Here is a 575189-nt window from a genome sequence, read left to right on the forward strand (position 1 = left end):
AACATTTTATCATTTACCAGTATCCTCACCTATGCATTTGCCCTCTGCTTGTCTTGAAGGAGATTTGTTTGACTGCTTGCTTGCCAGTGTGTGCCCATGCTATATTCACCACAATCCAGTTTCAGTGCTGGCATGCACAAGAGTTCCTGGGGTTCTGACCAGACCTCCAGGGTGCACATGCGGAAAGGCCTCCAGTTGATTTCATTGGGAATATTTTTCTGCCAGTCTCTGGTTGCTTGAAGCAAACTAGTATGAAACTCAGGCAATGGATGGAGGCAGTGCACTGCAGGTCTGAAGTCTCTCTTTTTTCTCATTCCGAAAACAGTTGCATGAAAAAGTGTATGAATGCTTTGATATCATGGTTTGGGGCTGTTTTGCTGTCTTAAAGCCTACAAAGACAATCTGCTATCATTGATGGGAAAATGAATTCCAAGTTTATCAAGACTTTTTGTAGAATAATGTAAGGCCATCTGTGCACCAGTTAAAACTCAACAAAAGTTGGCGATGCAACAGGACAATGACCCAAACCACAGGAGTAAATGAACAAAATAATGTTTTTTACAGAACAAAATACGCCTTCTAGAGTGGCTCAGAGTGCTGATGTCAAGCTACTTGAGATATTGTGGCATGACCTCAATAGTGCAATTCACACTAGATATCTCAAGAATATTGCTGAACGGAAAAAAAAATTGTAAAGAGGGATGGTCCAAAATTCCTGTAATTCCAGTTATTTAATACAATGGTTCACATACTTTATTCATTCTACACTGTGAATGCTTACACCATGTGTTCAATTAAGACATGAATTGAAAACGTTAACTGTATGCGTGTTATTAGTTGAACAGACTATTGTTGCAACTTGGTTGACGATCAAAACAAATTTAATATATCCAGAAATGCAGGTAATAAAAAAGGGTTCACATACTTTACCGGCAACCGTACTTGCATTCCCCGTTGGTATGCATGGGGCACTGGAGTGTCCCTTTAAGTGTTGATCTTCATTTACTGTAGGAACAGTGACACAGTAAATTCACCGCAATGTCCAAACTTTCAAATGGCTGAATCTAGTTGTATTTAATGTTAAATATATCCTCTGCTTTCCAAATATTGTAGTGCAATATATCTTTACAATGACAATGAACAGAAAATCTGTAGGCCAAAAAGGCAATTAAGAAAATAAACAACACATACCTTCTTAAAACCAACTAATCCCCTACCTGTGTGGCTGCATTAAATTGTAGTAGATATATTTTATTTCTTTGACCGCATTCTGATTATATTTCCGCCTCCTACTGTACATTATTGTATATATTATTTAACAATCTTTGCATTGCATCTTTCTGTATGTCCAAATTGTTGATTGACATTCTACATGTTATGCCATGTTTGCCAAGTGTGCTGCCTGGTGAAATACAATGGTGCTTTATGAAACAATAAATCATAAAAACTATAATCTTCATTACATCAAAATCTGTTCTCTAATCTCTCCACTTACACTCTGCAAATATACTCTGTGTCCCCCCCTTAAAAGGGTATTTTGTATATAAAACACTATAGCTCTGACATGTAAGTTTTAGCAACAGTATAGCATTACTTTATCCAGGGCCGGCCCAAGACTTAATGCTGCCTGGGGCGAAGTTTAAAATGCCGCCCCCCCCGGTACTTACTGGGAGGGGGGCGGCATTTTAAACTTTGCCGACGCCATTGACTACCCCCCCCGGTACTTACCTTTAAACAGTCCTGCAGCGAGTCTTCCTGCTCTGCCACGGTGCCGGCTTGTAATGCTGAGCGCCGGAAATTTGAAGTCACTTCCGGCGCTCAGCATTACAAGCCGGCACCGAGACCGAACAGGGAGACTCGCCGCAGAGGAGAGAGAGAGGGGCGCCGAGCGGGTAAGCGAAAACCACTCGGCGCCCCTCTCTCTCTCCTCCGCTTCAAAAAAAACAAAACACTTGGGACGGCAAAGTGCCGCCCCTTCTAAAGTGCCGCCTGGGGCAATTGCCCCAGTTGGCTCCATTGTAGGGCCGGCCCTGACTTTATCCTATATTCATTATCGCTTTCACTACAGTTGTGTTGCTCTGGAATTGATGAAATATGAGCAATGCTGATTGTCTGATTAGATTTTGTGGCCAGTTTGTAATGCCAATGGCTTTCGATAAGTTCAGTATAATGTATTTTACACCAATAAAAAATAATAAAGTAAAATACCATTTATTACAATTTATCACTAATTTGGGTTTCTGACAGTTGCTTACTTTTGTTGAGTCATATATCATAGTTGTTTTTCTACATGTGTAAAGTGTCTGTTATTTCTGTACTGAATGGCATATTTGCATTTCAATATTCTGCGACAATATTAGATGACATACATAGAATCAATTATTCCATAATGTGACAACAATTCACAGATTCCGTTGATTCCCACTGATGACACTTATTTGGCTTAATGTTATGTTATTTTATTTTTCCATTATCCCAATGAGTAAATGTGAAAAAGTACCTCAGTACAATCGCTGTGTTGCCCCCTGGTGCTCAATGAAGACTTTTCTATTTCTCTCTTCTTCTCGCTCTTGCTAATTATACATTAATCCATTCTGTTGGAAAAAGTCCTCCCGTAGAAAAAAAGAAACATTATTAATAAGGAAGACAGAAAAATGAGGCAGGGCTAAGGGGCAGAGCTCTATTGAGGTCATGGATGGGCTGGCTCTAGAATAGCCCCACTAATAGGATGATAAGTGCCCCATCCCTAATATATCATGCCAACAAAAAAGGTAAAGAAATGGATTTAATATATTGTATAAAAGACTGCCCCATAGACAACTAGGGGCAAGGACAGCATGACTAGACTAGTCAGCGACCAGAGAGGGTTAATTTAATTAGGGTTAAGGGTATGAGTGAGGAAGTATGGAGGAGGTAATACGATGTGGAGTGGGGTTATAAGAGCAGACTGGAGGTAGCCCCAGTTTAATTTACACTGGACACTCACACCTGCCCTGGTATAACTGGTAGGTGGTGCCACCGCTGCGGGGTGAGTGGAGGTTGTAGAGGAATGTGGAGGAATGTGGAGGAATGAGGCCTTTTATGGAGATTATCCAGGAGCCAAAGAGGGAGCTGGCCAGAAGCAAGTGTGTGTACAGTGTAGTTTTGCATAGCCGGGTGTGGCTAAATTGGGTTAATATTTGTTTAATGTTTTATATGAGGTTCATTATTCTGATAATCTTAACGATTGGTAATAACAAAGCTGGGTCCATCTGAATCCAAACTTGGGTATCTTGTACCATTATTTTGGGTTGTCAGCAAGGAAGGGAGCGATTTGACTATGCTCTTGGAATGTAATAATGTGCTTTTTTGTATCATGACTGGAATGGTGACAAGGGTGATGAGCGTTATATCCCTCAAAAGCAAGTCTACCAGAAGTGCAAAAAGGTTGGTATGAATTTGCTACCTAATTTTTTCTGAAGATAAACCCCTTCTGATGTGTCCCTATTGCAAATTGGTTTGCACATTGATTAAAACAGCCCATTGTTTAAGCTCATAGCTTCCTAAGCCAAAATGTATTGAAGGTGAATTTCATCATGCACTGATATTTTTGCAGAGAAGCCTATATGAAAATACTCTATTCCATAAAGTTGCTGACAAACTGATCTATTTAACTTAAAACCTTTGCACAGGTTGTTCGTAAATGTTAGGGTGAACTGGAGTTTAGAAAAACAAATATGTCAAAGGAAACGAAATCATTTCTGCGTTTATTTTATTTTATAAAATGCCTTTCATAACATGGTAATGGTAGTGTGGCACCAGTAAGCAGTTACAAAATTGTAAGAAAGATCAATCAGTTTGAGACTTAAGGGAAACCCTTCAATGCCAGTGCTGTTATCATGCGGATGGGATTATTGGGCAATCAGTGGGTATGACTTCAGGTTATGACATGAGTTTACAGTTTAGTTCCTTTTACTCTAAGAGCCCTCACCTCTTTATGGGGATATTTACTGTCCAGTCTTCAGGCACCAAAGGGTGCATTAAATGTACCCCCTCCATTCCTTCAGGCAGGTAAGGGGGTAGGTAGGATTGGATTATTTTTTTCTAGTTTTATTTATTTCATTTATTTTGTTTACCTGATGTAATCTTCTCTATTCCCCCAAACAAGGGATAGAGGGAATGCAAGAGGCATATGAGAACACTTTGCCTCTACAAAAAGATAGTTTGGTTTTAAATACCGCTATCCCATGGCATGGACTGGGGGAAAAGAGGGGAGTTTAAGATGGGTTCTGTGCCTCCCAATGAATATTTTATGACATGTTAACTGCTGCCTTGTGCCAGTGGAAATAGGAGGATTGATATAGGCTGGGTGTAACCCAGGGGGTTGTAATTATGTAATTTTTTATTTATCTATTTCAATATGTTAAGAGGTAGTTACTTGTGTTTCACTTTGCAAACTCCGGAAAAGTTCGTACTATACTTTACAAGTCACAAGTAATCTTCAGGACAGGTGAACAACTATTAATTCACTTTCATGGTTCATGGTAAAATATACTTAATACAACCAAGTTAAGGAACACCTGTCTATCAGAATTTGTTTTTCATGGGTAATTGTTTTACTTCTGGGCCTCCTTTTCAGTTTGATCAGCATTAAGGAAATTATTCTTGGCCTATCTGCTAAATATTTGCTTTAAATTTATCTTTTATTCTATGTGGTTTATGGCTCACATTTTATACTAATTCAATCCCATTTAAACTATATAATTAACCACCTTTACCTTCATGTGTGTGAGCATGGATGTGGAATTGTATATGTGTGAGCATGGATGTGTCATTGTGTATGTGTGTGTGAGCATGGATGTGTAAGTGGGGTGAGATGGAGTGTGTGTTACAATGTGTGTAAGTATGAGTAAGTGTGTGTAATTTGTGTAAGTGCATATACATATGTGTGCCAGAGTGTATGTTTGGGGGGCAGGGGACAAAAAGGCACAAGCAAGTTGTTTGGGAGTAATTATGGTGCAGACAAGCTGTTTGGGGAAAAGATATCACAGATAAGTTGTTTTGGGGCACTGACAAGCTGGGGCAAAGATGGAACAAATAGGCCGTTTGGGGTTAGAATGGCACTGATAAGCTGCTTGGGGGAAATGTACTTCCAAGCTGTTTCAGACCAAGCTCAAGTGGGGCCCTGTGGCAAAACTATTACAAGGGGCCCCCTCCAGAATATTTTTTTCTTGCAAGCAGTTTAGGTTTAGAGTTGCCACATTTTCCTTTTAACAAAGGGAGAGAAATGTCAGCATTTGTATGAGAACATCCAGGATGCCCAAAACCAACTCAAGAGATTCTGGAAATCAAATTTTTTATCAATCTGACAACATTTATCAATAGGGTACTCATGTGCTATATGTATTTGTGCTGACAATGTGCAGTAGTCAATATATGCCAACGTGGGACAGGGTACTGTTGGGTCCTATAAATTATACAAACAATGATATAATCCAGAAAATGCGTGTGCTATATGCAGGGGTCATTATTTCAGCATTATTTTCATCCCTGTGGGGTATAGGTGCGTGGGGTATAAGTTTCTGCCTTAAGGACATTTTCCATCTCCTTGTTCAACTATAATTTCCCTTTCTTATTTTTTTGCAGGACAAATGTGGCTTTTAAAACCCTTTTCACCCAAATAATTCTTCACGTGCTATGAAAAAAAATAAAAAAGTGGACACTTTAAAAAAAAAAAAAAAAAAACTTTAATAAGTTTACCTGCTAGAAATTGTACACAGCTAGTGCAAATGAGAAACAAATGCCCAACATATTTTAATAAACTGTCCTAGTGCTTATTTTTATAGTGTTAATTTTGGTATGGGCTAGTAAGTTAGATTGTTTTATGTTTGTATTTTTTAACCCATTTTTCTTTTCTTTTCTTTTTTTTTTTTTTAAACTTTCTGCTTTCATTTTTTAAACAGGGAAAAGAAAAAATTTGGCGCGCTAAGCTAGTCTCAGGCTCAAATAATACAAATGTGTAATACGAGGCCTACCAAACAGGTGTAAGCATGCTGCAAGAAACAGTGTATTGGCTGTACAATCTATACAAAAAAACTAAAACTGTCTGTGCTTCTCACCCTAATAAAGTTGGCAACCTAATATAAATGAGAGGTTTTGGTTATATGAATTGGCCAAAGCATAAAGCATTTTGCTTTCATTTTTAACAGATCTATGTTACAATGTAGTACCAGTTACAAATGCACAGTATAGTACAAACATTACTTCCATATAATAGAATAGAAGATCCATTAGCATTGTTACATTTAGGACATTAGCTCTACATCAAGAATCCAGATATGCCTTACAGAGAGAGGAGTTGCAACAGCTAAGCCACAATGGCAAAATATCCTCCCCTCCTTTCCCCTCCCACCCCAATACCCCCGTACCTCGTCCCCATTGTCTACCTTTGTTGGGTCAAGAGAGGGGTTTCCTGGGGGATAGAGAAATGTTAGTTACTCATTAATAGGAAATTAACCACAGTAGTAGTAGTGGTATCTAACACACCATCATGAACACGCGCAACATCAGAAATTCAATAGCTGTTTAGGGTGCTAAGGATTAGCCACAACTACCCAGTCTAGATTGTAGACTTACAAGAGCATAGCCCTCTCCCCCTTTTGTACCAATTTTTTTTATTGTGTGTGATTTTCAATACATTTACTTTGTTGTAAAAGTGCTACAGAATCTGCTGGTGCTATATAAATATAATGTAATGGTGTTCAACCACTAATGGCTGAATGTATATCATGGGAGCTGCAGTTAGTGTGTAGGCAACCACAACCCCAGTCTATAACAACGATTCCCATGAAGTTCTGTCAGCAATATGGCTGCTGGTTATTATTGCAGATGTAACAAAACTTAGTGATTGCACTGTTTTCTTATTGTAGACCCCCCCCCCCCCAAAGCCTAATCTGCATTCCTAATCTACTATTAGGAGTCAAGAAAAATTTATTCTGTATTGTGTGGCATTCTGAGGTACTATAAAAATGAGGGTAGTTAGAGGGGAGTAAAAAAGGGACATAAAGGCTTGGAACCAAATAGGACACTTGGTAGTTTTCCTGCAGTCGTCGTATCATTTGACACTGAAAGTGCATGTCATTACACTTGTCATGATGTTCAGCCAACTAAATGTATGGCATAACATCGTGAGATCTGCATTCCACAGCAGCTGCTGTGCCAATCCATAATGACTTGAAAACTAATCTTTGACACTCCGTTTGTACTCACTTTCCCATGATGCTTAAAATAACAGTCTGAGAGTCATGTGCATACCTGGGAATCCTCCAGGTCGCGGGAACAGGGTCTTAACACATTCCACTCCCCACCTATTTTCCTTTTAAAAGGGGGTGTTTCCCGCTGCCGTCAGTGAGACCGCCCCCGACGTCAGTGGGACAGCTGGCATCAGCGGAAACTCCCCTGGTGTCAGCGGGAACTCCCATTGACATCAGTGGGAACGCCCACCGACGTCACGGGACCGCCTGCTGATGTCAGTGGGCGGTGCTGGCCGCGTCCCGCAAGGGAAGTCTCCGGGTAGCTGGAGACCAGAAGTTTCCAGGTATGGTCATGTGAGCTGGAGTATTATCTAACCATCACAGCAATACATGTTTAAAATAAAACTACATTCTGTCTGGAGTCTAAAAACTGTATTTTTGCACAGGTGGGGACTCTGTCTCTATGAAAAAGCAGCTATCAGAGTGAAAGGGAAGAGACCAGCTAGAAGAACAGCATAGAGTTACTTTTTTTGTCAACTAGCAGGTGTTTTTTGCCTCTGTTAACCTACTCTAAACAGCCTACTTTATATCCCTCGCCTGATGCAGTAGATGGGGGACAAAGGTGTATAAAAGGTGGTATACCCTACCACCCTTACGAAAAAATTACTGCAGTTTTTCTGAAGTAATACTGCAGTTTTTTGGACATTAAAAAACTGCAATACTGCACTTTTACTGCAGTATTACTGCACATTTACTGCAGTTTTACAGCATTTGTACTTCACTGTACTGCAGTTTTACTGCAGTTATTTTTGTACGGAAGAACAAATGCAATAAAGCTGCAGTACATTGAAGTACAACTGTAGGTTTGCAATATAAAAAAAAAAGTGCAGTAAATGTGCAGTAAAACTGCAGTACAGTGAAGTACAAATGCAGTAAAACTGCAGTAAATGTGCAGTAATACTGCAGTAAAAGTGTTTATGTGTAGCATGTATGTGTTTTTTAATTAATCATTTTTTCATTATTATTATCCTTTTTTCAAAACAAAGCAAGGTTGCCACTTACAGTGGGGGACATGCAAGTTCTCATTTTACTTGTATTTCCTCGCCTGTCCTTTACAAATTTAAAGTCGCAAGCACTTGCAAGCTCTGGCAAACAACTTGTATTAGCTTGTGAAGGCATGCTATGCTACTGGAATCGACTCTGGTAAGTCAAGTTAAATCTTAACTTATTTAATAGACCCAAATATTGCTTTAATAAAAGCCCTGATTGCCTCTTACAACTAAAATAGATTTGTTCCCCTTTCACTATTTTAATATTGCCTGTATTTCATTTTTTCCCCTCAATAATGAATATCTTTCAAGTACAACATATTTATCTTTTTTTATTTAAGTTAGACATTTTAAATATCCTTCCACATTTTTTTTATTATTTCACATTCAGGAAATAACATTTTCTGAAATGTTGCATTTCTGAGAACATTCAACTAGATAATGCTATCAAAATTATTGAAGCTGATGTTGTTATGGTAACACATGGTACCTTGAAAATTATTAACAGGTGCAGCTAATTCAAGACACTGAAAATCTAAAGCCTATGACAAACGAACATGATGTAATACGGATATTATTTATTCATTATTTGTATAGCTCTGAATGGTATACCTTCTGCTAGTTCTTACTATAATTTCATATAAAGTACACTCCATATCAAAGCAGGTAATTTTTTCAATCTTGATCTTTAGCTTATCACTTAAATCTGTGCTAATATTCGCATCAAATATGGAACTCGTGGTTGAATACACATAGATGACTCCGTTAATGACAGACCTGTTTAACTACATAGGGCAGTGATGATAGCTCTTTCAACTTGTGTTCACAACAAACAATTCCATAAACATTTGTTGGAGATTGTAGGAGCTGTTGAATTTTGGGATGTTGATCTTTTTTAAGATTGGTGTTATTTCGCCATTTTCTTTTTCATTTTTTGATCTTTAGTGGTGTTTGAGACTAGTATAACTAAATACAGGTAAACTTTATAATAGACTTTTGCATTCGGATACATACAAACTTGTTTTTTTTTAACAGAAAACTGTGTTCATACAAATCTCTGATAACGAGGAGGAACCCAATGAAATGAATGGCCAAACCGCTGAAATTGATCATTTGTTTACCTGACTCATCTCTCCCTTTCACACAATTTCTGGGAGGTTGGCAGTGATTAAAATATGTTATTTTTTATGTTGTCAGACATTTTTGGCAGCATTTCGAGAAAATACGGTCAAGCTTCAAAGTAGAAGCATGCAGGGTCCAATAAATCTAATGGGTGCTGCTTATTAAGTATTATGAAATGAAAACTGCCCAGGGAACAATCAAGGGCAGGGTGCAAAAGGTTATAGTTAACTATTGCAATGCCAGACATATTTATAATATGCTGAGAGAAACTGCAAAAAACCCAAGAGTTACACTCTACGCGTTGAATGTTACACCCTGACATGTTAAATGTTAAAGTTCATGACAGTACAATTAGAACTTCCTGGCCGCATCCCGCATTGAGTGTGCCAGCCCTTTGCGTTTCCACTTTTGTGGAATGCAACTCCCATCACCCTCAGCCGAGCTGAAGATAAGGATGATTGGAGTTGTGGCCCACAAAAGCGGGTGCGGGAGAAAAGCAAATGGCTGGTCCAACTGCCGAGTGAAATGAGTTCCTAGTGAAATACTCTGGGCTGTCTTTTACCCCTCAAAATATACTTTGTGGGGGTATTTTGAGCTGGAATGAGGTTTCTAAACAGTCCCAAATAAGACATAGGTGTCTTTCACATTGGCAAAAGGGAACAGGCATGCTGTGCCCCATAACTTTAAAAAAAAAAAAAAAAAAAAATCTATGCATGACAGGTTTTTTTTCAAATGCAAGATACTTACAAAATAATATATTTTGTGGTATTTTTGTCAACTGAACTGGTCTGGGGACTGTTTTCACAGTAAAATATTATTTAAAAAAATGTGTTTTCAAAATGTTTTATTATTTTAATGTATTATTAATACTAAATTAAGTACAGAAGCCAAAATATCAACTATTTAACTGTAAATTACCTGCATACCTGAAAACATTAAAATTAATATCTGATATGAAATCAGAATAAACAGAAAAACTCAATTTGTTGACGTAATAATAATCAATACATTTTCTTAGTTAAAAATTATACATACCATCGGTGTTCTTTCCATCTACGTCCTCTCTCACACACTACCTTAAAGTATAGCCTCTAATTTGTAATTATAACTAACTTATATAACATACTTTTGACTACCGTATATTTTATATTTCTTCCATACATCATCTAGTGTACGGACTACGCAGCAGCTTTGGCGCCAGGAGTTTAAATGTCCGTACAAGCAACTCTATTGGTCGCCTGCAGGGGCCTCTTCTGCCATCAACCAATAAAGTACCCCTGTACTTCATTGGTTGATGACAGACAAGCCCCTGCTGGCGACCAATAGGGTCGCTCGTAAAGACTTTTAAAATCCTTTCCTAGCAACTTGACCCGCAGAGACCACTGGTCTCCCTGCTGCAACAGTTAAAAGTCGCTTGTACAGACCTTTAACTGTTATAGCAGGGAGACCAGTGGTCTCTGCCGGCCAAGTTAACCCTTGACTGTGAACCTACGGATTTCCGCTCCCGTTATCTCCGCAGCATCGCAGGGGGTTAACGGGAGCAGAAATCCGTAGGTTCCCCGTCAGGAGTTAAAAAGGCTGTGCGAGTGAGCCTATTGGCTGCCTGCATGCTCTTCCTCTGGAATCAACCAATTGGTTGACTCCAGGGGAGGACCCTGCAGGTGATCAATAGAGTCGTTTGCACGGCCCCTTAACCCCCGACGTCGAACCTACGGATTTCCGCTTCCGTCATCCCCTGCGATGCTGCGGATTTAAGGTAGGCTAGATGGGGAAGGGACCAGGGAGATTAGTAGACGAAGACTAACACGAAGATTCTTCGTGTCGTGTGTCTTCTTCTTCGTGTACATTTTACCACCACTATATTCTATTTTACGTTTCTTCGGAACGAACACGAAAACACACTCTTCGTGTTCGTTTTCATGTCCCGAAAACGCCCGAAGACGAATGCACAAGTCTAGTACATAGTAAATAATAATCAAAATTAGCATCATGTAGCAGCACCAAGGTTAACACCAATAAAGAAAACCTCAAACATGTATAGCTACATGTTGTAAGGCTGAGAGCTTTCTGAGGCTCAAGTCCTAGAGAGGTTTTTCTTTACTTAGGTCACTTTCACAACCATCTAATGGCCACCGCAATTTGTTATCACTGTTACATTATTCCACCTTTGTAGATATTTACAACTGCTGGATCAATAATTGGATCTTACCCTCTTTGTCTTGCCACACAAAGCTTAGAATTAAAAAAAAATAAAAAATAAAAAACACCCAACACAAAGCAGTACAAACACAACACAAAGCAGACTTTTTACTTACAGTATAGGCAAAGCACACAGGGGTGCCACCTGATAATGGTTGCTCATATAGGCAAAGAACACTGACTGTGAACTAAGTCCCAATAATGCAATACACTGGCCACATTAAGGATTCTGTATTTGGGGCTATCTTACCCTTCATTTGATGTCTTTATTGCACCTCCTCGGGTAAGGCTAATGGCCTGGCTTGGTTTTGTCTACAGATGTCTAGAATCCTGCCAACTACAGCAATTGTAATTCTACATGATTTATTGACAAAGAAGAAAAGTGCACACAAGGAAAATGTTCAAAAGAGAACAGTCCTTCAAAATCAAAAGCCACTACGACTTTTATACAAAAAGCATGATTACCAAAGGTCATATAATGATAAATCTTTAACCAATCAACCGTTCATGCAATCAAAATGACTTTTGTATATGATTATCCTATATTGTTTTTATATCAGATGTCAGATGATCACCTGTGTATTAATCATTGTCATGCTAAGCTTACTTTTCTGATCTAAGCATACCCTGACTCGCCATAAGCTTCTACCTTTTACATGCTGCTGCATGCCACCAAATCCAGAGGCATCTTAGATGTTTTACTGTTCATTTGTGCTAGATTTGTGGTTTTTTATTTTATTTCTTACCATGTTCCCTTCAATAACATGGTCATCTTGACACACATTGCCCTGAATATAAGAATATATATGGCATAGGTCATGGATTGTTTCACATGCACTGGTTGTGGTTCTATGCAATAAATTCCTCAGTAACAATTGGTTGGGTTCACCATCTGGTCCATTAAATTAAAAAAAAACAAGCCAGGTTATATGCACCTATGATGACAAAGGAATCGTTTTTAACTTACATACTAGGACAGTCCAGTATAACTCAATAGTTGTTAGCTTAAATTGGACATTACTTAAATGAATGTCTAGTGACCCATTACAAACTCTCTAAGATTCCTATGGGTTTAACATTAAAGCCAATTAGCCAATGATGCTGATTTAAGCTTTGAGCAACTCAGTTAGCCTCTGATGTATAGAGTGCTCACAAGCGATATTAACATAAGTTTCTATGTCTTTCATCTGGAAGTCACACCCGTACTCAAATCTCAAGTGTATATGTTGGTTCCATGGAAAATGTCAAGAAAGGCAGCAAAGAAAATGCTTGGTTCTAACAATATTGTATTGACTATTTAGAAGTTTTTCTGTTAATGGGCAGTATACCAGCATTTTAATTAAAAGACAATGATTAACTGCCGGTGATGAAATAAGGTTGAAGTGTCCTTAAGTTAAAATGACCTATTGAATGTGTAATTACCCTGACATTTAGCTGTGAGCAATAAATTTAAAGAAAATGAAAAAAACTACAATCTTCATGAGACAATGTCTTAATATTATTAGTATTAAAAGCTAAATCGCTACATACAGGGATCAAGCAATGCACGTCTATAAAGGTCATAGCAAGGTTAAAACATTGTCTTATGATTACAACACACATTTCTATAATTTAATGAATTAAATGCAAAGAAGATACAAAACATATTAGAAAGTATACTGAATATGAAAAGCCTATTAATCTCTTTGTGACTGAAGATGTACCAGGCACATTACAAAAAAATGTCCCCAAAAGGAACAATGCTGTAGCTGGTTCATTATGGTTGCAATTGGCACTGCATCAAGCATGGAGGCTGTTGTTATCTACTTCTGGATTTGTACATCCAATTCCTGACATTTCCATGCAGGTGATCAGTTTTAAAGCAAGTTCACTAAACAGCAAGTACTATACTCAATGAGACTTGTGAGTAAACCCCCTCCCCACCACAAATGCCATTACATTGGAAAGAAATAATAAAATAAACATGAAGCAAGGTTGCCAATGACAAACCCCCTTTCACCACCCCATGTGCGGAGGAGTAGAAGGTAATCACAGAGAGAGGTATAGTGGTCATTTATATACCTCCTCAGCTTTATCGCCATGGATAACATGGGAGAGTTAAAATTTTTAAAAAAATGCCCAATGGAAGGCACGAACTCCAAGCCCTATCTCCCCCTTGCTTCCTATTCCATTTGTAATAAAATGGGGGAGGTAAAATCATGTAAATGCCCTTTGGGGAATCTTTGCCCCCCCTCCCCCTGCCTCCACCACCTGCTCACTGGGATATGTGTTTATACAGTTTTGGAAAGCCACAGACCCCATTATGTACCTCTGCCCCTCCATCTCTGCCCTGTGTGATGGAAGTGTTGTATTTTGATTTAGAAAAAATAAACTGAGAAAGGCCTTACCTACTCCATACCTCTAAGTACCCACAGCAAGGATGAATTAGTTCTATCAAAGTATGATTTTTTTTTGCTATGGGACTTCTCCTTTAACGTTACATAATCTGAGGCCTAATTGGTGCTTAATGATGTCATAAATAAGTAATGAATTACATAAAGGTGGGGAGTTGTGCTTATCTCATAATGTGAGGTTTAGTTATTATACATTAAAATTGTTCTTCACAGGGTACTCTCTCTATACTATCAGGTCTGCATATCTAAACACTGCTTATTAAATATTATTTATGTTCATTAAATTGTACACAGTATGCTATAATACATTCACTTTAACACTATTATACCATTAAAATGTTTAATTTGTGCTACCTGATGTTTTTGAGTTGTATGTTCTCTGCATCAATATGGAGGTGATGTAGAATGTGCTTACAGAGAGATACACTCACTGGCCACTTTATTAGGTACACCTTGCTAGTACCGGGTTGGACCCCCTTTTGCCTTTAGAACTGCCTTCATTTTTCATGGGATACTTTCTACAAGGTACTGGAAACGTTCCTTAGAGATTTTGGTCCATATGGACAACAACAATGCTCAATTGGTACTGAGGGGCCCAAAGTGTGTCAAGAAAATGTCCCCCACACCATTACACCGCCACCAGCCTGAACCTTTGATACAAGGCAAGACGGATCCATGCTTTTATGTTATTTATGCCAAAGTCAGACCCTGCCATCTGAATGTCGCAGCTCTAATCGAGACTCATCAGACCAGACAACGTTCTTCCAGTCTTCCATTGCCCAATTTTGGTGAGCCTGTGCGAATTGTAGCCTCAGTTTCCTGTTCTTAGCTGACAGGAGTGGCACCTGGTGTGGTTGTCTGCTGCTGGCCCATGTTGTGCGTTCAGTATTCTGCTATACCTTGGCCTTGGTTATTTGAGTTACTTTTGCCTTTCTGTCATCTCGAACCAGCCTGCCCATTCTCCTCTGACCCCCGACATCTTTTTAGACTATTCTCTATAACTGGATTCCCAGGAAATTAGCACATAATGGAATCAGTCATGGTGGCAGCCATTTGTTAGTTACACATGACAAGCATCTGGTTGTAGCCCCAATCTGTTCTCACCTGTGCCCTAGGTAGATTCAATTGCAAATTAAAGGTTTTGGATTTTTTTGGTGGGAGAACTGGATGATTTGCATAAACTGAGCCCTAGTGGAGACCCTCCATTTGCTCCATTCCCCTGGATAATTCCCAGTGCATACATTGCACTAGCTAAGCATTTTGCTACATAAGCAAAACCACCATAGCGGAGAAGGAGTTTGAGCTGGGTGTCATCCACTCTTCATAAACTGATGGCTCTCCTAGCTGTATGATTTTAGGCTGCTAAAAAATGTTACTTCTAATTAAACTAAATTACTATTAGTGAACATCAGATTTTCAACATTTCCGATGACTTTCCTATAACACTTTTTTTTTCAACATTTTTTGGCTGACTAAAACAACATTTGAATTTTCAGTTCAGTTAAAAAAAAAAAACTTAAATTGACCGCCACATTACACAAACTGAATACAAAACAAAGCTTAACGGTATCTTCTGTTCTTAGTATAATAAATGCAAATGTATACAAGACCCCAAATAAAGCCTGACAATTATGAACAGTGCTTCATGTCACGCTAATTGATTACATAATTGGGGCATGTTCTATACCATTGACATAATAATTATTATTTTAACATAATGAAGATATGCACCATATGACCCAGTTGATAAAACAAATGTAAATATATGATGTGATCAAATAGCTGCACAATATGAATTCATTTACATTGCTTTATTTACACTTTGTACTCTATTTTTTTTTTTTAGCATACCAGAAAGCACAATAACATTCTAATATACTCTGCAGATTTTATCCTGGGGTCACGTGATAAACTACACATTTTATCTTTGCAATCATTGTACTTGTTGATCTCAGTTCGCACTTTATTCTGTGTTTAAACTCGTATAAACACAGGTAAATGTATCTATATTGTTATTTATTTATTTGTTTTTTGGTTATACATGTACTATTAATGATGGCCTTTTTGTACTTTTGGAAAGAGTACAAGGCAAAATTGGATGATAGGGATTTAAAGCTGCCCGTCAGTGTGCAGATCTGGCTGCGTCCCGCAAGGGAAGGCTCCGGGTAGCCGGAGCCGGGAAGTTCCCAGGTATGGACATAATGTTAGCTTCAACATCACTTACAATTGTGGGGGGCGGTAAAAAAGGGTTCTTGGTGTACAAGTGGACCCTTATTTTCATATGCTGCCAATGATGTCATTATTACCAGGTATGCATAAGTGAAAAACTGGCATGAAAAACTGGAATAAATAGGTGGGCTCTTTACCCAGAGACATTTTAATGCAGGGCAGCCCAGCAGTTTATATTTACTATAGGAATTATTTGATTAATGGGGGCATCTGATTTATTCTATAATATAACTTTGCATAAGCACAATCTATTTCATGCCCTACATACTGACATGTTCTGAGACAAAGCCGTTTACATGTGCAACACATCTTGCAGGGTTATGCTTCACATTCATTAGACTTGTGCATTCTGACTCATAAAAACTTTTTTAACAAGTTTTGCCATCTTCATGCTTTCAGATGGACCTCCAATAATGAGGAGGGCCCCAAAGAAACAAATGAAAACGAATAGCAAAATCTCCAGAATTTCATTAAGATTTGTTTATTCATTTGCCTGGTATAGCTGAGTCATCTCTCCATCTCACAGATTTTCTAGGATGGTTGCCAGTTAATTAGAAGATGTTACTTTTGCTGGAGTCAGACACTTAAACAACTATGATTACCATTTTTGGCAATATTCATGGAAAATGTGGTCAAAGTTCAAATGTGGTCAAGTGGGTACATATGTTAATGTCATTCATGAATCCAATTAATCTAGCAGGTGCTGCTCATAAAGCACTAGATAAAAAAACACAGTGTGTCTTTGTAAACAACATTTGGAATATTATCTGTTGTACTTGAGGGTACCAAGCAACAGGGCCGGCCTGCAATTGCCCCAGGCGGCACTTTAGAAGGGGCGGCACTTTGCCGCCCCAAGCGTTTTTTTTTTTGTTTGTTTTTTGAAGCGGAGGAGAGAGAGGGGCGCCGAGTGGTTTTCACTTACCCGCTCGGCGCCCCTCTCTTTCTCCTCTGCGGCGAGTCTCCCTGTTCGGTCTCGGTGCTGGCTTGTAATGCAGAGCGCCGGAAGTGACGTCAATTTCCGGCGCTCAGCATTACAAGCCGGCACCGTGGCAGAGCAGGGAGACTCGCCGCAGGACTGTTTAAAGGTAGGTACCCGGGGGGGGGGTAGATAATGGGGTCGGCGAAGTTTAAAATGCATTTTAAACTTCGCCCAGGCGGCGTTAAGTCTTCGGCCGGCCCTGCCAAGCAATATACATGTGCAAATAGGCCAAAAACGATTGATACAAATTTTTCGTTCCTTTTTTCGCCCATTCATTTTTGGGCAACAAATTAAACTGCCTGTCGTTTTGGTTCGGACAAAAATGCGAGGCCATTTTTAACCAAATTTGTTGCATGGTGCAAATATTCATTCTCACACTCACTCACACTCTTATTCTTGTTCATGCTTTCTCAAACTCTCAAATGTTTCCCTATCCTGCTAGAAGTAGCCATCAGAAGATAGGAGCACTGTGGCCATAAAGGGATGACATGGTCAGCAACAATACTCAGGTAGGCTGAGGCAGCGTTTAAACAATGCTCAATTGGTACTAAGGGGCCCAAAGTGTGCCAATAATGGTCCCATAGATGGTCCCTGGACAGGTGAGCCTGTATTACCGTATTTGCTCGATTACAAGACGAGGTTTTTTTCAGAGCAAATGCTCTGAAAAATACCCCTCGTCTTCTAATCGGGGTCGTCTTCTAATCAGACCTCAAATAGAGGTCTGATTAGGAGACTAAGATCCAGATCCCCCGCACCGCTGCAGGGGACCTGGATCATCCTGTCTCACCCCCATCATACACACTTACCGGTGCTTCCTGCTGTGTTGCCGGGGCAGCGGGTTGACGTCTACGCGATCCCCGTAGACAACGTCCGCTGCAGCCGGAAGGAGGTGTGGCTAGCAGCGGGGGTTGTCTGCGTCCGTCGCGTAGACCTTCCCCGACTGTCAGAGATCAGAGCTCCCCGCATCGGTGCGGGGAACTCTGATCTCCGACAGCCGGGGAAAGTATACGCGACGGACGCATACAAACCCCCGCTGCCAACTCCACCTCCTTTCGGCTGCAGCGGAAGGCGATGTCAACCCGCTGCCCCGGCTGGAAGCACCGGTAAGAGAGGGCTGAGAGGGGTGAGAGAGAGAGAGAGAGTGTGTGTTAGTTAAATGGGGGTATAGGGTGTATGTGTGTGTTAAATGGGGGCATAGGGCATTTCTGGAGTGGCGTTAAGGGGGCATTTAATAGAGCACTCTGCCTCCTGAAATGCCTTATACCTCCCTATATGGCACTCTGCCCCATAATATGCCTTTTAACCCCCTAAATGCCAGAGTGGCATATAGGGGTAGAAGGCATTTCTGGAGGCAGAGTGCTCTATACAATGCCTTTTAACTCCCTTAATGCCACTCTGCCTCCTGAAATGCCTTATACCTCCCTATATGCCACTCTGCCCCATAATATGCATTTTAACCCCCTAAATGCCAGAATGGGATATAGGGGTATAAGGCATTTCTGGAGGCAGAGTGGCACATAGGGGGTCAAAAGGCATACCATGGGGCACAGTGGCATACAGAGGGTTAAAAGGCATATCATGGGCCACAGTGCCATATTGGAGTGGCAAGCCTGGGGGCAGATGTGCGTAACTGGGGGACAGGTTGGAAAATACAAGAAATAAAAACAAAAAAAATATTTTTCTCAATCATAGCTTTTATTAAAAAAAATAGTTTACATGAATTAACATTTACTGGTAAAACTTTTTTCCTTTGGGGTCGTCTTATATTCAGGCTTTTTCTTTTTTTCCTAAGTTAATATTCAGATTTTGGGGGGTCGTCTTATAATCAGGGTCGTCTTATAATCGAGCAAATACGGTACTTATTTCTGTGTATGCCTCCCATATGGAGAGGCATACACGGAAATAAGTAATACAGGCTCACCTGCCCAGGGACCATCTATGATCAGAAGTTGACCGCAGGCTAGCTCCCGGACAGAATCAACTGTGAAATTGCTCCCCCAGATAAGAATGGCAACTCCTGCAGTTTTACAGCTGTTACCTCCAGACCAAAAGGATGGGCAATGGGACCACTCCCTGCTTAGACATGTATAGAGCAAAATATAGATATTGTATAACTAAGATAATGCATTGTAACAAACACTTTTGTGTGATATGGTTGAAAACGTAGGATGGAGGAGACACACAGAAAAAGTTAATCCATCTTTCACAGATTATGTTAAATATAATTTTCAGAGAAATACTTTTTTCCCGCCTGGTGCCGAATTCTAATAATCAAGTGGCAGGTGGGCTTTTATGTGACACCTTTTAAAGGAAAATATGAATATGACAACGTGACCTTTTGAACTATGTTCTTTTACAGCTATGTTTTCTACTTTTTAGTTTTTTTTGCCATATTCATTAATATTATATAAAAATGTGCTCTCCATTCCTTTTCAGTGTGTTCTGTCAAGTAGAAGTAAATCAGAAATGACTATAATATCACAAAAGATTTTTTTTGAAAAGGTGAATTCAAAACACAACTGAGGCCCTCACTCTGTAATATTTAATTGGATGTTTTTCTTTGTCTATTCAATGAAAAACTTGTAAGAAAGTAAGATAACAGCTTGACGTATGGGCTTTTATGCACAATCTTTAATTTCCCAAGTGCAACAAAAAAAGCTTTGCATAAACTACAACTTATATTTTAACATATTGTTCCTGCTCACATTGGCACATAGAGATTAGAAAACATATTATTTGGAGCAGAGCTTTGTTTATCCTTACACTTTTGGATATTTTGTTATACTTGCCCTACATGGAATATTCATTGCTTTTACCCGATTAGTCATCTAATTGTTTTTAAAACATGTATAGCAACTCTTATCATTTATTTCTCAAACAACAGACAATTGCTCTTCATGAAAGGGAACATCGTGACATAGGTGAGAACCGGAGACATTTGGGACGATTCTTTTTGAGATGCTTGTAAAGCTGCATAGAAGTAGCACTGTCATGAAAAATATATTGCCATAAAAAATGAACCACTGAAATAATTTAGCAAAACAAAATGTATACTAATAGTTTGATGTGACTTTTATATTCTTCATTAAAAAAACAAGTAACAAGTTGCTATTATTAATATATGAAAATGTGCAGCAATTGTTTATATAAAATTATACTTACCATTAAACACTAGTGTTAATCTTTATTTATTGTTGTCAAATATTTAGGTTTGTATATTGTTATTTTATAGCATATTTTATGCACTTGATGTCACTCCTATTTTTAAAATCTAAATTAAAACAATTAATTATAAAAAAAAATTTTTTATTTTTGGTTGCAAATTAGGAGAATAGAGACTTGTACTTAGTGGGTTTGCATCTTATTCAAAGATTGAAGTGTTTTTAGCACTTTGCTATCTTGTTTTCAAGCATAATTTCACCTCTCTAAACCACACAAATTATATTTTTTTTCAGGACATGTATTTTCTGAAAAAAATCATCATTCATAAGAAACAACTTAGAAAATGTGAAAGATATATTTAAATACTTATACCTAATTTGGAAATACCCATATCCCATGGTATGTTTTTTGGACGTGGCAGGGGAAAAATTTGATGCAAATTCACTTGTAATTTTTAAGGGTTTTTTTACCATGAATATGTTGCTCTAACTGCCCCCAATGCTGTGTTTTTTTTTAAAAACCTTTAGAGCAGCGATCACGTGCAATTGGAATGTTGATTGGCATTGTCACTGGCAGCATCCATGTGATTGGCTCCTCGAGCAAACATTTGCACAAGATGCCTTCTATTGGCTGCTGCTGGTCTGCCTGGGTCTCCGGACAGGCCAGAAGCAGTGGCCCTACCACCAATCACTGCTGCAAGTAGCCGCAATCAGTGACAGTAGCGAAGAACCTAATATTATGTCCTCAGCTTTTAAGTCCAGTTTTGCAGGGACATGATATTACAGCCTGGGTCCCTAAGGGGTTAAAACATGCTGCAGACCTGGGTTGCAGAGAAACAGTAAGCTTATCATGAGTTACATATTGTTTTCTCATAAACTCTATTGGAACTGTGACCACTGTAAAATAAAGTGTCTGATGTCGATGATTACTTTTGGGCATTTTACAAAATAATATATGCAGAATGCTGTTATGTGAAAAGTTGGTGGAAGAACAAAATCAGCCTTATACAAATAGAAGCAGAATTTGATGGCAGATAAAAAAACACTTTAAAGTCTTTAAAGTGGGGGTGCGGCCTATATTCGGGGTCTAGCGCCCGATGCTGCCGGGCAGGCAGCGGGGTTAGGATACAGATCCCCCGCAGCGGTGCAGGGGACCTGCATCCTACTCTCCGATACGCTCAGACAGCCTCTCCTGCCAGCACTTCCCACGGGGGGGGCGCCGGCACGGGAGGTTGTCTAAGCGCACCGTGCGGACCTCCGCACGATGCGTTTTACCTCTGCCCCTGCCCCCCCCAGACTTACCGGAGCAGACTCCCTGGTGTCTTGAGGGGCCGGCGGGGGACATCTACGCAATACGCGTATACAAGTTGTATTGCACCGGAAGTTGTATTGCGTAGATGTCCCCCGCCGGCCTCGCAAGACACCCGGGAGTCTGCTCCGGTAAGTCCGGGGGGGGGCAGAGGAGGACAGTGGTAGCGTATCTCGGGGAGGGAGGACAGTAGTAGCATATCTCGGAGGGGGGGGGACAGTGGTAGCATATCTCGGAGGGGGAGGACAGTGGCAGCATATCTCGGGGGGGCAGAGTGGCAGCATGTTTTTTTGGTGCTTTTTTAAAGAAAAATACTTTTTCTTTAAAAAAGCACCAAACTTTTAGGGTGCGGCCTATATACGGGAGCGGCCTATATCCGAGCCAATACGGTATATATATATATATATATATACTGTATATATAAATACGTGGCCCAGGGACATCAAATACACCCCACTTAAATTTCTAAGTGGACCCCCACAACCACAGATCTACCTTTTCACATGTAAGGGACCAATTTGGGATGGTAACCAGCAACAAGAGAAGGACCACAAAATGAATCTCCCATTTCTCCTAAGTACATATATACTACATATGTGTGGTATGTCAGCTGACATGAGACCCCCAAATCAAGAGAGTATAAAACGGTTTCACCATACATTTCAGGTTTTGGGGGAAAACCATCCCTAAACATAAAAAATATCTACTAGGGATACTTGATGAAAACTCTTGAAGTGTTTAATATCCCTGAGGCCTTCATCCAAGCTATCTGAATCCTATATACTTACCCCTGAACTTCCACAAACCCTTTTCAAGACAAATTACTTTTGGAATCAAATCCAGGAGGATCTGACCAGATGGACAAAGTTTTAAATCTCCTGGTTATGCCACATCACCTCCTTTAAAATGTACACTTTGTAGAAATTGCTATACATATTTTGGACACTTTCTATTCCTATACCCACATCTTTTTTCAGGCTGTCCAAGAATGCCTACTTAAATTCAATTGGCAAAACATGAGATCCTGGCTCCCGCTGAAACTCCTTCAGAGATCAAATCTGGCAGGGTGTCTCCAGCATTAAGCATTATTATATCGCTGCAAACTGGCCAAAACCATCCTCCTTTTCTCCAATACAAAGCAAGTGGCATGGGTGGATCAAGAATCTTTGTATGCCCAACCTCATGTGATACGTGACATCCTGTGGATAACTGCAGATAAAAGACTGGTCTTACCATCGTTACTACCAACAACTAGACTCACTTTGCACCTGTGGGATGCATACAGAATTCACCAACGTTTTCCGAAGTCATTTGTCAAAGACTCCCTACTGTCAATTCTCAAGTTCTACATTCTGCACACATCACTAACCAACTGCATCGCTAACAGCCCCACTACCACTGGGCAGCTTTACAACCGGGGCTTTCTGCACACCTTATAAGACCTGCAGCAACTTGTTTCTCTACTACAATACAACTTTGTAAAATATTTCCCAGTGCGACATGTTTTGAGTCTCCACCCACATTTTGGGCCAACGTACCTTGAAGGGCATATGGTTATCCCTTCGGATTCCCCACCTTTCCAAAGCGATATCTATCTGTTATTCAGTTCTGATCAATACTAACAACAACATTAAACTGTCAGAAAGGGAACTATTTATGGCTGAATCGTGTTGTTGAGTCTTTTTTAGATGCAAGAACACCACTCACTACAAGACTAACAGGAAAGTTCTTTACAAATGGTATCTAGTACCTCACAAATTGGCCAAAATGTTTCCGTGCACCTCAAAACAGTGTGGCCACATAGGAAGCATTTCACACATATGGTGGTGATCCACCAAGCTAAAGGGATTCTGGAGAGATGTGTTGAAGCTCATAGACTCACTCTTCTCTTTCTTTGTCCCACGCACAGTGGAGTTGGAACTGCTTGCCATGTACCTGGAAGAAATGTTAGTACCCCATCAAAGCTACCAGCCCACATCCTGATTGCAGCCAAAACTTACATAGCAAAAATTTGGAAGAATTTAGTAATTTAAAGTATTTGATGTTTGTGATTTATTATCACAGCTCATAAGCTTTGAATCATTATGTTAAAACCTGAAATTCACATAGGTTAAAAATGAAGTATTGTAAATAAACTTTAAACACAAATTATAAAACTAAAAATATGATCTTGACTATTTATTAGTATTCACAGGGCATGAACATTAGAAAGGAAAATTATCATTTTAATGGTAATTACCTTTTAATTTATTCATAGATTAATACCTTTTCTTGTGTCATATGGAAATATTCTGTAACAAAGGAAAGCACAATCTGGGAATTGAGCCTCCAAGCAGAAAAGGGAATGCGCTACTATGAGTGGGTTGTCCCTAGCCATGTTCATTTTACCAGTAAGCCAAGTATGTGTTTTAGCTATTATCCTAGTGGAATGTGTGTAGTCTGCCAATATAATGTTTAAACTTTAAAAGTAGATAAATGAAGTAGACAGTAGACAAACTGTGTGCATCCACATCATATGTACAGTAATTTAATGTCTCCAAATCCTTAAGTACACTGTAAGAGTTAAAACAAAAATGGATTTCAAAAGGATTTGTATAATATAGGACTCATTAGAAATCTATGCAGCAACATAGTGTTGATCAATGGTTCCCAGCCCAGCTAACAACGATAGAGGTAAGTCCGGGTGGTGGGACCTACCTTTATATTGACACTTTGCCCCCCCCGATCCGCCAATGCCTCTATGCCCTTGCTCCTTGTACCATCACTTGCTCCATTACTAGGTTTGTTGATTTTCTCCTTATATTTTTTTTAACTTATTTGGTTTTGGGGTTTTTTTTGTTGAAAAGAGATATTTCTTTTTTTCAAACAAGAAAAAGAAAGCCAATAACCTTATTGCAGGTATATATGAAAAGGCCTGAGACATGTGTACAGGCATACATATGGTAAGTATTCTCTTCATCAATGATAGATATATTAGCTTATTACAAATTAAGAAGCCCGTTGAGCTATGAAAGAGTGCCTTGGGCTGTCAGCTTTGTGTGCCTTAAGGCTAAAATTAAAAGGCTGCTTTCAAGGCTTAATTAGACCACTGGTAGTTAGCCTCTTTTTGGTGAAGGAGTATATCTATAATCTTGTTCTTCTCTAGAGTTGCACGGTTCCTGACTTTGTACTCACAAAAGAAAAACAGTAACAAAAAAAACCCCAAATGTATAATATGCATTATTTCTTGTAAATGTTCAGGCAATCGAAAAATAGAAAGGTTCAGATTATAGATTGACTCTTTTATGGCCATAGTTTATCATACCGTAGTGACCAGATTTTTTGTCACCCACATTGTTTTGTGTTTTTGAAGGATCTAGAGAGCTTTCTTTTGATACCATTTAATATGCATAGTTAGTCATTTTGTATTAATAATATATTACACTTATATTAAAATATTAACATTGAAAAATAAACTCAACATATTTGGAATTTTAATTCCTTCCACGCGTTAGTTGCCACTGCTTTAACAAAACAAATGTTTAACAACACACTGAGAGAATAACACCCAGAGTCATAGGTGTTTTTATGTTTTGGATGGCCAAAATGCTCCTTTATCAACTATGTCAATTTTTATTCTTTAGAAAACTTTTGGGTTGGGATAGTAATTTTAGGTACTCTTTTTTACAATTTTTATTATTATTGTTACTTTGATGACTGGATACCATTCCGATATGTCTCTCATAACAGACAATACCACTTATGATGACCAGTTGACATCATTGGGGTCTGTGTATTTAATCTTTAATCTTATTGCATTTATTATTAAAACATAATGCTATCTGCCAAGTCTAGATAAGACCAGGGATATACAACTCCAATCTTAAAGAGTCACAGATAGGCGACAATCTTTGGATATCCCAGCTTCGGCACAGACATCTCAATTAAAAAGTAATTAAACTGGTTATTTTAAGGGAAGGATACACATAATTCCTGGCCAGCCCTGTAATAGACTGTCAAGGATTTCTTCATCTTCTTACTGTCTACAGCTGGCTACTGCCTTTTAGATTTAATACTACTTCTCAAGGGCGTTAAGGTATTTTTGAATACCTCCGTAATTTCCCCGTCACTCACGAGGCTTTATTTTCACTGCATAGTGAAATTTTGATTTAGTGGTGTAATATGCCTTATAGCAATATGGCTGTAAACCGACTTCTATGAAAGTGTTTTAATTTATACCATACATAATTTTGTTCTCCTTTCTCTTGTTTTTGTCTTTTTTATATCATTATTCCCAAATTGATTTCATGCATTTCTCTCACTTTTGTTGTCCACTCTCTGTAGATATTCATTGTAAATCAGGTAAACAATTCAGATGCATGCAAGCAAAATGGGTAATACGTTCAGAAGCTGTGTGGATAATGGCCTGTGTAAGAGGCATTTGAAATGATAAATAACTATACCCCCCCCCCCCCGATCCATTCCAATGACTAAATCCTGCACTCAGAAAACAACCTACTACTGCATGACTCTTCTGCTTAAAATTGGCATTACAAAACATATACCAATACATTGCTAATAGTTATTATTTCATTCTTTAATATCAATGTAACATTTTTATAATGAAATGCAATATTTGATACATTTTTAGACACACTCTTGATACTGTGGAATGCCTAAACGTTTCCCATAAATTATTTAATGTATGTGGCATTATGTAGAATTTTGCCTCATTAATAATAATTCAGGGGACATGATACAAAGTTAAGCATGGGTAGGTTAAATGCTTCTGCATTGATTTTATGTTACTAGACCTTTGGGGGATAAATACGATTATAGGTCTACAGAATTAAAGGACGTTCAACATCTGTTAAATGATGCTTGTGTATTGTATGACTTGAATTCTTGGCTGTTTTGAAAATTTGGTGTAGTGCCCATGGAGACAAACCAAGCTGCTCCATCCATCAATTCATACCTTCCCTGTGTATCACACAAAGGAAACCTTTTTTTAAGCCAAATTCATGCTGCTGCTGCTGCTATTGCTGCCCACTTTCTTCTAGAAGTATAGGATATTCGAGCTGTTTAGTAGTTTTAAGCAAAGTGTTCACATGCTGGACAGACACATTCTACAGTCATTAACAATCTAACCTGCTGTAATCAGTTATCTCCCTGACTAGACAGATGCAGGAAGGTAGTTAAAGATTATAGTGGTAGTATGCATCAGAGTTATTTACCCTGATTGTGCACAAATGGTTGTCCTGCACGTAAGCAACTTCAATGTTAGTTGCTTTTGGACCACCTCTTGCATGATAGATATATCTTCATGAGTGTCTTATGTAGTAATGATGTGGGGGCAAGTCCCATACGCTAGTTTTTTTTGTCATCACGACCAACAAATCCCTATTTATAGCTCTGCTAGGAAGCAACCCCTGGTAGGGTACTCAGAGTTCTCCCTCATGCAGGGGAGTAGCTTCATGTAGGGGTGGGTCTAGACATGGGGCAGAGCTAGCCCAGTCAGCCATTAGTGGGTGGAGATTGGAAGTGGGAAAGGATTAAATGTGAAGTGGGTGTGGTAAAATACTAGTCCCCTGCCTACAGCAAGGACACCCAAGGAAAAAAGGGCTTTACCTGGAGACATAAAGTCAAAGCTAAAGAGTTTCCAGATATGCTAGGCACCATCTTCACTGCTGTTTACAATCCCTTAAATAATGACATGATGCAGCACCACCACTTTCTGCACCTTTGGCCAAACCTGGTAGGGGACCCAACAGGAGAGTGTAGGTAAGACAGTCTATGTGACACCTTCTTCATCATTCTTCGAGGCACTAATTTTCTACCCGCTCTCTTTTTTTAGTAAACATACAGCATATGGTTATATTACTAAGCAGTATATCAACAGAAAATACTTCCATTGCTACTTTTGAGTCTGGCCATGCAACAGCAGTGATAGCAGCACTTGGACTGCAACATTTCTTGTTGTTGTTGTTGAAGAAGCAGACAATTAGGGTAATGGTGGCAATGGTAGTAAAAGTGATGATAAAGACATGATGTTGGCTGCTTCTGCTTGGATGTAATCAAATCTCTGGAGCAGTGGTAAATGTTTTATTTCTTTGTAAGACTCCAGGTAACATTTCAGACATGTTAGTGCCCAATAATTCTACTTAATTCAAATGTTTTGTGTCAGTATAAGCACCAGGATAATGTGGTACAGGGGACCACAATTTTTTTTATTTGTGAGACATATGTTATTCACTCCATCGTCATTATATAACTGTATATGCTTTGTTAAATCCATTCACACCTGTCATGGAGCTGAATAGTCCGACCGACTACCTTTGCTGACTTGTGCTCCCTTAGCCTGGGACAACACACTCTTTCCCCGGTTTTCCAGTCATTAGCCAAGATCCAGTGCAGGGTAGAAACAAAATGAAGACTGCTTTATTTTTCACACACATGGCTAGATATAGCCAGCAAAACACACATTAACACAAATCAAGATATTGGCATACAATGGGTACACAACAGCCCCCCTAACCTGCCTCCCAGAGACAACAGGGTCAGTAAAGGGATTAACAATACAATGGGGTCCCAACGTCCACTTTCTATTACTGGCTAAAATCAGTTCCAGGGATGATTTGGCTGGGGTAAATGCCTGTAGTGGTGGAACTGGGGGAGAGATTGACTTATACAACATATTAGTGCACCATGGGGGGGTCCTAACATTAAACTAAAACAATGGCCGTCTCTCCTGGGTTGCAGATCCTGGCTGTCTGCCAGAGATAATCCCCTCAGCAATTGATGAGAATATAATTCTGGGGGTAGAAGCCAGGGCCCATGGTCTGTAGGGAGGAGGCTGGCTCTCAGGCCGCTCCAGTGGCCCCAGTGGATTTTCATGTTAAAGTTCTTCTCTGCCGGCGTTGACAAACTACAGGTACAGCAACCTCCATTAAACATGTTAATCTCTCTGTTGCATCAAGTTCAAGGACACAATTACCTAAGGTTACTTTGGTTTAGAAATTATGAAAATGATAATGATGACATATTGCAGAATCCCAGAATGTGTTGTGCTGCTGTGTTTAATAATGCTAGTCATGGGGAGATGAAGGTGATAGACTAGGGCAAAGCACTCCTAGTACCTTACCTTATGCAACAATATCAGTTTCAGAAGCAATACACATTTCATATATGTTTCAGTTTTTTTCCTTTGCTCAAGGACAAGGTGATGGAAGAGGCACAGTAACAATTATATTCCTTTTCCTGAAATGTACATTTTTAACAGGTTAGCTATGGTAGCAGCTTTAATAACTTGTTTGAACATTGGGTTTGTAACATGTCCCCGTGTTTCCTGTACATTGTGTCTTTACTGGATTGCTAAATCAACTGGTATATGTTTCTAAGCTGATAATTATACTAGTAAGTAACCAAACAAACCAGGATATGTTTGAAAATTGGTTCAAAGTACCCAATGGTTGGTGAAACAAAGAAAATAGATATTCTAGTTAGGCAGATGTGCGTATTCATTATTGTTACTTGTACTAATACTCTATGTACACAACACATGGATGTGTTAATGTTAAATGATAGGTGTGAGCGACCTGCATTTTTGCTCTTTTGAGTGTTTGTGTTTGCTTGTTGGGTTTGTATGCAGCACAACCTTTTATAATCAATGGTATATTTTGGCCTTGACCAACTAAGCCTAGGATTGCATGATTACCCAGTTGGGCGATTTACCTTTTTTGTGGAAAGTGATATTGCCTACATTTGTTTAACCCCTTAAGGACAATAGGGGTTATTACTCGTAGTATATTGTGGGACAATGGCTATTTTAACATTTTTCGGTGTTCCTGTTTAGCTGTGATTTTCTTCTTTCTCATTTCGTGCTCCCACACATATTATATATTGTTTTTTTCAGGACAAACAGGGCTTTCTTTAGATACCATTAATTTTATCATATCATCTAATTTACTATAAAAAAAATGATAAAATATGGGGATTTTTTGTTAAAAAATTACTTTTTCTCACTTTTTAAACAAAAAACTTTTACTCATCTGCAAAAACGAATGAAAAAACCTGCTAAATAGATTCTACTATTTGTCCTGAAATACCCAATGTTTTTATGTTTTTTTGCTTTTTTCTGCACGTTATGGGGCAATAAGTACAGGTAGCGTTTTGCTATTTCAAAACCTTTTTTTCCAAATCTGGTAATTCTTCCCCCCATGTGCCATTTCGGGTATCTTTGAAGCCGGCCAATGCAATTTACCCCATCAAGTCATATATTTTTAAAAACTAGACACCCCAAGGTATTTCACATGCTGGTAATTTAACCCTTTCCATGCACTAATTTTACCACCAGCCTTTGTGAAACTTTATGGTAGTAAATTTTTTTGATTTTTTTCACACACGTTGTACTTCAGGTATAAATTTATCGCTCCTGGTATATGTCCCTGTCACACAACACCCCAATATGTGTTCAGTAACATCTCCTGAGCGCAGTGATACCCCACATGCATGGGTTTGTTGGGTTATTTGGGAGGTAAAAGGCCGCCTTTGTGAGGTGTGTATTTTTTGGCCATTTAGACATCTGATCCTACTGCCCCCATGTCCCATATTTGGGACACCTTTGAACCCGGCCAATTCAATTTATCCCATCCACTCATGCATTTTTTAATACGAGACACCCTATGGGCATTTGTAATGCCAATATTTTAACTCTTTCCATGCTGGAATTTTTGTAAAGAAGAATTTTAGGACTTGCTTATTAATTTTTTTATTAATTTTTTTTTTTTATTAATTTTTTTTTTTTTTTTTGGTGACAGTGGGGATTTTTATATGTTACCATATTATTTTTATTTTTTTTAAACATTTTTTTAAATTTTTTTTTTAATTTTTTTTTACTAATCACTCATTAGTGAGCTGGGCTCCATTGGCCTTGCATGGTTGGATGCAGTACCTGCATTCAACCTGCAGGAAGAGCTCGAGAGTTCACAAGAGGGTCTGGATAGACCCTCTATGAACTCATTTCTATTGTTGATGCCATCCTGTGAATGACGGCAACGTCATTTACAGGATGGCACTTGTGGTTGCTCTTCGGAGCAATCACAAGGTGATCGGGGTAGGGGGGTAGTGTTACTGACATGCCTCGATATCGAGGCATGTCAGTAACGCCATTTATGCTTAGGAAGCGATTCAGGTCGCTTCCTAAGCTGTTTTAGCCGGGCGGCCATTTTTCTTCCGGGGAGGGCTGCCAAGGGCTGCCCTCCCCGGATCCACGGTCAGCCTCACTTGGGAGGCTTCCGTGGATGCTGCAAAGCCGCCGATCGCGCCGATGCAGCTGTTTAACGGCAGCCCGTACATGTACGGGCATTGTCGTTAACCCGTTGCACGGCAACCCCGTACATGTACGTGGATTGTCGTTAAGGGGTTAAAGAAAAAAAGTAAACAATCCTTTAATGTGGAATTACACACATTGCTATAAAGTAACATTGATAAGTGCTACACTCTATGCATCACCATGAAAATGCATATGATATCCGAGGGAGGAATATGACTTGAGATAATATAAAATGACATACCTGTGTCAATCACATCAACTGTGAAATGTAAACGAGACACTAGCTCGTCCTGATAATTCTTATAATAATATTTTATCCATACTTTTGGGCAAGAGGGTTCTTCAAGTGCTCCAAGCTGTGTGTGATCTAAACATAATACCTTGGGTACTTGCTTGGGTAGATTTAGTGCAGATTTTGAACTTAAATCTGGGAACACTGCTTTAATAATAATCATTTTCATCATCATAATAATATAAAGTGTAATCATAAAATCATGGAAAGCTATCAGATTCATTTATGTAAAATTAAAGGGTAGTACTTTACATCAACAAAAATGTAAGGCAAAGGAACAAGTTGCTTTATTCTTATTTTGGGCGACCCAAAAAATAAACTTTCAAGTGCATCAGGCACAAACAACTATGGAGAATTGTGGATATTCAACTGGTTCCAAGAAATCCATAGAACTTTTAGATCTACTCTTATCACAAGGGGTGGGAGTCTCACAGTTTGGTCTGGGATTGTGGAAATCGTTCATACCTACTTCCCACCTGAATCCAAGATATCAAACCATCTTTCGAAGGACATTGGCAATCTGCATGTTAATACTCGCAATAAGTGTGGCTTTTATTTGGCCCTTCTGATGTACATTGTTTCCATACCTTATGACTAACGTCACCATTACGAGTTGAAATAATTAAACATATAACATGCTTATCGAACCACTGTGCATTCAAATTAAAATATTGGTTACTCTCCATGCTTAGTTTGACCGGACATAGGTCCCCTTTCTCAGTAAGACAACACATACCATTGTGTGTGGACAGAAAATAGTTTTCCTTTCAAACACCCATGAACTCTCAGTAAGAATCACAACCATGTGCATATTTTAAGGTTTACAAATTTAAATGTTTAATGTCATAATTTATCAGTTGCATTGTACAGCAGTATTTGTCAGATTACAGAAATAACCAGAAGGAAAATATTGTAAAAATAATTCAAAAAATCCGATTTAGACAGCACAGCGTCTTGCTTATCTTAAATGTAACATGATTAACATAAAATATATCAAAACAATGTGCTGTCTTCTGGTCCAAGTGCATGGTCCTCAGTATTTTAAATTATTATATAAAAAATTCTCTCCCAGAGGGATAAACACTTAGTTTTATATTAAAGTCCTTGCAATGAAAATATATCTGTACACAAATGTCAGAAAAAAAGAAAATGTTCCTTCTTGATAATATAAAACTGCAATTTAGCAGCATTGTTCTTGAACACATTAACTATTTGAAAAAAGGAGCTTATTACATTTTAATGATACTTAATCGAATACATTAGTGTAAAGCGTCTTGCGTCCAGATGTTGGTTTTAAACTGATAGTGCTGGAAACAATGAACAGGTCTGATAGCTTTATAAATTGAGCCTTCTGTACTTGGCGGGTTTCTCTGGACCTTGAAAATAAAAGAAATACACAAAATCATTATGTTAAAAGAATTAGGTGTCCAGAGGTGATACCAAGATATAAACAGCCAATGCATAATAAGCATTAAAGAAATCAATAAAGCGTTTTATTTCATCCGCCTATTTTCACAGCTGTTCTTCAAACAGAATGAGCTTATCCAACAAACAATGAACAATGGTGATAGGAAAAAATCTGTCAAATCACATTAACTATGCATTATGACTTGGCCCTATATAACACGTAGTGTTACAAATAAAAGTGCACCCACATTACAAAGGAAGTAATGTCAGTATAGGTCAGAGGAAGCATTTTTCAGTGGCACTTCCTGTTCTACTGCAACAATTTAATGATCAACCATTTTTTAGAACAAATAGCATTGGATACTTCACCTCTACTTTCTAAACTGAATTAATATCCCTGATTTATTGTATTAATCTGCAACCTCTTTAATACACAGGAAGTAAGGATGCATTGTTTAAGCCATATTCGTACGTTATATATCGGAATAAAGGATATATTTCTTACAGGTAAATTATGAAATTAGAATTTTTTTACAATGTCTGTTTGATTCCTGCAAAGTGTGGAATCTAAACATTTTTTCATGCTAAACATTTTAAGTTTGCTTTGCAAGAAATAATTATTTCATCTTAAAAAAAAATAAATATCCCAATACAAATATTGTTTTTAAAAAGAAACGTTGTATTCATATAAAGATGTTTATTTACACATGTATAATTCTAGCAGAGATAAAAATAGTTGAAGCCATTCGCCAATACATCCCTTTTTGTAAGTACAAATGTTTGGTTTCAGATGCCACGTGAAAAGCTGGAGGACTTCATTAAAATTCATTAGATTTATCATTACATCTCATATAATAAGCTTTTCTACTGTAAGACTCGGCAATCATTTTTATAGCTTTCGTCGATTTAACTTTCCCGCAGCAGAGAAGAAGCAAGACAAAATGATCATGGCAGTCCTTAGCGGTAGAGAAAAGTCAAACAGCAGCCTATAACGGCAGCTGTCATCTTTCTTAGAGGACCAGAAAATGCATTTGTTTTGCCACGGCCCTGGGGGATGTGTGTGTGGCTACATCTGTATGATATTAGAAAATATTCTGCAACCTGATTTTTCACACCTAAAGTACCCACGGTGAATTTTGCAGGTCAACTCAATGATGAGAGTAAATAAAAGTTGGAATAACTGTAATATAAATTCTGTGGTAGCTCTACAAAGTTTTATACTCTTCACACGGGCTATAATTCTTCACACGTTCTATTTTAAGACAAGTTCTCATTTGAGTTACAGAGGTAATCTCCCTGATCAAACTCGATTGCTGTTGATTAACCAAAAGTAAACAGCAACTCATCTACAATTCAAGTAGCTGGAAAGATGATATAGCATGTGGGTCAAGTGTATTAGACTCCTCGCAATATACATATGTCAATAACAAAACAAAATATGTTAGAACTAGACAACCCAGGGTATGTCAAATGCTACTATTTTAACTATTTACATGCACTAATTCTACCACCAGCCTTTGTTAAAGTTTGTGGTAGTATTCTTTTGTGTGTTTTTTTACACACACATTGTACTTTAGGTATGAATTTACCGCTCCTGGTATATGTCACCGGATATTTCAAATGCTAGTATTTTAACTCTTTTCATGCAAGGATTTTTGGGAAGATACAGCTCTAATTTTCTTTATAAAATAGAATTTTCCTTTTTTTTTTTACATATTTTTGGACTTGTTTTACATTTTTTGGTGTAAAAAAATGATGGTTCCCCTTATCGTAATATCACTGAATAATTATTTACATGTTACCACATTTTTATTTTGTATTTTTAACTATTTTTCATTTTGTATTTTATATATTTTAGTAATTACATTGTGATTAGTAAGCTGGGCTCCGTTGACTTGCATGGTTGAATACAGTTAGGACTGAAAAACCAAACCTTTTGCAGAAGGACTGTTTTATTGATATCTAAAAACACTAATAATAAAAAAGATCAGATTACTGCTTTACATTTTCACCTACCAGAGATTCCCACCAAACAGTGTTGCTCGTATTCCCACGAAAAACATCTCATTTCGTTTATGAAATGGAAACATATGTCCTGTTGTAATTTTACTTGCTGTTTGTTCATCCAGTTTCTTTCTAACCCACATTGCGGTAATTGGATTCACACTTACAAGCCATTCCTTGCACAAATTGTACAATGTATCCCCTTTAATGTTAGTATTTGGCCTTTTGCTTGTTATATTTTTTTATGAATAATTATCAGGTTCACGCCAACTAATGCTGAAAACTAACGCTTTAATGTTAGTAACCATTATTATCTTTGTCAACATGGAGTCTTATTGGTTGTTATCATTCATAAGTAGTGTAACTATAGAACATAAATAACCAGTTCCAATCATTGAAAGCAATATGTGAAAGAGAAAGTATAAGAAGTAATTAAGCCAGACTGGAAACAATAATTTCTTTTCTTTCTTTTCTTGTAGTGTTACATGTAATTTGATTTATCTCAAGATCTGACTTAATAAATACTACACTTAATTGTTTTATAATATCCATAGCTTAGAACCCAGTAGCATAGAAATTGCCGCAAGCCATTTTAGCAATGTACACTATACCAGACTTCATAACACATAGACCTTAATATAAACATATTTCTAATCACTATTTAGGTAATTGGTTTTCGCTTAAAATACTAATGGTTTTTGTCAAAAACTAAACTAATCAATGATTCTTGCTGTGGGGAAAGTGTTATATCAGCCAACATTTTAATTAAACAGATTCTCCTAGAATATAAGCAAAGGAAATATCACAATGTTTCATCAACAAACACAAAATATTTAACCCCTTCAGTCCCAGGGATTTTTGGCACCTCAAGTCCAGGAGCAATTTTGCCATTTTTGGGCTATGTCGGTTTCAGCGTTTATTCTCTTTTCCTGTGAATAGTGTACCCATGTAAACTATATATTGTTTTTTCAAGGAGAGATAGAGCTTTCTTTTAATACCATAGTTGGATGATTAGCTGAAAATTTAGAATGAGAAATTTAATAAAAACTAGTGAAAATTAGAAAAAAAACCACCTAATTTTTTTTATACATTTTCCCTCTTAATCATTGTGAACCCGGGCAGGAGGGTTACAGGGCCATTACCAAACAATTTTAAGTCCGTCATTCTACAGTGAGAAATATTATTCAAAACAGTTGTCGATCTACCAAGGAGCGGACGCCCTAATATGTAAAACCATAGAATTCAAAAACGGTATACTTTCTTTTCCAGACTGTATGATGAACTCTAGAGGGTTTAGATAATTGGCACTCAATGGGTTAAGTGTCTGGTCCCCATCAACATTTATGTTCTTACATGAGCCACTATTGGCTCTATCTGCTGGAAGCAGAACTATTACTTACTTCTGTCTCCTGTAACATTCAAGTCTTAATATTTCTCACATGAAAGTTAGCAGAACATGATTGCATTTCATTATATAGTGTTTCTGTTGAAACCCTACCGTTTTAGTAATTTTTATGTCACTTCATTTAATTGGGTATACACTTCTGTCCGCGGTAAGTAGTTGAGTTTTCGCTAACATATACGTCTCAAGTGGTGTTTGCACTAATCAATGCTTCAGCAGGAGTTAATACACAGCTTATAGACAATGATCTCATGTCTAATAACTTCTCCATCTTTGAGACATATTTCTCTCTTATACGTTAATGAATCCCTTCATATATTTAAATGTTTATATCACGAGTGCCTTTATTCTTTCGGGATAATTCATATCCTGCAAACCAGTGGCGTCGCTACAGGGGGGCAAGGGGGGGCAATTGCCCCCCCTAGGTTATTCCTTGCCCCCCCTGTTGCCCCCCCGCCGAATTTGTAACCCCTTGACTGCTAACGACGGCATGGTGCCGTCGCTAGCAGTCCCAGTCAGGTGCTAACGACGGCACCATGCCGTCACTAGCACTACCTTACCCCGGCGATCTGCCCCTCAAACTGAAGGGCATCACCGGAGCCACCCGATCTGCCCGGTGACGTCTCGCGCAATGACGCGATGACGTCACCGCGCAACTTTATCAACAACTGACAATTGTCAGTTAAAGAGGTACGGGGGCATGCTGCTTAGATGCCTGTATCTCAGGCATCTAAGCAGCTACATACCCCCAACATATACCGTTGGAAAGGTAATCGCCTCGCCTTTCCAACGGTATATAGATTGTAAAATAATAATAAACAATATTAAGTTAAAAAAATAAAAATGTAAAAAAATGATTTGGGGGTCTCTAAAGGCAGATAAAAAAGATCAAAATTGCCTAGAGACCCCCAAATTAAATTATTTAAACAAAGTAGTTTAACTTTAAAAAAAAAAAAAAAAGTTTAAGTATTCTAGCTAAATGATCACTGTGGTAGCCAATGTTACCACAGCGATCATATAGCTATAAAAAGTCACATTCCCTTTTTAAAAATGGCAGATACTAATTTTTAATCCTATGATCCCTTTGATCATGGGGTTAAATTTAGCCAACGGTAGAGGGAGGCAATTTTTGAAATCCTGATGAACTGCAAATATTATTAAAATCAGCCATTTAGCCTGTGCGGTACGTGAGTAACCATATCATCCCTGGAGCGCCTTGCATTTTTACTGCAAAACTTATTTTTGCTGTAAAAGTGATTTTTTTTCTCCATTTACCATCATTTCTTTGGGATTTTAAGGGGAAAGAATGGTGTGTGCGTCTGTGAGTGAATGTATTTAAAGTATGGTGTGTGCTTCTGCGAGTGAATGGAGATATGAAAGGCGTGTGAATGGTCAGTAATTAGGGTTGAAGCCTTGACGTGGCATTACTGCTCACGTAGGAAGTTAAATTATGGCACAAAAAGTACACATTTGCAAAAACGACATCCCTTGGCGCATCAAATGAGGGGCTGCATGTGTTTCTAGTACAAACCTAGAGTGCGCAAGAGTTTCTATATTTTCTAGCCATAGCGACATATTCCATCATTATTTGTGCACTCAACTTTTGTCCTAGAAATACATGTAGCCCCTCATTTGAAGCTCCAAGAGGTGTAGTTTCTTAAAATGGATGAATTGTCTGAATGAGGGAGAGCATGAGTTAATATGTGGATGAATTGTCTGAATGAGGGAGAGCATGAGTTAATATGTGGATGAATTGTCTGAATGAGGGAGAGCATGAGTTAATATGTGGATGAATTGTCTGAATGAGGGAGAGCATGAGTTAATATGTGGATGAATTGTCTGAATGAGGGAGAGCATGAGTTAATATGTGGATGAATTGTCTGAATGAGGGAGAGCATGAGTTAATATGTGGATGAATTGTCTGAATGAGGGAGAGCATGAGTTAATATGTGGATGAATTGTCTGAATGAGGAAGAGCATGCGTTAATATGTGGATGATTTGTCTGAATGAGGGAGAGCATGAGTTAATGTGATTGTGCGTATCATAGATGTATAATTGTGGAAGGGCAAAGATGGCACTAGCAGGATGTTTGAGCCTTGGGACCAAGATGGCACAGGCAGGGTGTATATGGGACAAAGATGGCAAATCGTATGTGTGTTATCTGGGTGTGCAACCTGTGATCTATCCCTGTAATTTAGGGGGTTTTAAATATACCATTAATGCCGTGTTTTTATGTGAATTCCAATTGATCTGTACCTGCAAAGCTGGGTTTCTGTGTTATTCTGTAGATCCAAATCTGCAATGCTATGTTTCCATACATTATTTATGTATACCTGCAAATACAGGGTTTGTATGTCTTGTTCAGTTGATTAATACCTGCAATGCTGTTTCCATGTATTTAATTGATCTATACCTGTGATGCTATGTTTCATATATTATTATTGTATACCTGCAAATACAGGATTTGTATGTCTGATTCTGTTTATTTGATATATACCTTCAGTGCTGAGATCACAAGTGAATTTCAATTGATCTATACATGCAAAGCTGGGTTTGTGTGTTAATGTGTTGATCTATACCTGCTATCAGCAGCAGGGTCTAATATTTATATATATATCGGCAGCAGGGACTAATATTAATATATATATCGGCAACTGGGGCTAATATTAATTTATTTGGGCAGCAGGGGCTAATATATATATATATATATCAGCAGGATCTAATATTATGCCCTTAAATCATTTAGTGCAAAAGTTAAGGTATTGTATTGTTTAAAGGATTTCAAGGATTAGTCTTACTAAATTGTGGCACATTACTTTTGGCAATATATATATATATATATATATATATATATATATATATATATATGTGTGTTTTTTCAGTGGTATGATTTAATGGTGGAAATTATTAATGCCCCCCCAGTTTGACTGTGGTATCTTGTGTGCCCCCCCTATATATTGTTTCTAGAGTCGCCACTGCTGCAAACCATTCACAGTTTTTTCAGCCCTCCTCTGAATGCTGTCAAAAATATCTGTACCGTTCTGGAGATGGGGTACTTCACAAAATACCCTTGTGAGGTCTGACCCAACATCTGTAATGTGGAAATAAGCACCTCATTTTCACTGCTCCATATGCCTGTAGTTTTATAACTCAACACCTTGCTTGTTTTCTGCCATTTTTTTACATTGCTTGCTTACCATTAGGTCTTCCGAAATTCATTCCTCTAATTCACTTAAATCAGTAGCCAGTTGACCTATTCCACCAGGAATGTCTACACTGCTGCAGATCTTTGCACTGTAGTTGAAAATAAATACCTTACCTTTAAGACCTTTTGTAATTTTGCTAAGAAATATTTAAAAGAATTCTCTATTTAAATTATGGAACATCATACCAGAATTATATGACTATTCTACATTTTGAAATGTCATATAATATAATATTTATGTAGAAAATTTGCTAAGGCAGCATTAAAATATTATAGCAAGAAGAAATCAACAGACAACTACTACTAAGACAGAGCATTTGATACTGTACAAGATACAATCTCATCTTTCCGGAAGGTTTACAGGAGTCTATTTGCCAGGAGCAACATCCTTATCCTTGAATCTATCAGATGTGTATGGGGTCCATATATCTGCACTTTGGTTACATTAATATTTGGATACTTAAAACCATTATACACAGTGGTACGTTATCCATGTAAGCATTAGTAAAATCATATGTGTAAGTGTGGGGGCTGCCTCAAGCCTAACCCATGGTAGCATCCCAGCCATTACTTCGACAGCCACCATTCTCTTTGCCAGGCACTAGCATATGATATCACACACTTATGTACCCCCTGATATGCCACTCCGCTCCCCATAAATGCTCTGCACTCCCTGAAATTCATTATACTCCCTGATTCACCACTCTGCCTCCCCCAGATATGCCACTCTGAAATTCATTATACCCCACATACACCACTCTACCTCCCTCTATACACCACTCTAACTCCCCCAGATATGCCATTTTGGTTCCCTGAAAATTACACCCCCATACACCACTCTGCTACCCTGAAATTCATTATACCGCCCATACACCACTATAACTCACCCATACACCAATCTGCCTCCTCCCCCCTCCCATACACCACTCTGTCTCCTCCCCCTCCCCATTCACCACTCTGCCTCCTCCCCCCTCCCATACACCACTCTGCCTCCTCCACCTCCCATACATCACTCTGCCTCTCTCCCCCTCCCATACATCACTCTGCCTCTCTCCTCCTCCCATACACCACTCTGCCTCCTCCCCCTCCCATACACCACTCTGCCTCCTCCCCCTTCGCATACACCACTCTGCCTCCTCCCCCCTCCCCATTCACCACTCTGCCTCTCTACCCGACACCCTGGCAGAGTGATGATTCTCTGTCAGCTGGTGGGGGTCTGCACGATGTCCACAGACAGCCTCCATTACTCCCCTTCACTTCCGCTGGGGCTTCTACATCATGTGATGCTGCCGCTGCATCGTAGAAGCCCCAGCGGACACCCACCTGCTGACAGTGAGGGGAATCCAGGTCCCCTGCAGCAATCTGGACTCTAGTGTTATAATCCGATCTCTGTTTGAGGCCGGATTATATAAGGAGAGGAGTTTTTCAGAGCATTTTTATAATCGATAAAAATCGATTCGACTAATAGATAATGAAAATCGTTCTCAATGATTTTCATTATTGATTATTATCGATTTTATCGATTAGTTGTTGCAAGTCTACCTCAATCCATTGTAATTATGGTTGCTTTTACTCACTGCAGTTCACCTATAAACTCAATATAGCAAACAAGCTAATTATATATTAAAAAACTCTACTGAAAGAAATCATTTTTTTAAATAATAATGTAACATAATAATAACGACTGATCATAAAATGGAGCGTAATCTAGTAAAACAACGCCAGTTGACCTCCAAGTTGCCGCTGCAGGTAGTCATATGACATATAGATGTCACTCAAAACACAAATCAAAATGTGGTGCTTGCTTTATGGCAAAATTTTACAAATCATGTTAAGTGATTTCTTCACAGACCTCTACCAGTCACATGGTCACAATGAGAGATAAAAAGTGGCATAGTGCATTTCTCTTCACAATTCAATATAAGGACATGATATTTCTTCATATAATGGATTTGGCAGATGTGCCAAAACATACAAGGGCTGATTTATAAATGTACAGAAGACGTATAATCGCTTCAAAGTCTTACAGCATTTGTAGAATACTAATTTATATGAGAGTGTTCTCTCACCTCCCTTTTGGGACACTCAGACTCAAGTGCTTTCAACCCTGTGAATTAGAACAGCAAGCATATGCAAATGAAAGAGCACACGTAACCATGAACAGATAATCAAGTGACATACCTTGCATCTGCGTGGTATAAAGATCGTTTATATGTTGCCACAATCACAGTTTTTTGTGTTTTATACCCATTTTTTGCTCCAGTGACCCTACTATAAATCACCCTCTGTCATAGCATACTGTGAAAACATAGCAATGTCTAAACATTGTAATTAATTCAACTGCTTTGAGACACAAACTACAGAATCAGTGAAAGGCTTTACACCAAAATATTTTTCTCCCGTGCAGTTTTACCATTTTATCCCATTTTTAAAGCAAAGACTGTGCTTGGAATACAGTGCTATTAAGGGAATTATTTGGAAATGTTCATTTTCAATTAAAGCAATTACTTCAAGTATTACCCATGATGAACATTAGTTAAATATTAATGTAAAGTCCCTTTCCAACGTGCAGTTTTATCAATTTGGGACGCTAGGTATGAAATGCTTAGTTTTTGTTGCATGCAGCCATAATACTTTCATTAAATTGTTAATCAGGGAGAAAATTATATTTGAAATTGAAATGGTTTACATTTCAATAATACACATTTTCCATTTTTTCAAACCCTTGCTGATCCAAGATTACAAGTGGAGCATTTGTAAAACAAATAATTAATTTAATTTTGATTAAAAAAAAAAAATCAGCAGCTTTCCTTTATATTGACTTCGGATGCTAGTACTATATATACCGTGGGGTCCTTCCCTTTTAATGTCGACGACGCACGTGAAACATAGCAGGTAGAATATAGACATGTGCTACTTAAATAAGCAGGTGAAATATGCAATTTTTTTAAAGCAAAAGAGAAAATAGGATTTTCTTGAAGACTTCCGTATGAGTATATAATTATGACCTGGCACAGATGAGAATACCTGTCCCAAGTTCTAACTCAACATATAATATAAGCCTGCCTTTAATTAGTGTAGATGTTTCTTATGAATCACAACTTTATATCATGAGACAAATGCTTCTTATGCATCACCCACAATGGTGAAAAAAGAGAATTCTTAAAAAAAATGAATACAGATATCTATACAGGGACACTACAGTGTCCAATGAAGTCCAAACAAAGAAGAATGGATATTGGAGTTTTTTGCAAGTACTGTAATTTGTATTCATGTAGGTGGAACTCTTCCTTGAATCAGTGCTAGAACATGAGCTGGTTTTAACCACATTTTCTTTAAGCTTCATAACTAGTATATGATTGCTTGAGTGTCACTTTTTTATGTTTTTAAGGATGTTTTATAAATTGATATATACAGAGGCATAAATACCTGTCTATATACACATGCAAAAAAAAAAAAAAAAAAAAAAAAAAATATACTATAACTATAGAATTACTTACATCATGGCTTAAAAAATCAGTCTGCGTGGACTTATCTTGCCTGGAAATATCAGATGATTGTAAACTTCGTGTTTTATCCTGCAAAAAAATAAAATAAAAACAAGGTTATTACGGTCACTGTTCATAGCCCCATCTAAATAATGCTGTTTTGTGCACAGCACATGCAGCACAGTCTGTGTTTTGAACTTCACATTTTAAATAATAAAAGACAGATCAGATAACTCTGTAAGATTTTACACTTCTATTCCCATCTGATTATGCATTGCCAGCTGCTAATCTTTGGAGTGCCTGTGATGGAATTATGAAAGCTAAAAGGTGAATATTACAATTGCATATTCACATGCCCAGTATTCTGTACACCTGCACCAATTCACAGCTTGTAACAGTCAGTGGTCTCGAATGAGGCAGACGTGTCAAGACTGCTCTGTATTTTTATGCAACAACACACCTTTGAAAATTGTTTGACAACGTAAAAACTGAGAAAAAAAAAACAAATGCTGTAGACAGTACTGCTTCAGAAGCCCCTGTCTCTTGTCGAGGAAATTATGTCTGACAGCAGCACGTTGAAAAAGTGCAATATCAGGGATCAGTGCCCCTATAAATAAGTATTTATAGGCAGATATACACACACATACACTTTACTTCCAGCATGCTATCTTGAATCAGGTAGTCATATAAAATGCACACTAGCAAACATGGGTTTGAGGTTAAATACATTGGATTCTGCTTAGCGCAAGTGCATACTCAAACATACTCTGCACTGTTAATAGGTGCTAGTCATAAAATAATAGTCAAATTCCTTACTGGTCTTGTTATGATGTGTTACATCTTTACCTGATTTTCTAGTTTAAAAGGTCAACAAGGAACACTAATGCCCATAACTGTTTTGAGTGGAAGCATCTATCAAATCAAAGTAACTAAAAGTTCTATGATTAATGTGAGAAGAAATAATAATAACCTCAGTGATCCCAGCAAAATCCCCATTAAAAATAGTCATAGCAATCCATACCTACTTCCGTGCTGGGATTAATCCTGGGGTTCTTGTATTTAATTTTAACAAACTCAACTACAGGGTTTTACTGTTAGCGTGTTCAGCTGGATTCATATGCTTCTAGTGTCAATATCCATACCTGTGCTTGTTTAATTAGAACCATATTTCATTTGAGCCCCTCATCTCCTGCTGTTACCCCTGTTTTCCACCTGGTATGAATATCCCATATTTCATTTGAAATAATGCTCTAATGCTCTGGTACGTCTGTAGCCTGCCTGTCTCCATACCCTGTTGTTATCAAAGGGTTAAATTTGGTGCCCTCTAGTCTGGCTTAATTGCATTTGTAAGCCAAGGTGTGAAACATGTCCCTCCTGTATGCAATCACCTTATCTGACCACTTGTGAGGAAGCCCTATATATTCCTAGGCCTCACTTGGAAATGTAGTTGCTGTGGCCTCTCCCCCCAGTGGCCTTCTTATAAGTGTAAGAGTTACACTGGAGTTAAAAGGGAGGGAACGACATACCAGGTACCACTGCAGAAAGCGGCTACACCACCATCGGAACCACCAACTAGATTGTAATCTCTTCTCCTTTTGTGCCATTGTTCTACTGACTGTAACAGCGCTGCAGAATCTGTCGGCGCTTTATAAATAAATGTAATGTAATACGTAATGTTAGAAACAAAAAAAAAGTTCAAGGTTGAATTTTGTAGATGAGAAGCACAGGCTAAAGTGTAAATTTTTATATAACTGAATGGTTCAGTTTAGTTATAGTTTTAAATGTAAAAATATGGACCTACACAGCAATGACATCTACAAAGTTCAACAATCACTGTTTGTTCCAAGTTTCTAAAATCAATCCCAATTTGAAAACCAAGGATAACACTTTTGCTGTTACATCAATGTTGTTACATTTATGTTATCATTATAACAGCATAAATACACTGCTATATTGCAGAACAAATACTTTTTGATTTGTTGCAGAGTATGCCTGATGACCCCCGTCAGTTTTAGTGGATTAGACTTCAAATAAGGACTTAATACACTCATTTGCTTCATTTTATGTTTTTTATAATTCTTCGAAATTTTAGGTACAGACATATTAACTACAGTACGCTGGACTATTAGTGACTTATACATGCAGTTAAATAGCAGGTTAAGAAAGTATATTTTGGAATGCAACGGTCAAAGACTTTTTCCCTGAACGTTTTTTGGAAAGTAATTTGGCTACTCTTACATCAATGCAGGGTACACACAGGGGCGGGCTGGGCCGGGGGGCAGGGGGGCAATTGCCCCCCAGGCTGCCCGAAATCTAATCTAAACGGCCACTGGGTGCTGATGCCGCCGGCCGGCGCTACTTTAATACTTTTTTTTAAAATTTAATATGGCAAGCCGGATCGGCTATTAAATGGAAAAAAAATAGTATTAAAGCAGCGCCGGCCGGCGGCATCAGCACCCAGCAGCCGTATGCGATGGCCGCTAAGTGATGGGAGCAGCGTGAGGGGTGAAAGCTCCGCCCCCTCGCACTCACCTTTACCCCTCACGCTGCTCCCATCACTATGCGGCCATCAGATTGTTGGAAATCGAATCTACACGGCTGCTGCGTGCTGATGCTGCTGGCCGGCGCTACTTTAATACTTTATTTATTTATTTTTAATATGGCAAGCCGATCCGGCATATTAAATAAATAAAAAAAAGGATTAAAGTAGCTCCGGCCGGTGGCATCAGTACCCAGCGGCCGTTTAGGTAAGTTTTCCAGCAGTCTGATGGCCGCATAGTAATGGGAGCAGCGTGAGGGGTGAAAGGTGAGTGCGAGGGGGCGGAGACACTTCACGTGACTTGCCCCCCCAGGCCTTAGGCTGCCAGCCCTCCCCTGGGTACACACCACAGAAGATGAGAGCACCCATAGGCATCAGCTTGGTTAATCTTTTGTGCCAGATTTTTGTTTGCTACTTCATCCCCTTGTATATTCATTGTGAGGTCTTACATTATTTGTTTCTAGTGTTGTTGTTTGTGTTATATTGTTAGGCATGTTCAGGGTCAGAGTGGCGATCATAAGGCAGCCTTGGCACTTTAAGGCCGGCGGATACATCATGACCTACTGTAAATGCGGCCAATGCCTGGATATGCATGGCCACATGCTTTTTTTAATGCTCACATAGCGTGCAGATTGGGTACATTCAGCTGGTAGTGACATACTTTGTCTCCTGAGATAGCTAGTTTCAACCTGGGCATGTTACTAGTGATTAGTAAGAATTTTCCCTGCTAGTATTCTGTATGTTTCACTGTTTGTATTGTGTGACCAAGCACTTTTCTGGTTTTGTAAATATTTTTTATTCGTACCGTGGTGGTTTTTTCAGCCTTGTGAAAGGCAGCTTATAGTTTGCAAGCTGTGGTTGATTGTCAGACAGTATTAGGCTGTTTGGCTATAACATGGCTTTTTTGAGTGTTTTCTACTACTGGAACCTGGCATCACTCAGACTACAAATATGACTGATCGCAGATGCCCTGTGTCCACTTAATTCTTACTAGATTACAGTGTGTGTGCGGTTGCCATTATGTGGTGGTCGCAAAATCGCAACTTCAGGAACTTCCCAACCAATACAGAGTAACCTGAATGGATTAAACAAAGCTGATATGGGACCCAAACCAGGCCCCAGACATCAAATTCATGAATAAAAGATAAACAATAGAAACATCCATCAGTAGAATGGGTTTGTAATAAATATGAAATTTAGTTTTTACATATTAACACAAGTCACATTTAAAAATAATGCTGCTTGGATTAGCTGTCACAGACTGCGCTTTAAAGAATGGATAAATTAGCTTAAACCTTTGGGCATTAACCATAAATTCACAAAAACAAGATTAGTTGTAAAAACAATTAAATGTGAAAGGAATGGAATGCAGGCTTAAACATCATTAGTAATTCCATATGCATTAAAAATATATTTCTGCCAGATTGTATTTGCTACCACAAGTCAGCTTTTCAGTTGTCAGGGGTGATTTATGTTTAAATACACGCCATCACAATGTCTTTTATAAGGGCTAATACAATTTGGAGTCTATAAAAAGCAGATGCAAGCTTCATTTCCCACACAATATATGGGGACATGTTTTTGCCACATAATCAGTCTATTTATTTGTAATTACAAGACAGGAACACTTGAGTTAATTAAGTTCCAAATTAACTACAATTCTGTGTTTGTACATCACTGTACAATATGGAGGTGCAGTATAACCAAAACACCAATTCCAGTTAAATGTAATATAGGGCTGCTGCTTTGAAAGACTTCATAATCTTCTATTGGAAGGGGTTAAGGGGAAAGAACTTATTCTGCAAGGTGAATAGTGGGTGGCTTATATCCATTATTATAGAAGTTTCACTATTTATGCAACAACATGACAATACTTAATTGTGATGCTGGAATAATAGTGACCAACAGCACATGTTGGAAATACTATTCAAAACACATCTAAGGCATAAATATCGGGGATTCTGCCACACTATATGGCCATATATATTGCTTAACCTGCCACTATGTCAAAGCAGGGCTGGTGCAAGGATTTTTGCCACCCTAGGCAAAACACAATTTTGTCTGCCCCTGGCTCCACCCCACAAGCCCCTCCCCTTTCCTCCCATAGCTGCTCACGGCTGCAGCCTGCACTGCCTGCGCAGCTGCCTGCCTCCCATCAAGTGACCGCGGCCGCGCTTCTAATGAATTACCACGGCTGGCGGTTCAGGAAGGGGAAGAGGGGGGAAAATTGATTCTAAATTAGGACTGGACCTGCCCAACAGGGAAATCGTGTACAGGAAGCAGTTACTGGGCTCAAAAGGCCAGTATACAAGCATATAAGTTGGACACATTGTCACAACCACTGATATTTAATATAATGTGAACATACATATCTATATGTAATCAGAACAAATTCAAAAACCAGCTTATGAGCTTGCAAACTGTGAACTAGTTTGTTAGGGCAAGGTGGGGAAGGCCAAGACTACAGCTGCACGCAATCCTGCCACCAGACCCACCCTTTGTCACACATCCCCACACATGTGTCCCAGTTTGAAGTGTTGAGGTATGGCAGTTAGGCCCTGGGAAGTAGGTGAGTTATACTTAAATTAATAATTTCATATCTACTTTAATACTTGGAAAATGTAGTATTACAATTCAGCAACAGCTGAAGACCTACTTTTTGAGCAGCACTGAGTTACATCATGAATGAAAGCCCAACACCTTAAGCATTTATACTTTCAAATTACTAGATATGCTGACATGCAAGACACCCAGATCATTTCAATTACTGGTTTCTATCAGTCATACAGTTTGAAAATGACACCATGACATTTTGACTGCTTGTATGGTTTTGGAGTCAACATTTTTAAATGCATCTAAAGATTTTACAATTATTCTGAGCCATAAAGAAAGTTGAAGTAGGGACATGAATGGGTTCTAAACAAACAAAACTCTACAGCATGTAAATATCATATATGCTTCATCTAACCCATCTGTACTTCTCAATTTCCAGTGCACTAAGTTCACATATAGCTGGCTAATGCAACCAAGATAATGATCAGAGAAGGCCTTTTTCAATGCATACTTGAAATGCTAGGCCCCAAAGCTCCACTGGTATTTTTATATTCTAAAACCTAAAGCTAAGAAATCCATCAAACACACAATGCACACAGAATACTAAACGCTGACAGTCAGCGGGATCTCCAATGAATTACTCAGAGGAACAAACATCATAAGCTTAGAAGTAAAGAACGAGTTAAACATAATTTTTTTTAAAAAAAAGTTCACAGTATGGCCTTTTTCCACAGAAAAAGCCGAAATTAAAACAGCTCATATTTTTAAACCCTATAAAGCACTTGCAAGTAAGCAAATATGTCACATATATTAACTGCGTAGTTTACATTGGATAATAAACTGCAAGCTCACTCCAGAATGCAAATTAAACATTTCAACTCCCTATTGCATTATTCAGGGCTTAGCTCTTGCAGGAGAAGCAGACCAGGTTTGCCCCATTATAATGCATAATTAGGTCCGAGAGGTGATTCGTTCAACTCTTGTGCAATCCCCCAGTTTATTGAACAAACATGCGTTAAACATCTTTACATACACATAGCTAATTTTTTCTATGTTTTCACGGTCTCCAGGATAGGTTTTTTTTAACTCACTGGCAGGCAAAGATATGTAAAAAAAAATTTAAATAATTGTGAATTAAGAACATTTTTATATTTTCACGTTATTTGGTAAAATACATCTAATTTAAAATATCGTTTACAGATGTACTCATAGCTCAGGACTTTTCAGTACTTGCCCCCCTCTCATTAGGCAGAGGTAGGGAAGAGGTTAGTAGGGGAGACTGGGACAGGGACAGTAATATTTGGGTGGGGCTAGTCCACATTAGCTGTGAAAAGGGGGGGGGCAGCGACATATCATTCGTCTCCACCCAGACATTGAATTGTGCTCCAAAGATTTTAGCAAAATTTGCTTGGCAATCAAAATAACAATGGCAATTTATATTCAATTACATTTAGTTAACAAAGAACATTGCCCATTAAGTTATCATCCCTGAGGACATGTGCATAGCATAGCACTCGTGTAAAGGAGAACCCTGCAGCACCCACACTAGGGGAGGCAATGCCTAAAACCAATGCAGCCTCCCCAAACTCCTCCACACCCCGAGCTGTGCATACCTCAGGGCTGGAGAGCACGCTGAGTCTGAGCACTGAGATATGATATCATTTCCTGGTGCTCAGACGTAGGCAGCGTGTGAGGACCACGAAGAAGCAGACAAGCTCTCACAGTGAAAAAAAAAGGTAGGAGGTTGGGGTGTGTTTGTTAGTATGTGTGTGTTTAAGTATGTTAGTAAGTATGCATGTGTGTAAGTATGTTAGAATTTGTGTGTTTAGGTAAGTATGTTAACATGGGTTTAAGTATGTAACAATGTGTGTGTGTTCGTATATTTGAATGTGACAGTATGTGTGTAGATATATTACTGTGTGTGTTTGTGCGCTAGTGTGTACGTAAGTATGTTACCGTGTGTTAGTGTGTAAGTATTACTGTGTGTGTGTGTAGAAGGTGCTTGGGGGCAGCCCACTATAAGTTTTGTATGGGGCCTTGATATTTTTTGTTACGCCACTTGTGCACAGACACTGAAACTGTGCTTTAACATGCTTGCAGTGTACTTCCCACTTGACAGGTTCAGTAACCTTTTTGTTTGGCAGAGTGTTTTCACTCTATGCACAATAAAGAGAGGCTACAATGACTTAATTTAATAAAAATGAATTGAATGAATATATATATATATATATATATATATTAAATTAGATTTGACAGTTCTCCAAAGAACAGATTTTATCAATGGAGTAGGCACACAAATTACTCATAAAAAAACAAAAACGAAACACATGAGCTGTACTCATAAATCCCAAGGGGAATTCCAAGATGAGCATATAAGCAAGGATTGAGACATATAAATAAGACTGACAACCCATATGTGACTAATACACTGCCAGCTACAAGATGATGTATGTTGTGAGTTTGCTGGCAATGTATTTTTGATGTCTGTAGACAATTATTATGTACCCTTCCTCCACCTACCATGCATTTTGAAGATGTAGTTCAAAATCATTCATATTCCACATATGTACATGTTTAAGTGGAAATGTATTCTTAACTGTAGGTTAAGATAATGACATGTCATAGCCACCAGTGTGTTTTACCATAAGGATAATTGTGTGTACATGATATATTTAATAGCTGCTAATTTTCTACACTGTCAGGTAGTGTTCTTATTTATAAGAAGTGCAGAGGGAATTCAGAAGCACACATTGGCCAATCAGCTGCCACTTCAGTTGAGTGATAGAAGCACACATAATAGCAGAAAAATCTAACTAGCAGTACTTGAACTAGTTCTCAAAGAACCCTTAAGAATGAGATTGAAAGGAAAACTATACCTTTCTGACAAATCTTCACTCCTATTTCCCTCTTCCATGTCCCCTGTACACTATACTTACCTTAGTTTATCGCTGTAATGAAAATGCTGCATGATGTATCGTATTGCCCTAGTGACATTTCTGTCTTAAACATTTATATCCGACACGATTATCCATTTCTGGGATGGGTTGATAAGATATTGCTCCCATATTCCCCATCTCACAATCTTACGTGGAACAGATCATTCATATGCAAATGTACCTACACACTGGGGTCTAAAAGGTTGAATGGCCAGCTAAGGATTAGGTTCACTGGCGTAACTACAGGGGTCCTCTGCGAGCCCTTCTTCCTGTCTACACGTACCGGTTCAAAATTCTTTAGAAAGGGCCCTCCGACCTGGACCGCACTGCTCCACGTTGGAAGGACTCTTTCTAAACTATTTTGAACGGCAAATAGACAGGAGCGTGTTGGTGAAACCGAGGCTGCTCGCATACTGTGTGTGAACAGCCAAAGACAAAGCTTCAGGAGCGGTGAGAGGTAAGCAGGGGTTGGAGGTGGGATATATGTATATGTGTTTGCATGTATGTAAGCATGGATGTGTACTTGTGTGTGTGTGTGAGCATGGATGTATACTTGTGTGTGTGTGTGCATGGATGTGTAAGTGGGGTGAGGTGGAGTGTGTGTTAGTGAGTATGAGTGTGTGTGTGGCTTGTGTGTTTACATATGTTTTATGTTGGAAGACTGGTTGTGTGGGGGCAATGATGGCGCAGACTAGCTATTGAAGTTTTCACACCAGGGCCTTGTAGTTTCTAGTTACGCCTCTGGTTAGGTTGACTAACCAGCATGCTGTTTTCACGCTTACATTTGCAAAACAACCCACAGATTCACTAAAATGCAGGGTGTGCAGGGACCTGTGTGCTATTATATGATGGTTGTGCTAGCAATTGCTCACAGGGTGACATGAGAAGGACTAGGCTGTTTTTTTATTTTTTGTACCCAAGGCTGTTTTTTGCAGTGCTTGTGTTTAGTGGTAATTTTCTCCTCTCCCATTTAGTGTACCCACACAAGTTATACATTGTTTTTTGATCATATTATCTAATACCCTATAAAAAAAAAAATATATGATGAAACATTTTAAACAAAAAACACCTATTTAGAGGCAAGAGTAAATGCCTCTAATACCAAATATCTACAATATCTAAACCAAAAAATGTACCAAACAAGATGGATTCTGGAGATTTATGGATATTTTAATTAACATTGGTTGCTTGGGATTGGCAAATGTATTTGGCCATTGATTAAATCTCCTGAATTTTATCAGATTTTGTGTCAGATAATTAAAAATATAACACACACTAGCAGAACAATTTCTTATATCTAATAAATTACTCTGAGTGAAATTAAAAACTGCTAATTGAAAAAGATATTATAAATCTGTTTATTTAAAATACTGAAGGCTGTGGTTAGTCTTATGCACAATAGATAGGAAATCTAAAGAGCAGCTCCCTGGAAAGATTCTGATTAAGGTCATATATTTGAAATCTCTCATTGTGAGAATAGAATTTAATCCAAACTAATATTGGCAAGCATTTTATAAGTGACCTTGGAGAGCAAAAACTATTTCTTAATCCAATATAGCCATTTTAAATTGGTAATTTGTTATATCACGATTTCATAAAGCACATATTCCTAGTCTAGACAGCTATGTTAGGAATGAAATTTCAGTTTTAAGAGTTAGTTAGTTGCAGGTTTGTGTCATTGTGAATCCCTACTTTTCACTGTAATATTTCAACATAATATACTGTATATATTTTGTGCCAAAATCAACATCATGCAGGCACAGGGTGAGTTACCATAAGCATCATATAAAAAAAATAACCCATGGCCATCTTTAAATAATTCTGGCCAGGGGCATACCTAGAGTATTTGGCACCTGGGGTGGATCCTGTATATGGCCCCCCACACACACACACACACTTTAAAACTGCATAGCTTCTATTATTAGGCAAACATTGAAGGGGATACAGAATAGGTGTTATCATTATATACTAAGGGAGACATTGACGGGGGTACAGCAAAACACCTATCACTAAATACTGAGGCAGACATTGACGGCGGTACAGCAAAACACCTATCACTATATACTGAGGCAGACATTGAGGTGATGCAGCATAACTACTATCATTATATACTGAGGCAAACATTAACGGTGGTACAGCATAACTGTTATCATATACTGAGGCAAACTTTGATGGCAGTACTGCATAATTGCTATCGTTATATACCGAGGCAAACTTTGACGGTGGTACTGCATAACTGCTATCATTATATACTGAGGCAAACATTGACGGTGGTACAGCATAACTGTTATAATTATATGCTGAGGCAGACATTGACAGTGGTACAGGATCATTGATATCATTATATACTGAGGCGGACCTAGACAGTGGTACAGGATCATTGATATCATTATATACTGAGGCAGACCTTGACAGTGGTACAGGATAACACCTATCACTATATACTGAGGCAAACATTGATGGGGGTACAGCAAAACACCTATCACTATATACTGAGGCACGCACTGATGGTGGTACAGCATAGCACCTATGATTATATACTGAGGCAAACATTGACGGGGTACAGCATAACACCTATCACTATATACTGAGGCATGCACTGATGGTGGTACAGCATAGTACCTATGACTATATACTGAGGCAAACATTGACGGGGTACAGCATAACACCTATCACTATTTTGATGGTGGTACAGCTTAATCCCTATCACTATACATTGGGCCAGACATTGACAATAATGCAGCATAACCCCTGTCACTATATACTAAGGCAAACATTGATGTGGTGTAGGCCTACCACTTCAGTGTCTGGCTTAGTATATAGCAGGGATGCACCGAAATGAAAATTCTGGACCGAAACTAAAAATTCAGCATTCACTTGGCCAAAACCGAAAATCCACCCCACACACACACACACCTTTAAAAACAAAACAAAAAACTCTTATTAAAAGTAAGTAACACACCAAAATGAAACAAAAAAAATCAACAACAATTATATATATTAACAGCAATCATAATCCTATCATGCCCAGGCATACCCAGATCCCAGCATGTACTGACCAACTTAGCATGATAGGAGTGTGATTGCTAACAGCAATCACACTCCTATCATGCCCAGGTTCTAGCATGTACTGGCTGCCTGGGCATGATAGGAGTGTGATTGCTGTTAGCAATCATATATATATGTATATATTAATATTGTTACTGAATTTTTCTGTCCAATTTTGGTGTGTTACTTACTTTTAAATAAAATTGTAGTTGGACCAAAATTGGACAAAAAAATCAACAATCACACTCCTGTCATGTCCAGGCAGCTAGTACATGCTGGAACCTGGGCATGATAGTAATGTGATTACAGCCTCCCTGTGTTATGCTACACCCCCACACACACACATCCATGCTATCACATACACACTCATTCACAAACATTCATTCACAAACATTCAGCATAAACTACAGCATAACATCCATCACTCTCACACACTTACTAATCCACTCTCACCGAATGTCTTCCTACCTTTTCTCTGTCACTTTCCCTCCTCCTCTTCGTTCTTCCTCTTGACTCTTCTTCTCCTGTCCTCCCGGTGCAGTGAACGCGGAAGATGTGGCTTCAGTGTTGTGTGCTGGGATATGACATCAAGGTCCTGACGCACAGCATCGCGCATCGCAAGAAAGCAGGATCGGAGGTCTGCATTAACAGACCTCCCGCTCCCTTGATTGAATTTAAACCAAATGGAGGGAGATCTTTGATCTCCCCAACCGAGCCTGCTCCTCTAGAGACAGACAGTAATGGAGGGGTGGTGGTACCCCCCTGATGAGCAGCACCCCCCTCTAGTTACGCTACTGATTCTGGCTTCTCTGTTCAAACATTAAGTGTTCGGGGTTGATTTTTAATTTCCTTCTAGAATTTTCAGAAAACACATAGTAGCACTTTTAAGCAGATCCCAGATGTTGAGAAACAAAGTATTTCAGATTGTGATGGCAGATAAGATCATTTGGGCCATTCAGTGTTCCTGCTGATTGATCACGGGTGATATCTCGCACACGCTTTGCTAACCATAATTATTATTATTTATTGATTTAAACAGCACCAGCATATTCTGCAGCTCCATACAATGTAAAGTCCTAAACAGTCTTCAGAAGATAGTGCCCTTCTTTGTAGCCAATGCAGGAACATAAGTTATTAATGATTTCAAAGTTATTTATTGGCTAGGAAATGTGCAAAAAATAAGATTGAGTAAAATTAATTAAAGAGCTGTAAACACATTGTTTATAAGTTATAATAAATAATGGATGGCTCTCGCTAGCATGAAGTAAAAAAAACGGCATTGTATATTACAAATTATGAGCTACACATTAGCTTAATTATGTAACTACAATGTTGTCCCTTGCATGCATGCATGTATGTATGTATGTATGTATATATATATATATATATATATATATATATATATATATATATAGCTGCAACTAATGATTATTTTCATAATCGATTAGTTGGCCGATTATTTTGTCGATTAATCGATTAATCGGATAAAAAAATTAATGTAAATTTTTCATTTATTTAAAATAATTTAATAAACAAATGATGTTAAATACAAACAGCAGAATAAAAAAAACTTTGATAAAATGCATTTCTTGTCTTTATTTCCCAACCAGCCCCCACAATTTATGCACATTTGAGCCCAGGCTTGCCACGCTGCCTCCCAGACATGCCACGCTGCCTCCCAGACATGCCACGCTGCCTCCCACACATGCCACGCTGCCTCCCACACATGCCACGCTGCCTCCCACACATGCCACTCCACGCTGCCTCCCACACATGCCACTCCACGCTGCCTCCCACATATGCCACTCCACGCTGCCTCCCACATATACCACTCCACCCCCACATATGCCACTGTGCCTGATACGCCTTATACCCCCTAATACACCACTCCATCCTCCCCAGACATGCCACGCTGCCCTCCCCACATATGCCACTCCACTCTACCCCCAGATATGCCACTGTGGCCCCAGATATGCCTTATACACCCTGATACACCACTCCGTCCTCCCCAGACATGCCACACTGCCCTCCCCACATATGCCTTATATAATGTTTATGCCTTATACCCCCAGATATGTCACTCCGTCCTCCCCAGATATTCCTTATACCCCCCAGATATCTCATAGTCTCCTCATAGTCACAGACCCGTTCAGAGCACACTGGCACCATACTTTTATAAATAAGTACTTGGCTAATCTTCACTGCCCCCAGGATTTAGATTCCCTTTAGTCTGCCCCCCTTTATCTCTATTTATTCACCTTAAGTTAACTTTATTAAATTAACCCTCAGTCCTCATCATTAAATTAACCCTAAACACCCCATTAACCATAACTACCCCTAAATTAACTCTAAATACCCCATCAAAACAACTACCCTAAATTAACCCTAAACACCCCATTAACCATAACTGCCCCTAAATTAACCCTAAACACCCCATTAACCACAGCATCCCCTAAATTAACCCTAAAGACCCTGTCAACCACAACAGCCCCTAAATTAACCCTAAACACACCATTAACCACAACTGCCTCAAATTAACCCCAAACACCCCATTAACCACAGCTGCTCCTAAATTAACCCTAAACACCCAATTAACCATAGCTGCCCCTAAATTAACCCTAAACACCCTATTAACCATAACTGTCCCTAAACACCCCATTAACCATAGCTGCCCCTAAACACCCCATTAACCATAACTGCCCCTAAATTAACCCTAAACACCCCATTAACCATAACTGCCCCTAAATTAACCCCCACCTCCCCTAACTTTCAGTAGCCCAAATATAAATTTTATACTTACAGTTAGATGAGTGTCACAGACATGTGGTTCTGGCCTTCTGGGAGAAGGAAGGGGGCGGGGCCAGTTGTCACAGTGATTACAGGGAGGGACTGGTAAGTAGGAGCTGCTGCTGTGAGTCAGACTAAACGTATTATATAATGAGGGGGATATTTCAGAGCGTTTGCTCTGAAAAAAACCTCATTTTATAATCGATAATAATCGATTCAACTAATCGATAATGAAATTCGTTTGCAACGAATTTCATTATCGATTATTATCGATTTTATCGATTAGTTGTTGCAGCCCTATATATATATATACACTCACACATACACACCGATCAGCCATAACATTATAAGCACCTGCCTAATATTGTGTAGGTAAGCAATGCCATTCACAATATGTAAAAGAAGACATGATTCATCAGACCAGGCCACCTTCTTCCATTACCCTGAGGTCCAGTTCTTATTTTCACGTGCCCATTGTAGGCGCTTTCATACACAAGAAACTGCGATGCACTGTGTGTTCTGAGACCTTTCTATAAGAACCAGCATTAACATTTTCAGCAATTTGAATAGCTCTTCTGTTGGATTTAACCAACACGTGGCCAGCCTTTGTCCCCTACATGCATCAATGAGCCTTGGCTGTCCATGACCCTGTCGCTGGTTCACCGCTTTTCCTCTCTTGGACTACTTTTCATAGATATTGACCACTGCAGACTGGGAACTCCCCACAAAAGCTGCAGTTTTGGAGATGCTCTAACCCAGTCGTCTAGCCATCACAATTTGTCCCTTGTCAAAGTTGCTCAGATTCTTACACATTTTTCCTGCTTCTAACACATCAGAATTGAGGACAAAATGTTCACTTGCTGCCTAACATATCCCACCCACTGACAGGTGCCATATTAACAAGATTATCAGTGTTATTCACTTTACCTGTTAGTGGCTGGAATATTATGGCTGATCGATGTATATATATATTCTTTCTACTGCACCAATTTCTATTGACTGTAAGTTGTCTCTGATAGTTTTCAATGTTCACACAAGTATGTCTAAAAGACAACCCAAACTAACATGGCGTTTAAAGAGTTCAGTCATTTTGAATGTCTCATTGGAGTGTGGCTGGCCACATCCATAAGTTGCAGTATATTACTAGTTCCTTTAGTGTATTCTGGAAATCATAATCACCATTTTATATACTTACATAGCTATTATTATTATTATATAGCTCTGTCATATTCCACAGCACTGTATAGTAGATAAGCAAGTAATAATGAGTAGTACATCACATAACAATTTGGATTTTACAGAAACAAAAGGTTAGGAAGGCCCTGTACAATCTTTAGACTCGCCAGTATAACCCTCAGCCTTGTCAGTTATCCTTTTTGTTTTTTAAACAAATTATGAATACACTTATCTGTTTGTTAATGTAATGCAAAGTTTTCACTTTTCCTTAAATCTTCATTTATTCCAACATAGTAAAACTATGTAATAAAACAGCGTATCACAAATTTTAAAGCCAACGGTCTCATAGTGCGTGATTTGTCTAAAACAGGGTGAATTGTCCGCCTGCCCCCTGATCATCGATATCATAAAGTGGCTAATTGATTTAAAGAAAGGTTCTCATTGATGTAAGGAAAGAAGAGGGCAGGAACTTGATTAGATAATGCTGGCTCGCTGGCTCTGCCACAGCCTACCCACAATCTCACCTTCCAGATGGTGAGCTGCAAAGTAAATATCTCCAAAACAATTAACTGATTGACAAACACAAAGAGTGTATGTCATTTAATAAAATGATCTACTTATGCTAAAAGTTGTGAAGGTCATATAACCCCTATGTAAAAACAATGGGCCACTGATTTAAATAGTATATGAATAAAACTAGGGGGGAAATGTCCATCTATCACTAATCAAAAGCTCAGAAGAACCTGTTGGTCATATATGTTCTGGATGATCATATTTTTGTGGTGGAATCTTTCAAACATTACTATAATAAGTAAAACTAATATAATAACTATCATACCATGGCTATACATATACTGTACTATCCAAGAGGAAAACACCAATAAGGAAAAATATAATTTCAAGGAAGGTTGCTGTAATAACAGGACAACTCCTGAACACTATGTTCGTAAGTGGTGGGAAATTGAGCATTCTGAATAAAAAATGATAGGTGTATTAAATGTTTAAATATTAATTTAAGGCCAGTTAAATATCTAAAAGAAAAATTAGCCATCATTATATTTTTAAAAAATGTAGTGTCATCTGCCACCGCTATACCTCAATAACCTGGCAGAGGACTTCCTTAAATTAAATTGCTTCATCCATTATTCTGTGAAGCAGTGAATGGTATTTCAAATATTGTAAATTGTGTTAAGGCACTGGACTTTACCTCTTGAGTACATTATTTATGTCTGTTTCAGGGAGAAATTATGCCAGCACTCATTCAAATTGCTAATGGGCATCTGCAAGCCTGGACTGGCCATCTGTCAATCTAGGCTAATGCCTGGTGTGTTAGTGCCACATGGCGCATGCTACTTAATTACTTCTATCACTGCTTGCGCGGCAGTTCTGGTCCTTAAATGGTGGTGGGCTGGATATATGTTGACTTCAAAGTTCCAGGGTCACTTTTCTCCCCCCAGTCTGCCCCTCCCATATGCATATCCATATTTATATAAAAAACGATAAAAAAGGAGAAACATTTACAGCACAAATAATAGAACAAATAGGCACAATGGACATTTTTTGGTTTAAATAATTTTTCATTAAATGTAGGCACAACTAAGAAAATAAAACACTTTTTTTTAAACATACAAACACATGAAATTTACTTTTCAGTGTGCCCAGAAGAGACTAAATGCTTGCCCCACTACAACGAAATTAATGAACACTAACCCATTCCAGTATATAGAATATAAAGTGTAATGCATAGCAAACCCAACAAAAACAGAAACACATTATCCATCAGATGTAAACATCAAGGATTCAATGTTCCAGGACCTTTCATCTTAGAAAGCCCTGCAGTAGTGCAACTTGGAGAAGACGATGCTAATAAATGACACATACATTTTTAATATAACAGCGGCTGCATCATATCTAAGGTACCGCAGGATTTCAAAAGAAGATATTTATTTTCAATTCAGTTTGACAATTTAAAGTATGTTTGATATTTTGTCTCCTGGTATATATCTGTTTAAGCAACATATTAAAAAGGAATTCTGGGAGAAGCAAGGGAATACCCGTTTACATATATATATATATATATATATATATATATATACACACATAAAGTATCTTACAAAAGTGAGTACACCCCTCACATTTTTGTAAATATTTTATTATATCTTTTCATGTGACAGCACTAAAGAAATAACACTCTGCTACAATGTAAAGTAGTGAGTGTACAGCCTGTATAACAGTGTACATTTGGTGTCCCTTCAAATTAACTCAACACACCGCCATTAATGTCTAAACCTTGGCAAGAAAAGTGAGTACAAGTGGAAATGTCCAAATTGGGCCCAATTAGCCCCTTTCCCTCCCTGGTGTCATGTGACTTGTTAGTGTTACAAGGTCTCAGGTGTGAAAGGGGAGCGGGTGTGTAAAATTTGGTGTTATCACTCTCACGCTCACTGTGTCACTGGAAGTTCAAGATGGCACCTCATGGCAAAGAACTCTCTGAGGATCTGAAAAAAAGAATTGTTGCTCTACAAAAAATGGCCTAGGATATAATAAGATTGCCAAGACCCTGAAACTGAGTTGCAGCACGGTGGGTAAGACCATACAGAGGTTTCACAGAAAAGGTTCCACTCAGAACAGGCCTCGCCATGGTCGACCAAAGAAGTTGAGTACACATGCTCAGCGTCATATCCAGAGGTTGTCTTTGAGAAAAAGGCGTATGAGTGCTGCCAGCATTGCTGCAGAGGTTGAAGGGGTGGGGGGTCAGCCTGTCAGTGCTCAGACTATAGGCCGCACACTGCCTCATCCCAGAAGGAAGCCCCTTCTAAAGATGATGCATAAGAAAGCCCGCAAACAGTTTGCTGAAGACACGCAAACTAACAACATAGATTACTGGAACCATGTCCTGTCCGATGAGACCAAGATAAACGTATTTGGTTCAGATGGTTTCAAGGGTGTAGCGGCAACCAGGTGAGGAGTACAAAGACAAGTGTGTCTTGCATACAGTCAAGCATGGTGGTGGGAGTGTCATGGCCGTGGGTGCTGCCAGCACTGGAGAGCTACAGTTCATTGAGGGAACCATGAATGTCAACATGTACTGTGACATATTGAAGCAGAGCATAATCCCCTCCCTTCGGAGACTGGGCCACAGGGCAGTATTCCAACATGATAACGACCCCAAACACACCTCCAAGACAACCACTGCCTTGCTAAAGAAGCTGAGGGTAAAGGTGATGGACTGTCCGAGCATGTCTAAATATCTAAACTCTATTAAGCATTTGTGAGGCATCCTCAAACGGAAGGTGGGGGAGCTCAAGGTCTCTAACATCCACCAGCTCCGTGATGTTGTCATGGAGGAGTGGAAGAGGACTCCAGTGGCAGCCGGTGAAGCTCTGGTGCACTCCATGCTTTAAGGCAGTGCTGGAAAATAATGGTGGCCACACAAAATATTGACACTTTGGGCATTTCCAGTTAGGGGTGTAAACATTTTTGTTGCCAAGGTTTAGACATTAATGGCTGTGTGTTGAGTTATTTTGAGGGGACAGCAAATTTACACTGTTATACAGGCTGTACACTCACTGCTTTACATTGTAGCAGAGTGTCATTTCTTCAGTGTTGTCACATGAAAAGATATAATAAAATATTTACAAAAATGTGAGGGGTGTACTCACTTTTGTGAGATACTATATATTTATATATATATATATATATATATATATATATATATATATATATATATATATATATATAGTGTTTGTGTATTTCTAGGTTGAAAATTATGTTTAACATAGATTGGACAAAGGGTGCAAAGGGCACAATGTGCAATGGGATGATCTCTGTTTATTAAACATTTTCAGAAGTTAACGTTGCAATTACATTTTCCACTTCCCATTACTTCTATGTTTAATGAAAAACACTCTTATCTGACCTCTGGTAACCATGCTGACAACAAAGGTTCCTTGTACGATACAGAATAACTTATTGGTGCACATTGTATTATATATTGCACAAACATCCACTCCAAACATATTTCCCTGCTGAGTTTGTATTGACCATTGTAAACACCCATCATGCCATGGGCACCTACTTTTGGGCATCCAGTGCTATTATGTAGGCAGTCTTAAGAGCTTGGCAAATAATGAAAAATCAAGCCAAACCTTCATACCTGATCATGTTCTTCTCAACCCCACCTCCCCTGGCCACTTAAACTTTTTATATATCCCCTTTCAAAGCTTTTTAAATTCACAGTTTGTAAGTAATGAACTTTGAGGCCTCTTAGGAGCCATGAAAAACTACAAGAAACATGCCTAAAATGCTTTAGGCAAGTAGCAACTTTTAGGAAAAGAACACATTGCCAACCTATGTTATTTAGCAAGGCTTTGGATTCACACTGAGTAAGCTTTTACACACATTGATTAATAGGGATTGTAAAAACAGAGAGGCATGAAAGAGTTCTCAAAAATAAAGTTCTATTACCAATTGCTGAGATTCCTCTAGCATGCTGCAGAAAATGTTTAAAAATGATGCACAATGGGTAAAAGTAGCATTTACTGATGGTTAAAGCAAGGACATGTCATTTTTTCACCCCTATGTAAGGACTTAGAACAATAGCCATTCCTTGATTATACACTGAATTCTTGTATATTAGCGAGGGAATGGACATTCAATTACTTTTAATATATCCCAGTAAAAGAGTAGAGACAGAAACTCAATTGTACCTGTTTGCAAATTGTAGTTATTAAACTAAGAAATGTAAACTGACAAAAAAACCCAGAATAGAAATATGCTTTTTTTTCTTTCGATACCACTGTTTGAAATGATATACTTTTTCCATATCTACAATTTGGATGTCACAATGTTCTAAATAGCAGTTATTTGAAAGAGAAGCTTCATACTGTTATAACACATCCCACTGTTCTAAATACCAATGACTGCAACCAGTAAACCCTGTTTTCCATTTTACACAAAACATTTTACTGTTCGATATGATTAGAAAGTTGCCTTGTATTCTGTTGTAATATTTATGCATTACGGAGCTGTGACTTTGAAAAATGCTTTGGTGATATTAACTATATTTGTACTAGAGGAATAGCTAGGACAAAACTTAGCAACATCCAGGAAACATCAAGAGGATGGCAGTTTCCTGTATCGGGAGAGTTACGTAAAATTGATTTCAAAATTACAAGTGGAAGTTTTAAATTAAAACTCAAAAGAAAAATTAAACGCATAAAAGTAGCACTGACTTATAGATAGGGACAGTTTGATTATCTTATACATTAGCTATTAAGTCTCAGATATGAGCAAGAAGTGAGAGTCTGTGACATATAAGCAACAGCATTTCCTTTAACCCCTTCGCGACCTTTGCCGGTTCAGGACCGTCATGACATGAAGGTCGCTAAATGACCTTTGACGGTCCTGAACCGTCATAAAATTAAATAAGCTTAGAAAGTGATCAACGATCACTTTCTTCGCTTAAACGGCGTTACTGTAATGCCTCGATGTCGAGGCATTCAGTAACGCCGAGATCGGCATCGGGGGCCATGTCTGGCCCCTCCCCGGGGCGTCAACAGCCGCCATACATTGTATGGCGGCGGACGCCCGTTTTAAAAGCGTTTAGGAGGCGATCGTCGATGGTGATCTTAAATGGTGTCGCTGGAATGCCTCGATCAGGAGGCATCCAGCGACACCAAACACTTACCTCTAGGTGGGCTGTGACCGCTCCGGAGAGCGGTCACAGCCGGCGCTGCCGGTGATCTTCGCCATCAATCAAGATGGCGGCGGCCCGGGAAAATAAACAATAAAGATGAAAGAGTTAGCTAGACGGTCTCCAGACCCTCTAGAGAACTCTGGCTCCACTTGCAGGTTGAATACAGGTACTGCATTCAACCATGCAAGTCAATGGAACCCAGCTTTCTAATCACTATGTGATTAGTAAAATATTCAAAAAAAAAATAAAAAATGGAAAAAAAAATAAAAAAAAAATGTGCTAACATTTAAAAATAATTATGCAGTGATGTCACTAGATGAACCATCCAGTACATTGCAAAATGTGTAAAAAAAATATAAAAAAAGTATTAAAAAAATAAAATAAAATAAAAAAATAAAGTTTATTATTTTGAGCAAGTGCTAAAATTTCTCAAAAATCTCAACAAAGAGTTAAAATAAAAGCACTTCAAATACCCAAGGGGTGTCTAATATATAAAAAAAAATGGCTGATGGGGTAAATTGGAGTGGCCAAGCTCAAAGATAGGGCATAGGTACAGACTGACCAAAATGGAGAAAAAAAGCGCACTTCCCAAATGTGGCATTTTAAATCTCAAACAACCCGACAAACCCATGCATGTCGGGTATCACTGCACTCAGGAGATGTTCCTGAACACATATTGGGGGGTTGTTTGACAGTGACATATACCAGAACCTGTATATCTATAACTAAAGTACAATTTGTGTGGAAAAAAAATAAAAATAAAAATACTATTACAAAGTTTGACAAAGTGTAGTTCTATAATTGGTGCATGGAAAGGGTTAAAATAACAGCATTTGGAATACCCTGGGGTGTCTAGTTTTCAAAAATATATGGTTTGAATGGGTTAAATTGAGTGAACCCGCTTCAAAGATATTCCAAAGAGGAGATGGAGGCAGAATGACCAAATGACCACCTGGATTACACATGCCCCAAAAGTAGCCTTTTACCAGCCAAACAATCTGACAAACCCATGCATGTGGGGTATCGCTGTACTCAGGAGATGTTCCTGAACACATATTGGGGGGTTGTTTGACAGTGGCATATACCAGGACCTGTATATCTATAACTAAAATACAATTTGTGTGAAAAAAAAATAAAAAAAAAATACTATTACAAAGTTTGACAAAGTGTAGTTCTATAATTGGTGCATGGAAAGGGTTAAAATAACAGCATTTGGAATACCCTGGGGTGTCTAGTTTTCAAAAATATATGGTTTGAGGGGGTTAAATTGAGTTAACCGGCTTCAAAGATCTTCCAAAGAGGAGATGGAGGCAGACTGACCAGATTTGTTAAAAAAGATTTGGAAATCATAAAATGCTGCTTGTACTTATTGCCCTATAACTTACAAAAAACAGCAAAAAAACATAAAAACATTGGGTATTTCTAAACTCAGGACAAGTAGTAGAATCTATTTAGCTAGTTTTTTACTTGCTTTTTTAGGTGAGTAAAAGATTTTTCAAATAAAAGTCATAAAATGTGTTTTTTTTCAATTTTTCACCATGTTTTTTTTATTTTTTTTATAGTAAATAAGATGATACGATCAAAATAATGGTATCCGAAGAAAGCCCATCTTGTCCTGAAAAAAACAATATATAACTTATGTGGGTACACTAAATGGGTGAGGAGAAAATTACAGCTGAACACAAGCACCACAAAACAGCTGCGGTCCCACTGGGTACAAAACGAAAAATGAGCCCGGTCCTTAAGGGGTTAAGGTATTTCAGAGAAATTGGCTTGTTAGCTCTTGCATGCATACTTTCAACAAAGTAGCATTGTGAATGTCTATGAATAAGGGCCTATGTTCATGAATGTGTGTTTATGTGTTAGCATAGATGTGTATGTCTAAGTATGTGTGAGCATAGATGTGTGTAGCATGTAAGTGGTGTGAGATGGAGTGTGTGTGTTTGTAAGGATGAGTTTGTAAGTGTGCTTGTGTGCATGAATGTGTATATTAGTGGTGTGCCAGGGAGCTTGTGTGTTGGAATGAGTGTAACTGTGTGTAACTAAGTATGAGTAAGTGCATATGTAAGAAAGTGGATGTGTGTCAGCATGTGTGCGAGAGCACAAGCATCCACTGCCCTTATGCCCAAATCCTCCACCAGGAAAGGTAAGATATTCTGTACATAATATAACAAACAGATGGAGGAGGGAAATACATACAAAAAGAACAGAGATGGCAGGGGTGGAGATCAATATTAGGCATAAAGGGCTAATAGAGATGGCAGCATGGAGTAATATAAGACTGTCTTATAGGCCTCCCTGCCTGCCATCTCTTTTCTCTAGTCTTATAGTCCTCCATTCAAGCAGCAACAGGTAGTTTTATAGCGCTTTTCTCCCAGTGGGACTCAAAATGCTTTATAGGGGTAAAAATATGTATTAATGTAGTTACATAATTGGACATAAATGTGGAACAATGAAAGTGAATTAGCTGAATGTTTGGGAGAAAAGATGAGTTTTGAGTCTTTTTTAAAAGATGGAGCCGCTCTGACTGAACGTTTTTTCTCTGTTTAAATGTATGTTTAATACTACAAATATTTAAAAATTAGATATGTGGCGCTGTAGCCACAAGCGAGGGGCTTCACCTCGAAAAGGTGTGGTCATGATAGGGTGTGGCTAAGGGACGGGCATTGCCCAGGCACCTGGATGATTTCAGTCCCCTCCTAAACAGTGCCATAGTCTTTTTTTATCTCGATGATATGCACAGTTGAATAATAACCATATGAAACATATTCCATATAGAAAAGGTTGTGAGTTATGTTTCTAATAATATATTGTGTAGGGGAACATAAAACAAATATATAGTGTTTGCTTTTTAATAAGAGTGCTGAGAATTCTTGGTCTTCACAGGTTATTTTCATGTCTCATAAATGATTCCACCCCCACACACTGCGTCTTAACATTAAAGGAAGTGGCAGGAAGATGAAATATTTAAATAACCTGTAACACATGGAGTAAAAAAAATTGCATGAATTGTATTAAGGTAACTTTTCTTTAATTTTTTTGTAATAGAAAAAAATAAACGTTTCAATATTTCGTTTTTGCTGTAAGCAGATGAACAGTATTTAAATGTATAGCATCAATTTACTGCTTGGGTATGTGCTAACCTAAACAAACTTTTTGGAAACAAAGTACCTTTCAATAATTTTTAAATGTTTTAACAATAATGATGCCTAAATGATTGTGATCTGTTTTCTCTTCGCGTATAAGGGTTTACCAAGAACGTCCTGCACTCTCAATCAAGCAGGACTTATCTTTAGTACACAGAAGCAGTGAGAATACCAGGGACTTTTCTAGGTCTGGGCCACAGCATCTCTCCTGGTCATGAGGTTGTAAGGGACATAAACAGCTAAATAATAAGACCATATTAAAATAAAGACACACACACTGAAATTTGGATGAATCAGGCCGTGGCTTTTATTTAGTTTCACCAGTATAACAAAAACCCATATACCGTAACTCACTCTGTAACCATATAATATAAATAAACACAAGCCCTTGGCATAAGCCCCAGAGCACCATATAAACCTTTTAACCTTGCCAACCGCCCTGAAAGCCAGCCAGCATACCAATAATTACAGTTCACCCAGAGGGCAACTTTACCCCGATAAAAGCCACGACAATAAATAAACATAAGGGTGGGTGGGAGGGAGCAACTTCATCAGCTCTTCCATGCTGACTCTTCGGTTCACCACTTCGCTACCGCTCACCAGACTCTTACGGTCAGTGCAGATAATCGCTCAGTGGATCGCCAGGTAAGTGACCGCTCCCCTCAGAATGCGCCTATTTATAGGTGCAATTCCCGCCCATTTGCGCGGCGCGAGGCACCCGCGCGGACACTAACAGGCAGCACGAGCCGCTCAAAAAGAGCGGCAACACGCTAGCGCAGGCGCAAATGCAGTTAAAGTTATATAACCTATTTTTTTTTTTTTTTTACATAACCCATAACCTGACCTTTCTGTGACCTATCTGACCTGTCCTACACTGTGTATCATATCCCTGTCCCCACAACCTCATGTCAGCCTGCCCTATTTGATCAGGCTTTATCATGAGGTTGTAAGGGACATAAACAGCTAAATAATAAGACCATATTAAAATAAAGACACACACACTGAAATTTGGATGAATCAGGCCGTGGCTTTTATTTAGTTTCACCAGTATAACAAAAACCCATATACCGTAACTCACTCTGTAACCATATAATATAAATAAACACAAGCCCTTGGCATAAGCCCCAGAGCACCATATAAACCTTTTAACCTTGCCAACCGCCCTGAAAGCCAGCCAGCATACCAATAATTACAGTTCACCCCAACCGCCTCAAATGAACTATTTTTCATTTGAGGCCCTACCCCACCAAACCACGGCCTGTTCTACCATTAAAAATGTCATTCCCTATATCTGACAAATGAACCCCATCCTGCCTATAGAGACCCACACTACCACCCTCTAACTCCGTATGTCTAAACGATAAACCACCCTCTACCAACATAAATTTTTCCATCGCTCTATTGCATTTGCGTCTAACCCTCTCCAAAGCTTTCAATTCTGGCCTTTGAAGCCACAGAAGCCGAGGGATTATCTCTGACCATATCAATAAAACATTTTGAAAACATTCCTTAAGATACAAAATTAAACTTTTACAATAACAAATTAACTCTAATGACTTCATTTTACCCAAATCGTTACCACTACAATGTATAATTATGGCATTAGGCCAAGGAAAACATGTAACACAGTCATCTAAGCATTCTTTAAGTTGCTCTACCCGCAAACCCCGTACACCCAACCAACATATAACTAAATCCTTTTCATCAAAACCTAAATTCGTGCCATATCTTCGTACCGCCGCTCTTCTCTGCGCCCAATACACGAAAGAATGCCCCACAATCCAGACTACAAAAGCCTGATGACCTGCAAAAAATTCACAAATAACATAAACCACATATCATTATAACAGGTTAGGACGAACATATAACTTAAAACGATCCGATTGCCATCTCCCTAAACGTTTAATAACTGAGTCATCCAAACCCAATAAAGCTGCCTCCGTCGCAGCCCCAATTCGAAAAGAATGGGACGTATACCTCTCATCAGCTAAACCCAACTCCTTTAAACCTAAACCTAAAACCCTACGAAACTGGAACCTAGTTAATGGTAAACCAGACTGATGTACAAGCCAATTCCCCGTAACCGCAGGCCTAACTGCATTAAAAAGCTCAGCAGCCGCCACTGGGCAGATATCCACATCCTGCAACCTATTCAACGACACCCAAAAACCTTTACGTTTCCTATCTGTTTTAGATGTTTCTATAAACAATCGTAACTGCTCAGAACAAACCACATTTCCAAACTGTAACCCAGAACCTCCTTCCTTGTTATGCGCCACCAGCTCGCTAACTCTAAATGCACCAAAGAAAGCTACAACAAAGGCTGCTCTAAACAATCTACATTCGAAACTATTCCAACAAATTTTATGCAACACACCAACTAAATCCCTTAAAACTACTGACGACAACGGCTTCCTATTATCCAAAATTCTACTCTTAAAACTATAACCTTTTAACACTTGCCTAACCAAAAATTCCTTAAATGCACACTTCTTACCTGCCAATTTAAAAAAGAAAGTAACACCCGCCAGATGCATGTCAATACTAGACCTAGCCATCCCCTTATTGATCAAACTAAACACAAAAGCTAACGCTCCCTCAATACTACCCTCAAAGATATCCCAACTCCCCTGCTGCACAAAACCAGACCAAGCCTTCCAAGCCTTGGAATAGCAGCTCCACGTGTTTTGTGATAAAGATTTCGCCAAAAGCTCTCTTAGCTGGGTGAAGTCAAGTCCCATACATATGCCGGAACTACCATTCCCACTTCGTCCGCTTGCGGAGCCAAAGACCTGAAAACCTTAAAATTGAAACGAGACAGCGCATCAGCCAGAACGTTCCTGCAACCTGGTATATGTCTGGCTTTAAGCCAAATATTACTTTGTAAACATAAATAAACCAACCTTCGTAATAAGTTGATAACTGGAATAGACTTAGCATGCAAAGTGTTAATCACCCACACCACCCCCATATTATCGCAATTTAGCAAAATCCTCTTATTCGCCCAATCCTTCGACCATAGCTCAAAAGCAACTATTACCGGAAAAAGCTCCAATAAAACCATATTTTTAACCCACCCTGCCGATACCCACGAAGTAGGCCACTCCTCCGCAGCCCATTTCCCTCTCCAAAAAATCCCAAAACCCGTTGAACCAGCCGCATCTGTAAAGAATTCCATCGCATCACTATCAATAAATTCTTCCTGCCAAATAGCAGAGCCGTTAAAATCGCTCAAAAACAAATCCCAAATTTTTAAATCCTCTTTAATCTGTCTAGTCACCCTAACCCTATGATGCGGCTGCTTCTTACCCGAAATAGCTCGCGCTATATGTCTAGAGAAAACTCTACCCATCGGCATCACCCGAGCTGCAAAATTAAACATACCCAGCAAAGATTGAAAATCCTTAACTCTTAACTTATCACTACCAATAACCTTTTTAATAAACAATCTTAATTTAACAATCTTATCAACCGGTAACCGAAAACACATCTTATTCGTATCTATCACTATCCCTAAAAATTGGAGTTCCGTAGTTGGGAAAACCGTCTTATCACCAGCCAACGGAACACCAAAACAGCTTGATAAACTCAAAAATGACTCCAACATAGACAAACAATCATTGGCACCAGCCTTACCAATAAATAAAAAATCATCCAAGTAATGCACTATCGAGTTAAAACCAGAAACTTCTTTTATAACCCATTCCAAAAATGAAGAGAACGCTTCAAAATAAAAACATGAAACTGCACAACCCATTGGCAAACATTTATCAAAATAAAATAAATTATCAAATTGAAACCCCAATGAACAAAAACAATCCGGGTGAATTGGTAGCAAGCGAAAAGCCGCTTCAATATCTACCTTAGCTAACAGCGCATCCTTACCCATAGCCCGAACCCATTTAAGAGCATCATCAAAAGATGCATAATGCACTGAATAGTCTGCTTTCACAATCTCGTCATTCAATGAATCACCCTTAGGAAAGGACAAATGATGAATGAGCCTAAAAGCACCCGGTTCCTTTTTAGGCACCAAACCTAGCGGAGATAAACGAAAGCAGGAAAAAGGAGGCTCTACGAAAGGCCCTTCTATTCTTCCCAAACTTAACTCCTTCCTTATTTTAACCCTAACAATATTTTCATTGTCCACAACAGACCGCAAATTATCCACCCAAACCATACCTTTCTTACCATAAATGGGAATTCTAAAACCATCATTAAAACCGTCAAAAATCAACTTAGCCATCCGACGGTTTGGGTACCTGCTTAAAAAGGGGAGCAGATTTAGTAACTTCACAGGCGTCACTGCCTTTTGATACCTCTTTTCCTGCATTGTGCAAGTTCTTCCGAAAACAACGAAATGCTGGATGATTCCCAGCACAAACTGAACATTCATGTTTAAATTTACAATTGTTAGGCCATTTGCACTGACTCTCATTATATGCCCAGCAAAATCCTTTCTGCCTATGTTGCTGTTGCAAATTACCACCCATTCTGAAACCAGCATTCTTCTGGGGCAACATAATGCTCACCCATGAACCCACATCCTTCATTCCCCATTTCAAGCTTTTATGTACTGACATTTTTTGCCTGAATGTTTCATCATAATAGAACCACGCCAGACCACCAAAATTCTTATAGGCTTCTAATACTGCATCTAGATGTTGAAACAGGCCAGCGCAACTATCCTTATGCTTCTCACAATAAACGCTAGAGAAGATGCAAAACGATTGTAACCAATTGTTAAATGATCTTACTACCGGCCTGCGTCTTTCTTCATCTTTATCATTTTTCATAAGAAATTCCTTAGACGCAGGCAACAATGATAAAATGTCCACATACTCATCGTTCCAAATTTTTTCTTTGACTACTTTGCTCAGATGAAAACCCAGAGGTGACACTTCACATGACATCACTTCTTTCATGCAAGCTTCATTCACTACACTTGCTCTAACACCAGCAGAATCCTTAACCCAAGCCTGAGCTGGACCATGATTTTTTCCTTGAATGTCCTTTAAAACATTCACCAAAGCAGCAACAGCATCATTAAGACTTTTCACAGAAACACCATTAGACTCACCCACAGCATCCCCAGCTCTGCCTTCAGCTTCATATTGTTGATCTTGATCAGCAACCGGGACAGCCAGAGACTGACGCCTGTCCTGATAATTCAGCTGCTTACTGCAGCCCTCACCCGGATCTTCTTCACTCCTGGGCCGCTTTGAAGCAACCTTCACCCGAGAAGCGGGCCTTTTCTTCTTCTTGGGCAAGTCCGGGACACTTGCTGAGGGTCTGTCACGTCTATCACCCGTGACAGAGACCCTGTCCCGTAACCTGCCTGCCGTGCAGACCTCTCGCGTGACGGCTCCCTCTCGCGGTACACTTGCCGGTAGAATTATAATATTTCGCTCCTCCTCCGGCACTTCTTCTTCAGCCCCACCAGGGGTCGCTTGACTCAATTCTTCAGGAACTTCAGAAGAATAAAGGCATCTACGAAGCCACTCCTCTCCTCCCCGCTCCGAGACCCGCTCCTGCAGCAACTTCATCAGCTCTTCCATGCTGACTCTTCGGTTCACCACTTCGCTACCGCTCACCAGACTCTTACGGTCAGTGCAGATAATCGCTCAGTGGATCGCCAGGTAAGTGACCGCTCCCCTCAGAATGCGCCTATTTATAGGTGCAATTCCCGCCCATTTGCGCGGCGCAAGGCACCCGCGCGGACACTAACAGGCAGCACGAGCCGCTCAAAAAGAGCGGCAACACGCTAGCGCAGGCGCAAATGCAGTTAAAGTTATATAACCTATTTTTTTTTTTTTTTTACATAACCCATAACCTGACCTTTCTGTGACCTATCTGACCTGTCCTACACTGTGTATCATATCCCTGTCCCCACAACCTCATGTCAGCCTGCCCTATTTGATCAGGCTTTATCATTAATGGAGAGAGGAAGGGGTACTGGTCACGATAAGGGAGAGTGGGTAGACACACATAAGGGTGTGGAACATGTCAGGGAGTAGGAGTCAGAACACATGCTCCAGTGCTAGGAGATTAAACACACTGCCATATTATCCAGCTTTGATCTCTAGAGCCTCCAAGTGCAATTCAAAGATCATAGGTGTCACGACAAAAATAACACCACACAACAGGCTGTCAACGTGACATTAAGGGGGACATGGATGTGAAAAGGGTTAATGGCAAAAATCAGACCGCAGGCTCAATTGTCGCTTTCCCTGCAGGGCCCAGATGTTATGGTCCCTTGTCAAAATATAAAGAAATTCTTTATATTTCTTATAGAACCCTTGTTACTTTTTCTCTAGGATTTGGTGGAGGGGAGTGTGAAGCCCAGGCACTTTACAACCTGGGTCGTGAAACCTGGCAGCAAACTCCTGCATGATATTTTAATATGTAATATTTTGCTGTTATGTGCCAAGTACGTTAATAACGCTTGGGTGGCTGTGCCCACCATGTTATTACAAGTTTACAGGTACCTGATAGGTAGGTGACCTATTGTTATTTCTCAGGTCCTGTTTAATTCCCTCCTGCCATGTTTGATGTCATTCTGAAGGGCACACTTTCAGCACACAGAATGTCTTCATGTCATGATTCTGCTATGGAAACTTAACCATACTTCTCAAATCATTACTCTGAATATGCTAGATACTGTATGGCCTTAGTGCCTCATCCACTGTAAGAGTTTATGGCATCCAGCACAGGGCATCTGGTATCCTTTGGTGCCCTACTTGGATGCTCTTCTTGCCTTGCTGATTTTATGATAGGGTCTGACCTCCAGATACCATTTATGACAGTATGTGGCCTAAGAAAAACTAATGTTTTTCTTCTTCATGCAAGATGGCTTGTTAACCTTTTAACATAGGCATTTTGCATGACACTAGGTATGCCAACAAGGTGGGTAATCCAAATCAGAAACAGTTAAAACATTTTGAATTGATGCGCTAAGCAAACTGTGGAGTATGTCTTTGTTTCTTAGCTCTTTCTGAGCTAAACCACAGAGGTGGCAAACAGGTAGCTCTTTAGCCATGTGAAACAACCATGATGATTGATCAGCCAAAAGCTATTTAAACATAAAGGGCTGTTATCTGTTACAGACCACACTGGCCAGACACACTTGAAAGAGAGAACTGCTAGTATATCTAGATTATAGTTTAAACGTGTTAATATGTATAACAAACATTTTAAAGAAAAGGAGGAATATGTTGAGGTGGAAAAGTAAATAGAAAGGAAAAACCTGATAGGCATTTTGGAGTCTTCAGCATAAGGATTTTTGTGTGTCTTTCCTTTTTCTCCTTTTAGAAGAACGTGGAAAATCATTCCAGTGAAAGCAACAACATGCTTTGTGCCAGGCAGTTCAGTAAATGCCATATATTCATCAATCACTTGTGACAGACACTTTTCCTACCCCTGCTTATATCTGTGCTCAACATCAGTTATTGTGTATCATAGCTGTGGGAGCAGATCTCTTGGGCTAGGAAGGATCCATAAGAATGATAGCTTCTAAGGCTTATTCGCATGATTCTGCTTCTGCTACAAATTCTATTTATATTCAATGATAACATATACCCAATCCCTCTTTTCATAGCATATTGAAACATGAATGTTTCAACCATAAAATCATGCATGTTGATATATGTACAGCTGGTTTCCTGCGTGTTTTCACAGAGTATCACGGATGGAAGGATAGGTTCACAACACACAGGTGACAGCTACACATTTTTATGAGTGTTAGGGCTGTAGAACACTTTGATACACTCATGCCCAACAAACCTAAACTCCTTCAAGGGAGAAAGGACAAAGGAATACAGGGATTTGGGTCTAAAATGTAAGGAGGCATGCTAGCAATTATGCAAATGATTATTAATATATATATATATATATATATATATATATGTAATAGAAGCATTATTAAACGCTCATCTACAGACACCAGAAGGCTTGGTTTTCCCCTCAGCAATCTCATGGTGCTGCCACAACCACAAGGGATTCTGGGTAGGCGCATGCAAATAAGGTTAACAATAATTACCTTTTGCCTCTACATTCACTTTATATATGGATCCCTTGAAAGTATTTATATATATATATATATATATACATATACATATACATATGCAGAATGCACCACTAAACAGTAATGAACACTAATGTCAGTGGCCTATTGAGCTTATAAAAAAAAAATAGTTTACTTCATTCTTAACAAAAAAATATGTATGTGCTCTTTTATACACATGTATTCCAGTAACCCCCAGGGATAACAGAGCATACTGTGCCTACCCTCAAACACAAAAAGCTAAATCTTCTATAAGTATGGTGAGATATGTAATCAACAAGCTTTCAATTACATTTCCTGCTCCATGTGTAGAACTGCTAAATGACTGGACGTGTCATACAGTTAATCTTACATGTAACAGTTAATTAGAAAGTCTTGTCTAGTTCACAAACTGACAGTGCTCCATAAATTGACAGCACCACTTTAAATGTTATTTGAAAATATCTTCCTTGAGTATAAAACTGCAAAATGACATCCACGTTACATATACAGTATATATATATATATATATATATATATATATATATACTAAAGGCAGATAGGTGCACATACAGTATATACTGTCTTAAATGGGCAATAATGCCTGTATGTTTTGTTTTTATGAATCAGTGAAGTTAAATGGCTCCACAGAGCACAGAGACTCTGTTAGATATAAAACAAAATAAAAGTTTTCTGAAATTCAATTTTGTTTCTCTACATGAGGAAACAACCCACCCAGTCAGTGTTTTGTCCTTCATGGATCTCATCAGTAAGGTCCAGTTGGTATCTCTCTAAGTGCTGTGAGCAAGAAATTCCAATTTTGGACTCATCTTGTTCTCTCTTATTGCAAGCCCCATATAGATTTCGAAAGGGGATAAATGTGTACAGCAAAGAACAAGACTAGCTCAGCTGGGAATGGACAACACTTAAACAGCCTGCTCAACGAGTCATGTGCCATTACAAAGGAAAAAATACTGTATCTGTCTAAACTTATTCAAAAGTAAATGCAAGATTTTATTTCTGCGTAATGAACCAAAAACCCATATTTCTATTTTGCTTTTTTGGGGCTTTGTCAGTAAGGTGCAGCTGATCCCCCTGAACATGTCTATGTCTGTAATTGCTCATCATTGCTCACATTTTATTGTACACTTTTTTGTGGCACTTTGTTTTATTTCTTTCATATTCTACCTCCTTCTATGACAATTTAGTTATGAGATACATATGTGTTTCATAATTTTATAGTGTTACAATAGATGCTATTTTTTTTTTAATTAAACTATAGTTCTTAAACCCTACTAAATCACATAACCTCTGAAATATCAGCAAAAGCCATGAGAGACATATTGCAAAACAATCAATTGTGTACTTTTCTTGAGCACAATGGGTTAACACAGCAGAAGCCACTTAACGTCACTTGGTAAAATGCCAATCCTCAAATGACGGAAAGGCAAAGTATCCATTCTGGGATAGTTATTTCCTATTGAAAGCATACCACCGAGTGAACCATTGAATGAAAAGCAATCATTCCACTTAGATACCCTTTTAAATGTGCAAATTTACTCACTGCTGACAGAGACACAAAGATTCATAAGCGACACCTTACACAACACTGCATATACGAAGAGCATAAAACACCTCTGCTAATGCATTACAAATTTATTTTGCACAGAATTCTTCTACAAGGTTGATTCAATATACATCCATGATTAAACACAAATGGGTAGCGGGTGATGGACAACATATTACCCAAAGTGAAAATATAAAATCACGACTTTCACATACCGGTAATTATAATATAAATGCATTTTATATACCTCAAGCTGATTAAAAATTAGTGCACAAAATGCAAAAAATGGGGTTTGTTATCATTTAGATGTTGGCTCACATTTTTTGGAGGTGAGCTACAGTAGCATGCACGTTACTTTAGGGGGTTCATATTTATAGGGACCTGGCCAAGCTAACACAGCAACACACGGTAGGTTAAAAACAGTTATGTTAGAAACTGATTGCGTTCAAAGTTTCATTGGACGTCTAATCGCCATAGAAACCAATCATCAGGAATATTTCACTGCGATACCGCCTTAGCACGCACCTGAGTGAAGAGGGAGACGCAAGCAGGGATGAAGGTCAGATGAAGGAACTGAATACTTAAAGGGACATTTTACTGAGGTCAGACTGGACGTCAGACATGCAGCACTCACGGAAACCAGGGGATAATCAGCCAGTGATGAATTAGCTAAGAACTTTCCCCATTACAAATCATTTAGCTTCCAGAAAAACCCTTGTATTAGGAATTTTTTCCTAATAAGATTTTCTAGTATTTTATTTTAACAAAGAGATGAAGAGAACATTTATATAAGTGTTCATTATCAGGCCATGGCACAATAACCAATTAAGTTCTGGCAAAAGCCCTTCCATTAACCTAGACAGATTTGGAAGACACATTCAATGCCGATCAACTATCATTGCAAAAACATGTTCAATAGCAAATATTGTAAAATTGATATTCTAAACAGAAGCATGAAATAACGGCTTGCATTATGCGTTAAAAACATTTTCATTTATATTCGCATCATCGTTGTAGGTACCAATTTGTAACAAAGAACCCATTGCACAGCGCTACGGAATTTGATGGCACTATATAAAACAATAAATAATAATAAAGATGGCGTTTCAAGCCAAATATATTCATATCATCCCTTTTACTACTGGTACATAATTATGCACATATATGATTTATATATTTCACCCCACTACTAGTGAATTACTCACTTTAATATAGTTCTGCAAATGTAACCTGATTTGATACAGATATTAGCCACTGTAGTGTTTGAACATTGTAATCTACTTGTATCCATTCTATCCACTGCAACAGTGACAGGTCTACCAGTGGGCCTTTTGCGAGCAATGAAGACAGTTTGACATATTAGATCAGATGTGAGAAACATACAAGTGGGAAGCTGTGGGAAAGTTCATTTCATTTACCGATGCATCAGATAGTAGCATAAAATAGCAGTTGTCTATTCAACATGTAATATAACTAGTACAAATCTATTTTAAGGGAAATAGAAAAATAGGCCAAGGAGGTAAATATCTGGTGCGTGTCAAAGGCGCAACCTTTTGTGTAACACGACAAAGTAATGAGTTGCCGTGTGAAATGGAGAACTACTGGTTTATTCATAGGGAGTATAATATAAAAAAACATTAGCGCGGATTTGATAAAAAGCTCCAATGGGCTAGTTCTTTTTCTACGTGACAGCATAAACAGGCGAATAATAAGGCGGTTACTGATGTTCAGGGCATGTTAGGGAGTGATGTGGTATAAACTTATAATTGCTTTATTAAGCAAGGAAAGCTAACTTTTCGCTGGTGGAACAATTAACAATGATTGCTCTCTAGCCTCCTGCTAATGAGGTGAAAGGTGAACGCGTCCGTCAGAAGCTTTAATCCTTTGGAGGTCTCCCTTGTAAGACATAAAGCCATCACCATGGCAACATCCAGTTTATAAGACTAGGTAATCACTTCCATGAGACTCTTCCAAGGTGTAATAAATATCTGCAATAATTCAATGCAAAATAAGCTTTGTGGCGCAAACCTACAGAGTGAAGAACCAAGACTTAATACATAAATACCAATATTTCTTTGTGTATGTCAATTTTGCATGAATTAAAGAGGTTGATCTGTTGATCTGTTGTTAAATGTAAAAGAAAAATCCAATACTGTTAATGATTTACTGTTGAGATCCTTGAGTTAACATTATATATATATTGTATTGTATTAATGATTTGGTGTTGACTGATGGCTGCAAGCGATCATGTATGTGTAGCCCAAGCCAACCATTTGACCTTGGTGTCTATGAATGCACACTTCACCTATCTTTATGCTGAGCACTTTGCAGTTGCTTGACCTGTGACCATATCTAAAAAATCTGGGGGCCGTGGCTCATTGTTTTACGATTTTTTTTATTACTGTTTATTTATTAACTAGTTATGCAGGGCTGTACAATGAAATGGGGCAGTTAACATACACATAACAAATATACTTTAATACATATAGACACATTGGTTGTGTTGAGAACCCCACCCTTAAGCTTGCCATCTAGCCTAGGTAATTTTACACAAAGCAGGAATGGAGAGCTTTTGAGGGCCTCACTAATCTAAGGGAGTAGCATGGATAATTCTAACAAAAGCACAGGTGAAAGGAAGGAGTAGTAGCATTCTTGTAGCAGTAATTAGGGCTAAGTGGCTTTGGGATGCAGAAAAGGATATATAAATCATATGAACAGAGCGGTGGGCAATGTGCTTTGCTTTAGATGGTGGTTCTTGTGATGATCAGAAAGGCTACAAGAGGGGAAGAGAGAGATACATTTTCTAAATGTGTCACTATGCATAAATCCCTATTTATACTGTTACGGAATCTGTTGGCACAAATTTTCAAAAGGATATAGAAGTTAATGAAATAAGTATCGTGACGGATGAAGCTATTAAGTATCAATTAAACAAAATGATGTTATTCCTTGATAACGCATGGTTAAAATGGTCAGGTGACATTCAAGAGCCTTCGCTATCCAGGGCCAGCTCAGCCCTTCTATGAAGTTTCACAGCAAATATTATTTTCCTTAAGAATATTTTCTTTATTTTTTTTTATATATGAAATTAATATTAATTGTAAAATATCCAAATAAAAGGCATATTAAATGTGATGTGAGGATAACAAAATCTACATATCTGCAATAGGACAACACATTTTATTCAAATTATTTTCTTGTATGCTTCTAATCATACAAATAATAGCAAATAGGTGACGCCACTTGTTAGATATTCAAGGAAATCATGTTTTTAACCAACAACTGTGAGACATGTGGCCTTAATTTGTTATTTACTTTGGAAACTCAAGTGAAGGCAAAACCATTTGTGTGTGAGAATATGAAAATAATCCATTAGATCATGCTGAGCTTAATATTAACAAACGTGCAGCAGTGGAAGTAATTGCTTGTCACTGCTTTAAAGTGACATATTATCTCAAGCAGAATTTATTAGTTATTGTAAATATATAACCTTCACTGGAAAGCAATGTGAGGATCAGCAATATCGGCAAAGCCCTCACTTTATTTTTTATGTTTTATAAATCAAATAATTTACAAAATACAGTCAAAATTACTTAAAAAAACACGATAGCTATTTTTTTCCCGTATTTGTTTTGGTCATATTCAATCAATTCCACATTAGTACATAGTATGGTTATATGATGACATTTATGATTGTTAATACTCAAATAGGTTTGTAAAAACAAAAAATTGAAAACATAAATTGTAAATTCTTTTATGTAATGCAGTTTGGGAAATTAAGAATTATTAGCCAACAAATGATGTAATCCAGATCTCTGATCAGGCCTAACCTTTAGTATTGTGTACAATTCTACAGACCCATCTTAAGGACATTTTGGAGAGAATGAAGAGAAGAATCACTAAAAGGGTGAATGGTTTGCAGGATAAAAATACATGGGATAGGCATAAAGCTGTCCTGAGTCTTACATCAACATCAAAAAGGGCAGATTAGAGGGGTCAAATTCTGTGCTTCTATGTTAAAAGTAGCAGACTTTAGTCGATGGTCTATTTAAATAAGAATGATCTTAGGCCATTTGTTTTCATTCTTCCTTTCATTACCTACACTTTTCCCTTTCCGCTGGTACAGATCTCTGTTACTTGCTACATTTGTGCCTTAGAATATTCAAGAAAGCCGGTAATGTGTTTACCCACTAGAGACAACCACATAGACAATTCCACAAGGTAAATAAAAGTAATTTATAGAAATGAAGAAGAGGCACACACAGACACTAATGTAATTTGCTGGAGACCAACAAATTATCAATGTATCAGTCCCCCATGGGGCTTTTATCAAAATCTAGATCTAATCTAGTCCTAGATATTTTATTTGCTATAGAAAGTAACTTATTGCTTGGACTTGGTAATGGCCCAATAACTTTCTAGGGCTCTTTCATTCATATCTAGGGTGGTTGTGTTTTTTACATCATATAAAGAATAATTTTAATTAAAACGGCAAATGTAAACATATATGATACAGAAATCATGCAATATGCATACAAAAAGTGATACACAAACTAAATTGGAAAAACAATACCATTTCCAATTATATTTATCTTATACTTTATCAATGCAACGGGAAGACAAATCACAATTAGAAGTTTAATATAAACCTGACAATTATGATGTACTTGTCATTGTTATTACATTCTATGTAAATGTATTTCTGCAAAAGAACATGCATGTTTCTTACAATATTTATAAAACATAATGTGCTTTCCCAAAGAAACTTTTTTGAACATGTTTGTAGAAACATTTAAACTCAACGGGGTTACCTTGAAACATTAGTGTAACAGTCATTTGTTCTAACAAATGTAGTGCTTTTTAAATTCTCACCAAAAGCTAAGTGCGCTTGACTTCTCTTTTTTGTTGGTAATATAATTTCCCACCAAGAGGAGACGGTGGTGGTCTCTGTCTGTAGCAGCACTAGCAGAATTATTTTACCATTTGAGTCACTTTCAACTCCCCCTGCCTACATAATTTTCTCTACCAAATATTTTATTTGATACATTTGTTTGGTCAAAGAAAAGTTCAGTGTGCAAAATTACAATTTATGAAAATAGCAGTTGAAATGAAAAAAAGTATAAAAGTTTTGTTTTGCAAAAGCATAAGAAATTAGAATATATGATTTTGCATGTGTTCCATAATTTATGTTGATATACAAGCAGGTATAACCTATAACATATATACAGTATCTCCCAAAAGTGAGTACACCCCTCAGATTTTTGTAAATATTTGATTATATCTTTTCATGTGACAACACTGAAGAAATGACACTCTGCTACAATGTAAAGTAGTGAGTGTACAGCCTGTATAACAGTGTAAATTTGCTGTCCCCTCAAAATAACTTAACACACAGCCATTAATGTCTAAACCTTGGCAACAAAAGTGAGTGCACCGCTAAGTGGAAATGTCCTTCTTGGGCCCAAACTGTCAATATTTTGTGTGGCCACCATTATTCTCCAGCACTGCCTTAACCCTCTTGGGCATGGAGTTCACCAGAGCTTCACAGGTAGCCACTGGAGTCCTCTTCCACTCCTCCATGACGACATCACAGAGCTGGTGGACGTTGGAGACCTTGCGCTCCCCCACCTTCCGTTTGAGGATGCCCCACAGATGCTCAATAGGCTTTAGGTCTGGAGACATGCTTGGCCAGTCTATCACCTTTACCCTCAGCTTCTTTAGCAAGGCAGTGGCTGTCTTGGAGGTGTGTTTGGGGTCGTTATGTTGGAATACTGCCCTGCGGCCCAGTTTCCGAAGGGAGGGGATCATGCTCTGCTTCAGTATGTCACAGTACATGTTGGCATTCATGGTTCCCTCAATCAAATGTAGCTCCCCAGTGCCGGCAGCACTCATGCAGGCCCAGACCATGACACTCCCACCACCATGCTTGACTGTAGGCAAGACAATTCTCTTTGTAGTCCTCACCTGGTTGCCGCCACACACGCTTGACACCATCTTAACCAAATAAGTTTATCTTGGTCTCATTGGACCACAGGACCAGTAATCCATGTCCTTAGTTTGCTTGTTTTCAGCAAACTGTTTGCGGGCTTTCTTGTGCATCATCTTTAGAAGAGGCTTCCTTCTGGGACGACCATTTTGATGCAGTGTGCGGTGTATTTTCTGAGCACTGACAGGCTGACCCCCCACCCCTTCATCCTCTGCAGCACTCATACGTCTATTTCCCAAAGACAACCTCTGGATATGACGCTGAGCATGTGCACTCAACTTCTTTGGTCGACCATGGCGAGGCCTGTTCTGAGTGGAAGCTATCCTGTGAAACCACTGTATGATCTTGCCCACTGTGCTGCAGCTCAGTTTCAGGGTCCTGGCGATCTTTTTATAGCCTTGGCCATCTTTATGTAGAGCAACAATTCTTTTTTTTTAGATCATCAGAGAGTTCTCTGCCATGACGTGCCATGTTGAAGTTCCAGTGACCAGTATGAAGTTCCTGCTCCCACACCTGAGTGCCACATGACACCGGGGAGGGGAAATGGCTAATTGGGCCCAATATGGACATTTCAACTTTGGGGTGTACTCACTTTTGTTGCCAAGGTTTAGACATTAATAGCTGTGTGTTGAGTTATTTTACACTGTTATACAGGCTGTACACTCACCACTTTACAATGTAGCAGAGTGTCATTTCTTCAATGTTGTCACATGAAAAGGCATAAAATATTTACAAAAATATGAGGGGTGTACTCACTTTTGTGAGATACTGTATATAGCTCAAAATGAAAAACGTCAAACTAGAGCAAAGTTGGGTCAAATCATCGTTAAGTGAACTGAATCCATAAACTATTATATGATAATACAATCATACTAGGCACCCAGCTGAAATAAAGGGACAACCATGTTTATGCATAGCTGCACAAGCTGTGACTATTCACTAGTGTTATATAAAAACAGCAGGGGTTCCAACACTTTTCATACAGTTTGCCTGCTTATTGCAAAAATCCCAGATAAATTCCATTGTTTCTGCAGATCCCTAAATAAATAATGAGAATGTAGAATATGTATAAATGTGGTTTAAGAACTATATATTTCAGTAGCACAATTTCATGTTCTACAAATATGTTATTCGACCATCTCAAACTCTTTTTTGCTTGACCGCAATCATGCAATTCACTTATGTACCATCTGTATAAAGATAATCATAAAATACATCTCATTGCAGCAGTTCAATCCTCACCAGCCCAAATTTCCATTACTGTCAGCAATATCCATCTCTGATGCAATGGACTGAGACTTTAGCCATAAGGATGCCTTACATTCCACATGATGAGAAATGCTGTGCAATTTAACTGAATTTCACTTACATTGTGATGCATGTTCCATCAGTAATTTATTGGAATAACTCTTAGACCTGAAATTCACATAGCTTATATGTCAGAAATTAAGTTATTTATTATAAATTTTAATTTTTATTATTATTATTATTATTAAGATCCATTAGAGAACACTTCACAAGCCTGCAGAAATAGCACATAAAACACTTACAGATTCTCGGAAAGCGTAAGGGCTGATCTAAGAACCTCTAAAAAAAAATATTACTGTAATCAATAGGAACACCAAATAAGCATGCATTTTAGGGGTCTTATCAGACCATCGTGAAATCCGGCGTGAGCTATTGCTAAAGTCGGCTGGACTCGAGTGCCTTCCACTTAGTGTTCTGAACCTTAGGAAACTCAAAGGGTTAAGTGTTCACCTCATGGAAGTTGAGATCAGTGGCAGAGGGTGGCAGAGCCAGCATCAGTTTCCTGTCCTGAAGTTATCACCCTTCTCCTCACTCCATCCACACAAAGAAAGTCTGATCTGATAAGCAAAATTTAACAACAGATCAGAGAAAAAATCATTCAGATCCTGAGAAAAGGAAGTTAAGATACCTCTAAGGTAGGTGACGGGAACGACCTGTACCCCGATTGGGTACACATGCCAGACGATCCTTTCCTTCCGTGTCATTAGGTTTAAATCGATATAGTGTACATCGTATATATTGCTTAATTTTAAAGTGGTTATTACATAGGTTTATTTTGTGTATAGAATTGTAAAATGTAAGCTGCAAAGTTGCTGTAAAAGTTGATATTTCAAATCATTACTAAACTTTAGTAGGTCTGACGTTTTTTTCTCTGTCATCAACGGTTAAATCACATATGAAAAACTTTGAATCTTTTAGGAAGCATTTCAGTTACTATGGCAACAACCCATCAGCCCCTTATCTTGTGTCACATCACAAGATATGTTTGACTATTTTAAATTTCTAATGTTTCATTCAATGTCAAATTTAGCAGAGTAGTTAGAACAGCACATTTAAGAGCTATTAAGATACTTTGTTTCTCTCTTTACAACATTATTTTTTAAAAGACAAACCAAGGGCCATTTTTCCTTAAGAGTATTTTTGCCTTTTAAAAGCTGCCGCTTAGTAAAGGTGATAACACTTGAAAAGTGATAACGGTACAGAGCAAATGTAGAAGCTGAATACAGCGAATGCAATTTCAGGAAGAGAATGTTATTAAATGACTAACAATAGCAATGTGTGTTTATTTCAAAAAATATGTTTGTCCTCTAGGGTTTGTGTTTTTTTTTTCCTCCCGTAAAATTGCTTTGTAATCTTCAGGTCTTTTTCCCAAGATTAGCAAATTGTACATTTCTTTGAATTTTTTTTTTTTAACAGTAAGAAATATATTGGTGTTGTCTAATTTCCAAGAACATTGCTGGAACAATCATATGATATATATATTATTTGTGGTTTAAAACAGTTGCTTTAACTAGTTCATTGCCAAAATGTCCTTCTTTTCATACACTCTTGGATAAACTCACCTGTGCTTAATCCACAGGATTTCTACTCAGGGTTTAAAGGAACAGTCTAGTCCTCAGAGCTCCACACCAGGATCCATTTTGCATGAGCTCAATTAGTTCCTCTACAGAAACCAGAAAACATTATTATGAAAACTTCTTGTCCTGCTACTCTTCTCGGTTGTCATCAACATGTCCAAAAAATTTGTTGCACGGGCAACAAGGAAAGGGCGTTAAAAACACTCCATACTGAATGGTTTCTCAAACTAGGTTTTAATACAAAGTTATTAGTAAATATTAATTCATATGTTAACTATTTTTCATATTTAATAAAAACTGAGAAAAGAGCCTTGTTTAAATTTTTTTATTAACCAAACTGCCCCCAGTTATGCACATCTGACCCCCAGCTTGCCACTCTGCCCCCATATATGCCTTATACCTCTTATATGCCAGATTCCACTGTGCCCCCTGATATGCCACTGTGCCCCCTGATATGCCTTATACTCCTTATATGCCAGTGATATGCAACTGAGCCCACTGATATACCTTTTACCCCCAGATTTGTTTTATGCCCCCATGATATGCCTAATATCGATATGTCTTATACTCCCTATATGCCACTGAGCCCTCTGATATACCTTTTACCCCAGATATGTTTATGCCCCCCTGATATGCCTAATATCCATATGCCTTATACCCCCTATATGCCCTAAAAATTCATAATACCCCCCATACACCACTATAACTCACCCATACACCACTCTGCCTCCTCCCCCGCCCATACATCACTTTGGCTCCTCCCCTCCCATACATCACTTTGCCTCCTCCCCCTCCCATATACCACTCTGCCTCCTCCCCTCCCATACATCACTTTGGCTCCTCCCCCTCCCATACTCCACTCTGCCTCCTCCCATACACCACTCTGGCTCCTCCCCTCCCATACACCACTCTGGTTCCTCCCCCTCCCATACCCCACTCTGGCTCCTCCCATACTCCACTCTGCCTCCTCCCCCTCCCATACATCACTTTGGCTCCTCCCCCTCCCATACATCACTTTGGCTCCTCCCCCCTCCCATACATCACTTTGCCTCCTCCCCCTCCCATACATCACTCTGCCTCCTCCCCCCTCCCATACTCCACTCTGCCTCCTGTGAACCTCTGTTTCTGACAAGACACCAGGGAGCCGGGTAGAGAGGCAGAGTGGCGTATGAGAGGGGGAGGAGCCAGAGTGGTGTATTGGAGGGTGGCTCCCATACACCCCTCTGACTCCTCCCCCCTCCCATACACCGCTCTGCCTCTCTACCCGGCTCCGTTACTGAAGGCACTTTCACTGCAGCTTCATAGAAGCCACAGTGTAAGTGAAGGGCAGTAACGGAGTCTGTCTGTGCGATGCAGACCCTCACCGGATGACAGAGAGGATGATTCTCTGTCAGCCGGTGGGGGTCTGCATTGCACAGACAGACTCCGTTACTCATCTTCACTTACACTGAGGCTTCTATGAAGCTGCAGGGAAAGTGCCCGTCAGTAACGGTGCCGGGTAGAGAGGCAGAGTGATGTATGGAAGGGAGGAGGAGGCAGATGGGAGGGGGAGAGAGACGGAAGTGAGAGACCGGCCGACAGTGAGGGGAATCCAGGTCCCCTGCAGCGTAGCGGGGGATCTGGATTCCGGTGTTATAATCCGATCTCTGTTTGAGGTCGGATTATATAAGGAGAGGAGTTTTTCAGAGCATTTGCTCTGAAAAAAACCTCTTTTTATAATCGATAAAAATCGATCCGATTAATCGATAATGAAAATCGTTGACAACGATTTTCATTATCGATTATTATCGATTTTATCGATTAGTTGTTTCAGCCCTACATGGTAGCAAATCTAACTATAGGAACTAAAGCGAGGCCATGTAGAATTATAAAGGCTACTATACTTTCTCAATTTACAATATTACAATATTCTCTTTCTGAACTTTGTGTAATTTTCTTCTCTCTCGTTTACCTACACAGGTTATATGCACATATACTCTATATAAATATATATATACAAAGATACACGTGCGCTTAGTGTAGAAAAGTGTTAAAACAAAAATAATTATTATAATATTTATAATAATATATACATAAGGACTTGCCCCAGCACCCATTGTGCATCCACAAGACTTAGCAAGCACCCAAATTGGACTCACAGTGGTCTTGGGCCTTCTCTCCGTCTAGCTCCGCGCACCCTTTATCCATGCTATACCATTTAGACCCAAAATAGTAATAGTAACAGATAGATTGTCAAAACACACACACACACATACACTACCCTTAAAAATGTCATGCCCACACACATAAACATTCTAGCTTTCACTTGCCCTTGCATCAACACACGTTTGCTTTTAGACATACTTGCCCTAACATACAACCACTTTCAAAACACAAAATATTCTGTATCCTCTTTCTCATAATTTCTCCTCTTTGTCATTAGGAATCATTTTACTGTCCATCTCTCCCCTCTCATTTACCCCCTTCATCTCTGCCCTTTCTCTTTATCTCTCCTCTTTGATCCTCCTCTTCCTCTTTATCGCTCTTTTCTCTCTCTACCTATCCCTTTCTCTTTTATCTTTCCCCCTTTACTTTGATCTCCCATTCTCATTAGTGCTACTCTTTTTCTTTATCTCATATCTCCCAATTCTCTTTATCTCTCCTTTTTTACTTTATTTCTACCTAAATCAGTCTCCCCTTTCTCTTTATCTCATTAACTTTTCTCCTTGTGTCTTCTTTCTCTATTTCTCCTCCTCTGTGTCTCTATCGCTCGTCTTTATCTCTATCTCTCCCTATTGTGCCCATCTCTCCTCCTTCTCATTATCTCACCCCTATTTCCTTCCTTACCCCTGCATCTTTTTCTCATCTCTCATGTTTCTCATTTTCTCCCCCCTTTCTTCTCACCGTATCTCCCTTTCACTCAATCCCTTCCTTTTCTCATTATCTCCCCCTGTCAGGCCGGGATGTGGAGTGTAGTGCAGGAAAACAGGACAGAGTCAACAAAATTCAATCACAAAATCCAAAAGAGAAGTAGGAGTCAAGGTCCAGGGGTCGAAGCAGGCAGCAAACAATCAGTATTCGGGTCACAAGGCAGGGGTCGAGGCAGGCAGCAATCAAACACTATCAGGGTCACAAGCCAGGGGTCAAAATAGGGATCAGCACTAGAGTAGACTATATATCTCTCTTCTTGTTCACAGTCTATTTGTCCCTTTTCCCCCATTAATTACCTTGCTGAAATCCTCTGGTGACAGCGCTTGGCTTCTGTCTCAATCACTGATAAGTGCAGGTACATGACATCATATTCCAGCTCTCAACATCAATCGTCGCCAACACGAGATAGACAGAGGCCTCAAGCTCCCACCAACGCAGTCCACCTCTGGGGTAGACTGAGCTGCCTTATAGGTAACACCAGTCCTGAGACTGAGAGGAATCCCAGATTCTCTTGTATCATAGAAAACTTAATTAAAATGCTATGTTAACAGGATTTGACAGGGCAAAAGAGAACTAAAAATGTGTATAGTAAGATGGGAACAGCAAGGAAGCAAAACTGTAGCTAACGTTTAATCACAAACACTTGCCTTTCTTGTCATAAAAAAATCCTCCCCCGTACACAATTATGAAATAGTTGTCAAAACCTAGAATGAGGTTTTCACTTTTTGTTGAGGTTTCTCAGCAGAATTTTGTGTAGTCTACCTGATAACAGCTGGGGAAATTTTCACATATGTGCTGATGAATTTATATAGGAAACTCTTATCTCAAAGCAAGCATCCTAAATGTCAAGGGACACTTCAAAACCTCAGTTATTATTGCAGATTTGCTCATTCCTCTAATCTTATTTCTATGTAAATGTGTTATATGGCAATGAAAGGAGAACAGCCTCCACTGTCTACATCAGTAACATAACTATCATTTATCTATATCCACTCCAAACACTACGGTATGACATTTTTTTGATACAGGCTTAAACTAATATGCAGAATCACCTCCGCAAATACTGGGGGAATATTAAAGATGTTATCTGCCCAGTTCCTTTTCATCGCAGAGCTGAAGCTTGGCGAGAATAGGTAGCTAATCCCCAGGGTGTTGCAATGGATAATGTCGTTTTCAAACTCTACATTTGTTTTACTGAGCTGATTTAAAGACTAATTAATTAAAAGAGACTAAATCTTTGAAATTGTTTACTTTAATGTTTAAGTATATATAATTGTAGTGCCTGGAAAAGAATTGTAATGCAAAGAGGTAAATAGTGTAATGAAGGCATGTTGGTGTAAGGGTTAACTGTTGAGGAAAATGGTTAATATGCTGTTTTTCAGTTACTCTCTGTATAAAAGTATAATAAGAACTTTAAATCACAATTATATTACGTAAAATGTTCTAGTGCAGTTAACATTTATTCCTTAAGCCTAGGACTTTGGGATGCAGGCAGGCTATGGAGAACAGTGGGGATCCTGTTTTTCTAGCTAATTACAAGAGTTGTGAGCGTGTAAACAGACAATTACACAGACTTTAATATATTACTAAAAGATCTAAAAGTGGGACTCTTCTAGCAAATAATGAGAATCTGCTTTGAATCAGTTTATGGTGCCTGGCATTTAGCCCTGTAGCCCTTCTCACATTGTTTATTATGCATGTATTTTGATTTGGCTAATAAACTATATGGTATATGCATGATTCCATCCACTCATCTATGTATCCTTAAACCTGTTGACTATTGCCTATTGGAATAAAATGTGTAGATTTACCTACATACATTATTATCTGATACTATAAAAACCACAAACATTTATGAACTAACTTCATAATATAATGCACAGAACAAAACAAACCTGCCTGCTCACAGGGCCAATGAGCTGAATCACTTTATTCCTCCAAAATATAGGAGCCATTCATACAGCCAATCCAAAGTGCGCGGCCACTGGATTCGCACGGCCACATGCTGCTGATTAATCATGCACCGAACTTCACATGCCAGGGCCAATGTTCATCCTCAGTTGGTTCCTAGTATCAAAGCTCACTTTTTCACTATGGTGCGTATGCTTCACCAACATCTAGCTCTACACTAATATTGTGTACCTGACCAATTATAAAAATTCTGGAACATGTTGAAAAAATTCAAACATTGTGTAATCCAGTGCCTTCAGTTATTCAAATTTATCACAGATTTCAATGTTGTCATAGAAGATGTCAGAACTTTAGGGCTGCTCACATTATTACATAATAAATTTGCATTGTGAATCAATAATAAATATTCTAAATATCATGGATCCATATACAGATTGAGACGTTATGGGCATAACTGGAACACTCCATGTTTGACACAGAATCTCCATTGCTGTTTTGGGCCTCCTGTCTCCTTTCCAACATCTTCGCTATTGATCTTGCATCTTCTTGATCTTCAGTCTTCTGTCTACGTTCTTCTGCCTTAGTTTGTTTTTTCAGAATGTCTTCTTTCTTGGTCTGTGTGCCTGTGAATCAGGCCTCTCGGATGCCCAGTTCCTCCTGTCTGGGAAGAGGATGTTCTCAGAAGCTAATGATTGTCAGGGGGAAGAATGTAACATTCAATTTTTTATAGAAAAGTCAGTGTCAAGAACTTACCGTTAACCCCCGCCGTCCGCGTGTCCTCGTCAGACGGGGACCTCTGGGAACACTGGTGTCTTTGTCCACGTGTGTCTTCACCTGGAGGGAACCTCGCTCGACGCTGGCGTCTCCGTTCGCGTGTGTCTTCGTCCGGCGGGGACCTCGCTGGACTCAGGCTTCTTCGTCCGCGGACCGCATCCACGAGGGATGGGCCGCATCCCCGGCCTCTGTTACGGCGCACGCCGTGTAAGGCGGACGCCAGAAAGAGAGTGACAGCGGGGAGGCGTGTCCTGCGGTCCAGTGGTGCAGGTGGGCAGGCAGGGAGGTGGGACAAAGAGGTGACAGACAGTCACCATTAATATGGCATATAGGGGAAGGAGGGCTTATGGGAGGAGTTAGTCTTTGACGGGCTATTTAAACCTGCAGCCCTGTACATTCATTACTTGATTGTTCTGGTTACCTGCTATATCCCTTTACCTTATTACTGGACACTTGTTTTTTGGATTCTACGGACTTTGACCTTGGCTTGATTATACGGACTTTGCAGATTCTCTCTACCCCTGACCACGGATTGCTTTACGGTACTGCTTTTTGCCTATTCCTTTTGCTTCAGTGAATAAACCAATTGCTGTCGCATTATCTACCGGTTTCGTGTCTGCTGCTTCACCTGGTGTCTTTCTGCGCCGTGCTCCAACCCCACAAACCTTACAGTCAGTAATTCCCATAATCAAAATTTCTACACTCTACTACATATCTCATTGAGCAAAGGGGCCATTTTATACATATACATATGAAATTTGTGAGTGTAGTAAGTGAAACATATCAGTAGAATATGTTTGGCTCATACATACACAGCCAGGCATGGAAACTGAAATTGCATACTTATGAGTTGACTGTTTTTCAGGCCTTACCTTTTAATAGTATTCATGATACTATCTATTAACTGAAAAAAGGTTTTATGCAAACCTTCATTAATTAAAAGGCACCATGCGTGACAGAAAAGCTAAGACACTGGCTTTCTTCCTCAATATAACGCAGACGCCTAATCAGTTTACTGGGGAAAAATAACAAAGTTTGGCAAAGATATCATTTGAACATAGATATGCTCTAGAAGTTTCTTTTCCCATGTTATTATTTAATCCAAAGCTCATGAATAGCAGATTTGCACACACACTTTACATGCCTTAATGCTTTAATATAAACAGTGTTTCAATAAAATGTTCAGAGTACCAAAATTGACCATGGCATTCTTCAGCAGAAGTAATACCCATCTATTATCAAGGATTGTATTTACAACAAGAAAAATAAGCTTGAACCTATTGATGTGATATATATATATATATATATATATATATATATATATATATATGACTCTCGGTGCATGTACCAGGTAACACTGTAAAATGCTAAATATAACCCCCACAATGTAATAATGTTAGGACACTGGCGGGCCCATTCACACTGTCTGTCCAACCAGGCAAACGACAATGACCAGTGGCACAGCACACTTAGCCTTACTGCTGCTCAAATGGCAGATCTGTTTCTGTAGTGATCGGCCGTTGGCTGCAAGAGTGTATGGTTGTAGCATGTGGCCACCACTGGCCTTAAAGTGCCAGGATCAACGTTTCATCCCCAGCCAGGATCCGGCTGAAAATAAGCAATTTGCCGGTTCGTTTACAATGAACTTATCTATCAACTCAACTAAAGTTAAACAAGAGGAGAATATCATGTATGTGTTCAATCCCAAATTACTGGGTCACATTATTGACATGAAAGTTAGTCATACTAATTTACAAAGCAGAACAGATTCAGGGAAGGGCTGGTACCCAACGAAAATATACTAACACCATTATCATTCTCAGAGCATTTCATTTTAGCTTTTCACCGCCCGAGCAGCAATGGTATTACTACAGGGTCACGTAACATTTGCCTTGTGTGACCCCACTGCTCTCCTGCTCTCACAAGTAGCACAGTCCAAGTCAGAACAGACAATTTAAAGAATTCGCCAATTCCCAGGAGGTAATTGCCCCTTTAACCTCCAGGTCAGCCTGTCCCTTCAAATTATCAGTGCTGAAATCCACACTTGTATTTGGCTGCAAGCTCACATGCCAAGTCAAGGCACCCCACGGGAAGTTAGAAAAACCTGTGTTACTTAGCTAATATAAAATGGCTGGAATTCAAGACCAAGCAAATAAGAAAGGTGGTAGGCTTTATATGCCTCATCCAGTTAACCCTTAACATACAGCGCAAAACAAGAGTGGGTGGGGCTTATATTCTCCAATGAATTAGAATGCATTAGAAGTTGATGTGCCTGTTAGGTAAATAGTAATAAAGTTAAAATCTAATATGAAAAATAGATGTAGTTGATTAGCCCAGGAGTAATTTGTACTACAATTAAAGCTGTAGACCACCGAAGCACAGCAACTCATAAAAATATTGACCACGCTGAGTTGGCAGTAAAACAAAGGGTTCAAATCAATAAATCAATCTAACTCCATAGGAAGTGGTGGGTTGACCCAGGCCAAATTAATGTCAGCAGGGTTGCCATACTCAAAAACCAAATCAACCACCTTGATACTCACTAGACTTAATCGCCGTAAAAACTCAATGTTTAACTATAAAGCAGAAAAAATATGTGCCAAAAAATATGTGCCAGGATCTTCATCAATCCTCAAGCGTCATCTTCTTAACTTCTGCAATACGTTATGAAGACTAAATATCATCTGATAGCATTACTCTCCAATTTCCTTTCTATAGAAACCTGCAAGTATCAGCAGTTTAAATGGTTGGAAGGATTTTAATGCTCTATTAAATGTTTAGAGGCATGGGTTCAAGCTGACAAGAACAATAAAACGCTGGTCTTAAATGAATTGCATACCCAAAATGACTGCTAGCACTTGATACATTGCCACAAATTGACAACTCATGTCCACAGTCTTAGACCAAAATAATCTGGTTTATTTAGGAATTGCCGTAGTTTCTCTAGACATGGCAAATACTACTATAAACGGGAATTAAGAGTCCTAAAATACTGAACTATAATTACCGTATTTGCTTGAATATAAGACAATTTTCTCTGAAAAATACCCGTCTTATATTCGAGGTTGTCTTATAATCAGACCTCAAATAGAGGCCTAACTATAAGACTAAGATAAAGATCCCTCACAGCGCTGAAGGGGACTTGGATCCTCCTCTCTGGCAGCCGGTGACGTCTGCGAGATGCGTGCAGACAACCTGCACTGCTGCCGGCACTTCCTCTTGGTAGGTAGGCGAAAAGCTTGTCTGGTAGATGTAGACGAGCGTTTAATATTGCCTTTGCTAATTATATATATGAGATATATGTTTCTTAATATCCAATATTTACTTTCTTTAGAAAAGAACCATTATTTCGCTTTAATGTTATGTTTTGCTTTCTTTTGCCCTCTAAAGGAGGTCTTGCAAAGGCTGACACCGTTTGTCTGTATCAGCGATTTCTTATGGTAAATGCCGCACACTTCTGATTTGTCTTGCCTATTTCTGTTTCATTTGAAATATCTGAATAAAACATGCACGCATGATTTATTTTTATATTAACTCTGCTTTTTATCACTGGTTTACATTTCTTCCAGTCAGCTCTCCCATAACTTGACCTCATTATAATGTGACACTCTTGACAATGCTTACTCTGACCCTATCAGTACAGTGTTTTTTGCCTATTCCTTCTTCTCCCCTTGCTTAATGAAAAGGTATAGAAATTCAGACGCTAGGGACAAACAATAAAATATCTCTATTTGTTCTAAGAGACAAGTAAACATTTGTACTTGCCAATCTATTACAAGGCATCCATTTCATCTACAGGCACCTGTCAGACATTATTCTAGCTTGATGAATTTGTGTGTTCTGACCCCACGATCTTTTCCTTATCTATCTTGGCCTAAATTATCCTATTTAATCTTAAACTCATCTGTTTTACTCCCAAAGAGTATTACTTTGCTTTGAAAACGACTAAGACATAAAGAAGTGACCCAGGAAGCAGAAATAAATTGTCCCCTGCATATAGCCAGGGAGGCGGTTTCCAAAACAAAGACTAAATAGATTAAAGAAAGTGAAAGTCAATTTGAAATAAAACCGATTCCAAGGGAAGGAACAAAGTCGTTGTAAATTTCTATAACTAGCAGAACCAATAGAAGAATAATACAATGCCTAACAATATCTATACAAGAGCTACCATATCCAAGGTCATCTTCTACTGAGAAAGATGGATGGAAGTAGATGGTCCTGTCCTAGTTTGCCTTAGAATGTATTGGTTCTAAACCCGCGTTACTTATACTTCTTTTGTAAGATGTACTGTTTATTTTCAAAATGTCATGGATTATGTTATGGGACATTTACAATAGGGGCTTAATACTAGAGTACCTAACTGAAGAAAAGCTTGGGGTATGTCATCGACGAAACATTGAAGAACCAATGCTATGTAACTATGAGATATCGCGTAACTACACAGGATTAAGAAAACTTGTATGGCAGCGTTCAAAACATAAAATATACTTGGGATTTTCCAGATAATGTGGCTTCATTTAGGGGCAGGGCCAGCTTCAGGAGCATTTGTGGCTAGTTCCTCTTAGAATTAAGTGGATGAGGAGTAGGCAGGAAGTTTGAAGTTTGAAGAACGTGGGTCGGGGTAAACGTGACCAAACACTAAATAAATATTGAACAAAGTGACCCAGATAGGGAAATAGCACTTCAACCAGGGGGCTCAAGGCTTTGTAGTGAATATGTCAGTGCTGTAAACTGTGTTGTTTGCAAGATGTTTGTTAAGGTAGCCCCCTCCTGGATGAAGAGAGTTTGGTCATTCCACTCATTTAATTTCAAATGTTCAATTGATGTTCAACCCAGCATATGTCACTAAACAAAAAACATAATTTATCATCTGTTAAATTGTCTTTAAGTGTGGCAGACTGACACCATAATAAATCACTTACAAATACACTGGAACATGAAAACCTTAATAGAAATTGATTTACATAGAATACGTACATGTTCACATCACCAGAACACAGCTCAATGTAAGAACAGATCTCTCATACTGTACTAAACAATGTACCCTTAGTGTTTTGTAAATTATTATTGTTTATGGGATTTTCAATGCTTTCTAGACCAAAAATCTGCATAGACACGAAAACCTTAAACATATGTTAACTATTTAAGTGCTCAAGGAGTAAGCAACACATTGTTTTGGGATAATTATTGTTGATCTATGCATTTTGTTGGGGGAACCTCTGTATTACTCAATGGCTAATATGGACCATAACTCAAGCACTCCTTTAGTCTGCTTTGTCACTAAAGATCATGTGAAAGAAAATAATATATTTGCAACTCAAAAACTCCGTAGAGCACAACAACAAAGTTGTGCTGTTTACCCAGAGCCTTAAAATGCCAATCTGATTAGAACTAAAAATTCAGTATCATTTTTTTCCAAATTGTTCTTGTACAACTTACCAGTTCTTCTCGCAGTTGAAAAATAAGTTCATCTCGTTCTTTTAGTTGCAGCTTTAGCATGGAACATTCATCTTTCATTATATCCTATGACAACATGAAATCAGATGTTATAATAGGCCCTGCATTTTCTCTTTGTTCTTAACAAGCAAAAGCTGTTCCACACAGTAGGATATAATTGCATCCAAGTAATAAACTTCAATTTTCTTCTGTCATGTGTGATATTTTTGATAACATCTTCTGAAGTGCAATATAAACAAGTTAATGTGCCTGATGAAAAATATAAACCGCGCTTGGTTTGCAAGACGGCTTTGCCAGTGTCTGATTCCTCTAAGCTTTGTAGCAGGATCTCCTGCTGTACTTTATTTCTAGAACAGATGGTCATGCAACTCAACAGCGCAATCTGGCATTTTAAAACACATGCAGAGTATGTATATATATATATATATATATATATATATATATATATATATATACACATACACACAGTATTTCACAGAGCAAAAATATTGTTATTTTAATATTTAGATTTATACTTATAACCTATATATTAATGATAGTTATACGAGTTTGAGGGTTATGTTACTGCTACCATAGAGCTTTAGTTGGGGCTGGAAAAGAAAAGAGTGGACTTTTCTTTATATTTTTTAGCTCAAACATTCCAGAAGGACACACAGTGCTGGGGCAGAGGTCTTCTCCAGCTAAGCACAGACCTACGTGGTATAAATGAGCCAGTTACAAGAGATCATTCCAACTGGCCCAACTGGGCTAAGGCCCACCGTGAATTCCCATGGTAATGCAGCATGTGGCGGTGAGTCCTCTGTATAAAGGAATATTTTTGGAATTGTTCTTGAAAGGATGGTGCAATTGCAAAGGATTCTGCTCTTTAAACTGCCTTCAAATTCAATACCAAGGTATTCATTGAAGACTTAATAGGGCAAACTCAAAGAAACAACTCTATAAGTTATGGGAATTTAGGTCCAGTTAGTGCCTCATCAAGTCCCCACAGGAGGCCTAAAATGTGACAACAAATGAAAATTCAAATGCAAACGTTGAGGGTATCATCTGTCCAACAGTCAGTAGCATATCAATAACACAACAACCTAAGACAGAATATGCCACTGCATTCACTGTGGACAGTAGCCCTTACCTCAATATATTTTAATCCAAAGAGAGGCAACTGTAATCATTCACCTTATTGAATGTAAGCGCCAAAGGAAGAAGCTGACACACAAAACAATATTCCTAATATGTGATGTATAAGTACCTAACTGGACTGCTTTTTCTCTTTAACACTTTATGTAAAATGAAACACTGCTAAAAAGGAAAACCACTATTTTGCACCATAATAGTATTCTGCATCTTGATCCTCCTGGCAAGTTCCAGGAGTCTACAATCCCCCCGGGTATTTTGTAAGTCTGTTGCTATACAAACACTGGCAGATGCATAATATACAATGTTTAAAAGTACTGATGAATTTCAGAAACACTACTCCCAATGCGAAGCAGCATATTGGGAATTTGGAAAGTGCTTCCAGACAGATCTGAATCAGGAACTGTGAAAAGTACAAGGATTTTACATACTGTATAATTGAAAAATGCAGACTGAATTATTATGTATTCTGCCAACTGTACGACTGGAAAGAAAAAGACCTGCACATTAATTACGTCCCTTGACAACCCTTTCAATTTAAAAAGGGCCTACAGCAGCATGTCTAGAGGTCACTAGAATAACACCTGCCTCTGGGCAAGACTCAATATTAAAATAACTTCAATGACTACTAGTTTCTACAGGAAAGACCTTATGTCCAGCAGGTTATCTTGGAGTGGCATAACACACGATAAGGCGACAATAACATTATGATGCTACTTACAGCTTGTTGGGTCTGAAAAATTAAACCGGCTTTTCTATTTAAAACTCCACACAATTCCTCTGTTTCTGACCCGGAATAGAGTATACCAACAGCAAATAATTCCTGATGAGTAAGCAAGTGCCCACTGTTATGGATCCCTAAAGCAGTACAATGCTACATGCAAGAGATTTTCCGCAATACAAACAAGAAGGTTAGTGGCTTTCCCTTACTTTTTGAACAACTGGCACCTGTAAAAGAGGACAAACCAGCTGTACCAAGCGACAAGCAGTGCTGGGTATACACAGGACCAGCTTGTGGATTCTGCACACAAGTGAAGATGACCATTAGCTGTAAATAAGGGTTTTCTCATATGCCCCGAAGTATAAATGTGTGGAAAAACTAGCAGAACAGCGTATGCCAATTCCTTTTGATGTTTTTATTACTATTACCGGTATTATATATTATTATATGTTTAATTACTATTATTATACATTAAAAGTACAATTCCAGGGTTTCACGTGTTGATACGTGTCCTAGAGTATATATACTCTTGAAATTTCTCAAGGAGCGAAAGGTTCAAGGCATAAATTGTTAGTCACAAAACAAGGAAAAGAAAATGCTTTATATATTTTAAATAAAAGTAATGTTATTTCATGTATATAAAAGTAATGTTATTTCATGTTGTACTTGACCGCACTACATTGACATGAATAAAATATGTTTACTTCTAATGGATTCCATTAACAAAAGAGAAAAATAACATGTAAAAAGGATTATCTTAAAGTAACAGACATTAAATTAAGATTTTGTCCACAAAAAATATAAAGTACTTTCTGAGCTGTTTCTAGGAGGTAAAAGGTCCGGAAGAAACAAAAAAGGAAATGGTCAAGGAACCTGCAATAAAAATACAATATAATATATAATATATTTTTAAAAATGGTTTAAATCTGACTGTAGATGTGTCTTGCAGCCAGTTGCCGGGGCACCATATCAGGCTGATCACATGGTTCCTTTTCAGGAGAAAAGGATGGGAGACAACATCGGATGGACCTGAGGGGGCTACAGCCTATTTTAAGATAACCTAGTACCTTTTTGAGAAAACCACTCCAGATCAGTTAAGTTATGTATTTTAAAAAAAATTATAAAGTTATAAAATATATAAGTATGAAATAGACAGAAAAATAGTTGTCAACATAGATTTTAATCTAAAGACCAGGTGGGAAGTATTTAGTGGCAACAGATGTTTGAGCCCGCCACAAAAACCTCCCTATTAAGATCAATATGTACAGTACTTTCTAGGCTGTTAGCCAATAAACCTTGTCATGCTATTACTTCCTTTAATGTCTTATCACAATAAACAACACAGAAATATATAAGAAGCTTTTTCCATTTCTACATCAATTTTTATCAGTGCCTGTTTTTTCATTACATGGGAATGAATTCTGCCCAGCAAAATAAAACAATAATTAATGTTTCTAATGCTACATTTAGTTATAAAAGTGTTATATTCAAGAGATTAAGTGGAACAGCACCTTAAAACCATCTGTCTTTGACCAGTTTAAGACTAATACAATAATAAAAACCCATTCATGTGTTTCACTTGGGTAATCATTATTCAGATGTGTACAGGCTCGTTTTAGATTGTATGAGATCAATAAACACCGTATTAAAAAAAGATAAAGTCCTGAGTTCAAAAAATGCTGATTTGTGTTTGTGCACCCATTTGTGCAGTATTAAAGAGAGTGATTAAAAAACCTACCAATTTCAGCACACATTATGGCATGTAAGATGATAATTTAACTAGTTTCTGACCATATTCCTTTTAAGCTGTTCACATGTGCACACATAGGTATCAAAAAACACACGCACATACAAAATGTATGCACACAGGGCTGGCACCTCTTCTGTGCTCGACTGGATTGCCTATTGCTGGAGGAGCAGACTGAAAGGAGAAGAGACAGAGAAAAAGGAGAGACAGGGAAAAAGGAGGAGAGATAAAGCAAAAGAAAAGACAAATATACAAAGCAGGAGAGATTGAGAAAAGGAGAGATAAAAAGAAAAATATGAGATCAATAGAAAGGAGTGACATAATGAGAGGTAATGGGAAAGAAGAGCTATGGGAGAAGTAATGAAAAATGGAGGAGAAACTGGAGAGATAATGAGAAAGTGGAGGATGGAAGTGAAGGGGAGAGATAAAAGAGAAAATGGAGAGGTAGGGAGAAAAGGGAAAGATAAAGAGAACTGAGAGAGATAAAGTAAAATAGGAAGAGAAATAAAGTGAAATATAAGGAGATATGGAGAAATTCCAGGGATGTGATAAAGAGAAAGCAGAGGGGTAGGAATTGGAGAGAGATAAAAATAAGTGAGATAAGCAATAAGGTATAGGGAAAGAGGAGAAGAGATAAACAGAAGGGATGAAGAGTTAAAGGGAACAAAGAGAAATAAAAAAGGTAAAGGGGGAGATATAAGGGAAAAATAAAAAGAAGGGGAGAGAAAGAGAAAGGGGAGAGACAAGTAAAGGGTGGGATAAAGTGGAGGAGAGAAATAGAGAAATGGTATAGATAAGAAAAAAAGAAATGGAAGCGATAATCAGAAATGGGAGAAATAAAAGGGGGTAACAATATGGGGAAAATTGACAGAAGGGGCAGAGGTAATGAGAAAGAGGAGCGATAATGAGATAGGGGGACACAGAATGTGTTTATATGCTAGTACAAATATGTCCAAGGGCTAGCAAGTGTGTGGATGGAAGAGCAACTGTAAGTCAGGGTGTTTATATGTAAAGGCAAGCATCAATGTGCATGTGTGCATGTATGGGCAGGCATGTTTGCTTATGGGCAAGAAATTGTAAGGGTACAGTATTCTTGTGTATTTTGACAGTCTATCCATTACTGTTACTCTTTTTGGGTCTAAAGGGTATATAATAAATAAAGGGTGCACCCAGACTCAGAGGAGCCCTGAGAAGAGACTTCAGACTCTGAGAGGAGTACACTGCTTGCCCTTTGGTTTGTGATTTATGCCTGCAGTTTAGGGTTTCCATGCTTTATTTATGCAATCTATATTTTCAATGCTGAGCTTGCATGTGATTTTTCAAGGCTGCGTATGTGTGTTATTCAGTTGCTCTCTCTCTCTCTCTCTCTCTCTCTCTCTCTCTCTCTCTCTCTCTCTCTCTCTCTATATATATATATATATATATATGCAAAACTATGTTTCCATGTGTTACTTGTTTACTCTATACCTGCAAATACAGGGTTTGCATATCTTATTTAGTTGATCTATACCTGCAATGTTGTGGTTCCATGTGTTATTTTATCTATACCTGAATTATATGGGGAAGGACAAGATAGTTGTAGCACAGTGAAGGAGGCGACAAAGTGACTCTGGGGGTGAGTTTTATTAGCGATGAGAGAGGTTCAGGTTTACACTTGCACAAGCATTTAGTGTACACATACCTTTGGAACAGGAAAAAAATTGCAGAACAAAAGTTGCACTCATCAACTAACAATTAGTGGAAACATTTAATATAATGAATTATATAATTATAATTATTATTATTATTGTTATTATTATTATGTAAAGTAAGCTAAAATTATAGGATCCGGTATAAAGGTAAATCCTAGTCCTCCAATCTACTAAAAACTAAAAAAACAAACATTAAAACCACAACATTAGATCACATGATTTTCTCAGCTAACCATCTGCAAAGGATTTGCCTAAAGACCATACAAACAATCAAATAATATAATTGTATGCTTTCAATACAAAATTTGCATGTAATTATACTAATATTAATATAGTTCTATACAATATTTTCTTTTGGCTATGATGTTATACCTACAACATTATAATCCAAAAATCCATATAGACTTAAGCGCTCACACATGGTTAAGCTAATAAGAACATATACTTTTATGCAGTATAAGACTATAATTAAGCTAATACTAATAAATGCATTTATAGACTATTTCATTTATTTGGCTATATTACTGTTTCTGGTTTCCATTACACCTTTTTCACTATTGACTATTAACATTCAAAATAATTATATAAAAAGAAAAGAACAAAAAAATCTATAACCATGTGTTATTTTATCTATACCTGAATTATATGGGGAAGGACAAGATAGTTGTAGCACAGTGAAGGAGGCGACAAAGTGACTCTGGGGGTGAGTTTTATTAGCGATGAGAGAGGTTCAGGTTTACACTTGCACAAGCATTTAGTGTACACATACCTTTGGAACAGGAAAAAAATTGCAGAACAAAAGTTGCGCTCATCAACTAACAATTAGTGGAAACATTTAATATAATTAATTATATAATTATAATTATTATTATTATTGTTATTATTATTATGTAAAGTAAGCTAAAATTATAGGATCCGGTATAAAGGTAAATCCTAGTCCTCCAATCTACTAAAAACTAAAAAAACAAACATTAAAACCACAACATGATTTTCTCAGATAACCATCTGCATTACCAAGATCAGTTTCACTTGAACACTAGGGAATCAGACAGGGGTCATGTTTGCATGCATACGTATCCAGAAGCCTTCTGGCAGGTGGTCTGGCCTTACTTTCTGTATAGTAGTGATGGTGAAGTAAAACATATTTTGGGGGCAGAAACACCAAGGCGTTCTCCATTCCTCTATTTAAACTATCACTGAGCTGTGAAAGACAAACATGAAACTAACAGATTCTATTACATTCTACTTGGATTCCCTACCTGCAGCTGTGATGGGAAGCAGCATGAGAATGGCAAAGTCATTTGCATAATAAGTACACAAACACTACAAAAATCATCTTAGAAAAATCCTAATAATCTCTACTTTCATTTGCAAAGTGACATCGGAAGCAGATATTTACTTGCTTTTTTCTTTATCGATATATTGTGCAATGCCAGATTTTGTCATTATATGCAGTGCACCAATATGCGCACCTGGAACCGTCTCAGTGAAGGCTATCTGGAGATGTTCCTCTTGTGGGGGAGAAGCTTTGTAAAGGTGTAGGGTTAGCCACATGTAGGAACATGTGAAAAGCTTTAGATGGTGGGTATTGATGGGGAATCCCACTGATTCAGCTCCTTGGTAAGCAATAAAGCCATGTCAAAAAAGATGGGACTCGTGGAATTTGGGAAACTTTAACGTAGTGGCGGGTTAAGCAACATATGGCCATATAGTGTGACAGAATCTCCAATATTTATGCCTTAGATAGATGCTTTTAAATAGTATTTGATGGGTGTGCACTGATATCTTGCTTTTTGTGGTCACAACTGGTGCTGTGGCACTCGCGAGCTGCGCAAGCAACCTCTTTTTTACCGCCTAGGGGTAGCAGGAAACCAGCGGGGTCACAGTAAGAGCTCAACCACGAGATAAAACATATATGGTGTCCAAATATTTCCAGGGCTGCTTTTCATTCCCTGTCTGGCCCTGCTACCAGAGGCTGCTTTTGTGTCACATTACATTATAAGCATTCTTTTGAATGAAGATAACGTTAACACAACATAAGAATTCTTTTGTGGAAAGGTTTGGTACATCAGCACTTTGTTGTTTCTACAATTCAGTAAAAAAAAATAGTTATACATTCAGAAAAGTAGGTGGAACAGCAGCTTAAAAAATCCAGCATTTCTGTAAAACTCAGAACATTATTAAAAAGGTTTTGCCTAAAGACCATACAAACAATCAGATAATATAATTGTATGCTTTCAATACAAAATTTGCATGTAATTATACTAATATTAATATAGTTCTATACAATATTTTCTTTTGGCTATGATGTTATACCTACAACATTATAATCCAAAAATCCATATAGACTTAAGCGATCACACATGGTTAAGCTAATAAGAACATATACTTTTATGCAGTATAAGACTATAATTAAGCTAATACTAATAAATGCATTTATAGACTATTTCATTTATTTGGCTATATTACTGTTTCTGGTTTCCATTACACCTTTTTCACTATTGACTATTAACATTCAAAATAATTATATAAAAAGAAAAGAACAAAAAAATCTATAAACACTCTTAGTTCAGAATGTCAACCTGATTCTTTTATTGGTAGTATGAAAATCTTTATAGAATACTCATAAAAGATCTTTAGAAACGCTAAGAAGAAGTGATCCAGAAACAGAACACATTCCCGTCTATGAATAAACTGTAATTCATTTTCAGTCATATCAAAGAACCTCAGAGTTCAATCCTTGGTGGTTATGATAAAAATTCATGGTTACTATACATCACAAAACCTCGTCACAAAGGGCCCTAACACACACAAACATACTCACTCTATGGACAAAAGTATTGGGACACCTGATCATTACACCAACAGGGGCTTTTATTACATCACACCCCTTTTACAGCTATAACAGATTCCACTCTAATGGGAAGGATTTCCACAAGATTTTGGAGTGTTTCTGTTGGAATTGTTGCCCATTCATCCACTACAGCATTTGTGAGGTCAGGCACTGATGATGAATGAGAAGGCCTGGCTTGCAATCTCAGTTCCAGTTCATCTCAAACGTGCTCGATGGGGTAGAGGCCAGTCAAGTTCTTCCACACCAAACTCATTCAATCATGTCTTTATGGACCTTGCTTTGTAGTAAGGGGCATGGTCATGCTGGAACAGAAAAGGTCCTTCCCCAAACTGTTCCGACAAAGTTAGAAGCATACAATTGTGTAACATGTATTTGTATGTTGCATTAACATTACAGTTTACTGAAACTAAGGGGCCTAGCCCAAACCCTAAAAACAGTCCCAGACCATTATACTTCCTGCACCAAAGTTTTCAGTGGGAACTATGCATTCCATTGGAATGTTCTCCTGGTGTCAGCCAAACACAGATTCATCAATTAGACTTTCAGTTGGTGATTAATCACTCCAGAGAACAAATTACCACTGCCACAGAGTCCTGTGACAATGTGCTTTTCACCACTTCAGTTGACGCTTGGTATTGCGCATAGTGACCTTCGACTTGTGTGCAGCTGCTCATCCATGGAAACCCATTTCATGAAGCTCCTGACACATAGTGATGATGTTGCTTCCAGAGGCAGATCATTTTTACTCTCTACTCTATTGAGCACTCTGCAGCCCTGCTCTGTGAGTGTGCATGGTCTACCACTTTTGTGGCTGAGCTCTTACTACTATTAGACATTTCAACTTCACAATAATAGCACTTACAGTAGACCGGGCAGATCTAACAAGGCAGTAGTTTCACCAACTGACTTGTGGCAAAGGCATCCTATGACACTGCCATGTTTAAAGAGCTCTTCAGTACATCCCGCTCTACTGCCAATATTTGTCTATGGAGATGGAGGCCTATGTGCTTGATTGTATACATCTGCTAGCAATGGGTGTGGCTGAAACACCCAAATTCTATAATAAGGAGGGTGTCCCAATACTTTTGTCCATATAGTGTATATCTGAATTAATTAGCATAAAGGAGAATGTGTGTTACCAAAACAAGGTCTGTTTTGCCATCAGCTAGGGGGTCCTATCAAGTCATGTACACACTCAACACCCAGTCAAGAAGAACTTTCAATGTGCTTTAAGGCTATCTGGTCATGAAGGAATGGCATACTCATTCTGTTTCTCCAACCATATGTGTCACACTGACAAAGTTACTACAAATTATGTTGTAAAAATTAAAATTGAGTGAAAGTGCTGTATTTGTCAACAAGAAGATCTGGCCTTGGCTAATTCTTGATAAGATGGCAACTATATTGAAAAAAGCTCTGTTTCTTTTGTGTCTGGGGTGGGGTAAAGTACCACACACACAGAGGAATAGCCTTTTAACAGAAAGGCTAGAGTTTTGAAGAAAGAGGAAGCGGCATAGGAAAGGCATACAACTATCTTGAACATAAGACAAGACAAAGGATGAATTAAGGTTAGAGGTTTTTACAGCGGGAAAAAATATATAGTGCATACAAGCACGCATTTACAATGCGAGATGAAATGATCCTTATCTTAGTGATCTGTATGAACATCCCAGTAATACATTCTGCAGTGTATAGTGTTACAGATGTATCTGGAAATTGATAATGATCATTCTGTGACATATAATGATGAGCTCACTATGCTGGATATTAATGCTATTCTGCGCTGCAGGTGTGTCAGTGAATCGGTGGTAGGGAAGTGATTAATCATTGTTCATATTGGTCTGGAGCAGAGATGGGTTAAGCAGGGCTCTGCATGGGGGCACTATTTGTGGAATCTGCTTTGTGGGTCTTGTTATGCCACTGGCAGATCACACTGAGTGCACCCATATTAATTGGCACCTGACTGTAATTTTGACATTGACTTGCTAGTATCCAGTACTTTGAGAAAGATATTCATTTCAGAATTATTATTGGTTAGTGCATTTCAAATCGCATAATCACTTGTAGTGCTGAATTTAATGTACTGTGTAACTAAAAATGATAATAATACGGTAATAATAATTAAATAATTTGTCATTTTCAGTTACAGAAATAGCAACACGCCTTCCAAGATTTTATTTTCATAAATTAGGTCCTTCTTTGGAGACATATGCCAATCCGGCACTAGCTTTCTCAGTAGACATATGTTAACATTGCATTTGCCGCCGGAGAGATCCAATGAGCTGCCCCTGGAGAGATACCCTTAATTCTGCACTCCTGGCTCTGACCAAGTTTCTCTGGACCCAGATCATTATATGAAAGAAACAAAATAAATTAATGTATTCAGTGAAACACACTCAGGTGGTATTTAACCAACTAACCAAGTGGGAGTTATTCCCCAACCCCACTTGTCTGGACTTCCTTAATTATAAGACTGACATAGAAAAAGAAAACATAAGTGTTAGAATAAACACCACATTTTATGCATCATTGCCTTCTTGCCTGGGTTTATTAATTCCCAGGAGTATAATTATTAATGGTATAGATTAAAATGTGACCAGAGATTGAGTTAATTTCTTGCAAAATTTAATGTTTTGATCCTCTAGCCCAGTTCCAGTAAGTTATCTGTGAGCACAACTTTTATTTTTACAGAACAATAAATATCATGGTAGGGAGTGGCTAAAAATATTTTGGATGTAACACAAAAGACTATAGTCTGCAAAACTAAAGAAAAGTAACTATACATAGATAAATGCACTTGAAGGGCCAACTTGTCTCTTCTCAGGAGAGACGCTTAATATACCTAAAATATAGTTGGGTACTTATTGGTATACCACAAATATTGACCCGAATGAAACTAATGGCTATTGTTTTTCTTAATCGTCTCTAAAGGCCAAGAGTCAAAACAGACATCCTAAGTCTTAGTAGACATCCAGCCAGTAGAGTCTCTTTGAGAAAGTGACTAGATTAATGACCACATTATAATTCATTAAAGACTAGTGAGAGAATGGATGCCTGGTTTAATTAGTTTTATTACTGTAGAAAATTGTTTCATAAACCAAGCTCATCACAAGGCTTGGCTTAGAAAACATTACAGTGGTAATAAGACATGATGAGGAAGCTTTCATTAGAAAGTATGGCTAAAGGCACCTATTATGAACAGAAGGATATTGTGAAAATGAACATGACAAAGCATCAGATAAAAAATGTCATCTTAACTAATTAAGAAGAAGTGGAATGATTGTTATAGAGATTACTCTGAGGAAAGAGCTGACACAGCATAAAACATACCATTCACTTTGTGGATAGAAGAAATAGCCAGGCCTTCAAATATACTTCACTGTGACCTGTTAATGACAATAGACCAGAACCTACACAACTAAAGCTTTATAATGATTTTTAGTGACTGTCACCAAAAATAATTTTGACATTAATCAATAGACCATAAACTTTCTGTCTATACAGAATAAATCAGAGCAACTGTTGTGAAACAATTTTCTTAAGACACTCTGAGCACTCATTTGAAACTCCCCATGTCTCCTGCACCAGTAACAATAATTTAAAACGCTATTAAATGAGCAACCAATCAGGAAGAGGCATGACAGTTGCATTTAGTGTACCAACTAAACCACTGATCGTGGTCACAAAATGTACACTCTTCAAAATGTCACTAGCAGAGCCAACCAAATTTGAGTACAGGTTGAGTATCCCTTCTCCCAAATGTTTGGGACCAGGAATATTTCATTTTTTTTACATTTACATTTATTTCCGATAAAGGATCTGTCTTCTCACTTGTGTCCTCTCCATTGTTCATGCTTCTCCTCGCAGACCCAGAGCACTTCCTGTGTGTTGTTTAGGCTTCCCTAGAGCACTTCCAGTCTGGAAAAGTAAACTGGGGAAGCATGAACAACGGACCTCCAACACTCTGGGAGAAGCATGAACAACGAACAGGTCAGCAGGGAGAAACAAAAAAGGAGGCAGGAAAAGAATCTACCGACTACAGTAGCTGTCAGACCCCCCCCAGTCATGAACGCCCTAAAACTGAAAAATATTTTGGATAAGGGATTTTCGCATAAGGCATACTCAGCCTGTAATAAGTGAAGTAGGTTTTTTTTTCTAGTTACTCCATGAGATCATCTTTATCTGGGCTGCTTTTATTTTTAAAGTGGACAAACCCAACCCTAGAATGTATTCCTCTGTATTCAATGGAAAAAGTTCTGAATGGCCATCTAACAAAATGGGCAAATGCGCCACTGGCCAACAGTGCCACACAGTCAGTCAATTCTAGCTGCTTACCTATATAGTTACAAGTGGTAACTTTTTAGGAGGGAAAAAAGCTATACTTTCTGTGATGCTATAACTGACAGATTAAAATGTACCTATTAGGGTTTGAGTTAAAATTGTATAACATTTCTTAATAAATTAGTTGCACCACAGTTACAGGTGCAGAAATCAGCATGCTGAACTCTGAACAATTCAGATTTGTCGCACTATTATGATATAACCCACTTGTGTTCAGCTAGCTAGTATCATTTAGTTAGGCCTATTTGAAGGATTTTCGTCTTATAGGTGATAGCTCCTGATGGCAGCAGATTGGGATATAGTTATGGTTGGGTGGGAACATGTACAGTATATACACTCCCATGTGCCGGTGGCCCCACGTGTTTGGAGGATGTATTGAAGGGAACAAATAAAAAAAAAAATTAGACTTTTTTGAGAGGATTGCCTCTTTTTCCTCAGCCATTTCTGGATAGGCACTAAAAGGGTAATAATAACTGCTTATACGAACCTTACCCCACACCCAACGCTTACATGTAGAGAGAGAGGAAAGGCTATTCACTTAATAGGGGTCCTTTAGATTTGCAAACCACCTGGCTGCCTCCTGTGAATGTGAGGTTAGTGTTAAACTAATATTTGCAACTTGCAAACAACTCACGAGTCAATAATTTTTTTTTCCCCAATAAACATCAAAATAACTCTCCCGCAGTTCTGTGTACACAAGCTAAAATCTAAATGTTACATATATATATATTAATCCATAATAAGCACGCACTCACAGCAGGGCTTGTAGTTGTAGAAAATCAGATAAATTATTCAGTTTGAAAGAACAACATCAACGTCTATTCGGTGCAGATATTGGACCTTTATCAAGATATATATATATATATATATATATATACAGTATCTCACAAAAGTAAGTACACCCCTCACGTTTTTGTAAATATTTTATTATATCTTTTCATGTGACAACACCGAAGAAATGACACTCTGCTACAATGTAAAGTAGTGAGTGTACAGCCTGTATAAATTTGCTGTCCCCTAAAAAATAACTCAACACATAGCCATTAATGTCTAAACCTTGGCAACATAAGTGAGTACACCCCTAAGTAAAAATGTCTAAATTGGGCCCAATTAGCCATTTCCCCTCCCTGGGGTCATGTGACTCGTTAGTGTTACAAGGTCTTAGGTGTGAATGGTGAGCAGGTGTGTTAAATTTGGTGTTATCGCTCTCACACTCTCTCATACTGGTCACTGGAAGTTCAACATGGCACCTCATGGCAAATAACTCTCTGAGGATCTGAAAAAAAAGAATTGTTGCTCTACATAAAGATGGCCTAGGCTATAAGAAGATTGCCAAGACCCTGAAACTGAGCTGCAGCACGGTGGGCAAGACCATATAGCGGTTTCACAGGACAGGTTCCACTCAGAACAGGCCTCGCCAACGTCAACCAAAGAAGTTGAGTTTATGTGCTCAGCATCATATCCAGAGGTGCTGCCAGCATTGCTGCAGAGGTTGAAGGGGTGGGGGGGTCAGCCGGTCAGTGCACTGACCTTATGCCGCACACTGCATCAAATTGGTCTGCATTGCTGTCGTCCCAGAAGTAAGTCTCTTCTAAAGATGATGCACAACAAAGCCCGCAAACAGTTTGCTGAAGCAGACTAAGGACATGGATTATTGGAACCATGTCCTGTGGTTCGATGAGACCAAGATAAACTCATTTGGTTCAGATGGCCTCAAGCGTGTATGGCAGCAAACAGGTAAGGACTACAGTCAAGCGTGGTGGTAGTAGTGTCATGGTCCGGGCCGACATGAGTGCAATGGGGAGCTACAGTTCATTGAGGGAACCATGAATGCCAACATGAACTGTGATATACTGAAGCAGAGCATGATCCCCTCCATTCGGAGACTGGGCCGCATGGCAATATTCCAACATGATAACGACCCCAAACACACCTCCAAGATGACCACTGCCTTCCTAAAGAAGCTGAGGGTGAATGTGATGAACTGGCCAAGCATGTCTCCAGACCTAAACCCTATTAAGCATCTGTGGGGCATCAAACAGAAGGAGGGGGAGCACAAGGTCTCTTACATCCACCAGCTCCGTGATATCGTCACAAAGGAGTGGAAGAGGACTCAAGTGGCAACCTGTGAAGCTCTGTTGAACTCCACGCCCAAGAGGGTTAAGGCAGTGCTGGAAAATAATGGTGGCCACACAAAATATTGACACTTTGAGCCCAATTTGGACATTTCCACTTAGGGGTGTACTCACTTTTGTTGCCAAGGTTTAGACATTAATGGCTGTGTGTTGAGTTATTTTTAAGGGAACATAATATTTACACTGTTATACAGGCTATACACTCACTACTTTACATTGTAGCAGAGTGTCATTTCTTCAGTGTTGTCACATGAAAAGATAGAATAAAATATTTACAAAAATGTGAGGGATGTACTCACTTTTTTGAGATACCGTATATATATATATATATATATATATATATATATATGTGTGTGTGTGTTATGTTTCATTGTGCAAATTGTAAATTATACATTAAGTAATAAAAAAGCTATGGCTTTAAAAACATCACCTCTATCAGGTAAGCCAAAGTATGTTTTTATGACAGTCGTTCTTTAGTTATTCTGATTCCAGATACAATTTACTTCTGATCTTTAATACCTGTAAATATACAAGTAATGATGAAAATTACAGGAAAATAATTAAAGAAATACATAATGTAACACCTGTTTTAGCTTTGGCACAAAATGCCATAGCAGGTTGCAGACATAATGCATCTAAGCAGCTGAACAGAACACTCATTACGGTCATTTTGCTAGATGATAAACAAAAAAAAACTGCTTTTCTTGCCTGCAAGCAAGAAGTTATTACTTGGTGGGAAATAATACAATGTACGCCAAAGAAAGAGAAAAAAGAAACATGAAACCATAATGGTGCTAGCAGTTAATTCCATGTCAGTGATGTTCCTACATTTAGAATGGCACTGTGCTGTTTTTTTAATTTACTAAAATATTGTGCCTCCTACTCTCACCTAGACCAAAACCTAGTGATTTTAAGAGATATATTTTTGCTTTGTGTTTTAACTCTTCCTGTGCACACTGATACCAAAGGCTGTTTTGCAGACTTCCATGCCAATGGAACGGACAGGGCACCTTTTGGTTCATAACATTAATACATTAAGGTTTGCAGACAAGTCTGCTAGCAACTGCATTTACTGTGTTATTGGCCTTATTCCATCCTTTCAGGACATCTTCTGCCTTTTGCCATATCCATCCTTTCTGTGCAGCTGCACTCTTGCCTCTCTTTCTCCAGAAAAGCACTTGCTTATAACACAGGATGTCCTCCTATGTATGCGATGACCATCCTGATCACTCTTTCTCCATGACATGCTGCGGTGACATAGGCTGACACTGCAGGCTGCATTTGGACTTAGGGTTCTGTCTGCTCCACTTGCTGTGTGTAGTCCCTCTCCCCAAGTCCACCTGGCATCTCTTATGACTGCTTTTGTGAGCCTGACACAGCTCAAGCTCTTGACCTCCACTGTGGACCTCCCTCTCAACTCTAAGTACTTGAACAAAGATTCCCTGCTCTCTTAGGTCCGGTCCAGCGTCCACCCCACTCCTCGGCTGCCTCCCTGCCAAAACCAAAACCCTCTACTACAACTTTTGCAAACCACCTAATTTGCTATTTAAGTTTTAAATGATAGAAACTGTAGTTATTGAGCACTGCAATTTAACAAATAATTACACGGTATCACAAATTCAATATTGAAAGCACTAAAAAGTGTTCAGAGGGGTACAATAAAATTCTCCCATTAAAGTGTAATTATATGCCACAAGCTATTTCCATTTCGTTATGATAATTTTGAAATTCAGACTAGCGTTGACATCTTTTCGTCAGCAATCATGATTTTTGTGGGAACTACTTGTGCATTCCTCCTGTAAATACACCTAATTAGTGAGATTATTTGCACTTTATATGCATAGTCTTTAAGTCACTGCAGAAAGATATAAACTTATATGTAGTATAAGTCATTGCATTAAAAGCAATCCTTTATTATTGTCTTTATATTAAGTAAACCATGTTGGCAGCGGTCACTCAATACAACTCAGTTTTGAAATTATTTACACTGCAAGCTCTCTTTAACAATAAACCAGAGTAATATGAAATACAGTGTAATGCAATGTATAAAACCTGATATCATCAGCTTGTGCACTGAGTAATTGCAAATGTACCGAATATGATACTGGCATAATTTCCTTTTTTTTTTTTTTAACAAGATTAGACATTCAGTATTTTTTTACTCTCAGATTTAAGAAAAAATGAATGATTGACATTTAGAGGGGCATTGACAGAGCGCGCTATATGCATTTTGGAAATGCACACTTGATTGTCATGCTCTTTTCTGTACCGCGGAATAGTTTTATAGCTTCAAAAAAAAAAAATCCTTAAAATTGATACATTTGGCATTTTTGAATGCTCAATGGGAGTAATTACAATCAAAAATATTCAATAAAAATGCATTGCTGGGTATATAAGACACTGAAACATGGCTATTTGGATGCAATGATGTTTGCGTAGTAAATATGTATGGCTAGGTTCCAGTATGCATGTTCCTTATATCTTTGCATCTTTTACATATAAATCACTGCTGACAGCCATCAGATGGAGATTTAATAATTCATAATAAACAAAATACTGGGCAATATAATGGGCTGCTCCTCGCTGGTGTTTTTCTAAGTCTCCCTTACATCACAGTTGGGAAAAATATAGTCACCTAGTCACTAGGTTGGTGTGCTTTAATTGCCTCAGCCTATTTATGCTCTGGCCTTACATGACACCAACATGCATCCAACTTTTTCCCTTTTAAAAATATTTTTTTAAAACTCCCACCGACTTAATCCCCCCAGCCTTTTCTATCTCTCCATCATAGAGGATCTGGCATATATCCAGTCTTTTCAATATGTCAGCCTCCTGACCATTATAGGGACCACCAGAGTGTCATATTCCTTTCTCTTGATTATTGTTTTCTTTCACTAATACTCATATTAATTTTTGTCTCTACAAAACAGAATCATTTGAATGTTTGAGCCAGCTAGATAGACATATTTGCCTTTAAAATTCAATTGATACATATAATTGGGAAATTTAGCTCACCTCCACTTGGTAGATGTGACTTAAAAGGGTAATATCAATTATATGATCAAAATATGGAATTTTACATTAAGGCTAAAAAGGCTATATTTAGAAGATAATTGTTTTGGATAACAAAAACAGGTTCCACAGCCTTGACGATTTCATAAAAATATATACTTTATGCATACAGACAAGGCTGAACTAAACAGTCTGGGAAACAGATGAAAGTCAGCAGTGTTGAAAAATAATAAAAGAAATAAAATGGAAATGGGATGAGCATAAAGCCAGAAATATGCACTTTAAGGATGAAAGACAACTGTATATCAATAAACCAAGAGGATGACTTTTCTGTTTACAATGTCATTTTAAAATTTAGCTCCCTTGTTTCTCTATTTCAGAGAGTTCTCCTCGCATACTTTATCAAAAAATGATTTACAGCACAATTTTAACAATGCCTTCATTAGATAATTAGGTAATTAAATAGGTGAATGGTGTTCAAAAATAAACACTTGGCAGAACACACGGAAAACACAGATAAGATAAATACTGTACTTTTTACTAAATTATTGTTTCTAAAATAAAATATACAGTTCGATTTAAAGGAATAAATCCACATTAAAAACAAAAACGGCTTTATATTTTATTACTGCTAAACAGTAAAAAAAAACCTTTTTAAGCATTTTATATTATATATATATATATAGTTATGTTATCATTATCAGGACACCAATGTCTGACAGGATTTGTTGAACTCGTGGTTGCTTACTAGCCATATGTCCTTCACAAAAATGTTGCTGCCTGCGCTTGATATAGACTTTCTAAATTAAAATGTATTGGGCTACCTCAAGTCACGGCTGTCACTGGTTTTGTGTGTGTCTCTGTAATGCCTTCTGCATTTGTGAAGCCATTGATGACCCTTGCGTACTTAAGTTCTTCTCAATACTCAGTAACATAATTTCAATGTTTCTTTATTCACTTAAGCAACCCTATTCCTAAAAAGATATCGGGTGAGGGAACTGACATTTATGACGACATTATGTAACCATATTTATAGACATTGCCAAGACATTTGCTCACTAAACTGGAAGCTTCTCCAACTAAAAAAGCCTGATGTATATAATGCATAGTTACTGTGGGAAGATTTCCTGGATGTCATCTCCCACAACTCAGCCCTTCTTGGAGAAGCTCACTTGGGTTGTCCACTGAAAATCATAGTGAGCTCAGCGGAATGACTGTTCTGCAAACTCTCAGTGTCAGTGACTGCTATTGTTTCAAACATATTTCTAAATTAGAAGAGATGTTTTAGGGTCACATGCCAATTGTTTTACAGCATCCCTGGGCAGTGCTACCTGACAGAGTTAAACAGAACTATGACATTTTCGAAATTCAGAAACGCAATGACTTTCCTAAGCATGCCAGATCCAGCAATACAGTTTTCTGTTAATATATGGACATTTATAATATTCTCTCCGTTCCCTTAGTGCCATACTTTCTTTTCCCTTTGCTTAAATTATTATTACTGTTATATATTATATTTCACTTTAATCTTATTAGAGCCATGAAATAAAAGGCAGACATTTGTCCCAAAATACTTTAGTTAAATAACGTAAGACAAGCTTGCGGCAAAAGAACCTGATTTGATTTTCATTTTCACTTGCTGAAATATATCATCTAAATTTTGCATGACCACATTTAAGTTTAAATACACCCTTAAGAAGATTCATGTCATTTATCTAGAATTCTGACAGCTGTATTCTCACAATAATGTTTTCCACTTGGTGAAGTGTACAAGTAGTAACTAGGCAGTTCATAGGTCTGTAAGAGCTAAGCGTTGTGTTGCAAAAATAGTAAACTCCTTATTCCTATGCTCCACTAATGCCATAAACCTTGGGTAAGTAATCAACTAGTAAGGTAGCGCCTGTGTGATTTCTTATTCCTAGACATAAAAAATACAGCCAGGTCAGGATTAGGCAAAGTTTCAATAAGACTGAGGTTCTTTGACGTAGTGGCACGATATATGTCCATAGATTGTGACATAAACATCTATATTAATGCATCACATTGGGGTATAGCTTTTAAAAAGTGTTTGCTGAGTGTTTGTTGATTCCTTACTTTGTCATTATTCTTAGACATGTCCGTATTGACATTAGTGTACTGTATTTTGCTTGCTGTGTTTTGTATAGTGCTGTCACATTTGTCCCACCATCATCTTAAAGTATCATTGGATACGAGGCATGCTCATCAATCCACAAGAACAAAATAAGAGGGTAGTCTACTAATGGGCAGCTTGAAAAACACCTGTAGGTACAGCAAGTATGACAGCTCCATGAATTTGCCAAGTATTTCTAGTCCTCCCTAGTTTGTCATGAACCAGTCCCCATAAATTTCAAGTGGAACTAAAATTTGGAGCACAACTTGTTGGAAGAATGGGGCAATGAGTTGTCTAGTGTTTCTGCCAAGTCTATGAGGCAGATCCTATACTGCCAAGAAGTCTATCGATATGTAAGGATTTCAAACAACAAACATAATTTTAAATCAGTAAACCACTATCTGGACAAAAGTATTGGGGCACCTGACCATTATACCAACAGGGACTTTTATAACATCACATTCATAAAAAATAGACATTAGTATATAGTTGTTCCCCCCTTTGCAGCTATAACAGGTTCCACTCTTCTGGGAAGGCTTTCCACAAGATACCTTCAGCATACCAAAGACATTTTGGACAATGCTATGCTTCCAACTTTGTGGAAACAGTTTGGGGGAGGCCTTTTTCTATTACAGTGCACAAGGCAAGGTTGACAAAAACATGGTTGGATGAGTTTGGTGTGGGAGAACTTGACTAGATTAGATTAGATTTTCTCCAACAGATTGTGTGTGATCCCAAATCACACATAGCGATTTCGATTGGAGCCAGTCACATTGGCTCCACTCATGTGAGTGTTCTAGCCCATTACTTTTATTGCATTAATTTGTTTTGCACACAGGTTGCACTATTTGTTTCTTTTATCTTTTATGTACATGCCGGATTCTGATCATCTTTAACCCCAAAGGGGTAAGCTATATCTCCTTATTTGCTTATTCGCTCCACTCACTGTGGTGGGTTACACCACCTCTATTCTCTTTTGTATGATTGTTTTTGTGTGGGACAGGAGTGTTGTAGCGATTTGTACACAACCTGCCTTTTTACTCTGTATAAGTTATTTTTTTTAAATTATATATCTATCATATCATCTATTATTTTTCATTGATAAATAAATAATGGTAAGAAAACCAGACATTATTATATATTATAATAAGTACAATATATAATATTCGGGAAATTCAGTGCTGCTCCGAGGGCTGCCAGTGCCTGCCTGCCCAGGCCCAATATGGTGTTTGGTGACAGGAGTTCGCCGTACCTGGGAACTCCGCCATGTCGTATGTAGATCACACTTAGGGTTGACTCTTGAATGTAGCCCTACTGAATCTTACTATATTGTGTACTGTGTTGTGTTTACTATTTACCTAAGTGATAAAACATGATGCCATATCGCCCATATAATGTTACCAAAAGTACTTGACTATGTTTTAGAAAGAGAGAAGTCAATTGTAGGACAAGACTGAGGGAAATTAGCCCAATAAATACAACTGAATCCATTTCCCTGGGAGATGGGGGTAACATAAAACTAGGGTTAGAAAAAAGTAAAAGTCTGCTTGGCTATGGTTGGAATATATTTAGACAAGATGAAAAAATGCAATACCTGTGTTCCAGATCTCATAGACATAACTGGGAACTCTCCGGGTTTGCCTGGAGATTGTCAGGTGAAGCTCCGCTCCCTGCCCATTTTCTCTTTGAATTGGCGAACCTCCCACCAATGTCACGGGACTGCCGGCTGACGTCAGTGGGCAGTCCTGGATGCATCCCGCAAGGGAAGGCTCCGGGTAGCCGGAGCCCAGAAGTTCCCAGGTATGCTCATAGACTTTTCTGAAGTTTGCAATTTGACAATAAAAGTTTGCCCAGAGTTCTAGTATCATTAAAAACAAGCTTCCTATGTACTGAATATCTGTATGCATCTAGCTTAAGTAATAGTCACTGTAAGATTTTGCCCTCTTTGTTTGAAAGAAAAGAAGAAAAGAAGGATGGGTGCATCGCCTGTGGGAAAGGAAGAAAGATGCGTCTAAACATAGAGTGACATCAAAAACACAACTAGAAGAAAGCAAAATCTCTCAATTCCAGTTTCCATGGTTATAAGTTAATATGACTCAAAAATAAATAAAAATGTTTAATATTAATTTGTCTAAGGTGACGTGTCCGTTGCTTATGTTTCAGGAATGCTTAAAATAACACTGGGTCATTATCTTAAAACTTCCTAATAGAATCTATTAATTTTTTTGCTTTTTTTAGGCTGCAGTTTAATGTTTAAATGCCACTAGCTTTAATATTTTTTACAACTGGCACATCCCTTAGTTTTGTGGAGTTTACATTATATTTCTATTTGTTTAATGACTTAAAAGGGACCTCACTGTCTGCATAGTTTGGTTTATAACATAATTCAATAAAGGAACCTTCATCAAATGTCTACCGGGCGTAGGAGATTACAGATATTCAGTGTAAGTAGGGTATTCATAGGGGGTTATTCTGCTGCATAGTTTTAGAAGTGGTTTTATCACACACACAATCCCTTCTGCCTATTTGTCTTCCTTTTTCTATTTAGGGATTAACACATTTTGCCAAAATCAATAGGGAAAAAAAGGCAAGATTTGCTGACTCCTAGAATGATAATGTTTACTCGGCTAATGTTTCCTTATTAAACCAGGGCACTTTTTAAGTCAGACACCTCATAATAACGTAGCATTATTTCTTCCCCTAAATTCCGTAACATTTTGACATGTTTCTCTCAAAATGAGGAACAATTTCAGTGAACTTCACGGGCTTTCGGATTGATTCCAGAGCTGCAAATGATTGAGAAGTGTATTAATAACTTGTAGAAGCTACTCTTTTTAAGATCAGGACGATTACTGCAATGTCATCTAGGTAAATCAAAGCATATCCTCAAGGGTATTTTGTCAAAGTCCTTCAGGGAATTGGTTAACTTATCACAACTTTATACTTCTTAATCACTCTCTCTCTCTCTCTCACACTCTTTAAATGTCCCCCTACCTTCTCCGCTGACTGATTTGTGGGTCCCTGTCACCTTTTCCACAGATACACTTCTTCTCTTGCCTCTTTTGTTCTTTGGTCTTCCTCTGCTGCCACCAGTATCAGCTCTGTTAACTAGGCCTCCCGGGCGGAGCCTCTGCGCACACCCTCTTCACCAATTGGAGGGACTGTTCTTGTGGTGTGCGCCGTGGCTCCGCTCTTTGCAGAAGTACTCCAAGAGGCCAAGACGGTTTTGCGGGAAAAGGGAGGTGTTTTCAGCAAAAGGTATTAATGATGCAAATTTTTACAAGATCAGAAAATTATTGTTTTGGGCTGAAGTTTAGGCATCCAACAGTACTAAGAATGATGGCTGCAATTTTACATTTAGTTACAAAAGTGTGAAATTCAGTATCGTTAGGTAAATACTTAAACCTAAATGCTATTAATAGAATTAGAGTATCTGAAAACTGTTTTGGATTATGAAAAAAATATATATATTTTTACAGCTTATAGTTGCTTTCCACTCAAACAGGGCTGTTAACTAGAAAAAAAGCAGGCACCCTCCCGTGTGTGATATTTGGCATAATTAATCTTAATATGAGATCTGCAAGGTGACACTGTGGAAAGCTAAAACAATTATCCTTGGGAAAGATTTAAAATACATCCTAGCGCTCATGTCACAGACTCCTTATTAAGAGATCGGCATGCTTAAAGCATGAAAGATAATGGAGAAAGTTCCAAGTACATTTGTCTCTGACATTAATAAAATAGATATGTCCCCTACTTTTATTTGTGTTTCTCGTATTCAGTGAAGCATGGCCTAATGAGCTTTAACGCTCTCCGAGGTTACATTTCAACAGCCACTGTGGAATGTTCCGAAGATAGACAATAATTCAAAGGCCGGCTTGTCCTTTACATTATACCCCATTACCAATGAAAGACTCCGTTTTACATTACAAGCTGTTACAAACCGTAATATCATCACAGTTATTATTTTACATTTTACTAAGTAACTGGTTACTTAATTTTAAACGTGCTTTATTAGGGAAAGTACCTTAAGGCAATAAATAATTGTAATTTAGGTCTGCTAAGTATAATGCTATTCTTCAACTGCCAGCACTAATCTTATTATTTTACAGAAGAAAAGAAGATATTGAGAAGCAAAGCTTATATATTGTCTGTATTATTTGCTTTAGCAATTTTCTACACAGAGTCGAAAAAAAACAAAAGGAAATAAAATATACTCCATACAACTAAAAGGGACACTCCAGCCATCGTACTTTAATGCATATGATAGTTGTCACCTTTAACATTTTTTGCCATGCAAATTCATAGAAAGGGTCAACCGGGTAGCTCAGACCATGTATTAGTAGATTGAATGGCGGGTAAAAGAGTCTCTCACGGATGGTCAAGCCCAAGTGGAGCACCCACTCCAACTATAAAGCAAGACAAAAAGTGACAAAACGCTGATTTTGATAAAGCGCCTTTGGTGCGAAAAGTGTTAAGCAGATTCTCTGTTCTAGTGGCTGGTGTGTTTTTGATATTTATTTTTTCTTTGTTTCATATTTTTGATATTTGTCATGTTTAATATAAGACTATGAACCCTAATAAAGAAATAATGACATTTTAGATACACATTTAGACTTTTTCATCTTAATGGAGTGCCAGCGTTTCACTTTTTCTCTTGAAAAAATAATTACTGCTTAAAATGTGTGCTAGTATTTTATATGATGTGCATTTATATCATGGAATCTTTAGGCCAAATCTTAGTGTGTGAAAACAAAGCTGTCGAGAGCATCAGCAGTTGTGTGTCAGATGTGATGTACAGTAAGCATGTACACACAGGGGAATCATTATTATCCCACCTAAATGCAAGAATAAATGTCATTTGCACATTGGTATGTAAGAGAGTATGTGCGTACACAATACACTTCTTCTAATCTTTAATGGATAGGATTTCAGAGGTTCATATATAATAGCAAATTGTGCTTACTGCTAGACATGACATGTAGACAGACAAATGATAATTGTGGATCTAGTAGTACACTTACTTTCATCAAAAGACAATATAGTGTTCTGACAGCATATAGATAGATGGGACAATAGGAGGACTGTTTGCATTATTATTAAAGGTATTTCAGCTAAAACTGTGTTATATAAAAAAAGGTTCTTTATTGCTATGTCTCAGTTTATTTTTCCTGCCTATAGTATGCCCTTGGAGGACACTTGGAATAGAGAGAAGGATCATGTGTATTGGGGGGAATCCCACTGCAGTGACCAGATAAAAGGCAACAGAGAACTCTATCTGCTCTCCTATGTGTCTCTGATTACTGATGAATGAGAGTGCAGACTATGACATCATATAAAAGCACATCATTCATCCCTGCACACATAGGCTGAAGAACCACAAGAGCTTAGTCTCAACAGCACCCTTAGAATGTCACACCTTCCAAGTGTCCCTGTGATTAGGAAGCGCAGTCCCCCTCATCTGGAGCCAAAACCCATAGTCCCACTTTATTTTTTTATTTATGTTTATTTGCACATATGGTCACCTCTTTAGGGACATGGTTATAAAGTACCTTATAACAGATAATGTCTCACTCTAGAAGTTTTTTTATATTTTGTAAAAAGCATTTTAATTAAAACATAGCTGTGCACAACAAAATAAACTCATCATAATTGCAAGAATATATTTGCTGTAAAGAAAGATTGCATTCTATTCTCCTATATACTTATGTATTTCCCAGAAAAATAGATGATGCCTTGGAGGTCAAGGGGTGAAATGTTCACCAAACACAGCAGTTTCGTGAAGATTAAAAACCACATATCTCTTAATAGAAAATTGACTTAGACACCTCTATGGATATAAAAGTATCGCCTTTAACTTACTGTGTGGACTTAGATTAATAAGTCAACAGCAGTTGGTGGAATCTGGCTGATCTACTCTACAATGTAGCTTGGATAAGACAGAAGACATTGGTGGCAGTCTTTAATGTGAAGGACATGCTATCCTTTGTTTTTGGCTTATTCAACGGTTATATGAGCAAGGATACGAAACTAATTCAGTAAAGAAAATAAAACTAAAATGTATACCCAGCAATCTTGACATGAATCTAGATTTATTCTTCATGACATATTTTCTAAAGCAATCAAAAGGGCAGAGTTCTGTCTTGAAAATGACAGCAATATTTATCCTTATCGAACAACCTTGACTTTTGTACGAGTCCATCATTATCCCCCCTGGAGCTAGCAATTTAGCATTCAAAAACACAAATAATAATAATGATAATAATATTAATTGGCAATATATTAATGGTTCAGTACATTATTATAAAGTTAAACATGGGAAAAGAAATGTACAGTTCTAATATCAGACCCTGCATGCTTTTTAGATAGACTGGTGCTCAGAGACCAATTTCTGGTTCACAATGCTTAAGGAACCCAGTTTAGTCTTCATAGAGATGTGAATTTCCCATACTGTTTAGTTTAAGTGATAGTCATTTAACACAATATCGTAAGCAAGAAACATTAGACAGAGAAACAGACAAGAGTAGTACAGTAGGAGGACATATTATGATATTATGACCAGCAGACTAAAGTTCTTGAGAAATATGAGAGGTAGTTCCTCTTGTTCCACAAGCAGACCACTAAGTACAAAACCATCAAATAAGAGCTTCAATAATACAACTGTGGGCGCTTGCAAATCTAACTTGTGTAAGAGTAATTCAAACATGCTTCTTTAAAATAAATCATTTCTTTAAGTTTCATATGGCAGATTTGTTATTTCCATGATACTTAGTGTAGGTAAAAAATAGCCTACTGCTTCCATTTAGAAATACAATATAAAATCTAGGAAATAGCCAACTATGCTCATTTCCTGAAATTTATTATTTCATTTCAAAGTGAGGAATCAATTCTTCTTATGACGGCACACGCCTTAATAGAATTCCTAAAACGTATACAAAAATAGAACAAAAGTACTCTTATTAATTTAATAGTGTACGGCGTCTGTATGCTTCTTGGAAAATGAAGGAAAAATAATAAATAAAACTTGTCAAACTAAATTGCTATATGTGATATAACCGACTGATTTCAGAAAGGGTGCAAACAGAGCATCTTTCAAACGGGAAGCTCTTGAAACATAACATTTACATTTTAACCATTAAAACAACAAATTAATAATAGAATTTACACAAGCATGCATATACAATAAATTAATAATATAATACATTTATTGCAAGCCAGCCAACAGTGTACATATAATAACTTGTTATAAAGTGGTCTTCTCAGTAGACCATTTGGTATTTATAAAATAAGTTATTTTAGCAAATAATTCAAAACAAATAGCTGGTGGGAATATTAAGGCCTAGAACCTCAGTATTTACACATTTTAGGGAAACCATCCCACCATTTTGATTTAAGCAGGATAGTTTGGATTTACAAGGGCTTTTGCACATGGTGGCAATTCATCCCACCAAGCTGTGAAGTTTATTCAGCTGTGCTTTTGTAGCTTCCACATGGCAACCTTGTGTTCCACTAAAGCTGTGTGCTAGGATATGATGTCATGGTAATCTGCTTCAATGCATTGCAATAAGGTAAGTCTATGTCCCTGTCACAGTCCTGCCTCTAACATGCTCTTTTCTACTTCTATGGATCCCCAACCCACTATTAACCATGCTTTCCCAACAAAGGTGTCCTGATGTGGGCACCTGTAATTAGAGAGTATGGATTATTGGGTACAGGAGATAATGCTTCACAAGGGCCCCAATTACATGCATAAAGGGCCAGACTAGCAACCCAGGTGCCCAATGGCACAGAGGCAATTGCCTCCACAAACACCTTAAAAGAGAAGAAAAATGTTTGTAATTAGCGCGGAGATGGGAAGTTTCGTGAAAACAGACAAAATAGTGGGAATATGGATGAGTCTCCAGAAACACTGTATTTTAGCTAAGAGTCTAACCTTCCTCATGGAAAATATGACACTGCCTGATGGATTTGAAACTTACTATGATAACAATGTGCCCCTTCTCATCCTTCTTGTACTGGACCAGAGGGTATCTAATTTATTTATGATGCCTGAACTGTCGCTCGGTTGCCTTGTTTAATAAATAAGTAGTATGCTCCCAAGGCCCTACAGATGGCTAATTTATAAACATTTTGCAGTAATGATGTGTTCATTTGAACGGCAGAGGAACAGATACACCTACCAAGATTTTATTTTTAAACAGAGGGAAGGATGCATCAATCACAATACATTAAGTTTAAGGATTATTGTTTGGTGTCTTGTGCATTTATTTGGCAGCAGTTGGGCAGCATCTGAGTTGCCTAAACGTTTGGATTTATTTCCACCTATTGTTTGAAGCTTAATTTAATTTTTTTTTATTACTAATAAGGGTAAAGGTTTAGAAAAATTCTGTTCTGTAGTTTTTTAATTCAACTGTTTTGGGATTTAGGTTCCCCTAGTTAACCCTTTCTTACTTAGTCTATAAACCCTTTGCTGGTATTTTTTTTGTTTTGTTGTTGGATCTCTCCCAGTCACTCTGGCTGACTGTGACCCGTGCCTGGATATGAGTGTGGAGGGGGAACACCAGCCCGTTAGCTGGACTGATCTCTGTACTGAGACACAGGATCACCAAATTCTGGGACAGAGCCCCCAAATAAGAACTCTTCCATGTGAAAACTTGCAATTATATAGTACATGACAGCGTAAGGTATACCTTACCTTGAAAGGAAGGTTTCTTTCCGTGATAGGACTTATTGGGAGTGAAGTTGTACTACTTGCTGGGCTCATGTCAGCACTCTATAAACAAAACAGATAAAAATTGGTATTCACAGCTTGAATCTAAAACTGTCTAACAACGTGACATCATATAAAATAAGAAAGGAGGTTTCTTTCTTCAATGTCAAGAATGTGCTAAACAAATTTTACTTTGTTTATTTTGCAACCTAACATCAAATTTACATCATCATTTTTGTGTTTTACAGCTTCCATGGTTGCTTTACAAGTTGAACTGATTTCCAGTCAAAACATTTCGAAGACCTGTGACAGGCTGCCTTCCTTTTCTTTGAGACTTCTGATAGCCGTAAAAGATAAAGTTGTCCTTTAAGTATAAACATTTTAATATGACAACAAGGAATAGTTAATGCAACATTCAAAAAGTAAATAAACCAAAGTTGTGTCTGTCAGACTGTAGACGCTAAGGAAAACAACCAGAATGAAGACAAGATGATACAATAACAGAAACAAAGGACCTAACAGCGAATAGGGGCCAGTGGACTGATAAAGGCAATGTGGTCTGCTGGGCATTGAACCTTTTATCTTTTGTCTTAACTTTTGTTATAGCTTTATACCTATACATTGTATGCTTAAATTCCCTCGCTGAATCTGCCACTACGACCTATGTTTAAAAAGTATTTCACCTATTAAGACTGTGAGAATGGTTAAGTAATGGCTAAATCCCTGACCCAACAGATTAATGTAATCTCCATTGACTATAATTGAAGTAATATACTTTAATTATACACTTTAATGAAGGATGCATATCTCATTCACTTAATTTTCACTCACGTTAAACAACTTGTATGTTAACAAATACTTGGCCAGTTATGGTATGCAAGTAGGTACAACTAACCCTTAACTCAACTGATGACTCAACCTTTCAGTAAACAGACCACGTGTGTATATATGGATTTGATTATTCAACAGTGAAGATTTACAAGAAAAACTAAAGTGATTGAGAGATTGCTTTGGTGTTTGGTGAAGACCCTTATATTACATTACCCCCCATGCTTAACTATGTAGTGTGTACATGACTTGAGTTTTATAAATTACCAGTAACATGACTTTTGGAGCATATACAGGTTGTTGCTCCAGCTGTGTAATGTTAAATACTGAGCATGGTGCCAAATGATTCTGTTCATGCTAACCCTTAGCTGAATTGATAACTAGAACTTTAATGTGTTGGCCGTTGAATATGGTTTTATCAAATAGCAGAAAAAAAGTCAGATTTACATTTTGGCAACTGTGGCACACTTTGTTTTCTTTAGGAACCTGTGGGATTTTTTCTGGGGGTGCAGAAAGAGTGGAGAAACACTGGGATAAAGCAGGGAAACCTATTTTTTGCAAAAAAAAAAAAAACATTTTGTGGGTGTTTTTACATTTTAAAGTGTAGGGGTGCCAAAAACTCCCAAGTAGGACCCTGGCACCACCTATGCTGTTTTACGTATAACCAAATGGGATAACCAAATGGGATAACCAAATCATATATTCTAAAAAATCCACAATCCATTATTTTTCACTCAGGCAGATGAATGGTATTACAGAGAAGTTGGGTATAACTGTCTACCCTTAACCTAGAAAAAAGTTCTGGGACTTTATACCAATAAGGGTATAGCTGTTATCAACACCATCTTCATCACAATCATCATCACCACCTCCATCATCCTGTTTGTATTTATAAAGCATGAACAATTGAATTGTTTCGGTAAATAAAAGCAAAGCTCTACAAGACCGTGACACTAGGACACTAGGACAATTGATATGAATCATTCCGTATTTTCAATCAATTTGTCCTTTCACGCATTCAAATACTGCACTGCCAACTGTCTCGATACAATCATATAAATCCACCTGACAAGCTGCTGTTGACAGCTGTCAACCATTTGATCCCTCTCTCTGAAGACTCACACATTACCTACAGATGATATTACTCAAGATGACAGATACATATCACGCTCAGGAAGGAATTAAACTTAAAAAAATCTGAAGATCACTTTTTTTGTAAAAAAAAAATTGACAGAGGAGTCCTTCATGGCCCATAGCCTATTTTTAATAAATATGCAGGAACAGTTTATCTAAACAGTATCCTAATTATGCAGCATTGTAAAGTCGGGCAGACTACCTATTGCATCTCATTTAAAAACTTGTGCTAGTTTTAATGAGCGCCAGGAAAATGATTTTGGTTCATGCTGTGCAATCTTTACACAGCGTTATATCTCGCCCGATGCAGATTCTGTGCACAGTGGATTTCAATAAGGAATTGTTTTGGTGGCTGGCAACATTTTACATTGCAGTACAGAATGAATTCCTTCATTTACCCTTGGGTGTGTTCTGCTTTGTCTCTAACTTATGTTACAACATACAAAGTCCTGAGTCCTGGGATATGGGTAGTCGCATAATGGCGTGGGGAAGTATTAGAATAACATTTGTTGATGGCTTTTTGTATTTTCCACTTTCACTGCCAATGCTGCAATATATTTATAATTCTGCCACAAAAATCTTCCTTTATTTTACTTTTTTAATGTAAATGCAAATCTCTGGTCGAGAGCTCATTTGAGAATGTACTAACTTATTTTATAAAATATATTAGCTATTAAACACAACTGTTTTACTTAGTAAATGCAAGGAAAGGATATATATATATATATATATATATATATATATATATATATATACTTTGCATTACTATACTTAGGGTGTTCCTCTCAGGGAACCAGTGTCCGTAGCAAGGTTTGCGAAGTCCACAGAACATCATTAAATTGTCCACCACAGACCCCAGTAAATGTCCACCTTGAGCAATGTTGGTGACTCCAGTGTCCTTGGTCTTTTTCTACTTGTTTGCTATGCCTGGTCCATGTAGGTTTACATTCCCTCGCTGTATTAGTCCCTACCACTTCTGATAAGAGGCTGTTTAATTTATCTACCACCCTCTCAAATAAATAAAATAAACAATATATGCAGCTATAACAAATACCCAATAAATCCACAGTTTGTCTTGGGTATTTTTTCATAGCTGCATATATTGTTTATATTTGAGATGGTGGTAGATAAATGAAACAGCCTCCTATCAGAAGTGGTAGGGACTAATACAGCGAGGGATTATAAACCTACATGGACCAGGCATGAAGCTATCCTGGATCTAAGACAAGATTTAGGATTGATTAAAGTCTTTAGATCAGGACTAAATGGGCTGCATAGTTCTTATCTGCCATCAGTTTCCACGACCAGGGATGAAAGGTGGCCAAGGAATTTTGAGTACTCTCACAGTGTGCTGACAGGCGTATCCAGTTGGTAGCCACACACACTGCCAAACCCAAACTGCTGTTGGTCTCAGTAAGGATAAGTATGGGGTGCTATGGACCAGTAGCCCACCGGCTTTCGTTCTGCATATGCATGGCACAAACTGAGAGAACAGGGTGCAGGTGGAACCTTATTCAGAGGAGTGTTGTGCCTTGTGGTGTCACTTCTAAGGACAAACTTTATTGATCTGCTATTTGTCACACAAATACAATAAAGTGTTTCTCTTTAAATGATTTTTTAGAGCACATATTTTAAAGCAGCAGCTGATCTGCTTTAGCATGCGTGCTCCTTTATATCTTCATAGCTCTGGGATAAAAACAATGTAATTTAATAATGATATATCACCTTGGGCAATATAAGATTGATTTGTGACGTATTCTGAAATGTAATTCCTTAAAATACAGTATATGAGATATTTCTACTGGATATACAGCTGTTTGATTAAAAAAAAAAATAACCTAATTACGTGTGATTTTGTGCTTAAACTCTCCAGTGAAAAGACAGTAAACTATGAATCATGTCATTGCTGTCTAATCTGCTATTTTTATTTATCCCCCCTCCCTGTAATCTTTGGCATTTTCTCCATATCCGTGTAACTATTCATTGGCTATAGAGCACAGCAAATATCATAGCCGAGTAGGTTTTTATTAATCTTTGTCTTTCTTGGCTTATCTTCATCACTCTCCCTAGAAGCTACTTCAAATACTGTAATAAAGTCAGCCTGTCAAGATTATACTTTTATGAAGGAATACTGTAGAACAAAATGTTCCCCTCAAGATGTTTTTGACATGAATAAAATATATATATATATATCAACAATTGGTCCTATAGTATTTGATATTGATTTCAGAGAATCAGTCAATGTTATAGCCGAAAAAGAGCTGGGGGCTGGGGTTCAGCTGTCACCAACTTGAAGTTTGGCTGGTATTAAGTGAATGTAGTAGCCCTATTGTCACAGATAGACTCATGCTGGTTTTTTTGGCATACCAGGCAAACGGAAATTAGGCTAATCAACTCCAGCCCAGTCCATATAATAATTACCAAACTATAAGTATACATCGGTGTAAAGGCCAAAAGTAGAGAAAATTTCCATATTTTGAACCTTTAGGATGCAGAAAACAGAAATGTATGGGGTATTGACCCAATAGATCCTGAACCTGTGGTGGCCTGCTATATCACGGTTTTGTAAATACTTTATCAGTACTGCAAAAGGTAAACTTTGTTTGATATCATCCCACCTCTGGGTCAGTCAGGCAGCCAGTGAGGACAAAAATCTCACGTAACGCTCTAAAGTCACTATGAAAGGTTTTGCATGAATTTCATATAAATAAAATATGTACCTTAAATAAATATAGGTTTGTTAAGCTGTTTGTAGCTAGAAGGGTCTGCAAAGATATGTGAAGGTCTAGACATAAGTATTTCTTTCTGCAAAGAGAACAGACCTGCAGCACTATCGAAACTCAGAGCAATCCACAGTAACTGAGGCATTACTGGGGGCAAGCAAAAGAAACAGACATAAAGGTGACCATCTAATGCATGGAAAATATGAAATCACGTAAATGAAACACGGAAACATACACTCTGACAGCAGGTAAGAACCATTCAGCCATTCTAGACTGCCCATTGTTTTTCATGCTGTAAAAATGAACCAAAGTCACATCTATTACCTGTCAATTTTGTCAGTGTTTTCTCCACTGCAGGAAGAACAAAGAAGTATAAAGGACAGGACGTCTTTCTATCAGGATTCAGTAGCCCTTTATGACAGGACTACATTGTAGAGGACGTTTGCTGCTTTATAAGGCATAATACATTTGAGAAAAAAGACTGAGTTTTAGGTTTATTTATTTTGTTTACCCTGTTTATAGAGATATTACAAGCAATGTGTGCTATACAGAAATCTACACAGAATTCGTGGATAGACTAGTTCCTCAGTCCCTGTAAAAAATAAGATGTCTTACATTTCTATGTGCTTTTACTTTCATCTAGCTATCAAATCATAAGACTTCCTATTGTTTAACCATTTTCTAAAATGTTGAATAATCTGCATATTTTGGCAGTAAAGATCCTTATTCTTCCATTTTGTTTCAGGAAGTTTATGCATTTTTGTCTCTACTACTTCTGAAGTGCTAAAGATTTTGGAAGCAATCAGTGACAATCTAAATTGCATGTCTATTGCCATAATTGTTTGTCCTACAGGTTTCTATGATCAGTTTCTGCAAGCAGGCGATATGCAGAATATAAATTAACTAGGTAGAGCAGCGTGCGTTCTATTAAAAGTATGGCTCAAAAATCTGTTTAACCTCGTAGGAATACTCATACTTTGAATGAGGAGACTTAACAACTCACAAAAAGGTTACTTTTCTAAAAACAAAAAAAAAAGAGTGACCTTTTTGTCAGTCTCCACTGGATTATCTTTTTACATTTCTTATCTGCAATCTGTCATTCAACTGTCTAGCTATTTCATAAAACCGTGAAATAATAAACACTGTCAATTTGCCACCCATGGACAGCCACAAGCAATAACTGTTTGTCCTTCAATGAGAATATCATAAATCTGGAGTTTCGAGTCCTACTTTGTTTTTTTGAGATACCTTCAGGCAACTATTGTTCGAAGTGCTAAAATAATTTGAACTCCCACAACCTTTAACTTTCTTTAAATGGCCTGAATGACCATTGGAGTCTTTAAAAAGACATATCGCACGGTATCATTTAATAAAGCCTCGCGCATTCCGCCTCACAGGGATTCACAAGTGTGAATTGAACTCTGAAGCAAAAATAGTTCATTTTTTGAATGTGACATGATGTCAGGTGCACACCAGGCACAATCGCTCTCCAACAGAATCAGTAGAGCTGCACAAAGGGGTTTATTCATTAAAGTGCTAGTGCATGCCACTTGGCTAAAAAATAGAGTTTGCATCAGCAAACTTCCATGAGTTGGACAAAAGTCCAACTTGCAAATCCACTAAAGCTAACTGGCATTAGCACACATACAAAAAATGCCACAGAACAGGGATGGAGAGGGAGTACGGGACATGGTCTGTGCCCCTCCATTTTAATGACGCTCCCTTCAATGCTACTGGGAACAGAATGAGGGGTGAGAGGAGACACGTCTGAAAGATATGTATTTATCCAGTAAACATGTGCATTTGGATTTGCATGAATTGCAAATTTTCTGAATTTTGGTAAATTCTGCGATTCGTATGAAGGATCAAGGAGGACGTCAATGCAGTGCCACCATATTAGAGGAAGTTGCCGTTGGGTTATGTCTGCGGGAATTAGGACAAAGATAGCAGTTTAAGAATTGAAGATAGAATGGGCCAAAAATGAACTGAAAAATTAGTCCAAATCATTTTTGGTCCATTTGTACCATCTAGGTTTTGTACAGGGAATTTAACGCAGCACTACATTATACATTTTCCAGCAACTCATTGACTGTAGCTGGCTACAAATATATAAATATGGATAGGTATACCCTGAATCAGGGTACATATAAAGATGTGATAACAGCTAAGGATAAAGTAAAATCAGGGATTAGTAAACATAAACAGAGTCAAGGGTGACACCAAGGCAGCGAACCTGGTCTGTTGGTTGGATAGTGGAGTTGTCAACAGTAATAGAGATGTCAGGAAAAGTGGACAGAGTAGATGGTGGGATTATCATGAGTTCGGTCTTAGAGATGTTGAGCTTTAGGTAACGGGACGCCATCCATGATGAAGTTCCTGATAGACAGTCAGTGAGGCGAGTTAGAAGAGAGGGGGAAAGGTCAGGAGCAGAAATATAGATTAGGGTGTCATCTGCATATAGATGGTACTGGAGGAAGTTGTCCAAGGGAAGAGGTGTAGATGGAGAATAACAGAGGCCCAATAACTGAGCCTAGAGGAACACCAATAGATAACAGTAGGGGAGAGGAGCAAGTTCCAGTGAATGAGACACTAAAAGTACAGTTAGAAAGGTAGGATTTAAGCTATGAAAGAGCTGTGTCCCGGATGCCATGAGCATGGAGGGTTTGCAGGAGGAGGGGGTGGGCTACTGTGTCAAAGGCTGCTGAGAGGTCTCTGTTGAATGCTGTGAACGTAAACCGGATTGTAGAGGGTGAAGTAGAGAGCTTGAAGAGAGAAAGTTTGTTAGGTAATCGTTCCAGCAGTGTGTAAGCTAGCAGGAGAAGTGAAACTGGACGGTAGTTTTATGGGGATGTGGGATCAAGGGAAGGTTTCTTTAATAGGATGGGCGAGATGATCTCATGTTTGAATGAGGATGGGAATACACCAGAGGAAAAGGAGAGATTAAAGATTTGGGTTAGACTTGGGGTAAGCACACTAGAGAGAGGTGGTAGGAGATGTGAAGGTGCAGGGTTGAGGGGACAGGTGGTGAGGTGGGAGGACAACAGGACCTTGGCAACCTCAAGGGGTTTAACTGGGCAGAAGCAGTTGAGGATGGATTGAGGTAAAGAGGGTGGTTGAGGTACCATATGATTGACATTACGGGGGAGGATGTTATCCCTGATGGTGTCAATTTTGTTTTTGAAGTAGGTGGCAAGTTCTTGGGCAGAGAAGTTGGAGGGCAAGGGAGGTGCTGTGGGCCTGTGAATGGTGTTAAATATGGAGAATAGACGTTTAGGGTTATTTACCTTTTATTTCCTATTTTCAGCTTTTTATTTTGCTATGTTAACTCTCATGTAATTGTTTTTGAGAAGTAATGGCTGTTCGATGATTTAGACATATCTCTCAGACTGAAGCACATTTACACAAGGTCTTACTACTGTATATTTACACTTATACTGAAAGTGTCAACTAAATAATGCTAATTATGTGGGTAAGACAGAGTGGGTAGAGCTTTGGGGCAGTGCGTTTGGTAGATTTTCAAACTAATTGATAGCTGTGCTTCAAAATGTCTATGGAATTTTTCTTCAAATGTTGGCAACTATGGAGTAAACCAAACACCTACCATTCCCTAGTCTACACACAACAGGGGTGATCTAACACATTCAGATAGAAGCTTGGCAAAGCACAAGGAAGCAAAAGGACTACTTATTTAACACAAGTATTAAGTGATAGCACAAATGTTTTATGTTTAAAGAACATAGATCCCAAATAGTATAACTTTCCCTTTAAGCTGTTGAGTGAAAAAGCGAAGAGCCTTGTAAGCTGGACAACATGAACAAATGTGAAGAAAGACAGAAGACTAAATTTAGTTGCAAGAGACATAAAAAGGGCAGAAACATATAAATCCGTGATGGGAATTGGTGATTAAAAATTGAAAGTTGTAAGTATAAGAGTATTTATTGAGAGTAATTTGTTCTAACCATCTTACTGTAATAAGTGCCCATAAAGCATTGTTTTGGAATGCTTAGGAAGACACCAGGGTTGTAAAGATGTAAGTGCAATAAAGCATGTTATGGTATGGCATGCTTTTATGGGGTGTAAAATTGTTAGAATTAGAATGAGAAGAATAAAACTAAATCTTGTGTTAGCTTACAATGCTATGTGTGTTCCATTGTCAGCCAAGAACTAAATCATATAAAATTTATTTAAGGTAGTAAAATGTTCAAACTTTCCACACACACATAAAATACTATTTTTAAGAATGCCTTTTTTAACCTAACGCCCAACAATTTCCAACCATCACTGAAGCAGGAACACCCTATGGGTTATTGGTGGCTTTGCCATACTTTTCATTGGCCATTATACACCTACTTTTAGAGTTATTGCATTGGGGTGTCTAGGTCTCAAAGTACAAGTTTGGAAGTGAACCAGAAAATATAACATGGTCTCAAATGGGAAGAAGACACGTTGCTTGGAGCATGTGGCCAAAGAGGTATCTGGCTCTAGTTTCAAAAGAGCCACATAACCAAATATATGTGAAAAACAAACTCATGATTATAGAAAGGGAGCCATATTACAAAATAATTAAGCATTGACTCTCCATTACACATGGACAATAAATATATATATACACACACACACACACAAAGTTAGCAAGAACATTAGGAGTTGCTAAATTCTCTGAAAAGGAACTCACTGGTGAGCTCACCCACATCAAAAGTCCTGGACAGCCATGAAAGGTAGCTGTTGTGTAGAATTATTTCCTTGATGAAGAACTACCCCTTTATAACATCTAGCCATGTCAGAGGGTTCACCACAAAGTCCAAACCACTGTCAAGCCTCAAGAATAGGAAAGCCAGATTTGCTAGAAAACATATAAAAGGTACCAGCCCAGTTCTGGAAAGATAGGAAATATGGATACCACATCATCTGTGAAACATGTTTTCGAGGGTGTTACAGCATGGGCATGTATGCCTGTGAATAACTGCTGACAGAAGCAGCAGAATGAATTCTGAAGTGTATATGGCTATACTGTTCCGATTAAGCCAAATGCAAAACTGATAGGACAGGGCTTCACAGTATAGATAGACAATAACCTAAAACATACAGTTAAAGCAACCAAATTCCTATTCAAGGCAAAGAAGTAGAAAGGGAAATAAGCAGCAACTTAGGACAGCTAGGGAGGTAACCCAGAATTTGGTGATGTCAACAGGTTCCAGACTTCCGGCAGTCATTCACTTATTTATTTTAACTTATTATTTTGTTTATGATTATATTAGTTTGTCCAATTACTTTTGAGCCCCTGAAAATGGGGAGACTATGGATGCAAAATTGCCGCAATTTTTAATGGTTCATACAATATTTTTGTTAAAACCCTTGACTTAAACTAGAAACTAAAAAAATACTTTAGCATTCCTCAGTAAGCAGCAAGCCAAATAAATATTACCTAATTGTTTGTTTATTTCCATTTCGTTAATTCATCCTGAATTGGACTGACCCTAAAACCAGCAAGTTATGTAACACACTTGAAATCTGTACGTGAAATGAAACTGATTTCCTAAACCTCAGAGAACTATCTAAAATGATATATTTTTCCATTGTTACATTAGATCCTAGACTCTTGTCCCAGCAGAACCCAAACTTATGCTATGCTACCTGACATGTTCAGTGACCATGCAGTGGTATGTAAAAGCACATTACGAAAATCAAGCTCTAAAGCCTTACTCACTGCAATGTTTAACCTTCAGAGTTCTCCTAATTACCCTTCCATTCTTTCTGAATATAAATTCACTTTAGTACAGTAAAAAATTACATTTCCACAATTATATGGTCCTTCTAAACGGCCTGTCCTTTAGACCCTTAAAATATTAACTTAATATCCATTTGTATTTTTTGTGTGGCTTGGAAGCCTCAACGTTCATGACCAAATCACTTAAATTAAAGGGACAATTGGGGGGTTTGAAACACAACTGTCATCGGAACAGCTTTTAGGTTTTCCTTTATTAAAACTAAGTGTAGGTTATGTGTTTTACTTGTCAGTCAGTGTAGTTTGGGTGTAAATGTCCACAGTCTAAAAGCTGAGACTGATGGTAGGCTATGGCAGGACCTGCATTATCTCATCAATTTCCAGTCTCTTCTTACAAAGGCTGCCTTAACCAATCAACAACAAACAACTTAACGATGACGACTAATAAGATGCAGATCTTGAGAACACGCCATTCTCTATTGGATGAGCGAGAGAGAGTCTGAATTAAATGTATTTATGGAGTTAAAATTTATGGTTTAATGAGCCACGCAAACAGTTGAAACTATTTTAGTACAGACAAAAACATCCTCTTAGTACTATATTGTGTGCAGGCCAGAAGAACAAGCATATCATACTACAAAACATAGATAATATACAGCACTTCACCATACTAAATGGTTTGCAGGGTAATAAGTAGGAGCCTTACACATTACAAACAAGTCATAATATGTAACCTTTATTATTCCAGCTACCTGACAACAGCCATATTCCTATGTGCCTTATTGCCCATTTAGCATGTTTAAAACCCTCCTTGAGTGCCTTATTGACCCTGTGACATTTTGCAGCATCAAGCATCTTCACTTTTATATTTTTACTGCTTTAAGCATGCCATATTATCTGATAAATGACAATACGGCAATTCCTTTTGCTACAATGCAAAGCTAATAAAGCTTAAAGCTGATGATTTTGCTCTGTCCTGGCGACAAATGTGTGGTGGAGAATGAGATAAGATTGCATGAGGGTTATGATCCATAACCAGCTTTGTAATAAGTATTTATTTAGTTATACCTAATCTTTTAATTCCTTTAATTCCCTAGATGCTCTATAATGATAACCTTCTATTTTCTGGTATATCATCAACACCATTATGCAATGCAAATAAAATGGCATACAGTTAAGCCACTTTTATTGTTACTTCTCCTTTGACAGAACCCCAAAATTGCAGGAGCCCAAAGCGGGACATTTCCTACCACGGAGCAGAGTTGGGCAATTGCCCCAGGCGGCACTTTTGAAGAGGCGGCCCCAAGCACTTTTTTTTTTTAAAGTGGAGGAGAGGGCGCCGAGTGGTTTTCACTTACCAAGTTGTCAGTACCTGCTCCACACCCCTTTCCTCTGCGAGCCCTCTAGCTGACGTCAGTTCCGGCGCTCAGCAGTAAAGCAGCGCGCACCGTGGCAGAGCATGGAGACTCGCCGCAGAACTGCTGAAACGTAAGTACAAAGGGGGGGGTAGGGTAGATAATGACCCCTGGTGTCAGCAGGGGGGGACAGCGTTTTAAACTTCGCCCCAGGCTGCATTATGTCTTGGGCCGGCCCTGGCGGCAAGAGGTAGGGCTCAGGGTATGATTCGTGGCAGGTCTTTAAAAACCTACCTATACCTTGTGATCTGTTCAAACAGAATGTCATGATATGACATCATATATCGGAGCTCTGCTGCAATTGGTCGCCGGGTGAGAGCAGTGATTAAGTGACCTCTTCAACCAGGCAATCATAAAATCTGTCCGCAAAATCAGGTAGAAAATGGGAATACAGAACCTTCACTGTCTGTCCTATGAAAAAGCATTTTATTCCCCTCCCAAGCACCTTAGCATGTGTTTCTGGTATTCACTAAGATGCATTGGGAGGATGTGGATGTGATGATACCTACCTGTGAGCCCTGACCGGTAGTAGATGGCAGCTAATAAGTATGAAAAGTAAGCAGCACTTATGGGAAAAAAATACTGCTTGGATTTCACGTAAGCCGGGGATCTTTGAGGAAAAAATGCAGACCTTTGGATATTTAACTCAGGGGGGCTGTATATTTAACATACATAAATATGCAGTTATGCACAATAGGTGGTCACATTTGCTCAACCCAAACAGTATATCATGGTTACTCATCTGTAGCTCAGGACTGCCAATAAAAAGGGACAGATGTACTGAGAACAAGATGCAATTCTTTAGCATCTGTCCTGTTATTAACCCAAAGGGCCTTATGATACATCACACTATACAATTAATCAATTTTGACCTGAAGCCTAAAAATCTTCATGTGTAATATAAACACATAGAAAAGAAACTAGATGTTTGATATAATGTACCCTCAATTTAATTGCATGGTTTTCCAGGAATAAACTTGTTATATGTGATGTGAACCAAAGATTATATTACAGTTTCCTATTAGTGAACCGGAGGCCATTTCAGTAGCTGTATTCTAGTAGCAAAAAAAAATTAAATATGGTGGCAAAGTAGGCCAGTGATCTCAACATATCAAATTAAAAAATATGATTTCTGGAGGGCTTCTTTCTTCATATAAACATGATAAAAACAGTTAACGGGAACTGGAGTAGAAAAAAATATCTACAGTGATTTTCATTTTCTTGGCTGCAAAACGTTGCAAAAAAACATTGCAGGTTATATATATATATATATATATATATATATATATACAGTATAAATATATATATATATATATATATACAGTATATATATATATATATATATATATATGAGATTAAAAGTTAAATCCTGGTTACCTAGTAAAACTGTGATGTAAATCATACATCAATCTTGTTGTGAAAAAGTTGATTCTGTTCTGGATTAAAAAATGTGGAACGTTAAAATGAAAGAGCCCTATGATGTTTAGAACTTTAGAAGCAATACTGATTTAGAAAGGTCACACCAGGTTGAAAACCAGATTGAATTTACGGACATGAGCCTTGTTGCAAGTGACAGACCTTTAAAGCTGTGTCGTAAAGTACACATGAGTCTAGAAAAACTATTTCTATAAATGAATATTGTCATAGTAACCATTAATTATATATTAGTACTATTTGTAAATTATACCCCCAACTAATACATGCTAACAGCTCGTATAAAGCCTAACGTTGTGGCAATTCATTTACAGGTGTGCCCTATATTGAGTTACAAGGTGGCTGACAAAATCATAACATTTTACATTTTTAGCACCAATCCTCCAGCATGAATCCTTCAGTTATATTTCACAAGATCTACACAAAATGAAATTAAGAGTCTGCATGTTGATAGTTTTCTGTAGTCGCTGACAAATAATGAAAGAGGGAATTTCAGAAAATAGAACTCCCTAAAAACCAATTAGGGGACTGAAAAAGATCACGCATCTGGCATATTGTATTGCATATTGTCAGTGAAGAATGCCGTTTTATATATTTAGCAAAAGCTATTCACAATGCCATATGGAGGAAGTTTTTAAATGTCGTTACGTGATATTTTTTTATATAAAGCCTATACGTGCTTTAAATGTACCACAGACACCCTCTATTTATAACACAATATAAAACATTTATTTATAATGCAGTTTTACAAATAGACATACTTATTATAGTAATTGAAACAGTACATGGCATGGAAAAAAGTTTCCCTAGCTAAATTACTGCTCCTGTTTTCTAATGTCATAGCTATATTCTGTAACATATCATTACACTTGTATAGCACTAGAAGATTAGCACATAATCGCAAGTGCGGCGTGATTCCAGGGCTGAAGGAACATCCCATGCCTATACATACATACATATATACATACACACATACATACATACAAACATACATAGAATAAACTGAAGATGGGAGCCATCTGTGCATTTTTGCTAGTACGGTGTAAAAATGCCAGCGGGAAGTAGTGAATATTTTCTCAAATATTTTTTTTTACATAACTTAGACTGACTTATTTGACTTCAGTGCGACTCGTTATCCACCGCAGGGTTACTACACCTGGAATAAAATTCACTATAACAGCATATTGAGCACCCCAGGGCTTGTGATGTCTGACATACGCATCATAATGATTCAAGAAAATATACACAGATTGACATTTTTTTTTTTTTAGCTTTTTATATGCTTACTTTGCGCTACATGTTTACTTTTATTATTTAGAGCTTGCAGAAGAAAGTGAAATAAAATAGAATGTAGAGGAAAGAGTGGTAATACTATTGGACCAGTGCAACAGTCTTACTTGCTTATACTCCTGAGAGGTCATGGATTGGTAGTATTTTTCTGTTGATAATCAGTGAAATATTATAGCAAATAAGTAACAGATTTTTTTTATACTACAATAATTAGTCAACACTAGCTTTTGTGTGCCACACATACTCCATGAATAATAGAACTGGGTGGGCTGCTGCTCAAGCTGAGCCATACTCAAGCCGGACCACAGACTCCGCTCATTAGCCAGGTCGGACTCGTTCACAAGTGGATGTGTACCTTTTTAATCTTACATCTTATACGTGTAACTGTATTAAAAACCCAAAGGAGCAGTCATCTTAATTTGCTATCAGTACATGGGTGATTATTTCTCCCCATTATATAATATGTAAGTTGCTGATTGCTGTTGATTCGTTTAGGCATCCTTTGTAATGGTGGGTAAGGAAAAAGGGAGATACATTTGGCATAGGAAATCATGAAAATGTTGATTCTACAACAGGCGATCGACCTCAGTTTAAATGTTATTAAAAAAAATAATAAATATACAGATTTACAGTGTAATAAGTGTAATATTTAGGCTAATATTTAAATGAATGGAATTAGTTATGCTGTCATGGCGACAGTTCTTCTTTAAGCCCACATGGAGAGCCATGACAGGCCCTCAATCCAAACTCAACTTGAGCCAAAGCTGCCTTGCTAAGCTATAATGAGTAATACTCACTTCCTTCAAGCAAAGATCATACCAATGACAACAATACCTTATTAACTTTCCTCCGGGGGAAGTAACGTAAGTACGTAATGGGCTTACGGACAAAAATATTTCTAGTGCATGGGGAAAAGGGGTTACTTTAACTCTAACATTTAACTGCATTTGTCCCAGCACCAAAAGCATGTAATTAAACTCTTAAAGACAATTTTACTTTGTGTATGCCTTTTTCTTTTATATTAAAAAGCTTCTTTGATAGCATCTTCAAAGATAATGTATTAAAAATGCAAGTGAATTCTAAATAATCTATGATGGCAACTACAAAGACAACTGCTAACAATTACAACATGTAAAAAATAATCTTAACACTGAATGATAAAAAAACACCAACCACAATATACATTTCATATCATGTGGGCAGAATAAAAGAGAAAGTGTACACTTTAGTACCTAAAAGTTCTAATCAATATATTTTTTCTAATATGTTTATGATCCAGTATAAAAGAGCAGGCTGTGTGGATAAATAAAATAATGATTAATGGTGATTAATGGCGTCTGATTAATCAGACGTGGAACAAGGGAAATTTCTCTTGAGAGTATTTAATCACTTTGAAAAACACTGTGTGTGAGGCCTGGGAAGACATACACTGTTTTTATTTATATATTACTGCGCTAGGGAGTGTAAATTAATCAGAATGAATTAATATTTACACTAAAGCTAATATTACCATACCGTTGAAAACAGCACAGAAATGTATTGCATCAATCAATAACAATTACTTCTTTAGTCTTACTGTGTTCCAGGCTCAGCAAGCTAAATAAGGTTGTTTTAAGTTTACATAAGCTCATGTTTTGATTTACTGTTAATGCATAGAAGGAGAAGATAATTATTTATTTAGTTGAAAAGGAGTTTGTGCAACATTAGTCTAAATTGTTAACATCAAGCGTATCCAGGGGCGGGCAAGGTAAAGGGGTTAGAGGTAAGGCAGGGGCGTACCTAGAGTATTTGGCACCCGGGGCGGATCTTGTAAGTGGCACCCCCCTCCCCAAATGTAAAGACATCTACAAAATTATGTTGGCAAGAATATTTATTGCACCAATTTGTAAACTGTATGTCAACCGTAAACAACAAGAAATCTGAAAAAATAAAATAATAACTTATAAGTAAAATAAATATATTTAAATAACATTTACTGAACATATAATAGTGCTTTCTTTAATAACCCCCCCCCCAAAAAACAACAAACACAACAAGTTTCTAAGAAGCCCTAACAAATGAGTGACAAACATTACAAATTAAGTACTGGCTAAGCAGCTAAAGACACTATAAACTAAAAAAAATTCTGATATTATAATCAGGAGTCACCATAACATTGTTATAGTGGTATAGCATGACACCTATCACTATATACTGAGCCAGGCAGTGACGGTGGTACAGCATAATGCCTATCACTCTATACTGAGACAGACATTGACGGTGGTGCAGCTTAAGTAATTTCATTATATATTGAGGCAAACATTACAGTGAAACAGCATAACTCCTATCACTATACACTGAGCCAGATACTACAGTGGAACAGCATAACACCTATCACTATAACTGAGCCAGATATTGATGGTGGTACAGCATAACCGCTATCTTTATATACTGAGCTAGACACTTATAGTAGTACAACATAACTATCATTATACACTGAGGCAGACATTGACAGTTGTGCAGCACAACTGCTATCATTATATACTGAGACACGCGCTGACAGTAGTACAACATAACTGTTTCCATTATATACTGAGGCACGCGCTGACGGTGGTACAACATAACTGTTAATATATACTGAGGCCCACATTGCCGGCGATACAGGATAACACCTATCACTTTATACTGAGCACACATTGACGGTGGGGCAGCGTAATCCATATCACTATACATTGAGCCTGACATTTACAATAATGCAGCATAACCCATATCACTATATACAAAGCCATTGATGTGGTGTAGGCCTACCACTTCAGTGTCTGGCTTAGTATATAGTGGTAGGGGTTATGCTGCATTATTGTAAATGTCTAGATCGATGTATAGTGATAGGGATTATGTTGTACTGCCCTCAACTGCAGATCAGGGGAAGACTGTGAGAGTCAGTACAGCCTTCCCTTTTTCTGACTGCACCGTGACATTGGGAGGTCCTCTCCCCGTAATCATCCCCAAAGTCCATTTGTCCCCTACGTCACTAAACCACAACTCTCTTTTAATTACTCCCTGTAGTTCAGGTATAGATCAAATAAACAACACATGGAAACAGCACGTGCAACTGAATAAGACATAAATATCCTGTATTTACAGGTATACATAAATAATGTATGGAAACATAGCATTGCAGGTATAAATCAACAGAACACACAAACCCAGCATTGCAGGTATAGATCAACTGGAAATCACTCAGCACTGAAGGTATAGATCAAATAAACAACACATGGAAACAGCACCCCAGGTATTGATCAACTGAATAAGACATACAAATCCTGTATTTGCTGGTAAACATAAATAATGTATAGAAACATAGCATAGCAGATATAGACCAACACATTAACACACAAACCCAGCTTTTCAGGTATTGATCAATTGGAATTCACATAAAAACTCAGCATTAAAGTTATAGATAAAACACCCTAAATTACAGGCATAGATCACAGATTGCACACCCCAAAGCCAGCGTCCACATTGCCCACATAGAACCTGACCAGCACCCTGCGGTGGGGGTGCAAGGCCTCTGTCTCCCAGCTCTGCCACTGTACAGAACAGTATAGAGTGATGGGAGTTATGATGTACTTTAGAGCATAATTATAATGAAAAAGACATTGGAAATGGTACAGCATAACACCCATCACTCTCACACATTTACCAATCAACACTTACCAATCCACAGATTCCACACATACCAATCCACAGATTCCACACATACCAATCCACAGATTCCACACATACCACACATACCAATCCACAGATTCCACACATACCAATCCACTCTCACTGTCACTCAGTCTTAATGAATGATTTCCTACCTTCTTTTCTACTTCTTTTCTTCTTACAGCAGTCTTTTCTTTTTACAGCAGTCTTCCTCTTCGCTCCTCTTCTTCTGTCTTCTTCCGGGTCAGAGGGCACTGTGGGCGCGGCTTCAGTGCCGCCGGGGTTTGTTGTCAGATCCCGGCGGCACTGAAGCCGCGCCCACAGTGCCCTCTGCACAGCAGCAGTTGCCGCGCGGATCGCAAGGGAGCAGAATCGGAGGTCTTTAACAGACCTCCGGCTCCCTTGAGTGATTTTAAGCCGGTTCAAGGGAACCGGCTTAAAATCACTCAAGGGAGCCGGAGGTCTGTTAAAGACCTCCGATACCGCTCTCTTGCGAGCCTGCTCCTCCAGCGGCGGACATTACTGTCCGTCTCTGGAGGGGTGCCGGGAGCCGGCAAGTTGGCACCCCCCTGATGAGCGGCACCCGGTGCGGACCGCCCCCCCCCGCCCCCCGCTAGGTACGCTACTGAGGTAAGGGAGTGAGAAGGAAATGGATGGAGTCAGTATTGGTCGGTGACTATGAGTAAGAGTGTATGTGTTAGAATGAGTGTGTGGGTTAGCATGAGTAAGTGTGCATGTATAAGTGTGCGTTTGTGATAGCATGACTGTGTGTGTAGTGTGTGTAAGAGGGAATGTGTCAGTGTGTGTGTTAGTGTAAGTATGTTAGCATGAGTGTGTAGGTTTGTATAAGTGTGAGAGTGTGTTATAGAAATACACAAGAAAGCTAACCCAGTATGCTGTAACAGCTCAGACACAGCATAGTGCACAATTTCATCTATCACCCACCTTCAGAGTTTTCACAGAAAGTCTATAAAATGAGAACAAAACAGATCAAGCTAGAGCAGCCACTCAGTCTAAAGTCCTACCTGAATGAATCGCAAATGCTCCTTGTGGCTATATGTAGAAGTGCTGCTTAAATTGCTGGCACTATATAAATAAAAGGTAATAATAATAATAATAATAGCAGTACAGGTTGATAAAATACCATCTGCTAACCAGATTCATTATATTTTAGGTACACTATGGACAAGAGTACCAGTTTCTCCAAGACCAATAGTATAATAGTATAATTTATTTTACTGTAGAAAAAATATTTAAATCACTCTTCTTGTAGTGCCAATGCATGTGGCTTTAACTTAAAACATTTTTTGAAACACAATATTGACATATAAACACGTTATTTTATCTCCTTGCCGCCTAAGGAATCTCGCTGCTTTTCTGCTGAAAGGCTGGGCTATTCCGTCCCATACATCTGCCAACTAAGTAAAACAAATGTTTTTTTTATTTTGAAAAGTAAGGAGTTTATCCCTGGTTACATTTCAACTAACAGACAAGTATTGGCATCTCTGAAAGCACCTTATACTCTGTACCAGGAACTTTAATTAACTAGATAATTGTACATGGATTGTTTTACACATCACCTGCTTTTGCAGACGTAAGAAAACTCTCACTCTCTTTGCTTTTCCCTAGTTAGTTCATTAAACTACGAGGTCCAAGTAAGTTAGGGAAGATAAAGCATTTAATCTCAATATCTTAACATGGATCTGTATTTTTTCAAAATATCTACGCTAGAACAGTATATATATATATATATATATATATATATATATATATATATATATATATACTCCCAGTGGTGGGATTCAGCCTGTGGGGGTGCAGCTTATAATCAGGGTTTATATATATATATATATATATATATATATATATATATATATGTTTGCTTGAAATTGTTCAAAGTGCCTTTTTTACAGTAAATTTTACTTATTTACTGCCTGAGTCTGTGTGTATGTGTGTGTGAGAGAGAGACTGTCTGAGTCTCTGTGTGTGAGAGAGACTGTCTGAGTGTGTGAGTGTGTGTGTGTGTGTGTGTGTGTGAGGTTTTTATTTTTTTAGTAAGAAAGCTCGGAAGTGGTTACTAAAAAATTTGAATCCCACTACTGTATATCACCACTTTATGTCTATACCATGGGAGCAGTCAGGATCCGCACAATTATTCCTCCGCATTAAATTGTCTCTCCTCTATTAAGCTACTGATTGTTGTTGAGACTTTGGACGAGTGGTTAAAAAGAGAGGAGAGGATTTACGGATCTCAATTTCCCTTAGCTAAGCAATTAAAGAAAATATCTCCAAAATTATTATACTGATTAACAAAAAAACACAAAAGCATTATTAAATTAACTTAGTTATAGTAAAAGCAACAAAGGCAACATTTAGCTACGCATCAAGTTAGGCTTGGAGAGTTTTTGGGAGAGGAGACAAGTTGTCATTTTGTAATACATAGTCAGAGCCATAGTTAATATTTATTGGACCCTGGGCAAGCATTTGCTTAGGCCCCGCCTAGCCTGCATGTATGGATGAGCTAGGCTTCCTTGCTGTCTGGTGGTGGGTGATTGGTCAGCCAAGTGTGCGTCACTTGCCCAATCACACTTCTGTAGTCAAGTTTTTATATAATATAAAAACTATGTGCTTGGGGCGCTGTATATGTGGCTAGAGGTCACTCATTGCCACACTGACTCTGCAGATTAGGAGTAGACTCAGTGCGGTAATCCTAGCGTGACTCATTATCTACTTCCTTTCTTATTATCTCTCCTCTCTCACCTTTCTCCTTATCATCTCTCTCCTTTCTACTCATCTCTCATTATCTCTCTGCATTCTCTTTATCTCGTCTCTTCCATTTCCCTATATCTCTCTTTCTCTATATCTCCTACTCTTTAGTTCCATCTCTCTTCTTTATGTCTCCCCTTTGTATCCATATCTCTTCCTTCTCATTATCAATCCCCTTTCTCCCTATCTTTCCCCCATCTCTCATCTTTCTCATTATCTCTCCCCTTTCTTTATATCTCTCTTCTTTCTTATCTCCCCTTCTCACTATGTCTCCCCTTTCTCTCTCCTCCTCACTATCTCCCCCCTTTATCTTTCTCTTTATTTCTCCATTGTCTTTGTATCTCTCCTGTTTCTTACCATATATCTCGCCCCTTTCTAGCTATCTATTACCTTTCTTAAGTCCTGTGGTGGAAGCACTCCATCAGTGCTCCATAGTGATACACTCAGCATCAATAGCTGGCACACGTCACAAGGGAGCAGTGAAACAGAGGTCTGTATGGAAAAACTTTGCACTCCCACCACAGGACATAAGAATAGTGGACACTACAAGGTATACGGGAACCTTGCCGACTCCTGATTGCCGCCCCTGTCAAAGTGCTCCCTGGGTCCCATTGAGCAACAGGGACCCATGTAAGCTCCGGCTCTGTTTGGGCTGGAATCGGGGCTGCTGCCTTTTCCTGCATTAGAGATGGCCCTGTGCATAGTTAAATCAGAAAATCACAGACATTCCATCAGTTTAGATTAATTGAGTATTCTGGATCAAGGAAAAGAAAGCTAAATCAGCTAATAAGAGTCCAAAGTGTATTGTGCTGACAAATGTGTAGCTTATAAAGTCACTATTAGAGGCAAAAATCAATACACATAGTTGAAATGAAGGCAGCACTGCTGTTGTTGAGATCACTATTACTTGTAAACCTTGTCTTCGAAAAAGCTGGAATTAAAGGTCACACATGTGACCTTTGGTAATACACTCAACTAACCAGTGTTGTAGAGATTACAGCAAATAAATAAAAAGCAGATTTTGCCCAGATAATCCCTCAATCACATGCCAGTGTAAACCAAACACACTACATGAAGATACAGTTTATAGCTTGAGGGACTCATTTAGAGTTTATACATGGCCAAGTAATTTTGGTGCCCAAATTATGTTTACAAGTCATAGTACACATAACAAAAAGAGAGGCTACCAATTTCCAGGCAAGCCCATCCAAATGGTCCAGGAATGCATAGGCCAGCATACTAGATGTGTGATATTCAGCCCTTGCCTCCTTTTCATGGATATTAATGGATGCTTATATGGAACATTTTAAAATAGCATCTAAATCAAACTTTTAAAGCATTTTAATCAAGCATTAAAAGTGTGATTTTACCATACAAAGGAAGCATGCCAACACCTACCTTTGGATTTTAATTAGGAATCGTGTTAGTGACTTAAACAGATTTCCATAGGAGGTTATGGGTATGGTGAGCTAACTTGGTAGTTATTTTAAAAAGGAGCTGGTGTTGATTAAATCGTACACATATCCTACCTGCTTACCTGCAAGCACCTACTACTTTAGAAGTAACCCAGTCTTCTATCCCAAACAAGATTTAATGTATAAATAACCAACCCAATAAAAAGCAGCTAAAGTCTATGTTACAATTTCCATTAGTTTTTCATAATACAGAATACTTCAGCAGTCTGTTATTATGAGTATCATAAAATGGGAATATATTTGGATAGGGCACTTTGGGGAAATGGCGGTATATTGAAAATAAAAAATCAACAACGTAATAGTGTAGGTTCAAAAAAAAAAAAGATTAAAAAAAAGGTTGAAATGTTGCAGGTCAAAGAGCATGGCAAAAGGCAAGGGGAGTTTGAGATAGTAATATGTATACACATACCAATCAGAGATGACCTAGGAGATTAAAAAGAAAAAAAAAACACAGCAAAGTATTTCTTAATCCTGATGGGAAAATGTAATCTTCTAGATGGACTTGGAGAAGGAAAGGCATTGGGAGATATTTTTTTTCCTGTCTTGCGGTTGTTAATAATGCTTTCTTTCTCAGGTTGCATGGAGACAACTATAGATGGGATCTCATCAGTTTGGTGCTTCAAGAAATGTCAGAAATTGCCAATAAAATGAGAAATAACCCTAGACCCCAAGGAAGCCAAAATATGATAAGCACAATTAATGAGATCAAAATATATTACTTTCTGTTGTAAAGATCTTGTAAGAAGGACATTTACCTACAGGAATAGAAATACAAATATGGAAAAACAAGATTGCCTACTACATATCGTTGTGTCCTTAGAGAAGTCATGGCTGCAGAGGCTGCAGAGGTTGATTAATGATTACAACAAAATCTATACATATATATAGAAATAAAGAAATTGAAGTAATATCAATACAATATCTACTCTGGCCATTGCCATAGCTACATCAGATTTAACATGGTTCTAAATTCCCTCAATGTATTAACTGCTACTGTTTACCCATTCAAATGATAAGACACTCCCTCTCCTAATGAGTGAAATTTATTCTAAGGTGTTAATAGAAAATAATGTTTTACTATATACGCTATATATAAAATCCAGGAACCGTTCTTCAAATGACATATCATTCAAAAAGTTTTTTTTTTTCTAAATTGCATTATTCTATCATGCTGCCATCATTAGATTTTTTTTCATTAGATTTACATTTAAAGCCTTGGTGATTTATTATCAAGCCCTAACATCTCACAGATTTTATCCAATTGCAAAAAAATAATATAATACAATTTACATTTTAACAAGGTGAAGTTAATATCTACTTGTGTAAATCCCTTATTATGTGTGATATCTATACAAGGTGCATATTATGTTCCCCAGTCCCAGGGTACATGTAACATAATAATATTGTGATTATGATAGGATTTATGATATATATATATTTTTTTTTTGCTAGGTGTATTCAAATCAAGGTTGAAGTAAAGAAAGCAATTAAAATGTAAAAAAAATATATATTTTTGTGGGTACAGGTTAGATGATTTTGATCTGTATTAGTAGCTCGCTTAATTGTGGTAAACAAAATGTCTACATGTAACTACATGGATGGCTATGTGACATTAATTTTCTATTAATATATTGATATATTATATTAATCCTTTAATAGTTCATCACAACTATTCTAACAGTAGAAAGCAAATATTTCTAGTAATTGTTCTTTTGAAAACCATATTTTTTCAGGAGGTACAAATATTCTGAAATAAGCCACCAGAATTCAAGCAGGAAATTTTCTTATGATATATCAGTGACAAATATGGACACTTTATTTACTAAAGGGAAAGATTGCACATATGTGGATTCAATTTGTTAATTTCACACCTCATTATGAAGGGTCAACACAAGCACGTTTCTCCAGCAAGTGCTGAGCTGGCCCTGAGTAATGTATAGTTCAATTGTTGAGGAGACATTGATTAAATCTCACCATTTTAACTATACATAATAGACAACGATCAGCCATAACAAGTGAAGTGAATAACACTGATAATGTTGATATAACATAGCACGTTTCGTTCTCAAAGTTGAAGTGTTTGAAGCAGGAAAATGGGCAAGCGCAAGGATCTGACAAGCGACTTCGACAAGGGCCAAATTGGTCAGATCATCTCTAAATCCGCAGCTCTTGTGGGGTGCAGTGGTCAGTAAAAGTGGTCCAAGGAAGGAAATGAGGTTGTTGGTGACAGGGTCATGGGCAGCCAAGGAGCACTGATGCATGTGGGGCGAAGGCTGGCCCGTGTGGTCAAATCCAACAGATTCCTAAAAAGTTAATGTTGGTTCTGATAAAAAAGGTGTCACAACACACAGTGCGTCACAGTTTGTTGCGTATGGGGCCGCGTAGCCGCAGACCAGTTAGTGTGCCCATGCTGACTGCTGTCCATTGCCTAAAGCGCCTACCTATAATGGGCACGTGAGCATAAGAACTGGACCACAGAGCAATGGAAGAAGGTGGCCTGGTCTGATGAATCAGGTTTTCTTTTACATTACACAGCCGGGTGCCTGTGCGTCGCTTACCCGGAGAACACATGGCACCGGGATGCATCCATGGAGGCCCCACCTCAAAACTTACAGGACTCAAAGGATCTGCTGCTAACATCATAATGCTGTGGCTGATCGGTGTATATAGGCTTTCTGCAGGACAAGCTCACCAGGGTTAAACACAACTCTCATTCCAACTCATACTTTTGTGAGTAGTGGTTTTTGCGGGTGTGATTATAGATGTGTTTGGGGGACAGGTATGTGTATATTAGATTGGGAATAATGTTTCCTTCTAAAGAGGGTCACTTCAGAAGTATGCAATTATTATTTACAAATAAAATCTTAGATCCAATTAAGTACCATTACACTTCACAGTTCCACACCACATATTTCCCTTTAAACTGCTGGATTACACTTTTTCTTACCTGGATTTATTGACAGTTATTACATCAATGGATCAATGGAACCGCAGTTTATTATTAAACAACAGATCAGCAAATACATGGAACAGTGGCTATTTTCAACATGCTGAATGTGCAGTTTTGGTAAAAACATATGAAATCAGCTACTGGACCTCCAGTTATCAGTGTCGTATATAACCTATATAACCTATCAGTTATCAAAATCAGATAATATTTGCATAAGTAGGTAAAATATTGCATTTTTCAAATGATCTGTTGACAATCTGCAGCTCGTTATCCCTCCTGTCTAACGACAAAGATAGCATCACTTACGGTACAGGTAAAAATCAATGTTTCATAGATCTTTGGGGAAAAGTGTGACTGCCCCTTTAAGGCAATTCAGTTCTTCGAACTCAAACTATTTAGAGAAAGATTTTATTGACACTATAAAAAACATCTAGAGGTCTAGAAAGTAGAGATACCGCCATGTAAACAATGAAAAAAAGTTTGACATGAAAAATGTTTCATTAGAACAGATTGCATCAGTAAAATCTCTCCATCTGTGTTTGCATAGACGGCTGGCTGAAATGGCTGATTTAATAATACAGCCACCAGTAATCTTAACAGTTTTCTATTCCATTGGAAACAAAACATTAAGTATTTTGGACCATCTGGATTTCAATGCAGATCTACTTGGAGACAGTCTGTACTGTACACCATTATATTAAGTGACTTGTCAAAGTGAAGGCAGTTGACACCTGTGTACAGCAAACTGCATATTCTTCAATATAGCTAACAGTGCAAAGAAATGCCAGGGTACACTAGCTATCTGTCTTCGTGGCATAACACTCCCTTAATGGTATTACAATTTAGCTAAGTGTTTGCAATGAGAGATGGCGATGGTCACTGTTAGCAAAGAAAAGTGACTTTAGCCAGGAATGCAATTATGCTCAATGTCCTGTCTCTCAACTCTCCCAATTTAAGTAAAATAATCCAGATTTTGCCACTGTCCCACTGAAAATGCCCCACTATCCCACTTTGTAGGTAGTGAGCATCATGGGCCGGATTGAGATTATAGCCTCAACACATTTGGGAGATGAAGTGGCTATTGCGAGCCAGGTCTTCTCCTCCAAAGGTCCCCATACAGCCTCCTTTCAATACATTGAAGACGCAGATTCTGCCTTACAAGGAGGTAAGTTAAGGGCATGGTTCGGCCTCAACCCTGCGACATGCTCACATCCATCTATACAACTCAACACCTGAACTGTCAGGGAGGTGTACAATATAATATACATACCAACACATATTTTATGCCCCAGTATAGCCATAGCCAAAAGTTCTGCATATTAAAAATGTACTTTTCTAGATCAAATCTATTCAATGATTAAGTTTTTCAATTTTATTTTCATAAAATATAAAGTTAAATGACTTCAAAGGGAACATTAAATAAGATGTGTGTAAATGTGTTGGATGTTTTTTAGTGTTGGGTTCAGTTATGTTTTTATTTTGAAAGCTGATTTTTCCCCAAACACCTCTTTTGCCAAATCCCATTACTAGATAAAACATGCTATTTCGCTAGGAGGGGTAATATTTAGCACAATAACTATGTAGCAGCAAGATACCTGCTAATATCTTCAAGGGCAAGACAGCAAAAAGAAAAGGCTGCAGATGCCCTCTTCCTCCTCTGCGTCTCTTATTGAGAGAAATGAAAGTCTTTTCTGCACATGCTCAATGGGGTCTGAACAGACCCTCCGTCAATAGTCTATGCAGAGCCAATGCTGGAGCCAACTGGAGATGTCTCCTGCACAGAAAAAAAGCCGTAAGGCATGGGAAGGGGCAAATGGATATGGGGGAATTCTCCAGAATCCTCCCATGCAGGAATGGGAGGATTGAGGAAAATTGAACTGAAACACGCAGCTATTATATGCATTAAAGTGCACATGATGGCTGGAGTGTCTATTTAATGTTCTTTCACATAAGTCAGGCATGTCCAAACTTTTTTCGAAGAGTGCCAGATTTGATGAAGTGAACATGTGCGAGGGCCGACCATTTTGCCTGACATTTTCTGAACCATTAAAATGAAATGCAAATTAACTATTTTATGCAAAGTTTATTGAAAACGGCATACCACATCTATCCCTTTCTCACTCTCCTTTTTCAGCAACCGCTCGGCACCCCTTGGGCCCCACTGACTGGCAGAACTCCAGGGCCCGGTCGCAGTCGCGACCCCGGTAGTTCCGCCACTGCCTACAATTTCTTCATCAGATGCCCTTGTGGCTGTGTGTGCCGGCGCAGGGAGAAGGAAAGCCCAAATCTAGCGACGTCCGAGATCGCAAGATTTGGGCTTTCCTTCTCCCTGCGCCGGCACACACAGCAACAAGGGCATCTGATGAAGAAATTGTGTAGGGGAGGGCAGGGGCGTACCTAGAGTATTTGGCACCCGGGGCGGATCCTGTATGTGGCACCCCCCCACACACACACTTTAAAACTACCTGGCCGAAACTGAATATGACCCCCCACACACACCATAAAAAAAAAATCTAACACTTTTATTTAAAGTAAGTAACACACCAAAATAGGACAAAACAATTAAATAACAATATATATATATATATATATATATATATATAATTGTTAACAGCAATCACATTCCTATCATGCCCAGGCATACCCAGATTCCAGGAGGCAGTCGCAGACTTGGCATGATAGGAGTATGATTGCCTTATCTACCCCTTCTCGCTCCCTTCTGCCCTATCTACCCCTTCTCACTCCCTTCTCCCTATCTACCCCTCCTAACTATCTACCCTCTCCCTCTTTGAAGTTCACTTACCTTTCAGGAGTCCTGCGGTGGGGGTGCAAGGCCTCTGTCTCCCAGCTCTGCCACTGTATGGAACAGTATAGAGTGATGGGAGTTATGATGTACTTTAGAGCATAATTATATAATGAAAAATACATTGGAAATGGTACAGCATAACACCCATCACTCTCACACATTTACCAATCCACACGCATACCAATCCACACACATACCAATCCACACGCATACCAATCCACACGCATACCAATCCACACACATACACCAATCCACACACATACACCAATCCACACACATACACCAATCCACACACATACACCAATCCACACACATACACCAATCCACACACACATACCAATCCACACACATACACCAATCCACACACATACCAATCCACACACATACCAATCCACACACATACACCAATCCACACACATACACCAATCCACACACATACACCAATCCACACACATACACCAATCTACACACATACACCAATCCACACACACACCAATCCACACGCATACCAATCCACACACACACCAATCCACACATATACTAATCCACACACATACACCAATCCACACACATACACCAATCCACACATACCAATCCACACACACATACCAATCCACACACACATACCAATCCACACACACATACCAATCCACACACACATACCAATCCACACACATACTAATCCACACATATATACCAATCCACACATATATACCAATCCACACATATATACCAATCCACATCTACCAATCCACACACATACACCAATCCACACACATACACCAATCCACACACACATACCAATCCACACATATACCAATCCACACACATACCAATCCACACACATACACCAATCCACACACATACACCAATCCACACACATACACCAATCCACACACATACACATACCAATCCACACACATACACATACCAATCCACACACATACCAATCCACACACATACACCAATCCACACACATACCAATCCACACACATACCAATCCACACACATACCAATCCACACACATACCAATCCACACACATACCAATCCACACACATACCAATCCACACACATACCAATCCACACATACACCAATCCACACACATACACCAATCCACACACATACACCAATCCACACATATACTAATCCACACACATACACCAATCCACACACATACACCAATCCACACATACCAATCCACACATACCAATCCACACATACCAATCCACACATACCAATCCACACATACCAATCCACACACATACACCAAATACACACACATACACCAATCCACACACATACCAATCCACACACATACTAATCCACACATATATACCAATCCACATCTACCAATCCACACACATACACCAATCCACACACACATATCCACACATATACCAATCCACACACATACACCAATCCACACACATACACCAATCCACTCTCACTGTATGCTTTCCTACCTTTCCTCTTTTCTCCTTACAGCTCCTTTTCCTGCTCTTCGCTCCTCTTCTTCTTCAGTTCTTCTGTCTTCTTCCGAGGGCACGGGGTTCAGAGGGCACGGACAGCGGTGGGCGCGGCTTCAGTGTTGTGCGCCGGGATCTGACAACAAACCCCGGCGCACAACAGCTGTTGCCGCGCGGATCGCAAGGGAGCAGTATCGGAGGTCTTTACCGGACATCCGGCTCCCTTGAGTGATTTTAAGCCGGATGTCCGGTAAATACCTCCGATACTGCTCCCTTGCGATCCGCGCGGCAACAGCTGAAGCCGCGCCCACCGCTGTGTGGCTGTGTGTGCCGGCGCAGGGAGAAGGAAAGCCCAGATCTCGCGCTTTCCTTCTCCCTGCGCCGGCTGATGACGCCAAGTCCCGTGGCTCACTTGGGGGCCGCATCAGTCCGGAACGCGGGCCGCAATTGGCCCGCGGGCCGGACTTTGGACATGCCTGACATAAGTGATCAATCACGGAGCCTTTCTCTGAATTGCATTTTGTTTTTTAAACACAAGAGAACTTATTTCTTTCTTACATTTTTCTTTACTTAAAAAAAAAAACTTTGCCGCAGGCAAATATTTCTTATGGATTCTGTTGACATCCATAATATGAAGATTAATGTTGCAGCCATATAATGGTCATATTCATTTTTCTTCCATCATCTTTTTTATCTGCAAAAGTGACACCGTATTTATTAAATGCATATGCACATTAAACTGCATTTACATTGGGAATGTTGGCACTTTAGCCCAAAGGATATTGCGGGGGGGGGGAATTCTCATTGAAATACCATTTGAAAAGTAATCAATAATCCAAATGGCAGCGATATCTGACATAACACAAAACATACAATACACGTAGGCACACACACAAAACTATAGATCTGAGCCTTAAATCATAAAAGCTAAGATCCAATGCGAGGGCAGTGGAACAGATAGAATACGGCATGTGGAATGGAGGAGTTTAAATAGCAAACGCTAACAACCAGATTAATAAAATTATGTTGACACTAAGCCTCAAAGTGGGATCCATCAACTGTATAAAGCCAGGAACACAAAAGAAAGAGAAAAAATGATATTTACAAAATCTGTTTTCTTACATTTCTTGGTGGTAAGTATACCATGTGTCAGGAGAACACATCTCCTGCACAGTGATTGGGGAAGATGGAGCAAATGCATATAAATCCCCCCCCATGCATTTGCAATGATAACACTGGATAAGTGGGACCTCAGCTGTCATATGCATTTAAGTACATATGGTGGCTGGAGTGTGCCCTTAAAAAGAAAAAGAAAGTGTGATCGGTATCTGGGAGCACAAAAGATACAATGTGGGCAATGATGTTTTCTTCTTTTTTATAAAAAAAATGTTTTGTTGCATTCACATAAGGAATAATGCAGCCCCTTAACAACTAAATAATAATCTTATATAAGAACTTCTAACAGTTACCTATCTTTCTACCCATCTAGTCACACGCCATGACCACCATACACAGAAACCACTGTGCTGGTAAAAAAAAAAAAATCCCCAAAAAACAACAACAAAATCCTTTAGAATTAGTGTGGCAAGGAAGGAATGATAAATAAAATGATGATAACCACAAAGTAGTAGCTGCCAGAAAATGAAAAATCATTTTTCACATTACTAGAGTGGGGAAAAGAGTCACCTTTTCAAGATAAAACATTTAAAAACTAGCACACAGCAAAGACAGGATTTTAGTATCACATCCTGAAGAGGTTAAAAGCACTGAACTAAACTACATAACAATTTTCCCCTTTTGCTTTACATTTGAAACTTTCGACATTTCTGCTTGGGAAAATACTGCCTTTAATGATAACTGCCTTATTCTATTACTCACGTTCCACTACCAGAATTCAAATCAAAGCTGAAAGCACACAGCAAGATTGGATGAAAAGGATCCATAAACGAAATGCCCTGAATACGACAAAATACCTGGCAATGTTGTACTCTCTGTGACAACCGTTACAAAAGGTGCATGGATCTTCTTTCAATTGGTTGTACAAGTACTAATGCAGAGTAGGTACTAATTTGAATGTGTCATATTCAAATTGACATTTCCTTTATCCTTCATCTAGATCTGACAACAGGGATATCAAAAATGAAGCGCGAAAGGTGGTTCGCTGCGTTCTCTTCATCTGCCACATGTCAGTCGCGTTGTGTAAGATTTCACAAAATTGGAATACATTTATTCTTGGACGTACTATTTACATGATGGACATTACTCTCAAGGTCCTCTCCTGTTGTTATATCAGAAATACCCCAAAAGATAGAGATATTCAATCTGACTAATATGTCCCTCGTTTTAAAGGTGTATTTCCATCTCTTTCATCTATAATGTTCAGCAGTAGTAAGTAGAGGTTAGCATCCCTAGTAGAAGACCTAAGGTGGTTCGTTAAACCATAAGGAAGTTCATTAAGAAAGGCCAACCACGATGAGTTTCTACATATGTAGGTATGAAATACATCAACACCGCCACTGTATAAAAAGAATAATGCGATGACAGAGCTCCAGAGGCTTTGCGGGAAGCAGTGCCACTTATCACTGGAAAGACATTCTTTACAATGTACATCTGTATGGATAGGAGTATGTATTGGAGCGCTCTGTCTCCACAGCAACGACTTCCATTCCCTGTGGAAATTCCCCAAACAAAACATTCACAACATACACGAAATATATTTGTTATCAGCATTTAAACCTTGGAGGAATATCTGTTGAGATGACACTAAAGGGTTTGAGGAGCGTGTGAAAAAAAATAACCGAACAACCACAATTTCTCGGTGCCACCAGTTATTACCTGGAGACGTTGTATCCAGATATTACTTTACAAATACATATTAGTTGGTTTGCTAAGGTAAATATTACTTTCAGTATACATTCCTATACAAGGTGAGGTCTAAATGTTCAGCTGATAACTTGATTTGGAAGTGCCCATCCTGGCATCAATGCTATACAGGGCATAAACTCTTGCTCACATAAATCTTTCTTCACATATGTTTTTTTTTATTGAAGTCTGAGGTGCCTCTCTGTCCAAAGTGAAGTAAAGTTGGGCAGTGTCTAGAAAGTGCTCCAGCAAGAGCACCCAGGGCCGGCCCTACAATGGAGCCGACTGGGCAATTGCCCCAGGCGGCACTTTAGAAGGGGCAGCACTTTGCTGCCCCAAGCGTTTTTTTTGGTTGTTTGTTTTGAAGCGGAGGAGAGAGAGAGGGGCACCGAGTAGCTTTCGCTTACCCGCTCGGCGCCCCTCTCTCTCTCCTCTGCGGCGAGTCTCCCTGTTCAGTCTCGTTGCCGGCTTGTAATGGTGAGCGCCGGAAGTGGCAGAGCAGGGAGACTCGCCGGCAGGACTCTTTAAAGATAAGTACCGGGGGGGTCGGGGGGGTGAGAAATAATGGCGTCAGCGAAGTTTAAAATTTTAAAATGACAGAATTTTAAACTTCGCCCCAGGCGGCGTTAAGTCTTCGGCCGGCCCTGAGAGCACCAGTTGATCCTGGATCACAAAGTCCTCTGCTCCCTGAAGGGCTATGTCATCCATTCCTTTCCATTCCAGGGACCACTGACACCTTCAAAGAAAAGTGGGAGCCAAAAGGCTCCACTGCTTCCACCAAAAACTTTAATCGCCATGAAACCACTGTGATATTTTCTGTAAGGTATAAGCCATGCTTATATATGTATATATCTTGATATACAGTGAAATAAATTCAGCACAAAAAAGGCCACAAATATATACAAAAATAACCCATAGGCACACATGCTGGTGCATAACCGTGACAGCAGTAGAAGGTACATCAGTGCTTCTTGTGCTCTTACCAGCAACTACCACCATGCAGTGCCAAGTATACCCTTCATTAGATAGAAATATTGTGCACCTATGTTATGGCTTTCCTGGGGCTCAAGAAGCACTTACAGCAAGAAGATCAAGTATTTTTCCATTTCCACAGGTACATTTTAGGTAAAAGACTGAGAAGCTACAGTATATACATACACACAAATATAGGTATGTTCCTCTTCAATAAATATTAGCACATTACAATTTTTATAGATTGTCAGCCCAGCTATTATATTTAAGGGAAAGTGAAAATTGTTATTAGCATTCAAATTAACACTATAACAATAATATTAACATACCATGAGAAATACTGGTACATCAGGAGAGGAGGGCCCGGCCATTGCACACTTACAATCAGCTGCTATGGGCAGACAAATCACTTAGTTTACCCAACCCTGGTTTAGTTCTTTACTATCATTAGAAATGAAACTGCAAGAAAACAGCATCATTGCTTCAAATGTTAAACCGACTTAAGTCTAACGTGTCTATACAAAGTGAACATTAATTTGGCCCAAAAACAAATTCAAGAAACCCAGCCTGCGAGTGCAGCTAGCTCTGCAATTCTCTTTCAACTGAAATGCGTCACTCTCTTTTGTCTGTATTAATTTCAATTCATCGATAATATTACTCGCTGGTGCTATATTATTATTTCTCTTAGCAGTTAGGGAAAAAAAACACATCTGTTTTAAAGCAAGGGCTAATCTTTTAGGAACAATAGGCATAAATTCATTTGCTCAACTCTGTGAAAGACAATGTACATAATGACATTTTTGCAATCTAGCAGAAAAGTACAAAGCTCTTTTCATTAATATTCTTTTATTTTCCACTGTTATTGTAGCATTTGTATTCTTTTTGCATCCTGGTATTTTATGAAGTATTCTTACAGCTATAGTCGCAGTTGCTTCACAGTGAGTGAGAAACAGTGGCAAGCTTTGTTTTTGTGTAGCTGGGAATGAAGCCAATAACAAGTTTGTATCATTGTGCTATAAAAGAGGGACACAATGTATGCACAGATGCAGCCGTAGCCATTGTATACAACATGCAAGGCAATCGCAACACTATGCGTTTTGATCCATACGTAAGAATTAATGTACTGTATAAAACTGTACTGGGAGCAACTAAACCAATATGAGTTTCATCTGTTGTGTCTTCATTTGCTCAACACATCCAGTTCAATCAGATTTCACTTCTGACCTTTTTGTCACAAAATCAATATAATCATAAGATCACACACACTGATGAAGTGGGGGGCTTGTAATCCCTCTTGCAGATCCACCGTGTTACGCAGACGCAACTCAGTGTTGAAGTTACCAGGAGCTGTTCACTCTATACACTGAATCTTTACTACTATATTATTTGTGTTTGCCCTCAAGCTCATACTTAATGGCATGGATAATATGACTTTTAATTCAAAGTAAAGCTACTAGTGGCTGAAACTGACTGTCAACAACATTTCTAGATCTTCTTCAAATATATCACCGCCTTTACCTTACAACCTATTAAGCGCAGGTCCTTCTGTATAAAATGGGTGTGCTATAAATCATCTATTTGCTACAATCTTACTGTAATCTTGTTTTTTTAATAAATACAGTGGTTTAGTGGGGGGGGTTTTTCCAACTCTTTGGTGTTTATTAAATAAATATGTTTTTTGTCACATTGCTCCATCTAGCTTGGCATCAGTTAAGCAACTCTTCTATTATTAAAGTAAACTAAACTGTCAAGTCACCCACAACTCAAGTCCACTCAGAATAAGTGGGTTCGACTGCCTACTCACGTCAGATTGCGCTGAATCGCATATATATATATATATATATATATATATATATATATATACTCATTTGTTCACAGAACATTGACCTATTTATACGAATAAAAAAAGGATCTGACTTGACAAAATCAGCTGGACTTCTCAGGAGCAAGTAACTTGAATTTGAATTTCATTGAGCTCGGTAAACCTACTCAACTCATGATCAACTCATCTGTAAACTGAAAGGCTAGTAAACAACCGCATGTGTTTTTATTTAGCACATTTTTGGAACTTTATAAGCAAAACGCATTAAAAGTTTCCTGATTAAACTCATATAGCATTTCTGCAATAGTAGACCTCAGACGTCTTTCATTGATTAATTACTCTGCCCTGCATTTTTATTGCTCAAGGGAGTTTCCCGTTAGATTTGCTTTAGATCTGAATTACATTTTTGGTGTTCTTATTAATTCGTGCATATGGTGCTAAATGCTTATTTTAGACATAACCATTATCTATTAATATGAACAATTTAGTTGTATTAAATTTGCATAATGGTTGTGATTTTCTTCATTGTTCGCAACATTATAAAGGCTGTTTAATAATCATTATGTAGGCAAGTTAGAGGAGGTGTAGTGGTTGTTGAAACATTATGGGGCAGTTGTATTAACAAGAGGACCTAACCATTTCCACAAAAGATTAAAAGAAAATTGGACTGCTATCTCACTGTAATTATACTTTACGTCATTAAAATATGTTACTTACACCTGTTGTACTAGTGCCTCTAAGAATAATCATGTTTATAAATAGCAGTGACAAATCAGTGGTAATTTTCTGCAACTGAAATTATCATATTATATGTAAAAATAATAACTGTGCATGCCTAACTTTGCAACTGGTCAAGATATGTCCCAAGACAAAGTAAACTTCTGGTCCCTTGGGCCTTTTGGTAGCATCATTAACATAATTATTTAACCATGAACTGTAAGGGAATTCCGTGGAAGTTGTACAGCATGGAGTGTAGAGATTTAGGTGCAGAGTTGTTAAAAGCTCTGTAGGCCAGGGTAAGAAAGTTTGAATTTGATTCTGGAGGGTATAGGGAGCCAATGAGGAATGGTAGGAAAGAAAGATTAATCTAGCTGCAGTGTTGAGGATGGATTGGACCTGTGAAAGGCAGGAGAGGGGGAGGCCAGTTAGTAGGGAGTTACAATCATCAAAAAAGAGATCACAGGCAATTAGATTCAATTTTTTTGTTCTTGGACGAATGGCCGATTTGGAAGGTGTTCTTTCAGGTGAATGCGACAGTATGGATGTAAGGGATGAAGGTAAGAGCAGAGTCAAGCGAGACACCGAGGCAGGGGAAATGGATTTGTCAACAGTAAGAGATATGTCAGGAATTGTGGACAGAGCGGATGGTGGGATTACCATAAATTTACTCTTGGAGATGTTGAGTTTTAGGTAATGGGATGTCATCCATGGTACAATTCCTGAAAGACAGTCAGTGAGGTAAATTAGAAGAGACGGTGAAAGGTCAGAAGAGAAAATTTAGATTAAGGTATTATCTGCATATAGGTGGTACTGGAGGCCAAAGGAAGATGCTAGTTGTACAATAGAAGAGGTGTAGATAGAGAATAGTTCAGGCCCAAGAACTGAGCCCTGAGGAACACCAACAGATAGCAATAGGGGAGAGGAGCATGTTCCAGTGTAGGAGACACTAAAAGTACGATCAGAGAGATAGGATATGATCCAGGAACGAGCTGTGTCATCGATGCCATGTTTATGTAGGGTTTGTAGGAGGAGGGGGTGGTCAACTGTGGCAAAAGCTGCAGAGAGGTCAAAGAGAATAAGTACCTTCACTAGTATGTTGGCACAATAGTAAAAAGACTGCACAACTTTCATTTTATCTGGTTGTATCTTTGTTTTATAGCTATTTTTACATCTTCTTACTGGCGTTACTGACCTACCAAATTCTAGCTTAGACAATGGAAATTCCCCTCTACCCCTCAAAAGTTCTTAACCAGCTAATGGAAGACTTAACGCCCAAGCGCAAGTAATATACTTAAAACATTTTATTAAATAAATAAAGCAGAGGGGTTTAATATCAAGTACAACTATATAACACTGTGTCTTGTTTTTAGCACCCCATATATTAATCAAATTAATTAAAATTAATAAATTTTTTACCCAATGTAAAATTTTATAATTTAATGGAAATAGATTACATGTGCAACATTGGAAATGGTTTATTTTACAGTAAGGACTGCTAATATGACTAATCCCCTGTTAAATTATGTTGCGTTGTGAATTCCCTATTATTATGTTTGATAATACTCTTTGGACCATGGTATTTAGAGCCTACTGCACCGTGTACCTTGCACGTTCTTCACAGTCCCGATTTACGGCCACTGTTCCCCTTTTAGCTGCCCCCCTTTTGCAGGCAACAGTGAGCATTGGCTGGTTCAGGACATCCTGAAATCTCATCCAACTAGCCCAGGGAGATAAAACCAATAGAGGTCTACATAGTTGCCATATAATTTCTGTGCTTATTATGTTTCAGTTTGATGGCATAAAGAAACTAAAGATTAAAAAAAAGAACACCATTTTACATAATAAATGTTTCTGATCAGAGTGTATTGTCAGAATTTTATTTGCATCTGTATATGCTCCCACATGATTTGAGTAAATTACAGTTAATTCTTGCAGATAAACTAATTCCCATTTATCCCCATTGTCCAGATCAGGGAATTACAATAACAATCAGTTTCATTCCTGTTTACTCACTGGGTTAGCTTAAGCAATGAGATAAAAACGTATGTCAAGGTGCCAAAAACATAAAGGCATTGTTTATTCCTTAGTAAACTCCAAGTAAAAATGTATATATATATATATATATATATATATATATATATATATATATATATATATATATACACTGAAATTGGAAATTGTATGTAGTACATGCTATAGATAAACCACCATAATCCAAAATTTTGATTTTGCTTCCCTTTACATTGTTTGCTATCTGAGAAAAGAAACATGGTAGGAATGTCCCTTTCCAGAGATAGCACCCAGGCTCTGCTGCAGGATGGAGCAAAATCTCTAATGATCTGAATTCAGCAGCAGCAAGACAAAATATATTGCTAGAGCCGCACATTAATGCTGTAACCATGGGTCATGTGCATTTACTCAATGGCCCCTTCTTGACTGCGTGGGTTCATTCATTGAGAATCAATGACACAAGGGCTTGATGAAGGTCGCTTCTACTCCTATGGTGATGAGAAGTCTCTGGGTCTTCAGACCTCCTCCAAGCTTCGTGGCTCACAATAGAGTGTTTTTAAAGTAAGCAACGGCATCTGCATTTAATGTACCAGACACGCTATCATAACACTGGCTTATTCTTTTGAATTCACATTTATTGTAATCATAATGTAAACACATACAAGTGAGTCACAATATCGTACACAACGTGTAGTGCCCACAAGAGAATTGTGACGCAAAATGGTTTATAGTGTGATGAAGGCATGTTGGTGTAAGGGTTAGTTGTTGAGGAAAAGGGTTAAAACTCTGCTTTTCAGTTATTTTCCGTATAAAAGTATAACAGTAACAGTAAATCCAAATGATGACATGTAGAATGTTCTAGTGGGCTGAACACAGCAAAGCATGTCCTTGAATCTAGGATGTTAGCAGGATATGGAGAACAGTGAGTTTCCTGTTTTTCTAGCTAAATACAGGATTTATGAGCATGTAAACAAATACTTACGTAGACTTTCATGTATTACTAAAAGATATAAAAGTGGGCCCCTTCTAGCAAATGACGAGACTCAGTGTATGGTGCCTGCTGCCCAGCCCTGCAGCCTGTCTCACATTGTGAAGCAGCGTATAGCTTTGTGCAGAAAGGAATGTAAGCAAAATCTGTTTCATTCCTCTTTTAGCTGTTTTTTATGCATGTATTTTGTTTTGGTTAATAGACTGTATGCATGATTCCATCCATTGAGTGAAAGTGTCATCTCGGTACCCTCAAACAAGTTAACCCCTGCCTGTCCACGCAGTTAAAACCACCCTTCGGTTAAAACACAACAATTTATACCCAATACAGGATACAAAATTGAGAGGTGGCCCTTGACACAACCAGCATTTTATATTATGCCTATACCTTCCAAAGGGTAGCTTATTTTTAGCTCTCGTCTGAGAGGTTTCATTAAGGGGCAGGGCTAGCTGCATGTAGAAGAGGGGCAAGCCCCAGGCAGTCATTGGTGTGTGTGTGGGGGTAAGAGGAAAATGTAAGGAGAGGGTGCGACCAAATGTCACTCTGCCTAGAGAAACAAGCAACTGACCGGGAACCAAGGCTTCATCTGGAGACTCCAGGTCAAACCCAGAGAGTTCTTGAGTATGGTTATGCCATTGCTGTGATATCATATGAAAAGTTGGAGTTGGATTCTGAGAATGTTTTTGAACGGAATATAAACATAATAGAACCAATATTTTTTTTCCTTTGTCTTTCCCTTAAAGTGAACAGTTGTACTAGTACGGGAATTACGCGTAATAACTTCAATATCCAGATACTGCCACATAAGGTAGTCGTTTCAACCTAACCAATATCACATAGTAGAGTGAAGTTCCTTCCATCCAAGAGAATGTATTTTCTTAGCACACAGGTTCCACCATACTGCTAACGCATTTGACGTTAACTAATGCTGTATGCCGCTGCTTTGTTCTTACAAGACACAAGTCTCTTGAAAACACAAATATTTTCTCTTAGAATTGGTTGCAGGGACATTTAGATATTTAGAAATAAGGGTGATCTAACAATAGAATGGACCAAGTCTGTCTACAATAAAGTAATAAAAGCTGATATATTGACATACATAATTCTTTTTTTCCATTTTAATATAAATGAGCAACAGTGTAAAGGGATGTATGTGCTTTTTAAAAGTGCAAATTGAAATGTTCTCATTTCAGTCTAGAGTAATACAATCAGATTGCATAATTAATTTGCACTAAACTTTACCTTGCCATTTCGGGAACATGAAGGCCATTTGTACTTTCACCTTCTGTAAAGTGTGTTTCACAAGACTTCAGACAACATCTCTTAATGTGAAATTTATGCCAGGGGCTGAATGTTTACAAATTGAAGCTTTCAAGCGGAGTTCTGTATGCATTATTAAAGGTGGATACACAATCTACTTTAAGGCAAGTGCAACTCCGATGCATAAAAGACAGGATGTAATCAGAGGGCCTCCTTAGCTCTTTCGAAAACACGGCAATTAGCATGTAAGCCTTAGTACTTGTTCTCATTATTATTATATTCCTCACAGTAAATTTATAATAAAGGTTCAGTGACACATTATGCTATGTTCCCACTGGTTATGAATACTACAAGCCTCCCACAATCATTATGGATTAATAGAACCATTTATTTCCTAAGAACAAAATACTAAATCAGTATTCATGGTGTTGAGGTAAAGAAGAAATCTGCTGACAACATTATAAGCTTAAAGGATCTTCAATTTCGCTAATATATTTTTTTTTGGGACAACAAAGCAAGGGGGTATATATTCCTCTACACTGCGCTGTCACAATTTTATAAACATCTTTTGCAAATCTCTTGACAATGACAAAAGGGTCGAAGGTTTCAGTGTAATGTAAGGATGTTTTACTTTACCGAGAGAGTCATAGATGAGTGGAACACCCTTCTGGCAGAAATGGCAGCAGTGCATACAGTAAGGGAATTGCTGCATGGAAGAGGCATAACGCTTTCCAGAACATAAGGCAAGGCAAGTAAGGTTTGAGGTCCTATAGCAGGGGAAAATAGACAGATGGGCCAAATTGGCTCCTATCTGCAGTCATATTCAGTCAAGTTTCTTTTTTTGTTCTTGTATCATGCCCCCCAACTGTCCGAGACAGTCTCGATTTTGGGTCTCTGTCCCGCTGTCCTGCCATCCCTACCTTTGTCCTGGTTTGCAGGGGCAGAGGTAGGGGGAGGCGAGAGCCGTTCTCATCTCAGGTGCAGCTGCGGGGGGGCACAGCCGCCCAATCAGCAGCTGCAGCCTGCAGGACTAGAGGGAGATCACGATCTCCCTCTAGTCAGCTGAACATTAGGGAGCGCGAGGTCTGTGACTTAAGACCTTGCTTTACGGCTCCCTCATCACTACGCGTCGGCAAATAATGCCGAGCACGGGGATATGACGTCATCCCTGCGCTCTGCAGCAATAGCCTGCGTGTAGTGATGAGGGAGCAGTAAAGCGATGTCTGAAGTGACAGGCCTCGCGCTCCCACCACAGGATGGAGGATGGAAGATGAAGGATGAAGGAAGAAGGATGGTGGAAGAGGTAAGAGATGGGGAGAAAGGGGTGTAATGGCAGTGTATTTGAATGTATGTGTTTGTAAGCTTGTGTGTATATATGGACAGGTGTGTGTAAGAGCAGTTTAGGTATTTGTAAGCTGTGTGTAAGGGCAGTGTATGTGTATATGTGTGTGTGTAAGCACAATGCACATGTATATGTGTGTGTAACGACAGTTGTGTGTAAGGGCAGTATATGTTTATATGTGTGTGTAAGGACAGTGTATGTGTATATGTGTGTTTATGAGCAGGTGTGCGTAAGGGCAGTGTATGTGTATATGTGTGTGTAAGAGCAGGTGTGTGTAAAGGCAGTGTGTATGGTGAGGCGTGTGTAAGGGCAGTGTATGTGTATATGTGTGTTTATGAGCAGGTGTGTGTAAGGGCAGCGTATGTGTGTGTATGGACAGGTGTGTAAGGGCAGTGTATGTGTATATGTGTGTGTAACGGCAGTGTACGTGTATATTGTGTTTATGGATGGGTGTGTGTAAAGGCAGTGTGTAAGGGTCCTGGGAGGGAGCATAACATTAGCCTTTTTTTAATTAAAAAAAATCTCTGCTGTTGTTGACTACTCTTCCAATGATACTCAATCAGCATTATGGTGGACACCTGGCTGGCTGAGAATCATAGGAATTCTGAGGCTACCGCGCTATGTGCAGCATATAAGAGGATCTGTTGTTTACTGATGTAAGGTATTTTCATGACGGTTTACACTTAATATACATAATATCAAACCACCAATATAAGACATCTTATTGTCTAGCCAGCTAGACAATATATATATATATATATATATATATATATATATATTGTATTTGCTCGATTATAAGACAAGGTTTTTTTCAGAGCAAAGGCCGTCTTATAATCAGACCTCAAAATGAGGTCTGACTACAAGACTAAGATCCAGATCCCCCACAGCGCTGCAGGGGGCCTGGATCCTCCTCTCTGGCACCCGGTGGATGCGCGCAGACAACCTCCGCTGCTGCTGGCCGGGACTTCTGCCGGGGCTTCTATGATGGAGCAGCGGTATGACATGACCTTCCGGTGCTCCACCGGCGCAAGTACCGGCCAGCAGCACCGGAAGTTGTCTACGCGCATGGCGCAGGCGTTCACTGGCTGCCAGAGAGGGGGATCTCCCGCAGCGCTGCAGGAGACCAGTGGGGGCAGATCAGGGGGCATATTAGCAAATAGGGAGCAATAAGGCATATCTGTGGGGCAGAGTGGTAAATACTGGGTATAAGGCATTTCAGGGTGACAGAGTGGCATATAGGGGGGTATAAGGCATAACTGGGGGCAGGTCAGCAAATAAAAGGAAATATAAAAAAAAAGCATTTTCTCAATCATAGTTTTGATCAAATATGAATTTATATAATATATATATGAACTAGTCTTAATTATAGGCCACATCCTCAAATCTGGATGCATTTTGGAATAAAACAAATCATCTGTGGTTAACCTGATAAAGTTCTGGCTATAGTCCATTAGTTTTTTGGCAGTTAGACACTAGCTAATCTGTCCATCTACAAATCAGCATGTAAATATTCAATCAATGTATCAGAATCATGATGAAACCTTAAAAAAAAACTATTATAAATCATAGTTATGTTGATAAAATATAATATGAAAAAAGAGATAAAACTCTTTAAAGTGCATATTATTCCTTTGAAACCTGTACGTTTAAACTGTTGCTGCTTCTTTTCAAGAGACAGCATTCCATTGTAGGAGAAGATATTGGATCATATTGTTTCAACCTTACTCTCTCCTTCAAATAGAATAGTTAAAGATTTCATTACTGTTAAATGGGCATTTGATTTAGTTTGTAATAAAATATTTTGTCAGTAGAAATGTATAAGCTATAGAATCAAATTGCTGGCTATTGTAACTCCAGTTCTAAAAGTATGGATCATCATTTTCGTATGTTATCAGAAAATATTCCTATAGCACAGACACAAATTGAGTGATGAGCTTATATAGTGCCACCTGCTGGTCATATATATATATATATATATAGAGAGAGAGAGAGAGAGAGAGAGAGAGAGAGAGAGAGAGTGTATATAATAACTACACATGATTAGGAAATGTCATTTGTATTCTTTAAACTATTTTTTTTTGTGTTTTTTAACTATAAGAACATCAGCTCAACATCAGCAAATTAAATCTGCCCGTCGTTAAATATATGCAATCATAGTATCCACAAAAAAATGTTCTATAAGCTTGTTCACCTTGAATCTTGGGATTAGTGGGAGTTAGAAATACATCAGTATTCATGAGGCACACATTTGAAAGCCAACAAAGTGCACTTCTGTCACTGTGACCTTATAAAGAAATCCATTCGACATAGATCTGTTTATTCTGTATGTTCCTTGTACTGCATCAGAATTAATAATGGACCTGTGATTCATTTAAAGTAACCAACATGTTGTATTAGCGGACACACACATACACTATGTGGACAAAAGCACTGGGACACCTGACCATTACGCCAACAGGGACTTTAATATAAAACATTGATCCCCCCTTTGCAGCTATAACAGCTTCCATTCTTCTGGAGTGTTTCTGTGGGAATTTTTGCCCATTCATTCAGTAGAGCATTTGTGAGGTCAGGCACTGATGTTGGATCAGAAGGCCTGCTTTGCAATCTCTGTACCAGTTCATCTCAATGGTGTTCAATGGGGTTGAGGTCAGGGCTGTGTGTGGGCCAGTCAAGTTCTTCCACACCAAACTCAAACCCAACCATGTATTTATGGACCTTGCTTTGCGCACTGGGGCACAGTCATGCTGGAATAGAAAAGGACCTACCCCAAACTGTTCCCACAAAGTTAAAAGCATACAAATGTCTAACATGCATTTTGGAAGCATAGCTTTGACCAAAATGTCTTGGTTTGCTAAAGCATTAAGATTTCCCAACACTGGGAAAGTAAGCAGCCCCAACCCTGAAAATCAGCCCCATACCATTTTCCCTCCTCCACTTAACTTTACATTTGGTACAATGCAGGCAGGCAGGTAAGGTTCTCCTGGCATCTGCCAAACCTAGACTCGCCCATCAGACTGCCTAACAGAGAAGCGTGATTTGTCACTCCACAGAACAAGTTTTCACTTGTCCAGTGGCGGTGTGCTTTATACCAGTCAATCCGAATATAGTTCATTTTTCTTATCTGAGGGAATAGAGTTTTTTTTAAGGAAAAAAAGACTTGAGAGCACTTGTTCTTGGGGATATAAATATATTATTTAATTAATATGTATTATATTACTGGACCTATAGGTCAGTGTGTTTAATCTTTAGGTAAAGGAGCAGCTTTTGGCCCAGCTCAGGGCCCTCTCTTAACACCACCTCTTCCCATTATTCTTTTGGTGAGGAGGTACTCAAGAAATACCCTGTACCTGCCTCCTATAAGAGGGAGAGCTCCAGAGGGCCTAGACCTAAAAGCTGCTGGAGGGTCACTACACTGACTTTCTGAGGCCATTTTCTAAAGCTCTTGAAAGCATACCTGGGAACTCTCCTTGTTTCGCCCAGAGACTCCTAATACTCTGGGTGGTAGGAGCAGGGTCAAGACAAATGCCCAATGTTGTACACAAGAATGCCGACTAATGTCGGTGGTAGCTGGAGCCCAAAAGTTCTCAGGTAAGCGTATAAGCTTGGAACTGTTCTGGAATCTCTTAAAGTTGTATTAGATATGATTTTAACTTTGAGCTGGCAAGGTGGCAGCACTCCTTACATTGCTTTTGTATCTCTTATGTTCTATTTGTAAGCATTTGATGCAAAACCCCGGCTCGTGCACCATCTCACTACCGAATGCTGTATTACAACCTTTTTTTTCTGTTGATGCAAAACCTATGACACATGATTGTGTGTCTACTGCTAGGTAAGAATTAAGCTGGGCTGAATCTAAAGTGCATTTTTTTATTCCAAGCGACATCATAGGGTTTTGGCTTGGGCACCAGAGCCTTGGTTTCAGGAGCAAAAAAATAAAGCTTATAGTGTTGGGCAGATATGTAATAAATACCGTTATCAATGAAAATGTTTTCTCTAAAAATACACATAATAAACTGCCTCATTTGGCTAAATGTTATCATTAGGTATGAAAAACATAGTATTTTATTCAGGAAATCCTCCTATATACAATATTACTGGTAAATCTAAGAAACAACATTACATTTGCCTTCAGAGAAGAGTGTTCTCTGCTCATAAAGTTGCATCCAATCTAAATGAGACAAAACATGGGTTTATTTGTTAAAGAGTGTGAGTTGTGCTTTGAGTTCACTGAGTTTAATATAGATTTAGCATTCTTGCTAAGTTTCTACTCTAGGGTCGAACAGACCTAGCAAAATGCATAGTTCAGTCAGCTAAAATCACTTTCAAGAAATCTCACTGATTTACTTATTGGGAAAACGTAGCTACATATTCAAGACACAGATATCAAATTGCGCAATAGCAGTAGACGCCCCAAATTATAATGTTTAGGAAACAGGTATTTGTGACAGGTCATTTTTTTTGGTTACTAAATTGACTTGCTGTGTGGGTCTGTGTGTTGGTTGCATGCACAGTATACAAGAACAGTTTTCTAACAAATCTGGAAAATCTGGAAAAAAATTCTAGCTGACTCTTTCAACCAGAGCAAGTCCAATGCTACCATAAAATTGCCTTCACAGGATCTTATATTGCATAATAAGAAAGCAATAAAGCCTATTATTTAAAGCTACTATTGCACTTGTGCTATCTGAATATTGGTAATTAAATTGTCCTACAATAATGTACATAATAGCTGAAAAACTGTGACACTATTGTTAAAGTGACAAAACAAAACAAAGTTAAATTAGAACAGCATAGAAACTAGTCTATATATATTGTGCTAATTGTTGGATTTTGTCTTGTTTAGAAAAATAAATGTTATCTTAGGAGAACTATACTGTACTGTATTGTGACAGTAGGTAGAAATCTGTGAGATAATCTCAAGTACATTGATATATTTTAATATAAAGTAAATTCAGGAAACTGGCCTAATTCTGAATACTGGAATAATTGCAAATTTTGACCATACTCGGTGAATAAATTCAGCTATGTACTTCAATTTCAACAATACGGAATAATTGGCCTGAATACTAGTACATAAATAATGTATTAATTCTAATTACATTTTAGTTCATTTAAGTTCTAGAAGAGCCCAAAAGGCAAAATGCCAAGTTTGGAAGGACAAGAATAATATCCCTTTCCACTGTTGAATGTGTTCTAATTTCCAGAGTTCAGAATTTTTCTATTGCTAACGAAGCATTAGTTGCATTTCCCTTATAATAATTCTCCGATTCAATAAAAGTTCCACTCTGTGCACAGAAATATAGAATAAACATACTTAGGTCTAAAAAGAAATCATGTAATACAGCCAAGAATTTTCAATACATCTTAAGAATCCTGGGCACAGTCATCCAAATAAAAATGCCTCTAAGCTCTCTAGGCTTGACCCGGAGTCTCCAGATGAATCCATTTTTCCTGGGCGGCATTTGTCCACACTGATGTCAATGCTCCCTACCATTTACTAAAGGCCACTTCACATAGCCACTCTCATGGAGCTTAGGGTAGTCTACCCTGGGAAGTTTGAAAATAAGGACACAAGCAGAGCTGGATTAACCAAGAAGCACGTACAACAATTGGTAGGAGGCCCTAAGCTCTGTACACCTTCTTGATTTGTAAGGGCCGGAGCTGCTCCACTGTTATCATAAATGTTGCTTCCTTTGACCTTTAGATTATTGTGAGGGGCTGTCAGGACGCTAGCCAGAAGGAACAGGCTCTACAGCAGGTACTTATAATCCGGCTATACGAAGCCTTCCTGTAAGAAATCATTTTTATTCTTTTATTCTGTCACACACTTTAGGCTTGACCTAGGCTTGAGTAACATATGTTTTCTTGAACACGTAATGTAGCTATTTAGAGGATCCTCCGGAATGCTGGTGTATCCCAGGTATGCGTATAATACAGGATCAATCCAGTTCAGAGCCAGATCCACTCTCCCGGTGTCTATCCGCACCCAGGCAGGAAGGGTGAGAGGGCTATAATTCAGATAGTATGCTCTGATTGGCTTTTCGGTCTCTTTCCCTACATGTTAAATGTGCTTGCCCAGTTAATTTAATTTTCAAAAATGTTCTCCATCATATAGCTAATGGGCTGCTGAAAGGTGTAAAACTTTAGATATATTTAGGAAACAAGGGAGAAAGAAATGCCAGCACAACAGAGAAACAAATAGATTAAATAATTTTAACATGTCAAAAACAAAATCACTAAATCAATCTTGAGCTTTCCAAGGAAAAATAACACTTCTTGCTTGAAAACAGAATTTTATTTTCTATGGCGATAACTAGGGTTCGGCAAACATTCGTGTACATTCTTCGTGTTAGTTTTCTTTCTTTGTTTTTTGCCGTTTTTTAAAGAAAGGGTTAATACGGAGTTAACAGGGTATGCACTACGCAGCAGCTTTGCTGCCATCAACCAATGAAGTGCACATGCTCTTCATTGGTTGATGGCAGGCGAGTCCCCTGCTGGCGACCAATAGAGTCACTCGTACAGACCTTTAACTCCCGACGCAGAACTTGGCCTGGGGAGAACATTGGTTACCCACTTCAAGACTTACAGGTCCGTACGAGCGACTCTAAATTATCAAACCAACTTAAGAGCACTCTATGAAAAAGTCAGTAAAAATATAGATCTGGGTGTAGCAGTAGAAGTGACCTTTTTGGACTTTGCTAAGGCATTTGATATGGTTCTACACAAAAGGTTACTGTACACATTGTCAGAAATAGGCTTATGGGTAAATGTATGTGCTGAGTCCTCTTCTTTTTTTGTTTATTAATGATCTCCCATGTTACATTGAGGGCAATGTCTCAGTGTTTGCTGATGACACAAAATTAGTCTAACCTCGATGTTTCTTCTTTGCAAGAAAGTTAGGGAGTAGTTTAGCCCAGACCTCTGAATCAAGCTCTGCGGAGCGCAACATGTCAGAGGGGCTATTTGTCTGAGTTTTTAATAAGCCTGTGTCACTGGTCATAATTCAGTTATTCAGTTATTTCTGTTGTTAGGACTGCAGCCATCAACAGTATATATGATTTGATGTTATTAGTGTTATACGACTGTGGGCATATGCCCTCATGTCACAGTGACGTATACCTTTCATGGTAGGACTGGTGACACTGGTGTTTTTAAACATCTTTTTTGGTTATACCTTTTAACAAATACATTACTAAAAGTTATGTTTTAGGGTGGGGTAATAATAAGGGTATTTTTGATCCCGGGAACGGGATTGGTTTGTTTTTAGTTGTAACTTAACCCTTGGAATTTTGGAATTGTAGACAGGCAAGTGGCAAGTGAGGTTCAATATAGACACATGTAAGGTTATGTATTATGGGAAAAATAGTAGCAATGCAACATATAGTTTAAATCGTATATCCCTGGGAAAAACTACCAATGATTTAGGAATAACTATAGACAACCCACAACAATGCCCAATGCCAGTCCAATAGGATATTGGCTTGTATAAAACGAACAGGGTATTGGCTCACGGAAGGAGATTATCTCCTTGCCACTTTATAAGTCAATGGTAGGATCTAACCTTAAATATGTGGTGCACTTCTGGGCACACGTCCTTATAAAGATGAAAATGATAGAACTAGAAAAAGTGCAACATCTTAGAAGGGATATTATAAAAATTATATAAATATGTGCAGGACCAATATAAACAGCTATTCAGCGATATATTTATGTACAGCATAAGTGGTAAAATAAACATCAATATTTTAAAGCTTCTTGATTTAAGGAGAAATCGGATTGTCTTTCGGAGCGGCAAAATTTTAAAAATAGCTTTTGCATTGTTTGGATGTAAAGCAGGATGGATCCGTAGAAGGGTTGAACTTGATGGACTTAATAGTCTATTTTCAATCTAAAATTCCTATGTTACTATATATATATATATATATATATATATATATATGTTAGAACCTATACTTTTTATAAATGCAGAAAAGGCTTTTTTGCTTTGCACAAGGACACTATGAAGATGTAAACAGCTCATTAAAGATTATGTAAGCTTCCATAGCATTGAAAAGACAGAACACTCTGTATTATAATCCATCTATATATTTGAGTGTTATCGCAATACAGCATAAACAATTATTTGTCAATTTGCTCTATTGAACTGTTCCATTTTTCTGTTATTCTTCATACCACGTATGGTAGGTAGAAAACAAAATTAAAAAAAAAATATTTAATCGCCTTCCAATAAATCCTGTACAGAACCGTGATAGATGATAAGCCATTTCACACACAACTCAGAACAAAGCCATTTACACTTCTATTAAGATATCAGGCAGTACCTGCTTTGACAGTGTGTTAGAGCAACTGTCTGTCTGGCCTCCATAAAACACCACTGGGTTAATAGACTGTCAAATAACATTACTAACACAAAACAAATATAAATATATTTTTTCGGAAAGAGAAAAATGCTTAGGAATTCATTTTTAACAGTATGCATCATAAACTTCAACTTTCAACTTGGATTACAAAGTAGATTACACTCCACACTTTACGGGTTCTTTCTACCGAACAACAAAATAATACTGATTATAGTGATTATATATATATATATATATATATATATATATAGATATATATTAGATATCAGTGTGAACAAGAAGCCAATGAATCTCTTTAGTGTAAATATACAGGCTTATGTACTAAAGGTACAGTTTGCAGAAGAGCGGATAAATCAACTCTGGCATCATTATGTATTATGTATTGCCTTGTAAAATATGTAGTTCTATCAGGGGCATTTCTTCACCTCACAGATTGAAGTAGGCACTATGAAGGGCCAATTCATCCCTTCTTAGGAGGAACATTTCTCAAGGTTTGCTATTCGTAATGCATAGTAAAGATGTTAGTTCTGGCTTTGTTGACTTCAGTATGTTTTGATACCATAAATACACTAGGCTGTCTACTTTCAAAAGTAATTGACTTTGGGGGTCAGTAACGGAGACTGCACCATGCATGGTCAATCTTTCACCCTGCAATTCCTTTTCAAGTTTCACTTATCCTGTACAAAAAACCCATGATAACAATGCAACAAAATAGAGAGAAATGATGGTTAAATAAGTATGTAGGAGCAGGTCTAGGCGCATTAGGGGCACTAAGCAAACGTCTCTATAATGTGAGTGATAAAAAAAAAACATAGACATAGAAAAATTAACCAATATTTAAGATTTAAAGATACATTATAGTGATGTATTGAGGAGGAACCTGTTTAACAAAGGCCCCAAAATGGCTGCTTAATCTGAATTTATTTAAGCTAGCTGTATTTTCTGGCCTAGGCTGACTAGACCTTGCATGGCAGGTTCAGGGGACAGCAGGTTCTAGGGCAGTAGCCCATCTACCTTAAAACCATGACAGATCACACCACTGAGCTCAATGGGTAACAAGGTAGACTTCTTATCTCATCAGTCGACTCATTAACATAATGGAGAACTGCATCAAGCTAGCACAGGCTCGATGGCATTCTGTACGTGAAGCCACAAGTCTTTAGGAAGCACATTGACAAAAATGAGAAATTGACAAAAATGAGGGTCAAAAAGTTATTTTGTCCTGTGGCAGGTCCTGTAACATTGTGCATAAAACACTGTTATATTGTGTCTGTCTATATTTATTGAAAACTCATGGAGGATACATTTCAAATAATCAAATTTAAAATTGGTGCTTACCCTTGATTCTGCTTCCTGTGCAGTTCACTCACAGATCTCATTCTCTATGGCATTCAAATCCTTGAGATCTTATACTATCCATGCCAGATATATTCATCAAATATTAAATCTGTATTCTATGAAGTATGAAAACTGAACAAGTTCACAAACTTGTCAAAATTTAGACAAGACTGTCAAAAAGATGTGGATTCCTAAAAATTCTGCCAACCACAAACACTTTTTATATGACGGCACCCATAACAATACTTGTAGAGAAAAAAATAGGATTTAAATGAACCTTGGTAATTATTTATGTCAAACTAACGTAGACATAGTTATAGGTAAGGGACTTTGTTTGAATAGTTTACTAAATAAACATACCTATTGCTACTTTTATATCTTATATCCATCATTACTCAATTAAATGTAGTTGGATACAGTGTTTTAGAACAAGATTATAAAAAATCAGCAATATTGTACATCTAGTGTATCCACATGGCATTAAACTTCTGGCTACAGGTTACTATGCATGCACATTGCACCTTAGTTCCCTTAGGGTTAATCTATGTAATAGAAGACTTCTAACACGTTTCTACAAGTGGAAAGGCAGAACCACTAGAGAAATGTGGTTTTGTACTCCCAGTTTCCCTGCTGTGATAAAATTCAGTCATGCTCTCTACGCCTCCATCTGATTATGGGAGTTTAGTCATGGGAGCAATGAATTATGAGGCTGTCAGATATGTCTCTGGTCTACTCAATGAGTGGTGTGATCAGGGAATACATAGAACTAGGTTCTAAGAGTGTACTCTCCCATAATGCACTGCATCCATGCCCAGTGCTTAGTCTTAGACTGGGACATTTTTTTTTTTTTTTTGCCAATCCTTGTGAACATCTGACTTCATACTCTATCACAACATTACATCATGGTTATCAGTGTGTTTTTTTCTTTGATAAACCCTCATACTCTAAGCTAACAATATTAATTGTATTTCTTTATTTATTTTGTTTTTATTATTTATTGATTTTATTATTTGACAGGCTGTTCCAGCTCACAAAGAATCCATTAGCAAAGTAGTTTTATTGCATATCCTTTTTATTCTCTCAGAAGAGAAGCCTATTGAATAAATAATGTGCTTTGGTGAGAACAGAGTATAATTTCCCAATATTACCATGGAACTTATGGTTTTATGCTAATATCTTATTATGTGCAATCAATCTGAAAGTTATACATCTGAAGGGAAAGTTAACACATTTTTCTGGATCCCGTTCCTCTCTGTGCTTACTGTGACTGCAGTTCCAGAGATATTGTGGCATTAAACAGCCCCAGCTAATGTGCAAATCTTGCATATGGATCCCTGGGGTGCAGCATTTGGAGAGTAGGATGGACCAATGGTCTAAGCGCAGTATTAAAGCACACAATTTGCAGGATCCAGTCCTGAACTTTGATGGAGACGCCATCAGCCACAAGTGCTGGGCATTAAAACCACCTGGAGCCTGACAATCAGGGAGACTTTTGTGGGGAGAAAAGGTTTCCTTTTTGGTCCTAGGGCAAAGAGAGGCCCTGAGGAAGGTCCCCAAGCCAAGTGTACTGTCTAGGGTAGGTTTCCAGATTCTGGCTTAACTGGGTCTGGCAGAGACATGAAGTGAGTAGTTAGGCTGGTCAGTCTGGGCCAACAAAGTATAGCCAGAGGAGACTTCAATTGGGAGCTGGGCTTTGCTTTTATGACTTTGTTGTGGGGTGTTTGTTTTGTGTACTTTGTTTGCATCAAATTGGTGTTCCTGAAAAGTGACATTTATGGTCCCCAACTAACAGGGTTTGTCACACGATATATTTATATATATGTATTTTATTTCAAACAGGTTTTAATAAATCCATGGCATTACATACAGGATATTAAATTCTGGTCCTCATTTATACTCGCCCCCCTTTTCTTATATATATAGAAAATATATATATATGTAACTGCTCATAAGCAGTCATTACCTCTTGCAGTATCCTCTTCATTTTCAGAAGTGCCGTCTTTACAGATGTGCAGTCCTGCATCATCAGTCTAAACGGTAAGGATTCCAGCCCTGCACCGTCTTCCTGAAGAAAGGGCCATTCCACAGACGGGCTACTGGGCACTGGACAGACACGGGGGGACTTAGCATCTTCTGCATCGCTTTCCTTTGGCAAATGGAGAAAGAGATTCCTGGAAAAAACAATGGCAAAACAATATGTCACACGATACTTCCATTAGTGTGTTGTGCACGCAGTCACCACTAATAGTGGACAAGGAAATGTTGTAACAAGTGCTGGAGCAGACTGGTGCTAAGCTTATCACAAATGTGTATGGGGAGATTCTGCAGACTCCTTTCATGGATTTGGAGGGGGTCCACAATGATAATTTATAAGGATAGTTAAGCTATCATATACATTAACGTTTTGGGTGGGTATTCGATTATTATCTTCTAATGAAACTACAGAATAATATCTGACAATGTTCTCTTCTGTAATCCCTACATAGTTTGCTAAGATCCCTGGATCTGTAAACATTAATACAGTATCTTTTTCTTTGCCCATTTATTGATCTTTATAACTTTTACACGCTATACAGAAGAACAAGGGCTTCCACAATGCCATTTGGCATAACATTTATCTGTAGCAGGTTAACAAAGCAGATACAGTCCCCAGATCATATTAATTTGTGGTGACCATGTCGTATAATAACCATATTATAAAATAAGTAATAGGACAAACTGTACATAGAATGGCATAAATGATGATAGGCACTGGGTTTGATGTCAGCACGGACCTACCGTTTGTATGGCTATTTTAGTGGCCATTTAGTGGCCATTGTTAATTATAAGTATTACTATAAAGAATGATTTGCCCTAGTCTTGGTAACAAACATTGGATAGTATAAAAATTGGCTGTGGTATCAGACAAAAAGTTTGTCACTGCCCCAGCCAAGAAATGTGCAGCATTAAACCTGTCAATGTCTGGAAGATGAATGAATTCGTATGAGTGTATTATGATTACAGAACCACTTTGTGTGCATTTCTTTTAAGTAGTTAAGTGTCTTGATAAACAGTGCCCATGTATTATAAAACATTTCTCTTGTTTTGTCTTTGCCCTTAAGTGTCAATGTTCATCCATGACAATGGTACTCAATGACTTTATGTTTCCAGTGAGCACCAGTAAAGATGGTCAGTTTCATACAGTGTTCGAAGATTATTCTGATAACCATCACCTTCTGTAGCCTAGACATTTCACTTATCTGTTATTGAGATTAGAAATGTCATCCTAAAGCCCTAACATTATCGGGGGAATGTTCGGAGAGGAAGGTGGAAATACTTTTTTTAAAATGACTGCATGTGCAGCTATTCAGTGTATAGATTTCTGAGGCATCGCCAATCCCTAAACAAGAAATAAAACACTATTCTTCTGATATTTGTAGTTTTTTTTGGTTTCATTGATCTTATTTGGAACGTATTCAATTTAAGTTGACTTCACATAAATGCTATTTCTTAGGGTGCTAGTTAAACAATAAAAGCCACATGAAATGTAGAATATATAATATGCTAAAGAGATAAGATCTCCAGCAGCACTTTGAGTGAGACTTCTGTGATGGGAAATGTTAATTAGAGTCTAGTAAGAAAAAGGTGAGTGGATCCGGGGAATACTAAGCAGCTGATTTCAGCACTAATATTGCATAATTAAGCATTAGTATAACATACATTCACCTAATGCTTACAAGTAAAGAATCATTTTGTAAGATCTGAATAACTCTTTAAACTCACTGCAATTATTTTCAAGAGTGTTGTATACATCTGAAGCCAGTTATGGGGGGTGCTGTCTAATAGTAGTTAATGTCAGCCATAAAGGCTTTTGCTTAAGGTAAAGTAAATACAGAGCATATTGACAGGCAACGAAACATATGACATGAATACAAAACATTGTATTTAAAAGCTAACAGCTATTTTGTCCATCATTATTACGAGTTCCTCAGGACGTAGAACTGTCATGTCTAATATTGCCGGTTTTGTCGGCTATCCTATAGCAGCTGTGGCATTTTACTTTTGCACGGTTATGTGATTAGAAAGTCTGTCTATAGCAATGACAGGTGAGCTTACCCTTTGATGAACATTTCAGCTGAATGGACATTTGTAAGAAAAGACAGCACTAGTATTAATACCACTGGAATCCAAATACCAGCAAAAAAAAAATCACACTAACAGCAATGGTGTTGCTAAATTTTAATGTGTGAGCCACATTTATAGGATCAGATTAGGCAATGCTAACAGATTAAAAATATTTAAAGTATTTTATAACTATCCAGTGTATCAAGTATTTAAGAAACCACATGTGTAATATAAACCACTAACAAAGAAAGTAATGGAGTAATAAACTTCACAAACCTATAATTAACACAAATAGTCAGACAGAGAGACAAATGTATATGGTGGATTCTGGATAATCCTCAATGAATTTGCTAAAGGAACGCCATGATCATTTAAATGGACCTCACAGCTACCATAGGCATTAAAGTTCAAATTAAACTGCAGAGTCCCTTTAAATATTACAGACGACATGGCTTACAAAACCAATCAGGAAGTACAGGCCATGAGGAAAATGTGGTCGACATCACCGCATCCTTGTCCAATCGGCCGATTCAGCCCGATTGAGCAGTAAAAGCTAGCATTGAGGCTGAGCACATCCAGCTGTCGGCCACAATGACATCAGCAGGCTGCCGTCAACTTAAAGGACCAGGACTAAAAACAATAATAGGGGTTACTCATCCGAGAAAAGCATGCATGGCAAACCATAGAAGAACCAAAATGATGAAAATAATATCATAACTAAGGTGATTTGAAGTAACCAATGATGTTGTTAACAACTTGTCACTACTTTCATACTGCCACACCATGATGCACAAATATATCTGGCCAATTTGTTTCCCCTTCATACAAACATACACACTGGAATATTCTCAAAAGCTTTGAAATGAGAACATGGCATTTTTATTTTTATATTTGACACCTGACATAAAAGGGAAGACTGACAACATATTATGTAACAAAGCTTAGCAACAAAGCCCACTGAAATTCGCAGCACTTACACTTGACAGTAATTTATACAGGAAACTGAGATACATTTTAATGCTTTTTTTCATGATTTATTTGCAAATAAGCTGTGTTTAATAAACTGTTTACTATGATTTGTTTAATCTTAAAGTTTAATAATGTTAGTATTCACGCTGGGATTTTAAGACACTTTTTTGTTACGCTAGAAATCCATCAATGAACAAAAGGGTTAGTGATGGAGGGGGTGTATGGAGAAAGGATGGGACTAGTGTCAGGGGTGGCACCAAACAACCTGCCCAACTTACCCAAAGTGCCACCACACAACAATAAGCTACAGAGCATTAACAGAAGACCATGTGGTCACAGTGACATCATCAGCAACAGCACAGGCCTCCGTTAAGATTGTACGGCTCTCTGGGGCAATTAGGAGAGAGGAACTCCCAAACCCGCACATGACCACCACTGTCCATAAAACCAGGAGAGTTGGACAAATTGAGAATGCACCACAAAAAGTGGAACACTATATGAGTAAATACCACTTGGGAGATTTTATTCTTGGTTTTTGAAGTGATAATTTTATTCACCACCTTCAGATTTCCCATGAAACTGTTTAATTAAATATATTTTGTAAGACAACACTCAGCCGGTACCTCAGGTCGCATCTCTTCTTGTCCGAAGATAGTCCTTTTTGCCAAATTTTTGCATTTTCAATTCGTCAGAGAGACATGAAGAGACACAAAGTACTATCCCAAGTCAAAACAAATTGGTTGTTCCAACTTGTATTTACAAATGTAGCAATGAGTAAAAACACATTAAACTGTGAAAGACAGAACAGCAGTATTTCAACACTGACAGCGATCACGTCAAGGAGAAGGAGAAAGACATTGGATTTACTATCACAGCTATCTCCTCTGGTTGATAAGCGTAGGGGCTATGTTTCTAAAAAAAAAAATAAGAAGTTTGGAGCCTGAATACACTTCAGATACATCAAGTATATAATTCCATAAACTTTGCTTTGGTTTTTTTTTTAAACTAAATTTATTTTTAGCCAAGTTCCCCATGTTTCCAATTACTCTACGAAATAATGATTTTGAAAGATATTGTTTAGATCTTCAAAACTCTGAGCAAACAAACTATTGATTGAAAAACCTACTGTAGCTCTTTTCATTTTGAAGGTGATTCCTGAGAGGGAACAGTAATATATTTTGTTATCCGCACCATTAAAATTACATTTTTGATACAGTATTTGTGTAAAGCAAACTGCTTATATACAAAGACAAACAGGAAGGCAGCAAAACAGACTTACCGTAATACATGTCCAAACACCGACCCAAAAATCTGGGCACACTTAACAAAAAATAATAATAATAATAATAATAATTTTATTCCATAATGTAAAAAAAATCAAGTTACAGCCAGTGTTTCTAATTTCATAACTCAATGTCAGTGCACAGCACTACATTAAAAAAAATGTTGTAATAATAGTAATAATAATAATAATAATGATAAAAGCAGACAGTTCTTTATGTTTAATGGAGATTGAAATGTATAAATCAATAAACATATAATATTTTAATAATTTGGTGATGAATTGTAATACCAAAATGAAAATTATTTGTATGAACAGTGCTAAACTTAATAAGGAAAATTGATATAGCTGTATAGGGCCAAAGGTGATGCTTTTTCTTGGGCCTCAATCACACCCCCATCCTCACACAAAAACACAGAAAAACTAAATCTTGAGATGACTCTACCTATTTTATGTTTTGGCCCATTAAAATCTAAAATAATATATTTTTAGACATATAGCGCTATAGGCCATAAGTGAACATAATATGACAAATAATATTGCCAATAATATAGAACACAATTCTATATAGCAACGATTGGCGTTAACGCCTGACCATCATAAATGGCCAATGTAATTCTCTTAAATGCTATGTACAAATGACAATTGTTTAAATGCAGGTCCAGCACTGTCCTCTAGCAATGACCTATGGTACATAGAAGCTAAACCTGTACTTCTAGATGTGTGAACTGAGAATAAAGTCGCTACTTGGAATAAATCACCTTCCATCAAAGTAACCTAGATCTAGGGGACCCAGAGATGAGAAAGACAGTAAAGGCCACCAGCCTTTTCATATACCTTTGTACACATAGCTTGTGCATTTGTCTTTGAATTCTAAACTAAACTGGGTGTTTTCCATTCCACTTGCTCTGATTAAGAAAAAAAAAACTAGCGTTACAACTGTTTTCGGTGAAATAATCACTAGAGCAAAAAGGTGATCAAATTATAAATTTTTATTACAATGTCCTTGATATATTAACCCTCCAAATGCAATAGACTGCACTACAAGCTGCTTTTAGCCATCTAAATTCTAGAGTATGTGCTATAAGCAGCACTTCACAATGTAAAGGTCACAGGGTTTACTGCAAGCAGCATGTATCCCCTACAGGTTAGAAGGTGTACTACAAGCAACAAGTAACTCAAAAGCCAGAGGTTGCAGCACATTTAACCCCTTAATGACAAAGCTCAAAATGCATTGTTTTCAGTGGGTTTAGGGACCGGCCATTGTTAGAAGACATGTGGAATATGTAAACTAATGCACTTGGGACTTCAAAATCCAAAGGCATATATAGCATTGGGGCTACTCCGTGACAACAGAAGAGAGAGTCCTGGGTGTTTGGTTGTATAGCTAGTGCCATTTTTAGCAGAAGGAGGGCGGTGGTTGTGGTCAGACCCCATCTAGAGTATTGTGTAGAGTTTTGGAGACCCCACCTTCAAAAGGATATTTGACATTCTGGAGAGCTCAGAGAAGGGCTAATAACATTGCGAATTGGTTGCAGGATCAAAATGTCTATGTGGTCTCAATATGTATAGGTTGGAGGAAAGATGAGGTATAAACAGTTTTACTTTAATGAGAGGGTGGTAGGTATATAGAACAGCCTCCCAGCACCTGCGCTAGAGGCTAATACAGTGAGAGAACTAAAGCATACATGGGATAACCATGTGGCTATTTTGAATCTAAAACAAGCCAAAGGACTGATTAAGGCTTGAGCCTTAATATCAGGGAAAAAAGACCAACTACATGGGCCAAATGGTTCTTATCTGCTGTTCTATGTTTATATGAATTGGACCCTATAAGTGAAGTCATATAGGAAGTACTATAGCAATACGGACATTTTGACCGAGGTTCAATGGGTGTGAATACATCAGGTAGGAGATCTCTGTCCAGACACCTTACAGTTTAAGTTATCTCCCTTTTCAGCAACTTAAGAGGGATAATGTGATGGGGAGGAATAATCAGACAGAAGTTAAGATGTCTGCTCCCATGGTATATAATGGCATTATTACAGCATTATATATATACACAATATATATATCTATATTTTATTTGTGGGAAGGATTTGGGCATTCAACAGTACAAGTTATGTTGAACCTAATGGTGCATTTATGGGTAACATCCAACTAGGGTATATAGATAATTTTTTAAAGAAATATATGGCTTGCACAAGGGCCTGAGACATAAATAGTTATTTGATTATGTCACGTGCCCTGCCACACGTGACACAATTGTTGCCATATTATAATCACTAAGAGGCTATAAGGTTGCAAAATCTAGCTTTTCTAATAGTACAAGACCATAGGTAGGTGATTACATGCATGAAACATTAAAATAAATGCTAAAGGTTTTGCAATAGTACATACACATCCATTACAATCATAGGAAAATAACACAAAGATTATAAAAGTGTCACTGTCAGCTGAGCAGAGTCTTAATAACAATGGGGAACCACATCACAACTCAAGGTTTTCGCAGACCATGACATCCTATATCATGGAAACATTAAGTCATGTTCCAAGGATGAACTCCCTGTTCTGATAATCCTTCACGTTCATATTAGGTGGAAATAGGAAAAATCCTTCAGTAACAAACGGAGACGATAAAAGCTATCCCATTTGATTAGCACATAAAATAGTTCGAATCTTATGTTATTGCTCAATGGCCTTTTATGTTAAACTGAAAAAGTAATGGATTTAGAGACATAATGTAGTATATCTTGAAATGTGTGATTATGTATTTGTTTCTAAGAGCTTGTAATGTACCAGGGCATTTAATAGAGGGATTGATGTGCTGATGTAAAATATAGTGTTTGCCTTGGGGTTGTCTTTGCGAAAAGTAATGAATTCTCTTGTATGAGTAAGAAACAATTCAAACTACTACAGAGACTATAGTTCCGAAAATTTTAGGCTAATAATTATTAGCCTTTGTACAGCATCGATCACCATCTCTGCCTCCAAATTTAAATACAATAACGAAGATGTAAGTATATTATCCAACTTAATCACACAGAACACTGGCTCTTTTTGTGAAATCTAATTAGCCATCAATTAGGTTTATTTAGGCAAACAACATTAACACTGCATGATCGCTTTTTACGCACCATACAGTAATAATAGGAATGAATTTGTGTGTGAAATGAACGTACAGTGAACTAGAAATATTAAATATAAAATCTCTATAAATTCTGTATGTTATCCTGTGAGACAGTAATGTTTTCATACAAATTACACCAGTGGTTTTATGAGATAGTTATGTGTGTGTTTTGTTTTTAAATCCATCACCCAATCGAGCCCCTGCATCCCAAACCCATCACTTCCACTCCACAAAACATGTTGCCTCTCTCCTTGTTGTCTCCGACGCGTGTGCACTCAATTATACTGCAGAAATGAACGTGTACACCGAGGTGGACTTTTTGCAAACGTCCAACTCCATCGCCCCCGCTCTCCTGCAGGTCCTGACTGAGTCCTTAATGGTACCCAAATGGTAAAAATAGAACACTTATGTGCTTTTCTATGACTTTTTATGATGGTTTTAGTTGGGTACCTGCTATTTAATCTCACTGACTTCTGTTTACAGTGAGCTTCAACTACAAGAACAGCTCAGATGGCTATTTATAAAGTACCATATTTGCTCGATTATAAGACGAGGTTTTTTTCAGAGCAAATGCTCTGAAAAATACCCCTCGTCTTCTAATCGGGGTCGTCTTCTAATCAGACCTCAAATAGAGGTCTGATTAGGAGACTAAGATCCAGATCCCCCGCACCGCTGCAGGGGACCTGGATCCTCCTGTCTCACCCACCCCCCATCATACACACACTTACCGGTGCTTCCTATTGCCGGGGCAGCGGGTTGACGTCTAGACCTTCCCCGACTGTCAGAGATCAGAACTCTGATCTCTGATAGCCGGGGAAAGTATACGCGACGGACGCATACAAACCCCCGCTGCCAACTCCACCTCCTTCCGGCTGCAGCGGAAGGCGACGTCAACCTGCTGCCCCGGCTGAAAGCACCGGTAAGAGAGGGCTGAGAGGGGAGAGAGGGGGAAGGGGGTGAGAGAGGGGGGGAAGGGGGGTGAGAGGGGGGGAGAGAGAGTGTGTGTGTGTGTTAGTTAAATGGGGGTATAGGGTGTGTGTGTTAAATGGGGGCATAGGGCATTTCTGGAGTGGCGTTAAGGGGGCATTTAATAGAGCACTCTGCCTCCTGAAATGCCTTATACCTCCCTATATGCCACTCTGCCCCATAATATGCATTTTAACCCCCTAAATGCCAGAATGGGATATAGGGGTATAAGGCATTTCTGGAGGCAGAGTGGCACATAGGGGGTCAAAAGGCATACCATGGGGCACAGTGGCATATAGAGGGTTAAAAGGCATATCATGGGCCACAGTGCCATATTGGAGTGGGGGCAGATGTGCGTAACTGGGGGACAGGTTGGAAAATACAAGAAATAAAAACAAAAACAATATTTTTCTCAATCATAGCTTTTATTAAAAAAAATAGTTTACATGAATTAACATTTACTGGTAAAACTTTTTTCCTTTGGGGTCGTCTTATATTCAGGCTTTTTCTTTTTTTTCCTAAGTTAATATTCAGATTTTGGGGGGTCGTCTTATAATCAGGGTCGTCTTATAATCGAGCAAATACGGTATATATATATATATATATATATATATATATATATATATATATATATATATATGCATTATCAAGAGCATGCTCAGCACTTTGTGCAAAAAAAGGAGCTAGGGATAGCATGTTACAATGCATAGTAACATTCGACAATTGAAACTACAACTCTCCTAGAGACTCACCTGCTTTGGTTACCCATTGACTAAGACATAACTAAGACATTTAGGAGAAAGTAATAATTTATATTTCCAAAATCATATTTATAAATACATTTTCTGTTATTTTTGAGAAGACATCAGGAAAGGAAAGAGAGACAGAAGGAATAAATTCCAAAAGAAAAAACTCACTTCCAAAGAGGGACACTTGTGAGAAATGGTCCTATGTAAGGGCTGCATACTTCCTAAGATTAAAAAACAAAAGTGTCCCTCTTAAAGCCCTGCCCTAACCTTCCCTCTAACATGCAGTTGCGGCCTATTGATGGAATGGATAGGCTTGTGGCCTATTCACTAAGGATTTGAGTGGTCAAATGGATAACTCAAGCTGAAGTTGCATGCCCTTGCATGCTCAAATCACAAAGCAACTCTGATAATTCACTGACTTATCGGTTGCTGGAAATACAATTAAAAACCTCTGGGGTGAGCCCACCTGTGCCACTGCTCCTCATAACCCAGTGGGATGGCAGGAATTTAAATTTATAAATCACCCACGGTGGCATAGGGATCACCTCTGTCCCCACCCCCATTGGGATGGGACAGTATAAATAACGTTAAACCTTTGTAGACTAACCTGGGTTTCCTCATTCTTCCACTGTGCTGGGAGATGGCAGAGGTGAAGAATGCACATAAGGCTCTGTTCTAACCACCGCTGTACAATATGTCTAAACCAAACACAGATTTCAGTAATACAATATATAACATTTACCACTTAAGTATTCTGACTGACCAAAAGGTACTTAATCTTAGTTAAAGTCTAAAGACAGTATTACAAATGATATGTAATATTTCTTACTCAAATTTTATCACTTCAGGAAATTATATAGCACTTATTAGATTGCAAAGTACCCTGAATGAATGCTTTTATTTCTTTGCCCTCCATATTTTCAGTATTCAGACACAGGAGTCCTAATAAATGGCATGCGCCTGAGAAAGTCCTCTGTCAAGAAGGCATGAAGTCGACTGTTTTCAAAGCATTTACAGAGCAAGCAAGTTGAATATTGGACGCAGTGACGTCCATTGATGCACTGCAGTTATACAATGCTCTAGCTGTACTTTTATTTCTCACCACAAGGCAATAAAGAACAGGCTAAAGAATACGCATAACCTCTTTTTTGTTAAACTAGACATGTCACCAAGTGGGTAATTATGAAATGTTGGCTGCAGTAGTTATTTTTGTCTGAACCGCAGGAAAAGACATTGATATCTTTTGAATGTAGGTTGAGCATAGAAACACATTGTCCTGTGAGGAGTCATTTGTGTTCCTCCATTTGAGTTAAACCTTGAATTCCGCTGTCCCACTAAGCTTTACTTCTGTCCCCAAAAACAGAACACATATAGACCTTGGTAGGACAGCGTCATAGAGTGACACATTTGAGAGGCATGTATCTGTATCATCTAATATTATATATCCTGTTGGCTGCAGGGTAGCCACAGACCTCCACAGGGTGAATGGGACAGTCACAACACGGAGCTCTGATCCTCCCAACCAATGCATTTCACTACATGTATTATCTAGATATGGATTTATACATTATGAGATCTGTCTTATCTCCCTCCTTTCCCTGGTTATGTCTAACCAAAGCAGGCAGCTTTACATAAGTACACATTAAGTACACGTCTTGCACATGTTCTGTAGCACTGCCTACCGCTACTCCCATGATTTCAAAGGGAGCTTAGTTGACTTCATCTGGAGTGCTACAGTGGATGTGCTGGAAGTGTACTTGGTGCTTTGGTACATGTATTTTAGAGCAGCTTCCCAGACCTAAGTCTCAAATCAAATATTTCCTCCTAACAAAGGACATTTGGGAGGTAAAATATTGTAACACATCATAACTGAGCTCATAGGAAGAGACCTAATAACCCAATTAAAACCTTGTCCTGAGCTCACTCTTCCTTCTCAGCATGTATTTTTTATATACATCCTGAACTATTAAATATTTAATGTAAAAATGACATGTCTATTTTAACACAAGGCTATTTTTGTCAAAAGTGGAGGCACCTTTTTGGCACCCAACTGGCAAAACACAAATCAATAAACATTTCCTATAGAGTGGTTTGCGTGTTGGCCGGGTTCTGTGTGCTTGATTCATCAGGCAAGTACAATTTTGAAGAGACCCTTTGCAATTATCTCTATTTTAATCAATTCTCTGGAGATTAGTGTTATACTACGAAGACTCTCTTTTTCTTAAGATGTGTCAATGTCAACGTTTCACCAGACTATTTATTTTACTTAGCGCATACAGTACTTATGTCTGTTCTTCATTGTCTTGATTCTACTCCCTGTCTCATGTCAGCTCTTCTGTCTTTCTTCTAGTCTTATTTCTTTTGTAACCACCCTTTTTTTGTCCCCGTGTCAGCGTTTGTCCCTCGGTTCTCATCCCAATTCTATTCTTGTGCTCCGTTTTCCTTTTGAAAGTGTCTTTGACCTATCTGTTTTGTAATATAGGTCACGGTGACAGTATCAGTCTCACTGTCATCATCAGCTCATGGGAACTTTGCTAGCACGGAGGTGAGTGACTGGAATCATTAAATGGCTTTGTTTGGCAAGGATTTGTATTAGCAGACGGTTATAATAACCTAACTTAAATAGGCTTAAAATGGTGCTATTTATTTCTCACTTTGTAATGACACTTTTCAACGACATCACGCAGTTCTCATTTTAAAATGTGTTTCACTGACTTGCTAAAAATGCGATCCCTTGTTGATCCTTTTAGTTATATGGCTTTGTTTGCTTCAACTTTAATAGTCTGTAGTCTATGTCTCTGTAAATATTGTCAGATATTAGCGGAGAGATTACAACAACAGGTTTTAGTTGTTAATAAAAATTACTGTTGAAATACTTAATGTTTGTTCATAAGGGATCAGTAATGACTTATTATTATCATTATTATTTAAAAACACCATCAATGCGCTTACAAGCATTATACGGTCATTATAAGGTAGGCCTTGAAGTTGTCTCTGTGCAACCACACATAGGTAGCAGTGGATCCAAAATACTATGGAACATATATGTTCAGCTAAGGGAAAAGGATAACTTTTTTTAGTTGTTGTTACTGAAAATGCCATAATCTCACATCAGCTTTGCTTACTTATAGGACGTTTTGATCGATTTATAGTTTTGTCTTCCCCTCGTTAACCAAATTTTCCACGGAAATGTTAATGATAAATTTCCACACGAGAGTCTCATCCACCAACTTAAAATAATGTGCCTTCTTTTCTCTGTTGAAAATATTACAGCACTGTACTGGAATGCAAAATGAGCTCTTAAACTCTACTAGCAGCCCATAGATCACAGACCTGCAGTCACCTGCTGGCTACATGTGGCCGCATGCTATTTTTACACGAGCCTAGATGTATCTAGTGATCACACGAATCCAGCAGCCGGCCACATGCTATATTATTACACAGGGTAGTGGAGTGACCTTGCTGTTAGGGTTACAGGCACCACATGACTATATTTATTACTAAATATCATGACTTACCTGTTATTACTTAAATTATCTGTCTTTGCTGCAATGCAACTACACTGTGAGATAACTGTGTTGTGATGTCACCACCTCATACTGCCCCACAGGGTCCTGACCTCATAGGGACCTAATGTCAACGCACTAGCCAGTAATTTCACTATTTTCTCAATACATAAAAAAAATGTTAAATACTACATCTAGTAGATATGTATATCGTTGGTGGACTGATTCACTTTAACACATAATGTATCGAGAACAGCAGGAGGAGGAGAGCTTCACAGAGTTTAGACAAAATGTCACATTGGGATATCAGATAGATAGATAGACAGACGACAGACAGATGTGAAAATCTGATGGTCACACCAGGATTCTTTTATTCGTGGCAGCTAATAATTTTTTTTTATTTTTTTTTTATCCAAATAAAGCATTCCTTTCACACGGGGAGAGTACAAAGGATTACAATATAATGACAAACCAAAGCAGCCCATGAACTGATAAATGACATTGCTCTTTATTTGATCATGCTACGTGACAATAATGAATGAAATCTATTTGAAATTAAAACCACAAAGCCTTGTAATGTACTGGAAGATTTATACAGTAAATTCTTCATGGATGGTGGCATTTTTTTCTTCTCTATGCTTTACTTTCCAAGACATGCTTAACCTCCTGTAATCCCTGCTAAGTTGGTCTGTAAACATGGCGATAAAGTGTTCTAACATGTACACTGCATGCACTGTGCAGTGACGAGAAAAAACAGCTGGCAGTTTACCTTGCTCTGTACAGTGACAGTAATTAGCCAGAGAAATTATATGGAATGCTGTCCTTTCACAAAGAACAAACTTTTTATTTCTGGTTCGGTTTAACAATAACATTAACACATTATAAGACATACTTGTACAGAGGGTGCCTGCTCTTGGAAGCTAATCTATTAGAGGTTGATGGGTATAAGAACCCCCTCAAGCATCCTGAACCTCCCTTCTCCTAGAATAAAGCACACTATATAATTCAGACATAACATGCTATAGTTGTAGAAATATATTTTTCATATGATGTCTCTAACCGTGACTTCAAGAATCTCCCATCTGAAATAAATGGAACTCATTAAGGTCTAATGCCTCTACTACCCACAGTTTACTGCAGTATGTGCCTTTACTGATAAGCAGTTTTCTTGTGCTTTTCCAGGAATCCTGTATGCAATGCACTCTATTAATATAAATGCTAAATTGATTTGCCTATCAACTTGTGGATAAACCCCATGCAAGCATTCTAGGAAGAAACTGACCAACGAGCTGAACTGAATTATCTAGCTAGAAATCATCAGTTTTATAATTAATACATTAGTTTTTCATAAATGATAATATATATGTTATTATAGCTGTAATCAGAGCCTGAGTTCTCATAAAGTAGAGTAGGTGCTTGTCTAGACAACCACTTTCTATGAGGGTTATAGCTACATGCTAGTTTCAACCAACAGTTTTTTGAATAAACCGTTTGGTTTGCAATTGTTTGATATCCATGGCAGAAGAATATTTTTGTGTATTGTTTCACAGCCTTCTTTGCTCATATTTACCAAGAGTGATAATATTTGTGGAGGACAATGTATTTGTGTGAGGCATCCTAAAGGCAAATAATGTACTGATATTTTATTTCTTAAAATGTAATTTATAACAGATTGTGTACTGCTCCTATGGATATGTCCACAAGGACTGAAGAACCCAGTGATATACAGTACTTATAACCATCAAACATGAGCTCCAAGAAGAGACAGGCATCAGGGGATCAAAGAGGCCAAGGGAAATGGCTTCCAAAAAGGAACCATAAAAAAATATTAGCATTACTTAGCAATGTAATACTAGATAATCTAATGTCCATTCTTCTCCCATATCTCTAAATGGTTATTACAACTTACTTTCCCAAATATTAAAAAAAAAAAAAAAATAAGGCCCTAATAAGCATCTACTGAATCTCCTTTGAAGTACACCATATCAGCATTGACAACAATGCAGCCCTATTTTTCCTCTTCAAAGTCAGAGAACTTGAACATTTAAATGTGCAGGCTCCTTCACAAATCCACAGCCTTTTCCAAGTTCATCATGATATCCAGTGGCCAAAAATGTGAGTTGATCAGCTATGTGGGTTTATAAAATGGCTTTGTCACCTTTCAGATCAGGATGGGCTACCATAAACCCCCAAAAGACCAAAAGACTTTCTTATTATCCTTATAATAGTGGCCTAGTTGCTCTCCAAACAGCCTAGGGACAATGTAGAAGCAAAATATGATAAGCAAGACTGTAAGAATAATATCTTACATTTAATTTCCGGTATCAAGACCTGCATGGAAATAACACATAAATCGTTACACATTACACAGTGTGAATTAGGAAGACATGTGGAGCACCTTCCACTGCTGTCTTGACCAACACCTCAGGCCAGATTCCCTTGCAGTGTAAACCCCTGAACCCCACCCTCCAGACCTGCATCTTATCAGGTCAGAGCACAGCTCTGGCATACAAGGTCCATCTAGGGAGTTACACTCTCAGGTCATGGGAAATGTTGCTACTTTATCTCCTCTTCTCTCCAGTTATAATGGTTATGAGATCTCTGGTGTAGCTTGGACCTGCATCGTGCCATGGACTACTGATTGGGCTAAAGCTGGTGTGACCAGCATGAAATGAGTGAGTGCTGTGTGAATACAATGAGATCCTATCTTCACCACTGGACACACTGATGAAAACTCTCCATTCAACCACTCTATAGGTTTCCTACTAGGGAGCCAGTGCCCTCCCATTCCCACAACCAATGATTCTGCCAACTGTGTCTCGGCTGGAATTTTTCTTTGCTGTATGGACAGGAACCTTCAGTTTAACCACACTACCACCTTGGTGGATAAGTGAAAGGGAAACATATCCGTAGCACCTTGGAAGCGCTCAAAGCCAATTACCTATCATGAGTTACCCCAAGGCTGTGTCATTACACCAATTAGAGATGAAGTCCACTGGCTATAATCAATTAGACCCTTCAAGCCTCAAGTAGCCTAAAAAAAACACCTCTTGACTACCTCCTGCTGGGCCACTTGAGTCCACACAATATTACATCCATTGGCCAATACAACACTCCATCCAATTGCCTCCTTTACCTTTTCTATGCTTTTTCCTTTACTTTCTTTTCCAGTACAATTAGATCAGTAGCACCCGGATTACTCTACATAACATATTCTAAAAATGTACCCTTTGCTCATTTCCTTAACATTTTCAAAACAAAAGTCACACTTAAATGTCCCTTACCACATAACTACATTACAAGCTGCAGCAGCAAAAACGTGTTAACTGAGCATAAACTGCTAAAAATGATGGTACAATATTATTTAACATGCTAAAAGAGAACAATTATCCCATAGAATGTGTATTATATCGTGCAAGATAAGCTTTTTAAGTAGCAGCTAATGCAATTATGCCTCGCAGCACTCTCACTTTTTCCATTAGGAAACACAGAAATTGCACAAGCTGAAGGTAACATTTAAAATAAAAAAATACACTCAAGTGCCTCTAAACAGATGTACATTTAAAAACTAATGGCAACATGATATGAGGTTGCTAATCAAGTGACTTTTAGAAAATAAAGTCAGTTAAGTTAATTAGGTGAAATTAGCAAGAAAAACATAATATTTCTTAAACTATACTTTACCCACAAGTGAGCAGCTTTAGTGCTGATTTAAAGGGATAGCAAGTGTAAAAAGGAAAACTGTGATCGTGAAGTGTTTCAGTTATATCTAGAGTTCTAATTATCTTACCTCTTATCAGGGGCGGGCTGGGCCGGGGGCAGGGGGGCAATTGCCCCCCAGGCCGCCCGAAATCTAATCTAAACGGCCGCTGGGTGCTGATGCCGCCGGCCGGCGCTACTTTAATACTTTTTTTTTAAAATTTAATATGGCAAGCCAGATCGGCTATTAAATGAAAAAAAAAATAGTATTAAAGCAGCGCCGGCCGGCGGCATCAGCACCCAGCGGCCATATGCGACGGCCGCCAAGTGATGGGAGCAGCGTGAGGGGTGAAAGCTCCGCCCCCTCACACTCACCTTTCACCCCTCACGCTGCTCCCATCACTATGTGGCCATCAGATTGTTGGAAATCGAATCTAAACGGCCGCTGGGTGCTGATTCTGCCGGCTCTACTTTAATATTTTATTTATTTATTTTTAATATGGCAAGCCGATCCGGCATATTAAATAAATAAAAAAAAGGATTAAAGTAGCTCCGGCCGGTGGCTTCAGCACCCAGCGGCCGTTTAGATTAGTTTTCCAGCAGTCTGATGGCCGCATAGTGATGAGAGCAGCGTGAGGGGTGAAAGGTGAGTGCAAGGGGGCGGAGCCACTTCACTTGACTTGCCCCCCAGGCCTTAGGCTGCCAGCCCTCCCCTGCCTCTTATAAAAGTACAATTTACAGTGTGGGTTCAAGTTCTGGCCCTGATTGCCAGGAAAGGAGTCATGCAATCCAGAGCTGAATCTACTAAGATGCCACCTACATTTCTATCTTTGGGTCTCTCGTTTCATATCAGGTGGGAAAGTTCAACTCTACTCGTGCTGCTCCACACACAGTTGAACCCAACAACAATATAATGGCATACTATTTGTCTTTGTGGCAAAAACTGTATACATCTCATAGTGTACATTTATTAAATGACAAAAAAGGAACAAAACCTTATGCATGTGGCTACACAGATAAGCACCAGTTGGGAGAGTAGTAATAAGGGTGGTTAAGGGAGAGGGTAGGAGGCAAGACTGCGCACTTGAGTTACCTTCTTGTAACACGTCAAAGGACAACACTGTGATATGGCATTATATGCTAGAGCACCAGCTTCAGTGAATAACAAGTAGGCCATATGGGAGCTGTAAATGAGCTCTGGTCTACAAAAGCACAGACGTAACTAGATGTCACAGCTCGCTGTGATTGCTATGAGAGATCAGAGGATTTCCCTTATTGACCCATGATCTCCATTACTAGCAAAAGCAGGACCGTGAGGCACTTCAATGGGACAGTGCTAGTGTATTTTGTTTGCACAGTTTAATTCGTAACCCCATTATAACTATAAAGGTAGCATACTGTGATGAACTCATACTCAGTAAATATTCTGAACTTCTATAAAAGGAAGACATCAGTAAAAGAAAGCCGGACAGATGCATTTGGGTTTACTTTTCCAGAAGAGTGACACTTGGTAGTGTAGGTATGCAAATAGGAGAGCAAAACATTTTTATATAGCTGAACCGGTAACCAGAGGATTCCAGTTCAAAGCAAAATCTCATAATAAATCCAGCTAAAAGAATAGATGTTACATATTCAGCTTTACAATGTATGGTAGGCTGAGATATGGGATCGAGGAAATGTGAGTGGTTTCTATAGAAACAGGTACAATATTCCTATTTCCTGCCTGAAGCAAGAGCTCCATCTTGACGACAATCACTCAACTGCTGTGTTCCTAGCCAGTGACAGTGGAAAAAATTCAATTCAAATAACACCTGGTTCCTTTTTCGCCTTTGATTTCTTAAAGCAAACAAAACACTGGAAAACTATTCCGTCGAATGCTTTAAAAAAAATCCCAGCTTCTGCTTTTTATTGCTTTTTTTTATTTATACTTAAACTGAGCACTGCTTATAAAAACCCTCACGAACACACACACAGGTGTACAATGGCACTTGGTCAGTTGGGATATTGCCCTTTTTCACAGCCTTGCTTCACTGACTAATCACAATCATGGCGATTGTTGACAATTAAGCATTTTAGCAAGTCATTGTGGCAATAGAGAAATTATATTAGTGAGATACAATTAACCTCTTACAGCTTACAGTAGGATTTTTTTATCCAACCCAGTGGTGCCATGCTCCACCTGGAGACTCCAGGTCAAAACTGGAGGGTTCCTAGGTATATGTATGAGCTTGTTGCAGTGTTCAGCAGCCTTAAAATTCACAATAATGTGTTGATAAACTACAAAAAATGTGGCTATACCTTGAACTGTGCCAGAAAAGTACATTCTTCTTCTTAGGAACACCTTAAAAAAGGCCATTAATAGGTCACAAGGGCACTTAAAAAGTCTTGACAAAGCCTTGCCCCTAGCCAAACCTTTAATGTTTGAAATGTTGGGAACTATGTGACTGGCAAACATGGACAGAGCAAGCTAAATAATAGACATATTTAGTTGTACCTAAAGCTTATTTATACCTTTAATATTAAAGCTAAAATCTCAGCCTCTGCTAAAATCCAAGGTTTTAACCTTTCAACACTACACAAATAAGTAAAACACATTGACAAGTATAACTATTATATGCGTGTTGTCAGTGATTTTTAAAAAATGCTTTTCTAGACATTTTTGTGCTCTTCCATACAGAAAAACTGACCTTGGCACCAAAACAAGCTTACTTCAGTTTATGGCTTTTATTTATTTATTTAGCCAGTCAAAATTGAAAGCTTGTCACGTTTTCAACTATATGCTGGAAGGTTAAAAAGACTGTACAATCTCTGCACGTGCCTTCTTTCAGATCAATCTGAAGCAGGGCCGGGCTGGCAAGGCTGGTGTAGATGGATTTCCGCAGCTTCGCAGTACGTTTTTAGGCCAGGCATATCCAGCCAGATGGCCAGTCCAGGCCTGATCTAAAGGTAAAGGTCCACTTTGACTATAAAAAAAGTGACACAGCTAAAAGAAGCAGGTACTCAGTGCTCTGAAGAAATCAATTCCCTATCCACACAATACAATCCGAAGTTAATGTGAGTTTCAAAAAGGCTAACATTTACCAGATTAGTATCAACACTGACATGCTGGCAATAAGATATATTTACTACCAAACCACTAGAGACTCCTGGAGGTAAACTTATATTGATTCAACTCCTGGAGAAAAGTTGCTATGCCTCTAATACCAGCATAAGAATACATTAAGCGAGTGCATCTGTGACTGTGAACAGAAGTAGTTAAAGTTGTAGCATTGTAATGAGCTACTACTATGAAAAAAATTAACGAACACAAATTACCGTATGCTATGCTATTGTTGCTGTTTAGTAAACCGGAATTTAGTTTGGGAGCTTTGCAGAATTCTTTTATACATATATATATTATAAAGAATATTATTATGTTAAATAACACAAACCTGACAGCACTGCAGAGTGCTAGGCTATGACATCATATCCAACTGCTCATTGTCTTATAGTCTACGGAGGCTGAAGCAGTTTGGTACAGTCCTGTATAGTCTAAATGGGCCAGTTCAGTAGATAAGTGATTTTAATTGCCCAATTTAACAGTGGCACACCACGTGGTCTGAGTCCTTAAGATGGAAATCTACACTATATGGTCAAAAGTATTGGGACACCTGACCATTACACCAACAGGGACTTTTATGACATTGCTGACTTAGCAGCTATAACAGCTTCCACTCTTCTGTGAAGGCTTTCCACAAGATTTTGGAGTGTTTCTGTGGAAGTTTTTTGCCCATTCATCCAGCATTTGTGAGATCTGGCAATGATGTAGAACAAAAAGGCCTGGCTTACGATCTCCGTTCTAGTTCATCCTAAAGGTGTTCGATGGGGTTGTGTCAGGGCCCGGGTCAACAGGTCTGGTAGGAGCCCAATTGCAGGGGATATCTGATGTTCTGTCTGTACTCCGAGATGCATATCGACAGACAGGTAAGTGCAGGCAAGAGAACAGTCACACACCAGGCTGATCAGGAACAGGACTAGTATATACATTGGAATAAAGCACGAACAGGATATAGTTTATCATAACACATGGACTGGAAAGTCTTGCCGGACAGGCATGGGACTGGAGACACACTGGCAGGGCACACGTCAGGAAGCTCACTGGCAGGGCACACGGCAGGAAGCCCACTGGCAGGGCACATGGCAGGGAGCCCACTGGCAGGGCACATGGCAGGGAGCCCACTGGCAGGGCACACGGCAGGGCACTCGGCAGGAAGCCTACTGGCAGGACACTTGGCAGGAAGCCCACTGGCAGGAAGCCCTCTGTGTAGCTGGGCTCAAAAAAGCCAGGTATGGCATGCAGGGGAGTGGTCAATATCAAGCCGTTCAGAAAACGATGATCAGGAGCAGGTACAGAGCCACAGCAATAGGCTGCAATGCAAAGGCTCAGACTGAAGGGCAGAGCAGGTATATAAGTGCAGGGCGAAACTCATTTCTAGAGGAAACATGACAAGGGTATATCATAAAGTACAGGGTGGAACCCTGACAGGTTGAGGTCAGTGCTCTGTATGGTCCAGTCATGTTTTTCCACACCAAACTCAGTTAACCATGTATTTATAGATCTTGCTCTTTGCACTGGGGGACAGTCATGCTAGAATGCAAAAGGACTTTGCCCAAACTGTTTCCACAAAGTTGGAAGCATAGCTTTGTTCAAAATATATTGTTATGCTGAAGCATTAAGATTTCCCTTCACTGGAAGAAAGGGGCCAAATTCCTTTTACCATTATCCCTCCTGCACCAAACTTTACAGTTGGCGCAATGCAGTCAGAAAGGTAAAGTTCTTCTGGCATCCAACAAATCCAGACTCACCCAACTAAGAAGCGTGACTTTATACCAGGGTGTGATAATTTTTTTGTGCCTTCAGGTGTGGCTATATTGATAACTCCTCCCAATTTCTGTAGCGACCAGTCCACCTCTTTGGGCCCCTCGCCTTCACCATGTAACATGTTACCCACTTCCCACAGGGCCATCATCTGTGCACCCAAACAGCTTATCAATACCATCTTTGTCCCCAAACAATTTACTAGTGTCATCTTTGTCCTCAAACTTACCAGTGCCATCTTGACTCATATCATTATATAATGATCCAGACACAGACAGTAGTACAGCATGACTCCTATCAAATAGTGAGCCAGACAAGGACGGTGGTACCCTATGACTCCAATCATTATATAGAAGGCCAGACACAAACAGTGGTACAGCATGACTCCTATCATTTTACAGTGATCCAGACAGAGAGATGATACTGGAGAGAAGCAGACAAAGAAATTAGAACAAAAAAGATGAAAAAGAAGATGTGGAGCTGGGGGGAAAGAGACAGGGACACAGAAATGGCCAGCAAAGAATATATGGAGACTCAGCCGGCACCACTTGTGAGCATGGACATATGCCACTTCCTTAGCCAGAGATTTAAGATACTAACATTGGAGCCCAGATGACATTGCATTTCCCCTGGAGACTCCTGGTGAAACCTGTCAAACATTTATGAACAGTGAAAGTCATCTATATATATTTCCAGTATGAACCATTATTTTAATAAAATATTACACTCAAACAAATAAATCCAGCATCTTTGGATGAATCCAAAATTGTTTTTTGATTGTAATGACATAACTGGAGTTAACTAGAGCAGGAGCTCAGATATGTGCTCTTTAGCAAGGGTGAATCAGAGGCACTCTAACACTATACCCTTATACTAACACACACTCGCTCTTACACCATACACTAACAATACACACACTCTAGCACCAAGCAGACTCTCTCAACCTGTCACAACCAACGTGGGGTCATGCATTACATATCTCACCTGGGTGTCTCCGTTACTGAGGCACCAGAGTGCCTGGGACTTGTGACATGGGCCTTAGGCACTCCTTTGGCACAGATCTCTAAATGATGTCCCCTCTATAGCCAAGATACTGTATTAAGTAATATCCCTGCTTTTCATATTGTGCAGTCACTAATCAACAGAGATATGTGTTGGCAGAGGTATAAGGTCAATAGACAGTGAAGGGGGAAGAGAAAAGGGGAAAAGGGTTCACTGATCATTGCTGTTATAGATGAGGCCTAGGACAGCACCCAACATATAATGTGTCAGTGCTAAAGTCATATAGGAACAATATGAACAAACAACATTGATGTAAGACAGTAAAATTCCAAAGTAAATTCAAGCTCAACTTAGTATTCTGTACTTCCAAGTAGATAATGGCATTGGATAAGACACAACTCTTGGTTTCCTTTGTAGAGAAAAGGTCAATGGGTGCTTGCGCTAGTTAATTATACACCATGCATGGAGATGTTATTATGATTTTCAGGTATGAACACAGAAGAGATTAATTAAATGATTTACCTCTAAGGGCATGTCAAGCACCGTAACCTGAAAGTAAAGATGCAATTACTGAAAACATTATTGCTTTTTTGGTTCGTAGTAATGACCATTCCAATTTTTGTGCTGAAATATGTAGACATGCAACCTGAATTAAGCTGAAACTAATAAAAGGCAGAACCGCTTTTGGAAATGTCAGTAGTAATTATCAGTATTTAAAGAATTGTGTTTTGTTATGCAATATAATTATCTGTTTAGTATTTTCATTTAAAATGTTGTGCTTTTTCAATCATGTTTTCGTGGAGCTACCTTTCCTTGTAATAAATTTGTTTGTTAACTAATTAACATACAACCTTGTCAGTTTTTATGTATTTACTATCGGAAGTCTTTTGTAACATCTTATTGGGTATTTATCATCAAGTGTTTATTTTTCTCCTTCTCAAAATTCATAAAACCAGTAACTACAGAAAGTAAACCGATCACTGCATATTGTTTGACTTATAACAAAACAACATTAAAATGTCATATATCCATCAACTCTTTCATGAATGTCCTGTTATTATCTGAGAAGTCGCAACCCATCATCATCATCATCTAAAACTCTCTATGAAGCCAGAAATAATGTCAGTATTGTGATGTGACCCTGCTTGGAGGTTAACATAAGAAGTAGTAAATTGTATTGTTCCTCCTGTGTTTACTGGACCATTCCCTATGAGCCACTTTAATATTGCATCCTTATCTGAAAGGGGTCAACTGTTTTGGGTTCCTAAAATATAACAAGTATGTAGCAGTATAATCAGTTCTGATGTTCTGGCTTGGTACATTCGTCTTTACACAAGAGATGGAGCGGACTACAGATGCCTAAGGCTTGAGAAAGACCTGTGCGTCGAAACGTTGCCTGTGTGAAATAAACTCACCTTGTCATTTGAGTGCTGAGCCTCTGCTTCTTTATTTTGGATTTATTGAGGGACTTGGTGGTACCCTGGCTCGTGCACCATTTCACTGCTGAGTGCTGCATACCAACCTTTCTTTTTGTGTACAGATGCCTATAGTCAGGCCTATGAGCTGTTCTCCATTTTACTTTACACAAAAAGATGACATAGCACTACTATGGATATATACGCATTGCTTTACATGTTCATTCTTCTAAATCAAAGCGTTTTATTTCAGGACAACTTTGCATACACAGAATATAAGGAAAAATACAGGTATCCATTTATCCAACGATGAAAAGTTGCATTGTCCATCTTCTGTGGAAGAAAGTTATTACAATACACAACAAAAGATATATTCAACAAACTCCCTTCTATCAAGAAAATGCCCTACCTGCTTATGATATGCATTGCCTTATCTCCATGTTTCCCTTCCTGATCATCAGTTGGTATAAAGCTTGATTATACAAAAACTTAGGTTTAGTTTAAAATAACAGAACGGTTGGTGGTTCGGCATGTATCTACTGGTGGAGCATTGTTTTCCATGCCGCAGCCAATATAATATGTGACATTTTTTTCTGCTTTGTGAAAAAGTGTCCATTGGGCATCCTTCCAAACCACTGCACCAATTTCCAGAACCTCCCAACCGCATGACACGATCACATACAGTGGAAACAGTTTGTATTATGTTCATTATATTTTGGGCAGGCTGCTAAGCGCCTAACACCCATTTGAAATTGTCAGAGAGGTGAGAACTGAGAAGTAAGAAAGCATGGTTTCAAAGCTCCCTTATACTACCGTTCAAAGGTTTGGGGGTCGCTTAGCTCTTTTTATGGAAAACAAGGACATTTCTAGCTGTAACATAATTGCAAAAGGGTTTTCTAATAAGCAATTAGAATTAGCAAACACAACATGACATTGGAACATAGGAATGATGGTTTCTGATAAGAGGCCTCTGTAAGCCTATGAAGATATTCCATTAAAAATCAATTTCCAGCTACAATAGTCATTTACAACATTAACAACGCCTACACTGTATTTGTGATCCATTTCATTTTTGACGATGGAAATAAACTGCTTTATATATATATATATATATATATATATATATATATATATATATATATATTATATATATATAAATATATATAAACATATATATTTGTTGTTATATTACTTTACAATAAATTGGTAGCACAAATCAAACATTCGCTATTCTGTTTATACAGTACCTCCCAGTGCCCCACACTCCGTAAACAATAGATAACAAGAATGCATGAAAGCAGACGGAGAAAACTATTAAGCTCCGATGTTGTACCTTTGTAAACACATTTTTAATTCACCGGAGATAAGAGAAAAATAGTAATGCTGGCATCCGTATAGCGATACTGCAGACAGAGGCCAAGAAACAGAAGAAAAAAAAATCCATGACTTAGGTGGTACTTTTTTTCCAGTAATAACTCATTTTCCTAAACCCTTAACAGGATTAGAATCAAACAATATGTACATCTATCCGCACGATACATTTACAGATAAACCTTTTTCAAAAATTAATGTGAGTTTCACTTGTGCCTACAATTGGTGACTGTGCATAAATGTAGCACGTCCACACAAGGTAAATGTTTGAGTGTTACTATATGTGTGCATGTGCATAATAGCAGGGGTATAACATGGATTTACTTGTCAGCTGGGCCAGAAGGTGACAGCCTTATGCTGGTTCTGCCTGCAGCTATGTATTAAGAAGCAGGCATATAAAAATGAGGAAGCCAATGTAATGGTGTGTAAGCAGCAAAAAAATATATCCCTTGTGCCTTTATCTATAAGCAGTGATACACCGTGGCCCAAGCCTAAAGCGTCAGTTCTGGTTCAACATGGCTGCTTTATGGGGGGTAGCCACCCCATTAAATATACAACTGTCTACGTGATTCTGCCTAGAATCGAAAAGTTGTTTTGGAAACTTTGCACTTTTAAATTCCAGGATTGACGTGGCCACATTGACATAATGTAAGTGCACTTTATTTTGCTTGCTACACAGAGTGCTTTTGTCACTTTAACGCTCACCGTAAATATACTGAATCAAAGTGCAAGCGTTACAATTAAGGATATTTTTGAGCTGTCAGTAAAGCCAAATAGACTAATCAGTACAGTATATCAGAGAAAGCACCCTGTACTAGCACTTCCTTCCCCTTTTCATTTGGCTGCTAACACATGATAGGGTGATAGTAGAATTGTAATCCCTGTGACTTTACATTGCTAGTATCCTCTGCTTTTTTAGATTGTTTCTAAAAACACTTAATAATATTAAATTATTAACAACATTTAATAATACAGTCCACTTAACTAACCTGTCTTCTGTAATTACAATACAATTTATTGCATGCCCAAGGTGATGATTTCAAGATCATCTGGCACAGGAATGGTATATTTGTTCTTGTTCCTCAAGAAATATGAGATATATTGTATAGTGTAATTCATTACTAATCATTAAATATCTGATATGGTTCTTGTTGCATTAAACTGTACAAATGCATCTAAATCTGCCCTAAGGCTCAATATGAATTTAGGTTTCTTCCATAAAATCAATTGCTTTTTAAATTTCCTCAAGGAGTTTTCCAGATTAATTGATACAGGGATAAGGAACACTAATTGTGCACTTTGTGAAATTCACATTGGCAAAAGCTAAAAGCATTCTAGATAATAATGGTAAAATACCGAGTGCTTTTTTTTATACCACAAAAATCTCTTTGATTCTGCGGGATCCTCTGTCACCCTCACCTCCAGTGATTACTTACGACATCGCTATTTATATAGTCTTATGTAAGTTCCAACTATGAAGACAGAGGTTACTGCACAATTTGTGCATTTTGCATACATATGCTATTATGAGGTCTACTCTACAGGGTTAATCACATGGGTATATGACCCCCCCAATTCATAAAATACAGATAGTCCCTGATTTATATATTGTACCTTACGTAACCAGTTTGTTCTGTAAATACTGTACATTGTTTTCACAAGTCATCATTTTTCAGGATCTACGTATATAAGGGTTACATAAGTTGGGGTCCGTCTGTGTATGCTTGTCTTAGTCTGTCAATTCTCGTCTTGTCATACCTCTTGAATATATGTATTGTATTAAGCGCTGCGTAAATTGTTGGTGCTATATAAATAAAAGATAATAATAATAATATGCATACCTGGGAACTCTCGAGCATCGACACAGAGTCTCCGGGTCAAGCCCTGTTATCTTGGGACTCCAGGTCAGGTTGTTCTTTCTCTGGGCATGGGAGGGGCATGTAACCCCTCCCATGTTCTACCTACTTCCTGCTCAATTTCCCCTCATCCCTGCCCTCATCCCCTTCCAAAACAGACAATCTGGGGCTAGCACTGCCCCTCACATGATTATCCCCAGAGCATCATTCCAGCTACTTTATCTCTTTCTTCTCCATCGTGCAATGAAAGTTTATGTTACAAGTTTAAATGAAGTAGTTTTGTTTTTCCTTCAAATAAGTTTTATAAAGTGCCTAATATAAGGAAAAAATGCATTATGGTGTTTATTGAACCTTTATCTATTACCTTATATGAGATACTAAATTTCCTGTTAGTACCATAAGTGATAGCACTGCATCATATTAAAAAAATGCGGGTAACAATGTTATATGTGAATTTGTCTTCATAAGCAGTTTTCATTGGGTTTGTTGCATCTTGTTATAAAAGATAAGCGCACATTAAATAATAACTAGCTTAGTACTGAACTTTCATTTCCTATGCACAGGCATCTATCTTATGGTACAATAAAGAAGTTAAAAATACTGCAGTAATTTGGCTTATACCGTAACCTCTTATGCAGAGAGATAGCCTATTTCCTGTTCTTTCCATTCTATTTAATAGAAGACTGTAAATTTTGTCACTCTGCTAGCTTAAGATCTCTGGATTTTTCAACGCTGGGAATGGTTATGTAACTCTTGAAAACACATTCTGTGGAATAAATTTTGGATGATATGAAGCAGCTCAGAACTACAGACCTCACCATTCTCAACCAACCAATGGTTGGTTGATGACAATCAACGTTGTATTTCAGAAGACATTTTAGACAGCACTGGACTGATTAATCTGCAGTGGCACTGTATCTGCTGGATACACCTAGTAGCCTGCTAAATGTTTTTTATCAGCCATGAAGGGTGCTGCTAGGCTCCGGGCCATTGGGTATAGAGGAAGAGTGAGATGGAAGAAGAGGCGAAATAAGATGGTATAATGATAAAGGGGAGGCCTATCACGCTGTTGGTAGTCTTTGTGCAGGGATGCTTGAAGTATCCAAAACCTGCTAGGAAAGCTTGTAGGAAGCTGTCTGCTACTGTCTTAGTTTTGTGCTTGGGCACCATCTGCCTGCATTCAAAAGTGGTTGGTAGACAAGGGCTGGCAGACAGCAGAACATTGAGGCAGGAACTAGTAGAGGTCAATTGCAGACATATCAGGATCAGGATATCCAAGGTCATACACAGTCAGGCCAGAACACAGTACAGACATTACTGTTGGGAAATACATGTTCCGCACATGTTCTGCACAAAATAGCACTTGAGCTGTAGATGGAGCTGTGCAGTTCAGATTACTGTTTGTATCTGCATGTGAACTTGGCGGTACACCCACAGGGAGGAAGCTCTTTTTTTGCGCTCTGTCTCCCCTTCATACCTTTTTTCTCTCAGTGCTGGCTGCTGTTCTAAGTAATTGATGTGTTCTAGATGTTTGCTGCTTTATCCACATAAATAAAGCCTAAGGTTGCATCTTCACAAGTTACCAGTGTATCTTCTTCATACATAACTAGCAAGTCCAGGGTCAGCAGCCAGATAATCAAAGATCCGAAAGAGTTACCAAGGAACAAGGTCCCACCTAGGTATAAGTCCAGATATTCTGGCATGCTGGGACAAGGTAACAAATATTAAACAAAAGGCAATGGCCAGAATCCAGATAACAGATGCTAGTAACGGGGCCACATCGACATAAAGTTGGCCCTGGCAGGGATTAACCATAGACCAGATCAGCTAAATGGTTCTTCCACAAAAAAACTAATCTAACCATGTCTTTGAGGACCTTACTTTGTGCACCACTATATGGACAAAAGTAATGGGACACACATCTTATTTATTGAAATCAGGGTTTATGATAGGCAAAGTTCCTGTCGGTGTAATGTCAAGTGTCCCAATGCTTTTGTCCATATAGTGTATTCTGAAGTAGCCATTTCCTGAGTAAACCATAAATAATTCTTACATTGCAAACATTGTTTGTAATGTTTGGAGCTTAACATTTCGTAGAAACCACAGAGTTAGTTTAGTGCCATTCTTCATGCACAGCACTGTCTTGTTATGAATATTATTTAAAGAGTAAAATGAATGTAGCACTTCCTTTGTTACATGTCCCATAGTGATAGTGTTCTTAACATGTTGTATCAACAGGATAGCTATCAATCTTCATAATTCCCTATTTACACAACACTTTACAAGGAGTGTTCTCAGAAAAGGAGCTTTGTTACGCATTTCTGTTCAACAGAGATCTGCTATTGAATCAAAATTGTTGGTCCCTGCTGGACACATCTTTTTTCTGATTGTACTAATAAGTATGAAAAGACTGCAAATTAGAACATCACTTATAAAATATTGCACATTGTAGGAATATGGTTCCGAATGGTAGGGTTTGTAATTATTTATTTTCAAAGCATATGCCATTTGCTGTACATTCTAAACAAAGAAATGTTCTGGTGGCAGAGTGTGCAAGCTTGAAAACAGATGACTACAAGCCATAGTCCCACTGGACTCCTATAATCAACATGCACTGACCAAACTCTTAGTGAGCAGACCATCAACTTGTTTGAAACCCTCAACCTTAAACATATCTCATATTTTGTCTTGGCAGAGGCACTTCACCACATCAACAAAGAAGTCTAATATCACACATGGTCATGATATAATGATGATTAAAACAATATTTTAAACAATAAGGTGAAAATCTCTAAAGAGAACTTTCTGTTCCTGTATGCATATCTGCAAATTGTAAAACTGTTTTGCTTGTCTAAGGAACTGTCATATGTAATACCTGGGAACATTTGGAGTGTTTCCAAGATGTCTTATTATTGCAATTAAAATAATTCTAAAGGAAGAACGACGGGTTCCGCAGACCAATTCAATTTCTTTGATTTCAGAGAACTTTGCTACAATGGTTTAAGGCATACTTGTTGATTAGAATTTATAGCCCAAAGGTACACAGAGGTTGATTAGAGTCATGATGATTTAAGAGAAAAGAATATAGGCTTGGATTCTAGAAGGATTTGTAACTCATTTCAGCAATCCTGTCAGCTAAAACTCATCCGCTGGCTTGTCACCTAAAGTGACAGATGCAAATAGCTGAGAACTTGGAAATGGTGTATGGAACTGGTTAAATAAAGATAGTGTGGGTGCTTTCCGAAAGAAAGTCACCTAATAAAAAGAACAGCTCGCATGAAATAATGTTTCCTTAAAAAAATGAAAAAGGTAGGAATAAAGCCACATTATTTTGGAAACCCCCAAATTTAGTATAATAACATCTTTAACAAAGTAAGTATTTTCTCAACAGTTTATAATTTGCACATAATCCGTACAAGCAGTATAATGCGGTACAGAGATGACTTTGGTGGAAATCGGTTCTAAACGCAGTGATGTAATAAAGAGAAGTGATTGTCTTCCAAGCAATATCCCTTTTGAGACAATGTAATCTTTCACATATCACTGAGCATACTTAAGTGCTTAAATCCGCCATCCCAAGAAAGATGTTATAATTTATTGAAATAAACACTGGAACAACCACATTTTGTGAGTATTTTTTTTTCCATGGATATCTGAACTCCATGCTCTGAACACAACAGAAGCAGAGTCAGGACTCGGCTCCTAAATCACCATATGGATGACCACTATTAAGAATCATGAGCAGGAGAAAAAGGCACACATTAACGATGCTATGTATGTAGAAAAACATCCTTGTCGGGAAGATTTTGTTTCTTGTAACAGGCTAGTGGCTTTCTTTAGAGGATCTTTACCATCTAGTGTCTTTTGAATGTCCTGTTTACTTTTATTAAGACCTACATGGAAATCTTGCACTATGGCACATAAAGTTCTAAGGTTTCTACTGGGTTGTATTATTATTAATTTCAAATACCTTTCCATTGCTAAGTATATCAGTAACATTGAGACCTTTAGTAACGCTAAATGCACGCGTAATATTATTAAACTCGAGTTTTTCCTTGCTTTTCCCTTTAAGAAGTGTACATTTATGAATAAAAATTTACAAAATAACAATGCTGACAAATGACCAAAATGCCTTGAAAACACAACGGCCCCTCAGAAATCAGACAGCCATCATCCGGTGTCACACAGTGGGTGATGTGATTATTGAGTCCTGGTACTAGGATGCAATCACTCTTAAAAGATTAATCTGAACTAGATATGCGTATCAACTTTTCGGCATGCTGTGTTTTTATCAGTATTCTACATTATGTTCCGCTCTAAATTCAAGCGTTAAAGTTAGTTTCTTCTCTGGGTGCTTGTATAGTATTGTTACTGCGTCACACATTTCAATTTGGTTGAAACAGGTTTTGTACCTTTTACAGCAATCGTGAGTGTCGGCAACGGCAGCCTGATATTTGTACTCCCTGTACCACACACTACCTTAAACACATCAGAAGTGAAACAATTGTTAGAGCAAATATTAGAGCAAAAACAAATGTCAGAACATGTCATGTTCAAAATTCAGGCCTGTCATAGAGTGTTTTTGTGAGCCTCCCCCCTCCTCCGTATCTGCACCCTATTAAGGGTGTAAAACCGCTGACTTACAGGACATTGACCAGTGCAAGTGTAAATCAAAGAGGTTTGCACACATCCCTGCTCATTCTTCTGCACATAAAATACACGCTGCAGGATACCAGAAAAAAGCAGAGATATTTTACTGAGTATATTATCAAAAGGTTAGGTTGTGTACTCTGGCTATACTCAGACCAAGTCAGGGGTTAAACATCAGAAGAGTTTACAGCATAGACGCATTTTCAGCCTAGACACTTCACTATGTCAACTGAAGTGAATGCTTCCAGCACGAACATCCTGGTTGGTCTTCTATAATGTATAGTTAAAGGAATGAGATTTCTTAAAGGCCATATTACTGATTGAAATATACATTATGCAGGACCAGCCCTTCATAACGCATGATGTCACAGTTAGTTGAAACTGCAAGTCACCTGCAAACACCACTGAGGGTATTCAACAGCTTTGTCAAGCTTTGTGGCATCACTAATTACCGTAAATGCCCAAATCTTGTCTTGATGTGTAACCTGTCCATTTTCTTTCATAATTATTTAGAGCCATTTACAGGGCACATTAAGGCACCCTCTCAGGGTCTAACCATTACCCAGGGTATTAAAAGTACATAATCCGCCAAATGATGTTTTACCTCACACATTGTCAAGTGTTCACACAGCAAAAGGAAGCTCTTCAAAAGTTTTTATAGTCATTGGAACTCTGTTTTGGGATCTGAATGCATGTCCACAGATGTGTGATATTGCCACACTTGCCCATCAATCATTAGTGCAGTTTCTTATGTTTGAAGTCATCAGAAGCCGTAAAAACAAAGATAAAAACGTAATGAGTTGACATCAGTGAAATACACTAAGAATAGAATACTGAGGTGAAATGTCCCACCTATAACACTGGAAAGCACCTGAACACTAAATCGAATCTGACACCGAGGGGTGTCTACCACAGTACCTCTCTTTGCACAAGTTGATTCTCTAAATTGTTTGAACTTTCTAAAACTTCAAGCAGACACATTCAATACAGCTGATTAATGCTACATCTGTCAGATAGGAAATAATCTGCTGACTTCTTCTTAGCATTCACTTGGGCACATAACAGATTTTCAAGCTAATCTCTCAAAGCCTTCACATCGCATAAAGCCTGTTTGAGCAGTGAGTGGCCAGCCACAGCATCACTTCATTCAGATACCATCTCCGCTGAACATTCTCCAGCTGCACTGCGGATTCTTGCAGATGAGGAGAGCCGAATTGTAAACACTGTTAGTGAGGCAAAGAAACATTTCATTCCACGGTTGATAAGCAAACCCATTTAGTGGTGTACAGGTCCATAAACCCACTGGTTCTCAACCTTATCATGGTGCTGAAACTGATTTAAAGCGACAGCCCGGGCACATTACATTTCATTGCATGCCTTTTGTATTTATATAAACCTAATTAGTACGCAAACAAATATTTTGGTTTGTGTGTGGGAAGAATCAAGTGTTTACTTATTTTATTCTTCAAATAACTGAAATCCTCAATTTCCATCTTTTCCAGCAGAGTAAACTCTCACCATAATTTCATATTCTTGCCTTTTCTATGAATGACTACATGATTGCAAGTACAACTTAATTCCCAGTAGTCCTTTGAACATTAAAATAAATATTAACATGTTTATGATTTTGACACATTTTGTGCATCTCTCTTTCGTGAACTTATTCGGGAACTTTGAATCTTTATTTGCTTTAAATGCATATTTATAATGAACACCCTATATGTACAGTATCATTATAATAGTACCTAGAACCGTTTCAGGGCTAGCTCACGGTGGCCCTTCCTTTCCACCTCTTTATAGGTGACTAGAACCCGAAAAGACTTAAAGAGGTCATGACAGGTGGCATCAGTACAGGACATGGGCTCCTCTTTGTTCTACTTCCAACATGAGGTTTCCAGTATTATGAATTGCTTTGTCAGATCTGCTGAAATATTGGTGGCTTGAAGTTTGAAGTTCAACAGAGTCACTAACAGCTAGACTGGGCAGTATTTATGAAACTTGTGCATTCGTATTCGGGCGAACATGAAAACGAACTCGAAGGGTGCGTTTTCGTTGTTCAGCCTGAATACCGAAGAAATGAACATGGCGACGGCAAAACGTATAGGAAGACGAAGACACACAACACGAAGAATCTTCGTCTCCGTTTACTAATCTCCCTGGTCCCTTCCCCAATTGGTTGATGCCAGGGGAGGCCCCATGCAGGCGACCAATAAAGTCGCTCGCACGGACCTTTAACACCTGATGGAGGAACATGGCCAGGGGGAGACCATGGTCTCCACGCTCCAAGAGTTAAAGGTCCGTAAGAGCGACTCTATTGGTTGTTCGTACGGACCTTTAACTCTTGCAGCGGCCGAGTTTCCTCACCAGGATTTTAAAAGTCTGTACAAGCCACTATTGGTCACCAGCAGGGGGCTTGTCAGTCATCAACCAATTGGTTGATGGCAGAAGAAGGCCCCTGCTGGCGACCAGCAGAGTTGCCTGTACGGACCTTTAAAATCCTGGCGCCAAAGCTGCTGTGTAGTGCGTACTGCGTTAACCCCATATTAACCCATCTGCAAAAAACAAATAAAAAAAATGAACACAAAGAATGTACACGAATATTCGCCCGAACACAGGAACCGATTTTCTTTCCCACGAAGATGAACACAAAGACGAACACGAAGAGTTGGCCAGCGCCCAAGTTTAATATTTATGCTCATATCCTAGCTCTATTCAAGTTCACTCTTACAAAGTATGAGTCTTGGATCCCTGAGCCAAAAACTTTTATGTTAATTTGTGTTAATTTATGAAAGAGTCTATATGTCAGTCGTCATCAGCAGAATAGCCACAAGGAAACTTCTACTGTTCATGTACAAACAAAATAATAAGGCTTTATTTAGTGTGTGAATAGCAGTTCTAGTGCAAAGTTTAAAATGTTGGCATTGGCTACGGGAATCACATTTTTATACTCAATTTCCTTTTCGTTAAGCATTGGGTTGTGTTTAAATTTGACAGATCATTATCGGTTGTTCATGACATAGTTTGATAAATATATACAATACATATACAAGTTTTATTGAGACATAAAAACATTATATGGCTGGGGTGTTTTTAAAATTGTGAATTTTCTTTTTTTCTATTCATAAAATATTTGCTGCTAACTTTGACAGCAGTTTAAATGTGATCTCTTGTCATGGCTTTCAGCTTCATAGGTGATTTGATTTTGTTCAAGAAAGGGGTAAGTCAGCACAACATAATATGTTATTTACAATGTTGAGGAAAAATAAGTACTATTATTTCCATGCTGTGTTCCTTTCATGTCAATCTTTGGAGGTATTTTCATCTTTTTTTCAGAATTAACAGTTTTCCCTATTGTACCAAAATACTCAATTCATCAACTAAATAAAATAAATAAATCAAAATAAAAGAAATATTGGCCAGCACAGAACAGGCACAAAAAGGAAAATCAGTTATTTCATTATTAGTCTGCTATTATTATTATCACCTTAATTATAGAGTCAGGAGATAAAATATCTTGTATATGCATTGTGCTGTTAACGATACATTTTTCAAAAGAATATTAACAGCAAAGATCTGAATTTTTTAAAAAAAAAGAACCGTTCAGCCCATCTAGTCTGCCCATTTTTTCCTACTTTAAAGACTTAGCTCTTAATCAGTCTCAAACCTTAATTGTCCTATGGCATTCTAATAACCATGCAGTATATATATACTGTATTTACTGTACATATGTAAATATTGTTCAGTTACAAAGCACTAAATATATTACTTTTGATGCCAAGATTATTCTACTCTCTCATATCCAACTTTGATTTAATTATATTTCATTCAGCATACAAGCAATGGTCTTCATGGACAGTCACCACAATAGATTCATCAGCGAAAGTAGTTGTATTTAACTAAAAAAGATTGCTTTCTAAGTTTACTGACAACTACTGTTTGCTTTCTAGTAGGCTGTACCACCATGTGGACTATGGATAGACGAGAAACTATATGCACATGCAGGAAGGTTATTGTCGTACCTGGGAACAGTAGCGTACCTAGCGGGGGGCGGTCCGCACCGGGTGCCGCTCATCAGGGGGGTGTCAACTTGCCGGCACCCGGCACCCCTCCAGAGACGGACAGCAATGTCCGCCGCTGGAGGAGCAGGCTCGCAAGGGAGCGGTATCGGAGGTCTTTAACAGACCACCGGCTCCGTTGAGTGATTTTAAGCCGGTTCAAGGATCTCCCTTGAACCCGGCTTAAAATCACTCAAGGGAGCCGGAGGTCTGTTAAAGACCTCCGATACCGCTCCCTTGCGATCCGTGCGGCAACAGCTGTTGTGCGCCGGGGTTTGTTGTCAGATCCCGGCGCACAACACTGAAGCCGCGCCCACCGCTGTCCGTGCCCTCTGAACCCCGTGCCCTCGGAAGAAGACAGAAGAACTGAAGAAGAAGTGGAGCGAAGAGCAGGAAAAGGAGCTGTAAGGAGAAAAGAGGAAAGGTAGGAAAGCTTACAGTGAGAGTGGATTGGTGTATGTGTGTGGATTGGTGTATGTGTGTGGATTGGTATGTGTGTGGATTGGTGTATGTGTGTGGATTGGTGTATGTGTGTGGATTGGTATGTGTGTGGATTGGTATATGTGTGGATTGGTATGTGTGTGGATTGGTATGTGTGTGGATTGGTATGTGTGTGTGGATTGGTATATGTGTGGATTGGTATGTGTGTGGATTGGTATGTGTGTGTGGATTGGTGTATGTGTGTGGATTGGTGTATGTGTGTGGATTGGTATGTGTGGATTGGTATGTGTGTCGATTAGTATATGTGTGTGGATTAGTATATGTGTGGATTAGTATATGTGTGGATTGGTATGTGTGTGTGGATTGGTATGCATGTGTGGATTGGTATGCGTGTGGATTGGTATGTGTGGATTGGTAAGTGCGGATTGGTAAGTGTGTGAGAGTGATGGGTGTTATGCTGTACCATTTCCAATGTATTTTTCATTATATAATTATGCTCTAAAGTACATCATAACTCCCATCACTCTATACTGTTCCATACAGTGGCAGAGCTGGGAGACAGAGGCCTTGCACCCCCACCGCAGGACTCCTGAAAGGTAAGTGAACGTCAAAGAGGGAGAGGGTAGATAGTTAGGAGGGGTAGATAGGGAGAAGGGAGTGAGAAGGGGTAGATAGGGCAGAAGGGAGCGAGAAGGGGTAGATAGGGCAATCATACTCCTATCATGCCAAGTCTGCGAGTGCCTCCTGGAATCTGGGTATGCCTGGGCATGATAGGAATGTGATTGCTGTTAACAAGTATATATATATATATATATATATATATATATATTGTTATTTAATTGTTTTGTCCTATTTTGGTGTGTTACTTACTTTAAATAAAAGTGTTAGATTTTTTTATGGTGTGTGAGGGGGGTCATATTCAGTTTCGGCCAGGTAGTTTTAAAGTGTGTGGGGGGGGTGCCACATACAGGATCGGCCCCGGGTGCCAAATACTCTAGGTACGCCCCTGCCTGGGAACTTTTCAGCTCCGGCTACCCGGAGCCTTCCCTTGCTGGACGCGGCCAGCACTGCACACTGACGTCCCACTGACGCTGGCGGGAGGTCCCACTTATGTTGTGGGTGTTCCCGCTGACGGCAGTGGGGAAACACCCCCATTTAAAGGGGAAAAATGGGCGGGGAATGGGGCGTGTCAACACCCCGCTCCCGCGACCGGGAGGATTTGGGTCTTGACCTGGAGGAGCAGCTCTCCCCCGACAATCTCCAGGTCAAACCCGGAGAGTTCCCAGGTATGGTTATTGTCATATGCTTGCCCAACCAAAAGGCGTTCTTCCCCAGCAAGACGAATGCTCCATTGGCACAAAAAGCTCAAGCGTGGCAGTCATGAATTGTTTTCCATACAGGAATACTCGCACAGACTAAGTAAACCTATCTCTTTTAAAGGAGAAAAGAAAAAACTCTTAACATGCCTTGAATTAGTAATGAGTTATATTTATAGTTATATAACACCATATACTTTGAACACTCTATAAATTCTATAGAGTCTTGTTCGCCATGTGTTTGTCAGCGGGTGATATTTATTATTTGCTAATGTAAATAGATTTAATTAGACTTAATTAATTGACTAAATCCCTGAAATTGCTGAATTTCCTCTCCAGCATTCACAAAAGATGCAACGATCAAAATATGTTTTTACAATAAAAATATAATTATATATAATTATTATTAGAATGTTAATACGTTTATTCAGCTTGGTAACCCATGTATTACTTTATTTTAATATTACCAGTGACAGCTTTATTAGCTCTGAGACTGCATCATTTTGAGTCGAATAAATCTGATGTGATAATGTCTGGATCAACTGGGAAACACCCCCAACTTCAATTTTTTATCCTACTCTTTCATTAGTATACATCAATACAAGAATATAGAAAATGTGGCAAACTTTATTTTCAACTTTTTCTGAGGCTTTGGTCATAAGCCTCTACCAGATCCTCCGACATTGTTAACCAGTATTTTATAGGTACTTTTAACTTGATGAATGTTTTCAACAACCTCAGAGACAATTCAGCATAGGTATTTACACGATTTATGTCCTGGCCGAAAAAGACACAGCTTCTTCGATATCCAGTGAATAGGTTCAAATAATCTTTATTTCTCTTTCCTAGAACATGAGGGATGGGAAATAAAGTTGGCAAGAGAAATAACTTTGGTTTATCTTGAAGATAAGAACATTGAATGATGTGCATCATGCCTACATCAACTAAGTGCTTAACTACACTCAATTTCAGTTCAATCAAAGAGAAGAAAATGTGTGTTTTTTAATATATGACGTGACAAAATAATTGTTGATGGCGCCATTTTTTTCAGTTTACCTGTTTCTCATTTCACTTGGTTGCCTAGCAAAAGTGAGATTGGTATTTAATGTTCTTCACATTTCAACCCAGGAAGGACACAGGTTATAAATTACTCTTTTGTGGGTCCCTAAGAACAGAAATATAGCTAAATAAATTATTGGGATGCAGAGCTTCTATTTTCTGTACAAGGCTCAATGCCGGTACTAAACTAAACAATATGGTAGATCATTCACAAGCTGAAGGGTTATGGAAAGATTTTTTTTGTTGACAGGGACCGATATGTCTACTGGGTCATTTGACAGCTTTACAGTTGATATATATACATATAAATATGCTGTGCTTTTCAGCATAGTGACAGCAAGCTGACAATTTGGTTCCAAAAACCTTTGAACTGCCAGGGAACATGTTGCCCTGCAAGAAGCAAGGCCAGTTTTTATAGTTTTTTGAAAGCTAGATGGCTGCCATTACCTAGGAAATCCTATATAAATACTAATAAGGAATACAACACCCTCCCAAACATTTTCCACATTTACTTTACTATTAATTCCCAACAAAATAGAAGAAGTAATGGAAATGAAATAATTTGATAAAATGTTCCTGCTTCCACATGCACTCTGTGTAGGGGACAATGCAAAATATAATGCATTAGAAATTGCATAATCAAACTTAACAAATAGAATATAGGCAGAAATGCCACAAATACGCAAATATTTTTGCACCTTTGGTCTCCCCGTCTTTGAGGGTTACAACTCCTTGCCATCATTCTGGTTGCAAGATAAGGGATTTGTGGTCCATAGAAAGTTGTCAGTCCTTTTTTATTGAAAATAATTTTTAAAAATGTATTTTATGAAATTCACTGTCCATCTATTTTGAATATGGTTTTCATTGGGGTAAGTGGGTTTAGAATGGTGGAGAGCCCCTGGCCCTCCATGGTGACAAGGTTCAGGTTTATTTCCCAGCCAACTGCTCTCACAGCAGCGTTCTTCAGAAGAAAGCCATGTGTTTACTGTTAAAGAGAGAGGGAGAGAAACGTAGAGGACACATTTAACAATAGACGCATGACTTTTCTCTTTAACTAAAGTCTCGCTTGTAATGTTAAACATGCAAGACTTCCCCTAGGAGCAGGTCTGATGGCTGATGGTCAGTTTAGGAGCAGATCTGCAGCCTTCACTACTCTATATAAATGCTTTTAGTGATCTCAGACAGGACCCCTTAAAGTGGCATTGTGCACAAAGAGTGTGATGGATATCCTGTCAAGTGTAGCAGTTGAAGAGCATCACCCTACCTAGGAACTTTATAGCACTGGTCACCGGGAGGTCTTCCACACCCTGGGAGAAGAGAAGTTATTCTACTGGAGATCTGTTTCTCCTTGTGTGAGGGCAGAGTCTGAAATAGAGGGCCAGTAATCTCGGTAATTAACAGCATCCCAGCCCAAACCCACCTAATTCTCCAGCACGGACATCACTGTGTTTCACTGTAACCCAACCCATCATTTATGCCCATGGGATATCAATGAGAGCAAACTAAGCTTGCTCAATACTCACGACGTAAATAAGATAATTGTTGAAAATCAGTCCTAAATTACAAGTGGCAAACATAGTAATTTTTGGCCTTTGTACTGAAACATTACAGTTTCATACGATTTTAGAATGCATAATAAAGTTATCATCAACAAAAAAAGTATCCACTTATCATACAGTTAACCAAAAAATGTTATTTACAGCCTAGGGTTTCTGGAATTTTTTTTAAGTCTTGCAAGTAATGCTTTAGCCACTAATATATGCGTGGCCCATTAAATATTAGTACTGTAATTAAACAAATACAATTAATGAGGATGACCTTACCGATAGAGATCGCCTAATTCAGCCATAATTAATGTGTATTACCCGAGCCCAGCTTTTCCAGCTGAATGGCAAGACAAAATAATAGCTTCATGAATGCAATGTTAAGTGTTCCATAAAGCCCACACGCCTCTTGTGCCTGCTGAGCTGCACCGCTCGATCGCCAGAAGCCTAAGTTGGAATTCGAGTCACAAAAAGACAGTTGTTTTGACATTAAGCTTCTTGAATTAATGAACTCTCCGTTGGAAATACAGCAAGAGTCAGAAATCAAGACACAGCGTGGCATCGCCGGGTATGGAAATGCAGATACATATTGTGCACCTGTTAAACAAGTTAAAATGTTAACAGCACACCTTACAAATGAAATAAAAAATATATATATATATATTTACACTTCTTATCTGCACTACTACATAGACTCCTGGCCGTAGCGTATTCAGAGTTATCTATACAAAGCACCGCGGCTCCATATGTTATTTATTTGGCTTAAAGAATGGTCACTCTTCGCCTGTCCTTAAGTGATGTTGAATGATATTTTTCCGCACACTGTAACAAATACAAGAGTAAACATTATTATTTTTATTCATGTATTTATAAACTGCCTTAAAAACGGAATATACCAAAAGCTGGACGGGTTATTACTTTTGTCATATTTAGAATTTTGCTGCAGTAGTTGATTTTTCTTAAAGTATTCAAAATATTGGATTATAAATAATTACTCACAGATATTATGGATCTTTAAATAATCACAGGTAACCATGAACTATGAAATACATACATCTCAAGTCCACTATCTTTATGTTGATGTATAGCTTTTTTTTCTGGGCAGGCAAGGGCACCTACTTAAAGCCGTTAATATACTTCCCAGCTGTTTCCATTTGATCAGGCCAGTCATTTGAACCCTAGAACAGTATACAGTATCTAACCATTATGTACTGTCAGGGCCATACTGGAGATAGAAATTGTTCCTGGTATTTTAGGGCTAGTGGCTGATAAATCATGAATGTGCAGCTGCCCCCATAGGATGGGATTTGCCACACAAGAGGCAGTAAAGGTACGCGTTACCAATATGCTGCCTGGGCCTGCATATTATATATTATTAATGACTGGCAAATATGTGCCAGTGAGCCTTCACAATGAATGTTTAGCACACATTCACTGCGAATTTTAAGAATAAAAAGATACCTGTTCTTTATGATCGATTACAATTGTTTTTGGTCTCCTCACATGTTTCCCGGCACTGAAGGTGCATTCACCTGGTCCCAATCCATACCTCCCAATTATCTCTTTTTAGAAGTGACAGTCTCTCTCTTTTGGCCCCAAGTCCCTCTTTGACCCCTGAAGTCCCTCTTTTCTATTATCTCAAAACATTTGGTGGATATGAGTATATCTCGATGTTCTACTGGTCTAATAGCTACAGTAATGTGTATAGAGACAGCAGTAAACATGTTTATAAATTAAAGTTTGTAGATAATATTCTTCTTCTAAATGTCTTACAGATCTAAAGGCCACAAAGTAAGATAAGAAGTAAAGCCCCGCCCCAGCCACACCCTAACCACGCCCACATGCCCATTTGAAATGTTAGCAGGTATGCCAATGTATTCCACACTTGTGACTGAATTCAGTAATATATCCAGTGGGACTCTCCCCATGACATCATCACAGAACCTTGTGTCCGCTAACTGGTGGGGTCTAGCGTTTTTTTTTCATGATGTCACGTATAGATCCTCTCTATTGTAAGCTCACAGGCAGGTCCATTTTTATCCCATGTACGTATGTGTCTCTGAATTTTTTTCTATGTACATTTTAAGAATTTGTTTGTTTGGGTATCCTATGATAATTTTTTATGTTTCTGTTGGTAACCTGGATTGTTAGCATATATGATAAAAACCAGGCAGTAATATATATTCACACGTTTGATTAAGTGCAGGATCATTTCTTATTTGAAAAGGCAAATTCTGCTGAACTGTCAGGAATGGAGAATTATCACCAAAGCATTTTAGAAGCATAGAATTTGATGGCAGATAAGAACCATGCCGCCCATCTAGCCTGCATGGTTTTGAATTAAGACAGAAACAATGAGAGGCACTGAGTATCTAGGATAATGTAATTTACAAAAGCATTCTTATTTGATTACCCAGTCAGCACAAGACTTATAACAGAAGCCGGCAATTCTCTTATATTATAGAGTTAGATTGTGATTTACATTTCATTATTTCAACTTCACATCTATCTTCCCAAGCGTTATGTGATCACCTTCAAAAGTAACACATCATGAACTACCCAGAGCAGCAGTTGACAAAGCTCATCATGTATTACAGCACTAAAACAAATTGCTGTCTGTGCTGAATATAAAACGGGAAAATGTGACATCACTAATAAAGTAAGCAGCAAGTGGTCTTTGCTCTGTAGTATAGCAACTATGTCCCTCAAAAAAAACATTAATCAACCGAGTATTGAAAAGTGTATATGCTTTATGTGGCACTAATCTTTTTCAGGTATAATCGTTTTTGTATGATTCTTTAAACAGGAGTACCTAGCAGGTAGGTCATAAAATGCCATTTAATTTAATTTTTTTAAATGCCATTTAATTTTTTAATTCTGTCTTAATACTATATCTTACCGTTTGAGCAGCTGGTGACATCCCTGATAGACGATGTCCCTCCAGGCGAAAGGAGACAGTATTTTTTATTATATAGTGAATGGAATATATACAGGGTGCAATGAGAATATATATATATATATACACACGTTTCACAACACACAAGAACTCTACCTATAATCTACAATGGACGTCAAGTACATTATGATAGATATCATACGAAATAGGCACTCACATATACCAGCTGCACAGGACAAAGGTCCTATAATGGTTTCTACATCATGGGAAATGATTATAAATACCTGTTTTTTTATTTATTTTGTAAAAAAAAAAGCCATCACTTCATTTTCATTGTGTGTAAGCAAGTTCTGTTATGGCCATAATTACCTACTAATAAGAGGCTCTTTGAATGAGATATTAGTTCTAAACACCTCAAAACAAAATGATACTGAAAGTCGGAGCTAAGGTTATTCTAATTGAATGTTACTTTAGTAGAAGGTTATTTCATTTATAATTTTAATGTTCCAAGTCTTAATAACCCCATCAGGAAAAAAATGACATGGTCTTTATCAAATTGCAAACATTTAAGTCAAACTTTGGCCGTGGTCCCTTACAGGGAAAACAACTAGGAATATAATGAAGCGTGACACATTTCTGGGTTACTCTTGTACGTAGGCGCCACATAAATTAAGCCTGAGACGGTTTTTCTCCATTCGACTTATGGCTTGTGCTGTACTGGCTTTGTCCACAAGAAACAAAATCGCTCCTGGAGTCTTGCTTTACAAAGAAAAGTGCACTGTAGTCAAACAGCTTATTTTATTGTGTGAGTCAGTAGGGATGGATGATGGGGAATGTAGAATGTATGGAATCTCTCTCTCTGTAAAGAAATAACCTACAAACCTTTTAGAAACCTGTTTTATTTCATGAAAGGGTTCCCTAATTGCCAAAATATATCCTTTTTGACTTACGTATAAAAATAACTTTTTTTCTAGGAATAATTACCCATATTTGCTTATAAAGGTTCCACAAAGGATTTTACAGGGAGCCATGCCCTGCGTTCATTTAAATTTATATAACCATTTAAGCGCTGCGTGTAAGAGTTACACGCTTAAATAGCATGATAAACAGTACTGTGCAAAAGTTTTAGGCAGTCGTGGAAAAAAATGCTGTAAAGTAAAAATGCTTTCAAACATTGAAACAGAATGAACAGATGAAACATCGAAATCAAATCAATATTTGGTGTGACCACCCGGTGCCTTCCAAACGGCATCAATTATTCTTGGTACACTTGCACGCAGCTTTGTAAGGAACTTGGCAGGTAAGTTGGTCAAAACATTCTGGAAAACGAAACCCATTTCGTCAGTGGATTTAGATAGAATCAGACGCTACTATCTGTTCATATGATCCTAGACAGACTCGATGAGCTTGAGATCAGGGCTCTGTGGGGGATACTATCATGATCCGTAATATTTATGGAGAATACTCTCCTTCAAATTTATGGGTCAATGAGTCTCCTGCTCCTGCGTTTTCATGCTCTTTTTTTACTTTACTGAATTGTCTTCCTTATATAATATCCGTGGATAGAGCTAAGCCCCACCTTTATAGAGTGTTATCTTCAGTTCTCAGGTGAGATCCATGTTTCCCAAAATACACTACATTTCACATTTCTTCTTCTCCAGTATTAGATATATTAAACCATTAAACCCCATCTGATATTGTTTCGCATATTGAGAAGATTCCCACTTACTAACAGTTAAACACGTGATATGATTATTTATTATATATCTATAGCCAGTCTGCTGCAGGCAGAATAAGGGGGCAAGTGAATCCAATAATTAGTTCCAATGAAAAACACTATGCAACCAAATGAATATGAAAATGACAGATCCAAGAGATCTTAGTTATTACGCTTCAAACTAAATGAATTTAAACAATGCTTAATCTATTTAACATGGCTCCACGTGAATACAAAATAGTAATTTGTATTTTAGTGGCTTTAAATGTCCCGAGTGTACAGAATATATGTGAGAAACAAAGCAGGAAATTTAACTGTGTGACACATACGGGCCAATAAGCACTGCATAATGTTTTCAAATTGAGTCTGAAAGTAACCAAGCCACTAAGAGTTATTCACAATTTGATCAGTTTTTCCATCTTTTTAGTCTCCCAGGAGGAATGAGAACAGATCTAAAAGGAAATCTGCATGAAATGACTTTGTGAGAAAGTCATGATTAAAATACTGGAACTTTAACGGCAAGCCGTGCCCTCTGAATCAGACTTCATGAACAACTTACAACGCAGCCTAGACTCAAGTGTTTAAAGAACAGCAAACAGGATAGAGGGATTTAAGCAGAAAGGGGAAAACTGGAACCCTCTTGTCTATTTATGATCTAAACTCTAGGTAACTGGATATTAAAGAGGTGATTTTCCAATATTTAGAAGAATCAGTAACTGATAATTCCCTATTTCATTACAGATTTTGCATATTAGCAAGGATTTACACTGAAAACAATGCTTCATTTTAATTGTGATAATGTCCATTAGGTAGGGCTGGGGATGTTAAGTGGTCTAGGTGGCACCCCATTTTTTTAAATCCATGAAAGGATTTACTGCTAAAAGAATAATATAAAGGGGCAAGTAAATGTAAGGCACAGTAGTACAAATCTAGGAGCCATAGCTACCTGACTACTGAGATCTGTCTGGCCCTGACATAAAGTATCACTTTATATTATTATTTAGTTTCATCTACTCCCCAGTGTGTCTAAAATCTGTAAGAACCACGGGTGGCATCATTCTGTCTCTAAAGGACATTTGCCTTTCGGTTGTGTTGAAATTAACACATAGGATCATTGACAGCTGCGAACAATGAATATGCACTTCCTAGTCTTGCTTAGAACAAGAACACAAAGGGCCAGGGATCGAGAAAGTAGTCTGAGGGCAAATGAATGCAAAGTTTGACTTGAGAGTTCTATAAGTCTTAAAGTTGACAGAACCCTAGGAGTATCATTTTCTGGCTATTAATCCTGCAAGTTTGTCAAATTGTATGGTATTTTCCTAAAAGCGGACCTACTAGCTGAAAAGATCACACAGGGCCTGCTAGTGGCTTTGAGCACTACTGTGAAAATAGATGCGCAACAATTGCTTCCATGTAAATTTACATCCAACAGAGCAAAATTGTGATGAACAACAGAGTGATCATGCATTTTTTTTTCATTTCACTTCCAACGTAACCATCAGAAATGTCTATTATTTTGCATAGAACTGAATACTGATTGCCATATTGGTCCACGAGGAGAGCTTTGTAAAAGTACTTTAAGCACATTTATGGAAAAAGACATTCTCTAATACATGTATTTAGTCCGTACATAAATATCTAAAAAAAATAAAAATAAATGGTATAACCAACCAATTGCCATGTGAACTGGTTCTTACAGTACTTTGGTTCTTAGGCACGTCTATTCACATAAAAAAACCATAATAAAATGTATTCCTGCAAATGAGGACATAAAATTGATACAATAATAAGTAAAATGTTGTAAGTAAAAAATGAGAGTGGTTAAATGAATAAAATTCATCAAACTCAAATTGTTATGAAGATTAAACAGTGTCTTGATCGGATCGAATCCTTCACATGGTCTTTTCGTTTGCAATATATCTCTTCGCCAATGGCCTGAGGTGTGGAAAGGCACACCAAACTTCACGACTGTAACCTTCAGTGACCTCTCAACAGGTATGGCTACCGCGTGAGGCTTACTCATAAGTCATTTAGAGCCATAGTCAATTTAAACCATACACAATAAAGCGCGCTTTTTGTTAAATAACACTCACAGTACATATGCCGTTTCAGTTGAGATGTCCTCTGTGTTTGTACAGCATTCGTACTTTGGGTTATAATCATCATTATTGTGGTCCAAGGGGATCTACAGATCTAATTATGAAATCACTTCCAGATTCATCACATACAATTTATTGTAACTTCAATTCCATTGGCTGTTGCAGTGGCCACAACAGGCTTTTTCTTTGAGTTTTTTTGTGTTTTTTATGTCTAGATTGATGCAGGTGAAGGCCTTTACTTATATGAATAATAATGTAGCTTATATATATATATATATATATATATATATATATATGTAGCTTATATCTTATATAGAGTTCCATGTGTGTCTTTTTTATTTATTTTGTGCTTTCTATCTCATTTAGCAGAGCAGCATGAAGCAACACAATTTCTATTCCAGTGGTGCTGTTTCACCTTCTCAGATGCACTTAACCCTTTTATAACACAGGCAGACTGGCCTACCGGGACACCGAGAAATTTCCCAGTAGGCTGCCGCTCCTGGGGCTGGTCTTGAGGCTGGCAATCCAATTATACGTGTGGACATGGCCACTAATGCAGATGCAGGGCAAAAAGAGATTTGTGGAGTTTGATGCACAGATCTCCAATTCAAACTCCAACAGAAAGTCAGATATGACATCAGTGCAAGATCACACCATAGACTGCCAGACTCAGAGGCCAAGGGAAGGGTATGAAGATGATGGGAAAATAATGGTGGGTGGGTATAGATGATGAAGAAAAGTTATGCTGGGGGCATGAAGATGAGGGGTGGGGGAATGTGGGAGATTAATATGGTGGTTGGTGATAATGATTGTGTTGTATGATGATGGTCAAGAACAGCTCTACACTTACACATACATACTATACATTTGCATGCGCTCACTCTAATATCTTCCACATACATACACACATCCACTCTAAGACCTTAGACATACATGCATACACACACTCTTACTATATACATAGACATACATATATGCATACATACATACATACATACATACATGCACACACAGCCACTTTAATTCTAATTTCGAATTCAACATTAGAAACATCACTCCTAGTACTGTTGAATTCCTAAACCCATCTCAAAAATAATTGTGCTCATATAAAATTTACCTCATTCATAACTTTTTATTGGTCGAAATGGAATGGCACCTTTAACTTAAATGCTAGCAAAATCGTCAATGGTTGAATCTAAAATAACAAAATGTTATTACATGTATAGTCCATTTAATTGTGCGGTGGTGAAAACACATGAATGTGTCTTTGTTCTTACGATAGGTCAACTTTTAATTAATGGTCATAATTTAAACACAGATATATGATTGACGATTGCTAGAATTCAAAAAATTATTATTTCAATGAATGTTTAGCATACTCATTGGTTATAGACACCAAGTATGGGATTAGGATGCAGCGTGAATATATAACATCTGAGTAGCCGTAGGGTGCTCTTCTTATGTGTAATGTCCCTGGTTATAGGCATTGTTTTCCCATCTACATTTACTTAGTATTTTTATGATCTTCTCTTCACTCCATTGACTTGATCCTGATTAAATTCAAAATGCATGCCATATACGCTGCACAGGAAGTTTCAAGATTTTAAGAGATTAACAGATTTTAACTCATTCATTTGTTTGGGTTAACACTGTACATTTCTTTTGCTGTCTAAGAAACACTTAACTGAGAAAATGCAGAATAAATTGTTAAACATGGTATTTCCATATTAATTTTCCAAAAGCAGCAGCAGTAGCTAATTTCCAAAAATACATTGAGGTAAAAACCAGGAGATTCAGGGTCAAACTCAGAAGGTTATGGCTTTGCCAAATGAAAGTCATGTAGTCAATGTAAACAGCATGGGGCCACCACAGTGGTGCTTAATATCAAAATATTCCATGCGATAAAATGTCTGAGAATATCTCTTAATGACAAACTTGTTTCATAGTACCACCGCTAATTACTGAAACATTACTTTTTTTGAGACAGACCCTTAGTTCAACAGCTTTGAAGTTCAAACTTACTCAGATGATACCACCGTGGTGAAGCAATATGCTGAGAACTAATCGTTTTCTAGTTTACAGAAGGAAAATCTAATATCTTATTAAAAAGTTTAAACATTCTCGAGAATTTGAAATGAATTACCTCTAAACAGTAGAACTAAAATTACATTATCTGCCACACCACTGTTTCCCAGTTAACATTTATCTCCCTCCCCTCCACCAAGTTCACACATTTTCATACTTCAATAATAACCTCATAAAAATGTCTGATGGGCTGCAAAATATGTTTTTTTTTTGGTTGCCTAGAAAAAAAAAAACATAAATCAAATAGTGAACAACTGCCACTTTACAGCTAAATGCCATTATAAATAACTGTTTGTATGTTCTTATCATTTATTTTCTGCCTGTCAACTACTGATAAAGACTCAGTCGCTAAAATCACTGTAATTTCCTCTTGGCTGTCATAAGAAAGATTTAATATGGAGATAAAAAAAGGGGAAAAAAATGATGAAAAATTGTATTTTCTATTTTAAGTCATATAGGGTTGGCACGGTATGATTTTAAAGCAGTCATTTATTTATTCCCTAATGCAATACCATTTTAGAAATGGGCAACTTCTCCAAGATTATTATTAACCAAGTGCAGTTGTAAAAGAATACAATATCTTGTTCCCTTCTCTAGCCCACAAAGTTGTTCAAATGATTAATTTTTATTAGATTTTTGATATTATAAAAATGATATGTTTTTAGTGAGCATTGAGTTGAATTCTTATAACAACCTCACTTGGTACCCGATTCAACCATCTAATAATTCAACGTAGCCACTGGCATAGGTAAAAGCCAGTGGCCAATGGGCATGCCACTTTGGCAGGTACGATAGTGAATAGGTGGGGACACACACATCATATGGGGTTTATTCCCTTATAAAATACTGGATCAGGGACTTGTTGCCAAACTGCTTCCGTCAGTTCAACAACTGGGTAAACCTCAGGACCTGCATAATGCAAACTGCATAATTCAGTCAATGAGGCTACTTAAGATATTTCAACATGGACGGTGAATTAAAATACCAATATTTATGTCTGCTCCCATTCCTATATGCTTTTGTGCTGAGGGAAAACTATTCTGCTAACATCCGATGCACCACCAGTGACTTCACATAGCACCCGATTGAGCCAATAACTTGGGTGTTTCTTTTATCAGTAAGTACATCCTGATTACTGTTGGATTTACTTTAAACAGAAGGGAAACATGAAACCCAGAGAAGCCCAAACTACTTAATGTTGCCCTTGATCCTTTACAATGAGCACTTAAAGGACAACGTAAGCTCTTTAGCAATGTATGGGCATAAAGAAAAAATGGTAGCCCTTTTCATTATTGGGCAAAAAGAAACAACAATGAGCATTTTGAATTTTACATTGTCAGGTAAAAGATTAACTTTTTTTTAATATTCGTCCTTAGTGAGCAGCGCATGATTCCAGGAGCTGCCAATTCTACTGTAGCACAACAGGGTACGAGAATATTTCTATACACAGTTTATAAATAATAATCACTGAAGATTTATCCCCGCTGTTCCTGGCATCCATCTGGCATTAGTTAGACATAGGTGCTGGGGGCTAATTAAAAGCTAATGAAATCTAAATAATAAGCTGTTCCCAATGCATTAGCTAAAGAGCAGCAAGTGCCTAACAGATGCTTTGAGGTGACAAAACCACAACTGTCAGCACCGAAAGCATTGGCTTTAATCTTGATCTGGAAAGCTGAGCACAGTTATAATGGCAAATGTGTGAAATCTATACCAGGCATGTGCAGCAATTAAAGGGACAGTCTAATCTGCTAGAGAAGAATGCTTATTAACGTGCTCTCAGAGTACTTTAACATGCGTTCTTTCAACACGGAAAAAAAACATAAAAGTTCAAGCACTTATCTGATACAGAGGTGGCAGCCATGCTGAAAAATCTGCCCTCTTCCTCCGTGATCTGACATTTCTTGCCACTGATTGGCTGCTTATAGTTATAAATTAGTGCAAGTGTTGCGGCAGACTGGTACAGGGCTTTTAGCTGTGGCGTGGGAAAAGGGGCAAATACTGTGAATGGGAAATTTTCCCAGGATCAATCTGGATCTAGAAGAATAAACTGGTGCTGTCTGTCTTCTTCTTCAAAGTTATTAATATAATAAACCAAGGGAGGGTTAACACCATCGATGGCCAGAGGGCATACTGTAAGTATGTAGAGGACCTCCTTCAATAACGTACATCCATGTCACACACGCTCAAGCATGCCACTTCATAAAATAAAAATAAACATTTTTTTCAAAGGACATCTATTATATGCTGATGATTGGTACATTAGGGTTTTTACTCATTAGGTTGTCTATTAAGTGATTGTAGATCTGGTGTGGATAACGTTATTTATCCGCTATGATGAGGTCAGAACAATAGTGTGATTTACAGATGCATAATTTATCCTACTGAACACATATACTACATTGTTTTTATCCTCCACATCATACAGGAATAGCACTAGGCACTTCATTGGCAATCTCACAATCAAATTAATCAAATTCAGATTACTCAGTGAACAACACTGGGCTGACTGCATTAGCATTCAGGAGAAGGGTCGGAATGAATTACGATGTAATGACACTTTAAGGCTTATTTGCATGCAGCTGTGATTTTTAATTATTAAATTTTTTTGTAGTTAAACCTATGTATATTGATATGCATTAATTTGGTGACCTGGATATTATGATTATGAGTAATGTTCTGCCCTTGTTGATTACTCTGGCACGTCGGAGATTTCTAAAAGGTTATTGTACCAACTGGCAGAATTCAGGAAAGTTGTTTGCTGCATCACGGTTAATAAACTAATACATAAATCCAATTTGCTCTGAGGAAGTATGTTAATTGAACTGTATCATTACTGGTCCAACCTGTGTTAACAACATACTGCAGCCACTATAGGAACTCTCATGCTTATATCTATTCCCTTCCAATCCAATTGACCCTTCCAATCCCCCATCCTCCTTCTTCAGTATTCTTTGGTAAACCCTGCAATTAGATTAGCACAGTGGAACTGTGTGCATTCCAATAAATGATACTGATAAAATCTATCTATCTATCTAACAACCAAGTCCAATGTCCAATGTCCTGAATCTGATCCTAGGGTTTACATATATGCAGCCATTATCCTTGGGATCCAAAAGACAATGGTGATTTCTGTATTCTCCAGCTTGCACTATTACACAGACCCCTCTTCTTACATGAAAAAAGCTCATGCAGGCCACCAAAGGGTGGCCTCCGATATTCAGCCTATGCAGCTTAGGGTGACCACGTGTCGCGGGATTGCCCAGGACAGTCCCGCAATGGGACTTTAAGTCCTGGGCAGCGTCAATCCGGGACACTGCAATGTCCTGGAATGAGAAGTCTGAATGAAGGAGGTCTCAGCCAATCAGGAGAGACTTTTCAACTCATCTGATTGGTTGAGAGTTCAGAAGCCTCTCCTGAGCCCCTCCTTCAAACCAAGCTCAGTTTAAGCTGCAGTCAGCACCAGGTATGTGGGTGTGACTGCGTGTGTAATGTCTGGTAAATGAGGGGTTTATTCTCTAAATCTGAAACTGCTCATGTCTGGTAAAGGTTGTATGTACATTATTATGTAAATATATCAGTAAATTTGAAATCAGCATGTTTCCAATGCTTCCTAATAATTAATATATAATGAGTTTTTTGTGATGGTGTATATATGTGAATCAGCGTCTATGTGAGATATATATGTATCTCATATATGCATCGTGTGTCCCTGAATGGCAGAAATAAAATGTGGCCACCCTAAGGGAGCTACACCACAGTAGTACACGGACAGCTACACCAGAGAAGTTCGCAGACAGACAAAGATGCCCAGGGCAAACTTCACCAATATATTATTAGCTTTGTTGCGGTCTAAAAAGGAACTTGGTTTTTAAAGCAAATTACCCTCCCTCTCTGATGACATCACATATTTATACTATCAAGGTGCCTCTAACCATGTCCTGCACAACAGCTTACCATGTCCTCACTCCACCTCAAAGTACATCCAACAAAGGAGTCCAACAAGTGGAGTTGTTCTACCACTTAGATGCAACATTTACTCAGCTCTAGTATTTTAATCAAATTTAGCAGAACTTTCATTTGTTTTCCTTTACTCTTAAGTCCTCGTGACATGAAATAACAAAAATAATGTTCATTTGGTACAGAGACCTAAAAAATTTAATAATGAGGCAACATTTTACATGATTAGATATTTATTTGTGGAAATAATCCAAGCTAATTTCAACGATAACAAAAATAAGACAATTTGTAGTTATAAATCTACATAGAATTAAAAAGATTTGATCTACCTGCTATAACAGAATAGGGAGAAATGAAAGCAAAGTAATGGCTATTATAGACACATTAGCAAATACTCATTATTAGACAAATATCCTTCTGTTGCCCGTTTAAAAGTACATTTTGTCGAGTATTTAACAGTAATACATTAAGCTCTGAGTCATTAAACTAGCAAGTAAAAAAAACACTTGAAAATGAGCTGTCAAAGCAGCTAACTTTTAGGAGAATTACTTTGTAGTAATTAAGAGAGAACAATAAAGGAGCCTGTATTTTTTTAGTATATGTGTGTTTCAGTTTTAAAGGAACAGGGTTTTTTTTACAACTTTTTTTTTTTCTATAGTACATTTTTTATATGCATACGGTAGGTGCATGGTTTCATTTTTCTACAGACTTCCCTCCAATGCATTTGTTCACTTCCGTGCCATACAGGAGATGCCTTTGGTCTAAAGCATCACCTCCAGTCAGCTCCAGCATGCAAGGAACCTGTTTAGACAACAACGCGCTTATGTAAAGTCTTCCCACTGATTTCAATGGGAACACTTTCCCGATGCCCATTGGCTATTTAAGCTGTGACATCAGATAATTCATTGAATACAGAAAAGCAACAGGTGGCATAAAGCAAATGTCCAGAAAATGCAATTTTATCACCAAATAACACCACAAAAAAGCAACCTGGTCACAACCACAAGGACAACTTCTACTCATTGTAGAACTGAGGAACGGTCATCATGAGCAACATAACAAAGGGGAGAGATAAGATAATAGGAAGGAATAATCATGTAGATCCTGAGAACAGTTTACATATTAAAATGAACAATATAAGTGCATTAAAATCCCAGTGGATGCATATATGATGGAAGGCATTAAGACACAAGCAGCCTGCCTATTAGCTTATAGGCAGGTGCTGATAATGTTCATTTCATGAAAGGAAACATTAAAGCAACATTTCATGATTTATATACACCGCTAGATAACAGCCTGGATGAGGTGAAATGAGAAACCACGTCGTTATTGGTCAAGGTGGCTAAATTAGTGCTTTCTCTTGTCTCAAGCTGAGGCATATTCCTTTCTACTCTTATTTATACTTTTCAGCCCAATCCAGGGCCTCTTCTAGAGCAAGATCATAACATATACACTCATTACACATGCAAAATATGGCAGAGAGCTTTTATTATCGTACATTTTTTGATTATGACATCCAATTTCCTTTGGATATTATTTTGTGCCAAGGCTGAGATCATACTGTGGCATTGCTTTGTGGATGACATTGTAAAACTACAGTGTAAATTATTGCAAAACCTATTATATGTCAACTAGAACTTCCAATATGTTGTCAAAAAAAGAAATCCCAGTAGAGGCAAATTAGAATATAATGATAGGTCTGCAACATGAACCAGAGAAACGCTTAATGTAATAATGTAAAAATAGGCAAAAGTGTAAAAAATGCTTATGGGTTCCCTTTGTTACATAGAGAATATTATCTGTACAGATATAAGGAATAAACAATACTATGAACATCGAGATTCTGTACAAAATGAAACATGCCGCATAACATTTCCTCATTCATTTGACATTAATATTCACATGTATATTGATAATATATATATGGAACATGTATTGTGTGCTTCACCATGAAGGTAAAGTCCTATGTACTCCTTTTACCCACTAGCATTAATATAAACTAATATCAGAGACCTTGTGAAGACCAGAGATAAAATGTAATGGGTCACGCTAGCTTCTACTATCCTAAAAAATATTTTTGCTTTAAGCAGATACCGTGTTATCTAGTGCTCACAATACATTGTAAGTCAAAAATAGGCCATATCAGGACATTATTTTAAAAATATTTTTTTCAGATATATATGGCATAGGGTTTTCTGCTGGACACTGTAAGTCTTCTATTCATTGTTATGGGCTCGAGTAAGGATTGCAATACAGAAGGGTCACCAGCTCAAGTTGCACTTCCTCCACCATAATTAGGTAAAGTAAGGCAAAGAAATGTTTAACAAACACATAGGCAAGAGAACAAAACTTGTCATTTATGTGACAAGAATATAGTATCATAATAGAATTTTAAATTACCCCAGAATTACACTAGAATAAACTGATTAGGGACTGAAAAGCATTTTTCAGCCCTGACTGCCTGTCCTATTCAAAACCTCTAGATTACCAGTTCAAATCCTGGCAGGATCAGCTCATCGCTTCATCCTTCCGAGTTCGATAAATGATTCATATTGATTGGTAATAACAACAACATCTATTATTCAGTTAATTCCTAGAGCACTAAAAGCACAACTTGGAGGAAGGCGCTGTATAAATGCTGGTTAAATAGAATTCTGTGGCCACAGTAAAAGTTATACACACGTAATAAGACATTGTACATCTTACAGTTGCTTTGAATGGGATGAAAGTATGATATACACATTAAGTGAAATAGGACGTACAGGCTTGAGGACCAGCTCAACCACCATCTGGACACGCCACTTAACCTAGTGAAGAATATTGTTCAATTTGACAGCACTGGATTGAACACTTGAATAATGGAAGAGTTGCTTAGTAGAGTTAAGCCAATCTTAAGCCAGTATTATCTTTAGAATAAGTCCATGTTTAATAAATAGATCTGTATCAACTCCTCAACCCCTTAATGACAAAGTCATGACAAAATGCATGTTTTTAATGGGTTTTGGGACCGCCCATTGTCCTTAAGGGGTTAAGTGTCACGTCTAGGGACAAGACTACATTGAAATGTTGAAGCTACAATTCAACATACTAAGTGGCTACTACTTAAATGCTTAATATCTCAAATATTTGGCAAAATTCTGACCCAGTAGGAGTAGCGTTGAAACACTTGCTAATGATAAACTGGGTTCTAGATTTGCTGTGGTGTAAAGGTTAAAGTCCGTCAAAAGCTAAGATACAAATGGTATGTTCCTTAGAATTCCCCTGTCTGATTTTTATAGACATAAATAATTCTGCTATGGAACGATTATCAGCAAAAGCAGGAACTTTTATGTTAAAGTACCTCAGATATTACATTTTCAGTCCATTCTCATTTTAATCCAAATGCCACCATTATCTTAATACATTCTCCCAATTAATTTATTTGATTTACTTCTTGCAAATGTATTCACTGTTCAACCATCTGTGTGTCAAAAACAAAGTAGGTTTCTAAGAGTGATATATTTAAATGACACAGTATCTAGAGCAAAATAGATCATCACACTTTATTTCGTGTTACTGAGGCTAATTTAATCAGCCCGTGGCAACAGAAGGAATTTAGTCATAACTGATTTATGAGGGTTAGATAAATGCGGCCTTGCGATAAGAAAGACATTGTACATTTTCCTGAGCTAGCCATTTCTAGATATTAGACATGACATTTCAAAAGCTAGGCTGGGGATGTGGCATGTTCACCAGAGTGCATGTTGTCAAGAAATTAACATATGCTCTTTATGTTAAATGAAAACATTGTAAAGCATAAAACGAAATCTAGTTAATAGCAACTGCCGTTTCATCCGTTATTACTCACTGCTTTTTCGGTACATTCATTTATGTTGTTCCACATAATTATTTACATTTGTGCTAATTGATATGGATGTGGTTTATTTAAAGACCAATAGGTATCTCTGGGAATGCAGCAGTTAAAGGGGAACTGTCAACGTTACTGTTTTTAACGTAATTGAATTCATATTTTAAAACTGGTTAATGCCTGTGCTATTTGTTTGTGAGGGATCGCTAATTGCTTTGGATTTGTTTGTTTTTTTATAGCTTAAAAAATGACCTCTGGGAAGTTTTATGTCTTGTTTTCAATGTCAAAAGTAGGCAATATCCTGCCCTGGAGTTCTCTCAATTCTCCTCACACTCCCTTACGATGGTTAGCGGCTCTTAATATGGCTGTACTTTTGGGAAGGTGCGAATTATTTATAAGGCCCCTCAGCCTTCCGGATGGTTGCTCTTCAGGTAGCAGTAAAATCAAATGTATACTTTTGCATGCTGCCCAAAAGTGTCTCTCATCTTGTGAGGAACACCTTTTCATAGATCACAGCAATGTGAAGGCACTGAAAGAGAAGGAACATCTCTTTGAGGAACCAAAAACAAAGTGTTACTGTACTAAATATAATATACCACAACGAAAAAGTATCTAAAGAGCTTCTGACAAAAACAAGCACAATTACGCTACATCAGGGTACACAGACATAACCTTGCCCATAAAGGCAATATGTTGATAAATGCTAGTTAACTGTCAAAGGCTCAATGCACAGATCTACGCTGCTAGATACTTCATACAAGCGGTATGACTCCTCTTTGTGCTGAATATACACATCAGGTACCAGGATATATTCCAAAAGCCTTTTCAACGCCATCTGGCCATGAAAGCATACTTTGAAATATACCGCTTAACAGATTGTCATGCATGGCATAACCAGGGCACCTTTATAAAGGTTAAAATCTGAGCTGACTTTGTGCAGTCTGGCAGCAAACTCAAAGAAACTTCACCAAAGACACATTTAACTAGCTCACCTAACACAGAGCCCGTGAAACATTGTATTCAATATTACTCTGCTGTGCCTTAGCGTTGTGATGTAAGTAATTAACTGAATACAAATATCACTAAAAAAAAACACAATTGAGTTAACACATTCAGTACAAAGAGAAATTATACATCAATAAAACCAGTGCAAAGTAAAAAGACGCTCTGCTTCCTACTAAATATGAATGAGATGCATGTCTTTCTCCTCTTGTAGCTTTCCTGCATCATAACAGCCTGCCTACTACCACCTCAAGTCAAACTCAACCACCAACCCACCTTACCCTCTGTTCATTTTATTCATACATCCTCTTTTGCTTTAATTACCCATACTATTCCTTTGGATCATAAGCTCTCGAGCGGGGCCCTCAAAACCTGACCAATCCTGATTCACAGACAGGGTTCTCAACTCCTGATGTGTCTGTATGTATCAATGTATCTTTGTTTTGTGTGTTAACTGTCCCATTACAATTGTACAGCGCTCTCTCTCCAACTATAGTGGCCAGCTGCAGCCTGGGTCACACAAGTCTGAACTGAGTGACGTTACTATGTTTCAACTTATCTCCTCTTATCCCCTTTAGAAGCCTCAGGACTTGCCATAGCTTGTTCTAAACTATTGATGCTGTGAGTCTCCTCTGATATGTTGAGCGTAACACTAGATGTGCATTTTTCCTATACAGGAATGCTCCCTACTGCAGTGATGCTCAAAACTTTAGAAAGAAATGTAATCTGGCTTCATTTTGGCTAATTTACTGTCAACGGGGGTTATGTGTAAAATAAACAAATAAGTAGAAAATAAGTGAATAAATCAGTCATGTCAACAAAGTCCCTATGTATTGTTGATTATATGGCAATTTTATGTTTTCCACACAATTTCTCTCATTTGTTTTGTGCCACAATTGCCTCAATATAATGCAAAAATAAGACACTATTTTATACTTTTTGGGAGAAATTAACTTCACCCAGCAGGAACTAAATAGAACTCCGTGATAGAAAAAGCAGAAATACATTTTTTTAAATCAAATTAGACATGAGAGTTCTCCAAACAGGAAATCGTGTATAAAATGACACAGGTATCTATATAGAATATTCTTGTAAAACATTATAGTTGTTTTACTGTTCAGATCTAGAGGCTCTTTTGTACAAATAGTGCACATATTGAGACTGACTCAATACCAGAGATAAATTAAAAAAAAAAAAAAAAAAGGAATACATTTTATCAGAGTTAGTGTATAATATGTACATACTATGCAGTCTATGAGAGAATTGCTATTCAATTACTTGTAATTATCTTCAGCATTAAATCCAGCCCACTACAGCTACGTATAATGTTAGCAGTAAGCGGCGGTTCCATGGAGCAATACGCATCTCATGTGATTACAAACATTTACATATCAAGTAAGAAATGGTTCTTATACCAAAATCAATATACTCTGTCCTCTTTCACATTTGCCATGAATGTTTTGTAAAGCTGGAATCTTTAATGCAAGGCAATTTCTGTGTTTGTTTTCTTGACCAGTTTATTTTAACTGTGGAAATGTCTCCCATTTAAAACAGATGCATTTATCTCATATTAAAGACTCCCTTTAAAAGTGATAATTTGTTACAGTGGGTAATTCCAGTCCAATATCTGAAAGCCTGGAATTGAGTTAGAATGAAATTACAAAAGGCTAAGAGACGATTGTTGTGAGCTACAAAATGTGCTCAATGGCACTGAATAGAAAGAGTAACTTAGCAATATTTATATTGCGGAAGAGTACAGAAGAGGGAATGTTGAAATAATGCATGCTGTTGGAAAAGTTATTGCAGCAATTAAGGCACCACAAGGCAGGATTATTTACTTTAGTAAATTAATTGCGTAACTCAGATGCGCCCAAAACAGTAATTTCACATATCAGAGAACATTCCTTTATGCATAATACATCCCACGTAATTTAAAATAGTTAACAAAAAAAATGTAATAATGAAATCACGGAAGTTAGCTTTATAATTGGCAACCTTTTTAACAAAGGATCAACGTGTTGTAATTAATTACCAATTAATGTTGGCTACCATATTTATAAACTAGAAGACTAAAGTGTCTTGGAGCATTACATTAATATTTGTAAAGTTAGAATATCATATTTTAACATATTTTAACATTTTTAATCACTGCTTTAAAACATGTGAAAATGAAACCCACAGTACTCTTTAATGTAATCATTGAAATTCTACTATTTCTTCTTTTTTAAATGGGGGTCAGTCAAAAGTCTTCAGGAGCACTTTAAAGGTAACTTTGGCCATGAGTCGTTCTTTAAGATAGCTACTCAAGTCATGTCCCACAGAAAAACTTAAACTGATTTATTAAAATGTAAGTGCTTTCAGCAGTAATGTTGATTATGCTTCCAATATGAGAGACCCAGCATTGTGTTCAATGTAATTTTGAATTTGCTATAGGTTTACCACACTGTTAGTCTTTAAAAGCTTATGTAAAGAATCCAGAATGCATGAAAAACAAATGTGCTGCATTGCACATAACTGATCAAATAAGGCCTGGAGCACAAAGCTTCTGGATGACCGCTGGCACCAACCCATTCAATAGTTGGCCAGTGTTGGTTTAGGGTAATATCCGCTTCAATCGGAATCAATAGTCTCAAAGAAAATAAATTAGTGTAGCATTTTATTTTTCAAATATTACAATTCTTCTAGTTCTTCCCTATAGTATCATTAAATGCAGCTTTTTTTTTTCTTTACTAAAAATGCTCAGTACAAATAGTAAGTAACAGTAAGTAAAAAAAAAAAAAGTCTGTTGTTTAAGAAAAATGATTCTGGCTTAAAATTCCAAATGATTTCCACCCAGACCCATGTTAGAATTAAATATTACTGTATAATTTACTTCTAGAGCACGCTAATCAATATGGCACTTAATTGTAAACATTGACATTTTTAATAGCTTAGAAGGAGGCATTTTCCCCTGCTCAGTGTTTAGCAAGATATTTGTATTTGTTAATTCTAAGTTTTTTGCAACTTGACAGATGTCCAGAATTCCACATGGCTCCTGTCAATTTAATAACTACATAAAAATTAAAAAGATGAACAGGGATGCTATTGAACACATTGTGCTGCTAGAGATAGGACCGCTTTATCTTGATGTGTATCTACTGGGATTTCAAGCAAGGAAAAACTACCAATACTGCCACTATTTTTTGTTTGCAAATTGTTTTGTATTATGAGCTATGTGTTTTCCTAAGAGTTCAGGCTAGAACCTGATACATTATTTATGGAGCACCAGCATATTCTGAAATGTAACAATACAATGAAAAAGGCAAATAAAGTTAACACACATGAAGATGTATTGGTAAAGAGGGAGAAGTGGACCCTGCCTTTACAAACTATTTCATAAGGCACTTATTGGATGTTATTTGATATCTCAAATATAATAAAACAAATATATCCTAACCACCAACCTATTGGGGCAGCTTGCTATACTTGGAAGCCTTCTCAATGAAAACGTTCTATTAAAGTGCATTGCGAGTGTTTTAATATGCATTTTTTAAAATGTTTTTTAAAAAAAAAGTCCTTATGGAGAAGCAGCAGCTCTAGAGCCCAAGGGCTTGGGGATCTGCTCAAAAACTTGCCAAGCCAGCAATGAAGCTCACTAGCAGTAGGTGTTTGCAAATAGCTGGGGGATGAGGAAGGTGGTAAATGCATATAGGAGATTCTGCAGAATTTACAACAGGGGCTACACTGAAATTTCAAGGGCTACTAAGCTAAGCATATGCTGATAGCAGCTTTCAAACATGCATGGGTTTGGCATTAAGGCTATCCCAACAATTTTTTATTTTAAAGCCGAGAAGAGAGAGAGAGAGGGCGCCCCTCTCTCTCGCTCCTCTGCGAGCCCTCTAGCTCGGTCTCGGTGCCGGCTTGTAATGTTGAGCGCCGGAGGATGACGTCATTTCCGGCGCTCAGCATTACCAGCCGGCACCAAGACCAAGCAGGTAGACTCACCGCAGGACTGCTGAAAGGTAAGTGGTGGTGGTGGGGGGGGGATAATGGGGGGGGCGGCAGGGAGAGGAAGGGTAGATAATGGGGGGGGGCATTTTAAACTTCGCCCCAGGCGGCATTTTGTCTTGGGCCGGCCCTGGGTAACGCATTGCTGTGCAATGGTGAGGAATTGCCAGCCTTTGCACACACTTATATTGTTGTCATATATACTTTTGTTATATTTTATATTATTCATATATGGTACATAGAATAAATATTTCTCCTACACTAGAGGGGAAAATATTCACGTGAAGGCATTTTTTTTATAGCTCAGAAATTCGACTGCACCCACAGTATACAAATTACAATCTAAATATAATCAAATCATGCTGCAATCAGTAAAAGAAAGAGAAATGTTTAGGAGGCAATCAGAGAAAATCAGCAGTATACATATAGAATTGTGAGAATATTTTAAAATGGCAAGCCTTAATGTTAAAACGGCAATATTGCAATTATATTACAATAACATATTTTGTAGTTCTAAAAATACTCATCTAGTAATAACGGAAAGGTATAAATTTATTTTGTTCTGTATTGCCAGGAAGAATATGACATTTCATAAAAATGCTACCTATTTTTTCTAAGATGCTGTTTTTGCAAACAAGCATAAACTTTAGTAGTTCTTCTCCTACAATAAAAAAAAAAGGTTTGGGCTACTATACTGTAAAGAAGCCACAGACTCATTTACAGTTTTTAGCTTGAGCAAATTCATCTCTAACTTGTCCTGATGTGATAGAGCATGACATCAGGATGCAAGAAGATCCAGTGGTCAGAGTTGGTACAAATAAACAATAATGTTGATGGCAGCTTTCATATTTTCTGCACTTACACTTTATGGACAAAAATATTGGGACACCTGACCATAACACCAACAGGGACTTGTATGACATTGCATTATAAATACTTGGGATCAGGGCTCTGTGCACTTTGTGGACCTTGCTTTGTGCACTGGGGCACAGTCATGCTGGAATGGAAAAGGGCCTTCCGTAAACTGTTCCCACAAAGTTGGAAGCATACCATTGTCCAAAATGTTTTTGTATGCTGAAGCATTAGATTTTTCCATTCATTGGAAGTAAGGGGCCTAGTGTGAGAGAACGTGAATGAGAAGGTGAGTGAATGAGCCCATGAAATTTGAACGAAAAAATTGCATTTTGCTTAGTTTTATTTTGTTTCATATGGGGTTTTGCCTCATCTTCTGAGTCTTGTATGAATTGACAAAATTTCAATTTGTACGAATCCGAATGTACAAGTCCAATTTCCAACCTTTTGTGAAGCTAAGTGCTATGTATATGCACAAGAGGCATCCAATCCTAAACTGAGTAATGCATCAAAAAGTCATTTATCTTGTGTCCATATCTGTATGTCTCCAGAAAGTGCAGTTCAAATTTCCTACATGTCCATGTAAGAATTTTGTTTCTATATATATGCTGTCCTGTATTAATAACTATCCATTCCTACACACAGCTGGCACTCAGCCATACATCTCTCTCCAATGTCTGTTCCCGTGTGTTTATGCTTGCCACTAATTTGCCTATCTTTTGTCTTCTGATTGTATCACATCTAGAATTAAGACTTCATAAATAATAGATAATGAATTTTACTACAGCAGTTAAATCAGACATTGCATAATGAGCATGGTTGTTGCAACTGGGAGGTAACGTGAAGGTCGGCTATTTGTTATGAGTCTCAAGAGATAGACATTATAAACTGAACCTCTATTTATTGAACAAATTATACAGACTTCACTATGATATTAAAAAGAAAACGTCACCTTTCACGAGTCTATAAAGTATTTGATGGGTAGCAAAGTAAAACTGTAAGCATCCGATGGACACATGTGAGAGGACACAAAATGGAAAGACATGCAGATAGGGACTCAAGGTATTTGATTTGTTACCCACGTGGAATTACCTAAAGAACAATGTATATGTCTGAATAGAAAATTACATGTATCCACTTTAGATATTCTCTCCTTAACACAAGTACAAGCATTAGTACAAGTACTAATTAGCAGAACTACATGGGCCTGTGGATCTACAAGGTGCTGGATCTACAAGTAAGATCTCTAGGCCCAAGCACTACATGGGTCTCTATTGTGTCCTGTGCACTAGAGTATCTCCAGATCAAGCCAGCTTACAGCACCAACCCAGAAAAAGTTTTTCTGTTGTCCGACATTGTATAACAATATACAATGTCAGGGGGCAATTTTTCCTAAAGTTGGTTCAAAAGTCTTCAAAAAGAGCCAGTCTGAAGTGGGAACTCACATGCACTGTGCAAGCAGCCATAAAGAAAGTTGTGTACTTGTTTTTGTGTGATGGTGCATGTTAATGAGTATGTATGTGTGTTAGTGTGAGTATGTATAAATATGTGCACCAGTGTGTATGTTAGTTATGGGGGCACAGAAGGTGCCATTCCTCCCCTTGGTAGGTATGACAACAGTGTGGTCTTCAAGTTCTCTCACCACAATATGTGTGCTTGATATACAGGAATACAGTCAATTCTTACCAAGCTGCATCATTCCCATTGTTCAAATGCTGTGCCCTTACTACCTCTATATTTAAATTATGCCAAAGAGGTATTATAGTACTTCCTATGCACAGACGTTTTTTTTCCCACAAACATTATATGTTCAACCGAATTGATCAACCAGCACCATTTTCTCTCAGTGACAAATAGACACCCTTTAGCAATTAATCAACCTGTTCCCCTTTGTTCGTTGGATAAGCTGGCCTTAGGGACTTTTGAAACATAGCAGTGTTACACATCACAGATAACTTGCAACAACATGTTTAATCTATTTTTCTGCCTGCACTGAACCTTTTGCTGCATGGTAGTCAAGTGGTTAGCAAGCCATAAATCATCACTTTGCCCTTTTTCAGTCATGATGTTTAATGCAAGTCAAGGAAATATGGCCATGTTTCCCAGTGCATTCATCAGCAGCATGTATATCATTTCATTTGTAAACTGTACATTTCTCATTGGAATATAGGCTATGCTGAGTGACATTTACTGATACAAGACGCTCAAGAATGGAATTCTACTGTCTAAATTGAATGAAAGCTTGACCTAACAAGAAAGGTCTTTAGAAGGTTAGTGGGGTCCCAACTCTAAAGACATTTAAACATGATAAATGATAATATCTGTCCCTATATATAAAATCTGAAATATTGGCAGACACTGTTTTATTAAAGACATACGGAATCTTTACATAAAATGCCTGTGGCTGTATTTATTGATATTGTATTTGGATGCAGGAATGAATTTAGAAAAAAAATAACATTTTGGATAAAAGACTATCACTATAAGGTCGGAAGTATGAGTTTCTTTACATGTAGAAAAAAAAAAGTAATTATTATCATGGTTTATGTGTTGTATAATTAGAAAGTTAAATTACGGTTAATGATTTCCGAGGCACATTGCATTTTTCTTATGTTATAACACTAAAAACTGTAAAAGATTGAGGAAGTTCCACAAAAATACATGTTTTTCTCCTTGAGCATAAAATGCAGCTCTGTATTTAATAATGTATGTTGGCATTGACAAAAGCCTGGTTTTCTAAACTGTACTTCACAAAAGTCATTTTTACTTGCATATTCTTGCTTTGGAACTGTCAGCGTGCAAGGATGAGACCTTGGCACAGCTTGGCTGGTCAATTAAACCTTTAAATGAACTGACCGCTTGACCTTTTAGTGAATAAACCCCAGTATTCTGTCATTTACAGACCATCATGCAGTCAATTGTAAAGCAAAGTTTCCCTCTATTAAATGTACGTCCTTCATGCTTTAGTGTCTTGGCATATTCTCGTTTTCTTCAAAATCCTCATTTTATTAGGCGTGTAAACAACTTATTACATTTTTATTTCCCATGAAGTCTAACAATAGGCTTATCAGTGTATCCTCTGTGAGAAGGTCTGATGAAATATGTCCATGGCAACCCTGGTCTACACCTTGGCCATTTCTGCTTAACATTGTGGGTTGTTTTTTTTTGGGTTGGCAAAAAAATATATATTCCTTAATCAGTTTGGTGGGAAATTTGTAGTAGGAACAGTCTTACTTTGGTTTTCTTCAACACCTCCATTGGAAGATTTATTTATCTGTAGATGTTCTGTAGATAATTCATAGAAATTAGGTACTTATAAGATGGCAAAGCCAGTCAAGTTGATTTATAAGTTATTCGTTAAAGTTTTTATTTCATTAAGACCTTGACATTTGTTCTTTCTTTTTATCCATTTCAAAGTCTCCTTGGAAAAGAATAGCTTAGAACACCAACATATGTATTCATATGCTTTATAATGATGTTGTTTGGAAATAATTTATATAGTATATTTTTTTGTACTTCATGCTGGTTTATAGAAAAAAAAATGTCCTAACTCATGCAGATTTTTCGGCATTTGTTTTGTGTCAGATAACGACATAGTTAACCTCAATCGCAGTCATGTATATTAGCAAAGTTCTCACTGAACTTACAGAAGGTAACTCAACTGATTTTAAAAGTTTAAAAACACTCAAAAAAGTCAATCGCAATCAGGCACTCATCTATTCACAAAATGTCGAGTTACAGTCAAATTGGACATTAGAAAGCTCAAATTAACACTGAGTTCGGAAGGGTCTTTTTTCCTATATACATAACAAAAATGTATTTTGGGGACATTGTTTCTTTTGTTGATGTTGATGTTTATCTTTTCAAATGTACATTACTTTCTTAAAGAACACGTAAAGAACACGAAAATCTTTGTGTCATTAGTTATTACTGTGCCAACATTTTGTATGGTTTAAAAATCTTAATCTACACGCATATACTTCATGTCAAAGTAAAGTCACCTTTAATATTTTTTTTTCTGTTCTTGGACAATGTAAGCATACAAAGCAGATTAGGTGCAAGACAAACAGAAGTTAATTTGCTTGACATAAAATGAAATTGATCAAACCGATGGCATGTCCCCTGTAATGTTTCAAAACTTAATTAAAGCAGATTGAAAAAGAGCTAACATAACAAGGCAACATTAATCCGGAAAAATATACATCCCAGGGGTTACTTCTGCAGAGAATTGACCGGTTCTATTTTTAACCGAGGCTTAAATATGAATGATGTCAATGATATTCAAATAATTTAGTTGATGTGATATGTTTTTATTTCTCTGTCTCACAAACACAATTTAAAAGAAATAAAAAAAACACCTTTTATACTAATTTCTACCACCATACCTATAGAATAAGCAGTAGCAAAATAAAAATAGAATATAAATATAATTGTATTTTATAACGCATCTGGAGAGCCATCTAACATAGAATATACTCTTATTCAGCAAGGCATAATTTCTGCTCAGTGTAGTCACCGTTTGAACCATAGAACCAGGTCTTCTAATGTCTTTATTTAATTTTGATGCAGATATTATTCCCGAAAACCTTGTGGGTAAATCCAGTTCTCACTTTGCATTCTAATGAATTAACTTATCTATTAGTTAATTTACTTTTCGGAAAATTATTTTAGTATATAAGCCAGAAGAAAAAATGCCAGAAGCTAAAGCCGACAATGGTAATAGAAACGGAGGTATTCTATTTGGGATTCACAGTCCGTTAACGTGGCAAAGCACCGATACAATAATTATTTTCTTCCACAGGCATAGCAAAGCAAGGTAGACAGGAAAATGGGGTCATGGTTTACATCAGTCCTTATGCTTCAGTAGAAGCCTTTGTATAGCACCAGTGCAGAACTATTATAGCCGGTGCAGTAGAGCGGCGCAGAACAAGTTGCGCCAACCTGACCTATGACTAACTCACACTATCCCTGAGTGGACATGCTATATAGGTCAAAGAAATCTACATAAAATAAATGGCAGGATAATGAAATAGAGAACGATTAAGCAACGACCCACGCTTCGTTTACTGCAAGTTCAATAAACAGTGAGGTTAAGTATCTTGTGCACTTTTCTCTGATCACCTCTTCCACAATCTGCCAGCGTCGACAATGTTTCTTACACCAGATGTTGATTAAACATCTTGAACCCTGAACACTGAAATCAAGATAAAGCATCTTAAACTGGATGCCTAAGAAGAGAATAGTACAGTTTAGAGCTGAAACAACGAATCGATAAAATCGATAATAATCGATAACGGAAATCATCGATAACGATTTCCGTTATCGATTAATCGAGTGATCAATTCGTTGTTGGAGCACTCGGCTCCTTTTACTTACCTCCGCGAGCGTTCCCCGCTTCTGCTACACGCTCTGCAGTCTCCGCCTTCTTTCAGCTACGTGACGGATGTGACGCGTTCCGGAGGTAAGTATTCTTCATGTCTATGTGCACGGATCGCACAGAGCCACTCGCACAGAGCGAATCGCTCTGTGCGAGTGGCTCCACTCGCACAGAGCGGTTCGCTCTGTGCGAGTGGCTCCATTCGCACAGAGCGAATCGCTCTGTGCGAGTGGCTCCATTCGCACAGAGCGGTTCGCTCTGTGCGAGTGGCTCCATTCGCACAGAGCGGTTCGCTCTGTGCGAGTGGCTCCATTCGCACAGAGCGGTTCGCTCTGTGCGAGTGGCTCCATTCGCACAGAGCGGTTCGCTCTGTGCGAGTGGCTCCATTCGCACAGAGCGGTTCGCTCTGTGCGAGTGGCTCCATTCGCACAGAGCGGTTCGCTCTGTGCGAGTGGCTCCATTCGCACAGAGCGGTTCGCTCTGTGCGAGTGGCTCCATTCGCACAGAGCGGTTCGCTCTGTGCGAGTGGCTCCATTCGCACAGAGCGGTTCGCTCTGTGCGAGTGGCTCCATTCGCACAGAGCGGTTCGCTCTGTGCGAGTGGCTCCATTCGCACAGAGCGGTTCGCTCTGTGCGAGTGGCTCCATTCGCACAGAGCGGTTCGCTCTGTGCGAGTGGCTCCATTCGCACAGAGCGATTCGCTCTGTGCGAGTGGCTCCATTCGCACAGAGCGGTTCGTGAGTGTGGGTGCAGGGCAGAGTGGGGGTGGGGGTGCAGGGCAGAGTGGGGGTGGGGGTGCAGGGCAGAGTGGGGGTGGGGGGTGCAGGGCAGAGTGGGGGTGGGGGGTGCAGGGCAGGAGACTGGGTGCAAGGCAGAGTGGGGGTGGGGATGCAGGGTGTGAGTGTGGGTGCAGAGCAGAGTGGGAGACTGGGTGCAGGGCAGAGTGGGGGTGGGGATGCAGGGCAGGGTGTGAGTGTGGGTGCAGGGCAGAGTGGGTGCAGGGCAGAGTGTGAGTGTGGGGGCAGGGCAGAATGTGGGGGCAGGGCTGGGTGCAGGGCAGAGTTAGAGACTGGGTGCAGGGGCACAGTGCAAAGTGCTGGGTGCAAAGTGCCAGTGCTGGGTGCAAAGTGCCAGGGCTGGGTGCAAAGTGCTGGGTGCAAAGTGCCAGGGCTGGGTGCAAAGTGCAAAGTGCTGGGTGCAAAGTGCTGGGTGCAAAGTGCCAAGTGCTGGGTGCAAAGTGCCAGGGCTGGGGCAAAGTGCTGGGTGCAAAGTGCTGGGTGCAAAGTGCTGGGTGCAAAGTGCCAGGGCTGGGTGCAAAGTGCTGGGTGCAAAGTGCAAAGTGCTGGGGCAAAGTTTCTTGAACAGTAATAGTCCACCTCTTTTCAGAATGTTTGGGGTTATTTTGTTTCATAAATATTGTGTTTGGGTTCTTGTACTTTGAAAATATTGTTTTTTATTACATCATAACAAAATAAGAATGTTAATGTAAATTTTAAGTTGTTTTTTAACATCCAGTTCATTAAATTCTTTTAAATAAACGAAAAATTTGCATATTGTTTTTTTTTATCCGATTAATCGATTAATCGAAAAAATAATCGGCCGATTAATCGATTATTAAAATAATCGTTAGTTGCAGCCCTAGTACAGTTCAAAAAAAGGAAGATGCTTTGGGAAAAGGCTCATTGAAAACAGCTCATTGCCTTGGAATAATGTGGGACCGTAGGGAGAGAACAATAAAGAACCTCCAAAAGTTCAGATTGGAAGCTGAAATATACATACACAGTATGCTTTTATTATTATTACACACCACACCTTATAGTGAGGCTAATATGATATATATGAATTATTTATTAACTAAACACCCCAAACCTGAGAATATGAGTGCGAGGTATTAAGGATATCTTCTTCCATAGCTCTATGACATTTTCCTTTGTGAACTTCATTTCAGCGATGGTTGGGGTTTGTTTAGTTTTCCATTTTCTGGCTATCAATAGTTTGAGTGTAGCGTTGTAAAGTAGAGCATAAGGTATAGATAGACAGGCCTTTTTTGTACCCATATTAACTGGTCAAGTAGGGGGGTGGGGATTTACCTTCACCTGGTAAAGGCACTCCAGGACCCCAGGTTTGCAAAGACTCTGGTCCTCCTATGTATTTTGACATGTTCATGGCATGTTTAGAAATGTTCCCTCTTGCCCTAAACGTAATAAAATCTAGAAAAAAAATCTGTGTATTTTCCACCAAAGTCTTGAAAACATTTGCAATGGAACCGTTCCAATGATGTATAGACATTTGGGTAATAGACAACTTGACTTTAGCACATTATAAGCAGATTATAAGCACGGAGTTTGCTTTATTTCCCTCCAAAAAGTATTTTTGCTTTAGGCAACAGAGCATATATTTTTGCATTTGTAAAAATGGAAAAACAGTGAGCTTCTCAATTACAGGAAACCCACAAAAATGAAGCATAAAAAAAGGATGTTGTGCAGGATAATATGTTAATAAAATCTGCCAGGTGATGACGGAAATAGCTGCAAGACAGAACAACAATCCAGACCGCAACCAATAGAAGCACTTTCCAAACAACCTAACCAACCCGAATAAGATCCACTGCTGTAGATAAAAAAAGGAGGAAGGAAGAGGCAAACAAATATTTTCCACTCAGACTACTTTATAGGCTGCATAATGTCAGAGAAATGAAATGAGGTAAAAAAGGACACAAAGAAATAGATTCCCAACCCCAACTATAAACTTTTCCCCTCCCCCCACGGTATCTCACAATAATTGCCTCGATTATGCTTGTAGAAAGAAACTTTACTCAAGGCTCCAAGCTATTTTCATCTGAGTATGTTTTTTCTTCTTTGTGGTGCTCACAGACCAATCATGAGTCGTACATCTGTAGGTGAGTTGAAGATATGCATTGCGCTTTTCTAAACCACCATCTTAATAAGGAAGCCACAGCGGTACCTCAAGCCATTTTGTAAGTGCTGATAAATCAGGGAACCGGTGAATACCTTTATATTTATCTGTTAAATCTTTCACTTTAAATGGCATTCTCATGATATAGTCCTATATGTGAAAGATGCACGCTTGTCGGGAAGTCCCTATGCAAGTTTCATTTCAGTCGTCACGTGCTTTGGCTCTACCCTTTTGCAGAAGTACTCCAAGAGGCCAGAATAATGCAGATGGATTTGCAGAGAAAGAAAGATGCGTAAACGCCTCTCTTTCTCTGCGAATACATCTGCATTACTCTGGCTTCTTGGAGTATGCACGCAAAAAGGCTAAGCCAAGGAGAAAGCCTTGGCTTAGAAAAAGAGGGCATGTAAGAAGAAAGTAGTAGAGAGCAAACAGAGGGAGGGAATCTTTAGACACAAAGAATCATTCACATCTCTTTACCTCAATATATTTTAAACATTTTCTCTGTTCCATATTTCATATTTATCCTAAAGTTTCATAGTGAAGACCAAGATTGCTTAGAAAACAGTTTTTACATATATATATATATATATATATATATATATTATATATACTGAATTATTTAAGTGGCCTGTTTTGCATTTGTGATTAGTTGACACATAGTCAATGTGTATTTTAAATGGGATTCAATAATCTCTTTGTTCAACAAAGAAAATGTGGATATATATGCAAGTTCCTCTAGGCAAAACCCCCCCATCAGTTTATTAAGTTTTCAATGCTGAATTAATTGTGACAGGTGTTCATGAGATTGTAGGCGCTACAGGTCTACCTTTTTGATTATTTAAACTCATGAAACTACAGTGCATTAAATCAAACACTTACTTTGTTGTTGTTTCAGCAATTTTAGACTCTTCTTCATTAGACGTCTTTGTTTCGCTTGTTGGTTCCACATGGGAAAGCACCACTGCTGAGCAAGAGACTATAGACTGGTAAGAATCTTCTCGACAAACTACAAAAAAAAGAATTATTTATCAATACGTGGTAAATATCTTAAAAACAATGCATAACAATGTGTCAAAATGTTTTCAAACCTTGAGGAAATGTGTGGAAATAAGATATGATATTAAGTAAGCACACATGCAAGAATGCATGCAGTAACCAGCAACATATCCTGAACTAGGCCTTTCTAACCCATGGCCTAGGGTGGCAGTGGGGTGGCAAACTGCACTTCATGGAAGACAGCCAAGCCGGCACATGCTAGCTTATGATGTCATATCCAGAAGCTCAGAGAGCAGCACTGAGGGGGTAGGTAAGGCCAGGGTCAGCTTGGAAAGTAAAAAGGTCACTGGTAAACTGAGATACAAGATAATGTCTAAAATGTTTATCAGCTCGTTGATGAGTTTCGCTTCAGATTAGGCCTGTGCTGTAGTGAAATAATTTATTCCTATGTCAAATCCTTTATTAAAGTTTTAGGACTAAGGTATGACAAGAATGTTATCTGTATAATGTTATATACATTGAACCTTAACTTCTCAATTGCTGTCCTTTTTGTAAACTGTTAACATCTCCTCAAGTTTACCAGTCCTAATAAAGGAAATGTTATTCTACTTCACTGCTGACGAAAGACTGCTGACTAAAGACAAAAAGAATCATATCGCTATAGGGATAAATGAGGTCCAGGTCAACATACTGTATATTGACAAAAGCAAAGCAAATACATGATATTAAGCTGTAGTTTAGGCAAAGATCAAGGAGACATAGATCCCACAATTATTCATTAGCCAGAAAGCAAAGAGCAGTATATTATAAGCAATACAAGTAACATAATCATTTGTAAACTGTGTAAAATGTTTTTGCAACCCTACAATTTCAATGCACACGGACTATTCCTTTTCATTATATTCATATTATAAAATTATTTTGCAAAATCTGTAATGGTTTTGAATGCATTACTCTATATTCTACGCCATTTCCTTATATTCCATCATTTTTCATTTAATGCATATATTCGTCTCCAAAAACTTGTATTACCCTATACTTTTTATTGCTTTTTACTTATTGAGGTTATTTTATTTCTAAGAAATCTATAGCCAAACTATACATACTAATGGATTCTGCCCCACTGTAAAATAAGGATATGCATTACAATCTAAATAAAGTACAAATAAAATAATATGCTGGACATTCTGACAGTCTAAGGTGAATATGGTTAATAAGTACCGACCATCAGCAGAACAGCAAAGTGGTAATACACATATATAAAGCAACAAAACTGTTTTAGCATACAAATACAGACTCAGAATAGCTCCATACTGCTGAAGTGTCCCCATGTAGGAAGGACAGTACCTCTTTAGGACCTAATCTTTTTGTCGCTCTTTACGTTTACTATTTAGGAGCTTATAATGTTTGCTGATGAGTGCATCAAATTCTCCTTCTAAATGCCCCACTGAATTAGGTGCACGTTACCAACCGGTCACAAAGTCACATACCAGGACGCCCCTCCTCAAACCTCTAACCACCCCTGAAACAAAATTGTCCTTCTTTGACCATTTGAAATGTTAGGAGGTATCTACACCTAAAGAAATGTTTCAACCTGTTGTAAAACTCATGTTCCTTTAAAAACTATAGACAATTTATTAATTCCTGAAATAATTATACGAATGACACATACACTGACACAAATATTCACATTAAATTATTACTTCCAGATATACCTATAGTACTAAAAGATAGTTCTTCGTGTCCTAATAAAACAATATATATAATATGTTTGGTTGTGGCAAAATACTAAGAGGCATGTTCAATATATTAAATTTATACTAAATATTCCAAAAAAAAATAGCCCTGACCATAAAGAGAGTAAATTCCTGAAAGTCATCCAACATCTTGTTCTATTATAAAACATGAATTTCACTCTGTAGTATGTTAAGTAAATGAACCTTGGTGGAGCTGTCATTTACGTGGAACAGCATCTTTAAACCACAAATACATATTATGTCAATTTACTTTTCTTTCAAATATGCAACACCTTGTCTATAAATGTCCTAATACCATGAGATTGATCATAATTTTCCTTTTTAAGAAAAAATATTTAGAAATGTTACCTTTCGTTATTTATTGCATGGTACAAATCATACTTCTCAACTATCTCTAATGTAAGATTGAGTTCTCTCTTATACATTAGGAATGTGGTGTTGTCAGCGATCAGTAAGAGCTCTTCTCTAGACACAGACTGGGCGAGAAAAGTAGTTATTACAGATACAGCTCAATGTACACCATCCGTAATTCAATCTGTCAAAGACAATGTGCAGCATAAAATGGTTCCTCCAGGAGAAAGGGATTGGAAGTCAAGAACCAAACTGATAACATTGAGCAAATTAGAAGGGACAATTTAGTAAAGAGGGAGCTACTATGAAAGACTAAAATGAGACAGGAACATTTTGATTGTGAGCAAAAAAACTAATACGAAAAAGAAAAAAAACCCAAATGAAAAAGATCACTATTATCACCTATTTATTGCAAATGATAAAGACACTCATTTTATAGCTGCATAGTAAATATACATTTATTACACTTGTTAATTTTTTATTTAAGAAAAACCTAGTTTGGAGCATGGACATTGGAGGCCAACTCCTATGTCTCAGGTAGCTGGTTATTTTTTTATTCATCATTCCTCATAATTATTAGTTGTCAAAGCAGCAACCTTGGGTTTCTTGATGTTAGTAGACACATAGGGGTCTATTCACTAAAGGGCTGACTCAACAGAATTACTTTAGTTGCATGAACTTGCCGGCTACAACCTACAACGCGACACAAATATTCAATGCTGTTTGGGGTGGTTTGAAGCCTTTGAATGCCATCTGAATTATTTATATTGGTTTGGAAACAATTTTATTTTGTATAGACAGTTTTATTATTCCTGTACTGAATATCTATGTTTTGTATGATTTCTGTTATATAATAATATATAATGTTATTATTAGATACTAGATATATTATTATTATTAGATATATTAGTTATATTAGACATATTATTAGGTTAGGCTACCTTTACCAGTTCATGCTTCAACCAAGTATGTTTTAAAAATCAGTCTTTCTAACTATGGCTTGGGTATCGCTGATCAGAATCATTTTCTTTACTTAGTATAGAAAAAAACTTTTATTTTTAAAATAAAACATTGATTTTGTTGCAATATATTAAATCATATACATATTTTATACAGCATAATTTCAGATCTGCTACAGTGTAACATACCACTGCACAGCAAAAAGGATTCCTCATATGATGAAGGTAACAATTCAGTGACCTTGCAAATGAGACCTTATCAGCGGAAAGTGAGTCAACATTTCATTATCAATGAAGAAGTTCAGTGACCTGCCTATTACAGTCCTATCAGCAGAAAGATGGGTGTCAAGTTTTCAATATAACAATTTTCAAATCCTCATGTGGTAATGCAGTATTGGAACTCTTAAAGCAGACCTGATGCTTTCCCTAATCCCACTTTTTATAGTTCGCTGCACTAAATAAACCCATACTGTTTACAAATTAAAATAAGCAATATATATGTATTAGGAAACCGTAAGGAATATTCCTTACCGTTCAGTTATCTCTCCCCTTTTAGAAACATAGGAATTAATGGCAGATAAGAACCATTTATCCCGATGTAACGTTTGAATCAGTCCTTGATCTTGTGTTAGATTTAGGATGACTTTTTTTGCCTATGCCTTGCAGATTTAAGTTACTTACTGTATTTCCCTCCACCACTTCTGATGATAGGCTGTTCTACTTATCTACCACCCTCCCAGTAAAGTAGAACTTCCTTACTTTACTTCCTCTGACCCTCCAGTTTTAGATTATGGCCTCGTGCTAACATTTATCCTCCTTTAAAATAAACTTCCCTCCAGTACTTTGTTAAATCCTCTTATGTATTTACATGTTCCTATCACATCTCCCCTCTCCTTATCTCCAAGCTATACATATTGAGAGCCCTTAGTCTTTCCTGGTATTTTTTATCCTGCAAACCATGTTAGTGGCCCTCTTCTGAACTCTCTCCAAAATTCCCCATTATTCTCTAATTGCACCCAAGGCTACTACCGTCCCCTGGATCGTTCCAGCCCCCCCCCCCAGGAGGCAGTATCGCCCACTTTGGGAAGCAATGCTCTAGGTGAGGTCTGACCAGAGATCTGTAAAGCGGCAGAACTGCCTCTCTCTTGCTGCTACTAATGCCTCTTGCTAAACAGCCCTGCACCCTGCTTGCTTTTTGCAATGCTTTATTGCACTGTCCGCTTACCTAGACAGTCTTCCGTTGCTGATCACTGTAGACCGGTTAAAACAGCATTTATAAAGGCAAGAGAAGCATTTAAGACAGAAAACCGGATGATATGTTCGTTTTGTTACCTTTTGATATAGATCTCAGCTTCCCTGACATAAAAAGCCCTTTAAAAATATGTACAAAACTACTACACTCATTGAAAAACAAAAGCCACAAGATGGAGGCTTAATGATCGCTAAACACACAAAAAATATGTATTCTAAAATAATATAATCCCAGAGTGCATACAAATATATTATTCGTTTACCACTTTTTGTTCAACCACTATTCTATCAACATTCTTTTTATCATGATTATCTTTTATTTATATATCACCAACGATCTACGCAGAGCTTCTTACAATACATATATTCAAGGGGTACATAAGATAAAGTGGGCCTTGCTTACAAGCTTACACTCTTGCAGCCTTAATGTCTGCTTAACACGGGTTTTGGAACGGCCACAACACAGTGTCTGCTCCTGTTTAGTGATTTAATGATAAACATCAATGGGATTCTGCGGTGTTTGAAGGTGTGAACATTTTTCAACACTGTCACTTTTGCAAATCCACAGGACCTCTCTTTCGCTTATCACATTATGTTCTGCAGTGTGCACCCCACCGATACAGATGAATGACCTGTCTTGTCATATTGCCAAGCAGCTTTAAACTCACCATTCCCTTTTGTACAGGGTAATAATTAGACATGTTGATTTTAAACAGAAAAAATGATCATTTTTAGTCACCAATGGACACTGGCAAATGTAGGGTCTTGAGGTGCTACCAGCAAAAAATATCTAGGATCTGAAAAAAAAAGCACAAACTAGCATTCTTTATTTTCATTAAAAAACTGTGATATTTAGTATAAAAACAATACAATCACATCAGTCAGTTTGAATTATGGTGCTTGCCTTATACCTTCGGCACTGACCTTTTTTTTGTTATTGATGGGGAGCCTCACAAGATATAGGTATTAGTATTTATTTAAGATAAAAGTTAAAAATCGATTTAAATACATAGATAAAGGAGAGTAGCGTTATTAGAGAATGGAACATGTTTGTCCAAACAAATGGTTAAGAGAATTACGCACAAGAACATAAATGACAAATAAAAAAAAAAGTCAAAAAGAAGTAGGAACAAAAGCGTGGATTTTAAAGTTAACAATTACGATTTAGATGATATAAGGAAAGGTGTAACATTTTATCTCACAGCTTCACTTCATATTATGAAACACCTAGACTGGTAGGTTGGCTGTGTGTGATGGACTATGTTAGTTCTGCATAATGCATGGTTAAAGGGGGACTCCAGCCATCATATGCACTTTAATGCAAACAATAGCTGTGGGGTCCCTTTACATTTTCATGTAGTCTGCAGAATCCTCTCAAATGTATCCCCATGCTCCGGCTAAATGCCCAGCAGCTGAGGTGAAGTTTGTGTGCAGGGGTCTGGTCAGGCCCCAGTACACGTGTGTGAAAAGTCCTCCCGTTGATTTTAATGTGAGCACTTTGCTGCCACTGATTGACAACTTCAAGCAGCCAATCAGTAGCAAGAAATGTGAGATCATGGCGGAAGAGGACAGCTGCAGCACAGGACTTAAGACGTCTGTGTGAGGTAAGTGCTTTATTTATTTTCACAGAGAACTTTAATATTCATTCTTCTATATCGGAGGTGTCAAGGACATTAGACTGTCCCTTTAAAGCGATGATATAATGTCCGATGAATACACATTACATTAAAAGTACTTAGTAAGCAAACATCAAGTTAATAACAAACGTAACTTTCTCGGCTGTTGGTTTCACATCGGTTCTGGGTGCTTGAAGTAGCCATTTTAGCAACAAAAAAAAAAACAACCACTCCCATTAAAATCAACAGGAGCACATTTTGTGCATGTACTTGGGGGAGCCTGAATTTAGCTGTATTGGTGTGGCAAGTAAAGTAAGGATACCGTGAATTATTGCGTTATGCTTGGCAGTTTTTGCCTCATTTGAGTTCTTTTTAAGTCCAAAGAGAGTAATACTTACATTGAGCCTTAAGTACAACTCAGTTTAGTGAATAAGCCTCTTTATTTAAGAACACCCAAGTGGTTATTTATGAATAAATGACAATACTAACATTTATTTAAAAGGACCTTTAAGCCCAAAGCACATATGTTTGTGTTTTTAATGTAATGTTAGTTAACTTTAAGCCTTGACATATAACTCCCGAAAGGTATTATACTCCGAATAACTCAGAGACTCTGTTTTCACCCCTTAAAACCACAACAGCTGCTAAGCTGCAGCCAGACTTGTAAAACGATGAATTTTGTTCCACTCTGGGGTGCCGTGACAAAGTTTAAATAAGAAGCTCAGCATAAATGGTACATAATAACTCACACCCACACAATCATATGTTTCCCTTAGGAAAAATAAAACATGAACTCGTAGAAATAGGAAATATTACTCGGAATGACAACAGAGGTAACTTTTTCCTGTTTCTCTTTCTCTAATATTAAATAAATATTGTATATTAAATTGCCCTTGCAATAAATTAAGTAACGTTTAAAATTCCAGTCCTATAATCCAAAGTGTTCATATAATTCATTTGATGGAATTTATACAGGAAATTGTGTTTTTTTCTAGTTTCTTTGTATTTAATAAAGTATATTAGAATGTGGTTTTGCCTCAAATCTTCAAATCTTACAATTAAGTACACTCAATCCAGCCATACTCCATTATTTTTTAAAAATAAATTAAATTTTTTTTAAAACAGTATCAATAAATAAAGAATTGGTCTACTAATTTCATGCATAAGGCTCTTCTCATCATTCTTGCTAATCATTCTTGCTAATCATTCTTGCTAATCATTCTTTTTCATACTACTGTATCTTTGCATTTTTTCTCTTCCAAGACATCATAGACCATTTTTATTATGAGACCAGATACATTAGTTTCTATGGTGAGTGCACCAGGTGTAGGACCTTGTCCCAAAACTTCTCAAGAATTGTCAGTTGGGTAGGTGAACATGAGCCATTTGCCATCGTTCTTGGTTTGGAGCTCCAAAATGGTGCTTATAGACAAACAAAAGGCATAAGATATAGGCAGACAAAACACTAAGTACCCCTTCAGTATATAAAAAAATATTGGATATGAATGTGTAGATAATGTAAGCTCTCGAAGACAGAGCTTTCTTCTCCTTCTGTACCAGTATATGTCTTAACATTTGTTAAACTGTATCTTGTCAATTGTAATGTTATAGTTAAAAGCGCTACAGAATCCGCTGGCACTCTTTAAATAAATGCCATTTACTTTTTCTTCACTAAAATCTATAAACCCCATGAGTGTTCCATATATTTTTAATATGTATTTTAGTGAAAGATAAGGAGATCAACTTGTCTTTATAGCTACAGTTTCTACTTAACCACCAACAGACTACTTCATTGTTAACGTGCAAGATAGATGTTTCGGGACAAATAGTAATTTATCAACACGTTGCATTAGCAGTTAACGTTTTTAACCTTGTTGTCTGAGTGAAGAATGAAATTTTTAACCTCACTTCTTTTAATGGACAGCATTTTAATCCATCCTGTCAGCCTTTCCAAAAGGATCTCACTTAAGAAAAGTGAACTTTAGAATTGTTTTTGCAGTAGCAGACAATCTATGCCGCTGGTATGAAGGAGGTTTAGGTGGATCTTATTAAAGAAAGGTTTTATGTACAAAAAACTCTAATGGAGACAAACATAATTTTAATAGAAGAAAGACTTTGCATAAAACTACACTTTTTATTTCTTTGTGATAATGCCATTATTTATATTTTTATATACTTATATTTACACAATTTACATACGAATGTGTTCCATATCCTTTTATGTCCAGCATAAATCAATGGTATATGTTAAGTTGAAACTACTACTGAACTTCCCTGGTCATATGCTGCCCAATCAAATCAAGCAAATCAATTTTTATGGCAATTGAATAGAAAACAAGGCACAACATTTATTTTAACATAACCTTAAACAATCTCATAAACAGTATCTGTATTTTCACCTTAAGTTGGTTAATATTAACTGTGTTGCTTTTGCCGTTTTGTTTTCTGTTGAGGTGTTGGACCAGACTCATTACAGAATGCTATGACAACACCCTAAGTATACGTCCAACATTTTAGGTGTCTAAACCGGGACACTTGTGTTACGGGATGTGGTAAGAGGTGGTGTGGTCCAGGGCCAGCTCCAAAAGTGTATGGGCAGGAAGTGTGGCCAACTGCCAATCTTACCTGAATAGCCACCTTGTGACACTTGCATCACAAGCAGGCCACATGGGAGCTTCATTTGTGGTCAAGAAACATCTCAAAACTCACTTCTTCAGAGAAGCCGCACCATCTTAGCTGCTAGAACTTCCTTGCATTGATACAACCACCACACTTCCTCTCACCCTTTCTCTGTGCCTTATGTTTGTCAGCCCATTCTCTCAAGATTGTAAACTTGTGAGCAGGGCTCTCTCCACCTAATGTATCGGTTTGTCTTAGTCTGTCAGTTCTTGTCTTGTTATACCCCTTGAATATATGTATTGTATTAAGTGCTTCGTAAATTGTTGGCGCTATATAAATAAAAGATAATAATAAGGTCTGTCCTGCAATGGCATAAACCTTCATTGATTTTCACCTGCCTGCGTCGGTCAAGGGAGATCAGCGGAGATCTCCAACTTGCCCTTGCCCCCCCCCCCACTGCCTGCAAAAGTGACAATCTATCTGGCTATCCATAAACCAGCACTAAGCAATACGGTGCAGAAAATGTCTCTTGTGGCATTATATATACACTTTATTAAATACAAATTCATATTATCTTTCTATTTAAATTGTGTTACCAAGCTTTTAAGAGTCATATTTGGCACCTCTCGAAATACAGGGTAAAATGACAAATCCATGCAACATGGAACGAAGGTTTTTATAAGCTGAGTTTTCACTAAGGAGGATCTATTATAGCAAACAGCATTGTTCAATCTGTTTGTTTCTTTCCAAATTGACTTCAATAGAAATGGCAAAGAGTGTATTTTATGTCACATTGACCAGCTTTCTGTGCAATACAAAGATGTTCAATTCTGGTAAATCTCGACTTAACTTTCACTTAAATAAATCTGAGGGGTTTTGTCTGACCTTATGGCAACTGTCAAAATCTAAAAGCCCCTGTACTCAGAATGACAGAAACACAATTCTTCACGACAGCAATTGTCACAATAAAGTTAAAGCTAATGAGACCAACAAAATTGCTTCTAGGAATCTACGATTTGTGGGTTTGTTTGTAATTGTTACATATTTGGACCATTTTTTTGTTGTGTTGAAGCTATATGGTACACAGGTTCAATTATTGATACACACATCCCACACAAACAAATAGAAGACATTATAGGGCACATAATATAAATATTTATTAAAAAAATAAGCAAAGCTCAAAATGTAAACATAGGCACTCAATGTTTGTCTGTATGTTAAGTGGATTTAACAAAGTTTATTTCAAATGAGGAAAAATGTTAAAAAATAACATAAATGTTAAAAAATAATATAAAGCTAGAGGGTGAGAGGCTTAGATGCAACATAATTAGGTTTTACTTTACTGAGAGGGTTGTAGATAAATGGAACAGCCTCACAGTTGAAGGGGAAGAGGCTAACACAGTGAGGGAATTTAAACATGCATCTATAGGCATATGGCCTATATCCTGAATGTAAGACAAGACAAAGGATTGATTAATGTCAAAGTCTGTGTTTCAGTCTATTGAGATTTCTAATGCTGGTTATTAACACACCAAAGTTTTTTCCGGCTCTCGCTCCTCTGGGGAGTGGCTTTGTGTAGGGGTGGGGCTATAAACAGGCGTTTAGTGGGAGGAATGTAGATTTTCCTATCATGTAAAGTGTATTTAGACATTTTATCCATATTTTATTACTTTTTGTATAGGTGATGCTTACATAGGTATTTGTTATAAGTTTTGTGCCCTAGGTGTTATAGAAAGGGTTAACCATTTTATCTTATTGTTGTATTTTTGTTGGATATATACATTGTATTATTATCATATGCTATATTTATTATGTTGGTAGTCCTTTATGTGTTTATGTACTTATTTTGTTTATAATTAAAAAATACGTATTAATTCTTTGTGGAGGTGTTTTTTTGTGGTTATTATTGAGAGCGCTGTCTTGTTTCTTTTTAAACTATGTATCTATTTATTCATATTGCATGTGATATGATATGCAGAACTGCCTGGGTTAAAAGCTTTATTCAAGTAACTCTAGGAAATTCGCAGCAACGGGCAGATAATTAAAAAGTCAAAAACTTTGAGTTGTGCTAATGCATTATCCGTAAAAAAAGTTAGACAGTGTGCCTGATGATTTATGGTAATGAGCCAAGGACAATTAACAAACTACAGCTAATCATGAACCCCATCTAATCAGTACGTGCTGACTATTATTAATGAATCACACATACCTCCACAATAAACTTTTTCTAACGAACAGAACATAATTAGGAATATTCATAAATATCACTAATCCAAGGGCTAAAATTGAGGTGACGCTTAATTTTCTTCTTGCAACCATTTCATGATCTTAGGCGTTAGGACATTTGTTTACCCCTTTATTCCTTAATCACTCACTGACAACACAAGGCACTCGGAATTAGACTTTTCCAAAGTAAATTAACTCATTCATACAAGAACACCCGTGTTTTTTTGGGGGGGAGGGTGGAAAAAAATTCCCTTATCATTTCAACTATTCAATAAACAGACAGTCGGGGTCTCTAAATAACTCAGACCCCAGAATGTTTGCTTAAACATAAAAAAAAGCTTATATTTAGGGCCGTTATACACTATAACACTGTCCAATGAATAAAAGCCCAATAATAAAAAAACAAAACTTCTTTTTATGAGCCCACTGGGGACATGTAGCATATATGTACAATCAAAGCCATTCATGTACCCTTCCATACGTGACAGATTGTGGGTCTTGATTTTAATTTATTTCATTAATAATCATTAATATTGAAAATCAGTGACGTGGAAGCTCATTCATTAATTAAATCAGCCCATTAAATTAGGCTAGCATTAGAATGAAGCCGGATTAAGATTGTAGCATTTTGCTGGTTAGCACTGTATATGCTTGTGTAACAGTGCAAAACAATATGATCTCGTCATCATATTGTAGCAATGCGTATAGTGCCTTTAACCCTCTCCACATAACTCAATTCATTAATTTTTTTAATACATTGTTGTAAAGAATGAAATATGTTTTGTAATTCAGCACATTCCAAAATTCAAGGGATTAAAAAAAGTCTAAAAGAGCCTAAAAAAGATCTTGCCAGAAAAGTGGGGTTTTAAGGTATTTATAAATATTTTTGCCGTAAAGAATACTAATATTCCTGTAAACGCATTATAAACAATCAATAGCAAAGTTAATTCATTAAACCGCTTTCTGGGCATTTATGAAAGCTTCTGTCAGATCAGTTTACAAAAAAGCTAGAAACTGCAATTGTTTAAAGCCATGACACAAGGGATCACGAAACTGTGTAACACAGTGGGGCAAAATCAGATTTCTGGAAAGGACAAATATATTTCTTGTACCCACTGGGATAACGAAACGAAAGTTTTGGCATAGAAGTTATGTAGCGATTAACATTAAAACCTCTGTTGGAGCTGTCACATTAAAGTCAAAACCATGGGCGTAGGAACCCCTAAAAATCTGGGGGGACAGCATTTCCCCCCATCAGATCCGCACTTTATCCCCATCTCTCACACTAGGAGTCACACTCCTATCATACCCAGGCAGCCAGTACATGCTGGTACAGGGTGGCTGTAAGTGATGTGCAGACCTGGCTGACTTGGCATGATAGGAGTGTGATTGCTAACAGCAATCATAGTCCCATCATGCCTAGGTTCCAGCACTTACACATCCATGCTATCACACACACACTCATTCATATACTCATTCATTCACAGATTCATTCCCTCAATCACACATACTCATTCAAACACCCTCCCAAACCCCTTACCTGCACTGCAGCGCTTCGATGCCGCTCACAGACTTCAGCAGGGGGGCGGCCTCCCTCTGCATTCTCTGGTACTGCACAGAGGAAGCAGGATGTGATGCTATGTCACGTGAACTCTGCTGGGTTCCGCTTCCTCTGTTCAGTACAGAAGACCCTCCCACAGGTAAGTAGCAGGGCTCGAGGTGCGGACCGCGTAAGATCTGTTGCCCTGGCTGCCGATCTTACGTGGGCCGCACCTAGAGGTCTCGCGGGTCGCATTTGCGGCGTTTCTATTGGGGGGGTTCCTACGGCCCTGGGGGGGATTTCTTCATTATCGGTCCCCCCCGCATGAGTTACTGGGGGGGATCTGTCCCCCCTGTCCCCCCCGGTTCCTACGCCCATGGTCAAAACCCATCAATATCAAGAATTACATAGTGAAGTGGTGTGATATAACTCAGTGGTTTAGGTATTCGGTAACGTATTATAGCACTCCTCCCTGCTAAGAAGAACTAAGAAAGTAAACTAACATCTTTTGTTTCATATAACAAGCACATGTTGATGTACAGAGATGGAGAGAGGGAAGGAAAAATCAACCAAAACTTTTCTAACATAAAATAACATATAGGAGAAAACACAATGTAAGTTACTTACGGAAGGTACAAGAACTTCAAGAATGGACAACATGGTATTATCATATCTGTAAACGGGGCTTGTTTTAGCACAAATATCCTAGGGAGCTTGAATCAGGGAGATGCCAAGCAGTGGCATGTCTGTAAACTACCTGCCTTTATAAATATTCCTGTTATGTAGATTGCCATTTTTATTATTGTTTTGGGGGGGCTGCCAAATATCTATTTACAATACGCCATTAGACAGCTTTCAATTGGTTGAGAGTGGGTATGGCCAAACATGACTCACCTGGAGGCTGACTTGGAGGTGCAGAAAGCATGTCATCTGCAGACTCTAGGTCAAACCTGATGAGTTCTCAGATATGTATCAAGGGAGGGCTGGGACCTTCTGGCCAAGAGGGTATCTAAAGCCAGGTGGACCTCAGGCTTACCCTGCACACACAAACACACAGTCTCACACACATGCACTCTAATCACAAAGACTAACATACATTCAAAGACAGACATAAGTATTTTTTAATTATTTAATGCCTAACCTTTCCTAGAAACTTCTGAGAAACTTTAATTCTTGGCAAAAAGCAAAATATATATATTTTTTTAATAATTGATTTTGTTACTTTGTTTTTAAAGTACATATCAAGCTTGGTCAAAAGTAATCACATAAAACACTTTGAATAGGATAATTTACTTATGTTCTAATGCTGATAACTGGCAAAATCTATCTCTGCCAGACAGAAAGCCTTTAAAGTTTCTAGTTAAAATTCAAGAGGCTCTGGTTGCTATGGATGTCAATAATGTCCGTAATTAATTGCATTGTACAAGGTGCACGGTGAATAGTGTATTGCAATTTTGAAAAAGTAACATCACTGAAATTTCTAGACCACCAAGGTGTTTTTTTTTTACTTTGAATGTAGTTTTCATAAAATGATCAATCTGATTTAAAAGCAATACAGACACTTTTCATGCTGGGATTCACAGAAGAAATGTTTCTGCCTCCATGGGTTATTCTGCAGGTAATATACGCCCAAATGCACAACAACACATTGTCAGATATTTTATGCCAGAAAATAAATATATATAGCATATTATTTGTCACAAAAACAAAATTGAGTCAGAGCCATCTTGTTTTCTCTAAAATCACACAAATGGTTATATTATTTTTTAAACTGACAACAAGGAATCCTTAAAGTGTTGTTATACTTTACAAATAGCTCTGGCTTATTCTGCAGAAATGTGGACCATATTACATTCTCCATTTACTCCAATCAAGCAAAATCCAAATCATTTAATTAAAAATCAGTTCTTTTTAGTTAAGTCCATAAAACAAAACACTCACATAGAAGTACTGTACATACTGCAATGTAGAGGTCAAGATGTATAGTGTATAACACAAATACTCACTCCAAAGCTGTGAGCACCCAGACAGATTTTTCTTTTAAATTTACTTTTCTATGTTACGTTGATTCGCCTTGAATAATCTGGATTTAGAGGCTAAAGTTTGTCTTTTCTACAATACCCAACATTTTGAGGAAATAGCTTGTACTTTAGAAGTTACATTCTGCTTTCTCATGGATACCATCACACCTACAGTGTGTAACCTGTGTGTATGTACATCCTGCTAATTGTGCTATATACTGTAAATACAGCACTCTAGATATATTTCAGACAGATACTTAGTACACATATATACGGTTTAAAATACATAATTACCAAACTGACAGAATTAAAATAGAAAAACAGAATTTGACAGCAGATAAGAACTATTCAAGCCATTTACTCTGCCCTTTTTTTTCTGATGTAGAGACTCGGATCTTAATCAGCCCTTGTTCCTGACATTGAGCTGTAAGTAAGGTTCTTAAAGCCTGTGTATTATTGGAAACATTTCAATGATAGCTTTGGGAAGCTTGTTATATTAATCATTTCATGTTGTTACAATGTAACAATTCTCTTCACAGGAAAAAAGGCACTTAAAAAATGCTGAAAATCAAAAAAATAACTTTTCTCATGGTAGAAAATCTTAGATTATTGATTCTTCTTCTTCTTCTCTGGGTGTAGAAAGTCTGAGGTATACCTAACAGTTAAAAAAGTGTCAACAAAGCAACTTTCACCACCAAAGTGGACCAAATGCTAGTTTTTTAGGTTACATTTAAGGTATATGCTTTAGGTCTCAGATGCTGCCTATCACTTAGCTCCATGGCCACTCTGTACCATTCTGAACACCAGCATATCCTGGAGCGCTGGAGACCCGGTGTTCCATAGTGTATATGTGTTGGTTACAAGGGATATCCACAACTTTTAAGATGATTCTGAGCTAGTCGCTATCTTATGTGCAGCCACCTTACATGAAGCTAGCTTAGAATCATCTTGAACATTGTGGATATCCCTTGTAACCAACACATATACACTATGGAACACTGCGTCTAGCCAACACAGCCTCCATAGTGACCTTACTTCACTTGGCACATGCAGCGCTGCAGGATATGCTGGTGTTCGGAATGGTACAGAGTGGCCGTGGAGCTAAGTGATAGGCAGCAACTGAGGCCTCAAGCCACATCTCCTCCTCCTAAGAAAGAGCAGTAGGAGCACTTTAGGGTCTGCCCTAGGAAGCAACAAATTATGATTACGAAGAAAACTAATTTAAGCCAATGCAAAAGCTACTGTAACTGTGTAATCTAAGATATATATATAGATACAGAGAATCAGTCAGTCCATTATAGCTCTTGGCTGTGAGCTGTGCTTCTCACCTTTAAAAATTAATAGGAATGAATTACTCTCTGTGCAATTAACAGGCTCAGGAGGAGTTCCTAATTTACAGAGGAAGTACCATGTACTATATGCTCAGCTAATGCAAAAATAATTTAGTAACTAGCTAATTAATTTGTAATTGACAATGTAATCTTATCCTAGAGACCTTTTTCATCTGGCCGTCTCGCAGTAGCTGTCGGCCTTGGTGCTCTTTGCACTAATCAGATTATCAAAGCATTTAGCACTTTGCCGTGTGTATATGCCATAAGAGCATGGGTTAATTTACTTATAAAAAAAAAAAGAACTTATTTTGATTTTCAAGGATGAGTTCTATAATTCAAAGACAATTAATTGATTTTCCATTACTTCAAATAATGTGTTGAACTTTGATGTCTTAAAATTCATTTGCTTGGGAAGTCAGTAAAGTAGAAAAGCACTGAATATATTTGTTTAATGAATTTTCTTTGAAAAAAATACGCGGCTTCGTTTGTCATAAATAAAGTTAAAGACACTTCCGAAAAAAAATGCTCTGTATGGCTTTGCATTTTTAAACGTCAGGCTGCAGTATATTGTCTGCATTAAAGGGATACTTATATCAATATTTCTACTTGAGAACACTCTTATTTTGCACTGTTGACTTCAGACATGACAGTCAGATGTTGGACAGCCCCAGACTGTTGACCTGCTCACATGCCAAGAGGGCACATTTTGTCCATTAATGTCAAGTATTTAAAGTATTTAAAAGTATTTAAAGTGCTCATAATAATTTTTAGCCAGAGAAACAATGTTACATTTTGTTTTACTATTATTTTGCCCTTGGAGATATCTCTATGTTAAGCCCAAATTTCACTTTGCCAAAATGTATGTTTTCCATTTAAATATACCATATGGAAAAGTTTTATAAAATTGTATTGCTTGTATTTTTTGCCAAATTGCAAGTTGTCGCACTTTAGTGAGTAGACATGTCCAACTCATGGCTGTGCTTACTGTTTGTTCCTGCAAGAAGGATCACCTTGGCCTGATATACTCCATAGATTATGTTGTTTATGTGCATGAGCGTGTATTCTGGTGTAGTATGTACATAATAAGACAATGTCAAGCAAAACATTAGTTTACTGAAGTGGAAGTTAACGGGTATTTTTACTGGAGCGTTGTGGCTTAAACTCTTGGACCTAACCATTCATTTTGAAGGACCAACTCCAGTGCTCCTCTTATTTAAGTATTAGCCAGTTCAGCCCAGTAGACACCCTTCATAATGAATGCTTAAGTTGTTAAATAGTTAACTGGGTTAAAACCACAACTCTGATATACACCTATAAAAATAAATGCATTTTGTACTTTTCTATATTTAAACTTCCAAAAACTACAGTAAGAATGAAAAGACATTTTTATTGAACAGGACTATTGATCCAACTCCCTACAGTAAAACGGAGGCCAAAATTCAACAGACAAGACCTCAATATTAAGTATCAATCTGAACTCAGTAAGAACAGTGAATGAAACCGTTCTCATCCTGATCATTATCGCTGTCATTTTCTACCTTTTCTTTTGGGCTTGAATGTCAAATAACATTCAGGTAAAAAACAAACATTCCCAAACCGAACATGTTCAAATATGTTTTTCAATCTACATAACCAAAAAGATAACTTCTCTCCAGGTTCTAGAAGGAAGATGAGTGCAAACACTCTCTAAGAATTCTTCATGAACAATGGGCTGACATTTACAGAGATTTCATTTAGGGCTTACTGAGCTGAGAATAGTTCAGTAACAGCACATATTAAGTGCTACCCTGCAGTATGTGGTACACTGCTCTTCCACCCCTTTATCCCCATCTCTTACCTTTCTCATCTTACATCCAGTTGTGGGATTATAAGGTCTGCTTTAGTGCTCCCCCATTACTATGCCCGGGTATTGATGCAGAGTGCATATCCCGGTGCTCGGCATCAATTGCCGGCACATAGTAATTAGGGAGCACAGAAACAGAGGTCTGGAGTGACAGACTTTGCTGTGCTGGCAGCAATGTGATTTACCATGGAAACCCCAGAACACGGGGCCCTTGGGCAGTTGGCCAGTGGCCCATACATTTAGCTGGTACTGTGCCATTTGGTCCTTCAGAGGGGGCAAAAGGAGGAGGCAAGGAATAATATAGGAGGGCAATTGCCCCCTTGTAGCGACGCCTATGCATGCAGGGATATGTGTTCAGCCAACACCCACTGTAATTAAATACATTTAAGGGTATTCTACCCCCATTCAATTGCAAAACAGACCATACAAAAACTTAAAGGGACCATATCATAGATAATATAGCATATGCATGTAGCAAATCACTATCACTTACTAGATTGGCCAGAAAACATTAGCAATCTATTGAGGTAATGTGTGACATGTGTATAAGTAGACAAGAAGCACATTTTGTAATAAAGTAAGTGCATTATTACATATTTGGTAATATAATGATAGGACATCATTCAATTGCAGCTGCTGACTTATGAACCGGAATGTATAACTTGCCTCCTCACCATGTCTGGTGTTACCCATTTGTTTAAAAAGTGTGAAATATTATTTCTACTTTCATGCTTTCTCATTTTTTGTAGCAAATATAACTGGATATTGGCTAAAATAATCTAAACATTCCATTTATGTTACAGTGAAATCTGCTTCAGGGAAAGACTGTCACAGCATTTTAGCCACTGCATCTAGATTTGGATTACATTTTGGATAGGGATATGCAAATAGTTCAGGCAGAGGAGGTCTAGCAAGCACCAGGCCGGGAGCCAAGAGCAAATCCAAGTAGCCCCTTTGTAAAAAGCCAAAAAAAACATTTCGCAGACAATTAACTCAACGGCGCGCTCTCCAACACACAGAGAAAATAGTGAACAGAAAAGAAAGCAACATAACTTATGGATGTTAATGCCGCGTAAGGCCATTTGAACATGTGGGTGCCCTGGCGGATATATTGGCTTTGAAGTAAAACGCAACAAAATGTTACTGGCCCCAAATCTTAAAATTAAGATTTTTAATTAAATTAAAACTGCCCCGGGGCAATTGCCCCCTTGCAGGGGTAGGCAGCAACATTATCGGTAAACAACATTTGACTAAATGATCCATAAGCAACAATAGGTTACACAAGCCACGTTTTTTTTTTTAAGATAACAAAACTATTGTAATATACATTTCTCAAGAAGTAGAGGACAACTGTTTCTGAGATTATTCAAAATACCGTAGATGATAAGTGCTTAGTAAGGAATGAGAGGGTTATGCCTGGGAGGATTGGAGCAAGGGCCTGGAGTTAGCTTCTCAAGCTGCTTGATACCACCGGAATAAGTAATTTTTGGCCAGCATACAAACTAATTAGCATGATATGCTTTGCATGCCCTCAGGGAACAATATAAAAGAAAAAAAGTAAACATCTCAAAAATTACCCAGTGAAAAGTAACACTTTCCAACAAGTTTTCAGATCTCTCTCTAAATGAAAAAAGAAAATGTATTTTGTGGAAACAAGTACTATCACGAGACGCACAAAATCTAGTGGTAGTTTTCCTAACAACGTTCCTATCTTGTAATACTAATGGCATGGCTCTACACAAAAGCATTCATGTTTTATTCATATGTTAATATTACATTATTGTTTTTATTATTATTTAGACATAGAATTAAAAGGAAAATAACACCCTTTTGGCCCATCTACTGCAACCACAACCTTAAACCTTATTTGTTCCTTGGTTATGCCCAAACCATCAAAGTTTACATTTTTTTCAATGCTTAGGTTGTATACTTTCAGAAGCAAAACTTTTGTTGGAATCACCAGGACCGAATGGCAATACCCCATACTTACCCGATCTAATGCTCAAGGCAAGATATTTCCTGCAGGACACTATGTGGGCAAAAAAAAACATAGCGTGTGGCCCGCATAGCCATCCATCAGCTAGCCATTAATGTTAAAAGTGCCAGGGCCACCTCGTGTTCACCAGTCAGCCCCCGGGAAGCACTATTAACGCTAGAGTCAGAGCTTTTACCCGAATGTGGAACATGTTTTACATTGTAAATCATTTGTGTGTGTGGGCCTTGTACACACGGAGGATATTATGTTTATATATCATGTATTGTTTGATAGCCTGTGCACCACCACTCTCTAGATATACCAGGTACTTCTTGTATTTTGGCTGCATTGGGTCATTTCAAATTTAGATAATAGATCAAACACTCCTCCATCTCAGCAGCATAGCCTCCATGTTAACTGTTATGTTCTTGACGTGTTCTTAGTTCCCTTATGGAATGTACCTAATGTTACTCAAAAATGAAAGCACAATCTTTAGAATCCAACCTGCGACCCTCCAGCTGCTGCAGGACTACATCTCCCATCCTGAAAGAGCATTATGGGAGATGTAGTCCTGCAGCAGCTGGAGGGTCGCAGGTTGAACGCCCCTGCCCTAGAAGAACGTCACCTGCACTGAACTCATATTTGACACTTTTTGACATGACCCACATACTTAGGGTAGCCATGCATTAACAAGGTAGAGGCTCCCTTCTTCTGCTTCGTTAGACCCAGTCCATCGTCGATATACAAATTGTTTTACATATCTTTTGTTGTCAGATGGAATGTATTGGGTCCTTATTGTATGATCTACTTATTATGTGAACGAGTTAATTATTGATGCTCAGGTCTGAAAATGTCCAATTTGTTGTATTTGCAATGTGATGTTCTGTATTGTGTTCTGTATTGGGCTCAAAATGCATTGTTTTCAATGGGTTTAGGGGCCGCCCATTGTCATTGTTAAGAAAAAAAGCTAGAGTCAGAGCTAGCTTCTAATATTTGCCTGTAAACACAAAGAACAGCTAAAAGTCATGCATATACAAGCTGTTTCCAAACTCAGTAAAAGTAAATGTTTGTATATGAGGGCATTTTTGCCCCCCTACAAATGTCTTACATCATCAATATGGATTAAAAGGAAAGCCTGCTTGTATTTATGAAAAAAACACAATATGTAATTTATGTGGATGGCCTAAATGTGAAAGGTAAATATGGTTAAACAAAATGCTTAAATTGCTTCTGTTCTGAAAAAAAGAAGTCACTACATGACAATTAAGGGTTTCCAGCAAAAATGATGTATCAGATTGCTTACCTCTCCGATGATACTGTTCTTCTGTAAACTCCAAGTCAAGCATGAGATCATCTTCGTCCAACTCACAGGATCCAAGATTATTCAAAACATCCTGTTGAGAGACAATAAGATGTCAAAATTCAAAAGCTAGCTGTTTTGTTTGCCTTGTAGTGGTAGACCCATGTTGGATTGTCAGTGGTCAATTCTGTGTTTAGCCAAACGCATCTCCTGCAAGCCATGGAGCTAGGGTGCGAGGGCAGTGCAAATATATAGAGTGGATTCCACTGAATTAAACTCATTCATGTCACATAACAACTGTTCTCAACTCCCTGCATTGGCTTCCAATTAAACGGCCAACATAGTCAAGGCCCACAGTAGCTGAAAGGGCTCCTCACACCCTATATTCCATCTCGCTCTCAGCCAACGGATCTCTCCTTTTTGCACCCAGAATAAAAACAAAGTCAATACAAACTTTCCAAAAATGTTAAAGACTCATCTCTTTTATCAGGCATTCAGTGAGCTCATCTGCTCATCAGAAACCATTAATTTATATGCCCGTATATTATTATGTCTTATATATTTGTAAAGTGCTTTGAGTCTCACAGGGATATCATAATTTTTATTATAATAATTATTACTATTAAAAAATATCTTGTGATTGTGTATTTGTATATGTGTGTTGCTATCAGTAATAGAACTGCATTACTTAACATAACAAAATATTGAAAATAACAGAAATTTTTGAATTCTGTGTTGCAAATTCAGTACGACATTTAACATTACAAATTTTTCAGCTCCTGCAGCCATCCCATGAGTCTTTTATCAGGTCAATACACAACAAGAGATACTAATTGCAAAACATAATAATAAAACTATCGATAGCACTGACTCTTATGTTTCTAGAACACCGTATTGATTAGAGTATTTACTGCTCTCCAGAGAAAGATCCGACTGAACCCTTGGAACTAACTTCAGAGCAGAGTTTACGAATAACAAAACATAAAAAAAAGAGAAAGCAAAAAATGCTTGCTTCTCTTATACTGACTTGTAAAACCACAATGAAGACCCACACTGCAATTTCAACCATTCACCGAAGGCAGATAAAGACAAAATAAAAAAATATAACACAACTAAATTAAAAGGATAAGAAACAGCACTGCCCTGGTAATATAACAACTGCTTTCTGAATTACTTTTCAAGCTATGTGACCTTTGATTCATTCTAAAATATTATATTAATAAAGTTCTAGTAATTTCTTTGTAAGCTAATACGATAATAGGTTATTAGCTTGTGTGTTACTGGTATACTGTTTTAGCATAATTAAAATTTAATTTAGTATCTTTCTGGATATGCTATACAATGAAATACCTCTGTGAATAGGAACTATCCTCCAGTGGTAGACTGGATGTGGATTTTGAAACCCAAGCAAATGTCTTTTACTTTCTTGTTGAAAACTGAGCCAGGTTTGTCAGTAGGTATAATTAATATAAGAATTAAGGTGGCATAGGTTGCCAGTCACCGAAGCCTGGTATATTTTTTCATTCTACTTAGATTTACAACATAACAAGATTCTATGTGTTCGGTTGGATTGTGGAACCATACAGTACATGACAGGATGACATACGATGGCAGTTTGAGCCTATGGCAGCTTTTACACCAGCGGTACATTATAATGAAACATGGTCCAGCATAAAACAGCACATATTATTCAGCTATTTCATTTAAGGAATAAGCTGTATTATTCCACGTCTATCAGCTCACACAGAAAGTAGTGGAAATGGGGTTTCAAAGTACAGACCTTCAAGCTTGTGGAATGATAAGTATATATTAAACAAGGAATTACTGAAACGGGTTTATGAACTAAGCAGAAAACACCGTACTTAGGGTGGAATTTAGAGCTGAAACAACGAATCGATAAAATCGATAATAATCGATAACGGAAATCATCGATAACGATTTCCGTTATCGATTAATCGAGTGATCAATTCGTTGTTGGAGCACTCGGCTCCTTTTACTTACCTCCGCGAGCGTTCCCCGCTTCTGCTACACGCTCTGCAGTCTCCGCCTTCTTTTAGCTACGTGACGGATGTGACGCGTTCCGGAGGTAAGTATTCTTCATGTCTATGTGCACGGATCGCACAGAGCCACTCGCACAGAGCGAATCGCTCTGTGCGAATGGAGCCACTCGCACAGAGCGGTTCGCTCTGTGCGAGTGGCTCCACTCGCACAGAGCGGTTCGCTCTGTGCGAGTGGCTCCACTCGCACAGAGCGGTTCGCTCTGTGCGAGTGGCTCCATTCGCACAGAGCGGTTCGCTCTGTGCGAGTGGCTCCATTCGCACAGAGCGGTTCGCTCTGTGCGAGTGGCTCCATTCGCACAGAGCGGTTCGCTCTGTGCGAGTGGCTCCATTCGCACAGAGCGGTTCGCTCTGTGCGAGTGGCTCCATTCGCACAGAGCGGTTCGTGAGTGTGGGTGCAGGGCAGAGTGGGGGTGGGGGTGCAGGGCAGAGTGGGGGTGGGGGTGCAGGGCAGAGTGGGGGTGGGGGGTGCAGGGCAGGAGACTGGGTGCAGGGCAGAGTGGGGGTGGGGATGCAGGGTGTGAGTGTGGGTGCAGAGCAGAGTGGGAGACTGGGTGCAGGGCAGAGTGGGGGTGGGGATGCAGGGCAGGGTGTGAGTGTGGGTGCAGGGCAGAGTGGGTGCAGGGCAGAGTGTGAGTGTGGGGGCAGGGCAGAGTGTGGGGGCAGGGCTGGGTGCAGGGCAGAGTTAGAGACTGGGTGCAGGGGCACAGTGCAAAGTGCTGGGTGCAAAGTGCCAGTGCTGGGTGCAAAGTGCCAGGGCTGGGTGCAAAGTGCTGGGTGCAAAGTGCCAGGGCTGGGTGCAAAGTGCAAAGTGCTGGTGCAAAGTGCTGAATGCTGGGTGCAAAGTGCTGGATGCAAAGTGCCAGGGCTGGGGCAAAGTGCTGGGTGCAAAGTGCTGGGTGCAAAGTGCCAGGGCTGGGTGCAAAGTGCTGGGTGCAAAGTGCTGGGTGCAAAGTGCAAAGTGCTGGGGCAAAGTTTCTTGAACAGTAATAGTCCACCTCTTTTCAGAATGTTTGGGGTTATTTTGTTTCATAAATATTGTGTTTGGGTTCTTGTACTTTGAAAATATTGTTTTTTATTACATCATAACAAAATAAGAATGTTAATGTAAATTTTAAGTTGTTTTTTAACATCCAGTTCATTAAATTCTTTTAAATAAACGAAAAATTTGCATATTGTTTTTTTTTATCCGATTAATCGATTAATCGAAAAAATAATCGGCCGATTAATCGATTATTAAAATAATCGTTAGTTGCAGCCCTAGTGGAATTACATTTTTATAGGCAAGGAAAAAATGTATACAAAGTACGGTAATTTAACAGGAATTGCAATTGTACAGGTCATTCACCAACATCCATTGTTGGGAGACCTACAAAATCAATTGAAGCTCTAAGGAGCTAGTTAAGTTGCTTACATGATATAGCCAACTATTGACTGTGCTTAGACAAGATATGCATTATATAGTATTACATTAACTATTGACTATGATTGAACAAGATATCTGTTATATTTATATCTACCAGGGATATAAAAGGTTCGTGTTTTCAATATGTAATAGTTTAAAATGGCAGAGCATATGAAATTCAACATGATGTATTGCAATTGTAACACAAAGACACAAAGTCAGAAAAAAGCATGTTAAATGAAGGAGATTTTTTGGATGTCTTGTATTTACGTGGTTTGTTTGAAATGTCTTATTTTTACACTGCATACAGAATGGAGCTATGGTTATAAGACGATGAAATATCTCACTGCCGTACAGTAAATGTATCTCCCTACTAGTATACTTGGGGATGTAGTGGGTTGCACCTAGAGCCTCTGGGTGAAATACCGCTTTTCAATGGCTATTTTAATTTCTGGACTGGGGAATGGTATTTGATCATGCCCATTCATGACTACCTGGAGCTTTCATTCTTCTAAAAATGAGGCTTTGCAGTGAGGTAGGGTAAGCCATGTGAGGGGTGTCATTAGCCATGCAAGAGCTGTGAAGATAGCATTAAATCAGTGGGGAGTGAAATTGGGCAGGGAGAACACCGCTCCCTTGCCGAAGAGAAAGAGAAGAGTTACTTAGAGACCCTTGGAAGCACTTTACCCGGAGACTCCAAACCAGGAGATTTCCCAGGTAATATCATGCCAAAACACTCCCCAGGTTCCAATGTTTCCTGCCTGCTGCCTACTCAATCCACTTCTCATTATAGTCAAACTGGGGATAGCCCACACCAACATGTGGTTAGACTTACCCCCTTATAACAAGCACAGTCCCAGGAGAGGGGGCAGTCCTATAGTTGCAAAAGTCAAGCTAGGCTTAACCAGACTCTGGGTTTGACACGTTCATGCATTTTCAGTGACCATACTTCTCCAGTATTGACAAGCCAGGACCAGGCAGGTGTTGGGCTAAACTCTACATCAGCTCTCTAAGCTATAGTCACTACATACTGTACATTGTGTACTGAATACTTAGTAAACTAAGTAAATTAAAAGGGTTATAACATAAGTCCAACTTCTTTTACACCACTCTAGCAAGAAAAAGTGACTTCTGTATTCATCAGAACATCAATAAGTGTCACAAACAAGACAAAAAGTAAAACTAAACAGTGGAATTTATTGTTTATTGGGAATAAAAAGTGTAAGCATTGTACAGTTGTGATGTGGACAAACCCAGACTAATTTATTTTAAGAACTGGCATCATAGCAGTGAGGCACAGTGGCAGTAAGCAAAATCTCAGTTGCAGCGTTAATGATTTTAATGTTTTGGCATAGCTTATTGCCAGTTTTATCTGCACAGTTAAAACGCCATGCCTTCAAATTCCATAAGGGTTTGCTGTGCAAACACTTGGAATACAAATGTATGTAAATACAGGCGCAGGGCTATTATTCACTCCGGAGGACACATTATGGGTTTTGTGAGACAAAAAATGATTCAGATATGCCACTTGAGCATAAAAGCACACTGATCTAAGAAGGTAAATAATATTATAGAATATGTATTTATTTAGAGCAGTTGGTAGCAGAATCTGCATGACAAAACAAGAAGCTTTCATTAAAATTTCTTTTTCTTTGGCCAGGACTTTTCAACTGGAAAAATGAGTCAGCCCTTACAATACAACATTTCAACTGACCTACTTCTTTACTAGGCACTCAATAGATAACTTTAGAAGTCTCGATCACAGTAAAAAATATTGCATGCAACAAGTCAGTCTATTAAGTACTACATTATGGATTAAAGTCCATTTATAGTCGAGCAACCCAGTAAATTGACCTTCTGTTCAATAAGAGCTTTGTGATGTACTACTCTGGAACCTAAAACAGTATAATTAACAATAACCACCTAGCGCTTGTCCGTTCCCCCCTGGGGCAGCCATGTTCTAATGATGTTAAATTAAGTGCTTGTGTTCCATAAAGTACATCAACGCATCATCGAAAGACAGGGTCACTTCTTTACACACGGTTTGGTCTTCAAGAATGGACCGATTATTCCATACATTTGTTCTGGACAAAAGACCAATAGGGCTTTTTACTTGGCTGTTAAGCGTGCTTTGGATTTTTTCATTGCAAAAGTGCATGGTACCATTTTAGGATGTCTCAGGTCAGCTGTTCTGATTGTATTTAATCTGAGAGCCAAATCTTTTCCGGAAAATGGAACTCTGGAGTTAATGGGATATCTTGTTGTTTGGCAGGTACACTACCAATTATGTTTTAAGAGCACACAAATTAAAGGCTGTTTGCGTATATCTTCATTTCCTTTCAGAGGACACTGGTGATGGGCATTGACCCAAGTCATTAACGGTTTAGTAAAATTCCTCCATTTGTATTGAGCGGAGATATAAATAATGCTGTGGAGAATACTACCTGCTGTATCTTCTGCTGGATATTCTTCGCAGGACAGATGCTGTTATCACTGCCAAACGCATAAGGGTCTACCTACTATTTCATTTGCACTCTTCTGCTAAAGTTTGGGCAGACATTCAAGCACCATCTATTAATTTGACTTCCCATGTCTTACAATAGCGACCCAGCTTGTTAATTGGAAATGGCACTTGGTAGCCGACCATTTTGTTATAGTAAATCATTTAGCCCAACTGAAGTGACTTCTTTCGCTTAAGGTATTGTGGCAAAGGACACTTTGCTGGGTGCATGTTTGTATTAAGTATGTGTAACGAAAGTAGGTGTCATTGTTTTTTATGCAGTATAAGCAAAGAGGGAAAGAGAGAGTGTGTGAGAGAGTATGGCTGGATATACTTTTATTAATAGTATATATGCTAAGTTTTTTTGTTAAACAGATAAATAGTTTTTTTATGATATTTAGATTGAGTTTCAGGAAAACGTAAATATTTGACTGAATGTGGAGAAACTAGCATTTTCTAATGGCTGAAGTTCTCTCATTCTTCTCCAATGACCTTACAAAGGCTACCAGATCCGATCAAAAACGTAATGAAAAGAGGTCATATAAGGGGCAAGGTAGTATGATAGGACAACATAAATTTGTATGAATACTTCTAGCAACTAAAGTCACTAAAGCAGCAGCCAATCATATGTACGGTAGCAAAATACCAGTGTGACGATAGCATGCATGTGATTGGCTGTTGCTACTCTCATTAATTTCAGCGGGAGCTCACTTCAACTGGGCATATGCAAGGACTCTACTAATGCTCCCTCTATTAATAGAGGCAGCTGGAGGGTTAAATATATGTTTAATTTTCTTATAATAATATACGTGCACAGGACTCCCTGAAGTGCATGAAGGGGTTCTAAAGAATCCCCTCATACATTTGCAGTGTAAGGGGGACACAAAAGCTGTCATATGCATTGAAGTGCATTTAATGGCTGCAGTGTCCCTTTAAGTTGCCAAGGATAGAAGTTCAATGTGAGAAGTTAGGTTTTTTTTATAAGTTCCAGTTCATTTCATTTTTAGATTGAAATGGAGCAGTCAATAGATTTTACATTTATCAGTGTGCAGTTGTGCTTAATAACACACCAGAAAATAAGATTAGATTTAGTTATTTATAGACAGCGCCTGTTTTTTCTGTAATTGAGCGGCCTGTAGTCTGGACTTTATCAATCCACACAATCACAGTCAAACATACTAGTAGCAGAATAAAACAAATAAACAAACAAACAAAAATTAAGTGCTATTTTATCATTGCGATTCTTTTCCAAAGAAAATTGAAGGACATCACTTTATTAATCTGACTGCAAGCACCATTAAAGCAATACTTCTACCATAACCATTTACTTAACATTTCTGCTCGGATTGTTTACAGATATGGTAGGTTTCTAATATACAAACACACAAATATATACTGTATATGTGCTGTATAATCTACAAATATATCACACAGCGTGTGAATAAACAAAAAAAGGCAGGACTTCATTCAAGTGATAGATATCACATATCTACTTATGGGTTATCTTACTAACGCAAAATCTATTGTCTTCTATTAGCTCATAGTAACAATAGAAGAAAATTACAACAAACAGCTATGAAAACCATCATTTGAAGTTAACATTATCATTCGCTCTGAATAGCATTATATTGCCATGACGATTGTGCTTATCAGGGCTCAGATTATAAACTAGATGAATAGAATGTATTACGTTTACTTGTCTGCTGTAAAATACAGTTAGATAGACAGCTGGATATATTTAGGTAAATGATCCACACAACAATCTCAAAAACAATGAGAATTAAAAAAAAAAATAAAAAAAAACCCTCAAAAAATGGCAGGCACATGCGTGGAAAGAACTCCTATTGATTTCAGTGGAGAGGATTGTCAGTGCAAGGAATAAGCAGGGAGCTGCATCTTCTCCTTGAAGTAATCATATTCTATTAACATACAACGGCAGATAAGACCACCTGGTCAGCCTACTTTGGTGAGGCTGTCAAGGACACTAAACTGTCCCTTTCAGAAAAAAATTCTTACAATATACAATAAACCGATGTACTTAAAATAGAATCGATCTATGTGCTACAGCACCTGCATTTGTTTTTGTCAGGCCATATCTAGACATATAAAGAATTAAATACTGTCTCTTCATTTACTGAAAAATACCCCTCGTTTTACAGTATATTCGAGGTCATCTTATAATCCGACCTCAAATAGAGGTCTGACTATAAGACTAAGATTCTGGTCCCCTGTAAACTCTCTCTGGCAACTGGTGGACGTCTGTGCGATGCGCGCAGACAACCTCTGTTGCTGCCCGGCACTTCTATGATGGAGCGCCGGTGTGACATGACCTTCCGGTCCTCTACCATAGAAGCCCAAGCGGAAGTACTGGGCAGCAGCAGAGGTTGTCTACACGCATCACGCAGATGTTCACTGGCTGACCCCACTAATCTAATGACACCTGGGAATCTAAAGCATGGGGGACAAGTCTGGGGATGGATTGGTAAGTCAAGGGGGTAGAGTGACATATCAGGGGGGCAGAGTGGCATATAGGGGGGTATAAGGCATATCTGGGGGGCAGAGTTGCATATCAGGGAGGCAGAGTGGCATATAGGGGGTATAAGGCATATCTGGGGGGCAGAGTGTCAAATAGGGGGTATAAGGCATATTTGGGGGACAGAGTGGCATATCAGAGAGGAATAGTGGCATTTAGGTGGTATAAGGCATATCTGCGGGGGCAGAGTGGCAAGCCGGGGGGCAGGTTGGCAAATAAAATCAAGAAATGCATTTTTCTCAATCATAGTTTTTATTTTAACCCCTTAACGACAATCCCCGTACATGTACGGGGTTGCCGTGCAACGGGTTAACGACAATGCCCGTACATGTACGGGCTGCCGCTAAATAGCTGCATCGCCGCGATCGCGGCGTTTTCGCCGCGATCGGCGGCTTTGCAGCATCCACGGAAGCCTCACAAGTGAGGCTGACCGTGGATCCGGGGAGGGCAGCCCTCGGCAGCCCTCCCCGGAAGAAAAATGGCCGCCGCCGCACCGATCATCAAAGATCGCGGCGCCCGGCTAAAACAGCTTAGGAAGCGATCTGAATCGCTTCCTAAGCATAAATGGTGTTACTGACATGCCTCGATATCGAGGCATGTCAGTAACACTACCCCCCGACCCCCGATCACCTTGTGATTGCTCCGAAGAGCAACCACAAGTGCCATCCTGTAAATGACGTTGCCGTCATTCACAGGATGGCATCAACAATAAATATGAGTTCATAGAGGGTCTATCCAGACCCTCTTGTGAACTCTCGAGCTCCTCCTGCAGGTTGAATGCAGGTACTGCATCCAACCATGCAAGGTCAATGGAGCCCAGCTCACTAATGAGTGATTAGTAAAAAAAAAAAATGTAAAAAAAAAATTTAAAAAATGTTTAAAAAAAATAAAAATAATATGGTAACATATAAAAATCCCCACTGTCACCAAAAAAAAATAAAAAAAATTAATAAGCAAGTCCTAAAATTCTTTATCTTTACAAAAATTCCAGCATTGAAAGAGTTAAAATATTGGCATTACAAATGCCCATAGGGTGTCTCGTATTAAAAAATGCATGAGTTGATGGGGTAAATTGAATTGGCCGGGTTCAAAGGTGTCCCAAATATGGGACATGGGGGCAGTAGGATCAGATGTCTAAATGGCCAAAAAATACACACCTCACAAAGGCGGCCTTTTACCTCCCAAATAACCCAACAAACCCATGCATGTGGGGTATCACTGCGCTCAGGAGATGTTACTGAACACATATTGGGGTGTTGTGTGACACGGACATATACCAGGAGCGATAAATTTATAACTGAAGTACAACGTGTGTGAAAAAAATACAAAAAAAATGTACTACCATAAAGTTTCACAAAGGCTGGTGGTAAAATTAGTGCATGGAAAGGGTTAAATTACCAGCATGTGAAATACCTTGGGGTGTCTAGTTTTTAAAAATATATGACTTGATGGGGTAAATTGCATTGGCTGGCTTCAAAGATACCCGAAATGGCACATGGGGGGAAGAATTACCAGATTTGGAAAAAAAGGTTTTGAAATAGCAAAACGCTACCTGCACTTATTGCCCCATAACGTGCAGAAAAAAGCAAAAAAACATAAAAACATTGGGTATTTCTAAACTCAGGACAAATAGTAGAATCTATTTAGCAGGTTTTTTCATTCGTTTTTGCAGATGAGTAAAAGTTTTTTGTTTAAAAAGTGAGAAAAAGTAATTTTTTAACAAAAAATCCCCATATTTTATCATTTTTTTATAGTAAATTAGATGATATGATAAAATTAATGGTATCTAAAGAAAGCCCTGTTTGTCCTGAAAAAAACAATATATAATATGTGTGGGAGCACGAAATGAGAAAGAAGAAAATCACAGCTAAACAGCAACACCGAAAAATGTTAAAATAGCCATTGTCCCACAATATACTACGAGTAAAAACCCCTATTGTCCTTAAGGGGTTAAAAAAATAGTTTACATGTGAATAAATATTTACTAGTAAAACTTTTTTTCTATAGGGAAGTCTTATGTTCAGAGTTTCTTTTTTTTCTAAATTACTGTATTTATCAGCGTATAACATGCAACGGCGTATAACACGCGCCCTCCCCAGGACTGGAAGAGAGGGAGACGCGGCTGCAAATCGTGCAGCTCTAGGATTCATTGGCGTATAACACGCAGGTAGGGTTTCAGCTGCGTATTTTAGTTATAAAAGTGCGGTAATATTTAAACTTTGGGGGGTCGTCTTATAATCGAGCAAAATGCGGTACATTTTGCATATGCATCGCCAATTAATGGAGTTACTTTATTTTAAGGGAATATTTTGTAGAACGAAATATTCAGTAAAAAAAAAACAACTACTGCATCATAACACTCTCACAACAAAAAAGTTAATCCATTGGATGAACATGTGACATTTATACATTAGCCAGATGGCCTCCATAGAAATGGACTGTGAAACCTCTAAAGCACTATACACAGTAGGACTATAATACTGACTTTCACCCAATTCTGGAAAAAGCAGAGTATTTTCCAGAGCTGGCTACTGAATTGGAGCATTGTACTTCCAAGCATCACAAAGCCACCACTGTAGGCAAAATTCAGCGGTGACTGCAGCCAACCAGCGCGAGATACCAGCATATCACATAACTATTACAACCACCGGTACAATGAGGACTATGTTTCCTAGGCATGCAGATTGTTATGTACATTCACATACATAATAATGTTAATTAGAAGTTCTATAGCACAGTGTCAGAACCGGCCCCATGTAACCTAAGCGACCCAACATCACAATGTCATTGTGTGGCTGGTGAAATCGTGCGTGACATAAAAGCGGCTTCTTTAAGTCGGTGCCCTTGACTGCCTACTCCTCCTGTCGCTTTATCAAATACCTATAATTCTTGGGCTAGCGTATAGCTATTGCTGTGTCAAATTCCCACACATAATTACAGTATTGATTATGAACGCTGTAATAATATATATATGTTGGATTCCAAATGTAACTGCTTATTCTCATCAGAATCCCTGTGATTGTGGGGAGTTAATATTTAGACTAAAGGAAACAGGAAACATACCAAGCTTTACATAATATGGCAGGACTGTTGATTGAATAGAATGAAGAATACCTATTAAGCAGGAGTGTCACTGTTCACATATTATTTGAGTAGATCTGGTTACCACGGCAACACGCACATAGCAGTTTGATGTGTAATGCAGTGAATCAGTCTTTGATAAAGAAAATTGGATTTTAATATATATTTCTTTATTTTCTCTCCCCTTCCCACTCCCGCCCCAACATACCAATTGTCTGATGGTATTATTGTTTCTTTCATAGGAATAAAACGGAATGATCTCCTTAAACAATGGGGTTTTAGAGCTGCATACCCAGCTTGTAAAGTTTGCTGGCGTACCAAGTCATTGAAACATGCCTAACAGCTCTCAGCAATAATCTGAGACAGACAATACCCTAAGGTTGCATGGAATAAATAACCGCACACAGCTGTACTGTTCTGCAAGCCAAATGGATTGCTTTGCGTCACCCGATGCATATTTAAATTCCTTGGTACGATGATTGGCAGGTCTTATTAGGATAAATAAGGCTTGGTTTCTAACATTAAACAGAAGCCCCTTAGGCTTAATTTCAGATCCGAGCAGAAGCAGAACAATAGAGTTTGCTGGGAGTTGGTGCCTTGAAACTATTCTGTCCATCCCATTATAGTTTTCCAGTTGCATTAATAGGGTGCCAGTAACTTAGTACGGTTGGCTACTCATATTCACAGATGATGGACCAGTACAGAGGAATGAATCGGTTACCTTTGGCTCATGCCATTTTGAGAATGTGATCACTTGGGGTTTTCTGAGTAGAGGACAAATATTACTATATACACTACCATTCAAAGGTTTGGGGTCACTTTTTGAGAAAAAAAGCCACATTTTGTCCATTAAAAAAACACGAAATGGATCAGAAATACAATGTAGGCTTAATGTTAATGCTGTAAATGACAATTGTAGCTGGAAATGGCTGATTTGTAATGCAATATCTTCATAGATGTACAGAGGCCCGTTATCAGCAACCACCATCACTCCTGTGTTCCAACTCCATGTTGTGTTCACTATTCCAAGTTTAAGTTTCAAAGGCTAATGGATCATTAGGAACCCCTTTTGCAATTGAGTTAGGACACGTACCCCAAACGGTAGTGTATGTATGTTGGGAATAATGGAGCGGGCTGGTAAGAGTGGGGTCCCCTTTGAACATAAAAATAAATTCTATGTAGCAGTGACTGGTGAAAGACAAGTAGACTCAATAAATACAGAACAATTCTATAGCCTAAGTTCCAGTCAAACTTGCCTACGGAAACATAACCAGATCAACAAAATCACAGATACGCTAAATAACCTATCTATCTATCTATCTATCTATCTATCTATCTATCTATCTATCTATCTATATATATATATATATATATATATATATATAGTGTATATATTATTTATAGAGCACCATAGGTTCTGCCAAGCTATATAAAGAGTTATACCATAGCTGCCAACAGTTCTGAATTTGCCAGAACAATGCTGTTTTTTAGGTCCTGTCTTGTCAAATTCGGGTCTGTGCCAGCATACAAATACTGCCTATGCATAGTGCATTGCTCTGCGCACAGGCAGCATTACAAAAGCTGGAAATTAAGCTCCAGACACCCAGTATCTGTACCGGTTAGCCCGGAGCTCAATGCTGCAGGGTCACACAGCTTCAGTAACTCTGTCTACTTTGGGCTCTGCACCCTTTTGTCCCCGGATACCTGGAGCAAAATCTGGCAAGTATGGTTATACGATAACACATATTTAGCATATTTGGGCATAAAATCATACACGTCCCAATAAATGGAAAGTAAATTCAGCATATATTTCAGTGAAGCTGGAAAAAGCCATAAACTGAACAAATGCAATCACACACCACAAGAAAGCAATACAAATTATTATTTATGTTGGAATATGTCGCCAGCGAGCCCAACTTCTTGCGACAGCCTTTAGAGTACAATATTATTAGTCGAGTCCTAATGCCAACCTGATGTGCCGTCCAAGCACGCTCAAAGGGTGAATTACATTTAAGAACAGAAGTTTGCTGAATCTATAATTACCCAAGAAATTCCCTATCTAAAATGTTTCAATACATACATTCAATATTTAGTGCTTTGTGGTCTCTGAGTCACATCCTATAACTTTGGAGAGCTCAGGGTGTTAGGATAATTTACTTGTCGAGACAGGTCCCGCTGTGCGGTGTCACATTTTCTAGAGAGACGCGGTACATTATTAACAGTATTGGTGTACTGCTAGTTCGGGCTGTCTTTAAAAACCAAATCTAAAAGAAAAGCGAGCAGAGCTGTGCCGACTACCAAAGGGAGAATTAATCTAAGGTTTCCTCAAGCAATGACCTTGGTCAAAAAGATTACTTCTTATAGAGATGTGTCCCTTTCTAAAGGCTTTACAGGTTCTACGATGTTGCCCGAACTTCGCATTCAATTTATTGTTGAGGCGTGTACCATATCTGCATTTGCGCAAATTCTATTTTTATTTTTAAACTAACAAATGCTGCAGAAGAAAAGAAAAAGAAAAGATGTCTGAATAACTGTATTTATCTATACCTGGCAATTTACGACTACTCAAACAAAACAAAGGAGTTATAAATGAAAGTTTAATATTTGGTTCCTGTACATGTTTGCATGTAAATGCATATGAATGCTAATCGGAAGAATATTAATTTGATTTTACCGCAACAATGATAGCCTGCCATCTAGTGGGTATTTGGGATCATGACAACGGAAGGAAAATGCATGAACCTACTGTATAGCCAATCGCACCTGATTCATTGTCTATCAAACTGATTGGCATGACGCCTTTTGTGCTAATCATTAATATTATTGCTGGTACTAATAATCTGCTGAATTTCCGAGCAGACAAAATTCCAGGACGAGGTAATGTATACCTTTAAAACATCCACAAGGTCTAAATATTGGCTTACATGGCTCAATAGTTTAAATTAGTTTTCATTTTACATTTTACACGGACACTTATTTCATTTTAGAACGTAACACTCTTTGTTGTTATGGCTCCTATTAAATACAAGACATGCCATTGTATTAGAAACAGATGGCCAAATAAGTTTTAGTTTTCACAAGTTTGGCAGTCATATTATTATTATTATTATTATCTTTTATTTATATAGCGCCAACAATTTATGCAACGCTTAATACAATACATATACTCAAGGTGTATGACATACTAGAAGACAATGGGCTTAGCGTGGCTTGTCAGTTAAGAAGGAGGCGAGTATACGTTCTTCCCTTTGCAAGGACATTTTTATGTACGGCGGACGAGCCAAAAATGACTCATGTCTGCCACCACCACTGTCATGTTCATATTGTTTGAAATAGAAACTAAAACCGTGTAAGAGAGATAAGAACCATTAGATATTCTGCAACAATGAACAAATGATTCTGCTAACGCAAACTGTCCTTGTTCATACGCAGAACACAGACACAATAGCCTAACGTCAACCTTGGCCCCCTTGACTATAACGTTCTGTGCAGGATGACAGGGCACCACCCAGCAATATCATGATGCAATAATTCTATTGAGAAAGGATGTAAGATCATTTAATGTCGCCACTGCTGCTGTGCAAAAAAAGCAAACATTCTGCTTCACTTCAAGGTCCTACAACATGGTCCATACTGGCCATGTGTTCCACTGTATCATCATGTCAATAAAGATTCCCCTTAATTTATTGAAGATTGATGTCAAACCTACTGAAAACATGACAATATAGAGTATATTAGGAATGCTCATCACTTTTCTACATTCAGACAGAAGGGATACTCAATGAACTGGCTTAACAGGCCACCCTGTAAAGGTTGTCTAGGTTGAAGAGAACACCTGTGACCAGGTACAAAGGAAGGTTCTGGGGAAATTCGGGGAGGTTTGACACCATAACATCTACGGAATATTGTTCAACATATATTTATGTAAATTTGGATGTTCCTGTTTTTGTCCCTGTGTGTCTACTCCCATCAGCAATATGACATCACAAAATTCTGACTTTAAATAAGTTTTCCTTTATCCTCCCTCACACAAGTTTTGAATTCTCTGGCGAGAACATAAGTTAGGAATCTAATCCTCAATAAACTTTGTCTAATAAATTGACGTACATACTTTTTTTTCTGATGCCTCTGTAAACAAGTATTACGTTTTGCTTATATATATATATATATATATATATATATATATATATATATATATATATATATATATATATATTTACTCACAGAGTCCATTGCACACCATTCCAAATATTCCAAGCCCGGTGCTAGTAACCAGCAGTTTTCATACAAAACATTTTCAAAAGATGGTCAGCACTCCAGGTCTTTAAATTGACAATTTCATTTTATTCAAAGTCAAGTCGACGTTTCAGTCATTGCTGACTTTCATCAGGACATACAATGAAATTGTCAATTTAAAGACCTGGAGTGCTGACCATCTTTTGAAAATGTTTTATATTATATATATATATATATATATATATATATATATATATATATATATATATATATATATATATATATATATATATATATATATATATACGATGTCAGAATAGCAAAGTTTGTGATAGGAAGGTTGGTAGGATCACAAGTCTTCAATCTTATATTAACTTATCATGGCTGAAAGTAGCCTACTGTTACACTGACAGCCAGTGTCCTGTGTGTAATATGAAACATCACTTTTTCTTGGCCACTAACCTGTGGGGTATGCCCTTTCACTTGTCATCCATGAAAGAAGAGAGGGGTTTATTACTCTATACAATCACATGTCCCCTTTTCAGGTATGTTTTAGAGTAAATGACATACACTTTCACATACAGACAGGAAAGTTGCTCCTCTGTTTGTTCGTCATACAGTCTTACCTATGATGGGGTTTTTTTGGAGTTTTAGAGTAGGTCTGAGGCTTAATAAAATAAGAGTACCTCATGGCACCTTTAATACTGACCATTTTGAAGATGCAATAAAATTATATCCCTGCATGGTTTAGGCCCCCTGCTGCATCTAATAGGGCTACAACTAGTAGTTAAGGATGCCTTGTCATTCTGCAGGAAGACATTAAGGTCTTGATAGCTACATGTGTCTTTAAAGCAGTTCTTAAAAAAGGCTGTAATGGCTATATTTTTCCCGCTCTTAAATAAATGACCATGTTATATTTTAAGTGCACTTGCCTTTTCCAACAGGAAAAAAAAAAGTTTACCATAGATTATCTTCCAGTATCTTGAAAACCTGGACTTTTGATGGACTAATTCCTGGCATAAGCAATGATAGGCATTTTTCACAAAAGTTACATAATCTTCATAGAAAATCTGCAAGGTTTTAATGCGCCGTGGAGGGCAGCGAGGTTGTATCTGTAATATTACAGAAAAGGAGGGAGTATGATAAAAATATGAATTACGATGTAGTAAAAAAAGTGGATTTAATTAAATTACTGAAATTGGCTATGATAGAACAGAACAATATTTAGATACTATATACATTAAACTGTGCATTAGATTATACAGGGTATAAAATAACTTATAGCAAGAACATCATCCAAGGGCCTTACAGCTTGCAGGTGTTGGAGGCGCTCACATGAACACCCCAAGGTAATTTGATACCGTTTAATGGTATTATCAACCTGACTTGAGAAAGATTTGTTTCCTAATGGTTTAAGCGTAAAAAAATCATAATGCAGTTTTTTTGATTAATCATCTGCATAATAGCTATACCTCTAACAGTGGCAAGAGATCCCAGTAATAATAATGTCGGGACAGTCACCTAATGTAAATGAAGATACATTGTTTCACTTAAGTTAATAATGAAACGGCAGGGTAATAAGAAATGCAGTAGTTTCATTTTATACTTTGAGTTGAACAAAGTAGATAGCTATTATTTATTATTTAAATACTAAGCATCCAACAATAGGAATTTCCAGTGAAAGTAAACTTTTCATGTTAAACTATAGATATCCTTTTCCAGAACAAATGAGAATTGTACTACAGTACACTGGTATATCATGTGTCTTTTTTCCCCCCGATGAAATTAATGGCATTCTCATATGGTGGCAGTTTGACTAATAAGCAAAGGTATTTGCTATCGGCAGCAAATTTTTCCCATTAGTGATGCTTTTGCTCATCCCAATTATTTTCAGGAGCTCTGCGACATGCTATTTAATCATGTGAGGCGAGATAAAGAGAATATAAAATGAAGCAGAAAATGAAGAAATAATAAAGGTTCCTTAACTAAGCTATCTTCATTCCTGAGAATTGTGAAGACCTTTCTCCCGGCCCTGAGCTAATGCACTCAGCAGAGAATAATATGTTCCTTAAACTAGCTGAACTGCAAACAGCTTGAAAAATTCACTGCAGCAGGACTTTGAAACAATTCTATATAAAAAAAAACCCCATAGCTACCTTACACAGCAGTATTTTTATGGCTTTGCCTGTTTAAAACAATATAGTTTTCGTTGTCGCTGTAGCCAAAGGCTTCTGGGGAATGAAATTTTATGTGAAAATGTATTTCCTGAAATGCTGACCACACGCTTGCTTACCTTGTTGTCTGCGATGGAAAGCCTTTAAAAAAGGAAAAGCCCATTAGCACAACTTTACATAAGTTGACTTGGGCAATAAGAGGAGAGAGAGAAAGAACAGGGGTGGAAGATAATAAACTGAATCTATCTTCTAAACAATAAAAAATACAGTAGGCTCCTCATAGTGTATTGGGTACTGGAACAACTTGCTGCATGAGGCCTAACCTAGAGAAGTTCCACCAGCCTCCCACTTTGCGCCGTCATCCTTGTCTGACTGCCGGGATGAGGGCAAAGAGGGCTGGGTGATATTAAACTATGGTGGCTGTGCATAGTTCTCTATAGTGTTAAAGGGATATTTTGGGAGATCTCCACACCCCTTAACATATGTTGGGGTGCAGTACGAGGTGCAAAGTCGATTTGGAAGTGGGTAAAGCAGATGGCGTGGTCCACTCACTTTACCTAAACAACTAACTGGTGTCGTGATGGCCGGTCAGGACAGTGGCACAGCTACCTTAGACATGAGAACTCAACTGAGCAGTGGTGTTACAAGAAGCCTAATGAGGACTACCGCCACTACCCAGACCTCCCACCCTTGATAGAATACTCCACCAAGTCAGTAAAAAGTACGGAATGGCAGTATAAAGTCAAAACTGTTGGATGACATTCAGATATATTTTGCTAATGTTTCTAAGTGTAGGGAGATATTAAGACAGTAGTTAAAAAAATAAAAGAAAAAAAAAATACATTTTTTCGTTGACGCCCTTCAACAGCCTAATCTAATTAAGGATATCACTTGGGATATATAATTGCCTTTATTAGGATGCAAAGTAGTTAAAAGATGTGTCTGTCAGTTAATTTAACAAATTCATCCTTAACTAGAAGTAATGTGAAATTATCACACCCCTTATTTCTTCTATCACAGGCCTATTTTAAAAATACTTATGAACGTTTCTCAAATTAAGCCAGTAAAACTAAAATGTATCTCCAATTACTCCAACAATAAAGAATGTCTTGTCATTCCACAGAGGCGCTAACATTCAACTCTGTTGTATTAATTGTCAGCTTACTTAACCCCTTAATGACAAAGCCCGTACGTGTACGGGCTCAAAACGCATTGTTTTCAATGGGTTTAGGGACCGCCCATTGTCCTTAAGGGGTTAATGTAATATCCAGTTTCATTTTAACATCTGGGTTAAAAAAAAACACATTATTTTAGTAAAGCCACTATATTTTATTTTAATAAATATTGTAATAACATTTTATCAGATTATCATTACACAGTCAGGCAATACTTAGATTTATTGGACTCTTATATATCTCTCTTAAATATATTTCTCTTAAATGTTGTTTACCATACTAAGTGGTGTAAAGAAAATAAAGAATAAAAAAAAAATATATTACTACTTCCTTTAATAGGCGCCGTAGGAAAAAAAGCGCATGTTAAAATTACACATTTAAGTCAGATATTCTAGACAATCAAAAAGCGAGTCTAGAAATTTGTAGACAGAGAGCAACTCAATTAACACACTGTTATAAATTAAAGCTAACAAAGGAGTCTAAATACACGTTAGCATTGACAAATTATCAGTTTCATTGCTGTGTGGCAGAATTGCAGTCAACACAGAATAGTACAGTATATTAAATGCATATCTCTATCATTTAATAATTACTGATAATAAGAATGATAATAGCAATACTAATCATTAACACGTTAATAACTGATTGGATGCCATTTATTTTAAAAAAGTAAAAATGTACCAGCATTAGAAAGATTACCCATTTTACTTACCATCTACTCTGTGTCTCTTAATTGATTTCTGTGTGCTAGCATTGCTATATGTTAACATTATTTAAATCCAGGCTAACCCAGCCCCAGATAAACTACAAAATATGAAACCAATTTGGAAATATTGGCTTTCCAATCTGTATTTCCAGCACTAGAGACCACTACTTGCATTGTGATATATCCTGTTTTGCACTCATCCATGGATTCATTATTATTGTTCATTGCCAATTTAAATCACTTTTTTACATTTATATAGTCACCACTTACATTTAATTACTACTCATATAAGTGTGTGTAAATAATACACCATGAAAATACATTGTTATAAACTAATATGTAAAGGTTGTATTTATTTTGTAGGAATTTCAGTTTGTATCAAGGGTATCTGGACCCACTTTTATGGCTAGTTTGCTACTTTACCCTAAGATAATGATAATACTATATTTACAAAGGGACTGTTTGTAAACAATCTCCAGTGTTAGATGATCATATTGTACCCCGTGAAGCATCCAAAAGCATTCCATTCACTTGAGATTTGTACCAATAGAAGACAACAGTGATAAAGCCACCGATTCTATCTAATTGGCCTCCTCAGTTGGGGTCTTGTACAGGATAGCTTTTTCTTCAGTTATGACCTCCCTCTCTTTTGATAACATGGGGGTCAAAGAGACCTGCATTTTTTCAATTATTTTATTTATTCTTTCAATTTTTCCTTTTTTTTAATATGTTACTGTTGTTGGGACTGACACACATTATTGTTATGCCATGGTTCCATTATTCTCACATATTGGTCTATGTCTAGTTAATTCATGACAATAACAGAAAATGTCACATCTCCCTGCAGGATTTTTATATTTTTTTTCGCAGTTATTTGAAAGCCATCCCATTTTTGTAACAAATTTGATTCCTAAATAACTATTATAAATCTTAAAAAAAAAAACTACTTCTCTTCCTTACGAATAGGTACCTTAAAGTGTGTGCTTTCAAAAGATTATAATAAGACTTTCTTTGTGATAAGATCGTTTAAAGCAACTGCAACAGTTGTTCAGGCTGCATGTTAAAGTGAAAAAAAAATTTAGAAAGAAAGGGCACGAAATACTGTGTGAATACTCAATTGCAATAAGGTCTCTCAGGTTAGAAATATTTTTAAGGATGAATCTGGAGATTTGCTAAAAAGCATATTTACCACCACTTCCACATTCATTGTGTGCTGTATAGCAATAAAGGTCTCCCATTTCCATGCAGACTGAATTAAAATTAAACAAAGTAAAATAAACCATAAAGGTTTTTAAGATGAAATGTTATAAGCCTTTATGTAAGTTAACACAAACAGCTTTCTATTTGAACAAGATAAATGGGATTTCACTAACTTTAACAAATAATAAGTACCGGATCTTAACCCATACCTTTATTCATGTGCCCATTTGAGATATGTCTCCTAATTGTATCTGATAATTCTATTGTAGCTGCTGTAGCAGGCCCACTTGTGATCTGATGGTGTTGCTTGGGGTAAATTTCTCTGCTCATGGTCATGATTTAAAAAGACAGTATATAAGACCTGTGCAAAATGTGCATTTGCATCTGTTTGGTAAAAAAATAATGTAAGGTGAGGGAGTGAGAAGCCACATCTCCAGATGTAAAAATAAAATCCCATCATTTAAGCAGTAAACAGCATGAACCTCTCCATATGATTAATGTGAAAGAGGGACTACGTGATCCCAGCCACAGTCATCTGTTTCTTTATACTCGGATGTCATGGAGTGCAGGGTTATTCCATATATTACAGGATGAAGAGAATGTTAATCCCAAGGCAAAAATATAAATCTATTTCCTATTGCAAAAAATACAAGCAGCAAATAATTAACTTTGGTGATGCATACTGGTTCACTCGAATTCCTGTTCTTGTTGGTCTAAATGCATATTACTAAAGCAAGGTGATTATATATATATATATATATATATATATATATATATATATATATATATATATATCTCAGATAATCTATATTATGTTCCAAAAGTAATTGTTAAAAAAAAAACTTTTGGAACAGAAACAAAAATTTTTGCCTTAGAATATCTTACATTTTTACATGTTTTTATTAAATATGGCAAAGACATTATCAAAATACTTTTTTACTTAAATGTAACTTCAAATTTAAATTTTATTTAAATTTGTGTACAATATGTATATATTTGTGTATGCGTGTTGACTTTATACACACAAATATATTAAATCATAGGAGGTGGAAAAATACTAATTGGATGTGCAGAATCGATATATGAATGGATACTTGAATTACATTTTGATCTCACCTTTGATCTCATTGTCCTTCAACGCTTAGGCTACCAGAGAGTTACTAAATTATTTATCATCACAACTAATCTGTGTTTGGCTTACATTTTTAGGTAAGGGCATGCAAGTTCAATGATACTCACATGTCCTTGCCTGAAACTCACAAAATACTATGATGCCTGTTTGTTTGACCTCGTCTGCAGTGGGGGGTAATAAATTAAACTTGGCAGTGTATATTCCAAAACTACCGTATTTGCTTGATTATAAGAGGACCCCCCAAAATCTGAATATTAATTTAGGAAAAAAAAAGCCTGAATATAAGACTACTACAGGGGAAAAAAGTTTTACTAGTAAATATTAATTTGTGTAAAGTATTTTTTCATATTTAATAAAAGCTATGATTGAGAAAAATATTTTTTTGTTTTTATTTCCTTTTATTTGCCAACCTGCCCCCCAGTTATGCACATCTGCCCCCAGGCTTGCCACTCTAACCCCAGAAATGCCTTATAACCCCCTATATGCCACTCTGCCTCCCTGATATGCCATATACCCTCCTATATGCCACTCTGCCTCCCTGGTATGCCTTATACCCTCAAATATGCCTCCAGAAATGCATTTTAACCACTTATATGCCACTCTGCCTCCAGAAATAACTTGACATATCATGGGACAGAGTGGCATATGGGGGTGTATAAGGCATTTCTGAAGGCAGAGTGGCATATAAGGGGTTAAAGGGCATTTTTGGAGGCAGGGTGGCATACAGGGGGCGAAAAGGCATATCATGGGGCACTCTGCCTCCAGAAAATCCTTATGCCACCCGTACAAGACTCCCCCCCGACTTACCAGTGCTTCTGACTCCCTGGTGTCTGGTGGGTGCAGTGGGTGTTCCGCCGGAACTTCTATGAGCACCGGAAGGTCATGTGATGCCGGTGCTGCGTCATAGAAACCACGACAGAAGTACAAGCAGTAGTGGGGGTTGTCTGCATTCATTGAGCGGACGTTCGCCGGCTGGCAGAGAAGAGAATTCCCTGGCAGCCGGGGAAGGTATGTGCGATGCGCGTAGAGCACCTCCGCTGCTGCCGGCACTTTTGCCGGCGCTCGGTGATAGACGCCCGGTGTAGGTGGCGGCAGCAGCTGAGGTTACCAGACAGAAGGATCCAGGTCCCCTGCATCCTCGCCTTATAATCCAGCAAATACGGTATACCTCCCTCACCTATTCAAGCCAATAGAGGATGCAATGCATCTTCCAAACAATAGGGCCTGATGGTGCACATAAGTATAAATACACATGCTACTGTTTAATTATCAGTAATCAGGCATGGATGGATTACATTTAAATTGGGGGGGGGGGGCTTGCGTTTTCTTTTTTTTTTTTTTTTTTTTTAATGGCCCCCTTACTTGAGGCTGAAAATGAGAATCATCACAGGATGTGCCCTAACAAAGTAAATGATAATCTTTCTTTCCACAGTTTTTCATCCTTGCCAAGGGGGTGGAAAGAACCCCAGGAACTGAACTGCTGGAGCATTAAAACATATCACCTTCAATTAACAACTCTATTTTCTCAACTCACTTCCTCTTCAATGGGAGTGCTACTGAGCATGTGCAGGATGTATGTTTCTTGCACAAAGTTCCTAATTTCAACACAGGCAGGAGAACGAGTTAAATGAGAAAGAAGTTTCATTTTAAAACTCAATAACTAAGGAATGCATGCAGAGATCTGCATGGAGTAAAATATGTTGGAGTCCAAAAAAATATGGGGACTAGAGAGAGGGGATGTTTCAAAATCTCAAGTCATGGTAATTACAACACATCAGAAGGTAAAAATGTATAACAAGAGAGTGGTAGATCAGTGGAACAACATCCCAGCAAAAGTGATACAAGATAATACGGTGAGAGAATTTAAACATGCATGGGGTAGGCATAAGATTAGAGACCCTAGATAAGGGGACGCATTCACAAATTGAGTTTCAGGTCTTATTGTGGTTACTTCAAAGTAATATGTGTACAATATAATTGATAGTATTAATCGAATTAAGATAGAATAAATAGCTCTATAAATTAGTCAATTAAAAGAGATAAATGATGTATACTATGTGTAGAAGTATAATAACTGGATGTGTAAATATAAATTAGAATCAGTAAATCAATTGATCAATTAAATAGATTGTAATCAGTAAAAAAAATTAATCAATGAACAGATAAGTAAAAATCCAGTGTCATATGAAATAAAAAAGTTCAATAGTTCATGAATTGCCTCCAGCCACTTCCACTTAGGTGCCAGGATTAAAATAGCACAAATGCATGATAGCATTTATTTATTCTATACGAAAAAAAGACCATAGTGTATTCCATAAAAACACTGCACTTCCTATTTAAGTTGTTAAAATAGCCTTCGATTTTGCAGTCTGCTATTTGGATGGGCGAGTACAGTTAAACATATACCTTATTTGTGATAATTATGTATACGTTTTTAATTTTAATAATGTCAATTGATCATATTGTTGGTTTTAATAAAAAATAATTAGTAAACTGATTAGTTGATTCTCTTAATCCCATGAGTTATTTGAATTAAAATGAGTGTGACTAATTGTCCCTAGTTAATACCTGAAAGACGATCCCAAGGACTGATTAAGATTTGAGTTTTTACATTAAGAAAAATGGGCAGATTAGATGGGCCAAAAAAAAAAAAATTATATATATATATATATATATATATATATATAAAAATATATATATATTTCTTAGAAAAAGAAACAAAAACAACCTTAATGTTACGGTATAGAGTAGGATTCTGTCATTTTTTATTTCATACGTTATGGGATTTTAATTTTATGACCTTTGTAATATTACAAGAAAATCAACAGAATCCATATTGTACTCCTTCTCTTTTTCACCGATGTTACAAACAAAATGAATTTATTATGAAGAGACTCCCTGTTACGGAATTTTCTTCTTGTTTATATCACCTTTGGTTGTTTCTTTTTAAGTTTTAACAATTGTATTGATTTTCAAAATATGAAAGCTACAAAATCGACCGAGTAACAATGATTACAATATTGCAGTCAAGGCATTGTATACGGCTCGCATTGAATTGACACGGTTTATTTGGTGGGGTTGGTAGTTTCTATTTACATGGTTATCAACCTGGCGGATCTGGAAGATTAGAGAAGGGCAGCATTAGAAGAAATCGCTCCCCTGTAGAACACAAGTAGATTCTTGTTAAGCTGATCAAGAGGAAAGCAAACCAATCAATCACCTGCCTGATTCTATTAACAATGCAATGAAAGCAGATAGGGATGAAATTGAGAATCAAGTCATACCATGGACATTTAATACAAATAAACAAGGATAAATACAGGAGAAGTGTTGTCTACACTGGTTGGCCAAACAAGCCAAGGTACATAAAGAAAATTCTGAAAAATTGCAAGATAGTAAAGGAAAGGGGTTTTTTTTTAAAGTCTTTATCCAGACAGTAAAAAAAAGCTCACAGAAGTGTTCCCTGTGGATCAATACGTGACAGAGTGTCGAAGATTTAAATACCATAAACTGATTATTAGGCAGATTATGTATTTTTTCTTCTTCTTCTTCTTAAATAAAAGCATTCTTCCGTGCTGTTATCTTAAGATAAGCTTAAACATAGCATTGTTCAATGATTTCAAGAGAACATAAAGACGTATGCAGAAATGTGCTAGTTATTTTAAAGTCTAGACTACTGTGTGGAATATAAAGACATCCTGTGTTCATGCAGTACAAATATGCAAATAAGAGTTTCGAAAACATGTCTCCATCTTCTGTTAGACCTCATCAAAAAATCTTATATATGATGTGTTTTATATGCATGTGATCTCTCAACAGTCTTGTTATCGGTGTGACAAGTGCAAATCCATCGGTAGCTACTGAGGATGTGTAATAAGGTAAAAAGAATGTCCATGTCAGATAAAGCAGAACGCGACAAATCCCAGGTGCAAGGTTAACATGGCTCCTAGATTTCTAGATATGGCCCCGAACTCTTTGTGCCATTTCGTATTGATCTCTACGTTTGTGTCTCTTTCTGATTTCTAAAAACACCAAGTTGGCTACCAGACTTGTCCGTTTCTGAACCTTAACACAATTTCCCCAGCCCTAAGCCAAATCAAGGTCTGATGGAATAGAATGAATGTCCCACAGCACCCCAAGTAATCTCCAAACTATGTAACATGGCTAGTTGCCAACAATACTAACACAAATTATCCCACTTAACACAAACACTCTAACACACTAAGACATAAATTACACACACACTAAGATAACACACACTTGGTAAAATACTTACACACACACAGTGACATTAATATGTAATACATGCACATATTAACACAAACACATTAACATACTAACATACTTAATACACACATACTAACACACATTATCATACTAACATGGTTACACATGTTAAATACTTATAACATATTTACATAAACACAGTAACATACTAACATGCACATGCTTACACACACTAAAAGACACACACATCTTTTTTACCACTAGCTTTGCTCAGGACAGCTCTTTTTCTCCTCACTCCCTCGCAGCCCACATACACTTGTTGTGTTTGAACACCGGGAAATTATGCTCAGACGTCCTATCCCCATGCAATGTGGGGCCTTAGTTACAGCTTCTATGAAGCTGGTGAGTTGCTGGTGAAAGTGCTCCCTAAAACCCTAGGCACTGGTAAGGGATTTCTGGTGGCCAGAAATCACAATAGCAACCAACGCAATTGGACCATTCCCCTAGTTGTTTTTTAAAACTTTGCACCAAAATTGCTTGTCATAAATAACTCCAAAATAATTTATGGATTATAAACAGTGGTGCAATTATAAATATTCTTTTTCCAGGCATTTATCTTTGAAGAAACTATTCAAAATGTACTATTTACCAGTATATCTTTATTTTTAGAAACTGTATTTGACCTTTACATTTTAGCCTTGTAATTTGTTTTCTAATCACTTGCCAATATTTCTCTTAACCTTTAAAATAGTTTAAAAAGCATGCTTTATTTCCAACAATTCAATTTTCTATCTCTATGCCACTAAATTTTATAAATGAATTATCAGGTCAGATGCCAAGAGCTCTTAAACAAAGGGAATTTTATATGATATGTCAATCAAAACAACAATACAAGATTTTCCAATGAAAGTGAGTACAAAACATGCCTCATACTTTCACTGAAATAAATAGTAGAGCATATGCCATTATAAGGCACATCTATGTTCCCACCATCATGCTTCCACAACCGTTTCATATTAAAATTAATTTTACTGCTTTTAAGATGATTCGACTATATCATTTTCCAGAATAAAATCATTTTTACCCTCATCATAGAGCAAGAATAAAATAATGTCAACTGCAAAGAGACCCGTATTACACATCTCAACAAGCAGTAAAAGTCATAATAAGTCCACTCAGTTGAACAAACGGTAAAACAAAAAAAGCTTGTATTCATATTGTGAACTGGGAACATCTAGGAACGGAAACATCTCAACAGCAAAGTAGTAGGCCTCACTACCCTACAGAATGGGAGTGCTGAATCACAGAGCATGTTCCACATTAAACTCACCAGGCATCAGTTGGAACACTCAAGATCAACATACTTGGGAACAAGGGAACTCTAGGTTTGACCTGGAGTCTCTGGGAGAAGTTCTCATTTGCTAGGTCAGTTTCTTCTTTCTCTGGGCAGAGAGCTGTGTTTGGCCTTACCCAGTCTCCACCAACTATCAATCTACTTCTCGTTTACTTAAGGCTGTCTGGGACTAGCTATGCTCATACATGTAACTAGCCCCCATCCTTACATGAAGCCACTCTTATTGAAGAAGTCGGGCTCTGGGTAGCCTACCCTGAGAAGTTCTTTGGTATGACTACTGAAAGCCTACTGAAACTCTCCCTGAAAGCAACATCAGCATCAACTATAAAAGTTTGATCACTAAAATAATCCATGTTTTTTTTTTACAGTGTAATTAGGTTTTGATTTAATATAAGGAACTACTTTACTCCGGGAAAATTGAGATCTGAAGCAAAAAGTAAATTTTTTTTCAAAATATGTATCAGAGAAGTCATATGTTGACATGCTTACATCATTCTACTCATGTAGAATTAATGTAGAAATCATTTCTGGCCACTCCTAAGTTTAAAAAAATTGGTCATATACCTCTATTGGGGTGCGTATATATATATGGATGCTTTACAACTGACTCGTGAAGTCGCTTTACACCCAGTATTACTGATAGGACCTCTGCTCTGATACAAAACCTAATTTACTAATTTAATATGATTATTACCTTAATGTATATTTGACATCTATGCCAGCAGGTAGTTCTCCAGCTGTTGCTGACCCACAGTCCCTAGCAAGTATTTAGCTTGACATAGTCACACCACAGTCGCCTATTGAGTGCCCCTGGCCTTTGTTAAATGTCACAACATCACTGCCTGACAAGCAATTAGGAGCTATTACAGTCCTTTTGGATATTATACATGGCACGGTGAATGCAAATTCTTATTGATTAAACAGTTTGCATATAGTCAAACAAATTATCTTCCTACTCTTGCGAATTCTGATTAAATATTTTATATCAAAACCTCACTACTAATATTTTAAAATATTTCACAATGAAAAAGTTTCTCAAAAAGCAAGCGATCAAGGCAGCTCACCAGGAAATCACAATGACAATGCTTGTCCTACTATGGTTCATTTAACTTGTTCTTGGTAAATGATATTGCTGGTTGATGTACCATGTTATTTAGAATATGCAAATATTTTTGTTTTGACCAACTGGATGGTGAATGTATTGGTTAATAATATTCATGGAGAGCAATGCCATTGTCACTACCTATAGCTTGTGCTTACAAAGACTCCCAGAATTATTCATCAACTTAACAACAGGGGAGCTATAAGTTAATGGTAAGGAATAATGCCTCCATGGTATCCAGATAAGGTGGGTCTGAATTACACATACTGTATATTTGTCAATACTTGGAAATTTTTCTAGTATGGTAAACTGCAAAATAAAGAGCTTGGGAAAAGTGGCAGCTCTTCTTACTAATCACTAATTTAGGAGACTTGGTGGGTGGTCTAAGTGTTTTAATGCTAATATCAGCTCCATGTTTATCCCAAAACATCTGGTGCAAAAAAAAGAACAATTATTATTGTCATTAGTATTCCTACAAAAGTAATTACAGTACTCTTGAAGCAAACATCTCAGAAAAGCAGACATTATTGCTTTCCTGCTGATATGATGCATTAGTGTTAATACAGTCACAAAGGTAGTCATCAGTCATGACCACAGAACTTTTATACATCAAAGAATGCTACACGGATGTGTTTTGTTCTTTAACTATTACAAGACCTCATTTAATTTCCATCTTGATTCTACTTAACAAAAAACAACAATGCTCTGCCAAGATCTTCTGTACAACCCTCAAGCAACCAATGTTAGTGGTGAAGGCTAGCACCTGTATGTTTCAAGGATGGCATGAGTAGTCTGACATTTCACAATGACACTAGAGATCTCTGTTAATGGTGATCGAACAAAACCTGCTATTTTTACACTTTGCCAATGTGTTGTATTATTTTAAAGTAAACTTATAATAAAAGTTTAATAAAAGGCTATACTGTACTGTACAATGCAAATACACGTGACCCTTGTGTGAATCATAAAAATATATCTAACGAGTTACCAATGGCACATAATATTACCGACATAACATACTACCAAGGCTGACTATAGAGTTTGTACTGTCCTAAGCAAAGCATATTTGTGTCCCCCGTCCTAATGTAGGTGAGAATATCATGGTGATGCTCCCAGCTGATCACCCTAGCTACTGTATATATGGTATCAGGGGCTTGATCAGGCAAGTGGCAGTAGGGAGTTGAGGAGACAGATGGGTGTAGATGGGTTGCTGAGAACTTTTTCATGAGCGAGCCACTTGTTCGCGAGAACATTTTCAGCTACCGTTCGGCGCCCCTCTCTCATCTGCTCGCTGCCTCCTGGGTGCTGTGAACCCCATGCTCGTGTCTCAGTGCAGCCCTGCATGGTATGTCCAGCACGGCTTACCACCTTAAAAACCCTAGCCAATAGGCACACTCTGTATTTCCTACAACATCTCACAAGATCTTGCATCAATAACTAGTTAATGAGAGATCACAAAACAATAAAAATGCCCTCTGTAATCATAGTTTCAAATACGTAATGTCCTTTTCAGTGCGGTTCGTGTCTCAGCAGCTTGAGCATGCAGTCTGTTGCAGTTTTTGGAGGCATTTGGAGAGCAGGATGAGCCCGTGCTCGAAATTTGCAACAGGCTGGATGCCTAAGCAGAGCTTGCCGGGTCCAGTTCAGGCACAGGTGCTGGGCATTAAAACCGCCTAAAGCCACACAATCAGAAACTGTTGTGGGGACAGGAAGTTTCCTTTTTGCTCCCAGGGCAAAGAGAGACCCTGAGGAAGGTCCCGAGCCAAGTGTGAGAAACATGCCTGGACGCGTGTGCGCTGTCTGGGTTGGGTTTCCAGAGTCTGGATTAGCTGGGTCTGGCAGGGACATGAAGTGAGGTAGTCAGGCCGGTCAGTCTTGGCCAGCAAAGTATAGCCAGACAGGACTCCAACTGGGAGCAAGGCTTTTCTTTTATGATTTTCTTGGGTGTTTGATTTGTCCACTTTGCAATTATTTGAAAGTAAACTTCTAATAAAAATATATCTAACGAGTTACCAATGGCACATATATTACAAATATAACATACTATCAAGGCTGACTATAGAGTTTGTAGTGTCCTAAGCAAAGCTTGCTGCAAATCGGTGCTCCTGAATCTGATTCCTCTAGAGGACTGTGCTTAATATCCTGAAAAGTGACATTAAAAGCCCTCAGCTAACAGGGTTTGTCACAATATATATATATATAATCAATGCCAGTGATTTCTGAATGGATTAGACCTAGAAATATGTCTGTCAAGACAGAATAACACCTATATTTGTGGTTTTAACATAGCACAAATAGGGCACCAGACACACATGTTCTGACACTAAATTATCAAGATAAATTAATAACTTTATGATGTGATTTCAGAAAGAGGTGAAAAGTTCAAGGTAGCAGAAAGCATCATACGACCTTTCTTTTGGTACTTTAATCCAGATTGTTATGAGGTAGCTCATCTCACAAGGATGAATGTAAGCAATAAGTGCCAACTACTCATCAAACACATAACAGAAGTATGCAAGACCTGGTTTAAAACCTCCACGTTAATGGTGGTAGTCCACATGCTGCATTTTGTAAAATAATTTTGTAACAAAATCGCTTAACAACGTAATTCAAATCTTTTTGAATCCATTATATATTTTTTCCAGGTACTTATTTAATGGTTTAAAATTTTGTATAACTCATTTATTTTGCCAGGAGCGCATAATTATCATGTGACACAAAAACAGATACTGATAGGCTGTTGCCATAGAGACTGAAAAAAAGGCTTCTTCGGTATGGTCTGCATGGGATTTAACCTTAGAAAAAAAGAAACAAATGATAGACATGCTACGGTTTATTTGCTTACTTTATGGGGCAATTAAAGTTCTGTGTAACTGGAGAATTACTTTTTAACAAGCTTTTACATTGTATTACATTTTACAGTATATGTTCCAACTCCGACTAAAACGGTTAAAGAGTTTACAGTCACAAAGCCATCAGGAAAGCCATTTTAATAAGCACATTTATCATACCTGACTGTTTAGTTTTTAATAGCCTTTATGTCACCACAATCATCTGAATGATGAACAACCTATCGTAGATTTGTTTTAAAATTCTCAGAAAACACCCCTCGGTATTACAATGGTAGACTGAACAGGTTCTCAAGATGTGGTAGCAGTAGAACTGCCAATAATCTCAGCCGGCTGAGGTGGACAATAGGCCTTGTCCTACACCGGTTTAGCTACGTTCACCGAAGATACTGTAGCTCTGTAGAGCCTATCCGGGAGCCGCGTAAACACACATAAACATTCTACAAACCACAACTTCGATGAAAGCCATACCTTGGATTATTACTGCAAAACGGTAATTTCTTCACTCGGAAGTCAGCAATAAACAACAGTGGTACAGCAGTTGATTTAACCGTTCCCACTTCTGTCTTTACCCATACTTCTTGAGAGAGCACAGCACATTTCTCGTTATACTTTTAACATTTCTTTTAAAGCCAAGCAGAATATTTGCAGTTTTAGGTTTTATACTTTAATCAGATCCTTCTCTGACTTATTTGGGCCTAAAATCTCTTGATCCCAAAGCACTTAAAGTGAGGCGCTACCATCAAAATTTACAAGGCTCTGCGATAACAACCAATAAGCTTCATTTTTTGTTTCTGGCATGACTAATTTGAAATGTAGACTGCTTGATTTACACAATAAAATGCACCAGTTTTCATATTGAAACAACAAAGCGCTTTGGATGAAGACTTACTCTTTTTCTCTAATCATGACTGATATAGTGGTTATTAGCAGCGAATCTTGCAATCAAGCTGGCTAGATTGCATAGCTGTCCCTTTGTTCTAAGCTGTCCACCCTTCTTAGAGGAAATTGACCTGGAAGACGTGACCTATGAGAAATTGCATATCGCACAGTTGCTTATACAGTGATCAACCTAAGATACAAAACAATGCTAATTAAAATACAATCAGAGTACTTGTGGCTGCCTCGGCTATGTACAAATGAGATTCTCTATTTCTATGAAGTCCTTTCATTAACTGATGTCACCTCTCATAGCAACTGTTACAGGGGCACTTTATAGGTTGACAGGATTACTTAGCAGCTGAACACCAGCATGAAGTGAAACTGTCACAGATATCACGTGCGCTCATCAGCACTATAGCCACACACTGCCAATCACAAACTGTATATGCATTACAGACCCGCTACAAATAACACAATATTTGCTTGCACACTGGTGAAGATGACAAAAAAATCCACTTTAAGAAACACTATGGGTTCTCACCTCCTCTATTTTTGCATCCTCTATCCTGTTGATTTGCTCTTATCTGCTCTCATTTTGCCTTCTCATCTCGCTTTTCTTTCTCCTCCCCTTAATCTTCTCTAATCTCTTTCTACAGTTTATCACCCTTTGTTTCTCTTTTTTGCTTGTCTCTCTTCCCTCTCTCTTTTCTTTATATATTTTTTCTCCTCTATTTTATCACTTCCTTTCTTGCTTTTCATTTTTCCCTCATGTGCTTTCTCTTTTCTCCCATCTCTACTTTCTTTCTTCTATCCCCTTTCCTTAGTTTCCTTTTCTCTCCTTTCCTTCCTCTGTCTTCTTTGTTTTTCCTAAACCAGACATTTTAGCCGCCACAGGTCAAGCCACGTCAACTGGCACAAGAACTGTCCAAGAAATATCTCTGCAAAGGATGGCCACCCTAAAGACGTGCTGTAGAAAAAAAAAGATTGTAACCTTTTTCTTTGCCTCACAAAATCAATGGAAATATGTGTAACAATTTTTAATAACATTACAGAAACGTAACTGTTTAAATTGTGTATTTAATTGATTAATTGATACAAAGAGAGTATCCCACTATAATTATGTGAGTGAGACAAAATCTAAGTAAAGTTAACAGTAGTTCAACCTTGCAATACAATAACGATAATAACAGTTATTGGCTTAAAAACAACTCCACTGCAGCATATCTATGCGAGGATGGTTTGGTGTGCAAAAAGTTGGGCTAAACAGGTCAACTGCCATCTAAAAAACTCTGGCGGCTACTATTCATGGAGTTCTGACTCCACTCAATAAAAGAATGCTCCGCCAAAAAGTCAGTACCTGCCCCTGAATACAGGTGGCATAATTAAAAAAAACTTTACCTTTAGGTTTTAAACATTTTGAAAAAGAGGAAAGCAGTATTTTTCACTTGATTTGGATATGGAACATAAAATAATGTATTTTCTACAAATAAAATAAAACTTTTACAGTCCACATAACAAATACTCATGTGTCACTGTGCTCTCCAAATAAAATTATTTTCTTTGGTAACACAGCCACCCCTCCCTCCATTTAGGAGCACTTGTAATTACACATACAAACATCTCATGTCAGCATGGCCAGTGACAATGCCACTAGACAATAATTTAAGAATTGACAGGCTAAGACAAACCAATACATTAGCTAAAGAGGACCATGCTTGCAAGCTTCCGATCCAGAGGGAATAAGATACAGAGATAACATAAAGTATGAATAAAGCAGAGAGATGGTGCCCTAGATGGATGTGAGGGTTGTATCAGTGACAGACATGTTCAAGCTCCAAAAGTGGGTTTTGAGATTGAGAGGGGTGAAAGCTGGAAGTTAGGTGGAAGTGAGCTCCAAAGGTATGGGGCAGCACAAGTGATGTCTTGTAAGCAAGAAGAGGTGATAATTAAGTAGGGGAGTATCTTGTTAAAAGGGCAGAAATGTATGGGGGAGAAGTATTATAGAGGTCTTTCTATGCCAGTAGAAGGATTTTTAATGTAAATCTGTGCAGATTGATACCTAGGAACTCTCTTAGTTTTAACTGCAGTCTCCAGGGGAAGCAGAGTTTGGCCATGCCCCCTCCCCACCCACTTTAGCCTCCTCTGTGCCTTCCTCTTCTTCCCACTCCTCGTCCATTAAAGGATGTCTGTGGCTAGCTCTGCCCCTATGTGTAGCTACCCCACCTCTTCACGAAGCCACTAACTCAGCAGAGGAAGCGCTATAGGTATTCTACCCTAGCAAGTTCCCAAAAGTGATCATTACTTCGTATGTATTATACTGAAAATAGCAAACCAAAAACATATCTCAATTGTCCAACTTTAAAAGAACGGATAGTCTCTCATGCCTATTCTCCCTTCCTTTTTCATTGCTTTACTCAACAATACACTGAAAGTAGAACATAAAAGATCTTAGTAATGATTTGTCTCCTATCAAGGTCTCTAACTACGTACGCAAGTTTTTAGAAAGTCTTTTCATACGTATTTAGATTAAAACGGTCTAAAGAAATATAGGGAGACACCTTTAAGGTTCTATTATTAAAATCTCAGCCAGACGGGATGCTTGACAGCAATATGCACCTCCAGCCTGGGATTAGGCAGCCGTTCTACCTTCACCCAGTTTCATTTTCCTGGCTTTTATATACTGTAATTCGACTTAAGATATCACCACCAAAATACATTTGCTTTTATGCCTTCCTACCATAAAAAATAGAAAAGATTTGTGCTCAATTATTATAATGACAAGCTGTCTTACGGCGCCTTAACTTTGGTAGCAGTTATTAAGCATTATATTTGCAAAAGGCTTGTGTTTTCCAGATATAAAAATACCAGCATCTGTCAAAGAACTGGCACAGTGCAAACATAGTGTTGCGGAGGGAGCTTCTTAAACCTGAAAAAAGCCTACATCTTCGCCTGTTGGCATTGCTCATACTTGTATCAAACACCAGCAGGGATGTAATGCATTACTCAGTATTACAATGCAGGCCTTCCAGGGGATGAAACAGTTATCATCTACACCGGTAGTATACATATCTGTTTCTTCTGATGCCTACGTGAAAAAAAAATAGCTTTCTTTCACAAGAAATCTGATAACGCAACCTTTGAAATGTCACCAGGTTACTCTGTCCGATAAAATGTCACCGCTTTTATTCTGATGTACAATACGATGGCCTGTGCTATCAGAGCATCTCCACTTCCAGGCAAGAAATGCATAATTTATCTTCTGGCAATAATAATGAGAAGAAGTAAATAAAGAAAGAAGTTGATCTGTTAAAAGCTAGCGAGCTGTTGTGTTTTTCATTAAATATCAAATGCTACAAAAGGTATCATCATTCAAATGCCTATAAAAAAAAAAGAATAGTCTCAGGAAATAAAACCTGCTTATCTTATTCTTTGTCAACTGGATGGAAGAGAAAATGTATAGCAGATCTAACAACCTTAAAAGAGTCTATATTGTATGCAACAATGCGATTGTGTACAGGGCCAGATTTACCTTCCATGGACCCCCAGGTACATTGACCCATAGAATCCCCAGCAGGGATAGACTGGGGATTTAAATACACCCCAGTGGCCGCATAAGGGACCAGATCTGCCGCAAGAACAGCAGTATAGGCATTGTTGTCTGGTTTACCAGATCGCCAGTCCAGGTCTTCCATACACTGCTTTAAAATAAAGAAATAAAATGGAAAATGACATTGTTAAAGGGGTAGAAAAAAGCAGATCATAGACAGGAGTGGCCATTCATAGTGTTTCCGGTACCAGTCTGGACTGCTTATTGGAGAACCCAGCCATGAACAACATGTCTGTTTGTTGAGTTGACTTACAGAGCTTACTTGACCAACCTGTTGACGAATTTTAAAGCTCAAATTTGGCTTTATCAATCTGTAAGGTGTATCAGACTATACAGTGCTCAAGTGAGTTGTGAAACTTTTTAGACTAATTTTACTGCAAATGTAATCAGTTATGGGTTCTAAGATGTTGATAACATCACGTTGGACCCTTTTTGAACTCAGTTTACTGTTTTTGGAGTAGCAAGTTATTTTTTTTTACAATTAACATTAGGAAGTAGGTGACCAAAGTCCAGATGATTCAAATCAACTAGACAGTTGTTACTAAATAATGCGACAGATGTTCATGACCACCCCACTGACCATTTCTAAAATATATAAAAATATGAGACTTTTTTCGACGGTATTAACACCATCAAAGGTGGTCAAAAATGCAAAAAGAGATGGAATGTCCAGTAAGGTAAGTGAACACATGCTTTATGCAGTTCTGCCTGTGGGTAAAAGTTAACCTACCACAACTGCACAGCTGCCACTGAGCAAGAGCGTCCATGATTAACCCCTTCAATCCCAGGGGTTTTTGGTACCTCAAAGCCCAGAGCAATTTTGCCATTTTTGGGGTATGTCGGTTTAGCGATGATTCTCTTTTCCTGTGAATAGCGTACCCATGTAAACTATATATTGTTTTTTCAAGGAGAGATAGAGCTTTCGTTTGATACCATAGTTGGATGATTAGCTGAAAATTTCGAATGAGAAATTTAGTAAAAACTAGCGAAGATTAGAAAAATAAACTAATTTTTTTTTACATTTTCCCTCTGAATCCACACAAAATTAGGTAAAGTGATGGAAAATCCCCTCCAAGTTTATCAATTCAGGTGTCCTGATTTCAGAAATATCTAATTTATATAGATTTTCCAGACTTTCCCAGCACCAGGGAGCATACTATTAGGTGTACAATTTTGTATAATTTTTATGCCTATGGCTTAACGGGTTTGGGGGTTGTGAACGGGGGCAGGAGGGTTATACTGGCTAGATGTTATGCTAGGGCAATGGGAAGGAAGGTTTTTTTTAAGAATTTTTTTATTATCTTTTTTTATACATTTTTTTTTAATTTTTTTTTATTTTAATTTTTTTAAATTTTTTTGTATTTTTTATATTTTTTTTTTTACACAGTAATGGTAAGAGGTCCTCCTAGGGACCTCCTGAACATGCCAGTGATGTCACAGTGACATCACAGCTCACATTATAATTTTTTTTAGTATTATTTATATTATTATTTTAATGATTTATTTAATATTATTTTTTAAATGAATTAACTTTTTTTTTTTACAGCTTTTCTGTTACTGGACGGGAGGGGGAGTGAGAGAGATGATTTCTCACTCCCCTCCCCGCGATCCCCCTGCACCGATCACACTGTGATCTCTATGCAGGTCTTCACAGACCTGCATAGAGATCGTAGCGTCTCTGTGCCTCATCGGAGGGCAGGATATCCCCGCAGGGGATATCCTGTCCTCCGATGACCTTCCGGGTTACGTCGACAGCCTGGTCTCCCGTGCAGCGGCAGGGATGTGTCCCTGACGCTGCACGAAGGGCTGGACGTAACGGGACGTCCATAGGGGTTTCTTTGTGGGCGTTTTTTGGACGTCCCGGTACGTCTATAGGGGAACGAAGGGGTTAAGCTGTCTAAGATGATCTAGCATCCATTATTTCCTTGATCACAGTCTGGCCTATCCACACATACACTGACCAATCCATTAAATACAGCACTGTGACATTAGTTTGAAATCAAGTGTTGAAATCAGAAGCAATTAACAGTAATCGTGCAGGATTCTCTATTGGCTTTGTCAGTGTACAAACGCTCCAATACAATATATCACCTTAATGCAGCAAAATGCATGATACTCCTATTTCATCATTTAGGGGTTGGGTGCGTAGGGTGGGGGAGACCAGAGAGGTTGAGGAGCTAGTTAAGCAAACCTCAGACCAGAACACAGCTTACACGTCAGCTTGGCTTGGGTGGCTAGAGTTTACCTCTTCTGCATATCGCCCCGACTTTTTTCTTATTTTGTCCATTGGTAATGGGTTGGGCAATTGGGAGGCTTGGGCATGTTGAGGTTCACAGCTTGAGTCCTTTCCTATGTGGGCTATCATTGATACTCTTTTTGTATACATTTTCATTTTGGTTCAGTGTTTGTATCAGTACTGCCACCCACTTTCTCCCCTTATCCCTGTATTTGTTGTGCCGTTACACTTTGTAATAAGTCTCAATAAACTTCTATTTACAGCACCTGTGCAAGGGACTGCATTACAGGAGTGTTTTTAGTCCCCATCTGTAATAGTTACCAAGATGCTGCTAATGCCCCTATGCATACAGTCCAATTTTGTCCAGTTTTATTTTATATCTTGAGCAAAATGGGGATAGGTTGACAGGTTAATTAAACGTGGCTAAAGTAATTATAAAAAGTAGCAGAAAAACACCATTAATCTAAACGTAAATGCAATGTACAACCATATTTATTGCTTCAACCCTAAAGTAAATTGGTTTTTAGACAACATTCCAGCTGCACACAAAATATGTACAAGGAAACAGTCTGAGAAGCCACAAAGTAGGGTGTGTATGCCTCACCCTATTTAATCCGTGTCCAAGAAAGGGCTAAACAGAACACATTTCCTCACTTAACATCTGTCCAGCAATTTCTGGGTGAGAATCACAAGCTTTGAACCCATAAATCTTGGCGCTGACCTTATGTATAATATCCACTTAGAGATATTGGTAGACGGTTGTTCGTTTTATCGAAACTCTGGCTGCATTCCATGTGATTTGTCTAATATCAACTTCCGTGTCCCCACACAAAGAGGCCAAGTCAAGTAAAAAAGGAGAAATTAGAGCGGGTCACCGAGAGACTGGTTTGAAATTGATGCTGTCAGATTTCTTTCATGTGGAATGTGAACTGTAAAACTAGACTTTTATGGTGTTAGTGCCAGGGGCACATGTATGAAAAGGGCAAAGTAAAGCTTGTGGTTAGTGCAGCTTATTGACAATGATTTTAAAGAGATTAAAGACATGGGAAATTGACTTATAAGAATTGTATGCACTATTAAAAAAAATTAAAGGGGAACTCCAAGCATCACATACACTTTAATGCATATGATAGCTGTGTGGCCCCTTGACATTTTTATTGTGTCCCCCCCTTGCAAATGCAGAATCCCTCATATGCATTTGAAATGTTCAGCCAAACACAAGTGATATACTTAGCGCCAATCAGCTCCAGGGCTGGCTTGGTGACCAATGTGGGCGAGGGTCTGTTCAGACCCCCGTGCACATTCATTGAAATTGATTCCATGGGATTGCTTTACTGCTACTGATTGGCTGCTTCAATCCGCCAATCAGTAGTAACAAATGTCAGACAGATGCATTTTTTATTTTTCTTCCTCAAAGAGGGCTATCAGAGACAGTAAACTCCTATGTACATTAAAAAAATCTATGATAATGTTTACACTTTTTGTAAGCAAAAATGCAGACTCAGACCCAAATAAACTGTACCTAAACAAACACGCTGCTATAATTTATTGTCACATAACATTTACTTGAACCACCAGACCTAAATTATAGACTAAAGCAGGAACAACTGCAATGATATGCTGCCACCGTGTGGTATATTGTGTTAACTGCAACCTACAGTGACATACATAAGCTGCCAAACAATTTAAACATACAGCAAGAAATGATGATTCAACAAAGTTAACCACATCCATCATGCATAAAAAGCAGGATGTATTTATGTTGTGAATTCACACAACCAGAAGATCTACAAAGTATAAAAAGGCCCTATAAAGTTATATAAGGATTTATAAATATACAATATTCTATGGAACCTGTACAAGTGAGCATCTCACTGTGCTCTTTTGATCGAGTCGGCTTCTGTACTGTTGGAGACCAGTTCTGAAGTGGACAGTTGTGAAAAGTTGAGTAAAAAGTGGAGTCTCTGAATTGTTTAAGAAAATTATTGTGCAAACCTTACTTTTAACATAAGAAACTGAGATGAACTCAGCAATAAAACCAGAAAGCAGCCACAGGACAGATTAAAAAGGCTTATTCTAATGGTAAAAAGCACAGAGGAAAACATCAGCGCCCCTTTAAAATGCATGGAATGTATTGGTTTATTCAGTATACTAAAATATTAATTAAGGACATAGGCAAGCATCCCTGCATACATGTTTATATTCTTCAAAACTGTAGGAACAAATTGCATAAAAAATATATAAATTTTAAGTGTTTATTTTTGTTAGACAAGATTTTCATTTTACATTAGTAATGGTTCTCAGTCTGAGATAAAACTTGTGGTTGTACAGCAACAGCAGGCATTCGCACTGAAAAGCCGGTAAACACAATTAATTATTTACACAAATGGCTGAATATCTAATCCACCGGAGACACTGGCTAGGATATCAATGTACTGCTCCTAAAGGTTTTTTGCCAACTTTTGCTGCCAAATGATGCTATTTACTGAATGTTACTAGGATTATTAAGGTTTCCAAATGCTACCTGACTATGGCTTTATCGATACAGGAGTTTATATGGTTGCTTAATAACTGTGACTTCAGATATTTTGACTAAATATATTGGATCATCACGTACTGAATGATAACGTTTCCAGATAACTAATATTCTATAATATATGTATATATATTTGTTGAAAAAAAAATATCCGGCCCATAATTTTTCCTTCCGTAAGATTTAGGACAGCCATATGCCTATCCAGGTATGGGCGAAGTGCAACAATTTGATTCTTTTAGGATACACCAATAAAGGTACATTTTTAGATGCAGGATTGAAGTTATTTTATTATATTTAAATTCATTTGTCTACCAATCTCCCTTATAGTACATCTAAGCCTTTGACCCTCTGAGATATATGGTGAATGAGAATCTCTTCTGAATAATCAAACATATAAACTATAATTCATTTGTCATTAAGGAAATACATTGATGTTCCTTTGGTTTAAAATACTAAACATATTGGAGAATGGTCAGAGAAATGACAAATGAGATTTAATAGTGATGAAAGTAAAGAAATATATTTGGATAGTAAAAACACACACGCTAACTATGAGCTAAATGTGGTCAGATTGGGGAAGTCATTCCTGTAAAAATATTTGGGGGTAGTGGTTGCCTCCAAACTCAGTAGCCACTTGCAATGTCAAGTAGCAGCTGCTAAAGCTAACCTTATTACCTGAATGCATTACGAATTGGTATCAATACAAGATCTGAAGATACCTAGAATTAGAATTCTCTGGGTTTGAAACATTATTCTTTTTTTTTTAGCCATGTCCCAACCTCACCGACTCCCAATCAATGCAATGCTCACTAGGACTAGTCCTATCCCTAGCTAAGCCATTCCCTCAGAAGACAGAGAGCTCTATACAAAATATAATTTTTGCATAGAATATTCAGTTCAATTTTGCACATCAATTTATCAAAGAAAACATGTGAGTGAATTGGAAAAAGTTCATCAACGAGCATCTTCAGATGATTAGAAACAGGTAAAGAAAAGAGACCCCATTAATGTACATCTCCTGATGATCAGAAACGGCCAGAGAAGACAAAATGTGTCTTCTGAACATTTCCGCAGTAGATGACTCTGGTTTAGTTTTTTTTATAATAAAAGTAGATCCAATCTGAACAATGATGATCGTGAAAAACACTTTTAGAACGTGTTAATATAAAGTTGTCTTTTGTTGGGAAAGTCTATTACAGAGTATGTATATCTATGGCAACTTTAAAATAGCTCGCAGTTGAATTCCATCTGAAAATGTATAAAAGTTTCAAAGAACTACCTCAGGGTCTTCATCTAACCTTTCCATTTCCCCTGTAATGTTATTATAACTGTCATCATGGACACTACTGTTCGGTAGTTTTCCTCATCTTCCTCTAGGCCACTTATGCTTTGCAATAATGTTTTTGTTATTTCAATACTCCAAGAACACGAAGCACAGTTTTGTGGCTGGTTTATAACTTGCCAGCCTCAACTGGAAGGAAGTATGTATTAAAATGGACATTTCATGTTAAAAATATTTATCTAGAAAGTGCTCTATAAAGAGTAAGCTCTTACCAAAGATCCAGAAAGGCCACATGGCATACCAGGCAGATGCCAAGTGGGCGGGTGGCTGGCAGGGCCTCATTACTTACCAATACTCCAGCGGCATATTGGGTCCTGTGATGTGGCACCACACACTGCACAACTGTAAAAATGTAACGTCCGACCTGTGCATATCACGCCAGCGGCCACATTTATGTCATTTGCCGGCCACCAGCCTTAAAGTGGCGGGACCGCCTAGCCATCCCCAATTTATGCTTTTTGTTGTGTTTATTTATTTTACTTTAAAATGCATTCTTCTTCACTGGGGCTGTCATACGAAGTTGAAACAAGTGTATTACTGTTATATATATCCTGTTTCTGTACTTTAAAATACATTCTTCTTCACTAAGGCTGTCAAACAAAGTTGAAGCAATTGTATTACTGTTATATATATCCTGTTTCTGTACTGCTCTGGTCCAGCGCTATAAATTATTGTGAGTGTGGTCCTCGCACAGAAATAAAATATATATAGAAATGGGGTTTTGTTTCTTGGTACCTGATTTTCTTGCAAACATCTTAGCAGCTCTATTAACACATAGAACACGGCATCTATTGAACAGTACATCGTAAAACAATCGAAAATGTACCACTGTGAGATTGTTTCAATGGAATGGCATGTGGTCACACACACCATAATTATAAGAAGGCAATATGATTTTACTCTGACCATAACGTAGAACTTTATTTCATGTCTAAAATAGAGACACAGAGTACATTCCGTTAATGTAAAACAAGGGTTGCCTAGATTCGACAACTGAGGGGACAAAATGATATACCAGCAAACAATTTTCTAACTAAAATTATCTCTTTGACTCTAGTTGATATCAGCAAAGGTATTTGAGTTCTCATTTCAGGCCCAGGAATCAGGTTACCACTAATCTTAACATTTACTATATATGTAATAAGGAAGGCGTATGCCAAAATTTACTGAAAAAAACATGTCTAAAAGCAATTAGCAACATACAAAAAATGTATGTATCTCTCTCCATTCAGTCTCTCTTCCTCTTTCTTTTTTCTTCTCTACAGTTCCTCTTCTGCTCTCTCTTCATTAATACTTCGTTCCTCTCCATCTCCCACACACTTCCCACCTACTATATTTCTGAGTTAGATAAGTCTCTCTCTCTTCTCTCTCTCGCTTATATATATATATATATATATATATATATATTGTGTCTGTAATGTGAACTAGACTATATAACCGTAACCGTTTGTTCTTACCATGCTATTCATCTTGGAGGATGTTGAAATTGTTCTCTGTTTGCGTAGACAACTCCCCTCCTCTACGTTGCCCTCCTTTGGTTTGTACGTCATCCTGCTACTTCCAGATGTGCCTTCAGAGGATGACCTCAGCCGTCTTTCAGAATACCTGCCTTCTCGGAATGGACTTAAACTGCTGGCGTAGTTAACTGAGGACAAGCAAATGTACAACAATTCCTAAGAATATTACTTTGGTAGTTTCACAGTATCTAACCATGTTGTGATGGCAGTCACCTATAAACCAACTGGGACAGATATACCAATGTGGCGAACGGGTCATTATGGCAAGTCGGTGAAAAGCAGAGATGGTAAAAGGTCATTCTGGCAAATTGTACAAATAAAGGACTACTATAGGACTGTGCCTAGGGAACTTTTTTTTAAAAAAAGTTTCCTGTTTCCTGCTACAAACTTACCTTGACTACCAATTGTCACGCACTCAACCTTTTGGTAAATCGAGGCATTTTATTTACTAAAACAATAAACCGAACAGAGTATTTTTAAGATTATTAAAACCGAACGGACGCTTCATACAGTCTTGTTTTATCAGTGTATGAAATGATTTATCAGGTTCATGTCTAATTTAGGCTGAAAACAGGCTTGATCCTCTAAACGCAACTAATACTTGGGATTTATGTAAATCCTTACATTGCCAGAGGGTATATGTAATTAGTGAATAAAATGGATGTAACAACATAAATGTTGAACTTGAAAGAAATATGCTTTTCAGACATAATACTTTAGGATGGGAAAACTCTGAACAGTCTGTCCTATGTATATTTTATTATGTCTGTGTATACATAAAAGCAAGAAGAAGGCATATTTTATGTACTTTGCTTTATATGTATTGGTTTAATGAGCTGTTTTATTGAAATGCATAAAACATAAGTAAAAAGCTGTTTGAAGGGAAAATGTACCTCTAGCAGGTCCATGGTGCATCAGGGGCATCTGAGGATCAGGAGAACAGATGTTTTTTGATTCTGATATAGACTGGGGGGGTTCCGGCCTTCCCGTTGATACTTCACACCCATCTACCGATGTCTCATGCTTCTTTGGCAGGCTTTCTGTAGAGACTGAGTAAGTGCCATTTGGAAACAATAGAGAGTCTACATGTTGTCCCACTGTACCATTCTCGATGCTCGGAACATCGTTTGTAGACAGTTCAGAAATTGGTAATAATACTTTTGCTTGGCAAGCACTAGATCCAGTTAATGAATGATTTGAATATGTTCTGTCAACATCTGTCTCATCTTTGTGTTCACTATCGCACTGGGTGGTATTTTCTATAATGTTTGGGTCCTTATTTGCTTGAGTAGCTGCCAAGTCTGGGCAAGGGAGAGTTTGTGAGGTAGAAACAGCCTGACAAAAATGCTGTTTGTGAGGTTGCTGGTTTCCACTGTTTGGCAATATGTCAGCTTCAGAGGCAGAATCATCCATAAAAGTAAAATCTGATGGGGTCTGAGGGGCAGTTGTGTGATCTGTTGAAACCAGAGGAGATTGTAGAGATATTTCTGTGTAGTCTGTACTCTCAGAAGTAATGGGTAACACTGGCTTTACTGAAGGTTCAGTTTCAAAGCAATGCTTTTGAATCTCCTGGGAATTCTGCATCAATGATGGTGACTGGCTTTGAGATGAATGTTTGGAAAACCTGTAATTGGTTGAAAAAGACCTTGGAAGCAACTTTCTTGTGGAATGTTTGATGGAGTGCTTACTGTGTTCTTCAGAATAACCTGAGTCATCCCTTTCACTTTTTCCTATGCAGTTTGTGAATACATTCCTGTTAGAGGAATGGTCTTTCCTCTTTTCAAAGTCCTCAGTGTGAGATCTTGTAATCTTCTTTCTGGAAGAGCTAGGGACTGCAATATAACTTCTTCCTTTGGTTTTACTTTGTTCTTCCAAATCCACTTTAAGTGAGTTGCTTTGGGATGCCTGAGCACCGTTAGAAAGGTTTGTTGCATGGCTGGTAGAGTCAAGTTTCTGATCACTCTTTTTCCTGTGATGAAAAACCAAAGATGGAGTGCGAAATATACTTCTGCGTTTTCCAGTGCTACCTGAGCTGGAATTAGTACTAGATGGGGATGAGCTGTGAAATCCAATAGTATTGTTGGATGAAGGTGAGGAAGGCAGAGAGTCTTGTCTCCTTCGGCCAATACTATGTCTAAATATTGGCAACCTGGAAACTAGTGTAGAACGTCTTGAGTCCCCCATCAGAGCAAAATTGTGTATCAACTGAAAAAAACAGAGATTTAAGATCAGTGGCAATTGATGTGTTTCTACTCAAACCAAATGTGTTCTTTGACACTACTACTTACATTTTGTTTCTATGTACCAATACACATGCAATCATTGAGATCATAATCAAACGCATTCCACCTTCCATTCCATATATATTACTTTTCAAATCAGTAGACCATACTTTTAATGTGGATACACATATTATTAAGCTTTCTTTTAAATCTAGACAGTGGTTTGTAAATGATTAACATCATTATTACCACCTTTCGATTGTTTCAGAGATTGCATTTTAGGTATTATCAAATCTATAAAACTGCGTCGTCTGCTTTTCTATCTTAGTGGAAAAACGTAGACATCATATCTCTACACGGTCCTAAAAAGTGTCTGTAGGCCATCTGCAAAGGCCATCTTCTTACCAAGATAATCTCATACCATTTTGTGGGCATTTCCTCTTATTGAGAATCACTTTCCATGTAATAATATGTAGAGCACAGCAAAATCACTGAAGCAGACCTTGTCATTCACAAAGTCTTTGCATGATTGGCTCCCTTTAGAACTTTGCAGTTATATTAATTCATGTGTCTTTTTACACCCATCATGTACAGTATGTCATCATGGAGGAGTGGAAGAGGACTCCAGTGGCAACCTGTGAAGCTCTGTTGAACTCCACGCCCAAGAGGGTTAAGGCAGTGCTGCAAAATAATGGTGGCCACACAAAATATTGACACTTTGGGCCCAATTTGGACATTTTCACTTAGGGGTGTACTCACTTTTGTTGCCAAGGTTTAGACATTAATGGCTGTGTGTTGATTAATTTTGAGATAACATTTGTAACATTTGTAGCATTGTAGCAGAGTGTCACATGAAAAGATATAATAAAATATTTACAACGATGTGAGGGGTGTACTCACTTTTGGGAGTTACTGTAGCTTACACTAAGGCAGAAGCCTTAAATAAAATCAGATTTTGATATGTCCGATGCTATGTCCATTCATTTCCACCCTGTTTATCGCTTATCTTTGTAATTCTTCTCTTCAACCTTCAGCATTGAAGCTATAAAAATGTAACAATGTTGTTCACCCTTCAGACACAACAATAGAACTGACACTGTTCTGACATATGTTTACCGGCCTGTCTGACAAGAACTAAAATGCAAAAAACGGCTCCTTAGAGTAACTCTTTTAAGACATTTTGTTGTAAGCAACTGGATTTATAAATATAGCTTCCTGGTGTTAACATATTTCAAAGTCAGTCTCTCTTTGGTATCCGAATCCTTTTATCATATCATTTTTTCAATGAAAGGCCATAAAAAGCAGGGCTGTCTGGCTCTATTTAGAGTCAGACAGAATTATTTTGGATAAGGGCTGTATTTTGGACTAGGCCTGTCTACTCATGAACATAGAACCCAGTATCAAACCCTAACCTAGACCCTAACGTGGTGTAGTGGAGCTTATTGGCAGGGCATCATATCACTTCATTGTTTGAGTGGGAGTAGGGCTGCAACCAACAATTATTTTCATAACCGATTAGTTGGACAATTATTTTTTCGATTAATAGATTAATGGGATAAACATAAAATTTAATTAAAACAATTTAATGAGGGGACCGGGGGAGTTAATGATGGAAACTGGGGACCAGATCAGATCAAAGTGTGAAGGGAGTTTATTTAATTTTCAGACCAGAGGGTGAGAGGGGGTTATTGAGGGCATGAGATGGGATGAGAGAGAGAAATTAGGAACCGGATCAGACCGAAGGGTAGGAGGGAGTTTATTTAATTTGCAGACTGGAGGGTGGGAGAGGGTTAATGAGGGGGACCAAAGGGGTTAATGATGGGATAGGAGAGACTGGGGACCGGATCAGACCAATGGTGTTAATACATACCTTTCAGTAGCCTGCAGTCTGGCATGTATTCTCCACTCAGGTCCGAAGAAGCATCTGTCTGAAGTAAGTTAAACTTTAACTTAAAAACAGTAGTGCGCACCCAGACCAACTAATCGAACGGCCAACTAATTGACAATGAAAATCGTTGACAGCTATTTTCAATATTGATTATTAGCAATTTAGTTCATTAGTTGTGTCAAAGCTCTGCCCAAGTCCATCCACTCTTTATTTGCCCAGGTCAGGATGATTGCTTTAGAAGCCATGAAGATACAGCTTATTGTAACGTACTGGCTCCTTAGATGTGGCGCTTTTACTAACAAGTATCCAAACATTCATATCAACTATCAAAATGTAACTATATAAGAATCTACACAGTGTATGGTCACGTCTCAATGCTAATGCCCCAGATAGACCCTGCAAAAACATTCATTTATTTAGGCTTGGTTTAGTATTTTTTAAAATGGGATAAGCTCCTAGCATTTTATAATGGAAAGCCCAACAAAGCAAACCTTCTGCTTTGAAAATGTTCAAAAAATGCTTTTACATCTAACTTAGTCCAAGATAAAAGGAGGAAGAATCTAGATAATGTATTTATGGAATATGTGATCAGAAGTGGGAGGGGGGGCTGCCTGTTTGTCCAACATAGACAGGACACTGTTATTATTCATTTGTTCATTAACAGAAAGTTTGTCTTTGAAGATACTATGATTTACTAAGACTGATAATCAAACAGCCTAGATGAGCTACATCAAAGACTGTCTATAGCATGGAAATCGGGAACAAAATAAAAGACCCTAACAAAATTACAAAATCATGCTAGGATGGGCTTAGCTATTTTTTTAATAATTTCCTTGACCGTAAAGCAAACATAACCGGTTTCCTTTGAACCGTGGATTCAAGGTAAGACGTTGTCGTTTGGTTACACCATTTAATTGTAAACCAAGCTTAACATAGAATGTTGAAGGTATTTTATAGACTCTTCAAAAAGTTTCCGCCACAGCAGGTACTAACAGCGCTAGCAAAAGATTTTCCAAGTCATTAAAAACCCAGATAGGATGCAGCCTGTTCGAGACTGAGAATTCGAGAATACTGATGGAAACATTCAAAAGGTTCCTTATCTCTGCCAAGCAGGAGCTGGTGAAATTTGAGAGAACTTCCTTTATGCTTCCGTGTGCTGGCAAAGGTTCCCATCATTTAATAAGTGCTAAACTACCCAGTAATTAGAAACATAAACGTTTCCCCGCACCAAAAGATGGCATAGAAACAATTTTAAATGAAAGTTTCAATTAAATTTCTCCACAATATGAAAATATTCCTCCAGTCATATCACTCCATCAATTGAGAAAACAAAACTGTCTTTAACCCCAAAATTTATAAATGGGTCATCCTTCTAGAGAGCAAGCATGTGAGCCGGGCCCTCTTTGTGTATCCGTTTATCTTAGTCTGTCAGTTCTAGTTTTGTAATACCCTTTGCATATATAAGTATTGTAAGAAGCACTGTGTAAAATGTTAGTGCTATATAAATAAAATATAATAATATAATAAATTATTATTATTTTAAATAAAAGATAATAATGATTAATCTGGTAGGAAAGTCTATCTATAATCAGTATCATGTGTGTGCATGGCGATAATGGTGTAGTTTCAGAAAACCAGAATGTATGTGTATATGAATATCCTTAAACCAGATAACAGCCATAACCTTTGAATCAAGCATCTAATTGAATGAAACAGATGTTGTTTAAAGCAATAACACAAAACAACCACTAGGTGTCAGCAACTACAAGTTACCAGCTAGCATAGTAGAAACTGAAAACAATACTGCAGTGAAAACACTGATGTCTACTCATGAAGCACCAAGAGAATAGACGTTTGCAGCTGCAAGAATCCAACTTGCACAATCATTTTTTAACTCATGTTTGTCCTTGCATAAATGAACACTTGCATACATTCAATCGTAGGAGAGCTAAGTTCATGCCAGTTTAAAAAAGCAGGTCATTTACTAATTCATTAATCCATGATATGTTTGCTCTTGGGGACACAAGCTGAAATGCAAATACCAACCCAAACAATACTTAAAACCCCATTTGAACTTCACCCTATTTTATGAAACTGAGGCTAATAAAAACAAAAAATGAAAATGAATGACGAAAATGCACCCCACCCACCCTCTGCCCCTACCACTAAAACCTCCAGGTATGTTTGGATAAGTTTCATTCAAGGCCCTTTGGGTGCCAGGAGGGTGGTCACTTAATAAGTAAATAGAAATGCTATATATTTTCCACAGGACAGAAGGGGCTGCTATCCCAAGCGCTAACATCTGCAGATGCCTTGAGCTGACCGTAGAGTAACGAAAGAGACTTGCCTTGGTTAATAGGTATGAAATGCACTTACACATTACTAAACCAAGTTACATATATATAAATATATATATATATATATATATATATATATATATATATATACTGTATATATCCATACATCCATTTAATACTATATGTAAAAAATGGGGGGGAAAAAACAAAAACAGTTTCTTTAACAAGTTATGACATGGAATTTTTAATTTTACATCAACATTTAATTGTTCCTAACCTGATTTAAGTTCAAATTACTTAAAATTACTGACAACTTCTTTAAGCCTAATTTCCATATTACCATCTCATTAAATACTAATGAAAACCAACAAAGGCCAAACATATACATCATCACCTGATAATAAAATAATTAGTTTCAGCCATCTGGAGAAGGGGCAGCAACAGTTCATAAACAGGATTATGAAATAATGGCTAATTACAGAAGATTTGGCCATTCTCATTAATTTCTCTTTGCTAAACTACAAGTGTATGAAATTCACCGCGAAAAATGAATTTCCCGATAATTGCCATATGTTGGCATATAAAACTTTATAGATACCTTATGTCATGATTCATTTACATTTGTTCTTTGGTTCTCATGTAATTCAAAGAATGGAAGCTTTATGTTTTATAAATATTTTGCTGTTTAGTGAAATTGTTACATTTGGACTGGGTTTATACTCCAGGAGCCCCTAGGCATGCGACAGTAAGAGATTGCTAGAAAATCGGGACTGTCCCAAGAAAAATGGGAAGATATGATAATAATGCTTTCTATGTTCTTCTATAGGGTAGAGCACTGGGAACTATTATTTTGTTCCATGAAATTCTCACCTCTTAGTAACATTGTATATTTAGAACAACAGCACATTCTCACTCGCTCAGCTCTATTGGGTCTGCTCTAGAACAGTGGTTCCTAATCCAGTCCTCAAGGCATAATAACAGTGCAGGTTTTCAGGTTTAGAACATTACCAAATATTAGGCACACTGTTTAAAGTAATTTTAATAAAAGTTAAGCATTATGAGTCCTTTATTTTCCACTTTTTGATGATTTAAAAAAAAAAAATAAGATCAAGGACTCATTAAGATCTGAGTCTTTAAATCAGGAAAAATAGGCAGACTAGATAGGCTGAGGTTCTCATCTGATTTCAAATTCAATGTTTCTGTGTCGGGGAAATTTACATAATGCAATACAACTATGAGAGATGCCAACCATGCAGCTGTTTAGTGTTCCTTTGTTTGAGAAATCCAAAGTTAGAATATAATGGCTCTACTCAAGATTGACCAGTAGAGGGCAGAGCACACCAAATAACTCAAGATTTTCTCTTTTGTTTGTTTCTCAGACACTTAAGTGACTAGACAGGAATAAAAGAAAAATAAAAGAGCAGACAGATCAATGACATTCGGATATATTTAGCTCATAGTACAGTATTACGTAATACCACTTTTTATAATGTATCTTAAGATTATCCAGTTCTGCAGAATGTATAAAAATATATTTATGGACTTTTTTTTTGCCAATTTACCAATTTGCCAATCTATTTAACCTTGGGTTTTCTCAGCACTTGTGAACGTGACGTAATGTGGCTTTGCAACATTTTTACACGTGTTCCCATAAGCAATTAATGCCTTTTACAAAAAGCTGGCACACCAAGAATATTTAAAATTAATTCCTAGCATTTAAGGTTTTAATGCTCGATTTGTTAACAAATAAAAAAATATATATATAAAACATCACTAAAACCTTCTTAAAGCCAGATAAAGCAATGCATCTAACAAGTGACCCAACTCAGTAGTAGACTTTTCAACGTTATGATAGTGACACTGCCTTGTAGAGTCAGTTTTTTATTATGCGTGAAATAGGGTCATCAAACCTCTACTAAAAACAGGAGACGTTTGTAATATATTTGCGGCGGGAAAATCCATGCAGTCTATGGGTTTCTATTAATCGGTCCCTTAGTTAAAGGAGATGTCTGGGTATACAATATCCATGTAACCCGTTGTGGTGCAAGACAAAATGACTCTGGAGGACCCATGGAATGGAAGGAGTTAAAGCCATTGCTGTAAAACGAAGCACGGTTTAATACTCTAATTGGCTGAGCCAGCTAAACATTTAATGGTTTTTAATTGTGTTGGAAGAATGCTACACGCAGTGCAATGCGATTCAGTGGAAACAGTATGGCATTAAAGTTACCTATTGCATTCCACTTCCATTTTAATTAAAGGGAAGGGGATAGTTAGCGCTTAAACACGCTGTGTGGATGTTAATTGCTTGCCACACGGTTTGCTTTAACTCTTAATGTGTTACACAGGGTAAGAATGCCCAGTACTCATGCCAAACTGTTATATATGAGGTCAGCAAAATCAGAATGAAAAGGGCACAATTTATTTTTATCTTTTAAAATGTTGACACGTTAATAACACTGTCCCACTTGTTGCATTATTTTGTGTTACTCCAGCATTATTCCTATTATTATCATTATTATTATAAGGCTTTTTTATGAAAATTACTTATTAATGCTTCCCCAAAATGGATATTGGATATATTACACAAGGGATTTTCTAAAAAGACTGGGATACAAGCAAAAATATAGTTGTAATATACAACGTACAAAGTACAAAATGAGGATCTATCATCATGCTAACATTTATGCATAGTTTCAACTTGTATGGACACGAGGGGTTAAGCCTCGACACTACCAACCCACTGTGGGATTCATACAACAAAATGCTGTTTCCAACGTACATATTCTTCTCATTAAATTTTAAAATGGATTTCTTCTAAAAAGGAGAAAAAAATATGCTTTGATATTATGGGTTTTGACTAACCAGAAATAGTGATAAATAATAATAATGGGTCACCTCCCTTTATTTAATCCCAGTCATTTTCCAAAGAAACGTCTAAAAAGGGGCATGAGATATCTTTTAATAAAAGAATACAAACTTCAGGATAAATATAGGCAGTTGCCTTTTTTAATGTCCACGGTATTAAAATTGAAAATAAAAACCCTTTGAGAAAAAGAATACCTTCCCAGCCGAATAACATGCGCACCGTACATTTACATTTAGACATACTGTGGAAGGTTTTGCACCGATCTAATAAACACACACAACATAAAATATATCGAACAAACTGCTCAGATACTGCAAACAATAACAATCAAGGGCAATCTGTTTTTTTGACCTGGGGTTTGTACTAATCGCTGACTCTGTTGCCACAGCAACCAAAGTAAATACTAAAGATATTCTGTTCAATATTTTATTTGTAGACTTTTAATAATGGGGAGAAATGTGTGTAATACTTCAAATGAGGGGGAGAAGTACGTGTAATAGTAAAAACAAATAAAATAAGTTTATTGATGAGGAGAAATGCATAAACTAGCAAAAACAGAAAATACTTCTAATGATGGAGAGAAGTGTGTGTAACATTAAAAACATGCTTCTAATAAGGAAGAGAAATGCATGTAATAGTAAAAACACAGAAAATACTTCTAATGATGGAGAGAAGTGCTTGTATTAGTAAAAACACAGAAAATACCTTTAATGATGAAGAAAAGTGTATGTAATAGTAAAAACATAGAAAATACTTTTAATGATAGGGAGAAGTGTATGTAATAGTAAAAACATAGAAAAATACTTCTAATGGGGGGGGGATACATGTGAACATGAAACCAATAATAGCTGGACCATGGCGCAACTGTGATCAGTTCTGGTAGAAGCCAAAGGTTATGTCCATTGGGAGCCTTGATTGGACACTCAAGTTATAACTATGCTAAATTAAATAAAAAAAGTAGTAAAAATATATCTTTGGTTAATCTCAGCATTCAATATATATTCACAATGTTTATTTCTAAATATTCCGTTATTTTCAGTCAAAATGTTAGAGACAAGTGCTTTTTAGGAAGCAGCGAGAGTATGAAATATTTCTGTGGCTGCATGTTGTTTTTCTTGGAGAACTCAGTGCTCTGCTAATGCATCTTGATTTAGTGATGTCTTGGAGTGCATAATATATGCCTGCAACCTGCCTGAATAACAGACCAGTATTTCATGCACTTCCACTTGCTCATATTATGTCTGGCTGGTGTACTCGTATGCAGACAGACAACACATTTACCCCCTTAAGGACCGGGCTCATTTTTCGTTTTCTACCCTGTGGGACCGAGGCTGTTTTGACACTTTTGTGGTGCTTGTGTTCAGGTGTAATTTTCTCCTCACCCATTTAGTGTACCCACATAAGTTATATATTGTTTTTTTCAGGACAAGATGGGCTTTCTTCAGATACCATTATTTTGATCGTATCATCTTATTTACTATAAAAAAAAATAAAAAAAACATGGTGAAAAATTGAAAAAAAAGACATTTTATGACTTTTATTTGAAAAATATTTTACTCACCTAAAAAAGCAAGTAAAAAAACTAGCTAAATAGATTCTACTACTTGTCCTGAGTTTAGAGATACCCAATGTTTTTATGTTTTTTTGCTGTTTTTTGTACGTTATAGGGCAATAAGTACAAGCAGCGTTTTATGATTTCCAAATCTTTTTTAACAAATCTGGTCAGTCTGCCTCCATCTCCTCTTTGGAACATCTTTGAAGCTGGTTAACTCAATTTAACCCATTCAAACCATATATTTTTGAAAACTAGACACCCCAGGGTATTCCAAATGCTGTAATTTTAACCCTTTCCATGCACCAATTATACAACTACACTTTGTCAAACTTTGTAATAGTAATTTTTTTTATTTTTTTTTCCACACAAATTGTACTTTAGTTATAGATATACAGGTTCTGGTATATGCCACTGTCTAACAACACCCCAATGTGTGTTCAGGAACATCTCCTGAGTACAGCGATACCCCACATGCATGGGTTTGTCAGATTGTTTGGCTGGTAAAAGGCTACTTTTGGGGCATGCGTAATTCAGGTGGTCATTTGGTCATTCTGCCTCCATCTCCTCTTTGGAATATCTTTGAAGCCGGTTAACTAAATTTAACCCATTCAAACCATATATTTTAGAAAACTAGACACCCCAGGGTATTCCGAATGCTGTTATTTTAACCCTTTCCATGCACCAATTATAGAACTACACTTTGTCAAACTTTGTAATAGTAATTTTTTTTCACACAAATTGTACTTTAGTTATAGATATACAGGTTCTGGTATATGTCACTGTCAAACAACCCCCCAATATGTGTTCAGGAACATCTCCTGAGTGCAGTGATACCCGACATGCATGGGTTTGTCGGGTTGTTTCAGATTTAAAATGCCACATTTGGGAAGTGCGCTTTTTTTCTCCATTTTGGTCAGTCTGTACCTATGCCCTATCTGTGAGCTAGGCCACTCCAATTTACCCCATCAGCCATTTTTTTTATATATTAGACACCCCTTGGGTATTTGAAGTGTTTTTATTTTAACTCTTTGAGATTTTTGAGAAATTTTAGCACTTGCTCAAAATAATAAACTTTATTTTTTTTTATTTTTTTTTATTTTTTTAATACTTTTTTTATATATTTTTTTACACATTTTGCTGGTACTGGATGGTTCATCTAGTGACATCACGCCCCGGGGAGGGGCCAGACATGGCCCCCGATGCCGATCTCGGCCTTGCTGAATGCCTCGACATCGAGGCATTGCAGCAAGGCCGTTTAAGCGAAGAAAGTGATCCTTGATCACTTTCTAAGCTTATTTAACTTTTTGACGGTTCAGGACCGTCAAAGGTCATTTAGTGACCTTCTTGTCATGACGGTCCTGAACCGGCAAAGGTCGCGAAGGGGTTACAAAACAACATCAAAGATTGTATCCAAATACATTTTTGTACACAGGTACAAAGGATATTTCGTTTGGTTTTGTATATACTTCATAGCAAAGGGTTTACTTAAGGACTTGACATAATATGCTTGCGCTTTAGATGGACCTATAGTGAGGAAGACAACTACTAGATAAGCCTCTCACCCGCAACAGCCCCTTTTACGTAGAGGCTGAGCTTTATTAGCAAAGGCCTAAACACCCCAGAGCAACGTCACAACTGGCACAAAATGTGTACAGTGTAATTTGCACAACGGACATAAAAGATGCAAATGGCATACAGCATTGTAAATGAACGGAACATAAAAACACAAAAAGTGTATAGAGAACTGTACATGGCACAAAAAGCCGCAAATTGTGTACATTTTACACAATACAAACATAAGAGATGCAAACTGTGTATTGCATTGTACACGAGACAAACATATTGCGCAATGCCCATACAAAGTGCTTCTTCTGCACAGAGGATAAGAAATAATTTGTCCATGGGCCTGGCCCTCGGTCCTGACAGGTAAGTCCGGGCAAAGTTACAGATGCCTTAACACATTTTTATGCGCCTGCTTATTGATAACCTTTAAAAGCATAAAAATATTTTTTACCGTGTATTTCATTTAATCTTTTAACTAGTAAAGTTGTTGTTGTAAAAAAGCTTCCTAATAAAACCAGACACAGCCACACAGATAAAAAAAAAAATCAAACCCGAGGATGGCGAAAATGTTCCAGCATGTCTTTAATGTCCTGTGGATAATCCTTCTATATGATGTTACACTACGTAGACATGTGTGTGCGCCCTCATGTGCAAATTCTGTTTATGCCCTTGCTTTTGTGCGAAAAATACCATATGGTCTACTATTTTCTTTTTCGCTTTTTAAACCAACTTAATTGCATCTGCATGGCAATTAGATTTATTCATAAATTGAATGAATAATGCATTAATGTATTCTTACAGTATAAAACGGAAGTTGAATTATGCATAAAACTAGTTCAAGAAAACAACTGAGTAATCATGGCTGTTATTTATTGCATGAATTAGCATGTCTTTGGTTAAAATTGTATTTTACTTGGACAAGCAGAACACTAGATTTTAAAAGCAACATTGTAGATTTACTGGCATAAATTCCCCTTTTTACAGAATAAACAAATCTGATTCAAAGAAACACTTTTCCTAGTCAACACGTGGTTTTCATTTTGCATGTTCAATGCATATTTAAGTCAATATTTGATTATTTATACTGTCCCACCCTCCTGGGTTGTCCATCCCTTGTCCTGCTTCACCAGGAGGTGTTGGGAAAATATAAATGCTAAGAGTTATATAAAAAAGAAGAGTGCTGGTGCAAAATGGTAAAAGTGGACCAGGAAAACTCCAATGGTTGCTATGGTGATTCCCTATTTACATTGACCTGTATACGAGACAAGGCCCAACATTAGATTTGTGCCACACATTATCGATTGTTGTTCTTTATGACTGGAACTTGGTCAAACTGTTGATTTTAAACAAGCTAACACTAGGTGGCAAAAATAGTTTATTTTAACCACAACAAGGCAAGCGCTGCCTAGGCCACACTAGGTGAGCTTTTTTATTTTCGAACGCCTACACACACCCTCACCACCACCATTTTAACATTATCTGCACCTTACAGCTATGTGCTAAAAAATCACACAGAAACATTTCTTCACATAAATGTAGCAAACTTTAGTCCAGGGAAAAATAATTAATAAAAAACAGCAATAATGTTTTTTTTTTATAAGTTATATCGGTATCATATAAAGGGAAACTGTCATATTTGGGGTAAAGCCATGACTGAATCCAGCACTGAAAAGTGAAAACCATCTATAACATCCATTTTTATTTCTACTTAATGACATGTTTTTAACTTTATTCATATTTTTATTTTTCCACCACAGACACCGATTCTTACATTCAACGCAAGTGTATGTCATTTTCCTGGATTCTACCCAGGATTCTACTTTTATCAAGAGAACCACCTTGATAAAAGTTCTGAGGCGGACTGAAATATCAAGCTTCTGTATACCAAGATTATATAATAAAAAAAAGTTATTCATGCAAGATAAAATTCCTTGGTGTACTCTCTCTATATATCTAACTGCGTCTTAGCAGCTAGCACTTAAAGGGACAAAGCCTGTAAGCGCTGCCTTTGTCTCTGTTATCAGCGTCTCTCCTTCTCACTGTGATCGTGAGCTGAAGAGATACAGAGAACAGTAAAAAAAACAGTGTTCCCCATGGGGGACCCAGGTTTAAAAAACAAAATTTCTTTTAATTTTACATATTTTTTTTTACTTAACCCTAAGGGGTTACATTTTTATATTCACTTTGTACTTTATAAAAAAACAAACATACTGTGTATAATTTATATAACGTTAAAATTGCAAATAATGTGTTTACCATCTTTTTTTTTTGTTTTACATGTTATTCACAAAAGGATTTTCTTTTATATCTAAAACTATGTTTAAAAAAAAGCTGGAAAAAAACAACAATATAATTTGTGTGGGTACTCTAAATGAGAAAGAGGGAAATAACAGTTGAAGAAAAACATACCAAAAACACAAAAATTGCTTTGGTCTCGTAGTGTAAAATAGCCAAATGTATTTTTACACAATGTTTGTAATTTTTTTTTTCATTCAGTAACAAAAAGCAAAAACAGATGTTCTTTACATAGTTTTCAATGACTGTGTTCAAACTCTGTAGCTACGCAGATATGATGGATTCTGCGATCATCACACAGTTATCATTTTATTTAATTATTCCATCAAATTTAACAGTTTCTACATGAAAGTCAGACAGTCATTTTAAATATCCCTAATGGAGCTGAAACAACGACAGCAGAGGTAAAGATACATGACACATTAGTGCCTACAAGCCTCACACTTCAATGCATGTTAATTCTGTCTGTCAATAACACCACGTCAGCATATTTCAACTTGTTGGATCTTTTCGAGGCAAGATCATACTAATCATACTTATACTAAGCTACATGAACACAAACTACCATATACATCATCTAGAGAATCCCCAATAACTTAATTACTGTAATATATATATTCTTGATTAAATGGTTGTAATACCTGGGAACTCTATCCGTCTGACCTAGAGTCTCCCAGTAATGCCCTGCTTCCCCTAGGTCTCCAAGTCACTCTTCACTTTCTCAAAGAAGCAGAGTGTAGCTGTGAATTTCCCTTCCACTCCCATTTAATGCAATCTGGGACTATCTCCACCCTTTACATAGCTAACCACGTCATTGCAGGGCTAACCCCAGCTTCATATGTGTATAGAACCACCCCCTACTAAAGCCACTCTCTTAGAAGTGGGAGAGCTGGCCAAGAGAAGATCCCAGGTATGATGACCATTCCAGGGAACTTGTGGGCTTTGGCACCTTGGAGAGTTCCCAGGCATAATGATGACTTTAAGCCGACAAGGGCAGGACCCTCTTTTTCACCTCTGTAACAGCGGCATTAACATTCTGATAAATGCATTTTACGAATCAAAACTGTATTTTACTCTATCAGCCAGGATAAGCTGATCACACTGTATGTAACTGCCACGCTGAAATGACTTTTCTATATGCATTTAACTGTTGGCATTTTATCATGTCTGCATTGAAGGTCAAGGTAAGGTTATTTTTTTTTTTTATTCAAATAATGTTTTAATAAAAAAAAAAATGCCATAACCTCTTCTTTCAAGTCATCAGGTTAACATGGCTTGAATAAACTTCAAACGGGGCTGTCTTACAAAACAAATAGCCTTGGGAAAAGACCCAGGTCAAGAAAATGAAAGACTTGAAATGAAACAAAGGAAAGGGATGAAGTACATTAATTTTGAAATATAGATACTGTGGAAATTGTCATAAATATAGGCTACCCCATCAGTCTGCACCTCCTCACATGCAGTAAATCTACAGGCTGAGTTATTCTGCAAGACACACATTGCCGGAAAGAGAAAAATGCATACATAGAACACTGAACAGTACAAAGAACAAAGCTTAACACATGCATATTCTCATTGTACATCCTGTACATTGTATATTTTGTGCAAATATTGTTCAGAATTGAAAAGAAGCAATATATTTGTGTGTATATATATATATATATATATATATATATATATATATATATATATATATAGTCTGCAAATAGACTATACACCCACATATGGCCTACACATCAATGTAGCTTTTTTGTTTGTGATCAAAGTACGCCTGCTACTTGTATTCCTTGCCTAAATGTCTTCCCTCCCCAATATATACAGTATATATATATATATATATATATATATAATTATATATATCTATATATCTATATATACAGTATATATATATTGCTTAGTGTGGTCACTCTTTCCTTGGCCGATGACTGCGTATAGGGTCCTCAATATTGCTCGTTTATTTGTGCTTAATCAAAAGAGCTTGGACAGAACATCTGGAAACCCCTGTCTGCCTTGAAATTTCTCCGGTAGAGACCTTGCTGATGCAGTATAACTACCCTGTGTCTTGTTGCTGTACTCAGTCTTGCAATGGTGTATGACTTTTGCATACCTTCCAACTTCTACCCTCAGAAAATTGCAACACTGGGCAAAGCTTGGGAGGTAGAGTGCCACCCAAACTAGCAGCGCTACTGTGCATGCGAACATTTCTCCATCAGTAACACACTATGCCGCCAGTGACTCAAATCATGCAGTGCCAGACGTGTCCCCCTGCTTAAGCCAGTACATGTCCGGGCCCGTCTGAAGTTTGCTAGAGAGCATTTGGATGATCCAGAAGAGGATTGGGCGAATGTCATATGGTCAGATGAAACCAAGGTAGAACTTTTTGGTAGAAACTCAACTCGTCGTGTTTGGAGGAGAAAGAATGCTGAGTTGCATCCAAAGAACACCATACCTACGGTGAAGCATGAGGGTGGAAACATCATGCTTTGGGGCTGCAAAGGGACCAGGACAACTGATCCGTGTAAAGGAAAGAATGAATGGGGCCATGTATCGTGAGATTTTGAGTGAAAACCTCCTTCCATCAGCAAGGGAACTGAAGATGAAACGTGGCTGGGTCTTTCAGCATGACAATGATCCCAAACACACCGCCCGGGCAACGAAGGAGTGGCTTCGTAAGAAGCATTTCAAGGTCCTGGGGTGGCCTAGCCAGTCTCCAGATCTCAACCCCATAGAAAACCTTTGGAGGCAGTTGAAAGTCCGTGTTGCCCAGCAACAGCCCCAAAACATCACTGCTCTAAAGGAGATCTGCATGGAGGAATGGTCCAAAATACCAGCAACAGTGTGTGAAAACCTTGTGAAGACTTACAGAAAACGTTTGACCTCTGTCATTGCCAACAAAGGGTATATAACAAAGTATTGATATTAACTTTTGTTATTGACCAAATACTTATTTTCCACCATAATTTGCAAATAAATTCTTTAAAAATCAGACAACGTGATTTATGGACTTTGTTGTCTCATTCTGTCTCTCATAGTTGAAGTGTACCCATGGTGAAAATTACAGGCCTCTCTCATCTTTGTAAGTGGGAGAACTTGCACAGTTGGTGGCTGACTAAATACTTTTTTGCCCCACGTGTGAAAAAGAAAGTACACCTTCTTTGAATTCTATGGTTTTACATATCGGAACATAATAACAATCATCTGTTTCTTAGCAGGTCTAAAAATAAGGTAAATACAACCTCAGATAAATAACACATGATACATCCCACCATGCCATGATTTATTCAACAAACATAAAGCCTAAAGGGAGAAGCCATGTGCTCTGAACTGCAGTTCTATATCATTCCCTTGTCTCTTCTTACTCAACAAAAAGTGGTGTTGTATCAGTTGCACATATATTTTAACATTTATTACCTCTGGAGGCCAATGTAAATGCATAATTTCCACCCTCACCAACTTTTCAACATAGACCACTTTCAGGGGCTGATTCTGGGCATCTCACCCTTGGTTATCTCACTCACACTTAATGGGACATCATCCAATCATATTGCAGTATCTCGCAATGTATTCAACATTTCCAGTGGTTGCAAGCCTTTAATATACATAATGTATATATAGAGAGATAATTTTAGATTATGAAAAATGATGAGGCACCTTTATCTAAAAAACTGGATAGGAGAGGTTGGACACTGAAACTTGATATTTCGCCTGTTGTGCTGGCTTTCCTTTCACCTCTTTTATTTGGTGACGTGGAAATATAAAGTGTTTTTTATGAGGTTAGGGGGTAATTGTTTATTTCTATGCATCTTGTAAAACAACTCCTTACCAAATTAAAAATCCCATAAATTGCATCCAAAACTGGCCTCTTTTGAGGGAAATCGAGAAACATAGACAAGTTGCACCGGAATACTGACTCAATTTTAAGTGAATAAACTTCATATGCATTGTGCCAGCTTGGTTTACAGCACTGTAAATGTATTGTAAATTGTTTATAATAACCTATCGTTATAAGGAAATAATGATGTAACCTACAGTGGACGAGATCTTTTTCTGCTTTGGCGCCAGTTAACCACTTGGACACCGGAGAGATGTCATCATGTCTGATAACCAACAATGATCTGGAAGATTAATGGTGAAACACATGATGTTTCACACTATAATTATTAATGCTATATCTCTTGTACAGTTCCTTCACTAGAATGACTATAGAGAGTGTAAAATTGCACCATCCATGAAAAACCAGTACTGCTGATGGGTAGTTTTAGAAAGACACTTTTGTCAACTTACTAACAAAAAAAAAAAAGAAGCTTTGTCAGCAAGACCAAAGAACTCATTAATAATCAGCTTTCGATGTCATAACACGATTTACATCTGCAGAGGTCAAGCAGCATAAACTGCTGGATAGTCAGACTGTAAAATGCTCATAGCATCAGGTAAAGAAACGGATGATTTACTGGTAGCATGTTAAGCATGGGCTTCAAGTCAAAGTGATCTTCTATGGTGTGATATCATTTATTAATTCCTCTAGCACCATCATATTCCGCAGTGTTGTACAACCCATAAATATTTCAAGAGGAATACTCCATTTAATCAAAACAACAATTGAATCCAGCACTTAAAACCACCTATCACTTGTGCTATTATTATTATTAATTGATTTTTATATTTACTTTTTAAATCATGCACGTTTATGTTTTCTACCCTCTGACATCACGGCTGTCTTCAGTAAAAACATGGTAAGGACATTTCATCTAAGTCTCCCTCTACATCCTATGGTTTCTATGTGAATATTGAATTGGGAATCCTGCTGTTAGCCAAAGACAGAAGCTATAGCAGACTATACTTTATTTATATGGTTTATTTCAACCATGCCCCTTATCAAAAATAATATGAAAATAACTACAAGGCAACAGCAAGCTCTGTTATATAGCACACACAATAACAGTGGTATTATTTATAGTGATACTCGCGTGAAAATAAAATAAAAATATTATTATTATGTAGGGAGATTAACGTTTCCCTTTGAGCAAAAGCATTATATTGATTTGATTTTTCCCCTACAATGTTAGTCACAGCAGTTGTAAGAATTCGCTATAGATGAACACATTCCCTATGGCTAGGATATTTCATTTACAAATTGTTCCACGGTGCATTAAGCACAGACAACCAAGAAGAGAAAAAGATTGCTAAACCAATAATATAAAACGAATTGGACATATTCGGAGCCAAATTTGAAAAAATTGGGCACATTTTGATGCTTGCAGTTACACTGAGGTCCTGCTATCAAATTATATTACATATTTTAGAGTAAGCCATATCACTGGTAATTATAATGTATAACCCCAAATAGGTGCCCTGTATTTCTTTTTCAGTAGGTAAAACCTTGCTGCATTTCCAAACACTATCCTAATATGTCTACTCACCAGGAAAATATAGATTTTTTTTAACCATTTAGCACTTTGTATACATCCCTCCTTTTGGTTAAAGCACTGCTGCATCCCAGGTCATTGAACTAATTGGAGGAGAGTGGTTCTGTCATTTAAAATCCAGACAAGATGACGCCTTTCATAATATTGGCTTTAGTGTACAGGCTCCCCTTTATTTTCTTGGATATAAAACTGATTGCCCTGTTTTATTGATGTGTTAGTGTCCATATAATGCCCTAGAGTTATTCTAGCACATAGAGATTTGGTTTAAGGATCATCAACTCTAAAAGCAATCCAAAGCATTAAGATCGGAAGTATATTTCAAATATCTGTGCGTTTCTCATACAAGGGAACTTCCCAGAAATAATTCTCCATTTCCAAGTGAATTGGGACTTTGGAAAAACACATTTGTTTAATTAGTTATATACAAAATGTATACAAATGGTAACCAGGAGGTTTCCGGAGGTAATTGAAGGACAGAAATAGGGTAGGGGATGCATAGAATGGATAGAGACTAGGTAATTGAACAATGCCATGCTTCCAACTTTGTGGGAACAGTTTGGAGATCTTCTACTCCAGCATGACTGTGCCCCTGTGCACAAAGCAAGGTCCATAAAGACATGGTTGGATGAGTTCGGTGTGGAAGCACTCACACAGCCCTCACATCAACCCCATGAACTGGAACTGAGACGGCGAGGCCAGGCCTTCTCGCCCCAACATCAGTGCCTGATCTGTTATTTTCAGATGTCACTGATCCAGCTAATCTTTAAGTATAATCTCTTAATCACAGAACCCTTGAAGGAATGACCTGTCTTACTTCACCAGTAGGCAACATTGGTTACTTTGTGAAGGCTATGGTGAGAAGAAAGACTTTCTAAAATATTGTTACTAGTGGGTGATTTTTAAGAACCGGTCTGTTACGTGAATCTTTAGTGTTTCCTAACTGCAAAATTTTTCTTTTATTGACAAAGACAACGTAATGACTTTAAGGGATTTAAAAAATCATAATGTGCATAATAGTATTAAAACCAAATTTTTGTGCATCCCATGGGAGCACCAATTTTTAGGTTCTCATGGCCTGCATGATTATTCACTCACTTAACTTATCTCTATTGTTAGGTTCCTAGTGGGGGGGATGAGAAAACTTCCAAGACAGGAATTAGTTGGCTGATTATTTTTTCGATTAATCGGATAAAAAAATAAATGTAAATTTTTCATTTATTTAAAATAATTTAATAAACAAACAGGATGTTAAAAACAAACGGCAGAATAAAAAAACTTTGATAAAAATGCATTTCTTGTTTTCATTTCCCACACCGCCTCCCAAATGCCACATACCCCCAGATATGTCACATACCCCCAGATATGCCACACTGCCTCCCACATATGCCACATGCCTCCCAGATATGCCACTCCGCCCCCACATATGCCTTATATACCCTATATGCCTTATACCCCCTGATATGCCACTGTGCCCCTGATATGCCTTATACCCCCCAGATATGTCACTCTGTCCTCCCTAGATATGCCTTATCCCCCAGATGTGCCCTCATAGATTCACACTCGTTCACACCATACTTTCATAAATAAACAGGATTAATCTTCACTGCCCCCAGGATTTAGATTCCCCTTAGTTTGCCCCCTTTACCTCTAACTGCACCTTAAATTAACTTTTTTAAATTAAATTAACCCTCAGTCCTCAGCATTAAATTAACCCTTAAGACCCCAATAACCATAACTGCCCCTAAATTAACCCTAAAGACCTCATCAACCATAACTGCCCCTAAATTAACCCTAATGACCTCATCAACCAAACTGCCCCTAAGTTAACCCTAACGACCCCATCAAACATACCGTATTTGCTCGATTATAAGACGACCCTGATTATAAGACGACCCCCCAAAATCTGAATATTAACTTAGGAAAAAAAGAAAAAGCCTGAATATAAGACGACCCTAAAGGAAAAAAGTTTTACCAGTAAATGTTAATTCATGTAAACTATTTTTTTTAATAAAAGCTATGATTGAGAAAAATATTTTTTTTTTGTTTTTATTTCTTTTATATTTTCTATTGTATTTTCCAACCTGTCCCCCAGTTACGCACATCTGCCCCCAGGCTTGCCACACCAATATGGCACTGTGGCCCATGATATGCCTTTTAACCCTCTATATGCCACTGTGCCCCATGGTATGCCTTTTGACCCCCTATGTGCCACTCTGCCTCCAGAAATGCCTTATACCCCTATATCCCATTCTGGCATTTAGGGGGTTAAAATGCATATTATGGGGCAGAGTGGCATATAGGGAGGTATAAGGCATTCCAGGAGGCAGAGTGGCATTAAGGGAGTTAAAAGGCATTATATAGAGCACTCTGCCTCCAGAAATGCCTTATACCCCTATATGCCACTCTGGCATTTAGGGGGTTAAAAGGCATATTATGGGGCAGAGTGGCATATAGGGAGGTATAAGGCATTTCAGGAGGCAGAGTGCTCTATTAAATGCCCCCTTAACGCCACTCTGCCTCCTGAAATGCCTTATACCTCCCTATATGCCACTCTGCCCCATAATATGCCTTTTAACCCCCTAAGTGCCAGAGTGGCATATAGGGGTGTAAGGCATTCCAGAAATGCCCTACACACACACACACACACACACACACACACACTTACTTACTTACTTACCGGTGCTTCCAATTTCCTGGTGTATTGCCGGGGCAGCGGGTTGACGTCTCATTCCGCGGCAGCCGGAAGGAGGTGGAGTTGGCAGCGGGGGTTTGTATGCGTCCGTCGCAAATACCTTCCCCGGCTGTCAGAGATCAGGAACTCTGGAACAATGATCTCTGACAGTCGGGGAAGGTATTTGCGACGGACGCATACAAACCCCCGCTGCCAACTTCACCTCCGGAAGCACCGGTAAGTGTGTGTGTGTGGGGGGGGCGACGACAGGAGGATCCAGGTCCCCTGCAGCGGTGCGGGGGATCTGGATCTTAGTCTCCTAATCAGACCTCTATTTGAGGTCTGATTAGAAGACGACCCCGATTATAAGACGAGGGGTATTTTTCAGAGCATTTGCTCTGAAAAAAACCTCGTCTTATAATCGAGCAAATACGGTAATTGCGCTTAAACTAACCCTAAACATCCCATTAACCATAAATGCCCCTAAATTAACTCTAAACACCCCATTAACCATAACTGCCCCTAAATTAACCCTAAACACCCCATCACCTATAACTGCCCCTAAATTAAACCTAAACACCCCATCAACTATAGCTGCCCCTAAATTAACCCTAAACACCCCATTAACCATAACTGCCCCTAAATTAACCCCCACTTCCCCTAACTTTCAGCAGCCCAAATATTAATTTTTTACTCACAGTTAAAGCCATGTGGATGCTATAAGGAAACTGGCGGGGCCAATCGGCAGTGACTGCAGGGAGGGACTGGTAAGTAGTAACTGCTGTGAGTCACACAAACGGATTATAAAACGAGGGGTATTTTTCAGAGCATTTGCTCCCTCTTTTTTTAATCAATAAAAATCGATTCAACTAATCGAGAACTAAATTCGTTGGCAACGATTTTCATTATCGATTTTATCGATTAGTTGTTGCAGCCCTAAATTAGACTAGAAAATGCTAGTTCAATTTTTAACAATGTATATTTATTTTGAGTATTTTCACCAGTTAATTTTAATTTATTGATGCAGTAGTAAAGAATATTCGCATAGTAGAAGGACACCCTTGCAGTAGCAACTAAGAAAAAGTATTTTCTTATTATAATAGATCAAAGGGCAGCATTAAGTGACAAGTACAATATCGGCACAGGTGATTCCCCCAGAGTACTCCTTTGCTGCAATACAGGTAGGTCATATCTCATGTCAGGGATATGCTGTATAACATTTAGCGGCAGGCCGGCACAAGATTGGAATTAGAAAACCAATATTATTATGCGGCTCTGGGAGTTCACTTAAATCTTAATAAAATATATCCCACGGGTTATGAACTTCTTCTGTAAGAAGTCTGTTATTGTAGTCTTAGAAAATATAATTCAAAAGCCTCGATAATCTCTAAATATAAGCTACATTTTTTTTCTGGTGACAGGAGGACATCTCTCCTTTGACAACAATTAGTGAAAGCAATTTAGATGTCACAGTTCTTCAGCTTTGTGCTTGTGGTGGGGGAAGGGTTTGAAAAGTATTTGAGTGAAGATGAAAGTACTAATTAATTATATATAAATTCTGATCTTTCTTTTTTAGAATTTCAAAGAAACTGTGTCTGGTTCCTCAGCCGAGTTCCAAGTCTAATCTTCAAGCAGTAACAAGAAGGCCTGCTACAGGAACTATTAAAAAGCCACATCTAATTTTGTAAATTAAATAATTAAGGAAGTTCAAATTTAGCTTCACTCCCTTATTTCAAAAGGTTGACAGTCTTAGAAAGTGGCCTTGTCACCACAGCAACCAATCGAATATTCCTGTTTAATGGGATACCTGACTGTTTTTTGTTTTTTATTAAATTTTTTAATGTCCAGCAAACCTCAAGCATGTCTCCTGTAGAAACCGTATGTACAAGTCTTGAAGTGTTGCAATTGATACAGATCCATATGAATCTTTTTCTGTTAGAACATGCACTGTTCCTTTAAAAGAGGAAGCCCTACCAAAAGTTAGTTTTTATTTCGTGCCATAAAAAAATGTTTTCAGAAATAGTGTGTGTGTTCTAGCTCTATCTACTAAATGTCCATCCTGACTCCTTGTGCTAAATAATAGAACGACTCAGTCTTAATCACCTGACTAATAAGAATGTAAGGGGAAAGGATATAATTGGATAAGCAGGATGTCATTAGCATTGTCATAAAGAATCAGTTGGTGTTTGTGATCTATATCACTGTATACTGTACAGTACTGTTGTGAACGTTCAAAGAAAAATACTCTTGTCAAGGGTTTTCCCATTCAATATGGAAATGCATTCTAACAACATCAAAGGAGAAGATACCTTTTTGTCTATCACAAAGATGCAGTAGAAAAAAATAAAAAAATATTATATAAAACACTATAGTGACAATAAAGAACCTCTATTTCATTATAAACATGTTTTTCCGATTTACTATAAAAAAATATTGTCCATGGTGTGGGGATCTGTAATAAAATACAGTTTCCTTCATATTGAAGGAACAGACAGGATTGAAGAAAACTTAAAAGCTTCATGGTCCCACCTGTCTCTTTTCTCAAATGATACAATTTACAGTTCTATAGATTTAACTAAACCAATAAATTGTACACATTAGAATATATATATATATATATATATATATATATATAAACAAAAGTATGTGGTCACCCGACTATTACACCTATATGAAATTGTCTGGCATTCCATTCCCGAACCATGGGAATTACTTTAGATTTAACACCCCCCCTTGTGAGCACTCATCACACAAGATTTTGGTGTCTGTTGAGCGTCTGTTGGAATTTGTGAGCTCAGACGCTGATATTTTATGAGGCCTGACTTGCAAACGGGATTCCAATTTATCACAAAGTGTTCTGTGGTTCTCTGTGCCGGCTACTTGTATTCCTCTGCGCTGAACTGGTGAAACCATGCCTTTATGGGCCTTGCTTTGTGCACTGGGGCACAGCCATGCTAAAAGATGAAAAGGCCTTCCACAAACTGGTGCCACAATGTTGGAAGCATAATTGTCCAAAATGTCTCTATATGCTGTAGTTTTAACATTACCCTTCACTGCAACTAAGGGCCATAGCCCAAGCTATGAAAAACAGCCCCAGACCATTAACCCTCCTCCACAAATCTTTACAGTAGTCACTATGCATTCCAGCAGGTAGTGTTTGTCTGGCATCCACTACTCCAAAGCCCAATGACATGCGCATGACATCACTCCAGCCAAAGCTTGGAATCGCTTTGGCTTATGTGCAGCTGCTCGGCAATTGAAACCCAAGCTTCTATGAGGCTCTCAACACTCTCTGTTGTAATTGATGCTACAGATAACAGGTGATTTTTACTCGCTACGTGCTTTAGCACTCAGCGGCCTCCCTCTGTGAGTGTGCACGGTCTACTGCATCGGGGCTGAGCCGTTGTTACTGATAGACGCTTCCACGTCACAATAGCTTTTACAGTTGACCAGGGCAGATCTAGCAGGAACCTGTAACTGACTTGTGGCAAATGTGGAATTCTATGGCATGTTTAAACTCACTGAGATCTTTGGTACGCCCCATTTTACGGCAAATGTTTGTCTATAGTGATATCTGTGTTAGCAATGTGTGTGGCTGAAACACCTAGCCTTTAATAAATAGAAGGGATGTCCACATACTTTTGGTCATATAGTGTGTATGTATGTATATATATATATATATATATATATATTTATTTATGTATTTAAAACTTGTGTTTGAACCAACTAGTTACAAAACAATTAAACTGATAGGAAACAAGCACATGTTGATAGTTATTTTAGAACCATTAGTTGTGCTATTACAGTCCCCCTTATTTACTTTCACCTTTATAAGAACGAAACAAAAACAACAGTTACCCTGGAGGCATGTGTTTCAGACAGGAGCTTTTCTGGTCCCAGTAACTTCATGCTAAATTATTCACCACAATAATGAACACCCCCTATTAGCCACTAACTAACTCTGCATCTAATTGTGGTGCAGTGTTGTGATTTACTCATCATATACATGATTGCAGATCCCTAGGCTGGACTGGCCCAAGGCTTTCTGGCAAGCCTGTGTTTGTGTCCCCCACTGGCATTTTATGTAAATGATAATAATCTAAAAACACAATGACTATAACTTATACAAATGAGTAACCCAAGTATATATATATATATATATATATATATATATATAGCAAAACATTAAAACGTATAATAGCACCATATAATAGCAAAGCAGAATAAATAAACACGCCTCTGCATCTGTTTCCAAGCATCAAGCTGATAGTGTGAGATTTCAAACTCCATAATTGCATCTGTTATTGCAAATTGGAGGTGTTCCTGGCAAAAGACTCTAGTTAGCAGTGAATAAATGGGACGTGATCCCCATCTAACAGCACGACACCACTAACACCTCTGAATCAAATGAAATGAGCAGATACCAGTTTGGCTCCAGCAAGCATCAAGCCACCAACTGGAATGTAAACTGTAAAGGATCTTTTGTATAAAGGGATTAAAAAGAGATATTTATATTTTAGAAGATGTTCTATTTATACCACAGAAACAGCACATCTGCTAAATGATATCCCTTTTTATACCACGGAAACTGTATTTCCTTTAACGGTATTGCCAGATTCCCTGTCATTATTTTCCACCACCCAGTGCTAAAAATGCAAAGACATCTCATTACTTCGCTAAGGAAGCCCCTAAAAGCCCGTACATTAGCTTCACTGTCATCATGGTGAGCTTGCAGCTTCCCCAATTATGCGAGTACACTTTGAAAGATCAATACGGACTAAAAGCCTGCTGGGAGTCCACAGACATAAATTCCCATAGGCCTCAAGGGAGCATATGCCCAAATATTAAAAATAAAAAAACCCGTCTTTCATGTCAGAAGGGAGGACAATCCATTGAAATGAGTACTGGAGAAAGAAACATTTATATATAAAAATTATCAACATATTGTAAACATATAAAAGTTCATTGTCTTGTTTAAGGTCCAGATCTGCTGCTAAATACAGCAAGTCACAAATCTGTTACATATTTACCATTATTCTTATTATTATATTTTATTTATATAGCATCAATAATTTATGCAGAGGTTATTATAGTAAAAATATCCATGACAAAACTAGAATTTAGAGACTAAGACAAACTGTTACATTAGGCAAAGAAGGTCGTGCCTGCAAGCTGCTTTGCTACCATATCCAGGGGAAGTATATTTTATACATATTGATGTTAATTAAAGATATATCTGTTTATATTCTAGGAGGAGGCTGTAGTTGTGGTTTTGGTGACTCATCGGCAGTGTGCTTATACTCGAAGAGTAGAACAGTCCCTATGACATCAACGTTCTATGTAAAACAGCAGTATCAATAAAGGACATGCAGAACGTGATGGTAAAACTAGGGTGTCAATCAGTAGATATCTACTTCTCAATGTCATCACTCAACATGCCCCTAGCTGTGCATGTTTTCTGGATTTCTTTATGACAACTACAGGATGACCTGCGCCAATTACCCTTCTGTGATTACTTAATTAGCCAAGAGTAATCGTCTTTCATTGATTGTTTTGAAAATAGTTACCAGTAAAGGAAGAGTATGTTATGGGGTAAATAACTTTCAAACAAGCCTCTTAGTACTCCTGACCACATTGTCCCCGCAAACACCAAGCTAGGTCATGCTTGCCTTTTCCACCTGTGTTTTTGCATATTGTTCTGTTCAATATTAATGCCGTTCTCCAATATCCTGAATTAATGTCTGTTTAACAGAGCATGTCCTGATCCTGAGCACACTTAGCTACAGGAGGATATTAGTACTATCTTCATTTCATGGTTCAGCCATTACTTTCACAATATAATTTGACGTGATCAGATTACCGACAGAAGCTGCAAAAGCTTTAGCCAAAACTTTTCTCGTTCCAGGCTCAAAAAATAAATGTAGTAAATTGTCAGATTGTAAAATATGAAATGGATACCATGCACTTTTCAGATCTCGACTCCCCCTCATTTTGCATGCTTCCTTTGCCCAGTAAATTAAACATGTCACGATTCTCTGATCAGCAAGCATCACTTGGAAATTATATATGTATAGATAAGAAAATACAAATTTACATTTAGATTTTATGTACAAGGCGGCAAGATATTGTTGGGCTATTGTTAGACTATGAGTAATTTCACAGCAATCCCAGACTTGGCAGTATGTAGAACAGAAGCAGTGGATGAACGCTGAATAACAGCAGACTAACCAGCATTTCCAGTTTCCCACGATGGAGCCACAATGGAACAGTGGTGGACTGGGACTTTGCCTACAATACGAGGTGTGACATCATGTCACACTACACCCACATTACATGTTCAAAATCATGACATCACTTGATGTACAACTAATTTCCAGGTTCTTCCCTTTTTACAATGTGCACAGCGCCCAGTTTGGACTCTGTGGATACCATATGAATATAGTAGTCGACTGCTTCAGCAAATTTGGGATTTTTGCTAACTATGGAATAGACAATTTGTACGGGAATAGAAAGAGCTTTTCCAGTAAATATGATATTAACTTAAATTCTTATGTAATAACATAGAAGGAAAGGGAATCTGCAGACTTCACGAGTCATGTACTGCACATACCAGTGTCTAACATCTTGTTGGCCGGGTAGTTTATTTTCTGTTTCACTGTATATGTAACTTTGTAATAAATTTGTATCTAGAGCCCTATGAATAATGAAAGTAACTCTACTTGATCTGGAAGCATGCGTGCGCGCACAGTCATTGACACCCACTGGTTCCCGTTGCCTGGTCCCGGCGATGACTAAGCCATCTGTCAGGAAAATGCTTAATTACTCCTTTGAGTAATGTAGACATCACTTCATGAATCCTAATCTGCATTTTTATATACTAAACAGTAAATCACATTTGAAAAGTGACATGATCTGTAATTATGTTTTCTTTGTTTATTAACAGGACGGTATAATGGCATATATATATATATATATAGTACCCTCGCCAAAAAATAATGCATATTAAGGTACACTATATTAAATACTTTAAATTCTATAAGTTCAGCACAATAAATAAATAAATAACCGACTGTTCTAAAACACTGCAGATCCAGAGTTGCAGCACACAGGGAAAGCCAAGAGTTTTGCACAAGGGTTAAAGCAGGCAATAACTGTCAGGAAAGCGCTCCCATTTAAATCAAATGGAGCACTTAGACCACCTGGAACTCTTCTGTGAGCCAGTGATCGGCAAGCAGGAGATGCTTTTGGCCAAATGCATGTCCTGCAATTGCAAGCCAAAAGGCTGGTGGGGCAGGTAAACAGTGCAGGGGCAATGGGGGGATCTACCGAATCCCTTCATGTCCTCATACTAGGATAAAAAAAAGATGTCATGGCTGTCATATGCATTAATGTACAGTTTCCTTTTACATTTTTTAAATCGGACCATAATAATGTGCAGTAAAGTTGGTGAGTTGAAATATTCAACTGAAATGCAAACTTCTGAGTTAGTGAATATACCTCCCGGTATTGCATCACCAAGCAGACTTTTTTTTTGGGGGGGGCTTTTTATGCTGTGTCATGTGTAATGTGTAATGGCTATAAGTGCTTTAAGCAAGAGTATCTATTATGGGCTGATATGTTACTGGGTTGGCTATGCTCATCCAAGTCCCAGTAAACACATAGCTGAAGATTGCCTGCCTTCCTCTGCCAGCATAAGCCAGCCTTCTGTGTATGGAGTTGTCATACTGGATACTCGGAATCTAGGACAGAATTCTTTTTACACCCCATACCCACTGGCCTACAACCAAATTGTAATTGTAAACATGAACCTTTTGCCATTATGATTAGGACTGTAAGGCCAAAATTCATAGCCAGTAGCCCAAAAAAAGTCATTATCACATTTTAATATCATGGTTTATATAGAGCAAGCAATTATGACAATTTCTGATGGCATTTGGCTGCATTCTTCCTAAATAAGCTTAGGAGAGACTGCGACAGAGCTAGTTCTCATTTTAGGCTAATAGGGTGAAGAAAGTGAATCACTTAGCTACGGCGGTACATGGGAACATTAAGTATTAAGGCAAATGGCCTTCATTGGAATAAAGGATTAGACACATTAGGTGGCCAAATATACACTGTCAGCCTTATTCGCCCTTCTGCAGGATGTTTTCTGGTCCATATCTGTCCATATCTTTCTATATTTTTCACATCAGCGGGGCAGACCTTTTTTATACAGTTCTAACTTTAGCAATGTCATATCTCAGGTTAATTATTTCCTACTCATTCCTGTTATTGTCCAAATGCTACTGTATACAAACTAGTAGGTTTCATTTATTTGTAAGGGCGCTCTTTTAAAAGGCATTCAATAAATCATAGAATAAATCATGGAATAACATATATTATAATATATAAATATCAAATAACCCAGTTAATGATGGTACACTAGTATTTCTAATATATATCAGTATAATTGTGAATGCACATTGTCAGCCAATTACGAGATTTAAAGTGAACGTTACATTGGTGTTGTCGCAAAACAGATGACCCACTTCTTAATGACCATTCAACAAGTCACATAAAGCCTAACGGGCTAACATTTCGCGAAACTCATCATTGCGTTCTATTTAGAATAATAGGCTAAATCTCTGCAACAAACCCCTCAGAGATCACATTATTTATTGTAAAGTGTAGACAATGTGCTATTAGCTAGTAACAGTAAATGTGATTTAATATGTAGCTTGTTGTGGAATCACTCAATAGATAATGGCAATCCTAAAAGGTCAGTTAGTTTTAATGTGTACATGTACATCCATTACCATATACAGCTAGGCAATCAGCGGTCACTTATATTATTATTCTATCTGACAGAACGGATTGCTCCAAATGAACGAGACATTTTTCTGATTCGTTGGATAATACAATCATTTCAGTTATTGATATTATCTCGGAGGAAACAAAGAACTTGTCCAGCACAACCTTCATGCAAAAAGCTTGAATCTCACAATGAATGCCTGGTGCCTTCAAGCAAAACAAACTACCGTAATAATGAAGCATGTATTCTTCAAAGTGGTAACATCATCTTAGTCAGGGCTCGACAAATCCCAGGCGCCAGGTCGCCATGGCGACAGAGAATTTTGCCCTGGCGCCTAGGTTTTGTCAGCCTCTTACATCCAGAAAAGATTGTGGATGTAAGAGGCTGAGTCACCACACGGGGGCGCTGCTGTCTGCCCAGGAGTCTGGGCAGACAGCACAACCACTCAGAGCCCGCCCCCGAGCCTGAGATCACTCCCACGGAGTGAGCCTGTAGGCTGAAAACGCGGTTGCTGCAAAACCAGCAATCGTGTTTTCAGCTGCCACAGGCAGCTTCAGGGAAGGGGGTTGTGTGTTGATTGGGTCCCCACACAAGTGTGGGGACCGGACCCAACACCCCCCAGCTGCCTGATCGCTCCATGAGAGCGACAGTGCAGCGTTAACCCCTTCAGTGCCGCGATCGCGGCATTTAGGGGTTAATTCACGTTTTGTACGGGGCTCTGCTGCTGGTGGTCTGCCTGGAAGCCCAGGCAGACCAGCAACAGCAAAAACGAGCCCCCACAAGCCCTTTGATGATCCCTGTAGGCATGGAAGCCTACAGCAGTCATCAAAGACTCCCCTCCCTGCAGTGGCTGGTCTATAGACCAGCAATTGAGTCCCAGCTGCCAGAGGCAGCTTCAGGGACAGGGGAGAGGGTTCTTTGGTCTCCACATGAGTGTGGAGAGCAGCCCCAACACCCCCCTGCTGCCTGATCGCTCCATGAGAGCGACAGTGCAGCGTTAACCCCTTCAATGCCACCATTGTGTATGACACATTCGTGGCATTGCAGGGGTTAACATTTGTCCCCACAAGCTTGTGGGGACTAAATATCAATCAATGCTGTGCTCCAATGGAACATCAGCATCGAAAGAGTTAAAAAAAAATTTAAAAAATTAATTAAAAAAAAACCAGCACTGACCTGAAAGTCCAGGGTGCTTCCATGTCAAGCGCTGTGAGTTTAGTAAGTGGGCTGATGATGATCAGATCACTCCTGACCAACTGTTAGTTTAAAAAAATCCTGGCTCCTAACTTTTTTACCTGGCGCCTAGATTCACAACAAATTTGTCAAGCCCTGATCTTAGTACAGAACCATACCTCCAAAGTGTCCTGTTTTTTCGTTGGATTGATTTTCAGGCATTGCTCCACTGTCTTGCCGAGCAGGCAATGGGGATCATGGACCAGTTGAGGAGATCCCATGATCAAATACATGATGTGGATCTGCCCACAATAAGTGGACCCAATGCCGTAACATGGACCGTTCAAGTTACACGAGTGATGCCATACAGCACATTGCACCCAGCAAAAGGCCCCCGTTGCACATTAATTGTCCATGCACTGCTGCCTACAGTCCCAAAATGTAAGCCTATATGTCAGCTTTGATACAGTATATTTTTTTCTATTAATAATTTAATTGAGAATGTTAATTCTATTCAAATGACAACTCATTTGGATTGGTGATTTTTTTCCAGTATATAAAAATGATGTCTTGTATAAAAAAAAACATAATAATAATTAATTGTTGAAAATTTGCGTTCATTAAAGCAAGATTAATATTCTTGAAATGTAAGCAATATGGACTGCTTCAGGTAAACAGGGTGCTTCCTGTTAGACAAGCATAATCTCATCACAATGGCAATGATCGGTGTTTGATAAATCCCAGTTGTAATGTAAAAATTGATGAAAACTGTAAAAGCAGTCAAAATTAACCATAACCGCGGTACTAAATGGGAGCTTCGCATATAACTTTGCCTTTATCAGTATGCGGCGGTAATTATTTCAGACACAATTACTTCCTAAATTACATCTGTGCTCCCACCAAGCACAATACAAGCTGTGTGGTTTTGATCTCGCGACTAGATGAAAAGCATCATAAACGTTGTAAATGGCTAATACGTACACTTTATAAGAAATTTAATTTGCTTTAAAAAAAAAAATGACATCTGCAGAAGATACTGTCTTTAGAATGTTCAGCCACAAAGACATCGGTATAATCAAGTCTCTTGTGTAATACTTAAGGAAGAGACAATGGCTTATCTACCAACATTTAAGGTGGCCAAAGACGCACACATTTGTTTTGGACGGTACGGTTGTAGCTACGGTCCAGAAGTGTATCAGGACTTTTTACAAGCAGTAAAGCAGTTTAAACTATATTAACCTATTTTAAATGGTCATTATTGTGCGTATAAGGGCTGTAGAACACTGTGATACCCTCACACCCAGGGAATGGTATAAGGTCCTAGGAAAGGGGGACAACCGTTGAGGGAGATGGAATTTGAGGACCCAAAGAGGGATTGTTTCCCAAAACCAGACATACTTGGCAGGTACGTATGTGTATGCGTGTAGGGGAACATATAATAACATGAGCATTTTTGATTAGTACAGGGGGGCATTTTAATATGAACATTTCTACAGCACTGGGTGGGAGTGCTAGAAGACACAGTGGGATAATTGCTGATACCTTTTATATTTGGGTATTTTTTACGTAGGCGTTGGAGGGCCTGGAAGGAACCGTGGGTAACGCCATGTGTGGTTGATACATTTTTTAATATTGTAATTGTTAAGTTGCAGGGGTTCGGAAGACAGGGATGGGTGTTATTTTTTTAATATGAGCATTTAACAATACATTTTGTATTACGGAATCAGGGGAATTTTTTCCCCTGATTTTATTCAAGGTTCAATCTGGTTCAAAATGTAAGATTCACAGGACACTATCATGAGGAACTATCTAAAAAATATAATTGTCTTTGGGGATCATTCGCAGTATCTCTACCGTGTAGGAACAAGTACCTCTTGCCCTCTGCAATTAATCGATCACTGCTAACTCTCACCTATAATCTCACAAAGAGTGGCACACAATAAGCTCAAGTACTTTAACTGGAAGCACGTTCTTTCCTAATGTATTCATACTTTTGGTACGCTGTTCATAAGGTGTTAGACCATTTATTATATCACTGCACTCATTGGACCTTTTTCTTTCATTCAACTGTAAAGACCTAAGAAAATCTATTCTAATCAGTGTTGAATAAATCTATACCAAACGCACATACAAGAACAAAGTAGCCTGACCTCACTGATGAGTGCGTATCATAAATAATGTCGCTCTTTTTGTTATTATGTATATAACCCATTTTTGGGCACCACACAAGCTTTCACATCAAATGTTAAAGAAAAACGTCCACATGCAAATATTACCATTAACCCCTTAAGGACAATGGAGGGGAGTATACGACATGAAGCCCTGGCAGCAACTCTTTGCTATATATCACACAAAAAAGTTGTTAATTGCAATTCATGTATGCTCCAAGAGTGCCTACGTTTATTTGAGTTTAATTATTGAGGTTGTGCTGTCCCTCAGTATAACAGAATTATATTGGAACTACATGTATTCTAGTGCGGTGTGAGAAATGATGCTGTCACTGGTTATTATTTGCACGGGCGTGAGGACATTCTGTATATTACTACTGGGAATTTCTCAACACAGGACTTCGCTGTTGATAAGAGCTTACAATAATCCAGGGGGCTGTGGGTCTGTAGCAAAAACATCCGACAGACAATACCGAGGGAAGGGTGGGCAGGAGATAAACAGAGGCTTGAATAGGGAACATACATCATTCGCGCTGTATGGCACATTGCTTGTACACGTACAGACAAAAGAGAATGGACCATTCATACCAATTCACTAAGCCTGTAACACATTTACTGTCATAACCGGTGACAACAAAAAAAAGGACATGACCGCGTTAAAATAAAATCAGTATTAAATTATGGAATTAACTCTTTAAGTGCTACAATGTGCATTTGCCTCAAATAGGTAAACTGGTGCTCATGTTCTCAGACCTGATCAAATATCCCTGGTAAAATTTGAAGAATAAGTAGTCCAAAAATAATATCCTTCCTATCCTTTGTTTTTCTGTAAACCAAGTGGTTTTTACTCCGAAAAACTGGGTTTAACCCTTTCAAGAATGGGGTTCCGCAACCCTAGTGAAAGGAGTATTTTTGCCATATTTGTATTAGTCATGATTCACCTTTTTTCGTGGTTAGTGTATACACACAACTTTCATATTTGGATACTGATTTGTAGCACAGAGATGATTTTGTTTTGAAATTACTTTATAGGTATAGCCCATTATTTAATATAAACAGAATTTTTGCAATTTTACTTAGTTGCAAAAAAAAAACCCCAATTTATTTTAGCAACATGTCTCTCCCCTAAGTACGTAATAGCAAATATTCATAGGTTTCTTATGTTGCTCCCTTATATACTACACTAGAGTAGAGAAGAAAAGTCTGATAAGATATCAGTTCACACCACTGTATCGGTGCATTCATAGGTGTCCTGCCATCGCAATGACAAAAAGGTTTTTTTTTTTCACAAGAACATTATGAAGGGCACAAAAGAGAAACAAAATACAATTCATTTTCATTAACTTTGGGATCACATACTGAGCTATGCCATGGCATACTCATCACGGGTTTAACAAGTGGAACAGAAACTCTCTTCTCGAGAATCATATATAAATAATGTATTCCGTTTCATAGTTAACACATGTGTGTAGCATCTCTTAGGAGAGAGGACTGTGTTATGTACGTCAAAAAGCCCACACATCCCTGGCTTCGGATGTTCTGTCATGCCTGCACTTTTCTGCAATACATCATTTTAACGTGCATGCAGCTTTCTTAATATTGAGTCCATCATGAAACAAGCTACATTAACGTTCTCAGGGCAGCGTCACTTCATTGCTTCATTAAGTGTGCAACTTTAATGCTAAAATATTCAGTATCACTATAATGTACTAACACTATCATAATCAAAAAAAGTAATAGTTACTGTTTTTGTACCCATCTGAGTACCCCAATAACTTATTAGACTATCTGGTTTATTTTAGACAACGTTCCTGAATTATGTGAGAAATGGGTGCAAGCTGTTGGTCTTATTTAAAAACAGTCATGTCGTACATATATCCATCGTTACACTTCTGGTTTGCTGTCCCTGTTCATGTTGTCATCACACCTATCATTTTAATTCGTCCGACAACAGTCAGAACGCAAATTGTCACGCAGAATAAACTGAATTTAAAGGGACTATTGCCTGCCATAAATGGCCTCTTAACCAATGAGTGCGTATTAAATTACGTATTAAGTACATGCAGGGGCATTTCTAATAGTAAGAAATCTACTTTCCTTCTTAAAATGATGCAGCTCTGGAGCTACGTACTGCTGCCACTCCTTACATGCCATCTGTTTCAGAACCTTTACGCAAAAATACATGCCATTCCCACCAGCATTTTAAGTGTCCGAAGTAGGAAACCTTACTTGGAACGTCATGGTTAGAGGCAGGGCTGGGTGCAGGACCATCTACCTACCCTTGTCATCCAGCCATCTTACAATGTTTTAAAGCAAATGCCAAGATATGACGTCATATTGCCACACTGCTTCACTACATCACAAGGTGGCCACATGGGAGCTGCAGTTGAGGTCTATCCTGCAAACCCCCATCGATCTTCTGACCTGCCTAACTACACCATGATCTACACTGCCAGCAAAAAGGGTCTCTTCCAGTACTGGACCCTCTGTTTCTTGACCAAGCAACTGACTACTCAGTCTGCCGTTGACATTAAGCACTACTGTATATGTGTTGCACATTTTCCCCAGTTTCTTTCTACAATTAAAAACAATGTTTAAAATATGGTCATACATGTCATTGACATGTGCTTTACTATACAAGCAGCAAGCTGAGCAAACATTATCAAAAGCCCATGGGTTGTGGCACCTAACACTGAAATTCAACACCTTTGGTTTGCAATATTTTTAGGAATTTTTTTAGGCTTGATGTGTACTATAACTGGTCCAGCCAGCACTGGCTCAAACTGGTTTCCAGTCCAATGGCTGGCTTAGCCCAGCTCATAAAGAACTAAACTGAAATAACATTCAAATGAAAATAAAACACTTTAAAAGATATAGTAGTTAGAATAAATAAGTTCTTTTTCCTAGTTAATTTTGTAATGTGTTCCAGTAAAAGAGATAAGCTCATTATGTCAAAGGTTTAACGGTTCATATGCAGCCAACTGTCTGGGATATCGCTGGCACAAGATTAAGAAATCCTTACACTAATTAATGTAAAATTGATAATGTAATAGTTTATCAATTGAAGTAATGATCAGTGGTGTTTATCACAATGTATTGACGCAAAGCGAAAGGTCAACTGTGGAATTGTAATTTAACTACTAATTGATTATTGATTATTCATAATTTTGTATTCTGCCTCATTGTGGAGGTACAATGAAATCAAAGGTATTTATTGGGTTAATTTTCTTCATTGCCTAGTTACTACATAGGCACTTAATGGACAGATGAACATTCAGATAAGATGACAACCCAGACCAAAGTGGAACAAGATAGGAAGGAGAACTATGGTCTGGGTTCTCATCTTATCTGAATGTTCATCTGTCCATTAAGTGCCTATGTAGTAACTAGGCAATGAAGAAAATTAACCCAATAAATACCTTTTTAGCATTCTCAGAATCCATAGTTGAGCTTAGTAATATCTATTGTGCCATCGACTATGTGAATCTACCCACTGTGATCCAATATAATATAGATAATTTAGCCCCCCAACCTTTGATGGTTAATTAAATATGTTAATGGATTTTTATTCAATGTATTGAAAACATTGTATTTTAAAGGAATTAAATAAATATTCATTCACGAACCTCTTATTCATTCATAATTTTGTGTTTCCCATTCAGATACATACACTGCATCCTCATCCAGACAACAGAGCATGCCACTTACTCAAATCGCCATCAGCAATAGCCACAGAGCTTCCAGTAAACTGCCGGCTGTTGAAGACATCCAATTTAGCTGCTATTCCCTCTTGTTGGTTTCCTTGAACCCTTACTATCTGCCTTTCTCATATCTTTACTTAGTGACATCTAATTCCTTTCTAATACTGAAACTCTTGTTCTTATCCAGCCATCTTCCATTTTCACCTAGCTAATACTCTGTTCTGTCTGACACCATTTATTCTCTAGCTGTCACACATTTTATTCCATTTCTGTCTCTGTTTATCCTCTCTTGCCACAGTGACGTTCTGTATAGTTTCTTTAAGAAGTAGATATACATGATGAGCTTTTAAATATGTTGGTTGGGCAAAATCATAAATCATTGGACTAACTTCAGTCCTAGACTGGGTACATAAGGTGATAAAGCATTAGAGCATGCTTAAGACACACAGAAGATAAATTCCATTTTTTCATGCTTGCCATGCTTCTATATTCTCAACAAACTGATTGTAACTTAAAATAACTGACGATAACTTAAAAAAAGGTAATTCATACATATGTTACGTTAATATTTTAACAAGCTATTGGCCAAAGGATAAACAACCTGAACAAATACCTAGATGTCAAACTTTTGGCTCTCATCCAAGAGACAAAGAAAGGACATAAACTAGAATCAAAGTAAAGTGTTTTTCCTATAGCTGACCTAATAAACACCCAAGCCAGAGCTGAGCGTCAATTAGATCCAATGTTCTCCCTTAAAACAAACAATATGTATACAAATTATTTGCAATTATGTGCACCCCTGGGACAAGTTAACCGTATACTATTGATAGACTTTTCCGCTCTCAGTAATAACTCTTTATATATTGGATTAACATTCAATTTAGAAGACAAGCCTTTAGGAGTAACAACCTTCTGTTACAAAGTCAATCCAATAAGCAATGTATTGTGATGTACTCCTGTACTCTGTTTCTAGAGTTTTCAGAAAAGGTGGCGAGTACAAGCTTCATTTGGTGGTGAGATGGAATACACTGGGAATTTGCCAGTAAATTCTAAAATGCCCCAGTGGCCCCAAGTGGCTACTTGAACAGACCCCATTTTCTTGAATGGCGTCCACAGACCTATTTGGCTTGTTAAAAACATTTCTTAAAATCCCTAACTTTTTTTTCCAAGCCAGCCAACTTTTATGATCTCATCTTTCATAAAGACACAAGTCAAATTACAGTTAAAAGAAAAAAAAACCTAGAATAGCTTTTAAATGGAATGCTATTCAGTGAACAAATCGCTTGCCAGAGGCAGCTGACAGGTGGAAGCAATGAGCCCAGCTAACCCACTCTTCAACTTGGAAACTGCACGATCAACACAAGCTGATTTCATGCATTGTAATTCTGCAGAGCCATACAGAACAATGCAACCAAAATAAGCATAAATATATTCTGGCTGCGCCGAGGGGGAAAACGTGAGGACGCATCAGATAAAATATTATATCCAACTGATAATCCAATAACCGTTTCCCGCTTAATGACTCCCCTATCTCACCGTGCAGTGAAGAAGAGGTTGAATGATATTTTTATTTATTCATAAACAATACATCTCGTCAACAGAAAAGATCAAAAATATTATATGTTTTTTCATTTGTTTAGTAAAATATAGATCATAATATGAGAGATCATGGGGGTGAACAACAATGTTTGCGTAGAAATAGCATGTATTTCCGAAATAATTTCTGCAATAAGGAGCCGTTTTGTGACAGCTGCAAAAATATAATTACTATTTAAGAATCTTGTCACATATAATATAATAAAAAGGTAACCTTTTTATTGGATCGTTTTCTGGCATAATCTGAAAAAATATCTATTCAAAAACATTCAGTGCGAAAAACAAAAGCTCCTTGATTCTGTGTATGTTACTTTAATATTTCTTTATGGTATTCAGTGTAAGTCACAGACCGGCTATTAATATATCTGTTTGTGCACTAACATGCCATTCATTTCCCGCTGATCGTTGGAAAATACTTTATCTAGTCCCTAATACAATAAATATGTTTCACAATCTGGTAAAGGGTATGTTAGCCCGTGTACATACGGTAAATTGGAATACAACGTCCAGCGTCAGTCAGATGCATTCACGCATAGTGATTTTGGAGATGGGATATCCGCTTGAAGGAGACCTCATATGAAGGACCAACTCCAGCGAAAAAGAGTTGAGCTTGCGCTATAACACTTAATTAAATCAATGATATAACATTCAGGAAACGTTTGCATATTAACTATGCCGGGACCAGCTCTACCTTCCTACAACAGACTCACAAAGACGCGCTGGGATTGGTCCTTTAAAAAACATAAAACTGAAATGAATGAGGTATCAGGCTCAACTCTCCTGCAAACACCCAAGTTAGCAAAGACATAGCTTGCCCCTTATTTAAAGTTGCTGTTCCACCTAAATGTTTTTTTCCCTAACTTTCCTAAACACGTATGTACTTTGTAAACATGTTAAATAAGCTTATTCCTGTTTTAAAATCGTCCTGTAGGTTCTTGTTGTAAATGGTTCAGTGGGGCCTCTTCATTTGTTCCCTCGGCACATCACAGAAAGGGGGTTAGCTTGAATTTCTATGAATTTAAAGGGCATTGGAGTTGAGGCTGATGTGATGTAATACACAAGGAGGGCATTGGCAGAATGATATGACTCTGTTTCTAAGCAACTACAGTATCTCAATAAACCCTTGAATGCAGCTTTTATGTAACAGAGTATTGATGAGGAAGATAAAATGACAGATATATAGGTTTAGTTTGCTTCTACTTACACAACAAAACACTTCCCTGGTTAGATTTTATTAGGCACCCACAGTGGAACAGCATCTTTAAAGTATTGTTTCTTTGTTCTAAAATTATAGGTACAGGTACTATCAGAAAGTTTTATAGAAAAAGTGACAACTAAATCACTAAATATTTGAATTTATTATTTAAAAGACAAATGTAGATTACATAAAACTGCCTCTTTTTATGTATATTGAATAGCGTCATTAATTGTCAATAAGCGAACCTGGTTTTTCAGGACCAGTAGGGCTATCTTTTGACACAATATGAATGTAAGCCATCACTTAAGCTGAATAAAACTTGAAACAATTTGAGGGGAAAAAAAGCATTTTTCACAGTTTTACATATAATAATATCCACATAACTAAAGCAGCTGAAAAAATACCCCAAAATATTTGCATGGGAATTCCATCTATTTTGGAAATAACAAGGTGCACACATTTAGCTGGTTTCAAATTAGTATGTAGGGTAACCAACGGTATCCATAGGTTAGTTTTGTCACCTTTCATGCAGTCCGTCTAAGATCAAAGGTTTGAGGCAAAAAGTCAGTTTTTCCATGCATAGCTTGTAACTTTTTCATGTATTCCTTGCAGAGGTGGCGTGCAACTGCTAAAAAACCCCACCCCCGATTATGCTGCAACACCAGAGTACTGCTAGCCTCCATATACATGTATTCCTCACATGCAGGAGAATCTACTGGGCAATGCCAACTTTCCAATGCAAAATAGCCCTGATGATAAATGGGTCTATATGGTTTTTTTTTACTTAACTCTAGACCAATTCCTCCTGATTTTGCCCACTAGAAAATTAGAAACAATGAATAGTCAATTCTATCAATATCAAATCATGACAACTGTTTTCACTGCATGTTGTTTTGGCAAACATGTTAAGCTAAACTTCTAGCAAATGTATAAATACTATGTAAACATTTAGTGTTTGCCTACTTAATGATGAAAGGGGTAAGCAGTGATGGAAAATCAGATCTAGATAACATTTGATCTATGCATTTTCTATACACAGAGTGTATGTAGATCAGTTTTGTTCAACCCATGCCATTGCAAAGTACTTATGTGATTAAACCCACATTGCTAATATAAACGATTGCATGGATAAAAAATACATCTTTCCACCCTTAACCTATTTAGTCAAAAACACAATGTTTTGCCTGAAGCATTTTTTTCCATTATTAAAATATAAAACTGCATTAGCTTATAAAATACCAAACTGCAAGTTCCTGCCATTTTTCATACACTAAAATAAACATTGCTGGCATAATTTCCTACTTTAAGACAAAAATGCACTTGGCTTTACTGGCACCATATTTAACACCTTGGGGCTGCAACTAATTTTAATGGTCTCAAAAGGATTGTTTAGATGTGGTTGGAACAAACTGACAAGAGCTAACAGCCAAAAAAACTCAAGAGGTTGATGTTTTTTTCAAGCAATTTGCCAACTACTGTTAAATGGTTTCTTTAATTAGGTTTGTCGTTAGGGGAAACATCTCTAATGCTTTTCAGGGAAGGAGATTACCAGAGAATGGATGTTAAGTGGTCACCAACCAATTATTTTTTAACAGAAATAAGGGAAAATTCTGTAGCCAGTGAGCAGACAATATTCACTAAAAGTCTTAAGTGTTCCCATTGCCCAATTCATATTAAAGTGGCAGTAACGATGTGGTTTTATTAAAAGTAAGGTTCCACAATCATTCTCTTAAGAGATTAAGTGAAAAAATCCTCTTTACTAGCCAGACAATGCTTACTTGCTCCTGCGCACCTTCTTTGGCCATGCTACAGTCATACAACATTGAACGATCCTTGCTGTCAAGTGCAACTGTTGAAGACAAGCTGCATAAAGAAGTACAAGGAGATTTCACAGAGGAGGAAGTAAGAATTGGCAGGTGTCACATACTCACTGGCCCAACATCGGGGCAGACTTCTTTTCATCGGGGACCCGTCCTCCAATTCACAAGTGGGGCCGCATTCTGTCCAGCGCTCATCACTGGAAAGGGGGTCCTGCAGCTGGATGCCCTCACAAATCCTGTTACACTAAACCTGCTGTAGGGCTTCACACTAAGGATGGCTGCAGGCATGTCCAAGTTAAAGAGGGACATCCTTCCATTTTGAATTTCCTCATAGGAACCCCAGAGACCAGCAATATATGCCCTCATTCGGTCATACCTGTGCTAGTCATAGTGTATTCTTATCTTATAGATGCTGTGTTTGATCCAAACTCGACAATGACTACTGTCGGCTCGGGTTAACGACTATCCTGAACTCTAGTTTCCTGAACTACGACTTGTCACTGGTTATCCTGCTCATGCTAGATCCCAAAAGTCTCAACTCAAGGGGAACAAGTTGGAGGGACCTACGGGCTCTCTGTTTTTGGTACACTGTGTCCTACCCTGCAATATCATGCCCTCTGGTATGATCACTATTCTCCTCAACGATGGTGCCACCCTTGGTTTATTAAGGTTTTCAGTTTAATTCTACACACATTTGTAATATGTAAATGAGCATAACAAAATAACACCCCAAGAAGTGAAAACAGTTTAAGGAAAAACAGCCAAAACACTGAAAAAAGAATACATACCACAAATACAAGAGCACAATTGTATTCACATGTAACTTTCATAATATAACATATGACCTAATTTCTTATTGTATTACCACAACACATAAGTCTATCCCACTAGGACTAGGATTTCCAGCTTTGAATTCTTCAGGGAGCAGGGAAGCTAGTTTATCAGATCACCTTATTTTACCGTACGATATAATCACCCTGACACTGGGTAGGAAATGGGAACCTGACCCCCAGAAGTTCAGACAGCAGACATAACCAGTAACAGTAGCAGATGATATATCATTGTCAAGATACTAAACATAGCCTCAGTTTACCAAACAAATTAACCTCCACACGCACCTTCACCTCCACAATCCAGCTCGGACCTATAAGACCTATCAACTGGCACCAAATTGTTTAGAACAATCCAATGAAGACATCACAAAAGGTAAAAACGATCACTATTCTCCTCCAACTAAGATGATAAGCCAGTATTTACATGTACCAATCAGCGGCATGTGAAAAGAGTTCAACCCTAGCCTCTATGTGAGGAGAAAGCCTATGCTACCTAAACCAATTAACAGCAATCAGCAACTTAATGATAAAACAGAAAGAACTTAATGGGGAGGAACAATCATACAGATGTTAAGATACTTTTTCTCATTGTATACACATACGATGAAGTGTATGTACTGCTAATTTTATGTAAAACAAGTATATTTGATTTACCATTCCTATATCCGTGTATAGAAATCCACTTTGACCTCCTCTATCTTATTGTAGTTGTTGGCAAAAACGGAAAATCTGCACCAGATAATCACATATCGACAAAACGTTGTTGAACCAAATACCTTTGGTGTTTGGAAACATGTTGTGGGCGCTGAAAGCGTTCAGGTACATGTAGTTTATAAATGAGAAAAAAAAGTAGCCAGCTATACTATAAGCCCAGAATGTGTGGTTCCTTGTAATGCTCCTGAGATTTAAGCGTATATTTGAAATTAATAGGAAAGAAAAAAAGGACCCATTCAGTCTTTGCATTGTTGAGAAGTTATTATAGCGCACACAAAGATCACAGGGGTTCAAGTGACGATTCCTGTATATTAATATTCTCATGCGAGCAGACACAAAGGAGCAAGGGCAATAATAATCACATTCACTTCCTCATCACTTCCCTCATCGATAGTGCCAATTGTCCTTAGAAGCTGCTCCTCCATCGAGAATGAACCGCAGAGGAATCAATATGGAAAGGAATTACAGCTACCTAGCTAGGCTCATATTGAAATAATTCATTTCTATACACGGTATATATATATATATATATATATATATATTATTTACCTTTCCCATTATTTGCCATAGAATTTAAAACCCTATCCAGACTCACAGACACACAATGCAGTTGAAGCAGTAATTGGGTAGCTCTCTTCTTCATATATTCTGATATTATTATAAGGGGTATGAGAGAGATTAAATAAAAATCATCTTATATCAACATTCCAATCATTTTCAGTAACCAGGAAAATGGAAACCTAGCAACGTGCTAAAGTATTTCACTTGGAATCTATACAGAATGTTGGCAATGTAGAGAGCTTCCTATACATCAGTGTTATTAAGCACTTGATCTCCATGCTATATAGACTAAGCACTCTTTGTAGCCACCATGTCTTTTCATAAAGCACCCAGAAATCATATGACAAACCGTCCGACACTGGAGTCAGCTTTACACACTCCTTGTAGCCATCACACGTAATTTAACACATTTGATACCTGTGTCCCCTTTAAATTAACATTCTTTCTCCTTTGCAAATACATGATAGGATTTAGCAGAGCCCCTATGCATTTGCCACTTTCCGCACCTCCAGATCCTTGGCTTACACTGCATACAGTCATATGTCTGCGTGCTTGGCTTGCTAGTGTCCTGAAAAGTTGTGCCTTCTCCTAAATGTATTTATTTATTTTCTTTAACCAAACCAATGCATTTTACCCACAAAGTACTCTAACATGCGTTCTTTTAATGGTGGGACTAGATAAGATTAGTATTTCACAGCCCACTGCTCATTTAACTAGTAAATCAAAAGAATATTTTACCAGGGAGTACAGATGACAAATGACATGGAATGACAAAGAGTACTGGATTCCATACATACAGCCTGCAGCGCTACAGAAAATATTAACCATTTACATGTGAACATTAAATATACGCAACGGCACTTAAGGCGTGTTTCTTAAACATAATGTTTGCGGGCATAGGAATTGTTATCTCCAATGGACTTTACCCTTGTTTGAAACAACAGTATGTAGGCAAATTGGTTTAAAATGCTGACAGAATGCATGATGAATCACGTTGCCTTGCTTCGGTATTCAGCTCTGACACATACATACAGAACACCAGACACTATAAATAGCAATCCGGAAAAAAAAAGTTTAAACAAAACCTTATGTAGGCTTCTGCAGGATTTCTGCATCTCTCACAAGAAGAAAGCTAGACATACAGACTGTCACGTCTTCCATCCAGCATAATAATGTAAATTCAATCAATAGAATCTCTCTATATGCTAAAGGCTCCATGCACCTTCATTATTCAGCCACGAGAGCAACTCAACTATCGCATTCACTTGGGTGATTTAGAAAGGTGTACCAGGTATGAAAAATGCATCAAAAACCCCGGAATACAGAATGCATCTGTCACGACACAAAGTACATATGCAAACAAAAAAAAGGTGCACATTTGTACCAAAAAAATTAATATGGATATTTTATCAAATATTTGCTCAAAAAAACATAAAAAATTAAGTATCACATCAAAAGTAGCATTATTGATATCAATATCAGTGATTCCATTTACACCTATCAAAGTATTGGTGTGGACAGCAGAGGTGTTGGAGGGTTAGGACAATCTGGGGGGAGGGTCCTGTTTTTCCTGGTAGACTGTGCCTTCACTCTTAAAGACTTCCCGGTCAACTTTCCCCAACAGTGTAGACTGTTGGACAAGGCAGGAATCGCAAAAGCTGAGCTTTGTCAGACCACCCATGGACATACCTGGGAATTCTCCAGGTTTGGCCCAGAGAACGCCAAGAGACGCGCTGCTTCTCCAGGGCAACACCCAAATCCAGGTAGGGGAGCAGGGTCCTGACATGCTATTTCCCCCTTAACTGGAGGTGTTCCGCACTGACATGGCCAGGAATGCCCCTAACATCAGTGGGACTGCCCACCGACGTCAACGGGACCATCCACCGACATCAGCTGGACCGACAACATCAGTGGGCAGTCCTGGTTGCGCCCTGCAAGGGTAGGCACACAGAGCACACAAGATCCCAGGTATGTTCATGGGATGAGAACAGGTGGTGGACACCAATTGGCACCCTTGCAACCTCCTTAGTCACCTTTATGAAGAAGCCAGCTCCAACAACAATGCCTTAACCTTTGAAAATATGCACAATATATATGTATATTTATATTGATTCATGGATAACTATATCTTATTGGACTAATTTTCATTATCACACAGTTAGTGTATAAAACTGATCCGTTTCTAATTTATACATGTCTTATTTCTCAGACAATAATAGTCTATGACTCAAAGTGTCAGCACGCATAATATTAAAAAAAGAAATACCATGCAAAACAAGTTTGAGATGCTCACAAAGAATGGACAGCATCTTAATAGCCTGTCCTATGGTGCGTCACTGCTTCGGAGCATCTCAACAAGAGAAGTCCAGAACTAAAATGTGAAGCAAATCTGCCTTGCATGAGGGAACCAACAACACAAAACATACATTCCGGCCTTCATGGGCCTCATCAGTTGGATCCAGTTGGTATCCCTCTAGGTACAAAAAAGCAAGTACTAGGAGGTCCACGTCTGGACTCACCTTTTCACTTGTGGTAAACCCCAAGAGATCCCCTAAGGTTGAAATACCATACAAAACAAGTTTGAGATGCTCACAAAGACATCCCAAAAATTATAAAACTGCAATTTCACAAATGTTTTAGATTTGAAAATTGTATTGGTATGTATTTTTGAGATGTATATTGTATTGTTTACCTTGCAAAAAATCTTTATTATTATTAATGATCACACCCAGCTAGCTTATATATATATATATATAAGCTGGGTACGATCATCAATACTCTCCTATTGTATTTTTTATATTCTGCTTGTTTATTTTATTTGTTTAATTATTTTTTATTTTTAATATTTACATTGGCTATAGAAAAAAGAAATATTTTTTTTATTTCAGAGTCTTTTTCTAAATGTGTTATTGCTGGATTAAGACAGACAGTATGTTATTCTGCTACAGGAAAAGGTCAAAGTACTACATACATACTGGTGGAATCAATACGGCTATTATCCCTTTGTGGCCACATGTCAATGTCCCAGTGCTGGCTGGGGGATTCCATTACAGAGCTTAAACAAATATATGCTAAGGGGTATTGACCTAAACAAAATTCAAACAATAATCAGCAATGCAGAATAACTCAGTGTCATCCCGTGACCCTGTTGGGGGTCATTAAAAAGGACTTCCACACGATTAACAAACAAAACCACTTTAAAAATTGAAAGTATTTTAAGCATCATTATTATAGCATTCAAACACCAATAAAATAACCTTAAATAAACTACTTTTAAGCAGTGTTTGCTTTGGTAGCAGTTAATTCTGTTTGTCCAGTCACCCTTTTCTTTTTTCTTTCTTCTTGTATTGAACAGCGGTTTGACCTTTAGTATCTACGCTACCAGAACACCACCAGAAGCTCTTTAAATCTTTCACACACTTTATGAGATGTGACTGAACAAATAAAAAGAGATACAAGCTTAATTTTCCTCCTTTATGGGGACGCATCTAATCAAAGTTTATGTATACTTTATATATATAGATGAATGCGTTTAACAGCAAAGGGTGTGTTAATACCTGGAAAAGAACTGGATTTGACATGGCTGGCCCCGGTAGGGATAGTTTTATTGGCAGTGGGAGAAGCGTTATCTATCTCTACTTAATCACACCCAGTTTTGCTTGCTTGTCAACAGTTTTACATTGCAACTTAATGGGCACATAAATCAAAATTTTTATATCACTGGATTGGATGAAAGGGAGGGAGGTTCTCTGTCTCACCAACTATAGATGTTGTTTGGGACCTACTGTCACACTTGGCTCTCCCGTTAGAAGTAGCTGACGATGAAGATCGCAAGCATATGTGCAGGAAAAAAACTCAAGCTATGTCTTGGACAATAGACACTACTTATTCTTTACATGATTTGGCATAGGTGTATTTTCCTCATCACAATTTTTTCTTCAAACAAATGACTTTATAAGTGAGGAAATTACTCAAGAGACAATAGGTATCTTCACTAACATAGATCATATCAGGGGCTGAGGGTTCCAGGCAGTCAGACTATTTTTGGAGTACACTACTTTTACCCATGAGTTAGTTGCTCAAAACAAAACGTATTGATCCTGGTGTGGTAGAACAGTCTTTTTCGACGTTTTCCCATGAATGTTTCTTTGGCTGTATGCTATAAAGTTACCATTCTAGAATTCCCTCCTGGGATACTCCTGTTCTCTTGGCTTCTCAAGTCAGTTTTTGTTTCTTTTTAGTTACTGCCTATTTTAGATATAGATCAACCAGGTCAAAGAAACAGCCCAAGCGTCAGTTAGCCAATATCTGTTGAAAAGCACAGTATATATATTTATATGTGTGTGTGTGTGTGTGTCTGTGTGTGTGTATAGCTGCCAACATTTCAAATGGTCCTTGCGGTATTTTTTTGGTTTAGGAGCTCTGGTTTTAGGGTGGGGGGGGCAATACTTTTTTAATGTAACTGTGAGCTACTCATAGCTGCATTTGTAATTAAGGCATTATTACATGCATTTCAAAGAATAATAAAGAATAATATCTTATTTATGAAATATAAACATTCCGATTTGCTGTGAATGATCTATTTCTTAGACATGACAGGCAAACATATTGCTGTTTAATAAAAGACGTAATCACTAAACTGAAGGTTTGCAAGTAAGGTAAGTATCTGATATTTCCAATATTACTATGAATTATGACAGGCTACCCAAAGAGCTTCTGTTGTGAAAAAGGATGAATTCCCTTGCACAATCTATACTCAGTGAGTTGACTAAGTTGAGCTTGATTGCATGGACATGCTGAGGCAGTGACTTGGGTGGCAAATGCCCAGCAGGGTTACATAACATGCATTATATGACCCGCTGTAGTAGAAAGGCAGTGGTGCGTAAGCTGGAGACAGGTCTCCACTAAGTGTGGGAGAGGGCAGTGTATATATGTATGTATGTAAGTATGTGTGTGTGTACTGTACTGTGGTGCTAGAGTCAGTGTATATAGTGTTACGAGTCAGTTTGTATGTATAGTGTTAAAATAATTGCGTGTATATATGTATAGTGCTAGTCAGTGTGTGCAATGTCCTGTGGCATTAGAGTCAGTGTGTATATTGGTTCATGTTGTTGAATAGTGTGTGCATGTGTGGTATTAACATGTATGAACGTATGGTGTTGCATGTGTTATTGTGTGGCATTAGTGTGAGTGTATGTAAGCATACAGTGTTAGAGTGTATGTATTAGTGTATGTGTAGCTTTAAATCTTCTATGTTGGGCCAAAAAATGGAATCAACTTAACGTAAGAGATGCTTTTGTTATATTTGTGATTTTATTCTGCACTAGGCCTACAGTGAAGGAAAAAAATATTTGATCCCCTGCTGATTTTGCCCACTGACAAAGACATGATCAGTCTATAATTTTAATGATAGGTTTATTTGAACAGTGAGAGACAAAATAATATTTAAAAAAATCCAGAATAACGCATTTCAAATAAATTATAAATTGATTTGCATTTTACTCAGTGAAATAAGTATTTGACCCCTTTGCAAAACATGACTTAATACTTGTTGGCAAAACCCTGGTTGGCAATCACAGAGGTCAGACGTTTCTAGTAGTTGGCCACCAGGTTTGCAAACATCTCAGGAGGGATTTTGTCCCACTCTTCTTTGCAGATCCTTTCTAAGTCATTATGGTTTCGAGGCTGACGTTTGGCAACTCAAACCTTCAGCTTCCTCCACAGATTTATTGAAATGAATAATAAGTGTGGCTTTTTTTTTTTAGGTGTGGGGGGTCATTTTTGGCCAAGTGCATCCCTTGTTATCACCCAAGATTTGACAGTACATGGCCCCATCAATCGTCCTTTTGATACAGTCATGTCCCGTTAGCAGAAAAACACCCCCAAAGCATAATGTTTCCACCTCCATGTTTAACGGTGGGGATGGTGTTCCTGGGGTCATAGGCAGCATTCTTCCTCCTCCAAACACAGGAGTTGAGTTGATGCCAAATAGCTTGATTTTGAGAGAGTGCTCCTAATCTCAGCTCATTACCTACATAAAAGACACCTGGGAGCCAGACATCTTGCTGATTGATAGGGGATCAAATACTTATTTCACTGAATTAAACTGCAAATCAATTTATAACTTATTCTGGATTTTTTGTTGTTATTCTGTCTCTCACTGTTTAAATAAACCTACCATTAAAATTATAGACTGATCATGTATTTGTCAATGGGCAAACGTACAAAATCTGCAGGGGATCAAATATTTTTTTTCCTTCACTGTATATGTTGTTGGTTTCCCATAGCTTTTGTGGGATAGCCAAAATGTTCCTCTAATATTTTCATCCCCAATATATTTCAAATAATAAATGCCATACAATAATGGCAATATAATTATTGCCCAGGGCAGAACGTCATTAGAATCTGTAAAGAGATTACTGTGTGGAAGGGCACTCCAGCCATATGTGCTGCTCGTATCATGTGTTACTGCCTCAAGCAAGAATATCATTCCAGATGTGTTCTACACCGCACCTCCACCGACACAACATAAAATAATGGCAGGAACATTGGTCTGAATTGTTTGGAAGAAAACAACAGCTGCTAATTACAATACAAAAGCAGACGCCATAATTAAATTGCTTCATAGATGATGTTATTAATATACACAATGCAAGATATGAAAGAGGTGCATTGTGTCATTAACAAACATCCAAAGCGTAGTACAGCTGTGATTCTGTGCTTAGCTATTACTCAGCACAAAAACAGGAAATAAAGAGTGTTGAAGTGAGAAGGCTTCCCTGCCAAGAGCTCGTGTAACAATGAGCAAAGTGCTAAGTGCAATCGCAGGAAATCAGCATCCTCGTCTGACTTGCTAGACTGAGGAAAAGCCTTGCCGGCGTGTGTCTACAGACAAATCCTTATTGCAAGCAAATTAACCTAGAATGCCCTTTTATTTCTAAGATATAGTAGATAGAGAATGGAGCGACACATTACATTGGTACATTTCATTCACCACGTAACCATCTGTGATGGCCTTTATTTGTTCAAATGACTGGTACAAATACCAACCTGTGTCGTGTACACACATGGTTTTGATGGCTGCACCTCAGAATGCAACTCTATATGTTGGCAAGATGTGAGAGGCTTTTTACATTTTGTAGGGACTTGTCGAGCTTGCCCTTTAGAAAGTTTTAATTCCAAAGTGTCTCAAGGATTTAATGCTGACTTGCATTATTACAGATCAAACGTTTCCACCAGAACTTTGAGGATGTACTAGAGGACAAAGGGGGACCACACACTCTGTGTGACCCTGCCGCATTGAGCTCTAGGCTACCCAGTACAGATACCGGGTAGTTTGGAGATCATTTACAAGCATTTAGACATATACATTTAAAACACAATGCTGCTGGTGCACAGTGCAATGTACTATGCATAGGCAGTATTTGACTGGACAGGACCCCCCAGACACAAAAAACAGGGCTGTCCCTGGAAATTTGGGACTGTTGGCAGGTATGATAAACCCATACACGTTTTGAAGTATGAAAAATATTTATGCTTCAGTCCACTGTTGCCAATGTGACATGCACACATATTGGAAGCCGCAGTGAGCAACATCATTATCTACTCTCTATTTCTCAATGCTCTAAGTACCAAGTTTGCTCTCACTGCAGTGGCAATTGAGAGCTTACTTTAGCTATAACCTGAGATGTTTCTCATCATGCAAAAAACTATTTTTAACTTGGGGAATACCAATTCAACACATAATAATATAAATAATCATAAATGACACCAACCATGCGCTTCCCAATTGATTAATTTTACTAACGGGTTTTATTTTATCAATGTTAAATCTAAGTGTGCATTTATCAAAATCCATAACGGACAAGTACATTTTATCTTCATTTTCTTGATCTCTACTGTGTTAAAAGTAAGTCTGAGACTGCTTTTTTTGTTAAACAAACAGTAGTCTAGAGAGATTTTCCAAATTGTCCACGGCGTGCAGAAAGCATTTGCACTCAAATTGATTAGTCTGTCAGCTCCCATGGACAGGCAGGATACACACAGGAAGAAAAGATATGTGTTACTTACACTAAATCAATTGGACCAGATACGAAAAAGAATGTTTAAAACGTGCAAATGCCACATGAAGCTAACTTAGTTGACAATAAACAAAATATAATAAGGTAGGCACAGTTGAAAATGCTAACAAAGTACACATGCCCAAACATTTGCCGTCCTTTTTGTGCATCTAGTGCACTTGCTTTTGATGGCTTCAACTTCCAACACCCTTAACTCATCAGTTCTTTTTTTTAAAGGTAAAAATATAAAGGAAAAATATATTTCACCAAATTAATCTGTCCTAGTGTTCTTATTTTTTGTATTCTATTTTATAGGGGAGAAGTGTTGGGGGGCATCACAATCATTGCTTACTTGTACAATACCAACACTATGCTATACACAAGAACTATGTACACTATAAAGATGATAACATATGGGATCCAATGAAGCTGTGGCTAAGGAATTAACATCCATTGTCTCCTTATTTGCACATCCCAGGGTAGAATTCCTAGAATGCTTTCAAAACTTCCATTGCACTCATTTATTTATAGAGTGTCAGCAGATTCTCTAGCGCTGTTACAATAGAGAGAGAATGAAAATTAACAATAACATTAAACTGACAATAAACAAGATTGAAAATAACATTAACACATGTTTAGACATACTGCTACAGAAGGACGAGAGGGCCCTGCTCTTGCAATCGCACAAGCCATTAGGGGGTTAAGGGGAATGATGTGATTGTAGCAGGGTTTCTATTTTTTTAATTATTTAAGAAGGACTGTTTTTAGACATATTCATACTGACATAAGTGTTTTTTCTTCTTCTTAACATGCCACAGTACAAATTTTGTCAACATGGCAGCAACACAGTTAATAATATATATCTTTTTTTTCTATGCAGTTTTAACAAAAACAGCATTTGGAATGCTGTAAAAAGCTACTCCCTCTATCTAAATCCTCGTCGTGTGTCTTGCTTTCCAAGGAAATTCTGAAGAGCCTAAATTACTTTAGGATTTAGGAGAGATTAACTCAGCTTCCCTGGGATAACAGAGGAGCAACATACCGCTTGCTGAACAGACCTCTGTATTGTTTAATGGGACTCTATCATTATGACAGTCCTAGCTCAGCAGCGCTGCCATGTCTGGAGCACTTATGTCAAACACAGTTTATGACCATGGAGAACCCTTTTTATATGAAATGTAAAATAGCTTATTTACATTTTATATAAAAAAACTTTCCACATGGTCATATATATATATATATATATATAGTCATGTGTAAAAGAAAGTACACCCTCTTTGAATTACCGTATATGTTTTACGTATCAGGACATAATAACAATCATCTGTTCCTTAGCAGGTCTAAAAATTAGGTAAGTACAACCTTGAGGAACAACACATGACATATTATAGCGTGTCGTGATTTATTTGACAAAAATAAAGTCAAAATGGAGGATCCATGTGTGAAAAATTAAGTACACCTTATGATTCAATAACTTGTAGAACCATCTTTGGCAGTAATAACTTAAAGAATCGTTTGCTGTGTGACTTTTCAGTCTCTCACATCGTTGTGAAGTAGTTTTGGCCCACTTTTCTTTACAATGTTGCTTCAGTTCATTGAGGTTCGTGGGCATTTGTTTATGGACAGCTCTCTTAAGGTCCCAAAATTTCAGTCGGGTTGAGGTCTGGACTTTGACTGGGCCAGTGCAACACCTTCATTGTTTTCTTTTTCAGCCATTTTGTTGTAGATTTGTTGGTATGCTCTCTGAATACTATACAAAGGGAATCAGCAAAACAAATACAATAATACTTTATATTTAACATTTAATATTTATATGTGTGTTTATTTTAAACAAGGTTAATCAGAACCTAGCAGACATATAGTCAGAATTCTTAAAAAAGCTATAATCTCTGTCATAAAACAGAACATACAGTATTTGAAGTTCTTACATGTTCAGGTAAATTTTTATGCTCAGTATACTTTTTTATTTCCCGGTCCTCAAAAATGTTATTACTTACAGCTTTCAGTAGAAAAAAAATTCACAGAAAACTCAACTTTAATTATAAATGCCCTAAGAGTGTTCTGTCAAATTGATCAGAACTGTCAAAAAAAACTAGATAGGGGTTCAATAGAAAAGCTTAAAAATACAGTTTTCCATTCATTTAGTGTTGGCTATGATTGCCTGTAAACTGTGTATTGTAATTATAATCTAGTAATCATATTGCTACATTGAATTAACACAGAATATAGTGAGAGACAAGACAAAGTAGGGCTCCATTTTAGCTTTATTAGGCGAGGGCTGCACATTGCCTTTTTACGCTCAATTGGCTTGTGGCCAGGCATTTTCAGTCCGTGGCCACACACTGCAGCCCCCTATCTGCGGTTGCAACTGCAAATGGGGTGAGTATGGCGTGCTGTCAACCAGCAGCCCACCGGGAATTAGCCCAGTGTGTCGAATGGTCATTTTGACCAGCAATAACATCTCACCTGACAACTCTAACTTCCCTAAGTCCGTATTAACTGCAAGGCCAACATCTGAACATCAACCATCCCTGTTCTATGATTACCTTCAATGTTAATAAAGAGTCCTCGACAGCTGTTTTCATATGTAGTAAATATTCATGTACATAGAAAGTAGCTTTTGCACATAAAGGGACGTTCCACATAATGACAGGGAGTGATTATATTCAGTCTGTTACTGGCACTGCTGTGAAAGGAGTAACCTAGCGCTGCTTTATACAGCACGGTTTGATGAATCGCCATCGTTTGTTTTATGAAGTTCTGGGTCGCGTGTTTACAAAATACAGGGCCAACAAGGCAACATGGTGAAGCAGACGGCGTGGTCCATTATATATAAGTATAGTTACTTGTGAACAATTATTTCTATCATATTCTGGAAACTCCTGAAGAATCAGAGTACCAAAATAAAAAATAAAAGTCTAATCCCGTTTACCTTTATTCAGGCCTTTTAGTACCGTAATTTAGTGGAGATTTCCATTTCACTTTTGTGTTATCTTATACACAATTATATGCCTGCGACTGCTATATTTGTCAAGTTAGGTTTCTCCATGTCATGAAATTTAATGAATATTTTCTTTTCTTTGCCGACTGAATAAATTTAATTTGGCACAGAACTGCTATATGTTGCAAAGAGATACAGTAGTGTGCTTTGTAATCCTATTACTCTGATTCCCCTTTTCCTTAATCTACCAAGTGCTGATGCCTCTTCACTTAAAGTGTTAACTGTATGTTTTGGGGGGTTTTTATGCCAGATTCAAACCTTCTTGTGTGAGACATTCCACAAGCCTGTTTTCATGAGGAGGTGGTAAGAATATACATTTAAAGGCTTGTGTCCCAAAACCATGCTTGTGTCCCAAAATATTATATATTTAGCAAAAAGTTCACAACTATTACATTCAACATATTACTACACTCCAAAAAAACAAGAGTTAGTGAATTGATCACAACGTCAACCAATTAGATGGCCCTGATGACTATCTTTTCAAAATTTACACCATTTTCACTTATACAAAACATTTGTACATAGCATACAGTAGATTGTGTACAGGTTAGATGTTATATTGCAATGCTAGAACTCTTCGCTATTATTATGCCTAAACAATGAATACAATAGTCCACTAGAGCAATGACAGCCAGCCGGCAGAACCGCAGGTGGGATAAAGCCCACATTTGTTTTTTTTTTAGTCTGTCTGGAAAATCCATACAATGTATTTTACTACATCATTGATCTGCAAAGATACAGCCTGCAAACATCTCAATAATATTGGCATCACCATTGAAGTTAAGGAATACTACCCTACAGAGACCAATATACCAATACCACAGTATGTCCTCCACTACCTATCCAGCTGTGTCCTGCTTGGCCAGAAAGTGGAGCAAGCTCTCCTCTCCTTTGGTAGCTTGCATGTGAGGTCTTTCGGCGTTGAGCAGCTGATTCAGAATCTACCTTAACACTGGGAACAAGAGAGCAAATATAAAGAACTGTTGCTAGTGGACGTGTTTACATGAAATGTGCAGAAGTTGTTGTGTTGCCTGGTGCTTGCATATGTTTTAATGCTACCGAAGAAAGCAATTGCTTTTGTGAAAACCTTGGCTGTGGTTCAGTAGTTTGTGGGTCTAGGTGGAAGCGCTCCAGTTTCTGACTTGCCTTTTGGCTCATATTGTGCCTTGTGTGGACGGCTCACCCATTTTTAGCAGAAAACCACACAGATTTACTAACCGTTCAGGATGGTGTATATTGTTATGCTCTACTAATATAGTGGGAACTGTACCAAAAATTTAACTTTTGCATAACTCCCCTCCAAAACATGTGTTCTTGGGTATTCCATGCTGCCCCAAAAAAAATAGTACTTTTTTATTGATTTTATTTATTTGGCCAATTATTTTGGCTCAATGTCTGCCTTTTGACTAGAATACAAGATGAAAAAGAATAAACTAAAGAATAAACACTCATAAAGCTGGTTATATACCTTGGCATGTGTATTTCCTTTGTTTGGTGAAAAGAAACAAAAGTCCTACTCTACTAACGTAGTTTTTTGTTTGTTGGTTTGTTTGGTTTTTTAAAAAGGTGGTGGCTCTCTTTGCTATTTGCCTCTACGACGAGACCTTGTTTCTGTGCTGGCAGCATTCTCATGCATGTCCCCTGGCATTTCTCTTTCCACTCTAGAAAACTGCTAAATAAATTGAAAACTATGGAAGCAGGAGAGTTATTTGCAAGCACTGGCCAACGAAACAGTGAACGAAAAAAAAACTAAGCAAGGGACCATGATTCTTGGATGCTGTGTACTCTGACCATGTGTGTCAAAACATGACATTTTAGTGGTCATGCATGAGTTCAGCAAGTCCAGGGGGAGGAATTACCAGACAGGCATGTCCTGTGACACACTCTGGGACTGACATAGCATTTCAGTCACATCCCCGCATAGTCACTCTACTCACTTATCCTCAACGATGGTATAGACCAGGCATGTCCAAAGTCCGGCCCGCGGGCCAATTGCGGCCCGCGTTCCGGACTGATACGGCCCCCAGGTGAGCCACGGGACTTGGCGTCATCAGCCGGCGCAGGGAGAAGGAAAGCGCGAGATTTGGGCTTTCCTTCTCCCTGCGCCGGCACACACAGCCACAGGGGCATCGGATGAAGAAATTGTGTAGGGGAGGGTTAGATTTCAACCCTCGTCTACAGTAACTTTAAACAGGGTTGAAATCTAACCCTCCCCCAGTAGCGTACCTAGCGGGGGGCGGTCCGCCGCACCGGGTGCCGCTCATCAGAGGGGTGCCAACTTGCCGGCACCCGGCTCCCCTCCAGAGACGGACAGTAATGTCCGCCGCTGGAGGAGCAGGCTCGCAAGGGAGCGGTATCGGAGGTCTTTAACAGACCACCGGCTCCCTTGAGTGATTTTAAGCCGGTTCAAGGATTTCCCTTGAACCTGGCTTAAAATCACTCAAGGGAGCCGGAGGTCTGTTAAAGACCTCCGATACCGCTCCCTTGCGATCCGCGCGGCAACAGCTGTTGTGCGCCGGGGTTTGTTGTCAGATCCCGGCGCACAACACTGAAGCCGCGCCCACCGCTGTCCGTGCCCTCTGAACCCCGTGCCCTCGGAAGAAGAAGGAAGAACTGAAGAAGAAGAGGAGCGAAGAGCAGGAAAAGGAGCTGTAAGGAGAAAAGAGGAAAGGTAGGAAAGCATACAGTGAGAGTGTATTGGTGTATGTGTGTGGATTGGTGTATGTGTGTGGATTGGTGTATGTGTGTGGATTGGTGTATGTGTGTGTGGATTGGTGTATGTGTGTGTGGATTGGTGTATGTGTGTGGATTGGTATGTGTGTGTGGATTGGTGTATGTGTGTGTGGATTGGTGTATGTGTGTGTGGATTAGTATGTGTGTGGATTAGTATATGTGTGGATTAGTATATGTGTGTGGATTAGTATATGTGTGTGGATTGGTATGTGCGTGTGGATTGGTATGTGCGTGTGGATTGGTATGTGCGTGTGGATTGGTATGTGCGTGTGGATTGGTAAATGTGTGAGAGTGATGGGTGTTATGCTGTACCATTTCCAATGTATTTTTCATTATATAATTATGCTCTAAAGTACATCATAACTCCCATCACTCTATACTGTTCCATACAGTGGCAGAGCTGGGAGACCGAGGCCTTGCACCCCCACCGCAGGACTCCTGAAAGGTAAGTGAACTTCAAAGAGGGAGAGGGTAGATAGTTAGGAGGGGTAGATAGGGAGAAGGGAGTGAGAAGGGGTAGATAGGGCAGAAGGGAGCGAGAAGGGGTAGATAAGGCAATCATACTCCTATCATGCCAAGTCTGCGAGTGCCTCCTGGAATCTGGGTATGCCTGGGCATGATAGGAATGTGATTGCTGTTAACAATTATATATATATATATATATATATATATATATATTGTTATTTAATTGTTTTGTCCTATTTTGGTGTGTTACTTACTTTAAATAAAAGTGTTAGATTTTTTTTATGGTGTGTGTGGGGGGGTCATATTCAGTTTCGGCCAGGTAGTTTTAAAGTGTGTGTGTGGGGGGGGTGCCACATACAGGATCCGCCCCGGGTGCCAAATACTCTAGGTACGCCCCTGCCCTCCCCTACACAATTTCTTCATCAGATGCCCTTGTGGCTGTGTGTGCCGGCGCAGGGAGAGGGAAAGCCCAAATCTTGCGATCTCGGACGTCGCTAGATTTGGGCTTTCCTTCTCCCTGCCCGGCACACACAGCCACAAGGGCATCTGATGAAGAAATTGTAGGCAGTGGCGGAACTACCGGGGTCACGACTGCGACCGGGCCCTGGAGTTCTGCCAGTCAGTGGGGCCCAAGGGGTGCCGAGCGGTTGCTGAAAACGACCGCTCGGCACCTCTTGGGCCCCCCTGACTGACAGAAATCCAGGACTCCTCTGCTCGCCGTCGCTGCCACCGCCGCCTGCCTCTGCGCTGCCCAGAGTGCAGTGTTGGAAGCGTGAAGTGTTTGTCTCGAGTGCCGACGCTGAGCGCCGGCATATGACGTCATATGCCGGCACTCAGCAGTGAAGCGCCGGCACCCGAGACAAACGCCTCACGCTCCCAACACAGGAGTTGACAGTAAGTGACCTACAAAGGGGAGTAGGGAGGGAGTGGGTAGATCGTGAGAAGGGGGGGTAGGGAGGGAGGGAGAGGGTAGATCGTGAGAAGGGGGGGAGGGAGGGAGAGGGTAGATCGTGAGAAGGGGGGTAGGGAGGGAGAGGGTAGATCGTGAGAAGGGGGGGAGGGAGAGGGTAGATCGTGAGAAGGGTAGGGAGGGAGAGGGGAAATTGTGAGAAGGGGGTAGGGAGGGAGAGGGGTGATTGTGAGAAGGGGTAGGGAGGGAGAAGGGTGATTGTGAGAAGGAGGGGTAGGGAGGAAGAGGGGAGATTGTGAGAAGGAGGGGTAGGGAGAAAGAGGGGAGATTGTGAGAAGGAGGGGTAGGGAGGAAGAGGGGAGATTGTGAGAAGGAGGGGTAGGGAGGAAGAGGGGAGATTGTGAGAAGGAGGGGTAGGGAGAAAGAGGGGAGATTGTGAGAAGGGGGTAGGGAGGGAGAGGGGAGATTGTGAGAAGGGGGGTAGGGAGGGAGAGGGGAGATTGTGAGAAGGGGAGGGAGAGGGGAGATTGTGAGAAGGGGGTAGGGAGGGGAGATAGTGAGAAAGGGATAGAAGTGGTATGCCGTTTTCAATAAACTTTGCATAAAATAGTTAATTTGCATTTAATTTTAATGGTTCAGAAAATGTCAGGCAAAATGGTCGGCCCTCGCACATGTTCACTTCATCAAATCTGGCACTCTTCGAAAAAAGTTTGGACATGCCTGGTATAGACAAAGGTATGTCGGGACCACTTGGAAACCCCCCCCAAAATAAAAATGCACTTGCAGGGTTATTTAAAAGTAGTTGTGGGATAAACAGCAGATTAAAGGAAGGCATATAAACAGATCAAGAGCTAAATGGAAATTATGTCTTTGATTTTGGCCATTTCCCAAACTTCAGATCCCCCCTAGATCTTGAAAAATTTTCATATTTTGTGAAACACTCCCACTGTAAATATATATGATGTACATATTTATTTGTTTTGGTATTTTAAACCATGAAGGTTAAATACTCAGTTGAAATCTCCTCTCTTAATAAACATGCATAAAACAAACAAAAAAGATATTTTGTGATCTGTGACTGTGAGCTATTATACTCTATATAAAATATGCCAGAAAGATTTCCCTATCATACGTGAACAGTAATTTCCCCTTCACAATGTATATAATATTTTTTCCACCTACGTGCATGTATTCCAAAAATTATTGAGATACATTTCAAGATTGAGGGAATAGTGATGAACCATAGGAAAATATAGAAGGTCTCATGCATGGACCTACAGTGGGATCCCTCTGTCAATGCAACTAAATATCAAGAAACCCTTGGGTCTAGTGGGGGGAACTTGTTTCTCAATATCCCAGCCTTATGCTATGAGCCCCGGGATATGATGCACTGAAGAAATAAAGAGGTCTACGCTAGTTATTAGACATAGATTTTACTTCCACTGATAGACACCACACATACGGGCTACTGGGTATGTAGAGCAACACACTCAAAACCATGGCATGTAGTTACACAAGTATTGGATTTGTTCCTTAAAGGATAAGGTGGCATAGGATATAACTGAGACTGACCATGAGTATAGCTCTCCAACTGACCTACAAATTTGTCCTTTATTGCCTGATTATACCCAGAGGTTTTCCTGGTCTACTGCCATCCAGGGTCACCTCTAAAGTGAGGATGGGGCAATTTGTCATATGTGGGAGGGAAGAGTATGATGGAACAGGCAGAAAGTGAAACACACAGCCAGAGTTTAAAAGGCTGCCCTGAAGACACAGCCATCCAATGCCACACACAGAGCTTCTTGGAAATCCTAGAGAATTCCCAGATATGCAGTCTGGTTTGTCTACTTGGATACACAGTTATTGTGGAGAAAGCTTCATGTCTATTACACAAACCTATAGCCCCAATGCAAAATAAATATGTCATGTTAAGCACTCATACAAAAAGTAGATCCACATAAGCTTTCCATCTAAAGATGGGACCTCCGAGGTCCTGAAAAGCTTAAGTGACCATCAGCTTTTATTTATAAATATAAATTTTAACGTCCACTAAGAGTGCATATTACCAAAATAAAGCATCTACGTTAATATTAAAATTGAGGTAATTTGCCACCTTAGGGCTCAATAGCTAAATTACTGCTAAATTATGTTTTATTGGTGAAAAAAAAAGAGCACATTTAAAGATCTACATAATAAAATTTTACCTTTTTGCTACACTACAGCAAAAGCAAATTCAGAGAATAAAGTTTCCTGGCAAAATATTTATCAGTCCCCCAAGAAAACATATTTTACCTGCCTTGGCTTCTATTTATTCAGTTTTACTATTAAAAAATCACTGATGTTCCAAAAATTGACAAACACGATTCTTCCAACCTTCTGGAACGGTTTAAGGCATTTCACAACTAACAAGAAAACAGCTGAGTCTATCTATCTTAAAAAAAAGGATTGTGCTCCTTTATAATCAATGAGATTTTACTATAGCGGCAGAAAAATGACTGAAGAAATCCAATAAATTAGGATTATACTGTAGGACACCAACCTTTTTTAGAATCTGTCCTCTAAAATATGCCAACTAAACATTTTTCCTTTGGCAATTTCCCCGCATGTTAGGAAGAACCCACTGCCGCTTGCTCAGTAATATTTCACGACACTGTCTGGGAAAGCATGGATTGTTTAAGAGGCGCTGTACATATCTTTAATCAAATCTTTTTATGATTCCCATTACACAGAGGAAATGACTTGTTCATTCATCCCGTGGAACATGTATAGAACTGTGAAGAATCCTATTAAATTAATGAAAATTGATGGGGATGCTCCGGGGTTGCAGATCTGACCTGGTCACGGAATCCCGTCGGTAGTGAGACCAAGCAAAAATCTGCACAAATGATACTGACTGGTAGACTTTGCTTTATTCTTCTGTTGTAAATGTTGTTTACCCGTATTGTTTCATTAATGGTCCATTCCAGACGCAATTTCACGTTAAATGCACATGCATTAAAATTAATTTTATATGGACTCCAATGTATCTTGCTGCATAAATCAGTTAAGAAAGACTTCTGTCTCATTTAACTCATTCCTTTCTGTCTCTACTTAAAACAGGAAGGTGAAATCTGATGTTAATTTGTTTACCTCTCCTCGCATTGATTTCAGCTCGCATTCACATTAAGTGCTGTGGTACAGTGCATATGGAAGAAGTATACTTAATGATGCCTCCTGCCTATCCTTTCCGCTTTCTGAAGAGGCAGCTAGGAGAGAAATGAGCATATTTGGGAACTCTCGAGGTTTGACCCTGAGTCTTAGGGTCTCATGGTGAAGTCTGGAACTGACTCGAATATGTTATAGTTATAAAGTTATAATTAAAAATATTTGTTTCTTTAAATAATGACCATACCTGGGAACTCTCCGGGTTTGACCCATACAACTCCGGAAGAAGCACCGCTTCTCCAAGACCAGGAGTGGGGTCATGATACGCCCCACTCCATGCCCAATCCCCCTTTAAATGGGGGTGTTACAGGCTATGTGAGTGGTAATGCCCACGTCGGCGGAACCGCCCACTGACATCAGTGGGCAGTCCTGGCCGCAACCCGCAGGGGTAGGCTCCGGGAAGCCGGAGCCCAGAAGTTCCCATGACAAGTCAATATTTCCATGAAGACTACTGTTACTGCCATTTGGTTAACATATATGGTGAATCTTTGATGCAACACTACTTTTCTACTTTAACCGTGTTCTGAAGCTGAAGGAATAGTAATGTTTCATTACTAGCCTATTGCTAGAAAATAGAGGGCTTCTAGATGAGACATTTTATGGGCCCACACTTCCAATGGATTATCACTTTATAGTCATCACCTGCACCTCTCTCCTTTTTTATTCATGTCATGTATAATTATTGTAGATGTTTGTATTATTTCTAAAAAAAAAATAGACAAATGTATTTTTTTTTTAAATTATCTAAAATACATGCATAATTTGTAACTTATTCTATATTTATTTAGTTCCTCAACATGTTCAGACTACATTTATAGGTTGAGATTCCCAAAAATGATGACCAACAATCCATGTAAAACAATTCAGAATCCACTAATATAATATAACAATTACCTTTTTCTTTTTATTTTCCCAAATCTGTCATAATAAAGCTTTATCCATATTAAACATGTTTTAGGATGTTAATTATATTATAATTGAACTATTTGATGTCACATTTTTTTAAATGAGTATTTATTGTTTTTAAGTCTCATTTTAAATTGAATTGAAGCAACATCTTTGTCTGATTGGCTGAGGAGTTTAGGGCTCGATCTGATTGGTTGCCTTTATTCTAGTCAGCATAAAACAATGTTATATGTAGAAACCAAAAAAAAGGCGTTTAGAGTTTTGAAGGAAGAGAGAGCTAGCCAGATGGAAAACTGGTGGATTGGGAAGAGCTGGGAAGGGGGAGACAAGGAGAAAAGATGGATTGAGAAGGGCAATGATTAAAATAAACATGGATTAGAATGAGACGGCTCCATAATGAAAGCTCTGATTAAACTACTGCATGGCTGCTTTAAGAATGAGAGATTGAGACTTACAATATGGTTGCTATTTGTTCAAATTCATATTAAGTTTGACTCATAAGAGCAGAGGAGCTCAGAGACACAGTAGCCAAATTACATCTCTTAATATATTCAAAGCAAATATGTCTTATAGTCTGGGAGATAATTACTGATTTGGCTTCTTTTTCATCTAGGGAAGAAATACGGTCTCCGTGACTCAAGCAATTTAGGAGAGGGGTCAAAGTCAGATCTAACAATAACACGCACTTAACTTATACATATATCTTTATTTTGTGGATTAGCATATGGCATGCTGTCAATTCTCTGATGTAATAACGGCCTCATGTTTCTTCTTCTTTTATTCTTTCTCCCAATTCGAATATATAAGCCCTTTTTTCTTTTCAAATCTCCGTTTATTGAATATGCATAACATCCACAAACAGCAGATATAAAACATAGAAGCACAGTATGCATAACGTGATACAAATCAAAAGAAAATCAAATACATTTGATCCAGGAAGTCACAATAACAATTGAAACAGTGACAGCAGAATAGCCGGATCACCAAAATACGACATACCAGGGCCCGTAAAAACCATACGAGAAGTAGTGTCAATACACAACCTTAAGCCGAATACGGGCAGGCGATACATATAGCAACGGAGAGGTAACAAAAGTAATATAAACAAAGAAAACAAGGAAAACAGAGCACACACTGTCTCGAGAGAACTCAAATAAAGGCACTCGCGGAAGTAGACACAAAACAGTCATCGTATACACATCCAGTTGTAGAAAACCAACAAAGGAGGAGGGAGGCCAGAGGGCATGGGACGGCATGACGGAGGTACAGGCATAGTGGGATGCCAACAAGCCTCACGTAGACCAATGAAAGGGAGTTCAGACAAGGAAGATCAATAGCAAATATCGAGGAGGCGGGAGGAGGACAAGAAAGCCACCCAGGGGAGCCAGGTCACATTGTGTGTAAATTCCTTGCCCCGGGAAATAGCCACCAAACCCTCCATTTGATAAATAAAGTTAACCCTGGCCAGCCAAGCGTCGATGGGAGGGGTACCCTGGGTCTTCCAATAACGGGGAATGACCGACTTAGCAGCCTGAATAAGCCCTTTTTTCTTAACCTTTAACAATTCATTTTATACACAGCATTAAGGTTCCATCAGCATCTCCCACGGTCTCCCAGCCTCAAGTTAGAGAACATTACCACGCATAATAAACTCGAAAACGAATACATGTCATTCGACTTTTTTGTTATGCTGCCTCCAGGTCTGCATAAAAACAAAATTAAATAAAGAAACATGTTTATTTTTTCATAGGTGGACTGCGATTATACAAGAACCTGAATCTGGGCCTAGGGTCACCTGCTGGACAACAGAGGGTTTAGGTTAATGTACTTTAGTACAGTCAGGTTCATCTCAGTTCTAAACCTGACTGTCCAACCGGCAATCTGGCCAACAGGGCCACACACTCCAGCAGCTGGAAATGCCTAGCCGCACTCTATGTTAGAAGGACTATTGTGGCTGACTTCATCATTCATTATCAAGGAACATCCCTGGAAAGAAGGGTTGAGTGGGCCCTGTAAAATGCATAGTTCAATCAGTGACATTTTACTGATTTAACTACTTAATATGCAGGGCTCTCATATCAACTCCCACTTTAGCGAATAAACTCTCTTTCGATTCTGTCTTAATTGCACCAAAGCAATAGAATGATACAGTAAATTGAGCATTGGAGCTACACAGTCATCTATTTATACCATGGATTTCATTTAAATAATATCTGTAGGTGCCGCTTATGTATAATAAGTTCCACAGTCATACCATTTACAGTCTTCTCCAAAGAAGCGGTATAAACCTGTGTGTTTCAATACATTTAAAACGTAATGGACAAAACACCAAGCGATCTAATAGAGGAAATGGAGGATTTAAGAACAAGAGGCATCTGAATGTCCCTAAAGAGAAGAGAAAGTCCATTCTCTGCTTCCTGTATTAATTTCCTTGAGTGTCAAGCGCTCCGCATTCCCTTCTCTATAAGGAATTCCTTTAGTAAACAGCAGTAAGCTCCTTCCTGCAATACTGTGAACTCTCGTCCAGATCTGTTAATACAAAGCGGTGAAGAGCATTCTCCTGCCCTGACTCTTTACAACCTGTTTTCTGTAAATAACTCTAAACAAGTCCCTCTTCATAACAATCACGTGAATCACCGGCAGAATCACTCTACCTGTTATGTAATAAGCTCTTTGCACAAGTACTGTCGAACACAGGGTTTCCGCAAGTCATTAACTCCGTAACTACCAGGGCTATACAAAGACATTCCTCTGTCAGTGTCAGATGTTGTAAGCCCATCTTAAACAACAGATGTTGTCAACCCACAGGTGCTGATCAGTAGAGCGTAAAGATGAGTGGAAATATATCTATCTAGCTATCTAATATATATATATATATATATATATATATATATATATATATATATATATATATATACGGCTGAATATCCTATAGAGTATTCATTTTCAGTATAACTACAAATAGTGGCAAAACGTAAAAACTACAATGAATATGCCCTGGCGGAATACTTGTCTGTGATGACGAGCCAGACCACAATATCACATAAGATTCATTCACTTCTTCCATGAGTGAACCATGAGATGTAGTATCCACCCACACAAAATATAAACATGTGATTACCTTGATTATATCCTTTTGATTGTATTCCTATTAGGTACGTATTTTTGTTGAATTACCTAAAAAAATAACAATTTACTGTAGAATTTGTAGTTCATTTTACAACTGAATTTCATTTGTTTTCATTTATTTAATAATCATTGCATCCTCACTGTACACACCCCGCTATAAGTATTAAAACATTAAGTTGTCGGCCTCTACTGAGTCCAGGCAGATCTAGAAGTGGTAATAAACGTATGCATAATGTTTAAAAGACTTTAAAGTAGGTGTCACAAGTCTAGAAAAAAAAAGTTTATGGAGCATTTAACAGAGCGTCCAATGATTTCCAGTAATGGGATCTCTCTACTATAGTCAGTAAGTCGCCGATGACATCATTACATCACGTGGCAAATTAAATGTCCAAGAATTGATTCAGGGATAGCTGAAAACCTTACTATCAACAGACCCATACAGACCTCCTTAATATTTAATAAGGCCAATAATATTCTTATAAAGAACACAATATATTTATATATGTACATTAACAGATAGGTAAATCAATTATTTTATGCCAAACACTGCTTGGCGAAACACAGAAAAGAAGTACATTTAAATTAATAGTTATGACATAACACATGGCCATGCTTGTCTAAACAGAGAACAGGATAACTGGATATTCTGGTACATTTGCCCATAGACAAGGACACTTATGATCCCACAGCACGTGTCCACTGTTTGAATTCCAACATATTCCCGAAATAAGAGTTCGGCTTAATTTTAACCCCTGCAGTATCAAAGGCATGAACAATGTAATTATATACCATGTGCAAATGCCTCTTGTTGGAATGTAGAGGGTTATTCTAGAACATTAGAAGGGATGCTTTAGTAATCAATAATTTTCATATACTAGTATTACAACCCAGGAAGATCAATGTCATTTAATTCAATAAATAATATAAGCACTGCTATGGTTAAATTAACTGCTTTCGACTACTACAGAAGGAAGAGGGGGGGTAATTACTTAATGGCAGTTCACATCTGGATTATTCTAACTGCACTAATGATTAAAGTGCATAGACATTTAGAGGTGTCCCTATACTTTATGCTTGACTTGAGCTCATCTATAATTAGCAAAGACCCTAAGGATGGAGCTGTCAGGCTTCACATGGGTGAGTTACTTTCTGCCTGAGCCCCCCACACCAGCAGCTCTTTAAAAACCCAAAGCAGAACAAAGCAATTTGTTCCGTCTAATTCGCTGATGGGCAGAGTGTGGCACATTCCATCAACAACAAAACAAACAAACAAATAAATAAATAAAAAAAATAGGAAATCCAAAACAACTGAAATATTCTCACCATAATATTAAAAGAAAAACAAAAAAACATCCTCTGTAGGCAATTACTAATTCCACTGACTGCAGCTGTCACATGCTGCAGTACAGACACAAACATACACACAGTGATCAGGGCACTGAATACACATGGCCATGACAGCATATCAGGGCACTGGTGTCATTCATACAACCTGCACACCTGTCTGCTCCTTAACATGCGGCATGAGCCAGGTGGCAGCAGGGGACATCTGACCCCCACATCACCCCATCTACAAGACACGGTCCTATATTACCCAAGGCCTGGGGCATAATAGTTGGCAGTGCACCTGCAGAGGGTCATTCTGTCAGTGCTGTTCTAGCAGAAACTCATATCGGATCTGACAAGTGCTGGGGGGATAGAGAGATAGAGAGAGGAGGAGGTGTTGAAAAAAATATCTGCATTAGCAACGACAAGCTCCTACCTTACAGTATGTGTGATCTTGTTCCTCTTCTGCTTTTTTTTACACTGCGCTTCCTGCTGCAGCTGCTGCTGTAGTGACTGTAGTCTCCTATGCCAACCAGATCCTAGGCAGTTTTTTTTTTTTAGTTGATCATAGTAAGAATCCTCATGCCAGGGGTTTCCATGCCAAGTCCTCCACAAGCCTGGTAAGACAGAGTAGTTGTGAAGTGGACCGATTGGTGGCCTCTCTGGCAGCTGATTGTTAAGGCAATGGGAGAGAGGAGGAGCTGATGGGAGGACTCTGTGCCTGAGAGCCGTGTATGTGTGTGTATGAGTGTGTGTGTGTGTGTGTGTGTCCACTGTGTGTATATATAATCTGAGGATCCAGCACTGCCACCTCATACAAGCAAAGCAGCTCAAGATCAGCCTCTTGCTTTCCTCAGCCTTCCTCTCCTCCCAGAATTATTACGTGTGGACGTGGGTCCTGCCTTCTTCTCCCACAGCTTTATCGAGCAGCTACAGGGCTGTAGTTTAAAAGGCTGCACACTGAAGCCGGGAACATGATATCTGTCTCATCTAATACAACGGATGGAGATAGTATAGTGGCATTGGCAGGCTGGGGGAGTAGGGTTTGCTGACAGTACTGCCACTCTATAGCTGCTTATAAATTCAACATTCTTTCTTTTTTTAACATTAACAAAAGAGAAAAACAAACAAACATAAAATCAGGGTACATTCTAAAGGTGAAAAGGGGCATCTCCTTCATCTAATACAATTTTATGTTTTTTTTTTCTTTTTAGTGTTGTATAATGGCTGACAGCCTTTTAATGAATACAGGTTATTTAATCCAGCGTACCTTTAATGATTGACTGACAGGTTAGGGTTTCTATAAGAATGGTAACTGGCGTAGGGTGAACCAATAGTTCATTTAAAGGGACACTCCAGCCATCATATGCGCATAATGCACTTTAATGCATATGATGGCTGAGAATCTCCCCATATACATTTGTGGACACCCCCTGCACATGGATACTTACCGCCAGTCAGCTGGCTCAGTGAACAATGCGGGTAGGGGTCTATTGAGACCCTTGAACATCTTTGGAAAGCTTTCCCATCAATTTCAATGGGAAGACTTACCTGCCACTGACTGCTTGAAACAGCTAATCAGTGGCAAGAAGGGAGTGAGAAGCTACAGCTCTGGAATGCATATGAAACTACTTATAAGATCAGTTTTATTGTAAGCCCAAAGTGCAGGTGCTTCCATATGACATGAAGGGGTTGGGGGTGAAACAGAGTGCTCACGAGGAGCCACAGTGGATTACAAAATACCATCTTTTTTGCACTCCACAAGAAGGAATGTGAATTATTCCTTCCCTTCCTGGCCAAAGTGCCTGCAGAAGATCTTTCTGGTCCTTCTTTGAAGAGGGGAACCACTAAAATCTTCAAGGGCATCTAGGAGCCTAATACAGCAACCTAGAATTGTCCTAGAAGGGACCTTCCTAGCTGCCTAGGTTCCAAGCTGTACCCTAAGGTCAAAGGATCACCCCCAACCAGTGTTCCCTCTAAGCTGTGCGCTTGTGCGTGCGCACATAGCTTTTTTAGAGAGCGCACACTTCCAAAAATTGCGGTGCGGATATTGTGCGCACAAAATTTCTGCTCTGTGAAAATTTTTGCACAAGAGAAATTTTCTGTGCACGCCAACTAAGAAAAATTAGATGGAAAAAGCAGTGAGACTAAGATAACGATTCTAATTAGACACGATTTCTACATTTTTGTAAATATCCAGGAGCTATACCAAGTTCATCTTTGGCCTGAATTGCTGCTCTTACCCAGGTGCCCAGTAACTAAGGCTCTTGGCAGGGTCACATAGCACAAGCTATGGTAAGGAGGCCGCTCTCACAGACAGTACGAGCTGCAGTAAATGCAGAACTCAATGCAATGTAAGAGGCAGGGAGAGGAGGAGGTAAAAGGTACTGATGATAGGAGACAGATAATATGTGTGGCTGTATGTATGTTTTTGTCACTGGTGTTAGAATGAGTGTGTCTTAGTGTGTGTTGTTCGATAGTATGCATAAATGTAAGTGTGTGGTGTGTTATTGTGTGGTGTTTCTGTATAGCGGTAGAATATGTATGTTAGTATACGGTATTAGCATGTGTATGTGTGTGAGCATGGAGTAAGTGTGTGTGAGCAAGTTACTAGTGAGTGGTGTGTGTATGGTGTTAAGAGTGTCAGGGGTAAGCCTAAGGTCAGTGGTGCGAGAGTGAGGGGATAGTTTATGTATGTACGTGTAAGTGTTGTGTTACACAGAGTGGGGCTGGCGATGAAGATATACTACACTCGGACAATGCATATTAAAGGACTCAGAACATGTTATACTAGCACTTTACATGGCAAGCCTCCCAATTTAACACCTCCACCCTCCTGAGGCTTGCTTGAGTCAAGTTAAGAGACTTTTGTGAATATACAAGAGCAACCAGTTAGGGCAGAGTGGCCAATTGTGTACTGGGAAGTACTAGGGATTAGCAGATTAGTAAACACTTTAAGTGTTACACAGAAATGCGTCATTAAAAATATTTTTAAAACTTCTGTGGAGGATTAAAAAAATACTAACCTAGCATGCATTGCTGGCTATGATACAGCTATTTTATCTACATAAGGCACTCAAGAGAGCAAAATGATACAGTGACATTTTAATAGACAGAAAAGAGTGGGGTAAAGAATACATAGTTACATATATAGTTACATAGGCTGAAAAAAGACACGGGTCCTTCAAGGTCAGCCTTTCCTATATCTGTTAATTGCTGTTGATCCAAAAGAAGGCAAAAAATCCAGTTTGTAGTTCTTTCCAATTTTGCAAAAAACTAGGGGGAAAAAATCCTTCTTGACCCCAGAATGGCAGCCAGATCTCTCCTTTATATATATATATATATATATATATATATATATATATATGCAACATACACAAATCCCTGCATTCAAGTTGTGTGTCAGCTTCTCGTTCTCAGTTTCCATGCTGCTAAATGTTGAAGGGAAAAACAGGGATTTTCATGTCAGTTTAGTTTTTTTGTTTTTAAACTCTTGGTAATAATGTCTGCTGATGTTTACATTGATCCTACAACTGAAAATGAAATAATCAAGATTTGTACAATCTGTGAGTGCACTTCCTTCTCTGCATGTGTATATAGACAAAGAGAGAAACAATATGTAAAGTAAAGTAGACGGATCACGCACTGGTCTAGATAAAGTTTGATGTTTTCATTATCATTATCTATTTTTATATATTGAGAGAGCAAGTAAGAGTCAACTATATCCGAGAAATGCTTTCATCTCTCGTTTGTGGGATCTACTGTACAGATATTGATTACTGACATGGGTTATGTTTCTTTGCTACACATATTCTAAGATTTCAACACAAGTATGAGGTCACCAAGTCTTGGTTTTTCCACAAGGTCTTTCCTCTTAGAATTACAGAATATCAGTGTATTGGTGGAATGGAATCTCTACAACCCCCATTGAACAATTTCATTCACTTTGAACAAATCCACCTCCATGCAAGAATTCTGCAGCCCCTCAAGAAATGCTCAGCTGAACATAAATATATTAAATGCTAGCAGCCTACGTCGTTAGCAGTAGGATATGGTAGCAGTGCATTGTATTATTCGCTTTTTTTTTCAATTAGGATTTTTAATTGGAAAATCTGTATTAATTCAAATATTGCCTGCAGTCAGATATACAGAATACAAAATGTGAATCTTCAGATATTTGAACGGAAATAAAAGGTAGTTATAAAACGGGCTGAGATAAGGTAGGGTAAAAGAGTAAAGGACCAACGCTAGGAAAAAGGGAAAGGAACAGAAGGGGAAATTACCTAAAAAGTGGATTCTTACAAGATTCTTAAAGTAGGCTACGTTTTAGGCTAACATTACTCTTTGCTAATTGAGACTTTGCTAACTATGACTGTATAGAGAAATAAAAGGGAAGAGGCACAGAACGAGTAGGTGTGGAGGAAGGTGCCTGTGTAGGAAATAATGTCCTCTATAATCCATCAATAATGATTGTTTAGTCTTGTGGCCTGGGTAGTTTATGGTTATTTAATGAGAGTCCATAGCCTTGACCCTGTAAAATTAGTGAGTACGTTCTAACTTCAAGTTTGCTTTGTCCTTGGAAAGAAGTTAGGTGATGCATTGCATTCTATTGTTGCCTGCTTCCAAACAGGATACTCACTTCACCTCCAACCAAAGGGTAGGTCATGATATATATTACAGGTACCCGTAGGTTCATTGGATGGTAGATTTAGTGGTAGGGTATAGGCAGAATATGGGCAAACAAGGTTAACATGTTTGAAAGGCATATCAAACAGGCAATGTGTTGTGTTAAGATTAAGCTACTCTCCCTTTGCTTCCTATAGTAACACTATCGCTGTTTGTACTTGGTTAAGTTGCTGATCTTTGCATTCTGCTCTGTGTCATGGTTTGCCCGGTGTGTAATGTATGTTTGGTACTTGAATAAACGCAACAAAAACACTTAAACGTTGGCACTTTATGAACAGGTTTAGTCTGATTTATTGAGAATCCCTAAGGAGTAGATACCCAGGAGAATCTGTACTACAAGCAAGGGGCCCACTGGTCCACAGCACCTGTCACCTGGGCCTCACAAACACAGCTTAAAGCATTACGAAATGTTATGTGGCTTACATGGGAAAACAGTAGGCTTTAGCATGTGCAATTGATGTTCTGCAGAGGGAAAAAAACTTGTAGAGGGACCTTGTGGGGCCCCAAAAGCCGAAACTTGCCCAAGGTCCCATTCCATTAAGGTGGTCCTGCTGTAACTACCTGCTCTAACATGCACCAATATTTACAAGCCTTTTCTTGAATTTATCTCAGCATTGCATGCACAATCAGCAGTTTCATACCTATACCACCGCTTGAACATTGTTTCTCTTGCTGAATCAAAGCAGCACCATTAACTGTGACTTTGTGACTGGAGCTTTATTTGAGGTGTATTCATTTGTAAACCAGCCCTGGCTTTAGTTTGCTCAGTAATCAATAAAGATTGTATTCCCTCTGGACTGAACAAGTAGTGCCTGCCACTCCAGTATTTCCTCTTTGTCACCTTAGGCTGCCCTGCCCTGATCTTGCTACAGGAGGCTGGGTGGTAGAGAAATTAACTCACTGACAAAGCACTCAAGACACAAGAAAAGAAAGGAGGAAAAATGTTAACGTTCACATACTTATCTTTGAATCAGTTAGAAAAAAAACATAGTTGGCTAATATAACAAAATATTTAATGCAACGTAAAGAAAAGAAATATATAATAACCATTTAAAATAACTTTACGGCCAATGTAGGTCTCAGCGTAGGTATATTGACTCAAGGGCATTTAATAAGATCCGATATCATATTTAATAAGTGGGACAGAACAATCAGCGAATTATACAAGGATGCACACAAGGATATTCCATAAATCTGACATTTTAAGGAATTCTGTTGCTAAGTTTCCTGTTTATTTGAAATATTATATCCTGTTATATTATGAAGTCACTGTGGCTCACTGAGTCATCTGTTTTGTGTGTTTTTTCATCCGCCTATTTAATGATAAAACATACTGTAATATCAGCATCTGACAGCAGCTACAACACAATTAGCATTATTCAAGTAAACTTAGACTGGGAGGGGTATTTTGTCATTCATACATACAATTCTCTGGATTAATTTGTCAATTCCAGTGCAGTGTGCCACGAAGCATAATAAAATAGATAGGACTCACATTTCTTAGGGTACTTTCACGTAGTGGTAGACAAAGTAATTTATGACCATGTAGTGTGATGGAACCCCCAGTTTAGATCTCTTACATATGTGTTTTTTAAATAGCAGTTGCTGGGTATGCGCTGAATTCTTGCTCTGTTTTGTGTATTTATTGGTCATTATTCTCGCAGCAACCCAGGAATCTGAATTTGTATGCGTTGTTTAGTTGTGTGCTTCCCTTTCTATATTATTTTAATATAACACAAAGACAACATGAGTAAAAACACATATTTATCGAAAAGACTTATTTAAAACTTATATAGCTCATGTGAAAAGGAAATTGCCCCCCTAAACCTATTAACTGGTTGTGCCCCTCTTGATGACAACTACAATTAAACCTTTTGCAGTCTTTTACGTCACTGTGGATGAATTTTGGCCCACTCGTTTTGGCAAATTTTTTTTAATTTAGCCACATTGGAGAGGTTTTGAGCATGAACTGCCTTTTTAATGGCATGCAACAGCATCTCAAACGTATTTAAGTCAGAATTTTAACTAGGCCACTCCAAAAGCTTCTTGTTTTCATCAGTTCACCCAGGTCCTGAAGCAACAAAGAAGGCCCAGACAATCACACTACTACAGCTGTGTTTCACTATTGGTATAATGCTCTTACTGTGGACTGCTGTGTTAGCTGTATCCCAGATTTAATGGGATCCATGTCCATGCCTGGGAATTCTTCAGGTTTGAACAGAAGATCTCAGGGAGAAGCACAGCTTATCCTGTTCTCCGGGTCAACACCCAAATGTCAGTCTCTTCTTTTTAATGGAATCGGGAACGATGACCTCAACTAAGGCAAGTGAGACTTGCATTTCTTTAAATGTTAGTCTGGGTCCTTTGTGATCTCCTGGATAAGATGTTGAGGCTTTCTGCGAGGAATTTTGCTAGGCCAGCCATTCCTGGGAAGTGAAACAACTGTTCCAAGTTTTCTACGTTTAAAGATAATGTCTCTCAACGTGAGAAAGCCCTAGAAATGGCTTTGTTACGTTTTCTGACTTATAGAAGTCAGTGACTTTGTGTCTCAACTGTTCTTGAATTACGTTAGATTGTGGCATCATGTGCTGGTTTTTGAGACCATTTAGCCTACTTCACTTTATAAGACTGGTCCTATTTAATTGTTGTTTACATTTAACAGGACTGGTAATAATCATGCCTGGGTGTGTCTAACCCAATTATTAATTCAATTTAATTAATTGGTTGATTTAGTAACTAAGGAGGAAATTGTTTTTTTCACACAGAGCCAGGTAGGGTTTTTCCTTCTATAAATGAAATCCTAATTTAAAAACTGCATTGTGTGTTTGTTCAATTTATGACCTGACAGTGGGTGGTATATATTAGTTATAAGTTAATGTTTTACAAAGAGGAAGGCTGGCCCGTGTGGTCAAGTCCAACAGACGAGCTACTGTGCTGAAAAGGTTAATGCTGGTTTTGATATAAAGGTGTCAGAACACACAGTGCGTCTCGGTTTGTTGTGTATGGGGCTGCGTAGCAGACCAGTCAGGGTGCCCGTGCTGACCCCTGTCCACTGCTGAAAGCATCTACAATGGGCACGTGAGCATAAGAACTGGACAACTGAACAATGGAAGAAGGTGGCCTGGACTGATGAATCACATTTTCTTTTATGTCATGTGGATGGCCGGATGCCTGTGTGTTGCTTACCTGGAGAACACATGGCACCAGGATGCACTATGGGAAGAAAGCCAGCTACCTAACCTACCTTCCATGGCTACGATATTCCATGATGGCATTGGCCTCTTTCAAAGCAAAAATAGTTCAGGAATTATATGCTTGGATAGCTCTTTGGTCTTGGCCATGGTGGAGTGTTTGGAATCTGATTGATTGCTTCTGCGGACAGGTGTCTTTTATACAGGTAACAAGCTGATATTAGGAGCACTCCCTTTAAGAGAGTGCTCCTAATCTCAGCTCGTTACCTGTATAAAAGACACCTGGGAGCCAAACATCTTGCTGATTGATAGGGGATCAAATAATGTTCAAATAAACCTACCATTAAAATTATAGACTGACCATGTCTTTCTCAGTGGGAAAACATACAAAATCAGCAGGGGATCAAATATTTTTTCCTTCACTGTACATAAAGGGGTTAACAAAGTAAAAAGGGCTAATTAAATTTTAAGGAGGTAAATTGATAAAACAAGATGTTTAGTTGTAATGTTAGGAAGTCTTTTTTTCTATGAGGGAGGTGGTTACATGGAATGGCCTTCTAGCAGACGTAAAGGAAGAAGTTTTTAAATAAATACAAGAAGAAGAAATGCACCCAGTGTGACAGCGGGTCACAAGTCACAATATTCCCTATCAAGATGGAACAGCTTCTGTATCTGCCATCCAACTCTGAGATATTATTATCTTAACTTTAACTGCCTGGTTAAAGCGTGCATAAGACATAGATCACATGATTTGTGCACTTTTCTTCTTTCTTAGTTTTCTTCTAAATTAATTTAACTAAGTTATACAAATATAAATAAAAATATTCTATGTACAGACACACACACCAGGACAGGCTCTGCCACACCAGCACACAAACACACACCAGGACAGGCTCTGCCACACTGACACTCAAACACACACACCAGGAAAAGCTCTGCTCACCGACACCCAAACACACACACCAGGACAGGCTCTGCCACACCGACCCCCAAACATACACACCAGGACAGGCTCTGCTATACCGACACCCAAACAGACACACACTAGGACAGGCTCTGCCACATGGATACCCAAACACACACACACACATCATGACAGGCTCTGCCACATGATGCCCAAACACACACCAGGACAGGCTCTGCTCATTGACACCCAAACACACATACCATGACAGGCTCTGTCACACGGACAGCCAAACACACACCAGGACAGGCTCTGCCACATGACACTCAAACACACACCAGGGCAGGCTGTGCTACACTGACACCCAAACACACACAAAAGGACAGGCTCTGCCACACCGACACCCAAACACACAAACAGGACAGGCTCTGCAACATCCACACCCAAACACACACCAGGACAGGCTGTGCCACACCGACACCCAAACACACACACAGGACAGGCTCTGCCACATGACACCCAAACACATACCAAGACAGGCCCTGCCACAGTGACACCCAAATGCACACACCAGGACAGGCTCTGCCACACCGATACCCAAACACACACCAGGACAGGCTCTGCCACACTGAAGCATAAAAAAATTATTTTCTACGCTGCTTTGTCATTAACTGCCCCTTTTGTATTTTTCCCCTTGTGTATTGATGCCCCAGCCAGGCCCCCTTTAGTACTGATTAATGTGTGCCCCCCACAACCTTGTGTATTGCCCCCTTTGTGTATTTATGCCCCCACACCCTTGTATATCAATTTATGTGATGCCCCAGGCAACCCCCTCCCTTGTGTATTGATGCCCCCACCCTTTTTGTATTGGCTAATGTGATGGCCAACCACCCTCTTGTCTATTGATGTCCCCACTGCCATGTGTACTACCCCCAGCCACCCACCCCTATTTTGTAATACCACAACCCATCCAACCCCCTTTTGTATTATTTAAATTTTGTCCCAAGGCAATCCCCCCCCTTCATTGGATATGGGTTCTCTTTCTTATAACCCCTAACTATTTTTTTGGTAATAATTACATTTTTGTGACGATTCTCTCCCTGTCAGGAGGAACTCTTCTGTGAGCCTGCCCCCTTTAACGCCATGTCTTAAAAGGGGCGGGACGAAGAGCTGAGGCACTGCTGCTATGGGGCAGCCGCTTTAACTTCTTTGGGCAGCCCGCGGAGCCGGTCTTACAGCCGCATGATGGCTGCTTTGAATTTCATGGCCGCATGACAGTTGCTTTCAATGTTAGTCTGCCAGCCCACAGACCGACCGGCCCACCGGGAAATTTCCTTGTGGGCCAGTCCGGCCCTGGCCTGAGAGAGGAGGATCCAGGTCTCCTGCAGCGCTGCAGGGAATCTGGATCTTAGTCTTGTAGTCAGACCGCTATTTGAGGTCTGATTAGAAGATCGCCTCAAATATAAGACAATGGTTATTTTTCAGAGCATTTGTCTTATAATCGAGCAAATACGGTATATTCTTGGAACCTATGGTTTGTTGGTGCTAGAAGCACATTGTAAACAGAAGCGTGCCATAAATCCAGACTATATCAAATAAGAAAGGAATTTTGGCAAACGGCTGCTTTGTTTTAACCAATTGGCAATATGCTATGCATATCCCTACCTAAGCAAAATTGTTAATTAGGTGATTCATTGCAAAACATGCAATATTATTATTATTATTATTATTATTATTATTATTATTATTATATTTTGAAAGTGAAATCATCTTCTGCAGTTTTGTTTTAAATCTCCTGACAAGACTAATTTAAGTACTTAGGCATTACATCAATTAAAAATGTTAAATAACATCTATAAAAATAACAGACTTTTTAGGAAAAATCCCATTGTGTATTACTGCTGGTTAATGAGTACATTCGGAATAAACTGAGAACAATAACAAAAAGGGATGATTTAAAAGTGTTTTTCATATGTCTCCACACCCCAGAGAATTAAAGCCATTAAGACAATAATATATGCTTTAAAATAACAAAGGGTATATTTTAGATCAAAGTGAAATACAACTAAATTGTTTTTTTATTGTGGGGTTCCTAAAGAGGGACATACACTTAAAATGTAAGGTCACGCATGCCAAGAATGGTACTTGGTGCATCGCACCCTGTTAAGATGAGGCACGGTGACAGATATCTCAAGCAGAACACAGGCTGTGAAGACCTCAGGGCTGTACTCAGCGGACTCCAATTAAAGTTAGATGTGAACATGACAACTGGAAACACACTCTACATAGTATATTCTACGACAACTTCAACCTCTTTCTATGCAAAAGTGCACTTGATGTGATAGGGTTAGGTATAAATTGTATACTCATGTCAAAATGTTTCCTATTCAAATAAATTGTTAGACATTTCCTAAATTACAGGTCCTGGAATGGACACTTTGGGGAAAGACAAAAACCACCAGTACCGTATAATGCTTTCTGCTGCTAATTAACACTTTGCAGTAATCATTTGTACTATGTTCTTTGTTTAGTGTCAGTGATTGCTTTTTGCAGATCAAACTGAGTTTACTATAAACAAAACAACTCTTAAATATTCATATGTAATTCCCCGTCATTTATTGAGCCCCCTCAAAAAATAGCAATGAACTCGACATGGACATAACAATTACATTTTTTCAGAAATGAATGATTTAAGATTTTTTTGTATCGACATTTAATCAATGTAGTAAGAGGCCACACACGGGATGCCAATTTTTATATAATTAATTAATATATATATATATATATATATATATATATATATATATATATTAATTACTGTTCAAACGTTTGGGGTCACTTACAAATGTCCTTGTTTTTTAAAGAAAAGCTAGTTTACACTCAGAAATACAGTGTAAACATTATTAATGTTGTAAATAACTATTGTAGCTGGAAAAAGCTGATTTTTAATGGAATATCTTCACAGACGTACAGAGGCCCTTTATCAGCAACCATCATCCCTGTGTTCCAATGCCACGTTGTGTTTGCAGATCCAAGTTTAAGTTTAAAAGTCTAATTGATCATTAGAAAACCCTTTTGCAATTATGTTACTGGTTTACCATGAAAATAGCTGACCCCACATTTTTAACAGGAATTGGCTACATTTTGGATGAAATTTGTAAGTATAGGTGCATATTATTATTATTTTTTTAAAACATGATTATTTGTTTATGTACCTCCCGCTACAAGAAACATGATTAATGTAAATCCGACAGACTTGCCAAAAACAAAAATGGGAAAAAAGTATCTCATTATCCAGATTAATTATATACTTGGCATGGAAACAAAATTATGTCCACTTGACAATTCAACAATATGTGTTGATATCCCATTTGCACCCTCAGTTTCAATTCCCACTTCTGTTTCTTATCCAAGGATAAAGTCCCCGGAGGATGCGGATTTGAACATGAAAGACCGATAGGTGTAAAATTGCTGCTGTCATCGCTTATGTTTTTACACCTCCTTCTTTGGCCCTAACTGCACAGGGTGGATTTAGTTGTTTTGTGGAACAATATACATATGTTCAGTATAAAACCTATGAAATAAGACAGGAAGCATTATGTATATTTTAAAGCATTAAAGCGGTGGATGCTGGCCTTAAAGTGCCAGGGCTGCTTAATGATCCCCAGTCCGGCCCTCAAAGTAGACTTGGTTATCCACAAATTTGTACATCAAGTTGTGGTTCTGTTATGCAACAAACAACCATCTCAGAACTTGCTAACAACTGAGTTAGATCTTAAAGAACTGCTCAATGTCAATAAAGGTGAATTTCCCTAAATCGGTGCTCCATAAATCAGTCCCCAAAGGAAGTCTAAGAATAAGGCATTAAACAAGTGTTGTAAAAAAAGATGTCTGTAAATCATATGTTTGGATTTAGTAGTAATTCCCAAATTAATGAGCCTGGGATTATTTCTGTCTAAAAAGCAGCTGGTGACTTGATAATTGATAATGGATTTTAGTGGTATCTGATGCACTTTTAAAGTGAACCTGTCATTCACCATTAATTTTAAGTTGAATTATGTTACCCATACATAATTTCTATTGTGATAACAATAAATAATAATAAAAATGAAAGTTTTGTTTTGCCTAATTGCAAGAATGTTTCCCTTGAGCAAAGTGGGTGCAGCAAAAGACAGACTAGGGCTAAGCCCTAGTCACAAACATGTAAGAGGAAGCAACTTCTTAGTTCTCTTCTGACATGTCACCAACTGGGTTCTAAAACAAAGTGTTTAAAGCACTGTGAAAGTTCAGGCTCCCAAGAAGGCATTTGACAGAATTTTGTAAGATAGTAAACATGTTAATGGTTTAGTTTTCCTCCCAATAGCTGCTGTTACTGAAATCAGGAATGTATAATTAAGAGGTGTAGTGCTCCTATTGAAGTGTCCAGATAGCATCCAATTGGTTTCAATGGTAGTGCTATAGGGTATGAGCAGGAAGCTAAAGTATCTCTTTAACTTTAGTGTAGAATCTTGGAATGGCATAGTGTTATGTGTAGTAAAAAATATACACCGTGCACAGAGTACGTTGTCATTGAATTGCATAGTATTGTCAGAGGAGGTTCCTCTCTTCATACCGAACACTGTGCTGCATCAGTTGCATAATGCTCCTAACACTCTGTGTCGGCTCTGTATAACAGGAGATATGTCCAGAATAGTTTCAGTCTTGCCTTTCCCATCTCAGTGATCTTTACCAGGCAATCCAACAACATTTTTCTATCACCTTTTCAGGATCAAGGTCCAGATTTCACAAGGCCACCAAAAATCCACCATTTCCTTGGCCTTAAAATCTAGTAAAATCTGACGTGTGGTTGGTGGGTTATGATGCCCATGACAGAAATTCCACTGTTAACCTAAGAGATGTATAAAAAAGGAAAATCAGACTAAGTCCTTGTGTGTTAAACTAAATGAGGAAAAAAAGAAATACACCAGCAGTAAAACCAAATAACAATACACCAGTTATGTACAAAGGAGTATTCCAGCTGAATTAAATGAATGAACACAAAAACATTATGCAATGATCTAAATGCGCCTAGTTACTAACATACCTGTTTGTTTTGCCACTCAGTTTAACACCCATAATTAGGATTAGCAATGAGTTAAATTTGGTCTGACATACAAGGAAAATGTTGCCTATGTCTCAACCCTAATTCCAGGCCATGAGGATTTCATTCATTCACACTGCTATGCAAGACATGACAAGCTATTGTATTTGACGAGACAGGGGTGTGTTAAAGTGTGACACGTCAATGAATTACACTCACTACTATGACAGCCATAGTGACTCTTGAGGATTAAAAGTGATTGACCAGTATATTTATATTCTCAGTGCCATCCCAGTGGTCAGGTCTTGGTAGAATTATTGCCTCGGGTACATTTAGCCCAACTTGCCATTAGTGATCAAACTCTCTATGATTTAAAGTATTCTACCCTGATAGGCTTCAGTACATAGAAGTCTAGTCTCCTGGAACCTGTGGTACAATATGCAATGATTTCAAGCCCATAGTGATATGAAAGCAGACTTAAAATCAAGAGGGGGAAACTTAAATTAAAATGGTTTCATTTTAATTTTACTGAAAGTAAAGCATCCATAGTGGTAAGTTAAACTTATTTTAATGTATTGTTGTGTAATTTAAAGTGAAAAAGCTATAGGTATCAATAATAATTTTAAAAAGTGTAAAAAAAAAGATTAAAACACTGTCTTGATTCAGTAGCACTTGGGTCTCAGGTGTCATAGTGTCTTTTGGAACATTTACCCGATCATACCTGGGAAGTTTCCAGAGCTGGTACCATGGATCTCTCTTTTTCACCTGCTCCTTATGGGAGGTTGGAGCAGATGGGAATGTACTGAGGAGGCGGGATAAGCTGTGCACATGTAGCATCATGTTTGGTGGTCAGCATCACAAGCCTTGGAGACAGAGCTGTTGTGAGGGTCTTTTTAGCCGAAAAACATAGATCTCCCCATCCTACATGGCACCATACAGGCATCTGGCAGGGTGGTCCTTTGCTGCTTGGTTACTACGGGCACAAAAACCCTGGGGCTGGACCTGATTCCTCCTCTTACTAAAAGGATTTTCTTCCTGTATAGTGGCCTAGAGTGCTCCATTCCTGATGCAGCCAAGAAACCCATATGTCTTGAATTGAGTTGTGTTAAGAGTAGCAATTGGCCATTTGCACTGTGAGACTGTGAACCCCAGGGAGTTGATTGGCATGGAATCTGGGTACAGCTGCTATGCAGATCATACATATGGGTCCCTGGGGTGGAGCAATTGGAGAGCAGGATGGGCCAATGCTCCGTTCCCCCATTCTGTGGAAATTCCATCCCGGCTTTTCCAGGAGGCTAGAAGTCTTCAGGATCCAGTCTGGGATTCCTATGGGGCCGACATCAGGCACAGGTGCTGGGCATTAAAAACTCCCGGAGCCTGAGACTCAGAGAGACTGTTGGGGGAGAAGAAGTTCCTGCGCTTCCAGGGCAAAGAGAGGCCCTGAACAAGAAGACCATCCTTGAGCCAAGTGAGGCAATACCTGTCTGGACATTTTGTGTGCTGTCTGGTGGAGGTTTTCCAGAGCCTGGCTTAGCTGGGTCTGGTGGGGAGGTCAAGTTAGTGGGTAATTAGGATCAGCATTGTTTAGGTAGAGAGGGCTCCAATTGGGAGCTAGGTTTTCTTTTTATGATTTTTTGGGGGGGGTTTAAACGGTTAAAAATAAAGCGCTGTTTTGTTACAAGCTGGTATTCCCAACTCTGATTGCCCTAGAGGACTGTGCTTAGGACCCCAAAATGTGACATTTATGGCCCTCATGCTACAGGGTTTGTCACAGCACATACAAAATTTGATTGCCACAGATCACAATGCTTTCTTCAAGTGTCACAGGATTCATTGCCTTCGATTATGCACATTACATTCATCTTTGTGGGTATGTACGTGGACCTGAAGAAGGAAACATCATATAAATAAACCTTCTATATATATTTTTTTCCCCAACGTGTGTGTATAGCTTTATATCTTTCTTTATTTTTATTTTTTTGAAAAGAAGAGATTCTAATACAAAGTTTGAGAAATTGTATTAACCATTGAAATCCTCCTGCTGATCAGATCACTCCATTAGCTGCTATGGTAATGAGACCATAGAATACTTTTTTATATAATGTTTCTTTTTGTTCTGAACTATTAGATTACATTTTAGAGTAATTGTTATTGTGAAACTAACAATTTAATATGTTTCATGCTTGCAACTGAGCCATCAATCCTTTTCAATAGCATATTACTTTCTTTCTTTTCATAAAGAACTGAAAATGAGAACGTATATATATCCTGAGTAAATTACAGGTACAAATACTATTTATGTATATTTTGATACTTGGTTAGGAAGTACATGTCTGTTGCACGCAAAGAGAACTGTAATTATAAATGAAAAGCAAACTAAGTAGGCATCTTATAGCCTGGTGAACCATTTAGTTCATCAATACTGTAGTAGTCGGTTCCTGGGCCACGTCAGCACAAATTCTTTCTTCCTGGATATTTGGGCATCAACATGGGCCTGGGCAAGGACCTTTCTTAGATGGTGAGTCTGGCTCGATGCGCCAGTCTTAAACATGGATATGTAGTATACATATATTTGTATTTTAATATATAGTTGGTGTCGTGGCCTTCGGGCACATGGGGCAGATGTAGCAGGGAGGGGTAGTAGTTTATGTGAGTGTGTGTATACTAGTGTCAGAGTCAGTGTAAATGTGTGTAGATGTATGGTGCTGGAGTCAGTGTGTATATGTATAGCATACCTCCCAACATTTAAAAATGTGAAAGAGGGACACTTTTTTTTTTAATCGCTCTCGCAGGACTCACCCATACAAGCAATTGCACTTTTCAATGTCGCGTTTGCATTGCTACTCAAAACACTCTTCATTTTTGACAGCAAAGTCATGCATATTAAAAATAACCAACACATTGAATTCCCATGAGGCTCAGCCAGACATACTACTTCCATTAGGTGCTGGCTGAGCATCATGGGAAGAACAGTTAACAGTAGATGTTAGCCGTGAATTACAATTCCCATGAAGCTCAGTCAGCCAGGTGTCCACCATGACTAGGCATCGTGGGAGTTTTAATTCACAACTAACACCTGCTGTTAACTACACTTCACATGAGGCTCAGCCATACATACTGCTTCCATGATGCTGGTTGAGCATCATGGGAAGTGCAGTCAATAGTAAAGCTGCAGATGCTAGCTGTGAACTACAATTCCTATGATTCTCAGCCTGCCAGGTGTCCACCATAATGCTGACTGAGTATCATTGGAAGAGTAGTCAACAACAGCAGAGATTGTCTTTTTAATTTTAAAAAAAAGACTAATGTTAGCCTCCCTCTCAGGACCCTTACACACTGTGTTTACACACACCTGCCCATAAACACACATATACACATACACTGTCATTACACACACACATACATATGCTGCTCTCATACACACATATACACATATACTGCCCTTACACAACTGCCCATACACAATTACGCTGCCCTTACACACACATATATACATACACTACCCTTACACACGCCTGTCCATACACACTGCCTTTGCACACACCTGCCCTTGCACACACATATGCTGCCTTTACACACACATCTACACATACACTGCCCTTACACACATATACACATATACTGCACTTACACACAGCTTACAAATACCTATACTGTTCTTATACACACCTGCCCATACACACACACAAGCCTGCAAACACATACATACACTGCCCTTACACCCCTTTCTCCCCATCTCTTACTTCTTCCTCCATCCTTCTTCCCTGTTCTTTAATCCTTTTTCCTTCATTCTTCATCCTCCATCCTGTATCCTGTGGTGGGAGTGCGAGGCCTGTCACTTCAGACCTCCCTTTACTGCTCCCTCATCACTACGCGCCGGCTACTGCTGCAGAACACAGGGATGACGTCATATCCCCGCATTCGGCATTATTCCTGGCGCGTAGTACAGGCGCGTAGTACGTAGTTTAGTACAGCTCCCTAATGTTGAGCTGACTAGAGGGGGATTGTCATCTCCTAACTAGTCCTGCTGGCTGCAGCTGCTAATTGGGTGGCTGTGCGCCCCCCCCCCCCGCAGCTGCACCTGAGGTAAGTGCCGCTCTTGCCTCACCCTTCCTCTGCCCCTGCAAAGCGGGACAAAGGTAAGGATAGGCCGGGCAGAGACCCAAAATCGGTACAGTTGGGGGGCATGGTATAGTATTAGAGTCAGTGTATGCATAATATAGTGTCAGAGTCAGTGTGTTTTTGTATATATATGTGCTGTATAGCGCTGGAGTCAGTGTGTATATGTATAGTGCTGGAGTCAATATGTCTACTGTATTGTAGTGCCAGATTCAGTGTGTATGTGTCTATAGTGTTAGAGTGTGTAATTTTATATATGTATAGTGTTAGCCAGTGTGTGGGTGCATGTGTGTAAGAGTGTGGTGCTAGCGTGTATGGTGTTGCTTATGTTACAGTATGGCTTTAGCATGAGTGTGTATGTCAGCGTGGTGTTAGCGTGTGTGTACATGAGCGTAGAATGTTCGCATATGTGTGTTACTGTGAATATAAGATGTTAGCGTGCGTCTGTTACTGTATGGTGTTAGAGTGTGTAAATGTTAGTGTATGGCAAAGCTCGACAAACCCCAAGCACCAAGAAAAAAAAACATGATTGCGAAGGGAAAAAAAGCTGGCTTCTAACTTTTTTGGCTGACTCCTAGATTCAATCCAAATTTTATGGAGCCCTGCATTAATTTTATTCCCAACCACTTCAGTAGGCCCAGTCACCATTTCATTTGACAATGAAGAATGACTGTGCCAGGACATGGTTTATGATACACATATTTGGTATTCGTGGAAGACTGTACCAAGATTGGATAGTGGCATTTTGGCACCAATAGTAAATGGATATTTGACTTCCAAATAGATTAATTTTATTCTATATAACATCTATTCCAGGATATCAGGAGACAAGCATGGAACACGTATACCACAATCATAAATAAATAATAGCATCCTTTATCGTATACACTGATTTGCATTGATTTTAGGAATTTTTGGGGAAGCATTATCAATAACATTTTAAAGGACTTAGCGTAAATGCAATAAACATATGATCATTTTCGAGTAAAATTAGCAAAGTCAATGAAGTGTTAATGTTTGGAAAGCATTTTTTCTTAGATTTCATACATACTAATTAATCCATATTAAAGGGATCATTTGCTCTTACAGCTTTTAGCATAAATAAATGTATTTATTAAAACAAGCTTTAGTTAGGGCATTTTGTTTGTCTGAGTCATTTTTTACAGATATTTAGTTGAAAAGATTTAGAAGCTGAGCTTAACAGCAGCCTCTGGCAGAGTCAGCATTATCTAATCAATTTCATCCTTTTATTTACCCACCTTTATAAAGGCTGCCTGAATCAATCAACAGCAGACAGATTCTGAGAACAGAAAGTTAAGATACCGTCCCCATACATATTTATACACATAACGTGGGTTTTAATGCATATGTATTGCTCATATTTTTTAGTATTTTATAGTATATAAAACTGTATCATTTAGGATTTAGGAAAAGTGACAGATACTTTTTAGGTCTGTTAAATTTTCTAGAATTGTTTTCAAGATATAATTTTCTTACTCCTTTACTGAACTTGTGTTAAAGCCTATGAGCACTATACTGGCTGGATGGTCATATCACCCTTGTCCCAGGTGCCAAGCCCTAGCTCCTAGATGGTTGTATGTGAGTTTGCGCCATATGCACTTGTTGTTTCCCTCCAGAGGCAGTTTAGGAGTTGTGGTGTGCGGCCACCAGCTGGATATGCCCTGCCACATGCTATGCAAGCATAAAAACAAACACATGCTTAGGTCAGTGGGCCTTAAAGTGCCGGGGCTGCCTTGTTATCCCAAGTCTGTCCCTGGCAAGTTGTACTATTGTGTGCCATTTCATATCGATAACTATCGGTATATCCATCATTGGTCTTTTTTTTGTCTTTTCGTCTTCATGAAATTCACCCAGTAAGAGCGAGCACCTTATGGCATGAGGGACAAGTAAAACTGAGTAAAGCTGAGCTTCATGCACATTGCTGCAGGGTAACAAACACATGCCCTAGCACACAGTCACCACACACTCATAAATGTACACCACACACTCATAAATGTACATACACTCACACTTACAAACACACAAACACCGAAACATTTTGACTCCATCATCATACCTTACTTATCACACCTCTCTCTCCTTTACCTTTCACGTTACATGACCCCACTGCATTCCAACCTCCGTGAGTGGGCTGGTCCAAGTTGGACAGCCCCCGTTTAAATAATTTTGGACCGGCAATTGCCCTCCAGGCGAGCCAACCCCTCTTCAGCACCTCTGGCATAACTAAATTTATATATTAAAACAACCTATGACTAGCGATCCCATGTCAGTAAGTGTAATTGTGTTGAAGATATGTTATTTACCCTAAGAGAGATTAGAATCAGCCTGTGACAGATTCAACATGATCGGATCTAACGCTCTCTTCCTTCTGTCACTCACGCTTACAGAAGCTACATCAAAACAATCACCCACTAGACAATAGGAGCACGATAAAGTTAAAATACTTTTCCTAATTGTATGCACAACATTTGTTGCTACTATATAGGTTTATGTAGGGTACATGTAGGTTATGTAGGTGTACTGTAGGGTTTTAGGAATGTTACAGATGAGTTAAAGGCAATTTGCTAAAATGCCACTTTGTGGATTGCAGTTTAAAAGGTCAGACATGCTTAATTTGAATAGCTAAACAGTCTCCATCTACCCAAAATTATCGTCCATCATACATACAATGGACACTCAAGGTGCCAAAAAACTTACAGACCGTGACTGCTGGATATTACGAGATCAACCACCTGAAAATGAAGCTTTCAGGCTATTCTCAGCTAACTGTATTTGATTGCTGTACAAAGCAGCACATGGTGTAGGTGATACCTCAAGGTTATTTGGTATTGGATGATCAGAGGAATTTAGAACTGGCACGTTGTACTCAATTGTATTAAACACATCCATTACCAGATGTGGGTCACTGATTTCTTGGGTCTGTTCAAACATAAAAAGCTGTAGGAGGTTCTTAGGGACACTTGTAAAATATACTTTGAAAATTCTTATATTTAACGAGCTGTGATAATATGGCATATCTCCCAGAATTCTAGGTTTATGATAAACTTATAAGTGCCAGTTTCTGCCACAACAAATAATGCCATGAAGTAATCTGTCTTAAATTCTGTTTGCCTAAAAGTAAACTGAAATCTGTTAAATTCATCAAAGCAAACCTGCTCCTCACCTCTAACAATACTGTTGGAGATTATAGGAAATGTATTTCTTAATTGGATCAAATTCTATTTGATTTCATCCCTTTCCTTGCCAAAAATGTATCATTAGGTAGTGCGTTCCATAAATTAATTACCATCTCTGGAAATAATTATTCTGGAAAATGTATGAACATTGCCAGACTGGAGGTTAAAATTGGTCCTGGAATACCAAAATGATAAAATGATGCATGTGTGGCTGCCAGCTGGATACACTTGGCCGCACTCTGTCCTCTTACACTTTTGCAGCCGGTGGTCATGAGCTAAATGACGGGATCCGATGTACTTGTGGCAAAAAAGGTGCATGCAAGGTTTTGTTGGGCCGGGGCCCACCTGGCATTTGCGCAGTTTGCCTAGGGACTAGTTCGGTCCTGGGTATGAAGACCAGTTCTAGTGCAAAGTGGTATAAGTGGAACAATCACCATGGAATCCAAAGAAATACCATGTCCCATTATATTGTTGTTTATACATAATCTCTATTTTTCTCTTTTTTAAAGCTGAAACTGTATTTCATTTAATGTTAAATAATGTAATTTGAATTTGTTAAATTTGTTATTTACTGCAAATGTGTGGCATTTGCAGTAAATAGATAAATAGATCTAAATAAAGGAACACCCGTTTACTTAAGCAGTGTAAAATGGGCAATAATTATGAAAATGCCAGAGCAAATCACTAACCTTGAAATAATCACCATCTGTTTGTCTGTGGATACTTTTTCATTATATGTACAGTGTACGGTGAGGGTTTCTAATGGTTTGTTCAGGGGTCTGTGAAACTATCTGGTGGAGCAACATGGAATACAGTGCTATAGATTTCAGAGATCCACGCCGCAGACCAACTGACTAATCTGCACCCTAACAATCGTAAGAAAGACATCCCAAACCCTCAAACACTACTTGAAGCCTCTTGTCAGCCTCATGCAATGGCACGGCAACTCCAGCCATTGCCAAAGCAAGAGCTGTGACAATACATGGCCTGTAAAAGGAGGATCCTCAGAGATCTGATATGTGCCCCAACATAACTTCTTTTTTAACTTCTCAGTAGCTACCCTGGGGTTGGCTAAAGCTGATTTTAAGATTTTAAGAGAGGGTAAGTCCCTCAAAAACCCTCAAATCCTTCCATCAGTAATAAAGCTGCTTTTTGGTTTTGCATTCCAGCACCTCTGAGGGAGCGGAAGACCTGGCTGCAGGTGGAAAGGGGGAAAAGACAACCCGCAACCACAACACAATGCCTTTGTGGGCTCAACACAGCCCTTGCCTTAACACAATCCTTTGACTAAACCGTCCGTTGTAGCGTAGCCACAACTGACTGTTATAAACCCAGTATGCCTCACTAATACCGTCCAGGTAACAAAGCAGGTCAGATACATTTTCTGATGCCTTTTGTCCTATTTCATTGGCCAAAATTGCAAAAGCCTGCAGTCAGTTCGTTAAGGTCTAAGGAATCAGATGATATCTTCTTTTTTCTTTGTCGTCCTTTTTACTTACCTAACCTTTCACAGGCTTATTCAAATAAAATTTCTCCAATCAGGGTAGAGGGAAAATTGCAATGCACCCCCCCCTCCAAATCTTCCCTCTAACCTGCTGTTTCAAGTGTGTGCCCAAAGGTGCTTCAATGCACATGTAACCTTCCCCTTTAACGGAATCTGGCAGCTTCACCAAGTTGCAGTCCTCCTGTTTTTTTTTTAATCCCCAGAGGCACTCAACTTTGTTTTTATAAGGCACTCTATGCCCTAAGCTCCCACCCCCACGTGATCATTTACAATAGACGTATTCTAATTACATCTAACTACACTCCAGTAAAGAGGGGTCCTGTATTCACCCCTGTCATCGGGTTCTGTGTAATTCTCTTCACTATGGGGCTGTTCTTTATAAAATGTTCCATGTCAGTTACTGGTCTGCTACGTACAGCAAATTCTCCAAGCATACCACCTAATTTCCCCCCCGAATTTATGAGTAATGATTGATATCATTATTATTTCCGATACAAGTCATTATATATAGATATCTTTGCTTTTTTCCTACAGCTGCTCTTCCTTATCTAATCATAAATTATGCAAGTTGATTCCTCCGGTGTCTCGCAATAAATAATGCATTCTGTCTTTTCCGTAATGCTAAATTATTTTATGACAGTGCTACGTTACATCCTAGATTTGCCTATGTTCGGAGACTATATATTCGTAAGCATATATGAATGCTTGAATATAAATATATAAGACATGCAAATTAAACTATAATGCTAAGTGCACAGATTTTCACCTGGATCGATAGATAATAGGTGAATGTGTTTCTACAGTAAAAGCTTATTAGCTGGAAGGGAAGACTCTACATTTACTTTTTGACTTCAACACTGAAGGTCAGATTTATAGGCTTGTCTTTTTATTATTTCTTATTTCATCCCTTGATGACGATTAACGTGCCAGGCACGTCATGGAAAAACATCCTGTTAGCGCCAATTAAAGTGCCTGACATCTGGCTGATCTACAGTCACTTTCTTCTCCCAATTGTGTTACTGCAAAGCCTCGATGTCAAGGCATTCAGCAACACCGAGATCTGCAGCAGGCTCGACGTCTGATTGCTCAACCTGTGCCATGTTGAATGGCGCTGTCCAATAATCGCCTCCCAAGCTTAAATATTGAAAACCCATCCCAGGGCACACTGTGACCACTCCGCATAGCAGTCACAAGCGCCATAGTGAGAGACTTTGCCTTTAGCTAGATTCTTAAGTGGGTCTCTCCAGACTACCTTCAATCATGCAAGTCAATGGGTCCCTGCTTACCAATCACAATATTAATAGCAATATTTTAAAAAGATAAATAAAAAAATAAGATTTTTTTTAAATAGTTAAAAAAATAAATATGTGGTAACATGTTAAAATAATTCCCCAATGATGTAACCATCAGGGGAACCGTCCAGTTCCAGAAAAACATAAAAAAAATCCATATATATATATATATATATATATATATATATATAAATATAAAGTCCTAAAGTTTGTGCTATATCTTCACAAAAATTCTTGCATGGAAACATTTAAAATACTGGACTCAGGAGATGTTGCTAGACACACACTGGGGTGTTGTTTGGCTGGGGCACATAACGGGAGCTTTAAATACATACCTAATGTAGAATGTGTGTGGGAAAAAAACACACAAAAAATACTACTGCATACTCTGACAAAGGCTGGTGGTAAAATTAGTGCATGGAAAGGGTTAAAATATCAACATTTGAAATACCCTGGGGTGTCTAGTTTTCAAAAACATATGATATGATGGGTTAAATTGAATTGGCTACCTTCAAAGATCTACCAAATAGGACATGGGGGCAGAATTTTCAACATGTCAAAATTCCAATTTGAAAAATGCGCACATCCCAAATGTGGCCTTTTAGCCCCCAAACCATCTCATAATCCCATGCATGAATGGTATCACTGTACTCAATAGATGTTGCTGAACACATATTGGGGTGTTTGACAGTGATATACCAGGAGCTTTAAATTCAAACCTGAGTTACAATGTGTGTAAAAAAATTACTTTGACAAAGGCTGGTAGTAGAATTAGTGCCTGGAAAGAGTAAAATACTAGCATTTGAACCATCCTTGGGTCTCTAGTTTTCAAACATATATGATCGGGGTAAATTAAACTGACCGGCTTCAAAGAAGACATTGCCCAGTATTACCAGATTTGAAAAGAAAATGGTTTCAACCCCTTAACGTCCAATGACAGGCCAGGCATGTCACACAAAATGTCACGATCACTTTCTTTGCTTAAACTCGATGTCGAGGCATTCAGCAACACCGAGATTGGCATAAATATCTTAAAAAAGAGAAAAATATGGTAACATTTAAAAAGAATTATGCATCAGAGGAACCATCCAGTTCCAGCAAAATTAAAAAAAAAAAAGTCCAAAAAGAATAAAATAAATAACATTTTAAAAAAAAGTTTATTATTATGAGCAAGTGCTAAAATTAGCGCTGTATCTTCCCAAAAATCTTGACATGGGAAGTGAAAGCATTTCAGATACCCAAGGGGTGTCTAATTTGTTTAAAAAAATGAATGAAACACCAGACAAACCCATGCATGGGGGTATCACTGTACTCAGGAGATGTTGCTGAACACATATTGAGGTGTTGTTTTATACGTATACCTAGAGCTATACATTTATATCTGAAGTACAATTTGTATGAAAAAAAAATACAAAAACAATTACTACCACAAACTTTGGCAAAGGCTGGTGGTAGAATATCATGCATGGAAATGGTTAAAATACCAGCATTTGAAATACCCTGGGGTGTCTAGTTTTCAAAAATATATTGTTTGATCGGGTAAATGGAATTACCCGGCTTCAAAGATGGCCCTATTAGGACATGGGGGCAGTAGGACCAAGTTAAAAAATGCGCACTTCCCAAACGTGGCTGAACACAAAGTGGGGTCTTGTTTGAAAGGAGCTGTAAATCCATACCGGAAGCGCAATTTTTGTGATAAAAAAAAACACAAAATAAATTACTACCATAAAGTTTGAAAAAGGGTGGTAGTAGAATTAGTGCATGGAAAAGGTTAAAATACCAGCATTTAAAATACCTTGAGGTGTCTAGTTTTAAAAAATATATGGTTTGATGGGGTAAATTGCATTGGCCAGCTTCAAAGATACCCGAAATAGCACATGGGAGAAGAATGACCAGATTTGGAAAAAAATTGGTTTTGAAATAGCAAAACGTTACTTGTACTTATTTCCCAATAACTTGCAGAAAAAAGCAAAAAACATAAAAACATTGGGGTTTTTTTAAACTCTGGACAAATAGTAGAATCTAGTTAGCAGGTTTTTTATGAGCTTTTTTGGATGAGTAAAAGGTTTTTCAAGAAAAAATATTTTTTTCTAAATTCTTCACCATATTTTATACTTTTTTTTATATTACTTTATATGATACAATCAAAATAATCGTGTTTAAAGGGAAGCCCTTCTCGTCCTTAAAAAACAATCCATAACTTGTGAGGGGACAGTAAATGAGAAAGAAGAAAATTACACCTAAAGACAAACATCGCAGAAATGTTAAAACAGCCATTGCCATAAATGGTTCTAAAAATAAAAAAGCAGCTCTGTCATTAAGGGGTTAATTTAATTTTAATTCATAGCACAGTGAGGAAACAGTCAACAATTCACTGATATGTTCTAACTTTATTTTGATTTTTATGTACAACTAAGTAGGATTCATTTAAGGTGTATAATTTTATATCATACATGTATTTTTGCTTTTCCCATATTCCATATATATATATATATATATATATATATATATATACATCTCTATTTGAATGCTAAGAGGAGAAACCCCCTTCTTAAGATGTCACAATATGCTTCAAAACGATTTTCAAGATGGCCACTAAAGTGCTCTAGTGATAGTGAACTAGTGGATATCCCAAAATGGCTGCCATAATATCACAAGAACTCCTCCAGAAATAAGTATGGCCACCACAGTATGCCAAATATGTATGCAGACCTTATTTATTTTTTTTAGTATGGGACTATATACCGTAAATGGGTAGTTTGCATGACTCCAAAAAAAGAATTGGAGTTGTGCAATAATGTGGATCTCTACATATCACATGGATTTCTGCCAACTGATTTTACTTGCAATACTGTGGGGGATCATTTATTTTACATGTACAATAATATACAGTATTTAACTTCTTATATATACTTGTCATTGATTTTTGCTTTCTATAATTCTGAACCCACTCGCAGATAATCCATTTTGGGTGAAGTTCGAAGTGGAGAAATCTCAAACAGACACTAACACAGACACACACACTAACACACCCAGACACTCACACATTAATGGAACTTATTTACCCTAAGTGAAGCCTCACTGTATCTTCAATACAACTGCTGCTTCTAACACTGGATCATGTGATGCAAAACCGATCACGTGACCATGCTGAACTCTGTCTCCGTCAGAAATAGGATGCCACTCACCACCATCCCAGTAGGTTCCAGGGCCTAATGAGGTTAGTCTGGGACTTGGGACTTACCTCTTTATTCCGGGATTGCCCTTGTCAAACAGGAATGGGTGGGGCCCCTGGTGTCAATGGGCATGTTACAAGGGAGATCTTTAATCTTCTCAACTTGCTCATTTACACTATATAGGTGTGTGTATATATCTATATATATATAAATATATATATGTATATATATATATATATATATATATATATATATATATGTGTGTGTGTGTGTGTAATCATGTAAGTGTGCGTTTGACGATGACTTATTCCAAAATGTTTATTTCCGTCAAAACTAAATGCAAATTATTTCATTCTGAACTAACCTATCATGTAGAAAGACCTACAAAATAAGCCACTTTAGTGATCTCCCTCACGGTTTTATATTTGCATTTGGATTAAATGCCATATCTGTTTTTCATATGTCCTGAAGTGTGCTGACCTATAATACTATTTTCTATTTCCTACATTTTTTTTGCAATATATTCTTTCTCTATCTCTGTAGATGAAGCCTATATTAACTGAGGCTTTGAAATAGAGAAAACGGAAACATTATATTTCATACACCAATGCATTGTGGTTTTGATGAATCATCTGTATAGGATATGAGCGATCGACTCTATATAGAATATCTCCAGGATATGTCATTAAAGATTATCTCCTGTGCTGGCATCTCTAGTAAGAAAACATTTCTTTGCATTCTTTATTAGTTGAGAGATACAAGTGAAAAATATATTTTACAGAAAAGATTAATATATGACAATTCTTGAATTGAAATATTACACTGCATGGTGACACCATGAAGATTAACCTCAATAAATCTCTGTAGTAGCAGAAAGACAGAATATCTTTTAAATTAGGTTCCCTTGGCATTTGCTAAGCATATGAAAGAATCTATGGAATTACTTTTGGCTAAAAAAAATTAAACATCCTTAGTATATTCTAAACGTGAGTATATCCTTCCAGAAATGTATTTTGATATTTCAAATTTAAAATCTGCTCTCTGTTTAAGGAAAGATTTTTCTTTGTAAAGCAAAAATTATTTCTAGTGTATTGTCAAATAATAATAAAACAAAATATTGAGGAAAGATGGCCCGGATCCTAATCATTCATCCGTTTAATTGAAAGACAATGGACCTAGCCAACAAAAATGTGTTGTTATAATGCCTATTTTCTCACTATGTTTCAGATTAGCCAAAACATGACATTGTTTCTAGATAATTGTTTTCAAAACAGAGTATCAAAACTAGGTTATTACAAGTAATTATAATACAGGCAAATTCTGATTTGTTACTTTTTACAGATTAACCATAATATTCATGAAATATATATGTATTTATGAAATGTGCTGATGCCCTTGAACCATAAGATCAAATTCAGAGAATACATTTAGCTACTTTGTGGCTTTGTTTAGTATTGACATAGCTTGACACTTTCCTCTTTAATGAAATTAATTTTCCAGGCTAGTTTTCTCTTTCTCCAAGCAAGGGAGCAGCGTTTGGCCATGCCTACTCCTGCGCACTTCCCCTCCTGCTTCCCACCCACTTAAGGCTTCCAGGGGATAGCCCGACCCCATGGAGCACTAGCCCTAACTCTATATATATCACTAGCCCTGCCTATACATGAAACCACTCTCCAGGAAAAGAGAAAGCTCCAGGTAGTCTATTTCTGGTAGTTCCAAGCCACGACTATTATGTGTGCTCTTTACTGTATATGTGACAAGAGGCTTTTGTGCTTTAGAGCAAATACAGTACAAACCATCATTCTTATATTGTGTCTCTCTGATATTGAAATTGAGGTTTTTTATGTCTTTGTTACATGACTGAATTTTGGCAGCTCTCCATCAGCCTGCCTGTTGGCATAATGTTAACTTTTCTTACACATGGCAACTGGGGCAGCTATCGTCAAACCAATAAAAGTCAGGGACCATACTTTGACATATAGCCATCTCAGAGAAATGGAAAGAAGAGGAACAAAGATATGATACATCTTCAACATACCATAAGATGAATAAAAACATGGGGACGGAAAGGAGACAATTCAAATCTCAGTCTTATATGATAACTTGCAAAACTCTATACAAAGGGACTCTCCAGCAGTTTGCCCAGTGCACTAAAGACAGCCAAGTTCTGTATAGCATCTATGGTTTCATTATAAAGATCTAAAAAAAAGACCATGCTGGTAAATCGCATACAGGATACTATAACATAACCTGAAAAGTGAACTAGGTCTGTGCCTCATATTTGTGATAATGGGTTGCATAAAAATTCCATAGACCAGAAATTCTAAACCAACCAGACGTAGAAAGTATAATAGACACCCCAAATATTCTCACAGTGAATCTCATTAACTATTTCAATTAAGCCGGGTTTGAGGTACACCATGACCCAATATAACCCACTGTGGCATGTTAAAAAAACGCCGTGAAAGAAAGTCACACATGTCTCTATATATAAACCAGCTTATTACTATAGACAATCAACATCCAGCATTCCTCTGGCAGACTGTAATGATAATCCTCTGGGAAATATTCATGCCTGAGTAAACTGAGACCCAAGCTAATGGATTTAGAGTGTTTGTGGAACATGGACTCCTGAGCTGGGACATTTCTACCCTCCTGCCCTAGTGAATTCTGCACCCAGTTTCTTTACAGATCACTGGCATAGTCACGTGGCTAATGTGAATATGTCACTCACATTGCAGCTGATTATTCTAGGCACATACCTTTCAAGTATTCTGATTTTGGGGGGCAGTCCTGATTTTCAGGCAGTGTTGTGCACTGTTTGCATTTTCTGACAATGGGGATCATGGGCCAACTGGGGAAAACATATGATTGCAAAAATCATTGAAGGTCTGGATAATTGAAATGTATATTAAACGCACCCTACTAATTGATGTGCAATTTTCTTAAATTCATATGTCTAGGGGTAAGGTCAGGTGGGCACCTGAGTCAACACTTGAAAAAGGCCCCCTCCAGAAAATACAGTATCTCACAACCGTGAGTACACCACTCACATGTTTGTAAATATTTTATTATATCTTTTCATGTACTCACTTTTGTTGCCAAGGTTTAGAAATTAATGGCTGTGAGTTGAGTTATTTTGAGGGGACAGCAAATTTACACTGTTATACAGGCTGTACACTCACTGTTTTACATTGTAGCAGAGTGTCATTTCTTCAGTGTTGCCACATGAAAAGATATAATAAAATATTTACAAAAAGGTGAGGGGTGTACTCACAGATGTGTACTCAGCAGTGTGCGGATAGTATACAGCTGGATGCCGAAAGTACACCATTTGGTAGCCGCTGACATTAAAGTGCTGCTTATTCATCCACAGTCTGCACCTGCCTTCATGTATCTACTACTGTCTTTCCAAACCCCGCACTACTTACTTTGAAATTAACTGTGACATCTAAAGGCAATTTAACACAAGTATTTGTCTATCTCTGTTATACGAGTTAAAGATATATGATCTCCTCTTACATTGATTTTAGGATCCATTTGCAGTACCCACAGAGCACCTAACGCCACTGTAGTGTCTGTGTGACCTGCTAGATGGCCTGATGTTACACATATTATTAGCCTTTCCCTGAACCTGATGTTCCTTCGCCTGCCTTTTCCTTCCTCATATATTCTTCTGTCTTTTTTATACCATTGTTCTGCAAACAGCGACCTCAAGCCAATATGACATCCCTGTTTTATATTTTGTTAATGTGATCCCCACGATACCTATTACTTAAGCTAGACCTGGCTAAACGACAATGACTGCTAATGTGCTTTAGGATCTTGGTGTCTCTGCAAGCTCTTATTTAAATGAAGTACATGACACTTTTGCATTTTTATTACTTTGGTGCGCCCACAATTATTTGTTTTACAGTTGAGCGATTTTATTCGGGAAAAGTCAAAATAAGTCACTATGCATTCCAGGGAGGGTGTTTATAACAGTACATCAGAAATCCATCAAGCAGATAACATTTGCATAGTGTGAATTGCCTCTTGTAATTTTCAGACTGCCAAAAATACACCATGCTATCTGTATCACTAAAATTGTGTAGTCTTCAAATATGCTACAAAACACATTATATTTTAGTCAAAATCACTGTAATAATGTTTTTTATAGGGATGATATCATGCAGTATGCAATGGCAAACAACATATGTTATGGAATAAAAATTCCCATTAAATAAACTGAGTTTGGTCATGTTTTAGAGGAAATTGGTAAATCTAAATGCAGATACAAATGTACAATATCTTCTTGCATACTGGTATTACTTGGTTATATAGCTGTTTAAGTTAAAGTTGAAGTATTGGGTGTTTGCAAGTTTGTAGCAGCAAAAGTGGACCTCAATCCAAGAAGACATCCTCTACTGGAAAATCTACTGTAGGGTGTACCTGAGGGTCACCACTGAGAGAATTGTTTTAGAATACATATTACTCCAAGGATAGGTGAATTGTAGCCTTTTGTGTGAGATAAAATAGAGCTGTGGAAATGGAATGGTGAAAAACCATAAAATAATTCAAAATACAGTAGTTATTGACATTTTGATGGCAACCATGTTGATTTCCCCAAACCACTGCTACATAAAGTAGATCTTCTTGTACAGTTGTAAAATAAATGTCATAACATGAGCTAAAAATAAACCTGTTCTGGTTGTGGGATTCAATTACATTTTCTTTGGAGAAAGAAAAAGGTATTTATGGCTTGAAGCCAAATATTTCCTTAAACACTACTATTTCTTAAAGAAGGCCTCGTCAAATACTTTTTGACTAGTCACACATTTTTAAAGCTTCTTACATGTCTCTTCCGCTGTTGTTAATTCCTGCAAACACTAATTAAGGAGAAATAAAAGATGTTCAGTCAATGCAATTTGTGTCTTATAGAAGATAACTGGCTGGTATGTGCTAACGTCTAATAGTGAACCTGGACAAAGGTAAGTAGGTGACAATAAAGCAAAAACACTTTTCCACATTGAAATGACCAAGCTGGATATCAACGGTGATGAACCCATAGATTATAAAACATATGTTTAGGCTGTTAAAAGAAAATAAAATCATGTACCACCAGGATCTCCTCAGATGTTATATCAACTAGCAACCAAAATCCAATTAAAAACCTAGAAATATTTCCCTCAGTAGACAAAAAAACAACATAGTGTTCCATCCATACTAACTGATATTTTTCAGATTTCAATCCTATTGTGTTTGTTTAAATCATTTTCTTTTTTTTATATCAGACACATTTGCTGCTATTGAATGCTTAAACCCATTTTAATTAGCATTTTATGTTCCGTTGTTCTCATTTAAAGGTTGTTATCTATTTCCACATAAATCTTGTAGCGGTTATTAACCGACCTATTAATGTGGCCACACTGAGATAAATCTATCCTTGTGCTAGAAATTCTTCCTAGAGTTATCTCATGTGTCTAAACCAGTGATATATTTAGATTGCCCCCCATAACAAACATCCTTATTGGAATACAATGTCATACCCAGGCATCCCACCTCACAATGACATACAGTACAGGGTAAACTTATAATGGAGGGTGTAAACAAACCTCCAAAGTGTAAGTAGTCCCGTTACAATGGAGATCTCTGATCTCCCCAACAGTTCCTTTGAGCAGCAATGCATTGGTGTGTCCTCAGACCTACCTTCTTATGTCCTGCTTGGCTTAGGCCAGTCTACACCACTAATCTATTATTGTTATTATCTCTTATTTATAACGCCAACAATTTACACACTGCTTCTTACAATACATATATTCAAGGGGTATGACAAGACTAAAACAAACTGATACATTAGGAAGAGAGGGGCCTGCTAGTAAGCTACAACCTTGAGGGAATGTGGTGAGGACAAACATAAGGCACAGAGAAAGGTTGAGAGGTAGTGTGGTGGTTGTATAAGTGACAAGGAAGTTCTAGCAGCTAAGATGGTGCGGCTTCTCTGAAGAAGTTTCAGTGGAAGTAGATTCCAGAGATTTGGGCAGCACAAGTGAAATCTTCTAGGTGGGAAAAGGAAGAGATGATAAGCGAGGAGGAGGAGAGCCTTAGCCCATGAGAAGAAGTAAAGATCAACTAGGGGAATATTTTTTATGCGGGCTGAAATGCATGGAGGAGCAGTGTTATGGAGGGCCTTATATGAGCCAGTGAGGTCAAAATATTTAGGTACTCTACTACTGCTCTAATTTTGTTAGAACCCTTATTAGTTGAATAACAATGCTTAACAGATTTTCTTACCTGAATTTTGTCTAGTAAGATGCAGCAAAGCACACGGATTTTTTGATGCAATGCAACAATACAGTGAAAGATCTTAGCATTTCACGTCCACTGACTCACTGACTATGCATGATTTATGCCTTTAACCAAACTGCTAGGGGCGAATGCCACGTATTAGCATTCTGATTTGCTACTTTCCTTTGCATTTGACTGCTCAGCTAATTTTAAATGGCAAACCTTAACTGATCTTATCTGATCTCAAGCCTTTTTCCTTAAAAATATATCTGCAAAATAATGCCTTTATTCACATTATTTAGTAAGATTCTCATTAGTGTGCAGTTTTTAGTTATAGGGCATTGTATTATGACACTGTCTAGCACGAATGTTAAACTTGTTCCACTGGGATTATCTCGATCTCTGTGTCATTTCACCAAGTCACCGATTACAGACACCTCACAGTGTTAGATTTTGATATCCATCCCCATGTATTTTAATCTGGCAAACCTAAAAAAACAATTAGATTTGTTGTTACTTGCCATAAAGTAAGTTTATGCACAAATAGATGACCTAACACTTTTGTCCATCTGTAAACTGGGTAATGCCCTTGGTAATTTAACTAGAAGTGATCTTCCTCGGATTCATATATGACTATGATGTTTATATATATATATATATATATATATATATATATATATATATATATAGTGTGAATGAAGTGTCATGCTTAAAACTAGCCACCGTGATTAACACATACATATTGCTAGTCCTGGAACAGCTGCAAAGGTAAGTACAGGGTGCTATTGACCAGCAGCCCAGAGTTATATGCCCTGTGTGCTAGATGGTCAGTTTGGGCCTAGTGTACCATGTAATAAATATCTAACATCAAATTGATCACTTAATCTCTATTGAGTTACCACTGTATGTTCTGTGCAAGGTTTCTGTGGACAGGAACTTTTATAAATCCAGGATGGCACTGCTTACGTTGACCTAGGTTGCTTTACCTGGGAAATGCACATTAGAAGGTCATCTGCATCCTGTTTCTTCTCTTCTCCTCTCTTCTCCTGTTCCTTTTCTCATTCCTTTAGTAATTTCTGCAATGTCAATAACTTACAGAAATGTCTGCAAAGGAATCTTTGGCATAAAAAGTTAATTCCACTATTTTCTATGGAACTTGAGTGACCACATCAGCCACTGTGTGTTACCCTGAACACATATAATTTAAGCTTTGCCAATAGCCAATTATCCATTAGGAACACCAGGGACTTGCCTAGTGCCTCTGAGTTAAGGGGGCTCCAGGTGCACTAATGGATTCATCTGCTTGGGCACCACTAGGACCACTTGTTAGTGTATGTGTGTCTGGTGATGCACATGTGTGTGTGTGTCTCTGAGTATGTGAGTGGGTGTGTGCATCTGGGTAAGTGTGTTTTTGTGTCTGGGTATGTTAGTGTGTGAGTTAGTGTGATTATTTGTGTGCATGTGAGTGATTGTCTGTGTGCATGCCATTCTGACTGGTTATATTAGTTTGAGTGTCTGGTTATGTTAGTGGGAGCTTCTGTGTGCCTGTTAGTGTGCCTATTTGTGTTAGTGTCTGGTTGTGTTTGTGTCAGGATGTGTGTATTATTGTGACTGGGCTTTGTTAGTGTGAGTGGCTGGGGTGTGTGTTAGTGTTAAATGTCCAGTTGTGCTAGTGTGAGTGTCTGGGTGAGTTTGCTAGTGTGAGTGCCTGAGTATATTAGTGTGTGTGTGCATATATGTTAGTAATGAGTGTCGGTATGCATGTGTGTAAGTGTAAGTGTCTGGACATGTGTGTGAGTGTCTGGTTGTGTGTTAATGTGAGCGCCCCTCCCGAAGCCAGGCTGTGGATCCGCCCCTGGTTCACTTAGCAATTATCTAAATTCTGAAATGTTAAACTTCTGAAGCAAATACAGTTCACATGATGCTCAAATTTAACAATACACATTATTGAAAGCAAATTCGTGTTTTGTTTTTTTAATTGCTCTGATAATTTCAATACGATTTCTGCTTTTATTTGCAATCTCTGCCATCTTTGAAACCATAATCGAAAAAGTCACACAGCTGTATTCTGCAATTCCCGGTTCCATATGGTTATTAGCCTTCTTTCATCTCATCTGGGATATTAGCTAAAGGGATTTGATGTGGTCTTTCTCTTGTTATATCTCTGAGATTTATTTGAATGGCTCATGTCCTGATTTGCATAATGCTTTGTGCTTCTCAGTTTAACTGTGTATTTACAAGTGATGGATCTATATAATATTAAAACTGGCTAAGCTACAGAGAAAATATCTTTATTTCAATAAATAAATGAGCAACATTTTAACTGCAAACCACAAATGTTCTAAAGTATACAATATATATATATATATATATATATATATATATATATATTCACAACATTTTACATTGAAATGGGGCTACATTACCATATTTCTATTTTAGGATTGAGCATATTACTCAAAAATGTTTAAAATCCTTAAAAAATGTAGGTCAGCCTTGCTTGACATAAACACTGCTTCATTATAACCTGATCAGTTCTTTTTCTGCTAGCTCTGTAAAGAGTAAAGTATAAAAGGATAAGAGTAATGAATGTATATAATCTTACCCTCAAAATTAATGCTAAATAAAATTACTTAGATTAACATACTAGGCACAATTTGTCATATGGACAAAAGCCATCCTCAAATTCCTCCAGCATTTACTGATTTATGGTTTATCAAATAGTTGATTCCTGTCGTGAATTTAGCAGAATAATTTTAATAAGGACTCAACTCCAAAGCGTCATTTAAGGGAGCTTGCGGTAATTCATTTGGTGATGAGTTCCTTCCAAATCCAGCTACTTACGATTCAGCGGATTTACCAGTGAACTTGACCGCGAGTTACAAAAACATATGGACCAGGCCAATTTAGGCTAGTTGTGTTTGACTATAATTCTTTTCAACCACATTGTTAAATTCACTTTTTTTCTACACAAATTAAAATCTAAATTTGAATGGTCATTTAGAAGACCATTGGGTGATGTGGTTTTTGTTGTTTATTGTATTTTTCATCTTTGCTAAATATTCAATATACAGCCAATCAATGATTTGGTGTGTCCAACAGTAGGGACACCATGACTGAGTAGGACTTGAGGGACTTTAGACTTTAAGGACTTGAGGGTAGCCAGCAAGGGACAGTATAAAGAATGAGCTCTGGCTAGGGGAGGTCCTGTTCCTACTCTAACCTTGGTATCAAAGAAGTATTTTCCATGCATGCAGTCACTGCACTTGGGAGGGTCTTGCAGGTTGTTTCTGGGAATAGCCTGACAGTCTGGTGACCCAGGGGAACTTCTACAGATTAATGGGGTATACTCTGGAGCAAGGGGTCTTTTGGGGACACCCAGTGTTAGTGGGTTGTGAAGAGACACCGGTGTAATAGTTGAGGACATTTACCAACTTCACCATACGTGAGTTGATGTGGCAAGTTAATTTCCTGTACCCCTGGGTAATGGTGACAAGTAGAATGTTTGTATGATCTTGTATTGTTAATCTGAATTTTCAAGATGATGGGGCCAATTTATCACTTGTCATCCCTTGTCAATGATAGGCCACTTTATTTCAAAGAATCACATTATGGGTTTTTTGGGGGGGGTCAGGGGTAGTCTGGAAACTCGAATGACTTAAGGCATACAGGTCATGTGGATTCTAGAACATCTCAGATGGGTGGCTTTTGCAGTACCATAAGTTAATATTTTAATTAGTCTGTGAAAAAATGATATATGTGCTTATTTTTCTAAAAGCAATTATATTACAACATTTTAATTTTATCTGGTCATGTAATTTTTCAAATATTAAGACATATCAAGCATAGCTCACAGTAAGTTAATTGGTTGTTATGAATTATAGATTATAGACAACTAAGTGTTTCTGCTTTGTGGATTTAAAGTCCCTCTGCAATTTGTTGAATGCCTTTCCTATATTAGTTTGATGCAGCATCAATTTTACCAGATTAGACTGAAAATGGTTTCTTTTCTCACTCAAAGAACTACTGCATGTGAACCTGCAATCTGCAATTTGAAATGACTTTGAGGAAAATGTAATCGATTATTAAATTTTTAAGTGTACCACTGTGAGTACCCATTTGTATATTGATTTTTCAGCCCAGATACCCTGAATAATTATAACAGACCTTGCTATTTTAGCCATGATCACATTGTGACCTTGGCTCCAAATAACCTGCTGGCCTTCTATTAAAGGGACTAATGCCCAAATATTTTTTAGGAATAATTTAATTAAATTGATGGGCGTGTGTGTAACAGATCCCTATTTTTGCTTAAATTAGCTTTACTTAACAATACTTATTCAGTTTCCCAGTAATGTCTAAGCAACAGGGTTCCGTCAATTCAAATGAATAGAGGATCCTTTAAAAACTTGTTTTATATATATATGTGTGTTATGTGAGGTATTTGAGTTATATGTCAGGACTTGGAAGTTGTAATTCAACTAAACTTAATGTTGCGCTTGTAACCAATTTGTATAATAGTGAACACACAAGTTGTTTTGCAACAAATAGTGTGTGAAGGCATACAATTTAAGTCAAGTCTAGTCACACTAGTTAACCCTTAACTTAACTGAGTTGACTTTTTACTGAATAGATTTAATAGTGCCGTAGTTACTTAAGTAGCTGTCAATACATCACAAAGTGACAGTATGTCTCTCTAAATCCCATCCCAGCTTGTTTAAAAATACCCCTAAAAAGTATATATTAATAATTATATCATCAATATACAGATTTAATTAAAAATATATATACATGCGATCAGTACTTTGTTTCCCTGACAACTTTACAAAATCCTTATTATATCTGTAAGATTAATGAATTGATCGTAACACAAGGGTCCTACAGTCTCTCTTAACTATCTCGCTCACACTAGGTCTTCATTCATTGAACAACAATGAAGACTCATTACATACCGTATTTTCTGGCGTATAAGACGACTTTTTAACCCGTGAAAATCTAATCAAAAGTCGGGGGTCGTCTTAGACGCCGGGTACTAAAACTTACTGAGCCGGACTGGAGAATCACGAATCTCTAGGGGAGGGACGAGTGGAGATGAAAGATTAGCAATATGAAATATACATTAGGCCAGAATGATATAAGGTAAGGTATAAGGTAAAAAATATTATTATTATTATCTTTTATTTATATAGCGGCAACAATTTACACAGCACTTAATACAATACATATATTCAAGGGGTATGACAAGACGAGAATTGACAGACTAAGACAAACCGATACATTAGGCGGAGAGAGCAATGCTCGCAAACTTACAAAATATATCTCATCTACATACTGATATTTTGTTCAACTATATTTGGACAAAAATAAGGACAAAAGTATTGGGTCATTGAGTGCTGAGGCACATGGTAAGTAAAAGTCGCTAACACTCTGTTTGGCAGTCTGATGGGCAAGTCTGGGTTTGATGGATGCCAGGAGAACGTTACCTGCCTAACTCCATTGTGCCAACTGTAAAGTTTAATGGAGGAGGGATAATGGTATTGGGCTGTGTTTCAGGAGTTGGGTATGGCTCTTTACTTCAAATAAAGGGAAATCCTAATGCCTCAGCATAGAAAGACGTTTTGGAAACTGCTATGCTTCCAACTATATGTGAACAGCGTCAGGGTATCAACTATAAAGGATTGAGGCGAAAAGTACTAGTGAACAAATGTATTAAAAAATAATAATGATACAAATAATAAAAGATAGTAGCAGAGGAGGAGCGCACTCACAGCTCTGGAACCGTGAAAGGCCAATCAGCAACCAAAGCAGCTCAGCAATTATAGGCACAGCCTGAAGGAAGAGGGGTTAGCTGGGTTCAGAGGCTCTAAGAGGAAATGGGTGTGACCTAACACACAGCAAACCATAAGAGGGAGGGAAAGAATGCAGGTAGGCCAAGACCCTGATAAAGAGTTTGGGGAGGACCCTTTTCTTTTCCAGACATGATTGGGTGAGTTTGGTGTGAAAGAACGTGACTGTCCCGCACTGACCTCAACCCTCTGGGATGAACTGGAACAGAGATTGCGAGCCAGATCTTCTCGTCCAACATCAGTGCCTGACCTCACAAATGCTCTACTACATAAATCCCGCAAAAAACACTACAAAATCTTGTGGTAAAGCCTTCATATAAGAATGGAAGCTGTTATGACTGCAAAGTAGGGACCAGCTACATATTAATGTCTATGTTTTTAGCATCCAAAATAAAGAAGCAGAGGCTCAGCATTACTGAGTGCTGCATTCCAACCTTTCTTTCTGTGTATGTTTTTAGCATGTGATGTCATAAAAGTCCCTGTTGGTGTAATGGTCAGGTGTCCTAATAGTGGAGTTGGGAAGAGGAGGTATTTCCCCATACCTTATCTGAAGAGGGGCACTCAGCTTTAGTGTGTCTGGAGGTAGCCTCGGGAGAGCTGAGAACTTACTGGGCTGATAAGGCAAGATCAGAGGATGCTTGCAACTGGCCCATGATGCCCCCTGCAATCTCAGTGGACAGTGACTGAAAACTGGTGACAGCACCACGGAAAAATGATTATAAACTCTTTCATGAACCTGAAAGTTGCATTTCCAGCCAGCAAAGCAATCAAAATATTAACTGCAAAAAATGGAGGCCAATATTTTTTGATTAGTTATAATTAGGTAAATATGCTGAAGGAATCACTAATATAGTAAGAGACTAATAGATTATCAAAATAAAGTAATATTAAGATAACTACATACAATATGTATGGCGCATTACCTTAAGTGTCTGCGTCAGTTCCAGAATTAATATCAATGTTTCTGTCTGGAAAATAAATCACAGGAATAGCTAGAGCATCAGCTGAGCCTCATTAAATAGACTTAGAACTACTTCATTAAAAATGTTTAATCCTATTTACCTTTAAATATTGGCTTGTTTAGTCCTTTATACTCCAGTTCCTTACTGCTGTGATCTTGGAATAAAACAGCTGAAATTTCACTACCCAGTGCCTTGGTTTGGAATGGACTCATTATAGCTAAGTTTTTGGAAGGTATGCTAAGCTCTGTGAATCACCTCTGTCCCAAGTTCTATTAACCAAAGTTAGAGTTGTTGGCCAAATAATAGTGTTAATATGATTGATGTAACTTGACACAATAATAATTCAGTCACATGCCACAACTCGAAGAATGACTAAAGCTGTGTTGCTGTTGAGGTTGGTCCAAGTGGTTTTCAAAGCTAAAAATAAGTGTGGCTAAGTCAAAGTGTTGTTGAGCTTTCTTACTTGCAGAACATTCACATAGGGTGTAAACAGGCCAAGCATTGATCCCTAACCTGGAGAAAATGGAAGCTGGCCCAGAGACTTCAGGACACATCTCTTCACTCAGAGACTCTGGGCCAAATCTTGAAAGTTCTCATCTATGATAATAATCAGTTTTACAACACTTGAAAATTTGATTCATTGTGTACACATAGCATACACATTGGGTCTATAATATATACAAATATATTAGGTATGAGGTTGTTTTATATTTATCGAATATGTGTTATTCTTGTGGGGTTTTTTTGTGTCAGGAAGGACATTCCTCTCTACATTTCAACAACATTATAAAAAAGGGTATTTTTGGTCAACTGCTTAAATACTGCAGTAGATTATCATCAAATACACCACTTTCTACAGCACTGTGGAATATGATAGCGCTACATACAGCAAAAAATAATAATAAGTAACAGAGAGACCCAATGTCATCTATATGTTATTCAATATATGGCTAGATTAGCAATTCTGTTATTCTGTAGGACAAAATGTGTCAGATATTTTTCTGCTTCGCATCTTGCGTCTTGAGCTGTACTTCTGTGTTAAAGAAGAAATGGAATAACTATCATGCATTTGTAACACCACTCACGGTCCTGTCTGTTTCGTTTTTGTTAACTTGTGAGCGCAGGAAGTATCTTGTTTCTATTTTGTATTGAACGTTGGTCTCACGGTTTGCAAAGTAGTTCTACAGACCCGTATGCTGGAGTCAGTCATATATACATGATATCTCTTGAGCACTGCAGTTGAGTCTATTTTGTATTCTGTGTTCTATATTTATTATTTTCTGTTGAGGTTCTTATTGAGTAACCCAAATTAAGACTATTTGAATGTTTCAAAATTAGATAAAAAGAGAATATAAACAGATTGCACTTTGAGGAATACCAAATAATGATATCAGCGTCCTGGAATTTCAGATAATTATTTATTATAAAGATAATATAACCTGTGGGGAGAAAGCAGTGATTTGTTTTATTGAGTTTGCACACTTCATTTAACATACAGATTACATTATACAATGCCCAAGATTAATCTTTTCTCTCTGTCGATGGCTTGATTCTGCTAACAGGGCTCGAGAAAGTTAATTGGCATTTTTTAAAGTCCCCCAGTGATCAGTCCATTCTGCTCCTGACGTTTTTGCTTGCCAAATGAAGTTTGCCATCTGGCCGTACGATTATAGGGAAGACAGCAAAAACAAACAAAGCAAAAAAACACAAAATAACATATTGTGCAATAAACCTCTTCCTGGTACATTTTTAAAGATTTTTGGCAAATAACAACTGGACTGTGTTTTTTTTCTTCTTCTATTAAACAGAAGGGACATTAAACAGAAACAAATTGTTATACTGTAGTCAGGGCTGTCATTAAACATGGTGCAAGCTATGCTTGTGGGCCTCCTTCAGCACAGTGCATATAAGTGGAGGTCTGCGAAGCTACCTGTCACCTAAAGATTCCTCCATGGTCTGCGTGCCACCTGCTGCTGCAATATGATGTCATATCTCGCACTCTCCAAAAGTAGATGGAGCGTGGGACTCAAAAGAGGCTGTTGAGGATACCAGCTGCTGTGAAACTCTAACAAAAGCCTGGGTCAAGAGCAGACGTCCCTCTTGTCCTGTCAGTACTACTGTGTTAAATCTAGAATTTGACACAAGATGAAATAAACTATAATATTGACTTTTTGGTGGTAGCGCTTTCCGCCAAATAGACGTGAAGTACATACTAAAAGATTTTTTACAAGTTATTTTACTTTTTCACCCCAGAGCTCCCATTCCTCCACCTAGCTTCTGGTAATGAATGTTTATCTCTTCTCTAAATGCAATTCTCATACCTAACCTTTTTAGGAATGTTTTCTCTCTGTTTTCTCAATAAGGTTCAAGGAAAATGTTACTTTTCTTTTCATACGTATTTTCTGTTTGAATTTTGAATGCAAATGGAATTTTAAAAAGTTCAACAGATCAAAAGACAATAGAGTTGTGTAAGCAACAGTTTGGAAGTGTGAGCATTTGTTTTTTTAGGTAGAACTGCAAAGAAGTGCAGCAGACCTTAAGAACATGGATTATAACAGGTAATTCTGTTAAGCAGTCTCTGATTGTACTCTAACAGTCTACCTGTACAAAATAGCTAAAACAGATATGGCCGTACTAAAATATTAATCTTTATTGAGCCTGAGGTCTTTGTGAAGAAAAAACTTTGATGTTCTTGTTTACATTTTTTCTGTAGATCATAACCTTATAAATGCAGAAATAACAGAAGAGTTTCCTTCATACAATTGTTTCTGTATAAAGTGTTAGTTAACCGAAGATCCAAGGAATTCTCAGCTGATAAATCATGTGAAATCCCATGATCATCATTGCTAAACTCTGGCACTACAGTTGTTATAGCCAAAGGCTGTTTCTGTTATAAGATGGGAGATGTGCTCCGGGACAGCTGGAGTGTCTGAGCTTGCATGTTCCCTGCCATTCCTGACCTTGAAAGACTTTGATATAGCCAAAATTGTGTGTGATCTTTAATTACGACCCCACCGGCATTTAAAAGGTTTTCAGTAGCCGCATATGGCCATCTGCAAATTAAGCTGCAGATGTTGATTCTACAAGTCAAATGCATCTTTTGTTTCACCTTGCCAAAACTCTCCATTTTTGCAGATCACATATACAAGTTTAATTTTTCATACACACATTTCATGTTAAGGTCATTTTATTAAGTTGAACGGTCAGTTAAGGGCTAACCAGACCAGACTCAACTTCACTCTCATGCACGGTGTTTGCAGACACATGAAACTTTAAATTTGCAATGCTTGAATTCGAAAAAAAAACAAAACAAAGAAAAGTCAGGCCCCCCAAATATTACAAATGAAATTAAAAAGATAAGATCCCCAGGATAATAATATTATTATTATTTCATCTAATTATTACTGTACATATTACTTGTTACGTTCTGTTCTTTGTGTGGGAGCTTCAATTTGCTGTCTCATCATCTTTAAAAAGAGTAGCTCCCCTAGACTGATGGGACTGAGCATGCACGTTGATTGGGCAGACTAGATGGGCCGAATGGTTCTTAGCTCCCATCAGTTTCTGTGACAGTTTCTATCAGGGCCGGCCCAAGACATAATGCCACCTGGGGCGAAGTTTAAAAAGGCGCCGCCGCTAGGGGTCATTATCTACCCTATCCTCCCCTCCCTATTATCTACTTGTACTTCACTTACCTTGCAGCAGTCCTCCGGCGAGTCTCCCTGCTCTGCCACGGTACGCGCTGCTTTACTGCTGAGCGCCGGAAATTATGTCATCTTCCGGGGCTCAGCATTACAAGCCGGCACCGAGACCGAGCTAGAGGGCTCGCAGAGGAGAGAGAGGGGCGCCGAGCGGGTACTGACAACTTTGTAAGCGAAAATCACTCGGCGCCCCTCTCTCTCCTCCGCTTAAAAAAAAAAGGGCTTGGGGCAGCAAAGTGCTGCCCCTTCAAAAGTGCCGCCTGGAGCAATTGCCCCACTCTGCTCCATGGTAGGGCCGGCCCTGGTTTCTATAACCTTTTCACTTCCTCTCAGAGTCTGTTTTTTCCTATATTTCTACTTATTTGATACCATTGAATTTTAAAAGATGTTGAGAAGTGCAAAGATCAACCTTTGGGTGTCTGCATAGTTAAATAAGGACTGCTGTAGGCAAACTACAGGGCTTGACTAATGGGCTGGCAGGGTGATCTAGTTAATCTTAAAATGGACACTAAAGCCACCTTATGTACATGAATGCGAATGACAGCCGTGTCACCTTTAAATTTCTATTTCCACTTAAATTTCCATTTTGAAAATTGGCATGAATAGAGGAGCTCAGAGCAGTAGCTGCAGCTTGTTTTAAAGGTAAGTGTGTTTTTTATTGTTTCTCACAAAGAACTTTAATATGCATTTTTCGTTGGTGTGGCTGTCTCTTTAAACAGTCACAACCTTTCTTCGAAAATATTATGTTGTTAAAGCTGCCTATAACATAACCCTTCTGATAAATTCTAAATGATTCTGTGCATAAAAATACAATTATTTTTACTTCTCTAGTTTATGAAAAATGCCTCCATTAATTTCAAAACAAAATTGGAGTAGTTAAAACAGGTGAGTTATCTTTGTTCTTTTTAAAATATTAAGACCATAAGGCACTAATTCTACTTTGATTACAATTGTTACGATTACAATTGTTGCTGCCTCTTTTTCATTGTCATAATTGTTAATTTGACCAAGCAAATCTCTCTAAATTATCATGGAAATTTGACCTCGAATAATTAGAAAGTGTTAGGAAGTGTATGATTGAATCGTCTACTTTTACTTATGTGAGAGTAGTTTGATACATTTTAATAAGATGGATATGTGTTGCAGCATACGCCATAGATCTTCTAGCAGACAGAAATGTCCTCTCAGTGACCCTGAATTTATCTACAGTGTATTAAGTCAAAAGGATTATCAAACTGTAATCCAGCCTTGTGGTTATTTACAACTGTCTTCTTATTCTGTTTGGGGATGTGAAAGCTCATTTTATAATGTGAGGAATAGTTCATTGCATGAAGGATGGGCGCAACAAACTCGTCCTTTGAAATTTAATTTCCTCATTGCAATACGTTTAAGTAACACGAAGGAAGAAAATGTAATCTTAAAGAAAAATTAAAGGAACATTTACCTCAATATTTTCAATATTCATTTAACCCTTAAAATGATAGGAATATCCGACAGCTTTCCTGTATACTGTAGGGACGCATCTACACTTCTACAGGAGTAAGCCTACTCTCTGCATCAGCACCTCAGCCTTATGAAGCTTATGAGCCAACGGTAAAATGCTACATGTACATACGCAAATAGGCAATTTTGCGTATTATGTAAGTGAATGGGTTAATTCACCCAGTCACAAACAATCTATTTGCTTTAAATCATGTGCATAGAGACACAAGTACAACTGTTAACTCATGGCCAACCTCAGTCCTCTGCCGGGGAAAGAAAAACTGGTCAAACACCTGTGAAAGGAGGACTTCACCAGGAGACTTCAGGTCAAACCTGGAAGACTCCCAGGTATTCGGATTATTATAATAGCTGGTAAACTGGAGCATACAAAAAATGTATCATTCTGCTGCCGCTATTGGAATGTTTCCAGTCCCATGTTCAACTACAATTCTTTGATCTACAGCCATCATTTACAAACATTATCCATTGCATCTACAAGGAACTTTTCTGAAGTATTTCAGAAAACCACGTCTTCAATGTGATCAACCCTTTCATCCTAGAAAGTGATAAAACCATTGATACTTGTCTCTACAAGCATATATGACTTGAAATATTACATTGCGACTCAAATTGCTCTGCACAGTTTGCTGTTAGCTGTAGTACTGATTTTCTCAGAACATTGTAAAAATTGGTGATATAATATCCATAAGTTAAATAAAGGAATTACCTGCTCTCATGGGTAAGCATCATCAGCTAATATCCCTATTTTCAATGTTGCATCATAATATTTGTATCAACCCCATAATGTATATAAAAAGAAAAATGCATACTTATGGTTTATCAAGTTTCCATATGGGGTTCTGTAATCTTATCTGACTTTATATTGCCCAAATAAAATGTACCATCCTTGACTAAATATTGCTGTATACTAGAAATGTAGATTAGCATTGAAGAAAACTTTTATTATTTTTACAATTATTATTTAATTTTGCTCCAATAAACTTCCTTCAGGCAGGAAGAAGATCTGACCCCCCCCCCCTTCCACCCAGAATGGATTGCTAAGAAGACTAATATTGGTATCCGCAACAGCGAAAATTGGGAGAGACCAAGCTTGCGGTGGCCAATACAACTGGTTCAAAGCTCTTGATGAATATTGTCAGCTGGCAGTGGTTTATTTTTCAATTTCTCCGGTGATTAATATGGATTAATATTCTGTTTAGTCACAGCTGCGGTGTGTGGCCACCTTTCCAGCACCTAAGAGGGCAATATATCAGCAAAAGACAACATTTTGACAGACCAAGCCAGTGCGGGCCTTTGCCCACATTTTGGTGTCTGGTATTTTACTGATATCTGTATGGATGATATAGGCCTAAACAGTCATGACTGTAAAGAAGTCTGAAAACATTATATCAAGCTAAAATTACCGGCACAATCATTTACAAAACTTGTTCTTGTCTGATACTACCATTTTATTTATTCTAATTATTCATTTTTGGTGGAAGTTCCTGGTTTCTCATTATTGCAACCATTTGTTAGCCGCCATTAGTGAATATAAATTAATATTTTTGATTTAGTAACTAAAGAGGGAGTTAGCTAGATTGTTTGGAGAAATGGTGACATTTCCTTTGACTGAACTCACAATGCATTGTCATAGATCCAGGCAAGGTTCACCCACAAAAGGTCTGAAAAGGCCCTTCATAATGCATAGTTAAAGCATGAAGGTGACTTTTATTGAACTTTCATTTGTTAAACTATACATATTATACAGTGCCAACTAAGAGGAAAAAGAAAAAGAAATGTAATATTTAATATTCTTTTCTGTGCATACTGTATATTCATTGTCATGAAAATAGATTAATAGCAGAATGAGCAACTGGAATTGTAGATCACCTCCTGCTGGGAATTATATTAAAACTTATATTAAAACCATGCTTAATGTATGTTTAATTGTTTACTATTTTTGGAGCATTCTTTTTTCCTCTGTCATTTAATGTAGATGATGATGTTTTCACTATGCTATCTTTTTAAGAACAGAAATGACATGCTTCAGCATTCAGCTCAGTGGGGCAAGTCCAGTGGAGTCCAATATTGTCTGCAACATCTGGGTGATTTTAGCTGGCAGATAGAATTACAGGGTATAAGAAAAGTATGGTTGTTGGCTGACAGGGGCCAGAAGAGATCCCAATTCGAGCCACAATCTCGTTGAGGTTTGTTAAGATTAGATTTTGTAGTACATTTTAGGGTTTAAGGTTTCCTTTTTTATACACAAGTTCAGGAGGTCTCTAAAGATTCTTTTTGTACTTTTGAATGGACTGTCAAGTGTCTATAATGGGTCATCATTAGTACTAAACGTGTCCTAAATCACACAGATGGCCAATACAAAGACGTCTCTTGGCATGACCCAAACTACTACCTACATATTTAATCAGATTTATGATATTGATAGTTCTTCAGTTGTATTCCTAGTAAAGCCTAAAAGCTAGACCTAGCAATTGGGAGGGCAAATTTTCTTTGTAATCCTCTTAGAACCCTGAAGCACTGAAGACGTGGATCATTTTTTAGTCTTTTTCAAATGTATGGGTGAGAAAACAGCATTGATTTCACCTCTATTGTGATTTTAAGTCAAGACACGGGGGCTCATATTGTGCATTAACCCTTTCTTTACTCCCACACAGCAGCAAAGAAAAAATACAACAGTAAATAAGAAAAACCAGTAGGAGTGTACACATAATAACCCCTCCCACATAACATGCATCCCATAAAAGGGACACACATCCCAAAATCCTCCTCTTTCTTTGCTGCTCCCAGACAGCAGATAAGTATTCCTGATCTTTATTACTTTCTTGGTGTATAATTGTGTTTTAGGACTGTGGGCTTCCCCCTTGTGGGGTTTCCGGTCCAGAGCTTCATATTATACTCATATTATACTTATATATTTATTTATTTATCTATTTATGTTGTATTTTGTATAGTTGTATTTTCGTTTACTAGTTTTATTGTGTGGTCCCCGGTTTCCTTACCTGGTATTGGTGTTCCCGTGCTCCCTGTCGGGCCGGGCGCTCGGAGGACCTCTATCCCTTTGCCTGTCCTCCCCCTATCCCCCCCCCCTTGTTTCTTGCAGGCTTCTGCCTGTTTGTTCTAGCCGCCGGCGTTCCTTTTCGGTTCGCCGGCGTTTTTTTCTGCGGCGGTCCGCCGGCGTTTTGCTCGGCGGTTCGCCGGCGGTTGGTGGCGGCGGTCCACCGGCGTTGTTTCTTCGGCGGTCCGCCGGCGTGGTTTTCTTCGGCGGTCCGTCGGCGTTTGTTCTTCGGCGGTCCGCTCGTGTTTTGTTTTGTTTAGGCGGCCCGCCGGCTCTGGCTTTGCCGTTTCCTCGGCTGGTTGCTTGTGCAGATCCCTTTCGGCGGTCGCGTGTGCTTCCGTCGGTAGGGTTCTGCCGTGCATTTTTCTTGTGCGTCTTTGACGTCCTGCACTCCTACCCCTGGCTCCTCCCACGTTGTTCGCGGGCTTTTCTCACTTTAGTCCTGCGACGTGCGGTGAATAGGGCCTCGGGTCGAGCGTTTTGTGTCCTTCTGGCATCTCCTGTTCCTGCCTTGGCCGTTTTTTCGCTGCAGGTGTTTTTTTCTTTCTGCTCTCTTTTGCCATTTTTTTTAAAGGGGCATATCCCTGTTACTTTATTTTCAACAGTGCTTATATACCTTCATATATACTGTTATGGCTGGTCGCCAATCCCCTTCTAGGGATGTATCTGATGTTGAATCGATCTTCCTGTTGATTTGCCTTCTATTGACCCTTTGCAGGAATTAAATAACTCTGTTTCAATGGCCATTGCTTCTGCAATGTCATCTATGACTACGGCCTTGTCAGCTTCTCTGACTCAGGCCATTAAGAAATCCCTGCCTGGGCCTGTGCACAGCACAGATCCCCCCTCTGATTCTTCCCATAAGCCCTCTGGGGGAAAGAAGGTGTCCTTTAAGTCTCACCATACTAATATGTCTGCCTCCAGAACCTCTAAGAATGATGATGATTTTGCCATCCAAGATAGCGTTCCATCAAAACGCAAAAGAGCCCTTACCCGCCGGGCAGAACAGGCGAGGAAGTGGAAAAGTGCCAGAGAACTTTCCTCTAGCTCTTCTGATTCTGATCTAGAATCCGTTGAGGAGGCTTGGAATTCATCTGACTCCAGTTTGGGGGATCAGTTCACTAATGATTCGGCACCACCTTCTGAGGTTGCTGCGCAGGCTAGTTCCTCGCAGCCTGGTCCCCGGACGCTGCTGTCCTTGATCAATTTGGTGAGCCATATTTTGATCCTGAGGATCTTCACCATCCCCGTTCTGCTGAGTGGGTTCCTTCTGACCATGTGGCCCGCTATTTACAGGCCAGGGTGCGTAAACCCCTAAGCAAAAGCTCGTGCAGCAAGCTTCGCGCGGAATGCCCACGGCCTATTGTCCCAGGCAAGGTCTGTGAAACTCCCATTGTTGACCCTAAGATGGTCCAATACTTGGCAAAGTCTGGTTGGAACCCCCGTAAAGGCCTGGAATCAGCCCTCAGGGCCACGCAGGATAAGCTCCTGGATATCTTTGGTCCCATGACCAAGATGTTCCAAATGATTGAGGAATGGGTGGCTTCCGGTTCCCCTCCAGACCCTGTAGTTCTCCGTGGCTGGATGCAACGGGCCATATGCATTGCCGGCAACACAAATACCTCCCTCTCTATTGAGCGGCGTAAGGCCATTTTGTTTAAGATCGAGCCGAAGTTGTCAAACCTGGCTCTCACGGAGATGGGCAGCGAGGCTCAGGGCCTCTTGTTTGGGGATTCCTTTATTAAGGATCTCGGGCGCTATGTGGGGGCCTTCACGGCTCTGGATAAGGCTCAGTCCTCTATGAGGAAAGTCTTTAACCCTCGGGTTTCTGCCAGGGCCGGCAGAGGTAGGAGCCGTCTGTCCAGCCGTTCCTTCACGGGCTCAGTTCGCTTGAGCCAAGGCTCCTATTCTCCTTTCCATGCTCAGCGACCTCAGTTCCAGGGCGACTATTCCGGCAGACAGCCATTCTTCCCGCAACGCGGACGCCCGTGGCGGGCCAGAGGCCATCGTGGATCCCAGTTCTCCCGCCGTCCCTCGGGTAAGTCTCTTTCCGTCTCACCCTTTTTCCCGTTATCCTGTCGGGGGCAGACTCACCCATTTTTTACAGGTTTGGCAAGCTGTCACTTCCGACGCTTGGGTGCTGCAGACGGTCAGGGGTTATGTCATCGAACTGGTTGGTTCTCCCCAGATGTTTTCTCCCCCGCGCCCGTTTCGTTTCTCCCAACAGGACGCAGAGCTGGTGGATGCCGAGATATTCTCCCTGGCCGAGAAGAACGCCATAGAACGGGTTCCCCCGGGCACCCCAGGTTTCCTCAGCAATATCTTCCTGGTCCACAAAAAAGGAGGTGGCCTCCGGCCGGTGATCAACCTGCGGCACCTCAACGGTTATGTCCGCTACCGCCACTTCAAGATGGAGGGCATCCATCTTCTTCGAGATCTCCTGCTGTCAAACGATTGGATGGTCAAAATCGATCTCAAAGACGCGTACCTCACGGTTCCGGTGGCGGAGGAGTCCAGGAATCTCCTTCATTTTCACTGGCGCAGCGTCTCCTGGAGCTTCACTTGTCTCCCTTTTGGACTTTCGTCAGCTCCTTGGTGCTTCACCAAGCTTCTCAAGCCTGTGGTGGCGCTCCTGCGGTCTCGGGGTGTTCGGCTGATTATTTATCTGGACGATATGCTCCTCATGGCTCAGGACAAGGAGGTCTTGCGCATGCACACCCAGTGGACACTGGACTTGGTCCAGCAGTTGGGTTTCCTCGTCAACGAAGACAAGTCCCACCTTATCCCGTCCAGGAGGCTGGAGTTCCTGGGTTTCATCGTGGACTCGCCTTCCGACCTCCAAGATCCACTCCATCAAAAAGGAAATCCGGAGGGTTCTACGTTTACGGGCGGTCTCGATACGCCAGTTAGCCCGCATCATCGGCCTCCTAGCAGCCTCCATTCAGGCGATTTTTCCGGCTCCTCTACATTACAGGGCTCTTCAACGCCTCAAGATTCACCACCTCCGCTCGGGGGCGTCCTATGCGGATCTCATCACCTTGGATGCTCCCACCATAGCGGAGTTACGTTGGTGGTTGGCCAACATGTCCGCTTGGAACGGCAAGGCGATTTTCGGCACTGCACCGGATCTCTCAATAGATTCCGACGCCAGCCTCCACGGCTGGGGCGCGAGATGTGGCGAGATTTCCACGGGCGGTCCTTGGTCCCAGACGGAGACGGGTTTGCACATTAATTGCCTGGAACTCCTGGCGGGCTTGTTTGCCATACGGAGTTTCTCCAAGGATCGCATCAACTCTTGCATCCGTCTGCGCATGGACAATGTCTCTGCAGTGCGCTATATCAATTGCCTGGGGGGCACCCAGTCAGCCGTTCTGGCGGACCTGGCCAAGGATCTGTGGTCCTTCTGCTTGGAGCGCAACATCACGGTGCAAGCGGAATATATTCCTGGGCTTTCCAACGTGGTGGCGGATTGGAATTCACGCTACCTCACGGACGCCAGCGACTGGACCCTGGAGTGGGGTGTGTTTTCATCTATTATGGAACTCTGGGGTCCGCTCCGCATCGATCTCTTCGCTTCCCGGTTGAATTCACGTCTCCCTCTCTTCTACAGCTGGAGGCCAGACCCGGACGCGTTGGCGGTGGACGCCTTCCTGCAAGAGTGGTCCGGAGGCCGTCACTACGCTTTCCCTCCGTTCGCTATGATCCCCAGGACGCTCCTTCAAGTCCGCCGGCAGCAAGTCACAGTGGTGCTAGTGGTACCGTTCTGGCCCTCCCAGGCATGGTTCCCCAGTCTTCTGGATCTTTTGGTGGAGGTTCCTCGGTTGCTCCGTTCTCACAACCCTCTACTTCTGGATCCTGCAGGGGCTCCTCACCCTTTGATTCAGGACGGCAGTCTTTCTCTCCTGGCTTGTTTGGTCTCCGGGAGTCCGGGCAATCCGCCGGCCTTTCGGTCTCGGCTCAGCAGCTCCTGGCCGGAGCTTGGGCTCCCGGTACCCACAAGTCTTATGGTGCAGCCTGGCAAGCTTGGTCTTCTTGGTGTTTGGAACGGGGTTTGGATCCCTTTTCAGCTCCTCTGACCTCTTTCATCCTTTTCCTTACCTCTTTATTTGATTTAGGGCGTGCTTACAGAACCGTGAATCTGTATCGTTCTGCGATCTCTGCGGCTCATGTTGGTTTTGACGGGGTCCCTCTGGGCAAACACCCGCTGATTTGCCGTCTTCTTAAGGGTATGCGGCTTGCTCGGCCGCCTCGACCCCGGTATTCCTCTACTTGGGATGTGTCTCTGGTTCTGCGCCTTTTTCTCTCTTGGCCCCCTAATTCTGATTTGTCCTTGTGGCAGCTGTCGGCTAAGTTGGTTATGTTGTTCTGCCTCATTTCATGTAAACGCGTCTCTGACGTTCGGGCTCTCGACTGGGACGCTCGTTCTTTTATTCCTGAGGGGGTTCGTTTCGACATCTTGCGTCGCACTAAAACCGCCATCAGGTCGGTCACTTACCCGGCTTTCCCGGCTAATGCCCCGTGGCTTGCCTCCAGGAATATGAGGCTCGCACTTTGGGTTTCCGTTCTGCTCTTTCGCCTCAGTTGTTTCTTTCTTTTCGCTCTCCTTATTCTCCTGTGTCGTCGGCGACTTTATCTCGTTGGATTAAGTGGGTAATGTCCCTTGCTGGCGTGGATATCTCCAAGTTTGGGGCGCATTCTACTAGGAGCGCTGCTGCATCCAAATCCCTGGCATTGGGGGGCCGCCTGGAGGATATTCTGTGCGCGGCGGATTGGTCCAGGGAATCCACCTTTCGGGACTTCTATTTTAAACCTATTGATCATGTTTTTTCATCGGTGGTTTCCTAGCTTTGAACTTGCACAATATGAGCCTCCGTGTCTTGACTTAAAATTGGTGGATTTTACTAAAATATGATGTAAAGTCATGATTTTATGAAAGACACGGAGGCGAATATTGTTCCCTGTCCATTTGTCTAGCCCCCCCTTGTTCTTGGCTTGGGGTGTTTTTTTCTTGGCAGGTTGATGGTTCCCGTGGTCTGGTAGGTTCTTGTACCTGGTGATGTATTTTTGTTATGATTTTCTCATGGGTTTTTTATGCGTACTCTTCATGGCTGTTATATATTTTTTGGTCTGCCTCTTTCGATGTTTGGGAACTGACTCACTAATTTGTGCCCACGATTTCTTCTCCCCTTTTCTTAGGTTCCTCCTTTTAATCCTCGCCTACATGGTGGAGGTTGAAGTGTGATGCGGTCATCTCCTTGCCTTCGGTGTTCCGTTGGTCATTCGTACGGTGGTGGCGATTCCTGTTTGGCTCAAGTTGCCAGTTGTTCCTGTTTGGAGAGATCAGTCTTCGTCGCAGCCTAGAAAGAGGAGGATTTTGGGATGTGTGTCCCTTTTATGGGATGCATGTTATGTGGGAGGGGTTATTATGTGTACACTCCTACTGGTTTTTCTTATTTACTGTTGTATTTTTTCTTTGCTGCTGTGTGGGAGTAAAGAAAGGGTTAATGCACAATATTCGCCTCCGTGTCTTTCATAAAATCATGACTTTACGTCATATTTTAGTAAAATCCACCAATTGTTCTTCAAGTAAAAAAAACAGTTCATAAAGAATCAGTTCATGTTTCTATTATATCAAAAAGAACCACTTTCTCTGTTTACTTAGGACAGTTGAGTTAACTGAGGTTGAATGCCCTCTCATGCTAACACTTGCAAAACAACCTGTATATTTACAGATTTTTTGTAAATGAAAAATATTTAGAATTTTGCATACTTCAGGTGATGGCATGCAAGTATACTGAGAACTTGCGTGTCCTCACCTGAACCGTGCAAAATTTGATAAAATAAATATTCCCATGGTGTAGGGCAAACCTATTCCTCACCTCCATCCCCTTAGGGGGATGGGTGAGTTAATGTTATAAGAAGTACCCTATGGGATGCATGAATATTATCCAGTGCATTAGGGTGAGTGGGTTAAAGTACCATAAAAAGGCCTTTGGAGAGGCAGGGATCTCATCAATTGTGTAGGATGGAGGTTTTAGTGATTTCAAATAAAACAAAAGTAATTCTTGCCCCTTAACCACCACCTCTGGCTCGCTCAGGCAGGAGTTTAGTCTTGCATTTGCCACACAAGAAACTTCCTTTTTAACCAGGATTAGTCACCTGTTAATAAAAAGGCAAGTTGCTTACTTCTTTTTCTGCTCACATCAATGTAACTCTCCTCCTACAGTCCAGTGTATACAGTTGTGAATTATTATTTTCCAAATTAATTGCAAAATGAGTTTAGTGAATTTGCACACTATACTATTGTATTTTTAGCCAAATTGCATGGACTTGCAGCTTAATAAATAGACTTTTTTGTCTTACATGCTTTGAGATGTGACTGTGATTGTTTTTTTGAATCCAACATTTGTTAGAAATACAATGCCTGTGCTGAATAGAAAAAATACAGAAAATGAGCTATTGTAATTCTGATATATTACGAACAGCTCAGAACATAAATCAATATAATATACAAGAATCTAAGAACACAATTAAATGTAGTAAATATGGCTTATTCTTTTTCAAGTTCACAAAAAAAGATCAATAAACAATTCAAAGGTACAATCTAGGCCATACACATAAAGTTGGGGATCATCATGAATAGACTCCAATTTACTTTTCTTTTAGCATGTTTCTATTTTATTATTACACATATACACCAATCGGCCATTACATTATGACCACCTGCCTAATACTGTGTATGTCCCCCTTTTGCCGCTAAAACAGCCACTGACCCGTTGATACATGGACTCCACTAGACCTCTGAAGGTGTGCGTTGCATCTGGCACCAAGATATTAGCAGCAGATCCATTAAGTCCGGTAAGTTGCGAGGTGGGGCCTCCATGGATGCATCCTGGTGCCATGTGTTCTCTGGGTAAGCGATGTACACGCACCTGGCCATCCACGTGATGTAAGAGAAAATATGAATAATCAGACCAGGCCACCTTCTACCATTGCTCTGTGGTTCAGTTCTTATGCTCACATGCCCATTGTAGGCAATGTGGACAGGGGTCAGCATGGGCACCCTGACTGGTCTGCGGCCTGATACACAACAAACTGTGATGCACTGTGTGTTCTGACACCTTTCTATAAGAAACAACATTAACTTTTTCAGCAATATGAGCTACAGTAGCTCATCTGTTTGGATTTGCCCCTATGTTTGTAGGTAGCCACACCTAGTTGCACCCTCCATTTTCCGGGTGAGAACACATGTATGACCTTACTCCTGCATGGTACATAAGGTGATTTAATACTCCTGTTTTCATGGAACAGTCTCCTGATTTAGACTACTGTCCCTGTTTTATGTCTAAATTTGATTTTTTATGCCATTAAAGGTATATAGTCATCATTATAATGATCTGAGAGATTTTGACCTTGATAAAAATTATTTAAGTTATCTCAGAGAAAACAAGTGATTATAGTTCCTTTATCATGGATCCATTTGTATTTCATTCAGACAAATATAATGTAAGTCCCCTACTTGTAACTTGTCAAATTCATATAAATATGTCAAAATTTTGACCTCTCAAATAAATAAATAATATACAATTGTGTAAAGTTCTCCTATTTATGTTATGCTCCCCCATGGGAATGAAATCCATTTTCTATTCTTACTCAAAAATATCTAATTGTTGCTAAACCGATAGAATTTCAACACTCAGGACAATAAGATACATGTATTTCCATTATGTGATTCCTAACTCTGCAATTTCCAAGACCCGAGTACATATTTAATGAAACTTAAATATGTCCTTATTTACAAAACTGTGCACAGAATTGTGGGTGCATGGTGGTTGGATTGACTTCAGCGATTGTTTAATTAAATAGACGAGAAATGAAGAAATCATGCACAGCTGGAGACCATAGTTCAAATCATATAAAAATGGAAGAGATTGCATTTTAAGGGCTTTTCACTACAGAAGCTGCTGAGCAGTAATTACTTTGTAATTAGATGTACACCATACAGCAGTTGACTCTGTGCTAAAGTCTGTTAATGAGTAGCCTTTATTTTGTACATCATTTAAAGGAAAGTAATCTCAAACTTTTGTTTTACCCTTTCCTTCCTTTTCTCATAGATCACCCCACTAAAAGAAATAAATAATCATTTCTGGTCTATTTCAGATCAGTCAATACACACCACTTACATGTGACACATGATTTCCACACTGTCCCCAAGATCACAGTAGACAGTGAAAGCACACTGTGTGTCAGACAAAGCATGCTGGATACCACATGGTAGCTGTGGCTGAGGTATGTCATGCAAAGGTGGGCTGCTTGGCAGAAAAGTGCCAAGGTATGTTTTCATAGATCTTATTAGGCAGTTCCCTCTCAATATGATGTTATATTCGAATGCAGCCTCGTTTTCTCTCTGTACAGGTCTGTGCAGAGCCGTAGCTATCTCCTTTTGCGCCCGAGGCAAGTATGGAAAACTATGCCCCCAGCTATTATTTTTTATTTACACTGCCCTTACACACTTCCGTTATACACACCTGCCTTTACACATGGCTGTCCATTAACATGCATATACACACACTGCCCTTACACACACCTGCCCATACAGGCTGCCTTTACACACACTTGTACATTAACACACATATACACATACACTGCCCAAACACATAGTGATTAGGGAGCACGAATGCCGAGGTCTGAAGTGCCAGACCTCGCACTCCCTAACATTGGGCCTGTTAGAGGGGGATTGTGATTTCCCAACCAGCCCTGCTCATCGGACCCCTCCTACTCAGACCAGGGCTAATGTGGCTGGTTGGGGAGATCACAATCTTGCAGGGGCCTCGGCACTCCCTTGAAGACCAGCCCAGGGCGGTTGCCCCCCTCCCCTATAGAATAGCTACTACTTTTTGGGTGGGCTTTGTGGCTGGCCGCAATTTGATTCACCACGGGGCCCCTAGAACGCGGGGCCTATGAGCAACTGGCCAGTGTCCCCATGCGTTTAGATGGCTACCTTAATGTTGGGCTGGTTAGGGAGATCCTTGCCTTTCTTACCTCACCCTTCCTACGGCCCTGGGTCTGTGCCTATGGTAGAGTGTCAGCTAGACAGTTTGGTAGCACCCTCTTCAGGGACGCCCTAAGACATGGGCAGGTGGGCCTCATGCCTGAGGCTCTGAACTGCTGTTGTTTGGGGCTAGGAGACATAGAGCATTGAGATAAGAGGAGGGGGCACAATAGAAAAATAAAAATGAGACAACAATAATAAAAAAGTTAGCGAACAGAGAAAAGAGCAGATCTAGATACATACACATATATGACACATACATACACTCCTCCACATATACATACAGTTTTACCACAGGATTGCTCCATGACATGCCCGTATTGAAAGAACCATACTTTACTTGCTATTAAAATAATCAATATGTTAACTAAAAGAGCTTCATTTTTTTGATACACCTTTATTATCATTTCAAATTACTGCACCAATAGCTAGTTCACTTGGGTGAAATAAAGACTGTGTAAGAAAAAAGGTTTGCTTTGGTATTCTAGGAATTTGGTTTAGATATTACTTGCTGAAATGACCAAACACATTAAAGAGTGACCCCTGCTGGACATATGTTGAAATTCTATGTTTAACACAGCATTGCACAAATAGAGTAGACAATTAGTATATCTACATATTCAATCTACATACACTTTACATAGCATTTATTCAGTTTTGGCGGTAGCTAAAATAGTAAAATTTTTAACAATAACTAAAATTAAAAGTAGATCCATCAATGCAGGCAGCATCAGATGGTATAATACTACTAAATGTTAATAAACCACAATCTTATGTCAAGAAGGGTTCAGATGTAGGATTGGGGACACTGTTTTGTCAGTGACAACAGAAGAGAGGAATTTCGGAGTAATTATTAGACTTGGGCACTGGCCAACTCTTCGTGTTCGTCTTCGTGGGGAATATTCGCCCGTTCCTGTGTGCGGTTCTGGAGAATATTCATGTACATTCGTCGTGTTCCTTTTTTTCCCCCTTAGTTGTTTTGCTGTTTCTTTTAGAAGGGGTTAATACGGGGTTAACGCGGTAACGGTACGCAGCAGCTTTGGAGCCAGGATTTTAAAGGTTCGTATGAGCAACTCTATTGGTCTCCGGCAGGGGCCTCATCTGCCATCAAGTAATGCAGGGCAGCTGCTCTTCATTGGATGATGTCAGACGAGCCCCCTGCCGGCGACCAATAGAGTCGTTTGTACAGACTTTTAAAATCCTGGCGCCGAAACTCGGCCTGGGTCTCCCTGCTCCAGGAGTTAAAGGTCCGTACGAGCGACTCTATTGGCCGCTCGTATTGACCTTTAACTCCTGATGGCGAAACTCTGCCTCGGGAGATGGTCTCCCTGCTCCAGGAGTTAAAGGTCCGTACGAGCGACCAATAGAGTCGTACGGACCTTTAACTCCTCTATTGGTCGCCTGAAGGGGCCTCCTTTGGCGTCAACCAACAAAGGACAGCTGCCCTTCATTGGCTGATGCCAGAGGAGGCACCTGTTTGTCCAAATATGAATGCACAAGTCTGGTAATATTATTGGTAATTTCCTGATAATTTTTATCCTCCAAACCATTCACCTTTTGGAGAGAGTTTGATGGGTACTAAAATTGTGAATGGTTTGGAGGATAAAAATTATCAGGAAATACTAAGGGATCTCAATTAGACTTGGGCGGTTCGTGAAAAAAAAAATCCTCGCATTCTATGAATATTCGTCCGTTCCCATGTCCATTTCAGGATGCAAAATAGAATAAATAAACGCGTAGAAGAAGTTGAATAGGGAATTTGAGACCAATTTAACATAATTTTGCTGAAAGTTCGGTGAAAGTAGATTCTAGAGATATGGGGCAGTGAAATCTTGTAGACAGGAAAAAGAAGAGGTGATAAGTGAGGAGGAGAGCCTCAGCCCATGGGAAGAAGCAAGGATCAAGTAGGAGAGTATTTGCTTATGAGGGCAGAAATGTATGGAGGAGCATTGTCATGGAGGGCCCTCTATGTTAGTACCAGTATTTTACATTTAATTCTACAAAGGTAATTTGGAGCCAGTGGGGGGTTTCACAGAGTGGGGAAGCAGAATAGGAGCGACGTGCAAGGAAGATAAGCCTAGCAGCAGTATTTAGGACAAACTGTAGAGGTCAAGAAGATAGTCAAGATAGTAGAATGCCAACCAGAAGAGTAGTCAAGACAGGAAATGATAAGTGAATGAACCAGAGTTTTTGTGGATTCTTGGGTGAGGAATCGACGGATGCGAGAGATTTTTTTTTAGGTGCAAGCGGCAGGATCTGGTGAGGGACTGAATGTGAGGGATGAAGGAGAGGTTTGAGTCAAGGATGACCCCAAGGCATCGGGCCTGGTTAGTAGGAGAGAAAGTTGTGTTGTTAATGGTGAAAGATAATTCAGGTAGTGGAGTGGAGATGGAAGGAGGGAAGATAATAAATTCACTTTTAGACAGATTAAGTTTCAGGTAGCGTTGTGACATCAATGAAGAAATAGCAGACAAGATTCTAAAAAATATAACCAGATAACTTCTGCATCATGTAAAAAGAAGTAAAAGAAAGCTATCTGTAATTTTGTTTTTCTCTTTAATGTTGCTTTTATCCTAAAACTGTGATGAAATGTTATTCAAATACTACAGTTGCCTAGCAACAGAGTTGTGTCATTCTTTCAAAGTCCTTCGCTTATGCGTTACATCACAGCAGTCTGAGTAACAGCAGCCACTTCCACCTGCCATTTCATGCTCCTATATGTAAAACAGCAAAGCTTTACAGATTCCCATTTACACAGTGATGGCCCGTGAGTGAGGTGTTCTGTGTTATAGGTGTGATGTCTGTGATGTCAGAGACGGTTCAGAGGCCCTGTTGAAATGTTTTCAACAAGAAAATACAGTAAAATGGCATGTTTTTGTAAAGAAATTAATAAATAATTATTTAAGATGCATTCCATTAGTACATAATCATATAAAAAACAGGGGAAAAAACTTTGTGGAACAGCACATTTATTTCAATAATATGTGAAAGATGGATCCACCAGCAAACAATAAGGTGTAATTATACTATTATTAAAGGTTTATTAAAGAGCAAAGAAAAAATTGAATTGATAAAGCTCTGTTCGTGCATTGTCTATACAAAAAAGACAAAGAAATTCGTTATAAGTACAAAACACAATTTTATCTTAGAGCAGTATAAATCTAAAACGTTGGAAACCATTTTATTTTTTCACAATATCATAAATTATTTCTTTTAAAATACTTCATGCTTCAAAATATTAATATAAGAAAATGTTTAAATATATTTCTGAATAAATTTTTATGTATCTTAATGTATTTTGAGCAAATAATAAACATGTTTATGTGCAATAATATGGCTATTATGAATGGAATCATTATTCTTAATACCTAATTATTACCAGACACTGATAGTTTAATGTTGGAGATAAGGATGTTATTCCCCCCCCCCCCATGGCCTTTTCTGTAATATCCAATCTGTTTAAGGGAATTGGAACAAGAGGCCATATCTATACTTAGGACCACTGTGGCCCTGTTCTTCACAACCCATTTAAGAGAGTAAATGGGCTTAATGTGAATTGGAAACAGGCAGAACCAGGTTATGAAAATCCACTTTACATGGACACCATGGGATTAGATTCCTTTTCTCAATATCTGCATATTTATTCTTCCGCATTACATTAGTGCTCACTTTGAATATCTACTGGCATTTTATTGGACATGCAATATAAATTATTTGTATTATGATGTTATCTGTATTCTTTCTTATGTGCGGTATAATAAGTAACCACTAAAAGTGGTGACAGGGGGGTATTGTGCAGGAATTGATCCTGTTGCCAATCTCAACCAGACTTCTTGACCATAATTGAGCTCCAATAAAGCATCACCAGTAACCACTCTGTCACTGTACATGTTGCTATTCATATTTTCTGATTGGAAAGCAATTTTGTCCACTCCATCAACAACCAAATAACCTGATACACGAGGACTAAAGGATTCAATGGTGTATTTAAAAACATACACCCCAAGGTATGGTACATTAAATTTTCCAGTGCCGGGAGCGTATGAAGATCCATAATTCACGTATAAATGATTGAACTTGATGGGCCCTGGAGCTGTCATTCCGTATGTGTGAGACACGTAAAATGCCACCATTGGTGCATAGCGGTAAGATCCTTTTGTAAAATCTGCCCAAAAAACATAGAGGGGAAATCATTAATATTTTTTCAGTAACATAGTTTTCTCAAAATTACATCATATTGTGAAAAATGTATTCAATTGATTGTATGTAGCATCATATTTTGTATACAAAATAACTCTTGGCTTGGTTTACTTTGGAGTCATGCTTGAGAACTCTCCAGGTTTGACCCAGAGTCTCTGGGTGAAGTGCTGCTTCCCTGGATCTCTGGGTCAGTCTCTTATTTCTTGGAGCAGGAGAGAAGTGTTTGGCCAATAAAGGCTGTCTGGGCTTGCCCTGCCCCAATCCAAGGCAGGTCATCCAAGATATATTGTTTTATTTTTGTGCCAAACGTTGGACTCTGCCAATGTTTAAGACTACCCTGCTTCTGGAACTTTCTTTAAAGGCCATCAAACAAAACCATCAATAACAATTGTTATTACTGACATCAATGTTGTCATTTTAAAAATGTCTAAGAGGGGGCTTGGTGCCCAGTTCTGCAATTTAAGTCAAGTATAGGCAACATACACACGTACTACAATTAGTGTTTTATATTGTTGGTACATTTTAAAAAGAGAAGCTTTTCTTTAAAGGTTTTGAAATATTAGTAAAAAACAACAACAACAAAAAAACAAGTTCATCGTAAGTTATAATGTTAACCATAATATTTTATGGCTTACCAGGAGACTGAGCATTTTCATCTGACATCTTAAGGCTGCAGTTGGCTCCCCCAAAAGGATGTCGGCAAGCACAAACAAAGGTCTTCCTGTCATTAATGCAAGTCCCACCATTGTAACATGGAGAACTGCTGCAACTGGATGGTTCATCGCCTGTTGGGAATGATATTATTAATTGTCATTTGTATTGATACAGAAGACTCATTACCTGATATATATATATATGTATAACACAACTACTGTATTTATGACACACCCTTGGTTTAGTCTTTTACTTTTGCTGCTTCAGTTTGAAAATCACAACTATGTGACCATGCACTTCCTTCTGTAGTTTCTTAAGATTAAATATGCCTCTTCCCCCTTTAACGGGAATCTTGTACATACGGCTAAGCACACAAAACTTTGGAGCAGGTAAGATGATTGTAAAGCTTGGCGGCCTTTCCTGTACCCATTATTTATGTGACCTTACACCAATTGCCGTCCTGGTCTTTCTTGTACATTAATATAGACCAAACGTGTGTATATAAGGATAAATATATATATATATATATATATATATATATATATATATATATATATATGCAAAACCATAAAATCATTCATAAAACATTATTCTAAAAACTAAACCGATACAATCTCACAGAGGACTTTGTCTAAGATTTATCATATTCACATTAATTTACGATTAAATAATACAACAGACAATAGATTACAACTGCAATAGTTGGCATACCTTCGTCAGCAATGTCTGAGTTCCTTTGGCTCCGACCAATTAAAGACACAGTTGAATTTGCATTTGTCTTTTTTGGAGGCACTGGCTTCTTCATTAACACTTTCATCTGCTTTTGAAGCTTTGCAATATTATTTGTAACATCAGACATGCTGTTATCTACATAGTTAGATAGGTTTGACATGATTGCTTGCATTTTTGCTTCAATTAAGGACGTCATCAACTCTTCAAATCCCTTTTGCAGACTTGTAATATTAGGTTGTGTTGCTTTAATTAGTTTTGGTACACTTTCATTTACTTTTCTGATAGTGATAAACACAGTTTGACATAAGCCCTTGGCCTCAGACGCTGTTTTGTTTAAACGAGGCATGCTTGTCGATAACAGTATTGTCTTAAACTCAAGGGCTTTTATTCTAGTGTAGAGATCCTGTACTCCTTTAGCTGGTCCTTCATCTGGTTTAGATTTAGATGAACTAGTAGGGTTTGCTAGAATAGTATTTACTTGAGATTCTATATTCTGCAGTCGAGACAGACAGCTTTTTATCTCTATGCCAGAAAATTGTAGCTTTGTTTCCATTTGGATGATGTTTTCCTGACATTGGTCTGATCTGAATATTAATGTATCTACTTTTTCGGACAGATTAGCAAAAGAAGTGGAAACGTTGCTGTTGATTTCATCCTTTGGAGGGTTAGAGACAATTCCAGTCTCGTCCAAATCATGTCCGTCTTTAGTAACCAATCTCTGCAAAGTTTCATTAATCTGATGAAGGAGAGGAAGACTTAGCAGTATGCTCTCTACTTTTTCTGCTGTAGCATTGTGAGTCTGTAACATGTGTCCTATGTTGGGTATGTCTGATTTCTGCACAAAATCATCGTGAATGGAATCAACAGCATTGTTAAGGATGTCCATGGTATTGTTAAGGCCGTCTTCTACTGTTGTAAGACATTCATTAATACGCCTTTCAAATGCCTGCTCTTGACTTCTAGCATCATTTTTAAGTGCTGATTGTTCTTCTGTAAGTTCTTGGACCCTGGTACTCAAGTAATTAATAACATCCGTAAGATTTTTAAGCTGTCTTTTAAATTCTCCTACATCACTTTGGTGCTCGTATTCGGCTGTCATGCTAAAGGGAGCTCCCTTTTCGATCAGAGGTTGTAATATTTCCATATCATAGCATAAGTCATTTATTTGCTCGTTCATTTTATCAATCTTGTCATCCAGAGGAATGACAACATCAGACACAGTTTTGTTTAGGACGAGAACATTTTCTTCTGTTCCTTTAAGCTTTTTCTGGAAATCGTCTTTGCAGGATGTGTACTTGTCTTCACACGCCCTTTCAATGGATTGCTTCTGCTGTTCTAATGTTATGGTAAGGTTATTGATCTTATTGTCTTGCACGTTGATATCATCATAGAGCTGTAGCATCATAATGTTCTGTTTCTTTACTCTGTCTTGCAAAGAAAGCAGATACTCAGTGATATTATCACCGGCATGATTAACAAGTATAGAAGGAAGTTGACCCTTAGCATTGTTATCAGACAAAAGTTCTCCATGAATCTCCTTCATCTTAGACAAAGTGTTATTGAGACTATCAAAGTAGATTATGTTTCTTGATTTCTCATGTTCCAGCTCCTTTTCTAAAGCACTGTGCTTCTTCTCCATGTCTTTGAAAGAAGTAGTGCAAACAAAAGCTGTGTTTTTTAAATGTTCCACCCGATTCTTAAGTTCTAATATGTCCTCCATAGTTGGCTTGTTCTCCTCTTCCGTGATGCAACTATGGCCGGTGGTTCTTATTGTCTCATTAAGCTCTTTTACAATTTGCTTTGTTCTCTCAAGTTCAACAGACATCCCTGACATACTTTTAAAGAGTTGCGCTATTGTTTCTTGTGTTTCCATTTGGTATGTTTTGAATTGGTCTTTAACAACATCCTTAATTAGCTCTGTGATACTTTTAGACTTTAGATCTAAAACAAGTGAGAATAAAAATATTGTTATATGTCATAATATAATATAGTTAGTTATAGTATGACAAGTACTGCTTTAATAAATAAAGGTAGCAAGAAATTAAATTGAATACAGTAAATATGTACAATAGCCAGAAGTTGACAGTTTAAAGAAAAATAAAAATTTGGAATTATTATATTATTTAGCATATGAAACATTTATCTTGGGTCAGGAGCAAAGGTAGAATGAATTTTCAAAACAGGAACCAGGTTCATGCCTTGAACCAACTCTACTGCAAGCTGTTTCTGACAATCATTGGAGATTAAGTTTACAAAAAGCAAGGAACTGGCAGCCGCGATTAATACCTCTGGAGAGGAAAAAGGTCTGAAATGAGGTCATTAAAAACTGTGCAATCCACATTCTGGGACTATTACATACTTAAGAGGTCATATCAAGGATCTATTATGGTTGTCACGCATGCAGAATACAAATAGCGCCCCTAGAATTTTAGCTGACAACATGCATTCCATGCAGCAGTAAGGAAGACTATATACTTTATGTACACCATACATGTAAACACAACTATAAATATTATCCCTTTGTGTATATATATATATATATATTCCAAATATATTGTATCCATTTTAGTGGATTTCTTGTTTGTTTAGTGTGTTAAACAAGCAATGCATGATAAATGCCTATTTATGAATAGTTTGCTTTGACACACCCTTAGGACATGGTTTTGAAAGTCAGTCCTCAGTAGTTGAAAGGCCAACCAGCAGAGGTGTTGTCTATTGTGGATATACCTAAGCCTGGAAGAGCAACGGTATAGGAGGACATCAGAAGAAAATGAGTTTATAGTTTGCATGTGATTTATAAAGTATATATTTGGGAAGAATACTCAGAGCTCTCCCAGAATGACTTTGTTAGGGGTGAGGCTAGCTGGTTGTGTAGGTAGGGCTAGCTCTGCATGAGTGGGGCAAGTGGGCTCCATAAGTGGGGCTAGCACTGTGCGCTGTGGGGTTAGCGAAAGAATGTCCTGCGCAGGAGAGTAAGTGGATAGAGAGAAACAGGGAAGTGACTCAAATACCTGGGGAAGCAGTTCTTAACCAAAGACTCAGGATCAAACATATTATAATATATTGATATTAAGCGTTTGTATACTGTATTTTTAAGGGGTTAGCTAGTGTTTTTTTGTTATGTAACTGTTTTTTTTGTTATGCAACTGACAATTAGGTGAACCTACATAATAATACAGATATCCACAGACTGGGAATACCTCAATTAATGCATGTGCCTCTATGACTAGTGTTGACTAAGAGACAGAACAATGTTGTGTGAAAATACAAATAACAAGATGAATATCTAAAAATAATATGTTTGGTCCTTAAGCTCCAAAAAAACACAGTTATGGAATCTAATCCTATTTTAGACATGTTTTAGTTTTGCTTCTAGCTGTTTTTTTCTTCCCCTGACAGCTTTCTGTTTCTGAAAGGCTTTTCACAAATAGATGTAATTTCAAGGTACCCATTTCCTGAAGGGAACTATACAACCTTATTATCAGAAGCCTGTTTAAGAAATAAGCTGGTGCTTACCGCTACAGCAGCTATAGAGCTACAAACGGCTGCTGGGTAATATGCATATTAGGGTGGGATGTTAGTAACAGGGAAAGTCATTTTATGCTCGAAATAACATGAAAGATAAACCACAGGAAAATGAGAAAATTAGGAATTTTTTAGCGTGTTAAATGGTTTTAAATGTTTTTTTTTTTTCAAAAGAAAATGTTGCCTCAAATTTTAAGCTCATTTTATGGACAGCTTTTCATTACAAATAATGTAAATATCCTGTATAATTGTATATTATGTTTTATGAAATTTAGTCTGCTGTTCGCTCAAGAATAAAAAGGTCAACCATAAATGTAATCTGCGTTTTCTGGGAATTTGCACTTACATTTGTTTATTAATTTAAGGACATTTCATTGAATTGGTTCCTTTTACACACATACAAAATTACTAAACATCAACAATCATTTTCCTATATAGTATGATTATAAATTTCAGGCAAATTATACTTCACGCTTCTCCATTTTTCACTCACTAAATGATCATTTCTACAGTTAGCCATATGTCTTAAGTATCTTTGCTTTATGATAATATATTTTTTTCTTCTGGTTATCATGCGCAGTGTTTTAGCATACATATTTTACAGCTCCAAAATACATTGCATAAAAAGAACAACATTTAGAAGGAGACATGTAAGTTTACTGGAAAAAAATAATTTTGCACTGATTTCTGATTAACCTTCAACTCAAAAATGTATCCAATGATTACATACCAAAAATATAAGTTGTTTTGTGAAGATAAATAACTTTTAAGTACTTCCAAGTGAATCTGATTCTCACTTTTTTATTTGCATACTTGTGAACTCTCCACACACTTTCCATTAATCCCCACCCAGTTCCCTCCCACTAAGGTGCTCCATGGCTAGCCCCGCCCCTAACTGCAGCTATCGTCACCTCTAACGTGGAGCCCCTGCCTCAGAAGAGGAGGATCTCCGTCTATTTTACCCTGTGAAGTTCCCACATATGTATATTCGTATTACGTCACAAATTTCATGAGTATCCTCTCATATATCACATATCACTTTACTGTTATTTTTTACCTTTTAATAACGATTGCACTTCTTTCTCTTTATAATCATTGTTAATTTTTCCTTCTAGAGAGCTCAGTGTCTTGTGAACTTCAGTCATGCTTGAAGAGTAGTTCTCCACTTTCCTCTGCAACAGCATCAACTTGATGTCTTGGTTGTAAATCTGGTCAGCCAGCTTTTGATGCAGTGCTTCATATTGTATAGTAAAGAAGAAGAAAAATAAATATAAGCACTAATTGAAGCCACATGTAAAATATGCACTTTTTTAGGATCTCAGAATGTTTGGTGGGTATATGTGTATGGAAAGAGCAGACACTATGTTTAGATAAATCAAGTAAATAAAATACATTACACATCTTCTAAATGTCTTACCATGATACATGAATCACGAGCAATGGTCCAACGTGCTGGAACATTTCAATGGTTGTGCTTGTAATAAGACCCCTTTTATAAATTTGCACCAGAATTGATCTTTTTTACCCCTCACCCCCATATGTCATATGGCTTTGTCAAAATTAGATATAAAAACATTAACCTTTTTTTCTTACTAATTCCCACGACTTGTGGCTGAATAAATGAGGGAAGGAGGGAGAGGGTATGTGAGGGACTAGGAATATGCATCTATGGATGTGTATGTGTGAGCATACATGTGTAAATGTTGGTGTGTGAGCATGGCTGTGTAAGTGTGAGCATGGATGTGGCGGAATAAGTTTGTGTGAGCATGGATGTGTATGAATATGTGTATGTGAGCATGGCTGTGTAAGTGTTTGTGTGTGAGGGTGGATGTGTCTGAAAAAGTGTGTGTAAGCATGGATGTGTAAGTGTTTGTGTGTGATTATGGACATGTAAGTGTTTGAATGTGAGCATGAATGTGTATGTATAAGTGTGTGTGAGCATGAATGTGTATGTGTGACCATGAATGTGTAAGTGTTTGTGTGTAAGCATTGATATGTGTTTGCGTATGAGCATGGATGTGTAAGTGTTTGTGTGTGAGCATGGATGTGAATATTTAGGTGCGTGTGAGAGGGAGTTAACATGAGTGTGTAAGGTGTAGCTGTGTGTGTTAGTAAATATATGTGTGCGCATGTGTATTGGCATGAGTGTGTTTTTGCAAATGTGAGAATGTGCGTAAAAATATGTGCCAGTGTGTATGCCCGTTACCTGGTGGGCAAGCAGATAGAAAGATGACAGAAGAACAAGCAGAAGCAAGAGAAGAAGTGGTGCTGCGGGAAAGGAGACAGGGACACGGAAGCCATCGATGGAGAAGCTAGGAAGACATTGAGAGAGCTTGAGTGAGAATGTGAAAGCAGGAAAGAGTGAATTTATTAATCATCACATAATGGATGTAGGTGTGGTTTTGGTGGGCATGGTTGTGTTATGAGGGGCAGGATTTCAGGCCAGCCAGCATGAGGGGCTGGCCCTGAATTGATCGTATAGTGATTATTGAGCTGGGCTCCATTGACTTGCATAGTTGGTTGCAGCACCTGTAGCCAGCCTGCAGGGGTTGGACAGACTCTGGGAACTCTTTTATTTTGATGAGTGCTGCCTTCTTGTGAGAGACAGCATGCTTCTTTCACATGGCATTTTTAAACACTTTTTTAAAATGATCGAGCAGGGTCCCTGACTTTTTGTTTGGTTGTGCAAAACATCTATGTGTGCAATTATTTAACCCGTGTTTGCTTATGAGTGCTTGCTTAAGTACATGCTTGCTTACGATTGCAATGAGCTGTGTTCTTGTGTTCTGTGATTGCTGTAGGTGACAGGCTTGAATGACAGTCTTGGCTTGCTGACGGCAGGGTTTGTTTTGGGTGGGTTATACATATGGGTGGAGCAACAGGGAGTCCCCTCAAATAGGCTTGCAGGAGGGCCCCAACATTTAGGCCTGTTTAAGGTCTTGCCCATTCTGGCACATTCCTGCATCTACTGCAGGCCATGTAAGACTCACTGTGCCCCCAATAAAGCCCCACTCCTTCCTCCTTCTAGGCAGAGAGACCTCTAAGGGGCCAATGCTAGAAGGTTGCAAGAGGATAATTTATACCTAAACAGAACCAATGAAATTAATTACAAACCTGGGTCATACGTAGCTTTCTTGTCTCCTGAATCAACTGCATTGTCAGCAAGATTGCTCTCTGCTTGCATCTGGACTGGTCGAGCTATATGAAAAAAGGTCATGTTACCGACTGTATTGTCTGTGGATGTATATAGATTTTAAGATTTTTTTTCTCAAAAATATGTATTTACATCAGTCTGTCAGCTCTAGTGTTGTCATACCCATTGATTATACAGTATATATTGTAAGAAGCCCTGTGTAATTTGTTGGAGCTATATAATTAAAAAATAATAATGATCATTTCACCATCATAATATGATATTCTTGCATAGAGACACCTGGTGGTTAAAATAAAGCATTACACAATACTGTGTTATTTCCTGAACTCATATAACATAAGATTATTAATTCGCTTCTTTTAGTTGTTTAAAGAAGTAGGAATATTTATAATAAGTAGAAAATTGTGTAACATACTATGGAAAGGTTTTTAATGACTGCAAAGTGCAGATTTGAGAATGTGTAATAATTATAAAGCAGAATATTCTCGTGTTGTGGGTGGCTTATTTTGGTTGGCTCTTTGTGTCGGGCTCATATTTTTACTCCTACAACGTATACAAGATATCCCAAATGAGAGTAAACTATGTTTAATGGCTTTCCCTAATGGATGGTACCCACTCCGACTACACTTGTCCCACTTCATAGGAAAAAACTTAGTAATCTAAAACTCATTTAGATATGAGCATAACTGTTTTTCTGCATTAATGGAGCACTTAAAGTAAAAAAAAAAAAAATGCCCTCAACTAGAGAGTCAAAATTATTATTTTTTCACTTGCTTTTTTTGTGTACCCATTAAAAAATTTCATCTGCAGTATTAAAGTATAATATTTATTTATAAGCATTGTTACACAAACACTACCATTCAAAAGTCTGGGGTAATTTCGCTGTTTTCATGGAAAACAAGGACGTTTCTAGCTGTGTAACATAATTGCAAAAGGGTTTTCTAATGATCAATTAGCCTTTTAAACTTAAACTGGGATTAGTGAATACAACGTACCATTGGAGCACAGAAGTAATGGGAGTGATAAAGTGCCTCTGTAAAATATTGCATTAAGAATCAGCCTTTTCCAGCTGCAATAGTCATTTACAACATTAACTTTAATTTTGACACTGTGCTTCTGATCCATTCCAACATTTGCATTTCTTTAAAAAAAGGACATTTCCCAAAAGCTCCCCAAACAGTTGAGCGGTAGAGTAAGTGTCATTCTCTGTCCATGGCCATAGGAATACGTTATTTATTTCTGGGTGAAATGTTTCAATTAATTTTTAATCACAGCCCACATTTGTTTTAATTAAATGCTCTAACAGACTCAGCATGCCTTTTTTTTCTATTAATGTATTTTTATTACTGCTGTGCTGATGCCATATGTTATGTTCCAAGGGCATCATGACTAAGTGCATATTATACTGCATCCTTGTATGAATACTACTTAACAGGGGTTCCAAGAATATTACTTTCACTAGATGTGCATGGGGAAAAATGTTAAGATAATGATAATTCAATAAATAATATCCTTAGAAATAAAGTATATCCAGTTTTCCAAAGTCCATTTTTCAAGTATTAAGGCATGTCATCACAAGTAATGAACACTACTCATTTCTAGTATAACCAATACATTTCTATCCGCAAGCGTGTGATTTAATACGGTTTCATAGGTTTTTAGGAAATCTAAAGTGAAAGTTAGTTTTTTTCGGTCTTGTGACATTCAAAAAGTGGGGGTCACCACTAAGAGAGAGAGAAACAGAAAGAGAGAGATTTTGTAAAATTTTAGTAACATTTGCAACATCTTCTTTAAAGTAACCCATTCCACTAGAAAATGCTGCTGTGGAATGAAAACCCACCTGTTACTTGGCACTTCTCTCCACTATACCCTGGGCAGCATTTCCATTCCAGAGATGTCACTATTTTATGTCTCATTCTATAAACTGGCTGCGAGATTATACGATTCCTAAAAAACAAATGCAATAAGACGCAGTCTGGTAAATACAAAGTTTCATATTTTTAACTGTACAGAATTAGAAGTATTTTCTTTTTCTTGTAAACATTTTTCCTAACTAGAAGGTAATTAGAATAACTTTCAAAGACCTCTCCTGCAGGGCTGTACCTGGTACTGTTGATGTGTCTGGAAACTTATTTTTTTATGATGCCATATCGAGCTCATTTATTAAAATCTCTGGTTTGTCCATGTTGAGGGTTTGGCTATGCTCCTTTGTGATCTAAAGTGTTGTCCTGTGGATTAAGGAAGACCATTAGCATGCCTGAGAACTCCCCGGGAATTAATGTGGAGTCTCCAGGTGATGCCCTGTTTTACTGGGTCTCTGAGTATGTTTCTTCTTGCTCAGGGCAAGGGGATGGTATTTGGCCATGCACATTCCCTGCCACACTTGTTACCTACCACCAATTAAAGGCTGCCAGGAGCAAGCTGTGTTCCTATTTACTGAATGGGGAGAGAACTGGGTAGCCAATCCAGGGAAGTTTCCAGGTATGCCCATAAACCCAAACTTGGTACATGCATAGGGTTACCAGCTGATTTGGGCTCTTTTTTTAGCCATGAAAATGTAAATAATGTTATTGTAAGTAGTCATAGCTCCCAGCTGTCATAATTTCCAGGCATGGTCCTACTGTCCCACCAAGTTGACCATGGGCTGTTTGATCTTCCTTACTGCCCCACTAATTTGGATGAATGTTTCAGGTCTGTCCTTTTTTCCGGCACATACATAAATTAGATCTCTCATGACTTATTGAAGCATAGCACTGGGGTATGACATCAGTTGCTTCAGCATAACAGAAGGTAGATGTAAATGCAAAGCTTCACGCCCCTACAGCCTGCTTTGGCTGCCAGCTATGGGAGCTATGATATATAATGTGTTTTTTCTAGACCTCGTTATGTCTACAATCCTGTCATTTGAAAGCGAGAGCTTCTAGAAACAGAGTTAATGTTACACAGGTGATTGACATTGAATTCTGGCAGTGTATTAAAGGTATTACATCATGTAAGGTTAGCACATTTCTCTTAGGTAACTTAATTATTATAAATTCAACACTAAATTCTGAATTATTCCCCCCCTAACTCAGAATTACAAATAAATATATGCCTCTTGAAGTGCACTTGTCAAACTGGATATTATACATTTTTCATGTATATTTGAACTGTCAGAATACCTGGTATCAGCATGCTAAAATAAAAATGGTTGACATTGTTTGAAGAAACTTAAAAAAGAAGTCTTAAAAAAAGCGTCAGACTAGATCAGCGGTCAAATTCTATATACATTTCGATCACCACTTAAAGAGCCTGTAGTGGAAACTGTGTGGTGTGAATTATATCAAATATAAAGGACAGTGACCTTTGGTTCTCTGAAATATTTTCTTTTAATTAACATCAGCTAAATTCGTAGTCCGTTTATATCTCCATATTGCTTTATGGTATTATAAACACTAGGCCTCGCAATGAAATATTCTCTTCGGTACGTACCTCACTGAACAGCCTCCGTTATTCCAAGCGCAGGGGTTTCCTCTTACAGAAACATATGTTTCCACATTGTCCACCGCTACAGTTGGCGTCAGTCTTGTGTGAACATATGCGCACCAATTCCTGTGATCAAACAAAATGCACTTTTTATTATTTAATTTTTTCCCTTTTATTTGAAACATGATGAAGGCAGTGCAAATAAACTGGAAAAGTAAAAATAATGAAAACATAAATATTAATGTTTTTAGGTTTCTCTACTGGCTCACTATTTCAGTTATTATATAATCATCAATATCATTTGGAAAAAAACTGCTTTAAAGACCCTGTGCGGTCACCTGAACTTACTGATGTCACCTGTAGTAAAAACATGTTTGCTGAAGCAATTCAAGGACTAACATGAAGACAATTAGACATATCAGGGATTCATTTTGTTAATAATCTACAATTACTATGGGCGGTTATAAATATTGCACTAAAATGTACCGGTTATTACATTTACAACTCCAAAATAATGCCCCAGCGGGGACAAGGGTAAGTTACAACTAAAACCAACCAATCCCGTTCCCGGGATCAAAAATACCCTTATTATTGCCCCACCCTAAAACATCACTTTTATTAACGTGGTTATTAAAAAGGTATAACCAAAAAAGATGTTTAAAAACACCAGTGTCACCAGTCCTACCGTAGAAGGTATACGTCACTGTGACATAAGGGCATATGCCCACAGTCGTATAACACTAATAATATCAAATCATATATACTGTTGATGGCTGCAGTACTAACAACAGAAATAATTTAATTATGACCAGTGACACAGGCTTATTAAAAACTCAGACAAATAGCCCCCCTGACATGTTTCGCTCCTCAGAGCTTCATCAGAGGTTTGGGTGGTTGAGACATTTTATAGGCTGTGTGTTCTGCTGCGTATATGTTGCTGCTTGTTATGCAGTCAGTCAAAACGGGTAGAAATAACAGCAAGTGTGGCAATATATGCATATATGCAGGATACAGACTCTTGGGGCATGTCTTGAGGAGCAGGAGATACTCTGGATATGTTCGCAGCTATGCACAAGATAGTTGAGTGACAAGTGTGGTAATAACTGAGTGGGAGACAGCTGTATATGTAGAGTCAGCTGTACATGAAGTTGCTATGAAATTAGTGGCAACCGATTGGATGGCATCAGGGCATCTTTTTGTGGAACATCAGCAATGGAAATTTGTCAGTTGGTGTTACAGAATGTTATCAAATTTAGCAGCCCTATAGAGTTTAATGAAGTTCAAATATCAACTCATCTCCTCCTGTAGTGAAGCTTATTTTGCCAAGTTGAACCTTTTTTAACTCAACTCCAAAGTAGAATTTAAGTGAACAGTTAAGCTATCCTTTTCATTGCAAGTTGACTGTGGTTGAGTTCATATAAATTAAAATGCCTTCTACCCAGTTTCAGAATACTCTGGCTTGAGCAACTTGAACCTTTGTGAATAGACCTTCCACCATAACTCTTCAGGTTCACATTGTTTTCTACCTCTTCCTTTACCTCGTCTTTTCCCCTTGCTCTTTGCTACTTTGTTTCCCATTACCTTCTATTGTCCTGCAAACATCCAACCACCCACCCTCCCTCCCTAAACTCTCATAGTCACATCCCATAGACCTCTTTAGTGTTGTCAGCCATTGCCAGGGTGGGGCTGTCTGGGATGTTGATATTGGAATGGCCATAGTTTAAGACATAATGCTTTGGTTGGCATGAAAGTTAGCCACATGTGTGGGTACATTACTATGCTCCAGCCCTCAAATTCTGGGACTACCGTGTTCCCTCATCCACTGCAAAATATACAATTGATTTGTATATGCAATGATCTCAACCACAGCTGTCACACAGGGGGCACATTATGAGTTAAGGTATTCTTAAACATATGCCATTCTACCTAATGGGCTTAATTTAAATGGTCACTAAAAAGGGAGATATAGTATATTATATAGACCTCCATTCAAGTAAATGATGGGTTGCTTTGTACCTACTGTACCTAACACTGTGTTACTTCCCAGAAATACTACTACTGAGGATTGGTTATGCAAAAATGGGCATTGTAACCGGTAAGAATATGGAAATTATGGAAATCTAGCAAGTTGTCTGTATGAATGATTTCTAATGGGAACATACCCTAAGGCTTTATAAAATTAATTCCATTAAAACGATTAAATTATTCAGGAGGGGCATCATCTAATCTCTCCGTGTAATTTGGTTTTATCATCTATTAGACAATATAATTAAAGTTATTATGAACAGCTGATGTTACTATTACAATTAAGGTCATTGTGATTTCAAACTGTTCCCCTTTGTCTTCTCTGAAGCTAACATCTTAAAACAGTGATAGAACGGAGAATAAAGGGCTGAGAAAAACATGCCGTGGTTTGAAAAGTTAATAGGCAGCTACTCACTTTGCATGTTTAACATACGATTAGCAGAAAGTCATTTTGCCAACATGGTTTTCATATTTAGGTATCCGCACCTTTTGTCTCTACTCTTCTGAGTCACGGGGCTTTATCCAAATTTTTGCTTAACACAAGTGGGGGGAGTAGGTGTTGCAGATTACAGCAGACTACATTTAACTAGTTATGAATCAGCAAACCAAAACGGAAGACATGTTAACACAAGTGTCCTTCAGTGTGGCCTGTTTGCCTATAATTACAAAGGAAAGCACACCATATCCATATAACAGTGGTCCTGGTCCCAGATGGATGTTGCGGCTCAGTTTTCTCCAAATATCCCTGAAAGACACTTAAAGTTGCTGGATGATGGACTACCATTCATTTTTTATGGAAAAAAAAATATATGAAAAAGTAAATGAGAGATATTTGATGTACAGTAGAAATGTAATTGTCAAACATCGGGAATGATATTCAAGAAAGCCTTTTGCTTACTTCACTCTATTAATATTATTCAGTGTCAGTGGATGATATAGCTATATAAACATATAAGTTGTTTTCAGGACCCATTTAATTAATCTATGGTTGTTCATATGCTACAAAAGACAAGTGATAGGTTAGCCCTTTGAGTGCAGGCTTCATTATATGTAATGGTACCAATGGCTCCCTACAATTTTCTCAAAATCTCATTGCAGAAAAAAAATGTTGCCATATAATGGGGCTGCCGTCACTTATTGAATCGGCAGCGCTGTCCTGTATCTCTTATGGTGTGCGATCACTCGCGCAAACACAAGTGCGGAAGAACTGTTGTGGAAGGGGAACTATGTGTAACTATTGTTGTTAGGAACCAACACCCCAGACTAGCTGATGGTTTCTATGGATACACGGAAATAAATAAAGGTATGTGCCACTGATCTATAGCTAAATCAGCTTGCCAGCATACAGAAAAATATATCCAATCCCCACTTACATGCAGGGATAGGACATTGTAACATGGCAATGGCCCCCTTACCCACACACCTGCCAAATCAATCCAATGAATAAAGAAATTATTACACATAAAGGTGGGTGGCACCAGAGTTTAAAATGGTGTCACATTTGTGGAAATGTGTATTTTATGCTTAGATTGTGTTTCTTTTGGTATAAATATGGTATATAACACTCATCGTGTGGGAATATATTGTGTCATGCAGAAGATATATTGAATACATTTACTTATAGGAATGAAGCTTTTAAGAAAATTATTTTATTTTATTAGCATTATTATTTAGTTTGGCACGTACAGGGAAGTAATGGAAAAGTTTTTTTCCCTTACTCCCGCTGACATTAATGGAAGTTTCCGCTGACGTTAATGGGAGTTTACGCTGACGTCGGGGGCGTTCCCGCTGACTGCAGCGGGAAACACCCCCATTTCAAGGAAAATGGGTGGGGAGCGGGGCGTGTCAAGGACCAAGTAACAATCAATGCTGTGCATTGAACGAGTTAAAATAACAATAATAATAATAAAAATAGTAAAACTTGAACAACACTGACCTGGAAGCCAAATGTGCTTCCAGGTCTATTGCCATAAGTTACACTTTGCACTAGTTCAAGCTGCTGATGATCAGATCACTCCTATTGGTCAGGAGTGATCTGATCATTTTGGATACTGGATGAATCCTTGCAGAGAGAGAGCAAAGTAGGGGGGTCATCAAGGTGGAAAGATAAAAAACCTACACATATTATTAATGAAAATATTTTACTATTATTTTCTACATTTTTATCTGATATTTTCTACTTTTGTGTTATTTTAAAAAAAAATTTGATTCATCGATCAAGTGGGCTAACCTTGTCACATACAGGTTTTTTTCTCATTATTTTACAATATTTCCACTATTTTTAAAAATTCTTACCTTAATATCTAATCAATGATTAATTATTGATAGATCAGTCTTACTGATCATCAGCCAGTGACATAATCTGGTGAGTGCATGTAATACACATGTACTTAATTTTTCCCTACACAATTGAGTGTAAAGTTATATTATACCCCAAGATTTTACAGTATTATTAAGTGACCACTATGCAGTAATACCACACATTTAAATTATGTTGATTAATAATTTGCGCATAATGCTATATTAAAATGTAATGGCACAAATAATAATGTAAACTTTACTTTAATACTGAATATCTTTGAATTTAAAAGATATGCCATTGGTTTTGAGCTAATTTAGTCAATTTGTTCTTGAGAAATTATCTCAGACAGGGCCAGCCTTAGGGGTGTGCGGCCGCACAGGGCGCCATGCCAACAGGGGCGCCTGCCCGGGACTTAAATTAAAGCATTGATTTTTTATTTTGTTTTTTTTGTAACTCTATTTAACATCCTCCATAATAAATAAAGTTTTTTCTAACTTTATTTAACATGGAGGATGTTAAGTAGGATGTTAAATAAAGTTAAAACAAAAAAAAAAACGATGTTTCAATTTAAGTCCCGGGCAGGGGCGCCGAGTGGTCGCTCGTGAAGTTTTGCAGCAACCGCTCGGCGCCCCTCACTCTCCATGACTCCACTGCGTTGCTGGCGTTTCATGCTGAGCGACGGAATTTTTCCGGCGCTCAGCTGTGAAGCGCGCACCGCAGCAGATCGGGAAGACGGACGCCTCCCACCGCAGGACTCCGGATACAAGGTAAGTAAGGATAGGGAGAAGGGCAGAGGAGGGAGCAGTGAGAAGGGGAGGGGGCAGTGAGAAGGGGCAGAGGACGGGGGGGCAGTGAGAAGGGGCAGGGGGGAGGCAGTGAGAAAGGGCAGAATGAGGGGGGCGCCAGAGGAGTAGTCCGCACAGGGCGCCAGAGCACTTAAGGCCGGCTCTGATCTCAGAAACGTATTATGTAAGGTGGTTTGCAAAATAAAGACTGAAGTATAGTTTTGTGAAATGTCCACAAGATGGCAGGCTGTAACTATCAGCTCTGTGCCCACGGTAGAAATGTTGTACATGTGCAAGAACTCCTTCTCCAGATCTAAACTTTATTTAACAAATGCAAATTTAATTTTAGAGTAAAGTTATAGTGGGAAAATGAATCATTTCTGTAAGGGGCATCCAGATAACAAATTAACTGCAGGGCAGATTGAATCTATTCAGCCCAAGTTGCACTTCCAGCCAAGTATATGTAGACGTACAAGTAAAACATGAAAAAGCTGCATGTGGTGGCACAAAATCTTTAAATCTGTGCAACCCAGAAGATAACTGCCTTCCTGAGCAACTTGTCATCCAGCCCCTGATTAACCGGTAATACTGGGTGCCCTGATGTGGATTTTCCGCGCTTCACAATTTTGTTCCTCTTATAGTTCCTGTTACACTGAAATACATTTCAAAATATATGAATTCTCATAATATTTTTACTAAAAAGTATTTTCAATTTCAGTGAGACTAGTCCAGACCACAAAAAACTGCCACCATTATGTATCTTTTCAACTTCCTTGTACTAGCATTGCCAGCAGGACCAAAAAAAATCAAATATAATGTTATTGAGAAAATCTGGTTCTAATCTAACCCACTAGGGGGTCTACATGGGAATGCTCTACTGGACACCACTGCACAGAGAACATCATGGACCCATCAGCTTTTCACATCTCACCTGCTCTGGTAGAAGGAGGAATTCTTAACTCCAACCATTATCTAGGCCCTTAAATCACCATGTTTTAAAAAATGTGTTGTTTGTTTTTTTGCACTGCTACTGGTGATAGATCAGCTTATCTAAGCTTTTTTATTAGGTCACCTATTTGTTTGTGCATTCAGCTTTATTTTCTTTAAAAAAAAGCTCCAAGGGTGCCAGCTAATGGTTATTTTGGGGTCACATTTCTTTTTAAAAGAGTTTGAGCCTTCTTTAAGAAAGGTGCCCCATAATCATGGTGTGTCCCAGTAGATGCTGAAGGAATTCTGGGCACAGACCTACTCTTCTGTCTGACCTTCTGTGGTTCTATTATGGGGGGTGCATAAATGTTTCACTGAGCTTTTCAGAGGACACATTTTTTCACCAACCAGTAATGACGCTCATGCTTGGAAGAACATTGCCCAATTGAATGTCATTTATTGCACCATTACTTTTATTGCATCCAGCTCCATCCAGACAATATTTGTGTTTGGTTTGCAGCTCATCTTAAGTGCTTTCACTACTCTTTTGTTAATGTGTTTGGCTCAAAATGCCTCTTTCTTTGTGGTTAAATGATAATAGGAAAAGGTGTCTGAAAATGTTTCTAGCCACATCCACATGCTTACTACTTAATGCAAGAGGTAAACTTGTATTTGGCTTTAAAGATATCATTTGTCTATGGATTTTGGTATTGCATACTATATCTGGTGCAGCTGTTCTGTCTGCAAGCTCCAGCCATCAAATGTATATGATAGGTGAATGGTCCTTTTACATTTTGTGTGTGTCTGTTTTGCAAATGTGTTTGGCCCTTCCCCACCCCCCAACTAAATGTCCTGCAGGAGATCCCTTTGGCTGAATGCATCTCTCTGCATGTGATGTACTCACCTCCAGTCAGGCCACAGGCAGGTATCTGTTTAGACTCCAATGTGCATATGTAAAGTCTTTCTATTTATTTCAATGGGAACACGTTCCTGCCACTGATTATCTGCCTAAGCTGTCAATTATTGACAGAAACATACACAAATTGATTTAATTGGAGATACTGTCCTGCCAGTGATTGGCAGTTTAAGCAGCCAATTAGTGGCAATAAGTTTAGTATGCATTGTTCTATAGTAGGGACATCCGACTGTCCCTTTAATTACAGCCTTACATAAACTATATGACTTAAAGTATGTGTACACCTGACCATCACACCTACAGTATCTCACAAAAGTGAGTACACCCCTCACATTTTTGTAAATATTTTATTATATCTTTTCATGTGACAACACTAAAGAAATTACACTCTGCTACAATGTAAAGCAGTGAGTGTACAGCCTGTATAACAGTTTAAATTTGCTGTCCCCTCAATATAACTCAACACACAGCCATTAATGACTAAACCTTGGCAACAGTACACCCCTAAGTGGAAATGTGCAAATTGGGCCCAGAATGTCAATATTTTTTGTGGCCGCCATTATTTTCCAGCACTGCCTTAACCCTCTTGGGTATGGAGTTCACCAAAGCTTCACAGGTTCACAGGTTGTCCTCTTCCACTCCTCCATAAGGACATCATGGAGCTGGTGGATGTTAGAGACCTTGCGCTCCCCCACCTTCTGTTTTAGGATGCCCCACAGATGCTCAATAGAGTTTAGGTCTGGAAACATACTTGGCCAGTCCATCACCTTTAACCTCAGCTTCTTTAGCAAGGCAGTGGTCGTCTTGAAGGTGTGTTTGGGCTCGTAATCATGTTGGAATGCTGCCCTGTGGCCCAGTCTCTGAAGGGAGGGAATAATGCTCTGCTTCACAGTACATGTTGGCATTCATGGTTCCCTCAATGAACTGTAGCTCCTCAGTGCCCGCAGCACTCATGCAGGACCAGACCATGACACTTCCACCACCATGCTTGACTGTAGGTAAGACACACTTGTCTTTGTATGCCTCACCTGGTTGCCACCACACACTCTTGACACCATCTGAACCAAATAAATTAATCTTGGTCTCATCGGACCACAGGACATGGTTCCAGTAATCCATGTCCTTAGTCTGCTTGTCTTCAGCAAACTGTTGCAGGCTTTCTTGTGCATCATCTTTGGAAGATGGTTCCTTCTGGGATGACAGCCATGCAGACTAATTTGATCCAGTGTGCGGGGTATGGTCTGAGCACTGACAGGCTGATCCCCCACCCCTTCAACCTCTGCAACAATGCTCGAAGCAATACATCTATTTCCCCAAGACAACCTCTGGATATGACGCTGAGCACGTGCACTCAACTTCTTTGGTCGACCATGGCGAGGCCTGTCCTGCGAAACGACTGTATGGTCCTGCCCACCGTGCTGCAGCTCAGTTCCTTGGCAATCTTCTTTTAGCCTAGGCCATCTTTATGTAGAGCAAATTTTTTTTTTAGATGCTCAGAGAGTTCTTTGCCATGAGGTACCATGTTGAACTTCCAGTGACCAGTATGAGAGAGTGTGAGAGCAATAACACCAAGTTTAACACACCTGCTCCCTATTCACACCTGAGGCCTTGTAACATGAGTCACATGATCCCGGGGAGGGAAAATGACTAATTGGGCCCAATTTGGACATTTCCACTTAGGGTTGTACTCACTTTTGTTGCCAAGGTTTAGACATCAATGGCTGTGTGTTAAGTTACCGTATTTGCTCAATTATAAGATGACCCTGATTATAAGACAACCCTCTAAAATTTGAATATTAATTTGGGAAAAAAAGAAAAACCCTGAATATAAGACTAACCTATAGGAAAAACAGTTTCACTAGTAAATATAACTTCACATATAAACTATTTTTCAATATTTTATAAAAACTATGATTTGGGAAAAATGATTTTTTTGCTTTTATTTGCCACTCTGCCCCCAGTTGTGCACATCTGCCTCCCAGATATGCCTTTTAACCCCCTATTTGCCACTCTGCCCCCAGATATGCCTTATACACCCCTATATGCCAGTCTGCCTCCCTGACATGCCGTTTAAACCCCTTTTTTGCCACTCTGCCTCTAGAAAACCGTTATACCATTGCCCCCCATGCTTCAGACTCCCTGGGGAAGCCGTTGGAGGTCTGTGCGAAGTGCGCAGAAAACCTCCGCTGCTGCTGGCCGATACTTCTGCCGGGGCTTCTATGGTGGAGAACCGGAAGGTCATGTGATGCCGGCGCTCTGTCATAGAAGCCCCAGAAGAAGTGCAACGGAGGTTGTCTCTGCGCATCACACAGAACTCCACCAGCTGGCAGAGAGGAGGATCCCCTGCAGCACTGTGGGGGATCTGGATCTTAGTCTTGTAGTCAGACCTCTATTTGATGTCTGATTATAAAACGACCTAGAATATAAGACGAGGGACATTTGCTCTGTACACTCACTAATTTACATTGTAGCAGAGTGTCATTTCTTCAGTGTTGTCACTTGAAAATATATAATAAAATATTTACAAAAATGTGAGGGTGTACTCACTTTTGTGGGATACTGTATATGAGTTTGTTGGACATGATGGACATCACATTCCAAAAGCATAGACATTAATATGGAGGGGCATCCCATTATGACCTGTTTTTTTAGTGTAAATTTATTAGACACAATTAGTGGAAGCTGATTTGTGCTTTCAACTTTGGAAAGCTTAAGATATATGGATATGGAATGTGAGCTTAAGACATGTGAATTAATAATTAGGTGACATTTCAAAGAAAGGGCATGCAGGGGGTTTTTCAGAGATGATCTAGTCTCTAATAACAGGAAATGCTGTGAAACCACAATTAATTTGGTAGAAAGTAGAGAAAAGAGAAGGCAGCAGTAGCCACTTCACTTTAGTAGCAGATTTCACTTTGGTAATAATGCATCGTGGGGTACAAACTGTTTGCCCAAGCCATGACACATACTCACACTCACTTTTATTCACTCTCTCTCAAGTTCTCTCACTCACGCTGTCACACTCTTACTCTGGTGGTGAGTGACACAAATGTGTGATTTTTTAAAAAAATATTCTATTCTCCTGTGTGATTTTTTTTTTAATATTCCGTTCATCCAGTTAAAACATTCTTATATTATGCAAACATTTTGAAATGGTTTTTCAATATACCAACTTTCCATTTCCCCAAACCACACTGTTTTCGTAGATAATATTAAAATAAGGTATGTTGGACGGCCGCCCAGGGCTGGTGCAAGGATTTTTGCCACCTTAGGCAAAACCTGATTTTGCCAAGGTGGAGGATTACAGAAGTGCAGCCGAAGTATACTATGCCTCCAATCTCTGTGTTTTTAAAGAAGAATTTGTCACATTTGAAAAGATTGAAATATTAACTCTTCTTTTTTTATTCCAAATAGACCCATAGTTGATAAACAAAATATCTATCTATCCATCCATCTCTCTCTCTCTCTCTCTCTATATATATATGCAGCTATTTAAATGTAAAAAAGTCTGAAGGTTAAAAGTGTGCAAGAAATCAGACTGCTAGTGACTATATTCTCTGGGTCTGTTTATCCTACAGTGAATTGTGGTTAGTGAAACCAGCAGGTCAAACACCAAATCGCAGGTATTGTTTTGACCGTCTCATGTGCAGCATTAGGTATTCCCACTGGGAATGCATTATCAAGTCTCGAATTCCTACTGGTCACATTAAGAAAAAACAGAAAGGCAAGGCATGTGTAGTGAAGCAACAAAACTGCAGGAGGCAGACAGTGTGAACTTTAATTCACAGAATGGTGGTAGAACAGAGAGAGACCCATTCCCAAGAGAACACATTTATATCATAAGTGACTGTCAGCAGCCGTTCTATGCTAAGCCTTCCCTTTGTGCTTTTGTCACCATGGAAACAGAATTAACCATCATCATGGCATAACGGTATTCAACGCACTTATAGTGCTTTAGATTCTCTTTACTATTATACATACAGAAACTACAAAGTAGTTGCCGTGTACTCAAAATGAAATTGTGAAATTATTTTTAGGATTATGTTGCATTGATATGAATTAGAAAACTCAGCATTTACTATTTTATACTGTAGTTTTGTCTTATCAGGTTTTATAGGTTAAGTGTGTATATATATATATATATATATATATATAAAGCTCTTTCAAAAGATGGTCAGCACTCCAGGTCTTTAAATTAACAACATGTCCTGAGGAAAGTCAGCAATGACTGAAACGTCGACTTGACTTTGAATAAAGAGAAGTTGTTAATTTAAAGACCTGGAGTGCTGACCATCTTTTGAAAGTGCTTTATATGGAAACTGCTGGTTACTAGCACCAGGCTTGGGAAATTTGGAATGGTGTGCAATGGACTTTGTGAGTATATATATATATATATATATATATAATCGTCTGAGAACAGTCTGCTATACCCAGTGCTGATTCCAAGCAGGGTCTATGTTAAATATCATGTTATAGGGACACCCCAGCCATCATATGCACTTGGGGGGAATGCATGGGGGTTATGCAGAATAACCAACACATGCATTTGCCCCCCCCTCCAGATGTGTTCATTCTAACACATCTCCCTGCACGTGATATACTCACCTCCAGTCAGCTCCAGGTCTGTCTCTGGGAGCGCTGCGGACAGAGGTGTGTTTAGACCCCCATGCACGTGCATGGAAAGTGCTCCAATTGATTTTAATAGAACCATTTTCCTACCACTAATTGGCCACTTCAAGAATCATCAGACCATGAAGGAGGACCCTGTGGCCTGTTGGCTGCCGCTCATCTGAGGGGTGCCACCATGCCGGCACGCCTCCAGAAACGGCGCGCACGGCAACTGTGACTGTGCGCCGGGACTTGATGTCAAATCCCGGCACACAACACTGAAGCCAGGCCCACCGTCTCAGTGCACAGGACAGGAAGAAGTAGAAGAAGAAGAGGAGGAAGAGGAAAAGTGAGAGTGAAAGAAGAAAAGGTAGGAGAGAGTTGATTAGTAAGTGTGTGAGAGTGATGGGTGTTATGCTGAATGTAAGTGTGTGAGAGTGATGGGTGTTATGCTGAATGTAAGTGTGTGAGAGTGATGGGTGTTATGCTGAATGTAAGTGTGTGAGAGTGATCGGTGTTATGCTAAATGTAAGTGTGTGAGAGTGATGGGTGTTATGCTAAATGTACGTGTGTGAGAGTGATGGGTGTTATGCTGAATGTAAGTGTGTGAGAGTGATGGGTTTTATGCTAAATGTAAGTGTGTGAGAGTGATGGGTGTTATGCTAAATGTAAGTGTGTGAGAGTGATGGGTGTTATGCTAAATGTAAGTGTGTGAGAGTGATGGGTGTTATGCTGAATGTAAGTGTGTGAGAGTGATGGGTGTTATGCTGAATGTAAGTGTGTGAGAGTGATGGGTGTTATGCTAAATGTAAGTGTGTGAGAGTGATGGGTGTTATGCTAAATGTAAGTGTGTGAGAGTGATGGGTGTTATGCTGAATGTAAGTGTGTGAGAGTGATGGGTGTTATGCTGAATGTAAGTGTGTGAGAGTGATGGGTGTTATGCTGAATGTAAGTGTGTGAGAGTGATGGGTGTTATGCTGAATGTAAGTGTGTGAGAGTGATGGGTGTTATGCTGAATGTAAGTGTGTGAGAGTGATGGGTGTTATGCTGAATGTTTGTGAATGAGGGTTTCAGATAGCATGGATGTGTAAGTGTTGGGGGATAGCGTGGCATAGGGAGTCCGGAATCACATTCCTTTCATGCCCAGATTCCAGCATGTAGTGGCTGCCTAGGCATGATAGGAGTGTGATTGCTGTTATAAATTATTTTTTGGTCCAACTTCGGTGTGTTAACACTTTTATTGGACAGAATAATTCAATGACAGTATTAATATATATATATATATTTATATATATAATTGCAAACAGCAATCACACTCCTATCATGCTAAGTCAGCCAGCACATGCTAGAACCTGGACATGATAGGATTGTGATTGTTGTTATATATATATATATATATATATATATGTGTGTGTGTGTGTTAATATTATTGTTGATTTTTTTGTCTAATTTTGGTGTTACTTTTAATAAAGTATTTTAAAGTTTTTTTTTGTTTTTTTTTTTCAGTTTTGGCCAAGTGAATGCTGAATTTTTAGTTTCAGTCCAGAATTTTCATTTCGGTGCATCCCTACTATATACTATGCCAGTCACTAAAGTGTTAAGCCTACACCACATCAATGTTTGGCTTAGTATATAGTGATAGGGGTTGTCAGTGTCTGGCTCAGTGTATAGGCACACATTGACGGTGGTGCTGCGTAATCCCTAAGTATATGATAACAATTATGCTGTACCCCTGTCAATGTTTGCCTAACCATAGAAAATATGCAGTTTTAAAGTGTGTGTATGGGGGGGGCTGCCACATACAGGGTCTGCCACAGGTGCCAAATACTCAAGGTACGCCCCTGCATCATGCGGCTGTCAGACCCAACGGCCATGCCTCAGCTCCTGTTCCCACGTCTTAAAAGGGGTGTGATGAAGAGCTGAGGCATGCGGTGTGTGCACGCCGGCCACTTTAATTTCATTAGGCGCTGGTGGAGTGACTGCCGCACGACGGCCGCTTTCAATGTCGCTCGCAGCCGCTTTGATGGTGCAATGGGCCAGTTGACTAGACTTGCCCCCCAGGCCTTAGGCTGCCAGCCCTCCCCTGGTTATGTGTTAATCTCAGCAATGTTATTTGCCAATTTTTTATTTCATTATCCTGTGGTTTCAGTTTTCAAGAAAAGCAACTTCCTCTATTATTAAGAAAGTGTATCTTTGCAGAATATATATATATATATATATATGATTTTTCTCTTGAACTTATTCAGAATGCCAGCAAAGTTGTTGTTGGCAACTTCTGATTTATGTTGATCACAGGAATAAACAAAAACTTGAACACCCAAAAACACGTGTGAATTTCCGAAGTGAAAAAAGAAAAAGAAAAAGAGGTAAAAAGAAAATACTTCCCTAATATATCACTGCTGCAACCCAACAAAAACGCTCCTCTGGGCGTTCACACACGAAACCAAACAGAAATCGGGGCGCATGTGTATATAGAAGAGAAAAAAAGGTATAATAGTGTAATATTGTAAATGAAAATCAAGTATATATAAATGTGTAAAATGCACTCACAAACAGTGTAAGTACAGGAGGCTCATCTGTGGTAAAAGCTGTTCTTTTATTCTTAAAAGTTCTAAAAGTATAAAGCAAAAGAAAACAACCTTATGGTGCAGTAACTTCTTATCTCTCAGATACACAAGTAAAATTGCACTTACAAAGAGGTTGAGTTCAAATAGATATTTAAACTTAAAAGTCCGGTATAGTTGATCCAAGAATATGCAGATAAATTTCTTCCGTATCTCGCGGAAGATACGGAAGAAATTTATCTGCATATTCTTGGATCAACTATACCGGACTTTTAAGTTTAAATATCTATTTGAACTCAACCTCTTTGTAAGTGCAATTTTACTTGTGTATCTGAGAGATAAGAAGTTACTGCACCATAAGGTTGTTTTCTTTTGCTTTATACTTTTAGAACTTTTAAGAATAAAAGAACAGCTTTTACCACAGATGAGCCTCCTGTACTTACACTGTTTGTGAGTGCATTTTACACATTTATATATACTTGATTTTCATTTACAATATTACACTATTATACCTTTTTTTCTCTTCTATATACACATGCGCCCCGATTTCTGTTTGGTTATGTTGATCACAAACATATTTTGTGGTGCAGTTTTTTTTACACAAATCCAGGAAATTGGTTTATGAAGCTATCTTGTTTCATTTGCCTGAGTCCAGAAAGTCATAGAAGTCATTAATTGTATGGAGAAGTAGCTTGGACACAATTCTCCAATGTTTAGAAAATGTTCATAAAATTGTTTCCTGTAGTGCATACAATGTAAAATATGAAAAATGGGATAACAGATGTTGTCTGTTTTTATTTTGTTCTGTTTCTTATATTGCTGGCAACCTTTTATTTGACTACCGTCTTGCACCTCCATTGTAGAGCATGTCCTCTTTCATGGGGCCTTGATCAGAGATGTATTCTGACCTAGGTTGACTTGGCCTAGGACGACAGGTCCAGGGGGAGAAAGTCTGTCTGCCACTACTCAGTTACAAGGGAAATCTCTGATTGCCAAAGGGCAGCCAAAGACACTACCCTGTGGTGGACCTAGGGCATATATTCATGAAAAGCAGTGATGTATCCAGATTGGGTGCTCCTCTTGTCCTGATCATGTGCAGCTTCCAAGCTACCCCTCATGACCTACCATTGCTTACACTGTACTTTTTGCTGAGGGTCAATTTACTATGGAGGCTGTTCTATCTAGGCACAGACCTAATTAGTGTAACTAGGCTAGGGGAAAAAGCAAGCCCACTGAGCGGGAACACACCAGAGAGCCTAACTGCCTAACAGGGTGATCTTCTCCTTGCTTTGTGGCAAAAGGTCTTTGGACCTGCCTAGTGTACGCAGTTGGTGTAAAGCCTCTTTGCCATCCCTGGAATGAAAATTTGTGTTCTATTTAAGATTATTTAAATTCATTGTTATTTCTTAAAAAAATAATGACAGATTGCAGTAAAAATGCAAGAAATTACATAGTACATAAGGTTGAAAAAAGACCTAAGTCCATCAAGTTCAACCTAACCTTCTTACTCTTGATCTATCAGGGGGAAAAATTCCTTCTTGACTCCAAAAGACAAAAAGCCTTTCTAAAAAAATATCCAGACCCCTTTTGAAGGCATCTAATGTATTTCATAACACCACCTCCCTTGGAAGTGAATTCCATACCTTTATTGTCCTTACTGTAAAGAATCCCTTTGTCGTCTATGAAATCTCCGTTCTTTCAGTCTCAGAGGGTGACCTCTTGTTCTTTGTACATTTCTGTTAATGAACAGGTCACTGAAGAGCTCTTTATATTGGCCCTGCATATATTTATATAATGTTATCATATCCCCTCTAAGATGCTGTTTCCAGTGTATATAATTTTAACTTTTTTAATCTCTCTTCATAACCAGTGTCTTCCAATCCCCTTATTCATTTTTTAGCCCTCCTTTGCACTTTTTCTAGCTCCATAATGTCCTTTTTAAGGACCGGTGCTCAGAATTGTATCGCATATTCAAGGTGAGGTTTTACCATTGACCTGTAAAGAGGCAAGATAATATCCTCCTCCCGTGAATCAATACCTCGTTTTATGCATGCCAATCTAATGGAACTATGCCTGAACTGAAAGAATCCCTAAAGATCAGTAATAATGGCTGGGCCAGAATTGGGCTTAGCTCCTTAAGTACCCTTGGGTGTATACCATCCGGTCCAGGAGCCTTGTCTACCTTAACAGTATTTAATTGCTTGAGCACTTTTTCTTACGTCAGCCAATCCCATATTTGCTGTAATGGTTCCTTAAAAATAGCCAGCTCCGTCATTGGTTCTTCCTTGTTATAAGCAGAAGGAAAAAAAAATTATTTCTCTCTGTCCTCACTAACCAAGTTTCTGGTTTCAGATAATAAAGGACCAACCTTCTCTACTTTTAACTTTTTTCCATTTACATACTAGGGATTAGTTTTACTCTCCTTGGCAATTAGTTTCTCATTTTCCAATTTCGCGATTTGAATCGCCTTTTTGCAGGCTTTGTTGGCATCGTTTTTTGTTTATTTCTTATTTCCTGTTTTACTAAATTCACACCCTTACATAATAATCTACTTTAAGAACAAAGTGATTGTTTTGAAGATGCTCCTTTGAGACACTGGATATTAGGAATCCATTTTAGATGATTACTATTGAAATCCTTTTGGTGTGAAACTGGGTAGCAGTGTTGTAAAGTTAAACCTGATATGGCTATTAAACCTTCCTAAGCATGCAATTTAACAAAGTTAAATTTGTAAAGCACTTATTGCCATAGCCAGATGTCCCCCACAATTGTTGTTAGTATTTTTTATTGCTAAATCTATGCAGTGAATTTGCTGGGATTGTGCCTCTAACATAACATACTTCTTAACTTGCCCGAAGGCTTGTAATTGTGTATTGCTGAAAGCAGCAGACTACCTGTGACTTGGTTGATTGTAACATTTTTCAAAGTGTAGCTACTTTATGTAAGTACTCCAGGTGCGAAATTCTGGCAACAGAATTCTCATCAAGTCATTAAGGGCCTTTCCAAAAATACCAGAGGTGCGGGAACATTGGTATAACTCTCAGTACAAGCAGTTACTAACAGGTTGCGTGTCAACAGTGGAATAACATTTTCTTAAAGAGCACCTGTCATTAAAAAAATACTAAGGTGTATTTTGAAAAGGACGGTTCATTAATGCCATGCCATGGTATAAAGAAACCTTTTGTGTTTGTCTTAGTCTTAGACATGCCTATTGTGACAGAGGTGTCTGTATTTTGCATAATATATAGATGAAATGGCATCCTATTCTGAAGTTAGCATGGTAAGCCCTATCTGAAAAAGTACAAGGCACCACCATATCATCTGCCAAATGTTTCGAAGCAAGTCCATGCATAAAGGGTGGCATATAGAAGGTTCCTTTAGAGGGCTAGATACCCTAGGGCTGTGCCTGGAGATAAGCTGTCTGAGGATATACAGATATAACGTCCAGCTTTGTTGGTGATTGGGCAATGAGTGCCCACAATCCTCTGTTCTTTCTCATGCAATGTACATTATATGTTACTGATTGTGTGTAAAACAGTTATTTTTTTGGAGCAATAAAGACAGATGTTCTAGTTGCCTCTGATCACTGTTGAGCTGACCTAGGCTTTACCATGTAGGGTACCATACATACATTTACATTTCATTTACTTATTCCACTCTGCAATGCTGCATTTTAGCCTATCTAGAAATTATTATGTAGGATTGTAACACATAAAAGCAGAAAAAACTTTAATAACCAGACATGGTTAATACAGTAAGTGGCATGCTGCCCTTAAGTAAAAAAAAAAGATAAGAAGAATGTTCAGATTTGATAGATTTACCAAGTGGTAGCATTAAAGCCACAACCAAGCTCTAAATGATAAACCATGGATTCCACAGTTCATCTTCCATGCGCTCTGTATATTAATACATCATTTGGAACCATTCACACATTTTATACTTTAGATAAATATAGTCCTGTGTATTGGCCATACAACACAGGACATCATACTGCTATTGGCTAAGTCCATCCACATGATGATCCCTGATGATCCCTGCTAGGTTATAGAAAGATTATCATAAAGGGACTCTCCGGCCATCATATGCACTTTGAATTTCCCCCTTTGCCTGTCCCCGCCAACTATTTACCATGCAGGATATGTGTTTTTCAAAACGCATCTCTGGACTTACTGCCAGCTGGCATAGCAAATGTATTGGAGGAACCCCCTTACCGATCACAGTCACAGAAAGTCCCATTGATTTGGTCAATGATCGGAGAGACAGGGAGCTGCCGCTGTAGAGCTACACCTTCTAGCCTTAAGTTATTTTCAATAATTTATTTAAAACTACTCAGAAAGTTCTTCCATACTTTCATTCTTTTTGGAATTGCCCCCTGGGATATTAAACTGTCCCTTTACAGAAAGAGTAGAAAGTCCCTAGAACATTACAACCACAGACTAACCCATGAAGTGGGGGAATTTTGTTGTGCGTGGGCAAAGACAAGATGATTCTGGAAACTTTAAAACACTTAGATGTGGTTTTCCACCCACTCTGCTGAACTTAACCCTTTATAACTAAATGCAACATGCTCCTAGTGCCAGTGAGTTTCCAAACCCTTCCCAAAAATAATTAATCATCCACCAAACTATGCATTTTAGAGGTAGGGTTCTCCTGGCTCCCGCCAAACCCATCCCATTCATCACTCTGGAGAACATGTTCCACTGCTCCAGAGTCCAGTGGCATTGTGTGTTGCACCACTCCAGCTGATGCTTAGGATGCATAGTGCATAGTGATCTTTAGCATGCATGCAGCTGCTCGGCCATGGAAACCCATTTCATGAAGTCCCAACCAACAGTTTGCTGCTGGATCTGGATCTGGAGTTTTGAGCACATGGCCCATAAAAATCACCTGTCTGTAGTAAGTGATGCTACAGATGACATGTGATTTTTATGGGCCATGTGCTCTGGCAGCCCCCCTGCGAGTGTATGTGGCCCACTGCTTTGTGACTTAGCTGTTGTTACTCCTTAATGCTTCCTCTGTACAATAATAGCGAAAGATGGACCAAGGCAGAATATATGGCAGGGCAGAAATTTCCCAAACTTTTAGCAAAGCTGGCATCCTATGACAGTGCCATGTTTAAAGTCACTAAGCTTTTCTATTTAGTCAATAGAGATGGCTGCCTATGTGCTTTTTTGTGATTTCATACACCTGTTAGCAATGATTATGGCTGAAACACCTAAACTCCATTATTAGAAGGGGTTTCCACATACTTTTAGTTATAAAGCGTAAGTTCTAATGACAATAGAATTTGATTTCTTTAGTGCAAATATCTTTATAATTATTTGTTCCTAGCACACAGTGTTTTTTCAACTAAAGTCAGAGTGAGTTTAAAGTAGATTAATTAAACTCTGCCTCATTTGGCGAGAAAGAAAGCATTGAATAACAAGCTGAACTACATACAACACATCTTATTAACATTCAAATACAATATACATGCCTCTAACTTTTATTATCTATAATAAGGTAAAGTTGCACTGGTCTGTTATTTTTATGGAAAATAGTTTTTAAAACATAAACTCATGAATAACTTCTGATCTTTCCTTTTCTTACTCTATGTGATCTATAATTGTGTCTACTAAGGAAAGTGAGAATATTCAGAGTTCCGTATTGGCTCGGATATAGGCCGCCCCCGTATATAGGCCGCACCCTAAAAGTTTGGTGCTTTTTTAAAGAAAAAGTTTTTTTCTTTAAAAAGCACCAAAAAAAAAACCAAAACATTCTGCCACTCTGTCCCCCCCCCGAGATATGCTACCACTGTCCTCCCCCCCGAGATATGCTGCCACTGTCCTCCCTCCCCGAGATACGCTGCCACTGTCCTCCCTCCCCGAGATATACTGCCACTGTCCTCCCTCCCCGAGATATACTGCCACTGTCCTCCTCCCCCCGAGATGCTACCACTGTCCTCCTCCTCCCCCCCCCCGACTTACCGGAGCAGACTCCCGGGTGTCTTGCGGGGCCGGCGGGGGGCATCTACGCAATACGCGTATACAACCGGAAGTTGTATACGCGTATTGCGTAGATGTCCCCCGCCGGCGCCCCGCAAGACACCCGGGAGTCTGCTCCGGTAAGTCTTGGGGGCAGAGGTAAAACGCATCGTGTGGCCGGCCACCGGCTGCGGCGATGCGGGTAAACAACCCGGAGGCTGTTTACCCGCATCGCTGCAGCCGGTGACCGTCCAGACGATGCGCTTAGACAACCTCCCGTGCCGGCACCCCTCCCGTGGAAAGTGCTGGCAGGGGAGGCTGTCTGAGGACATCCGAGAGTAGGATGCAGGTCCCCTGCACCGCTGCGGGGGATCTGTATCCTAACCCCGCTGCCTGCCCGGCGCCCGGGACTGCATGTCCCGGGCGTCGGGCACTAGACCCCGAATATAGGCCGCACCCCCACTTTAAAGTCTTAAAGTGGGCCTATATTCGAGCCAATACGGTATATTACTGAGGATTCCTCAGTGAGGAAAGGCAACACACATATAATAGATACAGCAAAGGCACGTTATATTTAAGGGGCTGTACTAGCCATAAAACATAAGTAGATATTGATGGTTGTTTCAGTTTTACAGCCCGAGGAACAAAATCTTTTTTTAAGTCAAGTAACCTTTTGATACTGTCATAAGCAAGGAAATACTGTCCTATCCGTGTTGTTCTATTTTCAATATTGACATTGTCCTAGAACAAAAGCAATCAATAATTTCATTGATAGTTATTGGGCTTTTATAAAGAAATTCAACCATTTGTGTTTAAGTAAGGATATACAGTATTTGTATACTCTGTGACCCACGAGGCTTAGAATTCATCAGCCTGGTCTAATTTACTAGACCTCAAATGAATAAGAACTATACACATGATACAGAAAGATAAAAAACCTTTGCTTACTTTCCCCGAGTAGTTTCAAAGCTGGGTTTCTGCTTGGACGGCATGTTGGGTCTGGATGAATGATTCTCTTTTTGTTGAGTTACAATCATTTTCCTTTCTGCAGGCATCACTCGTGTAATGTCATTTTGTCCACTCTTTGTGTTGTCTTTAAGTTCCACTTGATCAGTATTTGACTTGCTGAGCTTTGTAGATCCAGCACTGGTTGGTAATGATGGCTCCGAAAGAGCTTTTACTATCTTTTCAAGCATTTCCATCTCCTCCTTTTTTGATGTTGACGAGACAGTTGAAAGAATAGTTGAATATGGCAGAGTTGTGCTTTCATCATCATCAATCTCACTTGCTGTTGTAGCATTACTCTCACTGATTAATTCATTGTACATTTTATCTGTACTACCAGATATTATGTCCTCTGTGTCTTCAATTGCCATCCATTTTTTCTCACTAATATCATCTGAATCCCCTCTCGCTCTGGCCCTATCTAGGCACAAGAGAATGATCAGTAATGTTAACTTCATCCTAAAGGCTGAGATACACTGATATCTGTTTTTTGGTAGCTCTCATTTGTTTCAGGCATGCATCCTTACAACTTCTGCTTTGCTCGTAATGTGAAGCAACACTGGGTATTTTTTCCAATTGTCAGTCAGCATAAAAAGGAAAAAGGTTGTAACTTGTTAGTTTACATGTCAAGGAAACCCAGTTTCCTGATACTGTAGAGACCTCTAGAACCCCTGACCCTGTAACTGGTGGGTATTGGAATTGTTAGTAAAATAAATTGAATGCAAAATGAGTCTCCAGGAAATGATGTAAAGAACACGCTGTATTTATATGGTACGCTGTTTGCTGTTTTCAGAATATGCAGACTCCAGGATGTTTCTTATTTTAATACATTATGAAATTAACGAATTTCATACAAAATGACATTTTTTTATTGCACCACACACACCATCACAAAAAAGGGCTAGGAGATGTTTGAAGATTTTTGATAGATAAAGTAATGCTAGTTCGATATATCTGTAACAAGGTTTGTAAGACTTCAGACTCTTTCTGGAGAACATTTCACATAATGCACAAGCAGTGTTGTATTCATAACGCACAGGCGCAGGGTGGTGCCCCAGCCATTTTCCCCATAATTGTTGTCCGTATTGCTGAGCACTGGGATATGACATTATATCCCACCACTCTGTCTCATAAAGGCAAGCAGTGCTGAGAAAAGCTCTACGAGGCTGTACCAACTTGACATAGTCCTCCATGGTGTAAATCAAAGATCTCCCTTGTAACTGGCCCACTGATCAGTGTCAGAGCGAGGGCATGCAGACCTGTTTCTCCAACCGGCTGCCCTATACAAGAGAGTAGAGAGGTCACTCTCTTCCGCATATGACATAGGAAAAGGCTTTTAACATTGCTAATCAAAATGATCTACAAACTTAACTATTAATGATGTTTCAGTGATATTTATAGAACCCATCACAAGCCTTTTAATGACTTGATAGAAAATCAAAAGCCATGATTTATTTTCCCATGGTGAGTGTATATAAATCATCTACTTATTTTCAGGTATATTAATTAAATATCAATTTACATCAATATTTGAAAGTATGGATGGCATATCAGATATCCACACAACTTCTGATTTCTTTTTTCTTTTGGCCAGCAAGTGCTTCCTGTTTTTCTTAGAAACGTTAACCTTTTTTCAGCAATATATTTCGGCACCTTTTCTTTGTATAACACTTTCGGAAGGACTCAAAATCTAATATTTTATCACAGTGGGACTTCCGACTGCTTGTTTAACGCTTACTACTCTGGCAAATATGAGTGACATATGCGTGACGATTACTTTCAGTACCAAAGGCAAAGATACAGAAGCAATTTAATATTGTGCCAGAGAAGAAGTCTTCTGGAATTATATCGTGTTGAAAATGCACCATGTGGACATGGTATGCAGCCTGAATATATTTTAACAGTTCAGAAATATCTTCATAAGACCTATTATAAATATCTCAGTATGGCATCTGTCACAGCTTTTCATGAGACACGTTTGGAATTGGCTAAGTGTAAGAGTAAGATATTTTCCTACCTAAAAGAACCCTCTTTCCTGTTCTAGAAAAAAGATACACTTATTAAAATAGATGCAAATAGCATGTTTCATGTTGCTGGCAAATATTACAAAACAGATGATGAAGCAATGATAAATCTCTCTTCACCCTATCAAGGTTTCTAAAAGCAATGTGTGTGTGTTGTTTTTCTTTTTATATTCCTTCATGGTTAAGGTATGTTTTAGTGGCAATTAAACCCAAAGAAAGGTTACTATAGCCCCTGGGAGCTAGCATAGCTTAGTGGACAGGACACATGTATGAGTAGGGGTGAGTGTGGTGTGACTGGTCATTGTCAGTTGGGGGGAGGGTTGTGAAGGGTGCCTAGTGAAAGTGAAGGGGGGATTTTCAGTGCTACTTAGGTATTACAGTTAACATCAACTTACTGGGTGTTGAGCTTCCATTTTCCTGAAGGCCTGAGAGCATGGAGCCAGATTTGGAGCGCATCTTTGATGCTTTCTGGGCTGAAGTGGTCCACACTAATGGCAGGTACATCCATGAGCGTTATGCTCGCCTGCAGTTCACCAGTGCCCAAAGGGGCACCAGCAGTGGCGGAAGGGGCATCATGGGAGAAAATATAGAAGGGTGAGTTTGTGGAGATCTTCTCCCTCCCCTGGAAAATTCCTCCCCTGGAAGGAAGGATCAGATAAAGAAAAAGTAGAGTGAGAAGTAAATTTGTTTGGGTATTAGATTAAGGCTTTCTCCATACCATACAGGGGCTTTGGGTGGTGGCATTTCCCTAGAGCTGGCAGTGCGACTGTCCATTGGGTCGGACCAGATCAACATTGGTTTATGGTTGTCCATCATGACCCGCCCTGCAACGCAGCAAGGAGGATTTGTGTACTTTCTTGGTGGTGGGGACCTCCCCTGGTGGTCAGTGCAGAAAAAAGCTTTAATGCCGGCTGCTGATTAGCATTTGAAGGGAAGGCGTTTGGAGGTATGTGGATTTGTGGCTGACAAGGGGAGGGGGTTAAGCAATCCATAAAGACTTTAGTGGACGGTTTTAAGTTATTTCCTGTATAAGCCTATCCCTACATTATTGTATTAAGTTATTTATATGAGTTTGGGTTATTTATAATAAAGAGTTCATGGATTGTATTTTTGTTGGCTAACATAGTATTTTGTGAGAACCTTAATAAATGCTGTGGCCTGTTTAAATTCATATGCTGGTGTGCATGTTTATTTTGGGGGGCATCAGGTGTATGTCCTTGTTTGCATCAGTGGGTGAACACAGCACTGCCCCCACTACCTTCATACATAAAACAGTACCACAGAAAGAGTATAGTAACCTATTAAAATTTTACTTTTAATGATTTGTCATTACAAGTAACACATTTTTAAAAAATGGGAAATCAAAATTTATTGGTATGAGACATTAATACCAATAACATACACTAAATGGACAAAAGTATTGGCACACCTGACCATTACACCCACAGGGACTTTTATGACATTTGGAGTGTTTCTGTGGGAATTTTGCCCAATCATCAGGAAGACGAATTGTGAGGTCAGGCACCTGGCTTACCATCTCCGTTCCGGTTCATCCCAAAGGTGTTTGATGGGGTTGAGGTCAGGGCTGTGTGGGCCAGTCACGTTTTTTCACACCAAACTTATCCAACCATGTCTTTATGGACCTTGCTTTGTGTCCTGGGGCACAGTCATGTGGAAATAGAAAATGGCCTTCACCACAAAGTTGGAAGCATAGCATTGTCCAAAATGTCTTGTCATGTCCCCTTCAGCATAGATAATACATAATATCTACGTATTTAGAATGCGATGTCATAAAGGTCCTTGCAGGTGTGATGGTCAGGCTTCCCATATATATAGATCTATACAAGAAGCTACAAAACGTAGGCATTCCGACAAAGCAGTTTTAAGTAACTATGATTTCCTTTTATTATAATCAGTAATTCATTATAATTTATCTCGCACATGTTTACCAGTAGTCTTGTGGCCTGTTATTGTTAAAAAATACTTTTTTAAACGGTGCCAATGTGTTATATTTAACTAATAGAGAATTTTGTTAACTAAACTTTTTGGAAGATCGAAAAATATCACTCTTCCAAACACTGACAATAAGGTAAACAAATCAATATCGTCACCTCTAAAAGGGGCAGCCGCCCAGGGCTTCTCAGGAACCCAATTTGGACCAATAAATGTCACAGGTAGAATGAGGAAAGAAATAAACATGAATGATGGATTTCATTTAAAGGCAATAAATAATATTCCAAGGTATGAACTCAATAGACTGAACTTGAGGCAATCTACATCAGCATTTCGCAAGGGTCCCAACAGTATTACAGTGGCTCTGTCTGCAGTTCCCATGCGCTTTGTCAAACCCACTTCGTATTATTCTAGTCATGTATTACATTCTTTAACTTTTGGCTCTGGTTGATAAAATAGTCTTCTTTTATACAACCATGCATCTAAGTAATGTTGATTCCGACTGTTAAGCTTCTCTATATGGTTGCTGACTTCCAGCAATGATGTTATAGTGAGATCTGCCTGGGCAGTGGAGCACAATCAAGTACTTCTTGAGTGTTGCAAAAACTGGTGTTACGATTCTTCACATAATTCCTAGTACATTGTGCATTTGATTTACTTCCTACATCTTGCTGCTAGATTTATGCATGCTGGTTACTGCATAATATGAATAGAATTCAAAGAGGAAACATGAAAACATATATGTTTACTGGTTACTATAAAGATGCCAAAAAGAAGTTCGGTTGGGCTTTAAGAAAAAAGTAGAAATATCTAGTTTAACTGGCCACTATAAATGAAACAAAATGATCAAGTGGATCAGTGGGACCATATTTCAGCTATGATCTGTCCATTTGTACTTCCTACCTTGGTCCTCCTACAAATCATTTTCCATGTTTTAAAATAGTAATTATTTCTCAATTTAGTCCTGTCCACTATGGCCGATCCATAAACCTCATAGTTCAAGTAAAAAGAACTGTAATTTGGCCATCGTTGCATCAAAACTGAATAAAGGACACCCTGGCGTATTCAGTGCCCGTTTATGTCTGAAGACGACCCTGGGTATATTGAGAAATCAGTTCATCACACAGGGATGTCTCAGTAGCATTCACTTTAATAACGATTTCAACACTATCCAATTAGTTTTGCCTTTGGGTTTATTGTGTAGGCATGAAATGGAGATTGCAAATAACTTAATTCCAGACGCAATTAACACAGTCAGTTGTGGTTGTTTTGCTCTGTCAAAATATAATGAAAAATGTTGATTGATTTAGTAGTGAAAATGATAAACCTCACACCATAGAAAATGACAAAAGCACTGTCTGTTATGTAAATAATATAAATAGCACTGGAACTAGTGTCCCAGATTGTCATTGCCAGGTATTCATTTACTAAATAACCAGCATTGTTTCAGCATGAAATTCACCCACACTTCATTTTAATTTACATCATCTTAAAAAAGATCATTATAAGGGCCGGACTGGGAATGAAAAGTAGCCCTGAAAATATTTGGACACCAACCCCATACGTTTTATTGCATCCTTGCTCTTGTGCCACACTATTTGTCAGCCAAGTAGCTATAAATAATTATTTTAAACATTATATTTAGTGAATGCTAAAAGAAAATCACATAACCGAAAGCATTAGAAGGTCCAAATAAATACCTTTGAGTCCCACCTTTGCCCCCAGCTTGTCTATGCTACCTTTGTTCCAAAACAGCATGTATGTGCCATCTGTTTCCCCAAGCAGCTTGTCTGTGCCTTATTTGCCCAAAGCAGCTTGTCTGCACCATCTTTGCCTCCAAACTTGTCTGTGCCATCAAACAGCCTGTTTATTCCATCTTTTTCTCCCAAAACAGCCTGCCTGTGCCATCTTTGCCACATAACTAGAAACCACAGGGCTCTGGTGCAAAAATTGCCCCAGGGCCCCCCAACTTCAACAAGCAACATGTCCCACAGTGCCACCTTTGCTCCAAACAGCTTGTGAGTGCCTTTGCCCCAAGCAGCTTATCAGTGTCATCCTAACCCCCAAACAGTTTATCTGTGTCATATTTGCCCCAAACAGCTGCTCTGTGCCATCATTACCATCAGTTTGTCTGTGCCATAATTGACCTCAAACAGCTTGTCTGTGAAATAATTGCCCCCAAACAACTTGTTTGTACCCTCTTTGCCCCTTGCTCCCCCCTTCCAACATACACTCTGGCACACATATGTAAACACACAAATTACACACGCTTGCTCATACTCACTAACACATTCTAACACACATTTCCTCTCATACCATTTACACATCCATGCTCACACCCATGCTCTCACACACACTTACACACCCATGTTCACACACACTTACACATCCATGCTCACACACATATATATATATATATATATATATATATATATATATAATGTATAAACAAAACATATATACATTACATGCTGAAAAAAAATCACATTATTAAAATATGACTGATGATGGAGAGTAAGGGGGAAATATTATAGTAAAATAAACACTACAATCTACAAGAAAATAGAACAGCACCAATATTGTTTTATTAATTCCTAATAAGCTGTAAATTAAAGTATGTGCAATGCATAAACCCTACATAAATCAATGATTAGGTACAATTATATTGCTAGAAATGTTTTGTTCAGCTCATAAATACATAGCATATGGCAGCTGAATTCTCTGCTTCCAGTGCTGGAAGCCAACAGATTGCATCCAAAATGTTTTTATCTAAGATCCTGGTTATCCATGTGTTGACAGAGTTGACTGGATGGAGTTTAATCACACGTTATCAGATCTGATTTAAATGTTCTGATGTCAAATAGATGTCTTCGAAATTATCTGGACAGACACGTTTTTATAAATAGTGGTGTATTTACCTTGAGTGTAGGTCTGGTGGTGGGCAGTGCCCCCAGCCGTCCCCTCTGCAATCAGCATCCTGAATACATCAAGAGGCGATGCACACCGTTAAGACACAGCGTGCTGGAATGTGACGTCATATCCTAGTGCGCCGCATTTCAAAGGCGCGCAGCTATGTCCCTAATAGCTCTGTATTATACTTACAAATGAAAATCAGTATTGCTCGTGTAACTTAGAATAATATCAATATAATAATGAGACAAAAAATAACAATTGCTAGTGCACTAAAAAAGTTTAATACATTTCAATTCATAATAAATAAAAAAAAACAGAGTTCTCCCAAGAAGTTCCCTTTAACATATTCACCTTCAGGCACCAGAAATTCCTGCCTAGTTGCAAGATCTTCTCTTATAGATTGCCTTTATTTGATAGAAACTGATAAAAAAAAAACATACATTTTTTTAAGAAACAATCTATCTTTATGTTCTATTTACCTCGCAATTGGCTGCAGCCCCCCCCCAAAGTGTGTCACATTAAGACAAGAAGAAGAGAAGAAGAAGAAGGTGTTATTATATATCACGTAGCTTGCCTGTGAACCCCCTGTTTCTTTCCAACCTAACAAAATTACATCTACAGAGTTTTACTGTCCTAATGCATTTTTTTACTCAGTAGAGTAATGAGATGGGCAGATAGGAACAATGAAAGGCGTACATTTAAGCTACCTTTAAAAACATTTACCCCTGTAATGGATGCTGGACCCCCACTTTCCTGTTCCCTGTGTTTGTCAATTCCCCCACCCTGGTAAAGTAGCAATATAGCTTATGCCCAGTCCCAATAAAGCATGTTCTCTTGTATCTTACATTTACAATGACAAAGACTCTCACCCAAAGATGTTAGCCTCCTCTTCATGTATATTTTGTGATAAATGTCAAGAAGGCGATCTGGGATATAAGGAGACTCTACACTTTTTTTTGTTTGAAGTCCTTGCTACATAGAATAGAATGGAACCAAAAATAAATGTGGTTTGATATTTAACAGCGTGGAGCATGTTCTTTAATGTACATTGGTTTTTGAAACCGGAATTGGAGAAAATGTGTAGATTTTCAGTATCAGAGCCTAGACAATTATTAATGAAAACTATGTTGAACAATGAAAATACTTTTTCATCAAATGCTTCTCTGCACAAAAACCTTTCTGATCTTTTTTTTTTAAAAGAGGTGAGAGGCAAAATAGTAGAGGTAAGTTTTAAAATCTAGTGGATTGGCCTAAAAGAACGGGGACACACAAGTAAGTCAACTGACCTTGTTTGCACCCGACTTCACTCCTGTTGCCCAAAAATATGTCAAGCAATTCTGAGCGGTGCCAGCAACTCTAAATCATTAACCCCTTAAGGACAATGGGAGGTCCCTAAACCCATTGAAAACAATTTGTCATTAAGGGGTTAAATACCTGATATCATAACAATTTTACATTTTGAAATCAATAAACAATGCCAATAAAAATAATGAACCAACCATGGCATAGTCGTGCCCAGCATTCTAATTGTCTCCCAGCGTGACAAACAGGCCCATGTTTATCGCAATACAATGCAGATATTAACATTAATATTTATCAGCTTTTCTGCAGGGTAAAATAGAAAAGGCAAATAACGCATCAGGGAATTGCTGGTATACCACAAGATGTATCAGATTTTAGATTGAAGTTAAAAATGCTACATAATTCACAGAACGTTGGCGAACAAAAACACATGACAATATATGTAGTAGCAACATTTTTTTTTTCCGCAAAAGCCGTACAGCTTTGAGGAGCACAGTATTGGGGGAAGGCAAACACAACCACGGACAGCAGGAGCATTAAGGATGTTGTATAATAGCCTGAGGAAGTGTCAAAGGCTAGATTGTTGGTAAATTTACCTTTCATCAAGCAGCTCACGGCACGCAAAGTGCCTTAATGTGTTTCTGTGAGACTTAGCTGGTTGTGGAGCATCAAGAATCACAGAACCTGAGAAGCTGGAGCTCATTAATCCACTATTATAAAGGGACAAACAGAAGACCGTGAGGGACAAGTATGATTTGTGTAGGCAATATTTCCATCATAAGTCTTATTAAACAACCACCTATTCATCTATTCTTATTAAAAAAAAAAACATCTTATTGAACGCATAGGATTACCACTGACACTAAAGTGGCAATAGTCACCCAGCACAAAGGCTCGCTAGCAACCCTACATGGCTCTGGGACGAGTTGTCGCTTTGGTTCAACAAGATAAGCATCTTCTCGCCACAGATTACTGCAGCCTAGAAGATGATCACAAACACTTTTGATTTTGACCTATCTGCTCCTGATGAGTTATGGCTGCAACACACGCAGCCAGACACTCCAAGCTCCATACACAAGGATAACATCAGTATATGTGTATCTGCGCATAGATTCACATCCCTTACATCCTTGAGCTTGAGCAAATTCAACTTATATACTTAATTATTAGGCCACATATCCTAAGGGATTGCATTCATCAGCCATGCCATCTGAATCTAATGAATCCAAAGCATCGCCTTCAAAAGACTTAATTACATGGTTTACTTTTAAAACAGCGTTGTGCGTTTCAACCAAAAAGGCTTCTTGTTAACTATTTATTTATTCTTCATCCTGTGTACTTTGGAATAAATGTATGTTCCCAATCTGTCTGGCCTCTCTTCTTTTCCTTTGTTATATTTAAGGTTTTTTTTTATCAGATGGCAGCGAAACTATAAATTAATCCAGAGTGTGGAGCTGACTGTAAAGCTTCATTAGCATTTAATTGATCCAAGGTTTGCTGAAAGTCAGTAAGTACCAAACAATTGTGTAGTGATTTATATTACATAAAGAGAGAAACAATTATTTTCTTTGTAAGAACACATTTTTTTTTACAGTTAAATGTCTGCTTTTTGTACAGAATTGCTTTATTCGCACATTTGCATTTTATGATCTTTAGTACGTTTTAATCTGGGTCTTTTATCATACAGGAGAGGTTCTCCAGCTGCTGTTACAGGGATAGATCACCAAGTCAGGCAGTTGGGTGCCACCCAATGGGTCTTTTGGTCATGGGCTAATTGGGCCACGGTGCTATGTTACAGATGCCTATTTACCAGAATGCTTGGGATTTTGATCAGTACAGTTCCTGCAAGGCCTCCGCTTAACCTGTTGAAGCAGAGCATCAGGATACTATACTGTAATATCTGAGCTATAACGTTCAACAATTCATTTGCAAGGACCTATTAGTTTAAAGTAGGAAGCCCCCCAGGGCATCTGAGGACACACTTGTTTCTCAATACGTTCAATTTAATTTGCTGTTACTTTAGCCTTTCATTCAGGTCTGTATTCTACAGATAAAACCCCTGCAAAAACTTAAATGCATATACATTTGTGTAAATGCTAATTTTTTTCTTGTGTATTTCATAAATTGCTTTTATACGTTATATATACGGGATCACTTTCTTTTTATTTATACTTTACCAAGAGGGTGGTAGAACATAATCCTAACTTAAGTCCTATAGGTTAATACAGTGTGGAAATGTAAACATGCATGGGATAACCATAAAGCTCTCCTGAAACTTAGATGAAACCATGGACTGGTTAAGCTCTGAGACTATACATCAGGCTTTATTAAAATGGCATCCTTGTGAACAATCTGTAGGATATCACATGCCCTCATTACATCACGATAGTAAACTGTATGAAACAACACAATAAAATAAAAAGTGGACATATTTTCGTATACCATTTTCTCTAGGGAATTTATAGCGAACTAAACTGGATTTACAAACGGAATTTAAGGGCGTCTCCAGGCAACGCTTGGAATATTGGATGATTCTTTGTATCAGTCTTAATGTTGTTTATCTGAGTACACCTATTTCCATGATAAGAAACTAAAAAAGATGCAAATAATACATTTAGTAACTTGCACAGACTGGGCATAATAACTTAATTCCGTTTTTTGATTCATCCTTGGCACTGCCGGACCATATAACAACCTATCAGACTGCCCCATAATAGAATTGTGTTGATTTGATGTTGATTCCTTTCCTGGCACCTTACAGTCTGAAAACGTTGATGTTCTTCTTTTAAAGCTTCTACATTTTGCTTTAAAGAAGTATCATGCAGAGGAGACAATCTTGATAGTACTCTATTTTTGAAAAGAAAAAAAAAATTACTTTGAAGAAACATTGTTCTTCTAGAAGGTTAGAGTCTTAGAAATAATGTAAGAAGTTTTACGTTGATGAAAGGGAGGTAGATAGGTGGAACTGCCATCTAGTAGATGAATATTAGTCAAGACTAAGGACTAAATAAGGTCCTAACAGCAGGGGCAAATGGACAAACCAGATGTGCATCCTTAACATTTAAATAAAAGGGTAAGTTGGTTAATTTGGTATTTTGCAGCCTATAAATGACTCTAAGTAAACATTAGTACATGGAAATGATAAGTATGAATTCTCATAAATGTAATATATTTTATGTACATTTATTGAGCAATAAGGCAACTCGTCAATCTGTTAACTCTAGTGCATAGCATATTTAAAATTATCTCGACTCTTTTTGATTCTGAAATTCTAAAAAATGTGATTTAGTGCTGACAGAGTATTGAGACTCTTTACAAAAGGATATATAAAGATGATATTGTATCCCTTTTTAAAATACAAGTCATAATAAAAGTAATAATCTGCTTTATTGTGACTTCTTTGTACATTTTACATCTATAAGTGTTCCTTGTGTAAGGGTCACCCTGTTTTGAAGATTATTGTTTTCTGAGAAGTCATATGTGATAAAATAATGCAGATGGCCACATTAGTAAATTTAGTCTTCCTTTACTTGGTCATTTATTAAAACAGTATACTATATGGTAAAATATCTCCTTCTGTGCGATCTTCTAAAATATAAAGTATTACATGTGCACATGACACGTGTCTCGGATGTACCTAGCAATATACTGTATTTAAAGCATATCATAGGTTGCATACATAAAGAATCACATGTAAAATGCTCATTATATACTAAGTGAAGCATGAAATTACTTTGCTGGGATATAATTTTAAGGGAATCTGTAAGATATTCGTTTTTCTTAAAAATCTAAACTTTTCCTTGACCAAAGAGCAATCAAGACCACATCTTCTAAGTCTTCTTAAATAGGTTTTTCTGTAAGAACAAAGTAGTACTGATGGTGGTTGTAGGTACTGTAGGCTCTGTATTCTTGACAGGATAAAGGAGACCTTGCCTTACTAAGCATGAGTTTTTATACCCCTTTACATTAACAGTTAGGGTATAAGTTCTTGCTATAGATATAGGGCAATATGTTAGTTTTAGGAATCCTATTGGACCAAGCGCACAGCTTAGAGGGAACACTGGTCATGGGATACACTGGAATTCCACAGAAGACCCTCTAACAGCTACGTCACGTGATTGAGAACACATGTTCCCTAGCACTCAAGTTGCATCCAGGCCTAAAGTGTGTATATGTATAGGAAAGAATAAAATCATCTTACAAAAGCTAACAACCAATGTCATGGCTACCTCCTTAGAAGCCAATGTGTCATGGCTGCCTACTCGAAATACTGTCTGTGTCATAGTCTAGGAGGAGGAGGGCTCACCATCTTTTGATACTAGTAGTACCTGGTATACCGCAATAATGAAAGACGTTCATGCCTGCAAACATTGTGTATGAAGTGGATCCCAATAAGTCTTGCTAACAATTCATCTGCGGAACCATCTGCTCTGTGATCGCATGTATGCAGCATATGTCGTTTTTAAAAGTACACCCCAGCTCACTGCTATTGATATCTATGTTAATGTTTTGTCATATTTTGTAAAATAACATGTTTCATAGATTGAGATGACCTTTGTTCCAATAACGCTCGCAAAATACTTTAAATAACCAAAAATGAGATTGGTCTGCTCTTCATAAATGTACATGATTTAATATATTTTTTCTTCAATTTTTTTTGTACAATACGGACACAAGACAATAAGAACCATGCTTTTAAGATTTAAAGCAAATACACTGATCATATACCAACTATTTTTTAAATAACATTTTAGTTTTATATATATATATATATATATATATATATATATATATATGCTACACATAAGCAATTGCAATAACCTTCTTAGAAAAATATTTATTGCATAATCATAGTCATTTGGCAATGAATAATTCAGCACAGCATGTATTCCCCAGCTGTTGGTGAGAGGTAGTTGATAATGTGAATTTCTAGAGATGACATTTTTTTTTTTTTATGTTGACTTTAATTTATTTATGTTGCTTGTGTTTAAAAACAGATGTGATTGCTGCCTTTCACCATTAGCGTGTCAAATTAACGAGATCCAAACATTCATTTTCTGATATGACCTCCAGTTCTTAATCTAGAGGAATCCTGCTGATAATGGCTCTCATTGTTTGCTGGAGAAGCAGTCAGCTTAGAAGTGGTCCAGATTGGGGAGTATGACTACGATTATTCCGTTTTCACACTGACAAATCAGGCATGAGGAAAAAAGAAGAAAGAGGAGGAGGAGGGAAATGTAGAGGGTGTTGGGCAAAGAAGGAGAAATAGACAAACGGAGAAGATTGCTTTCAGAGTGTTGTGCCCTTACTATATTTTGTCTTTTTTTCCTATTTCTTTTCCATTTTGAACATACATATATTTAATATTGCTGTCTTACCTGATTTAACATTCCATCAGGTTGTTAATAGTCGTATAAGTCTCTAGGGCTTCATTTAGCAGACATGTACTGATTTCATTTACCTGTTCTTACTCACCTGCTGATATTATCCCTCGTGGACTACCCTCCCTGTGAACCAAAGGTTTATGTAAGTATGTAATGTGTGCGTGTATTATATATAATTGTGTAAACCTATATATATATATATATATATATATATATATATATATATATATATATATATATATATATATATATATATAGATAGATAGATTATTTTTTATATATATTGTAGTATTTTTTATTATATCTATATATATATACATATTTATAATGCAAACTACTACTTAACATATACATATTCATGTGTGTTTTAGGTTATCTTTGAATTGTAAAAGATAGCAGTGATGCTGATGTGTGATATATATATATATATATATATATATATATATATACATCACTCCTATACTTTTCCTTTACAAATCTAAAAAGCTGTACATATTTGCTATAGGTTTTAATGAAACACTGTTGAAATGAGGCAAGTGAAATACAATTTTAATTGATACTAAGCTCTCTCTAGAAACACTTGCCTCTCGCATAATACTGCTGGAAGTAAATCTGATCATTGATATTAATCATCTCACCTGGGACCGCAGATCACCTGAGCTGTTGGTGTAATAGGGAAAGACAAAGTGGAGCAGATTGAAAGCAATAACCTTGTTTTCTAAGCATTCATAGATGAGATATTGCTTGACGCTTACACCTGTTGTCCTGTCTCATCTATACATTTCTAGAATGCTTTAATATATATTACTTTAAAAAATGACTATAAAAAAATACTTTTTAAAAAATAAAGTAACACTTGTAATCGATATACTGTATATTTTAAATTCCCCAACAGTTACCCCCAAGTTTCACTACATTTGAAATCTGCTTTCTATAGAAGCTGTAGAATGGGTTACATCCACGAGAATATATATCATTACCGTTCTAAAGTCATTAACGACCGCTAATATCTCCATTTTCATGATTTCATATAATAAATCATAAGAGGAGAGCAAATCTTTAGACAATCAATCATTATCTGAACACTAGTTAGTTTATGTCACATCCCTAGAGATCTAGGCATATAAAGCACTGGATAATTAAATGATGTAGAGGGACCACCTTGGCAAACTACGATTGTTAAGGAATACTGTACATGAATGTGTGCGCATGAATTAACAATTTCCGAGAAAATTTGTAACGTGCTGACCTATGATTGTTTGGTTATGTATGTCTGTTTTTTGTTTTGTTTTTGCTTTGATTTTACAGAACTACTACCATACGATTATCAGCTATGGATGTTTTCATGAAAGGGCTTTCCAAGGCTAAAGAGGGGGTTGTGGCAGCTGCTGAAAAAACTAAACAGGGTGTGGCAGAGGCAGCAGGGAAGACAAAAGAAGGCGTTATGTATGTGGGTAGGTAAAAAATAATCAATAATTTGTCAACTGTTAAATTAGGGGCAGTGCTTTGTCTTGTGGGGGGAGAAGATCTGTATCTGGAGAGGCATGTCTTGCACTTCTGGTGGAAATTCAAATTATACCTTGATTACATATCAAAGGAACAAATCATTTTAACAGATAATACATATTTTATTGGAGGAAAAAATCCATTATACTTTTTATAAAATAAAATCTGTATTTTTTTTTCTTATATATAGGCTTTTTCCGTATGTATAATATGGTTTGGTACAAACATGTATGCTAGAACATTGCAGATTGAAATATGTAATAGACATTGTAATATTATTTTAAAAAAAATTTCTTCGGATTTAGAATTCCCTATAAGAAAAAAATAGCGGAAGAAACCCCAATAAGGTCTATTCACTAAAATGACAGTGCTAACAAGTTGTCAATAAAATGTGAGATGGAAGCAGCCAACTCGCATATGCATTACTGCCAACTCGCATTTTGTACTCGCATGAAACACGTGACTTGTGCAGGTTGTAAAAACAAGGAATGTGCTGATAAACCTATTTAAACCCCTCTTTTATAAACTTCACCTGGGTGGTTTACATGTGATGGGTAGCTAATGATTCTGTAAGTTTTGGATATTTATTTTGATGTACATTTTTGCTCATATTATCCCCTTCATCATGCGTCATAGAGGATCTAGGGAGAAGGATATTCAAGGGGTTAAGGTGACTGTAAATCCTACATCCTACAGGGTGTGAGATGAGGGAGCAAATGAGTGGAGGTTCAGTTATATTTTACCTCCTCATTGTGCATGAAATGGGGTAAAAGAGGATGCATAGGTGGGCTCTCCCTCCTAAGGTTACTTTTTAATAAGCAGATCGTGTGGGGATCCACTTCAATCTGGATGACTTTGTTTTATCATTTATTTATATTTTCGGTTTTGGTTTTTTTTTTACATATTTTTACATATTTTACATATTTTTGCGAGTTGCAGGCATGGATATGCAAGTTGTGACTCAACGCACATGACATTGCAAGCCGCTGGTAAATAAGGAAATGTAAAAGTTGCAGTTTGAAGGTTGGCATGCAAAGTCATGTAAGTTCAGTCAGGTCTGGACAGTAGAGTCCTTACCTTGACTCCTTAAGTCTTCAATATTTAGTGTATTTTTTATAGCATCATTGGCTGGCACATTGTCTTTCCTTCTGTTCACAGGCATCCATATTTTTTTTAATGTGCACTAGCTCGACATTGATGAACTTAATTATGCAAATTCCATAAATTGTAGCAAATCTTTGTTCTTAATAAAAATTCATGTTATGTGTGTGCATGAGTGCATTCTTAATGATACTGTGACAAAAGCCATTGGAGGATGGAAAACGAGTTGATAAAATTAGTAAAACGAGTTAACATGCATATTTTACCAGGTAAAAATGCACAATAGACTACTGCTATATCCATTTAAAGAGTGACCCTGTTTGTGGCCTATAAGGAATTGGATAAAACAATTCAAAGGGTTATATATAATTAAATTACTAGATTGGGTACAGTGGCTAGTTTGGTATTGTCATGTTTAAGCGGTAATAAGGCTTCTGGATGAAACAATATGAAACACAGGAAGCTCCATTCAATAAGAAGCCTTCTATGAATAGGGAAACCTTCTATGGATAGGGAAGTATCTGTTATATGGTTACATAGAAAACAACCCAGCATCACCATAACACTTGTCATGTATAACACATTTGTGATTTGTGTAACAAATGGTAAACTATTGTCTACTATAAAACCTTTGTGTTAGTCAGCAGAGACAAGCTGTCCATTAAAGCACTTAAGCATGCCTTGTGGCGTACAAGTGTTTAATGTATGATAAGGTCACGTCACTGCCTACATGCCAGCCTACTGACATAGCTCACAAAAGGGATTTTATTCATAATTACTAATGCTACAATCCTCAGTATTAACCATGGCCTTGGAACAATTTGTAATGAAAATCTCTAGAACCAGCTTCTCCTGCAATGTATTAAATGGCGTTAGCTCTAATGTGTGTTTGTTAATAAAGCTGAATGTAGGATTGGTGGACCTGCTGCATGACGGCCTGCTGCAAAACAGTTCAGATGTTGAACTTTCATCCCTTGAAATTCCTACAAAGTGTTTAGTTACAACCAGCTATTGTAGCTTACTCACATATGGTAATATTCATAAAGGCTCAAGCTGTGTCAAAGGACTGGCAGACTTGACAACTGAATCACTGACTGACAGACTAGGTTGATGACCGGCTTGGCCAGCTAATTTGATAGACAGTAGTTGGGATGAACTTGACAGCACCTCAAGAGAACTCAAGAAGAGAATTACAATGTCCAACTTGGTGCAACTTAAAAGCTAGTTGCTGTTCAGGTTGACATGAGTCATATTGTGTTAATTTATTCAACTTACAACTCAACATTTTGTGCATAAACATTGAAACTCAGAAAGGGAATAATTGAAGATTTTTTTTGGGGGGGTTGCCCAAAGCATTTAAGCATTTACAAAACAACAACCCTGTTACTTAAAATGTGTGAGAGCGCATTGGAAATCTGAATGTCTTTGAAAAATAGTGTTAGGAAGACTATGGCATAGTATTGTGTAGGTATATAAATAGGAAATTGAACCATTTTGTTTTAGCTGCAGTTCATACTCTCTTTTTCCTTTTGCTACGAAATTGATATTCAATAACTCTTTCTCATATTGGCAACTGGAAAGTTCAGATAGGTCACTACAGTTGCTTATTAGGACTGTCATTTTACCCTACATGAGAAAAAAAAATCTCATTACGTTACTATCTTGCCTGTTATTTTAAAAAGACCTGTTAGTCTGCTGTAGGGAAGGAATTCATTCCAGAGCACAGGTGGGATCATAGATAGCCAGTGGTATTATAACAGTAGATTCAATACAAAAAACTAAGGATGACAAAAGAATCATGAAATGAGAATTAAAGTTCAATTGTCAGTGTTCGTGTAGAATTTCAGACTTCAAAACGAGAACTGAGAAACCGGTGGTAATGATGTCATTATCAAAAGTTGGCCTTTTCCATTAATAGCAACACATTCTAAACACATACACTTGTGCTTGGCAGATTACAATGACGAATGGTGCCTTTTTGCATTAATGTACGATTTCACTCGCATTCTTTTTTCGGGCAAGTAAAAGAGTCACCGAGGCACCCCAAGGCTTTACTAATTTAGGAGATCCCCATCCTTTACATAAAGGCAAAGGGAGATGGGAGAAAAAAAACTTTGCTAGGAAAATGCTCCTACATTGAACAACCCCATCCCATCTCAAATGCCCATTAATATAGTCTACCATTTAAAAAGTTATAGCTTATTTTTGGGGTCAATTGTAAGAAAAAACTGGAAGGGGGCAAATATTCAGAGGAAAAAAACAGTTTAACAACAGCGCTGAGAGGCAACCTGTGGCAACCCAGGCATTACATAGGTGTCTCTTGCATAATATGTTCTTTAAAAAAAACTTACAATGGATGGAGGTGATATCTCATGTAACCATTCATTTTTTACCAAAGTCTCTTTTGTTCTATCCAAAGGTTCTAAAACGAAGGAAGGTGTTGTTCACGGAGTAACAACAGGTGCGTAAAATTTGGGTTTTGAGAATAACTCACAAAGATTTACACTTCATTGTCATATATTCTTTGCGTGTTTATATTTTGGTCAAGGATATAACACATCATCTGACTACAGTATCACATATATCTTATAAACTGGTTCTTGAATATCCCCTTTACAAATGTGCACAAGGTTTCAAAGACAGATGGAAAGTAGGTGTTTTAGCTGGCTTGGAGCTGGCTTGCATTTCTACCCTAATGACAAGCTGGGCTGTCAGGCATTGAACTCAAGTCCATCTCAAATATATATTGACTCACCTATCTTTTAAACAACAAGTTACAATCAGCCCAATAAAACCAGGAAGTGTACTGCAGACTTGTTCAACTCGATATCTATTATCTCTAATCCCCTGGTCACTAGCTGAAACCACCCCCGGTAAACACTTTTTGATTAAATGCATTCAAATAATAAAACCAGGAATGCTTTCCTACCCACATACTTAGGGTGACAAACCCTATAATACATTAATTCCCCTCTTGTAATCATAAAGTCCAAGAAAGCCTAAAACTAAAAGAATTTTTTTTTTTTTTTAAACTTTCATAGTTAGTGAATGTTCCTTTTATTATTTAGCTTCTTCATTTCTTTTATATCCAGTGGCTGAAAAGACCAAAGAACAGGTGTCTCATGTTGGAGGAGCAGTAGTCACAGGAGTGACTGCAGTAGCCCAGAAGACAGTAGAGGGGGCAGGAAACATTGCGGCAGCCACAGGGTTGGTTAAGAAGGACCAAATGGCTAAACAGGTTGGTGATCAAAATAATACACTAAATGATCTATTTTCCTTTTAGTTAGGAATGTAACAAAATAATACATATGTGTGATGAGTTAAGGGTTAAGCTGAAGATTGTCGGAGGCCCAGACTTTTTAGAATTCATTTCTTACAATCAGTATTACAATCTCCCTTTCTAAATTGTTAAAGTTACACTGAAAGGCAGGGGTAGGGTGGTCCAAAATTCTTTGAAAAAGACCACGTTACATGATCAATGGTAAAAGCGAGGTTACTCATACAGTGTGTTTGAGGAGCTAGAAAGAAGGCACAAGGCAGGTTAAATAGGAAGGGAGTAAGAGAGTGAAGGTAGGGCAGTTAGGGGGTAAGTAATGTATGTATGTTAGAGTGAGTGTGCATGTGTAAGTGGATTTGTTAACATCAATGTATGTGTGTATATGTATTGAGTATGTGTGTGTTAGCATGAGTAAGTTTGTGTAACTGTAACTATGTGTGCCAGTGAGAGTGTTATGTATGGTGGGGGGTTCATGGGGCCACTTGGCTTTACCTGCCCCCTGTGCCAGAAGCTGCTAGCCCTCCCCTGCTTAAAGGAGCAGGAAGAGGTGAGTTACCCATTACATTGAGTAACTCAGGGTTTACTGCATGATCCATACAAATAAAACCTGTTTTTATTACTGCATCACAGTGACCTAGTAAATGATGGATTTACTGCTAGTTGTTAATTTTCTGTAAGGGAAAGGGACATTTTTTCAGTCCTTAAATAAGCTTGTGTTTAGTGCGCATTAGGAGTCCATTTTGCTCCATGCATTTTACTGCATTCAAATACATGAACGCATTGCTTTTTAATTGGAATCGGAAATTGAGACCAGTTTTATCTCCATCTGCTTTTTCTGAAGAAAACACTGTACCAAAATACATGACAGCTAACTTTGGGTTTCCATCAAGATCAGTCGGATTAAACCTGCATGCTGGGAGACTCACTCACTCACTTGGTTCTTTATGTTCCATTTAACTTGCTTGGTTCTTTACATTAATAAATAGTTTGAACTGTGATATTCCCCTTAAAGTTCAAGTCAAGTGTATGACTGCACATATCTTTGTCTACCTGTGAGTTCTTCAGTTATATTACCCTCCTGTTATATACAGTATATTCTGTATATATACATGGTGGGTGGCACAGAGACATATAATGAGATGGTAAAATGGGCAGAAAGTGGGTGAAACTAGGCAGGAGCAGGCATAGCTAAATGTCATTATCACAGATTGGAGGCATTGTGCACCCCATACATACGTTGTAGGCATTTTACAGCATTTCAGCTATTTTTACATAAGTTTCAAGCAACCTCATTTTCATAAAGTGAATATCTAGGTTCAAATGTTCAATATCTGCTGAATGTATCAAACTTATTTTATGTGGAGATTTTTGACAGCAGTATAGGTTTTTCTGTTCAAAGGATGTTTGAAGAATTCCAATAGCTAAAGCTGTTGCAGCCTTGCTCTGAGGAACCCTATGGCTATATCAGCAAAAACGAAAAAAATATGTATAAGACGATATAAATATGAAATAATAAACTCCAACAATAACCTCACTGTATCCCATCTGATCAATTAAAGACACAGGTCCAGTTTTGAATCATCTACTAAAATAAATCTTTCATGTGACTGAAAATAATATTTATAAACCACTGCTCAGCTGAAGTTTTGTTAGTTCTAAATTTTTCCATTCATTTGTCACAAAAAATAACTGTAAACATAACATATTTATTACAGATCTGCTGCACTCCATATTTATTTAACTAAAATAAATTTTTTTCTACAGTTGTAAAGGGCCCGATTAACAATAGGGCAAAGGGGGCATTTAGCTTAGGGCCCCTGATGGCAAGGGCCCCCACATGCTGTTGTGACATTTATGTAGTTTCCTGTACTGCACACAAGGCCGGCCCAAGACATTATACTGCCCAGGTCCAAGGATGAAATGCTGCCCCCTCATCCAAAACCACATTCATCAAACCATGTCCAGATCCATTGACAGAACAGGGGAGAGGCTGTCCCCCATGGCTCTGCACTTTGACAGAAGTACACCAAGAGACCAGGTTCGCAGAGAAGCGGAAGAAGGCAGAAGCAAGAAGACAGAAGAAAGAAACTGGAGGCAAGAATAGTGCAGATAGATTTGTGGAGAAAGAGGTGCAGAAACGCTTCTTTTTCTCCATTAATCCATCCAGAAAGAACATGCCTTGGGATTTGCCCCTGTCAAAGTGCCGTCTGGATCCCACGGACCCACTGGGACTCATGTAAGGGCCGGCTCTGACAACACAGCAGGAACACAGTGCTTGTTCTGCTGGGTGATGGAAGATGGGGACACCAATTTGAGATCGAGCCAATCATGGCAGAGGAAGCCTTTTGACAGAACAGCAAATACAAATCTCCTTTATTAGGCACATGTGTACAAATGTCAGTTTATATGCATGTGAACAGGGCCAGATTGGCCACCTGGCATACCAAGCAAATGCCAGTGGTCCGGTGGCCTGCATCGCTCCATACCCACGTAATCTCCCGCAGTGTGTGTGTGTCTGCATTAATAAAGGTACTTGTGAAGTGGATGCATATGTAAACATGTGTGTATATGTAATATGCATTTGCATCTCCACATTCATGGACATATGTGTAGTTAAAAATGTAAGGTAAAATATTCCCAATTTACTTCTGGATTGGTGTTTAATCGTCAATATACTAATAGTTCACTTTTATATTTTATTTTTAGGAGATGATTAAACTTGTTTTGGGACTTCCCAAAGCATCCAATTCTTATTCATCATTAGAGAATCTACTATATTTATATATTTTTTTAAACTGAGAAAGTAGGCTTTTGTCTGATTCTCTGGAGTTCACCATCATCATCATCGGCATATGCAATACATGTTATCTTTCTTACTGGTGTATTTTGTACATTCCCAGATTACAGATTACACAAAAACTGACAGAACTCTGATATTTAACCATGGAGACCTGGTGCACTTCAGAAAGTAAAAGAATTACTACAGCACTATGCTCCAATTAGGCATCTCTATTTCATGCCTGGCATGACATTGCCAACTTTTTTTTATTTATGACAAAAAGATATTTTTAAACATAATCTGCTCCCCATCGCATTTGTCACAAACAACGGGGTTCTTAGTTTTCTTAGGGAAGGGGTTGTAAACAATGTCCCCTAATGGCTCCCCTTGATCTCGATCCACTCCTGCTAGTCATACGTGAAGAATTTAACAAGTCAAAATTACACCCAACATCGAACAAAGATAAAAGTCTGCATGTCATGATGTGATTACGGTTTCAGAAAAGGTGCCTCTTATGAGGTCTGTTAGAAACATAGATAGATACAGAGATAGATAGATAGATAGATAGATAGATAGATAGATAGATAGATAGATAGATAGATAGATAGATAGATAGATAGATAGATAGATACAGAGATAGATAGATACAGAGATAGATAGATAGATAGATAGATAGATACAGAGATAGATACAGAGATAGAGATATAGATAGATAGATAGATAGATAGATAGATAGATAGATAGATAGATAGATAGATAGATAGATAGATACAGAGATAGATAGATACAGAGATAGATACAGAGATAGATAGATACAGAGATAGATATATATATAGAGAGAGATAGATAGATAGATAGATAGATAGATAGATAGATAGATAGATAGATAGATAGATAGATAGATAGATAGATAATAGATAGATGTTTTATCAGCAGGGGATCAAATAATTTATTCCTTCACTGTAGATAGATAAAGTATTATGAATCTCCATAAATCATATGTATAGCATAAATGTTACAAACAAGCACTCGGTTTGTACATTTGTTCCATGTAATTTACATGTGAAGAAAAAAAAGATGTATCTCTACCAGTATTAGCTATTCCTTTGGTTTTGCTGCAGTTGGAATGCTCTAACAGTAAACTCAGTGTACTCATTGAATACAAATTCTAGCAGTGCATGCTGTTACTCTGGCAATCATAATCAAGGTTATGTTCCCATTACTGTTACATAAGGACATTTTTTTATCATGTGAAAGATCACTTCTAACAAATACCCACCTGTTTTTCTATTAAAACAAATACAAAGAATATGAAATACATATATTCAGAGCAATGAATTCTGATCCCATCAGCTAAGTGACATAGCAGTACGAATTTTAGTTAATTCTGAGTAACTAACTACGTAATCTTTTTGTATTTGCCAGCCTTATTGTCCTCTACTTCAGCATCACAATGATTCTGTTGGTAAAAACATTAAACTATAATGAACACCCAAAAACCTATATATGTTTGTTATAAATAAAAAGGCTACTAGATACAATGGGCACAATGCTTTTGACCAATATAGGACACATATCATAAGATGTTTATTACAACTTTCATGTTGAGAGTTTACCAAACTAGGATGTTATAGCCACATTTGTTCAACATCCGTTCTATTTACAGTATTTAATACGGTACCTGATTTCACAAACCCATCAGATGACACGGGAAGCCATACATTTGATGACCTTGCCAAGGCCACCTTGGTAAACTCTGTCAGCAAAACAGACTGAGTAATACATAGCTAAGTCATTTAACTACAGGAAACACTTGTTGACATACAGCCTTCATGATACATAGTTCAGTCAGCAAGATGAATGGTTAAACGCTTTTAAAAATGACTGTTTAATCATTAAAACCCATCATTTTGGCCTTAATGGGGCAGAAAAGTAATTTATAAGGATTAATCTCTATGAAGCATGTCCCTAAGCAATGATTGTCTTTCAGGTTCATATATCTGGAAGTGCTACCAACCAAGGCTCCTGTCTAGAGATTTTCCTCACTACAGCCTAAATGCAGACCCACAAACAAACAATTCACCTAAAAACCTAAGTAAACAAAAACAGAATTTGCAATACATTTTAAATAGTTATTGTAAAATAAAGAATAACCTGTTATCAAAGCATAATTTACTGAACGCAATACAGCAAAATATAATAGGTTAATTCTGTTTTGTATTGAATTAAATGCTGAATTGCATAAATAATTATGTTTGGCTGTGTTTGTGGATATTGGGAGCTGATCTGCATTACATTTTTATTTTAAATGGAAAGAAAATTATTTGAGGATAGGAAACATATTTAAATTTTCTAATAATGGCAACAGTAAATATATTGAGATAAAAATACACACAACTACTCAAACTCTGTTCTAGGTTGATTCACATTCAGATGTTCTTTGCTTTAATTAAGCTGTCAGAAGGAACATTTTCACAAAGCATCTGACAGACCATCAACTTTCTTCTTAAAATTAGTATTCTGGTGAATAATTTCAATTTATTTGGACATTGGCCCAAAATGCCTGCTGAAGTGGATTATTGCTATGCCTATAAATACCCACCAATCCATCACTGCCAAACAGCAATGGGAAAGCAGATGAAGATCACACAGATCAATTAGTCATTATTCAATTTTGCAGGTATGGGACTGTAGGTCGATTAACTTTATAAAAGGATTGGTAAATCTATTAAGAAATCGTAACCGTAACTGTATAGTCACTATGAAAATCCTCTTGTGGCACGTGTGGTATCATTGTTAGTGGATCTATGTCATGAAGCCCCAGCAACGGGAAAACCTGTGAACATACTATATCCCAAAAGAGCATTCCATATTCAGAATAAAATGTAAATCTTGTAACATTAAACAACCAAAAAGTCAAGAGAAATATTTTGGACTTGTGCCATAGAGCTATAACACCCTATCAACAAAGGTCCCCAATCCGATCTACAGTTCACTCTTGTAGAAATACCCTAAATGCAAGTAAAACATACTTTCAGAGACCACAGCAAATGACCACAATTTAAACTTGGAAATACCTACGGCTAATTCTAGGATTGTGGATGGCATTTTTGGTAGTTACACTGAATAGCTAGAGGCAAACATGGTTCTAGTTGGCCATCCTCTTGACCACTGGCAATTCCGCCCTTCTGAGGCTACTCCCCAGAGAAGATTCACAATATGTTAATTTGAAGTAAAATAAATTCATAAACTTAATAATAGGAATTTGTTAGTTACACATCTGCAGTTGATGATTGCATTTAAACAGAAGCCACCATCAAATGGGTATCAATCAATGTGAGATGTATCACCTAAGAATATTTTTCCATGTGCATGTGTTTAGAGATTGACAAGGTATGTCATTGAATTAAGTTAAAGTATCTTCTTCCTAATCTGAGTATTTGTACAGCACTGTGTTTTGATATCTCTATGGAGAGAGCAGGAATTCAACTATACAAATAGACCTTTGTTCTAAAAAGAATAAGTAAACAATGAAGTTACAGCAAAATGTCTTAGTTTAATCATGACTTTTTGTGTTTTTATGCTTTGGTACCTATGTGTCCATTGTTTTCAAGTGTAAATGGTCTTTTGTTTGCATTTAGAAAAAGGGTGCCTTGTGTTGAACATGGTTGGCAGAACCTGATAAGCTAGTGACTGTTCTAGTGGCTAAAGATAATGCTTCTTCTAGATTTCATCAGATGAAATGAGCAGTCGGCTTTTTCAGCTTTGGTGCTTTGTAACTTGATGCGATAAAACCTGATCAACTCCACATGCATTTCATAGGACTTATTTTCTTATACCATACCCCATTCATACCCACTGCTTAAATTGCACATTAACATAAGTTTTTATTTTGTGGTACACTGTATTTTATAATGTCACTACCATTCCTTTTTTTTTTATACCTCTGGACTATTGTCAATCAATCTCTCTTACTATTATATGACCATACCTATTATGCTTTTACTGAGAAAAGTTCATGGTAAATCATCATATTCCCTTACTGCTTGTCATCTTTCATGTTACTCTTCCTATGTTCTTCTTAAAAGTGTCCATTCCTCAATTCAATCATTATTAAAAAAATAAGAAAGTCTTTTAAATCCAGTTTAAATGTCTTATGTTTCCAATTTACTCTTTTTTTGCGGGCAGCTGGGATAATGGGACGGTTCGGGAGATCCTCTGATCTCTCTCTTTACAGGACCAGAGAGCTGTAAAATCGATGGAGGTGTAGGCTTTATTACCGCTCCCATGTGGCCACCTCACAAACCAGTCTGCAACTGAATGCTGTAAGGTTACTCTTATTCACTCTGCAGTCTCATTATTTTCCAGCTATCGCTTATTTGTGTGTTACCTCTAGAGTGCAAAGTGTAACAGTCTCACAAAGTCAGAAGCAAAGTATATAAAATTGAAAAGTTCAAGGGAAAACCAATTAATATTACGGTATTGGCAGATACGTAAGCTAACAGCATATGAGTAAGTCTGGATGCCTGGCAGTAATGTAACAATAATGGGCATTACAATTTTCACTATTTTTACACCCTTTTAAGCATTAAGAATTAAAAGATGTTGACATTGAAGTGCAGTGACCATGAGTTCCTACCACAGACGCAGGCTCCACTTTATGGCTATATAAAAAGGTATAAAGTTCTTTATAATGACTATTTGGTTCTAATAATATGAGTCAGAAGCCAATTGCTAGAGTAAAATGCAGCTTCACATAAGAATTAAAAACCTTGGAGGTGCCCCTTTCAGACGTAATGCTCTTTGAGGTTTTGAAAGCATATATATATATATATATATATATATATATATATATATATATATATATGTCTCTACGGATGTTGAAGCTTCTTTGGAACGGATTTTTTTAATAATCAGGGATTTAGTTCCCACTAGTTCCCTATTGGTATCTCCATATACTAGGAAGGTGTTATTTGGATGCACCCTTAACCTCATAGTAACTTGTGCAACTTACTCAAAGGCCTGTCCAATGTCAATTCCTAATTTAGACTCAACTGTCTATCTTGACAGCATTAGTATAGGAAAACATTTTTTAAAAAATGTGGTGGTCTCTGTTATAATAAAATCATTATGTTTATTGTACCTTCAACACCTACAGTATTTAAACCATGCTCTAGGCAGCTGGAAGAATGGGGTACGGACACAATGAAATCAATACAAAGTGCAATGATTACGTTACCCCCTAGTATTATACTGGTGTCTCCAGTCTTTTGGTGTAGAAATAAAAGAAACATGACGGCAAAATGAGGATTTAAAGGATACAGTCTAACAGACATAAATAACGATGCTATTTTAGATGTTTTCTTCTGAACTTCCTGATGGAAGGACATTTCAAAGGTTGCAACTTCCACTGAACGCCTGACAAATGATAAAAGGGGGTTTGAAAGAGCTGGCAGATTTCCTTGGTGAATTTATAGCTTGAAATGAAAAAAAAGGTGTAGAGTTAGACATGGGAGGTTAAGAATTCTGCTACAACAGTAGCAAGCCTTTCATATCCAGAAATTTTGTTGGTAAAACCAGAACAGATGAACAGTGCTGATGCATTAGCAGGCCTCATCATTAGAAGGCAGAAACAACAGAAGGCAGGGGCTTGGCTGTGAAACATGTCACTGGGTGATGCTAACAGCAGTCATGGTGGGATTGAACCGAACAGATGTCATAAATATAAGATTTAATCGGCTCATTCATAGAATCAAGTAAAATGTTTATTGTGTCCTTACCCGTGTTTGCTCTGTTTTTCCTTTCTCACAGTGCATAAATGTATTTTTAAGTCATGTGTACAGAATTCAGCAATTAGCAGGCTTGCTTTATAGCCTTTAAGCGGCAGATGCTCTCAAATGGCGGAAAATAACTGTTTAATATGTAATTAAGTGTACTTTAGCCCCAACTGTGTGTAATTGCCATAGGTATCCTTTGAAAAGTTAATGTATGGTAATGCTAGTCTCCATGGAAAAAAGTACAATAGGCCTACTCACCCATGTCATTGTAGTTTCCACCAGCTGATGCTTGGATCGACATGCTGGGTTATGGTTTCTAATCATACAATGTGTGGTAATTAACACAGAAGCATTCCTTATATAAGTATACAGGATCAGCTTTTAAATTAGTCTGAGGATATTTGCTCACAATTTCACTATCCCATAAGTGTATAAGATTACCGTAAGTATGTATATTTTCTTCCTGTGCTTTTAAGCGAAACAACTACTTTCTTGATTATTTCCAATTTTAATTCTTGTACCTATACATAACATAATTATCTATTTTTTTCTTGAACTTAACTGTTGTTCTACCCTTTCATAGATACAATAATCAGGCAACAAAAAGGTCAGGTAATTGCGTGTAATGTAAACAATAATGTACAGTTCCGCAATTCTCTGAAAGTATAGAGACAGCTCTCTGCTAAAATAGAGGATTTACGACACCTGCACCCCTCTTGCGCACCTTGGCTCTTCTTATTCCTGACTCCAGTCTGAGGAAATGGATGGAGGCTGGGAGAGCTTGTCCGCAACAATCTATTAAAATTACTTGAAGACTTGAAATCTCTATACCATATCTCAAACATGGATTTCTTGAAATATCGCCAAATACAACATTTGCTTCAATCTAGGCCCACTAAAGTTTTTACTGCACCAGTAAAACTGAACAAAATTGTACAACTATGCAAACACCAAACATAAAGACATCTCTTGTAATGATAATATATGGAGGTCCTGTTCTAAGGTGTTATGCTAATATTAGATAAAACATCTGTAGACCTTTGTCGTTTTCCGGAGATTACATTATTGCAAATGCGGCCAGATAAAATTCTGACAGACTTGAGACTTTTAGCTGGCCATATTCTAATAGCAGAAAAACATAATTTTAAATTATGTGCTTCTTAGGGTTATTTATTTTTTATAAAGTTAACAAAAACCCATTGTATGCTTAAGTGATTGGTCTCATTGGTGACAACGCCTCTGTGACTTGATTATACAGCATTTTTAATAGAAATTGTCTTGAAATGAATAATGATTGGAGCAATTCCAAAATATAGACAATGTTAGTATGAAAACAGCCAAGTAAATGTAAAAACTTGATCACATTTTAGCGTACCTTGAAATAAGAGGTTTGCAGCAATTGCCTCTATCAAAACATGTTTACTATGCTGCTCTTCTATTGAAGGCATATGGTGGAAAAATTAACGCATGAACAAAGACATTCTTTTTATTTCAGTTGTAACAGAAAAAAACATCACATGAGAGAATAAATTGTGCCGAACACTAACATGGAAACCCCAAGCATTTATCAGTGTTTCCGCTTACCTCCTACATAGGGAATGTCATAAATGCTCCCATCCAAACCTGCTCAGATATTTACTAAGATGCAGCTTTTCCACTAAAAAGGGATCACAAGCTATGTTCACTCCAATTTTTAGCAGAAGAAATCTTATGTTGTGTAATTTTCTCTTTATCTACATTAAATAACCCATGGAAACATTGCAATCTAAGTATAGATCAACTGAAAAATCACATGTTAACTCAGCATTGAAAATCAAATAAATAATGCACGGAAACCCTTTATTACAGGACACAGGATTACACCCAGAACACCCTACACACAGATACTCTACCTCAACAAATGCCTGCCCGTAAACAAACATACACTTTCAAAACACAAGCATACACTTTCCCCGTTCTTATAATTTCTCCCCTATCTCAATATTACTCATCTTTCTCATTATCTCTTCACTTTCTAGTTACCCCCTTTTTCCTCTTCTTTCTCTTTATCTCTTCCCTTTTAGTTTATCACCCTTCTCATTATCTCTCCTCCCCTTTCTCTTTATCACTCTTCTTTTTTTTATCATTATTTGTTCTCTTTATCTGTTTCTCACCATTTTCCCTATCCCTACCCTTTCTGTTTATCCCCCCCTCTTTCTCTCTCCGCTTTTCTATGCCTCCCATTCTCTTTACCTCTCCTATTTTTCTTCATTTCTCTTTGATTCCCCCTTCTCATTATCTGTCCTCCTCTTTCACTTTATCTCTTACCTTTTCCCTATCTCTCCAATATCTCGTCATCTCTCTTCTTTCTCTTTACCTCTTTTCTTTACCCCTACCAATCCCCTTTCTCTATCTCTCCCTTTTCTCTCTCCTCTTATCTCTCCCCTTTACCCTTTTCTTTATCTTTCCATTTTCTTACAATAGATTCTATATTACCCATCTCCCCCTTTTCTTTCATCCTCCTTTTTCATTATATCTCCTCTTTTTCTTTTATCTCAGTTTCTCTTTATTTCTCCTCCTATTTCACTTTATACCCAATGTTCTCTTTATCTCTCCCTTTTCTCCTTACCTCTCCTCTTTATCTTTTATATCTCCCCTTTCTCATTATCTCTCCCATTTTTCTTTATCTCACATCTCCCATTTCTCCTTATCCCTCCTCCTCTTTCTCCATATCTCTCCCTTTTCTCCATATCTATCCCATTTATCTTTATATCTCCCTTTTCTCCCTACCACCCCCTTTTTCTCTCTCTGTTTTCTCATTATCTCACCATCTCTCCTTTCTCGCTATCTTCCCTTTCTCCTCCTCATTATCTGTGCCCAATGTTTTTCTCTCTCAATTTTCTTACTATCGTTTCTGTACTATCTATCTATCTCTTCCATTTCTCCCAGTCTCTTTTTTTGGTCCTGTGGTGGAAGCTTGACGTCTGTTCTCCTCCATACCTCGTGTTTCACTGGTCTCTCACGATGCTTCCAGCTATTGATGCTGAGTGACGAATATGACATCATATCCAGGCGTTCAGCATTAATTGTCGGCAGTTAGAGGGAACATTGATCACGTGTGAATTTTAATTCCGTTCTTTGGTATATTTTGTTAACATCAGGCTCTGAAACAGTAATGCAAACCAGAAAATGGGAATATTTTTAATATTGTTTTGTCATATTTTCTGCTAATATATATATTTTTTTTATGGTTACACATAGCAAGGCATAGGGAGGTGGTAATTTATGTCCAATGGTCCCTAAAGCCATAATGTTGGAGAACAGCTGGTTAAAAGTATATTAAATGGCAGGATTAAATAGGAAACGTTAACAGTAGTTTTCATGGCTCTTTGGCCTCCAGGACTGTGCACAAAGAGAGCTGCTGTACTTTGTAATGCTTAGATACGTTATAATTTCCAGTTGATGTTGCAGTTGATGCAATTGCTTCTGCCTGGAAAGTACATCATGCTGAGAAAGATTTTCATGACCAACTGATGGAAACATTGGCATTGTGTTATTCAAGAAATATACATGTTATTTAAGAGATGTTCGGGTTGTTTTAGCCATTTCATCAGCAGATACTTAGCTACAGTTACTGTAGACACAGGCAGGACTATTTACTAAAGAGAGCAAGTGCAGAAAATGTGAGTTGGCAGGCCAAAATGCATATTCACTAATAGCAATTTGCTCTTTCTCAAACTTGCCTAACACACTCAACTGCAGGAGAGCTGAGTTGACCCATGAAGTGATCACGAAGTGTAATGTTAGACCTGAGTCTAAAAACTCCACTTCCTACCACACAAGTTCCTTTTTTCAGATAAATGAAACTTTTTAAAATGAATATTTTGTGCGTGTGAGGTTTGTAATGAAATGTTATGAGTTACGGGTGAGGACATAAACATTATTGCACATGCTTGAAAGCGTCTCACAACTAGTGAATATACGAGCTTTGTTTTGCAAGTGTTCGCATGCAAGGACATGTAAGTGAAATCAAGTACGGTAAGTCAAATAAACCCTTAGCTCAACAGACAACTCGACTTCTCAGCGAGAATGGCCGTTTAAAAAATACAAACTAGGGGAGCACACAACCTAAAAAGCATAAATGGCATACACATTCAGATTCCAGGGTTCCTGCAATAATACCAACTATTAAATACACAAAACAAAGCAAAGATTCAGCACATACCCAGTGAAATCCATTCCAAAAAACACCTACCTAAGGCATAGGTATTGGGGATTCTCAAAGTACCCCAAAGTTTGGCAACCCCGACCAAATTTTTTATGGCTATATTGCTTACCAAGGAGCTGAAGCAATGGGACGGCACTGCATTTTAACACAAATGAGACTCTCAAGCAATTTAAAGCCTTCTCTAGACACCGTTAATGAGGCACCTGTGTATGTTTATTTGTGCTGTAGATATTTGTAGGCTCTGACCAAACCTTAGGGTTGAGCAGCCCCATCTGCCACACAGGTGCTTTACTGGGTACAATAATTGACAATTTGACATTGGTAATTTGTGGATTTTCTATTGCAATGTATGGACTATGTATAACTTTAGTTCCTTACTTTTTAAAACATATTTTACTTAGTTTTTACATAGTTGTATATTCTGTTTTGCATCCTTTAATCTATTTGATTTCATTTGTTTTATGTTTTTTATTTATTTATCTAAATTGAAATGCGTAAAGAATTCACAAATATTCATGAACATCGCACTTCGGAGCACTGAGAATGTTTCGTGAAAATGTCAATGCCCTATCAGCAAATCTTGAGTCAGTGATTATAACGGCAAACAAACAGAATGCTCCCAAGGACAAACAGAGTACACATCATCTCTGCATGACACAAAACATTTACCTAATGGTTTACAGTATAGTTAACATACCCGTTAGTAAGTGGAGTATCTAGTTCTCACATCATGGAAACAAAAAAGAACACGAGGCAAAATGGGCACTCTTAATACATGATTTGCTTTCCTAACTCCCAACAGGTTCTGAGCTTGAATGGGCCCTTTATTTTGCAGACTCTTCCCTTTCCTAATCCTGGGCTGTCCTTGTTAAAAATAGATATTCTGTAATAGTTTACATAATACAACAAAATCCATCAGAGACTACACACATAAACATATATATACCTATAGATATATATACATACACAGTGACTTCTCTACTGCACAGAATATCTCTGCACCTGTGGCTGCTGGCTGGGGATCGTGACTGCAACATTTGACTACAAAAGGAGCTTCTCACTGTCTGATTCTGTCATGTAACAGAAAGTTAGAAGCTCCCTCTGGCATAAATGATCACATTCCAAAAATGTAGTCAATATCGCTGCAAATTTTGCTGTAGGAGAAAGACTCAGACACAAGTGTTCTGTCTCTGATGCGCAGTACAGGCAAATATATAAATACAGCAGCCCCTGGAACCCTGGACCAAATGCCCTCTTTTCAAAAAGATGCTGTTCATGTGATCTTGCATTAGTATGCCAATATCTTTCTTTGGCTATAAGAAGTCATTTAGGGGAAGAATGTGTTTTGTGCTATGTTATAGTTAATATATTCCTACAGGGAAAGGCAGAAGTAATTTATGCCTTGTTTTGTAAAACACTATAATAGATCTTTCTAGCACAGGAATAACATCTTATTGTTTGTTACAATCTCTGAGCAGTACTACTCCTGTCAAGGCTGTGAAACAATAAGTTAACACATCCTAAAATATTGTTCCAACGGGATAATGAATGAATAAGCAGAGGAAACATGACTTTGTTTTGTGCTCTAAGATTTTTTTTAAAAAAAAATCCAATGAATTCCTTGCAATGTGGACTTAAGAAAAATGTCCAAGTGGACCTGTATGAGTATATAAATTCACATTATCATCTATTAGCTTTTATTAGAAGCTGCATTTTCAGCAATTAAATGCCATAGATCTTTTAGAGTGACAAATTGTCCTATCGTGGGCTATGTTTTTATAAATAATGTTCAGCTGCACCTTTAAATGCAGACCATGTCATAGGGCACTTTCTTAATGTTTGTCTGTTCATGGTACAGCATTTCTTACATGTGTGAGCAAAATACGTTTTACGAAGGGTATGATAATGCCTAAAATCCCATGGCATGCTAGTATGTGTAAATGGAATCACTGGCCTTTATGCATATTGTATTTTTCTTGTGGATCCTTACTTTTAAAATTGCAGTTAACGTTCATTGGTCTTGATGGCACAAAAAGTCAACCAATGCCATACTTTTTATAGTGTGATTTATTTCTTCTTGTTTCTTTTATATTGGAGGTACTACTAGAGGAAATGGTTGCTGCTTTTAGCATAAAGTACGATAATCACTGTCTAGAGAAGCATTTGGTATTCTGAAAGGGGATCGTGGCAAGGGGTAGGCAGCAAAAGGATTCATGACAGACATTTTCCTAAATAACTTAAAAACCAGATACCAAGGACTTCAGAAAGCTTTTCTATGGACAATGCAGACATTTGTGCACAGAGGTCCTTGAGACAAAATTAGAGGATTCCACGTTAAGCCTCTTCCTGCAGTAGTTATGTATCATAGACAATATATATCCGTTTATTATTATCATTATTCAACTGAATGCAGACATTTTTCTGCTTATTAGTATTGACATTTGGAAAGCAGTTTTATCTGTCGTGGAAAATAACAAGGCATAACACAATTGTCACAAAACTCTCTGTCCTTTATTTCTTTTTTCGGTCTGCTGTAATAACATTCAGCAGCACTGACATCGATCAGACTATCCCCGCAGTGACATCTGTGTCCAGTCTGAGAAACTCTGTTGCTTTTCTCTTGATGTGTTGAAATCGGGACTAAAACTGTCAGTGCACATTATTTAAAGACTTATCAAAAGTGTCAAAAGAGTGTATCATCCCTGAGGATTGTACTAGTTAGTTATTGTTTCATAGATGTGTTGCAAAACAGTGATACGCATTTTAAACTACCGTATTTGCTCGATTATAAGATGACCCTGATTATAAGACGACCCCCCAAATCTGAATATTAACTTATGAAAAAAAGAAAAAGCCTCAATATAAGACGACCCTATAGGAAAAAAGTTTTACTAGTAAATGTTAATTCATGTAAACTATGTGAACAGTTTTTTTTTAAAATAAAAGCTATGATTGAGAAAAATATTTTGTTTTTATTTCCTTTTTTTTTTTCAACCTCCCCCCAGTTATGCACATCTGCTCCCTGGCTTGCCACTCTGCCCCAGAAATGCCTTATACCCCCTATATGCCACTGTGCCCCATGATATGCCTTTTAACCCTCTAAATGCCACTGTGCCCCATGATATGCCTTTTGACCCCCTATGTGCCACTCTGCCTCCAGAATTGCCTTATACCCCTATATGCCACTCTGCATATTATGGGGCATAGTGGCATATAGGGAGGTATAAGGCATTTCAGGAGGCAGAGTGGCATTAAGGGGGTTAAACGGCATTTCACAGAGCACTCTGCCTCCAGAAATGCCTTATACCCCCATTTAACACTCCCTCCCTCCTCCAAACTTACCGGAGCTTCTGAGTCCCCGGTGCGTAGTCCGGGCAGCGTGTAGAGCTCTACGCAATTCGCGTAGACAACTTCCGCTGCAGTCGGAAGGAGGTGCAGTAAGGAGCGGGGGTTGTCTGCGTCCATCGCGCAGACCTTCCCCGGCTGTCAGAGATCACGGGGAACTCTGATCTCTGACAGTTGACCAGACTAAGCACCGGGGACTCAGAAGTACTGGTAAGGGGGGGAGGAGACAGGAGGATCCAGGTCCCTTGCATCGCTGCGGGGGATCTGGATCTTAGTCTCATAGTCAGACCTAGTTGAGGTCTGATTATAAGACGACCCTGATTATAAGACGAGGGGTATTTTTCAGAGCATTTCCTCTGGAAAAAACCTCGTCTTATAATCGAGCAAATACGATATATTTGTGTCTAGTAAATATTTGTACTATTTTTGTCGAAGTCAATAGATTAATACAAGTAGGTAAAAGAACAAAAATAGCCACAGTGTGAAGTTAAAGGGACATTCTAATGATCATATGTACCAGTTAGTGTACCCACACAAATTCTATTCTTTTTTTAGCACAAGTAGGGCTTTCTTTTGAAGCCATGTTCAAAGGGGCATACTTGGGGGGGGGTAGGGAGGGTCCGCCCTGGGTGCCACTCATCGGGGCTCACAGACCTCCAGCCAGGGGCATAAAAATCATGGTCGCAATCATGCAACCACCTGTTGCTAGGTGTGGGTAATACCCGCAGCTAGTGGCACTGAAAGTGGAGAGATCATCCAATGATCTCTCACACTGCATGATGTGTCTCATGGAAGTAAGTGGCATCACATCGACTTGCTGCATTCTGAATCAGTCTGTGCACAGCACAGAGGAAAAGAGAAAAGCAACTCCTGCAGGTGAGTGGTATAAGCAGGGGAACATGCAGGCTGTTTGGGGGCACTGACAAGCTGTTTTTGGAAAAACATGCCAAATCCTATGCGTCCATCTGGGTGCTGAGCACATTTTTGTCTCATTTTCACTAAAAATTCTGATTTTTATTTAATTTTTTGAACTTTTTCTTAAGCATTTTTTACGTTTACTTTTTTTTAAAAAAGTTTTTATAATACTCTCTATCAGAGATCAGTGCACAATGTATAGAAATCTACTTTGGGGCCTTGTATGACATCAGGGATCTCTATGAGCACAGGGGGACCCATGTGATGTCTTTGGTGAAATCACCTGTTAGGGTTCCCCTCCATAGCAATCAGGGGTTCCACTGTACAGTGGATCCCCTCTGCAGCAGCCAGGGACATCATAGGGCTGCAGCATACCTCCATATATGGTGAAACTAGTCAGTGAGTCCTGATCGGGGTCTCTACAGACCCTGCAGATCCCTACCACATTACGGGGATTCCTCAGCTACATCAGTGACCCTGATCCACTCCTCAAGAGTAGGGATATAGGTCCCTCCTCAACAACAGGCAGTTCCTGGCAAACCACAGAGGGTCCTTTGTACAGCACATGAGACGCCAATCATCATCAGTGGTGCTCTCAGTGTGTGTTCCTGGGAAAAGTCCGTAAAGTACAGAGTGGTAGGACAGGTACTTTCTCTCGATACAGTCTTTGAGTGCCAACTCCAGGGCTCGGAACAAAGCCTGCGCCAACGGGCACTGCCAGAACAAGTGAAGGGCAGTTTCCTCCTCCACAATGCACTGTAGGCAGTTTCTATATCTTCACAGCCCCCTGTAACTTACCTGAGTTAGAAATTGCATCTGTCCTCTTCCTTTGTGGTCTGAAGACTGAAGCAGCCAATCGGTAGAAAGAAAGATCTCCCGTTAATATCAGCAGGATAGCTTTCCTCCCATATGCACAGGGATCTGGATAAACACCTCCACCAGTGGTGGAGCTGACTGGTGGTAAGTATATCATGTGCTACTGACATCAGCCGAAGACATCTTCTGCATGGAAAATAGCTGGAGGGGTGTGTAAAGGGGCTCTATAATCAAATTCTCAGTGGGCGCAAATAACTAACATTAACACCTCCAACCTATCAATAAAACATCACTAGGAACAATTTAATTCACAGACATTTAAATTACGTGGTCCGTTAAACAAACCCCAGTTTAAGGCTTATGATACATGGGAAAAGTTTGGCTTTATGTTGGTATAGAACGCACAAGTAAAATATGATCATTTTATTTTTCAGCTTATTTCATTTAATTAGTTTAGATGTATCATTTAAGCCTTTGACTAGCCAATTAGTGTCAATGAGCTGAATACAAGAATAGTTGAAGCATTTCACTAACGATAAGTGCTCAACGGTGCCAAAATGGATAGAATTAAAAAGAACATAGAATGGATGCAGTCAGTGAGTAGATGCTACCCGAATGCATTGGCATTGAACACTCCTTGAGGCTATAAGTGAAAGTGCAAGGATAATGCACTAAAAAGGGCTTCTGGCAGTAGCTTCATCCTAGACCAATTGCCCTCTATTCTTCTTGCAACCCTTCATCAAGGCAGCAGGCACCAGCTGACTACAAACTTAATAGATTTTATCATTTTTTCATCTCTATAGAAACTGTTGATCTGTCTTTGACCAATTTGCTGCTTTATTTGAGTAAAAAAGAAGCCCGTGTGTTAAATGGTAAATACAAGGCTTTCATCTCTAACTTGAGAGAGGGTAAGATGGCTGCTGATCTGCTCAGGTGCTGATTAGCATCCTCCACAGCAGTAGAAAAAATACATTTCTGAGATTGCTTGCAGCCATAAAGTGCTACCCCTGTACATGGTTGGCAATTTAGCCCTTTTTTGCTAACCATGTACATCGCTAGCTTTCTAACCATTAACTCAACTGGCAACTTGATCTTTAGACAATGTAACAGGGACATAAAGTTTTTTTTTTTCGTTCTGTTCATTATAATTAAAATGTGAAATATGGTCCTGTAACACAAAAAATATATATTTACCCATTTTTGTTTTCAATTTCAGAATGAAGGTGGACAAGAGGGAGTATTGGGAAATACAGACAGATCAAATGATAAACAGGATAATGAGACGTATGAAATGCCACCTGAGGTAATTATGCTTTCCTTATTTCCAGTAACAAACAATTCAGAAATCTTGGCATGTATATAAAACTATCCCAAAGGTAGTGATTGAATAAGATCCTCCACACTTCCTAGACATGCAATCGAGCACACACATCATACACACACACGTACTTATAAACATACATACATGCATAAATACAAAATCTCCTTACCTCTCAAGCACATGGCACCTCTATTGCTTTCATGTAGTGAGAGCTTCCCCACTTGTAATTCTGAGCACCAGCATTCTGCGCAGTGACAGAATGATTTGGTCAGATTATACATTAGAGCATTGGTGCCCCTAGAGCTCAGGAGCCCTTAGACACATACCTAGTGTACCTAATGGATAAACCCTCACTGTGTATGGAATAAATAAATTGGACTAAATTGTCCAATTGTATTTTTTCTACAGTCAAGATGTATCTATGAATAAAAATTGTTTATCTATTAATTCAAGCAACAGTTTATTTAAAGAACCACATGGATGACACAGTTCCACCCTGCTTTCCAGGATCCTGGATGTTTTATTCTGGTTGTGGTGCTATTTCCCCAGGCAACCTCTAGTGGCCACTTTTATGGGTTTGGGATCTCTGGCTACTTTAATATTGTCAGCAGCAGGGCCGTAGAATGGGTGAGGCAAGAGAGGCACTCGCCTTCGGGACTGGTTGGGGAGATCACGGATCTCTCTAACCAGCCCAACATTAAGGTTGCCATCCAAACCAGCGTTTTAGGGGCCCCATGGTCTGATTGCTGCCAGCAATGTGATTCACCACAAAGCCCCTAAAAAAACAGTAGTGTATCTATAGGGGAGGGGGTGAGTAGAGAGGCTGCCTCCCTGGGTCGGTTTTCAGGCATGTGCCGAGGCGTGTTAATGGGCAGGTGTGTGTGTAAAGGCCGTGTGTAAGGGCATTCGTGTGTAAGGGGTGTATATGCGTGTTAACGGACAGGTGTGTGTAAAGGCAGCGTGTATGTGTATATGTATGTTTATGGGTAGGTGTGTGTAAAGGCAGTGTGTAAGGGCAGTGTATGTGTACATGTGTGTTTATGGGCAGTTGTGTGTAAGGGCAGTGTATGCGTATATGCGTGTTAATGGGCAGGTGTGTGTAGAGGCAGCATGTATGTGTATATGTGTGTTTATGGACAAGAGTGTGTAAGGGCAATGTGAATGAAATAACCTCTGTAAAAAAATAGCTGGGGGGCACAATTTTCCATTCTTGCGTCGGGTGCAAAAGGAGCTAACTACGGCTCTGGTCAGCTGGGCTTCATTATCTGTGGGAGCCCCACTCCTTAAATACCTGCTGTTTTCTCAAATCAGGGCCTTCGCATTGTTTGAGTTGCAGTCTTTGGTTGTGACTGTCATTGGGCTCTTTTCTGTTGCTTTAAGCAGCATCCTGTCTGTATCCTGCTGTGTGCCCTGTCTGAGGGCTATCCTGCCATGTGCCCTGTCCGAGGGCTATCTTGCCGGGTGCCCAGCACCTTTTTCTGTGGACTTTGCAGCTTCATGCAAGAGGTCACAAAAAAATCCCCAGACTAAAATGTAAATAACTGCAAGCCTCACTTGGTCACAAGGAATAACTTGTTAACAACAGTGTCCACAATTCCACAATAAGAAAGAACTGTGCACAATGTCATCCATGGTAGAGTTGCAAACCACTGCTGACTCATTTCACAGTTGACAAAAACATCTTAATGACCCCCAAGACTTTTGGGATAATATTCTGTGGACTGATGAGTCAAAATGGGAACTTTTTGGAAGACACGTGTCCTGTTACATCTGGTGCATCCCATATCAACATAACAATAAAACATCATGGTGGTAGTGTGATGGTCTGGGGCTGATTTGCTGCTTCAGGACCTGGATTACTTGCAATAATTGATGGAACCATGAATACTCCTCTCTACCAGAAAATCCTGAAGAAGAATGTCCAGCCATCAGTTTGTGACCTAATTAAAACAAGCACATGAGCAAGTGTGCCAAGGAGAGTGGCCCTAAGCTCCTCCACAGCAATGTAAAAGACTTATTGGCAGTTATCGCAAATGTTTGATTCCAGTGGCAATGGAGGCACAACCAGTCATTAGGTTTAGTCATTAGGTTTAGGGGGGCAAATACTTTTTCACATGGATGTTATATGTTTTGATTAACTCTTTAGTTTTAATCAATTAACTGATTTAAAAGTTGCATTAAGTGTCCCTCCAAAACCAGTTGAATGTAATGAATAAGCAAAAAATAGAAGAAATCAGGAAGGGGAAAATACTTTTTCGCAGCACTATAAACACACAACATAACACTATATACTTGCACATACATACATACAGGCTCACTATCTCCCTCTATCCATGCAGCTTACACAGTTCTTCCTTCCTATATTTCACTCCCCTTCCTCTTAACTCAGCCAGAGATCTCTACTACTGCCACTCTACTATGGCTGGCCCACGTAATGCATCCCTGCTTGGCTTCTCGGTTACCGGCCGCCAGGGTGCCATGCACCTTTCTTAGCATGCCTCTGCCTTTAGGTGCCGGGATGTGTACATTGCTTCATAACCAAATAGTTAAAACCGAAAGACCCATGCCCTACCAACAGCTATGTACAGGCATTGTGTATTACAATGTAGGAAACAAGTAGAGGAAGGAGAACTAAGGGGACTGGTCATCCCTTGTTAGTTTCACATTTATAAGGACATAATTTATAGGGTTCTTGCTCCATAGGCATTGTTTGGAAAGTAATAGTGACAGGATTTTGGGAATGGGAAGACTAGTATTGTTACCACACATTTCAAAACAAGAGCGTAGGCGATAAGCGAGGTGTACTCTCATGGCTGAAAGAAAGGATTGTAGAGACTGCAGTGTGGAGGAAGCGTGAGATGCACTAGTCATGCCATCTACTAGGGATATTTTCAAGATCAACCACTGTAACCAGTGCTCACCAGTACAGACAACAGAGGCAAGCCCTGTGAGGAGCTGGGGTGCTGCCCTGGGTCAGGCATAGAACATCACCCAGGATAAATACATTGCTGTAGATAGGATGAAAATGATCCACAATAGAGGAGTGCAATCATGAAGGATCAGTTTCTTATCTATAACTTTAAGCATACTACATTTTAGCAAATACTAAAATTTTTTGAAACTTCCCTTTTTTTTCTAATAGCGATTTTGACAAGAACTTGACAGGTAATGTTTGAGAATCTTGGATCTATTATATTCAGATTCAGCATTCAACAGAACATATGCCTTGAACAGCTATTCTACATGAACCTGTGAAAAGAAGAATACTAAAGTACTAGCAATTTCCAGTTTCATTGCACTAATGAAAAATAAACCGTCCTGGCTTCTGCAAATGACAGACCAGAGACGTCCACTCTCACCATTACATGATCTTATATAACTGCAATTTCAGATACTATAAATGAGGACCTCATTGCTTCAGCTATAAAGATGTTTGTGTATTTTTTTTTTACCATCAGTCACTCTTATGTAAGTAATGGCATGCAAAGGCACAACTCGGTGTATATTGCAATAATTGTTTTACAATAAATAGTTTGCAGCAGAATCTCTGAAGAACTATTTGCCTGTTTCCTTGGTCAATTATTAAAGGTGCAATCTTGGGAATAGATATTATTAATCTATCAGATTTTGTTATGATTAAATAATGGAGAAAAAAAATAGTGTATAAAGCAACAGTCATGGGAGACAAGAAAGCAAAGAGATATTTTTCAGTTTCTGTTGCTACACCAACACCAAAGACAGTACCTAAACAATTTTGAAAAAACTTAATTAAGCTTAATTGTGGTTTGAAACTGTGTAAACAGTAACAATAAGATCCTCATTAAGCCTAAATTTAAAATGGCTAACCCCAGGTATTCTAGCAGCCAACGAAGACAACTTGATATGCCACATACAGTATTATAATTTGTTTATACTTAATTTAAATGTGTTCTTCTTCTTATAGAGAGTGATAGACTGGAAGAAAGATGCATACATTTCCTAAAGATGATACTTTATTGGCTAGCTGAATTGCATTTAATTGTAAGCTTTCAAGACTGCTTAGGTCTCTTTCTCAGGCATATTATACTAAGTAGTCTTGAAAGCCTGCGATTTGATGCATTTCAATTTGGTATCATCTTTACCAAATTTGCTTTTTTTATTCCTACAACTGTACACTTCAGGAAGGCAGATGGACAGTCAGGCAGGCAGTGTAAAAATAAACCCACATCTAAAAAATAGATCTCTGTTTATATGAAGACATTGCCTCTCTGTTGGCATAATATGATAACAAGAATTTAACAAATTGTTGAATATGTCCACAACCACTGATATGCAGCTGTTTGCTGCTACAATGATGCCAAATAAGTGATGTAGATATGTAAATACGTTAGGGGTTTAAATGTGTAAATACATGTACAATATATGAAATTGCTGAATGCAATTATCTGACTTTCCCCAAATAAAGTCCATTTCTATAACAGCAGAGTTGTTTGTAGAAATGTAGACAAAAAGCTTCTTTCATAACGATGAAAAATGCTCTCTTTCTGTTTGGCACTTGTAGGAGGAATACCAGGATTATGATCCAGAAGCATGAGCATTCTGATGAAATGACATCATCAAAGAAGACTGCCCTCCCCATGAAAAATGTTCTGTTCCAGTGTAAAACAATCATCCCCATTTTTTTTTATTATTTTAATTTTTTTTTCCTTCAAACGCTCATGGAAGTCTTCCATCTCCAATGATAAAAGCTTCATCAGATTTCTCACCCCATAAGAACACCTTACTGGTATGGACAACAAGCAGTAGGGTTACCTGTTCTGCTATGAATGTTGTGGTTATAAAAAAAAGTAAAAGGAATGAAAAAAAAAGCACCTAAGTGTCTACAAATGTTCTGCTTTACACTTGTAGTATTGATTGTTTTTCCAGTGATTTCAGCATAGTTTATACTTCTTGATACTTTTGTATGTTTCCCATGTTACTATGTTGAGTGTTACACAATGTGAGCTGTTTATGGGGTATTAATGTCAGTAAGCATGAACTATGCACCAAAATTGTACTATTCAATTGTGTTTTACTGATTTAAGTGTTTTTCAATAAATGTGTGGATATTTAATTAATTCTATTATTGATATTAATGTTCAAAAAAGGAATACTATTTACGATGCCCAAAATTGCTTGTTTCAACCTAGGCATGTATGAATTTAATTTGGGCTTTGGCCAAAAAAATATTTTATCTTAAGCAGAAATACAACATTTATTGCCCATCTAATTTTATTGAGCTTTTATTTTACTTTTTCTTTCATGTATAATAAAGTATGTATAAACCATAAAAGACTCAAGTAACAATGGTTAGTATGGTTTCCCATTCTTTGTATGCATGCTTGATGAATGGATGTTTAATGAGGATGTTTACCACAGTGGAGCGGGATAAAGATCATTCTATTAGCCAGGTTGGCTGTTGAACGAGAAGCCAACGTAAACAAAATTAAACTTCAACCTTTTTTGTTTTTGTCTATATGAAATGTATGTAATTCCATATTTCCTTTCAATGACGCATCTATGTTAAATAAGGTATATTGTTGGTAAGCCTATTTAGACATAGACTAAAATGAAATCCCTTGCTGTTTGAACTTGAGAGCTTTTTCAGAGCTGGCTGCTTAGAATTCTCCTACATTCCAAGCAAGATGAGCTCTTAATTAGGAGTCACCAAATGAATACTAATAATCCTAGTTTGTAATTTTACTTGCCTTTTCTTTAATCAAAGTATGATTTTAAGAACTTAATCAACAAAATAGTATAGAAAATCATATAATATGTAACATTATTACATTCAGGTAAATATGTAATGCAAAATGATTGCTGACTTTTAACTTCAAAAGCAAGGATACCACTAAAAAAAAAAAATAAAAAAAATATGCACGTGAATGTCAAATAACATTCCTGTGACTAATTGTGCTCGTTGATTCCCACTGGCGATTTTTAATTGCTAGGTTTAAACTCTGCCGTTTTATGTTCATTAATAAATAGACATATGTAAGTAAATTACCACATATTGAGTATTTCATGCTTATTCAGCTGAATGAATTACAACACCCACAGTTATGAGATACAATGTGGCATTCATGTCACAATGTGGAAAAACCAAACATTCTAATTTGCATTTGCTAATTAATAGCTTTGTTGTTAGCAATGCACTTTAATTTTATTAGACCTGATAAGAGCAGTTGTGGCACTGTGTAAAGCATTGAAAGCATGATCTTTTGGAAGGTATTGTCACTGTTAGATACATGCTGTTTATGTTCTTATTATCGCTTGTCCCACCTGCCATACGCCATCTGTTGCTAAGAATCTTTTGACATCAAAGCCATATTATAAAGTGGAAATGAGCTGGGAATCAGATATTGAAGCAACAAATATTTGGGTGAATGAGATGTAAGAACAAAGTATTGGAGGTAGACGTACACCTCGAGCACACCAAGAGACAGGAGCACAAGGGTATATGGGAAGGATCATTCAGTATATATTGTAGTATATATACTAGTAGTATATATATATATATATATATATATATATATATATTAGTTCTAAGGTAGAAGACCATCACTGGCAGGGGCCGCCCTAAATGGTAATAAAATGGGCGGCGGAGTGGCCGATGCGGCAGCACGACCGCCATGGCTGTCTTTAATGCGGAACAAAAGCCTGCATTAACCGTGATCGCAAGGGGTCCTTACGACACGTCACATGACTGCACTCCGTTCCTGCTTTCCCGGGTTGTACAAGAGAAGAACGCAGAGGGGTGCAGCAGCTCATGCAGAAGTCTGCGAGTGGCACAGATTGATCTGCAGTTCAGGTAAGGGAGTGGGGGAGGTTGTATGAATGGGTATGCGTGATTGAGGGAATAAATGAGTATCTGTCAATGAGTGAATGAATGAGGAAATAAATATATGGATGAGTGAATTAATGTTTGTGAATAATAAATGAATGAATAAATACTTGTGTGATTGCATGGACCTGTAAGTAATAGAAAGCATCGCACAGGGAGGCTGTTTGAGGATACCACAGGCAGGTTGTTTGGGGGCAAAGGTGGGAAGTCCTATGCTTCCATTCTGGCAGATCCTGTGAGTGAAATGTGGGTGCTAAGGGAGTGGGCATTAATTAATGAGAGGGTGCTGGCTGGGGGCTGGGCTGTGAGATAAATATACAATGTGGGGCTAGCTTAGGGCAATACACAAGGGTATGGGCGCATTAGGTGGATTGCATTGGCCATGTTTTCCAGTACACATATAGACTCATGGAAGACTCATGGAAGAAACAAACTAGTCAGAGCCTGTCCTGGTGTGTGTGTTTGGGTGTCAGTGTGGCAGAGCCTGTCCTGGTGTGTGTGTTTGGGTGTCGGTGTGGCAGAGCCTGTCCTGGTGTGTATTTGATCATCTGTTTCCTGGCACTTTACTTTCCGTAGGAATAAATTGAACTATAGTCACTTCAAAGGACAAAACTTTCTAGGCCCAGAAATCAGTGAGCAGAAAAGTGAAGATTTTGTGTTATTTAATCTATTTCAATCCGCATATTTTATTAAAAAGGATTAGTCGTGTTAAATTGTGGCTTCAGGCATCCCGTGTATGATGACTTTTTTTTGTGTACTAAAGTACTCCCAATCCCATCACATTACATCAACATGTGTTAGAAAATCAGGAAAATATGTGCATGGATGGTGGACAGTTTCGGTGGCGCAATGGGCCACTTGACTAGACTTGCCCCCCAGGCCATAGGCTGTCAGCCCTCCCCTGATCACTGGGCTAATAAAGCAGGGGTCTTGCCTTGGGCAGCATTATAATCATTGTAATGCCGTACATTATTCTTATTCTATCCTGGGTCACTTGACTTTTAAAAACATAGAATAAGCAGATAAGAACCATCTATTTTGCCCACTTTTATCTTCTTTAAAGACTCAAATCTTAATCTTAGATTCAGGATAGCCATATTCCTATGCCATGCCTGATTAAATTCCTTCACAGTATTAAAGGTACAGCGTTCTTTCTCCCTGCTTCCCAAACAGAAATAGCAACAGTAACTTGAAATATGTTGCAATGAAATCAATAAACCTGTATGTAAGGCACCTACCTTAGTCCGCTCCCGGCCGCCTTCTTCTCCTCCCCGGCAGAAACGCCGGCACCGCACATTAGAATTCGAAGCAGCCGCTCGCGCACGCGGCCGCTTCATGAATATTTATGAAGCTGACCGCCGGCTGGATTCCGCTGCGTCGCTATGGCGACGCAGGACGCGATCACGTCCCGGACGTCAGGGAACGCCCCCCCGGGCTATTTAAACCTCGAGCACAGTATACTCAGTGCTCAGTTATACTGGTCCTGTCCATATTTCGTGAGCTTCCCCGTTGCTTATATATTTATTATATTTGTCTTGTTCCTGTTCTCCCGGTATCGACCCTGGTCTGCTAAACGGCTTCCTGTGTTTCTCTGGTTTCCTGACCCTGGCTTTTCCTGCTACTACGTGTACTTCTGGCATCCTGACCCCGGCTATCCATACCAACTACGTGTACCTCTGGCATCCTGACCCCGGCTATCCATACCGACTACGTGTACCTCTGGCGTCCCGACCCTGGTCTGCTAAACGGCTTCTCTCTGACCACCCGTGCTTACGGTTACACTACCAAGTGCCCTGTAACCCTCACCAGGCCCCTTTCGTGTGTTCCGTTTCTGAGCAAGGGTGTTCCAGTCCTGCACATCGGATTCCGTCTGGTAAGACGCACCTCACACTGTACATATTAAGCAAGCAAAATGTTTTTTCCAAAACACTGAGCTACATTATACATTCTGTTGCTTTGTTTAAACACACTCTGTGGGTGGCACTATTTCCCTGTGGGTGTCTTGAGTCATAACACAAAATACACGAATCTCAATTCAATCCAAAAATATTGTAATGTCCTTTGATACTGCAGCAAAAAGCACGCACAAACTCTCCACGCTCTGGTCATCTATAGCAAATCTAATGTAAAGAGGACCAAGATTGGCGTTAGAGTACAAAACATAATAAATATATATATATATATATATATATATATATATATATACTTACATATAATAAACCAAACTTATAAAAAAGGAAGAACTAACCTACATGCAGGGCTGGCCCAAGACATTGTGTTGCATCATGCCCCTCACCCAACAATACCACGACCATATCCATTATGTGACACCTATACTAGGACACATACATACTAACAAACATGCACACAGAAACTAATACTAACACACTCATCCAGAGACTCATACTAATACACCCACTTAGACACTCAAACACAACAAGGCACTCAACACTAAAACACACTAACACACACAGCCAGACACTCACACTAACATACACACACTAACATACCCAAACACATACAGTTACACACACTAACATTCCCACACACACTAACATACCCAGACACATACATTTGCACACAATAAAATACCCCCACACACACATAAGCAGACATACTAACACATGGAACGTCACAGTAACACATACTCACCCAGACACATTAACATACGAAACTAATGCAACTGGGCACAAACACTAACACACAGGCACCCACACTAACACACACAAACACACCCACATACCTACACACACACTAACATACCTAGACACACACATAAGCAGACACCCATACTAAAATACCCAGACACAAACACTAGTATACTCAGACACACACACACAGTAACACACACTAACATACCCAGACACACACTAACATCTCCAAACAAACACAGACACACACTAACAAACATGCAAACTAACTTAACTAGACACACACTAACATACCCCCACACACACACATATACACAGTCGCTACACTATCATACCCAAGGACACACACCTTACCATTGTGAAGTCTCACCCTGTCCTTAATACTAACACATGGAACGTCACAGTAACACATATTCACCCAGACACATTAACATACGAAACTAATGCAACTGGGCACACACACTAACACACAGGCACCCACACTAACACACACAAACACACCTGCATACCTACACACACACTAACATACCTAGACACACACATAAGCAGACACCCATACTAAAATACCCAGACACAAACACTAGTATACTCAGGCACACACACACAGTAACACACACTAACATACCCAGACACACACTAACATCTCCAAACAAACACAGACACACACTAACAAACATGCAAACTAACTTAACTAGACACACACTAACATACCCCCCACACACACACATACACAGTCGCTACACTATCATACCCAGGGACACACACCTTACCATTGTGAAGTCTCAACCTGTCCTTAATAACAGTGCAAGCTGCATATGCATATGGGCGCCAGAAAGAACATGCCTTGGGGAAGCAAAAAGACATTCTGTCTATGCCAGCAGCACCTATCAATTAAAAGAAAATGTTACTGCATGGCTTTTCTTATAATCTTACTTGTTTTTTTTTTTGCATTTTAATACTTCTAGCAAGCTTAAGAAATCATCTGCTTCACTTTTGATTTACATTTCAATTAGTTACTTCCCACACATCAATTAGTCTTAGTCGTTCCCATATTTTTAAAAGTATTAAGTATTCATTACATTCCTTTTGTGATGTGGTACTGATTAGATACACAGACTTTAAAGCTCAATCAATATAAATATTGTTGTTGAACAACAACTCCCACAATTCTCAGCCAGGCTATCCCCAACCAAATGCTCTTTGAGGACAGTGGTTTGAAACTACTTAAGAGCTACTATTGGAACAAAAGTATCATAATTGTATTAGGACTTAAATATGAAATTTGCCTTCAACAGAATGTCATAGACAATATGACAGTTTTATGAAACATTGCATCCATTTGTTCTGTATTTATAAATCCAGGCAATATGGAACAGTGCAATGTTGTACATGGAATCCCAGGTTATGGAAGGTAATACAGCTTGTCATACTTACTTAAGAGATAAAAAGTCAACAGTAACGTAGCATACACAATAATGCAACGATACAAAATCCACACACACAGGCCACCCGTAAACTATTCAAGGGTGCTTTCTGTCCACCACGAAGTTACTTTTTATTTTTTATAATCTACCCTGTTCTCTGCCATAACAAATTAATGTATAACAGGTGACACTGTGAATTTAGTGAATTTTGCCGCAACCTTGTACTAATAATTAGACCTGGAAAAGTAAACATACTTTATAGATAGATAGATAGATAGATAGATAGATAGATAGATAGATAGATAGATAGATAGATAGATAGATAGATAGAAAGGAGGAAACAATGAAAGGCAAAACTGCTGCCCTCATGCTGACAGCTTGGGCAGGTTAGATAAGAAGACTATTAACTGCTACTAGACTATTATTATGAAAACATGCACGCAGGAGGTTTTTGAAATACAAATATAATTGGAGAATGAGTAAGCCACGGGTTTTGGTATCTGGGTCATATTCAAAATTATTCTTGCCCAAACACTGTAAAGTTAGCTCAGTACATTCTGGTAAGCAGAGAGCCTCGGGCCTAAACGACAAAGGTCAGGGGAACTAAAGAGAATATCTATGCAGCTACTGTACAGTAAGCCTGTACCTCTCTGTAGGTGGATTTCCCTTGGATTAAAAATAAGCCACATTCTAATGCTGTTGTCTGATGTGAAAAATGGTTATGGTGGCTACCGGTGACTGGATTGTAGTCACGTTCAGACATAGTGGCCACACTAGAGAAAAGCTGCTTTACATGAATTTAAGAATCAAGCATGACATGGTTACTAGTCTGAAGCTTTAAAAAAGCCTTCAGTAATAAACATTACACGTTTTAAAACATATATTCCTACTACATTTTGTATGGGGAAATACTTTGTAGGATTGCGTGGCCTTTTCAGTTTAATTTATCTGGCATAGTACCCTGTTTAGCACTGTAGTGCGCCAGTGGCATGAACAGGCCAGAGCTGAGTTGAGTCCTATACCAACCAACTTAAGATACGCTATGGAACCTAGAAACTTCTTAGGGTAGGCTACCCAGAGCTCTTCCTCTTATGGGGGTGTGTGGCTTCTCATACAGTTGGGGCTAGCCACATGCAAAGGGAGAACTAGCCCCATCTAAGAGCTGGACAAGCTCCAGATAGCCTTTAGTGGGAGGGAATGGGCAGGCAGGGTGGGCCAGAAATAGGTAACATGTGGAATGAGCATGGCCATAGGCCGCTCCTCTGCCCTGGGCAAAAATAAACTAACCCAGAGACCTAGAGAAGCAGGACTCTGGATGAAACCAGGAATGTTTGCAGTTATGTTTGTAACAAAGTCACAAAAGGAGCCCGGATATTTGTAATATAGCTTTCTTCTTCTGGAAACAAAAGTATAAAAAACAACAAACCTTTTATCCCATATGGTTCCTGAACCTGCCCAGGTATAATTTTTACCTTAGCAGCTCTTCAAAGAGGCAAATCTCAGACAGAATTTGCATTGTAAAGAATTGTACTCACTACCAGCCCTAATTGAAACTTTTAGAGATGATTAGATTTCTGTTAACAAAATAAGCATTTACCTTAAACTAAAAAGCGTGATTCCTATGACGTTTAACATTCCATTAATGTGATGGTTCACAAGTTCATCTGTCACCAAATGTATTACATAGCACATGCAAGGTTTTCCCTGTTAAATGTTGTGATTTTGAAACAAAAGTTCAATATCAACAAGTACTTGTGCTGTAACAATTTGTTCAAAATAAATAGCCTACATCCTACAACACCTGCCTGCGTTTGTTTTCTTTGAGTCATCTCAAGCTGTAAATCACTTATTTTACAGTTATTTCTTACTTTTGCCTTCCTTCCTGCTGTGAACAAAAAGGAAGTGTTTTCTGAAACCCGGTCATCCTCTGTGATGGTCGTTACGGGAGCAATTTGCTTTTTTGTTGAAATACAGCAAATTACCCAGCATGCCGTCAAAGGGAGAATAAAACCATATATTAGCTATATTGGAACACAAGGGATAACACCTAAATCCTTGTATGTTCATTTTTATATTCATAGAGCCAACAGACATAAAGTAAGTTAATTAAAGAGCCATTATACTTTTTATAATCTTTTATTTGTATAGCGCCAACAATTTGCTAGACATCCCCCCCAAGCGCTCCTTAGCAGCATGGACGGATGGACCAGCCTTATTTGCTTGCTGGGGGTGACTGGTCAACCAAGTTTGTGCCACTTTCCCAACCACACTTCTGGTGGTAAGTATAATAGTATAATTATTATAATAGTATAATAAAATGATGTGGCTGGGGCGCTGTATATTTGGCTGGGGGGCAATCAAAGCAGGGGTCACGTGTACTTGACTCTGAACAGGAGGAGAAGTGTGGTCTCCCCTGCTTCAGACTGTAGCAAGACTCTGCTTGAGAAGTCCTCATACAACACACACAGCATCTGCGATGCTGGCAGACAACCTCTGCTACTTCCACTGCGGCTTTTATGATGGAGCACCGGCGCGACATGACCTTCCAATTCTCAGTCATAGAAGCGAAAGTGCAGGCCAGCAACAGATGTTCATCTACACACATCGCACAGACGTTCACAGGTTGCCCCTACTAAACACGTCTGGGGGGGTGCAGAGTGGCATATCAGGGGGTATAAGGCATATCAGGGGGCACAGTGGCATATAAGAGGAGCCTGACCAGGACTGACCAATGAGAGCAAGGTGAAACTGGGCCAGCTGCTAATTGGTTGCTGGAGTCAGCAGCTTTCCCTGAGCCCTAGCATCACCTGATCCGGGAGGAAAGACCAGAAAGAGCATGCCACATGCCAGCATGCCACTTAATTATTCTTTATGAGCAACTATTTTTTTTACTTTAGTTTTGCTTGAATTTATGGGCACCAAGGTAATTGCAACATGGTTATCAATTACCACCACTTTTGCGAAGGAGAGTTTACGCTTGACATTACTGGTGTGGCAACAAGCCAGCAGTGGCCGGAATTTGAACTTACGGACAACCGGGTGGAAGTCCAACACCTTAACCACAACTCCAAGTCAGAGATACAGGACTGTATTGGAGATAGTTACGGGTTGTGTGGAACCAGCCAATGATTGAGGGTATACCTGTAGGTTTATTTTTATTAATTGAGCTGCCCTTACAAACCACCCTGCTTTCATGTCATCCCAGCCTTGTGTCTTTTTCTCTCCCTCTACTCCCCACCAAGTCAGTCAATCCCAGGTGCCACCTGTCACACCAACCGGTGTAGTACGTACACGTACTGGCTACCCGGTAGAGATGGCACAGCCAATTTCAGTATGTGAGGGGTTAATTCGATTGTATAGGCATGTGGCGCCAAAAGGTCTTTTTAGATAAATTGGTCTTTTGAAGCTGGGACTCCAACCAAGGCCCTCTGCAAGGTGTGAAATTTCACAGGGAGGCAGTGCCTTTAAGTCTGCTAGCCGAGCCCTTCACCATATGCATGTATCCCCTCATATATAATGGATTCTTTGATATGCTAAGTGACCAATAGCAGTCAGGAAAACCATTTCATATCCAGGTCATATCAAACACATATCAATAATAACTTATATATTCATTATCATACCTCCTTGTGTGCATATCTAGAACGGGGAAAGCGCACCCTACAAAAAGAGTACAAACATGGCGGCGCCACTTAACCAGTTTGGAAGGAATTGTGAAGTCTATGATGTTTAGTCATAAGTAGCTAGTGTGACATATCTATGGACTTCACAATTTACAGGAAATTCATAAATGTATGAATTATGGCTGTGGAGAGCACAGGAGGGACGATAAAATGAATATAAGTTATTTGGACTGATATGTTTCCACCACACAAGGGGGAGGTCACTTATGGTACACCTTCCCTCCGCTTATACCACCTCTGGGCCGGCTTGGAAACTCGAGATGAACTGGGAAAGTGTATAAAATTAACGAGAGAAGATGGGTCAGTGTGCTTACTAGGGGCCAAGATCTAATTTTGAGTAAGTCGCCATCTTTCCTTGCCAGAGCCCTACGGACAGAAAAACTGTTACTTGACCATTCAGTGAGTAGTTAGGTTTTCTGTAATTTTCTCCTTTTTATTTTTATCTGTTGGTGTAAATCTGTTTATCATCTTTTTGTGTATGCACTGTGATTTTTTGTATTCATAATAAATATTCCTTTACTAAGTTCTGCCTTTGTCTCGTAAAGACTCACGTTACCTGAAGAGACCGTTTATTGGTAATTTTAAATCACGTAATTATTGTATTAAAATATACTGTGTGGGTTTAATTCGCTTGGGGGACCAAGGCACCCCATTTATAAATTGTCTTGGTGGTGGCAGTGTTATTTTGATATTTTTTATATCATTATAGTTAATTGCGGGTGGTTTTAAGGGTGGATTTTTGTATTTTTATCACTATTTCCGGTCTAGGGCACACAGATAGTGAATTTTAACCCTTTTACCACCAGAACCAAGTCACGCGCATGCTTGGAGTAGAGTGCGTTCGTGACACCACCCACTTCACCTGCCTCACTTTCTCTTACCTTTGCAGCCCCCCACCCCACTGTATTACTTAGCTGCCATGCCAGAGTGTAGAGATCACCCCATCTATTATTATCTATTATTTTCTTTATAATCTGTAATTATACAATATTAAAAATGTCTTATTAAGTGTTCAGTCGTGCAGATGTAGTAGCCAGTTCATGAATTCATGGATTCGTGGACTGTTGTACAAAAGCAAACAAAGGGGTTTAATTCGAGTGAATTTGCAGCTCTGGGCAAAAATAATCCTGGATATTTGTGAATTGTTACTATAACAGACAACCTCAATATCAGAAGCAAGTCTGCGACAGAAGGGTCACCTGACAAGGGCTGCTGATTGGTTGCTGGAGTCAGCTGACTAGACTCAGCCGATCAGGGGCTGCCCCTCAGCCCTAGCCTCCTGATTAGTTGGTGTCACCTGACTAGAGCTGACCAATCAGGGAGAGGTGAACCTGGGCTGGCTGCTGATTCAGCTGACTAGGCTCAGCCAATCAGGGGCTGCCCCTCAGCTCTAGCCACCTGATTGGCCGGTGGTGTCACCTGATCAGGGCTGACCAATCAGGGAGAGGTGAACCTGGGCTGGCTTCTGATTGGTCGCTGGAGTCAGTCGACAAGGCTCAGCCAATCAGGGGCTGCCCCTCAGGGCTGACCAATCAGAGAGAGGGGAACCTGGGCTGGCTGCTGATTAGTTGCTGGAGTCAGCTGACTAGGCTCAGCCAATCAGGGGCTGCTCCTCAGCCCTAGCCACCTGATTGGTCGGGGGTGTCACCTGACCAGGGCTGACTAATCAGAGAGCGGTGAACCTGGGCTGGCTGCTGATTTGAGCTGAATTTATGGGCAACAATGTAATCGCAACACGGTTAACAATTACCACCCTTTTTGCCATGGAGAGTTTATGCCCAACGTCACCGGTGTGGGAACAAGCCAGCAGTAGCCGGATTTGAACTTACGAGCAACAGGGTGGAAGTCCAGCACCTTAACCACAACTCCAAATCAGATATACTGGATGCCCCTGTCTCTCTCTGTAGCATATTGGTTTAGGTTTAGGTGATTCCCTAAGGCTTATTTTTTTGATCACCACGTAGACCAAAATTTAAGCCATCTTGCCTCTGCCCCTACAAGCCACCATTCTTTAGTTGACCCTCAGCCAGCCCTCCATGTAAATGAATGCCCCATTGACCCCCACACCCTTGTGTATTGTCCTCATCCATTTTCTGGAGAAATCCAGGTGCTGTGGTTGCAGCTGGATGTGTCTGATTGGCTGAACCTGGTCAAGTGACTCCACCAGCCAACCAGGCATTGGGATTGAGACCTAGGGGGCATTTAAGCTTCACTTGCAGCCCTTAATTCGTTTGATGTTCATTTTCTTTGAGAAGTCCAGGTGTTCTGATTGCAGTGGGATGTGTCCAGGCCAGGCCTTATCTTTGTACAGTATTTCCTCTGTCTCTGTTTTTGTATTGCCATTGGCCCTATTCTTTTGTGTTTTAGTTTTATTTCCTGCCTCCACCTTTGCTGTTACTGAAGGCACAAGGTGTCTCAGAACCTATTGTCTCCAATATCACTTATCATGAACATGGGCTGGCTGCTGATTGGTTGCTGGAGTCAGCCGACAAGGCTCAGCCAGTCAGGGGCGGCCCCTCAGTCCTAGCCACCTGATTGGTGGGTGGTGTCACCTGACCAGGGCTGACCAATCAGAGAGAGGGGAACCTGGGCTGGGTGCTGATTGGTTGCTGGAGTCAGCTGACTAGGCTAAGCCAATCAGGAACTGCCCCTCAGTCCTAGCCACCTGATTGGCCGGTGGTGTCACCTGACCAAGGCTGACCAATCAGAGAGAGGTGAACCTGGGCTGGCTGCTGATTGGTTGCTGGAGTCAGCTGACTAGGCTCAGCCAATCAGGGGCTGCCCCTCAGCCCTTGCCTCCTGATTGGCGGATGGTGTCACCTGACCAGGGCTGACCAATCAGAGAGAGGTGAACCTGGGCTGGCTGCTGATTGGTTGCTGGAGTCAGCTGACTAGGCTCAGCCAATCAGGGGCTGTCCCTCAGCCCTAGCCACCTGATTGGCCGGTGGTGTCACCTGACCAAGGCTGACCAATCAGAGAGAGGTGAACCTGGGCTGGCTGCTGATTGGTTGCTGGAGTCAGCTGACTAGGCTCAGCCAATCAGGGGCTGCCCCTCAGCCCTAGCCACCTGATTGGCCGGTGGTGTCACCTGACCAAGGCTGACCAATCAGAGAGAGGTGAACCTGGGCTGGCTGCTGATTGGTTGCTGGAGTCAGCTGACTAGGCTCAGCCAATCAGGGGCTGCCCCTCAGCCCTTGCCTCCTGATTGGCGGATGGTGTCACCTGGCCAGGGCTGACCAATCAGAGAGAGGTGAACCTGGGCTGGCTGCTGATTGGTTGCTGGAGTCAGCTGACTAGGCTCAGCCAATCAGGGATATTTATTGGCACTATTATTATTTATTAATTATTAAACTGTTAAAGGAATCATTAATAACAAGCTGAATTTATGGGCAACAATGTAATCGCAACATGGTTAACAATTACCAACCTTTCTGCCATGGAGAGTTTATGCCCAACGTCACCAGCTTGGGAATAAGCCAGCAGTAGCCGGGTTTGAACTCGCAAGAAACAGGGTGGAAGTCCAGCACCTTAACCACAACTCCAAATCAGATATACTGGATGCCCTTGTCTCTGTAGCATATTGGTTTAGGTTTAGGTGATTCCCTAAGGCTTATTTTTTACGTTGATCACCATGTAGACCAAAATTTAAGCCATCTTGCCTCTGCCCCTACAAGCCACCATTCTTTAGTTTATTTAGTGCGTTTTGTGTGGAAGTCAGGTCAGCTAAATTTTCCTCTGCCCTTATGTCTAGTCTCTGTAGCCTAATGGCTAAGGTGTTGGGCTTGGTGTCTTGAGGTCCTGAGTTCAAGTCCCTTATGCTCTAGCTGTGTCTGTTTTGTTTTTAAGTAAGCACATAGATTCGCTAAGGATTATTTTTTACGTGGATCACCACGTAGACCAAAATTTAAGCCATCTTGTCTCTACCCCTACAAGCCACCATTCTTTAGTTTATTCTACAAGATTGCAATGAGGTAAAAACCAATGGATTGTTTGCAGGGGACAGGTTTGCTAGTGTCTGCAGTGTACATGTTACCCTTCTTTCGTTTATTATTTGTGTTTGTGTGGGAGACAAGCTAAATGCCACTCCCATATGGTTATATAGAGTAACGGTTAAAGAGCTAAGCTAGAGTCCTTAAGGTTCAGGGTTCGATTCCCTTGTGCTCCATCTGGCACTTGCTCTCTTTTACAGTGTTTTTTTGTTGTTGTTTGGTGAGGGAGAAAAAAGCTATTGTTAGCAACCAGGTAGACCAAAACACAAGCCACCCAGTTCATGCATTTAAATTGAATGATTTAGTCAAAGGGATTTGGGTCACTCTGTCAGCATTAGCCATTTCCCCCACATTTGGATATTTATATCATCATTCACAGGCCATACAAAATCATCTGCATTGTATATTTATCCCACCAGACAGCCCCACATTGTGTATTGATTTATGTGATGACCCTCAGCCAGCCCTCCATGTAAATTAATGCCCCATTGACCCCCACACCCTTGTGTATTGTCCTCATCCATTTTCTGGAGAAATCAGGTGCTGTGGTTGCAGCTGGATGTGTCTGATTGGCTGAACCTGGTCAAGTGACTCCACCAGCCAACCAGGCATTGGGATTGAGACCCAGGGGGCATTTAAGCTTCACTTGCAGCCCTTAATTCGTTTGATGTTCATTTTCTTTGAGAAATCCAGGTGTTGTGATTGCAGTGGGATGTGTCCAGGCCAGGCCTTATCTTTGTACAGTATTTCCTCTGTCTCTGTTTTTGTATTGCCATTGGCCCTATTCTTTTGTGTTTTAGTTTTATTTCCTGCCTCCACCTTTGCTGTTACTGAAGGCACAAGGTGTCTCAGAACCTATTGTCTCCAATAATAATAATGTTTTTTCCTTCACTTATCATGAGTAGTTCTTCTTCTTTCCATAGCTTTAACATGTCCTGTTCAATCCCTTCTCTGTTGTGTTGTGTCTTTGAAGCTAATGTTCCCTCACTTTTTTAGTCTCTACCGCTTCTGCTGGGAGGCTGTTCCATTTCTCTACCACTCTCGGAGTAAAACTTCTTTACATTACATCTAAGCCTCTAACTCACTATTTTCAGATTATGACCTTGTTTAACCATTTCTCCTCTTTTGAAAGAAACATCCCTCCTGTGATTTGTTAAATGGATTTCAAGTATTTTCTCCAAGCTTATACATATCGAGATTCCCTAGTCTTTCCTGATCCTGAGCCTGCATTATTCTTATCTACAATGGTAAGTTGAACATTTCCTTTCACTGTAACTCATCTAGTACTCATAGTTTCCTCAGAGAATACTGTTGCTTCTTTACATGTAGAGATACATATAGTTTATTGGTTTTGAATTGCCGTTTCAGCGTTTCTCTGCTGCTACGCACAGGAACTACCTATATATTTAGTGTACTCTATTGAGCTGGGTATGTACCCAGAATAAATCTTTCTTTTATTTACCAGTATATGTTTTGATGGATCAGTTCATACATATACTTCTATATACAAGCACGTGACCACTAAGGATTGATGAAACCAAACTCCTATGCGCCTGACACATCAGTGAAAACTGTAAGTGCACATCTGTTGTGGCAAGCCAGAACTGATTGAGTTACTACCGCGGTGGGTTTATATATACGAAGCCTGATCAAACCATTCAGATTGTGAGTGCATACACAAAAAATCTTCATATAATAATGTTGGGGTAAATACAACAAATAATTGAGTCTGACATACTACACAATCAGAGTTATCTCTTCTGTTTATTTTTCAAATTGAGAACCGACCATAACACAAGCGCCCCCTAGTGGACCAAAATTATCTTTCTAACACCATGAGAGTGTTATTACGGGTTTGCAGCTGTGTATCCGGTTAAAAAGAGAAGGGAAAGTATCTCTTTATTTCTTCTTGTAGACACTTTTTTGACACTGGTTTTCACATTTTCCATACTTACCTGTATAATGCATAGCTAAGTCAATGAGATGTTGCTGGAAAATCCCTGAACTTTTAATTATGCACTATACAGGAGCAGCTCAGCCCTTCTAGCAAGAGGAACCTGTAAGTATGGGCAATATGAACTCTGCCGTCAACCCTCCTTCCAGGGAATACTCTCCAATTAAGGAAGTGACTGCTGGAGACTTCCTCCTGCCTGATGAACCAAGACAGGCTTATTCTAGTCAAGCAGCAGCTCCCCCTCAGCCCTAGCCTCCTGATTGGTGGCTGGTGTCACCTGACCAGGGCTGACCAATCAGAGAGTGGTGAACCTGGGCTGGCTGCTGATTGGTTCATCATATTGCATGCCACTTTATTATTCTTTAAGAGCAACAATTTTTTACCTTATTTTTGCTTGAATTTATGGGCACCAAGGTAATTGCAACACAGTTATCAATTACTACCACTTTTGCCAAGGAGAGTTTATGCTTGATATCGGTGTGGCAGCAAGCCATAAGTGGCCGGATTTGAATTTACGGGCAGCAGGGTGGCAGTCCAACACCTTAACCACAACTCCAAGTCAGAGATACAGGACCGTGTTGGGTATAGTTACTGGAAACCCCTTACCATTAGTCTCTGTAGTGTAATGGTTTGGGTGTTAAACTTGGGTTCTTGAGTTACTAGGTTTAATTCCTTACAGCTTACATTTTTTCCTCATATAGAAATCTGGGTTTTTTTGTGCGTCTTTCTGCAAAAACTAAAGGATTGCTTCCCTGGCACATTAGACACAGTCTCTGTAGTCTAATGGTTAAAGTGTTGGATTGGGCTTCTTGAAGCTATGAGTTTAATTCCCTAAGGTTTCACCTTTACCTGGAACTGTTCTTTCTTTTTTTTTTTTTTTGCATTTGGCAGGAGCAAATAAAAACAATTCTGAACAACCATATAGACCAAAACATAAGCCATCTTGTCTCTGCCCTTACATTCTTCCATTCTTTAGTTTATTTTGTGTTTGCTTGGGAGTCAGGTAAGCTAAAGGACTGTATTAGTGTAAAAACTAAAGGATTGCTTCTCTGAGACAGCAGGCATAGGCTCTGTAGTGTAAGGGTTAAGGTGTTGCTCTTGGCTTCTTGAAGCTGTGAGATTAATTCCCTAATGTTGTTTCACCTTTACCTGGAACTGTTCTTTTTTTTTTTTTTTTTTTTTTTTTTGCATTTGGTAGGGAAGAAACCCCATACACCAAAACATATGCCAATTTGTCTCTGCCCTTACAAGCCACCCTTCTTTAGTTTATTTAGTGTGGTTCTTTGGGAGTCAGGCTAGCTAAAGGACTGTAAAAACTAAAGGATTGCTTCTGCATATCCACAGCCCTGCCTGTCTGTAGTGTAATGTTTAAGGTCTGCTTGAGATTCTGGGTTCAGTTCCCCGGTGCTTCGCTTTGAACTGTCTCTTGTCTCGGTTTTGCTGTTTGTTTTGTTTTTTTTCCCCGTTTGGTGAGGGAGAAAAAAGCGATTGTTAACAAGCAGGTAGACCAAAAGATAAGCCATCTTGTCTCTGCCCTTCCATTCTTCCATTATTTAGTTTATTTCGTGTGTTTGCTTGGGAGTCAGGCCAGCTTAAGGACTGTATTAGGGTAAAAAGTAAAGAATTGTTTCTAATGGCCATTATCACCTGGTTATGTAGAGTAATGGTTAAGGTGTTAAACTAGAGTCCATGGGGTCCTGTGTTCAATTCCCTTGAACTTCATCTTGAACATTCACTCAGTTATCTCCTACATTTTGTGTTTCTCTTTTTTTTCTTAAATTTTGTTTTTGTTTTCGCCATTGTCTTTATCCCTTTTCCCAAGGTCTGTATCTCTTACTCTTCTAGCCTATCCTCTCTCATTGTATTTCTCCTATTACTGCTATCCTCCTGGTTTTCAATTCACTTCTTTTACCCTTTTTTTGCTTATAACTTTTTGTTGAGGTTTTTTTGTTGTGGCAAGACTCTTGTTGCATCAGCATGAGTTAATATTCATTGTACATATTCCAGATAATGAAACATGTCACATAAATTATACAATGTTTTGTTCAGTGTAGCATACACAATGTAATCAAAGTACAGATTTGAAACATATAAGATGCAAAATGCCTGTAAGTGTCATGTTAGATCAAATTTGAACCATTGTATGGTTTATAGACTGGGTCATCCTCTCCATCTGATAAATACGTTTATCCCAATAGCAGGTGGATCAGTCTGTTTCAGTTTCTTGCAATCATTACTTTAACAGATAAAAGTAGGAACCCCAGTAACCTATGATATTTAATTTTTAAATGCTGAGGAACGGCCACCATAATGTGCAATTGTGGTGAAGAACTTTATTGGTAGCTTCTGAATAATTGACACATCTAAATTATTCTCCAAATTTCTGGAGAATATTGCACTTTAAGCTCTGAAAACCCCACTTCCTGATAAACCTAAAAACTTTTGGGGACAACTCCCACCTAGGAAGTGACTTCACGTGGCACATTAAGGAACTTCTCACATTTTTAATCTTTTGTGGAAATAAAATGAATTATTTAAGTGTGTGTATTATTATTTTTTATTTTCCTTTGGTTTGTAGTTGTCACTGCAGATTGTAGGAAGTGCTGGTGCCACTACCTTTAGAGAAGGCTATAGAAGATGCTCATTTGATTAGTGAACCAGCTTGGTGAAGCCTTCTGCTTTCCCTCCTCCAGTGTGAGGATTCGTGGATTGTTGTACAAAAGCAAACAAAGAGGTTTAATTCGAGTGAATTTGCAGCTCTGGGCAAGATAATCCTGGATATTTGTGAATTGTTACTATAACAGACCACCTCAATATCACCTCAATATCAGCAGCAAGACTGCGACAGAGACCTGATTTAAACTCCTTGACTTTGCTATACATTATAAGGGCCTATTTATTGGCTGACCCTGTATAACACATAGCTAAGTCAATGAGATGTTGCTGGAAAATCCCTGAACTTTTAATTATGCACTTTACAGGAGCAGCTCAGCCCTTCAAGTACGTATGGACTCTCCTGTCAACCCTCCTTCTAGGGAATACTCTCCAATAAAGTGACTGTAGAAGACTTCCTCCCGCAAAATGGACCAAGACAGGCTTATACTAGTCAATCAGCAGCTGGCCTTAAGCCATAGCCTCCTGATTGGTGGGTGGTGTCACCTGACAAGGGCTGCCCAATCAGAGAGAGGTTGCTGATTGGTTGCTGTAGTCAGCTGACTAGACTCAGCCAATCAGCAGCTATGGTGGGTGGCATATCTGGGGGGGAAGAGAGGCATGTCAGGGGGGCAGAGTAGCATATAGGGGGTTATAAGGCATATCAGGGGGGCACAGTGGCATATTAGGGGGCATAGTGGCATATATGGGGTATAAGGCATATCTGGGGGCAGAGGGGCATATCTGTGGATATAAGGCATAGCTGGGGCAGAGTGGCATATCTGGGGCAGAGTGGCATATCTGGGTGTAGAGTGGCCTATCTGGGGTATGAGGCATATCAGAGGGCACTATGGCATATAGGGGGTATAAGGCATATCTGAGGGACAGAGGGGCATATCTGGGGTATAAGGCATATCTGGGGGACAGAGGGGTATATCTGGGGGGCAGAGTGGCATATCTGGGGGGCAGAGTGGCATTTCTGGGAAATAAGGCATATCAGAGGGCACTATTATATATAGGGGGTATAAGGCATATCTGGGGGTATAAGGCACATCTGGGGAGGGCACAGTGGCATATCAGGGGTATAAGGCATACAGGGTATATAAGGCATATCTGGGGAGGGTGGAGTGGCATATCTGGGGGTATAAGGCATACAGGCATACAGTGGGTATAAGGCATATCAGTGTGGAAAGCCTGGTCTTAGATGTGCATAACTGGGGGGCAGGTTGGGAAATAAAAACAAGAAATGCATTTTTCTCTAAGTTTTTTATTTTGCTGTTTGTTTTTAACAACCAGCTATTTTAACTAAGCAAAAAAATTACATTGTTTTTTTATCCGATGAATCGATTCATCGAAAAAATTATCGGCCAACTAATCGGGTTCCCCCAGGAATGACTGGACCTGGGGCAGCTGCCCTCTTGCCCATGTTAAAGACAGCCCTGGCCAACAACTTACGCAATGCTGAAATACATACATTCAATTGGTATGACAAAACTAGAACTGAGACAGAGACAAAGCAACTCATGAGGTAAACTCCTTGCAAATTTACAATCCCTCTGAATTAATTTAATCCTCAGAGCTGAAGCCTTTTTAACATATAAAACTAAAAACAAAAAGTATTTATTAAGATACTGACTGTGGATTTGAAGTTATATAATTTTAGATACAAATATTTTATTGGTCAAACACATGGGATTTACCCCAAAACTTTGAGGCTATACTTTGGCCCAAATAGCTCATGCAGTTTAAAAATAGTATACATTTCCACATATACTAAACAATAAAAAAAGTAGTGTTTGCTCTGATTATATTCATGAGTTGTCCAAACAGGATCTTTAGATCTGGGTGGATGAATAAAGGGTAATGAAGAGATTTCCTTTTGTGTTCAGAACAATACTGTTGTTCCATTGCTGTCAGCTTTTAGGTTCCAAGTACACATCATCATTAAGTGGAATAACGCTGACCTCCAGTAGATACTGAGTGTAATTCAATGCGCATTTAATAGCCTTTTGTACTCTAACCCCTGGAAAATGGCATGTTTCCTGAATAACTGAAAATTTCCTCTCACTATTAATAATTTTTTCTCATATACCACACATCAACACAGCACACAAAACACTTTAAAATAATAAAGTTATCCTGTAATTGCTATCTTTGATGCACTACTGTGCCTAATCAACCTTTTTGAATAAGCCTTGCAACAGCTGAATTATATATTTTTTAATGGAACAAAACATTTATAGGGATTAGTGGATCCTAGCCCATAATCCTACATAATCGTAACAAGGTTTTTCTACCGTCATTTTATTGCTAAGCGCTCTAAGGCTCTGTACCTTTAATAACAATGCAGTGACGGCCCTGTCAGTATAGCCTGTTCTTTGAGGCCCATTACAAATGAAACTTCCTGAGTCTCCTACCTCATGCATTTTACACCTCCTTATACTGTCTCTTTAAGTTGTTTTTTTTTATCATTTAATGTTTTCTGTTGTTTGGTCCTTCAGCTCCTCTTTTTACCACCCTGTCCTTTTTATTCTTTCCCATGCAAATCCTTCTTTAACTATTATCCCTTGTGGTTACGTTCCTTGCTCTTCTGTATTAGCTTCACCTTTTTATTCTCTACATATTTATACTTGTCCTCTTTAATTTTAAGGCAAGACAGGAGGCTTCGTATTTTGCATATCTTCCTTTACTCTCACCAACAGCAGCAAAGAAAGAGTTAATAACACAAGTGAAAACAACCAATAGAAACAGTACATAGGTGGTATATAAACTCCTTAACTATCTTCCTCTTCTCTCTTTCTTTGCTGCTCACCAAAGCTGCAGGTCAGTCCTCTTCCTACCTACATTTATTGCTGATTTATTGAATAATATCTGTTTATTATTCATTACATATTGCTTTTTTCACCTAATTCTAGATAATTAGGTGGGTATGCACATTTATATACAGTATAGGTTTCTGATATAAATATATGTTTGTATGTATATTTTTTACTTGTCTTTCATTATTTATATTCATTGTTTCTTTGCATCTGTGCATCTTGGGAGGGATTTTTCCCTTCTCTTTTCCCTATCTGAGACCCCTTTTTGTGAGTTCTGGTCGGTAGTTTCTTCAGTTATTTTCTGGATCATTACAGTTATGATGTGTGTGGAAGTGATTTTGAACCACATATAGCTGGCATTACTCTAAAGGGCTCCTTCTTATCTGTGCCTCACTGGAGTGGTTACAGGGTGAGTCCTGCATTACTTTCAATATTCGTTGGGAATTTTCTGGAATTGCATCTCCCAGGCTGAGTTCATGTGGTTTTGCACATTTATCTACAGGCTGAGTCCATGTGGTTTTGCACATTTATATACAGGCTGAGTCCATGTGGTTTTGCACATTATATACAGGCTGAGTTCATGTGGTTCTGCACATTATATACAGGCTGAGTCCATGTGGTTCTGCACATTATATACAGGCTCAGTCCATGTGGTTCTGCACATTATATACTGGCTGAGTGCATGTGGTTTTGCACATTATATATAGGTTGAGTCCCTGTGGGCTTGCGCATTATATACAGGTTGAGTCCCTGTGGCCTTGCACATTTTATACAGGCTGTGGCCTTGCACATTATATACAGGCTGTGTCCCTGTGGCCTTGCACATTATATACAGGCTGTGTCCCTGTGGCCTTGCACATTATATACAGGCTGTGGCCTTGCACATTATATACAGGCTGTGGCCTTGCACATTATATACAGGCTGTGGCCTTGCACATTATATACAGGCTGTGGCCTTGCACATTATATACAGGCTGTGGCCTTGCACATTATATACAGGCTGTGTCCCTGTGGCCTTGCACATTATATACAGGCTGTGTCCCTGTGGCCTTGCACATTATATACAGGCTGTGTCCCTGTGGCCCCTTGCATATTATATACAGGCTGTGGCCTTGCACAATATACGGGCTGAGTCCCAGTGGCCTTGCACAATATACGGGCTGAGTCCCAGTGGCCTTGCACAATATATGGGCTGAGTCCCAGTAGCCTTGCACAATATTCGGGCTGAGTCCCAGTGGCCTTGCACAATATTCGGGCTGAGTCCCAGTGGCCTTGCACAATATACGGGCTGAGTCCCAGTGGCCTTGCACAATATACGGGCTGAGTCCCAGTGGCCTTGCACAATATACGGGCTGAGTCCCAGTGGCCTTGCACAATATACGGGCTGAGTCCCAGTGGCCTTGCACAATATACGGGCTGAGTCCCAGTGGCCTTGCACAATATACGGGCTGAGTCCCGGTGGCCTTGCACAATATACGGGCTGAGTCCCGGTGGCCTTGCACAATATACGGGCTGAGTCCCGGTGGCCGTGCACAATATACGGGCTGAGTCCCGGTGGCCGTGCACAATATACGGGCTGAGTCCCGGTGGCCGTGCACAATATACGGGCTGAGTCCCGGTGGCCGTGCACAATATACGGGCTGAGTCCCGGTGGCCGTGCACAATATACGGGCTGAGTCCCAGTGGCCGTGCACAATATACGGGCTGAGTCCCAGTGGCCGTGCACAATATACGGGCTGAGTCCCAGTGGCCGTGCACAATATACGGGCTGAGTCCCAGTGGCCGTGCACAATATACGGGCTGAGTCCCAGTGGCCGTGCACAATATACGGGCTGAGTCCCAGTGGCCGTGCACAATATACGGGCTGAGTCCCAGTGGCCGTGCACAATATACGGGCTGAGTCCCAGTGGCCTTGCACAATATACAGGCTGAGCCTCTGTTCTCATCACCTACCTTATACAGACATAATGTCTCAGGATACTGTTCCATCCCAGGATGCCTTTATGGCCTGGTTAGGGGCAAAGTCTTCTAACTCAGTGGAATCCTTTTTCTCTAAAATGTCTGCCAATTTGCCCCAAGGGCAGCCTCCTGCTCCCTCCAGACCAGAGGCAATACCATCGGAGTCAGAATCCGAGAACTTTGAAGGAGAGGCGTCCGGCTCCAAACGGCCTTGGACGGGCAGTAGTGTTTCAGTCGGCAAGGGTAAGGTACCTGCCAAACGCCCAAAACCCCCTGACACTCCTTTGCATGACCCATTATCTATAGTGGACGTATGGCACGCGGATTCATCTAGTGTATCAGAGGCTTCAGCAAATCTGGTCTTGCCCAGAGATTTTGACTCACGCTTCGTCCGTGAGTATTTGGTGGATGAGCCCCACCTAGATGATCCCAGGATCCCAGGTTGGCGGAATTGGGCCCTAAAGACCTAGGTGCAGCCACTTACTGTTTGGAGACACATTTGTCAAGGAATTAAACCGCCACGTATCCGTGATGACATCATGGAATAAGGCCAAACTGTCAATGAGGAAGGTCTTTCAGACTGACCTTTGTTTTTCTGGGAGGGCTGGTCGACCGCCGGGCCGCCAGCCGTTCATCCCAAGGCTCCTGGTACTTCCCTCAGAGCCAGAGGTCCTACAGGACTCCGTTCCAACTGAGGGCCTTCAACCCAAGCGGAGACGGTAGAGGCGCTTCTAGTTTTCCCAGGGGACGCTCCGTTTTCTTGTCCTTCGTTCCCTTCCTCGGGGTTGCGGGCCATATATCATCTTTTTCCACGACTGGGTGTGGATTTCGTCGGACCCTTGGATCCCCCTAACGGTGCAGGTTTTCAAGATAGTTTTTCAGCTCTTCCCCCCTTTCAAGTACGCTGACCGCCCACATCTCAGAGGGCATTACCGATCAGGCCTTAATGGTAGCAGAACTCCGCACCTTCCGCGACAAGGGGGCTATCCAGCGGGCAAAAGGATCAATCGGTTTCCTCAGCTCCTTTTTCCTAGTACGCTAATGCACCGGGGACTTCCGCCCAGTGATCAATCTACGGGCTCTCAATGCTTTGTTTCTCGCCGCTTCAAAATGGAAGGGATCCGTCTCTTCTGAGACCTTAGGTTGGAAGGCGATTGCTTTACATGGTTAGACCTCTCGGACGCTTTCTCTCAGTCCCAATTCACCCAGATTCCGGGTGATTTCTTCAGTTTCGCTGGGGCAGGCAGGTATGGCAGTTAAAGGCCCTTCCCTTCGGCCTAAGTTCAGCCCCTTGGTGCCTTACAATGCTCCTGAAGCCGGTCATGGCTCTCTTCAGGTCCAGGGGTATCAGGTGTATAGTCTATCTAGACGACATTCTACTCTTCTCTAGCTGCCGGGAGACCCTGCTCGCCCAGACTGATTTCGTGGTGCAGACCCTTCACCATCTCGGGTTTCTAGTCCATCCTCTCAAATCCGAACTAGTCCCAAGCCGCTTTCTCTTCTTAGGCTTCTTAGACAGCATGTCGGCGGTTCGATATATCAACCGCTTAGGGGGTTCTCGGTCCAAGTACCTCAGAGGTAACAAAGGATGTTTTCGACTTTTGCCTTGCGTGCAACATACTCTGCCGGCAGGATACCTCCCGGGCACCGAGGTTCTCTTGGCGGACGGGTTCTCCAGACACTGGCGGGATGCGAGCGACTGGAGACTTCTCGGTCGGGTCTTGCACCTGGACCTATTTGCATCCAGGACGAATCCCCAGACGGTCATTTCGAGGGTCATCCATCACCTGTGTTGGGACGGGGGGCCTTTGGTTCTGGTGACCCCCCCCGTGGCATGCTCAGCCGTGGTTTCCAGCCCTGCTGCAGTTATCTGCCCAGGATCCTCTGGAGATCCCATCTCTGTACTATCCCCTGACGGGCCCGGAGGTCCAGGTTCATGCGCTCATCCTGGAAAGACATCTCCTCCTGGTCGTATGGACGATTTCAGGGGACCCCGAACGGTCTCGGGCCTATTGGAGGCGGCTCAGTCCTTGCTCCGCAAATCTTGGGCTCCAGGTACCAGTATGTCATACCGGACAGCTTGGCGAGGCTGGGCTCCTTGGAGTTTGGGACGGCACATGGATCCCCTTGGCTCCCTTAGTCTGCCACCTTTTGCGTGGTATTCATTTATCCCGTCCTTCGGCGCCGCACTACGGTTCTCTGTGGGAAGTAGCTGTCGTGTTAGTTTTCCATTCGGGATGGCCAGGCAACGATTCACTCTCCCTCCAACAGTTGTCGGCGAAACTTACCCTTCTGTTGTGTCTCTTATGCTTTCGTAGGGTTTCAGATGTTAGCGCTTTGGATGCTCATGCTGTCTCTATTCTCCCCTGAGTTGTTCTCGTCTGTATCCTATCCCTTTTTTTCTAGACGACCCAAAAATGTGTCGCCGGGTGTGTCAGGACTTATCTGTCACGCACGACGTCGATACGTCCGGTCTTGACATCTCAACTCCTCCTCTCCTTTGTGAAACCTTTCAAGGCTGTTTTTCTTCTCCTACAAGAGCATCGGTGCTCTTTCCGTCAGGGGGGCTGCGGCCTCCTGTGCCCTTCGGGCTGGTGGAGCTTTAGTGGCTATTCTGCGAGCGGCGGATTGGTCCCGTGCCGCCACCTTTCGGGCATATTTCCGCCTGGTTTCTTCAGGGGCAATGGCGTTGGTTTCCGGCGTTAAAAATGCAAAATACGAAGCCTCCTGTCTTGCCTTAAAATTTGAAATTATTCTAGCCTTGGTGCCCGAATAATTATAATTTTAATAAAGACAGGAGGCGAGTATTTTCCCTCCCTACCCTCCCGATGGTTAGGTGTACACTCTGGGTAAGTAAGCCTGGTTTGAATTCGTTTTGTGTTTTCTTGGGGTTTTGTCTGCTCCGTTGCATTTGATGATTTGTGATGACTGTCAGTGATGCTCGTTCTACTGTGTTTTACCATGTTTGTGAAGAATTTGGTTCTGTTATGTCTCTCTCTCTTTGTTTCAGCTTGATACCATCTCCGTGTCATAGCGGTTCTGTTTCCCAGTTGGAGTGCATTGTCGCCTTGCTCTTGACTTTGGTTCCAGTTCGAGCCCCTGTTCTGAGTGTTGGGTTCGGTTTTACGTTGCTAGATGGTTTGCTGCGTTCTTCAGTTCCGGTTCACAGCGGACGAAAGAGGAAGATAGTTAAGGAGTTTATATACCACCTATGTACTGTTTCTATTGGTTGTTTTCACTTGTGTTATTAACTCTTTCTTTGCTGCTGTTGGTGAGAGTAAAGGAAGATATGCAAAATACTCGCCTCCTGTCTTTATTAAAATTATAATTATTCGGGCACCAAGGCTAGAATAATTTCAAATTATCAATCACTCTTCATGTATGTAGTTTTAACACATACACAAAGTTTGGAGAACAACACAGTAACGTGTAGACAATCGAGCAAGATCCACGTATGGACTTACTTTTACACTTTTGGTGAACCCCAGGAGATCCCCCAAAGGGTGGAATTGCAACATCTAGGGTTGTTGGTTTCCTTGTGTAGAGAAAATTTAGCTCATTGTCTGCTTCTGATCAGGACAAACACCACACTTGAATCATTGAGTGGCACCGTACAGGGATAATTTCATTTATAGTTTTCCTTTGTAATGTAACTCTATTACACATAATTACACATTCAGGCACACCCCTATGTCTGTCTTGTGCACCATAAAATCTGTGCTGGCTCACCACAGATCTCCATGTATAAACAAGCTTGCTGGGGAGATAAAAGACCTCCCTTGTAACCTGCTTACTGAGCAGTGGTTTCTGAGCCTGGGCACCCATTTTCACAGCATAGGGGCTGCTGTGCTCCCCTGACCTGCATCCAAAGCCTAGTTGGCCTAGGCCAGAATATGCCACTTGAAAAAGACCTCATTGTGAGGTCAAAATGTTGTCTTTTTCTTCCTTCAATAAATCTGCCTGATGCTGGAACCCTTGAGTGCCTGGAGCCTTTATCTATCTTTTTTACTGTATATAACTCCGTCTCATTCTAAAAATTGTATGAATCCTTGCATTGCATGCTAGGCAAAAAACCCAGTGTGGACACGAAAAAAAAAATCTCAAGAAAAGAGTATCAAGGCCATTCTTCACTATTTTCACTTATGTTTATGTCTTCTGCTAATCCATACCAAATTAACTCCACTTCATATGCTGTTTCACATTGCATTATTTGGACCATTAAAAAGCTGAATTACCCAAGAATATTTAGACAGAGACGTACTTCACAATTTAAATCCAGTCATTGGTCATTGGTTTTCAAAAAATCATCTCATTTTCACTTAAGCACCAACCCTTTTCAACTAAAAACATTGTTAATCCAAGAACAACTACCAGTTCAAAATTTAAAAAGCACTAACTTTTCCAAGACAAACAACAAAATAGTTATTCATGCACCAGAGTGATTATCGGTTGAAAAATAACACCCAGTTACATATTCATAAGCCAACCCTAACCTACAGATTTGAGGACATTTAACGTTCCTCAGAAAATCTATGGGATTTGTTTTATATTATAACTTAATGTAGATGTGATTGCAGGGGTTGACAACACTGGTTATTAGTGGTGCTTTATGTCCTAGGGTGCCAGGTCCAGACATCGCTACAGCCCCTCTGTCGTAAAACTGGGGGCAGATCAGTAGAACTGACGTCTAACTTGCTAACAATAAGCTAACAAGACCAAAGAATATTCCTCACAGATATATAATTTAACAGTGACACCTGCAGTTCAGTTGCAAGATTACAAAGATATTGTAGCTGTTGTCTTTTACATGAACAGCTATAATTTGTCATGTAAGCCCCATTCATGTGTGTATAAGTTAGCTGTGCAATGTATGTGTTCTTAACCTGTATGATAGCATTCACATAATTTGTCTCTGATCAAGTGGAGTATGGCATTGACCCCCAGAGACAGATAAAAATGTCTGTATAAGTTGCCGATTACTGTTTTCGTCTGATTGTAAGACCCCCAAACTTTGGATCTTAATGAAAGAAAGGGAAAAAAGGCCCGAATATAAGACGATCCTATTTTTGCTTTTGTTCCGCTGACATTTTGCCTTCATTCTTCGCAAATAACATTGCATTTTTCTGATCTCTCAGAGTACTTACGCAAAAAGGCAGAAAAGCAGGGACATCTCCTCTCCCGCGCACAGGGTATACTCACAGGGTCTGCCCTGTTAAGGAACTGCTCTGGGAGGCCTGGTTGATAGAGAAACGGACAAAGATAGAAGACATGGGGTGGAGCAGATGAAGAAAGAAGACAGAAGAAGAGGCAAGAGAAGAAGCTGAGCTGCAGGGATACAGAAGCTGTCATCGGAGAAGGTAGTGAGACATTGAGAGGCCATGAGAGAGCATGCCCCCCCAATTTTGGGTCTTTGCCCCGCCTTTCTATTCTTCTTTCCCGCTTTGCAGGGGCAGAAGAAGGGTGAGGCCAGGGCCGGGCTGGCCCACTGGGATACCGGCGCTTTCAATCCTGCTCACAGTTGCTCAGCGGCTGTTTTAAATGTTTTCCGGTAGACCAACATTCAAAAAAGCCGCTAAGCGGTTGTGAACGGGATTGAAAGCCTCTTCTGGCCGCCAGCGTCTAATAAAATCAAAGGGGCTGGCGTGCACGCACTGCTCCACCCAATGGCCGCGCCTCAGCTCTTCGTCCCACCCCTTTTAAGGGGAGTGAGGGTAAGTGACAAGCCTCTAGGCTTTGTCAGTGGTGTGTCAGTGCCACAGATCTGAGGTCTAAATAATAGACAACCTTGATTATAAAACATAACTGTAACTGTATGTTTTACATAATGCGTCTTTATATTGTTTCTTATTGGCTGATATTTCCCTGAGCCCTTTTTGCCACTTTTTTTTTGTTAAGTCCTTCATTTACTATGATTACGTAAAAAATATTATGTCCCATTTTTTTAATTTTCCCATTTACTTTAAAAAAAATTTAGACTTTTTTTGACTGAATCTCTTGGAACCAAATGGTACCCTATAATTATAATTTTTTTTGTTTGTTAAACTATTTTTAAGCAATGGCTGCTCTTGCTAATAGGGGAGACCCCAGGCTGTGTTGTGCGGGAAACATGTAACAAGTAGCAGAAAGCAAATCTGTGCCTTTCACATAACAACCAGCAGGTGGCTAAAAACCAAAAGGAAGGATTGAATGCAATTTAATACGTTTAGCAAACTTCAAAGAGAAATTAGTTTTCACTAATGAAGATAAATGAGTATGGGGCATGATGCCCAGTCAAATGGTAAAAATCTAATTTTCAGAACTTCTCTTTGAAGTGTGTTTAAAAAAAGTATCAAACTGTGTAAGAAAATTATTACATTGCTGGTAAAATTACTGAAATCAATTATGACACTCATGTTAACTTTAGGAAGTTGCATATATAATTGACATGTGCAAATGGACCAAAAACTATTTGGACACATTTTTTGTTTAGTTTTTGGCCCATTCATGTGGGGGCAATGAATTACGTTCCTTGCTCATTCGGTTCAGTGGTGGGCATTTTTAATTTGGAAATGAAATTCGTTACCCAGTGCCCATACTCTCTAAATGTTTCTGTGACAGAATGACCTGTCATACAAGGCCCCAAGGTAGTCAGAGATGGCTCCAGCCTGGCTGCCAAACAGGCAGAAACTCCATTGTGTAATCTAATCCCATTAGCAGGATTTGCTATTCAGTAGCTAAAGGGGATTAAAGGTTGGGTTGTCTACCTGTTTATCAATGTTGATTTATGTTAATGAAGTTCTGTGGCTATATGAGTCTATGTTTTACTACAATAAACTGTTCATTCCTGCTGTACTCAATTCAAGGTAGTTGTGTCTACTTATTGGGTACACATAGCAGGGTTCCAAGGTGCGCATGCTGGCTGGTGCTGGAAGTGATTCCGGGGATAACAGGAGGATACATGTGGGTGATCTCTGGGAGTTATGAACCCGTTACATTGGCGGCAGTGGCGGGAACCTCCTTGCAAACGTCCCAGCGGAGTACCAGCGGGTATACCAGCAGCAAGCTAAAGATGGTTCCAGCACTACAGGACGTGTTGTTGCGCAGCAGAGTCGCGAGTTACATAAATGCCTGGATGGAGGCTCTCAGAGTGGACCAGGGTGTCCGGGGAATAGTCCTCCCATCCTCCAAGGAATGGTACGTGCTACAACTAGATTGGTGAATGCAGTACCTGGGAGAACAGCCCCAAGAGGACTTGGTGGCTGAGTTGGAGAAGTTGCTTCCACTTGAAATGACTGTGGATTGTGGATACCGGGCCCTGTATTGGCAGGCCATGCAGTGGTGTCCAGAGCTGAAGGATGACTACATGCCAGAGGGCGGTGACTTTGGCGGCCCGGGATTGATAATGGAAAGCCTACAAGAGGACCGAGAATTTGGGAGCCCGTCGAAATATCAGTGCGAGGAGATCTGGGAGTTCAGGGAAGGGATTCTCGCAGATGTGCCCTGTTACCTGCCCGACTTGTGGGCTGATTTTGATTATTCGGTTTACCAAGAATGGTTCCAGGAGCAGGCCTACCGAGAACTCTTTCACCGTGCTCAGCAGTGTGCCCCAGTGGATCCTGTGAGTATTGTGGCCCCAGCAGAAGCACAAACATCCGAGCAGAGCGCAACTGGCCTCTGCCAACTCCCTTCCCTCACCCCAGACACTTTGCCCTATTCCTCGCAATATGGCACAGAAACTGACCAAGACCGCCCTCCCCTGCATGTCCCAGGCAGATCCCCCAGCTGAACTGCTGGCTTCAAGGCAGAGTGCTGCTGGACTCTACTGCTGGCAGTCTTCAGATCATGGCAATATCACATAACCAAATGCCACAGCATAAATAAACAGGATATGATCAACAGCAAGCAGATTTTATGTCACTGCAAAGTGACAACACAACCACAAATTACTCAGGATGAAATAAAGGCAGCAGCCAAAATTATACAATTTCAATGTAACGTCCAGTCTTCAGGCTGTTGATTACCGTAATGTACATGCAGGGTTGGATGGTACTGATAACGTACAGTATGCCAAGGCAATATCACATCATAACAGCACTGAGATCCAAGATGGGATGAAAGCAGCAAGCAACATACTGCAGCTCCATAGAAAACCAAGATGAGGAAGTCTGGTGTCTGTAGATGAGTTTTTAATAATGCTTCTACTACCCCCTTTATTTTAAGTGGAACGGTTTTCCATCACCCTTACCCACCATAACTTTTGTTATTGGTATTTCTCGTGCTTACCCAAGCCTCAAGTATTAAGCCAGTATCACCTCATGCTGACAAGTTCCATTAAGGACGAAACACCTGTCCATGAGTTGTGATCTGGCTATTGCACCTCTTACCCGAGTTTTGTCTAAAGGCTGTCTTCTACAGTGGGTAATTACTTTCAAGGGTTCCATGTATAAAGTGGATATTGAGGCAAAAGGTGATCATTGTTGGCCTTATTTGCATGCGCCTACCCAGAATCCCTTGTGGTTGTGGCAGCAGCATGAGATTTCTGGTGTCTGTAGATGAGTGTTTAATGCTTCTACTACCCCCTTAATTTTAAGTGGAAGGGTTTTCCATCACCTTTACCCACTATAACTTTTGTTATTAGGAGTACAAATATAGCAAGGATAAAAAAGTTAGTATTCAGTGCAATATTAGACTACAACCAATAGGTGGTAGTATACCCTAACAAAATAACTAATTTTCAGGGGTCTAGCTTCACTGTGGTCTTTTTAGTAAAATACATACATTTGACATGGTAAGAAAGTATTGGGCACATGGACACAAAATGGGCAATACATGAGTGCAAAAAAATAAATAAATAAAAAGTGCCACGAAGGCCCCACCCATATTCTTTCGCTCACCAGCCAAAGGTAAAAAAAGAAAATGATGAATCATGAAGGGTCAATGGAGTTGATTTACTTAAGGGAGAGTAGACAAGAGAGTTTGCAGAAGAGTTGTGGTTTCAACAGTCTTATTTCACTATTTATTTTCAAAGGCCAAGACTGGCAAGTTCTTCCAGCAAGGACGACAGAGCTGGATCTGATTAATACCAACTGGGTGAATAGATTTGAAGAAATCTCACCGATTAATGTTGAACTATACATAATATATGACAAGCTAAGGTCTTGCTAAGTTTGGATATCATAATGTGTAGTGAAGTATAGTAGATAAAAATCACAACTGATATGCAAACTCTAACCACTCCCCCTTTAGTGAGCAAGGTGTGTCTCTGCTCTTATCGGCAGCACCCACATGAGTCCACTCAAGACCTCCCTAGAGACTCAGCCACACCTTGGGCTTCAGATTGGCTCGATCGTAACAATCCTCATGTAAGGCAACACGCAAATTCTTGGTGCCCGAGCAGGACTCCACGCAAGCCATATTTATTTCCCTACGTGGCAACGTGGCAGTGATCATGATACATATGCATAATGCACAATACAAGAAATTAGGTTCATAAAACCATGTTAACCATTACCTTGATTGTTTTTTATACAGATATTTTTGAATTCAGATTCTATTTTGTTAAACTATAATCCTTCTGTAAAAATGTTCTTATTTGCTGTCAAATTTTACATGTCTATGCATAACTCTCCTCACTAATTAGAATTTCAGATAAAAAGTACACTCATTTCATGTCCATGTCAAGTTCTGATGGGCCTTCGGAAATAGGACATTGATGGCCTTGGTGGTTAGGCTGCAAGAGGCCTAAGTGGTTAGGTTGCAACAGGGCGTCTTTCCCCAGGGGCTGGTGTTGGAGGTCCTGCCACAGTTCAGAATCATTTCCCCTGGCAGGTGACAGCCTTCTGGCAAATCAAGAACTTATTTGTCTTTGCTGAGGCCCTTCCTAATGATCCTGCTCCCAATTAACATGCTTCATTATGCCTGAAGACTATTTAATCCATGTGAACTTCTGCTAATGCGCTTAGTTTTTTTCTGTGCCTGCAACTTGGGGGTTTAACCTGTATTCCCTTAGTCCTGCTCCATCCCCAGAGTACCTGTGCATATGTCGTTTCTGGCTTCTGACTTGTCTATGGTCCATGAGTTGCTCTACCTCTGTGCATATATATTGTTGCTCTACCTCTGGCTTCTCCCAAGACAACAAGTTGCTGACCTCTTGCTTGCTTCCTGGATTACAAGTTCCGGACTGTTATTGTGTACCAATGCCAGTACTGGCATTGTGCTGTATGTTGAATGCTTGTCCTGGACGTGACCTCAGAATGGTCTCTGCTCTTTGTATGACTTTTTGGTACAACCTGTTTCAGATTCAGAATGTACCAGCTACATATTTGTTACTAACCAGTGTTACTAACCAGATTATATATACATATTGAAAGCATAAGGCATTATTCATGGCTCATTAACCAATCTTAAACATTTTAAATAACAGTGTAAGATGAATCAATAGCAGATGACAGATTCAACATATTTGCAAGTAATGCCCACAAGCTGTAAACTGGTATGAGAAGATAAATGTAGAAAGCACTGAACACCCAGGTTGTCATACCAACAATGGTTAACCCAACCACGTGTCATCCATGTGACATGAACTTTACTACTGTTTCAGCATCAATCTTCACACACAGAGGAAAGTTTAATATAGGTACATATCTCTCTTCATCATATGCTTTTACTACAAATATTTCTAGCAAACATATATTCTACCAAATCTTTACCTAGATATAAAGGCCCATTTTACAAACACTGCTCACCAAAGATGAAGAATTGCTAACATGGACATACTACACATACATACATTACATGCTCTCATACATTTGTGTTCTCTCACATTTTCATTTATTCTCTCTCACGTTCTTCTCCACTGACTGCTTCCGTGTCTGCTGCTCCAATAAGTCTTCTTTGTCCGCTTCTCGGTGGACAACCGGACATGGCCTCCTGGTGCCCCAAGAATTCAGATACTAGATGTATTGAGAGAATATTATAAATTCAGTTTTAGATAGATTAAGTGTTAGGAGTAGTGACATCCAAGCAGAAACAGCAGATGAGTAGTTAGTAATACAGGACATGAGAAAAGGAGAGATATCTCAGAAAGACTAGATTTAGGTGTCATCTGCTTATAGGTGGTACAGGAAGTTAGTTAAGGAATTGTACGCTATTACTCTAGCATCTTAAAGAGGATATAGATAGATAAGGCAGTAGTTAGTAGGACAAAAGGGATCTAAAGAAGGATTTTTTTTAGAATGGGTGTGATTAGATCATGTGTAAAGGTTATTGGTACAATTCCAGAGGATAGGGAAATGGTTGAATAGGTGGGTGAGTGATGCACAAAGGTAGACATAGAGAGAACTAGTAAACTGTGATTGGATTGAGTCAAGGGTGACCATCTAGACTCCCAACCAGTATGCAAATCCCTGATCAAATGCAGTTGACTTAAATATGCGTATCTTTAAATAATGACAAGGCTTCCATGAGGACTACTATTACGGCCATTTGGTTAACACAATTGGCAAATAAATACATAGAATCGTCTTGGTGGGTTATTAAAGTGTTAAAATTTCAAGCATCTCAGGGTCAGAAAGCAATTTCGCACTACCCATCACCAGCCTCAAATTGAGTTATTATTAAAGAAATATTCCATGTAATCCAAGATGCACATGAAAAGGTAATAATTTAGTTCCTTTCTTATCCATGTAAATTATACAGGATAGCTGAGATTGTATCTCAGAAAATTATGTTTTATTAACATCGTATTTTGTATAATAATAATAATAATAATAATTTAAAAAAAATCTACTGAGTTTGCAAATATATTATAACCTATTTAAAGCATGCAAACATGCTTTATTTTTATCAAGATTATATCTACTCCAGATTAACATGGAGCTGTAAACCTATTTTCCGAGTAATTTAATCTTGCAGCTAAACAGCATGCAGCACTTAGTACTGATTAAAAAGTTACAAACGATTCTGAACCAGAGCCATGAGCAATCTGGTGAGTCGGGGTAAATAGAGCTAGCCAGCCTTGTGGCATAATATATTTACAGCATGCACTGTGTTATCATAAATTATATGCAATATGCATGCTTTTAGGCTCTTTCTAATAAATGAAATTGCTTGAAATTGGTTAAGATTTATGATTTTTTGTTGGAAATGTTTTTTTTAAAAATCCCATTATATATTATTATATAATAATATAATGGTACACTTAATGAGCGTCTACTATACACAGGCAGAAAAAAACATATGTACATATTTCCCAGTTACAGAATAAGCATGGATAGTACACATTACACATTACAGTGTATTTATATTATACTTCAATCTCTTCATGCAATTTCTATGTGACATACAATAATCACATTTTTAATTCTTGATTATGTATATGCATGCTCTCTTTAATAATATTTCCACGTAACACTTTCTACCTGCTTTCCATGGTTAATATGACAGAATGTCTCTCTCTCTCTCACCCTCCCGTCTTTCCACTTCACCACACAGCCATCACATTAACCTTGAAATCACTTTTTCCGATTCATTTGCATGAAGAAGACGAATTTAATGAGACAAATGGGTTTTCTACTAAAGCAAATATAGTCTACGTTAAAGAAGAAAAATTAACGTTACATTATCTACCATTGTTGTACGCTGATGTTACTTCATTTATATGTTACCTAAAGTTCCCTAAAACAACATGGCACAGGAATTACCTCATTAGTTAAAAGCTGGTCTCATCACCATAGTAACCAGTGAAATTCTTCCGCTGAATAGACCATTCCATTAGCTGCTATGGTGACAAGACCACTTTTCAAACTTGGCATCCAAAACACTTTATATATATACCCACAATCAATGCTAATAGTGTGATATTTTCTGTTTGTGTATTATGCAGGCTACCCCTTTAATCATTGACTTATTAGAAAACTACAGAGTTGCACCGTATTATCCATAGAAAGAGAGAAAGCAATATACCTGAAGAAAACACCTAGATAGTCTTGAATGCTTGCAATCCAATATATATCAATAAGCCAACAAAAAAATTGTAATTAGTGTCTAAGTGTGCAGACGGTCCTCATATGTCAACTAGTGTTTGATAATCAAATGGAGGATAAATATGTCATACACAACAAATAATTGAATAGCGATGTAAGCGTTGTTCGAATGTTCAACACAAAAAAAAGAATAAGGATATACCGTATTTGCTCGATTATATTCAAGGTTGTCCTATAACCAGACCATAAATAGAGGTCTGACTACAAGACTAAAATCCAGATCCCTCGCAGTGCTGCAGGAGACCTGGATCCTCCTCTCTGGCAGCTGGTGGACGTCTGTGCTATGCTCCACCATAGAAGCCCCGGCGGAAGTGCCGGCAGCAGCGGAGGTTGTCTGTACGCATCCTGCAGCCAGTGAAAGTTTGCGGGATGCGCACAGACAACCTCCACTGCTGCTGGCACTTCCGCCGGGGCTTCTATGACAGAGCACCGGCGTGACATGACCTTCCGGTGCTCTGTCATAGAAGCCCCAGTGGAAGTACTAGCCAGCAGCAGCGGAGGTTGTTTGCACGCATTGCATAGACCTCCACCGGCTGCCCCCACTAGACACCAGGGAGTCTGAAGCACAGGGGACTAGTCTAGGGATGCCTCGGTCAGTTGGGGCATCTGGGTGGTAAGTAAGAGTGGCGTGGGGGGGTATAATGGTTTTCTGGAGGCAGAGTGGCATATAGGGGGTTAAAAGGCATACCATTGAGGCAGAGTGGCATATAGGGGGTTTATAACAAATATCTGGGGGGCAGAGTGGCAAATAGGGGGTTAAAAGGCATGTCAGGGAGGCAGAGTGGCATATAAGGGTGTATAAGGCATATCTGGGGGCAGAGTGGAATATCAGGGAGGCAGAGTGGCATATAAGGCGGTATACGGCATATCTGGGGGGGCAGATGTGCATAACTGGGGGCAGAGTGACAAATAAAAGGAAATTAAAATCTTAATCATGGTTTTTATTAAATATGAAAAAATAGTTAACATGTGAATTAGTATTTACTAGTAAAACGTTTTTCCAATAGGATAGTCTTATATTCAGGCTTTTTCTTTTTTTCCTAAATTAATGTTCCAGTTTTGGGGGGGTCTTCTTATCATCAGGGTCATCTTATAATTGAGCAAATCCGGTAATCATCACCTGTCTAGTTGACTGGGTAACAGGGCCGGAATGAGAATTAAAACACTGCACCATGTTCTGGCACCAATATTTCTTGTTTAGAATGGGGACAAACCCTGCATTTTAAAGTATATCTTAACCCCTTCGCGACCTTTGCCGGTTCAGGACCGTCATGACAAGAAGGTCACTAAATGACCTTTGACGGTCCTGAACCGTCAAAAAGTTAAATAAGCTTAGAAAGTGATCAAGGATCACTTTCTTCGCTTAAACGGCCTTGCTGCAATGCCTCGATGTCGAGGCATTCAGCAAGGCCGAGATCGGCATCGGGGGCCATGTCTGGCCCCTCCCCGGGGCGTCAACAGCCGCCATACATTGTATGGCGGCGGACGCCCGTTTTAAAAGCGTTTAGGAGGCGATCAACGATCGCCTCCTAAACTTAAATGGTGTCGCTGGAATGCCTCGATCAGGAGGCATCCAGCGACACCAAACACTTACCTTTAGGTGGGCTGTGACCGCTCCGGAGAGCGGTCACAGCCGCCGCTGCCGGTGATCTTCGCCATCAAGCAAGATGGCCGCCGCTCTGTAAAAAAAACAAACAAGAAAAAGTTTGCTAGATGGTCTCCAGACCCTCTAGAGAACTGGCTCCACTTGCTGGTTGAATACAGGTACTGCATTCAACCATGCAAGTCAATGGAGCCCAGCTTTCTAATCACTATGTGATTAGTAAAATATTCAAAAAAAAAATAAAAAAATAAAAAAAATGGAAAAAAATAAAAATAAAAAATGTGCTAACATTTAAAAATAATTATGCAGTGATGTCACTAGATGAACCATCCAGTACCAGCAAAATGTGTAAAAAAAATATAAAAAAAGTATTTAAAAAAATAAAAAAATAAAGTTTATTATTTTGAGCAAGTGCTAAAATTTCTCAAAAATCTCAGAGTTAAAATAAAAGCACTTCAAATACCCAAGGGGTGTCTAATATATATAAAAAATGGCTGATGGGGTAAATTGGAGTGGCCTAGCTCACAGATAGGGCATAGGTACAGACTGACCAAAATGGAGAAAAAAAGCGCACTTCCCAAATGTGGCATTTTAAATCTGAAACAACCCGACAAACCCATGCATGTCGGGTATCACTGCACTCAGGAGATGTTCCTGAACACATATTGGGGGGTTGTTTGACAGTGACATATACCAGAACCTGAATATCTATAACTAAAGTACAATTTGTGTGAAAAAAATTACTATTACAAAGTTTGACAAAGTGTAGTTCTATAATTGGTGCATGGAAAGGGTTAAAATAACAGCATTCGGAATACCCTGGGGTGTCTAGTTTTCCAAAATATATGGTTTGAATGGGTTAAATTGAGTTAACCGGCTTCAAAGATATTCCAAAGAGGAGATGGAGGCAGAATGACCAAATGACCACCTGAATTACGCATGCCCCAAAAGTAGCCTTTTACCAGCCAAACAATCTGACAAACCCATGCATGTGGGGTATCGCTGTACTCAGGAGATGTTCCTGAACACACATTGGGGTGTTGTTTGATAGTGACATATACCAGAACCTGTATATCTATAACTAAAGTACAATTTGTGTGAAAAGAATTACTATTACAAAGTTTGACAAAGTGTAGTTCTACAATTGGTGCATGGAAAGGGTTAAAATAACAGCATTCGGAATACCCTGGGGTGTCTAGTTTTCCAAAATATATGGTTTGAATGGGTTAAATTGAGTTAACCGGCTTCAAAGATATTCCAAAGAGGAGATGGAGGCAGAATGACCAAATGACCACCTGAATTACGCATGCCCCAAAAGTAGCCTTTTACCAGCCAAACAATCTGACAAACCCATGCATGTGGGGTATCGCTGTACTCAGGAGATGTTCCTGAACACACATTGGGGTGTTGTTTGATAGTGACATATACCAGAACCTGTATATCTATAACTAAAGTACAATTTGTGTGGAAAAAAAAAATAAAAAAAATTACTATTACAAAGTTTGACAAAGTGTAGTTGTATAATTGGTGCATGGAAAGGGTTAAAATAACAGCATTTGGAATACCCTGGGGTGTCTAGTTTTCAAAAATATATGGTTTGAGGGGGTTAAATTGAGTTAACCGGCTTCAAAGATGTTCCAAAGAGGAGATGTAGGCAGACTGACCAGATTTGTTAAAAAAGATTTGGAAATCATAAAACGCTGCTTGTACTTATTGCCCTATAACGTACAAAAAACAGCAAAAAAACATAAAAACATTGGGTATCTCTAAACTCAGGACAAGTAGTAGAATCTATTTAGCTAGTTTTTTTACTTGTTTTTTTAGGTGAGTAAAAGATTTTTCAAATAAAAGTCATAAAATGTCTTTTTTTTTCAATTTTTCACCATGTTTTTTTATTTTTTTTATAGTAAATAAGATGATACGATCAAAATAATGGTATCTGAAGAAAGCCCATCTTGTCCTGAAAAAAACAATATATAACTTATGTGGGTATACTAAATGGGTGAGGAGAAAATTTCACCTGAACACAAGCACCACAAAAGTGTCAAAACAGCCTCGGTCCCACAGGGTAGAAAACGAAAAATGAGCCCGGTCCTTAAGGGGTTAAATAATATATGAAAATACATACAGTTCCTAATATCACTGTGGCCCGTGACATCATGTAGTGGGCTGGGACCAAATGACAGAGCACCTGTATAGTCCGTATAATGTAAAAAAAACTTTTCCATGCGCTGCCATTAACACCCAATATTACACCACAATCATCCCCCTCCATCTTCATTCTCCATCATCTTAATAACCTTACCTTAGCATGCCCCCTTTCATATTCATACAATATTCAACAATCATTTTCATTAATTCATACAATTTAATACATGGGCGTAACTAGAAACCACAGTCCCCTTCTGCAAAAGTTGTCCCAGGCCCCCAACTTCACAAGCAACATGTCCAACAGTGCCACCTTTGTCCCTAAACAGTTATGAGTGCCATCTTTACCCCCAAAACAGCTTATCAGTGGCATCTTACCCTCCAGTTTGTATGTGCCCTTAGCCCTCAAACAGCTTTTCTGTGCCATACTTGACCCCAGATAAACACTTGACATCTATGCTCACACACGGAAAGGCCTACACAAGTGCACATACACATTCATGCTCACATTCACTTACATATTCATGTTAACACACACTTGAGGCGAGTGAGGCACTCGCTTCGGGCAGCTATAGCTTACGGGATCATAGATCTCCCTAACCAGCTCAACAGGGCCCTGTGGTGAATCACATTGCTGTCAGCAATGTGATTCACCACAAAGCCCTAAAAAAAAAGGTTGGTCCATTCTCCCTAATCACTACGCGCCGGCAAATGATGCAGATCGTTGGGATATGACATCACCCCGGCGCTCTGCATCAATAGCCAGCGCATAGTGATGAGGGAGCACTAAAGCCTAGGCCTGGAGTGACAGACTTCGTGCTCCCACCACCGGATGGAAGATAAAAGATGATGGATAATGGAAGATGACTGAAGATGATGGAAGATGAGAAAAGTAAGAGATGGGGAGAAAGGGGGGTAAGGGCTGCGTATATGTGTGTGTGTAAGCTGGTGTGTGCGTGTAAGGGCAGTGTGAGTGTGTATGGACTAAGATCCAGATCCCCCAGGAGCTGGTGTGTGTATATGTGTGTGTGTAAAGGCAGGGGAGTGTGAGTGCAGTGTATGTGTGTTTATGGGTACGTGTGTGTAAAGGCAGTTTATTCGGGCAGCTGTGTGTAAGAGCAGTGTATGCGTATATACGTATTAATGGGCAGGTGTGTGTAAGGGCAGTTGTGTGTAAGGGCAGTGTATGTGTATATATGTGTGTGTTTGTAAGCTGGTGTGTGTATGGGCAGTGTGTGTGTGTAAGGGCAGTGTATGTATTTGTATGTTTGTAAGCTGTGTGTGTGTATGTGTGTAAGGGCAGACGTGTATAAGGGCAGTGTATGTGTATATGTGTGTTTATGGGCAGGTGTGTTTAAGGGCAGTGTATATGCGTGTTAATGGGCAGGTGTGTGTAAAGGAAGCGTGTATGTGTGTTTATGGACAGGTGTGTGTAAAGGCAGTGTGTAAGGGCAGTGTAAATAAAACAACCTCTGTAAATAGCTGGGGTGCACAATTTTCCATGCTTGCCTCATGCGCAAAATGAGCTCTGTGTACGCCATTGGCCTGCAGCTTACATCTCTGGCTTTCCCACACTGCATGAGCAGCCCACTTTTACTGTGACCTGCTGCATTCTTGCTTCCATTAGGTTGGTCCAAAATTATTCACAAAGTGCCACTCCGACCTGGACCGACCGGAACGTTTTAAAACAGCCTTGGTCACAAAGAGAAAAAAAAACAGCCTGGTCCTTAAGGGGTTAAATATTGCTACCCTATATATAAGACAAGTCTTTTTCTCAGATCTGTTAAAAGAAATGCAGAAAAATCCAGTGTGTGTAAAGTTTAAACTCATTACTAATGAGAAGCCAACCTGACAGATTTCATGCATTTGCAATACGGCCAAGAGAAGATTACTTACTTACATAGCAATTGTCCAGGATTTCTGGTTCTTAATTCTTCAGCCTGGCTCATATTCTAGCTTGCAGCATTTAGTCTGACGGCAGAGATCTGATGCGAGTCAAAAAAGTGCAAATTTGCTTTGCAGTCCATATATGAACAATCTCGATTTTTGGTCCGCAAACTACATATATATAAATATATATGTTTAAGAAATTACCAAAATGAAAGCCATTTTAATGTACTTTGGAGAAAGTAATTATTCTACCCTTTCTAAAGATGATAAAGCTTTTAAACCTACTCAGCTATAAAGCCTTAGATCATACTGAAATTAAATTATTTGAAGCGGTTTTAATTGTTTCTCGTGACTATGTTTTGTACTGGGGTGAAGGCAAGGTGTTGCAACTGGTCACCGAGTCCCATATGCCATGGTTTCTCAACATTCCTAGAGCGAAATCCTCTCTTCTGTTTTACCAGCCATGGTAAAGGATATATCATACCAGGCTCCCTTATTCATTATGGGAGAGGTGCTTAAATTTTCCTTCAAACTGGAACATCATAGGTTGTCCCTCATTCCTTTGTAGGACAAGTATGGTATACAGTATGTGGCGGGACACATACAGAGGGACTTAAGGTATGATGCTAACATATTACTGAATACTGTTTTGACATTTTAGGGTATTATATAAACCTAAAGCAGAAAAGAGACTGTCGGAAGCTCCTAGTTAAAAAAAAAAATATTTTTTTTGCCCTAATTAATCTTACACAAACTAAGTAAATCTATGGACATAAAAACATGATCATGATTTCTCAACTGTCTCAGAAGTAAGTTTAAGGAGTAAGCTTGAAAATGTAGAATCTCCCTCTTTTTTATTTTCTTCCTTACCTGCTCTACTGCATCTAGGCTTGCAGGAGATTTGTTCATCTAAATATATTTCCTGCCAGCCAAAGAACACACATGCTATACTCACCACCAGATTTAGCTCTGGCTTGCCGGATAGTTCCAGTACTAACTAGGCTCCCGTACAACTGTGCCTAAAGTTCTCCCAGTGATTTAAGTGGGAGCTCTTACCTGAGTGTGCAGCTTCTCCTTAAAGTGGATTCTTTTAATATACATTCTTCATTGGCGGGTTTGTATGAGACACTAAACTGTCCCTTTCAAGGTGCTGCTCCATCTGCACTTGTAATACTTTTCCAACGAAAGCAACACTAGAATCATCATTCCTACCGCCGGTAAATTCCCTAATACATGTTGTTACCATATAAGGTTCTATGTCATTTGTATGTAATTAAATATTTGACATTGGGGAGGGTTGCCCTGTGATCAGTGTTAAGTAATGATAATGATGACCCTGCTTAACTCAACTGCTTCATATCCAGTTTTACCCACTGGGGAGTCAACCCTGTATATATATATATATATATATATATATATATATATATATATATATATATATATATATATATAGTATGAAAATATATATATATATATATATATATATATATATACACACACAAACACGCACATATAAATATATACGCACAAAGATATTTGCTAGTAAATTGCCCTTGTGTTACTCCAACTTGCATTACAGTGAATAAAAAAATAGAAGAGAGATGGGTCTTAAAAACACAATAATTTATATTTGAGGACTGGGTCCGTCAACCATAATTTTTCTAAATTACTTGTAGGCCAATCATGAACTTTGTGGTTTCTGTACTGGATGCAGAGATAAAAGTGTTTGTCAAGTACGAGTGACTTTGGTATTGTCAAGCGGCTTCTTAGAAGCCACCATCAAGTAATTTTCCCAGCTGTATGTTCCCTTACTTTGACTTATTGAGGACAGTATGATTCAGAATGCATTCACTTGACAGGGCAATAAAGCAAAAGTGAACGAGTTCCATGCTGAAAATTCTACTTTTTATTTCACCATTATTCATACTACCTTTTCCTTGCATAAATCCCTGTTAACAGAATCATTAAGCAAACTCCAGAGCAGATTTGATAAATGTATCTGTCTCAATGTAGAGGACGATCCTTTTTAAATGTTAAAAAAATGTGTTTAATGAACATCAGCATCTAGAGCAGGGGTGTCCAAGTTTTTTCTGCAGTGGGCCACTTCATCAGAATTGTATACGTGCGAGGGCCGCACTCATTTTTCACTGTGAGAAAATATGGCTTTAATAAGATATACAGATTAAAATAAAGTAAATCACACAAAACCTTTACTTTTCCTCTCACTGATTTCTGGGATTTCTGGGCCTACAAATTCAGGATTCTGGATGCACTAAAATGAAAATTCTGGACCAAAATGGAAAATTCAGGGTTCACTTAGCCGTAACTGAAAGTGACCCCCCACACACTTTTAATAAAAGTAAGTTACACACCAAAATTGTACAAAAAAATTATATATTATGATTGTTAACAGCAATCTCAGGCATACCCAGATTCCAGCATGTACTGGTTGGCTGGGCATTGTATTTTTTGTCCAATTTTAGTGTGTAACCACACTTTTATTAAAAGTAACACACCACAATTGGACAAAAAAAATCAACAATATGACTTGGCATGATAGGAGTGTGATTGCTAACAGCAAACACACTCTTTTTATACCCAGGCAACCAGTGAATGCTGGAACCTAGGCATGATGGGACTGTGATTGCTGTTAGCAGATTGCTGTAAGCTGTTAGTAATCACACTCCTATCATTCCAAGTCAGCCAATACATGCTGGTACAGGGTGGCTGTAAGTGCAGACCCCATACTGCTGGCAGCATCAATACACAAGGGGGGCAGCTAGCCAGGTTTCAGCATGTACTGGCTGGCTTGGCATGATAGGAGTATGATTGCTAACAGCAATCACAGTCTCATCATGCCTAGGTTCCAGCACTTACACATCCATGCTATCACACACACACAAATTCATTCATTCACAGATTCATTCCCTCAATCAGACATACTCATTCACACAACCTACCCCACCCCCTTACCTGCTCTACAGCTCTCGACGCCACTCACAGACTTCAGCAGGGGGTGCGGCCTCCCTCGTTCTCCCCACAGTGGAAGCAGGACTGGAGCAGAGAATAGACCCTCCCACAAGTAAGCAGCAGGGCTCTTGTGATCCTGGCTGCTGATCTCACGCGGGCCGCACCTTGAGGTTACGCGGGCCGCATGTTGGACGCCCCTCATCTAGAGTGTTACTATGCTGAGCAGGCACATCCTCCATACAGTATACTGTACCCTGCACCAAGTGTCCTTAAAATGGCCAACACCGTAAATATGGTGTTATATCCCAAAGCACAGCACTAATAATTGAGGATGTCGAGCCCTAAGGTACATACAGATAAATACAGAATTGTAGATAAACAACAAAAAAAGAACACCTGAAGTATTATAAGATGACCCCCCCAAAAAAATTTTAATTTAGGAAAAAAAGCCTTAATATAAGACTACCCTATAGGATTTTTTTTTAACTACTAAATATTGATTCACATGTAAACTATTTCTCATATTCAATAAAAACTATGATTGGGAAAAATATATTTTTTGTTTTTATTTCCTATTATTTGCCAACCTGCCCCCCAGTTATGCACATCTGCCCCCAGACTTGCCACTATGCCCCCCACATATGCCTTATACCACATTTTATTCCAGTCTGCCCCCCATATATGCCTTATGCCCAGTAGTGGGATTCTAATTTTTTAGTAACCACTTCCGAGCTTTCTTACTAAAAAATAAAAACCTCACACACACACAGAGACTCAGACAGCCTCACACACACACAGAGGCTCAGGCAGTCTCATACACACACAGACTGAGGCAGTCACACACACACAGACTCAGGCAGTCACACACACAGAGACTCAGACAGCCTCACACACACAGAGGCTCAGGCAGTCTCATACACACACAGACTGAGGCAGTCTCACATACACACAGAGACTCAGACAGTCTCACACACACAGACTGAGGCAGTCTCACACACAGACTGAGGCAGTCTCACACACACACAGAGACTCAGACAGTCTCACACACACAGACACAGGCAGTCTCACATAAAGACTCAGGTAGTCTCACACACACACAGACTCAGGCTGTCTCACACTCAGAGATTCAGGCAGTCACACACACAGAGGCTCAGGCAGTCACACACACAGAGACTGTCCCAAAAGTTGTGTTATAAATAAGGAAATTTACTGTAAAAAGGCACTTTGAACAATTTCAAACTATTTAGCAAACATATACAAGTATATATATATATATATATATATATATATATCTATAGCAGTTAATCAAAGTGTTCAATATAAGTCAGGAAATAGTATGCACTGGTGCTTTATAGATTACTGATTGAGATTTGTACTTTTAGTTACCATTAATTAATGTTAATTGCCATTATATTAATAACAAATATTAGATATTTATAATATATACAATTTATACATTAAACATTAATAATACATGTTTATTTTATTAATAATAAAGAAAAAAACATAAGCAAATTATTACCAAAGTCACATAACAAAAAATCACAATCAATCTAAAAAGCACCAGTGCATACTTTTAATTACCATTAATTAATGCTAACCATTATACCATATTGGCTCGATTATAGGCAGACCGCCAATATCCATTTTAAGGTCCCCCCTTAATTGATAATGCATCTTACTTATAGATATGCCACTCTGCTCCCCTGATATGACACTCTGCTCCCCTGAAATGCTTTATGTGCCCTGATATGCCACTCTGCCCCCCTAGATATGCCACTCTGTATCCTGATATGCTTTATGCCCCACAGATATGCCACTCTGACCCATGGATGAGCATGGATGTATTTGTCAATGAGCATGGATGGGTAAGTGTGAGCATGTAAGTGCGAGTATGAATGTGTAAGCGTGAGCATGGATGTGTATGTGAGCATAAATGTTTAAGTGTGAGATGGAGTATATGTTAACATGAGGGTGTATGGAGTAAGTGTGTATCAGTTAGTATATGTGTGTGTGCATGAGTGTTGCCGTGTCTAAGTCTGAGAAAATATGAAAGTGTCTGTAAAAATGTGTGCCAGTGCATATGTGAGTTACTGGGGGAGGGCAAGGGGCAGATAGGGGGTGCCAAATATAGGATCTGCCCCCTGTGCCAAATACTCTAGGTACAATGAACAAGCTTTAATAAAAGGTAAGGATACTCAATGTTCACGAAACACAACCCCTGTATAATTTTACCAACACTAATTAACACTCAGCAATATGTTATCCTAAAAAGTGAGGGGCATTAGGCATCCCCTGACTTCATAGCCCTGGAAAGGCACACTCTTGGACATGTTATTGGGTTACCACAGTTACAAGTCTGTCCCCCTTTTCTTCATGCATTCCCCCCATCAAACTACACACATGGAGGATACTAGCCAACATTTCCTTGCTGGCTTCCGGCCACTTACGCTCTGTGTGACCCTGCATTGAGCTCAAGGCTACCCGGTACAGCTACTGGACAGTTTGGAGCTCATTTACAAGCGTTTAGGCTGTGTGTGTCTTAAACATACACCGTTAAAAATGCTATGATGCCTGTGAACAGTGTAATGCAGGGACAGACCCAAAAAACCTGACTGTCCTGGGAAATTCTGGATTGTTGGACTACAACAAAAACACACATTTCAGAATAGATCTCTCTTTCTCTTCTATTTTACCTTCCCTCTCTCTCACACACCCCTGCTCTCAGTTTCTGTCTCATTTTTCCTGCTTCCTGCCATCTCTGTGTCTATCATCCATCATAATTTACAATAATGTGAGTATATAAAAGCTTCATTTGATAAGAATGAAATAGGAAGCATATGCCTCAAAAAATGCCATGGCACCACCATGGTGAATATAAATTCCACCAGGAACATAATACAATGTGTGCTATTACCTTTCAGATTAGATTTATCAACCCGTGTAATTGTATATTGTGTGTGAAGATACCCAGCTAGGATATTATATAGAGCAGAACGTTCAAATCTGCATCACAATAATTATTCTTTATACAACAGAAAAGAGACTTGTTTATATGGTAAACTGTCGTTTCCTAATATCATGGTTTACTGCCCAGGAAATGCAAGAGGTTTTAAAAAATGTTATAAATATGATAATAAAATGCATTCATGATTTATGAATTCTAGGTTAAACACATTAATTCCACAGCTTCTGTAGACTGTGTATTTTTTATTCAGGTTTTAATTACAATAGGGTATCCTCCTATATACAACTATATATTTACACACTAAAAGTATACATTATATATATATATATATATATATATATATATATATATACTGTCATGTGAAAAACAAAGTACACCCTCTTTGAAATCTATGGTTTTACATAATCATAATCATCCTCAGCAGGTCTAAAACATTGGTAAATACAACCTCAGATGAACACATGACATATGACATACAGTGGGGCAAAAAGTATTTAGTCAGCCACCAATTGTGCAAGTTCTCCCACTTAAAAAGCTGAGAGAGGCCTGTAATTTTCACCATAGATACACTTCGACTATGAGAGACAGAATGGGGGGAAAGAATACAGGAAATCACATTGTAGGATTTCTAATGAATTAATTGGTAAATTCCTCGGTAAAATAAGTATTTGGTCACCTACAAACAAGCAAGATATCTGGCTCTCACAGACCTGTAACATCTTCTTTAAGAGTCTCCTCTGTCCTCCACTCGTTACCTGTATTAATGGCACCTGTTTGAACTTGTTATCAGTATAGAAGACACCTGTCCACAACCTCAAACAGTCATACTCCAAACCCCACTATGGCCAAGACCAAAGAGCTGTCGAAGGACACCAGAAACAAAATTGTAGACCTGCACCAGGCTGGGAAGACTGAAAATAGGCAAGCAGCTTGGTGTGAAATCAACTGTGGGAGCAATTATTCTAAAATGGAAGACATACAGGACCACTGATAATCTCCCTCGATCTGGGGCTCAACGCAAGATCTCACCCCGTGGTGTCAAAATGATCACGGTGGTGTCAAAAAGAACGGTGAGCAAATATCCCAGAACCACACAGGGGGACCTAGTGAATGACCTGCTGTCAGGACCCTACCGGTCGTCAGCGGGGGTCCTTGCCCGGCGGCAACACCGCCGGGCGCCCGCGTCCTCGGCCACGTGCCCGTCGGGTCCCAACCTGTCGGCAGCGGAGGTCCTCACCCGGCGGAGTCCCCACCGAGCAACCACGTCCTCGGCCGCACAGCACGGCATCTCCGTGCCGCGGGCCGCGTCCCCCGTCTCCGTTGCGGCGGCAGACGCCGGGACTAGCAGTATGGCGGGGAGGCGGGTCCTGCGGTCCCAGACCGCTGCTGGCAGCCAGGGGGGGCGTGTCCTGCGGTCCCAAACCTCTACTGACAGCCAGGAGAGACGTGTCCTGCGGTTTTACCGCAGAGGGGAGGGATTAGGGACTAATTGACAGCCACAGAGAGAGGAGGGGTTTGAGGAGGAGTAACAATTAGGCGGGCTATTTAAACCTGCAACCCTGTACCTTCAGGGTTCCTATACCCTGTAGCTGTTTCTTCTCTATTTGGATTATAAGGACTTTTGACCCTTGGCTGGATTTCTGGACTTTGTTTTTGGATTACCCTTGTTGTACTGCGAACCTTCTGATTGGATTATACGGACTTTTGACCCTCGGCTGGATTTCTGGACTTTGCTTTTGGATTACCCTTGTTGTACTGCGAACCTTCTGATTCGATTACACGGACTTTTGACCCTTGGCTATATACTGGACTTTGTGTGTTGGATTGCCCTTTACTTCACTCCCTTGCATCCGGTGTCTCTCTGCGCTGCGCTCCGAACCCCACTCAGCTCTGACACCTGCAGAGAGCTGGGACCAAAGTAACAAAGGCTACCATCAGTAACACACTACGCCGCAAGGGACTCAAATCATGCAGTACCAGACTTGTCCCCCTGCTTAAGCTAGTACACGTCCGGGCCCGTCTGAAGTTTGCTAGAGAGCATTTGGATGATCCAGAAGATGAATGGGCGAATGTCATATGGTCAGACGAAACCAAGGTAGAACTTTTTGGTAGAAACTCAACTCGTCGTGTTTGGAGGAGAAAGAATGCTGAGTTGCATCCAAAGAACACCATACCTACGGTGAAGCATGGGGGTGGAAACATCATGCTTTGGGGCTGTTTTTCTGCAAAGGGACCAGGAACGACTGATCCGTGTAAAGGAAAGAATGAATGGGGCCATGTATTGTGAGATTTTGAGTGAAAACCTCCTTCCATCAGCAAAGGGCATTGAAGATGAAACGTGGCTGGGTCTTTCAGCATGACAATGATCCCAAACACACCGCGTGGCCTAGCCAGTCTCCAGATCTCAACCCCAAAGAAAACCTTTGGAGGAGTTGAAAGTCCGTGTTGCCCAATGACAGCCCCAAAACATCACTGCTCTAGAGGAGATCTGCATGGAGGAATGGTCCAAAATACCAGCAACAGTGTGTAAAAACCTTGTGAAGACTTACAGAAAACGTTTGACCTCTGTCATTGCCAACAAAGGGTATATAACAAAGTATTGATATGAACTTTTGTTATTGACCAAATACTTATTTTCCACCATAATTTGCAAATAAATTCTTTAAAAATCAGACAATGTGATTTATGGACTTTGTTGTCTCATTCTGTCTCTCGTAGTTGAAGTGTACCTATGGTGAAAATTACAGGCCTCTCTCATCTTTGTAAGTGGGAGAACTTGCACAATTGGTGGCTGACTAAATATTTTTTTGCCCCACTGTATTACACCATGTCATGAGTTTTTCAACAAAAATAAAGCCAAAATGGAGAAGACGTGTGAAAACTGAGTACATTTTACGATTTAGCAGCGATAACTTGAAGTTATTGTTTTCTGTATGACTTTATCTGTCTGTTACATTGTTGTAGAAGAATTTTGGCCGACTCTTCTTTAAATTGTTGCTTTGGTTCATTGAGGTTTGCAGGTATTTGTTTATGCACAGCTCTTAAGGTCCCACCAACAGCATTGCAATCAAGTTGACTCATGGATTTCTCTGAGCATCGCATCATCTGACCTTGGGGTGATTTTGCTGGGACATCCACTGGGACAATTGGCAACGGCTTTGAATGTTTTCCTGTTTTGAATAATCTTTCTTATTGTAGAATAATGGACGTTAAATTGTTTGGAAATTCCCTGATTGATAGACAGCAACAATTGCTTCTCTAAGATGATTGCTGATGTTTTTCCTCTTTGGTATTGTGTTAACACACACCTGAATGCTCCAGACCAACAAACGACAGTTTTATAGAGGTGATCACACTTGCTGACGATCAGTTAATCAAGGGCATTTGATTAGCAGCAACTGTCTGCTACTTGGCAGCTTAATTTGTATGGAAGCAGTAAGGATGCACTTAGTTTTTTCACACATGGCTTCTCTATGTTGGCTTTATTTTTCTTAAATAAATATAAATATGTCATGGGTTGTTCATTTGAGGTTTTATTACCTAATTTTTAGACCGGCTAAGGAACAGATGATTGTTATTATGTCCTGATATGTAAAACCATAGAATTCAAAGAGGATGTACTTTCTTTTTCACATGACTGTACGCATAGGTGTTGCTAGGTTGTGACTTATATTTTAAAAACAAAGAAAATATGAGATGAGTAATCTGTGCGTAGGGGTTATCTTTATTGCATTTAAAGAGGAATATTATATTGCATTTGCGGTGCGTATAAATCCTTTGTATAAGAAGAGTTGGTAATCCATTCCTGCCTTAATGATACTCACTCTGTCATAATAATCTTGGGTTTTAAAACCTAGTATGATAACATGCAATATCAAGTAAAATAGCTGAGAGCGCTGCAGTGCACATCACTACCTGTTGGAATACCTGGGAGCACTCCTGGGTCACCTGGAGTCTCCGGGTGAAGACCTGCATCTCTGGGTAAGTTTCTTTTTTTCTAGGAATGGAGCAGTGTTTGGTTACGTTCACTATCCTCCCACTGTCCACTCTCTAAACATCAGGGATGTAGCCCTGTCCCCACATGCAGGTAGCAATACCTCCATGCACAGTTAGCTCTGTCCCTATGTAAGGTTACCCTTGCCTCTTCACAAAGTCACTCCCTCAGAAGAGGTAACGTATTCTGGTTCCCAGTGCAGAGAACTTTATCGCAAATTAAGACAGTCCTGCGAAAATCAACAGGAGCTTGCCACATGATCTGTGACCATTACTCATGTCAAATTCTGTTAGTCCTAGTAAAGGCTCAAAGCCTAGATCCTTCCTGCGCCTAGAAACAGTGCTGTCAATTTATAGATGTTAAACCAGGTCATTTTTCTATCTCTGTGGATACCCACGAGAGCACAGACTCTAGGAATGGTTATTTATTGTAGCATAGAGGAGGGTACTACAGATAAATGCTAATATCCTGCTATTAGTTCAGTGACTGCTCTAATATCTTATATTGACACTATCTTTGGATTTTATTTTAATGTATACCAACAAATGTTGTAGGTAGGATTCGTGTAGGGTTTGGGTTTTTTAATGGAAGCTATTGTGTACACTTCCACTAAACATTAACTGTCTAATCAATGCATCATATTTGTCCATTTACCTACAACTACCAATCAGAAGAACCTCAAATCTATAGATCAGAGTAGGTCATAGAATGTTTTTTTTTGGATAGAATCAATAACATGGGAATGATTCATGTTACTCTAACTTCAGTCCAGCAGGTGTTGCCATGGATAGCTCAAATGAATGCCCTTGTTCAAACAGCTAAACAATAGCATAATTCAACAAATGGATTATAGAACCTAAAAAGAGAGCTGAAATATTGAAGGGTGTCAGGATGGAATGCACACTCCAATAAGGCTTGCAATGAAAAATGGCTATAAATACCTTACTTTACACACCTCAAAACAGAATGATTCAAAATCAATTATGCATTTAGAAAGCTCCAGATAAAAGCTAAACAAATCGATATCTATGGTATGTGCTTTTTTTGTGTTCCGAAAATTCTATCTGCTTTCTGTGTGTGAATACTTCCACGTTTTAATGAACTTTAGGTTATAGTGAAACATGCAAATTAGCCAAATAGAAAGGTGAAAACAATTAAATATAACAGCAGGCCCGGACTGGTGATTTGGAACATCGGGCAAAGGCCTGGTGGGTCGCTGGTCAAAACTGATGAATGCCCACCTGACCTGCAGCTCCAGCGGTATATCAAGTGCTGTAGTATGCGGCCACCAGCTGGGTATGCCTAGTCACATGTTGTGTGAGCATTAACACTTAATGTGTGACCTGGCATATTCAGCTGTCGGCTGAATACTATGACTCCAGCAAACAATTCAGCAAACAATCTCAGCTTCTATAAAAGAGGGCTATCAGGGGGAGAAAGAGGAGTAGATGGAGTTGGGAGGTATGAAATAGCAATGTGTTCTTTCAATATAATCGTGGTTATGCGCCGTTTCTTTGCAGCTGAAGAAGTTCCTAAAGGAAACGCGTCCTGCATTTTGACACCTAGCCTGGCCAGGCATTACTCATTCTACAGTGAGTTTAATTAGATTTCTTTTCCTGGTTTATTATTTTTTTGATTATTATTGTATGTCTTCTTTATTATTTTTATTTTGATATGTATGTTTAATATTTTTCTTGCCTAATGTTTCTTTACTTTTCTTTTAATAAAATATATATTCTTGTATTAATACTTTGCCAGAGCGCTGTCTTCTTTTAGTTATACTTTTTGTAACCATCGGTCTTCCCTTGTCAGGAGGAATTCCACATCTCTCCAAGGATTAGCTGCTCTGTTCACAAACACTGAAACAACTGAATATTATTCACTCCTTCCACACTTTTTCTACCAACAATGATAAGATCGGTAATTATCACTTGATTTTTTATTAATAGATTTGTTTTTGAAAAATAGGGTGGTTTCCCTTTTTCTCTTCACTTAATACACATTATATTCACCACATTTATTACACTTAATATTTATACCGTATATATATACTGGTAATAACAGCTCTGTATCTTCCTTTTCTTCTTTAGTTATTAATTATAAATTGCCCCCTAAAATTTGGATACATGTCGAGGTAACTGACATTTACAGCAA

At 38.6% G+C, this 575189-nt stretch overlaps 3 protein-coding genes across 4 annotated transcripts; 1 reads left to right on the forward strand and 2 right to left on the reverse strand.

The window, feature by feature from the left end:
- Positions 1-32087: 32087 nt before the first annotated feature.
- On the reverse strand, positions 32088-384329 carry CCSER1 (coiled-coil serine rich protein 1). 2 transcript variants are annotated; one of them, XM_053461592.1, is made up of 10 exons: positions 383909-384329; positions 315286-316597; positions 314333-314520; positions 270545-270635; positions 249636-249762; positions 178011-178218; positions 124655-124732; positions 96179-96262; positions 42795-42872; positions 32088-32651 (listed from the first exon to the last, which is right to left on the reverse strand). In XM_053461592.1, the coding sequence occupies exons 1-10, from the start codon at positions 384281-384283 to the stop codon at positions 32535-32537; spliced, it is 2658 nt and encodes an 885-aa protein (XP_053317567.1). In that variant the 5' UTR covers positions 384284-384329; the 3' UTR covers positions 32088-32534. The 2 variants fall into 2 exon arrangements, with proteins under 2 accessions (XP_053317567.1, XP_053317568.1); XM_053461593.1 differs by having other exon boundaries at positions 383904-384329.
- A 60096-nt stretch (positions 384330-444425) lies between these two features.
- Positions 444426-478383, reverse strand: MMRN1 (multimerin 1). Its single transcript, XM_053461591.1, has 8 exons — positions 477771-478383; positions 456739-456858; positions 455108-455214; positions 453228-453311; positions 451171-451347; positions 446568-448529; positions 445838-445987; positions 444426-445167 (listed from the first exon to the last, which is right to left on the reverse strand). The coding sequence occupies exons 1-8, from the start codon at positions 478283-478285 to the stop codon at positions 444746-444748; spliced, it is 3537 nt and encodes a 1178-aa protein (XP_053317566.1). The 5' UTR covers positions 478286-478383; the 3' UTR covers positions 444426-444745.
- Positions 478384-491278: 12895 nt separating this feature from the next.
- On the forward strand, positions 491279-521772 carry SNCA (synuclein alpha). Its single transcript, XM_053461594.1, has 6 exons — positions 491279-491545; positions 492712-492857; positions 496430-496471; positions 497103-497248; positions 516343-516429; positions 520988-521772. Exons 2-6 carry the CDS (start codon positions 492737-492739, stop codon positions 521018-521020), a joined length of 429 nt encoding a protein of 142 aa, XP_053317569.1. The 5' UTR covers positions 491279-491545; positions 492712-492736; the 3' UTR covers positions 521021-521772.
- The last annotated feature ends 53417 nt before the right edge of the window (positions 521773-575189 follow it).

This window comes from Spea bombifrons, chromosome 1 (genome assembly GCF_027358695.1).
Source record: "Spea bombifrons isolate aSpeBom1 chromosome 1, aSpeBom1.2.pri, whole genome shotgun sequence".
NCBI classification, from domain to species: Eukaryota; Metazoa; Chordata; class Amphibia; order Anura; family Pelobatidae; genus Spea; species Spea bombifrons.

Coding starts and splice junctions, on each gene's coding strand:
- SNCA (XM_053461594.1), top strand. CDS start 492,737: ATGGATGTTTTCATGAAAGGGCTTTCCAAGGCTAAAGAGGGGGTTGTG. Junction 496,472..497,102: donor TGTTCACGGAGTAACAACAG/GTGCGTAAAATT, acceptor TTTTATATCCAG/TGGCTGAAAAGACCAAAGAA. Junction 516,430..520,987: donor CGTATGAAATGCCACCTGAG/GTAATTATGCTT, acceptor TGGCACTTGTAG/GAGGAATACCAGGATTATGA.
- CCSER1 (XM_053461592.1), bottom strand. CDS start 384,283: ATGAGGTGGCAGTGCTGGATCCTCAGATTATATATACACACAGTGGAC. Junction 124,733..178,010: donor TGAAGAGGATACTGCAAGAG/GTAATGACTGCT, acceptor TTTTGTTTATAG/AGTGCTGACATGAGCCCAGC. Junction 32,652..42,794: donor CTGATTTTTTAAGCCATGAT/GTAAGTAATTCT, acceptor TTTATTTTCAAG/GTCCAGAGAAACCCGCCAAG.
- MMRN1 (XM_053461591.1), bottom strand. CDS start 478,285: ATGAAGTTAACATTACTGATCATTCTCTTGTGCCTAGATAGGGCCAGA. Junction 456,859..477,770: donor TTTGAAACTACTCGGGGAAA/GTAAGCAAAGGT, acceptor GTTTGATCACAG/GAATTGGTGCGCATATGTTC. Junction 445,988..446,567: donor CTCAGACATTGCTGACGAAG/GTATGCCAACTA, acceptor CATTCCCAACAG/GCGATGAACCATCCAGTTGC.